Source organism: Podarcis melisellensis (assembly GCF_964234715.1).
Source record: "Podarcis melisellensis genome assembly, chromosome: 13".
Taxonomy (NCBI): Eukaryota; Metazoa; Chordata; class Lepidosauria; order Squamata; family Lacertidae; genus Podarcis; species Podarcis melisellensis.
Window position 1 is genome coordinate 16,572,427 of NC_138545.1, and position 557,920 is coordinate 17,130,346.

The 557,920-nt window shown below is 46.9% G+C and overlaps 34 protein-coding genes and 3 long non-coding RNA genes across 82 annotated transcripts; 20 read left to right on the forward strand and 17 right to left on the reverse strand.

Annotated features, from left to right (window-relative positions):
* The first annotated feature begins 17,486 nt into the window (after positions 1–17,486).
* SLC5A2 (solute carrier family 5 member 2) lies at positions 17,487–33,850 on the forward strand. The gene is made up of 15 exons (XM_081885412.1): positions 17,487–17,621; positions 20,089–20,160; positions 20,898–21,002; positions 21,615–21,674; positions 22,675–22,779; positions 23,047–23,152; positions 25,889–25,969; positions 26,811–27,040; positions 28,014–28,149; positions 29,243–29,350; positions 29,547–29,697; positions 30,211–30,379; positions 31,063–31,278; positions 31,887–32,058; positions 32,538–33,850. Exons 1-15 carry the CDS (start codon positions 17,511–17,513, stop codon positions 32,762–32,764), a joined length of 2,049 nt encoding a protein of 682 aa, XP_081741538.1. The 5' UTR covers positions 17,487–17,510; the 3' UTR covers positions 32,765–33,850.
* A 120-nt stretch (positions 33,851–33,970) lies between these two features.
* On the reverse strand, positions 33,971–45,300 carry RUSF1 (RUS family member 1). Of its 3 annotated transcripts, XM_081885414.1 has the most exons (15): positions 44,461–44,602; positions 42,807–42,975; positions 41,765–41,842; positions 41,344–41,458; positions 40,352–40,397; positions 39,764–39,796; positions 39,020–39,125; positions 38,350–38,451; positions 38,160–38,230; positions 37,778–37,962; positions 37,320–37,377; positions 36,620–36,690; positions 35,386–35,544; positions 34,803–34,880; positions 33,975–34,258 (listed from the first exon to the last, which is right to left on the reverse strand). In XM_081885414.1, the coding sequence occupies exons 2-15, from the start codon at positions 42,954–42,956 to the stop codon at positions 34,164–34,166; spliced, it is 1,347 nt and encodes a 448-aa protein (XP_081741540.1). In that variant the 5' UTR covers positions 42,957–42,975; positions 44,461–44,602; the 3' UTR covers positions 33,975–34,163. The 3 variants fall into 3 exon arrangements, with proteins under 3 accessions (XP_081741541.1, XP_081741539.1, XP_081741540.1); XM_081885415.1 differs by lacking the exon at positions 42,807–42,975 and having other exon boundaries at positions 33,971–34,258; positions 37,778–37,905; positions 44,461–45,300; XM_081885413.1 differs by lacking the exon at positions 42,807–42,975 and having other exon boundaries at positions 33,973–34,258; positions 44,461–45,295.
* A 1,656-nt stretch (positions 45,301–46,956) lies between these two features.
* On the reverse strand, positions 46,957–60,511 carry RNF40 (ring finger protein 40). Its single transcript, XM_081885411.1, has 20 exons — positions 60,371–60,511; positions 59,135–59,331; positions 57,392–57,559; positions 56,936–57,071; positions 56,605–56,841; positions 55,461–55,582; positions 55,205–55,351; positions 55,020–55,094; positions 54,773–54,892; positions 53,376–53,555; positions 52,706–52,841; positions 52,288–52,409; positions 51,354–51,862; positions 50,616–50,733; positions 49,666–49,815; positions 48,953–49,165; positions 48,707–48,832; positions 48,058–48,198; positions 47,753–47,854; positions 46,957–47,648 (listed from the first exon to the last, which is right to left on the reverse strand). Exons 2-20 carry the CDS (start codon positions 59,264–59,266, stop codon positions 47,472–47,474), a joined length of 3,111 nt encoding a protein of 1,036 aa, XP_081741537.1. The 5' UTR covers positions 59,267–59,331; positions 60,371–60,511; the 3' UTR covers positions 46,957–47,471.
* Positions 60,512–60,619: 108 nt separating this feature from the next.
* On the forward strand, positions 60,620–66,270 carry CFAP119 (cilia and flagella associated protein 119). The gene is made up of 9 exons (XM_081885420.1): positions 60,620–61,078; positions 62,132–62,163; positions 62,368–62,433; positions 62,908–63,077; positions 63,397–63,467; positions 63,604–63,720; positions 64,246–64,306; positions 65,108–65,185; positions 65,872–66,270. Exons 1-9 carry the CDS (start codon positions 61,055–61,057, stop codon positions 66,042–66,044), a joined length of 792 nt encoding a protein of 263 aa, XP_081741546.1. The 5' UTR covers positions 60,620–61,054; the 3' UTR covers positions 66,045–66,270.
* Positions 66,271–66,744: 474 nt separating this feature from the next.
* PHKG2 (phosphorylase kinase catalytic subunit gamma 2) lies at positions 66,745–78,379 on the reverse strand. 4 transcript variants are annotated; one of them, XM_081885416.1, is made up of 10 exons: positions 78,225–78,379; positions 74,980–75,108; positions 74,513–74,688; positions 73,401–73,455; positions 72,586–72,651; positions 72,307–72,470; positions 71,902–71,992; positions 71,160–71,313; positions 68,929–69,054; positions 66,745–67,681 (listed from the first exon to the last, which is right to left on the reverse strand). In XM_081885416.1, exons 2-10 carry the CDS (start codon positions 75,072–75,074, stop codon positions 67,400–67,402), a joined length of 1,209 nt encoding a protein of 402 aa, XP_081741542.1. In that variant the 5' UTR covers positions 75,075–75,108; positions 78,225–78,379; the 3' UTR covers positions 66,745–67,399. The 4 variants fall into 4 exon arrangements, with proteins under 4 accessions (XP_081741542.1, XP_081741545.1, XP_081741544.1 ...); XM_081885419.1 differs by having other exon boundaries at positions 78,265–78,286; XM_081885418.1 differs by lacking the exon at positions 78,225–78,379 and adding an exon at positions 78,118–78,138.
* Positions 78,380–81,004: 2,625 nt separating this feature from the next.
* Positions 81,005–83,986, reverse strand: TMEM265 (transmembrane protein 265). The gene is made up of 2 exons (XM_081885736.1): positions 83,257–83,986; positions 81,005–81,746 (listed from the first exon to the last, which is right to left on the reverse strand). The coding sequence occupies exons 1-2, from the start codon at positions 83,461–83,463 to the stop codon at positions 81,585–81,587; spliced, it is 369 nt and encodes a 122-aa protein (XP_081741862.1). The 5' UTR covers positions 83,464–83,986; the 3' UTR covers positions 81,005–81,584.
* A 3,765-nt stretch (positions 83,987–87,751) lies between these two features.
* On the reverse strand, positions 87,752–119,690 carry SRCAP (Snf2 related CREBBP activator protein). Of its 9 annotated transcripts, none has more exons than XM_081884725.1 (35): positions 119,494–119,690; positions 114,095–114,168; positions 112,775–113,019; positions 112,252–112,494; positions 111,903–112,088; positions 111,447–111,587; positions 110,443–110,659; positions 109,904–110,190; positions 109,503–109,590; positions 109,308–109,397; positions 108,556–108,711; positions 107,258–107,511; positions 107,006–107,183; positions 106,551–106,687; positions 105,060–105,229; positions 104,769–104,961; positions 104,549–104,685; positions 104,104–104,290; positions 103,755–103,924; positions 102,871–103,220; positions 101,866–102,396; positions 101,616–101,783; positions 100,787–101,017; positions 100,070–100,396; positions 99,612–99,853; positions 99,108–99,472; positions 97,977–98,179; positions 97,645–97,814; positions 96,728–96,924; positions 94,623–94,737; positions 94,187–94,315; positions 93,910–94,092; positions 93,385–93,468; positions 90,560–92,986; positions 87,752–90,523 (listed from the first exon to the last, which is right to left on the reverse strand). In XM_081884725.1, exons 3-35 carry the CDS (start codon positions 112,829–112,831, stop codon positions 88,994–88,996), a joined length of 10,143 nt encoding a protein of 3,380 aa, XP_081740851.1. In that variant the 5' UTR covers positions 112,832–113,019; positions 114,095–114,168; positions 119,494–119,690; the 3' UTR covers positions 87,752–88,993. The 9 variants fall into 9 exon arrangements, with proteins under 9 accessions (XP_081740851.1, XP_081740852.1, XP_081740850.1 ...); XM_081884726.1 differs by lacking the exon at positions 119,494–119,690 and adding an exon at positions 119,401–119,484; XM_081884724.1 differs by lacking the exon at positions 119,494–119,690 and adding an exon at positions 114,641–114,831 and having other exon boundaries at positions 87,752–90,478; positions 90,599–92,986.
* Positions 119,691–120,194: 504 nt separating this feature from the next.
* Positions 120,195–130,294, forward strand: LOC309354582. Of its 2 annotated transcripts, none has more exons than XR_014162353.1 (3): positions 120,195–120,451; positions 121,391–121,517; positions 130,221–130,294. It is a non-coding gene; the product is annotated as an uncharacterized lncRNA (long non-coding RNA). The 2 variants fall into 2 exon arrangements; XR_014162354.1 differs by lacking the exon at positions 130,221–130,294 and adding an exon at positions 122,167–122,321 and having other exon boundaries at positions 121,391–121,550.
* FBRS (fibrosin) lies at positions 125,231–144,465 on the reverse strand. Of its 7 annotated transcripts, none has more exons than XM_081884739.1 (18): positions 142,190–144,461; positions 138,589–138,762; positions 136,914–136,949; positions 136,311–136,340; positions 135,336–135,384; positions 134,291–134,696; positions 133,079–133,317; positions 132,274–132,473; positions 132,034–132,078; positions 131,763–131,858; positions 131,083–131,151; positions 130,971–131,000; positions 130,708–130,779; positions 130,242–130,374; positions 128,977–129,063; positions 128,800–128,883; positions 127,432–127,651; positions 125,231–126,790 (listed from the first exon to the last, which is right to left on the reverse strand). In XM_081884739.1, the coding sequence occupies exons 1-18, from the start codon at positions 142,583–142,585 to the stop codon at positions 126,046–126,048; spliced, it is 3,111 nt and encodes a 1,036-aa protein (XP_081740865.1). In that variant the 5' UTR covers positions 142,586–144,461; the 3' UTR covers positions 125,231–126,045. The 7 variants fall into 7 exon arrangements, with proteins under 7 accessions (XP_081740865.1, XP_081740864.1, XP_081740860.1 ...); XM_081884738.1 differs by having other exon boundaries at positions 134,291–134,699; XM_081884734.1 differs by having other exon boundaries at positions 128,800–129,063; positions 134,291–134,699; positions 142,190–144,462.
* An 853-nt stretch (positions 144,466–145,318) lies between these two features.
* Positions 145,319–148,240, forward strand: LOC309354581. Its single transcript, XR_014162352.1, has 2 exons — positions 145,319–145,432; positions 147,651–148,240. It is a non-coding gene; the product is annotated as an uncharacterized lncRNA (long non-coding RNA).
* Positions 147,864–193,047, reverse strand: PRR14 (proline rich 14). 7 transcript variants are annotated; one of them, XM_081884750.1, is made up of 13 exons: positions 191,950–193,047; positions 176,596–176,655; positions 156,867–157,057; positions 156,492–156,759; positions 155,841–155,965; positions 155,479–155,740; positions 155,303–155,352; positions 154,937–155,025; positions 153,577–154,306; positions 152,724–152,838; positions 152,468–152,574; positions 151,752–151,823; positions 147,864–149,893 (listed from the first exon to the last, which is right to left on the reverse strand). In XM_081884750.1, exons 3-13 carry the CDS (start codon positions 156,962–156,964, stop codon positions 149,638–149,640), a joined length of 2,172 nt encoding a protein of 723 aa, XP_081740876.1. In that variant the 5' UTR covers positions 156,965–157,057; positions 176,596–176,655; positions 191,950–193,047; the 3' UTR covers positions 147,864–149,637. The 7 variants fall into 7 exon arrangements, with proteins under 7 accessions (XP_081740876.1, XP_081740871.1, XP_081740870.1 ...); XM_081884745.1 differs by having other exon boundaries at positions 176,596–176,659; XM_081884744.1 differs by lacking the exons at positions 176,596–176,655; positions 191,950–193,047 and adding exons at positions 169,822–169,909; positions 171,648–171,685.
* Positions 162,742–166,141, forward strand: ZNF768 (zinc finger protein 768). Of its 2 annotated transcripts, none has more exons than XM_081884776.1 (2): positions 162,742–163,302; positions 164,107–166,141. In XM_081884776.1, the coding sequence occupies exons 1-2, from the start codon at positions 163,176–163,178 to the stop codon at positions 165,033–165,035; spliced, it is 1,056 nt and encodes a 351-aa protein (XP_081740902.1). In that variant the 5' UTR covers positions 162,742–163,175; the 3' UTR covers positions 165,036–166,141. The 2 variants fall into 2 exon arrangements, with proteins under 2 accessions (XP_081740902.1, XP_081740903.1); XM_081884777.1 differs by having other exon boundaries at positions 164,110–166,141.
* Positions 167,559–176,247, forward strand: ZNF771 (zinc finger protein 771). Of its 2 annotated transcripts, XM_081884764.1 has the most exons (8): positions 167,560–168,613; positions 168,769–168,956; positions 169,457–169,573; positions 169,828–169,950; positions 170,794–170,925; positions 173,086–173,208; positions 173,494–173,592; positions 174,945–176,247. In XM_081884764.1, exons 3-8 carry the CDS (start codon positions 169,481–169,483, stop codon positions 175,962–175,964), a joined length of 1,590 nt encoding a protein of 529 aa, XP_081740890.1. In that variant the 5' UTR covers positions 167,560–168,613; positions 168,769–168,956; positions 169,457–169,480; the 3' UTR covers positions 175,965–176,247. The 2 variants fall into 2 exon arrangements, with proteins under 2 accessions (XP_081740891.1, XP_081740890.1); XM_081884765.1 differs by lacking the exon at positions 168,769–168,956 and having other exon boundaries at positions 167,559–168,613.
* On the forward strand, positions 179,571–184,810 carry LOC309354553 (uncharacterized protein). Of its 5 annotated transcripts, none has more exons than XM_081884758.1 (4): positions 179,571–179,815; positions 180,355–180,464; positions 180,867–181,073; positions 182,508–184,810. In XM_081884758.1, exon 4 carries the CDS (start codon positions 182,519–182,521, stop codon positions 184,163–184,165), a length of 1,647 nt encoding a protein of 548 aa, XP_081740884.1. In that variant the 5' UTR covers positions 179,571–179,815; positions 180,355–180,464; positions 180,867–181,073; positions 182,508–182,518; the 3' UTR covers positions 184,166–184,810. The 5 variants fall into 5 exon arrangements, with proteins under 5 accessions (XP_081740884.1, XP_081740887.1, XP_081740886.1 ...); XM_081884761.1 differs by having other exon boundaries at positions 180,867–181,061; XM_081884760.1 differs by having other exon boundaries at positions 180,867–181,057.
* On the forward strand, positions 186,762–188,728 carry LOC309354572 (BLOC-1-related complex subunit 6-like). Its single transcript, XM_081884796.1, has one exon. The coding sequence runs from the start codon at positions 187,858–187,860 to the stop codon at positions 188,566–188,568; it is 711 nt and encodes a 236-aa protein (XP_081740922.1). The 5' UTR covers positions 186,762–187,857; the 3' UTR covers positions 188,569–188,728.
* A 155-nt stretch (positions 193,048–193,202) lies between the features above and the next one.
* Positions 193,203–200,336, forward strand: LOC309354549 (uncharacterized protein). Of its 4 annotated transcripts, none has more exons than XM_081884752.1 (3): positions 193,203–193,839; positions 195,721–195,822; positions 197,465–200,336. In XM_081884752.1, the coding sequence occupies exons 1-3, from the start codon at positions 193,815–193,817 to the stop codon at positions 199,492–199,494; spliced, it is 2,157 nt and encodes a 718-aa protein (XP_081740878.1). In that variant the 5' UTR covers positions 193,203–193,814; the 3' UTR covers positions 199,495–200,336. The 4 variants fall into 4 exon arrangements, with proteins under 4 accessions (XP_081740878.1, XP_081740877.1, XP_081740879.1 ...); XM_081884751.1 differs by having other exon boundaries at positions 193,204–193,839; positions 197,462–200,336; XM_081884753.1 differs by lacking the exon at positions 193,203–193,839 and adding an exon at positions 194,760–195,135 and having other exon boundaries at positions 197,462–200,336.
* A 2,474-nt stretch (positions 200,337–202,810) lies between these two features.
* Positions 202,811–258,055, reverse strand: ITGAL (integrin subunit alpha L). 2 transcript variants are annotated; one of them, XM_081884730.1, is made up of 30 exons: positions 257,715–258,055; positions 244,041–244,158; positions 242,403–242,497; positions 241,752–241,816; positions 240,939–241,053; positions 239,863–239,993; positions 239,261–239,406; positions 237,894–238,038; positions 237,303–237,453; positions 236,085–236,152; positions 235,489–235,621; positions 233,828–233,976; positions 232,466–232,603; positions 232,153–232,356; positions 231,375–231,505; positions 230,660–230,820; positions 228,883–229,034; positions 228,548–228,676; positions 226,933–227,006; positions 225,857–225,992; positions 224,849–224,953; positions 223,896–223,975; positions 223,464–223,547; positions 222,463–222,538; positions 221,805–221,915; positions 221,499–221,567; positions 220,597–220,701; positions 219,638–219,733; positions 218,478–218,585; positions 202,811–204,014 (listed from the first exon to the last, which is right to left on the reverse strand). In XM_081884730.1, the coding sequence occupies exons 1-30, from the start codon at positions 257,773–257,775 to the stop codon at positions 203,823–203,825; spliced, it is 3,528 nt and encodes a 1,175-aa protein (XP_081740856.1). In that variant the 5' UTR covers positions 257,776–258,055; the 3' UTR covers positions 202,811–203,822. The 2 variants fall into 2 exon arrangements, with proteins under 2 accessions (XP_081740856.1, XP_081740857.1); XM_081884731.1 differs by lacking the exons at positions 242,403–242,497; positions 244,041–244,158; positions 257,715–258,055 and adding an exon at positions 242,017–242,368.
* Positions 258,056–260,482: 2,427 nt separating this feature from the next.
* SEPTIN1 (septin 1) lies at positions 260,483–269,834 on the forward strand. The gene is made up of 12 exons (XM_081884773.1): positions 260,483–260,595; positions 262,750–262,929; positions 263,067–263,157; positions 265,002–265,088; positions 265,194–265,317; positions 266,321–266,455; positions 267,125–267,242; positions 267,708–267,809; positions 267,905–268,004; positions 268,097–268,262; positions 269,289–269,373; positions 269,567–269,834. Exons 2-12 carry the CDS (start codon positions 262,924–262,926, stop codon positions 269,645–269,647), a joined length of 1,095 nt encoding a protein of 364 aa, XP_081740899.1. The 5' UTR covers positions 260,483–260,595; positions 262,750–262,923; the 3' UTR covers positions 269,648–269,834.
* Positions 269,835–270,036: 202 nt separating this feature from the next.
* On the reverse strand, positions 270,037–273,256 carry DCTPP1 (dCTP pyrophosphatase 1; the record flags this gene model as incomplete). Its single annotated transcript, XM_081884797.1, has 3 exons — positions 270,037–271,463; positions 272,641–272,751; positions 273,093–273,256. 3 exons carry the CDS (start codon positions 273,254–273,256, stop codon positions 271,070–271,072), a joined length of 669 nt encoding a protein of 222 aa, XP_081740923.1. The 3' UTR covers positions 270,037–271,069.
* Positions 273,257–274,923: 1,667 nt separating this feature from the next.
* Positions 274,924–276,698, reverse strand: LOC309355183. Its single transcript, XR_014162455.1, has 2 exons — positions 276,497–276,698; positions 274,924–275,339 (listed from the first exon to the last, which is right to left on the reverse strand). It is a non-coding gene; the product is annotated as an uncharacterized lncRNA (long non-coding RNA).
* Positions 276,699–278,015: 1,317 nt separating this feature from the next.
* Positions 278,016–285,640, forward strand: QPRT (quinolinate phosphoribosyltransferase). 5 transcript variants are annotated; one of them, XM_081884786.1, is made up of 5 exons: positions 278,016–278,269; positions 280,770–280,808; positions 281,143–281,699; positions 282,623–282,754; positions 283,647–285,640. In XM_081884786.1, exons 3-5 carry the CDS (start codon positions 281,148–281,150, stop codon positions 283,866–283,868), a joined length of 906 nt encoding a protein of 301 aa, XP_081740912.1. In that variant the 5' UTR covers positions 278,016–278,269; positions 280,770–280,808; positions 281,143–281,147; the 3' UTR covers positions 283,869–285,640. The 5 variants fall into 5 exon arrangements, with proteins under 5 accessions (XP_081740912.1, XP_081740914.1, XP_081740910.1 ...); XM_081884788.1 differs by lacking the exon at positions 278,016–278,269 and adding an exon at positions 278,750–279,109 and having other exon boundaries at positions 282,623–282,664; XM_081884784.1 differs by lacking the exon at positions 278,016–278,269 and adding an exon at positions 278,755–279,109.
* Positions 285,641–285,810: 170 nt separating this feature from the next.
* MYL11 (myosin light chain 11) lies at positions 285,811–294,985 on the reverse strand. The gene is made up of 7 exons (XM_081884802.1): positions 294,830–294,985; positions 292,411–292,506; positions 288,286–288,361; positions 288,056–288,160; positions 287,897–287,975; positions 286,956–287,004; positions 285,811–286,189 (listed from the first exon to the last, which is right to left on the reverse strand). The coding sequence occupies exons 1-7, from the start codon at positions 294,830–294,832 to the stop codon at positions 286,085–286,087; spliced, it is 513 nt and encodes a 170-aa protein (XP_081740928.1). The 5' UTR covers positions 294,833–294,985; the 3' UTR covers positions 285,811–286,084.
* A 5,260-nt stretch (positions 294,986–300,245) lies between these two features.
* On the forward strand, positions 300,246–317,745 carry TBC1D10B (TBC1 domain family member 10B). Its single transcript, XM_081884742.1, has 9 exons — positions 300,246–301,290; positions 306,710–306,809; positions 306,928–307,035; positions 307,177–307,283; positions 307,885–307,999; positions 309,356–309,421; positions 312,476–312,665; positions 313,160–313,314; positions 314,339–317,745. Exons 1-9 carry the CDS (start codon positions 300,419–300,421, stop codon positions 315,041–315,043), a joined length of 2,418 nt encoding a protein of 805 aa, XP_081740868.1. The 5' UTR covers positions 300,246–300,418; the 3' UTR covers positions 315,044–317,745.
* Positions 317,746–319,444: 1,699 nt separating this feature from the next.
* LOC309354574 (sesquipedalian-1-like) lies at positions 319,445–321,350 on the reverse strand. The gene is made up of 2 exons (XM_081884798.1): positions 321,104–321,350; positions 319,445–320,266 (listed from the first exon to the last, which is right to left on the reverse strand). The coding sequence occupies exon 2, from the start codon at positions 320,251–320,253 to the stop codon at positions 319,633–319,635; it is 621 nt and encodes a 206-aa protein (XP_081740924.1). The 5' UTR covers positions 320,254–320,266; positions 321,104–321,350; the 3' UTR covers positions 319,445–319,632.
* A 3,270-nt stretch (positions 321,351–324,620) lies between these two features.
* Positions 324,621–333,520, forward strand: CD2BP2 (CD2 cytoplasmic tail binding protein 2). Its single transcript, XM_081884772.1, has 7 exons — positions 324,621–324,778; positions 325,972–326,053; positions 326,319–326,451; positions 328,791–328,948; positions 329,790–330,294; positions 331,135–331,256; positions 333,188–333,520. The coding sequence occupies exons 2-7, from the start codon at positions 325,979–325,981 to the stop codon at positions 333,296–333,298; spliced, it is 1,104 nt and encodes a 367-aa protein (XP_081740898.1). The 5' UTR covers positions 324,621–324,778; positions 325,972–325,978; the 3' UTR covers positions 333,299–333,520.
* Positions 333,521–335,716: 2,196 nt separating this feature from the next.
* LOC309354542 (integrin alpha-X-like) lies at positions 335,717–370,739 on the forward strand. 2 transcript variants are annotated; one of them, XM_081884732.1, is made up of 30 exons: positions 335,717–335,878; positions 339,821–339,944; positions 340,035–340,135; positions 340,429–340,490; positions 341,174–341,288; positions 342,247–342,374; positions 343,413–343,561; positions 343,654–343,807; positions 343,994–344,126; positions 344,613–344,689; positions 346,198–346,318; positions 346,422–346,558; positions 353,250–353,390; positions 356,409–356,612; positions 357,419–357,549; positions 358,773–358,936; positions 359,695–359,846; positions 360,400–360,531; positions 362,061–362,134; positions 363,440–363,581; positions 364,093–364,203; positions 365,285–365,367; positions 365,454–365,537; positions 366,349–366,421; positions 366,800–366,907; positions 367,991–368,065; positions 368,205–368,327; positions 369,417–369,509; positions 370,074–370,184; positions 370,288–370,739. In XM_081884732.1, the coding sequence occupies exons 1-30, from the start codon at positions 335,815–335,817 to the stop codon at positions 370,381–370,383; spliced, it is 3,462 nt and encodes a 1,153-aa protein (XP_081740858.1). In that variant the 5' UTR covers positions 335,717–335,814; the 3' UTR covers positions 370,384–370,739. The 2 variants fall into 2 exon arrangements, with proteins under 2 accessions (XP_081740858.1, XP_081740859.1); XM_081884733.1 differs by lacking the exon at positions 335,717–335,878 and adding an exon at positions 339,383–339,513.
* Positions 370,740–371,860: 1,121 nt separating this feature from the next.
* On the reverse strand, positions 371,861–393,911 carry MMP25 (matrix metallopeptidase 25). Of its 2 annotated transcripts, none has more exons than XM_081884757.1 (10): positions 393,488–393,911; positions 382,232–382,364; positions 380,546–380,690; positions 379,732–380,027; positions 378,752–378,925; positions 377,250–377,352; positions 375,827–375,909; positions 375,013–375,165; positions 374,025–374,285; positions 371,861–373,046 (listed from the first exon to the last, which is right to left on the reverse strand). In XM_081884757.1, exons 2-10 carry the CDS (start codon positions 382,269–382,271, stop codon positions 372,799–372,801), a joined length of 1,503 nt encoding a protein of 500 aa, XP_081740883.1. In that variant the 5' UTR covers positions 382,272–382,364; positions 393,488–393,911; the 3' UTR covers positions 371,861–372,798. The 2 variants fall into 2 exon arrangements, with proteins under 2 accessions (XP_081740883.1, XP_081740882.1); XM_081884756.1 differs by lacking the exon at positions 393,488–393,911 and adding an exon at positions 391,418–391,588.
* A 9,837-nt stretch (positions 393,912–403,748) lies between these two features.
* On the forward strand, positions 403,749–421,063 carry BICDL2 (BICD family like cargo adaptor 2). The gene is made up of 9 exons (XM_081885762.1): positions 403,749–404,598; positions 409,098–409,313; positions 412,633–412,749; positions 413,640–413,786; positions 414,302–414,484; positions 416,373–416,549; positions 416,651–416,781; positions 419,070–419,190; positions 420,240–421,063. The coding sequence occupies exons 1-9, from the start codon at positions 404,290–404,292 to the stop codon at positions 420,411–420,413; spliced, it is 1,575 nt and encodes a 524-aa protein (XP_081741888.1). The 5' UTR covers positions 403,749–404,289; the 3' UTR covers positions 420,414–421,063.
* A 5,398-nt stretch (positions 421,064–426,461) lies between these two features.
* On the forward strand, positions 426,462–441,319 carry LOC309354575 (ras-related protein Rab-35-like). The gene is made up of 6 exons (XM_081884799.1): positions 426,462–428,036; positions 436,146–436,196; positions 437,455–437,578; positions 437,876–438,000; positions 439,143–439,267; positions 439,924–441,319. Exons 1-6 carry the CDS (start codon positions 427,982–427,984, stop codon positions 440,050–440,052), a joined length of 609 nt encoding a protein of 202 aa, XP_081740925.1. The 5' UTR covers positions 426,462–427,981; the 3' UTR covers positions 440,053–441,319.
* On the reverse strand, positions 441,313–446,342 carry HCFC1R1 (host cell factor C1 regulator 1). 2 transcript variants are annotated; one of them, XM_081884794.1, is made up of 6 exons: positions 446,073–446,342; positions 444,116–444,309; positions 443,013–443,063; positions 442,419–442,583; positions 442,160–442,333; positions 441,313–442,067 (listed from the first exon to the last, which is right to left on the reverse strand). In XM_081884794.1, exons 2-6 carry the CDS (start codon positions 444,307–444,309, stop codon positions 441,917–441,919), a joined length of 735 nt encoding a protein of 244 aa, XP_081740920.1. In that variant the 5' UTR covers positions 446,073–446,342; the 3' UTR covers positions 441,313–441,916. The 2 variants fall into 2 exon arrangements, with proteins under 2 accessions (XP_081740920.1, XP_081740921.1); XM_081884795.1 differs by lacking the exon at positions 446,073–446,342 and adding an exon at positions 444,414–444,828.
* THOC6 (THO complex subunit 6) lies at positions 445,802–455,918 on the forward strand. 2 transcript variants are annotated; one of them, XM_081884770.1, is made up of 13 exons: positions 445,802–445,954; positions 447,572–447,687; positions 447,783–447,847; positions 449,284–449,387; positions 449,482–449,519; positions 449,616–449,664; positions 449,750–449,821; positions 450,207–450,309; positions 452,173–452,222; positions 452,946–453,008; positions 453,545–453,655; positions 454,102–454,230; positions 455,493–455,918. In XM_081884770.1, exons 1-13 carry the CDS (start codon positions 445,808–445,810, stop codon positions 455,574–455,576), a joined length of 1,131 nt encoding a protein of 376 aa, XP_081740896.1. In that variant the 5' UTR covers positions 445,802–445,807; the 3' UTR covers positions 455,577–455,918. The 2 variants fall into 2 exon arrangements, with proteins under 2 accessions (XP_081740896.1, XP_081740897.1); XM_081884771.1 differs by lacking the exon at positions 445,802–445,954 and adding an exon at positions 446,395–446,538.
* On the reverse strand, positions 455,796–460,712 carry LOC309354554 (uncharacterized protein). Its single transcript, XM_081884763.1, has 7 exons — positions 460,020–460,712; positions 459,319–459,400; positions 458,817–458,840; positions 458,612–458,674; positions 457,886–458,150; positions 457,254–457,404; positions 455,796–456,955 (listed from the first exon to the last, which is right to left on the reverse strand). Exons 1-7 carry the CDS (start codon positions 460,626–460,628, stop codon positions 456,542–456,544), a joined length of 1,608 nt encoding a protein of 535 aa, XP_081740889.1. The 5' UTR covers positions 460,629–460,712; the 3' UTR covers positions 455,796–456,541.
* A 1,107-nt stretch (positions 460,713–461,819) lies between these two features.
* Positions 461,820–466,349, reverse strand: LOC309354576 (zymogen granule membrane protein 16-like). Its single transcript, XM_081884800.1, has 4 exons — positions 465,475–466,349; positions 464,377–464,458; positions 463,720–463,852; positions 461,820–462,583 (listed from the first exon to the last, which is right to left on the reverse strand). Exons 1-4 carry the CDS (start codon positions 465,583–465,585, stop codon positions 462,223–462,225), a joined length of 687 nt encoding a protein of 228 aa, XP_081740926.1. The 5' UTR covers positions 465,586–466,349; the 3' UTR covers positions 461,820–462,222.
* An 11,586-nt stretch (positions 466,350–477,935) lies between these two features.
* TNFRSF12A (TNF receptor superfamily member 12A) lies at positions 477,936–483,817 on the reverse strand. Its single transcript, XM_081884804.1, has 5 exons — positions 483,620–483,817; positions 481,041–481,142; positions 480,050–480,184; positions 479,879–479,933; positions 477,936–478,789 (listed from the first exon to the last, which is right to left on the reverse strand). Exons 1-4 carry the CDS (start codon positions 483,696–483,698, stop codon positions 479,881–479,883), a joined length of 369 nt encoding a protein of 122 aa, XP_081740930.1. The 5' UTR covers positions 483,699–483,817; the 3' UTR covers positions 477,936–478,789; positions 479,879–479,880.
* A 12,604-nt stretch (positions 483,818–496,421) lies between these two features.
* LOC309354569 (uncharacterized protein) lies at positions 496,422–500,608 on the forward strand (the record flags this gene model as incomplete). 2 transcript variants are annotated; one of them, XM_081884790.1, is made up of 2 exons in its annotated part: positions 496,422–496,651; positions 499,832–500,608. In XM_081884790.1, exon 2 carries the CDS (start codon positions 499,835–499,837, stop codon positions 500,606–500,608), a length of 774 nt encoding a protein of 257 aa, XP_081740916.1. In that variant the 5' UTR covers positions 496,422–496,651; positions 499,832–499,834. The 2 variants fall into 2 exon arrangements, with proteins under 2 accessions (XP_081740916.1, XP_081740917.1); XM_081884791.1 differs by having other exon boundaries at positions 499,835–500,608.
* Positions 500,609–516,884: 16,276 nt separating this feature from the next.
* Positions 516,885–524,813, forward strand: LOC309354577 (extracellular fatty acid-binding protein-like). Its single transcript, XM_081884801.1, has 7 exons — positions 516,885–517,184; positions 517,550–517,692; positions 518,907–518,977; positions 520,783–520,893; positions 521,879–521,980; positions 522,476–522,501; positions 524,679–524,813. The coding sequence occupies exons 1-6, from the start codon at positions 517,095–517,097 to the stop codon at positions 522,490–522,492; spliced, it is 534 nt and encodes a 177-aa protein (XP_081740927.1). The 5' UTR covers positions 516,885–517,094; the 3' UTR covers positions 522,493–522,501; positions 524,679–524,813.
* Positions 524,814–532,187: 7,374 nt separating this feature from the next.
* LOC309354558 (uncharacterized protein) lies at positions 532,188–542,541 on the forward strand. Its single transcript, XM_081884768.1, has 2 exons — positions 532,188–532,538; positions 540,823–542,541. The coding sequence occupies exon 2, from the start codon at positions 540,823–540,825 to the stop codon at positions 542,032–542,034; it is 1,212 nt and encodes a 403-aa protein (XP_081740894.1). The 5' UTR covers positions 532,188–532,538; the 3' UTR covers positions 542,035–542,541.
* The last annotated feature ends 15,379 nt before the right edge of the window (positions 542,542–557,920 follow it).

Here is a 557,920-nt window from a genome sequence, read left to right on the forward strand (position 1 = left end):
TGCTTGGTGCAGGTGCGATCAGTTCCATTATCAGCAAGTGGGAAAGTGCTGGTATTAGGAAGGATGGTCCTGCTGTACCATGAGGTATTGTGAAACAGCAGTTTGGGGCAACAGGAGACTTCATTTCCCTGCTCTCCTTCGCCCTTTTCAGTTTGAAGCAGCAGGATCTGTTTAGCTTTTTATACTTGGGCGGTTTGACGTTCTGAGATATATTAAAGGATTATTTGTTCTTCGTTTTTTAAACCAAAGTCAACTCGGGTGCATTAAGCCCTCTTAAAAGTGCCATTGAATGGCTGAGACAGGGCCATACCTCTGAGGTCAGAGCATCAGCATACAGAAGGCCCCAGATTCAATCCCTGGTGTCTCCAGGCAGGGCTGAAATCCTGGAGATCCACTAGCCAGTCAGTGCAAACAATCCTGACCTAGATGGACCGGTAGTCTGACTTTGTATAAAGGTAGCTTATTATGTAAGAGAGACTGGAACAAGGGCAGGAGTTGGGCCTACAGTGAGATACGGCAGCTGCCTCAGGCACAAAGGCAGATATGGAGACAATTAAAGGAGAATGTGATACACTGGTTAGAGGGTTGGACCAGGCCCTGGAAAGCCAGGGCTCAAATCCCCACTCGGCCACAAAGCTCACTGGGATGACCTTGGGCCAGTCTCTCAGCCCAACCTACCTCACAGGGTTGTTGTGGGGACAGAATGGGGAGGAGAAGTTTTGTATGGCACCTTGAGCTCCTTGGAGGAAAAGCGGACTATAAAGGGATGAATGAATGAATAAATAAGCAGAGCCTGTTGGATCAGGTCAATAGCCGATCAAGCTCAGCATCCAGTGGCCAAGCAGATGCCCATGGGAAACCTGCAAGCAGCACCTCTGGCACAACAGCACCCTCTTCACTCCTGCAGTTCCCAGCAAGCGGTATTCAGAAACAGGCTGCTTCTGACAACGGAGGTAAAGACAGAAATGTCTGACCCGTAGGGCACAGGGAAGCAAGCGACTGAGGTAGAAAACCCAGATGGTTTTCTGCGGGTTGACATTTGTTCCAATCCAGTAGTAAACCGTGTGTTTTCCTGGGGGAAGCAGAAAGGACAAAAGAAATCCCTCTTGGGCTCATGCCTAGCTATCACAAGACAAAAGAAGAAGAAATCAGGGGACAAAGGGAAGTGTGGATGAGCCCTAATTAATTTATTATCTGTCAGCTTTTTGGTGCTTGCTAAAGGCGCTCCTCTTTCGAGCAAGCCTTCCAAAGGGAGATCTTTAGGCCAGATGCTGTCTGTCTTGGGTTTGAATTGATTTTATGTATGCACTATTGTTGTCTTAAATCTCCCCCCCCCCGTGTGTGTGTGTGTGTGTGTGTGTGTGTGTGAGAGAGAGAGAGAGAGAGAGAGAGAGAGAGAGAGAGAGAGAGAGAGAAGGAAAGAAGGAAAGAAGGAAAGAAAGAAAGAAAGAAAGAAAGAAAGAAAGAAAGAAAGAAAGAAAGAAAGAAAGAAAATGAGTGAATCAGTGTGTATCTCATCAGCAAGTCCCAGGGCAGGTTACAGCCATTTAAAACTCAGAACTAAACATTTAAATATGCCCCTTCCCTATGCCCTTTGCATCTTGCCCACTATTTCAGACAAGAACAAGCATTGTGGCTTTCTTTCCCTTCCCTGCTTCTCTTAAAAAACCAGCACTTGACAACCAGAGGAAACTCCAGGGCCACCTGTTTAGAACAAAAGGCAGAACCCCAAAACCTCAGGGCACCATCAAGCTAAGCCTCCTCATTATGCTTGAATAACCGGGACTTTACGGGAAACATTGGCGGAGAGAATGCAACCCGAAATACGTCCTCAAGTGCAAACCACCCACACAAACACTCAGTGTTTGCACACAGTGGCAATTCTACAGCAGAGTACCCAAGGAGGAAGGAAGAATCTGCTAAATCTTTCCTGGATGAGGTTGTGTTGTGCCATTCCTGGCAGTTGCAAAGGCTTGTTGCCAGGGATTATGAAGGATTAGACCTTGGAACCTGCTTCCTATGCTCAGGGCACCAACGTGAAATACCAGAATTTGAGCGTGTGATGTGTCTTTCCCATATACATCCCATGGCATCCACACCATTAGCCAAAGTGAGGACCCACCTCAGGTCAAGCTGAGAGCCAGTGGTGGGTCCCAACACACCAGCTGAAGCCCAGTGATCTGGAGGAAAACAAGACCCCCACATGTTAGAGGGTACGACTTTCCCATAGACATGAACCCCACTATTTTCAGTTTCCTTCCATTTCTATTTCCCAGTCTTATATTCAGTTCTTCACATTTCCACATCAGCTTGCGAATGCATTTTTAAAAGTCGTCATGAAAATTCGTCAGTATATTTTGTATGCAATGCTTCCTAATACACACAATTTTGACAAATACAATAGTGGGATATTTTCACTAATACAGTCACACTTCCCCCTAGGATAAGCATTTTGTACACATTACTTGGTTGGAGAATTGCACTGCAAAACTTGGAAAAGTGAAAATTCCAAAGGGTGAGTGTGTTCCAGTTTGCATGTCGTTTCAGAATTAGGAATTAGGAAAATTTGCAGTTAAATATGAACTGAATCAAATGGCACCACACTCCCCACTGTTGGATCAGTATCCTTTTTATTTTAGCAGAGCTCCTGTGCCTTGTGTGGAGCCAGTGTGGTGTAGTGGTTAAGAGCGGTAGTCTCGTAATCTGGGGAACAGGGTTTGATTCCCCTCTCTTCCACATGCAGCTGCAGGGTGACCTTGGGCCAGTCACACTTCTCTGAAGTCTCTCAGCCCCACTCACCTCACAGAGTGTTTGTTGTGGGGGAGGAAGGGAAAGGAGAATGTTAGCCGCTTTGAGACTCCTTAAAGGGAGTGAAAGGTGGGATATCAAATCCAAACTCTTCTTCTTCTTCTTCCTTGTACAGAAGGATACGACAAAAGTTCAACAGGATCAGTTTTTTCCACCATAGAGATGCAATTACAATGTAAGTGCAGTTGGAGACGAAGGGGAAACTTGACCTGTTGAATTTCTGCCTCTTTTCAGTTGCCTAAAGGCACAAGAGCCAAACAAGGGGGTGGAAGCTGGCAACCTTACATGCGTACCAGTTTTAATTAGCGTTGGCTCAGCACATCCTGTGGTCGAATCACAAACCTACCACATTAACCTTAATTCATTTCTTTCAGTCACAAGCCATAAGAAATTGCATATGGGTTCAAAATGCAATGTTAAAACAAAATGTACAGAACAAACTTTTCATAACTTTTCATAAGGGATACAAAAGTAAGTATCTTGTGACAAAAATTGTGAAACCATATGGCACAGTGTACGTGTTGATCCAAATGACAGTAGAAAACATGTCTACACATTTTGTCCCATTTTTAGCTGGTGGGAATACAAAGATGGCCACTTTTTGAGTAACCTCTGCATTATCTGAAAGCAAACAAACCTAGTGGGGTGTTTTTACAAGTCTGACCATTTCAAACTTGTCATTTTAACAGCCCAGGGAGCAAAGCATTCTAAACATGCTCAGTTATAATACAACTAAGCAGGAACTGCAGAGTGTCCTTCACCACAAATACAATGCCTCAAATTATTTTTATTCTGATACCCATCCTCTAACACAATAGGTATTTGTTGCAGTCTGAGAGGATGAGAGCATTTCTTAAGGAAAACTTATTGAAACCATGCTTGAACAACCAGGGGGCTGCTATAGTATTACTCCAGAGAGATCATCATTCTCATCTATTTCTTATACCCAGAAGATCTGACTGGGTTGCCCCAGCCACGCTGGGCGCCCTCCAACAAAAATACAGGAAAACAACAACAACAACAACCATTTAAAGCTTCCTGAAACAGGGCTGCCTTCAGATGTCTATGAAAAATTATCTAGCCATTTAACTTTATGTCATCTGCTGGGAGGGCATTCCACAGGACGGGTGCGATTACCAAAAAGGCCTTCTATCTGATTCCAGATCAAGGGCCTGGAAACCAAGCCTTATGAGGAACAGTTGAATGAACTGGGTTGTTTAGCCTGGAGAAGAGGAGAGTGAGAGGAGATACGATAGACGTCTTCAAATATCTTAAGAGCTGGAGCAAACTTGTTTTCTTCTGCTCTGGAGGGTAGGGGACGAACAAATGGCTTCATGTTTTAAGAAAGGAGATTCTGACTAAACATCAGGAAGAACATTTTGACAGGAAGAGTGTTGGACAATGGAACTATCTTCCTTGGGAGGTTGTGAACTCCTTCCTTGAAGCTGGATCTCTCTGACACCCCCATCATCCGCTGCCTGAAGCAACCACTGCACTTTCCCTAATGGTAGGGCTGGCCCTGTAGTCCAGATCTGGAATAACCATGGTGCTACAAAGTATCATGCATTCTTTGAAACAATCCTTCCACCTTTGTGGTCTGACTGGAGAAGATTGCTCAGGAAGGTGAGTTCTAGCCAGGAGGAATGGCTGCCATTTCAGTTGCCCAGGTGGAAGGCGAGAGATCTGCCTACCTGTCATGGCCTGACAGCTGCCCTGATTCTGCCTCACCCCTACGCCCTCGCCAACCTGCAGGTCACCCATCTTAACCAGCAGGTAGTTCTGTCCACAACTGCCTCTGGGAGCCTCTCTAAAGACACCCAAAATAGTAAGAAATGAATCTGGAAGCAACAGCACTGAAGGAAGAGCCACACTTAAGTTTTAAAAGACATATTGAGACCATATAGAATTACAGAACATTCGCTTAAAGCAGAGGTTTTATTGCTGCTATATTTATTGCAGGTTCTTTGGAATCCCTTGTGAGAAAACGAGGGTCAAAATATCATTCACTCAAATCAACGCACCAGACGGCTATTAAAAGTCATGGGATCCAGGAAGGTTCGAGGCCAAAACTGCATGAAATGCCGTGCCAGCTTCACCTTAATGTTTATACTGTACGTTATTATCGCTTCAGGCCTTCTGGCACTAAAGACTGGTACTAGAATCAGGGATGAGGCCTGCCCAGCAGGTCCTGGTTCCAATCGGTAGTGTAGCGCCAAATTTAGAAGTGCGGGGTCAGAAATGCCACACCCCATCTAAGATTATACAATCATAATTATATAATAGCAACAATAATTAGGAGTGTATTGCAATGATCAGATCTTCATGTGTTGCCTTTCAGCTAGCTCTATTACTACCTGTGCACCTACAGAAATCTGGAGGGCTCCAAAATCATCTTCTGGATAGTCCTAAACTATGTTTTCCACACAGTTCCATTGTGTGGAAAAGAACTTGCAGGCTGTTTTCTTGAAACTGAAACACCTTATGCTTCCAGTGTTCCTAAAAACTTCATTTTGGAGTTCACAGCGGCTCCCCTTTCATGTTGATTGGGCAGCTCTAGGAGACAGGGACCCTGCTGCAGAAATAGTAATAGGCTGAAATAGTAATAGGCCTCTGACACCGGACCACTATTTTTGAGCCTCAGAGGGAGACGCAGAGTTTATGTGTTTTCAAGGAGAGAAAGAAGTTCTTCTGGTAACAACAGAGAATGGTGTTCACGATCACAACTGCTGGCATAATGTCAGCAGATCAGGAAGAGAAGTGCAGCAAAGCAAGTTTACACAGAAGTATGGATGGGAAAGAAATTCAGTTCAGATTTAATGAAAATTCACACTTTCTGAAACAACAGGATCGCCCACACTTCCATTTGTCCCATGCTTTCTAGGTACAAGTTTGAGATGCTTTTCTTTTGTCCTGCCTCTTTCCCCTGGAAAACCCGCTGTCTACTGCTGAATTGGAACAAATGTCCATCGGGATTGACATTTGTTCTGATTCAAAAGCAATCAATGGGTGGCAGGATGAAAGAAAAACCTCTCAAACTGGTGCCTAGAATGTACGGTACAAACAAGTGTGCATGAGCCTAATACGCAAGCTGAAACAGGTGTCCTCTGCATTCTGCACCTTGAAATCTCGTGATGCAATTCTCCAGCCAAATAATGTGTGCAAATTTGTGTGTGATATGGGAAAGGATGCATTAAAATGCATAGATCTGCAAAAAATAACACATATAAATCCATTCTGCTATGGGAAAATGCTTGCCAAATCATGAATAACTGTCAGGCTTTGGGGAATCGGCTTCGGGGAATCAGACAAAAGGGAATTCTTACCAATTAGTTTCTTTAATAAACACAGCAAAGGACAAAAGAAAGCATCTTCCCAGAATGGCGGTTTGGTCTGACAATATCAGACCAAACAGGATATAGAATGTGTGTTTTAGGGGAAAAATGCATTCATATTTGCTCATGAGGACTTCATCACAACTGATGCAGAAATGCAGGGAAATTTTAAGACTGGAGGGGGGAAATAAGCAACAGAGAAAATGAAATTGACAGATCTCTCCATCCCTACACAAAGGAAAACAAAAGCTCAGGGAGACCACCACTTGCTGTGTGGGGCAAAGGGATCTAGTGGCTCTCAGCTTATTGGATAGGAGCATGAGCTGGCCCCTCAGACATCCTTGTCCTGTTTGCCTCCAGAGAGTAGGTCACTCACCCGCCATCTTTTTTGAGAGCTCACACCCTGAACTTTGGAGAGCAATTATAGTTGCTGCACACGTTGCAATCAAGAGTTGCTATATTAAGAACTTTTAATTCCCCTTCTGAGGGAGTGCCAGCAGGAAGGCAGATTCTTGATGAGATGCCATGAAGCCTGGCCGGGCAAATGCCAGACAAAATTACCAGTATGTTCCATCATTTTGCAATTTTCAACTGGACCACCTTGCCAACTGCAAAGGTATACCAAGGAGAGCAAAAACCACGTCAGTCTTCCAAAGCATCTTATATTTGCCCCTACAAATTCTACAAAGTTGGGGGTGACGGGGGAATGGGTTCAGGCTTGGCTCTGGCAAAAAAAAAAACCCCACCTCCAATCCTCAGATAATAATCTTGTCACCAATGTATTCCTGTTGTGTTTTATGATTTTCCTGATATTGTAAGTGAGCTGGAACTGGTCTGTGACCATGATAATAAAATTCAATTCAATCTTGTCACTACTCACATGCTCAGAGAGAGAACAGGGAGTGACAGCAAGGATGTGGGTGGCACTGTGGTCTAAACCACTGAGCCTCTTGGACTTACTGATAAGAGGGTCGGCTGTTTGAATCCCCGCAACGGAGTGAGCTCCCATTGCTCCATCCCAGCTCCTGCCAACCTAGCACTTCGAAAGCATACCAGTGTAAGTAGACAAAAAGGTATCACTGCAGTGGGAAGGTAATCAGTGATTCCATGCGCTCTGGCTTTTGCCACAGTGTCCCGTTGCACCAAAAGCGGTTTAGTAATTCTGGCCACATGACCCAGAAAGCTGTCTGCAAACAAACGCCGGCTCCCTCGGCCTGAAAGTGAGGTGAGTGCCACACCCCATAGCCGCCTTTGACTGGACTTAACCATCCAGGGGTCCTTTACCTTTTTACCTTTCTGGGGGTCAACAGTGGTATGGGCCTCAGCAACTGCCCAAAGATGCCTACCTCTGGTGCCAATCCTGCCAGTCCTCTCTTCCTGCTAGGCTTCTTCCTCCCAAATCTTGAATAAATTTCAAAATAAAGGATTGTAAAAGACAAGGGCACATGATGCAGCCTCTGTTGATTTTCTGTATTACAAATCCAGAATGACGTGTTCCCATGCTTCCCTCAGTTTTTGCAAAGCATACTTTCGCTAAGGTGGGATGGGTGCAGGAGAAGTTAGTCTCAGATACACATGATGCATTAGTAATAACTAACTGAAGTTACACCGAATTCAATGGAACTAAAGAGCGACTAACTTCCTCTGGATACAACTCAATTTACTGAAGCATATACTCTTCTGAGTCTTAAAGCCAAAATAGATATTGTTGTGAGGTGTGTATTTTTGGAGGGTTTGGATTTGGATTTGATATCCCGCTTTCACTCCCCTTCAGGAGTCTCAAAGCGGCTAACATTCTCCTTTCCCTTCCTCCCCCACAACAAACACTCTGTGAGGTGAGTGGGGCTGAGAGACTTCAGAGAAGTGTGACTGGCCCAAGGTCACCCAGCAGCTGCATGTGGAGGAGCGGAGACTCGAAACCGGTTCCCCAGATTACGAGACTACCGCTCTTAACCACTACACCACACTGGCTACACCACACTGGGATTAGGACATATGCCTGAGTCCCTTCTAATTCCTGAATCCAGCAAGAGCTAAAATCTAAACAGAGGATTCAGTTGCTGGAATAGCCAGCCCAACTTCTTGGTGAGTTTAGCTCCTAAGTGTGGGTCAGTATGGTAACAAAGGAAGCATAGGTGCCAACTCCCTAGGGCCCTGGGTGCCTGAGCACCCACAAAATTCCCCATGAAGGAGCCGGGCACCCACAGATTTCAGTGCCAGGGCTATGCACGCTGCATGGCACCCACAGTTGCAGAGCCAAGTTGGCACTCCTGAGAGGAAGTGGCTTTGAGACAGGGGGCAAGTGGGTGAGCCCTCTCCCTCACTCAGCTAGTAGAGTGAGAAGGGCAAGAACCAAAGTTGTGTGTGCAAGAGCTGGGCTAGAAGCAGGTGGATGCCTGAGAGTGAGAGGTGTGCCTGATTTCTGCTGGAATCCAAGGCTGTGGCTATGGGAGAAGCAAGACCTTCTGGGGTGTTAATGCTGTGAGCCGCTCCATCATAGGCTCAGGTTGTATATAGGTGTAAATAAACCATATATCTTAAAGACACCACCGTCTCCGCCGTGCCTCATTCCAAAGAAAGCAAATGCTGGGTAATCGCCTGGAATCCTGCACCACTCGGGAGACTGGGGTGGCAGGAAACACTATGATATTTGACACATATGTTACCCTTGTATTGTTGTTGCTTTCAAAGGAAGCTGCCTTATCCTGAGTCAGACCATCAAGGTCAGTATTGTCTGCACAAATAGCAGCTCTCCCGGTTTCAGGCATGAAACCTCACCCAAGCCTACCTGGAGATGCCAGGATCTGAACCTGGGACCTTCTGATTACTAAGCAGATGCCCTACTGCTGAGCTATAGCCCTTCTTCTAAATAAATAGCTAGAGGGGGAGGGGGAATAAGATGGGGGTGGGGAGATTTAATCATTTGCCCCCACCTTCTGCCTGCTATTTGCAGAACAAGGAAAGCTCCCATTGGTGAATAGCTGACATGGAGGTTTGGATTCCAGCTGGGACCCCGGTGAGGGCAAGGCGTTAGAGAGCAACCCTTGCTATGTTACAGCCCTGATCCAGCTTCTCCCCACCCCAACTGTTTAAAAACTCATTAATATTCCATTTTTAGCTCATGTTTCAAATTCTCATTATTCTTTAATGCGATAATCAAATTTACTCATTGATTAAAAAAAAATCCAAATAAAGCCAGCGGAGGTGATTATAATAACCTATAATTTTTAAAGTTGCACCAAGAGACATATTTATTTGAGGGGGGGAAGTTTTTGATGTGATCTCAAAAAAAGTTTATAATCTGCTATGCCTGCCCTGTAGGGTTTATTTAGTTTGGAAATGGTGAGTAATTAACCTTAGGGCACAGCCAACCGTATTTTAATTAAATCTGCCCTTTCTTGCTTGGGAGGGAAGGAGGGAAAGAAGTGTATGAACTTGCCAGCGTGGAGAACAGACTCTTAGAAGTATGGAGGTGAAAGGGGTCGTCGGCTGGAGGAAGCCAGGTTGCAACCCCAAAGCGGCTAGTAACCAGCCTGTACCTGACACAATCCAGACTGCAGCATGCCAAGGGGAAAAGGCAGAGGCGCTGGCTGCTTCCAGACAACCTGCCTATTGAGCAGTCGTCCTGCTTTCTTTGCAAGGAGGTTAGACATTGGCCATTTTGGGGGCACTCTGCTCAGTGGCATCTACACGACAGTGCCAGTGCAACCATTAGGCAAAGTGAGGTCTCTGCCTCAGGCGGTAGATGCTGTGGGGTTGGCAGGCACTGTTCTCCCTGTGCCTTCTAACATGCATAAGATCGCAAAGCAGAAACAATTAATCATCAATAAATGCACCCAGAAAAAGAAGAAACTGTGGAGACCAACATGTGAATAACCCCCTTAAGTACCTACCACTTCTTTGGGTTTCAGGGGCTGATGGGAGTTGTAGTCCAGCAACATCGGGAGAGCCAAAAGTTTCCCATGCATACTTTAAAGCCAACTCTGTGCATGTTCAGGGGTGCCTTTATGGGCACCACTTTCTACTCTGCTGTAAAATGAATCAGGCTGGCCCTGCTGACCATCTGAAAATTAGGTACAGTATACTTTCTCCCTATGTTCCAATTTGTCATATTCGTATGCAAATTGATGAAGCAGTGGATCAGCTAGCACTAACTCAATCCACTGAAATGTCTTTAATCAGGCTGGGTTGGTAAAACCTGTATGAGCTCGATAGAAGGATGGGGTGGTTTAAAACAAAACAAAACAAAAAACATTGACAGCAGAAAACCAGAATAAATTGACAGCCTGTTGTTCTCCGAAAGGCCAATTTAAAATCTTGTTCTGAGAATAAGCATTAGCAGGGAGGTGCCTTTCAAGTAGCATCTCTCAATTCTGGAGCTACCACAAGAAAAGTGAGGGAAACACATACGACAACGTTCAGAGCCACCCTCCCTGTGGGCCAACTCCTTTCCGCTCCCTCGCGCCTCCTTGCCTCGGTCTCCCTTTTCATCTCCTGTCTCAGCTAAAGCTACCTGACGCCAGGCTAGTCGGGAGTGTGATGCAGGAGCTGGTCTCCCTGACACAAGGCCAACAGGGTTCCTGCATTATTCATTCGCGCGGTGTGTCGAACTCTTCATAATTCATCAGTGTGTTAGTTACATTCAGGAGAAAGACACGTCTAAGAGGGCACAGAAAGGAGAAGCCTAGCAGAGATGACAGTGGCAGGAAAGTTGCCCCGAGGGAGCCTGGCTATCTCCTCTCTCAGACGGAAAAGGACCTTCGGAGACCAAAGTTGGGAAGGCAAGTTAGAGCCAGGGAGCGGGAACAAGACATTTTCGCTACCTCAAGCATTCACACTGGGATATACCACCCCACCTTTCAAAAGAAGAGAATGTGGCCCTCAGGTTCCTCACCTCTGTTTTAAACACTGGGATGTTGATTTTGGGTTCCTTTATTTGTTATGGTTATTACATTTACACAGTGCTATTTTTCTAGAAAAACTCACTACGAACGCCTGCCTTGTTCTCTTATAATGGCAGTGGTGCCCACCTGAGAGGTGCCAGAACTGAGTACCAGTGAGCTCTGGCTGAGAAAAAGCCCTGCATTTATACCCTTCCTTTCTTCTGAAGAGCTCAAGGTGGCACACAGAGTGCTCCATTTCATCATCACATCAGCCCTGTGAGGTAGGCTAGGCTGAGAGATACTGGCTGGTCCATGGTCACCCAGCGAGCCCCATGGCAGAGTGGAGATTTGAAGCCTGGTCTCCCAAATCAAACCACTACACACGCACCCTGTCTCTTCTGGTCCCTATTTAGTCCAGAAATGCAATGCATTTGTACTTCTGAGAGGAACATTGCTGCACCCTCAAACAGAAGCCAGCACCTGCCTTTTCGTAGCGTGCATTATGGATGTCCTCTTTACAGAAGTGGTCCAGAGCTTATTTGGGGAGCATAGGTAAAGGTAAAGGGACCCCTGACCATTAGGTTCAGTCGTGACCGACTCTGGGGTTGTGGCGCTCATCTTGCTTTACTGGCCGAGGGAGCCGGCATACAGCTTCTGGGTCATGTGGCCAGCATGACTAAGCTGCTTTGGCGAACCAGAGCAGGGCACGGAAATGCCATTTACCTTCCCGCCAGAGCGGTAGCTATTTATCTACTTGCACTTTGATGTGCTTTCGAACTGCTAGGTTGGCAGGAGCAGGGACTGAGCAACGGGAGCTCATCCCATCATAGGGATTGGAACCGCTGACCTTCTTATTGGCAAGTCCTAGGCTCTGTGGTTTAACCCACAACATAGGGAGCATAGTTCTGTTCAAACTGTCAGAGTTCTGGCATCTAGCTGTTATGTGTTCGAGACTTGTAGGCATAACAGCTTCTGTCTTTATGTGTGCACTGTGGAGAGGATGAGGATCTAGGATAAACCCCACACCCCAGAAGGTTTTTCACTAGGTGACATGGTCCATGAATTGAGTATGGTTCCCCCACCCGCCTGGAGGAGAAGCTAGTTGGGCTCATTGTGGCATCATCACATTCCAGCCACGGAGGAGAGGGGTTGCCACAAGACCTAGCATTTCCCTCTTCAGATCTTCGCCCAAACATTTCTAGGCACACAATGTCCCCATTTATTTATCATATTTAATAGGATTTTTACACTGTTAAATTAACTAAACCTCCAAACATCTAATATAAAATCTACCTTAAAATTACCAACAACAAAAAAAAGCAGATATCAGGAACAAGAGGTTATGGTCAGTTCACTTTTGCTCTGAGTAAACCCACTGAATGAATGAAGCTAAGTTAGTCATGGTCAGTCACTTCAGTGGGCCTACTCTGAGCAAAGGTTAGTGGAATGCAACCTCTGTTGGGATAAAGGTTTTCAAAAGAAAATTGGTAGGCTTAAAAATTACCTATTAAAAGCATGTCGAATTTGCATGTCTGGGAAGGCAAAACAAAAGGCAGAACAAAAATGTTTTTTTAGAAGGTGCCAAAAACCATGGAGCAAAGGCGCTTGCCTAATATCAATGGGCAGGGAGTTCCAGGGAAGAGATGTTGCCACACTGAAGAATCAATTCCTTTTATGTGCGGAATGAACATCATGTGTACCTTGCAAAACTGCCAGTTCCCTTTAATTTGATTAACTTGATGTGCAAACAGTGCTTAAGAGGAGGGTGTATCTGGGTTTTTAACTAACTAACTAAATAAATAAATAGGCCGCATATGAGAAAGGTCATCAATACCCAAACTCACCCCCCACCCCACCCAATTTGAGCTGTAATCTTGATTCTTTAAATTATCCAGATCTTAGCTGCTTTGCTATTAATCAGGAAGTTCCCTGTTCAAAAAAGACACATCCTCTCAAGATAATCATCACCCCCTCAGCTGAGGGGAATTTATTAATGGGTCCCCACTTGTGGAGATTTGTTTCAATAAGCATTAGCACCGATAAGATTATAGTTCTTTACACACAAGACATTTCTGTTTCCAAGTGTGTGTATTTAAGGACCTCCGGGTTCAGAGTCTCAAGAATGATTAAGGGAGTCATACCCTTCATGGCCAGTTTCCAGCCTAGAAGCAAATTGTATTGGAGACTTTACTCCTTTTTCTGAAAACACAGATCAAAGTTATGTTTTCCCTTACACTAATCATATATGATTTATTTAGCACGGTGTAATAAAATGTGAAAAAAAGTAGTAACAACAGTAGTTTGTCATTGAATCTCTTTGAATGTTCACATCACAATTTGAAAGTCATCATAGCCAAAAAAAGGTGGCAAATGATCTGCTAGAAAATAATTCAGAAAATAATATTTCCATGGGTACATCATAGCCAGATCACCTTTTCCAGACATCCACAAATACAGACAGATACTCCTTGACCTGGATTCACACATTAGCAGCTAGGTCATGGCTATTAATTGTCCGAATGCCAACCATGGTTTAGCTACCAACATGAGTTTGACCAAACTGTGGGAGGCAGTGGAAGACAGGAGTGCCTGGCGTGCTCTGGTCCATGGGGTCACGAAGCGTCGGACATGACTAAACGACTAAACAACAACAAGTAAACTCAGTTTTGCACATTCCCGACTCCAGCACTCCCACCTGATATGCCAGTGGAACAGATCATCTGTTTATGTTTATATTTAATTGACTTACTGAAACCTATCAGTTGATTCTACTGTAAGTCACCCTGAGGCCGTGGCACAGGTGATTAAGGACTCCTTCAGATGACCTGTTTATTGAGCAGTCACCCTAATTTACTTGCACAGAGGTTACCTTATAACTGGTCTGTACTGAACATTTGTTTGACTCCATTCGCAATAAGGTTATATAGGACAATGAGTATTCATACTGCGTTCATCCTGATTTGCTTGTGAGGTGTTTGAGAATCTTCCTATTAGTCATTCGCTCCTCCTACCCCTTTCCAGGGAATTCCCCTGTCACATTCCTAACTGCAAATGTGTTCATTCCTATTTTTAAGTGGATTAGTTGTGCTACGGTGACAGAACGCTTTAATGCGCTTTAATGGCACAAGCCTAAATTTCCCAGCTATGAGCTTGAACTCCTCCTGCAAAGCACTGACCGTCTCTGGAGGAAACTCAAGAAGTCAAATGAAGAAACAAATAACAAAATGGGGTGCAGTTGTGGGTGGAACAAGGAAGCACAGACTTGGGAGCACTCTCACACCCCTGCCGAAAGTGGAACTTTGCAGCTGTCACCATGAATCTCATCAGTGACTACTCTGTGTCAACAGCCACCTCAGTCACATTGCCACAGCACCCAATCACATGGCACACCACCTCCAGCAGGAAAGAAACCCCATAAGTCAGATGATGGGACACATGGTACAGGACAGCATCTCCCTGGCTTAAGCTTTGAAACACAATTGTGTGGCTTTGTGGGCCGACCTGCCTCCCACATCACTTTTGTTGTTGTTGTTGTTGTTGTTTAGTCGTTTAGTTGTGTCCGACTCTTCGTGACTCCCTGGACTAGAGCACGTCAGGCACTCCCGCAGCTTGGTCAAACTCATGCTGGTAGCTTTGAGAACACTGTCCATCCATCTCATCCTCTGTCGTCCCCTTCTCCTTGTGCCCTCCATCTTTCCCAGCATCAGGGTCTTTTCCAGGGAGTCTTCTCTTCTCATGAGGTGGCCAAAGTATTGGAGCCTCAGCTTCAGGATCTGTCCTTCCAGTGAGCACTCAGGGCTGATTTCTCTAAGAATGGATAGGTTTGATCTTCTTGCAGTCCATGGGACTCTCAAGAGTCTCCTCCAGCACCACCCACATCACTTACAGTACTGGAAAACTGCAACAGGGACAGTCTGTTGTTGTTTTTTGTTTCAGCAGCCTTCCCTATGGAATGATTTGCCTGGGGAAATCGCAGTTTAGGAAATTATCTTTTTCAGAAACCTTTCTCAGTTCTTCTTGACTCCCTGTTTCTAAGGTCTTCTGCTGGTTTTAAATTAGCTTTCTTTCGGAGACTTTAACCCAAGATTGAAGAATCTGTGACCTTCCATCTAGAAGAGGGGTGGGACCCAGAGATTGCTGGACTCCAAACTCTCACCAGCCGCAGTCAGCATGCCCAATGGTCAGGGGTGCCGGGAGGCCCACAGGCTGTCTGTCCCTGTTTTAACAGCGTGATGTGGTTTAAATGTTTGAGGGCTTGTCTGCTCTTTCGTCACCACTTCCATGCCACTTAGGCTTACAGCAGGAAAAACAATTTAAAAATGTTGTTCATTGGTATTTTATTATAAGTGAATGGTTGCATTGTTGTGCCAAATGAGTATAGACTGCCCCCTGGCGGTGGTGCCTGTGTAGTGTAGGATAGATATCAGATGTGTGAAAACCAAATGAAGGACAGATCAGGGTCAGGGCTGATCTGAAATGACGGATTGGGGCTCAAACTGTTGGGTGGGGGTATAACCCCAATTTTTACCAATATCTATATTTTATGCCCACTTTGCCTCAGTACGTGCATTTTAGTACACATAACTTGGTTGGAGAACAGAATTGCAAAATTCAGAGTTGTGCGAATCTAAAGGATGGCTGTTTTGGTACTGAAAGCATGAATTAGGTAGGTTCGCCTTTAAATGCAAACAATTGGAGTTCTCTCTCTGGCTCAGGCAAGGAGAGGGGAGTGCTTGGCTGGGCCTGGGGGCTGAGAACAGAGCTTGATGAATCCAGCTCAACCAGAACAACCTTTGTGGTTCTGTTCCTGTACTCTGAGATTTTAGTCTTTCCTCTTGAGAGACCTTGAAAAAGAGACTGGCAGGAGCTTTGAGTTTTGCGTGTAGCTGAGCTTTGTTCCATGTTTAGATCAGAAGGTCTGGAAAGTCTCCTAAGGCCTTTTGGAAAAGAATGGGGAGAGCCTCAACTTCAGCTAGAATTCATCACAGTACATATTGAAAGCTTGTTTTCAGGGCTAAAACATGAAGGTAGAACACTTCCGGTGCCCACAAGTAAGTATGAACCAACAGGCAGAGATGTCAGAGAACTCCATCAGAAGCACAAATGGGTGTTGAAATTGCCACAATTCTGATTTTCACCCAAGGTCAGGGAGAGATCTCCCGCAAATAAATATGAGTAGTAATCATTGTGGCTGTGGGGGTTTTTGGGTCCATGAAAATTTCAAAAATAATTAAGGTTGTTTTCTGCGTTGTTTTTGATATTTCCCTTCCGTTGAAATGCACCAAAGTGAATTACGTAATTAAATATGTTCGCTTCGGCCATTGTGGATAGCAAGACGAACAAAATAGGTTTTAGTAGGGAAATGTTATGAAAATGATGTATAGGTGGTATTTAACACCAGTTAAACTGGCCAAAATGTATAGAACAAAAAATGAATTTTGGAAATGTAAGGAAAAGGAATGTACTTTTTACCCTATGTGATGGACATGTAAAGGAAGTGAAAGCTTTCTGGGAAATGATATATAATAAGTTAAAAGAAAATGTTTAAAAACACCTTTGTTAATAAAACCAGAAGCTTTTATGTTGGGTATAGTGGGTAGAGAGATGCTGAGACAAGATAAAAAAAAATGTTCTTATATGCAACAATTGCAGCAATAATTTTGTTTGCCCAAAGATGGAAACAACAGGAGTCACGAACAAAAGAATAGTGGCAGATGAAGCTGATGGACTTTGCAGAACGGGCAAAACTGACAGGAAGAATCCGGAACCAGCAAGACCAAGCAAAGGACTGGAACAAATTTATATTTGAAAGACAACTGTAAGCAATTAACATCATTAGCAGGGCTATATGAAGATTTGTAAGATGAAATTCTACCTATAAAGGTTGAGTAATATAATATTTTAGGTAATGATATAACAAGGATAAGAAACGAAGCAAAATGTAAAGATGTAAAGTTTAATTTTGTAAACCATCAGACGGGAGGGAGGGAAGTCGTTGACCTCAGTTGAGCCAAAGAGATAAAATAAGAGGGTACAATGTTATGTAATGTGATTATATGTAAAACCAATAAAAAGCATTCGTAAAAACAAAATAGGTTTTAGCAGGAGCCAAAAAACTTATAGCGGCGCTGATTCTGATGAACACAGGGAAGAATGGAAATTGCCACCCCTTGACATCCCTACTGCCAACAGGTGAAGCTTATCCAAGAAGGGAGATCCAGGAATCTGAAATGAAATGTCAGTTGCTGTCTGTGGAGACACACAACTTTTTGTCTGTAAAAGAAAAGGTAACAACTTGAGCCAGGGTTCCTGGAAGTTGCCCTCTCCCCACATCGCCCTGCTTCCCATCCACCACGTAGAGTCCAAGTTAATCGCACATCCAACCCATGACTGAGTTTTTTATTAACCACCACTCCTAGAAGAGCTGTCCCAGAGAGTTCCTTGACTTTGCCTACTTGACTGTGGGAGACTCAGAGCTTGAGGCACCATGGAGGAGGAATCGCCAGTCCTTGAGCCAGAGAGGGCGGCCATCAACAATCCAGCAGACATTTCCGTCATCTGCTTCTACTTCCTTGCGGTCATTGGAGTCGGTCTGTGGGTATGTATGTAAGGAGGGAGGGTGCTCCTCTCACGTAAGCACGCTTCCCTCATCTAGGGTTTTTTTTCAGACTGTCTTTATTTTCAGGTGGGATTCTATCCCATCCAGGAAAATTCAGGTTGTGCAATTAGTTGATTGGGAGCTCCTGTGTAACAGACTTGTTTCTCTTCCCCTGAAACCAGACTTTTTGCAATAAGTCATGGGAAAATGCACCGGGAAATGAGTCTGTTTGATATACAACATCATCTAATCTCCCTGCAAACAGATCCCAATAAATGCTTGATAAACAGGCTATCTGGAAGTGACCTAGGAAAGAAAGGACTCAGTTCCTCACTTAGAAAACAAAGCCTTGCTGTGGGAAAGGAATTGGAACCGGGCCAAACAACACACCATCACCTATTTTTCAGTTACTCAGCTCATTTCCTTGCATAGCTCAAAAGATTCCTGCATTGTAAGGGGTTGGACTAGATGGACTCCCTTCCAAATTGACAATTCTAAGATTCTATTATTCTAGCGCAAACACAACTCGTTCACCCACCATCATCTCTCCATTTGAGTCTTCCATGTCTTCTCTCGGAGTATTTCAGGTTCATCTATTCATTTACAAGGCAACTTGGATCCAGGGTCTCTTAAGGACAGCCTGATTCCTTATATCCCTGGCCTGACCACTGAGATATTTGGGGGGGGTCTCTGTCAGCGGCCCCCAATGCCACCGATACACGGCTTGTATCTACCAGAAGCCACACATTCAATATTGCGAATCCAATCCTATGGAAAGCCCCCCCCCAGCTGAAATTAGACAGAACCTCCATCCACCCCACCCCCATTGAATGTCAAGCGCTTGACAAAGACTTTTCCGTTCCAGCAGGCATTTTAAGTTCACCTGTTTTGATAATAAATTTTCATTTATTTTAGCCACTGTGTGTTGGCGGGGTGGGGATAGATTCTAATTGGTTTTATCCATCGTATACTTTTTAGAATTTCTTTATGTAGACTGCTTAGAAATCCTGGAGATTAAGTGTACTGTATAAATAGTATAAATAAAACAAATTTACAGAAAGGAGCTGAAGTGCTAGACTCAAATGCACTCTAACGGTTCACTGAAGGGATTACTCAGTTACAAAATGTCATTAATAATAACTATAAGCATGAAAAACACAGAATAAATTTGTGGGGGTGCTGGTCCATTAGGGCTGCTCCTCCAACTTTGGTTGGCTTTCAGCCGGCCCCCGCCAGACCACCTTATTACTTGCAACCAGGCTGGGGGGGCATTGCCCATCAGCTTCCTCCTCCTTGATCTTAGTGTTTCCCTTCTAGATGCCTTCAGGGAGGAGGTTGGGGAGCAAAACTAGAATTAATTGACTCCACCTATCACTGGCTCTCGGTCCACCTCCTGTGGTCCTCCCTGCCTTCCACCCATCCAGTCCCAATGGGCAGAAGACACCAACTGATAAATTTGCCCGAAGGTTGGAGCAGATGCTTTCAGAAACACACCACACCCTGTTCAGTTTTGTTAAAGCAGCTGCACTGGCTGCCCATCTGCTTCTGAGCCGGAAACAAGATTCTTGTATTAATTTACAAAACAACTTCGGTCCAGGGTAGCTCAGAAACCACCTAAACCTTTCTTTCCCAGCTCAATCCTGAGATCATTCGCAGGAGCATCAGTGGTCATTCACCGATTTTGCAAGGCTCATTTGCTGTTGAAACCTGAATGTCACCCCTGATTGACAGGTCGATGTGTCAACACATGGAATGGGACCAAGTCTCAAACCCATGAAAGGCCACTGTGAGCCTATATTGACACCTCTCAAGGATGCAACTAGAACTTCTTCTTTTTTAAAGCCTGATTAATATATCAAACTTCTCCCAAGGCACTGCAGATAAATACAAAGATCTAAACTAATCTGTGTATACCTAAACTGCAAGTTACTTGGATTAACTCATTAACTAAGTTATTTTTTAAAAGTGTTAAATTTAACTGGGGGCAGTCTGTTCCGTTATGCCGCCTGAGGCAGCTACTTCATGGCCCTGTAAATGCAGTTGAGGAACCTAGAACCCAAACACTGCCTCAAGACTTTCCTCTGCTGTTCTCTTCTCCTACAGGGTTTCTCTGCTACACTTTCAAGCAGGGAGGCCTGTCACACAGAGCATGTTTTCTGCTTTTCTCCCCATCCTTGTCTCTTCTCTTTGATCCTAGGCCTGGTCGTTCCAGATGGGTTAATGATTGCAAAAAGTTACACTGGTCAGGAATGTACTAGCAAGCTGGTAATGAGGTGTAAAATTGAACAGATTAGCAATTGAACAATCTGTTCCCTAAAGGATGGGCTCCGTTCCCTCTGTGCTTGTCTCCTTTTGATGCAGCCAAGGCAAGAAATACGCCCCATATTATAACACACACAGCCCAAAATGGCTGAGCCCTTCCACAATGTCTACTCACACCACCTTTCCTCTCTCTTTTGGCTCACAGTCGATGTGCCGGACCAACAGGGGTACCGTCAGGGGATATTTCTTGGCTGGTAGGAACATGGTGTGGTGGCCGGTGAGTAACAGAAAATGGAGAGGAACAAAGGAAGAGATGGAAGCCCTGGGCTTGGGAACAGGGGGGAAAGAGGCCCCAAATCAAAGAATGGGAAAGCTTTTTCAGCCTGAGGGCCATATTCCCCTTTAGGCAACTTTCTGGGGGCCGCAGGCCAAGTGCACAGGCAAAAATGGGCGAAGCCGTGGATGTTTACCTTTGTACAGTAGGCCAGTTTCCAGACAGTCACACACCCCTCCCTCCCTCCCATTCAGGGAAGCAAAAGGCATTACTAGAATTCAAGGACACATCCCAATGAAGGTGTGAAGCAGGGCTGCTTAGGGGTGTGGCCCCAGGGAGAGCCCCAAGGGCCAGAGAGCTGTATTTGACCCCCAGTCCTGGGGCTCAAAACACCTGCCCCAAATACTTCAGGTTGGGGAGAGGGATGGATAGGAATGAAATAAGATGATGAGAATGGGAGGGTGGGAAGATAGATCAGAAGACAGGTAAGATCGAGAGCGAAGAGGAAAAATACAGGGAAGCAAAAAGAGAGTGAGAAATAAATTAAGATGATGAACAGGCATGGTAGGGAGAGAATTAAAATATTTAGGACATTGGATGAAATTGGAGTTAGGAGGGAAGAGAGGGAAGAAGGACCAAGGTCAAGATGGTGGGTGGGCTTTGGTGTTTAGGTTGGTGGCGTGCGTGGGGAACGTCAAGAAGCTGCCCAATCCCTTCTTTGGCGGTTGGTGTGCCCACAGATCGGCGCCTCTCTCTTTGCCAGCAACATCGGCAGCGGTCATTTTGTGGGCTTGGCAGGCACTGGGGCAGCGACCGGCCTGGCTGTGGCAGGATTCGAGTGGAACGTAAGCAATGGGCTACAGGCTCCATCTTTCTTTTTCGGGAAACACAGCGTGCGGGTGGGGAGGCAAGATGCTTTCATTCGGCGAATGGAAACTGCAAGCGGGACTGATCAGATACACACTTGGATCGGGGCCTGCTGTCACCTGGGCAGCTTTCTGAGGGCCACCTGCCATCTGTGGGTGGGCCATAGTGGAAAGTGGGAGGGGCAACACATGCAAATTCTACCTTTGTACAGTAGGCTAGTTTCTATGCATACACACACTCCATCCTTCACCCAGGCCGTCCAGAGGCAAGATCAGAGTGCAAGGGAACATTCCAGCCAGGCACAAGCACTCAAGGAGGGTGTGAAGCAGGGGCCAGTGAGTGGTTTGGCCTGGGAAGAGTTCCAAGGGCCAGGCAGAGAGGTTTTGAGGGCCACATCCATCTTTTCCTATAGACATTCAACTGGTGTTGATTTTCCCAATGTGAAAAGGCAGCGATAGAGGAAACTTCACCCATTACATTTCTCCCCCTTACGTACACGTTAATGACATAGAAGCCCTACCAAAAAACAATATTTCTTTTTTTAAGTGAGAACTTGAGCCACCCTAACCCACCTCTCTCTTTCCTCCCAGGCTCTCTTCCTTGTCCTCCTCCTAGGATGGCTCTTTGTCCCGGTCTACCTCACAGCTGGGGTAATAAGAACACACATTGCTTGCTTCTTTGTGACATTTGAAATCTCTTCAAGGAACCCAGGGTAGCCCCATGGTTCTCCCTGACTCCAATTTTACCCTCACAACTGTACTGGGTGAGGAGGTGGGTTGGGCTGAGAGATGGGGACTGATCTGCAGTCACCCAGCAAGCATCATGGCTGAGCAGAAGTTTGAACTCAGGTCGCCCATGTCTAAATCCAGCATTCTTAACTCCTTGGCTATGTCAAACAACGACTGGTGTGTGAAAACTGAGGGTATGAGAAGAGGAAGATGCTGAGTGGGTCTGGGTGGCAAGAGAAAAGAGGATGGAAAACCAGGATACCTGTGGGGTTAGTAGGTTGGGAATGGAAGAGCAGAGCCAAAATATTGGATTCATCCTGGGGAGCATGCTAAGAAGCTAACCCTTGGAACAAAAAGCTCCCCTTTTCCCATATACAGCTGTGTGCCATTAATACCTATTTATTAGACCGGGTGTGGAGAACCTTGGACCTTCCAGATGTTGCTGAACTACAAGCCATTCAGCCCCGGCAAGCATGGCCATTGGCCAGGGATCATGGGAGTTGTAGTTCAGCAACAATCTGGAGGGCCGAAGGTTCCCCGCACCTCTACTACACCAATAAGCTTCAGATTTAAGCAGAGTATTCATTTTAAATGTGCAATTTTTAAAAAATCAAATGTTAACAACAAGTTGACTTTAAATTTATCATCATAATGTGAGCTTTGAAAAAAAAAATCAACAATCACACACACAAATTACATGTCTAGAAAGGCTTGCCAAAGAAGAATAGCATTTTTAGCAGGCATCTAAAACAGTAGTGCAAAGTTGCCTGTCTAATGTCGATGGGCAGGGAGTTCCAGAGGTTAGGTGTTGCCCCTCTGAAAGATTAACTCCTTGCTAGTGCAGAGTGAACATTATGTGGCTCTTGCTTATTGCTATGAAAGACAGCAGTGACATCTCCCCTGCTGATTCCTCCCCCTGCAGGTCATCACGATGCCACAGTACCTGAAGAAGCGCTTTGGAGGCAAACGTATCCGACTCTACCTCTCCGTCCTCTCCCTTTTCATGTATATCTTCACCAAGATCTCAGTAGGTCATTTCTCTGGGCATGAAGAACTGAGAGGGTGGGCAAGTGGGTGCAGGATTTCCAACAAGGGTTTGGCTGGTCCACTTCCACCTGAGGAGTTAAGGCCACATTAATGGTGCACGAAAGCTGCCAGGCTAAGCCTGCCCCCTCACCCAGCCTCCTGGCGAGGCCACCTCTTGGAGAGGGAAGAACCCCTTTCCCATTCTGATTTCTTTGGGGACCATTAGCCATGATCTATGGACTTGGGCTTTCTCCTTCTCACCTGGCAGGTGGACATGTTCTCTGGAGCCGTCTTCATCCAGCAAGCTTTGGGCTGGAATATTTATGTGGCCGTCATAGCCCTCCTGATCATAACCACCATTTACACAGTGACAGGTAACTGGAACGTTGAAATGGTTATCGGAACAGGCTGGTGGCAGGGAATACAATAGAGAACCGGGTTGCCAACCGGCCATGAGAGAGAGGCAGCCTGACCTGTTCATGCCCCTTTAACCACAGCAGAAACCAGCTTTTCAGACCGTCAACCTGTTAACTGCTGCAAGTCAACGTGCTTGACAGGTACAGGGGCAAATGACACCTCATCCCCAGAGTCAAGCTATATTGTACTAATAGCTTTTCTTCTTCTTCTTCTTCTTCTTCTTCTTCTTCTTCTTCTTCTTCTTCTTCTTCTTCTTCTGCAATCACTTGTAGCTTAGTAAGATTGTCTTCCATGAACACAGTTTTAACAGTGAGTCTGTGACTGTGGAGGCCAATTTTGGATCCACACGTCCTTCCACAGTGGGGACATTGGTTTCCTGGTGGGAGTTGATCTCTGCGTGGATTTGCCAAGCGTGCCTTCCTCTTAGCACGTTTCTCCTTTTTGTCCTGAGTTCAAGCATCTTCAAAGCCCATGATACTAATAGCACCCAGGGCTAGTCAAGGGTTTGTTTGCTTGCTTGCTTGCTTGCTTGCATCTGAGGCAGAAAATCTCACATGTGCCTCTCCCCATCCCAGGCAGCAAAGAGACAATAAGAATGAATTAAATAATAAAATATTTGCTGCCATTTTGTGAAACTGCTGGCCTAACGGAAGGACAGGCAGTCATTTCTGGTTCATAAGATGGAAACCTCAGAGAGGTAGATAGGCAGGTCTGTGCGCATATGTGGAAGAGAGAGAGAATGGGAGAGGGAGAAAAGGGAAACAGTGTGTGTATGTATGTGAGAGGAGAAGAGTGTGTATGTATTCAGGGGCGCCGACTTATAAAAAATATTGGGAGGGCGGGGGCCCATACCGACTTATAAAAAATATTGGGGGGCCCAAGACCTCCAAACCGCTGCTGCTGGGGGAAGGAAAGGGGCGAGCCCCGGGCTGCCCCGACCTTAAGTGAACCTGTGAGGGCCCACCCTTTGCGGCAGCTGATTGGCTGCCGCCGTGGGCGGTGAATATTAATGAGCTAGGGGGAATCCCCGCTTCTCGCGGGGCTGACGCCAGCCCTGCGAGATTGTTGATGGGTCGAGAGCCCACAACCCCACCCCCTCTTTAGATTTTCTTAAATTATTGGGGGGGCAGAGGCCCCCCAAACGAATTTTTGAGGGGGCTTGGCCCCCCTCAGGCCCCATGGAGTCGGCGCCTATGTATGTATTGCAGTGAGTGACAGACAATATGAGAGTGAGAGAGATTGAGAGGCAAGCGCTCTCTCTCTCTCTCTCTCTCTCTCTCTCTCTCTCTCTCTCTCGTGTGTGTGTGTGTGTGTGTGTGTGTGTGACAGAGAAGAAATGCTGTGTCAAACATGGCCATTACTCCTTGCATTAACCAAGTTAATTGCATACGATTTCCCAACAAAACATAGGCTAAGGGGCCACCCACCAACCCACCCCCTGCTTAGAAATGGACTTTGCGCTCTTTGTGTCTTTGAATCACAAAGGAGGGAGCCTCCTCTCACTGCACTATCTCCCCTTCCCTCCATCCCGGCACATAGGCAATCTTACCCCTGGGAACATTACGCACATTTTCTGCCCTCAGATCTTCAAGCGCAGCCTTTTCTGAGTAAACTCCAGTTCCCCACCCCCAGCTTCTATTTGCCCCAAGTAGAAGAACTAAGCTCTATTTGGCTCCAAAAACTGCTTCCTGGGCTAATAGGAGCAGCTGAGGAGGAGGAAAGGGTTCAACCCCCATTCCTCAAACTGGGGGACCCCACTTCTATGAGTCACTTTTAAAAAATAAGACACAGCAGCAAGGGCTAAGGGCCTAACTCTGGCTGAAAATATGCAAAGAAATGTACCTAAGACCGTGGGCAGAATGCCTCAGTAATGCGTAACCGCTGCTTACACATGCCACTGAGTTTTAGTGTTCTGGGCATTCAGGTGTTGTTTCCTTGAAGAGTTGAGGCATTCCCTATTTTTCTAAAAATTGATAACAAACAGGCTAGGCTACCTGAAAATGGCAAACATCAATGGCACATATAATAAAGCTACTGCTGATCCACAGATTTGACACCCATTTTTCAAAGCACTGTCATTCCATGACGCTTCCACCTCATGGATGAAGTTGCCGATGTTTCAGTTTTCTGTCCTGAAATCATTGGCTGAGGTTGTTTTTAGAACGCGTTTTGTCATCTATACGTCAACCACTCCTTTGGGAGGGAGGGCAGGATATAAACTGAATGAATGTACCACTGAAGGGAAAGGCTCCTGTGCCTTTAAATACCTATGCAGCAGGCAGAGCTTCAACAGGCAAAGCTTTGCCTCATCCTGAGGGAGAGTTCACCTGTTGAATTTGTGACTGACATTAAGGATCCCTTCCAGAAAAAAAGATAAGCAGCCTGACTAGTGATGAACAGGAAGAACAGGTCTGGTTATTCCTTTAATGCCCTTGAGAAACCCCGATCTGTTGCTGGTCTGTGTTATAGTGGTAGCATTTCGACAGAGCCTGTTGTGCACATAGTGCTTTACAGAGTTTAAGAGGACAGGTCTTTGCCCTGAGGAGCTTACAGTCCAAAGTGCAGCTGGTGCCAAGTGAGATGGATCAACCAAATGAAAAGATGATCCCCAGGATCCCTGTTCCAATTCTGCAGTTCTATGATTCTATGGTTCCCTATGACATGTGCATGGCCTTCTCCTGTCTGTCCTCCAGGTGGGTTGGCAGCGCTGATGTTCACAGACACAATCCAGTCATTTGTCATGATTAGTGGATCCTGTGTCCTGATGGGGTTTGGTGAGTAGGTCACTTCCCGTGGCGGATATGACACTGAGGCATGGGCACCATATTGGTAACAGAGGCAGTGGGGTGCAATGGTTAGAGGTTTGGACGAGGACCTGGAAGGCCAGGGTCCAAGTCCTCATTGAGTGACCTCGGGGCAGTCACTGACTCTTGGCCAAACCTACCTCACAGGATTGTTGTGAAGATAAAGTGGGGAGGAGGTGGAATCCACCCCGTATGCCACCTGGAGGTCCTTGAAGGTGGGACATTAAACAAATCAACAAACAAGCTTTTAATCAGTGCTAAAATGCTTTCCCCACTGTTTTTCAAAGAAATATATTAGATATTAATGAAATATTTTCTGAACTTAAAACATTGGAAAAAGTGGTGCTTAAATTAAAGTAATAAAGAGAGCTATAAAGCTAAAATGCTTTAAAAAGCAACAACCTCTGTTCATCACCATTTTAGCCTCCGTTCCCAATCTACATTTCTGATCCAAAACACTTCTTTTTTTACCAAAAGCACACACACAAAACCCATATCTGGGGTTGCGCTGGGGGCTTGGTCTAAATGAATACTTTATTTTACTTATTTTTAAACTAGGATTATTATTTTTGATGAGATAACTCAGCTGTGCATCTTCCACATTTCATCTCGGTATCCCTTGTACAACTCTGGTTTGAAAATCTTGTTCTAAAAACAATCTTTATTTGTGATTTATTTGTGGTGGAGAACGCCTGGGTTCTTTTGAGGTTGGAAGGAAAAGTCTGGGCAACCGTCGCAAATGTTTGGGGTGACATTATGAGTGGGTGTGCCATTTCCTGTCTTTAAATTGCCTGCCTCTATTCCGCTGCAGCCTTTAACGCAGTGGGAGGATACCAGGCGGTGTTCGACAAGTACATGAAGGCCCTTCCCAGGCAGACCCTTTCCCCGAACCCCTCTCTGTACAACATCTCAGCCTCCTGCTACCTGCCCCGCGAAGACTCCTTTCAGATGATGAGAGATGCCGTCGTCAGCGACATGCCCTGGCCGGCTGTTATCCTTGGCCTCTCCATCAATTCTCTCTGGTACTGGTGCACTGACCAGGTATGGCAAGGCAAGGGCGAGAGTATCTCTCTCTCTGCCTGGCTGTATCGCAATCTCCTAATGGCTTCTTGCACAAGATCATACCCTTTTCCTCTGGATTTCAACACCCAGTTTCTGACTGGCCGCCTTTCTAATGTTGTAACTTTTCTGCAACCAGGACTTGATCGTTCTGGTTGCAGTTTCCTGCACCTTTTCCAGCTTTGTGCTATTTGAGTTGCAATGGCCAGAACTGGATATACAGCAGTGGTTCCCAACTGGGGGTCTGCTTAACCCACCCAGGGGGTCCCCATGGCACCATTCACGTAACAAAAACTACCATAGAGATATCCCTTTCAAAAGCAGGGGATCCATGGCTTGGTGTTTGAAAAAGAGGGGCTCCGCAGTACTTAGCCAATTGGAAAACACTGGTATTCAGTTTTTCCAAGTGCAGTTGCACCATAGATTTGCGCAAAGTGGGCTGGGGAACCTCCTGCTAGCCAATTAAAAAAAGAAAAGGCCACTTGTCAATTAGCCGGTGTCATCCTGATGGGCAGGGGATGTCAGATGACGTGCTGCTGGGTTTGAGTTTGCTCAGTTTGGCTGTGTGGCACTGTTCCCTGCCCATCAGTTCATAAGTGGGGATGTGGAGGTGTTACCGGTAAATCCTGCAGGGACCTACTGTGCATAGTCAATCCTTGCAAAAAGCAGAATTTATGAGCAGCGATTTACATCCTGCTCCGCCCCTGTACACCAACTTTGACAGATGAGAGGGGTATAAAAATTACGGTATTATTATTATTACTACTGTGGTTTTTGCTATTGAAAGGTGCATGGTCTCACCTGTCTGCCAAGCACCTGACATCATGATGACATTTGTTGAATGACAGGTGAGGGATCCTCAGGGTAAAAGCCACCCCACCCCTGGTGTAAAGGCATTAGCTAAATCATGGGAAAGATGACTGGCAGCAAAAGTTCCTGTTTTCATCCCGCACAGGTGATCGTGCAGAGGTGCCTGGCTGGGAAGAACCTCACCCATGTCAAAGCCGGATGCATCCTTTGTGGCTACCTCAAGCTGCTGCCCATGTTTCTTATGGTTATGCCTGGCATGATTAGCCGGATCCTGTATCCAGGTAAACAGCTGGGGAGAGCTGGGGAGGCAGGTCGGAACTGGGGGGAGGAGGTCATGTCCTGGTATTCCATGAAGGCGGAAAAAGTTTGGATTGCTTTCCTGATCTCAGGGCATGCCGCTGGTGCTAGACTGCCGACGTACAACGCAACCACAACCTTCAGTTGTGAATAGAGCTGACGGGCTTTTATTCTCAATATATGCGTTGCCCTCACGAACTACTGCTGTTGCGACTGGGCAGCTGTGCTTATTCTGCATGCATTTAAGATTTAATCAGATAATCTTAGGCCATGGTACATCTGTTAGCCTGCAACCGCCACAAAGCTCTCTCCTGCTTCTGTTGAAAAACACTAACACAGTTACCCTTCTAGAAGCTGAAAAGTGAGTTTGGTTCCTCTCAGCAGGTAGAAACTTCCAGCTCTCCAGCTTTTTTCTCCACTTTCGTTGTGCTCTTTGGAGACCTCAAGAGATTGCTGGCGGTTTAAGAATTTAGGTTGCATGCACACCATACATTTAAAACAGATTTTCCTGCCAAAGATTCCTGGGAACTCTAGTTTAAGGGTGCAGGGGATTGTGGCTCTGTGGGGGGTAAACTAAAGTTCCATGGTTCTTTGAGGGTGGGACGTCAGCACCTATTTAGACATTGGCTACCTGCAACGTAAAAGCCAACGGCTCCGGCCCAGCACCCAGTAAGCAGCGCGCACACAAAACATCAGTCCAGAACTGATGGCACCCCTGGAGTCTTCCCATGACACCTGCAGCTCCCCCCACAACTCACCGGTCCTTGGGCATGAGGTAGCTGTCTTTCCCTTCCTTGAAAAAATACACAGAGCTGAAACAAGGAAGTTCCCCTTCCCCTTTCTGCTCTGCGGGCTTTTCCAGGCTCAGAATAAGTCTGCAGAATCAGACTTTCATCCAAATCCTTTGGAAGAGAGAAGTGGGCGTGCACACGATTTCTCACTTCCTGTCTCTCTGCAAGTGGAGAGAAGGGGTGGCCCCCACGACCCTCGTTCAAAGATCCAAATGTACTGACAGGCCGGCGGCACCTGCAGTTATTTTAATCCGGGAGTTACATTGCGTCCCCTCTGCTTTCTCAGACGAAGTGGCTTGCGTCATCCCAGAGGAATGCAAGCGGATCTGTGGCACGGAAGTTGGGTGCTCCAACATTGCGTACCCCAAACTGGTGGTGTCTCTCATGCCGAGTGGTAAGGAGCGGTGCTGTTAAGGGGAGGGCGGATTTTGCCTGACTTTATTGCGCTTGAAATCCTGAGTCCTTCGGAACCCACTGCCCTCCCCTTATTATGAATTCTGACCAGCTCCATCTGTGTCACCTGAGAGATGCTGAGCTCCGAGGAAGATGGACCTGCTTTGCTTCCCACTTCATTGTGTCTCCCTCCACAGGCCTCCGGGGTCTCATGCTGGCTGTGATGCTGGCGGCATTAATGAGCTCGCTGGCTTCCATCTTCAACAGCAGCGGCACCCTCTTCACCATGGACATCTACAACCGCCTGAGGCCACAAGCCAGCGACAAGGAGCTCTTGATCGTGGGCAGGTGAGGAAGAGCGCTGGGTCGTGCCACCATAGCTGTCGACTTTTCCCTTTTTTAAAGGGAAATTCCCTTATTCCGAATAGGATTCCTTGCAAGAAAAGGGGAAAGTTGACAGCTATGTGCCCCACGCCCATTGAGTACAACTTCATTCGCTAAGATAACTTAATGGAGCCCTGCAGCAGAAATGGGGAGCTCAGGACGGGTCCAGTTTGCCTCCATTCTGCTGTAGGGACATATTCGAAAACCCCAGAAACTGTCACGGAACAAATACACGTTTTACATTTAAAAAAACTAGCAACAACCACAGACCAGATACGTTGACTGCCAAGATGGCTTTTGTAAAAATTCTTTTGGAAAACCAAACCAGTTGATGCCACAGCACAAGGCAAGGACTTGCAGAAATCCCTCCCCAACTGCAACCAAGCACTGCTGGCTAAATGCCTTTGGTGGTGCCTCCATTCTCCTGCTCTCCCCAAGGGGGGTGCTGTGTTCTCACCTTGCTGTTGCTCCCTACAGAGTGTGGATCCTGCTCCTTGTGGGAGTGAGCATTGCGTGGATCCCAGTGGTGCAGGCAGCCCAGGGGGGCCAGCTCTTCGACTATATCCAGTCCGTCAGCAGCTACTTGGCCCCGCCAATTGCGGCCATTTTTCTCCTTGGGCTCTTTGTCAAAAGGGTTAATGAGCAGGTGAGTGACATTCGGGAAGGGGCCAGCATGAGAAAGGGACACTCAGCCAGTGGAGAGGAAAGCCAGGTGCCTAAGATAAAGGGAATTTAAGCAATAGGCAGTAGCCATTTTGGGATATGGAATTCAGGTGCTCAGGGGATGGGGAAACACTGGAATAGAAGATACAGTGGTACCTCAGGTTACATACGCTTCAGGTTACATACACTTCAGGTTACAGACTCCGCTAACCCAGAAATAGTGCTTCAGGTTAAGAACTTTGCTTCAGGATAAGAACAGAAATTGTGCTCCGGCGGCGCAGCAGCAGCAGGAGGCCCCATTAGCTAAAGTGGTGCTTCAGGTTAAGAACAGTTTCAGGTTAAGTACGGACCTCCGGAACAAATTAAGTACTTAACCCGAGGTACCACTGTACAGAGAAGTCACTGCAAAGAAGCCTAACTCTCCATAAAGCATGTTGTCAGGGAACTGCCATCGGAGTCATGTCATACGTTTATTTTAGGATCCATCCTTGTTCAGGTTCTGCTGCGGACCCTCAATTTTAGGGTGCAGCACAGGAGACCAAAAAGAACAGGACAAGCAAATATTTGGGTTAGAAAGGATGCAAAACAGCCAGACCTAGCCCAGCGCCTTGGCTCTGTTGTTGTTCATCCTTCTCTTTCACCCTGTTTTTCTCTCTCCCTCTTTAGGGTGCGTTCTGGGGACTGGTGGGGGGGCTAGCCATAGGCATGGCCCGGATGATCCCGGAATTTTTTTACGGGACAGGAAGTTGCCTCTTCCCCAGCACCTGCCCCCGCCTGATCTGTGGAGTCCACTATCTCTACTTTGCTTTCATCCTCTTCTGCCTCACGGCCACCATTGCGGTGGGTGTCTCTCTCTGCACCTCACCTATCCCTGAGAAACACGTAAGTATAGAGGCCGGGTGGGCAGAGGAATCCACGTGAACCTGGCACACGAACCTAAACTGGGGGCTATAGGGTAACAGGGCCTCACTGCCAAGACAACTGCGGGTTGCCACCTCCAAATCTGCAGCCTCCAAAAGCCCAACTCTAGTTTACAGTTTTTAAATGCATGGTGGGGGTGTAGCTCATTTTGGCTAAGGCAGGTCTAGTGGTATGAAAGACAAGCCACAGAAAAGTATATTTAGACCACACACAAGAATCCTGGGAACTGTTGTTTTCCCCATCACAAAACTATAGTTCTCATCGCATTTAACAAACTACGGTCCAACTACCAGTTGACGGAGCGCCCCCCCCCATTTGTTCTCTGGCACAGAGCCACTTCCTTTGGTCCCTTAATGGCCCATTACCCAGGCTATCGCCTCACTAGGAAGCTAGCCTGGCTACTCCAAGACTTAGAAGGGAGCCCAGGCATACAACCTACCCGTCCGCCAACGCATAACAATACTATATTTGCCCATCCGTTGTCAAGGGAAGGAGAGGAGGGCTTGGGCAGGTGAGCAACGCAACCATGCACCTTGCGTCTAACCAAAGCACTCGTCTTGCCACCCTAGCTGCATCGCCTGGTGTTCAGCCTCAGACACAGTAAAGAGGAGCGAGTTGATCTGGACACGGAGGAAGAGGAGGAAGCCAAACAAAGGGAGGCTGCCCGGCAGCAGCGCCGGGAACATGCAGAGATGGAAGCCGCCAGGAACGGGAGGCTGGAGCAGGCGCTGGAGGTGGAGGGTGAGGCAGAGAGGAGGCTTTGTATCGCAAGGGTGGGAAGCCTTTCGCACCCCAAGGGCCATATTCCCTCCTGGAGAGCTTTCCGAGGGCCAAATGCAGGGTCAGGTGCAAAAGTGGGAGGAGCAGCAAATGCAAGTTTTACTTTTGTAAAGTAGGGCAGATACACACATTCACACACCTGTCTCAATCCCCCATTCAGAGACATGAGTTTGAGGACACATTCCAGCCAGGCAAAAACAACTGAGTTTTGAGGAAAAGTCCTGGGGAAAGTTCCAAGGGCCAGTGAGAGGGGCTCATAGGACCACATTCAGCCCCATCAGGAGATGAGAGGCAGGCCATTCCACTTTTCCCCTCTTAACTATCCCTGCAGGAGGCCCCAAACCACTTATTACTCAGTGGCGTCATTTTCCTTCTGAGGTGGCCTCAGCCACGCAGCCTTGTAGGCCCTGACCATCCTGTTTCTTCCCCTCTCCGCGCAGATCCCAAAGCAGCGGCCTCCTCTGGCAGGCTGCGCCGTTGCCTCGGCTGGTTCTGTGGGATGGCGGCAGACAGCCAGGAGCAGCCGGAGCCGAGCCCAGAAGAGAAGGCTGAGGAGCTGCGGCGCCTGACAGACATCACTGAGCATCCAACATGGAGGCGCGTCGTCAACATCAACGCCGTCATCATGATGGCCCTAGCGATATTTTTGTGGGGCTACTATGCCTGAGCGCCACCCAAGACGACAGCTCTCCGTAAACCTCCTGACACCCTCCCATACACCAACCCCATCTGGGCATAACTTCAGCCTCTGAGGGACAGTGGCATCAACGAGTTGTCAGGGAACGAGCAGTCATCAACCCGCCAGCCAGGATCACCCAAGCCCACCAAAGACCAACCCTTGTAATCCAAGTCAGAGAGGGCATCATAATGTGACACACAGAAGGGGAAGCTGTGACCTTTCAGGTGTTGTTGGACTCCAGTTCCCATCAGCCCCAACCAGCATGGCCAGGGATGATGTGCTTTGTAGTCTAACATCAGGGAAGGGTACTGGCTCCCCGTGCGTGTTGTAGCAAGATGCGCCATTTTGAAGGCCCTTCTTAGTTCCTCTGTGCAATACCACATATACTGCCTCTCTCCCACAGCCCTCACCTCAAAGGTATGAAGCCTATGAGGAAAGACAAACCACCCAATGTTAGTGGCGTTACAAAAAAATAAAAGAAAAGAATGGCACGTTCTTCTTAGGGGCCCCACCGATTTGGCACCTGGGGTCCTCACCCCTGTTGAGTCCCTAGAGCAAGACATTCTAGCTTCTTGTCCATGCTTCCACTTTTCTTAGGTCTGGTCATCCAAACCACACACTTTCTCCCAGTGCTTTTCACCTTCATCCCATTTGTGCGTCCCCTGGAATCCAAGTACCCCTCATGCCGTCATCACCATTTTCACCAAGGTCAGTGTAACAGAGGTTGTTCAGTTCCTCCAGAGCCACATGGAGGTCATGAGAGTCAGGCACAAGGGTACCTCCCTTATTACTTGGTTTGAGGTAGGCAATGCTGGCCTGCCCACCCCACACCCCCCCGTAGGCCGCACATCTGACAGCATCAGCAGCATCCAGGCCCAGTCTGTTTTGGAAAACAAAGAGGCCAAAGAACGTGGGAATAAATGTGACTGTGAAAATGACCAATGTGCTTTTGTATGTTTTGGGCTGGAGGCAAATGGGGAACCTGAAGGAAGGCAAGTGTTCCCACTGCAACTTATTCTGTCAGGAATGGAGATGTGTCTGCCTGAATGTTTAATTTGACAAATACAGGCCTCAAAAATGCACAAGGAAGTTATCGGTCCTGCAAAACTACTACATGCACATATATAAAATTTTCATACATACAATGCAAAAGAAGAAATACTTTTAAACTTCACATTTATAAGAAAAAAAGGTTTATTTTTGTGTTTCCCTCTCACCCTCAAAAAATCAGGGAGGGAGCAGGTAACCTGCGCTCCCCTCCATTTTGGCATTAAAAACTCTGACAACCCCACGTGAGGCAGAGACAGCACCTCTGGCATCACTATGGCAACTGAGAGCCACTCTTTCCAAGGCTTTAGCAAGTTGCCATGTTAAATGTCTCTTGGAGTTAAAGGGTTTTCTTTTCAGGGATGGTCCAATCCATGCGCCACTCATCAGGGCCCAGAAGGTTCCGGTCTGTTACCCATCCTGCTGCCGTCAATCCTTGGAAGACACGGGTGGGCCCAAAGTGGAAGGAAGGGAGTCTTGTTCAGCTATAGCTATACATTCAATTAATTCTCAACCTACACTTTCCTACTCTCTGATACAGGACAATGCAGAAGGGTGAAATACAAGCAGGAGTGAACGGTTTTTTGGGGGTAGGGGTGAGGATTCTTGCAAGGAGAAACAGCATGAGAAATCATAAAAACTTCTGCAGTCTTTTTAAAGGACAGCAAGTTTCCACTCCTTAGGATTAAGTTGAAAATCTGTGATGGGCAAAGCCTGATAAAAGTTCTGAAATCAGAGCAGGGGTTCTAACAGGGGTGAGGTGATTCCCTTTCCCCAGATCTAATTAATATGCTATTATACTAATCTTATTATTATGTACAGCTAAACAAGCAGCTAGATGCAAATCTATTAAATTTTCATAACTTACCTAATTTTCATAACTTACACAGGTCGTGGAAATGTAGATTTGCTCGGTGCTGCATTCAAAATATTTATTTTTTAAGTAAAGGTCAGCATCTATATCACGACCCCACTGTACCTGCCAGGAATCTGGGAAATATTTTGTCCAACAGCTGATGTGTTTCAGAAATCGCAGTGCTGTCCTTATTCTCAGGTTCTGAATGATCAAAAAAGGGAAAAAAAGGAAGGAAATCAGAGCATCCTCCCTGAGCAGGGCTACACCAAGAAAAGAGCACAGCATATTAAAATGGGTACATTGTTCGCACTTGAGCTCTAGATATATGGTGGGCTCTAAAGGCAAATAAAATAAACTACCAAGGAGCAGCCCAATAGGAAGGGGAAAATCTGCTCCCCCCAGGTCCAGCACTCTAACCACTACACTACACCACCACATACCCCTCTGCCTGATTTCACACAGTCCTCAACCTGATTTCATGCAGGTGGCCCAAAGAGCAGAAATGAGGGGTGAGGGGGAGGAAGTGGGCCGTGGAAAAAGAGACACAAGAAGGATGTCCCGCCCACTTTTGGCTCTGGGCCCACCTGCCACTCTCCACAGGAGATTCTTCACCCGTGGAGATGCCAGAAATTGAAGGGGAAATCTGTGTGCCCCATCCCATTGAGCTGTCCTTGCTCCCCACTCCCCTTCCCTCCTGGTTCATCACCTTCACGAAGCCTACGCTGCAGATTCAGGAGAGACTCTTCCTCCAAGGCAGACGTTGTCCCGTCTTGGTACAGCAGGACTTCCAGGAGGAAGGCGTGAGTGCAGGCCTTAATTACATCCACGCTGCCTGCCAGTTGGTGTAGGAGAATGGAGACAGTCCCTGGGGATGGAGGGTGAGAGGTGGGACAAGGTCATCCTCATCGTTTTATTTGTATGCCGCCTTTCCATAGTTAAAACCAGTGCTTTTGGGGGGGGCGCAGGGGTACACATACCCCTAAACGTTTTGTGAATCTTTGTACTTTTGTCCATTTACTGTATTTATTTTTCCTTATTTGAACTATCAAATGGTGATTTTCTTGAGTCAAAATGAGAGCACCCCTAAACATTTTTTTTTCAGGGGGGAAGCACTGGTTAAAACTGTGCTCAAGGTGGCTTACAACGTGACGAGATTTACACCATTGCAAACCTAACAAAAGTAATAAACAATAAATAAAACACATTAAAAAGTACACAACCAAGTTGAAACAATTTCCACATAAATAATAAGATCTAAAAATAAAGATGCAGAAATCAATACCATTAACTTACCAAAAAAAAACCAACTTAAGCAATATCACAGCCTAAGAGTGTGTTCAGCAGTTTTTGTAGCTGGAGTCAGTCCTGTAAGGCAGGCAGCAGGTTTTCCAGGACTCACAGCCAAGATGGTGCTCAGTATCTCACATGCTGACACACCTTTCTACTAGGACCCCAAATCTGCCGCCAGAGGTTGCATCCAGACCAGCCTTTACTCTGGCAGAGAGTGAAGCCGTCAACTGGGATTAGGAATTCAGGACCAATTTGAAAAACAGGTAACTTTAGTTCATGGTCCAAACTTCACTGCCCCTTGAAATATCTATCTCTATTGTTATTGCTTCTGCTACTCCACTTTATACTCCACCTTTCTACATTAATATATGCTCTGAGGCTGACTGTAATCAAAATACAACAATCTAATAATTAGGGGGAAAATACAAAATAAAAAATGTGATGAAAAAATGATATATGTATGAGATTAAAAAACGACGACTCAAACTCATTTGCAACCTCTCTCTTTTTCATGCCACGTTGCCTCAGGCTGCAATCCTAACCCCATTTACTTGGGAGTAAGCCCCACTGAATTCAATAGAGTAGACAAGATTAGTATTGCACTCTTAATAGCCAGACACTTCATATATGCAACTTTCTCACCAACCCACCTGCTGCTCGGCTGAAGAAGATTAAGTGATTTGTGGTGTTCCCTTCAAGGGCTTTCTGGAAATCTGCAACTCTGGTCGGAGTTGGAAGAGAAATTCATGAATGCCAAAAAGTGATGCAGGTGTACCATGGCCAGGATGGGAAATTCAGTCTGAAAGACAAACCTCTGGGACTCCTCTGCACCCGGGAAGAATAAGTTTAGGCCCTGGGACCAAAGGCTGCATCTAGAAGCCTGCCTTTCAGTAAAATAAATGCATGGGGTTTTTTTTTACTTTTGAAATACATTACTTTTAAAATTCCTATGGATACCTTTTCCAGGTTATATTTACACATTGTCACTTGGCAACAATGCGGAAGTGATCGCCTCCCACCCTCTGGAATGCCTTCTCCTCAAGGAATTTGTGACACTTTCAAAAGTCCACTTATCCAAGCCTGTCCTGGACTCTTAAATGTTTAATTCTCTGTTCTGTACACTGCTCAGTTTTATTCATGATATGTACTTTTTCTGTTTTTAAACCAGATTTCTAGGAAATCTTATTTGATTATTATTGCTATTGTTTTCATCATTTTTATGCCATGCACTTGGACATTTTTAGTTAGAGTAAGTGGGCTGAAAAGCTTCATGAAGAAACGGCAAGCTTAGGAACAAATTATCTTCCAGAGAATGGAGGGTTAAAGGGGCACCTGATAGTTCTTACTCACCTGGAGGCCACAGTGTGGAGTGGTGTCCCAAGGTTCATCCTGAGCTCCTGCTGAAACCCTAGGCATGGGGGGGTGAAAAACCTCCGGGTTTTTAAGGATGCAATCCTGAGGGCCTTTTGCTGAAGTCCCACCATGTTGGCGAAACCAAGGTAGGTCACCACTGTGACAGACACGCTGGCCAAACCTTCCCTGACCTTGTACTCTTCAGATGTTTTAGACTATCTACAATTGGAGATGTCACTGAGGAGAGCTGAGTGAGCCATACAGAGAGACCTGGAGGACTGCATTTGGCTCCCCACCAAATGACCTGGGACATAATGTGACTGTCAGATCTATGGTCTCCCTCTCCCACCAAAGGATGGGGTGGGAGGGAAGAAGAGGAGACAGAAGGCATGAGCATGGCCAAAGCTCTCAGGCGGCACCACTCCTCCTTCCCCCTGGCACCAGAGGCTCCTTACCTGGCACCAGAGGCTCCTGAGGGTTGGCGAGAGCAGGGCCCAGCACTTTACCCCGCTGCAAAAAATGCCGCAAGACCAGGCGGAGCCGGGCACGGTTGAGGGTCTCCATGCAGACGGATCGTACCGCCCTATAATTGGCGTAGAGATGCAGGGCAGTGAAGAGGCCGTAGAGGGAATAAGTGAGGCTGAAGGGAAAGGAAGCAGAGAAATCAGAGAAAAGACTCACCTAAGAAAGGACCTTCTTCTGTCCCTCAGTGGCCCTTGCCAAACACTTCCATTCCTTCTATCCTTGTAAAACCTGACTCTTCCACAGCCCACCTCCCTACCTGCCACGCAGAGAGAGAGAGAGAGAGAGAGAGAGAGGCAGCATCTTTCCACTCACCGGAGATTGTCTGCTACAAGAGGAATGAGGAGGAGACTGAAGAAGAGGCCAGCTAGGTTCACCAGGGTTTCCTGGGTAAGCAAGAGAGGACGTCACCAGAAGGCAAATGGTAGGCCTCAGGCCTTGCACAGCCCTAACAAGAGTTGGCCAACGCATGCCTCATTCCATCCACACACCCTAGCACTCTCACCTGGCTTCCATCTTTGGCCGAAACATCGGCCATGTTGTCCCGCCGGGCCTGGTGCATGGTGAGGGCTGCCCGAGTGGCCCCTCCAGCAACTCCCACAATGCACTGAAGCAGAGAGAAAAATGGAGATGGAAGGAGAACAGAAAACTTTGTGGGTCACACACTGACACAACTACATACTCCTCCAAACAAACGACAGAACATGACACCATGAGCTCCTCAGCCGCCCGGGCTATCCACAACCCATCAGGAAAATTAGGATGAAAATGGACACCAAGCTTTGTCCCAATACTGGCTCACAGAAGCCTTAGGCCACATTTGCACCATACATTTAAAGCACTATGGTACCAGGTTAAACAGTGGCTTTCCCCAAAGAATTCTGGGAGCTAAGACCCCTGATTTTCCTCCCAGAGTAGAATTCCCAGGGTGGTTTAACAGCCAATCCCCAGTGAACTCTGGGAATTGTAGTTCTGTGAGGGTAAACTACAGGTCCCAGAATTCTTTGGAGGAAGCCACAATTGTTTAAAGTGGCACCATAGTCCTTTTAACATATTGTGTGAACGTGACCTTACAATAAATGTCTCACCCAGTTATACCCGCCAAGTTCCACTCCAGTTGCACATCTCAATTATCCCAGCATCTCACCAATCCCTCCTCATTTATTTATTTTTACCTTGAAGAAGCCACTGATGCAAACAATGAGAGTGAAGCATGCTGGGAATGCTGGGGCCAGGATCTCCATTAAGATGGCCAGGTCATTCAGGACATCAGCAAAGAGCCTAAGAGGTGGTTTTTTTTGGGGGGGGGTATTAAGTGTCAATCAAAGAGAAAACACTGACCCAGCAAGTGTCTGTCTAAGCAGAACACCCACAAGAAGGCAATTAACGACAACCTGGAATCTAAATATCCGTACAACACAAACTGAAATAATGTGGGACTGGTGTTATAAAATCATTTTATATCACAAATATAAACAATTACAAACCTGGCCTGAAATCACTCAACTCAGTAAAATAAGCCCAAACACATTTCACCCTTACTGTATTCCCCAGCAGTCAATAATATTAATACATACATATGTACACACAGAGAGAGAGAGGCATATATTTCAATGTATTTCAAACAGTTGGAGCCATCAGTGAAATTAATAAGTAAACACACACCAAATAAGGCTACTACTGGTCTTGTTTCTTATCATACCACGGATGGCCACATATGTGTGCCTGTAAACCAAAACTAGCACTCAAGCAAAGCCATAAACCGTCCTTCCAACTGGAACATATGTCTAAAAGTGTCCTAGCTAATGAACCAACAGAAAGTACAGTTGGTGATAAAGTACTGGATTTGTACCTAATTTTAGACATGCAGCTAGAGAGGAGGACACCTATGAAGTTGGGGTCAAAACACCCCTCTTTACCTCCATTGCTTCGCATCGCAGTCCAGTTTGCTCCTGGAAGATAAAAAGAAAATGGGTTAATGTGGGAAGGAGGAGGACAGGGCCCCACAGAGATCAAACTCAGAAAACAGCTGGTGGTCAGAATGTCAGGTTAGGACTGGGCAGAAGACCAAGGTTCAGACCCCCACTCAGCCACGAAGGCCCCCCTTTGCAACCTAGCCTACCTCATAAGATTGTTGTAGGGATAAAACTGAGGGAGGGGGTGTGAAATCATGTGTGCCACCTTGAAGGAAAGGTGGGATAGCAATGGCTTCTAGTCATGTTGGTTCTGTTCCATCCCCGCTGCTAGAGGCAGCCTGTCTCTGTGTACCAGTTCATGGGGGGTAGAAAATCTCAAGTAGGGAAAACCCTTTGTTGCTCTCAGGTCCTCCTTCTGGGCTCCCCATAGGCATCTGGTTGGGCACTGCATGAACAGGGGGTGGGACTAGATGGGGCTTTGATCCAGCAATGCACAGGAATAAATAAAATAGGATCAGTCCCACCCTAGCACATTTCCTCCTCCCCACCCCCCACTAGCAGCAACAACACAGGGCGGAAGGCAGGACTCACCCCTTACTCCAGGCAAAGAGAATTCGGCCCAGCATCCCAGTCCCATCTGAGGAAGAAGGGATAGAGAGCACACATCACTGGCTGCCACAAAGGGACAACTGGTCCACGTGAGATTGGAGGTTACAGGAAGCTGGCTCGAAACACAGTTTGAATCTGCAAGTTACAGGAGCTTCTTTTTGGAGTGGGGTAGAGACTGTATTGCTAGCAAGATGAGGAATGAACTGGAAATGGGAGAACAGTGCTGAGGGGGGTCACATTAACCTGAGTAGTTCTGGGTTCAAATCAAGATGAACAGATTTGGGGAAAGGCTCTGAGGGAGCAGTTTTACATGGCACATTTCCCCCTCCTGCTTGCCAAAACTTAGGCCACATTCAGCCATGGGCTCTATTGCATTAGATTTACTGTTTATACTGCTAGCCCTTCTGTTTCTAAATGTTCCTAAATGTTGTGGGGCAGTAAAGAGGGTTTGATTTTGTGGGCACCAGTAATTTAAGTGTTGTTTAAACGTTTACTAAACATTTATTGTTTAGGGACACGGGTGGCGCTGTGGGTTAAACCACAGAGCATAGGGCTTGCCAATCAGAAAGTTGGCATTCAAATCCCCGCGACGGGGTGAGCTTCCGTTGCTCAGTCCCTGCTCCTGCCAACCTAGCAGTTTGAAAGCACTTCAAAGTTCAAGTAGATAAATAGGTACCACTCCAGTGGGAAGATAAACAGCATTTCTGTGTGCTGCTATGATTTGCCAGAAGCGGCTTAGTCACGCTGGCCACATGACCCAGAAGCTGTACACTGGCTCCCTCGGCCAACAAAGCGAGATGAGCGCTGCAACCCCAGAGTTGGCCACAACTGGACCTAATGGTCAGGGGTCCCTTTACCCTTTACCTTTAAGCACTTATTTAAAGTTCCAAGCAAGCACCTTGAGCTGCTTCTAACTGTGGGAAAGGATCAGAAGAGGAAAAGTCGCAGAGGATTAACAGAAGGGCAAGTCCCACCTTTCAGGATCCAAGTGACAGTGGCAGCCGTGACGGTTGAAGCCTCATCCCCGACTCCCACCCCTTTCAGCACAGCCTGGGTGGCCAGAGTCCCTGTGATGCTACTGGCAAAGGCCTGGGTTGGGGCAGGGAAAAGAGAGGGGGGCAGTTAGGGCAGAACAGAGGAGGGCTTTTGCCCCACTTAACCACCAGTTTGAGACCTTCCCTTGGGCCTTCGATGTCCTATCCTGCCTCAAACCACACAGTTTCATCCAAGCCAAAATACTTCCTTTAAAAAAATACCCTCCACAGAACTGATGCCCTCACTTTCTCCAGCCTCTGATAATGAAGAGGGTGAGCAGGATGTTGGAAACCAATCACCCCACTGAAAAACAAACCACCCCCACCCCTGCCCCACCAGGATGGAGAATAGAGCCTTCACCTGCACTGTGTCCCAAATCTGGTAGGCCAGGTAGTCTGAACTCACACTTTCTGGATAACCCTGAGGTAGGAAGACCAACTGCAGGAAAGAGAATAGAAGTTGTTGTCATTGTTTTTAAATTCACGACCACTGAGACACATCTGTTTTGACTGTTGGAGTACTTCGGACTTGTTGCCACGTGTTTCCCCTCTCATCCCCATCCGAAGAGAAAAGGGTGGCTGTAGGCTCAGCAGCCCCTCTTCGATTTTTTTAAGAGCATTGTTTTTGCGTCCCAGAGATACGTTGCCTTTTATGCCCACACTTAAGGCCACACGATATGTTTCAAGCATTATGATACCCCTTTAACTGTCATGGCTTCCCCCAAGAATCCTATCCTGGGAACTGTAGTTTATTAGTGGTGCTGAGAGCTGCTACAAGACGCCTATTCCCCTCCCAGAGCTACAATAACCAGAGGTCGCTGGGAAGAGGGTTTGCTTGCTGAGCATTTTGAAAACATCTTTTCAGAGTCAGGGATTCTTTTCCTCTTTACCCTCCTTCCTGCCAAGACACAACCTGGCATAATACGCAGCACTCACTCCCATTGACAGATAACACATCACACCCAAGTTCTGTCCTACATCTGTTCCCAACCAATTTCCCTTCTTCAGAAACACAAATCATGCAGCGTCCATGATGCATCTGGTATCACTTATCCCTTTCTGCTCCCACACCTGACACACACACACAAACACACACCAAGGCATCCTTCATCACATCACTCCAGGATCTTCTTCCTAAACCACTATCACCAAACAGTCCTTCCATCCACTCTGCTAAATCTGTACTGCAAAAACACAAAGGGACAATGGACGTTTGTGTGTGTGTGTCCATATACAAACACACACACTCTCTCATATTCATATATATATGTATGTATGTATGTATGTATGTATGTATGTATGTATATACAGAGAGAGAGAGAGAAATTTAATAAATAATAATTCGCTTATACAACATTCAGGAGCCTTTTGGAAACACAAACCAACAGAAGCTGTTTTCTCACCATGAAGATCTCCCGTAGTGAACGGAATCCTTGATTTTGAGGTCCGTCTGGAATGCAGTCTAGCCTTCCATCAGGCAAGGCCCGGTAGTGCTGAGCACTGCGAGAGCCATAACTTTCCATACAAAGCGGCTGAACCCCCAAAGTGGTCATATCTCAAGCAGCTCCTAAGCTGTTAAGGACACACAGTGTTATTAATCAATTGTTAACTTTGCATTTGAGAAACAGAATATGTGAATTGGAATGCATAGGTTAGGACATGAGAACCTCAGGTCCAAGGACTAGATGTGGCCCTCTAAGCCTTTCTACCTGGCCCTTCAGATTGTCCTCGGGGCAGCCATGCCTTCTCCTGACTGGGATGTGTCCTTAAACTCTGATAAGGGCTCCCCCTGCACTGTACATTTAAAGTAGTAGCATACCACGTTAAACAGTCATGGCTTCCCCAAAGGAATCCTAGTAACTGTAGTTACAGGTAGGTAGCCGTGTTGGTCTGCCGTAGTCGAAACAAAAAATAAATAAATAAAAATTCCTTCCAGTAGCACCTTAGGTAAAGGTACCCCTGCCGGTACGGGCCAGTCGTGTCCGACTCTAGGGTTGCGTGCTCATCTCGCTCTAGAGGCCGTGAGCCAGCGCTGTCCAAAGACACTTCCGGGTCACATGGCCAGTGTGACGAAGCTGCTCTGGTGAGCCAGCACCAGCGCATCACACGGAAACGCCGTTTACCTTCCTGCTATAAAGCGGTACCTATTTATCTACTTGCACTTAAGAGTGCTTTCGAACTGCTAGGTAGGCAGGAGCTGGGACCGAACGACGGGAGCTCACCCCGCTGCGGGGATTCGAACCGCCGACCATATGATCGGCAAGTCCTAGACACTGAGGTTTTACCCACGGTGCCACCCGCGTCCCGACAGTAGCACCTTAGAGACCAACTAAGTTTGTTATTGGTATGAGCTTTCGTGTGCATGCACACTTCTTGCTGTAGTTTGCTAAGCATCCTGAGAGTAGCTAGGAGAGTAGTTGCAATTCCCAGAATTTCCTGGAAAATCCCAGTATTCTCTTTTGGCCTCTGCTTAAAACATTTTTGTTTGGCAAGCCTACCAGACAACATGTAGACGTTGATGTGTTCTAATCTTTTACCTCTGATTTTAATTATATTATAAATGTTACAGTTACTTGCTTTCTCACTGGCCTTACTGATAATGTTAATATTTCTTGTAAACCGCTTAAAGGTTGTATCACAATCAAGCGGCATATAAATTTTGCAAAATAAAACCAATAAATTACACTGCTTGCACAAAGTACTCAAGACAGCTTGCCACTTTACCGACACAACTGATCTATCCCAAAAGACCCCGCTAAGTCGTTTTCAGATGCTGGTTGCTTAAAAAAAAAAACCTTCCACATTTCAAGGCGTGTGCATCCTAGAGCATTATAAACAGAGGGAATCCCCAAATATTCAGTACAGGCAACCCAACCCCCTTTTACACCTAGCTCCTGGGTATACATACAGATATTGTCCCTTAAGCTCTACGGGGGACGCATCCGGAAGCCAGCTTTTCCCAGCAGTGATTGTTGACTGGCAGCTCTGACAGAAGCGTGGCTCCCGGATCTCTCTCCGGGGCTTGGCAAGGCACCGCCGCCCTGAGCCCAGCCTAACCTTTGCAAGCCGCCGTCCAGGCGCCACCCGCTCAGCGCCCAGATCTATTTCGCCAAGTGGCAGATCTCGGTTGCTCCATTCTGGGGAGGCTAGGGCTGCAGAGGATGCCGGGGGATAGTTGCAAGGGACTATGGGGGCTGTAGTTTTGGGTGGCATTGAGGCCTCTTCCTCTCCCTAACCTGTGTTCTCCTTCGTTATTAAGATACAGTAGAGTGTTTGCTTCTTAGGGAAGAAAAAGAAATCCGGAGGGGTGGCCATATTAATCTGTCACAGCGGCGCAGGATCTTGCAGGTTGTGGAAACTCTTTTAACAAATGTCTTACGGCGTAAGGGTTTGTGGACTAAGCTTACGATGCCAGCTGGCACATTATATAGATTAAAAGTTATACCGTAATTAATGCGCTCGGTAGTACAAGACTACTGTTAAATAAATAACAAAAGCCCTTTTTTGCGGGGGTGGAAAATGCATATTTACACGCACCCCGAATACCCCATCTCCAGGTTCTTAAGTGAAGTCTTATTCGCGAAGGTATCGCTGCTTAAAACGCTTGCAGAGGTACACAGATTTGGCAGCAGCTTTTCCCAGCGTGGATTCGGGGAAAGCTCTGCAGGGGAAAGTGCTGCCTGGCACGCAGCCGCCGAAGGCACAGGGGCTTTATAGGGGGAGAGAGAAAGCGGGCGCCTTCCGTTCTGTTGCGGGGCTGGAGCTGGTTCGTTCCCAGCTGACGCAGCAGTTCTTTACTGCGCGGGATTTAGCTGGAGAGAAACGAGGCGCAAAAACTCAACGCGAAAAGGAAGCGTTTCCTCCTTTACGAAATAGGCAGCCACGTCCTCCGGGAAGCACGTCCAGCAATCCGGAAACGCCGAGGATCCCGCAGGAACGACGGGAGGAGTTGCAACCCCGGTTCCAAGGAGCTCTGGGAAATGTGGTCCTCCATCGTTGCAGTTGCTGTCATGACCGTCCATAGAATTCTGCCTTTCTCCGAGTTTATTGAATCCCTTTTAAAGCCATCTAAGTCCACAGCCATCACCACCCCATGCGGTGGCAATAAATCCCACAATGATTTATTTTTTAAAAAAGAAGTGGAGAACGTTTATGCATACAATCTGCTGATTTCCATCTGAATTAGCAAGGTGCAATGGGGGACAACAGAAGAGATGGTTGGACAGCGTTCTTGAAGTGTTCTTGAAGCTACTAACATGAGTTTAACCAAATTGCAGGAGGCAGTGGAAGACAGGAGTGCCTGGTGTGCTCTGGTCCATGGAAGAGTCGGACATGACTAAACGACTAAACAATAATAACGAGCTACTTGATTTGTAACTGCCTTGCACATCACATCAAGCAGTCTTTCTTACCAAAATGCAGCCAGAGAATAATATTGAGAGGGGGAGCTGTATTTTCAATAGCTGCAACTTGCTCTTGTCACTGAAGGTTGTATTATCTCTGACAAGCAGAGTTGGGATAGATTTTTATATATAAGTTGTTTTTGTGGATGGGATCTTAGAAACAAGATTCTCCGGGGACCAAAAAGTTGTGGTATCTAAAAAGCAACAACAGCTCTGAGCTGCTTTGTGTTTTTGGCTAACAGGTGACTTCAGCAGAAACTCCTGGCCCTCGTCAGGGCCCCAGCACTCGACTTTGTTTTAATCTCTTCTTGTTCTATGAGGGGGCTGTGTGAGTTATAAAAAATAAAGCAGCATAGAAATGCTGTAAAATAAATACATACAAAGAATTCCTAAAGCCCTTCCATGCTTTTACAATACTTGTAGCTACATACAGAATTTGAGATGGAGGCAAGCTTTCACTTTAAAAAGTTACTCTTCTTATTTCTGGCTGGCTTTTTCCAGTGCTAGTAAAAGCAACTGGTCCTTTTATCCTGCAGCTCAACTGGCCTAGGGAACAATCCATTCTTCCCCTGCACTGCTGATTCCTCTAGCCACTTGCACTGTGCTTTCCTTCTTTGGTGACAGTTCACCTTACCAGCTCTGAAATGTGTGCTATTTGCTCCTGAGCCATGACTGCCCAGTCCTGGTTAGACCCAGATCCTATTTATTTCCCCCCTAATCTTCACAACACTTTCCACTCAGCTCTCCTTCCTCAAGAGTGAGTCTGTTACTGCATTGGTCTTCAAACTGCTGCGTAAGGACAGCAAACTGCTTCATCTAAGGTGGGCCACAACCACAGCAGCACAACCACCAGACAAATATTATTACTCCTCAAACAAAGGTTTGTGTTAAAAGTGAGTCTGAATATGGAAAGGTTAAAGTCTGCTGTGACCACGTTAACATGCACAGCCAGTCCATGGCGTTCATGCGTGATTCCTTGTGTATCTCTGTCTCCTCACCCCACAAAGCTAAGCTTTGCTCTGGTGGGGCTCATTGCAACCTCCAGGAATTACCCATAGCAAAAGCCTCCCCACCTCCGCCCCCATAACCTCCAATCCTGCCCAGAACTCATCTCCAGAAGGCGGAACACAATGTTCTAAGAACACAGGGATCTCGCAGGAGCAGATCATCTCCAACTTTTACTTCCAAAACACGGAAAACAATTGTTAAAATAACTGAAGAATAAGAATGCACCTCTCCGACAGGAAGCGTTTGATCTGCATGACTGCTGCCTGCAGACAGTGGTTGTCGTAAAAGTTTTCAAAATGGTAGAAGAAGAAAAGATCCAAAGGCAATTTGGAGGGAGACCATTTGGGAAATGCCGAGAGGAGCAGCAGCAGCAGCAGCAGAGCGGATTCCTCAGATCTAGGGAGGGGATCCAGTGAAACAGACCCAGGAAGTATACGGGCAAGGGGAGAGAAGAGAAAGTAAACCACTGAAAAGGAAACTCTGCAAAATATTTTAAATGCTTGGGAAGGGGTCCATGGACCAGAGCCAGAAAACTGGTGGGGGGGGAGGAATGAGTCTTATGCGGACCCGAGGCAGGTTTTTGCTAGGTAAGCCACAGGATCCAGGCACCGTCTGTGAAAGGGACCCCCCCTTGGGCGGGAAATTGGACCCAGGTGTTCAGCTGATATAGATGCGGTGGAAGTCATTGGCGCCAAAGGCCGCGTTGCACTTGGGGCACTTCCGCTGGCGGGTGTCGTAGCGTGTCTTGACACAGTCAAAACAGAAGACGTGGAAGCATTTGGTGAGGACAGCATCCTTCTTGCGGGTATTGCAGCAGGGGCAGGTCAGCTTGGCCTGGAGATACGGGACAGATAATTCGTGTAAGATCCTTGACTTGGCTCTCCCCAACAAGGCTTGCCCTGGGTTGCCAACCAACCAGCCTGCTCCTTTCTCCTCACCTTGTACTCCTTGATCTCCTCCTGCAAAATCTCATCAGCATCTGCATACACCTCCACTTTGCGCTGTTTCTCCAGCTTGCGCCGCAAGCGTGATATGTCCTCCTGAGGAAGGGATGCAAGTCAATGAATCCCAAAGGTGGTTAGCAAGACGGAAGGTAACACTGGCATACCGAGAAATATTTATCAGCAGCCATGAGGGCTAGTAACTTGCTTTTTAAAAAATATAACATTTTCAACCAAGAGGAGCATTAGAGCAGCTGACAGACTTGCAGAGGAGAACAAGTTATCCTCTTTTCTCCTAGTACCTGGGCTCTTTTGAGGTTGAAAGATTCCTTCTCCTTGGCTGCCCGGTTCTCGGCCATACAGGTCTGGATCTCCTTCAGCTTACACTGAACGTGCTCCAGCTGCACCTTCAAGTCCTCTGCCAGCTGGGCAGCCTCCACTGCCTGCCAGAAGAAAAGCAGCAGAAGCCACCACCTCAGAATATCCCAAGGACAATCAGACGCAAGCAGCCCCAACAAAGGCACCCCATTCCTGGGGCTGTGAATACATAGCGCAATTGCACTGTGTGCACCCAAAAACCAGCAATGGGAAGAGAACGCAGTAGCTTGGGAATCTCTGCTTCTAGTTTCTAGCCCCCTAAGGCCATGGAGACCAACTGAGAGGGGATGGGCAATGCCTGGGGAAACTTCATAAGCAGAGGGGCTGGGGAGAGAGACGGAACAGGATTTCCAGGTCTTGGGCTTGCAATTGCCCCCAACCCCAATTACTGACAAGACCAGAATATGTTATCTAAAATACAGGCAGAAAATATAATGCTTCAAGATTGAAGAACTGAGCTTGTAAAAAGACTCTCTGACCTAGAAAATAATTTTGCTTTTTGGAGCACAAGTACCCACGGCCCTGATTGTCTCCCAGTTCAGCCCATGGCTCCTCCCAGCTCCCTCTCCTCACCTTCCGCTTGTTGAGTTCCAGGGCCTGGCTGCGCAAGGTGAGCTCCTTCTCCACTGTGCCCAGATTCCCCTGCAGAACACGCTCCTTCTCCTCCAGCTTCTGCACCACCAACAGCTGGGTGTCCACCTAGGCACGGAACCAAAGCCAAGCCTTCAGGACATGGGGCAGGAGCCTCCCCTCAAGACTCCCCCCTTGCCTCAGGCTCCACAACTGTGTGAGGAGTTAGGGGGACGGGCTCTGCCTTACCTGAGACTTGAGGGCCAGCACCTGCTCGGCCAACTCGTCCTTCTCCTCCCGCAGCAGCTTGTGGATCTGATTGGACTTGATGCGCTCCGACATCAGCTTGAAGTTGGCGTCATCCTTCTCGCGCAGCTGCTGGTTCAGCCGCATGTTCTGCTCTTGCATGTCCTCAAAAGCCTGGCCCGTCACGTCCATTTCGGACAGGAGAGCCTCCTCCTCCTGCCCCAGCAGAGCAGACATAAGGAAGGGAACGAGATTGCTCAAGTTCTCCCTCCTTGCCCTTGCAGCTTCCCTTATTACTACACACACACACACCCCTGGTAATTTTTGGGGGGTGCCTGTCAATCCCCTGGTGGCATCAGGACATCAGGCGATTGAAAGGTGGGTGGTCCTGCTCACCTGCCAAAGTTGCACTGCAGCTGTGCAGGGAAGTGGTGGCCAAGGAGCCTTGAATCCTGCACCCATCAGCAAGGAGAACTCATGCACATACTGCTGCTCCCTACAGAAAGCAGGAATGAACCCCCTGCTCATCAGCTGACATGGCTGACAGGTGAAAGTGGTTTTGGAAAAATGGCCTCGCAGACCAAACCCTGGTGAGCCGGTGAGCCAGAATCTCCCCAACCCTGGCCTATAGATGGACTGAAACAAACATCAGGCCTATGGGAAGGCTTCCACCCTGCAGGACAACTTACACCTTGGCTCCTCCCACAGCCAAATACCTGCTTGGTGGCAGCCAGCTTCTTCTGCAGGTGCTCAATTTGCTCCTCGGCCAATTTGATCTTGCGCAAGGCATCCTCGTCTGCCATTTTCTTGCTCTCTTTCTTCTCTTTCTCCTCCAACTCGCGGATCCTCACCCGCAGCTCCTCCACCTGCCAAGGGGACCGAGTAAAAGGGAACAGGGGTGACTCCTTATCCCTAGTCCCTCAACACGGTGCTGCCAAATCCATCACCCAGCACTAAGGCAGGACAAGCCAAATTGCAAGCGTCACAATGTTATTCGCCCTCATTTTAAAAGCACAACCAACCAACCCCAAGCTCCTTTTTGGGGAACTATGATAGCTACTGTCCAGATGCATCATTCACATCAACTTGCCCAGAAGTAGCATGCCAATATGCTATATTGTCACTCAGATGTCCACTATTGGGGGGCTTTTGGGTTATGTATTTTGATACAGTGATCTTCGGATGAAGGGCGGCATATAAACTTAATAAAAACCCTAGAGAGGACTCTGACTCACTCATACTTAAGTGTGAACTAGCAGGAGGGGCCAATGGGACCTGCACCAAAGCTTGACAGTGCCTAATGCTCATGTTCAGAGTGCCAGCCAGCCCTGCCCTTTTCCAGGGCACAACTTTCCACATCCCTCCAGACCACCCGGCATTCTCCTTCTACCCAGCATGCCCTGTCCTTGTCGGGCTGTTTGAGGACAGAGGGACTATTTTTGTACTTTCCGCCAAACTTTGGGGTTCCCCCCTCATCCAGCTTGCTGATATCTCCCAGCTCTGCATGGATAGCGTCTCTTTAACTACAGAAGGATCCACACTTGAGAGAATTGAGATTGAGAGTAGCGCATTTGACCGAAGCAAAGAAGAGCTGGAATAAAAGGGGGGCAGAGGAAGTGCAATGTTCAGATGGCAGCAGGCATCCATGTACAGGTGGGCCTCTCACCTCTGCCTTGGTCTTCTTCTCAGCAGCCATGAGCTGCACTTTGTCCCGCTGCTCTTTCGGTGCCGACTTATACATGTCCAAGAGTAGCTTCATCTCCTTCTGACTCTCCTGAGCCTTCCTGGGGAAGGAAACAAGGTCAGCATGAAGTGGGGGGGGGGGAGAGACCTTGCACCCCATGGTGCCAAGGTTTTCCCTAGACATCAACCATGAGGTGACAAGCTTTTAAGCCGGGGTTATTGCTTTGAGACCTATGAGATACTATGGGGGCACAAATGGGGTGCAAAGGGGGTACAAAGGGAGGGTTCAAACTGTCTTATAAGGAACCTCTCAGTTGGGGGGTAACTATTTCAGCGAGGTTCTAGCTTACAGGGATCTTTCTTACCTCCCCCTGGGCCCAAATACCAGAGTGAGGGGCCTACCACCAAGGCCTGCCTCCTGAAACCCTAAAATCTTGGCAAAGCGTTTTCTGGGCCTCCAGCTCTTCAGCTGCAATAAAGCCCTCCAGAGCCCCATCTCCCTCTCTGCTAAGTGCAGAGGTGCTGCTTCTCCCAGGAGCCAAAGCACTGGCACAGATCCTCCAGGTTCACAGCTTTTCCTGAGGCCATCATGCCCTCCCCTACCCAGTGCTATCCCCCTCAAAAAATCCTTTGCATTTGTCTAGCCTTCTCTCTGCACAAGATTGCTCTCCCCACTTCCCCACCCCCATTTTGAAATGGCGCCATCTTCCACCTCCCTCACTTGAGTTCAGTCCGCAGCTGCTTGAGCAGATCGGAATCCTTTTTCTTGGGGTCCTCAGAGCCTCCGCCACCCTTCTGCTTCTCCCGATCCCGCGAGGAAGAGGACGAGGAGGAAGACGACGAGGAGGAGGCCTCTTTGTCCCGGTCCCGGGATCTCTCGCGATCCCCGCTCCGTTCCCCGCCGCTGCGCCCCTTGGACCGCTCAGGCTCCTTGGCGCGGGGGGGTGGGGGCGGCTGTGGGGCGAGGGGCTGTGGGGCAGGTGGCTCCTCTTCCTCCTTTTTCGCCCCTTCGTGGATCCCGAGAGGCTGGGGGGCAGCAGCCTCCTCCTTGGGCTCCTTCTTCATTTGCATCTCCTTCGGCTCTTTTTTCACCTCAGGAGGTGCTGCTCCCTCTTCCTCTTTCACGGTGGCGGCCCCTGGGGGCCCCAGCAGCCCTGCGGGGTCCTCAGCCCCTGGCGTAGGGGGCGCTGACGTGGAGCTGGAGGAATAGCCGCTTTGCTGCAGCCGAACCTGAGCAAAGAACAAACGGACATGAGCTGCAGGGTAAGGTGGCCATCACAGCACCTGGAATTATGGTGCTCAAAGCAGGGGTCAAAGGCCACTTGCAGTCCCCAGCAGACTGTCATACAGGTAGAAGGAGGAGAAATATAAAGAGAAGTGCCATAGCTGGGTGGTAGAGCACCTATTTTGCACACAGGAGCTCCCAGGTTCAATCTCCAGGTAGGGCTGAAAATGTTTCTTTTCTGAAAACAGGACAATATTCAGCAAGATGGACCAATGGATTGGGCTCAGGGAAAGGCATCGTCCTCCGTTCCTGCGAGAGAAGGAGTGTCCTGGCCACTTGGGGCTCTGGCCCCATCCACCGCCAGCATGCAGCCCCCGAGAGATTCCTTTGGGGGGTTATTCTCTGAAACCTCCCCCTCCTGCAGCCCCACCTTGTTGATCTCCGCCTGCACTTCCCGGAGCTTCCGCTTGTACCGCTGCACGTCGCCCTTCAGCTGGTGGTTATGGTTCTGGAGGCTGCTGATCAGGTGGCGCATCTCTCGGTTAATGGGACCTCGGGTTCAAATGGAGGGAGGAGGGAAGAGAAGAGTGAGAATGAACAATTTGGTAGGAAGAGGAGATAGACTTCTGCACAGCGCAGACCTTAGAGCAGGGTTTCCCAAACTGTTTTTGGACTACAATTTCCATCATCCCTGACCACTGGCCCTGCTAGTTAGGGATGATGTTCTTGTAGTCCAAGAACAGCTGGATACCCAAGTTCTGGGAAACCTGCCTTAGAGTATTAAAGGGAGAAAAATATTCATTTGGGGCCAAACCACAAATGCTCAATGGGAAGGAATGCAGCCTCACCTGCTTGCTCGTTGGCGGCCAAGTTCTGCTCAAATTCAATGCGCAGCATCTCATATTCTTTGCGCACCTGGGCCAGGGTGTCCTCCAGCTGGATCACCTCCGTCCGCAACTTCTTCTGCAGGTTCAGCTCATCACTCTGTTGCCAAGGAAGATGGGGAGGGGCAAATAATATCAGCCGGGGGGGGAGGGGGAGAACAGGGTGCAAGACCACGCTTCCTCCTTGGTAGCTTTCGCAGTCTGACAAACAGTGGGGGCGTAAGCTCTTCCCACTGAAATGAACCTAAATCAAGGGTGCCGACTGATTTCAATGGCTAATTTTGGATGCCACCCAGGGCTTCGTGAGATTATGTTATCAGGGCCTAAAAGAAAGGCCACCAGCGGCCACTAGCCATGATGGCTATGTCTTCCTTCAATGTCGGATGCCTCCAAGTTTCTTAGCATTGTGGGGAGAATAGGGCTCTTGCACACAGGTTTTGCTTGTGGGTTTCCCACGGGCATCTGGCTGATCCAGCAAGGCCCTTGTGCTCTTCTATGAAACTGCAAAACAGCTTTCCTTACCATTCTATCTAATGTTTCAAAGCAAAGAGGTACAGAAAAGGCTTAAGCATGCCTGCTGACTACCCTTTCAGGGGTTAGAGAGCAGGCACACACACTTCACGGGCTCCCTCACCTCCATGTGCTCGATGTGGCGCAGGTGGCTGTTCTTGGTGGTGAGCAGAAGGGCCCGGGCCTCATCCAGCTGCGTTTTCACCTGCAGGCTCTCGTTGTACAGCAGCGAGAACTGAGACTGCAGCACTTTGTATTCCAGCGTCTCTTTCACCGCCTCCTCGGGCAGGCTCCGTAGCGCCACCTGCAGGGGAAGGGCAGAGAACAGGTGCCTGGGGGAGGAGAGCCACGGTAGCTCTCCACACCAACTGCCCCATGTCATCACCCCTGGGAGAGGTCTTGGTGCCTCTTTTAAAAGAAACATGCCCCATCCTGCATGTTCGGGTATATTAAGTGTAATAGCAAGTGTACAAAAAAACCCACCAGCAGCAAACGGGTCAAAGGCTCAAGATACTCAGCCTGAGGCTTGTGCCTTTCTGCCTGATTGCTGAAAGGCTTTAGATGCTGCATGCATGAGTGTACGTAAAGGAAGCAGCTGAAGTTGTTTGGACTGATTTAGTTCTATTGATAAATGTTGGGGGAGGGGAGTCATGGGAACATAGGAATCTGTCAAGAGCACTGGTCAATTTAGGTCAGCACCTTTGATTGACAGTGAACATATCCAGCCTTAGCTGGAGATGCCAGGGATTGAACATGTGACCTTCTGATCTATGGGCCTTTCCCAAAGTCAATCTGGAATTCTTTTGCCAGGAAGCAAAGAACACACAGGTCCTGCTTTCTGAACACAATGCATTCTCAGAAAATTGTTCATTAGGCAAGCGTGCATATAACAAGTTAATGGCTTTCATTATTTCCTATAGGAACATTTCTAATCCATGCTTTCTCACTCCATGCTTTCTGCCTGAAACTGCTGCAGCCAATCAGCAAAAGTAAAACAAAGGAAAAATAGATTTGTCCAATCTCTCTTGCTCCCCGATTTGTCCAATCGCTCTCATTTCCCCCCATGCTTGCGGCCTGAAACAGCAGCTGCTGACCAGCAAAACACAAACAAGTAAAGAACTGGACAAACTCCAGCTGTTCGGATATCTGAGTCAGCCATTTGTGAATAATTCTTTGTGTTCAGATAAGTGAGATTTTGGATAACAAGTGTTCTGATAGCAGGACCTGCGTGTAATGGACTGAGGTGCCAAGAAAAAGAATATGGAACACTGAAGCACTACAGCTACACAGATGGAGAGAACCTGGAAATGCACAGAACCAGAGCTCTTCAGAGACACCGCTTCCCCCCATCACAAGGACTAGAAACATAAATAATATCCCTCTGTACCCTGCACCTGCAAAAGTGGCTCTAAGGCAGATTCTCCAGAACCATCATTCCTGGTCATACTAGCATATTTTCAGCCTACCGCTAGAGGGCATTCTGCTTCCCTTCCCCAAATTCCACAGGAGGCTCTTCCTTACCTTGAGCTTCTCATTGGTCCTCACAGCCTGCTGCATTTCATGTTGCAGTTTCTCCAGCTCCGCCATGCGGCTGTTGGCAAGCTCTTGGTGCTCCTCCAGCTCCGCATTCAGCATCTCAAACTGCAAAAGCCCAGGCACAAAACTGAAGCAGGAAGACTCCGCAAAGGGAAGCACTTCTACCTGCAAGACTCGCATCCCAGCACCACTGACACCCCACCCACCCCCCGCTTGTTTTTCTCCCGCTTACCTTCTGCATGCTAAGTGTGATCTGCCCACCCTGGAACCCGCCGGAACTGCCCGATGCGTAGTAGCCCGAGTTTAGCTGCCAAAGGAGTTAGAGAACAAAGTTCAGTGCCTTGTATGCTACAATGACCCATACTGGCCAATTAGTTGGGCGGGGGGAACAAGGGGCCCCTGAAGGTCTTTGCTTGCCTGTTCCAGGGCCTCAGCCAGGTGCTTGTTCAGCTTCTGCTCCCGCTTGCGCAGCTTCTCGATATCCCACTGCAAGTCCTCGATGGTCGTCTCCATCTCCAGCACTTTGGTCTCGGAGGAGGTCACCTTGTCCTGCAGTTCCGTGTACTAAGCAAGCAAAAAGATGCAGACACGCCGGGCTTCAGAATGATTCTCTCCCACAAAGCAGCATTGGCTATGGGACCCGCCCTTTGCTGGCATCTGACAAGGGACCTACCTCCAAGGAGATCTTATGGTGCTTCTCTTGCAGCTGGGTGGTCAGGTCCTGCAAGTGCCGATTCTCCCTCATCAGGTCCTTGTTGAGAGACTTCACTGCTTCTTCCAGTTGGTCAAACTCCACTGGGGAAAGAAAGAGGCCCCTGAGAACCCAGGACACCAACTCCCAGCCCCCGCTCCCAGAAACGTCTTCAGCTGGCTGCTATAAGCTATTTACAAATTTGCATTAAAACATGTTACGATTCCTTCACCGCACAGGCATGACAGGAACACCATGCTGCTTCCAACACCTCTCTCCTCAAGGGACCAGAATTCTGCATCTCAACAATCTCCCTTTTCCATTAATTTAAAAAGTTATCTGGTTTCTCCACAGGTCCTATTTACCTCATGCAACGCTTACGCCTCCATTTCTAACAAACCTTTTCTACTATCTATTCCACATTAATTCCAAATCATATTAGGGCTTTTCGGAAACGCCCCCTCTGCCCCCAACATAAACTGAACAAAATCAATTGATACCAAATAGAACATATTTTGCTTTGCTTTGCCCTTAAAGCAAGAGAACTGTTTAGGTCAGCATCTCGGACACAGGTAGGAACTAAACCTTTTAATACCAGGCTTTTACCATCACAAAAGGTTAATAATAATAATAATAATATACCCTTCGAAATGAATGAAGCACAATTAATAATAATAGAAGCATTCATGTCAGCATCAATAAAAGATCCCATGAGGTGACCCAACTGAACTCCCAAAGGACCTTTCCCCAAAAAAGCTGCCAAAGTAGACAGCTTTATCCATAACTATTGTTCTTGCTTTGTTGCTTTTGCTAGCTCATTTCTACGGATTCTTTTTTTCTGTATTTTTGAAAATTTAATTTAAAATGTCATAAAAAAAACAAACCTCCCTTTTCTAACTGGTGCCTGGAAATAAAAGCTATGTAAAGGATCCTGGTAATGCTGTCAAAATCTACGTCATAGGGTTGTTGTGGGGATTAAATGATATAGGGCAGAACCATGTAGAACACCTAGAGCTCCTTAGAGAAAAATGCGGGAAATAAATGCGATAAATAAAATAATTATAATTATACTAATGCTTCAAAAGGTGCCTGCTCAGCCCAGCTCTGACAAGGGGCCTGGCCTCACCCCGGGCGTGGATCTTCTGGCAAAGTTCCTCGGTGCGCCGGTGGATCTTGTCAGAGAACTCCACGATGCGGGAGACGGCAGCTTTGGAGAACTCCATGCGCTCCTGGAGCTGCAGCTCAATCTCTTCGCTGCTGCTGCTGGCCAAGGTAGCCAAGAAGGAGAGGGCTGACTCGTTCAGCACAAGCCCCGCTCCGGCTTTCCACGGGGCGGGGGGAGTAACGGGGGACAGGACTGCCTCTGTGGGGACCAGAAGAACAGCAATGGTTACTGGCTCCGAGGACGGGAGCTGCGTCTCCTCCCAGCATCCTGTATCAGAGAGAGCTGGGCTCACCTCTCCTCTCCAGCCCCTCCTGCCCCAGGAGAGCGGCATCCAACTCGGCTCCCGTCATCTCCAACTTGGGCTCCTCGAGAGGCTGGCCGCATTCTCCGTCACATCGTCTCAGCAGCACTTGCACGGTCTCATCTAGCTGTAGAAATTGGAGGGGGGGGGGGAGAGACAGCTTAAGAAGGACACAGGGAGAGAGAGGACATAGGGGATGCCACAGGCAGGGCTGGGTGAATACCAAAACTATCCAGCTTCCATTTGGCTTGTGCTTGTCACAAGGAAGGTGACACAGGAGCAACACGGCAAAATATCGCTCCCCAACCACTTAGAAGCTCTGCTTAATGCCCTGCTGGTTTCCTAACGCTTCCACCAGCTGCTGAACTGATCATCAACCTCATCTTGTCAACCTTAAGGACTAGAAACTTAAGAAAAGGAAACGAGCGGCCAGGAAGGCGCCCTGACCTGCTTCCAGTAGCGGTTGACAATCAGGAGAGTGGCATCGTCGGTGGCCTGCCTCTTCTCCAGCTTTTCTATGCGCTCACGCAGCTCGTCCTCAAAGGCCTGCCGCTGCTCCAGGCGCTCGGCTAATTTCTTGTTCTTGAACTGGAGCACCTTGAGGTCCATCTCCTCCTGAAATAAAACAGAACGTCAGAATGTGAATCACAGAATGATCCTCGGCCGTTTCCATCAACAACCCCAAGTTCTGATGGTATTTCTATTAGATAGATAGATAGATAGATAGATAGATAGATAGATAGATAGATGAGAGAGAGAGACACACACACACACACACACACACACACACACACACACCAACAGCACCCTAAAGAAAAATATGGTCCATCATCATTTACCCTAATGAGGCACAAAACTTTAACTAGAATGAATTCCACCCCCCCTTTTTTAAATTGACCATTAATTCTAAAAGGGTGCAGATCAGTGGCAGAACACATGCTTTATTTGCAAAGGTCTCAGATTTGAACCCCAACATCTCCATGGATTAGGAAGGACTCCCTGCTGAAAGCTGGTGCCCGACACTGCCAACAATACCAATCAACAGTCTGAGTCAGTATAAGGCAATTTTCTATTCTTTTGGTTAAAGATAGATAAATGCATTGCTGTACATACACTGATAGATAGCATACAGACAATAAAAGTAAGTATGAAGAGGATGTTGGGTGGAAGGATGTTATAAAGGAGTCAATATGACCTATTAAAGAGTGAGAAGGAATTTGCTGGCACTGATAGGTGAACCTATGACCTTGCTCTTCATCAAGCCCCTGCCTATGATGTTACTTTTGCTCTCCCAATAAGGTTGTTGCTTAGTTGCCCAACTGCAATTCTCCTTGATACGGTACTTAATTTCTACTCGTGTGCAAAGCTAAGGTGAGGGAAGGCCCCTATATAAACCTGAGTCATTTATAGGCCACAACTCTACTTTTCTGAATTCCCAGCAGCTGCTGCTGTTCTGACCAAGTAAAAACTGCCTTTGAAATCACAACTGGTGTTGTTAAAAGACAAAAATCTGCCACAGGGGCCCATGCCCCTGCTGAAAAGGTTCACATCAGGAAGCAAACCTGGAAGCTGCTGCTTAACATTTTCCTCTAAAAGTGATGGGGGAAGGTATTTCTAACTCCTAAACCTTAGCATCTAATTTTATGCCACCAGTCCTGCAGAGATATTTCAGATACCCAGCTACCAACATCCAGTTTCTAGGCAAAATTATAGGCATGGATTGTTTTTTTTCTGGTCCCAACCTATATATTATTTATTACAGAGTTGCCTATTTAAAAAACCTGATCTGGAGCATACTTGCGCCCCCAAATTCCCAACATTTATTTCCAGAAGGGGTTTTTTTATTTTAAAAAATCAAAACAAATAATTGCCATGCAGAAAGAGTTCTCTTCTCACAGTGCCCAGCCAGATGCCCACGAGAAGCTCACAAGCAGGACCTGAGGGAAACAGTACTGTCAAGCTCAGGTTCCCCAGCAGTTGGTATTCAGTGCAAGCTGCCTCTGACAGTTGAGGCAGAACGCAGTCATAACTAGTGGCTGCTGACAGCCTTATCCTTCATGAATCTGTCCAACCCCCTTTCAAAGCTATCCAATTTGGCAGCCATCATGGCACCTTGCAGAAGCGAATTTCAGACTTTTACCACCACCACCGAGTACTTCTCCACCCTGCACTCAATCCCCTGGTCCTCACCGTGGAAGAGATGCCCCCCAGGCGGATGGGCTCAATCAGGGTAGTGGTAGTCTTCTCCTCCCTGTTGGATTTCTTCTCAGGGGGCCCAGAGCCTCCATCCCCGGCTGCCCGCTTGCTCGCAAGTCCCGACATGGTGACTCTGAGCAGCAGGCGAGAGCAGAGGAATCAGGCAGTCAGCCAAGGGGGCAGCGCTTCAGCTACAAAGGGAAAGGAAAAAAGAGAGGGTGAGTTGCAGTTGCCCATGAGTAGACTAGTGTGACATTAATCCTCCCGTAGTCAAGACCAGGTACTGCTTTCCATATCTGGTCAGAGATGCAGGAAGAAGGGGATCAGCTATGCTAAGCAAAACACAGAGGGCAAAAGGGGTGTGTGGTAGGTAAGGAAATGCAGTGACATTATCAAGGAATCATGGAATTTTTTATAAGAGGGCACAAAGGGGAACAAAAGTTGCAGATATGGCTGCTAACTCCCCCTCCCCCTGTGTGCTCTTTAAAAGTTATATACCAGGCCAAAAACCAACAAGTGTCCCCTGGCACAGAGGCAGTTAATGAGGAACAGGCACCTGCTGAACCACTGATGTCTATCTTGGTGCTGTACCAAGAGCTCTGCTGGGCGGAGGAGTGTTGACAAGCAGATAAAAAGAAAGCATAGGCTTGGAGAAGAGGTAAGACTTAGAAGAAGAAGAAAAAAGAGGAAGTCAAGTAAACTATGGGAAAATATTCTTAAATTGAGAGTTAACAAACCAGAATAAGGAGTGAAATAAGGGTGGGGGTAAAAATGGGAAGGAGGCAAACACTTCACGCCCTATTTTTAAGGACGCCCCAGCTTTGCTCCTTCCCTCTGGCATGTTTTTCAGGTGCGAGGGGTGGGGGTCCCGTGTCCCTCCACCAGACGCGGCGGGACTCGCGACTCCCCTCAGTCGTGGGGAGACACTGGGGGTCGCAGTCCCAAGAGCCTCTGCAGGGCCAGAGCTTCCCCGCCCGACCCCGCCAGGACCCCCTCACAGCCCTGACAATCCAAGGGAAGGAGGAGGCCACCTTTCAAAGGGCAGTATCGGAATACCCGCCAAGGCGGGCGAGGCTTGTTCTGAGGAAAGTTCAGTTAGGACCAATCCACATAGGCAAGGCGGGGGACCTCAATAAGGCGGGGGGGGGCGGGGAGAGCGGGGCGGGAGACGTGCAGGGAGCGTGCTGTGAGGGGGGGTCTGGTGTCGGGGGGGTCTCCTCTCACACTCACCTGCCTGAGCGCCCCTCCCCCCGGCTGCGGCTTCCTCGTCCTTCTCCCCCCGCCCCCCATGCGTTACTCCGGCCGAGAAACCCCAGCGCGCCTACTGCGCATGCTCTCCCGCAACCATTCTCAAGGCCCAACCTTTGCCGAGTGCGCACGCGCAAACCCAACCTCAAGCTATTGGGCAAAGCGCGAACCAGGGCTGCGCTGGTTAACCTCACCGAGACGCCTTGACGGAAGCGCGCTCTGTGATTGGCTCTTTCTTTATCGTAGACTTCCCATAGTTAGAGTGATGCGCGCCGCAGGAGACCCTTGAATAGGAGATTTCGATCCAACATGTCAACTTGTGCTTCAGGTCCTTAACTTAAAATGCAAATTTTAATCCAGTGAAACTCTACTCGGCGCCCAACACTCAGGTCCCTAGAGGAATAAAAGCGCTTTTCTAGCTCTATGGCGTCCGAACAAAATGTTATGATGTCGCTTTAATTTTTCTATCTCTACGGATACTCTCTCTCCCCCCCCCGCCCACCGCCGGAACACTTCAAAGAGAACCTCTACAATTGGCTAAGCGCTTCGCCCTCAAGTGTTCCTCGTTCTTATTGGATGAATTTCGACGGAATTCCAATTGGCTGAAGCAGAGATTGCTATGGCAACGCGTGATTCCCCCAACCTTCTACACTCCGACAACCAGAGATGGGGTTGGAGGGCTTCCAGCAGGTGAAAGGGGAGGGGGGAATTCAATAAAATTCACGTGCAGGCCGATATCTCCCATTTTTACTTCGAACATATTGCTGGGGAAAGGGGGGGGGGGCGACACGAGGCAGAAACTCAACTGGGACAGCTTTGGCAGTAGAAATGGTGGAAGGAAGCGCTTCGCCCGCCAAGTGCCTGCCTGTCGTGCAGCTGTTGAAATCACAGGGGTATCTGTCAGGATTGGGAAGCAATCCTAATACAGTACCAAAAATTGTCAACGTTTCATAGTAAATAATAGTTATCTACCAGTGGTAAGAATAATAATCCATGCGGAAGTATAAATTGTGATGATAAAATTAATAAAAATACTGGTGTTCAAAGTTTTACTTAGCCAGTAACTAAGCAGATAACCTTGTGCAAGTCTCTCCTCACAGAGTAGTTGTGAGGATAAAATGAGGGCAAAACCCCATTGCAATACCTACCCCAAGCATTGTAGAAGGTGGGTGGAATGCATGCACATGTGAAAAACTGCAACTAAAATACATTTCAACTGAAATGCAGTGGCACAGAACTGCACAGTGTGGATTTCTTAGGAGGAGTCCGTTTTCTATCAGAGAAACTTGGACTATCTGCCATCTGTCCTCACATTTTGCATAAACCACCAACATAAATGAAAATTGATTATGGTAAATAAAAATGTTCTGTTTGACAGAAAAAAATGATCTTATTTGAAATTATAGCAATATGGCTTTCAGCTTTAAATTGTGTAATCAACACTATTCAAAGCACACTCCACAATTTGTTCCCATTGTGGCAAGATAATCTGCCATCAAATCTCATAACCAGTAGTAATAATAGTAGTACTAGTAAAACATGTCTCTCCTGTATCAGCCTCTACAGGCACTGTAACTCTCCAGTGGCTTGACTTCACCCCCAAAGGCACATTCTTCTATTGTCTCTTGAAACAGACAGATGCCAGCAATAGTAGTATACAATTTGGTCATATAACTGTGTAAGAAAAAATATATGTAAATTGATCCCTAACACTCCTACTCAAAAATTATTTCTGTCTTTCAGCCTCAGCCTCATAAGGCAAAGATATGCATGTGGTGAGTAACTGCTTATGTGTATTAATTTAGAAGAAGCATTAATTGCCACACCCTACCCCAGAATCAGCTGTATTTTGGTGCATGGCCTGAAAATCCTTGAATTTTGGCATTGCTGCATGTTTGATGCCCATTATACCTAAGGCTGCTTGTGTACATTAAGAACATTTTCAGGTTACTTGCTTTCCTTTGTTCTTCCTGTTCCAGGAAATATCTAGATGTTCATTCCATGGATTTAATCAACAAGGCTGGAACCACTGATGAACTGAAGAGGTGATGAGACTTTAAGACTAAGAAACATTAGCCATGTCAATCTCTTATCAAAACAAACATCTAAGTAAGAGTTACTGCTGAATAAACACATAGAGAATCAGGCTGCATTCAGGATGTTCCAGATAAAGGAACACATCCTAAATGCAGAGTGACAGAGGGTAAAGTCCTCTAAATTTTAAAGAACCAGCATTGGCTACTATAAGTACATATTTAACCAGACACTGTTTAAAGAGGTTACTAAGAATAGGTGGCTGGATATATCCAAGTCTGAAGAATCAAACTAGCAGTGAAATTTTAAAAACCTTGATCTACTCCCTCACTGTTCTCAGGTGCAGAGTCATCTTATTGCAGTTAGCTGTGCAAAATAAAGGCAGACTCCTACCATTTAAAGGAAATAGTGATGATGGAAGAATTTTGTCATTCTCCCATCGAACAAGATTGTCTATACCTCCCTATTTCCTTCCTTCTCTGCAGCCTCCTCTCCAGACTCTTGGATTTGCAAGATTTCGAAACAAACCCACGCTCCACTATCTTATTAGATCTGTACTTCTACACCATCCAGTTCTGCCGGGAGCAGGGTTTCAACAGGGAACAGACCTCAGCCTTCTTCTCAATTGTGAAGGATGTACATGAGGCCTGTGTAGGTAAGCAAATGGATGTCAGAAGAGAGAAGGGAGTTTTGTGAATGGAAAAGAAGAATGAGGGGGATGTGGGAAAATGTGACCGCAGAAGCCTCATTGGCAGCAACGTGGCATTATAAAGAGTAGGATGCTGTCTTAAGTACACAGTTCCTTTAGGTTATTGTGAATGCCTGTTAGTGCTATAGTGATGCTGCCTTATCGTAAGGCAAAGAGGTGAGAGTAACACCCAGAGCCGGTCCTGTTGGCTGCCAGTTGGGGAACTGGGCTGTAGAAAAAGGGCTTGAGAAGAAGAACATGATGCTTCCACCTTCTTCTCCTGTAGAAACACCACTGCCCAATGTGGAGGAATGCTACAACTACTTCTCTGAACTTGTTTTTTGCCACTCCATTCGGGTGAGTGTGTCCAGACAGGGCAAAAATGATAACACAACCAAGATGTCATCCCTCCCCAGTATTCCTCTTCATAGCACTGTGTATGTGGAAGGGAATGGCACCCCCCAATCTTACCTATTTTTTCACACTTCTTTAGAGACCCCCCTTCAGCATTGATCTCTTCAATCAGAACCAGCTGGTGCGCCTAACAGACTACATGATCAACACCTACTTCCGCCACTACAAACTTTACAAATACGCTTTCACTCCACAGGTAAAAATCTGTCTCTCTCTTTATGCCAGAGTTTGGGTGGATGGGAAGGAGCTCTCATGTCACCTTCCCATGCCATGGGAGGAAAGGGTTTGCAGGATCCAGGATGATTTATGTGTAGCACGAGGGATTAAACATGGACTCTGATGCTCCCATGGATTTCAGGGTGGGATCCAACATTCCGCTCAGCTTCCATCAGCGGAACAGGAAAGGAAGCAATTTCCAGCTATTCCAAAGGAGCAGCACAAGAGCTTCTGCTCTGGAGGATCCCCCAACCCTCTGGAGAAGGAATAGGGGGAGAAAATTGCTGAAGTTTGCTTCCTTCCCATCCCACTGACAGATGTCTTACCATCAAGCTGAGCAACACTGCTGGATATGGCCCTTTATTTTTAAGAGCAAGGTACTTTGTGGATGCAGTGAAAAGCATCAAAATATGACCAGAAACTAGCCAGCCAGTGAAATTGGTGGATCACTCCTCAGCAGCCACATGCTCATACATACCGGTCCCAAATCCCCTCTCTTCCCTAGGTGCGATTGGACATATCATTCACTTACATTGGGATGCCTGAACCAGAGCCCAAATATGAAGGTAAGTGTGAGCAGGCCCAGATCCCACTCCTTCTGAGCACAACAGTGTAAGCTGGCTGTCATTCACCCATATTGACAAGGATGTTAAAGGGGTGAAAAAGAAATTGGCCAGTCCTTCTAAATGAGGACATTTCCCGGAATAGAACAAGGGGAAGACAAAAGCTACATATAAATCTGTGGCAGAAGGTGGCTTTAAAGCAAGCATAGGCAAACTCAGCCCTCCAGATGTTTTGGGACAACAATTCCCATCATCCCTGACCACTGGGGATCATGGGAGTTGTAGTCCCAAAACATCTGGAGGGCCGAGTTTGCCTATGCCTGCTTTAAAGTAACATATAGACCTAGTTATATAGGAAGCCATCTAAAAAATATGTGTTTATTATAGGAAGGCATCTTCTGCCAGATTAAATTGTCAGTCCATCCAGCCCAGTGTTTCTGACTGGGGATCTCAGGCAAAGCTACATCTTGCCCAGCTCTATGATCTTGAGAGCCTTTTAACTGGAAATAACAAAGGATTGAACCTGGGTTATGTTCTGTGTGAACAGCACACGTTTCACCCCTGAGAGATGAGTCTTCCCTCTTTGGGGCCGTGGCGCTCTTGCTTTGAATCAGTACTTGGTCCTCAAATGCTAAAATGTCACAATAGCCTCCCGTGTCTTGGGTCAGGTTCAAGTTTTTACAACTACCAAGAGGGTCCTACAGGCCCAAGAGAGTCTGTAGGAAAGGATACAATATCAAGAGTTGTTGCCCCCAATCCAACCCTTCCCCCCCAAAGGGTTTTTAACATCTCTTTCTTCTACAGAAGCAGCAACTGAGGACTCAGAGGCAGGTTTGTCACCTCTGCAGGAGGATATGGACGAGACAACTATTGCTGAAGAAAGTAAGAGAGGGTGGCTCAGTGGCTGGGGCTAGTGTGTAGTGTCCAGAGTGAGCTAAAAAGTCCCCCAGCTCAGATTTCATCTTAGTCATGAGGTCTTGGGTGAACCTCCCTCACTCCCTCTCCCTGCCCTTGGTTCCTCATCTGCAATCTGGGGATAGTAATATTGCCCTACCTTACAGGCTTGTTGTAAAAGCTACTGAGGTTATGACCTTGCCTATGCATTGCACTAAGCCAAACCGTGGTGTAAACACGTGGTTCCCAGGGAGGAGCTTGCAGCCAGTTTGCTCCTCCCCAGCCATGTTTTTGTTGCCACACCACACTGAACTAAGCCAGTTTGGAGTGGCATGGCATCCAAAACCAGGCTTGTGGTTGAGCTCTTGTCAGGCTATCCACAAGCTTTAACCAAGAACAAACTCGTGGTTTGTCTGAAAAGAGCTTAACCAGAAACCTGGGTTTAGACAACATGCTAAGCCAGACATTGGCTTAGCTCAACACAGTATTGAAAGAGGCTGAGGCAGAGCAATGCGGCCCAGGCCAGTATGCGGTAAGTGCTTCAAATGCTGCAAAAGTGCTATTTAAACAGTAAGTACTTGTTGTTGTTGTTTGGTGTGGGGGGGGCACTCCTGAACCCCAGAGTGGTAGCCTAGAGGCGAGTGCTCTCTCCCGCTCATTCTGCCTCCTCCTAGGTCCCACCGCTGTGCTGCGAGAGTACATTGCAAACCAGCTCAGCCAGGAGCTGACCATGCTGCGCCTTTCAGTAGATCAGCGCTTGAAGGCAACGGAGGACCAGTTTAATGCCAAGCTGCTCCAGCTGGAGAAGGGCCCGGGCAAGGGGGGTGCCAAGGGCAAGAAAAAATAAGCAGGTTGGGAGGCGAGAGAATTAACTTTTTACATTAGAATGTTGAGAGGTTTTCAGGGCCCACCCATAAAGTATCTCATTCCTCAAAAATTGTGGAAATGAATAATAGTTAAATGGGGGGGTGGCCAGATAGAGCACACTTTTAAATGCCTTTTAGAAACCTGTTTTTCAAAAACTTTCTACAGAGAAACTGTGATGTTAAGACATTAAAGAGCTTTCCAAACAATCGGTACCACTGTTGCACATCTTCTGTGTATCTCCAGGCTGTATCTCATCTCTCTCAGCCTGCTGCATTCCCCATGCGAAGCACTCAAACCATTGTATAGAGTAGGTCTCCTCACACCCTACTAGCAGAGCTGCTACACTTTGGGGGCGCTGTCTGAATTGGGGATGTGCGAGTATTGCAGGCATCATGCGTCCATGGCATCTCCCTCACTGGACCAGCTGCTGGAGTGAAACTGACACCCTGCCTTTCTTCAGATTTTCTCTTGAGTCCCTTTGATTCCCACTCTGTCCCACTCTTCTCAAGCTGAACTCTTTTCCCGCGGGTGCACACCCCTTCCAGCAGCAACAGGATACCCCACCTCCAAAACATTGAACACCCCTTGGATCTTTCGCAGGAGAAATTCAACTCTGTGCCCTCTCCCAACTGAAAGGATATGGCCGCTTCTTAGGAAGCAAAGAAAGCCAAAGTCTGGCATCAGTTTTGGTCACATTCCATTTTATTCTAATTGTGACATCATGGATGTGGAAAGATGGCACAACCAGGTGGAAAATAAAATACAATATAATCTACAGAGAAGGGTCGGTCCCAATTCCTGCTAGTAGGGAAAGGGAACTCTGCAATTTCCAATCCCAACCCACCCTCTTCCTCCCTGGACCACCCATTCTGGCTATATGCAAGGATTGATCCCTCAGCAATGGTGAAGTTGGCTGCTTTGAGGGGCAAGAGGTAGCAGGTCCTCTTACTGTGGGAAGAGATGCAAGGACAAAAAGTCCTTCTTCTGGCAACACAGATAAGCCTCCCTAATCCATACACATCTAACAATTCAGATGCTCTGTATTCTTGCCCTACACAAATCTCAGGGCCCTTCCCAGGTATGTTAAGGGACCCTTAGTTTCTGACAGCCACAAACTCAGGAATTCTTTCCAGAAGGCAAAGAAGTCCTTGTTCCCCAGGAAATTGGACCCCCCTTCGCATGCAAGGATGAGGATACCTCCCCACAGGAGGTACTTGCCGTTCCCCCAAGAAGAGATGGAAGGTGGTGGGACGGTTCTTGAAGTGGCTCCTGCCTCCTTTCTTCGTTCAGGGACCCAGTGATTCCACAGTTGCACAGGGAGCAGCAACCAGGTGTTTAGCTGGGAGGGTCGTCCACCGCAGATGCAGGGGCTTCCTCCTCTGTGCTGAGCAAGACAAGCTGGATGGCCTTGGGGACGTTTTCAAAGAGGGCGGCCCGGTTCTGCTGCTCACCTTTCTTGACCCAGTGCCCATAGATGCGGAAGGCGCACGCGTCAATCAACTTGCGCACCCCCTTGAGCGCGTAGGGGTCGCACATGAGCATCTCCTTGGTGACCGGCCGCACCCGCCGGTAGTTGGAGACGATGCGGATAGAGGCCCGCACAGTCCATGCAAGAACCTATCGTGGGAAAGAGATGGGAATAGTGTCAATATGGGAAGTGAGACCTAGAAGGTTAGCAGGAGAGAACATCAACACTTGCTGCGCCAGACTAAGACCCACCTGGTCCAGCATTCCTATTTATCAATTCATTTATTTAAATTATTGTAATCCACGCTTTCATAAAATATATCAAGGTGGCTTACAATGGACAGAGTATAATAAAACCAGTGTATAAGTATCAGTAAAACATCAGTAGATACTGGGTTTTTTTATAAAAAAAAAGTTCCTATTGTGAAGAGCGGTCTAAACAGTAGTTTTCAGCAGACTGAAATAAGGCATTTTCCTGCCAAACCTCTTCCAGATAAGGAGTTCAGCAGGGCAGGGCCTAGTGAAGGCCAAATGAAACTCAGGGGCCTGGGCAACCTCCAGATGTGTCCTGTTTGAACAGAGCTTTCCAAACGGTGTGTCGCGAGTCACGACACGTTGGTTTGTCAGCTGCAGTGTGTAGGTATGTCGCACGAGCGCTCCCCACACTCCTCCCGGGGCTGGAAAGGGGTTAGTTTAACCTCCAGTTTGCTAGTAAAACTGAATTACTGTCACAACATGATGCATATCTTAAAAGTGCATCACCAACATGAAATGTTTGGAAAACACTGTTAAAGAGGATCTCTGTGATCAAGGGGGAGTATAATGCACGAGACCATCCTGAAGGTACTTTGCACCCAAGTTGTTTAGGGCTTTGTGAATTAACACAAGGACCGTGAACCTGGCCTGGTAGCAAATCAACCACTTCTCCAGTGTGGCTTCCCGGGTGCTTCCGGGAAGTCAACAAATGGGACATAAATGCAACAGCCCTCTCTCCTCCTCCTGCTCCTCAGCAAGTGGTATTGAGAGGCCTGCTGCTACCTCTGATCCCATATCATAAAGCAATCATGGCCACTACTTATTGATAGACACCCTCCATGAATCAGTGACAAAGGACTACGGAAGAAACAACGTTTCAGGCGCATTACCAGAAAGCTATAAAACACCAGCGTTGAAAGGAGATGATCAGATTGGGAAGGGGGATGCACACAAACTGACTAAGAAGCCCTAATTGATCGATCATACTGGTTTTGGTCAATTCACTGATTACATGAGGGGGTGGGAATGGTATGAAGGAAAAAAGCGAACACATTGTTTTTAGAAAACGCTTGCACATGTTGCAGCAGGAACCACCTCCTGTGTGGGGAACATTTGCATGGCAGGAGGATCAAGAGACTTGCCCTGAATGCATGGTGCGGATTGAAGAGCCGGCGTTTACGGCCACCATACTGCTGGAAGAAGGGGTGCTGCAGGGCCTGCTGAGCTGTCAACCGTTCTTCTGGATCCACCTGCAGCAGTCGTGAGATCTGCCAAACACACACACAGAGTTGGGCAAGAGACATTTGGGGGAGAGGGGCATATATTTGGTGCCCAATATAGAAGGCTGAGCAATTCAAGGGCAAATCATCATCATCATCATCATCATCATCATCTGTTTTCATCCCACCCTTCCTGAAAGAAGATCAATACAGCATGAACGGTTCTCAAACTGCAAGCTAAGTTAGGCTGGGAGATAGGGTCAAAGTCTTCCAATGAGTTCCGTGGCTAAATGGATATTTGAACCAGGATCTCCTCTGGTCCTACTCTGATACTCTCTAACCAATATACACTGACTTTATCGCTTAGTTATGAGTTTTTCCACAGACTCTCACTTCTCCAGCTCCCTCTGTCAGTCTACTTTGCCAAACACTTCATGCCACTAGCTGCCAATCAGGGCCTTTGTTTCTGCAATGGAATCTTGTTTTTTAAACCTGCCAATTAGGGCAGAGGTGAAAGTACTGGAAGCCACAGGCGATCATCTATTATCATGGGCAACAATCACTGGCATCTCTTCTACCCCACATTTCAAGACATGAATCTTAAAGCTGGGAAAAGCAGAAAAAGAATAATTAATCCTGAGAATGTTGGTTCTCTCTCTAAAGGGAAAAACAAGTTTTTAGTTCTCAAGGCCTTGAAGATACATTTTGAAACTACAGAGGCTGCTGAAATATGTGATGCTTGAATTGGGAAACAAATAGGATTTTATGAGGTAAAGGGCAGGGATCCCTGTGTTAACTCTTTGGTCCTCCCCATAACAAGAAAAACAGAATACTGTAAAATATACAAAGAGGCTTGAATTGTGTAACACAGGTGTAAAGATACTGGATTTTTTTAAAGCAGAGATTAAATGTAAGAAGGTTGTTACAACAGCAGTATTTGATATAAAAATGGTTAATTGTGTGAAGAAGCAGGGAAAACCAGCATTTTGTTTCTGGCTGAAGTCAGAAAATATATAATGCATGTGGGGTCAGTCTTGCCAGGAAGGAGCTAGTTTCAAAATACCAGATTTGGCTCCATACTTGTTAGGTTTACAGTTAATGGCAGTTAGCTGTGGACTCTACCTTTTATTAGGGTCAAGGAATTGAAAAAGTCAAATGGTGATAGGTCCTTTCGTGGACATTCCGTTCGAATGATTGGTCCAATGAGGACTTGGAACTCCAGGAAGAACCCAATGCCTGGCCAGAGGGAGTAAATATAAGGGCAGACACAGCATTCTTTGGGAGCAGTTGGTCAGGAGACTAGAGAGAGTCGGAACGTGAGTTTTGAACCACTGGGGACAGGGGCTGAGGGAAGCCAGCCAGGAGAGGTGTTTTCCAGGATGGTGTCTGACCAGAATTGCCAGCAGCTGACAGTGGGCCTCAGGAAGGAGAAAGACTTCAGAGGCAGCACCATCATGGCTGAGTCTTCAAGCACCAGACCAGAAGAGAGATTTCTGAAGAAAACTGAATCAAGCCGATCAGGGGGTGAAGCAGGAGTCTCAAGAGATGGGAGTTCAGTCTGACTAACAGTTGAGACACCTTAACTACCTTGTGCTCTTTCAGTAATACCCTGACCAGAGCAGCGGAAAAATGGAGATCTGGCTATCAGGTCGGCATAGGGATGAGAACTAGGACAATTATGTAGCAGCCTCTTTTGAGCCAACGCCAGATTTAAAGTACAAGTAACATATTTTAGCAATCATCAAACTATGTTGTTTAATAAATACCTGCATTAAAGCTATGATTTTATATTAAATAAGCTTTGATGCCTATTTGTTTAACACAAGCCTCCAGCTCCATTTGTTCCGTGCCTCTAATCCGCTACTCCATGTAGTAAAAGGTGAAAGCAACCAGCTGGAATTAAATAGTGGCAGCTATGAAGTAAGAAGTAGGTACACTGAATATAAACTGTATAAGACAGGGATCCTATAGGATTTAATAAGAAATTGGTGAAAAGGCAAATCCCACTTGGGCCCAGCCAGTAAGATCCTTCACAATACCACATTGCAGAACTCTTTTTTTTTTTCCTGGGCACAGATGTTTCCTAAAAGGAGATGTTGAATGTACATGTAGCTCGAGTTGTGTTACAAGAGGTGGGATTTTCACCATCTTACCAGATCTTTGACTGTGTCGGACCGGTCATCCCACTCAGGGGAGCCAAACTGGTATCGCCCTTCCATGATCATCCGAAGCATCAGCATCTGCTTACGGTGCCAGAAAGGAGGAGAGCCAGCCAAGAGGGTGAAAAAGATGACGCCACAGGCCCAACTTCAGGGAAAGGAGGAGAGAGCTTTATTTCCTGCACTCTTTTCCCAAATACCAAAATTGGAGAACAGCAAAGCAGAAAAACCAAGGAATATTGGCCAAGGAAGCACCCTATACAATTAGTGCAGCTTTTTGGAATCTTGAAATTGTTGTTTAATTGTTTATTTTAAATTACCGTGCTTCATCCATGGGAAACTGCCAAAATATTGTTCCCCTTCAAAACAACAACACCACAAAACCCAGTCCATATTTTGCCTCCAAACTCAAGTATGTAAGCGCATGCAAAATCTTGTCAATGGGTGTAGCTGTTCTGCCAACTATAGGATATCATGGTAGACTTCCAAGCTATTTTCAATAGTCACTGTGTGGTGAGTAACAAGGGGACAGAGGGACAGAACATGGGGAGAGAACAACTGATTCCCCCCCTCCCATTTCCTCGGGCAGAAGAACAGGGAGTAGACACCTTTTTCTCAAAACTGGTATAAAGACCCAGCTGAGCTTTGGCTCTTGTCATGGAAAATCCTTCACCCTTCCTTCCCAAAAAACTATCCCTCCGCCAAGGGGGACAGGTGTTAGCTAGATGTCACTTACAGATCCACTTCCTTTCCATAACCAGGGTGGGTCTCGTCCATGGAGCATTTCAGGATCTCTGGGGCCAGGTAGCCAGGGGTCCCACACAGCTCTAAGAGGAAGGAGTTGGAAATTACAGAGGTGCATAAAGTTTGGTGCCCAAGAATCTCAAATCAGGAGTCACTGCTAGCAGGAGCTGTGTAATTCAGATCAGCCACCCTGCTCCCAGCAGAATCACAGAATCTGTAGCGTTGGAAGGGGCCACAAGAGTCATTTAGTCCAACCCCCTGCAATGCAGGAATATTTTGCCCAACGAGGGGCTTGAACCCATGACCTAGGGATTAAGAATCTCATGCTCTACTGACTGAGCTATCAATGAGCTGGTCTGCCCTACAGAGACCTGTACTCAGACTGGCCCATGCCCACCTCGCAGCTTCTCGCCTGGCTTCAAGTGGCAGGAAAAGCCAAAATCCGAGAGTTTGATGTTCAGCTGGTCATCCATGAGGATATTCTCGGGCTTGAGATCTCGGTGGATGATATTATTGGCGTGAAGGTAGCTCACGGCGTCCAAGAGGGCTCGCATGATACACCTGAAAGAAGAGAGACACAAGCTGAAGGAGCCGCCACTTATCAGATCATCGCAGCTGGAGCCGGGCCAAGAGAGCTTCTGCCTCCCCAGATCCAGCAGAGGGGACGGCACATTACCTGGTCTCCTTCTCGCTGAGGGTCACCTTCTCTGTAAGGTAGTCAAAGAGCTCCCCGCGTCTCATCCTGTCAGGGGAATGTGAGACGGGGTAAATCCACATGCAATGGGGGTGGCATGAAGAAGAAGAAGAAGAAGAGTTTGGATTTGATATCCCACTTTATCACTACCCTAAGGAGTCTCAAAGCGGCTAACATTCTCCTTTCCCTTCCTCCCCCACAACAAACACTCTGTGAGGTGAGTGAGGCTGAGAGACTTCAGAGAAGTGTGACTGGCCCAAGGTCACCCAGCAGCTGCATGTGGAAGAGCGGGGAGGCGAACCCGGTTCCCCAGATTACAAGTCTACCGCTCTTAACCACTACACCACACTGGCTCTCCCCATCTCCGCTTCCTACACACAATGTCTCACTAAAATACCTCTACTTATCTACACTGAAGAGGAATTTCAGAGGCACAGCAGCAAGCACACAGGCATTGTGGGTTTGAAAGCAACACCACTTCAGCCCGCAAGGGCCTGGAAGCCTAGCAGCAGAAATCCACTGCCTCTGTCAACTTCCCTTGTCAACAACTATTATGGCTCTTCCTCCCACCCAGCTGCCTCTCTGAGGGTGGCTTCACACATGACTTCTCAAAACCAGACCGATCGCCATCTTGGAAGAAGAGGGCCTGTAACATGCAATGGGAAAGTATGTCTCTCTATTTTTCCTTTTAATCCCTCTTGGGAGGGTCAAGACCCACAACAGCTACAAGGGCGTTTCCCATCTTGGTGAGAACAGGGTGGGACAGCAGCTCCTCTTTTCAATAGCTTGTTACTTACAAGTCAAACACCAGGAACATGAAGGCAGATGACTCATAGGAATCTATCAGAGTAACTAGAGAGGGAGAGAAGAGAAGGAGGGGAAAGAGGGGGATTGGATTATACAGTTGGAGAGCTGATTGCTTCACCAACGTAAGATGGCAGGAAACAGCTCCAGCTCAGTGCCTAGAGACAGGCAGCTACAATGAAAGAGAGCATGGCCACAGTCTTATTGTGCTAACAGTGCTGTGTAGCTTTAGGAATGGGGGAATCTACCGCCCTCCAGCATGGCCAATGGTAACTAATTATGAGAGCTAGAGTCCCACAGCTTAAGGGAGGCGGTCACAGGTTAGACACTGCTGAAGTAGGCAGTGGGAGGGGGGTGCATTCATCCCTTTCAGCAGTAGAAGAGCTGGGGGGAAGTCACATTTGGCAACCAATGCGCCCCTTTGGTTTCAGATGGTACATGGCTAGGCTAGTCTAAAAAACCCAGGACACAAATTTTCATGACCCTCTATCGGCTGTGGTGGCTCATTTACCGTGACTCTGGTAACTCTGGAATGTATTCTGACCAAACTAAGACTCCTGATGTATATTTTGCTCTCGCTCTTCTGTCAATTGACCAAGTTGCCACTCCCCAACAGACCTCCCTTTGCTCCTTTCAACTCCCCCTTCCCACTTTGCTACATGCCACACTCCCAGCAATCTGCTGCTCCCCACCCCAATGCAAACCCTAAACATGGTTTCCTCCATTGTGACAACAATTAAGGGCAGGGCAATTCTCATTACCAGTCCGCATAGCCAGCAGTCAAGGATGATGGAATTGGCAACCCAACAACATCCAGAGTGTCACAGGTTCCCCACCCCTGATTTAGGAGTGTGCAGGATGAGACCACGCAATGATTAAGGAAGTAGAGATGGGCACAGATGTCACCATGGTGGTGTTGCTGTGAATGTTGAGATCATCAACATGATGGAAGGCCTAGATGCTGGGGGGGGGCAGGGTTCATTTGGGGACAACTATACAAAATAAAATTACATTCGAGAAAATACTAGGGTTTCAGAAGGAGGCCCAAATATTGGGATGCACATTTGGGTTACAGAGATTCTGGGCTGGGTGGGTAGTCACTCACTGATGTAGGGGTGTCCGGAGACCTGGCGCAGGATTTCAATCTCTTTGCCTGTCGATAAGCGCACTTCCTCAAGCTGCTGTGGGGTCATGCGTTCCGGAGTAACCTCAATAATCTTCACCGCATACTCCTGGCCTGTCTGCTTGTGTATGCAGCGCCGGACCACGCTGCTGACACCCCTGCAGAGGAGCAGAGATGAACAAACAGCAAGAGAGACGTCAAGTTTCTAAATAATATTGGCTCCATGGTGGGAAAGAAATGTAGGACAGAGGTTGGAAAGCCATAACTCCTCCAGATGTTCTGGACTACAATTCCCATCATCCCTTATTATTGGCCATGCTGGCTGCTGGGAGCTGAAGTCCAACAATATATGGAGGGAAACAGTTTATCCACTTGTAGTGTAATGTGTCCCCATCCCAGCACATCATTCAATCCATGATTATCCGCCCCCATCCTGACCCACTCCTCACCTGCCAATTACATCCTTAGGGTCATATTTCTGGTAGAACTCTTTGGCTCCAGCCCAGTCCGGAAGCTCATCTTCTAGACCCACGTCCCGGGTCATCCTATTGTAGATGTGGAATGCTCTGGATCAAGAGCTGAAAAGCAAAGGGTGATGGCAGCAGTGATATTTAGACAGCTGAATACTTCAAGCTACCCAAGAGGAGACATTTTGAAAGGTCAACATGGAAGGTGGAATGCAAGGAATGCAACACAGCAGTTGGAGAGCTAAGAAGGGCAGTAAACATAAGAGGCAATGGATGTCTGATGTCAGGGGAGGCAGGTAGAGACATGCCAATTACCATGCTGCTTTCAGGGGAGTTATGGAAGAGATAAAGGAGAATGACCCAGTCTTGGTCATCACTGGGCAGTAACCATTGGTAGGGAATAGTTGACAATTTCATCAGACACATTTCAGCCATCAGGTTAGCAGTGGTGTAGCGTGGGTTGTCCGCAAGGCAAGTAATTTGCGCCCCCTAACCCGTGGATTTGTGCCCCCTAACCCTAACCCCCAGATGTTGCGCCCGGTGCGGCCGGCCCCCCCTGCGCCCACACGCTACGCCACTGCAAGTTAGCAAGGCCTCCGACACAAATCACAGGTTCCCTTTAGATCATCAAACTAGTCAAAATCAACAAGTTGGAGGGCTGCAATGTGGCTGCATCAGATTTCCCCAAATAGGGAAGAAAAAGACCAAAAAGCCTGAATCAGCTCTCTGGCACAATCACAATGGCAGGTTTATTGCTGCCTTGACCATATAACTACAGCAAGACTGCAGGGGGGAGTAGACTGCAGAACTGATCTAAGGGAGATTCCTCTTCAAATGTCAGGCGTGAATGGTGCAGCCTATATCCTTTGTTTCCCATCCTCATACTGCAGCAATTCTGATATTTCTTCCTCCAAGCAACTTGGACCAACATTTCAACTGCCTTATAACCCTGTGAGGTTAAGCTATGCTAAACCGCACAGAGATTGTGAACTCAGATCTCTCTGCAATACGGCTGCCATCCAAAACATCCTTACTTCCACTGTGGAACTTCATTTCAAACAAATATGCATAGGATTGCACTGTGTGTACAATAGCCATCTGCTACATCCCCATGACTCTCATATTTCTTTAGTCCTTCAAAATAGATCCTTACAACCGTGAGTTTGAAACAATACCCTGCAGTTACATCTCCTGGGTATCAATACAGTGGTGCCTCGCAAGACGAAATTAATTCGTTCCGCAAGTCTTTTCATCTTGCGAGTTTTTCGTCTTGCGAAGCACGGTTTCCCATAGGAATGCATTAAAAATCAATTAATGCGTTCCTATGGAAACCGCCTTCAGACCAGGTCCGGGGACAGTCTGTCCCCCGACCTCTTCTGAAGGCTGGCGGGGGGCAAAAGTCTTTGCTCCCCCCTGCCTGCCTTCCCAGGAGAGCGGAAAACGCAGCGCTGCCTTCCCACTCTCCCGGAAAGGCAGGCAGGGGGGACAAAGACTTTTGCCCCCCGCCCGCCTTCGGAAGAGGTCCTGGACCTCTTCTGAAGGCTGGCGGGGGCCAAAAGTCTTTGCTCCCCGCCGCCTGCCTTCAAAAGCCGTCCGGGGGCTTTTAAATCGCCCCGGACAGTCCCGGGGCGATTTAAAAGCCCCCGGTTAGGCAGGCAGGGGGGACAAAGACTTTTGCCCCCCACCCGCCTTCAGAAGAGGTCCTGGACCTCTTCTGAAGGCTGGCGGGGGGCAAAAGTCTTTGCTCCCCCCCGCCTGCCTTCAAAAGCCATCCGGGATAGCGGGAAGCGCTTCCTTGCTATCCCGGACCGCTTTTAAAATGCTGGCGGTGGAGAGCAAAGCCTTTCGCCCCCGCAGGCCTTCCTGGACCTCTTCTGAAGTCCGGAGGGGGGGGGAAGGCTTTGCTCCCCACCGCCAGCATTTAAAAGAGGTCCCCGGAGATTTCCCTATGGGCTTTCGTCTTGCGAAGCAAGCCCATAGGGAAAATCGTCTAGCGAAGCGTCGCAAAAACCGAAAAACCCTTTCGTCTTGCGGGTTTTTCGTCTTGCGAGGCATTCATCTTGCGGGGCACCACTGTACAAATTAGGAAAATAAAAAGAGCCTTCTGGGTTGGACCAATGATCTGGCCATCATCCTGTTCTCATAGTGGCCAGCTGTATGCCTATGAGAAGCCCGCAAGCAGGTCCTGAGCACATCCTGTGGTTTATAGCAGCTGGTTATCAGGATCTCACCACTTCTGATCATGGAAGCAGAGTATAGCCAAATAAGAACAGTTGAAGGGAACCTTTTTTCAGCCACATTCCCTTCTAGAGAAGCTTCTGGGGGCTACATGCCCCACGCAGGGCTGGACAGGGGCAAACACAAAAGTGGGAGGGGCAACAAGTGTCAATATAACCTTTGAACATTAGGCTACTTCCTACACACGCTCACACACCCCTCTCTACCCTCCATTCAGGGAAGCAAAGAGTTCTAGGACACATTCCAGCCAGGCAAAACCATTCAAGGAGTGTGCAAAGCAGGGCCCATAAGGGGTGTGGCTGGGGAGAGTGCTGTGAGCCATACAGAGAGGTTGGGAGGGCTAGAAGACCACATTCGGCCCCTGAGCATGAGGTTTCCCACCTCTGAATCAGAATAAACATGCACTGACAACAGGCTTGGCAGTTGATCCAGATTGTGCACAGGAGCACATCACAATCCCTATTAAACAATGATGTCACTTATTTTAAAGAAGCATCCTTACAACCCCTTCTACAAGATCTCCAAACCCATAATACCCCTCATTCTTTCCCCATCCCAGGACTTTCCCTTCTAAAAACATCTGCAATACTGGACCACCTTGAAGGACTGGTGTAAGGATTACTAAGACAGCCCTTCGTTCATTATATAAATAACCAACGTTTAAACTATTGTACTATAATCTATGCAGCGGCTGAAACAAGATACCCATGCTGTTTATCCTGGAACTCCCCTTCCCAAGTCTCAATTCAGAACCATGCAGAGGTGGAAAATGCACTCTGTTTATACTCAGAGGCACTCTGTCCGTAGATTTCAGAACCGTGGCCTAGCACTGTCAACAGGTTCCGGGGCTCATGAGAGCTCCAGGGTGAAATGAAGCCTTGCCTATCGGTCCAGCCCTTCCGATTCGCCTCCCCCTCCTCTCTCCAGAGGGATTCCACACGCCGCCCCGCCCCGCCCGAGCACGCGGAGGGACTCCCCGAGATCCTCACCCGGCAGCGCCGTTGCTGGATGCGAGTGAATGACCCCCACCTGCAGCCGGCGACTCCCAGGCTCCGCCTCCTCTTCTTTCTGATTGGTCCGTCGCGTTCCAGAGGCGCGGCCGAGCAGTAGCACCAATCAGCGAAAGGAGAAAACAGGGTGTGTCGAGACGGTCGAAGGCCGGCATCCAGTGAGTGGACGGATGGAGAGGGAGCGCTGTCAGCGGCAGCAACCAATCAGCGCTAAGGTGAAGAAATATGAGGCGGGGATTAAAAGAGGAAGCGGCTGTTTCCGAACGGCGGCAGGGGAGGGGAGAATGCTCAGCCAATGAGCAAAGCCACGCAAGGGCGGGCAAGAGAAGCGCGTTATTGACAGGCGGGTTGACCCATCGGCTGCTCGTTTTGAGCAACCTTGCTGAGGGGAGGAGCTCAGAATCCGAAGGCTGGGGAAGACAGCGGCCAATCGCGATCGGAAGTGGGCGGGAGCAGAACATTGGGGTTATTCAGGGTTTCATAATCGCGATACTAAAGGTCAGGATGAGGTCATAGCTACTACTTTCCCTCCTTCGGTTATTTGTTATGCAATTACACAATAAACACCCCCCAAAACGAAAACTACACTAGGGTCTCTCTACGGAGCAGGAGGGAATTTGTGCCTTTTATTTCTATCTCCATAAACTGCTGCCTTGTCTCTTGGGTGGTCCTTTCGTGTCTTTCAGTTTGGGGCAAATCAGGAGTTTGGCTGTGAACAAAATAAGATGATGATGATAATGATGATGATTCCATCTTTCCTCCAAGGAGCTCGAGGCAGCACATATTTCCTGCCTACCTCCTCTTCCGCTCTTCACAACAGTCTTGTGAAGTGAGTTCTGGCTGACAGATAATGACCCGCCCAGGGTCACTCATCTGCTCATCATGGATGAATAAGCATTTGAACCTGTGTCTCCCTGACCCATCATTTTAACCTCAACTTCACAGTTGGTCTTCAGGTTTCCTGCACTAAATAAATTGCTCCATCCCATGATATCCATAGGGGAAGAAAATCCCTCCAGTAGGACACCCAGTCACCCAGAGGCAGCTACACAAAGTGTGAAAGGATTCCTTGGGCCAAAAGGCTTTCCCTCTCCTTCCGCATATGCGAAATCAAGCTACATGGCCTCTCCTCCACCCCAAATTTTGCCATGACAAAGATGAGATCTCTAACATGCAGTAAGAATCGCTCACTCTCTTCTTAAGGTGGGAGGGAGGGGGTTATTGGTTGGTTGGTTTTATCATGTATTTTTAGGTTGTGAACCAACCTGAGATCTGCGGATGAAGAGCAGTATACAAATTTAATATAAACAAATAACACATGCCTACCGCTCAGGTACAGTTATATCCGTTGTCTGATCAGCATCTGCCAGTAGTGGTTATACAACTGTTATTAATGCTTTTTCATTAAGCATTAATGGAAGTGTAACTTCGGAACAGCATCAAGCATTACAAAGCAACATAGGCTTGTGTGTAACACCATACAGTCAAACAACATGACTGCCCCTCAAGAATCCTGAGAACTGTACTTTGTGAAGGGTGCTGGGCACTATGAGGGGTAAATTACAATTTCCAGGATTCTTGGGGGGGGGGCTGACTGGTTAAAATGTATGGCGTGTATGAGGCTGAAGTTGGCAATACAACTCACACAGCTGTTGTATATGTATCATGTAAAAAGCTGCCACACCCCGGCCCTCAACTCTGTGCCACACCACAGAGTAAATAATCACACAAATACCCTCAAATACTTCTAATTCCAGATGCTAACCAGCAGCCTCTCCCTTGGAGCCTACATGTAACAAGAAATCAGTGATTAAAATAGTTGTGAATGTTAACACCTTTCATCTCAGCTAAGGATGCTAAGTCTGACTGATCCCCCAACCATTCTCGCCTCCAATTACAAATGGTTGAAGGCCCTTCTCTGCATATTGTATGTTGCATTAATGTACCTTTTTAATTGTCTGCCCTGCTCCATAACAATAAAACAACAAAGAGTATTGAAGTGGCACCTTAAAGACTTGGATTTCTCATAAATCTGCTGGTTTTTACAGCGTCACAAGGTGCTGCCGTTGTTTCCTCAGTTTGAAGCAGGGTGGGTTCATAAAATGACAAAGGCAATTTCACTTCCTTTTACGTTAATGTTTAAAGGAATGTTTACTCTCACAATGGGCTTGCCTCCACTTGGAGAATAGCTGCATCTTAAACATGCTCAGCATCATCATGTTTCTGACTGGGTCATTACCGGTGAGCGGATGTCAGTAAAGGAAATAGGCATTGACATGATGGGGCAGACCCACACATTTAGAGCACATGTGGCTCTGTCCCACAACGTCAATGCATTTTTAAATCAGATGACTTCCCGCAAAGAACCATGGAAGCCATAGCGTGTTAAGGGTGCTAGGAATTTGTAACCACCTCCAACCACCAAGGCCAGGCAGAGGCAGCAGCTGGAATAAAATAAGTGGTAGTGCAGCGGCAGGATCTCCTGCCCTCTGTGGAGCTTGCTAGAAGTGGGTCGCTTTAGGTCACCTCATTGTTGCACCGGCCATGGGACTACAACTCCTATCATCCCTGACCAATGGCCATCCCAACTGGGGCTGATGATAGTTGGAGTTCAACCACATCTGGCAGGGGGCACAACTATTCCTGCCACTAGACCCCAAGTCCAATGTTTTCTCTGTTTCTGCCAGCCCTACTCCTGTAATGTCCACCCAAGAGACAAGTGGAACAAAACAAAAAAACAACAACCCACCCCCATGAAATCACTGTAGTGCAACTGTTTATTTGTATTTTTGCATATATAATTGATGGGCAGAAAAAAAATGCTTATTGAAAATAAATTAAATAAATAAAAGATTGAAGCAAGAAACACAGCACAGTGCAGAAACTATGTTCCTGTGTTTCCAATATCCTTCGGTTCCAAGGATCCTAGCATCTATGCGCAGGAGCAAAACCTGAACTGGGACAGAGCACATGCTTTGCCTCAAGAAGAACTCAGGCACATCCCAGCTACACTAGAGCTTAAAGAGGAGGTGCCTCCCAGCTCACAGCAAAGGCCCTTCTAGTCCTGCATCCTATATTCCATGTAGCCAACCAGATATATGTTTTCTCCTGGTGAGTCCGTAGAAGCAGGCCACAGAGATCCGATGTCTGCAGCAGAAGCTGTTCCATTTCTACAGCCTCTCTTTTAGGACCTCCACAAAGCAGGCTTTGACAAGAGTACACCAAACCAGGGTGCGCGTAACAAAGACCCACATAATACCCATTTCTGCTAAATCCAGCTGGGCAAGTATGTGAAGATGATCCTGGAAGTCCCAAGTCACATGTTCTTCAGGGTCATCATCATTCGGCTTGAGTTAAGAGGTAGGAAATGAGGTATACTGACACGGGCGCCAGAATGATGAGGGACACCCAGACACTGATACTTAGGACAGACAATCTCCGGGACCTCCGAGCCCAGTCAGCCGCTGATACCTGGGAACCAGCCTTTTGCTTCTCACTAGCCTGGATGGGACAAAGCCAAGAGAGAGAACCTCATTATTGATACAGATAGGTAGCCGTGTTGGTCTGCCATCGTCAAAACAAAAAAAATTCCTTCCAGTAGCACCTTAAAGACCAACTAAGTCAGTTCTTGGTATGAGCTTTCAGTGTATCTGAAGAAGTGTTCATGCACACGAAAGCTCATACCAAGAACTGACTTAGTTGGTCTTTAAGGTGCTACTGGAAGGAATTTTTTTTGTTTCTCATTATTGATGTCACTTATTTTAAAGAAACAGCCTTACATTTTAGGTCTCCTCCTCTGGACTGACCTTTCTCAGTGTATCTTGATGATATGTGTCAGGTCTAAATTTCTTTGCAACCTCTGATCTTAGTAGCCTTGACCCAGATTAAGGCTATATAATTCTAAGCTTGTTGTATAATCTTAGAAGGGGCGTACGGATGTGAAGGGGCATGGCTGTGACTCTCATTAAGGGACCCAGCACTTCTGGATTTGACTCCAAAGGGCCAACCTCCCAGGAACATCTGGCCTATGCCACAGAATGCCTGCCTTGCTGGGGAACTAGGGCTCCTTTCCCAGTCCAGGTGGGGTGGCTCGGCTGTCAGAGGGATGGCATGGCCCAGAACACCCCCCAACATCCCTTTCTGGCCGCACATTGCAGGGGAAGATCAGTAGTGGTGGCAAGCCCTCTCAGGGAATCTCACCCACCATCTCCGGCCTTGTTGAGGAACCCCAAGGGTTCTCTAGAGCAGACTTTCATTGCCAGATGGAACGCAATGATTACTGTGCCTTGGTTTCAGAGTGTACATCTCTACAGAGCACTTGCTTCAGTTTCACCATGTGACAAGAATGTGTGGGAGCTTCAAAGGCAGTAAATATTGGCCTGGGTGGGGCAGTGAGGTGGCTCCTGCCCACGGCTGCAATACTGTGCTCAGGAAATCTCTCTCTCTCACACACACCCCATTTATTATGTGGATCTATCACTTTGTTTTATTGACATGACAACCCTGGATATACTACATCACTGATTCTCAGTCATTTTTTACATTGCCTAATATAATATAACTTTGGCATGCCTTGAATTTTTTAGCTGCCCATTTGTCCTGTAACTGCCCATCTGTGGGTCCAGCTGCCCATTTTTTGTTTAAAAACCACACTTGCAAGGACACAGGAGGCACAGCTATAGTTATTTATCTGGAAAGGAAGGCAAGAGAATGGAGAATGGCAGAAGCTGTTAAGATCCCAGGGGGTTTTCATCTGATCAGTAAATACATTTGTAAAGGCTCAAGGTTTTCTCTAACCAAAGTGTACTCACAGTGGACCTAGTGAACTTAATGGATCCAAGTTTGCCGTGTTCACTATTTTAAATGGCTCTGTTCTGAGTATGATCAATATCAAACCCACTTCCCCTCCCTAAGCCTCCAGGAATTCTTTCCCTAGAAACTGGTTCAAATACTGCACTGCATCCCTTGTCCCACCCACCCGCATCCCTTGTCAAAGCAGCAGATAACTCACCTTGGTTGCATAGATCAGTGCTAGGACTCCGATGCAAGAGCAGCCACAGATGATGCTAAATATGGCCAGACTGCGCAGTCTGTGCTTATGAAAAGAAGAGGGCTTGGCAGGCATGTCCTTCTCCTGGATGTCTGCTGGGATCATCACGATGGTCTCTGCAGCATCTTGCTGAAGGGTCCCATTTTTGAGCTCCTGCTCTCCTTCCATAGCAACTGGAAAGTTGCTGAAGTGTGCTGACAAGCCTGCTCTTTTCTCTCTGCTGTTTCAATTATCGCCACGATCAATCTGAGTCCACATTTGTGCTTCTAAATTCCAAGCCAGGAGCTTGAAATAGCTAGATAGCTAGTGGAAAGTTCGATCTTAAGAGGGTCAGGTTCAAACCCCACCTCTTATGTGAATTCTCTGTACAGCACTGAGAAAGTGACTTTCGCTCTTGGCCTCAAGTTTCCTTTGTGTAAAATACCTGGGTGTATTATCGCCCTACCTCACCGCTGCGAAAGGAAACGTGGAATTTAAAGAAACGTCTTTCACAAGCTGAAAGTGTTATAGAAATGATAAGGTAGCAACGCCCAAGAATTAATTTACCTGAAGCCAAAAGGGTGTGATCCTCTTTATGCCTAAGTAAGTCTCAGTCCCTCAGTCTTCAGTACAGCTCCTCTGAATGAAGAAATATTGAGAATAATCCAACATCCGCAGGCTGGGAGCTCACCTCTCAGAAACACTTTTATACACACCTGGCAGCTCCGTTTGTTTGGTTAGACCTTTTTTGGGCTGGGTCCCAGACTCTTTATTGGGTGAGGTCACTGTTGTTGGACCTGACTCAGGTATGCAGGTTGCAATTCCTCCTGAGATCATACTCTGCTTCCCTCTTTGTCTACAGGCTAGTGCTTCAGCTTAACTGGGTTGCGGTTCAGGGAAACCTAAGAGCAGGAATTTCAATTAATGCAGGCAATCTGGGGGCGGTCTCCTTAGCTGCTGAAGGGAGATCAGGCTGAAATGGCAAGGTAGGCAAAATTACCTGCTGGGAGCCAGAGTGGTTGGGGAAACCCAGCCAGATGGGCAGGGTATAAATAAATTTATGATGATGATGATGATCCACAGTCTCTGGGAAAGGGAGGGATGTAGTGGCACGAGTTAGCACTGTGGGTTCCTTCGCCCCTAACTTTTACACCTATCACAACTAGATTTTTATGACTTTTAAGTGCTTCCAAAAAAGAAGAGGGGGGCAGCGATACAATATTGCATCCACATATTGGTTGTCTAGCCCCATTGACTTCAATTTTAGAGCTATATAGTGTGGGACACACTTACTGTAGCCTTCACAGGTGTTTTTTTGGCCCAACTTTTATCCTAACAGAGATAGCAAAGCTGAATGCAGTGCCTCAGTAGCAAAATGGACTCTTTTTCAACTCTTCTTTGCCAGTCCTTCAGATGCCTCAGGTCTGAGGCCTAGCACATCATGCTCTGAGGCTCAAGTGAGCTCAGCCTCCAGTTCTGCTCTCTTGTAAATATGGCTAAGAACCAAACTGCAGAACTCTAGAATGGTTGTACCTGCTGGTTTACACATGTAGGTTTTCCAATAACACAGGAATCTCATTTCACCGTAACTGAGAACTTTGTATTAACTTCCAAGTACAGGTTTAACTCTTGGATTCTGCAAGATTTCACATTTTGATCCCCTGAAGGCACTTTTTAGAAGATAAAAGGGGCATAAGGAAAGGCTGACCCATCCAGCCCTCTCACTACCCCCTGCCAAAAGAACAAATGTTTCCTTTAAAAGTTGTTGTCTTGTAATTACAATTAAGCAACTGTAGCACAGAGGAACTACAGTGGAACCTCGGTTTTCAAACTTAATCCATTCTGGAAGACTGTTCAGCTTCCGACAAGTTCGAAAACCGAGGATCAATGGGCTAGCTGCAGTCAAGGGGGGGAAATGAAAAATGTGGATCAGAAGCTGTTCGGCTTCCAAAAATAGTTTGAAAACCAGAGCAGTTACTTTTGGGTTTTGGCGTTCGGAAGCCGAAACGTTCCAAAATGGAGGCATTTGGGAACCGAGGTTTGACTGTATCTGTTTAAATTAAGGACTTGTTTCCTCGCATTACCTGTACCCATTTGGCCACTGCCCGGGTGGTTCTCATTTCTAGTGTCACTCATATATTAGCCCCAAAGTGGGCTGTGTGTTTCAGAGGAATGCAGCCACTTGCTTTTTCACAAAACACTATGTTGTATGGAAAAGCTACAGGTCAGAAGGCTGTTGTGAGAGGAATATGCCAAAAATGAATAAAAAGGCCTAAAAAGTGTTAACGGGAAGTCATATATCAACTGACTCATTGTTTACTCTTGGTTACTGTTGGCTTCGGAAGGTGTCATTCCTGATGCTGGCTACAAAAATGTGACCAAACTGGTCCCCCGTTGTTTGTGGCATTGCCTGGCAGTGGGAACTTTTGTGCAATTGCCCCGTGCCTCAGCTGAGGCGTGGCCTTGTTTAGACTTGCCTGGGCCCATTTCTGGCTCCTTGATGATCTATTCTTGCTCATGGTACTTTCCAGATTAGATAAAAAACCTCGATATTGCAATAGCAAGGAACTAGCTCTTCTCCACCAACATGTGGAGGTAGTACAGGCCTCCCTATTAAACCCCGCTCCCTGAAAGGTATAAAACCAAGAGGGAGCGACTTCTCTCCCCCAGCTATCAAGAGACATTAAGAGTCAGAGGACACACTCCAGCCAGTCAGAGACTTAGGGTGCAAAGCAGAGTCAATGAGGGGTAAAGTCCAAGGATTGTCCCACAGGCTTGGCAAGTGGCTTGGAGGACTGCATTTGGTCCCTATGCCTGTTTCCTCACCCCTATCAACACTGTTAGAGCCCAAAAAACATTCCTTTTGGTATGAATGCTCTTGCACCAAAGAGGATGCCTCACCCAAAGTACAAAATAAATAAGGATGGACGCCCTGTGAGGGGCGCGGGTGGTGCTGTGGTCTAAACCACCGAGCCTCTTGGGCTTGTCAAGCAGAAGGTTGGCAGTTTGAATCTGCCCAACAGGGTGAGCTCCCGTCGCTCTGTCCCAGCTTCTGCCAACCTAGCATTTTGAAAGCACAACAGTGCAAGGAAGAACCCCTGCAGCAGGAAGGTAAACAGTGTTTCCATGCACTCTGGTTTACGTCACGGTGTTCCATTGTGCCAGAGGTTTAGTCATGCAGGCCACATGACCCGGAAAGCTGCATGTGGACAAATGCCAGCTCCATAGCTGTCAACCTTCCCCTTTTTTGTGGGAAATTCCCTTATTCCAGCAGTTTCCCGCTGCTATCCTGGAGTGTTAGATATCCCGTAGACTGTCCCCGGGACAGGTGAGGCTGCTGATCCCTTATTTTCAAAGTTGCTGATCCCTTATTTTTGAGGCTGTTGATCTCTTATTTTCAAATCTGAAAATTGACAGCTATGGCCAGCTCCCTTGGCTTGAAGCAAGATGAGCACACCCCCCCCCCAAGTCGTCCTTGACTGGATCTAACCATCCAGGGGTCCTTTAACTTTACCATACCTGCCCCTGTGAGTCACTGAACTTCTGCATATATGGATTTTAGAAAATGGTGTGCCCCACCTTGCCATCACTTGACAGTGGAGGAAGACTGGAGAGCTCTCTCAGAGGAGCTGAAAGAGGCCATTTAGAAGACCGTGCTGCTTTTAGCAGCCAACCAGCTCAGTGTGATTTTTCCTGCCCTGGAAATTTTTTTAGTCCTGAGCCTCAGTGTATCAAAGCAGGGATGTAGCCATCCTAATGCTGTTACTATTAATTATATTTGTTGTATGTGTTGCTTGCCTCTAGCTCCTGTCAGCCTCTGCAAGCTTGGCCAAGAGTCACACCTGACAGAGGCCATAATCTCTGAAAGACCACAGGTCCCCCATCCCTGAGGTAAAAGATAATCCCGTCCTCTCAAAAGCCAGTCATGGCACACAAGCTGGTTTTAGACTAAATGGGAAGTTATCTTTTTGAATATAAGAGTGTGGGCAGAGGGAGGGCCTGTGAGAGCCTGAGGCTTGCTCATGCAACACAATGCAATGGTCTAATATTGTGCATGAACCAAGCGTTGGATCTTCTAAGGCAGAGCTTTCCAAACTTTTCACGTTGGTGACGCACTTTTTAGACATGCATTATTTTGCTACACAGTAATTCAGTTTTATTAGCAAACCGGAGGTTAAACTAACCCCTTTCCTGCCCCAGAAGCATTCAGACAACACATCTGCACACTGCAGCCAACACACTAATGTGTTGCAACACAGTGTTTGGAAAGCTCTGTTCTAGGGCACTGGTGGAGCACCAGAAGCTCCTGGACAGTCCTAGTCAGGATGCTCAAGAGTCAGGGATGATGGAAACTGTAGACAGGCATTGGGAGGTCCACAGGTATCTCATCCCATCCCTGCTCCAAGAAGACTGAAACAATCAGAAAAGGAAGCACAAAGTGTCTTCTTTTTTTTAAAAAAAAGACTCTACAGACCCATTTGGTGTGCTGTTGGTTTTTCTTTTTTTAACACTTTATTCATAGCATTATTCTGAAGAAAGATTACATCGGTCTTCTGTACAAGTTCTGAACATGCTTCAGTAGGAAAGACAGCTCCATGGGAACACCTCCCCCTCCACCCCAACTGCACCCCCTTCCCCCAAACCAGAGAACTACTGCCACCCCTCAATCCCACTGCGGTGGGGGAGGGGAGGGAACGTTGTGCTCCCCTATACAAAATAACCTTTGCATAGATTATGTTCAAAAGAACCTATTTTACAATGAGAGCTGTACACAGAGAGGCAGGGAAGGGAAGAGGGATTTGATCCAACTCAGAAGCCCACAGAGTCCTCGGAGCAGTGAGGCTGCAATATACATCATTAAAAATAAGACCATCTCTCCTGGTGGCAATGCAAAACGTGAGGGCACAACCTTCCCCTTTTCACGGAGTCAACTCTGCTACCTCCTTGTGCCTCAAGAGGGCCCTAAGCTGTGAACGGAATAAACAGGGCGACAATCAAAAGGGAAAGCCAGAGAAGGGGACCCAGCATTTGGTCACTGTCATTTAAAAACCAACCCAGAGGCATTAAAAAAGTAAGAGCTAATTGTGTTATAAATCAGGAGGGCATCCCCTGCGGGTTTCTTGAGGGGAAGGGGCCGAGGGAAAGGATGAAGAGCCCCAAAAGGTGATTTTCATTTTAAAAAGGATGCAAGTGCCTAGCGAAAGGCTGAACGGAGGCTTCCCAAAGTGGTACTGAACTTTGCGGGGGCCATTCAGTGGCAGCGGGAGCCCTGAAGCGTCACTCAGGGGGCCACACCTCTATGGGGCTGCTCCCCCACCCACTCCATGATCAGCAAGTAGCAGAATTAATTGGGAACAGTGCTGGCTCTGTCACTTCCCCCGCGAGGGAGCAGCTGAGCTACACATCCAGAGCTAGCCAACTTCTGCAGGAGTGTCTCTCGCCCTGCTCTGAGACAAAGCATCCGGGAGGGAGCAGCCACGCCTGCTGCCCTCCTCCCCCTCCTCCTCCTTCAAGTAGTACTCTTAACAGTCAAGTCTGGAATGCAGGGAGCTGTGTGGGGACAGGTGAGCCCCACCGGCTGCCCTCCATGATAACGGGAGAATCGAGAGCAAGGGTGGGTCGGGGCAGGGGGCTAAAACTGCTTACAGCATGTGCGAGGAAGAGCTGGCCATTGCCCACCCCCCACAGAGAAGTGACGGCAGAACTTCTCGCGCTGTGGTCACGTCTTGGGCTTGCGGCCTCTGTTACTTAGTGAAGAGGTAACCGGGGCGGCTGGAGAAGGAGCGCAGGAGGGAGAGAGCACCCCAGAGCCTCCCCCCGCTGAGGTGGGCACGGAAGCAGGGCCCGTTTTCCTGGTGGGGATGGGGGAGGAGGCCGGCCGGGTGCCGTCACTGGGCTTGGCTGCGCTACGGAGAATGCGGTCAGCCGGGCTCCCAGTGCGCCAGCCCCGCCCCCGCCCCCTGCCCCGCCCACCGCCCGACTCATAGCACTGGCGCTTGGGCTGTTGGGAGCACTTGTTGCTGCTGGACTCTGAGGAGGACCTCAGGGAGGACTCGGACTCCCCACCCTCTTGCTCCGAGATGGCCTGGGGAGCGGGGGAGCGGCTGCTGTTGCTCACCCGGCTGCCCTTCAGGAAGCAGCGGCGTTTCCGTCGCTGAGTCTCGCGCTCCAGGGGTGGGACGAGGCTGCCGGGCCGCAGGCGGGTGGAGCGGGCGGGGGCGTCCCCAGAAGGCTGCTCCCAAGCGCTGCTCTCTGCAGACGAAGCGCCCTCGAGGAGCGCCTGCTTTGGGGAGGGCTGGGCTAAGCCCTCGCCACAAGACTCTGGCTTTTCCTCGCGCTTGAGCAGAGCCAGCCTGGTGAGCGGCCGGGAGTCCTCGCCCTCCGAGGAGCTCTGACTGACGCCCGGCAATGACGGGCCCAGTTCATCCTTTCTCCTCCTCCGTCGCCGTTTGCGGACAGGGGGAGCCGGGGTCTCCTTCTCGGGGGAGATCTCGTGGTCAGAGGGTGAGGTGGGAGGTGGCACGGCCTCCACACGAGGGGAAGGTGGGTTCTTTGGGGGCCGACCCCTCTTCCGCTTGGGCGGAGACTCGGAAGTTGGGGAACTGAGGGCAGCTTGGGGCGAGGGGCGGGGTGGTCGGGGCAGAGAAGGCAGTGCTTGAATCTCTGGGGAGGCTTCTGCTGCAGAGACAGCTCTAGGGGGAGTAGGAAGGGGCTCGCACGCTCCTGCGGAGAATTTGGAAACAGGCTTGGGGGGAGCGGCTAACAGTTCTCGTGCCTTAGGAGCTGGTTTAGAAACGGGGGTGGGTTTGGGATGCACAGGCATTCGGTTCCGCGCCTTGGGGGATACTTTTGAGATAGACGTTGTATTGGGATTGGGATGCAAGTCCAGCGATTCGTGAATCTTAGGTATTGCTTCTGCAACAGGGGTGGGCCTAGGGGACTTGTCCCGCTGCTCCTGTACATTAGGGAGTAGCTCTGTGACCAGAGGATTTGCAGAGGAGGCTGGCAGAACTTCAGAATGAGAAGGCTTTGGAGACACAACGGGGGCCTCCCTTATCTTGGGGGGGCGGCCACGCCGTCGCTTTTCCACAGGAGAGTTGTTCTCACTACTCTCCGTTTTACCCTTGGGAGACTTGGTCTTGGGTGAGGTCGTCTGGGGCACCTTCTTGTTTAGCGTCTTACTTTTGAGCTGGGTCTTGGGCACCTTCTTCTCAGAGGTCTTGCTTTGGGACTGGGTCTCGGGCACCTTCTCGGAGGTCTTGCTTTGGGACTGGGTCTCGGGCACCTTCTCGGAGGTCTTGCTTTGGGACTGGGTCTCGGGCACCTTCTTCTCAGAGGTCTTGCTTTGGGGCTGGGTCTCGGGCACCTTCTTCTCAGAGGTCTTGCTTTGGGGCTGGGTCTCAGGCACCTTCTTCTCTGCAGTCTGACTCTGGGGGGTGGTCTCCTGGACAGGCTCCGGGAGGGGCTGGAGCAGCCCTGGACTCTGCTGCTCAGAGGACTTGTTCTTGGGGGGACGCCCTCGCTTGCGTTTCATAGGCTCAGCAGAAGGGCTAGTGTGCGTCTCTCCTCTTAGGCCACCATCTCTCTCCTTAGCTGCTGCCCGGCTCTCCAGCTCGATTCTCCGACGGGCAGGCAAGTCTCGCAGCAATGGCAACTCTTTGCCAGAAGGGGAGGAGGGCTCTGGCTCTGACATGCTCTGAGCTGAGCTGTTGCTGGGACTCACCACGGTGCTGTTGGCGGTATCCAACTTGCGCACACGATTACGGCGACGCCGAATCAGCTCTTTCTCCTCCACCACTGTGACCAGCCGCCCTGGCAGCTTGCGCAAAACTTTGGCGGCAGGGCCGTCTTGGTCCTGACAGCTCTGCCGGATCTGCACGTCCGCACTGGTTCGACGGCGAGGGGTTTTAATCAGCGACAGACTCTCATCTGCAGATGGCGCTCCTGAGAAGACAGCAGTATCTGATGGACTCGCCTGTGAGGAGACAGCTGGCAGGCACGTGGCCTGAATTTCAGCCTCTTTGTTTTGGTGCTCCTCCTCATGAAGTTTCTCCCCAACAACCCCTTGATCCTGCTTGTGTGACTCCTTGGGGCTCTTACTTTCACTGCTTGAGACCTCTGGTGTTGGCAATACAGTCTCTCCAGGTGCAATCTCAGACTCTGGCTCATCTAGGAGGCTTGAAGTGGGACATGGCAAGTCTTCTGCTCTGGGAACCTGCTCCAAACCATTTGGCTCCTTGACACAGGGCGGAGCTTCCAGTTGAACAAGGGAGCCAGCAGCTGGCATGGAGTGGTCCAGGGAAGGAAGCACAGGCACCTCAAGCTTAGGGGTCTCACTGTCCAACCTGGATGATGCACTAACTGTGGACTCCAGGGGGGTGGCCTCTGAGCTTCTAGAGGTGAATGTCTTAGATGCTGTTCTGTCAGGACCATCGGAAGGTGCTGGCCCTTGAACAACCTCAGGCCTGTGTGCCTCAAATACAGAGTTCAGTGACTCCTGTACCTCAGTACTGCAAGAGGTGCTCATGTCTACTTCTTCCTCTGACCTTGGCAGGCTCTCCTTTTGCTCCCTCAATGGTAGGTCTACCTCACAAGCAGCCTCGGGTTGTTTCTCATTAGGCAGTTCCACAGTGGCAAGGAGACTCACTGCGCTTGGTGCCTTCTCTTTAGTTGCTGGAGCCTCAAGGACAGCCTTCTCAGTGCCAGGAGGTGACTGTGTACTCAACAACTGCTCCTCAGCCACTAGCACATCTTGTGCCTGGAAGACTGGTACTTCCACATTTGGGACATTCTTGGAAACATGGGGCTCAGGGGCTGATGGACTGAGCTGGGCACTTTCTTTCTCTTCCTGCTCTTTTAAAACTGTTTTTAAACTGGCCACCTCTCCATCAAGTGCCCGAGGAGGAAGCTGGAGGAGTTGGGCCTCATTTACTGTTATTTCTAACCTAGGAGGGTTGGATGGGAGTTTATCCAACTCACAGGGTTTCTCAGGCTTCTGCAGGCCTGGTCTCACCTCCTTATCCAAGCCAGTATCTATTCTCTGGGGGCCACTTTGTGACAACTTATCACCAGCAGGCTGGGTTTCTGTCCTTGGAGAAGTTCCTTTTAGCATCCTGTCGCCTGCAGCCCCTGAATCTGCCTTCTGTGGAGTAACTGGTAGCAACTTCTCCGCAGCACACAAGGTCTCTGTCCTGTGGGGATTATTTCTCAAAACCCTGTCACCAGAAGCAGAAGCCTCAGTCCTGTGGGGAGCTGTTTTCGGCACCCTCTCCCCAGTCACTGGGGCCTTAGTCCAGGGCTCCTCTCGGCGGGCCAAAGTTCTGCGGGAGTGCAGGGCAGCCTGGGCAGGCTTTTCCTCCCGCACCAACTCCCTACGCACAGCAGCCCCTCGCGTGTGTTGAGCTACTTGGGGCAGGCTATCGTCTTCCTCATCCGTCACCATGTGGGAATGCCGGAGATTGGGTGGTCTTGCCTGGGGGGATTCCCCATCTCCACTCTCCCCATCCCGCAGCAGGAGGCGGGTGCTACGCAGCCTTTCACTCATGCGGGTGCCTGTCCTCTCTGAGGCTGTGCGGCTTGAACCCTTGGACTTCTTACTCCTCTTGCTGGTGCCTTCCTCAACAAGATAGCTCTCATCCTCATCCTCTGGCAGCTTGAAGACTACCTCATCCTTTGCCTGGTCAATATCTTTGCGGGCAGCTTCTACTTGTTCCTAAGGACAACAGAGCAGGGAGCTTAATAGACAGCCAAAGGGGAACTACTACTGATTTAACAAGTGATGCCAACCAGGCTTGGTCCATTCAGTGGCACCAGAGAGAGTAGGACTCTTAAGAGGCCTGAGCCATCTTCTTCCCCGATAAGACCGAGTACACAACACCATAACTTCTAATAACAACCCACAGAAGCTCCTCCTACAAGTTTCTGAGCCTTGGTGTCATGACCATGAAAGATTGCTGTGCATATGTCTTTAAAAAGTTGCCATCTGACTGAGGAGCTCACCAGCTTCAAACTGGCAGATGCAACCAATCAGTCACAGAGCATCCCTCCAGCTGTGCTTGCCTGACAAGATACTATGCAGAGGGTGCTTCCAGTCAGGGGTAGGGAATTTACCTCTGCCTGCTTCAGCTCCTCCCGACTGATGTCCTCTAGAGATGCCTCCAGGAAGTTCATGGCATAACGTTCAATAGGGGTGAGCTGCAAAGGGAAAAGGAACTTCAGAGGGGTATCTGAGGGAAACTGCAGGCCAAGTCAGTCAGAATAAGGGAAAACGTGGAGAGCCAGGTTATCAGGGTGGCTGCAGCGGAGGGGTGGGAAGGAGATGGAATAGGAACTGAAACTTCTAGAATGATTTTGGCTACCAAGTGTCTTGGAAAAGGAGGGCCTATAGTTCAATGGCAGAGTACGTGTTCTTCATGACTCAAATTCCATCATCTTCAGTTTAAAAAAATCTCTGCTTGAGATTTTGGAGAATTGCTGCCAATCAGAGTAGACAGCACTAGTAGACAGTCTGATTAAGGAAGCCTCAAACATGCACATACCATGGAGGAACAGAACCACCATTCCATCCCCATCTAATTTAGTCTAAAAGTTGATAAGCACTTCCACTTTCTAAAGGGGCACCAAGAAACTGTGTACCTGTTCCACCAGTGAGGCAATCTCCTGCTCAGCTTTAGACATCTCCTCTTCTTCTTCCCTGCTGGGCCGATCTTCTGTGTCCAAAGGGATGTTCTCATTGAACTCTGCCAGCTCAGCCACTTGCTCTGCTTTGGCCTGGGTAGCTGCCCGGATGTCTTCGGGGTCTTCTGCCTTGCACAGTGCCTGTGAGTCAGAGATAGCCACACAGATGTAAACAAGGACTCTCTTTGTTGGAGGGCCACCACTTTTATTTTCAGTATGAAAGCTGAAAGCTTACCTGCTCCAGAATCTGTGTCTGCTTGGTGGCCATGGGGTCCTCTTCATCCTCCTGTGCTACAGCTGAGGCTTCCCCTTCTTTCTTGGCTGGCTCATCTAGGGGCATGTCAAACAGCTCCCGAATTGTTTGCTGAGGAGCACAGAAATAAACACATTACAAACAGACCTTACAGAAGTGAGCTCCTCATTCTCAGCATACATGTCAGAAACCCAGTTGCAGCAAACTAATTTGTCTGTAAAATGCCATGAGATTCTTGTTTTGCCGTTCTTGCAGCAGACCAACATGGCTACTCCCAAGGATGTCTCAGGATAATACAAGTGTTAAGGAACTCTTCATGAGGCTCAGCATCAAAACAGTGGCACTGCAAAGCCAACTGTCCGAAAGGCTATACAAAGCAGATTTCTGCAGGCAGGTCTTGACTGATCTGTGTGGTCACCTGTTTGAAATAGGCTGTCGTGAAGTTGCCACCCTCAATAGCCATATCTCCAAGCATCCTCTTCTGATTGGCCTTCTTCAGGATATTTTCCTCCACTGTCCTTTCACTGATCAACCTGTACAAAGCACCAGAGAGTCAACATTCAAGTTACTGCTAGCGTGTACAGCTTTTATATGTTACTGTGCCACCCTATAACAAGTCTCTTTCAGGAAGTGTGTCCTGCAGTCTCTGCAATGGCTAAATAACAACAATTGTACCCTGCCCATCCGACCGGGTTGCCCTAGCCACTCTGGGCAGCTTCCAACAAATATCAAGAACTTCCCTATACAGGGCTGCCTTCAGGCGTCTTCTAAAAGTAGTATAGATGTCTATCACTTCCTAAAGAACACATTTCATATGCAAAAAGGTCCAAGGTTTGGTCCCTGCTATCTCAGGGTAAGGTTGGGAAATATCTCTGGGAACCCTGAAGAACCACAGCTAGTCAGTGAAGATAATATTGAGCTAGTCTAAAATGACTAAATAAATAATTTTATTATTTATACTCCACACATCTGGCTGGGTTTCCACAGCCACTCTGGGCTGCTTACAGCATATCTAAAAACATCAGTCCTTAAAAACTTCCCTAAACAGGGCTGCCTTCAGATGTCTTTAAAAGTCAGATAGTTGTTTATTTCCTTGACATCTGATGGGAGGGTGTTCTACAGGGAGGGTGCCACTACTGAGAAGGCCCTTGGCCTGGTTCCCTGTAACCTCACTTCTTGCAGTGAGGGAACCAGCAAAAGACCTTCAGAGGACCTCAGTGTCCGGGTTGAGCGATGGGGGTGGAGACGCTCCTTCAGGTATACTGGGCTGAGGCTGTTTAGGGCTTTAAAGGTCAGCACCAACACTTTGAATTGTGCTCGGAAATGTACTGGGAGCCAGTGAAGTTCCTTTAAGACCGATATTATAAGGTCCCGGTGGCCACTCCCAGTCACCAGTCTAGCTGTCGCATTCTGGATTAGTTGTAGTTTCCAAGTCACCTTCAAAGGTATCCCCATGTAGAGAGCATTGCAGTAGTCCAAGCAGGAGATAACTAGAGCATGCACAACTCTGGCGAGACAGTCGGCGGGCAGGTAGGGTCTCAGCCTGTATACCAGATGGAGCTGGTAGACAGCTGCCCTGGACACAGAATTGACCTGTGCCTCCACGGACAACTATAAGGCTGCACACTTGGTCTTTTAGGAGCAGTGTTAGACCCGCTGTACCCCAAGAACAGTACTTCTGTCTTGTCAGGATTCAACCTCAATTTGTTAGCCGCCATCCATCTGCCAACTGCCTACAGACACACACAGGACCTTCACTGCCCTCACTGGTTTTGATATGAAGGAAAGGTAGAGCTGGGTATCATCTTCATACTGGGACACCCAGCTCAAACCCCCTGATGATCTCTCCCAATGGCTTCATGTAGATGTTAAAAAGCATGAGGGAGAGGACCGATCCCTGAGGCACCCCACAAGTGAGAGCCAGGGTTCTGAACACTCATCCTCCAACACCACTTTCTGGACACAGCCCAGGAGGAAGGAGCGGAACCACTGCATAACAGTGCCTCCAGCTCCTCTAGATGGTCCCAAAGGATGTCATGCTTGATGGTATCAAAGGCCACTGAGAGATTCAGCAGAACTAGGAAAGAGTTTTCACCTCTGTCCCTAAACCCACCGGAGATCATCGACCAGTGCAACCGAGGCAGTTTCAGTCCCATGATGAGGCTTGAATCTCGATGGGAAGGGATCCAAATGGTCTACATACTCCAGGCGTGCTTGGAGTTGTTAGCAACCACCCGCTCTATCACCTTGCCCAAGAATGGAAGATTTGAGACTGGGCAATAGTTGGCCATATTAGCTGGGTCCAAAGATGAAGCGCTCTTTCAGCGGGTCTGGGAAAGCTCCCTCACAGAGGGAAGCATTCACCACCCCGCAGAGCCCATCGCCCAGCCCTTCCTGCTCGTTTTTATAAGCCAGGATGGGCAAGGATCAAGGAGACAGGTGGTCGGTTTCACAAGTCCAAGCAGCCTGTCCACATCCTTGAAGGCAGCTTCCTATGCCAGCGGCACAAGGAGCCCAGCTAACCTGTAGATGTGAACATCACGCGTCTGCCCGATACGGTGGCAGCGATCTTGGGCCTGGGCATCCATGGTGGGGTTCCAGTCACTGTCATAGAACACCACAGTGTCGGCACCCGTCAGGTTCACTCCCACACCACCACTGCGCGTTGACAAGATGAAACAGAAGATGCGCTTGTCTGCATTGAAGCGCTCCATCAGTGCCTGCCAGGATTAGAGAAAAATCTGGAGCCAAAGAGGAAAGAAACCCCAAACCCAAACTCCTGGTTTTACTTTTGAGCTTTGGAAAGTGTACATTGTTTACAAGCCAGAACTGTAAGGAAGCCAGACCAGTATACAATAATTCCCTTAATTCTGCAATCATAAAAACCAAATTCTATCTCCCGGATTACTCAAAAGGACACTACATAAAGAAGGAGATTCCTTGACTTGCATGACTTTCTTGCCTCATGCCATCCTGTCCCTGCTCTCTCTATAATCCGTATTTGCCCATGGACTTCCTCCTGCCATCACATTGCTCCTTGCCAATAATGACATAATTCTGGGGCAAAATGTAGACAGTAGTACCCAAATCTGGCAATTTCAGGTTTGAACCTTTGCAATCTTTCTACAATCCCCACCTCCAATTTCTTTTATCCACTTTTTGATATAAAAATCATTAAGGCAGTTTACAGACTAAAATAATAAAAAACAAAAAGACACACACACAAAACGAACTCAGCAGCCCCTTTGTTCTCTATCAGATGGCAAAAGGCCATGAATGAGCTTCCTTTCATTTGCCCCAAATGCAGACTAGCATTCCCCCGGAGTTTCATGTTTTGATTTTTTTGGATGCACACCTTGACAGACCCATTTGCCAAAGCAGCCTGGACCTCAGGAGTTCTCTGAGCACTTTGTAAGTGGCCACAGGCTGTTACTGCCTACCTGCCGCTGCTCCACACGGGTGCTACCATCCAGCCGCAGGTAGATATGTCCATGATAATTGAGAAACTGTTCCAGCACATCCAACATGCGAGTCATCTGAGTGAAGATAAGGACCCGGTGGGCACCAGCCTTGAGCTGCCGCAGCAGAACATCCAGAGTCTGTAGTTTCCCTGGAGAGCGAAAAAAGGGCCAGAAAGAAAAACTGAGCAAAGGACAAAGAGTGCCCAGCAGGATAACTGAACACAGTTCGCCCTAGCAGCTTCAATGCACAGCACTCCACATTGCCCTGGCTCCTAACTGGCAGCATGCAGGCCCTACCCGGCTACACGTACCGCAGTCATATTGTATGAGGCGGAGGTCCGGGAACTGAGTCCGCATGTTGCAGACGATACGGTGCAGACCGCTTGCATGGGGCGAGAGCTCCTGTCTCAGGGTCTCCTTGAAGACAGCCTGCTGGAGCAGGAGTGATGGGGGCGGGTGAGAGGTATGCATGGTGATAGCAGGAGCCTCCACAGGAGGCATAACAAAGATGAACCTGCAGAGAGAGAAGGGAAAGCTGAGAACAAGGGGGATACCATGGCACCTCTGGAGAGCAGGGAGCAGGACTCTTGGGTTCCCTCGTAGCCTTCAAGCTGCAGCTCCCAGGAACACTTTTTTTTTAAAAAGGTTTCATATGCTTTATTGAAATTGATTTAATAACAAAACATTCTTATATAAATAAACAATAAACAACAATAAGCAATAAACAACTACCTGACATTCAGAAGACATCTTAAGGCAGCTCTGTTCAGGGAAGTTTTTAACGTGTGATTTTACTGTATTTTTGGTTTTTATGGAAGCCGCCCAGAGTGGCTGGGGAGGCCCAGCCAGATGGGCGGGGTATAAATAATAAATTATTATTATTAATATTATTATATATGGCATATCCAAATAAAAATCTGTTCAATCTTATACAGTCCATTTCACAATAGCTTCTTTCTAAGATACTTAAGACTTCCCGTCACCCCACAGTGTAGTTACCAATTCTGCTATCAGTTGTACTTATAATTATTACTTTGTTCTTTTTATGTTATCTTATAGTTTATTACACCTTTTTGTACCCATTCTTGTTATTTGTTATTTTACACGGAAATCATTCAAACGTTGCCCTAGATGCCACACCACTATTTTATTTTTCTAAATGTTTCTTGAACGTGTCCCATTTTTGAATAAAGCTCTGGTTTGTATTGCCTCTCAGCCTGTTTGTCATTTGTGCCATTTCGGCAGATTCTAGTAATTTATTCTGCCAATCTAGTTTTGTTGGAACCTTCTCCCCCTTCCAGTTCATTGAAATCAACATTCTTGCAGCAGCAGTTGCGTACAGGAAAATTTCTTTTACATTTTTTACGTTTCGCACCTTCTATTTTTTTTTTCGCTGCCACCTCCCCTCCAAAAAGTTTTACCTCCCCACAAAAAGATGCTACCTCTCTATAATGTCTGTCAGTTCCTCAATTCGCTGCTGTGGCTTCAAGATAGCCTGGGCCAAGGTGTCTGCCCGCTGCCAGTGAGCCTCGAGGCGATGGGGGTCCTTCTGCACTTGTGCTGCATAACAGTGTGCATAGCTAGCCCCTCTGCAGCCCTTAGGCTCTACTTCCTGGGCTGGTGCTGCTGCTGGCTCCTCTTCCTCCTCCTCCTCCCTCCAGCGAGGGGGAGCAGGGGGGAAAAGAGTACAAAAGTGTAGCACCTCAGTGCCGTAAATTGGCACAAGGTTGCAGTGTTGCTCATTGAGGCGGAAGAGCCGGTCGAGGCGCTCTTCCTTCTGCTTCTTCCGCTTCTCTTCAAGTGATTCCTGCAGGCCAGAGAGAGGGAAGCCAGTCAGGGAGAACAGAGGCCAGGGCCCTTCCCCCAAGCGGCGAGAACAGCCTCTAGGCCACCCTGCTCCTCGACCCCCCCCCCCCGAGAGCCCAGGACCTCCAGCAAGAACTCACCAGATAGAAGGGTGAGCGAGGTGGGGGAGGCGGCTGCCGCCTTGGCCGTGGAGCCAGGACGGAAGGGGGCGGTGGCGGTGTTGGGGTGGTGGAGCGCAGCATTAACATCTCTGGCTCCTCCTTGGGCACTGCGCTTGAGGCCGTCTGGGAAGTCATAGCTGGGGAGGTGTTGGCGGCAACAGTGACGGTGGCCGCCGGAGTGACCGCAAACGGAGCCGCTATCGGGGGTGTGGCAGCTGCAACTGAAAAAAGGGGGGACAGAAGGAATCAGAAGGGCTGCTGGGGAAAAGAGAAGAAACTAAACTCTACTAGAAGATGGTGCTTTGGCATTTCACGCTATCGTTTCCACCAATATCCAGAGGTGATGCTGACTCCCAAGATGGTGAGGAACTCTTCCCAACCCCACAGCCGTCTAAGATGCACGAATCGCTACGCAAGGTGCTGGGAAACATGCTTACCCAGTTGTTGCTCCAGGCTGGGGCTTGGCGCCTGTACCATTCGCAGCATGGGTCTCACAAGGCCCTGCAGGGGAGCTGGTGTGGGCGCCCTAACTGGCACCAGTGGCTGAGCAGGCAACCTGACAGGCGGCACAGGAGTCATGGGGAGCGGGGCTCGTTGGGCCATGAGGGCCGCTGGGAGACCAGGCAGTGTGGCAGCAGTTGTTGCTGTAGCAGGGCGCAGAGATGGCTGCTGCGGGCCAGGGGACGGGGTCAGCAGGCCATCTCGAGGAGCCTGACGCACAACGATCTTCACCACACCGGAGCTGTTCACTGCTGATGAGGGCACTGTGGGGGCAACAGCAAAGAGAGAGGCTGCACTGCGGCTCTCCAACAGAGCGGTGTCATTTCTAATTATTCCTACCAAACATTTATTTTATGCCGGTGCTGAAGGAGAAGCCTCAATATAGGACCAGGCCATGGCAATTCAGAGAAGGCTTGGGTGGTGGAGGGTTGGACCAATGTAGGGAAGCAGGGCAGAAGGAAAGGGAAGTGGAAGGCGGCCAGGGTGGAGCAACAGATGCCATACAAGGGAGGATGAGAACAATATGCTGTTGGGGACACAGAAGGAAGGTTTACTGACCCAAAGGCAAAGTCACCCAGGCCCTCAACCCACAAAACCACATTGCCTTCCAAGAGCGGGAGGGCAACCCCCCAGGAATCCAGATACTGACTAACCTTGGGTGGCAGCAATGGGGAGGCTGATAGTTGCTGTGGAAGCCACAGCTGCAGCAGCTGTGCTGGTAGCTGGGACAGGCAGGATGGTGGGAGGCTGGTGGCCTGGCACAGCCTGCACCCCAACTGGGGCCTGCCCAGTCTGCTGAGACATGGCCTGGATCAAAGCAACCTGTGCTGGCTGGCTGATGATGTGGTGCTGCCCCCCGGCCGACACCAGGTGAACTACATTCCCTAGATGGGACAGGAGGGAGAGACCATTAACTACTCAGCTACCTGCCTTGCCTGCAGATGGTGGCCAAACTTCCCAGTGCATGTGTAAGCCCTCCTGCAGAGATCCCACCATAGAAACAGTGGGCCTCTATGTCAGGAAAGGCTCTGGAGATTCCTGTATCCCTCGGGTCACCGGATGCCCCACAAAGAGGCATCAGGAGCTTAGAGGGACCGCTCTGATAAAAGTACTTCTTCCACTGTTCCCATTTCCTACCAATTCTGGTATTACTACTACTCTGCATATTCACATTGCAAGGTTTTTATTTTGCATCTAGATCTACGAGGAACATTTTTCAGGGCCATTTCAAAGGAGGACTCAGGCAATGGCAGGAGCAAGCTGCGCCAGAGGGCAAGTGGAAAGCTCTCCCATGGAGACCCCGGCACATGGAAAACAAGCCAGTCAAGAGAGAGAACCCTCCCCCCAAAGACAATCATTATGGAAGGCTCAATGAAGTCGTACTGAGGCCCACCCTACCAACTATTTCCAGTAGCACAGTAGTCTAGGACACAGAGGAGAAAAGTGAGTTTGGGATAGTGGGGGGCTGGGGGGGTTACCTACTTGGCAGCTGTCGGGCTGGCTGAGGCATAGTGACCTGCCGGACCTGTGTACCCGTCAAGGTAAGCTTGTTGCCTTGGATTTGGAAGGTGAGGGGTTTGCTCCCTGGAGCACTCTGCAGGGGCCGGGTGGCCAGTGAGGCAAGCTGCCCAATGCTTACCACTTCGCCCGCTGCAGTGAAAGAAGATACTGGTTAGGCTTGGGAGATGATCAAACTGTGCTGCCTCCTTCCCAGCGGTCTCTCCATACTTACAGGGCAACCGTGCCTGCATATCCGGGGACAGCAGAAGCCTTTGCTGAAGGGCTCCAGCAGTTGCAAAGTTGTAGCCTGGCAAGGTGGGCACAGCGGAATGGATGTTCACAGGCTTCATCATGCCTCCTATGGCGCCTGTGCCCATGGTGCTGGTTGACTGCTGGGCTGTAGCAGCTGGACCCAAAGTGTTGGTGGGTGGCAGCTGCTGTCCAATGGGGGAAACACCCAAAGTGTTGATGGGCGGTGGCGGCTGCCCTACGGAGGACACACCCAATGTGCTGATGGGCAGAGGTGGCTGCCCCATGGGAGGGACACCCAAGGGGCTGATGGGCTGGGTGTTGATGGGCTGCTGCTGTCCCAAGGACGTGATGGCTAAGGTGTTGATGGGCTGCTGCTGCCCCACAGGGGCTGGCAGTGCACCAGGTTTCAGCGAGGAAGATGCTGTGGTGGTGGAAGGAATAGGAGATGCCTGGAGGAGGGGTCGGGGAGCATTTGGGACCAGCTGAGCTGCAGTCATCGCCACAGGCAGGACTGTGGAGAAAGGGGAAAAGATTACAGATTTGTAGTGTCTCTTGGTCTAGCTCTGGTCTCATTTAAAAAGAAGAAAAGAAAGGAAGAAGCCATTGTTTTGTTCCCAGTGGCATAACGGAAAACTTTTCTCACTCTATCTCTGCCTTTACTAACCCTTCCAAGCAATACCCTCTTCTCTCTCATTCAGATGCAGGATTGAAATTGTTCCAACGCACAAAATGGGCACATTTCCCCCCTGCAACTTGCAAGGGCTACTAGCTTAAAAACCCCTTTTTTTGATAGTGAGAAACTTGACACCCCAATACAGAATACTTGTATGCCAGAAAGGTAGATACGTTTCAGGCAGTAAAAATTCTTAGTACATCACTGTAGAGAAGAATTTGAGATGCCAAGGCTCAATTGAGAAAGTGAATTAGCTCCCAGCCCCCTTTCTTCCCTCCCCATTACCACTGCTTTGGGATCTCTGAATCTTACCCTGTGGAGTAGAGGCCTGGCTTTGCAGCAGAGCAGCAGCTGTGTTGTTCTGGCTCAGCGTAGGCACTAGAGTCTGGGTCTGTGGTCTGATGGAAGGAGGCACTGGTATTGACATGGTCACTGGTGAGGAGGGCATAGGGATGGGCATGGGAAGAGAGACTGCAACAGGGAGTGTGGGGGGCTGCACTGGTCCTGGCAAGACTGGGCCCGGGTGTTGGATGGGGGCCAGAGCGGGCGTCAGTGTCTCTGGAAGGACAGGGGCAATGGGCTTTTGCAGAGGGGCTGTGGGACGAGGGCTGTTCACCAGCACCACAGTTCGGTTCTCTGGCTTGGGCACTGGCTGCAGCATCCTGTGGGTAGAGAGACTGATTTAGAACTAACACACTGGACATCCTCTTCTCACAAAATCTGTGTTCTCTACAGCAGAACCCCTGTTAGGCGAATCTCAAGCACAACTACTTTACTTTCTCTGCCTTAGCCAAAGGAATATTCCAAGTCAGGATCCTGGGAAGTCACTAAGGTGAGGGCTTTGCGGTTAGTCCGTATTCTGCCATGCAGCTGGGTAGAGGAAAACCTGATGTCAGCCTCTTCTCCATGCTAGAAGGCTTCCTGCATTCTCCAGCATCGACAAATCCAAGGCCAAGATAAATGCTCAATGCTGCTTTTCTAATACAAGCAGCAACAATATGGGGTGTGCAGACTTTGGACAGCAAAAATGGTTTTAATGTTTGATGTTTTGCTGTAGTTTTATAATTTATTGGAAGCAGCCCAGAGTGGCTGGAGCAACCCAGTCAGATAGGTGGCATATAAATAAATCATCATCATCATCATTAATCCTCTGCTGGAAGCTGCCCACTATTGAGAATGAGAAGAATCACAGGTACCTGTTAACTTTCATCTTGACAGGCTTGGGTCTGGGAGGAGGGTCTGGGGACTCAGCAATCTCTTCAATCAGTTTCCTTGACACCTTCCACTTGGGCAGGAATGTGTCTGTCTCATAACGCGACACACGGCCCTCCAAGTTGATCAGATCGAAAATGCCCAAGTCCGCATGCTGTAAGGAGCAAGGCCCATATGCAGGAAATAAGCACAGTCCCAATTATAGGGTCTGGTTACCCTGGGTACTTACACATACCCCTTCTTGCCCCAAAGACAAATGATCTCTCGCCCAACCTGGAGCATCTAAATGGAGCATCTCCCTCTCCTACTAGACCAGAGAGAGAACAAACTTGCCTTGAAAGGGTCGTTATCAAGGGCATGGAGGATGAGGGAAGCTGTGTTGAAGCAGATGCCTTCTGTGATAAATGGCGAGTGGATGGGCCGTGGGTCAAAGAGGTTGGGGTGGTTGCAGACCTTGCGGAGCTGCATCAGGATGTTGATGACGCTCATGAAGTGCCCCGTTGCCAATGTCTCCTTGGTGCTGAAAGAGAAACCAACCACAAGGTGAGCCAGACTCAGAGGTGCCAAGCATCAGAATAACAGATGCTGATGTTAAGGAAGAATAGCATAAAGGATGGCTTGTCCCGTGTTGAATAACCAAAGCCAGAGAATAAAACACTGGGCTCATCCTCCAGAGCTCCTGCCCACCAGCCCTCTAAGATCCAGGCCACTGAGAGCCAAGCAATCCCTAGTGCAGCACCCCATCCCTCCCTCCCCCCAACTAGCTTTCTGTACTTACGTAGCCTGGGCCATGAAGTCATCGTAGAGATAACGCTGGCGCTTGGAAAGCCGACACTTGATGACATGTTCGTATTTCTTTGGCATTTGCTTCTCTACATCCACTTTCACCCTCCGCAGCAGGAAGGGCCGCAGCACCTGGGGAGGTGGAGAGAATCAATTCCCATTCGCCTTCCAACCATGCCAGCTGCTCTCTGTACCCTCACCCCCACCCCGCTCACCTTGTGTAGCCTTTTCACCAGGTTCTCGTTGTACTCCTGGCTGCCCTCAATCATGCCCGTCAGTGGGTTGGAAAACCACTCCTTAAACTCACGGTGGGACTGGAAGACATGGGGCATCAGGAAGTGCATGAGGGACCACAACTCCATCAGGCTGTTCTGGAGAGGAGTTCCGGTCAGAAGAAGCCGCCTCTGACTGGAACAGGAATATGACAGGTCAGTGAGAACATCTGAGAGGGAGGCGTTCCCCACCCAATGCCCCGATCTCAAGCCCACCACCACATACACCCTCACCTGTTGAAGTTTAGCAGAGACTGCCAACGCTGAGACTTGAAGTTCTTAATGTTCTGAGCCTCATCCAAGATCAGATACTTCCAATTCTTGCGCCGAAAGGCCTGGTGGTCCTGCAGTACCAGCTTGTATGAGGTGATGCAGATATGAAAGGCATTGGGCTTGGTCCAACCCTGAGTACAGACAGTGAAGGCTTACAATTGTGACCAGTAACGCAAGAGACACCAAGCTCAACAGCTGTAAACCTGTGGCAGGGAACTTCCAGCCCTCTCTGAGTTTCTTACTTTGATAGTTATTTAACAAAATTTATATACCACTTGATTGTTAAAAAACAACAACTTCTAAGCATTTCACAAAGATAAAAAACACATTAAAAATATTGATAGAAAGCACTTAGAAACAGATGTTTAAAAACATTCAAAAGAGATATAACACATGAAACATTCTACATGTCTGAATTGGCTTGGGTAAACAAAAATAATTTAAGCAGGTGCCAAAGAGTGTATAGTGGAGGGTCCTGCACTACTTATTTAAGAACAATACTGATCTAAGAACCCCTTATTTCAGCCTTAAATGCATTCCAGACTATTATCAGGTAATTTGGAGACTAACAATAACTAAAATTCTTTAATATCTCTACTTAGGGTTTCCCTACCTTATGTTTCCTGGAGTACCAAAGAACTGAGCCACCAACATGTCTTATTCAGAGAATCATAGAAAAGTAGAGCTGGAGTGGACCACATAAATCATCTAGTCTAACTCCTTGCAGTGCAGGAATCTTTTCCCCAACATGCGGCTCGAACCCATGACCCTAAGGTTAGGAGTCTCCTGTTCTACCAACTGAGCTATAGAGGTGGGCTTCATATTCCGTTGTCGTGTGCCAGTAAAGAAATGCGATAGCATGATTTGCCCATGTTTCACCAACTGGTCCCCCCCCCCCCGCCAAAATGAATAGACACACAAATATAGTTACATACAAATGCAAATCAATTCTGGAGTACAACTTGTGCCTCTTTTTACAATATGAGGTAATCTCTATCCCCTGGACTCATATGACACATACTATTTCAATGCTTTCTTTCTGTGCTTTTGGGAAATTATGCTAGCTATTATGTCTTCTATTGTGAGACTGCATTACAATTACCCACAAGCATCATCTCAGTTTCCTTAAAACAGATCTCTTATTAGCACAGCGTGACCACCAAACCTAATTTAGCACCATACAGTACATGCTACCCAAAATAATGCTAATAATCTAGTTTCTCACTTTGTAGACTAGCCATCCTTTTTGATTTACTTAGAAACAGATGGTGGGGGAGGGAAATCTTTTAAATATTTTATCAAAGGACCCATAGAAGTCAGAACGATACCCAACATTACATTTTTTCAACCACAAAGACACCTTTTTATGCTTATCTGGAGGTTTAAAATCATTTACATTGTGAGACACAAAACCCATCTCTGGTCCCAGCTGCAAGGTCTGAGTTCTCTCACCTGCCGTTTTAGCTTACGCTCCTTCTGTGCCCCATAGTAGGTGAGGATCTTGAAACTGGGGCACCAGCGCTTGATCTCCATCTCCCAGTTCAGTATCACGCTGGTGGGAACGATGATCAGGTGGGGGCCCCAGCTGCCTACAGGAGCACACAAGCACAGCAGAGAAGCTTCCATGACTCTGGAGACCAAGGCTGCCTCTGTGCCTCACTCCTCAGCCACATGCCCTCCCCTGAGCAAATCCAGCTCTCTCCCCTCCAGAGCTTGCTCTCCATAGCCCATTTGTTCCCAGAATGGAGCTGTTAAAGCCAAGCTGCCAAAGGGAACAGTGACCACTAAAAGCACTGAGAGCATGAATTTTGTTACTCCACATCTTAGGAGGTTTAAGATGCCATCTACTGCTTCTAGCAAGGAGCCCATCCTCACCCTCCGTTCTCTTCTCAAAGTTCCTGACCCACCCTTTTCGCAGGCCAGATGCGCCAGCAGCGAGATCGTCTGGATTGTTTTGCCAAGCCCCATCTCATCCGCCAGAATACCATTGAGTTTCTTCTCATACATGGTGACCAACCAGTCCAGACCAATGTGTTGGTATTCTCGCAGTGTCCCACGCAACAGATAGGGAATAGGCGTCTTAACCTACATGGGAGAAGGGCAATATAATTTGCCTGCTTTATTCCAGTGCAATCCCCTGCAGATTCCCTCTGACTCACCTGCGTAGTATCCAAGGTATAACCTTTGGGTTGCAGGCTTTCTGCTGCAGCTGCTATGTCTGTGATCTCCTTCTTGGGCCCTGGGGCTGGAGTCGAGTCATTGTCTCCCTCGCCACCACGATCCTCATCCTGCTTCAGAAGATACTCAACACCAAAGTCCTCCTCCTGGCTCACAGAGGCTTCTTCCTCCCCGCCTTCCATGGCATCCTCTTCTTCACTTTCATCCTGCTCACTCTCCACCTCTTCTGTGGAATCTGAAAGAACTAGCAATGTCAGGACAAAAAGCAGCTGACAACTTATCACTATCATCTTTAAATCAGTGCCCTACAAACTACACTGCTCTATACAATAAATCATTTGTTATGTGCCACAATCTCCATCAAGACAAATGCAGCATGTTGTTTTTGGGACAAACGTTTCTTCAAAAACAAAGTCTGATCCCAAGACTGAGGCAAATACTTGAGGACACCTGCTAAGAATACCTTCTGCTATAAAGAGGAGATAATACAGTGGTACCTTGGTTTTTGAACAGCTTAGTTCACGAACAACTTGGAACCCGAGTGCTGCAAAACTGGAAGTAGGTGTTCCAGTTTTCAAACTTTTTTTGGAAGTCGAACGTGCTCCATTTTGACCCCCGTTTCCTGTTGCGCTGCTGATTTGTGTTTCCTGTTGCGCTAATTTGAGTCCCCCCATTGTAATTCAAGCCTTCCGTTTCCGTGTTTCCTGTTGTGCTGCTACTTTGCGTCCCCCCCATTGTAATTCTGGCCTTCCGTTTCCGACTGCAGTGTTCTCAGGTGATATTTGGAGCTTATATTTGGTGTTTTTGTTTTTGCTATTTATTTTGTGTTCTTTGTTTTGAGGCTTTTTCAGTTAATTCGCTTTTATGACTGTGTGGATCCCACTTCAGCTACTGAATGATTGTGTGACTGCAGAAATGGATAAAAAAACCCATCCAAACAATGCCTATCATCAGTGCAGGTAAGAATTTTTTTTAATTTTAATTTTATTTATTTTATAGTACAGTGCATTGTTTATTGCTTTCATTTTATGGATCAATGGCCTCGTAAGATAGTAAGATTCATGCTAAATTGCTGTTTTAGGGGTTGTTTTTAAAAGCCTGGAACGGATTAATCTGTTTTACGTTACTTTCTATGGGAAAACGCGCCTTGGTTTTGAAAGCTTTGGTTTTGGAACAGACTTCCGGAACGGATTAAGTTTGAGAATCAAGGTACCACTGTAATTACATACAAGATTCGATTGCTTTCCAAAGTTACAAGACCCATTCCCTTCCTTTATACCTGACTGGCTACTGCTGTCTTCTTCCTCTGACTCTTCCTCATACTCAGAAGTGCTGGGCTCTGAGGCCTCGGATGACGTGTCCGACTCCTCCATTTCAAAGTCTGAGGTATAGGCGCCAGCGTATTTCTGTAGCAACTCATCCATGGGCAACTCACCTGCCAAAGCGAAAGAAAGCACAAGATTATGCCCAAACACTAAGATAGATAGTTCTCTTCTCTGATCCCTGATCATATCCTGTTGAAGTGGCCCTCTGGTTCTGTAACTAGCTACAAATTAGAACAGAGGGTTCCATCTTGGAAACCCCAGCCTAGGTTTTGGGTTTAATGACTTGTTATCATTTCTGAGCTAACCAAACTTGTCCATCAGTTCAAACCAGTCCCCTTTTAGACTTATATTGGCAATACTGCTTTATTTTCCCATGGTTGTGGAAAGAAATGGAAATAGACATAGTGCAACCAATATAGGCCCAACTCAGTTCGCCAACAAGTAAGGTTGGTCTACTAAGTTAGATTACAGGTTCCAGGGCAACTGGAAACACTTGGGGGTAGGGCAAGAAATACAATACTGAGTTGGGGCAGGTGCTTACCCTGGCCCTACGTCCCTTTAAGAGCAGAAATTCTGGGAACGATGGTTCACAGACCTAGCAGACATTCGGAAACACAATTTAGTAATAAAGCGAATAGTGTTCAGGGCCCAGGGAATGAAAGTCCTGACCCCCATTTGCCACCCCAGCCACCATCTGCTTCCGAACCTTCCTTGGCCAGCTCATCCAGCTCCTGGCTGTGATCCACATCTCCTTCCAGCTTTTCTTCTGCATCTATTGTTTCCTCTTCATCTTCAGCTACAAGAGGAAGGATGCCCTGTGTTACTGCATGAAAGGATTCCAGCGCTGGTCCCTGCCTCAAGTTTCCAACAGTCAACCGCAGACCCAAAATAACAGGCTCACCTTCCTCCTCATTGGCAGTGAACTCCTCATCCTCTTCATCGGGCTTCCAGGGTTTTTTATTCCTCTGAGTAACGGGCTTTGGCTTCTCCTGCCAAGTATGAGAAAGGGCTTTCAGACCAAGATGGGAGGCCTTTAGCAGTGCATGTGCATGTTACAGAAAGCAGGACAGAAATCTGGCAACAAGTATTCTCAACTAACTTAATCTTTCCTGCTATCTACAGCTAGGCCCTTGCCTGTCCAGGCCCAGCCTGATCCATTGCCTGACTGTGTCCCTTTCCTACCTGCTGGTGATGCCCATTGAAGTGTGACTGAATGATGGTCTGAATTCTGTAGCTGCATAATTCTAAGTAGAGTTCCCTACGCATCTGAACCCAAGACTTGCCCATAAACCAGCAGCACACCTTTAACTTCCTGGAAGTCTGTTTTTCGTCCTGCTCCTCTTCCTCTTCACTGTCACCCTCCTCCTCTTCATCATTTTCAGAACTAGAGGCACAAGGGGGCACGCTGAAGGAGTTCTCCAAAATTTGGGGTGGCAGTGACTGCAGCAGCTCTTCCAGGGGCAGTTCACTCTCCTGCTTAAGCAACTCAATCTCCCGTTGCTGAGTCTCTGAATCATTCCCTTCCTGCTGCTCTTCTACTTCGATAGTCTCCTCATCATCCGACTCGTCATGGGGTTGAAAATCCCCATCTGCCAGAGAAGGAAGAGGGGAGTGGTCAGACGCAATTCCTTGGGGCTTACACAGTCTCTCCTCAAAAGAAGCACACATTACAATTCTACCATGTTTGGTTGGGCAGGAGGAGGGAATGGGCCTGGAAGTTCCCCCCTGCAATTACATTCATAGGATGTAAGCCATATAGGGGTATCCGTGTTGAGCTAGCCCTGGATGGGCTGGGGCTGGGCAGTTTCAGAGAAAAGGGTTGAGACTTTTAAGTTTCTGACCTTCATCCTCAGTGAGGTGACTGGGGTGCGGTGGGCTAGAGGCAGTAGAGCCCGCATGGGAGCCACCGGTCTTGCTGGGAACTGGAAAGGTCTCATTGAGGCTCTGGGTCAGTAGGTCCGAGTATTTCTCTGTCTGGCCCACTATAAAGTCTAGCTGCAGGTCCAAGGCTTTTTTCCGTTTTTCCTCCAGACGTGATTGCTGCTTGAATTGCACAACCTGAGGAAAAAAGAGTTTAGGGGGGAAGTCTCCAAGTTCATTCCTGCAGAATGTGCTGCGCTAGAACTTGCTCTTGAGTTAAAGGCAACATGAGCAAAGAGCTACTATCTTCTCTAAGTCTTCAGTAGCCCTGTGCACACAGTGCCACTCTTTTCTCTGCAACCTTAACCTTGCAAATTTTTCAAAGCTATTAAAAAGCACTTTGTTACTCATGTAAAAGCAGGAAACCCCACTTTAGTTATTTGGAACAGTAACTCCAATTACAAGTAATAAAAGCAACTGATGTTTTGAGACAGAGCAGAACAATTCATTTCACTGCTGTGGAGAATAAACAAGAGTATAATTTGCCTCGCCTTTTTAATACGAATGCAGAAGTGAAGAATGAATGAGACTGGACATAAATATATAACAGACAAAACCTCCAACTAACTGCATGCTTTATGTGTTTGAAATTCTGGTTTGTTATACTTTATGTATTTTGTCTAAATGAAGTCATTCATATGTGAGTGTATGCATGTATGTATATGTGTGTGTGTATATATCTATATATATGTATATATACACACACACACGTTTACCTATACGCATATATTAATTAGAGAAATTCCACCAACAAACTATGAAGTCAAGAGATTCACTCAACCCTTCTATGGGTGAATCCACAGTATTTTTGATTAGGCAGAGTAGAGGCAACCAGCTCCAGACACCTGGCTCCAGGTGTGGCTCCTGTATTCAGGAGCAAGGCCTGCATGCTGCTTTTATGATGCCAGACAGATTCCTCACATACCTTCTCTACGTTGCTCCAGAATTGCTTGACCTCTTTGGCGATGGACGAGGCAATACGGCGCAGCTTGGCCTGCTCCTCCCGTTTGGCTCGTTCTTCTTTTTGCTTCTGCTCTTCGTGGTGTCTGATCACCATGCGCACCACCTGCAAGCAACAAAGGAGAGAAGGATCATGTTAATAATCAGAAGTCTTCACAGATTTCCACGGCTCTAAACAGTCCTTCCTAAATCTGGGTCGTAGGGAAGAGCTAGCTCCACTTCACTAAAGTGGATGGAAACCCTAGGGGCACACATATTATATTGCTTTTCTGCAACAGCACAAGCCACAAGCCTGAGGTGTTACAAAATTGCACGATTATGAAATGCCCTTAAACCCAGAGATTGGAATGCATGAGTGAAAACTGACTGAAAGAGATGGGTTAAATGTTTGGAGATTGGCAGCTGTTTCCATCAAACTCACCTTCCTCGCAACACCCCTCTTCCATCGGCGCTCTTGGGCAAAGTCAGCAGAGAGCCACTGCATCTCCTCGCAAAGATAATCCCAGTGCACTTTGGGCCGGACTGGCTCAGGCACCTTCGACAGTCGTTTCATGGACCAGAACCCTTCCTTCTTCATTTCTGCGATGCGGTTTTCAATCTCTGCCTCCTGGAATACATCCCCCAAGTCAGTTAGCCCAAAACACTGTATCCCTGTGAACTGCAGCTTGGAACGACAAGCTAAACAGAATGTTAACTTAGATTGCGAATGTTCGTGCCCAACTCAAGAGAGCAGAAGGGGCCAAATGATCCCTGGACCCTGCGTGGCTTACATGCTTGGCCTGCTCAGCAATCTCCGCGTGTGTCTTGTCCCACATGCTTGCAGGGTCCGGGGAGGTGTACATCCCGGGCGACACAAGGGCTCTGTTCTGTGTCTTGGGAACATCAAAACCTGGGTGACTGTCCAGCGAGGAGTCGTGGGTGAGATGTGGTGGTGAGATGCTGCCCGTTGAGGCAGGTGAGCCCGAGGAGGCTGGTGACACTGGGTTACTGCCTGTCATTCTGTCCGATGCAGTCTGAGATGAACAAGAGGAGACAAACGAGGGTAGAAAATTATTATTGTGGCCTTAAAGGAACCCAACAGCTCTGGGGAGCTTGTCTAGGTAGAGTATCAGAGAAGAGCATCCCTTGTTCTGACTCTCACAGATGCTCTTTGTAGTACAACGCTCATCCACATACTTCATTAAAGCAGTCAAAATTCATTCCGAAGACCCCTAATGAACTACAGTGCTTTGAAAAACTGTAATCCAGTAAGCGGCCTCAAAACACAGGGCCTTACACTGGGATTCCCCTCACCTCCAACTCTACCTGTGGGTGCAGCGCATGTTGCTGTTGGGGAGGACTGCTCTGCATTTTAGTTCTCTCTTGCTCTTTGCCTCTCGTCCCAACAGCTTCGTTTGCGGTTGTAGTGCTGGCTTCCTGCTCCAGTGCATGCTCGGAACCGGCCTCATTCTGGTCAGCCAGCCACTGGGACGAGCCGTCCAGCTCCTGGGTTCCTTGGCAGCCCAGCCTGCGCTCGGGACTGCCTGTCTCAGAATTATCTAGAGATTCATGAAGAGGAATCAGTCGCATTGTGATCAGAGACAGACTGAAAAGAACTGAAAGACACCCACTCAAGAACAACCTAAAGGAAGATTTTCAGAGGAAGTGAAATTAAACGTCAAAATGACATTAGCATGCCCTCTGCCTACAATTTTACTTTCCTTTAACACAAAGGACTAAAGCACTAAAAATTAAAGAAGGAAAGTAATGCACCTTAAAAGCAGCTATTAACTAAAGAGCATAAATGTAAACCAAACAGTTCCCAGCTGATCAAATCTCATTTCTCACTAGGTTTTTTTCAAAAAAGAAGCTGTGAGTATAAATATGATTTGATTAATGATTACAGTGAAGGGAGGAGGGGTTCTTTTTTCCTTTTTTGTTGCTGTTGCCAAAATCAGGGCAGCCCCAGAAAAATTTGCTTGGGAGCCGGATCAGGCCCCCCCAAACTGGGGGTTAGCCTCTCCCAATTTACGATATACAAGAGATCTGGTGGCAGAACCCAGTAGAAAATTAATATATCCAACACAGTAGCTATCAAAAACACAACAGCATTAGAAAATCTCCGTTGCTAAGTTTGTACACACAAGCAAACATTTTCTGTTACAGAATAAATGTTTGGGTAATGTGAAAAAATGTTTTCTCTCAAAGTTTGCATTTAAAACTTTAATATTTAGACATAAAAGATGTAAACCCTGCCTACAAGTAGAGGATTCCCCTATCTTTCTCCACTGGATACATATTCTACTGTTTAGTACTAAATGCCTAGACTTTCCAAAAATTTCCAGGGGAGCTATGAACAGATACTGTAAATTTTATTTCATTCCTTTGAGCTGCTTTTTATATCCCTCCATCATATCTCAACAAGCAAATTAAGTTTAGCTGTGGCCAAGCCAGATTCCAGTACATAATAAACTCTGGCCCATCAATATAGATGTTGGTGACAGAAAAAGCATTTTGAAAAGAAAATAAATCCAACACTGAGCTCAGAAAAACAGCCAAAGATTTAGATTTGCTTGATGTTCCTGCTTAAAACCCTGTTGCCAATTCCCCAATGGTATTCAGTTTCACCTGTACCTGCGTGAGCTGCGAACTCCTCTTGCTTGTCAGGCTGAACTTCCAGGGTTTCGCTTTCCTGGGGAATACTACACCTGAAAAAAAATGGAACCGTTAGTCCAGAGAACATTTTGTGTGTGCGCGCGTGTGGTAGATGCACAGCAACCTATTCCTTTAGGTAAGGATCATTCAAACTTGCTCTTGGGACCCTGAACGACTCTGCCAAAGGGTAGATCAAACCCTGTCTCTCTTTTATTGTTACGCAGACAGCATGGGAATAGCCGGCCCACGGGTTACGGTGGAGAGTTTTACTGTATGCACCAGCTACCAAATTCAAGCCTATGAAAAGAGGCAGGAACCTGTTTGGGGTGCAGTTTGGTGAACCACTAGAATTATCTCACTTTCCCATCCACTTTACAGATTCTGAGTTGTCTAGCAGTCTCCTTTTCACTCACTCCCATGCCTAGGTATCCAGAGCCCAAAATCTTCTCAGTATCTGGGGCGACCCAGCTAGATGAGTGGAGTATAAATAATAAATTATTTTTATTTTGCTTCCAATGTACCCACCTTTGCTTCAGAAGCGTCAATATTCTGCACGTCACCCTCATATCATTATCCCAGGGAAGTTTACTTCCCTTCTTGGCTTCATTCTTTTGAGAGAGATCTACAACCCATTCATCCTGCAAGCTGAGATTTTGCAACTCAACTCTATTGCTATAGCATCCTATTAACTCTCTGCTTCTATAGCTCAATTTTGTCCCTAGCTCATAAATAACCCACTATCTCCCAAACCTTTTGTTCCTTCCCTCTCACTCCACACTTAACCCAGTTACCTTGTAATTCTACCTCCCTGGCCTGACCCTGCTGGCTCCATATCCTGCTTCAGCCTCTCAGCCAGCCCCTGCCCTTCTACTTCCAATCCTGACACAGCCTCACCCTCCACATGCTGTGCCAGCCTCAGCGCCCTCTGTTCAACCTGCCCCAGAATGGAACTAGTCTTAACAGAACTCAATGGAATAGTATCAATGGGACTTTCAGCCACCTTCACTCCCTTCACATGCAAACCAGCTGGGCCTTCGCCCCACATTGCCCGCCTCATGGCATTGTACCTTTTAATTGCAATTCCCATTACCCCATCCCGCCAATCTTTCAACTCTTGCTTTCCTGTTAACAGGCCTGGACTTCGTCTCTCTGCCATAGAGTCAGGACTGTCTGCTTTTGAGCCATGAACTGTTACAGAGAGTCGAGACACTGTCTGCTTAGATCCCAACACGTCCTTCAGCCAGTGTACGTTGGCTGAGTGGCTTGTAAGCCCATACACCCTTCTTCCCATCCCAGACACTGGTGGCTCAGGACTTGGTCCTGCTGACTTTACTGCTCCCTGACCTGTCACCATCATGTTTATTCGTTCTTTTATTCCAGCCCGCAATGGCCCTAAAGAAAGTCCATGCCCGGACCCAAGGCCTGCAGTCCAACCAGAACCTGGTCGTATTGTCGAATAATCTTGTGTCAGTGGCCTACCAAGCCATGGCAAGTACATTCCTTCTGGATGTTGCCTTGCTCTGTCATCAACATCCTTGGCCAGTATCTCCAACTCCTTAACTATCTGTTCCTGCCTCTGTGGTTCTGCTGGGGTCTGATCAAATCCCTTTCCTGCCTCCTCCATCACAGGAACCTGCTGAAAGCTCTCTATCCTGTTATCTGCCTCAGAGAAACATGACATCCCTTCCCGTCCAATTCTGTACCCCATCATAACCACCGGCTCACCTACTTTAACCCTAATTGCACGAGACCTCAATTCAGCTGATCGTGTCTCCCTCTGATCTAATTCATCCTTTCCCAGTTGCGTACGAGCCTCCTTAATCATTCCCTTTTGCCGAGCCATTGCTGTTAAACTGGTCACAATCAACCCTGGAGCCCTGTGCTCCAGCACTCCACGACGGAATCCACATGAGCGTGTTGCCCCTTGATGTGGTACCAGTATTGGCCCTTGCCGTAATCCTGCCAACCCTGAAATTATTTTCCCCTTCAACTTGCGACGTTCCTCTTGACTTCCTATGGCAGTGCGCTGTGACAAATGTGATGACAGCACTGAGGAACCTGATTTATTCAATTCAGCCACCTTCAGGCTTGTTTCCACTTGACCTTGGGCCAGGTTCGTATCAGATGCCAACCAGGTGACTCTGGTATCTTCTTCACTTGGTTTTGCCCTTTGACTCAATATCCCCTCCCTGGAAGGCACGCCTGCCATCTCCTGAGTTGGTCCTCCCAACTGTTCTTCTAATTCTGGGCTCCAAACTAATGTCTTCTCCTGAGAGGATACCTTTCTTCCCATAGTACCTTGATGCTGCTCAGTCAACGCAATCTCACCTACACTTGTAACCTCCACTACTGGCCCCTGAAATGGTTCCACCAGCACCTTAGTATCACTCTGATCCCTGAATAATGCCTCTCTTATTTCTCGAGATTCCTCCCTAGTAACCCTCTCAGTTGAACCCAACTGCTTGGCTTCTCCCTGATCAAGTCCTACTTGCTCTTTTGTCTCCCTTTGTTCTGGTTCTGCTAGCTCTCCAACTTTCTCCTGACTAGTTCCTAGTTTCACCTCTTCTCCAGGCCCCATCTCCTGACTTTGCACAAGTTCTTCCTCCTGGCCTCCAGTTTCTTCTTGTGATCCAGCTACTCTCACTGGTGCTCCCACCGCCTCCTTCCTTCCTTCTTCCTGACCCACTGCACTCATCTTTTCTGTTTCCCTCTGAGCTGCTCCTATCACTTGCTCAGCCACATCAAGAGCCGCGTGTATCATATCCTCCTTGACAGTCACCTCCTCAGTCTCTACCTGACTTGTCACTACCAAACCCTCCCCCTCAATAAATGCTACATCTCTCTTTGAAGTTGCCACCTCTGCCTCCCTCTTATCTTCCCCTTCCTCCACTGTGGCTACCATACTGCCAATCTCACCCTGACTTATCCCAGCCAAATCCTCAACTTGCTTTTGATCTTCTACTGATTCCACATCTTTCTCTGCAGCCACCTCTTCTGCCTGCTTTTCATCTATTCTTGGTGATCCCTGATCCAGTGTTGATGCCATACTTTCTTTTTCGGTCTTACCCTCAACTTCTTCCTGACTTGCCACCACCAAATGCTCAGCCTTCTCCTCAGCTGCACCTGCCTCTCCCTCAGCAATCACCAACTCTGACCCCCTCAGATCTTCTTGTAGGACTTCAGCTTTAACTTGATCCATTGATGGTGCCACCTCCTCTGCTTCTCCCCTGCTTGACTTCACCAAGTCTTCAACTTCCCCCCAACCCTCTGATGATGCCAAATCTCCTTCCACAATCATGCTTTCAGCCTCTCTCTGATCTACTCCAGATACCCTGTCTTCCCTTTCAATTTCCTCACCAAGTCCCTCCTCACCTGGTCCAACAGTCATCTCCGCCTCCCTCTTACCCAAAACTGGTTCCTCCTCTCCAGTCAACACCTCAATTTCCCCCTGACCTAGTCCTACCAACTCCTCCTCACCCCTTGCTAATATTGCATCTTCCTCTGCAGTCACTTCCTCTAGCTCTCTCTCATTTACATCTGGCACCTTCTCAGTTTGCTCATAGTCAATTGCAGGTGCCACATCCTTTTCCTTTCCAGTGACCTCTAGGATCTCCCCTTGACCCAGTCCTGACAACTCCTCCATTTCTCCATGATTATCTGTTGATTCGCCTTCTTTGTCACTCTCTCCCACCTCCACCGACTCTGGCATCTTTTCAGCCTCCCCCACTGCCTCATCTTCCCTGACAGTTGCCTCAGCTTCCCTCTCTTCCAGTTCCATCAACTTTTCCTGTTCATCTCCCTTTTCAACCCTCTCTCCAGAATCTACATGGTCCTCTTCTACCAAATCCTCTTCTTTCCCGTGGTCCGGCCCTGCCAACTCCTCAGTCCAATTTCCCCCCATTTCTAGAACCATTTCACCCTCTCCAAGCAGTGTTTCTTCCTCATGAATAAATTCATGAGTCTCCTGCTGATCCATTCCTTTTCCAGTCTTCCCCTCAGCTTCCCTCTCGTCTGGGCTCCCAAAAACACTGGTTTCCTCCTGATTTGGTTCTCTTGACTCTTCAACTTCTTCTTTCTCTCTATTACTCTTAAGCTGAAGTTCCTCAAGAATCACTGTCTCCAACTCTTCTGCTTTTCTCAGATATGGTTCAATAATTTCCTCAGCCTCTTCCCCAGACATTCCTAATGCCACTTCTCTTTTCAGTGCATGCTCAGCCACCCCCCTATCCAGTTTTGCTAAGGGTCCAAATGTATCCTGGTCTGGTTCCATCAACTCTCCAGTAGTTGGTGCTTCATGTTCTTTTTCAGCCTCCTCTTCTGCCTCTGAGTCTTTAGCCTCTCCCTGTCCCACACCTGTCTCTGGAAACAATCCAGTTATCTTTCTCTCTGCCTCATTGGGAGGTCCTTCCACTGTGGTCTCTTCATTCACTACAGCCTCCTTTCCCTTCCTATCATCCTGTGCTTCAGCCTGCCCCTCCTCAGGCTCCATGACCACATTAACCTTTCACTTATTTCTGGTCTGGTTTCTTGCAAAACTTTGATGGCGCTAAGTAACTGCAACCCCTTCCCAACTTTTCAAGTATTATCACTAGCCACCCAAACCCTAGAGCAGTGCAACTGCTCAAGTCCCAGATGATACCCTAATACCCTTTGAACTTGCCACCATTTCTTAGAACCCTTGCGCCCCGCTAAAAATCAATCCTTGTACTCGCAATCCTGCATTTATTCATTCATTGCACCCTAATCACAAGCGATTCCCCCTCTGACGCCTAGTTTCTTTCTTTTTCAGCACAAGTTCGATGCCCTTTGATTTCCCCCCACCCTTTAACCCCTTTGTCACCCTTTCCCTCCCACCTTTTCCCTTTGACCCCTTGACCCCGCCCCGGTTTCCCCCAAAACCCTCCCTCCCTCCCTCGCCCTCCCGCCCTAGTCCCCCGAGAATCCCCGCTCGCCCCTCCCCCACCCGCTGAGAAGTAGGCGGCCGTTGGTTGGTCGGTTTCGCGGCGCGCGAGGAAACGAGGTGACGGGAGGGGCGGGAGGGCGATAGGTGAAGTAATAATAGGCCAGCATTGAGAGCGGCCGTTGGCTGGGTAAGCGCGTGCGGCTCCCACATTGGCTCCTTTCTCTTATTTCCCGCCCCACCACTCTCCATTAGTGCGCCCTCTATAGGTAGGGGAGGGAAATGACCGATGGAAGAGAGGAAGGTTCGGGGGAGGTAAAAGGCCGCGCGCGCGCGCGACCCCCGGCAACCAGGCACACGCGCGCGCTCTTATCTGTTTCCTCACTTTTCCCTCCCGACTCGAAGCAGAGACTTGCACCCCTCCAGGGAGGTGGGTGTGAGCGAGAGGAGTAGAGCCCCGGCCGGTCCGCCATCTTACCTGGGTGGGAGGGGGGAGGAGTGAGGAGGGAGGGGAGGCGCCTCCTGCCCCGCCTCCTCCTGCCGCCGCCTCAGCCCCAGCGCCGCCGCCTCGGCCGGAGAGAATCCGCCGCCATCCGCGGCCCCCAGGCCTCTCCCGAGCGACTTCTCCCTTTGCGCGGCCTTCGCCGGTGCTCCTCGGCGCGTCGCCCACCCCTCCCACCCGGATGCTGATCCCTAACCAGGCCCCGCCGAGCCAGACCCGACCCGCCGCGGCAAAATGGCGGCCGCCACCACCAAGCGCCAGGGCCAGCCCCTCCCTCCTCCCACCGCTCCCTCCACCCGCCGGCCTCGGCGCTTAAGTCTCGCGAGAGCTCGGGTAACGCGAAGGAGGGTGTGCGTGCGTGGAGAAAGAGAAAAGAAACTCAAACCCAAAGTGTCTCACAGGCGCGTCGCGCGGGAGGACGGCGTCCCGGCGAGAGGCCGCGAGCCAGAAGAATTGCGGAAGGCGGCGCTCTTCTCCCTCACAATCAGATAGAGCGGGATGCGGGACTGCGAGCCCGCGGGGCGAGGGAAAGGCCATCGCGAGTGAAGGGCATGCTGGGAAATGGAGTCCTGGGGGATGCTGGGGGTTGGAGTCTCCCTCTCTCTCTCGGACGGAGGGAGGGAGGACTTGATTTGTCTTTCCTCAAAAATTCTTCCAATTGTTCGCTGGGCGGGCTGGCGCGACCATTCGAAGGTGCTCAAAACAAGATGCACGTCGCGCTTATGAATGGGAAGAGGCAGCTTTGGCTGGTGAAAACATGCACTTCCCCTAGGACTCGCAGATACTTCGGATGCGACTTTGAAAGTCAGGAAAGTTTCAATGAATATTGTTTACATGGGAGGGTGCTCGCACCGTCGCGCGAAACGAGGTTGACAAGACGTTGTTGACAACATTTCGAGCTCACTTCAAAACTTCCAGTGCACTGACTTTACAGGTCATAAATCTGCATTGGGAACTCCAGAGCTTCAATGAGTTCTGAGTTTGAAACCATGATTTCTCCAAAGGGAACAAATTCCAAATTTTGACGTTAGATGCAAAAGTGGGCCTGGCTAACTTGGCAAAGGAAGGGGGAAAAACTCATTGGCGTTTAAAGCAAATATGAAAGCTATTTCAAAACCAGTATTTTCATTTTAGATGTAGTATAGACCTTTTCATGTTCACGTGGTCGAGGCAATAATCCTACACACACAGTTGGCAGTAAACTCTATTGAACTTAATGGATGTTACTTTTGAATAAGCATTTTAGGTTCATGCTAAAGCCTTCAGCTACCTGCTTATAAACTCATTTTTACCTGCTCTTAATTATGTTTTTTATTACCGTATTTATTGCTTTGATAACTGTAAGTCATAGTTAATTTCTAAATAAAATAAGGGGACGACGCTTACAAATATTTGCTCTTCTTCACTTCCATTCTAGATAGATGGCTCAGGATTGGGCCTGTCCAACAAACATAAAACAATGGGGACAGAGACAGACTATATAATGCAATGTCTACTTGACTTAATATGCAAGAGGCCTATATTCCAGTCCTACCTCTGCCATTGACTAATTGGCTGCAGTTGAATAAACAAATACTAATGGCTAGCTAGGACACCCTCCCACTTATTCTGAGGGTAAACCAAGTTAATGCTGCAGTCCTAAACACACAGGGATTTTTAGCAAAATTGTAGCTATATCAAGTACTAGCATCTTTGATCAAGCCAATTTGTAAGTGAATATATGGCAACTTTTAATTTATTTAAACAACTATTCTGTGTAGCAGGAATAGCTAACCTGCAGCCCACAGGATGTATCCAGCCCCCTCCCCAAGATTCCTCTGTATTTGTCATTATTAAATTGTAAAAAAAACATTTTTATTAACTCCTTCCGTAGGTCCCACTGTCATAAGTGATGACAAGAGAGTGAGTGTCTGTCCATTGTCGCCCCCCTCCCCACAAGATATTAAAAAGGATGCATGAACCCATGGAAGTTTTGGACTTCTGGATTGGAGTGCTGCTTGGTAAGTTTGTGTGTGTGCTGTTTAAAAAAACCAGTTAAATCTAAACTGATAGCCATATAATGTTGCCTTACATTTAAGTCAAACTATAGGTCTATCATGAGGGACGTGGGTGGCGCTGTGGGTTAAATCACAGAGCCTAGGAATTGCTGATCAGAAGGTCGGCGGTCCGAATCCCTGTGACGGGGTGAGCTCCTGTTGCTCGGTTCCTGCTCCTGCCCACCTAGCAGTTCGAAAGCACGTCAAAGTGCAAGTAGATAAAATAGGTACCACTCCAGCGGGAAGGTAAACAGTGTTTCCGTGCGCTGCTCTGGTTTGCCAGAAGCGGCTTAGTTAGGCTGGCCACATGACCCAGAAGCTGTACGCCAGCTCCCTCTGCCAATAAAGCGAGATGAGCGCTGCAACCCCAGAGTCGGCCACGACTGGACCTAATGGTCAGGGGTCCCTTTACCTTTACAGGTCTAGCATGAGCTAAAGCATTAGTTTTCTATCACTGCTGTACGTAGCTCCGCTTGTTGCAGACACAAATGCAAGCTTTGGAGATTGTGTTCTGGAACTAGATTCTTCTGTTCTTAAAACAATTCATTAAAATGCCTTCATCTGTGACATGTTTCTTTCAGATAACTTATTTTCATGATAAAAGGGGGGAAAGCCACACATTCCACGAATGACATCCAGTTCTGAAGGAACAAATAGAAACATATGTAGAACTCCTGAGGATGTATTATGAGGACAACACCTCAGAAGGTTTTTACCAAGGGTTTATAAAATCATTTTCACTATACAATAAATTGTCATAGGATGGTATCCAATTTTAGTCACACTTAGAACAGGGTCAGTTAAATCAATAGACCTAATTTGGGACTAGGTTGAAATCTGTGTTGGGGGTCTAGAAATCTCAGTGGATATTCAACCCGGAAATAATTTTTATCTTTTGTTATCAACACCACTGAGTTTAAAGAGGATGTACAGTTTAAGATGCAATACTTACTTGGGAGTAAGTCCCATTGAATTAGGACTGTAGTATTAGGAGCTTCGGGATGTTCGCATGGCAATTAAAAAAACCCGTGGAAACCTCTTGTTTTAACTTTTTTCACAAGTATTACTTTTGAGACCAGAAATTGTGTTATTGGGAATATTTTGGCAACATATTATGAAAGCATCAATATTTACTAAATAATCTACGTTTTACAGTGCATATTCTGATTACAAAATATGGGAAGAGTCAGTTTGCCTACTCTAAAGGACTGGCTCCCATTTGACAAAGGTCAGTTAACAGTAAAAATCACTTGCTATAAACTACTACAGGGATTCTGTTTTTTGGACAATTGGGAACCTTTATTGATCTACCAGTTTTTTTTAAAAAAAAATCATACAAAACAGCTCATCAAGAATATTGGACATTAGAGATCCATCTCAGTCTTCTGGATAATTCTGTACCACCCCAAAGAGATCATGTATCTTTGTGTGTTAAAGATATAAAAATAAACCCATTTTAAAAAGCTGGGAGATACAATCCCAAATTAGATTGAAAACTGCAGGATTCCTGATTTCCTAAAAGCTTTTGCCACCCAATTCAATTTGTGAATTTGTAAACAGTGGAGTATAAAAGGCAAGAGTAAGGACTACTACACTTTTCCAATACTTCATGTTTCAGACCTGAGCCTCAGTCCAAACTGAACCAGGCATGTAGGTGGGTTTTTTTGTTTGTTTTTATGTATAAAAAATAAAAGTAACCTAGCATATAGCATTTGGCTAGTTGCACTGATTTCTGCAAAACTGATCCCTGCATCACCTCCTAGAACATGATAAAATCTCTAAATCTGTGGCTTGGCAGTGGAAAGAAATGTTCATTCTTATTAAGGTGGTTTTAAAAGAGACTTTGGATTCCATTCATTGTCACTCCAGATTCTTTGCTCCCTCCTGGTTGGAAAGAGACAGTACCAAACATTTAGACTACTAGAAAGCAGAAAAGTACAAAGCAAACTTCACAGACAAGAAACTTTCAATTTTACCTACCTCTTCCATCCTATTCTTATCACAGAGATTAAAAAATTGCTGCAATGGAGAACTGTTGTGAAATACAAGTAGTATAAACCAAATAATATATATGTCACTTATGTAATCATGGCCATTCAGTGTTTAGTGAGAGTTCCCCCTTTTTTCCAAGGGATTGCAATGAACAATATGTGGCTTTTGAAGTGAGAATGGAGAAAAATAAGGGTGCAACCTGGTAGTAGTCCCAGCCAGGCTCGTTTCTGGCTGTAATGCCACATCTTTTATCACTTTCCCCCAGATTCTACCAAACAGCCTAGGGCATTAAGATAGGGTTACCAGATGTCCCCATTTCCCAGAGACACTCCCCGGATTTACAAATCAGTCCCCATACAAAATCCATTGAAGTTGAAAAGTGTCTCCAGATTCATTGAAAAAAATTGTAACCTTACGTTAAGGAGTTGGAAGGGATGTGAAGCAAAACTCCAGAATCAGAGATCTCAGGCTGGTGATAGCCAGGGGATTTCCCCAATGGCAACAATTCCACACTGCCAGCTTAGTTTTATAATATACCAGGACGGTACAGGATTTGGAGATGTCTGCCCCTTCTGTGTACTTTCTCAACATTAGGAAGTGTTTGTGGTAGAGGTGTCGAAGACTGACAACTACTGGTTTGAAAGCGGATTATGGATGGGTCCCTTGCCATAAACAACTAGGCTACGAGCAGCATCAATGGCCTACTTCCTCCTCTACTCATTTGGCATGATTTATCATACTAGGGCAACTCATAATAATGAGAATCCAGCCTTTAGGGTAAAAAGAGAAATCCTTAGGGCTTTTAGTGCTGCTTAGAGCAACAATCAAATCTAGCTCAGTGTTCAATAGTTGCTAGCAAAGTGAGATCCCACACTTGGGCGGGGAAACCTCTGGGTATGACTGGTAGGGGTTACCTGTAGACCTGCCCAAATTTACCTTAGTGTCTTGGCATGGCTTATAGCAATGCAAAGTGAGAGGCACCAAAACATACTTTGTCCCAACTTCAAAGGAGTTCCGAAGTCTGTCATGCAGGTATCTTGGACCATTTGATTTTGCCCAACTCCCTGGCAGGTGTTAGCTTTTAAATGGGCATTTCTTAAGTTGCTCTCTGGGGTGTGGGATCATGCTTTGGAGAAAGGGCTTTGTCTGCTGGGCTCTAAGTCTAGGACTTGTGCAGGAACGATTAACGGTGGAGGCAGGAAAATGGAAAACCCACTTTCAATTTCAGGCAGCCACTCGCACTGGTTTATCACTCTGTCCCTAAAGCAAAAGGGTGAGGGAAGAGGGAGATGAAAATGAGGCTTTATTTCTCTTCCAAAGCAAAAACACTGTTGACGCCAAAGTGTTTCACCTCCTGTAAAACCAGTGTCCTACTTCCATACCGTCACAATTGCTCTGGAGATGTGATGCTTGTGGGGGAATCTTGATCAAATAGTGTACAGTTTGGTTCCAAGTCTTGTTCCCTTTCATCTTTTAAAGGGCTACAAAAATTATACTCGTCCAGGGTGCCAGCCTCCCTTTCCCAGAGCTCCAGTTTTAATCGAATAGTGTCCTGCTTGCAAGAGATGGGGCTAAACACCCAGGATTCAAGTGAGAAAGATTGTAGAAGTCTTGTGCTTTCCCCTCCTCTTCCTCCTGCCCTCCTTCCCGCCAGCCACCCAAAGACACACGCACACACCGAGGAATCCAGAAGCACCAGTTTGGGGTTTAATTAACCAACCTGGGGAAGAAAAGGGGCACTGGACAAGTGCATTGCACCCTCCTCACTGCACCTTTCCGAAGAGTTACAGAAGGAGGAAAGGGACCGGGAGGTGGAGAGGGTGCGGATACAGGTATAGAAAAGAGCAGTACAGTAAAAACAAGGGGAGCCGTGGGGGGAGGACAGGAGAAGAGGGAGAAGTCACTTTTAAAATCACAATCTCAAACCTTTTATAAATGTACAAAAAAACCTTTTCCCCCACCTGCTTGGGGCAGAATATATAAATATTTACACTGCCTGGCAGGGGGAGGTGCCCCAAGATACAGCCCTCCCCCTTCCCCTGAAAGCAGCTTTCCCATCAGTCCATTGAGGGAGAAGAACACGCCCCAGAGCCATTTCAGCCCAGCAGGAATACTGGAAGCAGACACAAAACCTGTTAGGAAGAGGGATCTGGGAAGAAACCGGGACCCAAAACCGGGGCACACCAGCCCCTCGACTCCTGCCCTCCCTCCGCCACAAACACCTCTAAAACAGAGACATCACACCCCGTATCTCTTAAGCCCCAACCTGAGCTTGGAAGAGGTTCCAACTATTCATAGCTGAAGGAGGCGAAAGTCCTTCTGGGAGGGGTGGCTGGGTGCTCCTCAGGTTAAGGCAGCAGGAAGCTGCACTCTTATCCCTGCCTGACAGGAAGGGGATGGGGGGCTCGGTTTCTCTGCCCAGGGCTCACGCTGACCCCACCAGTCCACTGGAGACAAGGGAAGCTGCTTGATAGAGGTGCGCACATGTCCCAGAGCACCATTATCTGGAGTCCCGGTCCTTGTAGGCTGCCAGTTCCCGGATGTCAGGAGCACGGCGGGGGGAGCAGGGCCGAGCATTCGAAGCAGGGATGAGAGGTGGGGGGGCACTCAGCAGTCCTACAGCGGCGGCAGCCGCGGCGGCAGCCGCAGCAGGGGTGGCTTTTGCCAGCAGCCCGTTTGGGTGGCGGGGATAGGCCATGAGGCTGGGGTGGGGTGGGGGTGCCAGGCCATATAACCGGGCCCGTTCGTAGTCCTCGGCGGCAGTGGCGGCAGGCGACGGGGTCTCCAGGTAGCGGGGCAGGCGCTGTAGCGGGTGCAGCTCCAGCCCCCGGTGATAGGGCTCACGCCAGGCTTCGAGCGCAGCATAGGAGGCAGCTGAGGGCGGGGCAGCAACCAGGTATGGGGAGACGCTTCCGCCAGTTCCGGTCTGGGGTCTCTCAAACACAGCCAGCGTCCCCAGGGGGTGGGAAACATGCAGGGTGCTGTGGAAGGGAGGCCCCGTGCGTAGCGCCCCCTCGAAGCCCGTCAACTCAGGCTCCTCCTTGACCTTCACTTCCTTCTTCAGAGGCAGCTCTGGGTAAGGGGAGCGGGAGGCGTGGCCTGAACCTGCCGGGCTTCCATAGCGATGCTCACGCTCTGCTGGGATGTGTGACCGGCCTGGGGGCTCCTCGTGAGCCAATGCTAGGTTCTTTGGGGTGGGAGTAGCTGGAGAGGCACGCAGTGGATGGCGCGAGAAGAGGGCATCTCTGAAACACATACACAGGCAAAAGAAAGTTTGTGTTGGGGGCAGGAAAAAGTCACTCTCCACAACCTGGTACTGTCACCCAGCCCTATGCAGACCCCTTATTTGTCATACTGGGCTGGCCCAACTGCCTCTTACTCCACCCATACCTAAAGACCCCAAAGAGCGGCAACTGCCCTCCCTCTCCTGAATACGGTGGAACCTCGGTTTTCAAGCATCTCAGAAGCAGAACGATTCAGAACCTGAACACCAAAAACCTGGAAGTAATTTGAATGCGCATCGGAAGTCGAACGGCTTCCACTGCATGTTTTTAGGGAAGCTTTTAATGTTTGATGTATTATAGTATTTTAATGTGTGTTTTTTTGGAAGCCGCCCAGAGTGGCTGGGGAAGCCCAGCCAGATGGGCGGGGTATAAATAATAAATTTATTATTATTATTATTATTATTATTATTATTATTATTATTATTATTATTCCATGTTTTCCAATGGGTTTTGCAGACTGCCCATTGATCCTCGGTTTTCGAACGTTTCAGAAGTCAAACTGTCTTCTGGAACGGATTACGTTCAAAAACAGAGGTTCCACTGTATCAAACTCCATTCACTCTTCATCCAGGAACAGCCTTGACCCCCTTGTCATCTCTTACCTGTCCTTTTCATCCTTGATCACTGGCCCTTCTGGCTTCTCGCTCTCCTTCTCGTGCTGGGTCCCTCCACGCTCAGCCCCATCTCCAGCCCCACCTTTGGGCCAGGCTGGGGCGGTGGGAAAGGAAGGGGGTGTGCGGTGTAAGCGGTTCCATGCCTCATGGGGGCTAGGGAAGGCTGGAGCTCCGGGACTGTCCTTCTGCCCAAAGGCAGCACTCGAGTCTGGGAGGGGAAAGAAGAAAGATTGGAACTGGCACATTAGAAAAGACTGCTGTCCCCATGGCCTCTTTGCAGTGAGGTCCTCAAAAGCCACAGGCAGCTGGGCTCAACCAGTAAGAGGTGTGGGTGTAACTAGGTCCCCAAGTTGGAATAAGAACATAAAAAGAGCCTGCTGGATCAAACCAATTGCAAACCTAGTCCAGCATCCTGTTCTCACACTGGCCAACCAGATGCCTGTGGGAAACCAGCAAGCAGGAAGTGAGAACAAGACCACTGTCCCTTCTGTGGCTTCTAGCAACTGGTATTTAGAAGCATTGCTGCCTCCGACCCTGGAGGTAGAGCTTAGCCATCATGTCTAGAGCACTGATGAACACTGCACCATGGTGAAAAGAGTATAAATAAGAGCATGCAATCATTCAGAAAGAGCCCCCTCCCAAATGCTGTAGTGAACTGAGGGCGAGGAAATGCACCACACGTTGGAATGATTTCTCACAACAAAAACTTTCTGCATGAAGGAAGCCAGCATACCAAGGACACAGGTTCTAACTTGGGCTTCTCCTAATATGTGAATTTCTAAAGGCAGAATTTGTCTCTCTATTCCACTCCTGCCCCAACCCAGTTATTGCCCCATTTGCTTTTCTGAAACTTTAGATCAGTCCTAACAGCTTCAAGTTTGCAAGGAAGAGGCATAAAGCCTTAGCCTTGAAATGACAGCCAGGTGGTAGAAGCACTGCAAATGGAGGCAAAGGCAGGAACTTCAAAAGCTTTGGCTCAATGGAAAAAGTCCTGAGACTTAGCCTCTGAGAGGGCACACAGAAATTGGCAGAAGGAAGAGAGCGGGATCAATGGCTCCTGGGTTTTCCTTTCAGCTCTAAGAGGGAAACAAGGGAATGTGGGTGAAACAAGGGGAGAGCAAAAAAAGCCCCCCAAAAGCCAAAAACTTAGAACCCAGGATTTTCTGTCTTCATAATGGGGCTGCAAGGGCTGGGACGGAAAACCAAGTTTCCTGGGTTACTTCTCCAACTGTAAGAATAGAGGGTGGAGTAAAAGGAAAGGAAAGAGCCCTGTGTTCAAATTCCCGTCTGTAGAGAACACCATTCTGGCCCCATTAATTACAGATTTTATGCCCCTAACCCCCAAACAATACTCACTGAAAGATGGGTTGCCCAGGCCCCCAAAAGCCCCATTGGAGAGCGCCCCGAGGGAGGCAAAACTGGGGGGCCTGCCAAAGGGATCTGGAAAAGAGGCGAGCAGAGGAGTGAACAATCGTATGGAAGATGCTGGGTCCTGCCCCACCGGCCCTGGCATTCTGGTGCGCCAGCTCTTACCAATGTGGGGGCTGGGGCTGAGGAAGGAGCCATGAGGGGTGCCGGCAGGACCAAATGATGTGCCACTGCCTGGGTGGTGGATGGCACCTGCAGGACAGAAGCATGAAGAAAAGTTAATGGTCGAGATGCTGGGATTGACAAAAGGGGGTGCACCTCACGGTTAGTGACATGATTTAACGTATTTGTAGTTGGGATCAAGGCAGCTTCGAACATTAAAAAATATCATTACAACATACTAAGTAGTAAAAACAAACTAGTTAAAAACAATAGTGAAAATCGATTAGAACCCATTTCAAACCAGCAGTTAAAATGCAGTTTGCCCTGACAGCGGCAAAGTGATCAGCATTGTCTGCACCTTAGCCTGTTTGAATGGGAACATCCTCGCCTGCTGGCAGAAGGATACAAAGAAGGAACCAAGCTAATTTCTCTTGGGAGGGAATTCCACAATATAGGAGCAGCCAGAGAAAAGGCTCTCCCTCACGTCACCACCAACTGGGCTTCTGATGTTGATGGGACTGAGAAGGTGCTCCCCTGAGGATCTCAACATCTGGGTTGGTTAATACAAGGAGATACAATCTTTCAGGTAGAGGATGCTGGGCTCCCAAAAACATAAGCTGGAATTAGAGTCCCTTGTCACTACCAATAATCTAAGCAGCATGTAATCTTTTTTAGCTGCCTTGACGCAACCATATAAATGGCAGGGCACACCTGTTCACATTTCACAGGCAGGGCTACCTGGGGGGGGGGGGGAACCACCCTTGAAATCCTGCACACTGGGTCCCTCAAAAAGCTCACTATCATTACTGGCATAGTTCTAGGGGAGCCTCCAAGTACCATAGAAGGGAAAGAGTGTCCACAGTTTGCATGAGACCCAGAAATATGGTAGGCTGGGTTATATACTGCCCTCAGCCTTTTAAGAATCAAGCGCTGAGGGCCTTCTGGCGGTTCCCTCGCTATGAGAAGTCAAGTTGCAGGGAACCAGGCAGAGGGTCTTCTTGGTAGTGGCACCCACCCTGTGGAACGCCCTCCCATCAGATGTCAAAGAGATAAACAACTACCTGACATTCAGAAGACATCTGAAGGCAGCCCTGTTCAGGGAAGCTTTTAATGTTTAACAGACCACTGTATTTTAATATTTTGTTGGAAGCCGCCCAGAGTGGCTGGGGGAAACCAGCCAGATGGGCGGGGTATAAATAATAACTTATTATTATATTATTATTATTATTATTATTATTAAACTGCAGGATGGGGAGTAAGGCACTGACCTGAGGCTGTGAAGAGAGTGGCTGGGCGTGCCAGCTCCTGGCTGTGAGGCAGGCTGCCAAAGGCTCCCGTCCCAGGCAAACCGGTGAGAAGGTCGTTCCGGAAGTCCAATTTCTGGGGGTCACCCTGCACCAGCTGAGAGGAAATAAAGGATACAGAGGCCCCCCTTGAGCAACCAGGCCTGGCACGCTATTCACAGCAGCCTCCAAAGCCCACTCTTTGGCAGGGACACCTCCTGCTCCTGCCCAGCCCCAGGCTCTGGTCTTGCGGTTCCCGTTTACCCGCCTCCTATCCCAGACTCACAGACCCCGCCTTGCATCCAGGGTCCAGCACAGACATCAGAAGAGCAGAATGGGAGATGCTTCTCCCGTTGCTTGCAGCGACCCTCTGGCGGCTACCAGCAGGAGCTGCGCCACACCCCATCACTGTACGCAGGCGGAGGGGGGAGGTGGCGCAGGCCCACCCTACCTTCATCTTCTCCTGGTGCCGCAGGATCATATATGCTACACGGACGTGCATGGCGCACCACTTCCCGGGCTTCTACGAGAGAGGGGGGAACCATCAGCTCTGTACGTTATGTCCCTGCTGGGCCAGGCACAAGCTGCCCTACACCCTGACTTGAGTCCCTCTCCCCACCGCCGCCCTCTGTGGGGTCAGCCATCGCTAGTCCTTGCTACCCCGAGCAGCCACCCCACTGCACCGTGTCCAGGAGGGGTCCCAGGGTTACTCACTCTTAGCGTCGGCCTGAAGGGATCGGTGAGCTGAAAGGAGACAGAAAAGCCAAGTGGGGGGTTAGTCATCCTTTCCACACTGCCCCGCCCCCTATACAGATGGCACACTCACCTGAGTGCCTTTCTGGGACAAGGTAGGTGGGACAGCCCCCAGCCGGGATGGCAGGTCAGGGTTAGTGCTCTGGGGAAGAAACAGTGGGTCAGGAGGAGACAGGCTGCTGAGGATAACTCTCCTCTCTCCACATTCAGATCCCACTCCCAAGCACACAGAGAATTGTGCAATCCTCTTGGCAGAGGTCAGAAATCCATTCTTGCACTCCGCCTTCTCTGTTTTCCACATAGAATCCTGGCTCTCCAACCCAGCTATTGAGGAGCTCTGGCTCCCAGCCTCCCTGTCCACCTCAGGGCGAGGGGAGAATGCCACTCCATGCAGGCCATGCAGGACACACACACACAGGCATGCTCTCCAAATCACGAGGGATGCTCCCCTCGGCCCCACTTCTTTCCCAGAGCCAGCAGATGAACCCAAGAGTCCAAGCACCTGCTCTTCATGCTCAAAAGCTTTTGGGCTCCACTTCTCCCCAGTAACCCTGGCTCCCCGCATCCCCATACTCTGCTCTCCCAACTCTTCACATAGATTCCCCAGGAGTCCTGGCCCTCCGCCCTCCCTGCTAAAAATCCACCAGGAGGTTGGGGAGGGGGAACCCAGGAGCCCTGAATTCTAGAACTTCCCCCCTTCCAAGATAAAAAGAACAGAAAAGCCCATTTGTCTACTATGTCTGGAGGCTTCACCTTAGGTTGGAACGCCCCCTGCAGGGAGCCAAAAGTCACAGCGGGAGGCAGGACCGGGGAGATCCCCGACACGGTTGGGGGGAAGGCGGCATAAAACTGGAAGAAGAAGAGAAAGCAATGGAAGCGCCACCCAGAGAAAACCAAGGCGGGAAGGGAAAGAAGGGGGGTGTTTGCTCCTTCCTCAGGACACGCAACTCTCAGAGCTTCCTTGGGTCCCCCTGCCAACAGGTCAACCCCCGGGCGCTCCCTACTCCAAGAAGGCCGCACTTACATTGTGCCGCAGGAGCCCATCCATCTTGCCTGGGTATTTCTCATACTGCAAGAGAGAGGAAGAGAGAGGCACAAGCAAGAAGTGAGAAAACTCTGAGGGGAGAATCCCATCCTGCACATCATCTCAGCTCTCACCAACAAGCTCAGTCCTACACTAGGGAGGGGATGCAGCAACCCGGGGCCATGGTTCCCAATGCCCACCCTCCCTTTCTCCCAGCAATCTCACCAGGACTACACTCACCATGGCTGGACTGGCTGTGGGCACCATGCCTGGTGGGAAAGGGGTGAAGTGCTGGTGGGTGTGCTGGTGGGTGTGCTGGTGCTGGTGGTTGTGTTGGTGGAACTGGAAGGCCAGTGGGCGGATGGCAGCAGCCCCCATGTCGGCGCCGCCTTGGGCCGTGAGGAAGCGCGAACTCAGGTCTTGGCGGATTAGTTCTTGTTCTGGGGAGGTAGAAGATCAAGTCACCCGACAGCAAGTTGCTTGGGGTGTGGAGCCAGCAAGGAAAGGAAGCGAGCGTGGAAAAGATTCGACACTCACCCACCCCAAATCACCTCACCCGTACAACTCACTAGAGCCACAGAGCCCTGCCCTACAGAAACTCCCAGTTTTTCTGGAAGTGCTTCTCTAGGCTAGACCCCAGATTTTTCCTCTTCTTGCCAAGGCTTTCTGCCAATAAGCATTACACCTTCGAAGCTGGCACTGCTACACTCAAGTGAAACCCTTCGTATATCTGCCCTGGCAGTTATTTTCCTCCTCCCCTGCCCCAACTTCCAGCCTTTCCTTTCTGCTTCATGTTGCCCTTGTATATCCACACATTTCTTTCTCCCCAGCCCCAACCACCGCTACGAGGGCTACAAATTTTTTTTTTACACAGTTCTCTGGATTCTAAAGTTATCATAAAACATGAAAAATATGACAGTAACCTTCTATTTTCTTAGCCTATGCCCCACTTTCTCATCCCTTCTCATTTCTAATAGTCCCTGACCATCTTCCCCAAGACCACAGATCACACTCAGCCACACCCCTCCCGCCAAGTCCCTCTTACCAGATATGGCAGCGGCTGCAGCTGGGTGCCCGGCAACTTGAAGCAGCGGGGGTGGCGGTGGGAGGCCAGGCGAGGGGGTGAACATGCCTGGGTGGTGGTGGGAAGGGGGCCGAAGGGTGGGCGGAAAGGCGTGGGGAGGCAGGGCCAGCGAGGGGGTGGAGGGCCGGTGAGGGAGCTGAGAGGAAGAGGGGGAGCATGGAGGGAGAATGGGCTTGGGGTGAGCTGCGCCGCGGCTGCACCTGAAAAAGGGAGAGAAAAATAAATTTGGAGTGGGGAATTCAGGAAGAGACAGAGTAACGATGGAAGCCAGAAGAGCACAGAAGCACTAAAGAGAGCACTGAACTTGGACCCAGGAGCTTGGGTTCAAATCTCAACTCAGCAATGGATTCAATTGGGGGGGAGTAGGGGGGCCTGAATACAAGGTTTGCCCAACCAGAAGTCCCTAGTCAGCAAAAGGAAACAACAACAACAGGCCTCACTGGACTGTTGCGAAGACGCCAGAGATAGAGGGTCTTCTATTCGCAGTAATCCTACATAAAGGATTACTCATTATAGGTGTTTAGGCTGCCAAGTTAAGCTGGGACACATCTGCACTTTAATATTGCCAAATCGATTATCTTCCAAGTGAGTGCAGTAATAATGTCAGTTGCAAAGAAAGAATAAAACATTTTCTGTAATAAAAAATGAGGATAAATGGCAACACTCAAGGAGAGAAAAAAATGGGTTAAGAGAAGGAGAGAAAATGTGGGGGGAGAGGTGAGTGCAGCCAACATGCACCGAGTAGTCACAAAATGGGGCCCAGGAAGTCCCAGTTCAAATCTTGCCTCTGCCAGAGGTGGCCTTCGGCAAGCATCTCTCTCTCCCCCATCAGCTTCAGTCAACCCAGTTGCAATATGCAATATAGGGAAGAATATAAGGATGCCAATACTGACCTACTTTATAGAGATGTAAATAGTGATTTGAAAATAAAAAACCCTTATGAGTGCTCTACAAAGTGTTGTTATTAATAAGACACAAAGGATAGAAGGGAAACTGCTTGAAGGGGACAAGGAGGAGGATGACGAGTGACGGGTCAAAGGCAGGGGGAAGCAAAGGGAGAGGGGACAAAAAATGGAGAGGAAGACAAGTAAGAGGGACATGAGAAAGCTTGAAATAGAGGGAAGAGGGAAAGCGAGAATGAGAAACAGAGAGAGAAAGTGCACTGGGACTCACCCTCCGGTGCTGAGATCCAGCCCTACAGCGTATGGCGCTTGCGTCTGACTGGCAAAGGGCGGTACCTTCATGTGCAGCTGGCTCTGGGTGAGGTTGTGGGGGACGGCTCCCCCCTGAGGCATCGGAGGCAGCTGGCCTTTGGGTTGGGGTGTCCCGCGAACAGCATTAGGCGTCTGAGCCCTTGTCCTGGTGGGAGGTGGGGCGGGAGGACTGGGGGGCAAGGCCTGAGCTGGAGCGGGGGCTGCGGCTGCCTGAGAAGGGGGCTCCTTGGGCAGGAAAGGCACTAGCAGGGGGTCCCGGTCGGCCTCATAATTACGCTCCTGGCTCCGCTCCAGGCCAGAGACTTTAGGGATCACAGAGAGTTTGGCTTCACAGCTCCCATTTAATGCACCAATGGGTCCCGAGGCTGCTGGGGGCAGAAACAGAAAGAAAAAGCAGAGGTTGAGAGTACCAGGTGAGTAGACTTTGAACTGTTGGTTCAATCCTTGCTGAGCCATAGACTCCCTGGCTCGGCAAATCAGCCACATGTCCTGTTGAGCAGGAGAGGGGCTGTGTCACAATCTATTTCAAAAAATCCTTTTGGGGGTGGAGGAAGGAACTATTCTAAAGCAATTGGACCCTAAAAACTCTAGGAAACAGCAAACACAAAGGGAGCAGAAAACACACCTGGAGAGGAGGCCCACCTGGTCACAGTACTTCAAGCACTTAGCATGAATAGATATTAGGTGTTGCTATTACTCAAAAAGCTTACATTAGCTTTCAAAAACAGAAACAATCCAGTGCAGCTTATCTGCTCCCAGCACACCACAGGAAATGTGATGAGGCAGAGGAAAGGAAACTCAGTGCAAGTGACTCCTACCAGAATACCATGCTGTCTATTAAGAGTCTTTCTGGCACCTTGGTGTTTGGACAAGAGCGCAGTCTCAGTGATGCTAATAGGAATATGGTTGTGAATATACATTAAAGGAAGCTAGACTATCTGTCCATCTAGGCCAGTATTTTCTACTCTGACCAGCAGCCCCCACCCCTGTGCACTCAAACCCACCTTTGCTGGTTGAGACAGTGAATGACTGTTCGAGGTCATCAACGGAGGCCTACAGAGACAAGAAAAACAGGCCACTCATTATTTAGTCAAGAGAAGACAATTCAGCACAAAATATGCACCATCTCAAATTGTTTTGAGGCCAACTTGAAAAGCAGTCTGAAGGACACAAATGATGTTTCTTTCTGAAGCAAGCATTGGAAGTAGCTTGTCATGCAAATAAGGACAGATTTGCTACTTCTAGTCACTACTTCTACGGTTGGTGCAGAACACAGTTGCTTTCCTTCCAAAAGGAACAGACCTCTGGAAAATTATTATGCTAGTGTTGACAAATGCTGGCCTCCTACACCCTTCCAGCTAAATTCAAGGTGCTCATTTTGACCTGCTGCCCTTATATACCAAGATAGGTCACTGTATTCTGCAAAAGTGTCCCCTTGAAGTCCCTAACATATCAGAAGCTTGCTCCATGGTAACTCTCAAGAGAGATATGGCAGCTGCTCACTATTTGCACTTTCTGGGAAACAATTTATGACATTTGTTTTGACAAGCTTTTCCAGCCAGGTGAAAAGGTATTTATTCCATATTGGTTTTAAACATACCTTTTGTTGTTTTGTTTACAGGTTTCAAAGCTATTTTTAGTTGTTTTTATGTAAATCGTCTTGAGACTCATGTGGAAGACAAATCATTAATAAAATAAGATAAATAAAGGCCCAATGTCTGCACATTTTCCACAGCACCTTAACACCACATGTGGTTCAAGTATTCATAACACCAACATTTGCGTGGGATGAGAAATATGGAGAATTGGATCCCATGTGACTCAGCATGCAGAGAAACTGGACCTTGGTGTTTTCCAAATTCCTGGGTCCATTTTGCAATATCTGCCCTGCCCCAAAACTTCCATACAAGTGTCAAGTGATGTGGCAGTCACAAGTGAAGCCTGGCAAATTACAGGACCAGGGTGGGGTCAATGCCTACCTGCTCCTCTGGGTCACTTTCTGTATCACACTGCAAAAGGAGAATGAAAGAAAGAAGGAAGTCCGTCAGTACAGCAAACTGGAAATGCTCCTCAGTGGCACACCCCCCCCCACCACAATGCTGGTCAGCAGCAGGCTCTGCAGAAGACTTATGGTAGGATTTTATGGCACATGGAAAGACTGATATTCTGATACCCCAAACCCATGAACCACCCAAGGCCTCAGAGGGGAACAGAATCAAATGCAAAGAACTCATGCAGGCAGGCAGGCATCATTGCAAAGAAGCACGACTGAATCCATCAGAGATTAAGGAAGAAGCCTTGGTGCCTTCTCACTCTCCAAGGGGCCAGCATCTCCCATGGTTTAGCACCGAGTGGAGAGGATTAGTTACAGATCTCCTGGAGGCCATTTACAACACACACACACACACACACACACACACACACACCCTTGCTCCAGTTCACAGGTGGGAAAGGATGCCAAGGAAGCTAAAACAGTGCCCTGTGAAGCTGTGTGCAGCCAGGGCTCACCACTAATGAAAACTAAAGCCCAAACCAAGAAAACAGGGGTGTGGGAGAGGAATGCTTATACATTGCCCACTTACTATATATCCAGTTTCCAGGTAGGATTGGAGAGAAGGCTGGAAAAAGAAAATAAAGGTTGGCCGGGGGTGGGGGCAGAGAGAGGAAAATAAAGAAAGGTAGATTAGACTCAGAAGGATAGGAGGCTGTTAATCCCAAAGATTTTTAAAAAAAATCCCAAAGATAAAAAATTAAGAGAAAGCACCCTTGTTTTGTCAGGAGAGTAATAAGATTTTAAGAGCAATACTGAAAATAAAAGAAAAATGTGTCCTCCTTAGAATCACATGCTGAGTATTCCACAAAGATGAGGAGATTCTGGCTGGCATGCTACACACAGACACAATTTGGCTGCATTCAGATGATCATCTCAGCTTAAAAAGCTGAGATATGAACGAGTCTCTTTCCTCCTCATGCAGTCACTTCACTCCTCCCTTTGTGCAAATGACCAAGACAGGAAGATCAGTTAACTATACTATCCCATGATGGCCAAACCAGGAAATTATAGTTAATAACTTCCAAAACAACTCAAGTATTAAACCAACTTTAAATCCTGGTTTCATAGCCTAGATTTTTCAGAAGCCATTGACCAGCATTTCCTAGTTCAGATGCAACGTGAAACTATGGTTAGCCAATACTTCCTGGCTTGTTTTCCAGCTTGAGCAAAGGAAGAAGCCAGGCACCTGAATGCAGATGCACAGGACTCATTCATATCTCAGTTTATATGATTGTCCAAACATGCCCACTGCTCCACTATCTGCTCTAAATTTATTAGGCATTTTGAGGATGCCAAGAGCAATTTTGCTGGGCTGGGATTTGTCTCCCTCCTCAAATCAAATTATTAGTAATATTTCCAACCGTGTCGATGCAGCGTCATTGCTGATGTCACCAAAACTCATCTGCCATTTGGAGATTCAACAACACAACAGAAAGCCCTCTAATAAATAAACCACAAGCCCTCCTGTGGAGGGAGTCCCACTTTCTGAGGGCAACTTTGCTCCTGCTCTGTTGCTGTCAGCTAGCAGACGTGCTGAGTTTCAACCTGTCTCAGGGCTATACCCTAGTACTTGGAATCCTTTATTTTTAATCCTTTTCTACAGGAAAAATATGGTAATTTAACAGCAAAGGAAAGCTATGCTGCACAAGCTCAAATAAACTCTGCTTTACAGATTTAGTGGCTTGGCCCAGGCAGGATGCTATGTTCTGGTTCACATTAAGCTCTCTGTTTCCCTTATGTCCTGAATTCGCAATTAGCCTTAGTATTCAAGATCTGAAGAACGTTTTCATGTAATTCATTGAATTCATTTTGCCTCTTGCTCAACCCATATTTTTAACATAATGCCATACTCAGAAAGAGAAAAAAATTCACCAGACATACAGCACTATAGGCCAAGTTATTCAGCACTATAGAGTTTAGTTGCTGCTATAGGCCTGCCTTTTTGCACAACAAAACCTAGCAAATTTCAAGCATGTGTATAAAAAAAAGTTATTTGATAACAGAATCCTGTTGGTAACATGTCCTAGACCAGCCACAACCGATACTAATTGACGTCCATTCTCCCCCAACCCAACAAGTCACCCAATTAGCTGCCTAAGAGATTTAAACTTAAGCCTGCAAAATGGGGGGAGCATATAAAAGCAGGCTTGACAGCAGGCAACACAATAAAAAGCAGTTTCCAACCCCTTAGCCACGGGTCTCACCTCTTTGTGCCGCTTCTTGGTACGCTTCCTCACTGCTCTCTCCCGGCTGCGACCCTTCTCTGAGCTCCCATCCTCATCCTCAGGCTCAGAGTTGTTCCCCTCTCCCCGTTTTCTCTTTCCAGAATGCTTCATCCGAAGCTCCAGCCGCTCCGGGGTCTTCAAGGTAGCATCCTTCTGTGGGAAGGTGACAAGGCAGGTGTGCATTAAAACTATATTGAGCACAGAAAAGCTCAGGAATCCCTAAGCTAACCCCAGATGGATGTTGGGATGTATTTCAGCTCCCTAGAGGCAACTATAAAATAATGATGATGATGATGATGATGATGAATGATATAGTAATAGCAATGATAGTAATAATAATAAATGGGAAGGTAGGAATAATTATGTGTGTTAATTACTTGATCATCTGTACCAGGCTGACTGGACTCAGATAAAACATACACCCCTTCTTACATTAGTGTGCGGATATGGTAGAAATTTATACTTCTACACAAACACAAACCATGGAAAATTAAGAGATGAAAGTGGGCTTTGATCAAGAAGAGCTGAACTCCCATTTCTGCTCAACCTTGGGTCAAGTCACTGCCTCTCACCCTTGTAACTGTATGAGAAGGGTTAATGGGGAGCTACGTACATCACCCTGAGTTCTTTGAAAGAAGGATGGGATAAAAATGTGATAAATTATAACCATATGCTAAGCATTATGAGAATAGAGCCAGACTGAGAGCCAACATGGTGTAGTGGCAGAGTGTTGAACCAGCACAGAGGGTCTCAGTTTAAATTTCTGCTCAGCTATAAAGCCTCACTGGTTGACCTTGGGCCCATCTCTCTTATTTAAATTTTTATTTAAAATGTTTCCAGTCCACATTTAATCAAAAGTCAACCAAAACAGCAGCCAATGCAGAGATACAATATCTCAATACCTACTCCAAGCACTGCTACTCTAAAAATGACTGCATGAATAAATGTGTCTGCAGCTGATGATGAAACCCAAAAAGTGACACTGCCACCCATCAATGAGAAGGAAGGGTATTCCACCAATGGAGTGTCACTGCAGAGAAGGTCTTCTTCTATCTTGCTTCATAAGAAGACTGCCCTTAAAGGCAACCCAGAAACTTCAAACACAGTGGGCAGATTACTGGCTGGAGTTCCATTTAGATCTCGCACAATCCCTGTCTGAAAGCAGCTGCACTGGTTGCCAGTTCATTTTCGGAACCAATTCATGGTGCTCACGTTAATATTTAAAACCCTTAACTTAAGCCCCAAATATTGGAAAGACTGCCTCCTTCTCTACAGAATCTCTCAGATGTTAAGGTCAAGAGAGGTAGTTCTACTACCCTCAGAAACTGGTGGTGGTAGTCCAGGAGAGAGCAACTTTTGAACTCTGGAATTTCTTCCCCACAAAGGTGCATCTGGCAACTTCATTATATAGTTTTTGTCATAAGCTGAAGATGCACCTCTTTACCCTGACATTTAATACAGTTTCAAATGTTGTATTTTAAACTTCTGCGACCCATCCTGGGACTTCAGGATGAAGGTCGGGGATATATCAAAATAATAACTGACTATGCCTGGCAACACACAACAACAAGGGTGTCCCTGAGGATCTTAGCCTGACCAAATGTGCAGGGTAAGATTATCTAATCTAATCAAATCTTATCTATTTATTTAAACAATTTATACACTGCTTAACTACAATAGTCTCTCTAAGGAGGTTACAAAGATACACTACAAAACATAAAAATCAGATAAAACTATAAAATGAAACATCATTTAAAATAGTGTAGGGGGTAGAACCAAGTATACCATGAGTTCCTTGGAAAAATGGTGAGATAAAAATGTAATTTAGTCAATCTTCTAAATCCAAACAAAATGAAGCTAGCCTTACCACACGCCACTGTAACCAGCAGCAATTGATAAAATTTTCTGAAAAGCTCAGCAAACACACAACACTTGCCTCGCCTGGTCAGTTGCATCTGGAATGCTGCATTTGCACAGCACAGTCCAAGAAGTCTGTCTTGTCAACAGACATTCACCTGGCCACTATGGGAAATGAAAGTCACCTTCAGTGCATTGGGGAGAGCTGATAACTTAGGGAAGATCGGCTTAGCTCAAGAGAGATGCCAACAAACAGGAAAGGCCTCAGAGGAAGATAAGAAGTTTGGGACTATATCCAGAGAAAACAGCCAGTCTCAGGGTGGCAGAGTGTCAGACCAAGGCATGCTCTTCCACCCCTGTGATTTTCTGTGGCTGTGGAGTGAATAGTTCTTAGCAATGCACTGGATTCCTTTGGAGTTTGGCAAAGGCACCTGTGTTCACGCCCAGCTCCTCACCCAGTCCTGTCAAGCTGGAAAGGCAGGTGAAGCCAGTCCAGCCTTGAGCATTCCTGTGTTTAGCAGAGCCTCCTTTGCTGCTTCAGCAAGTGAAGCAGCTATGTTTTGCATGTCACCTGAGAGATACACATCAGCACCTACGGAAGTCACATAATCCCACACCCACCAAGGTATGCAGAGTTTATTAGACCACATCCCAATCCTAGAAATATTCATGAAAAAGGGACCATAACTTCAACACACTAAGAAACTCACAGCAAAACCACACTGATTGGAGCTTACTAAAGCCTCCTTTGCTTTATGTCTCATACTATACCTTTGCATATGTAAGGGGCACTTATACTAAGGCAGACAATGGCTTCATTTAGCCAGTACTACTAGGGATTTAACTCAAGTTTTTATATACAAATTACCAGCTCAGAGCTATGGTTGCTCCCTTTAGTCAATAACCATTTTATCTTATTTCAAGTGCTGAAGACTCCTCTGACAGCAGCTCATCTCCCCCTCTTTCTTCCTCCTCCAGTCTCTCACAAAAGGGTATTTCTTCTCACAACAATTTACCAGAAAACAGACCTGCTCCCCCTCCTTTCTCCCACATGCCAATCAGTTTAATTTGAGGGATCCATATGGTTCCCTATTTGAGATGATTGACAAGACAGGAGACCGTCTTGCTCCCTTTTATATCACCACTGGCTTCTGCTTGTAGAACAAACTAAAGTTCAAACTGGTTGTTTGAACCAGTCTGCCTTTGTCCTGTGCTAGATGGCTTGAGCACTACCAATCATAGCTTTAAGTTCTTCTGCTCTTATAAGGGACTTCTAGGGATCTCCCATCCAAGAGACCAATCAGGGACCCACATCTGTTTAATTTCAGCTATTATCTGAGAGCAACTCAGATTGTCCACTAGATCCATCACTGTCACTTGACTTGGGAATCCCATGCTGACAAAAGGGAGAGGGGAGAGGGCGGAGGGGAACAACAACCTGTTGCACTTAAAATATACTAGTATTTACATATGTTTTTACTCCTATTCTCCAGGCATACCCCATCCTAGCTGACTTCTTCCCGTGGAGTCTCAGAAGCAGAAGCCAGTGTCTTTTCTGAATTATGGGGACAAGAGAATCCAAGGTTCTCCCTCTTTCTTCTTCCTTTCTGTATCACAGCTCTAAGGGGCCTGCAGAACTAAAATCACTCCCAGCCAACCTCAGCACCCAGACTGTACAAAGGCCCGTGAGACCCCACAGATAGAGATTGGGACACTTCCTCACCTCAAGTGCCTCAAGGCTGACAAAGCTGGCAATGGCAAAGCCATCAATGAGATCCTCCTCCTCCTCTTCCTCCTCCTCATCGCGGCTGCAGGATGATCCAGAGGGTCTCTTCCGCCGCCGCAGGGGCCGCCGCCTTCGACGCTGCTGCTGCTGCTGCAGGGAGCGACCTTTTCCAGGTGCCACAGGAGCAGGTGGGGAGGGGCCTTCACTGTCCGATCCTGAAGATGAAGATGACGAGAGGCCACGACGAGACCCATCCCCAGGACGGCCTCCCCGGCGGCGAGTGCAGCGGCTCTCACGGTCCCGCCGTGAGCAACGCCGCTGCCTCCGTGTTCGGCTACTGCTGCCTCCTCCCCCACTCCAGCATGGGGCAGGAGCTGCCGCTGTTCCTTCCATGGTTCCCCCCTTGAGGTACAGAGAATGTGTCGTGTTGTGTCCTGTGGATACTGCAGACACGCAAGGAGGTGGGGGGGGGGACACTCTTCACCCTTCCCCAGCCAGTTGCATTGCAGCTGCTCTCAACTGAGCCCTTGTTCTTCCACAGATGCCACTTGGAAAAGCAAGAACGAGGCTCCCCTCTTCTTTTCCGTAAAAAAAGGGGGTTTGTATTTCGTGGCCAAAACAAAAAATCCTTGGCCTTTACACCTTACAGTTGTCAGCAACCTTTCCTTGATTTACATTTAGAGAGCCCACTCAACACAAGAGGATCCTCTTTGCTCTGGGAAAGTCAAAGCCACTCTCCTTTCATTCAAGTTTAATTCCCTCTCAAGTGACAGGGATGGCAACTTCTGTTTTTTTTCTGCTTGTTTTTGGTCTTTGCCTTAAAGGCAAGACCATTAAATTAAAAAGAATTAAATACTTTCAACATAGAACTCTAAGACGCGGAAGGTGATCCAATAACTTTTTCTTCCTTTACATAAAATCAGCCCCTGCCAGTGCACAGAGATCTCTCTAACATGGAGCCTCCTGTTTGGGTGAGGAAGGAAATCTGTCAAAACACCCTCGCCTTGGACAAGGGTTTTACATCCCTCCAACTGTGACACAGTGTGCCTTTAAATATATATATATATATATATATATATATATATATATATGTTTGTTTGTAAAATCCAATTTTAAAACAAACCCCAGCGCATGGCAACTTTCTTGCAGGTTGAAGGAAGCCTTTGCTTTAAGTGCCTATCTGTGTGGGTTGTTTTTTTCCGAAGATGAACCGCGGAACTGTCACTTTCGACTTTCCCTCAGGGGAATTGGGGGTTCGCCCCCGACGGAGCTGCCAGCCTGGGCAGCCTCCCCTTTAAGACTGCGGAGGTGGCTCCTGCCAACAATGGCAAGCGGCTTCCGCCCAGAGGGCAACTCACTTCCTCCGCTCGGCCGAGGGCTCCCCGCGAGGGAAGCGGCTCCGCGGGGCCATCTCTTCTTCTTCCTCTTCTGCTTTCCCGGGAAGCGACACCTTCTTCCTCCTCCTCCTCGCGAACCTCCGGCCTCCCGGATTCCTCCCACAGGGTGTGACCTTGCTTTTAAGGGTCCGGATCTCTGTGTCTCAATTTCCCCTTTAAGGGTGTTCGATTTTGAGTCCGCCACACATTTCCTGCCAAAGCATGGCCTCCCCTTTAAGAATGTGGATTTAAAGTTCTCCCTTGTCAGGCACCGACTCTCCCAACGACCGGAATGAAAAGCCCTCCGAGCATTTCTCTTTCCTCCTTGTCAGCTTGCGCTGCCCTTTAAGGATCCAGCGTTCAAGGTCCTCCGGAGAAACCCGAATTTCACCTTTAAGGGCCACCCCTCCCTCTCAGCCACAATGAGGGCCCGAGAAGAACTCCCCTTTAAGAGGGCCGAGCTCCCTTTAAATCCATTGACAGGCGCTGGCGGTTGGAGGGGGGGGTTGTTGTCCTCCGGCTGAAAGTGCCCCCTCTTCTCGCGGCCCCCCCAAGCTGTCCCTTTAAGAGCGCCGGCCGTTGAGGGGGCTTTTCAACTCACCCCACCTTTTCGCCTACGTCCAGGCTCGCGGCAAGCGGCCCCGCGAGCCCCTGGCGCTGATTGGCTGCGAGGCTGGTACCCTCCGCTATCGTCGCGGCCCCCCCACAGCTGATTGGCCGAAGCGGTGAGGTGAGTAAGGATGGGGGAGGGGTGGCTGGCTGGCTGGCAGGGTCCGGCTGCAGGGAGGGAGGCCGGCAGGCGGGCTGGCGTGGCGCTGCCGTCCCCCTCGCGCCTGGGTGGGGGGCCCTCTCGGCTGGCCGTCCTTTGCCCCCTCCCCGCTCCGTCTCCGCGGCTGCCCCCCGACTCTCCCTCTCCCTCTAGCAGCCTCTGCCGGATCCCCTTCGTCTCTGCGCACGGCACGCAACTCCTCCCACAGCGTCATATCCCTCCGCCCTCTGCGTTGATGGCACCATTTAAAAAATCCCTCCGCTGGAAAAAGAAAAGGAAATAGTCCCTTCGGTTAGCCTCTGTTTCCGCCCACCCGCCCCTTGGAGACTGTTCGAGGTGGAGGGTGTTCCCTTAAACCAACACCCCCGCCTTCAGAGTCACTTCCGTCCTCCGCAGGGTGACGTCATGGTTTCACGGAGACAAACGTGATGCAATGATGTCATACTTTCTTCGCAGCAACCTCGCACGGTGATGTTATAACGCCAGCGCGTGATGTCATAGGGCTCGGCGCCACACGCCTCTGCTGTAGCAGACCCTTGAGGACGAAGGAGAACTTGATGACGTCACAACACTACCATGTGATGCCATCCTCCCGTAAGGGAACTGTTACTTTCCAAGCTCCCGCATAAAGTAGTACTTTTGAACCCTTCATTCAGTAGAGGATTGTCTGCGTTGTCTGGCAGAACTGCTCTGGGATTTTTTACAGGGGTATCTCTCAGCCTTGATACTATTCCACTAGCAATAGCCCTGCACTGAATTTCAAAAAGCATTTGTTAGAAAAAAAATTGTTATCCACTTTGGTCTGATGAAAGTAGCTAAAACTATGATGAAGCAGATATGATCAATCCTTCTGCATTGTTTTTTTTTTCAGAATTCAACGTATTTATTTATAATAGTTAAGACTTTGATCAAGGAATACATTCTACATTAGTACTTTGACAGAAGTTTATATTGCACTGTGACTGTAAAGAATTAGAAATGGGGGGGGCATTATCAACAACCTGATTTAGAGTTTAATTAAAAACTGGAGCTTGCTCAAAGGAAGACCTCCAGTACAGTGAGGGGGAAGGAAATCAAGTCCAATTAGAAAAATAGGTAGGTATGCAGAGGAGGGTTAGTTTAAGAAGAAATAGAGCAGCAACTTTTGAATTTTTGAATTGCTATTACATAGCGCAAATTCATTTCCTGTCATTCAGGGTAGATCCAAACTAACAGCTTCAAATTACAAGAAAGGACATTTCAATTAAACATTATAAAGAACTTACTGATGATATGAGCTGTTTTAACCACAGTGGATGGAGCAGTCACAGATTTTGTCTATCAGCTGACTAAATGTGTTTTGAGGTCCCTTCTATTATTCTAGATGCATACTTGTGTTTAGATAACCTAAGTCTTTGTGGTCCTTTTGCTTTATACCTTGAAGACAAAGTCACTGAACTCTGGAAGGACTTCGTTGTTGCAGTCTGTTGAGATGCCCAATTCCATGCATGTCTAAACTGGTGTTGTAGGATCAATTTCAGCTGATGTGGCCTGACGATGTGGGCAGGGTGCTTGCAGCAATGAGTCTAACTACCGTATGTGCTCTCTTGCTCCTTGCCCTCATTTGCTAATAAAAACTAGCAGAAAATATGTGAGTGGGCGGGTTCAGAATGTAGTTAATGCATGTCTGTTTAAAAGGGTGGTCTCCAGTGTTCTCAACAAACCAAGGGCACCCTGGACCCTCTGATGCAGAGTAACTACCAACCAGTTGTGTATTATTAGTAAGGTGCCTAGAGAAGGTTGTAGCATAACAACTGCAGGCATTCCTCTCCCCAACACTAGAACTTGTGGATATCCAAAGAAGCTGAATATTAAAACTTTATTCTCAGACCCTGCAGTCACTGAAGTCCTTATTTGTATGTCTTCTGCACAAGAGGTCCAGAGGGTGGCAACACAAGAATGGGCCTTTTTTACAGTGGTTTCCCATTGTGGAATGCTCTCCACGGGGAGGCTTGCTTGGCACCTTCATTACATATCTTCAGGCAACAGGAAAAAACTTTCCTCTATAACCAGGCCTTTGGCCTTTTAACTATTTGTGGCCTTTTAGAAGTGGATGGGGTGTTTTTAATGTATTCTCTCTTCCTCTTGGTTTTAATGTATGTATGTAGGGTCTTCTGTCTGTTTGGTTGTAAGTTGCTTTGAGTTGCCCTGGGCAAGATAAAGCAATTAACAAAGTCACCAAACAATGATGATGATAGACAAATGGAAATACTTCACACAGCACATAAACTATGGAATTCGCTCCCATAAGAGGAATTCAGTTTCATTATGAGACTGAATCAGCCTTGGTGGCCCCGATGGAGGACTTCTACTGAGAGCAAGGCACAGGGAGTATAACCATTCTCCTCCTTCTGAAGCTCTTGGTGGCTTTTTATATCATTGACCATGGCATTCTCCTGGACCAACTCTTGTGAGCTGGGTATTGGAGGCACTGCACTGCAGTGGTTCTGATCCTATCTGCAGGTTTAGGTCCAGAGAGTAGCAGTTGAAAAGATACTTATTGGTGCCACAGTGGTTTTACATTATGGTGCACCACAAGGCACCACTTTATCACCAATGTCTTTTTACCATACGTGTAAAGTTGCTAGGAATTTTGGGACAGGATGTCATCAGTATGCCAACATTCTGCTCTACTTCTTTTATACATACATCTGATTCAGGTTAGGCTGTACACACCCTGGACCAGTGGGCTGAATGAATCGCAGTAAGACCAAGGACTGTGGTTGAGTGGTTCCCATGTCCAGGAGGCAAATTGTCTGTTCCAGACTCTCCCTTGGGTGGTTTGCATCTTGAAGGTGCTCCTGGATCCGTGTAGTCTCAATGGCCAGGAACTCCATCTATAAGCCTTTGTCTGAGAGGACAATTCCTGGATTGGGATAGCTTGGCCACTGTGTGTCAGATGTTTGTAAGCGCAACATTATACAATACAGTGATGCATCCTAGATGAGGCTTTGATTGGGTTTGGTCCAGCAGCTGGGACTACTAAGGGTACCACATTCTGCTTGCCTTGTTTCTTCTACAAGAGGGCATTTAATGTGTCTGCACCTAGGTTCTGTAACTCCCTATTACCATGAAGCAAACACCACAAGTACTTTGTTTCAGATGCCCACTTAAGCCTCTTCTGCTTGCTTTTCCAATGCGTTGTTCAGCCAATAATTTATTGCGTATCACCATCCAGATGTTGGCATAAGTTTTGTGTGCTCTTTTATGGGTATGTTCACAGCCCAGGTCCTTTGTATACTGTGCAATATTAAAACCTGTAAATTAATAAAAGCAGGCCAGACTGAGAGGAAGCGAAGTCTGAGATACACAGCGGAGCAAGGTTAGCAAAAAATGCAACCATCCCCACCCAGCAAAGCACCTGAGGGCAAGGCCTACCAAATGACCCTGTAGCAAAGGTAATAAAAAAATACTGAACAGAAGCAAAAGTACAGAATGAACGTAGCCAAACCTAAGCCTTGAAGAGTTTGTTTCACCCACAGCAGTATGGAGGGAAGGTGTACCATGTTTATTTAACAAGTTTTATATAGCATCAAAACCTCTAAGCAGTTTACATAACTATAGACAGGGGGACCTTTCTCCTGATGCACATGTGGAGCAGCAGAACTTTTGTCAGGGCTTCAGAGTCTTGCAAACTTTGACCAGAGCCTACTGTACTGGGATAAAAGCTGATCAATAAATCCTAAGTAGTCAACTAACAAGAAAAGGCATTTTCCAGTTGACAAACGGACCAAAGAAAGGCCTGCGAGAGTGAATAGGATGGAAATGTCTCCACTCCCACTCAAAACCTGTCAATTTGATAAAATGAGATGTTACTGTTGCAGTACTAACCATGAGAAATCAATCAGACACACTGTCTTTTCCTGTAACGAATGACGGAGTGAATTTCACCAATGTCAACTCTAGACTATGGTAGTTTTGAAGGTGAACGTACCACCTCAAAACAGATTTTAAACTGGGCACAGCTACTGAATTTGCACAAAATGCACCCCAGACTTCACAAATCCACATATTTTGTTACTTGTTGTAGCCTCTTATACATGTACAATTGTAGTACAACCGGGTGCAGTTCACTCAACTTCTTTCTTGCCATTTGATCCCGCATCACAGCAATTTTGCTTTTTGCCATAGCCAATGCACCTACCACCATTCCTGGTAGGAGGCAACATTGGCTGGGGAAATTAATTTATTGTGGCAATGATATATGATCCGCCGCTTGCTATGGATTTTCATTTTCTGGTCGCTATGCCCTTGTTCCAAGGCAAAATTATCTATTGCGGTCTCCCTTAAAGCTGCATTCAGGGTCCCACCAAGGCCAGTTAAGGAGCAACTGGCAATATGTGGTTTTTTCCTCCCCCCAAGATACAAAGTTTATTAGAAATATAGATTAATAAAAAATGAAAACCAAAAACACATAATTCCTAACAAAACAGTTGATCCAAGCTAGGAACACCCAGAGGCCTTGATCCAGAGATGCAAAGGCATTCTCTCAGCATTCCCAGCCGCCCATCCACTGTCTGTGCTTAAACAGGTGGACACGTCCCCATTGCCCAGCCTATTGCTACATCGTCTCTTCCTCCACATCATCCCGTGCCATAACAAAAACCTGCTCCTGCTGATTCTTTCACATAGTCCCTTTTTTCTTTATCCTTCCCATCCAACAGGCACATCGGTTCTGCATTCCTATTTGGTTTGATGGCGGTGGCCGCTCCAAAAAAGGCAACTAGGCCCTCACTTGGCTAGGCCCATCCCTTGCTGGCCTAAGTCTCTCACAGAAGGCACAACAGCGCTGGGCACTAGGTGCTCCTCCCATGCGCGGAACTGGTGGTATGACTGGGCGCAGGAGGAAGAGTGCAGAGGGCAGGCAACTCTGGGGCACCACAAACATTCTTCCCCTTCCACTTGCGAGCCAAAGAGCCAAGCAATTGGGGACTCAAGCGGTGCCAGAGCAGGCAGCATGTTGGCTGGGCCAGGTGGCACAGATAGGCACCCAGGCACTATTTTCAAAGCAGCAGAGCTTGTGGCTTGGAGACTGATCAAGGGAGGAGGAGGAGGAGGCAACAGGCACAGAAGGCTGGTTTGATGGGGAACTGGAGAATAAACAGCACCACAGGAGAAACTTGGAGTGGTATTGGTGACTTTGGTAGAGTTTTTTTTAAAAAAACAACAACAACACCAGCAACCTCTTTTGCTAGTTAAACAGAGGAAGTGGTCTTGGGCTCCTCGGGGTGCTGCCCTTCCTTCTAGCCTCTGCTCAGATCTCAGCATTCTTCTCCCTCAAACAGGGCATCCAGTTCAGCCAGCCGCTGCTGCAGCTTCTCCTCCAGCTCTGGACTCTGGGGCTTCTTTACCCTCCGCCCTCCTGCTGCCCTGCGACTCCTTCGGGAGTGGGCTTTGCGCTGCTTGCGAGGGAGGCCTCCCTCCTGGAATTCCATGGCCCGCTTCAGCTTGCGCTGGCTGGTGAAAATGAGCGCTCCGTTGCGTTCCAGAGGCACCTCAAAGATGGTCTCAAATGACCTGCAGGGGTAGAAAGGAAGAGGTGGGACACCAGGAAAAAAGAAGGAGACAACCTCTCAGACTCCACTAACCAAGCCTAACAGTATAAAAAGCATAAACAAATGCAGACTAACTACAAAACTGCTGATATTTTGTAGCTGGAACGAACAATGCAACGGTTAAGGTCACCACGCTCTGCCATTATGCAGTCTGGTTTTAAGGCATGGGTCGAAATTGGGATGTTTAGGCAACATGTGGCACACAAAAAAAGCACCAAAGAGGTTTGGAGGGTGGAAGGAATGAGAAGTCACAGAACATGTCCTGGCACCTTCGTAGAGAACGCAAGACAACTACCAGCCCAAGGTCCCCTTTGCATTCAGAGCTTTCGGCATTCACTGCTCATGTCAAGTATTTGCTCCATCCATCTTAAGAACTTGAAACTTCTAAATTAAAAGCAGCACTTCTCAGGAAAGTAGATAAAATTCTGAGGGCTGCAACAAGTATTAACAGGAGCAGAAAGATGGTGCAGTAGTGAACATGAAGTACAGCACGGGGACTGAGAGATTTATCAATTCCAAGGGCCATTGACAAAACATATCATAAGCTAGAGGACCACAGTTCATCCACTTATTTGCATATTGCTTTCAGGATACGGGGCAGATGTTAAAACTGTAAGTGGTTGGCATTTCACTTGTGTTCTATTTACCGCTGGTCCAGTCAGGCTACAAAAGAACAAGAGTTTGCAGTGAAATCCAGAGTGCTCTTTTGCTTGTTCCAATAGCACCAGTTTCTCTTGAAACTGCATTTCCCCGTTTCAACTGAGGTTTCAAGGCAAACCACTTGGTGCTACAGGACCAGCAGGGCCATTTCATTTCTTAAATTTGTACACCACCCTTCATCTCAGGGCGATCCACGACAAAAGTGGACCTTGACAGCTAGATGGGACAGCCTGCCTACCAATCACTTGACATGGTGACGGACAGGCAGGTTGTCCCACCTGCCTGGTAAATATGGCCCATCAGTTGCCGTCAAGTTAGGATCTGGCCCACTAGGTGAAAAAGGTTCTCTGACCCTGGTTTAGGTGCAGCGATGGTCACCAAATGGGAGAACTTTAAAAGGGGATTATGAAGTTCATGGGTGATAAGGCTTATCAATGACTAGTAGGATCTCTAGGGACAGAGATAATATGCCTCTGACTACCAGCTGCCCAAGAATAGTGTTTACTTTTGGGATTGCCTTTCTCCATATCTGCCCACTCAACCACTTCAAGAAGAGGAACTTGCAGCAGCACCTACACATTGGAACCCCCTGCCTATTGACATCACACAGGTGCCTTGGCTGCACTTTTTCTGGCCCCTGCTTAAAGCATTTTTGTTTAGGCAAGCCTATCTAGACCTGTAGAAGCTACACGTGTTTACATTTGCCTTTGTTGATTTCAGTCAGTTTTGAATGTTTTTAAAACACCTGTGTTTAAGTGTCTTTTATTGATAATGGGTAATTTAATTCATTTCCTTGCAGGCTTTCCCGAAGGCAGCAGGTTAGACTAGATGAACCTTCAGTCTGGCCCAGCAGGGCTCTTATATTCCTATATGTCAAAGGCTCAGAAAATAGGGAGAGCTTGTACACTACTGCTCTATGCCCCTGTCACCACCACTGCCCCATAACTATCCTCATCCCATTTTGGGGGGAGAAAACTATGCATGTTCACAAATATATTCAGACTGCAGGAGGTAGTGCTTATCGCTTGCAGATGCTGAAGTCAGAATCTGGGGTTGCTGGCTTGAAATGACTGAGGGGAAAGAGAGAGAAGGGTGTGTGCACACAAAAGTAACAAATGCTGGTGTTTTAGAAAAGGACAGATGCCAGCAGACTTCCTCACCTCTTCTCTGTGGGTGTGCGGTAATTCTTGTTGGTGTAGATCTCCTCCAGGCTGAACTCTTTCTTGTTCAACCTGACACAGGAAAGAAGAGAATAGAATTCATCACCCAGAAATGGCCTTGGCCTACGATAAAATATGTGTGCGTGCGTGTAGATATAGATATAAATATAAATATATAGGAATACTCACTTAGCCCTGCTGGGCACCAGATTGCTTTCCCTGCTACCCCGCTTTGCTTCCATGCTCTGCCAGAAACTACCAGCTGACCTCTTAAGCTTGCAATTCAATCTGAATCAGGCCCAATGGTTTAGCCCACTGGGTTTTTATTGCTTTTATTGCCCAAGAGTACTAGAGTCTGCACACACTCCACCACTCAAGTGGTCCCTGTCAGAGAGGCTCTGCATTTGTTTCAGTTGACAGACAGATGATCAACTAACAAATCCTTAACATTGGTGAACAGCGCTAATTCTTGACTGGCAGGTTCAACTCAGCTAGCACTTTTAATTAAAAAAAACCCAAAATCATTTACACCTTTCCTTAGGTGAGTCCCCTCTCATACAGCACTCATCTGCCCCCAGGCTATAGAAGACCACATCCGCCTCCTTTCCAAGCACTGGAATCTGAATCCAGAGTTCCTAAACCACTGTCAGGCAGATTCACAAGCTACTCATCTCCATTTGCAGAAAGGCGCCCCCCCATTCCACTCTAGCCCTCACCTGACAGGCCGGGGAAGCCCCATGGGAGTGAGATTTGCTTGCTGCTTGGACGGTGTCTTGCGGATCCTTATGGAGGACACCTTCCCTACGGTGTTGTCTTGGGATCCCTGCAGGTTTTAGGGGGGGTAAGAAGGATTTTGAAAGGCCACAATGGCAAAGCAAAATGGCCCTCAAACCGAGAGCAGGTACCACAGACCCCCATTCTTCACGGTGCAGCACCTCCTAATTGAGAAGCTTGAGTCAAACAGCAACTGACCTTCATTTCAACTTCCGAAAGCATCATCTGCTCTGACGTGAGCAACTCTGAGTCGACCACGTCCAAGCCAATCCCAGACACCCTCTGTCCATGATCGGGCGAGGAAGAGAGCTCCCTGCAGGGGACAGAGAAGACACCAAGATTCGTGTATTAGCGTTAGATGTCATGTTTCCCAGCTGACAGTTCTCCCTCTTCAGTGGAGGGGACTTTAAAAGAGGAAGCCAAACCAGTAAAGCAATGCCACACAGCACCGAGGGTGCAAAGCATCATGGGAGTTCTGAAGCCCTGTGGGGAAAATGGAGCCTTTCTGCCTGTGAGCAGAACCAAAGGGGGAAGAGGCTCAGCCCATTTGCCTCCATCACTAGTCAACAAATGGAAATGCCTTATGGAGAATCAGACCTCTGGTGCTTCTGGTCTGACATCATCTCCACTGCCTGGTTTTCAGGAAAGGGGCTTTTCCAAAACTGCCACTCTAGCTGTTGCCTGGAGGTGCAGGGGATAGAACAATAGATCTCTGACGTGCAAAGGATGTGCTTCAGCACTAGGATACAACTCCTCCACATACACACTAGATATTTCCTCTTCCTTGAAGTAAATGAAATTAACTTGGATCCATTAACTTCAATAAGTCCACTCCAAAGGAGGATACAGACTCTGAAGTTTTTTAAACAACCACCCTAGAATAGCACAAACAACCCCACAGTGCTTGCTTCTTTCTCCCTCTTGGTTTTGAATGGGAGAGGAGCAAACACTTACCTAACATGTCATTTGTGCCCTTTTATGGGGTTCAAAGGAACAGCTGTTAGACTCTTGAGGGATAACAAACAGCTTGCGGGGAGGAGAATATTTTTACCTGGAATGGACGGTGTCTGGTTCACGGCGGCAGGAAGGCACATGGGAGGCATAGGGGGAGCCATCGCAGTGGGGGACGTGCATGGAGGGACCCAGCAAGAAGTGTGCGGGGGGTGTGCTGAAAGGATACACCTCCTTGCGCAGGCAGGGTGGGGTGGGGCGGCCCAGCTCTCGGGACACTTCCAGGCTGCAGACGGTGTGGCGCCGCTGTCGCAGCTGAGCAGAGAGCGGAAGGGCCACGGGGGAGGCTTGCCACAAGCGGGCACCAGGGACGTCAGGGCAGGAGTAGCTGCGTCCGAGGCGGGGCTGAGGGGCTGGGTCCCCTTCGTTCAGGCGCCACTGGCGGATAGGGGGCCGCCCGCTCACCACCGCATCACCCATCTCCACTTCCTCCTCTTCTTCCTCCTCCTCGTGGTGGCAGCTCCTCTTCCGGGGGCGTGGTTCCGAAATGGCGATTTTCACCTCGATGTTGACTCTTTGGCGGGGTGTTCTCGGCTGGGCTGCCTCCTGCTCCTCATTCCCTGGCGGGCAAGGGGGCAGGGACGGGGGCCCCTCGGTGGACTGCACGGCTGGCTTGGACGGGGTCAGGAAGATGTCAGCAAAGGCCTCCAGCTTCGAGCGCACGCTCTGGAAGACGGGGACCAGACCCCAGTGCCGGAAACGGGAGGCAGATGATGGACGCAAGAGAGCAGATGCTGAAGGCAGCCAGGATGGAGCTTCAGTGGACACGTCTGGCAGGAAGGGAAAGGAACATTGTCACCAGAGGGACAAAGGGAGCCTTCCCCAAACTGGGGTCATCCAGGCCTATGGGACTACAATTCCCATCATCCTTGCCCATTGGCCACGCTTGCTGGGGCTGGTGGGAGATCTGAAGGGTCAAAGGTTTCCAGTCTCTGACTTAGAGTCAAGAGTTGTCATCCTCCAACACACCGACACACACTTTGTGAAGGATACAGACATCTTCCTCTTCTGTTTACATCTGAGAATCTCCCTCTAGCTGCTTAGCTGTTGCCTTTCTTAGATTATTAACTGGTCTCAAGATTTCTGGAGAGTACTCTGGCCAGCTGATATTCAGCCCAGCTTGACCCTTGGCACTCCCATATGGATGCCTGAGTCTGTACCCGCTTCATCCAGCCCCACGAACACCTTGCCATGGGTGGATGACTGATCATCCGGCCGGGATTCAGTCCAACATGGCAATTTTTCCTGCATTACCAAAGGGGTTTTCAGACTCCATGGGACCAGGGATGTTCCAGTGAAGTTACACACACACACACAATACTTACACACCCCTGAGATGCTACTTTGCAATGAAGGACAGACTTAACAGCACACAACACCTGAATCAAGAGTTTCCCTACCTGTTTGATGACACTGGTCTTGTGGGTCTCGAGGGGTTTGGGTGTCCCCATTTGGAGATGATTGGCGAGGCAGCATCAGCTGATCACTCCTGATTAACCAGAGAAACACAGTGGGGCAGTGATAAAGCAGTCTCCTTAGCCCCTCTCCTCCCCGTGCTTTGAGACACACCCAGGGGGTCAAAGTTAGCATTTCTCCCAAAAGGAAAGAGACCATCACTTTACCCTCCAAGGGAGTTTGGGATGGCACAATAGGCACCAACTGTAACCCTTGAAGTGGATCAGTTCTCTTGCTGGGTGACTGGCACCGTCTTTAAAGGATGGGGGAGGCACAAGCAGTTCTGTGCCTTTGTTTAGGGGGGCACTCACCCACAGCAGGCTGAGGAGGTCTCCGGCTGCTCCTTGCCAGTGCCAGCAACCTGCCAGCAAGAAAAGACAGCTGAATAAAAATGTGGACCGAGCCACCACCCTCCAACTCCTTCAACAGGATTCTCCCTGTCCCTCCCAGCACTATCTGGTGAGGCTGCTTCCCAACCTTAACTAACCAGAGCTTGGCTCAAGGAACCAGCCTCCAAACTGGTGGCGAGGATTTGCTGATGAGCCGCTTCCAGCAGGGAGGTCTTTGTCCCCTCGCTCCCCTTTGCAAGGGAAACCCCCTTCTGAAGGCGCTGCCTCTTGGCGTGCAGGCGCTCTGAAGCGCGACACCGTGGGGGGGACACCCTCTTGTCCCACAGTTGCCGGCGGGCGTGGTCCAACCTCTCTTGAGGCTCTCGATGGGATGGAGGGTAGCCCTTAGGGGGAGACGATCTGAGGGTAGGAAGGGTAAAAAAAAGTCAGAATGTTTTAAATCAAGTGCTCGATCCCAAAGCTGTTCCACTCCTTCCGCCTCCCTGGGGCCTCTCCTCACCTGCACACTGGACTACTTTGTGTCTTTGTTGACCAGGACACTCTGTCTTCATTCACAGCTGCTGATTGGGGGGGATTTGCACAGGGAGATGTGGCAGATCTTTGGGGATCCCCTTGTGGATCATTCTGGGCAAAGAGAGGCGCACACCAAGTTTCAAAGAGCTTAAGGATAATGAGGGACAGGGGCCTCCTTTCCCCTTTTTCCCCACCTTCCATGTGTATGTTTACTCAGGAATCAACTCATGGGGACAAGGCATCCTTCAGGGTCCTTAATACAGGTGACTTGACTCCTCCATCACAATGCAAGAGGTACACTATAGGTCACAATTCTCCTGGTCTGGTAGTGCAAAGCACCCTGGGAACTGCAGTGCACAGTGGGAAAACCAGTGCTTTTTTAGGAGGTTCTCAAGGGTATGCAGTACCAGAAACTCTTTTCTGTTGTTTTTTAAAAGTGTGGAACTTACTGTAACAACTTCATGGTGAGTACCGGCACCTATTTCTCTAGAGAGAGAAAAGCACTGGGGGAAACTATGGACCTGGGGCCTTGAGACCTGTTCAACGGGTTCTCCCACCTCAGAACCAGGTTCATACAGCCCATTAGGAATCCTCTCATGCCCCCTGCAACCCAGCCCCCACACTGTGGCATCCTCACAAGCATTTGGGATGTTGAAAAGTCCTCCAGGTTCACAGCCAGCATCTTCCGCTGCTGTTTCTCCATGGGAGAGGCCACCCGCCACAAGGTCTCTCCCGCCGCGCTGCAAACTTCCCCGTTCTGCTCTGCCGTTTGGAGTGGCCCTTGCTGAAGTCGCTGCCTCTTGCTGGGTGACAGCTCGGCATCGCCACATGGAAGGGGGCATGCCCCCCCTGTCTCGAGGGGCTTCTGGAGCAGGGCTGAGGATTCCTGCTCCTCAGAGGAAGGCCTGGAAACATAGAAGGATACAAAGAGAATGTCACAGCGGTAACACAATTTCTGTCTCGCCTCTCCCACTCAGGACTTTGACAGGGAGGAGAGTCACTCTTCTCTCACCTGTAGATGAGGATTTTTCGCCGTCTGATCTGCCTCTCCAAGTGTGACATTGGCTGAGGGTTCCCCTCAGATGTTCGTTCAAGGAGGGGCCACTCCATGGCCTGTCTCAGAAGGGAGACACCCCACCCCTTCCTGGCATCAGGAAGGTGGCCGCCCCAGAACAGCCCACAGGGTCTTCATTCCTCACTTCTCTGCTTCAGAAAAGGAAAAAACCAGAATTAAAATGACTGCATTCCCATGGTCCCCAGATATAGTTCTGCCTTTTAAAGCCAAATGCTACTTTAATCCGGATTAACCTGGAATGTGTAACACCACACCCAGATTGTCAAAACCTTCTGCACGGATGACAAATCACAATTCTCTTTACTAGCTGGAGAAAACTTCACATTTACTACTGAACTAAGCAAAGGATGGTTAAGAGGGCACTCCTGTTCTTGTCTACTCAGAAGTAGACCTCTCTCCCCTGGGTTCAATAGGACTTCCTCCCAGCTAAGTGTGTGTAAGCATTGAACCCTATGTGGGTCAGGGGAGTACACAGCCTGACTAAAAACCTCTTAGCAATGCCACCCCCTCCTTTCTGAAGGACCAGCAGGCTCAAACATGCATCCCTCCAATGGTACTGAACAAGACACAGAGGCCAGCATGAGAGCTTATTAGGTTTCCCCTCAGAGAAGGTAATTATAAATCATTAGGAGCCATGCAAATAGCACCTTAGCAACAACTAAAAAACGCCCTTCCTTCACAGAGATTCTCCAGGGCTACAAGACTAGAAGCTCAGGTAGGAAGGGAAAATTTCTCAGTGGGAGACAATGTGTTGCTTCTACAGATCCCTCCACCCAGGGAAATGGGCAAAACCAAGCAGGCACTTGCCAAATGGGGGGCAGCAAATTAAAGGTGGGGGCTAGAAACAGAAGCACCACAAAGGTATGTACTACAGCAAGCAAGGCAGAAGGAAATCCAAGCTAGAAAACACACTCCACGGCTTTTAAAAGGGCTCAACAGGAAGGGGGAACCTGTTGCCCTGCACTGTTGCTGGTCTACAGTACATAGACTTGTAACTGGAAGGGACCACAGGCATCATCTAGTCTAACCTCCTGTGATGGAGGAATCTTTTTGCCCAACGTGGGGCTCAAACCCACAACCCTGAGATTAAGAGTCTCCTACTCTACCAACTGCCCTTGCTGGCAAGAGCTAATGGCAGTTGGGAGTCCAACATCATGTTCAGGGACATGGGTTGACCAACTCTGCAACACAGATACACACTAAAGGCAGGCCAACGTTTTAGTGGATTTACATTTCCGCACATGACAGGAGCCTTGCTCAGACATTTGTCTTGTCTGTGACCTTCCTCACATTTGACATCTCATTAGGGATTATTCTCAAAAGTTACCCCTGGCAGGAAGAGGTCCAGCAAGACTGTGGGAGGAAGGGTAGGAAATGCCGAGTAATGCCGGGTGATAAAACTCAAGCCAACAAAAGCGTCTCAAGTCATGGCAAGATGAAACAAATAAGAGGCAAGCAGCCAAGTGAGCAGAGGGTAGGTGATTTTGCTGGGGCTACTGCCAGTGGCAATATTAGGCTGTTTCAGACCATATTTTCTCAGTAGAGTCCTGGACTAACCAGCCTGGAACAGCTGCTTCCTTCAGCAAAGACACTGTGATCTCAGCCATCCAAATATTTTCCTCCCAGTTTTAATATTTATTAGGTATTAGCAGCATTTATGGGGGTTTTAAAAATCCACTTATCCAATTTTCTGTTTTGCAGCATAATTATTCCCTGGGTCTCCTTAACTATGGAAGAAGATGGCAGGCAAAGATGGGAGTTCTGTCCCTTGGACATAGAGGTACAGTGTAATCAACGATCCTCCTCAAAGCTTGATCAGCAAAGATAACAAGGAATGCAAAAGTGCCATGGCTCTGAACAAGAAAGAAAGCGACTTCACTATCAGAGAATGAGGGTAAAGGATACCTTAACTGAAAAAGAAACTATAGGTCCCAGCTTGGTTCCAAAAGCCTTAAAACTATCCAGAGAAGGACAAGACCTCCTGACTGAAATTAATCAAAGCATAGCTAAAATGCATGAGGATTTGCTTCAAAATGGGATGCAAAAATAAAACCATTAGCGGCTAGCATTGTTGATCTGACAGCCTAAATGGCAGATACCTGCAAGTGAGGCCATGAATATGGGCATTGAACATCAAAGCAGCCTGGACTGACTTCAAAGAGAACTGAACATTTCCCCTCAAAAGGGGTTTTATTGGGGTTTCAGACAAGTAGAAAGGTTAAAAGTCAATAGTCTTCAGAAGGGTTTTGGGTTTGATGGGGAAAATTTACAAAGCATACATGGAACTGTAAAAACTGAGGGAGGAATGCTGAAATACTACTGCAACTTATAATTTTTCAAACAATTTTTATCATAGCAGATGGTAATTAAAATTATATTACTAACATCACAGGGGTCTAGGCTCTTCAATGAAGGGTATTTGCAGAATTAAATCATAATAACCTGACTCTCTTTTTTGTATTACAGCAAATTCATTTAAAATAAATTAATTGCAATGTTTTTGCACCAAAAAAATGTTTTCATGGAAATTAAGCACTACTCTGTTACAAAACACATTAACTTGAAACAACTGACAAGAGGTATTAAAAATTTTGAACTAAATCATTCTGTTCCATCTAAAACATGGAAAAGCAACACAAATGTGAAGAATTGCCAGAGATTTTGTAAAATTTTACCAGGGAAGAGTAGAAGTAGAAATGTCAGAAACTGGAAAAATAACTACAATGCAATTTGTATGCCCAAAACAACTAGCAAAAATGGATATACCAAAAGAATAGTTTTATTTGAGCTTCTGTATATCCTGTTTGGTTTATTATTATCGATTATTTGTTTGCATTATAAAACATATATTTGTATTGTGTATTATTTGAATTATGAAATAATATGAGCATGGGGCATCCAAAAAGTATAAAACAATGCATCTACATAAGAATATGAATCATTGTCAAAATATAATATTGACTGTCCTTGACTCTTCCTGCCACACTTGTCATCCCCTCATGCCACACCCTTTGATAACCACACACACAAATGCATATTAAAAACCTATGGAAGTGGAGACATCATCCCATCTGCTCCTGCCTCTCACCATCCCTGGCGATGGACCCTTGGTGTATACAAAAGGTGAGCATGTGCGGCATGTGGAAAAAGGGAAACCATAACCCAGGGCTGCACCTGACCCAATGATCCCTCCCAGAACTGGATTTCAGTGGCAATTCTAGGATGCTGGAGGAAAGGGGTCTGCCGTTTATTCAGGATCCCTTTCTCTCCCCCCCCCCCAAGTCCTGCTTCGCAGCCTAGGCTCACCCCACACACAGGTAAGCACGGGCACCGTCAGGCCCCTTTCTCTTGGGGGTCGCCTCCTAACTATCCCCACCGCTTCAAGATCCGTCCCCTTTAGCTCTCCCGCCGATTCCTCCCTCACTGACCTAAAAGGGCCGGCTCCAGAGGAGGAGGCGGTGTGGGGAGGAAGAGCCTGCCTCCGATTACCTGTCGGCTCCTCATCCACCCCCACCCCCCGCGCCCGGTGCTCTGCCCTAGGCAGGATCAGCACCGCTCCCTGGCGGGAGGAAAGGCAAGGCGAGTAGAGGCGGAGGCTGCTCCTCTTTCCTCCGAGGGAGAGCGGCAGCACCAGGCAGAGGAGGCGCCGGGTGGACAGTCCCTCCGCGCACCCCTGACAGCCGGGTGAGGTGTGGGGCTGGACGGTGCCCACCTCCGACTCCTCAGCCGCTTCCTCCAGATCCTTCCGCCCTTCTCCTCCCCACCCCACAAAAAACATCCAACTTCATGGAGGTCCCCCCGCCCCAAATAGCTGCCCCCCACATGGTGGCCTTTTGCTCCTTCCACCCCCTCTCGATCCTCCCCACAAGTTGCCCCCTCCCCGCCCCGCAATCCGCCAGGCGCGCCCGACCCGACACCGGCCGGCCACCCCACCCGGGAGCGGCGCCCCCCTCGCCCGCCCCATCCAGGTCTCACCTCCGCCGCCTCCCTCCCTTCCTCGGGCTTCTCGCCTGCCTCAGGCAAACAAACTGATAAGCACCCGCATCTCAATGTGAAAAAAATAAAATAAATAAAACTACTCCGCACGCTCGACCCCGCCTTTACCGCCTCCTCTCTCCAACTCACCAGCTCGCCCTCTTCCTCCTCCCCTCGCCCTTCTCCAAGCAGCCGCTGGACAGTGCCCGAGCCGTCTCCACATGCAGCCCACCCAATGGCCATGCGTCTTGTTAATGGTCCCAACCAATAGGCGCGCGGTTTCTTTACCGGCGTCTGGTAGCTACAGCGCCGCCATCGCTGTTCAGGGCAACAACAAAAAAAGTTGGTCGTAGACTTTTTTGAGTTTGTGTTGCAAAAGGAAGCGGTGCGACCGCCTTCTTCGCTAAAAGGCGTCTGCGCCGTTGAAGTCAGCAGGCCCGCCATCTCAAGAAAGGGCAGGGAATGAGAAGAAAATAGGAAGGAAAACGTACAGGGCGGTAGCCATTTTGGGTGAGGGCAGAGTTTGGTTGGCGCCGTTTAAGACGCCGCCATTTGAGGGGAAGACCAGAAATCCAGGCTTTAAAGAAACCGTGTTTCCATTTTCCAGTTGGATGCGATGAAATAAAGAATAGTAGTTTCCTTGGTTCCTTCCTTTAGGGAGGTCGTTTCGTCATACACGCGGTTTTTGAGGGAGATTAATCTGTATTAAATTAGAATTATAGAATTATAGAGCTGGAAGGGACCCCCAAGGGTCATCCAATCCCCTGCAATGCAGGAATAAGTTCGTTGTAATGCAGTGCAAAACAGCACACACACATAAAGACTAGTTTAATATATTCTTATTATTTATTAAATTTCTATGCCACCCTTCATCCGAGGATCACATGGTGGTTTACAACATAAAAACACAAAAATACATAACATAGTAACAAACAAAATAATACTGCCTCCAACACACGCAGTTTAAAGGGCTATATATTGTTTAATTAGCCAAAGGCCTAGGAGAAGATGAATATCCGCCTGGAGGAAAAACATTTGTGTTCATATTTTTTAAAAAATGTTGAGGTATGAAGTGCTCACCATCTTGCCAGTTCATTCCCTCCACACTCCTAGGCATGTTTGCTCAGAAGCAGGCTTCTGCGTCAAAGGAGGCCTCCAAGACATAATGATCTTAGCCAAGGAATCAGACCGACCAGGATCTATGCATATTCCCCCTCATCTCTCTCTGAAAGTAGTAGTGATGAGTAAAGGTGCACTCCTTACCCCCATTTACCAGATGGAATTCACCTAGACCTATTTTTGAGTAGACATGGTAGGGATTGCCAGCTTAGCTTGGGTTAGAAAACGCAGGGGGAGGAAACTGATTTTCTAGATCCATTTCAACCTGGGTTTCAGCCAGGTTTCGGCACAGACAGAAACTGCTTCCAACAGAAGCAGTTTCCAGGCCCCATTCAAAGTACTGGTTTTGACCTATAAAGCCTTAAATGGCTCCTGACCACAATACCTCAAGGACTGGCTCTCCCCATATGAACCACCCAGCAGCACCCTGCAATCATCCCCCAAGGCCCTTCTGTGTGTGCCTCCTCCAGAAGAAGGTAGTAATATGAGAATGGGCCCTTTCTACAGTGGCTCTGTTTGTGGAGTGCCCTCCCCAAGGTGGCTCGAATGGCACCTTCATTATATACACCTTTAGGTGCCAGGCACTGATTAATATCCTATATCATTTTAAATGTGTTTGGGGGGGAGGGGAGTTATTAGTTTGTGGTCTTCTTGTCGTTTTTGTAAAACATTTTGTGCTTCATCTTCCATTTTTATGTTTTGAACCACCCTGAGATTGCCCGAATGAAGGTACCATTCATTTTCCCCCATGTGACCCCTTCCCAGACGTTGTTGGACTGCAATTCCCATCATCCCTTGCCATTGGCTATGATGGCTGAAGCTGATGGGAGTTGGAGTCTATCAGCATCTAGCGCGCACCGCGTTGGCTATACCGCTTTACCGGTTCTAAATGATAGCTGCCTCCGCCCTCCTTCATCTCTAGGATTCACCCGTCCTCTGCTCTCAGGATCAATGGGTTTTATTTCTACCCAGACCTTTTCTTTCAAATGTCACCCGCTTGGGGAAACTACGCCTCCCAGGATGCCGCGCAGAGCCAGCCCTCTTCCTCACCGCGCCTTGCCCTGCGTCGGCTGAGTAGGAAAGTGCGCGGCAAGCGCGGCGGTCGTCCGGGCTGCCCCTCGCGCCGCTCTCGGCCCGCTTGCTGCCCCTGCTATGGCGGCAGGGGCTCCCTCGGCTGTTCCTGCCCGCAGCCCCCCTCGGTGGCTCGGAGGCCCTGCAGACGGCTCCGTGTACCTCCTCCTGCCCGTCCCTGCTGGAAGTGCCCTGGTGCTAACACCAGGTGAGCATGGGGGGGGGGGTACAGACGGAGGGTTTGCTCGGAAACCGGGGCTAAACCTGACCCAGGGATCTGCCCTAGAATAGCATTTTTAGCCAGGTCTAAAGTCTGGATCTTGAAATGTCTGCCTATGTGTTAGAAAGTGGGAGATGGACTCGTGTTTGTTTGTGTGCGTGCAAGGGATAGATGAAACTGCAGCAGCAGGTTTCCTGAGTAACACTGCAAGCCTAACCCCATTTACCCGAAAGTAAGCACCACTGAATTCCATAGGCCTTAATTCTGGGTAGGCATGGTTAGGAGACTACGTACTGCAAACCCCACGAAAACCCTTAACACTGTTTTTCTCTTCATATGGATGCAGCCTACATATTTCTTAAACCAGGAGCTTCTTGGTTCTTGTAGATATCACACTGTCTTCCTGTGCATTTTTTCTTCCCAAGATGTTTTTCAGAGGGATTCCTCATCTTGCAGCGCTTAACCCAGGGTGGGGAAACCTGTGTCCTGCCAGATGTTATTGGACTCTGATCAGCCCAGCCAAGATGGCCAATGGTCAAGGATAGTGGATGTTGTGGTGCAGTAGCATGTGGCGGGCCAAAAGCTTCTCCATTCCTGCCTTATTCTGCCTCACACTACCTAAGAGTCAGAGAAGAGTCTGGGCACAAGCAGAACCATGGTGGAGAGTGGGTGCAAAATTGTGCCCGGGTTGACACCTGCCTCCCCCCACCCAGCCACTGAATGTGTGTGGATTAGGTTCTGTTTCAAAACCAAGTGCTTAATTTGGTGATCAAGCCTCTTTTCTGTCTGCAGCAGATGGAGCAAATTCTGCCTGGATTCTGTCTCTCCCTGCAGAGAGCAAGAACAAAGTGGAAAACCCACAGGAAGATGGTGCACAGCCATGTCCCATTTCCTCAAGTAGCTCCAGCGGGAGTGGAAATAAGAAAGGAGGCTCTGCGAAAGACCAGCCGACTTTTTGTAAAGGGGACTTGAATGACCCTATGTGGGCCTTGTGTGGCAAAACAAAATCCTACAAATGCCCCGACTGCGGGAAAAATTACCGCAGGAGCACAGACCTCTTGAGGCACCAGAGGACCCACACGGGAGAAAGGCCTTATCTGTGCCTGGACTGTGGGAAGAGCTTCAGTCGGAGTTCAATCCTCCTGGAGCACCAGAGAATCCATACAGGTGAGAAGCCATACAAATGCAGCCACTGTGGGCAAGGATTTAGCCAGAGCTCCAACTGTAAGCAGCATGAGAGGACTCATGGGAAGGAGAAAAGGAGCGACCCAATACACTGGGGATCAACTTGGCAAAGGACAGAGGTTCAGAGGGGTGGGCCTAAAAGCCTGAAAAGAATTGATGAAGGTGCAAGAGCTGAGCTTGGACTTGGATCTCAGTCTCCAGGGGGAAGTTCCTCGTGGAGCTCAAAGATGGTGATGAAGTATCAGAAAAGCCATAGGATGGAGAAGCCCTACAGGTGCCCTGAGTGCGGGAAATGCTTTGCACGCAGCACAGATTTCATCCGGCACCACATTACCCACACAGGAGAAAAGCCCTACACGTGTGTGAAATGTGGCAAGAGTTTTACGCGCAGCTCAGTCCTCATTGAGCACCAGCGAATCCACACGGGAGAGAGGCCCTACAAGTGCCGGCTGTGCGGAAAGGGCTTCAGTCAGAACTCTAACCGTAACCAGCACGAGACAATCCATCAGGCTAAGAAATCTCCTGACACTTCCTGAGTGGCAATGGAACTTGTTACTGGGGTGTGGGACTCACTAGAATCCACTGGGCTGGGGAGAGGGCCTGAAGCGCAAGTCCAAGCGGGTGCAGATGTCCCAAGGCAAATTTGAAGCTACTGTTGGAATCCAAATGGAAAGTCCAAGGCTGCAAGTTTATGCCCACTTACTTGGGGGTAAGCCCCACTGAATTAAACGGGACTTACTTATGAGTAGACATGGGTATGATTGCAGCACTCAAGTGGTATAGGGGCTTATTTTTATATGAGGTGATTTGCTGCAGAAACCATGAGGAAAACACATGTATCTATGAAAAACCTTATTATTGACACTGAGAGGAAATAAATTAATTTTGTTACAAATTATAATATTCTTGTTAATTGTTCTGTGCACCCCAAATGTAAATTCCACTATGTTCAGTGGAATGAGTGCCAGATTTAGGGTGGTACAGGTGGGTCCCACACAGGGTGCCAAGCCAAGGGGGAGAAAAATTGAGAATATCCATAATTGAGAAGAATCATTTGGGGGTACCAAAATTTGGGGGTGGCCATATTACAAAGATTACCAAAATCCACCTCGGTGGAACTTACTTCTTCCATTCAGAAGTTACACCAGGTAAGTGGGCACAGGAGAGCTGCTTGTTAGAAAACCATTATAATTTAAATAAAAGAAACAATACGGAAAAGGAAATAGTACCAGCAGGTGATCTTTTTCTTTCCCATATAGTGATCATTACTAATGACTGCTGGTACTTAACTCTGCTCTAAAAGATACCGAGAGTGTACAGCCTGATCATATTTCATACAGTCTACAGGAAACTGCAAGAAAGTAGCTTGGGTTTCATCACTTCATGGTGGTTGTTTTTAGATTAGAGTAGTAGAAACATTTGCTTGATTAGTTTGGACAAAACTTATCTTGCATTATACCATTTCCTGGCCAAACACACAATCACTGCAGCATTTTCTTTTCTTTTCCCATCAGTGAATTTGTTCTGTTATATTTGTACCCTCTTTCACTATATATGTCTTGCTAAAAAAATTTCTATTTTTTTTTAACGAAAGCTAAATCTGCTTATCCCATGGTCCTGAAAATAAAAGTGCCTTTGAGGATGTGCATGCCACCGCAATCTTTGGGCAGTGTGAAATTACAGGGGTTCCAGGCGTTTCCTTCAGGAATGAGGCACAGTGGGGACTGTGGTGTCTTTATGACATATGGTTTATTTACACATATATACGACCTGAGCCTATGATGGAGGGGTGCACAGCATTAAAGCCCCAAGGAGGTCCTGCTTCTCCCACAGCCTTGGATTCCAGCATAAATCAGGCCTGGCTCTCGCTCTCTCTGCCCTTGCAGCCTGTAGTTTTTGCCTGCAGCTTCTAGCTCATATCCCTCAACTCTGGCCTTTTGTATTTCTAAGGAACAGACAGTTGAGGGAGGCAAGCCCACAATTTTTAGCGGGCCATCACCAGGCTGGCCTGGCTATTCCATGCTGGGTCCAGGCATTAGGAGGAGGTCCAAGCATTCAGACCACCCCCTCTCCTACCAAACTCCTAACACTACAAATATGAGGGTCACATCTGTTGCTCTCCCGACTTTTACCTCTTGCTGTGCCTACTTTTTGCCTCTGGCCCTGCCCATCATTGATATGTCGCCCCTACAAGGTTGCCCATGAAGTAATGCCATCAGTCCTCAGACTCATGGAAGTTCCCCACCCTGGTCTAGGTGGGGATAGGTTCAGATCCCCACCCTCATATGAAGCTGACTGGGTTACCCTGAGTCAGTCACTCAGCCTATTCCAATAACTGATAGGGCTGGTGAAGGATAAAATGGGCAGGGGGGTGGGGAGAATCTTCTATGGGTCCAGCCATTCCTGTGTGATAGGAATTTTATGGTCTTAGATATATGGCAATGTTCATAACCGCACATACATAGATCAACACAGGAAGGCCAACCTGGAACCATTTTGATTCCTAAACTGACCAAATGTTTTCTCTGCAAGGTCAAACTGGAAAAGTCTCCCCATTGTCTCTTTCCTCACAAATCCTGTCTTAAGGACACATTTAAGATATGAATAAGGTGTGAGCCTGTGACCTGGCCTAGGAAATAAGTATTTTACCACTACAAAAGAATGGCCAGGTTCCCCAGGAAATCCAATCAAGTAACTTGCCAGACAGGAGATAAACAAGGACAAGAGAAAAACAACATTTAAATTTCTGTGATGTAGGTGGGATGTTTCTGGGGGTGGTCTTGATCTAGAGGATGGGAATTTCAAAAGTCTTTATAAGCCCTTGCACAGCAATTTTGGGGGTCCTCCTCCTCTCCTGCGTGTGAGGGGAGTACCCTGTTGCAACAGATCAATAAAGATCAGGCTTACTAGCTGCTTTGCTTCTCAATATTCTCTGGTTGGCCTCTGTTCTTTTCTCCTACCTATAGGGAACCTATGTAAGGACTCTATATGGGCTCTTGGATACCCCATAAGGGAAAAGGGCATATTTTTATTTACAACACCTGCATCCTCTCCTGCTAAGAGTTCCAGCTTCTATCACACACGGTAATTGCCGCCAACCCCTTTTCTGACGACAGGCTTTTGTGCCATTTTAACAGCAGCACAACAGGCAGAAATCCAGCAGGTGCTATTTTACCTCTTACTTCAGCCTATTATTATTATTTGGGGGAATACACACAATTTCTGTTGTTGAAGAGGGCTGTGTGTCATACACCTTGCCCCCCAAGCCCCTTAGTGACTAGCCTGCTGATCTCCCTCCGGGCAGTGGAGTGTCCCGCTGTCCTTGCCCTCAGGCAGCGAAATGTCTTGGGCCGACCTTTGCTCCCAGGCATGTTCCCATGCACTACTCCCGTGTTAACGGTGCACCTTCCGGATTCGAACGGACGAGAGGCGATCGTTACGCTGCACATTCTCGGAAGCAGCATTCTCTCCCCGCCTGCCCCGTCCCTATTCCACGGCGCGGTTTCTGCAAGAGCTCGGTTGCCACGAGGAAACACGTTCCTCCGGGGTGGCCTCTAGTAGAAGCTCCGGATCAGAGGCTCCGAGCTTCCCTCTCTTCCTCGACGCCCCCGCCCCTATTTCAAAACCCGAATACTCGTCGCTTGCGGGGCTGGAGAAGGGTGGGAGGGAGGGAGGAGGACTCCTGGGTCCGCCCCCTACTCGCGTCTGGCAGGAACAGGCGCCGCTGCTGCAGTTGCCACTCTCCCTGTCTTGCAGACCTCTCCACCAATGAGCGAGAACGAGGGAAGGCAACGTTGGCGAATCTGCGAGGCGCACCGCCCCTCCGCCACCCTCCTCTCGACGTCTAACATTCTCCCCGTCGTCGTCCCCCCCCGGCCCTCGGAGCTCCCCCTCCCCACTCAGCAGGGTCTCTTCTCGGGGAGGGAAGAGGCGCAAAAGCGCAGCCGGAGCCGATTCCGCCGCCCATCTCGAGGCGCTTGCCAAAGGGCGAGGAGCCTCCGGATCCCGTTGATCGGCTCTGCTAGCCACCTCTGCGCCCTCCTCCGCATCATCATCATCTTCATCATCACCCTCGGCAGCCCCACCATTCCTCCCCTGCTCCAGAGAGGCCCGGGTGAGTGGGGAGCGGAGCCAGCCTGGGTCGCAGGAAGCAGTCACTCCTTGGCTCAACTTCCTTCCCGGACTTGGTACTGGCCCCGGGTGGGGAATCCGGCTCCCCTTCCTTACCCAGCCCCTTATCCTGCTGCCAGCTACCCTAACTCTCCATAGGGACGTGGCGGAGAAAAAAGGGTGTCTACCACGTGGGTTGCCAGAAGCAGCTGTTGCTTGGAATAGAGAGGTGTGTGCATCACAACACAACCCCCCCCCCCTTGGATTTCTAAGACGTAATTAGGCTAAACTTACGGAGCTAGTGATATTAGCGAGCAGACACACGCCAAGACTGAGAGACAAAAGAGGTAAGTTTTAAGAGCTCCAGACTCCTGGGGGTTGCGGGGAAGGGTGGGTCTTATTTGAGGCCATGGCCTGCACAGGGATCCCTCTGCAGTTGTGATACCTACACATTAGTGCTGTGTGCTTCTGAGCTTGTGAAGGGTGCATAAATAAGCCAGTCGTTCTCTATGAAGACAGCACTTTGCATCAGGGATTAGTGACAGGATTTCCAGACAGACTTGAGTCATATCATGGCCTCATCCATCTTCCCATACTATATTCAAACCAAGTGGACTCATCCATGTTCATTGGGGGCTGGGGGCAATAGGAAAATAGATCTAAATATCTCCTGAATCTAAGCTAGGTGGCTGGCCTCACAGGATAGTTGTGAGTCAAAAAAGCTGCACTGACTTGTAGGGGGTTTGATGGTCTACAAATAAGAGTTGTTTAAAGAGGACTTAATTTTCTAATAACTATGCTTAGGGTGGAGAGCCTTGGTCACTTACCTTTGTTTCTCCCTCAAAAGCCACTCACTTCCGCACTTAAATTAATGATGGATGAGGACAAGGAGGACATGAAAGAAGAGAAGTCAGAGGGGATTCCTATATCTGGCACACCAACAGAGGTCAAAGATGGGGGTGTGGTAAGTAACAGAGGCGCTTTGAGACTGAATGTTTCCCCAGATGCCTCTGGGTTTAAAAGAAAGACTCCTTTGTGGAAAACAGACCAAACCATCATGTCCGTTTCTGCTCAGACTGATATGACTAAAGCAATCTCATGCTGGGTGAACAGCACCATGGGAAGACCTGGTGCCTTAAATATGTAAGGACCTAATTTGGTCACCTAATGGATTTGTTTGTTTGTGTATGTATTTGTTTTCCCATTCTGTACCTTCAGAAATTGGAGGCAGACAGGCCATTGATGAAGAATGCGGGAACATCTCGGGGATCCTCAGAGATACGACGGAAAGGGCTGCTGACTAGAGTAAAGAAGGAAAGGGAAAGAGCACAGGAGAGCAAGGTGTGGCTATACAAGATCTCCAGGGACAGACCTATGAGATTTTTTTGCTCGGAAGGAGGGTGGTGAGGTGGAAGGAAGGAAAAATCAGGACTAGAGGTATGTGTGTCTGTCCTGGGTGTAATTTGCTTCCTACTAAATAATTCTGGGACAGAAAAGGCCCCATAAAAGACTGAGCCACACACAGATTTGAGGGAATAGGTTGGAAAAACCAGGATTCTGAGATCCAATGGGATGGACCAGGACTTCTTGGTTTGCAGGGAGTGTTTATTGATTGCCTTTCTATCCCATCCTTCTTCAAGGAGCTCAGGGTGATGAACAAGTTCCCTTTGCCCCCTCCCCATTTTATCCTCACAACAACCCTGTAAGGTCTGTTAGGCCAAGGGGTAGTGACAGCCTAAGAGCACCCAGCAAGTTTCATCGCCATGTGAGAATTGGAGCCCAGGCTTTCCTGATCCTAGTGTAGCATTCTGACCACTATGCTATGCTGGCTCCTTGTGTTCTGCCCTGTCCAGATTACACAGGGTTCGTTGGTGTATTATTGTGCCTGACTTAATAGAAAAACAATATAGTGTAGGGCTATAGTGTTGGATTAAGGGGTGGGAAGAGCAGGATCAAATATTCAAACTTGATGCTGATCCGTGACCTTGGACCAGTCATATTTCATTCTCTCACACACATTCTCTCTCAAGCTAGCCTGTCTCACAGGGTTCTTGTGAGGATAATGTGGGTGAGGGCTAGAACAGCTTATACTGCCTTGAGTTCCTTGGAAAAAATATGGAATAGAAATCTAATGAATAAAAATAATGTAAAATCTGCTCCCAGCTACTTTACCTCTTCTTTCAGCCTCTGCCACCTTCTCCAAGGAAATGGATACGGCTTGCCACTTCATGCAAAACAGAAAAGATGGCAACAGAGAAGGAGGAAGAGCCTCCAATTGTGGTGAAGATGCTTGAGATCCCAGTGGGTGACAACATGGTGAGTAATGAAAGCAAACCAATGACTAGATCTCAGGGCTACATCTATGCAGTGGTACCTCTGGTTACGAACTTAATTCATTCCGGAGGTCCGTTCTTAACCTGAAACTGTTCTTATCCTGAAGCACCACTTTAGCTAATGTGGCCTTTCGCAGCCGGTGTACCACCACCGCACGATTTCTGTTCTCATCCTGAGGTAAAGTTCTTAACCCGAGGTGCTACTTCCAGGTTAGCGGAGTCTGTAACCCGAAGTGCTTGTAACTCAAGGTGTTTGTAACCCAAGGTACCACTGTATAGCAGAAAAGGATACACTGTATAAAGTGCTCCTGTTTACATCCGCACCCCTTTCTAACGTATAATATTCTTCATTAGCATTGCCAGCCTTCCAACCAGCCTTTTTAAAAAGCAGCTTGATTTGGATTTTTATGGAGAAAATATGTCATTCGTCTCCCTACTTAAAGATTGCAGCTGCCACCGTCCTTCAGTTGATATTAGAACTGAATACAGATTTACAGATTGATAAAGCAGTCCAGGCATTGTAGGTCTGTAGGGAATAGTGTTTTTCTAACAACTGTCAGCACCATTAACAAACTACAGCTCCCAGGATTCTTTGGGGGAAGGCATGGCTATTTAAAGTGGCATGGTACCACTTTAAATGTATGGTGTGAATGTGGCATAAATAACTTGCAGAAAAGAGTCTTAAAAGGAGGTTGCATAACTTACTTACAAACTGCATAGTTGTCCCAAGGAGGATGATAAACATGACGGATAGGTGACAAATTTCAGTTTAGCACCATCTTTGCTACTATACAAGATAATGGGGTTGGCAGAGAGAAGAGAATCCATCAATCAGGAGTTGCCATAGCACGCTGGATAAGATTTTCTTATGTACTCTGGAACATAACACACCAGCATGTACACTGAAGTGATTGGCCTGGTTATATTTTGTCCACAACTTGGAAAAGGGAATTTTAGAGGCGTGAATGTGAGTCATCTCTACTCCTGGTAGGTGGAAACCATTTGGGTATCCAAGACTTGGAACATGACAGAAATGGATGTTAAACAGTTTTGCCAGATACAAGCACTCTTTGCTCCAACTTTTCATCACAGTGATTTTTATCTATATCCATATCCCATGGAAACTGTTGTCTGCTGATTTCTGAAGAATGAGCCACCGCTAAATGAATAAGAGAATCCATTAGAGATAAAAACAAGATCTTGCCTGCAAGAGTATTGTTCTTCAACTTTTAAAGGCAAAATCTGAATTATTTTGCTCTTTTCTCTTATTAAGAAACTAAGAATTGGAGAGCTGGAAAGGAACAAAGAGCAGTTGTGGCATACTATGGAATGGGCTACGTACTCACATTGTTGCTTTTTGCTAGTACAGTGGATAGTGTGAGAAAACTGCCACACAGGAAGCTCAGTGGCCTACCTATAAGCAAAAAACCCCACACATTCTGCATGCTGAGTGCTACATATATGGTTATCATTTTCAGTATTCTTCTATAAGTTGCTTTCCTTTGGCAAAAGTCAGCACCGGTGGTGATTTCGATACTTTAAAAATGGCTGTTTGAGTTGGCTGCAGAGAACCCATCCTGTGAGGAGAAATTGACAAAGTGGTGTCTCCCCTGGCAACCATTTCTTACCTCCTTAGCCTTAGGCATGCACAACATTTGACTTGTTAGCCATCTGTGATGACCTTTGGTGACCTCCTGGGACAGTAAAACACAGTAGGGCTGTCCAGGATCATATAGGTCACACTATACTGTTGATGAGATGTACTTGGTTTAGTGCAGGGGTCACCAGTGCAGCAGCTGCCAGTGTACCCACAGTACCTCCTATGGTGCCCACAAAAGGTCTCAGTAAATATCCCCTCAAAATCCACATTGTATGAGACTGTTTGATCTTCCTGCTCAGTACCTCTTTGCATTTGTTCATCCTCTTCTGCACAGTAACAGCCATAACAGCCATTTTGTGATGGGCACCAATGGTACTTCTGCAGGATTCCAAATGTGCTCACTGCCTCCAAAAGGCTGGTAATCTCTGGTTCACGTGGGCTTAAGGCCATCTAGGCCTGTCTCAGCATTTGAGAACTATGTGACTCTAGAGGGATAAGATACGTGTAAAAATGCTCACTTTTTGCTGTTTTTGCCTTTTCTAGCCAGAGTGTTCATTCTCCCAGAATAGGTTAATAATGGAAGATGGCAGTGAGAAAGAACTGATAATTAGAAGAAGAGTGAAGAAGGAAGAAGATGAGGAAGAGAATCTGGAATTTGAAGTGGAGGTGAGGAGGGTTTCCGCAGGTGGGAAACCAGTGAGTGGAGATGAAGATGGGAAGGTGAGATGTTTTACTTGGGTGAGGGGAAAGAAGGACCAACTTTCAGGGGGGAAAAGGATTGCTTAACTCAGCCTTTGAAAAACTGGCCCGTCAAATGTTTTAGACTACAGCTCCCATCAGCCCTAGCCAGCACAGCTAGTCAAAAACATGTGGAGGGCACTACGTTTGCAACGGCTAGTGAAATCATTGTCTTGGCCAAACTTGCTCCGTCTTGGTTCTACTGCCTTGCAGGACTTGCCATCTGAGGAAGAGATGAAGGCTGAGGTGGAGGAGCAGAAGGCTCAAGAATTTGAGATGCAAAAAGTCGCCATCCCGATAGGTGGGATTTTGGTGAGTACTGGGGGTAGCATAGCCGAGGGAATGTCAGGAGAGCTTGGAGGAGAGACTTGTGGTAGATGGAGGTGGGGGGTGAGGTGGTTCTATTGTACTGTTTCCATGATCTTTGGGAATGTTGGGTTTCTCCTGTCAGAGGCCTGATCTGCACTATACATTTAAAGCAGTATTGTACCACTTTAAACAGTCATGGTTTCCCTCAAAGAATCCTGGGAACTGGAATTTGCTATGAGTGCTGAGAGTTCCTAGGAGACCCCTGTTCCCTCACAAAGCTATAAATCTCAGAGCCATTCCCTCTTCCCAAGGAAATATAGGAATTGTAGCTGTATGATGGGAATATGGGTCTCCTAACAACTCTGGACACCCTTAACAATTTTCAGGATTCTTTGGCAGAAGCCATGCCTGTTTAAAGTGGTACGATACTGCTTTAAATATATGGCACTGATGGGGCCAGACTGCCAAGGCTGCATCCTGATGTTAGCCTTTTTTTGGTGAGTCTTGGCAGCTGTATGGCAGGGGGGATGATGATGAAAGAAGTGGTATTTGGCAATTCTTCTGGCATTGTACAGGACAACATCTTACTAATGTTAGGACCTTGTAAGTCACTGAAACTCAAGAGTGCAATGAAGGAATAGTAAAGGAAAAAAATGTCTACATGCTGAATCCAAGATTCACAAAAAAGGCTTGGCGTCAAGATGAAGCCTTAACAATATGGCCAGAGAACCAGTAAGGGAAAATTTGGCCACATGCCTCTTTTCTTATCACACTGCTGTAGCATTGGGGCCACCACTAGTAGGGACCCTCTTTGTTGTTGTTGTTTAGTCGTGTCCAACTCTTCATGACCCCATGGACCAGAGCACGCCAGGCACTCCTGTCTTCCACTGCCTCCCGCAGTTTGGTCACACTCATGGTGGTAGCTTCAAGAACACTGTCCAACCATCTCATCCTCTGTCATCTCCTTCTCCTTGTGCCCTCCATCTTTCCCAAGGGACCCTCTTTAGCCTTGTCTAATCTCCTGCCACCCCCACTTCACTTGCACACAATATACACTCCCTTTACAAGTAGGTCAGGTTATATCATCGGCAGCCTGTTAAGCCAAAAGAGAGGCTTGCCAAGCATATATTAACTTTGACCTCTGGTTTTGACCAACTCTTAATACACTTTAGTTCCTGCTCTTATCAAAAGATGATTTCTAAAACTATGATACAGTACAAAGATGGACTCCTTCTTTAAAAAAAGAATGACTTGTTTATGTGGCAGTTTCCAGGCTAGCATGCCTCATATCTGTTCCCAGAGTGCCTTTTTTACAGCAGGCTAAGCTGTCCTAATCATTTCCTCCATTCCTGTAGGTGCCCTCCTCCTCCTCACACCCCAATACCTGTAGCGTTTGTGGCAAGAGTTTCAGCCGTCGCTCAAACTTGGCCAAGCATCAGATCATCCACACGGGGGAGAAGCCTTACCGCTGCAATGACTGTGGCCGCAGCTTCAACCAGAGCTCAGCCCTCACCAAGCACCAGCGGACACACACTGGGGAGCGCCCTTACGTCTGCGGAGACTGTGGCAAGGCCTTCACGGCCAGCTCAAACCTCCTCCAGCACCGCCGTTTTCACACAGGAGAGCGGCCCTATCGGTGTGAGCTGTGTGGCAAGGCCTTCTCCCAGAGCTCCAACTACAACCTGCACCGCCGCAGCCACACAGGAGTCACGCCTTATCAGTGCAATGTGTGTGGCAAGCGCTTTACCGGGAGTTCCTGCCTTACTCGCCACCAGAGGACCCACACAGGGGAGAAGCCATACCAGTGCCAGGAATGTGGCAAACGCTTTTCTGGGAGCTCCACTCTGGCCAACCACCGGCGCACCCACACAGGTGAGAAGCCTTACGGCTGTGCTGAGTGTGGCAAGAGGTTCACCCACCACTCCAACCTAGTGGACCACTGGCGGGTGCACACAGGAGAGAAACCATATGTTTGCACCGAGTGCGGGAAGAGCTTTCGGCTTAGCTCCCACATCATTCGCCACCGCCGCACTCATGCCAATGCCCGCGGTGCTAGCCTGCCATATGACATCCTTGGCAGCGTCGATACAGCTGGCAATGACGCCAGCATTAGTGCCCATCACGTCAGCCTCCTCTATGAAAACGCCAGCAGCCCTGACGTTGGCAGCCCTCATGGGTCCGGTCACAATGCCCTGTGTGCCAATAGCAGCATCTCCAATGGCAACAATGATACCGATGGGGAAGAGGGCAGCCGGCTTCTCATCTGCAGCCAGTGTGGTAAAGGTTTCCGCCTGGAGTCCGGCCTTCAAGAAGACTCCGTGCTGGGTGAGGGACCCTATACTTGTACTGAGTGTGGCACCAGCTGTTGGACGTAGCCGGACAGTGGTATAGCTGAACAGCAAATCTTCCGTAGCCCTCCAGGATCTCTGGCTGGATCAGAAAGCAAAGCCCGAGTACAGGAGAGAGATTTATCTGTGACTAAATCAATAATGGATCAGAATGGAGAGGTGTATTTTGATCTCCATTTTTTTAATGGGTTTGGGGAAATGCTTGTATTGAACTAAGATTGGATCTGCTTCCATAGAATACTATGTTCACCTCCAAAGATCTGTTCCTGCTCTTGCTGTGAAGGAAAGGAGTAAATAATATTGCAGAGTATGTGCATGTGCACGCGTGTTTGTTTGTGGTGGCAATCTTGATTTCTAGGACAGAATGGGTTTCTAGTGTAGGGATGGGTAACCTTTGGCCCTCCAGATGTCACTGGACAACAGCTCCCATCATCCCTGACCACCGGCTGTGTTGATTGGAGCTGGTGGGAACTGGAGTCTTAACAACTGGATGGTCAAAAGTTACCCATTCCTGCTATAGTGCCACAGGATGGCATTAGGAAGATACTAAGAACATACAAGGCTTGCTGGAACAGGCCTGTGACTTATCAAGTCCAGCATCCTGTTCGCACTTGCCTATGGGAAGCCCACAAGCAGGATGTGAGCTCATTAGACTTACCCTCCATATTCTGTATTCCCACTAGCTTTCTCACCCAGTACTTTTGTTCTCTCCTCACCTCTGCCTTGGAAAAAAGGAAATAGAAAATCACTCGTTGTCTTCTCTTTTAAAATGCTACTATTCAAAAGAATCAATTCCAGGATGCACCAAGAGCTTGAATAGATTTTCTTATCCCTATGTAATAAAGTTAAGGAAAATAATATCAGGTCAGCAGTCAAGGCTCTGATTGAAGAAAGGAAATCATTAACACTGGTGCAAGTAGCAGTACAGTAGACACACAAGCTTTGGATTTGTGTCACTAGCTCCCCCTTCTGGCAGGAAAAGAGACACTTGAAGGAATGAGGATGTATCCATTGTTTTCCTAAGGCAGAGGGTATGTATGTGGAAAAACGTATATGTCATATATATATGTTTAAGATCATTAGACTTCATAGACTCTTACTAGTATTTGTAGAACATCTAAACCAAAATTTGGTCCCTAAATAGACCTGGTCACTCCTGATTACTAGGAAAGGTTATGAGGACACTTTTTACACACCTGTGTCTTGAAACATAGAAGCCTACAGAGCAAGGCAAGCCACATACTTCAAGCAGCTTCAGACTGACAAAGCAAGTGTTCACAGTGAACTTCATTTGTGCATATGAAATTTCTGCTTGGCCATTAATAGTGCATGGACAATCTTCAGGCTAATATTCAGCTTTGTAGGAGAGAGCAGTATCCCAGGAAAACACACACACTACTACCTTAATCAATCTCTTAACAGTGAGAAATATATTACCATCTTCCATGGTCTAGGGACTTAGGGTCTGGGCTGTATATGTTCTGTGCTAAAAGAAAAACCTTTCACCCCAAAAAACACACACTAACCTGAAATAAATCATGTTAAATGGAAGTGTAATCTTTTATCAATCTTAGAAGTAAGCCCCATTCAGTTCAATGGTGTTTTCTCCCAAGTGAGTGTAGGGCTAGAGCCTAAGCAACGTAGGAAATTGTCTCATAGCTTGCTCAGTATTGATGATATTGGTAGCGGTTTTCCATAGTTTCAGATTGAGGTCTGCCAGCCCTACCTGAAGATGTTGGATTGAATTTGGGATCTTCTGCATGCCAAGCATGTGCTCAACCACTGAACTATAGCCTTTTCCAAATAGCATGGAGCTTTGTAAAATTATTTATTCTGCTTCCCCCAAACCCACAAGCTACATGTAAGCATCTATTAGTACTGAAGTGCTAGCCTATGACCAGTGAAAGTTCTGATCAAGCCCAAATCTAGTTTCTGATCCCACCAGGCACTGATCCCATGTCTTCCAAATTTCTCTTTGCTGCCACGAGGGCTAGAAATGGATTGGTTTTCATGCTTTAAAGGAAATGTCAGCACCTAAGAGTCTTTCAGTTCTGTAATATGAAGAGTGGAAAAACATACTTCTTTTATTTCCCCCCTAAGATTATTGCTGACACACATGGCAGACAAAGGCATTGTGATGGAGTGACTTAGGAACACAACTTATTTATTTATTTGTTGTGGGGGGGGGGGGGTTGGTTACATTTCTAACGTGTAGTCTTCAGTAAATAATGTTCTTGGGATGGCTTGGGAAAAAATATTTCAGCCAGATCTGAAAAACCAGTAATTGATGATGCATAAAAAATAATCAAGAGGGGAAGAATGGGTAAGAAATTTCACCATGGCTTGGATTGTTGTTTGTTTGGGTTGTTTTTTTTTTAAAAAAATAAACCTGGGACAAGAAAAAGATATTTATTTGCCTGGTGCTGAACTGATGAAGGGTTTTCAATGCCTGTGCCACCACCAAACAGGCACTCTCCCTGGCCATGATATATTTTATGTTGGACCGGGGGTAAACCCAGTAGAGAAGCTCAGAGGACAGCCTCAGTCTATTTGTGGACTGATCCAGGTGAAGATTGTCTAACAGGTATCTGTCTACTGAGCCATGTAGGGCTTTAAAGGTAAGTACCAATGCTTTTGACTAGACTCAGAAATAGACCATGAATCAGTGATATTTTTTTCAACACAAATTAAATATAAACCCTGCAACACAAGGGGTACCCTGGCAACTGTGTTTTGAACAGCCTTTTCCAACTCTTCAAGTGCAATGCTACGTACAAATAAGCTCTCTCATCCTAATTGTGCCTTTACTCGCTTCTAGCTTTATTACAATGCCAGCAAAGGTGCCCAGCCTATTTTTGTGAATTTAACCCTTTAGAATGGAAAACCTAGGCAATTCTTGGGAGGAGACCTTTCTGCTTTCAGTGGCTGCTGGGAAACATTGTGTGTTAAAGCATGCAGTGCAATGAATTAAAAATACCACCACAAAACTGCAGTTTAGTTTGAACAAAAACACAAAAGCATCACAGAATCTATGTTCAGGGTCCAACCTCTACCAAGTTCAAATTGTTATTGATCATAAAAGGTCACTGGGTGATTTTTGGTGTGTCACTGTCTCACGGCATAACCTACCTCACAAGGTTTTTCTGATGTTAAATGGAGGGAAAGAGCTGCTTAGAGGAAGGAAATGATAAAAATCTAAATTAAAAAATTAAAATGTAAAGGCTTGGGGCTAAAATCCCATATTCAATTATCAGAGGCTTATTTCTGTGTCCACAAATATTGGATTGCACTGATAATTATTGCAGGGTTATAAACTGTATGTTAAGGATACTAACGTTTAAAAACTGACCCTTCATCCTTTGGCTTCAATAACAGCCTGATGGACCAAATTTAAGAAGTCAACATTTTTTTCCACCACCTTAGAAGGAGGCTGAAAAAGAGAAATGCCAGGAGAAACTTCCCCATTTTGGTATATTTTCCTACGCTTGGAATGGAGAGTGAGATACAGAAAATTTAGAAGCAAATTTAGCAGAATCAGGATTAGGTATTTCATTGCTTAAATCAAAAATATGAAAGAAAAGTCGCTGAATTCTCACATAAAAACAAAATACTGTACATAATGTATTTAGTATAATATATTTTATTAGCTGATCAATGTATTGTACATACATTGTAAAGAAAGAAATTTGGGCAATCTTAGGGGTTAATACCAGTGAGATTTTTATATGCTAGACGAGACATGGAAGTAGCAGTAAGGGGGAAGGTGGTGCTAAGTGTACCTTCCTGTGCAGCATCCCCCCTCCCCGTTTGCCCCAAGCCGACAACAAAGCTTAGCTATGGGATCACAAAGTGCAAGAGCTGTCAACATGCATAGCCTGGTGAGTGATGGGAAGTCCAGAGCTGGGGTTATTCTATTTATTATTTGTAACATTTTTACTTTTCAAGTCTGTGAGTTTTGGGGCATCAGCAGAGCTGGGATATTGGGAGGTTGGGATTATTGGATATGAGATTTTGTCTGCTAGAAATAAAACGTTACAAGTTTGCAAGCTGGAATAGCTGCAGGTTGGGTAGTTTCCTAGATGATGGTGGTGATTGCCGCTTCTCCTGGGAGAAATGTGGCCTCACAAAGGGATATTGCTTTGCTGTATGTAGTGAAGGAAGAAGGCTGCTGGTATAACTTGCCTTTGCCATAGCCTGACCCAGGTAAGCTGTCCATCTTAGTTGCTGGAAGTGTAGGATATGAAAAAGGATGAAAGCCCTTTCTGAGGCTGTAGGCTAGTAGCATGAGCTAAATGGGAAATACTGGACTAGTAGTAGAGTTGTTTTCTCGTGTTGTGGCAGAAGACCGGGGTGGGTCATGAGAATCTTTCACGTTAGACATGTCTCCCAGCCACAAGGTCTTTATTTGTTGTTTTAGAGTCTGCTCGGACCTGTCCCTTTCAGCCAAGGAAAAGCACACCATGTTACAGTTTAGGAATGTAGTTACAGAGACGCCGAGAAGAGAGTTAATAGACTCCTTTTCTCCAGGTAAGGGTTCTTTTCTTCTGTTAAGTACATCCTCCAGGTATCTGATGCCTGTATTCTTTAGTCTAAGCAAGACTGCCTTCTGATTGGGCAGTATGGCCTATAGTAATTGAGGGGGGGGGGGAATAGTAGCCTGCTTTTGCAGGGTTTTGTTGGGAAGATGAGGTTTTCAGCTGGTCTTCATTTATTAATTTTTTTGCAAACGAAAGAGGATAAAGTAATTTCTAGCTTACACAATTCTGGAAGCGAGCTTGAAAATGTTACAGTAATTACGAGCTAATGACGTGGAACATAAAAATACCCTGAGAACTGCTTTTGGTTTATCCATGAGGAAATAGTTGTTAAGAATAAGTCATCTTGAGTCCCAATAAACTCTTACTCTTAATTTTTCTTTCCTTTGAACAGGGCATTTCTATCCGCAAACCTCTTGTAACTCCTGAGATGGATTGAGGGAAGGAACATAACAAAACAGGCTCTGAGGCAAGGAATAGCCTTCTAGTTTCAAGGAACTACAGAACAGCTCCAACATCACTTGGTAAAATGGAGAAAGTGAGGTCTGGTGGGAGGGGTAGCACACAGTGATTAAAACATCAGAAGTAGGTAACTGATATGGTAAGATCACTGTCAATACAGTAGGCTCAGGTCTTGACTGTCTCCCTTTAAAAAATATATTATTAATTTGTTGGAGCATGGCTATTCTTCTGAACTTCTCCATGGCATACAACAGGGATTTTCAACTCTGGCAAATATGAAAGTTCAGAAAAGGGAAAGGCTCCTTTGTGTTGATGAGATGAGAGTTCATTTATCTCAGACTAGACCTAAGAGAAATGAAATTACCTGGCAAAAGTGAGCTCACGCTTCTCACTGAGTTTGTATACAAATTTAAGGTACATATGTAAGCAAGAAGCTCATTTATAATTGTATTTTGAGAATGATTCATGTTCTTATGTAGCTGCATTTTAAAAAACGTTTTGGATGCCCCATGATCATATTATAAAGTCGTCGTGTTCTATGCTATAAATCAAGCACTGACAGGAGTTGTTTCCTTTTGTTTTCCAATGTATTTCTAAGCAATAAAAAAAAATTGGCATGAGCAAATTTTTGTTTTAAAAGTGTGGCCCTGATAAAAAAAGTTAAAGAAGCACTGTATTAATTATTATTAATAATCACCATCTCAACAGTTAAGACACTGCACAGTAACTATTATTAAAAAGAGCATCCCCAAGTTCAAGATGCTAGTTTTAACGCTAGCATCTTGAGTCAGGAACAGGAAACTAGAAACCTGTGCTGCTTCCAGCACTTTTGAGGGTCTTCTGTACTTTTATCTCCCAAACCACATCCTAAGCACAGCTGCCAGCAGTGAAGGAGTATCAAGGATGAGTGGCTAGGAAGATGGAATAATCTGGGCAAGAGGTGGTAGCAGGATAAAAAGACGTGGGAATGATGAGTTAGTCCAGGCATAGGCAAACTCTGGCCCTCCAGATGTTTGGGACTACAGTTCCCATCATCCCTGACCACTGGTCCTGTTAGCTAGGGATGATGGGAATTGTAGTCCCAAACATCTGGAGGGCCGGAGTTTGCCTGTGGCTGAGTTAGTCCATAAATACAACTCAAGCATATTGTGCTGAGAATGAGACCCTGTGGAAGGGCCATATTTATTCAGAAGTGGGCCAGTTCAGGAGTCTTGTCTTACTGGCCTGCAGCAACTTTCATAATAGCTGTCATGGAGAGGCTTATCTAGCTCATCATACACTTTCTAGGTTGGAAACCACAATGAGGTGAGAAAATAAATTCACTGTGGTTGAGAAAGGCTCTTTACATATGCACTGGCCTAAGCTGCAGTAGTGCCCACATTCAGGACCCAAGGCCAATGCAGAAAGAACAGGGAGGAAGGAAGAAGATGAGGACTTGGTAAAAAATATATCTAAAGACTAACTGGCAGCAAATGATGGAACTATGGTGGTTAAAAGACTTGTGGAAGCAGAATGTGAGGATTGATGGTCGTTGGGGATTGATGAATCAATGTGAATTTCTTCTTTCTACTAGGAAACAGAAAGATGGATACAGCTGAAAAACCTGCAAGCAAAAGGGAAGATGTAGTATCAGGAATAAAATCTCAGAGAAGTTTAGCAACCCCAGTAGCAAAACATCGGCGAGTAGGCAGGGTAATCTGCGGTGTTTGTGGAAAGAGCTTTGTCAAGACCTGTGAACTGTTTGCCCACCAGCGGACCCACACAGGGGAGAAGCCATACGAGTGCTCAGATTGTGGCCGTTGCTTCTCTGTCCAGTCTGCATTGGCCAGTCACCAGAGTATCCACACAGGAGAGAAGCCTTACAGATGTCAGGAGTGTGGCAAGAACTTCCGGCTCAAGAGCAACTTGACCCGCCACCAACGAGTTCATGATGGCATAAGACCATTCCGATGTGAATACTGCGGGACCACCTACAGCACCAAAGCTCACCTGGTCTGGCACCTGAACACCCATACAGGTGAGAAGCCATACAAATGTACTGAGTGCTGGAAGCGTTTTGGAGAGATCTCCTTGCTTGTAGAGCATCTTCTTTCACACCAGGTTGATGGTAGTGGTGGAAAAAATGGAACTGCCTCTGCAGGACGTTTAGGTAGTGGGAACCTTCACCGCTGCGACGATTGCGGCAAGAACTTCTGCCGGAGCACCACGTTAGCTTTACACCGTCGCATTCACACTGGTGAGCGTCCTTTTGCCTGTGAGGAGTGTGGCGAGCGGTTCATGCGACGGGCTCTCTACAACGAACATGTCCGCACTCACTCTGAAGAGGGCCCACCCAACCTGTGTGTAGCCTGTGGTAAATCTTTCACCAAGCGCTATTCCCTTCTCCAGCATCAGAGGTCACACACAGGAGAAAAGCCCTACCAGTGCCCCGATTGTCCAAAAAGCTTCATTGCCAGCTCTGCCTTGACACAGCACCGGCGGATACACACTGGAGAGACACCCTACCCATGTCCAGATTGTGGGCGCAGTTTTAGCCAGAAATCGGTGCTCACAACTCATCGGAGACTTCACACAGGCGAGAGGCCATACAAATGCCAGGAGTGTGGGAAAGGCTTTAGTCAGAGTTCAGCACTGACTCAGCATCTCCGGACTCACACTGGTGAGTCCCCGTACAGCTGCCAAGAGTGTGGGAAAAGTTTTAGTGGTATGTCAGCTCTCAAGCGACACCACCTCACCCATACAGGGGAACGCCCCTTTCGCTGCGATGAATGTGGCAAAGGGTTCAAGCAGAGCTCCACGCTGGTCCAGCACCAGAGGATTCACACTCACGAGAAGCCTTATGCCTGTCTCCAGTGCAACAAAAACTACAGCCAACGGGCTGCTCTTGCCAAGCACCTGAGGACTCACACCAAGGAAGCCTTGCTTTCGGGCACATGCAGTGAGCCAATGGACATCAGGGTTTACAAAGAGCCTTTTGTCCAACCCCAAGAAGAGGAGAACAATACAGAGAATGACATGGAGGAAGAAGCTGATGAGGTGGTGGTGCTCCCTCCAGGGACATGGGATGCTGAGGTAAAAGAAGAGTCACAGCTTCAGTGGGAGAACGACATACCATTTGCAGAAACGGGGTCACTCTCATGGGTGAAAAAGGAAGAGTCAGATGAGGCCCAGGTAGAAAGGAGAGAACTATCAACAGTTTCTCTGCACATCAAAGAGGAACCAGATGACTGAAAGAATTGTGGGCACGATGTCAGGCTTTGTGGTTTTTTTCAAACAAATGTGCCAGGGCTGTCCCAGAAACTCCCACATGTGACAAGGGGTTCTGTCTTGGAGGGAGAAAGATAAATCTAAACTTGGAGCACTGTAAGGATAGACCTCTGAAAAGAGTGCTATTGGAACTGAAACCTGCCTTGAACCATGTTTATCAACCCTCAAATCCTGCAGTCTAATACCAGAATTGTATAGCTTGGTTATGAATACTCAGTGGTGAGGAAAATGAATTCAGTATATCCTGAACAGCATTCTTCATTACCCGGGTTCATGCAGTGTCCCCTTGGCAGGGAGCAGATTCAGAAGAGGTTCCAGAGCAGAGCCTTAACTCAAAGAAATTATTGGCTGATCATATTCTGTGGGTCAGCTTGGGGAGTTTGTGGTCTTGAAAACCCACTTTAAAAATAAAAAAAGTGTTTGGGTGCTCCAAAGTTGCACATGCAATTTGGAAGGTATAAAACTAGAATTGCAGGCAGCACTTGTAGTGGCCATGTAACCAATTAATATGAGGGGTCGATGACATGGAGGGGAATGAGTATTCCCAGGAGGTGATTGTGCTAAAATGTCTCTCTGCATTCACAATGTATTAAAGGCATGATGACAACAGTGGTGCTGCAGTCAATATTTTCCAGTAGCAATGTTAATACACTATGCCTTAATCTTTGCCCTAGGGCAGGATTAGGAACCTGCGGTGTTTCTAATGTTGTTGGACTACTCTCCCAGATCATTGGCTGTGCTGCCTGGGGCTGATGAGAGTTGATCCAACAACATCTGGAAGGCCACAGGTTCTCTATCCCTACCGTTGGGCCAGGTTATGCATTGTGCTAGTTCATAGAGGACTAGTGCCATGTCACCTTGGAAATGGCTTGGGCAGTGTTCACATTGTCTGTTTTCTGACAGGACCCTTATCGATTATAGGATTAAATAAATTTGTTAACCGAAAGTTAACAAATAAATGCTGAAGAACTCTGGGAAATCCTACGGCAGAAAAGCTCAACAACTCTGGGCAATCTACCCACCTCACGCATGAGCCTCCTTCCTCCAATGACAATGGGTAGATCACTGCCAGGTTTTTTTATACTGTGAGTAGATCGCAGTTGGACATGCCTGACATAAGCTATCAGTTGTAGTCCCACAGCAGAAAGTTGGCTTTTGCTTTGTTTTTTGTTGCCACAGGGAAAAGATACAGGAAACATTTCTTCATAGTGGTGTTAAAACCCTTGAAACATTGTTTGCACTCTTTTTACAAAACAGGAATTCTTTACCACTCATTTTGCTCTTTCTTGGGCTCAAGTTATGGCTCCTCCTCCACACATTTCTAATGGATGATGAAAGTGAGGTGGGTATCTTACAGAGTTTTCTGGAGGCTAGAAGGAGTTGCGGCTCTGAATTTAAGCAACATATATTATATTCGGCTGAACTGGTCTGTCCTTGTCATACAGGAGGCAGCTCTTTAAAAGAAAATATATGTAGCATTATATTATTAAAACCACCCTCAGGCCATGATTTCATTTACAACTTCACTGGCTTCTCTGACAGAAAGGTATCACTTATGCTTGAATTAATTTTTAAAAACCAAATAAAAAAATCAAGAGAACTTAACTTAGTCCTTTTAAAAATGCATTTATGGAAGAGTGTTTCCAATAGCAAGAGCCAATTTCATGGGGGGGGGGGGGAATAGGGATAACAAACAATGAACCTAGATAACCTTGGTTCAACTCTTCACTCAATTGTAGACTCACTAGAGACACAGTTTTTACAATCTTTCCATTTCAATTCCTCAGTCTGCAAGATGGGATCACTGATTGCCTACCCTACAGGGTTGTTGTGAGGACAACACTAACATTTGCAAAGAAAATTATGAACAGCGAGTTACTTTTCCTTTTTTTTTAACATCTGAAAGCTAGAACTGTATTTGCATAACAGTGCAATAGCTCAAGACCACAATTTAGTGATGTTTACATAAGCAGTTACTTCACTTTAACAACAAATGAACAACTTTCCAAAGTATCTAATAGATACACTGCAAAGGAAAGTGGATGGGGAAAAAGGAACTGTGAATCAGAATTAACAGATTCAATTCTCAAGGCTAGGAACTATTCTTTAAGCATTGTCTTCTTACACACACACACCTCCTTATCTACAGTCCTCATCAGAACCTGCCTAGGAAATGTAGCAATACTATAAGCTATTAAATGGTCCTGTTTTGAAGGAAAATAACATCTTCCAGTTTTCCAAGTTACTTTCACCTTCCTTGGGGGAAATATCATGAAAAGGCATCCCCCTGCCTACTTACATCTGACCGATTACCAGTATGTATTTAGTGTTTCTATCCAATTTTTCAGATAATTAATGAGAATTAATGCAGTCAAAGCTAGTCCATTAATAGACCTATTACACTAAGGGACATGATGATTAGGTTCATTCATTTCGATGGGTCTACTCTGAATAGAACTTAGTTGGATAAACCCATTGTCTCACATAGTGACTTGCATCAGTTAAGAGTAAGAGAGGTGTCCTGCCATCAGGCTTGCAATCTAAAATGACAAAGGACACACAAAGAAGGGAGAAGGAGGGAAAGGAGTTTTTCAAAGACAAAACAAAGTGGTGAGCTAAAAGCTAGTCCTTTTGTCAAGCTTAGGTCAGGCTGGTCTTCTCTGCCGTTCTACCTGGAATAGGAGTGGATGGCTCTTTTTCCTTTGGTCCTATTAAGAACACCATGGGACAAATGTGGGGACAATTTGCAGATCAGAAAGGAGGTGGTGTACTTATTTGGATAATGGTCCTGAGGTTCCAAGTTACTGTTTTAGAGTATTTATTCGTCCTGAAAATGGCAGCTCCACATATAGTTCGGGGGAAGTTTGTTTTCATACCTTCTGTCCTTCAACACAAAGAACTGGTGTACAGACACTTCAAAATTTGTCGGTGTGGTCCAATTTTGTAAAAAAAAAAAAAAACCAAACCCATAAAATTCCCGCCAGGAGTAAGAACACAAGCCTAACCACGTCAACTCTGAAGTAAATTGTATTGAATTCAATGGGGTTTACTCCCAGCTAATTTGAGATTAGGATTGCAGCCTACGGCAGTAAATTAAAAATACATATTGCCTTTGGAAATGCAGGTTTTGTTATCTCTAAGCTTCAGTTTTGAAAATACTGGCATTTCGGTCTGACAAGCCGCTACAACAGAGTAGGGTGACATTTACCGCCCTGCGGGAGCCTTTAACACTTCCCAATTTTTTGACTGGTGAATCTTAATACCAACCTTCCTTTCCCCTGGCAAATCGAGAACGCTATCTTGCGTCAGACTTCTTCCGGCAGAAGAGCTTGACCGAGCATAGAGCGCCCGACATACGCCTCTTGCTTCACGTTGACTGGCTATTCCTCTTAAAGAACGTGGGACGCACCAATGAGAATCTCCAATTTGTTCTCCCTAGCGAACCTACTCTCATCTTCCGCCTCTTCCTCGAGGATTCTCCGCCCATTAGAGGCGCCGACCGGTCACCTGGTGGTCAGATGCAGGAAATGGGCAACTTGAATCCCTCTTGCGCGTTGTCGCTGGTGTCTTTTTTTGTCTCCTCCGAAGCTTCTCCTTCAGCGTCTTCATCTTGATTTATACTTGTCGCATCCTAGATCTTCTTGCTATATTGCATAATGGAGGGACAGCATATAATGGCTCAGGTGCATATACAGACCCCAACGTCCTCCTCCTCGTCGTCGTCGTCTGTGGCTGGGGAAGAATCCAGGAGGCTGAGGGTGGCAGCCCGCGAAAGGATGGCTGGAGGCCGTTTGTTGGACAGTCATAGCCTGGATGGGATAAGCCAAGTGTATGGAGCATCCAAGGCTCAGGAAGGTAGGAGGGCTACCATATCCAGCGCTTTGGAGCTAGAAGGGACAGTGAGCCATGACGGGGACCTGACACACTTTGTGGCCAACAACCTGCAGATGAAGATCAAGATGAGCTCCCGGGGCAGTCTGGATGACACAGAACCCACCTCCTCATCATCAGTGTCGTCGCAGTTGTCTGTTAGGGGCAAAACTGCAGATATACCTCCCATTGACCCACAGGTGATTAGGGATCTGGAAAGGCTCACTAGGGATGTGGCACAGAAGGTGGACCAGATGCTAAGAGCCTTGAACAGCGCTATCCAGAACATGACAGCCCTCAGCGTTGGGTACATCCAGACTTACCGGGATGCTGTAGACAGCTTGGGTGAATCTGTGGACATGAGCATCAAAGGGATGTACACTCTGATGGCAAGGTGCGAGGAGTTGGACCGCTCCATGCAACCTGTCCATACCCTCGCTAAACAAATCCGGGAGATTAAGAGGACTCTGGAAATCTTTGAGGCACTTTGCAAGTAGTGCCTCTTTCAAAAAAACTAATTAACTTGTTCACTGGTGGGGCATGGAGCGGGCTGATACCTGATCTACTGTGATTCATACTCAAAAAGGGAAAACTATGTGGATGTGTTCTTGCACTATAATAAATGAAGTATGGCAGTGTTTCTCAAACTTTATAAAATATTGTCCCTAGATAATGTTACTAGATCAAACTCTAGAAACCTCATTAGGGCCTGCCTATGCTTCTTTAAACAATCATTGAGCCCCTCTTTCCTCACCCACCGAGATTCCAACATCCACCTGTGCTGATTCAAGCCCATATAAGACCCTAACACCTCCTCTCCTGGTGCTGCTTTCTTTTCAGCCTAAGGTATTTAATGGGACCTGCAACCCTGATTCTCTCATCAGTCCCAGAGGAGTGACAACCCACACACTGGAAAAACAGACTAAACTATGTGTGGGCCAGCTACTAGTGGGTACACAGCTTTTTTGCAGCTAAAAAACAGGAAATTATGTTCATGTGTCATTCAAGCTGATTTCATTGATGTTGGGTTTCAAAAACTTCTGTTTCAAAAAGCTCAAGTTGTTGGACCTGAATTTCCACAAAATGTGTTTTATAGAATTTGTGTCTCATCTATACAGGGCAATAGTAGAGGGTCTTGACTTGCTAATGCATCTTGGATTGAGGGCATGGTTGTGATTTTAAGGAAGCTGTGAACCCCATACTTGTTACCATTGTTTCTTATTATATTCTTAAATGTTCATCTATGTAAGCTTCCCAGGTAATGATCAACAAACCTGAAAGAATGTTCAATGTTGTCTCAAATGCAGGTTCTAGCATTTAATAAGCCAGGGGTGGGAAATATTTTTTCTATCCAGGGCCAATGACCCACAAGGGAAAAAATTCAGGGGACATACACAATCATTAATTGTGCAATGAATATAATAAATGAATAAGTATGTTGAAAGACTCAAAAAGTTAGTGTTTGGGTGTTGCCATCTCCTGAAACTCCTGGCTACGTAGGTTGGGATCTACTTACTAACATGAATAATACTATAACTGAAAATACTATAAATGCTTTCTTCTTGCAGGGATTCTTCCAGTGGAACAAGAAAGGTAGGTGGGACAAGGCTTTTAAACTACCTTTGCAAGATACTAGCAGCATAACTAGCCGTTTTTCACGCCACCTTTCTCTTTGTAAAGGAGAGAGGGTATTGTGCACTGCTGTTAGATTATGCTTGGAGCACCGGCTGTTAACAGTGCCCAAGTGACTACTTTTCTTGCTGACCCATCGGGGAGATGGTGGTGGGTAGCAGTAAAGAGCCTACTGGTAAAGCCCAGGGACTGGATGAAATTAAAAGGTGGCATCTGCACTTGACAAACCATAGATAAGCAGTTATACTAGCAGAAGATGGAAACACAGTGCCACATAAGACTTCTGACTTGTTTCAAAATTTTTGAACAAGAGACTCCAAAGACAAATAAATAAATAAATAAATGATCATTAGCATCAACGCCATCAGTCAAAACAGGACATCCTGCCCACCAACAGTGATAGAGTGGTTTAGTTAATTCTGCCTTGTGGGCTATTTCAGTCTGGGCAGTGTCAAGGAAGGCGTTGTATCTCACCTCAAAATCTTTGGGAGGCCCCCTGTCACACATCCATAACTTAGCAACGACATAGTTTTCCTTGCTGACAAGCTATATTTGCACATGGACAAAACTGTCCCCACTGAGACTGATTTTAAACCTACATACAGTGGTACCTCAGGTTACAGATGCTTCAGGTTACAGACGCTTCAGGTTACAGACGCTTCAGGTTACAGACTCCACTAACCCAGAAATAGTACCTTGTGTTAAGAACTTTGCTTCAGGATGAGAACAGAAATCGGGCGGCAGTGGCACAGCAGCAGCGGGGGGGGCCCATTAACTAAAGTGGTACCTCAGGTTAAGAACAGTTTCAGGTTAAGAATGGACCTCCAGAACAAATTAAGTTCTTAACCCGAAGTACAGTACCACTGTACTTGGTAAAGATCTGGTTTAGACAGTGATTAGGCGAGGTAAGTTTGCTCAGGAACAAATATTGTTGCCTAGCTACCAGTGAGCTGAATAATTTATTTGGTGATCTAGTTTTGTCTTTGTAAACACTTTTAATTAAACCCAATTTCTGAACCCTCATAAAGTATACTATCAAAAAATCAGTATTCTAATGATACAGAGAAAGAAGAGCTGTTTCACCAAGTGAGAGTCTAGCAGAATACAAAAAAACTGGTGCTGTCCATTGCTGGATATGACAAGGGAGCACCAACTGCTCTCATCTCTATCATCTGGCTGCTTGAAGGCTTATATCTGCTTACCTTCTACAACCCTGCACTATAATCAGGAAGGGCTTCTTCTCTGGGCAATGCAGTGTTTTATTTGTTTATTTGACTAATTTGTAAATTATCCTTCATCAAGATATCAGCAATTGCCTTCATCAAGATATCAGCAATTCCCAAACTACATTCAATAAAACTATTTTAAAACATTAATTCCTACTTTAAAATAATATTCAAACCATCACATCACTATAGCAGAAAGCAGCATCCTTGCCTCTGACCTAAAACCCACAATTTCCCAAAGGCCTGAGTGAAAACAGATCTATGTGTCTCAAGATGGCATTGGAAACTTAGGAATGAAAGTGACGACACAATCTCTAAGGCAGGGATAAGAATCTGTGACTCTCCAGATGTTGCTGGACTCCACTCATGCCATCCCCAACTATCTACCAAGCTAGCTGGGGCTGATGGGAGTTAGAGTCTAATGACATCTGGAGGACCACAAGCTCAGGGAGGGCATTTTGCAGGGTGCCACCACTGGGAAGGCCCTGTTACCAGATGACGGTTGGCTTACCTGTCAATGGGAGAGACCGCAAGCAGCATCTCCCCAGCAGATCTCAAAGCCCAGACCAGTGGATATAGGAAGAGGTGCTAAGTCACTCAGGGCTTTATATGTTTGCATTCAAACCTTGAATCTGACCTAGTAAGCATGTTGGTAGTGCATTCTGTGTAAAATCAGTTTTATATGATTCCAGCTGGATACACTGATCACAAATCTGTTGGCTGTGTTCTGCACCAGCTGCAACTTCTAAACTGACTCAAAAGCACAGTCCCATGTGGATTACAGTACATAATCTGTTTGCAAGTGTACTAGAATTTGGAGTGCTGTGGCAAGGCTATCACAGTACAGTAGCTGGAAACAAGCCTTGCTGACCACTGAAGTCACTTGGGCCTCCAGTGACACTATTGGATTCAGGAGGACTCCCAAACAAGCTATGAATCTGCTCCTTCAGCTGGAGACTGAAGTGCAACACCATCTAGAACATACAGTCTCCCCAATACCTGAACATGAGAACCACTCACCAACACCTCTGTCCGCCTCATCAGGATTCAGCTTCAGTTGATTGGGCCTCATCCACCAGCCCATTACTGTCTCCAGACATTGGTCCAGCACTTGCACAGCCTCATTTGGTTCAGATGGTGTGGAAGATGGTGAAGATGATCTTCCTTGGGAGGGATCTGGTTGGGTTTTTGAATCACTGACTTGTTATTGGTCTGGCTTACATGGTATACATGGATGAGTAGCAAATTAAATTATTTCTACTCCATTGTGGATATTTTGGTATGAAGAGTGCTGCAAGCATGTTCTCATCTTCAGTATTGAATCTTAATAGAGGAGATAGTTAAACATGCAAAGCGCATCAGATCTTGGTCGCACATCCTAAGATACTTTGGGAGATGGTATGCAGACTACACCCACAAAATCCTTTTAAGATGTGTAGGCTACATGGAATAAGCCACATGATTGTAAAAAGTGAGATTCACTTCCAGCTAAACAGAGGTTAAGATATAACTACATTCAGGGTGTTAACACAGTGAGTGGATTTCCACTAGCACCTTTTTTTTTTTTTTGCATTGAACCAGACAGGACTTTATTTGAGAAGGGGTTGAGCCCCAAAATCTGTTTTGAGAAGGGCTCAGGCAGCAGCGAAACATACAGTACCTTTAACGAGAGCGAATCTGAGCCCAGCGCATTTCTTCCACATTCCAGAGGAAAATATCTATGTTCCAGCAAATACGAGTTTTGTGGCCACCTTAAAAGACTTGACAGGTTTATTGCTGTGACTTTTTTTCCATGGACGATGACGATGATTCACCAGAACAACCTATTCACGCAGAACTGGGATTCCTGAGCCATTTCTGTGTTTAAAAATGAAGCACGGCAGGCGGGAGGGTGACAGTTGCTCCGGATTAGCTACTTCGGAGTACAACTGGGGACGTGAGCCCGTTAAACGTGGAACATATACGTTCAACCGTCAACCCAGATCAAGTGTCAAGAAGCGAGACGCTCACAAGAAGCGAGAGAAACTACCCTCCGTTAAGAATGAGGTAAGAATAGCTGGTCGTTTAAAACAGTTCGGTCAACCGCCTCGAGCAGGCAGCGCGCGACACCCGCACCGACAGTTTGCTTTAAGGCGGGAAAATCAACCAAACTGCCTGAATAGGGGGCGGAGTTAATCCGGGCGGGCGGAGCGCCCGCTGCAGCCGTTGAGGGGGCGGGGTGGGTGTGAGGCGAGATGCTGCTACTCCCCGCCCCGCCCCCCCCCCCGTTTCTCGTTCTTCCCCGCTCCACTTTTTCTTCTCAAACATTAAAGTGAGCGAGGTGGAAAGGCGCATTGTGTGCGCGCGCGGGGGTGGGGTGAGGATTGTTGTCTCTAGCAACCAAAGTATTCTCCGGCTTTACCAAAACCGATAGAAGTTCATACATATATGTGGGATTAAAATGCATTAGATATCAATATATAGCGAGATATATAATGCATTTTAATCCCACATTTAATACCCCAAAGGCTGGAGCTTCCAAATACCAGTTATGATTTTTGCAGAGCCGTCCTGGGGTCTCTCTCAACAGTCCCTGGCCCTCAGCTGACGGTCTCAAAGACACGACACCAAAGGAAATGAGTTTTTGGAGGGAGGAGGGCGGAAAAAATAGTTCAATGGCCTACAAAGTAAAAAATTCCTGGAGATGGAAGGGAACTTTCAGTCGCCTTTAGTGGTGGCGACAATAATTTTATTATTGTTGTCATTATCTTATCATTCAAGTCACACGTTCAGTCCTTGGCACCTCCAGGTAGAATTGGAAGAGATGTCTGAAAACCTGGAGTGATGCTGCCAGCCAGTGTTGACGATGCTGAGCTGGATGGAGCAAGGGTGGAAGGCAACTTCCTATGTACATCTCAACGCTCCTAACAGGTTAGCTTCATTATGCAAGGAAGAATATGGCTCAGTTTCCCGTGGGGTGCAGAGACAGTTTTCATGGGACACATGACATTGACAGAGGACACAGCGCGTTCAGCATGTAGAACAAATTCCACGCTGACTCAGAATTGGATGTGGCATATGCTAGGATATGCAGAGCAGATTTTACAGCAGCAGTTTAGGGCACTTGTCATATCTCACAGAACACAGAGCAAGGATTGTCATAAACCTTTTGTTGGTCCCAGAACACCACTCCACCCCCACCCCCATCCGTTTTTGCGCTTGGAATTGCATTGCTATTGGCAGCTTTTAAAACCTTAGCTTCTGTAAATGAGATATTGTACCAGATTTGGGGGAGAATAGATGGACAGAGAGTTGACATTTGTTGGATGTGTATAACAGTAGTAGCGGGACTCGGGAACGTAAGTATGGGGATTGGCATGCACCCTGCAATGTCCAACCCCCTGCAATGCAGGAATCTCAGCTAAAGCATCTATGGCAGATCCATGACCATCCAACCTCTCCTTAACAACCTCCAAGGAAGGAAAGTCCACCACTTCTCGTGGAAGTCTGTTCCACTGCTGAACAGCTCTTACTGTCAGAAAGTTTTCCGAATGTTTAGTCGGAATCTCCTTTCTTGCAACTTGAAACCATTGGTTCGAGTCCTACCCTCCAGTGCAGGAGAAAACAAGCATGCTCCTCCTTCACGTGACAGTCCTTAAGATATCTGAAGATGACTATCTCCTTCCAGTCGCCTCTTTTCCAGGCTAAACACACCTAACCCCTTCAAGCGCTCCTCATAAGGCTTAGTTTCCAGACCCTTGATCCTCTTGCTTTCCACGTTGCAGCTGTCATGCCAGGAAAGTGGAGTTCAGAAGGGGAATCTGGGTTGACTATGCAAAAGCAAGCAGTTGCTTAGCGTATGTGGGAAGCAACGGGATTTACTCAAAATCTCCAAAGCAGAAATCAGTTCCTAAACTTTGGTCTCGTATGAAGGGCATGTATTATAATCCGATTGGGCTGCCATGTACTCTAGCCGTTTGCTTAAACGAGGGTCGTATGACAGCTCTAACTTCGGGAAGTGACTGAGTTAAAACCGTAGAGCTTCTACTGTCTCCGACGCCTAGAAAGGACTCAGAAGGAAGTACCGTTGTTGAGGGGGCTTAATCATGAAGGGACCTTCCTGTTGCAAGCGGATTCCATAGCTAGACACCTAGCGGCATCCCCATGCCCACTAATGAAAACAAAGCCTGCAGGGGACCCATAAGGGAGACAACGCCAAAGAACAAGGTTCGATGTGGCTGCAGTTGCAGCATCTCGCTGGATCGTACGAGCAGCTGATGAAGGGAAAGGGGCTGGGGAAGGGGTGGGAGTGAAAACAGCAATGGAGTCAGGAAACTGTCATGGTGACAGGAATGCAAGAACTGGGCTGGGGAAAGTTAAGGAGAAACGACCCTCCCCCCCCCCCCGCTTCCAACTCAGCTTTGGCAGCTTTCCTTTAATTGTGCAAAATATCCTTAAATTTTAGAGGAATATTTCTGATGTGAGAGGTGTTGGGCGGGTTTGGTTTTCTTTTTTCTTTTTCTTTTTAAATAACTGTCATATGGGGAACTTACGACTGTTCTAGTAGGCTCCATAGAAAGAAGGGTATAGATGTCTCTACTGATACGGACTTGTGGGGAATGTCTGTTCTGTAAGATGCTTGGGAATTTGTGTTATAGGGCGATCTAAAATATGTGTACAGAGGTTGCTCTTTTATGAGTCTCAATAGGGAACTGGGGCATGGTTACACATGTGAGCATTGCATGTCTTAATGGTGTAGACATCTTTGCATGCTCTCACCCTATACAAATCTATTTCTCTCCCCGCAATCAGAATTCTCCAGTACTAACGCTGCTGTGACTTCCCTTATGGAACGTGAAAAAGAATCATGTATCCTGGATCTCCAGGACTCCAGTGAAGAAGAGACACTAAGAGGTGAGGAATGAATGGAAGCTCTGCAGCTTAATGACTTAATGAATCAGGAAATCTCCCCTCCCCCTTCCACAAAGTTATAGGGATGTTTTTAGACAAGCCATCACCTCTTAACAGCTTTCTTTAAACATATAAAGGGAAAGGGGAAAAAATAGAGATTTCCAGGTTTACCAGAAGGAACCTTGAAATTAGACTTGATTTGGATTATTATAATGAGATGTCTTACCTCCTTATTTCGAACCCTGCTTTCCTGTTCCTGTTTTCTTGATCCACCACCAAAATTACGCAAGAGTCATTTTCACCCCTTATCATTTTGCTGAGGTTTCAAAGATATGCCATCAACCTTCTCTCTCAATTTGTGGGAGAGTTTTCAGTTGCTACTTGTCAGTTCTATAGATCTATTTTAACATTTTTGTTAAACTATGCAGGCAATGAAATTAGTTTTGCAATCCGCTTTAGTCTAATCACCCACAAGTGTGGGACTGGTGCTTATGGAGCACAAGACTAACAGGAGGCAGGTGTTCAGACAAGACATGGTAAACTGTGATTAGCTTCAAAAAGGGTTGAATAGCTGCAGAAAGTAAGACCCTATGCAGCAAACTCCCCATAGCTTTTATGTGATCACCCTTGAAAGTTGAGCTAATTCATCGCACATACTACAGAAATACATCAAGGTTTTAACCAAAATTCATATATTTCTATATAATGAGAAAATCTATTACGTTCTCTTTCAATGCTCTAATTTTACCCACAATTCTGTCAATCCCTTGTGATGAGAGAATTGTGAGTAAATAAGTTTCTTTGATTTCCAAAATAGCCTCCATGATTGACTTTTTTTTTTGCAAGCTTTGTGGCAGTTTAAAAGCAGGAGGGGATTTGTATCAATTTCTTTTGTGTTAGGGCTGGGCGTTATCAGCTTTTCAACACTGCAGTGTATCGGCAGCCAAACATTGTGGTTTGGTGACATACTGCGAAGTTGAAAAAACAAGATGCATTGGCCTCTGCCTGTGAGACACTGGGTGAAACTGCCCCAGCTCTGACCTCCGAGAGCTGAGGCAGTTTCACCCAGGCTTGCAGGCTGGGACAATGCAGCTTGTTTGTACCACTCAGCCCCGGTGCAAGCAGGCAGAGCACCAGGGCTCCTTTAACTGCTCGCTGTGGGGAACGATGCTCCCCTCAGCTGAGCAGTTTCACAGAGTCTCCACCCCACCACAGCTTGCAGGAGCCAGTGCCGGGCTGGGGGCTCCTTTAACTGCTTGACTGAGGCAAGGGCAACTGCACATTCCTCAGTCAAGCAGTTTAAAGATGCAGAGGGAGGAGCCAATACAGCTTGTTTCTCCCTTTGCGTCATATGAGGGCAGAGTGAGATGGCGGTTTCACTCAGCAATATATTCTTGGTGAAACCACCACCACTCCTGAGTCCCTCTGCTAGCAGTGCCCACTGGAGGAAGGAACTCTTGACTCCCTTCAGTGGATGCTGCTAGCAGGGGGACCCAGGAGCGGTGGCGGTTTCGTTTGTCATTGTTATTTATTTTAAAATGTATAGCGTGCTTTCCCAAGCTTCAAAGCAGTGTACAAAATGATGTTAAGAGATCAGCTGCCAACAGTGAGGTAAAAATCTTTGGTATGATTATTCCGACAGAAGACATTGAGATAATAAATGAAAATAAGGAAGAGGAAGCAGAACAACAGAGCATACAGAAAGAAGACAAGTGGATTCATGACAAGGCAAAGAGCCAGCAAGAAATCTTCCAGGAAAAAGGAATCACAGCACAAGGCCATCTAATGGAAACTACCCAGCATGTGGCCAGTAATGGTGAATCTGTCATATCTGTGGAACAAGAATCTACGGACATTTTTTCCGACAATGACAAGGTGCCCAAAGCCACCATCTGCCCTGACTGTGGGAAGAGCTTCAGTAACAGCTCCCACCTAGTCCGGCATCGTCGTGTACATACGGGAGAGAAACCCTACAAATGCCCCCACTGTGACAAGAGCTACCGCCAAGACTCCCACCTGGTCCAGCACATGCGTTCTCACACAGGGGAGAAGCCATACCGCTGTACTCACTGTGGCAAGGGCTTCTCCCAGAGCTCCAACCTTATCATCCACCAGCGGACTCATACGGGCGAGCGGCCCTTCACCTGTCCCGAGTGTGGGCGGAGCTTCAGCCACAGCTCCGATCTCATCCAGCACAAGCGGATCCACACGGGCGAGAAGCCCTACGTCTGCTCCATCTGCGGGAAGTGCTTCTCGCAGAGCTCCAAGGTCACCCAGCACAAGCGCTTCCACTCGGGGGAACGGCCGTTCTCCTGCGGGGAATGCACCAAGACGTTTCGTCTCCGTGCTGACTTGGTCCGCCACCTCCGTGCCCACACCGGCGAGCGGCCCTTTGGGTGCCCAGAATGCGGGAAGCACTTCGCCGAGAGCTCCCACCTTATCCGACACCAAAGGATCCACATGAGCGAACGGCCCTTTCGCTGCCCAGACTGTGGGAAAGGGTTCAACCAGAGCTCCAACCTGCAGCAGCACCAGCGCGTGCACCGAGGCCAGAAACCCTTCAAGTGCGATGAGTGCGGGAAAGGTTTCGGCGTAAGCTCAGCACTGCTGCAGCACCAGCGCACACACACGGGTGAACGGCCCTACTGCTGCAGCCAGTGTGGGAAGAGCTTCAGCGTCAGCTCCACTTATCACATACACCAGCGTATCCATGCTGGTCAAAAGCCCTACTCGTGCGCCAATTGCGGGAAAGGCTTTGTGCGCAGCTCCGCTCTCCTTCAGCACCAAGCCACCCACACTGGCGAAAAGCCCTTCCGCTGCCCATACTGCGGGAGAGGCTTTGGACAGAAGTCGGCACTCTCCCAGCACCGGCGAGCCCACGTGAGGAGAGGAGAGACGTTGGCTTTGGTGGAGGGCTGGGATGCTGCTGGGATGGAAGGTGTTGGGGACCAGGGGGTGGAAGGAGGAGTGGACAGCCTGTGGCAAGGCAACGGGATAGGGATTATGGAGCAGGAGTGGCAGAGCGAAGGGGACGAGAGCATGAGGCGGGAATGGGAGGACGACGGGGATGAGACGATGCGGGTGGAGTGGCAGGACGACGCAGACGAGAGCGTGGTGCAGCGGTTGCAGGAAGACGGCAGAGAGAGCATGAGGCAGGAGTGGAAGGATGGTGTGGATGACGAAACAGAGAGGACAGAGTGGCAGGATGACGAGGACGAGTGTGTGGAGCCGGGCTCACAGGACGACTGCACTGAAAGCATGAGGCTAGAATGCCAGGACGACCCCGACGACGAGGCCGACGAGAGGGTGGCGGTGGGGTTGCAGGATGATAGGGACGAGAGCATGAGGCTGGAATGTCAGGATGACGAAAGCGAGGAGGAGGATTTCCAAGACCATGAGGATCAAAGACTGAGGGGGAAGTGTCTGGATGAGATTGTGGAGCCAGATTGGCAGGATGACAGAGAGGAGAGCCTAAGGGAGGAGTGGGAGAATGCCGTAGGTGAGAACTTCAGGCAGAAGCACACCAGCGAGGGACAGGAGTGGCACGGCAGTGAGGACGGTAGTGAGAGGCAAAGCTGGCTGGGAGAAGGGGAGGATAGCTTGGAGGGGGAAGGCGAGGAGATTGGAAGGCAGAGTTGCCAGGATGAAAATGAGGAGATTGTAGTATTAAAGTGATTGGTTGGGATGCAGCGGACAAAAGAATGGGAGTGGGATGTTTGGGGAACTCATTCTATAGCCCAACCAGCAAGCCATCAATATGTAGTGGACAGAAATGGCAGGACTATCCATTGGTGCAAAGTGGTCTTGTTCACCTGCAGCAAATATGGCCGTGTTTGTGTTGTGTGGGAGATTCTGCTTGGGCTGCTCTCCACTTGAAAAATGTTCCTCACCCTCAGTACCTGCATGCCTGTACTAGATATCTCCACATGGCTGCCTCATGGTCAAGCTGTATGATGATCCAGCTCCCTGTGTTGTCCCAAGTCTTGTGCCATTTGCTGGTCGAATTAATTCCAAATCGGGTGATTTTATTCAATCAGCTTTAAAATCTTACCCTACATCTGTACATGCTGTGCCACACTTCTCAAAGTGAACTATGTAATGTTAAAAACCCATAAAACTACCCGAGGCAGGTGCCTTTTCATAAAGAGGTGGGTGACTGTGCCTTTCCTTACTGCTGTAAGCAATTCTTGCTACACTCCTTGAATCAGTTTGGTAGGAAGGACACCTCACCTCAGTCTGGAAGCTTTGAAATCATTGGCTTAAAAAGGTACTATGTGAGCAACAAAAAAACCCCATTAACTTTGTTGTTTTATTTTCACTGGTATTATTTAGGAGCCCAGGCAAATCTGGGAACATATGTAAGACTCCAGTATTTAACTAGAACAGCTTTTTAAACTCTTATTGCATGCTCCAGACCCTTTACCCTTCCTAACTGAAGTTATTTTTGTAATGTTTTGATTTCTGCTATTATCCATGTCTCCCTCTTATGAACTAATAAATGCTCTTTTTAATTCCCACTCAAGTACCCTGAATTCTTTTAACTTTGACGCCAGGGCTAATAATCAAGCTAAACATTTTTTTCAAATCCATTTCAAGACAATTGATTTTACATAACCTATGCATTTTGGATACTCTGATCTTTGTCTATTGTTTGGAAGCAGAATGCATTTACACTTACAATTGCCAAATCTAGACAGCTGAGCTGATCAAAACTTGCTGGCCTTGATCTAGAGAACAGAAGGAGTTATTCTGCATACCTAAGTGTGGTTTGAATTTGTGTTCCTCAAACAGCCACATAGCAAACCATTTGAAGCTGATGGGAGTTTCATTAGCAGTTTGGGATATGGTATGGGGCTTAGCCCTTTCAAGAGAAAATGTGTACAGGGGGTACTCCAAGAATTAATTCCCTTTTACTGTCATTAAAATGATCTCTGACTTCCGGCAAGACAAGATGGCAAGAGCCACGGCTGCATGGTGGTCCTGAGAACTGCCAGCACCAACTGTGCTGCCTGACTGGTCCCCATGCCGCCGCCACCGTCATGATCAGAGGGGGGAACTAGGGGTGCCCAACCTAACAAGCAGAAAGTTCACACAGAGCACCCCATTGACAGCCCAGCGAAGCTCCTAGGCCTGGAGGTCTCCGGAGCCGAACAGAAAGCAAAAAGGACCCCCACCCAGCCAAGCACCAGCTTGCCACTGCCACCGCCACCAAGGGAGAGAGACAGGAGGGTACTGGGAGGGCCAGGGAGGCCATGAGAAATCATGCGGCCTAGCCCAGGTCTGACCCTGAGCCTACCTCCCCGGCAACTAGCAGTTTGGGACCCGGGGGCTGGGGTGGGACCATGTGCCGGAGACCACCCCAGGGAAAAACAAACGCAGCACAGGACATCCCCTTCTGGAAAGTTGTTGTTTGTTGTTTATTTTTTTAGTATGCTATTATTATTATTATCATTATCATTATCATCATCATCATCATCTTTGGATAACTGTAATGGCATCCATGCAGGAGGCCTGAACCATTGAAGGCTGCTCCCTGGGACTGCTGAAGTGGCAGAAAAGACTACACTTGTTTATTTTCTCACACAAAAAGTCAAGAATAAGCTCCAAATACCTGCACCTCCTCTCCTCAGAAGGAGGATGGGGAATCCCCAACATAGAATCATATTACATCGCCAACCAAGTATGCTGCATAATCCACATATATTCTAGAAGACGAGATGAAACAATGGGTCCAACTTGGAGAGAGACACCATCGAAAACATCCCCACAACAGCATACCCATTTCTCCAAAACAAACTAAAGAAAATCCCCACAACACTGAACAGGTTGACACAATCCATGCTTAAGGCATGGAAGGGAAAAGTAGACATACTATCCCCATCCCCAACCCCACTAACCCCTCTGGCCTATATCCCACTATTCCAACACGCAGCACAAAACCTCCAGATAAAAACCTGGCAAGCCAAAGGCCTACACTGTCTAAAAGACTTATTCAAAAACAACAAACCCATACCAACACAAGAAATACTAGGGAACACACAAATACTACACAATCCAGCAGTAAAATCAACCCTTGACTACCTTCGAAAATCTCCTGACAGCAGAGGGACACGGCAAAGGGATGGTATCCACAGTATACAAAATACTGCTCCAGAATATCACAAACTCCCTTGACACTGAAACCCACCTACAGGTGGTACTTAACACCACGGAAACTGGTGCTGAGGAACCTCACCAAGAGGTTGGAAAGGTTGCACCTCCACATGTGGTGGGAATGCCCTAAAATCCAACCCTTCTGGACAGCAGTCCTACAAGGGATATGCAAAATAACTAAACAGGTATAAGAACTCACCCCAGAACTGGCCCTACTGAACATCTTTCTAGATCATAACGGCCACTCACATTATACAGAGCTTATAACCCACCTACTCTCAGCAGCCAGAAGCCTCAAAGCCAGACACTGAAGAGACCTGTCAGGAGTAAACATGGTCCAAGGGTATCAAATTGTATGGGAAACGGCCTTAATATAAAAGCTAATCAAGAAACTGAAACTGACACGAGGACAAATAGAGGACGCCTTCACCCCAGTATGGCTCCAATTTTTCACATACACAGCCCAACAAGAAAAGAGAAGAAGAATTCACCAACATCATATGAATCAATCTGGCTTACCTGACCCAACAAACCCTCATTCCCTCACAAATTCAAACAAACCCCACTTCAGCCAACCACAGACAACCAACCACACCCTGCCCCCAATACCTCTCACTACCAAGGAAATGTACTAAACAAACAGAAAGAGAACCTACCTAGTTGACGCTGACACAAAAGCTCACATGTACAATATACAAAATATAAGCCTCACCACACCCCTCCTCTCCCCCCTCTATTTCCCCAACATTATACTGTCCTCAACACTAATATCTCACAGCAAATGTAACTGATTTGTAAGAAAGACTGTACAACCTGAAAAAAGAAACAAGGCATGTACTTTTGTAAACCAAGAAAATATTTAATAAAAATATTTTTAAAAAAGAATATCTCTGACAGCTTTGTATTCTGGCCCATTTACTTTAAAGCTGCCTAACTAACTTAGTTGAATTTCATCTTTCCACACTGCCTTTTGCTATATAGATCTTCTAAAAATAGTTACACTGTGGCAGACATGATTACATTGTTAAAAGTTGTTAAGGTTTTTTAAAAGGCCCTTTGGGTTGTATCTTGCAATATAGGAAGATGTGGTGAATAACTTAAGGAGGAAAAGGGAGGAAGATAAATGACTAATAGTTTTAATTTAAACACAATTTGTCAAAATTGGTTAATGCGAGTACAAAAGTAACCTGTTGACAAACCTAGAGTATCACAGAGGTTGAAGGAATTAGGTACCACATAAACAATCCATCATTTCTTGTAAACTGAATTCTGACTTCTGGACTTCTTAAAACCTTTGGCTGCAATCCTGTGTATACTTACTTGGGAATAAGAGCCACGAAACACAGTGGGATTTACTTCTGAGTAAACAAGCATAGGTATACATTATTTCTAAAAATGGAGGAAAACCTAAGTTGATTTGAACAGTTGCCACTTCATAGAGTCTCTGTTAAAAGTCTGGAAGAGGCCAGTGTCTGTCCCTTTTCATTAAGGGGCATTAGGGAAGTACAATAATGCAATTCCTGCTTTCAACTCCTTTTCTCTGTCCACTTCATCATATACACTTGTGATCAGCGGCACCAATGCATACAGATGACGACGAGTATCATTCCAAGGAGACACAGTTCTATTTCCCAAAACAGGACTTTTGCAAACAGTTTGACTTCACCCCCCAGAGGTGAATGCCATTGTCTCTTGAGACAGATGGATGCCAACACACACAAAAAACACATATGGAAATTTTAAGAAGGTGAGTATAAGTCCTTGTTGGCAACAGACAAGTCACTCTTTCCTTCCCTGTACATTTAGACCAGTTATCTTGACTGCAGTTTGTGGGGATGAAAATGATCTATTCATTTGGTATCAGCTTCTCCATTCAACAGGTCTGTTTTTTCTTTGGCTTCTTTTTCACTGTCGCTCCCTTCACTGCTGTCTGATTTGGCTTCTTTCTCTGCATCACCTCCCGGATTGTCTTCTAAATCTACTGCATTATTATTTTCTTGAAGGTCCATCATCTCTTTATAATTACGTTTGAAGAATCCACACTATAAACAAAAGGGAGGGGAAAACTGTTAGCAGTAGCTTGAGTCAGATGCTTGATCTGGATATGGGAGACCTAACTTCAAAACCCAATGTAAAGTTTTTGTGATGGCCATCCCAGTGGTCTTCAACTTTGGGAGGGCGAACCCCCCCAAATCTACCACCTTTCTAAATATCAACCTTTATCCCTCTATTTCCCCCAGTTTCTTCTCATCAGGTATCTTGAATGAGCAAACATTTTTTTTAAAATGGGGGTGGGGTTTTTTTGCCATTGATGTGATTCAGTTTAGTCCAGGCCCTAACCCAGTTAAATATATTTATTATTATTATTATTATTAAATATTTAAAACATCTCTAACCAGCACACAGAAAATTTAAGCAAAAACAGACAACTTAAACAAAATATTACTAAAACACCCAGTTACATATAAAAATGTTACATTAATACTGTACAAAGTCACTAATATATAAAAATCAATATCATTTTCCTTCTGACACCCTCTCAGCCTCCATGTTCTTGCTCAGGATCCAAACAAACTCACAGCTCACCCACAAAAGTCTTACATTCAGAAGAGTTCCTGGAAACAGCGGACATCAGCCTAGTCTCTCACTCTAGAATTGCTTTTTATGGTTTCTCTCTCCTGCATGGATTTTCTTATGTGAGGTTAGCCTGGTCATGTGATTGAAGCTTGTTCTACATTCCAAGCACTTAAAATGACCTAGTATGTCCCACAGGGTTGTTGTAAAGTACTTAGCACACTTACAAATGAGATGTGGCAATAATAGCACAATCTAGCTCATGTTACGTTTACGGTAATTTATTGGAAGGATCAGTTAAGCACTCTCTGCCATTCATATCTATGGAGCATAAAAATGGCTTAACTTTGGCTGGACCACATGGATGATCATTTTAAAAAGGAGGTGGTTGTTCAACAGCCATGATCCAATACAGTCTCTTGAGGCTGAATAGGTATGGAATCTATATTCTGGAAGCAGAAAAGCCCAAACCATGATATCAAAATGTATTATGCCAATTTATTTACTCAAGCCCCAGGAGGCATAAAGTTAAGTTTATTCTGCCACGGGATTTATTTATTTATTTATTTAGAATTGAGCTGCCAAAGCTCACTGTGAAAATATCCATGGATTTTTTTTATCCTTCCTTTCCCGTAAGAACTCTTGTGATAAGAAGTCTAAAGACAACCAAAGCAGGCACATATAACACATACATCAGTTAGAAAATGTGTGCTAATAAAACTGTTTCCAAAACATTACAATATTTTCTTTATAAAACACCTGAATAGATTGATAACACTTTTATATATATAAATTTTTATTAAAGTTTTCCATAAAAAGCAATAAACAAATCCATTTATATATCACATATTTAGCCTTACTTGGACCTCCCCCAACCTTTCTGACAATCTTTCGTATTTCCAATCCTCTCTTCACATTCCTTAATTTTATATTGCCATTAAGTATTATGTTTCTATCTTTGCTTGCCTTTTGACAATACTCCTTCTACTTTCACAAAGCCTCTTTAAAACACGCTAGCGTTGTACTATCCTCACATATACTTTCCAAATACTCTGTAAATTTCCCCCAGTCCTCAATAAAATTCTGGTCCTTTTTGTATCTAATTTTCCCCGTTAATTTGTCTAACTCTGCGTAATCTATTAGTTTTGACCTCCATTCCTCTAAAGTCGGAACCGTTTCTTGTTTCCACCTTTGTGCTAGCAGTGTCCTTGCTGCGACAGTAGCATATTGAAACAGTTTAAGATCTCTCCTACTTATATCCGTTCTTGTTATACCTAGAAGGAAGGTTTCTGGTTTTTTAGCAAAACTGTATTTTAGTATTTTCTTTAGTTCGTTGTATATAGCTTCCCAGAACCCCCTTACTTTTTTACAGTCCCACCACATATGTATGAACGTACCCTCCTTCTCCTTACACCTCCAGCATTTGTTACAGGTTTTATACATTTTTGCCAATTTTGCTGGTGTCATGTACCACCTGTAAACCATCTTCATTACATTTTCTTTTAGTGTGGTACATGCCGTAAATTTCAAATTCTCATTCCATATTTTCTGCCAGTCGTCGAAGTCTATATTGTATCCTAAATCTTTGGCCCACTGAATCATTACTACTTTCACTTCCTCATCTATTGTGTGCCATTCCAGCAAGATTTTGTACATTTTGGAAATTGTTTTGGAGTCGCTGTTCACTATCTCTGTTTGGTATCTCGAATCTTTTTCTTTATACCCCTTTTCTTTCACATCCCTTTTGAACATTTCATTTATTTGATGGTAGTGCAGCCAATCAAAAACATGCTCTTTGACTTGTTCATATGGTTTTAATCTCCACTTTCCTCCTTCTTTCTCTACTAAGTCTCCATAGGTAATCCAATCGCTTCTCATATTAACTTTTTTGACCCCCATAACCTCTAGTGGTGATAGCCAATGTGGCACCCCCCCTTCCAATATGTTTTTATATCTGTCCCAAACTTCCCATAGCGATTTCCGGAAGATGTGATTTTCAAAAGTTTTGTATCCCTTCTTCTTTTCTTTCCAAAGGTATGCGTGCCATCCAAATCTGTTGTCAAATCCTTCCAAATCCAAGAGTTTTGTATTTTTAAGTTTAATCCATTCTTTTAACCAGCAAAGGCACGATGCTTCGTAGTATAGCTTCAGATCCGGCAGGGCAAAGCCTCCCCTTTCCTTTGCATCTGTCAGTAATTTATACTTGATTCTCGGCTTTTTGCCCTGCCATATGTATCTGGAAATCGTCCTTTGCCATTCCTTAAAAATCGCCACTCCTTTTAGTATTGGTAACATCTGGAATAAAAACAGCATCTTTGGCAGCACTGACATCTTGATCATAGAGATTCTCCCCCAGAGAGATAACTTTAGCCTATTCCACACTTCCAGGTCCTTCTTAATTCCGTTCCACACCGGGGTATAATTGTTTTGGAACAGATCGATGTTTTTTGGGGATAGCCATATTCCCAAGTATTTAACTTTTTTAACAATTTCAATACCTGTTTGTTGCTGCAATGCCTCCATTGTTATTTTTCCCATATTTTTAGCTATAATTTTGGTTTTTTTCCTGTTTATTATAAAACCTGCCACCTCCCCAAATTTTTCAATTTCTTCCAATATCTCCGCTGCAGTCTCCAACGGGTCTTCCGCCATCAAAACTATGTCGTCAGCAAAGGCTTTAATTTTGTATTGGTTTCGGCCTATTGTCACCCCCTTTATACTTTCCTTTTTCCTTATTGAATCCAATAGCACCTCCAGGACCAGCACAAACAATAATGGTGACAACGGGCATCCCTGTCTGGTACCTTTAGAGATCTTTATCTCCTCTGTTATCATGTTGTTCACTAGCAGCTTCGCTTTTTGCTCCGTGTATATTGCTTTTATTCCGTTAAAAAAGTCATTTCCCATTTCTCTCTGCTCGATGTTTTTCAACATGAAATCCCATGCCACATTATCAAATGCTTTTTCAGCATCCACGAACATCAACATTGCTTGTTTCTCATTCCTTGCAGATAGATATTCTAGGATATTTATTACATTTCTCACATTATCTCTCATCTGTCTATTTGGAAGGAAACCCGCTTGATCATCATGGATAATTTCTTGTAGGACCTTTTTTAATCTTTCTGCTATAATTCCCGTAAAAATTTTGTAATCCGTGTTGAGTAATGAAATTGGTCTATAATTCTTTACTTGGGATAAGTCCACATCTTCTTTTGGGATAAAAGTTATAAGTGCCTCCTTCCATGTCTCTGGGATTTCTCTTTCCTTCAATATGTTGTTCATTACTTCTTTCAGTGGTATCAACAGGGATATTCCCAATTCTTTGTAATATCTTGCACTAAAGCCGTCTGGTCCTGGGGCCTTTCCATTTTTCAGTTTTTTTATCATCGTTCTTATTTCCTCTGTGTCAATCGGGGTGTTCAGCCTTTCTTGTGCTTCTGTCGGGATCTTTTGCACCTCTTTCTCTTTTAAATATCTGTCAGGGAACTGACATCTAAAGCGCCGCAGGTGCAAAGGCTCCCTGAGGTTGAGAGAGCAGTAGCAGCGGAAGAGGGAACCAGTAGAGGGCGAGCAAGAACTCCAAGGGAAAGTGAGTCGGAGGGATGGCTCAGAGACGCTTCAAGCGAAACCAGTGGGGAGGTCTCAGGACCTCCTATAGGGACACCCACACCTCGACGGAAACTGTCACGCCGAGAGGCCAGACGACGTGTTTCCGTTAAGGAGCTTTTATGTTGGAAACGTTTCCGAAAGCAGCCACTTTCGGATTCTACTAGTGATTGACGCAGCCATGCTGGAGGGGCTCCGTCACAGGCAGAGGTTTGAAAACCTGATCAAACTCTGAGGGACTTGCATTTTACGCACAAGCAGCTCATCGTCCCATCACAGCAATCCGAAAGTCACCGAAAGCCAGCTTGTGCAGAGAGAAGCATCATGAGCAACCCAGCCGGAACCGGGGGTGCAGGAGCAGCTGGAGGGGGTCCAAGCCTGGAAGAAAGGTACAGAGCGTTGGAGATCCAGTTGGCGCTGCAAACGGCGAGGCTTGAGGAGAGGAGGGCTCAGGATGCAGAAAAGGGAAAGGAGAAAACCACCCCGCTCGCCAGAAAGGTACCAGGATTGGTGCAGAAATTCGGGGGGGATCCCAGGAACTATCATGCCTTTAGAACAGAGATGCAATACGCTTTAAACTTGCAGTTTGATGACTTCCCCGACGAGGAATCGCGAGTGGCGTATGTGATTGGCCATCTCGAATCCGGGGCGAAAGATTGGGTTAGACCCCTGATGGCAGCGAATAATGAGATCTTAAAGGACACGAGGAAGTTTTTTCGTGCCATGGACCTGATGTTTTCCAGCGATATTGAGCAGGGGGTGGTGCGAAGGCAGTTAATGGCTTGCCAGCAAGGAAGCAGATCTGTCCGTGAGTACTGGACTGAATTTACTATGCTGATTCATAAATTGGGGTGGGACCTATCGGCGGAGCCCATCCAAATGCTTTTCGAAGAGGGGCTTTCTTCAACCGTCAAAGATGAGCTTTCCCGGGGGCCCAGGGCGGAGTCTATGGACCAATTAACCAAATCTGCGCTGGCCATAGGAGCGCGCCAGGAGGCGAGGGCTTTGGAAAGGCGGGAAGGGAAAGGAGACCGTTGGAGGGAGTTCCGCATTCCAGACATTCCAGAGCCATCTTTCCCGCCGGCAGAGCCGATGGAAGTTGGAACAGCGCGGGCGCGCGCAGTTTCAAATCCCAGTGAAGGGCGGAAGAAGGAGGGAAAGAGCGCCAAGAGATGTTATCTCTGCCAACAGCCAGGGCACTTTGCCAGAGTCTGCCCACAAAGAAAGGAATGGCAAGGGATGGCAGGAGCTGTTGGGGGAAAGGAAGAGGAAAGCAAGGAGCAAGTAAAAGCCAACGCCTGGCTGCCACCGTCGGGGCACAGCAGCCAGGCCAAAGAGCAATGAAAGTGCCCATGCCAGAACCTCCCAGACCTGCTTTAGTGATAGAGGTGTTACTAGAACTGCCAAACGGACACCCACTAAAGGTCAAGGCGCTTTTGGATTCAGGCAGCTCCTGTAATTTCATGAGCAAGGAGTTTGCAGCTGAGCACCAGATACAGACCATCCCTTTAAGTAACCCCTTGCAGGTGACTACGATTGACGGCAGAGAGCTGTTGGGGGGAGAAGTTAGCCAACAGACTGTCCCGATGATAATGAGAGTGGCAAGGCACACCGAACAGATAGCGTTTAATGTGGCCATCCTGGGAGGAGCGCCCATCATTTTGGGGATGAGCTGGCTGGCGCTACACGATCCGCTAGTGGGCTGGCATCAGAGGGTGGTCTCCTTTGGGTCAGCGCATTGCCTAGAACACTGCAAGGAGGGGAAGGTCTCGGGAGGAGACAGAGTCACCCTAGCGGGGATGGAAGTGATGGGCAAAGGGAAGGTGCCCCCGCAATACGCAGATCTGAGCAACGTATTCAGCGAAAGGGAAGCAGACAAACTGCCACCGCATAGACCCTTTGACTGTCAAATCAACCTACTCCCAGGGGCCCAACTCCCAGTAGGCAAGCTGTACGCCATGTCAGACAGGGAGATGCAGGAGCTGAGGGAGTTCATTGACAAAAACTTGAAGCGAGGTTTCATCAGAGAGTCCCGAGCGGTGGGGGGCAGCCCAGTGTTCTTTGTGGACAAAAAGAACACAGACAAACCGAGACTGGTGTGTGACTTCAGGGCCCTCAATGCAGTGTCGGAGCCCCTGGCTTTCCCTATGCCCCGAATTGACGACATTTTGACCAGAGTAAGGAAGGGAAAGATTTTTACAAAACTGGACCTGCGGGGGGCGTACAATCTGATACGCATAAGGAAGGGAGATGAATGGAAGACCACCATGTTTACCCCTTTGGGAGCCTTTGAATACCTCGTTATGCCCTTCGGTCTACAAGGGGGCTCCGCCTGTTTTCAAGCTTTTATAAACCACGTTCTGGGACCTTTGCTCTACAAGAACTGTGTGGCCTTTTTAGACGACGTGTTGGTGTATTCGGAAGATGAGGAACAGCATGTGAGGGACGTTCGAGAAGTGTTGGGCAGGCTGCAAGCCAACCAGCTGTGGGTGAAACTGGAGAAGTGCCAGTTTCATACCAAGGAGGTGGAATTCCTGGGGTACCGCTTGTCAGACAAGGGATTGGCCATGGATCCAGGCAAGGTTCAAGCGGTACTGGAATGGAAGACACCGAAGACCAAGAAGGACGTGCAAAGATTCTTGGGGTTTGGGAACTTTTATCGGAAGTTCATCAAGAACTTTGCCCACTTGACGGCGCCCATCACCGACTGCCTCAGCAGCAAGAAGAAATTTGTTTGGACGGTGGAGGCGGATCGAGCCTTTGAAGAACTGAAAAGGGCTTTCGCCTCGGAAGAACAACTTCTGCATGTGGATTTACAAAAACCCATGAGAGTGGAAACAGATGCATCCGACCGGGCTATAGGGGCGGTCCTTCTTCAACCGGGGAGGAGTGCGTCGGAGTGGAGACCGTGTGCATTCTTCTCGCGGAAACTGAATAAGTCCGAGAGGAATTACACGGTGTATGACAGGGAACTACTTGCCATTCACGAAGCATTCCGGAGGTGGAGACATTTATTAATTGGGGCACAACACAAGGTGCAAGTGTGCACCGACCACAAAAATTTAGAGTATTGGAGAACAGCTCGAGTGCTCAACCAACGACAAGTGAGATGGGCACAGGAATTCTCCAAATTTAACTTTGAGATTTGTTATGTGCCAGGCCCAGAAAACGTCAGGGCGGATGCGCTCTCACGCAAACCAGAATATTGGGAAGGGGAGGAGGTGATCGAAGAGAGACATGTCATCCCGGAGGACCGCTGGGTGTGTGGGGCGGCGCTGGTGGGGCAACGGGAACTGGTGGAGGAAACGGAAAATGATGAATATGCCCAGGATAAGCTCAGAGGTCTCAGGGGGGAGGGCGAGAGCCCCGGAGGTTTTGAGGAAAGAAATGGGGCATTGTATTACAAAGGGGCACTGTATATACCCGAAGGTGAATTGAGGGGGAGAGTACTCAAGCAGTTGCATGATAGCCCCACGGCGGGACATTTTGGGCAACACAAAACCATGTGGTTGGTTACCAGGGAATTTTGGTGGCCTAAGGTGAGGGAAGATGTAAGGGAGTATGTAAGAGGGTGTGACCAATGTCAGCGAGCCAAAGGGGAAAGAAGGGCGCCGGCAGGGTTATTAGAACCTTTACCCACACCAGAACGGCCTTGGGAAGCGATATCAATAGATTTTATGACGGATCTGCCAAGGTCCAAGGGGAAAACAGCCATCATGGTAGTAGTAGACCTGTTAACTAAGATGTGCCATTTTGTAGCATGTTCACATGCAGTCACAGCGGAAGAAACGGCGAAGTTGTTTGTGGAACATATCTTTAGGTTGCACGGGGCTCCCTCGAGGGTGATCTCAGATCGAGGCAAACAATTTACTTCCAGGTTCTGGAGGAAGCTCATGAGCTTGCTACACGTGGAAGTTAATTTTTCAACTGCCCGGCACCCTGAAACCAACGGGCAGGCGGAAAGGGCAAATGGCATTCTTCAACAATATCTTAGGTGTTATGTCAATGACAGAGAGAACGATTGGGTCGAAAAGTTGGCGTTGGCAGAATTTGCCTACAATAATGCGGAGAATGTGTCCACAGGGATGAGTCCCTTTTTGGCTAATTACGGGTGTCACCCCAGGGCATTTCCAGGGGAAGGAGGGGAGAGATGGAGCGTTCCAGCGGCTGAACATTTTGTAGAAGAGATGGAAGCCATCCATCAGCAGCTCCAGCTCAACTTAGAAAGGGCCAAGGCACAATATAAGAAGCAGGCAGACAAGAACAGAAGGGAAGGTGAAACCATAAGGGTGGGGGATCAAGTGTGGTTGTCAACCCAAGGGTTGCCGTTCAAAGGGGGTTGTAAGAAACTGAGGCCCAGAAGATTGGGACCCTTTGAGGTGATTCAGCAGGTCAACCCGGTAGCTTTCAAACTCCGATTACCCAACCACATGAAATTGCACCCAGTGTTCCACAGGTCGTTACTGTCACCATACAGGGGGGGACGTGAAGGGGAGCACGTCAAGGGACCAGCCTTGGAAGAGAGGGAACGCCGCAACCATGTAGCGGAAATCCTCGATTCCAGGTGGAAGGGTAATCAGGTGGAGTATTTGGTGGCGTGGGAAGGGGAACCGGAGTCAGAAAACACCTGGGTAAGTGCAGAGGAAGTCAATGACGAGGTTTTAACAGAAACGTTCCACCAAAGGTTCCCGAGGAAACCTCAGCCTATAGCAAGGTTTAGGAGGGAGTATTTCGGCACCACCGATGAGGAAGAGGAAATGGAAGGGTTCGCGGAGTCGGAGTTGGAAGATGGAGTGGACTCTGATGACGAAGAGTACCTAGAGAGTAGGAACAGCAACAAGTGGAAGGAAGTGTTCGCGACGTCGGAAGATGAGGGAGGTTCTTTCAGGGGTTTTACCTCCTCACCGCCAGTAGGAGAGGAGACGGGAGGGGGTGAAGGGGGCCCTGGAGGGGAGGTGGATGTCAGGGAACTGACATCTAAAGCGCCGCAGGTGCAAAGGCTCCCTGAGGTTGAGAGAGCAGTAGCAGCGGAAGAGGGAACCAGTAGAGGGCGAGCAAGAACTCCAAGGGAAAGTGAGTCGGAGGGATGGCTCAGAGACGCTTCAAGCGAAACCAGTGGGGAGGTCTCAGGACCTCCTATAGGGACACCCACACCTCGACGGAAACTGTCACGCCGAGAGGCCAGACGACGTGTTTCCGTTAAGGAGCTTTTATGTTGGAAACGTTTCCGAAAGCAGCCACTTTCGGATTCTACTAGTGATTGACGCAGCCATGCTGGAGGGGCTCCGTCACAGGCAGAGGTTTGAAAACCTGATCAAACTCTGAGGGACTTGCATTTTACGCACAAGCAGCTCATCGTCCCATCACAATATCTTTCTATTTTCCTCATATTGTTCTTATCTTTCTTTTTATATAGTTGTCTATAATATTCCAAGAATCCTTTCCTGATATCTTTGGGGTTAGTTATCTCTGTTCCTCCCACTTCAATTTTGTTTATTGTGTTTTGTTCCTTCCTTTTCTTGATCTGCCAGGCAAGCCATTTTCCTGATTTATTTGCGAATTCGAAGTTTTTTTGTCTCAGTTTTTTAATATTCCATTCCACCTCCTTATTAATCATCATTGCGAACTGGGTTTGTAAAGCCTTGATGCTTTGCTTGATTTTTTCACTGTTTGGGTTCTTGATTAATTTTTGTTCATTTTCCATAATTTGTTTTAAAATTTCTTTCTTTTCCTTCTCCCGATTTTTCTTCTTAATCGAATTCTGCTGTATAAAGAAGCCTCTCATCACTGCCTTGCTTGCGTCCCACACTATGTTCATCCTCGTTCCTTTATTACAGTTGTCTTCAAAGTATTCTTTCAATTTCTTCTGTGCATCTTGCACTACCTTTCGATCGTCCAATAAGTAATCATTTAGTCTCCATCTATAGGTTCTTTCTTCCAATCCTTTAATTTCTAATTTAATGGGGCTATGATCTGAGATAACTCTCGGTTGTATTTCTACTTCTAGGATTCTTGGCGTTAATTCATTTGATATCCAAATTTGGTCGATTCTGGACATTGACTGATTTGGTTCCGAATAAAAAGTGAACTGTTTCTCCAGTGGGTGCCGCAACCTCCAGATATCTATTAGATTACAATTTTTGACCATTTCAAAGAAAGTTTTGGGTAGTTTTCCTTCCTTTGAACCATTGTTTCTCAATCTGTCCATCTCTCCTGACACCACTCCGTTCATATCTCCCATTACAATTATCTTCTGGTCTGCGTATTCCAACAGTTTTTCTTCCAAATTCTTATAAAAATCAGTTTTATTTCCGCTAGGTGCGTAAATCCCGACAATCATTATTTTCTCACCTTGCCAATTAATTTGGACTGCAATAAGTCTTCCTTCTTCGTCTTTAAAAATTTGTTGTGCTTCGATTTTACTCCTTACATACAGTATCACTCCCCTCTTCTTCTCCCTATCTGATGATATAAATTCGTTTCCGAGTCTCTTATTGATCAAAATCTTTCTGTGTTTCTTTGCTATATGTGTCTCCTGTAAACATATTATGTCTAAATTCTTCTTCTTTAAAAGATGTTCCACCTTATTCCGTTTCTTTTTTTCATTCAGTCCATTCACATTCCAATTCCATATGTTTAATGCCATATTTTTTCCAAATTAATTAATTTAAATAATAAGTTTTCCTAAGTTTTATAATCTTTCCTCCTCTTCTTCCTCTTCTTCTTCCTCCACTTCCTCCTCCCCCTCCTCGTCCCGTTGCTCTCCATTCTTCATCTTTGCGGCGGTACCTCCGGTTGCTCCTTTCATTTCGTCTTCTTCTTCTACCGTTAATTCTTTATACTTTCTTTGGAACTTGCCTATCTCCGCTGGGCTGCATAGTCGGTGCCTTTTGTTCTTGTAGGTAAAGGAGATCCCCTCCGGGAACTCCCATCTGAATTCTATGTTGTTCTTTTTAAGAATTTGTACCAGTGGTTTGTAGGGGTCTCTTCGTTTCAACAATTTAATTGGGATGTCTTTAAAAATAATTATGTAAAAACCATCTATGGACAATCTTTTTTCCCTATTTTTTTGTAGAACCAAGTTTCTCATATCTCTATCCTTAAATGTTATCAAGCAGTCCCCGGGATATTTCTTCGCTTTGGTCGTTCTTACCTTCATCCTGAAGGCGTTCTGGATCGAATTTGCCACTTCCACCTCTTGGAGTTCCAACCATTGTGCCAGTTCTCTTGTTAATCTTTGTTTAATATTCTCATTGTGGATTTCAGGTATCCCTCTCATCCTTAAATTAACTTCCCGTTGTCGAAGTTCATTCATGGAGATGGCATCCCACATTTCTTCTTGTGATTTATTGGATTCCATGAGACCCACCCTGATTTTATCCTCTTCCCGTTTCAATTCTCTCATTTCCAATTTTGTCTTTTTCATTCCCTCCTCTAACACATGGGTTCTCTTGGATATTTCTTTGATTTGTCCTTTCAATTCATTTACCGTCTCGTCTATTTTCTTATCCATTTTGCCAATCTTTGTATCTAATTGTTCTATTTTTGTTTCTAGGTTCTTTTCAGTCTGCCTAATTTCACTAAACATTTTCAATATTTCCGCTTTAAAATCTGATTCTTGTTTGGATCCCTTTCTTTCCCCCGGAGTCCCCCCTTCACCACTTTTTTTCTGTGTATGCGACATTTCGCCCAATTTATTTATCCCCTTTTCTACCAAAGAGTCAAATTAGTCCCCCCTAATACAATCCCCAATGCCCCTTAAATTCTATAGTCTGTTGTACTTTTAAGTCTGTTTTTGGCCCTATTGTGCTTATAACCAGTAGTCAGTCTCCCCAATCGGTGACCCTTCTTCTTGCCCCCACTTGGGCTAATCCACAGATTAGAGTTATTAGTTATCAGCTTCTAAGTCCAAAGTCCAGGGTATCAGTCCAGTCAGTACTTGATCTTGAGTCTTCCTGCCACCAATCAGGCTAATCCATTTCATATATTAAGGGGCCACCCTCTTAAGAATTTCTTCCTTCTTTGTCTTCCTGCCCTCAATCGGGCTAATTCCCATAAAAGTTTGGGTAAATGGAGTATTCCGGGGGTTGGGCGCCAATAGAATAAGTCCCAATTAAACTTCTTCCCGACAAGTAGAGATCCCACCTCAGAAATTAGTTCTCCCAGAGAAGTCAGAAAAAGAGCAAAAAAAAAAAAAAAAGAAAAACCAGGTTGTAATTTTCCTTCCAACCACCAGGAGGTTGCAATCGGAGGGTAGAGTCCAGACGAAGGGAAAAAAAGAAAAAAAAACCGATGGTAAAAATATATGCAAGAAAGAAGAGACAGAGAAGTAGGTACCAAGAGGCTTCCCCACTTCCCGTTAAGTTCACAATAAAGTCTCTTTTGCGCTGATGGCCAGGTTATTTTGAAAAGTTAAAGTTATTATTTAAGTTTAGTTTAAGTAGTAATGCCGAACCAAACGGACAGTCCCTTTCTCCTCCTTCTTCCTCCTGGCACGCAGCCACCGAAAAGGAACAATGGAGTCTCTAGCCCGATAAGTTCTTTCGTTGCGCAGAGCTTTTAAAAATGAAACTAACAGCTTTCCCTTGCCTCCCGATATAAGGGGGCTGGGGAAATCCGAAACATATACAGGCTGATCGCAATATAGTAACTTGTTGCTCTCCTCTACTTTCCTCTTTTATCAGTTACTTTGTTTCAAATGCTCCGGAAAGTTTCCAAGGAGAGAAAAGTTCGACCGCTAGCGACACTCACGTTTTTCGCTGCTTTGCCTAGATCTCTGCGTCCGCCATGATTTCAGATAAAGGTTGAGCTCTCTTTTTGACCTCCTTTTTGTTCGAATTCTTTAATAACCACTCTGAGTTATAACCTCCTTTTTGAGCTCGAATTTGTTTTTTCTGAGAATCCGGCGCTTCCCCTTCAGGCTCGGGGCTTCGCTTTCTCAAAGGGAGCTATGGCTTCCCTCAGCCCGTTTCTCCCCCCGTCGTACTCTTCGCTCCGAAAAAACGGAGTTACCTGACGTCCGGGAGGTCCGCGTTACGGCTCCACGGGAACCAGTGTATCTGCACACCCTCCAGATACTTTTCAGGGGACCGCTGCGCCCTGCGGAGCCCCTTTTTCCTCCGAGAAGCTCGGGATTCTCCGCAGTGGAGAAATCCCCGCCTGAGTCGGTGTCGCGCTGGACCGGAAGTCGATTGATAACACTTTTAAAAACTGAACCACAGAGTTGTTGGTGTGCTCTGAGCCGCTCCCTGGACCACTATCCCCATGACTGGAGATGGCCAGGACTTCATGCTTGACATTCTAGGACCACCAGCAAAATGGCTGTGCTGCCAAATACAGCAGTTCTTTCCAAGGATATCAAGACAAAAGAATGAGGAGGTGGAACCAAAGCAGTTTTATTAACAAATAAACAGCAGGCATGCAAAGCATAAAATAAAACATACCTGACAGGGCCTACCCAATCTCCCCTTCAGCTGCCTGGAGCCCCAGGTAGAGCAGCAGGAGAAAGACCCTGACCTTAGGTCTCCCAGCATCAGGTCCTTTGATCTGGGTAGAAGCTCCCCAGACCCCTCCCACCTATGGCTTTTATAGCCTGCCTTGATGTAATCAAGTGCACCTGGCATTACTCATGATTAGCCCAGGACCCTGAGATGGGATTAATACAGAGCGGCTGAGAATCTCCCACTACCTGCAGCCGGGCATCCAGCCGCCAGCACTTGCAACACAGAAGAACCCAAGAAACTCCCGACAGGTGTGTGAAACACAAGAATCCAGCAGACCTCAAACTGGGGATGTTAAAGGGAAAGGGACACGCCACCTAACTCCTCAAAATACAATTGTCTTCCACATTTCCACTACAATGGCACTAGAATTCTGCGTAACTTATCAAATCCTACAGGAATCTAACTTGGTATAAGAATGGTATAAATGCAGAATCTGATTCCCACCCCTATGCTGAGGACAACTATCCAAGTTTTAATAGAGCCAAATTTAGAAAAGAACCATTGCTCAGAGAGAGCACATGCTTTACATACAGAATGCCCCAGATTCAAACCCTTCCATCTCCAGGCAGCACAGATAAAATGTCCTGGGGTGGTGGGGGGTCACTGCCGGCCAACATAGGCACCACTTAGCTAAAAACGGACCAGCAGTCTGACATAATAGAAGACAGCTTTGCTGTGACTTCAAGATGAACATGTGGATCTCAACAGAAGCAGATTTAAACTACTGATAAAACTGATGCTGCTAAATTGCCTAAAAAATGAGCTGAGCTCTCAGCTACTCCTACTAACCCAGGATTCCCGATGTACATTGAGTCTTACCTTGTAAAGTGATACAATGATGAGAATTAGCAAGAACAAGCCTCCGACAGCACTGCCTATTATAACAGGGAGATAGTTCATCACATGAATCATCTCCACCTCAGCAACCTGGGGAGCAGGGAGAGAGAGAGAAAAAAACACACACAGAGATCATGACTGGTTGCAATGGGTCTGAGACAGACAGTCTAGTTCTGAAGGAGCCAAATCAGCAGGAGAAAGGTCTTCACTCAAGACTGGCATGCCAGGCCAGTCCTGTATTTTCTCTAGCAAAGGCCTCTCTCTTGCCTAGAATATACCAGATAACGTTTGCTGCTTCTAAAATAGAATTCCAGCTATTACACAGTCAAGGTTAAGAACAAAGGCAACTAAAGCAAGATGCCCTGATACAGCAAAGGCGAAATGAAGCTGTATCTGTGAAGCTAGCTAGTGATCATTGCACACCTGCAATCTTTTCGAAAGGGTATCATACACAGTAGCTAAAGAAGATTTAGGCAGGGAAAGAGGTAGCTTTAAAAACACAATGACTCTAAGAGAAAGGAAGCTATACGGCTCAAGATGCACAGATGCTTCAACACTCTAGAAAGCATTTTGTTCTCAAAATTGGATTGACTTAAGGATTGGTTAAAAGAAAAAGGATAGAATATACACTTAATGTGTCTGAACAAATTTGCCTGTTCTAATTTATGGGGATTCTCTCCAGTTTGATTAATTAAAAAAATTAAAAGTGGGTTAAATATTGTTCTCAGAAACATATGCAATAAGAAAAATCTACCTTTTATAGTCATATTTTGGGAGCTTCTAGACATCCCTCCTGGTATGCTTGCAGAGAGGTGATACAGTATAGCCAGCATTGGGTTGGTAGCTCACACTTTCCAGTGCAATTTAGAAAAGTGACAAGATAATTACACTAGAAAGTGTGGGTTACTGATCAAATTTTTGTGAATAAGCAGCCTATCTGAAAGTGCCTATAATGTACTTCCAGAGGACAAAAAGGCTTTTAATTATGAAATAATATAGGGTAAGGGAGCAGTCTTGTAAACAGTTCTGTAAGGAAATCACTTGGACAGAGAAGGTAGAAGTAATGCTATGAAACCCTGCAAACAATACAGGTAAATCTGCAGAAAGGGAGGAAAAGACGCAATTCCTGCAGCATGCACTACCTGAAATTGGGCAAATTCAGTCGGGTAGAAATTTGTGTATCTTGTAGTATCAAAGGTAAACCACAAGGCTGTGCAAAACTTGAACTGAGATGTCTTCTGCAAGGTAAGAGAAACGGACAATTCGTTTTAGACCACACTGGGCAGGATCATTCACGTGCAGAAAATCCCAAAGAACGAATAATATTTTCAAGCACTTATTGCTGCACCAACTAAATTGAAGTCATATTATCTTAGGAAGTGACTTGGGAGGTATAAGGAGGCCACTCAAAAGATTTCCACGTGTGCCATGGTAACAATAAATCCATAATAAGAACACCACAGCAGGAATGCAACATGTCTGTCTGGAAGGAATGGATGTCATGGCGTTTGCATGATGTTAAATTTAACTGAAAACAAAAGTACAGAGGGGCTGGTGGAGCTCAGTGACTGAGCACATAGTCTTCAGGCAGGCAGTCCCATGTTCAAGACCCTTCATCTCTAGACAGGGCTGAGAAAATACCTCTATCCAAACCCCTGGAGGGTGGCTGCTAATCACTGACGCCAATACTGAGCTTAGAGTGGCTAGATGTAAAAAGAGGACAGAGCTCCTGCACCTTTAATTGCTGAGTCGCTGGTACACACTGCAGAAGACAAAAAGGAGAACCAGCTCCAGTGCTCACTGGTGCAAAACTTACTGTAGCTTAATACATTTAAGAGCAGAAGCACCCCTACAAGAGCTTGAAAAACTTGAGAATTCTTAAAATTCAAAAGCACCCTGTAGCAGTGCAAATAATAATAATTATTATTCTCATAATGGGCTCATTATGTCTTTCCTTCATCATCACTGTGTTGACTGTATTGCCCCCAACCCAGCGTCAATATTACCTTCCATCTCTAAAAACCCATGCCCCAGGTCCCAATGTGGATAGGAGTTGACATTTGCTGCAATTAACCCTTTACGAACCATTCCAAGCCTTTACCTCAATTTTGCTTTGGGTATACATCAAACCAGTGATATGGATTATGGAGGAATTGATCTGTCCAAGATCACACTTGTAGGTGAGATAAGTCCCAGTCGCACATTGCTAGGAAGAAAGCAGAGGAGAGACTTAAAAAGTGCCCATCCACACTTAAGAAACCTTAGTTTTCAGGAGTAGCTACATCTCTAGAAGTGAACAGTAGCACATTATTCTCCTAATAGCCAATTCCATGCAGAATTTCTTGCAAAACAATGATTCCTAATATAAAGCATTTTTATAAGTCGTCACTAAAATACAGTGGTGCCCCGCAAGACGAACGCCTCGCAAGACGAAAAACCCGCTAGACGAAAGGGTTTTCCGTTTTGGAGGCGCTTCGTAAAACAAATTCCCCTATGGGGTTGCTTCGCAAGACGAAAAAAATCTTGCATCCCCCCGCGGTTTTTTTCCGCTTTTTTTGCCCTTTTCTTAAGCCGCTAAGCCGCTTATCAGCTGTTCCGCTGATAAGCCGCTTAACAGCTGATCGCTGGAAGCCGCTTGACAGCTGTAGCGCTAATCCGCTAAGCTGTCAATGGGCTTGCTTCGCAAGATGAAAAAACCGCTATACGAAGAGCCTCACGGAACGGATTAATTTCGTCTTGCGAGGCACCACTGTATATGCATTCCTATACACACTTTACCCCAGTGTGTGCATTTTTGTAGACATCACTGGGTCAGAAAACTGCACGGCAAAATTCGGAGAAGTGCAAATGGCCGTGTTTCAGTTTGCTTATTGTTTCGGAAGTGCAAATTAGGCAAGTTTTCCTTTAAATGTCAACTGAACTAAATCCCTCCCCCCAACACACTCTTGCAGCAGGCTTTGAGACATAATCCTTAGTAAGTGATCTTGTGCAGAGACAACCAACCTCAGACAACTTGACTTGGACCTTTGTGCTTTTCTCCATTTCCATGGGTTGGCACACTGCAGAGGGTACCTAGGAATTGGAGAAAAATCTGTGTTTGTTACCATTGGAAAAAATATGGAAGTTTAAAGTTACTGGACCCGTATTTCAATGCATTGCTTGATCATCCTTCACTTGCCCAATGGTGAATTATGTGGGCGCCCCCCACCCATTGCTTAGCCACCCTTAAAGCTAGCACTAGGGGGTGCTGAGCTTCCACATTTTACACCCGCTAGCTGCCCTTGCCCTGTTGTTTTATATTGTACTTACTGTTCGGATGTTATCCACCTCCCAGGTCAGCCCGGCAGGTAAGGCAGTCGGCACCTTCACGATCACTGACAGTGCAGGAGGTGCGAAAGCACCCAAAGGCCGGTTTGTTAGCTGCGGGAAGGGGAGAGGGAAAAAGGAGAGAGTGACTAAGGCAAGGAGACTCAACAAATTAAACTTCAGGGAATCATGGATCATTGCATTGCAGAGTTGGAAGGGACCCTGAGGATCCTCTAGCCCAGTGGTTCCCAATTGGTGGGGTCCCTCGCACCATTCACATTAACAAAAACCACCATAGAGATATCAAAACTTTCAAAAGTAGGGGGTCCCACAGTACTTAGCTAATTGGGAGCCACTGTTCTAATCCAAACCCCTGCAATTTAGGAATATGCAGCTGTCCCATACAGGGATCAAACCTGCAACCTTGGCATTATCAGCTCCTGTTCTGATCAATTGAGCTATCCGGGCCCAGTAGTTTGTTAAGAACTGTAGTTTGTTAAGAGTGCTGAGAACTGTAGCTCAGTGAGGGGTAAACCACAGTTCCCAGGATTCTTTGGGGAAGCCGCATGCTTTAAGTGTATTGTGTGTACCCACTCACAAATGTATTATGGCATGAGCTTTTGTGAACTCTTTTTTGTGTAGTTAGTAGTCTCTCACTCACTTCATACGAGTGTGTCACCGTCTTATTTTCTTGACGCTGGGAAGTGAAGTTCACATAGTGGCTGGATGTTTCTGACCTGCATGGGAGAAAAAGTAGAGATGAGGGAGGTGAAGAACGGAGGCAGGGAGCCCAACCCCAAGGAGCACAATTGCTGCAGCCAGTGACCCTACAATGGTGGCAGCGAACTCAGCAAGGCGCCACCGGGTGTTTCTCATTGTTACCACAACCCCTCTGTGCCCACATTGCTGCCCCCACAAAAGTCTCAGTCCAGCTACTAGCTAGGGGGCAGAAAAGGAGCCTGATCTTCTTGTTACCAAGAAGAGATGTTTTATCTTCAGCTGTCGTAGTGGCCAGATACGGTGCGAATGCAGTTTAATGTGCATATTTTTGTGACGTAAATCACAGCTGTGTGAGCAGCCCTGGAAGCGGTGGGGGAACTTAAATATGGAGAAATAAACAAACTGAGGGAGTAGATGAAATTATTTTGATTGGGAAGATGGTGTGGGAGAAAAGAGCTAAAATAACTCTTTCCTCTAAACACACGCACATACTCATCTGAAAAATCTTGGGAGTCTCCTGTGGCTTCATTTAAAATTGCCAGTTCTATTCATAGATTCCTTGTGTATTGTGTACTTTACCTCTTAGACCTTGCATTCACAGAGGCAGCAAAGGATGTAATACTTAAGTGTCTGGGCCAGCACCACCAAATCCCCCCACATAAAAAAGCTTATGATGTCAGGGAGGAAGAAGGCCAAGCCTTCTACAAAGCACAGTTTTCTATGTGGAGGGATTTCCCCCCCTCCCATATAGAAATACAGACACACCTCACACACAAAGCTGGAATGTTCAGGATGCTGAATTCTGCCCCCAGTACCAAATTCTAGGCTTGCCCATCACTGGCATGGAATCACAGCATACCCCCAGCCCTGGTTACAATTCTCAAGCTCTACCCTCAGCCTGAGCAGTCAGATGAGAAGGGAAAACAACTACTTGTCTCTTACTCCTTGACAATGATGTTGATGGGGTACCGGACTGGGATGGTGTGACTGGCCCCGGTGTCAAGAGTCTCATTCACGTTGTTTTCGCTACAAGACAGAGACAGACATCAAGAAAATGCAAAATATCCCTTCACCTGCCACCCCAGAAATGGCCCTGACTTCTGCACCCATACTCAGGCAGGAAATTCTGTAACAAAAACTTGCAAATAACTATTCATCTAGACACCTATGGGTTGTGTTCAAGTATGACTAACTTAGGTGCATTAATTTCAGTGGGTCTACTCTGAGAAAAAAGTGAGTGGACAGGGCACCTACGCCTATAACAGTTAGGTAGCAGAGGAGAAAGCAGCAGAGGTGTTTTGCATGACATGCTCCCCCTGCTGAAATCCCTTCTTCTACACATCTATTAAAAGGTAGAAGGGAGGATACACCTACCTTGTGACATTTGCCTTCATCTCCAAGTAATCTCCCCAGGAGCTGTTGCTGAGGATGCTAAACCTGAGCTGAATTAAAGCCTGCAATGGAGGAGGGAGGAGATCAAAAGTGAGACAATTCATGGCACTTGCTGCCTGCCTGGCTCCCTCCCTCCTTCCCTGACCCCATCCCCTTTCGTCCCTCTCATGCAGAACAAAGGATCCTCATTGCATCTTGAAATGAAAACTCTAGTAAGAAACAACAGCTTTCTTTTCTTTTCAATCCTATGCTGGTGGACGTCTTAAAGAGGCAGTTTGCTGACAAAATGCAGCCATGAAAGAGAAAACTACAAAAATTGCGAAGAAAGGAAGATAAAAAATGTGCTTCCTTTGTGATCGGAAGCCACTGCCCTTTCTCAGCTTTCCCCTTCCCTACGTTTGTTGCAAATGATCTCACTGAAGCACTCACACACTGGGCATCTGCTGCAGCCAGCATCTCCTACTCTCAAAGTCTCCCCCTTTCCTCCTGCTGTCCTGGCAGGATCCCCCTGAACTCACCGCGCTTCTGCTTGTTATCCTCAGCCCCCATCCCCACACATGCCAAAAAGGTTCAAGTTTCTAACAAGTCACATATATATCCACCAAGGCACAACAGAAAACTAATTACACTTCTTAAAACTGACAATAAACTACCAATGATATCTTCTTTTCTCGCTTTTTATTAAGCGAACAAAAAACTTCTCATTGTATTTTCTCTAGTTACTGCTTAATTATTTGTTAAGCCAATTCATTGTTCCGAAACTTCATTCTTTACTGAAAAAGCTATCCAGAGAGCATATGTTAACCCTCTTTCCTCTTTCCACCACCCTTTGAGGTCAGTCAGGCTGAGAGACTGTGACTGGCCCAAGGTTGCCCAGGGAGTTTCATGGCTGAGCAGGGAAGGAGTGCCAGGTGCCAGTGTCACCACATGCTCACCTTAGTATTGCTCTTGAAGACAGGATGGCTGATGTTGCAAGAGAGACCCTTGAGGTGCTGGCTATCCAGTAGCCCATCGCAGCTCATGACAAGCAGAGTGTTGGACTGTGAGAAGAGAAAGGGTGGAGCAAGTTCAGGGTTGATGTCAACCTTGGGTTGCTAACACTTGGCCTAGTTAGCATACCTTTTGTTGTTGTTGTTGTTGAAAAAATGGCCCAGCATGCTGAGCCCAGTGTCATGTTAATTTCTCAACATAGTGTCATTCCAGGGTCTTGTGATAAGTCAAAGCTAGCCTTAGCCACCAGGTGCTGCTAGTAGCAGAGCTTAGAGTACTGCTGCCTGTGAAGTCCAAGCTTCACACGATAGGACTCTTTGCCTCCAGTGGGGCAGGCTAAGCTCTTTTAGTCTGTGGCCCTCAAGGCCTTTTTGGGTGGCTCTCTGCAACATTTGAAGCCAAGTCCTTGCACTGCCTTCCCAAAGCGGGTAAGCAAGGGTAAGGGTCCGGCCTCCTTCCCAAAGCCTAGTTAGTGCTTTGTCAGCTTTGGAAGGAGTTAGGAGGGCTCTAAGAACCTGCCAGAGCCTCACACCTCCTTCCCAAAGCCTAGCACCTTGGTTAGGTGGCTTTGGGAAGGCAGCACAAAGGCGGTGGGGTGTGTGTGTGTCAATTTTTGGCTTCGCTCCTCTCCCCGCATGTGCAACAAGGCAGTGTGTGGTCTGTGGGTTCCATTTTGAAGTTCTCTTGCAGCTCGCTTGGTGTGAAAGTTGAGGATTCCCCTTGGGAGGGAGCTACGTGCATTTCCATTAAGGTCCTGGGCTGGGAAGAGAACGATTTAAGCACCTGTGCCCACCATAGCACTGCATCTTCTTGTTTCATTCTTTTCGTCACTGCTGCCAAAAATGCGGGGGAAAGGGTTTGGGTGTGTGATCAGACCAGGCTCTAGGAAGCCTTCAAACCTGAAGCCAGCCCCAATCCAGTTCCAGTGCCCCTTTTGCAGAGGGAATACCTACCACCCAAGCTTTGCGAAAGGAAAGGCCTGGTATGTGAGGCACGTGGAGGGTCACAGAGTAGGCATCCTCTTTGCGGTTCTCCAGCTCCAAGCTCATGTCCAAGTCTCTTCCAGGAAACACAACCAGCTCCTGAGACCTGATCAAGAGGATGTTGGGTAGACAAGCTGATTAGCAGGCCTTGGTTCCTGAGTCTGGGAGGTGGGACTGTTGAATGTGCTAGGAAACTGGTGTAGCCTTTGAGTCTCAGTTCCGCCCAAAACTCACAACAGAGTCGCAAGGCTGCCTTCACCATCCAGCTGCCCACTAAACAGGTACAGTCAAAAGCATTGAGAGGACGCTGGGTTGGTGAAGGCTGCCATAGGGCATACCTACATAAAGCTGACTCAAAACAGGGAATCTTGGGAGGTGTAATACTATGATGGGGAAAAGAACTAAAGATCTCTGAGACCATTCTTAGCAGCCTCACCAAATTAAGTCCCAGCATTCTTTGGCAGAAGCCACAGTGTTAATGTAGCATAAAATCAAGGTAAGCCTTATATTTACTGCTATAAGCTTTGTAAAATAATATTGTTGAAAACTAAAGCAGAGGACAAAGTTCACAGAACACCATGCAAGTCTTGCTACAGTTCTCAAAATGGCCACTGCTCTAGATTTAAATGGTGTTCTCCAGAATGGCTTCCCTCCCTGCAACACAGTCAATACTTTGGTTCCCAGAGACATTACAATTTTGTAGTCTAGCTATACCAAGCATAGTACGCTCTCAACCTCAGCCCCTATCTACAATCCTTCAAAGCAGAAGTGACCAATCTGTTGCCCTCCAAGTGTTGTTGGACTCCTATTCCCACCAGTCCCCAGCTAGGACAGCCAATGCTCAATGCTGACAGGAGAACCACTATTGGAAGGATTGCTGTTATAATGTATATGAATTTAAAACTCTCAGCATTTAAAATATGCTGGCATATATGCTAAGACTTATTATTGCAAAAATTCAGACCTGTCCTCCCTCTACCACTTTTAATTTGTTATCCTACACTAAAAGCACCAGTGACTGTTAGCATCAAGGATGTTCAACCTACCCTGAATTGTGAAAGGAGAGTTTCAGGTCAGCATGACACACCTGATCTTCCCCGCAGTGCTTGTCAAAAGGAATCTAACATGTGAGCCAAGAATATTAGAACAGTTAATATGCAACATCTTCTGAACAAGCTACCTCTTCCTGCTGAAAACAGCTAGGCTCTGCCCCGTCCCCAGATCTCCTGCCTGCTGGCTCCAAACCATGGGATCCCATACATTTCCCTCCCCCTTTAGCTCTAGCTATTGGGAACAGATAAAGCTGTTTTCATGCGTGTACTTATGCAGAAGAGTTTGTACTTCGTTCTGCACATCCGAAAGAACAACCTCCACTGCATGCTGCAGGCATCAGTCTCAATTTTGCTTTATGTGCCCAGTTCCTTTGCCCAAACCCATTAAATCCCATTTCCTTCCCTGAGAATCTGGGGTCAAGACAAGACTTGCCCACCCCACCCCCCTGGTCTATTGGTCCTTTCACACTGGTTTTTTGTTTCGCTTCATCGCCAACATGTCATTGGTTGTGTGTAGCCAGCTTAAAATGAAGCTACGGCTGTGTACACACACCACCACTGGCTTTGGCTCCTGTGCACTCTCACTACAGATGTCTGAAGCTGAGTGCCCATGACATTAGCCACAGTCCCTCAGTATCCTGTAGCTTCTTGGGAAATACTGCTGTTTGGTGCATGTTCCCCTCAAGCCAGCTCCCATCCAATTTGAAAACCGTAAGCGGCAGTTAGGCTGGGGCATGAGCATTTCAGACAGCCGTTGCACATGTGCAAATGACAACACATGCGCAGATGGCAGCTTCGTTGGATTGGAGTCAGGAGGCTGCAGGCATAGCGAAAGTCATCATCTAATGTGCATCAGGTGAAGACATCACTTTCCCTTGTTTGCTGTACACAGCAGCATAAAAATAGGGACTTGAAGCACTGTGGGTGGGGGGGAAATGGCTCCACCGTGTTTCAAGCAGCTAATGCGTACACAGCCTAAGTTGTTCTTTTTCCCAAATTGGATCTAAGTATCCATGATGGATGGCCACAAAACCCCCCTCCCACTGTCAAACAGCTCTTACACACCATTCCACTTTATTAAGTTTTCTGCAACGCTTCCCGAATGGAATTGCATTACAGGGGTACCTTGGGTTAAGTACTTAATTTGTTCCGGAGGTCCGTTCTTAACCTGAAACTGTTCTTAACCTAAAGCACCACTTTAGCTAATGGGGCCTCCTGCTGCCGCTGCGCCGCCGGAGCACGATTTCTGTTCTCATCCTGAAGCAAAGTTCTTAACCTGAGGTAATATTTCTGGGTTAGCGGAGTCTGTAACCTGAAGCATATGTAACCTGAAGTGTATGTAACCCGAGGTACCACTGTATTGCCATTTGGAGGGACACTCTTGCACTATAGTGTAACAGAAGCAGGACAAAGACGACAACAACAACACCCTGAAAACATTTGCGTCATAAAAAGTTACCGATCCCAATTTTTTTAGTAGGTGCAAACCAGGATGGTGTCTAACCGCCCCATTACGATCATGACCATGAATCATTGTGAATGCAGACTAAAAAAGGCCACCTGGATGGTCCTTGTAATCCTACTTTCAAAGTATCAGGAGTCCTCTCACCTCCACCGTCACTGTGTTACTTAGGGGGTTCAGAACAGGTCTAGGGTGTCCATTGCTAGGGTTGTTGTCAGGCCCAAGAGAGAAATTCATAAAGAGCTTGATAGGCGATATGTAATCCTCAATGCAGCTCTGAAAAGGAATGGAGGCAGCTGGCAGATAACTTCACGCACCACCCTTACAGATATTGAAGCCAGAACTCTCATAAGAGGGGTTCTTGGGCACCCACCCCAGAAGCAGCCGCATCTTCAGCAAGACGCAATAGATGCCTGTGTGGACAGCTGCCATATCTCACCCCTGGTGAAGCTTCATGGAAATGAGGACAACCCTCCATTTACCTTGAAGAGAATGCTCTCCTGTATGCACACTTCTCCCAGAGAGAGTTCCTTCACCCCATCTGTGACTTTCGTGCCATTCTTAAACACTCCTCGGTGCCTCATCCTGTTCCGGTCGATCTCAAAGCGGAAGGAGAGCTTGGGAGAGAGGGGTCCTGGAGGGAAAGCGGGAGAGAGATTATGCATATAAAGGGATGGTGCACTGATGACAAAAGACAGCCAACACTCTTAAGTGGAAGGGTAGCAGGATGAAGACCACCTGGAGGAAATATTGGGGGAGATGGGGTAGGGTGCTATTTTATGCCAAGATCCTTGTTTTGTCAGAAGTAATTCCTGTCCAGCAAGAACCCACCGCAATGTTAATTAGTAGCTGCCTCCTTGCCGCTGCTGCCTCTGTTTCTTGTTTGGTACAGTAGCATCATTGCTCATTAATTGACCTTTGATTGTTTTGTAATAATTCAGTTCCTAGAATCATAGAATCATAGAGTTGGAAGAGACCACAAGGGCCATCGAGTCCAACCCCCTGCCAAGCAGGAAACACCATCAGAGCACTCCTGACATATGGTTGTCAAGCCTCTGCTTAAAGACCTCCAAAGAAGGAGACTCCACCACACTCCTTGGCAGCAAATTCCACTGTCGAACAGCTCTTACTGTCCTGATCCAAATAGTGTGGTTCCCCCACCCCCAATTCCCTTCATATTTTTCTTATTTTCATTTTTCTTTCAGAGGGAAATAGTGCTATTTAAAAAATAAAAACAATCAGTGTACCAGTAATTGAAGACCCCTGCTGAAAGGAACTGCAAGTCCAGTTATGGGGCTATTCATCAAGAATGCTCCTGTTGCACTAAACAGAAAGCACTGAAAAGAGCACAAGCAGTGAAGAGGATGCTTTGAAATCAAGGCACAGCAGTTCTTAAAGGCCTTGCAGTGCTCTGCCAGTCAAACAGCAGAGCAAACTGGTCCTTTTTTTATGACACCTGTCTGTCTCAAGAGACAATGGAGTGGGCCTCAGGGGATAAAGTCCATTGCATTAGCAGCATCAAAGTGACCTCCCTGGAGCGTAAGTCTGGGCAGTATGTATGGAGGTCCTGGGCTGCCCAGACAACAAGCCCCCCTCTTGGCCTCGCTGATGTGGTCCAAAGGAAAGCACAGCAAAATGTTTGGCACCAGCGTGGCAGCAGGAGTTGCCAGAAGGAGGCATACAAGGTGCTGTCTGTTTTAGGGACTCCACTCTGGATTTGTGTAGGGTTTACTCCTTAGCCTTAGGCTCAGTGTTTTCCTTCTCCTAATTGGGCTACCTTCCCAGGTTGATGAGTCCCATCTGCCCCTCACTTCCCTCCACAGCACATGCAGAAACCGCCTTCCTGACAACAGGACCCACTGTTAGTCTCATCCTCTCCATCCACTGGAGCCTGTCTCTGCATGCAAGGGAAGTAAACTGGTACTGCAGCTGCAAATTTAAATGGAACAATAATCCCTACCAATTGGTCTGGGGAAAACGAGAGGACAACACAGAAAACACTGGGATGCAATGGATTGGTGAGGCCGTTGTCTGAATTCTGTATAAAAGGTGAGCGAGGTGAACAAAAGGTACCAATTTCAGACAGAACAGCTAGTGTGGAATATGTGGGATACTTTTGGGGGAAAGGGAGCTACTGTGGGAACATGTTATGCCTCAGCCCCCAGGTCAGTCCTCTACTGCAGATGTGGGTGATGAATCCTCCCCTGGACAGCAGGATTAGGCTCAAGGCAAGGTCCACAATTCCCTGGTAACCCTCACCTTGGTAGTGCTTGGTGGCCAAGCTAGTGCTGAAGCAGATGCTGAGGTCGACCACCAGATTCTTCCAGGTGCTGGCATCACCCAGACACTCCACATCTTCCCGTGGGATTTCCTTGGGCGAGGAGTCCACCTTTGTCACCACGGTAATGATGGGTCTGGAGCTGCAGGAACCAGAGATGGCAACTTGGGTTGTTGTTTCATTTAAGAGAAATGTTTGTGTCCTGGCTTTGGGGCCCCCAAGGTGAGGACAGTCATTAGATTTGGAGCAAGGGGTCACCAGCATGCTGATGAGGAACCCCCGCCAGCTCTGCAACATCTGAATCAGGGTAGATGGTGCATGTCCTAAACTGGTACCTGGATGGGGGTAAATAAACTGCAAATGAATTCAGTGGGGACTGAGCCCTATTTTCCTCATAGAGCAACTATTCCCAGAGTGGTTTTAACAATCAGTTTCTCTTCCGAGGGAACTCTGATAATTGTAGCTTTGTGAGGGGAATAGGAGTCTCCTAACAAATCTCAGAACCCTTAACAAACTACATTTCCCAGGCGTCTCTGGCTCTGACATGGTATTAGATTGAAGGCAACAGCTTGCCTCTGACAGAAAATGAAAAAGCTAAACTGATTACTGATTGGATGCCTTAGCCACAAACTCATTAGACTCCCCAACTGCCCTCTGGGAGAGCGCAAGAGTCTTGGTTCTTGCAGAGCCACTCACCGAAGCACCACAACGTTCCCCAGAGCTCCCACAGCAATGTCGGTGAGGCCATCTCCATTGAGGTCCCTCTTTCCATGGATAGACTGTCCAAAGAAGACCAAGCCAGGAGAAATTCTGGCTCCTGAAATTCTCTGTGGGAGAGAAATGCTACTGGCTAGAATGATGCAAAGAGGCAATGTGACCATTCAGGAGGACAAACAGATCAAATACAAGCCAAAAGAAATCACGCTTCTTCCTACAACTAATTTGTAGGAAGTGCTAATTTGTATGAGTTTTTGGCATCAGCTAAAGCAGGGCTGGGAGAACTTGGACCTCCCACACCCTGCACAGCTGAAGTATGACAGTTCAGTAACCTGGCATTGCAGTATGCCAAATGACATACTGTGATCGACAGGTGGGCAAATTCAAAGAGGCTCCCCAACCCTGATCCTGAGTGCCGCAGGCTTCCCCACCCCAACTCTTAAGGCTCCCAAGATTCCGCACTCTTTCTCCTCCCAATTAAAACCAAGGGCACACATTGCTGTTGTGTGTGTGCGCACATACCCTCCCCCCAAAGTTTATTTTTAGAATGTGAACCTTTAAGAATTACTCCAGTTCCATGGTTCTGTGCGAGTCCCTGTTCTGAGAAAGACTCAGAGCATGCAGTGAAAGTAGGAGGAAGGCTCCTTGGTGGGCAGAGGAGCATTTCATTACTAACATTCCTTCATTTCCTGTAGCGGTTCTCTCACCCTCACGGCACATGGGCATGCCAGTTAGTGCTGTAGCCCTGTTTGGTTACCTGGCTGTACTGCATCTGCAGGGTCTTCTCGTGTCCGTTGTAGATGTAGACAGCACCTTTCTCATTGTCTTCTGAGGGGGCTCCAACGGCCACATCCATCAGTCCATCCCCACTGATATCTGACAGGTCTGTGATGGCCGCTCCAAACCTGCCCAAGGGGTATCCTGGATCCCCAGTCAGCTCCCCCTGGTGAACAAGAGTACCCTGGAAAGAGAGGTGCCCTTGAAAGGCTGCTGTCTTTCAAAACCACTGATTCTGTGACACAACGCGGGATTCGTGCACAGGTGCACAGGACACACACAGCTCTGCTCACCTGCTTCCAGGTGTACACGTAAACCCGGCCCCCTCTCATCTCTGTGAAATACTGAGGGGCTCCAACAAGGAGGAGGTCTGTTTCCTTATCGCCATCTACGTCCACAGAGCAGAGTGCTGCCCCAAAATATGATCCGATCTGCAAAAGAAATATTTAAACAGCCAGGGTGAAAGGGGTGGCCCTTGCACAAAGGTTGCCTCAAGATGTGCTTTATAATACTTAAGATTTATACAGCCCGTTCAAAGCACTTTATTTGCATTATCTAGCTGCAATCCTTTCCACAACCCTGTAAGGGAAGTCAGTATTATCATCCTCAAGCATACACACATATTGCTGATCAGGGGCCTTAGAGCCTGAGCCTGAGCGCTGCTTGCCTAAGGCCAACTAGTGACCTAGGTGGTTCTTACCATATGTCCTGACCCAGACCATGTGATCATCACCTGAGGCCCTTCTGTGTGTGTGTCCTCCATGAGAGGTCCGGAGGGTGGAAACATGAGGCTGGGCCTTTTCTACAGCGGCTCCCTATTTGTAGATTGCTCTCCCCAGGGATGTTCGTCAGGCACCTTCATTATGCACCTTAAGATGTTCCTCTTCAACCAGGCGTTTGGCTGATTAATATTCTACAGGCTTTTAAATGTGTTTGTGGGAGGGGGAGGGGTTATTATTTTGTTTTGTTTAAACTATTTATTTTGTGCATTTATCCTATATTTTATCCTGTGAACTGCCCTAAGATCTTTGGATGAAGGGCAGCATAAATTTAATTTTTATAACAACAACAACAACAGAAATGCACTTGATGCACTTAGCTGACATACAAGGTACAAGGTGCTGCTATTTGGTGTACAAAGCCCTATGCAGCTTGGAACCAAAATATTATTGGTACTAAAATATTATCTACCCCCACCCCACCCCACCCCTCTCTCTCTTTCTTTCTTTCTTTCTCTCTCTCTCTCTCTCTCTCTCTCTCTCTCTCTCTCTCACACACACACACACACACACACAATTTCCAATCATTGTGTATTGCAGGATGGCATATACTGCAAATACCACCCAGCCTTTAGTGTGGCAGCTGCTACCCTTTACCTCAATTCATGCTGAGGTTGCTTTGGGAATTACACGTCGAAATGTATTATTTCATAAGAAACAACAGGATAGATAAAGATTGTGGCTAATGCATGTATACCAGTGGTAGAAGCACAAGGGGCGCAGGGTGTGTGTACGCAGCCTCATCAGCTCTGCAAAATGAGGGGACTCTTTTGGTCCTACTAGGGGGGCCATAATCATCCTTTTGCCTCATTCCTGGCATCAAAGTTGACCAGAATGTCCAGACCCTCCTAGCTCTAGGAGCCTTGTTTTCTTCACCTGCTGCCCTGGAATGTCCTGCTTTAATGTCCAATTGGTTGTGCTGGAGTTGACCTCAAATATGAGGACTCTTCCCACATGTTGATATCGAGGGGCACCAGCAGCATAGAGCTCTCTCTGTTGATGCTGTAGAAATTTCAGTGCATATCCTGAAAAAAAAAAGAAAAGAAAAGAACCATCAGGTGGCGATACCAAAGGAAAAGAAGGTGTAGACTAGGTGCATTTCTACACAACACACACACTTTGCCCTGTGTTTTGCAACACAGAGATTTAGAAACTTGCTAAGAGCTCTCAGAAACTTATGTTCAGAGCAAGTCCAGCATCTCTAACCACCCCAGCTCTGGATGGTCAAGTCTTGCTTTCAACGTGCAAAAACACAATGAAGCTTTCTCCCCTATCAGATCCATGAATCTTGTGGAAGATGGGAGAAAGCGAGCTTCTTTAGGCCCCCTGTGATCAGAGAGGGGGCCAAGAGCCTCAGAGGAAAAGGAACCCGTTGTCAAAAGGCACTCCCCCCCTCCAAGCTGAGGCCAGACTATATTTGGGGGAGGGGATATGAACAAATTCCTATGCCCCACAAATAACCCAGAGACGCATTTTAAATGAAAGCACACATTCTACTCATGTAAAAACACCAGGCAGGCCCCACAAATAACCTAGAGATACATTTTAAATAAAAGGACACATTCTACATTTCTACTCATGTAAAAACACTCTGATTCCCGGACCATCAGTGGGCTGGATTTAGAAGGCGATTGGGCCAGATCCGACCCCCAAGCCTTAGTGTGCCTACCCATGGATTAACCCTTAGGTATCGGTAAAAGCCCAAGGCATCCTACTATTATGAGTTGGGGTGGGGTGGGGTGGAGTCAGTCTGCAGCAAGTTCAATGGGAGAGTTACTGCTGTGAGCCCCTCCACCCTTCCTTCAAGTTGTATATACATGTAAATAAAGTTATATATCTTAAAGACACCACAGTCTCTGCTGAGCTTCATTCCAAGAAGACCAAACCCAGGGTAAATTCTGGGAACCTCTAGAGTCTCTTACTGCTTAGAGATCAGGGTGGTGCATAACACTGCAACATAACACTGCATAACACTGCAGCATAACACTGATGTGCAAGTTACGCTGTCACCGTTGTAACTGCATTTCACGTTTCTGGTCTTAATTGATAATTTTACAATTACCAAAACCCACAATTGTCTACAACAGGGAGGGGAAATCTCTGCCCCCCACAGACTTAATTAGGCCTGGCAGAGCCCTAATTTGGCCCGTGCGGCAGTTCCCCCACCCCAAACCCCGCTCTCCTGCTCTGCTCCATCACATGTGACATCAGCCAGGAGGCAGGTGAAGGTGTGGCCTTCACTTTCATGTGTGTTTCAATAAGAAATGCACTTAGAAGGCACCAGCTGGAAGGTTGGCGGCCTTCTCTTTCCCCCACCGCTGGACTACCTTGGAGGAAGGTCAGCTTGGCTGCCAACTCTATGTAGGAAAAATAACTGTCCATAGGCAAGATAGCTATATACAGCCCTGTTCAGATAAACAAACAAAAAACCCCACACAACACATATGTGCTCAGTACACAGAGCTGGAAAATAAAGGCCCAATTAATGGGGGGAGATGGTGCAGAGACCCAGAGAAAGGAAGGCCTTCTCTACTCACCCAGGTAGGCGCCTTCCATCTCCTTCCTGACTGATGGAGTCGTGATGAACTTTTCACTGGCCAAACCCTTCTGCTGTTCTAGCAGGCCCCCTGCCCAGTTGTCAGCACCCACAGCACCCAAGACCACCCGGCCCTGCCATATGGGAGAGAGACATGGAGAGAAAAAGGAAGAAAGAAACAATTTCAATATCAATGCTTAGGAGACAAGTTTTCAGCAAGGCTTCTAAGCAGAGATTTTTTATCCCATTCATCATCTGTACTGGATTTAGAATATGCCGCTCTTTTTAATTGTTAATATATAAGCAACTGTTTTATTTTATGCTTTTTAACATATTGCAAAATGGCTTTGAGATGCTTTGCAGGAAGCCATTCAGAAATGGAAATGGAAATAAATAATGGCACTGGACATTACCCTGCAGGCTGCAATCCCTACATGCGTTTGCCAGGGAGTGATCTCCCAATGAGCTCAGTAGGACCTACTGCTGAGCAGGTACCTACAAAAAGATTTCTTTTAATTTATTTGTTCCAGAAGTTTACGCTCCACTTTTCAAAGCAGATTACACCAAGAGGCACTGCATTCCACAGTTCTGGCTCACCTGGGATATGTCAGCACTGAGTCCACTCGATGACAACTCCAGGTGGAACGAGCCAGTATCACTGGTACCTGTAATGTACACAGATTGGGTGGGGTAGGTGGGGGAGAGAGAGAGATGTATTTGTATAAACCTCCCACCGCAGATGGCGCTGAAATTCAGCTGCTTCAACTGAGGATCTGCAAACCATTCTGCTTGTCCCATTCTTTCAAAGAACAGGTTTTCCCTTTCCCTCCCTGCTTCCCCCCATAAAACCCACTCTTTAGTGCTAAATCAGTACAAACAGCAATCTGCCAAAAAACCCACCAATGGCCACTTGTTCCAATTCAGCACTGGACTGTGGGTTTTCCTTGGGGAAAGTGGCAAGGCAAATGGAAGTGTGGATGAGCCCTGAGAAAGTACAACTATGGAGTACAGGAAACTGAGTGGTGGAATTGTGAACAGGTGACTGAATTTAGTAGATAATGACTGAACTTCACCACCACTGCATGCAGATGGTGAGTGGGGCCCTCTGAGCATGGTCAGAGTACACTCACCTCACTGCCAGGTTACCCCAGCAAGTGCGCAAGCAAAATGAGTGAACAGGGTGGCTTCCAGTTCAGAAGGTCCATCGGTCTTTTGGACAGGTTGGTGGCCTGCAACCTCACTTCCCAAAATTAATCTCTGCCACCAGGTGATGCCCACAGGATCTTTTCCACAGATATGCCCATATGGTTCATGGGACCACCTGAACCAAACCCGTAGGGTTTTTGCTGGACAGCTGTACCACAGGGGACGGCCCCAAGAGACAGTGCTTGGTATTTGGAGGCCACATATCTGAGACCGTGAACTGTAATTTACTTTGCTTGTAAATACAAGCAAAGTAAATTACAGTTCAGGGTCTCAGATATGTGGCCTCCAAATACCAAAAGAAAAAACAAAATAATCTGCATTTCAAGTTGTACATAATTGGTTAAAAAGAAAAGAACAAAACCCATTTCATTTTGGTAATGCTATAGAGCCTTTTAAATTTGATACAGGGCTGCAGCGTGTCTTAATCTGGTCTTGCCGACAAAAGCTCCAGATTGACCAGTACTTTGCTGGTGAGCTTTGGGTGCTTGTTAAGATATTGTTTGGAAAGACAGGGTTCCCTACCATTCCCTCTTCTCCATCCCATCCAACCCAACCCAACCCAACCCAACCAAACCAAACCAGTGACTAATCCATGAACCAAATAAACACCTTCAATCGCATAGATCTTAGACTGGAGGTCGTTGAAACTGCCTCTGAGCTCCTCAAAAGTGGCCAGCACCTTCACAAACTGGTCTGTGGGTTCTGAGGCAATTTCCCGGAGCTTATCCTGAGCTTCTTCGGTGTTAAAATAATGCCCAATCTGGAGAGACAAGGAAGGACCAGATGAGGCAGGCTAAGGTAGGACTTGGCAGTGGGGTGTCTATACAGGTGTCCGCCCCACCCCCCACTTGCGTGTGATCGACTCGTGCACGTGCAGCGCTGGGAATTAAATAATTCAATTCAAATGCAGAAATGGCGGGAATGTGATGGAGAGTCCTTGTGACTGGTGAGGAGACCCTCCCTGGAGCCCGAACAGGACGTCAGTGAGGGCGGAGGAAGCCCCAGATAGACTGGAGGCACAGCAAGGCTCTGTTTGCACTGCACAGCCTCCCCACCTAACAGCTGGTGTGTGGGGTAGCGCAGCCGCCACAGCCGCTTTCCTGCACCTCCTCCAGCCTCCTGCCGGCTGTTTTCTGTTTGGGCCTTGGAGAACTTAAGCACTATCCCGCAAGACTGAGACACAACTCCTAGGTACTTTACCCCAATGGCAAGGCGCAAGATGCCTTTTTTCTTGGCAGAGGCTATGACCCCATTGTCCCTATCTGAGGCAACTCCATCGGTGATGATGATTATCACTTTGTTAGATCCTTTCCGCATGCCGCGCTCGGGAATGAAAACTTGATCCCTGCCATCAGTAAACAAGGGAATAGTTATTTTCTGGACCAAGACAAATCCTTTGAAAACATGGATTCCCAAACTGTGGTCTGTAAGGTTCACCCAGGTGGTCCATGGCATGTCCACATTAAGTATTCATATTGATTTTTAACTGAGTTGTTGTTGCTGCTTTTATTTATCATACAGTATAATGAATTTTTACTGATTTTCAACAAAGTATAAGCAAAACACAGAGTTTCCCCTGCTTCCCTCCAATTCCCTCCAGAACAGAAGATTAATTTCTCAAATTTTGCCACAAGCTTTCTTGTGGGTGCCAGTCATCAGAATATTAATTTGAGTGTCTTATAAGGCTTCTTTTATTTCTCACACTGCACTGTATTGTACTACGATTTGAATCTTATGGAATCAGAATGCAGGAGAAGATGGGCATATCGGGTGACCTCTTTTTATAAAAGTCAAAAGCGGTCCCCACCCTCCAAACCCAAGACAGCGTTCTGAAAACACACTGTAAACACCAAGAACATAAAACAGGGATAAGCCGTGAGAATGCAAATAGACAGAATTTAAAATATTCGTTTAGTTTAAAATTTCCCTTAATGATTAGCACTACTATAAGTCAGGACTCTCCTGAGTTTTGTTTTGTTTTTTTGCCGCTAGTGCAAATAAAGCTACCCTAGAGCTGAAGGACTTAATCCAGCAGCCATCTTGTCTTATAATCCTCTGGCTGTCCTTGTAAGGAGGCCTGAAGGGGAAGAATACACTTAATCCTTGGTGAAAGGACAGTATAAAATATAGTGCACGGCATCTTCTGCTGGGCCTGTTCTGCATTTGCAAAAATGTTCCTTTACTTGCCTACTATAAAGTCTACCAGTCAAATATTCAATAGACGTGGTCTGAAATCTAAGATGGGTAAAAGCATGCCCTGCAGCAGGAATAAGGTCGATTCCTGTATGCATTTTATGTTTATGGCTACAAAGAACAATAAAATCTGAACCTGAAACTTCCTATAGTTAGTGGCGGCACTTCACTGCTAATGCTATGCCTTATGATGGTACTCTACAAACGATGGTATCTGCTCACTGTCATGATAGATTTGGGGGGCTATGCTCCAAGGCAGGTTCTTAGTTTATGTATCTCTGACACATAATCCCATGATCTGTTAGGGCCCACTCCCTCCTTCCCAAAGGGCCCCATTCCCGACTTTGCCACCCACTGAAAGCAATGCTACTCACACCACACATCTGATGGCCTTGAAAGTGTTCGTAATGCTTTTCATATGTGTCACTCCTTTCAAGAGTGCTCGAGGGTTGGGATTTCTTGTATAATCATTGAAATCAAACTCAATTTTGGGTGAGCTCGAAAACTGCACAGCAGCAAACTAGAAGGGGAGAGCAGAAAGAGCGCATCATTGTGGCAAAACAGTAACGCAAAACAAGCTAACCCTTTTTGCCCAGGCTGAAGGATGAAAGTGTACTACTAAGGACCACAGACATCAACCTGGTTCACAAGTAACACTAAATCATGGTTAGCTTAAGACAGCCTTTCTCAACCTGTGGGTCCCTAGATATTGTTGAATTACAACTCCCATCACCCCTAGCTAGCAAGCCCAGAGCTCAGGGATGATGGGAGTTGTAGTCCAATAACATCTGGGGACCCACAGGTTGAGAACCACTGGCTTAAGACATTGCTTGTTTAACAAACCACAAATTAATTGTGAGTTGTCCCACAGTCGATCAAACAAAACTATGGCTCACTTCTCCAAAGTTTGCTTTGTTTTTTCAGCTGCTCAAAGCCCTGGGCTGTGACCCTCTAGTGTCCGACAAGTATATCTTACATGTACAGTGCTGTTGTGTAGTCCGTCCATCACACCAATCATAAATTCCGTAATGTTGCTGAAATCCCTATTTTTCATGCTTTCTGATCCGTCGAAGAGAAACACCAGGTCCACATTCCCTTTCAAGCACTCTGTGGGACGAATGAGGAGATTGGTTATAGTCTAGATGTAAATATGAGCAGGGAAGGAATGGTTTATTAAACTATGGGAACTGCCAACTTCAAGTAAAATTACCTGGATTCTTTGGGTTCAACCAGGGAAAAAGAAATAAATTTATTTCAAGCAAGAATGGGTAATGTTTAAAGAACTACTGTTCCAAAGTTGGTTGGTTATATCTTGTTGCAATTTTATAATATATGAATATGATTCTTCATAAACAGAATATTATAAATATATAAATAAAATGCCCTGGTTAATACCTTCTCCTTATTAGCTATATTACCGGTAAATACATGAAATAAGTTGGTTTTCCTTTTTCTTTCTCTTTATTGTTTATGCATTGATACTCTGGAATTATAGTATTTAAAATTTACTCATAACCTCATTGTATTTGTAAAGAGTGTAATTCTTTGTTTGCTTGTGGCCATTTCAATACTTGCATTTTCAATGTATTGGGATATGCATATCTATATACAAGCAAACAACCAAGCAAATAAACAAGAGGGAAGTTGCAAATAAGTGTTGGGACTCTGGCTTGCCTGGCAAGAGAGCTGGCAATTGGGTGAGGAGATTTCCTGTGTCCAAACAGGAATATTAAGAAACAAGAAACTGTTTCTTAACAGTCCATCAAGGAAAGGCTAAGAAGAGGTTGAGGTATTGTTTCACCTTTTAACCTAGCTCTTCTCTGGAAGGAACTTTGCAAGTTGCATTCCTAAGAAACAGTGCTCACATTAAAGATGGAACCAATGACTGAAGAACTAAATATGGAACTATTTTATTTAAAAATAAAATAATAGAAGCTTCTTCTCAGTTTCCAACCTTTGCTTAACCTGAGAGTTTTCTGGGTGAAGGTTTCATAGGCTGCACCCTCCCCCACTGTGAGATCTGCCCAGAGTGAAGGGACATTTCCTCCTTACTTTGGTATCCGGTCTTTATGCTCTCTGGGTTGCGCAGTTTGGCATCAAACAAATAGCAGATCCCGCTCAGGTAAAGATTTTTGTCACAATGCTCTGCGAGTCCCGGCCCACATGCCTGCAGGGGAGGAAGTTTCAAGTAACAGGTGAAAAATAAATATAAAAAAGAGTAAGCGATTAGATGGCATTAGATAGGGACAAGGAAAGTTCTGGAACAAGGGAAGTCCACAGCCGGATGAATGGAGAAGAGGGGTTCGGGAACTCTCCGGAAGTAACCGAATAGAGCAGAACTCTGTGGCCACCAAAGATAGATAGCGCCACCAAGAGTGAAGGGGTTTCCCAGGTGGAAGATTATGGACAGCAGAGCTGAAGTCTGAGCTGATTCCCAGAGAAATTCTCCTACACAAGGCCTTAAGTGACACAAACAGGAGTTGCATAAAAGCACTTCCAATTGCAATTTGGAGTTTGCACCTAAGGCACCAAAATGTCTCTGGGGGCAACCCTGGTCTCCTTTGGGAGGGAAGTAAATTTAATAAACAGTAAGGATTCTTGAGACTCTCATCATAAGAGTCAAATGAATCTTGGAAACACAGGCTGTACTCAACTAACATTTTTCCTCAGAGCAGGCTCACTACAATGAATTGTCATGACTAGCTTGGGTCGATTAATTTTAACGGGCCATGACTAGCTTGGGTCAATTAATTTTAAAGGGCCGACTCTGAATAAAAGTGAGTTGAATACGACCCAAAGACTCTGTGCCCAGTTTATGTTGCTCAAATTCACACCCCCCTCCAAGCAATTACAGCCCAGACTCACAATCATCTTCGACCCTCGAACGTCACTTGCCAGGGTCATGCCAAGGTGGGACACCCCAGAGCCCCCTGCAAAGAGACATCGAGGTCAGACGGATCTGTGCCAAATGAGACACACTCAATGTAGACCCTGCAGGCCTGTAGCCATTTCCCCTAATCCTAAATAGCTGCACAGGCTTAAAAGCCAGTCAGGCCCCACCACACCAAGGCAAAATGGCCGCCATTTGAACAGGCCACCAGGGACAGTTAGGGAATCTCCCTAGAACCACCTCTGACATGGAGATTCTGGAGCGCTTCCTCAATTATTGTGGCATAATTCTTGTCAAGTTGTGGAAGCTCACTGAGGACTATCAATTCAGGGTCTGCAACAATGGTGGGGAACCTCATGGTTGGGTGCCAAATGTAGCCCCCCAGGCTACTCTTTCTGACCCTCAGGAACACTCTCCTCAGGCCACAACCGCTCCTCAGGCACACCTCCTACTGGCCCTGCTCCACATCCAACTTGAGCTTTTTTGCCTGGCTGGAATAATGCCCTTCAACTCTGACCTGGCCTCATGCTTGCCTGTATGGTGGATCGAGAGAGGAAGTAAAACGCACATTAATCACTCTGGAAAGTTGCCTAAATGAGCCTGCATCCTAGTGTCCCACAACTCACCGTCAAGCGGGACGTTTTCACATGTGTCGCTCTGCATGTTACACTGGTATACTTTGCCTGTGGAGTTCTGCTCACCGGGGGCTCCCACAATGATCCTGACAACAATTAATAGCACGTGTTATGTAAAGATTTAAGCTTTAAGGCACAGTTCCCAAAGTATGCCTTTAACAGCATAATGACAGGCAGAAATCAGGCAGACAAACTTTTTTTTCTGGAGTGGCAATGAAACAATGCAGGGAAGCTGCACCATCTGAATTTCTGCCTGCCACACAGCTCTTAGGGAGGCTCCTATCCATTAAAAAAGGGACCAGCCCTCCCTTCCCGCCCCCCGCTACAACTTTTTATTCTCACTTCTTGAAAAACACTGCAAAAAATAACACAGAGTTCAAAAAAAGGGGAACAGGTTGGCAGTGCCCCCCTCAAAAAAACCCCAACGAAACCAAACAGGATGTGAACTTTCCACTCAGTCACAGAATATAAATCCAGAAAAGTGAAAGTCGAAGTCACATGTATGGGATTCCTCTTTTCCCAAGCAAAACTGTTGTAGTGTGCTTTGTGCCGTGCTGTCAGTGGGGGTTTCTCACTTTGGGCAACTAAGGCACCACCCTAGATGGATCCTGTGCCCCCTTGGTCCTCCACAATGCTTCCATGTTCAGTTGCAGAGAGTGGAGGCTTCACTCTCCAGCTTTTCCCCATCAATATTCTCAAACCAGCCAATCCGCTCTTTTAAATTCCTAGCCAAAAGGAAACTATCACTATAGCCGGGGTCCCAGCTACTGTCTCCGTGGAAGAAACAGAACAAATGCATCAGTAAAATATGTGATATTCTACCATTTTGCTAGGACATCTGGTCCCCAAGAACTTGAAAATTTTGCCTCCCCACCCTATTTTCCCAGTTTAGGTAGTTGTGACACTTGAATATACATAGGGAAGCAGTTCAAATTGACAGCGGAGACAGGGCAACGCAACCCATAGCCAATCACAATGCTTTAAAATTCCTTCCCTTCAATAAAAAAGGATTCACACGAGGGTGTCCTAATGTATGGAATGCCTTTCGCTAAGAGACCAGCTTAGGCCATACCTGAAATTGCCAATTGTGTGGACATAGACCTCGTCACTATATAATTTAGTTAGCAGGGGACCCTAGACTTGGTTGCATCTGGGTGGTATGAGGAGTTTCTTGCTACTGTTTTGTACTTATCGCAGATAGACAATTAAGTTTTTGTTCCGTCTTCCTGACTGATTCCTCCCTTTAAGCAAGTGTTCTACAACCTTAGGTCCCCAGATGTTTGTTACGACTACAACTCCCATAATCCCCAGCCAGCTTAGTCAATGGTCAGGGATGATGGAAGTTGTAGTCCAACAACATACGGGGGCCACAGGGTTGAATAATGCTTCTGCAAGGCATCCACACCACCAGCTTTCTTTTGCCTTTCACAACAGCTTGATATTTGGACATTTAGCAGATGGAGCTTCCTGATGTTGGGATTTTTGTCTGGCAGGTGTTTAAAGCATAAAAAAAAACTATAGGGAGGGGGGATGGGACGCCAACTGTAACCACTCATTTCCCACAGTTAGGAGAAACCCAATACAAAAATCTTTCACACACATCCCCTGGCATGTGGACTGGGGGATTACCTAGCGTCAGGGCCTTCTCCAAACTGCAGGACCTGATATCCAAACTGCTTGCTGACATTGGAGGAGAACAGGGCTACTGGAGAGGTGTCAATATTGTCTCCCAGCGATGGTGATGGACCTGTGGAAAGAGGAGGTGCCATGTTTATTCAGAGTGGATGGAGTAAGAAGAAGCAGACCAGAAGTCATCTTCTTGTCATTTCCTACTGCGCCTAAGTTTGCCAGGTAGCCAGGGGGGAAAGAGGCCTAGATTGTTCCTGTGCCATAGATAGCAGTTTGATTAAATAAATCAGAAGGCAAAGTATTTCATGGCATGGAGATACCTAGTAATATCAGCAGGTCATGCTCCTGTTGAATGTACAAGAGCAGAGCAGAGTTGGTCAACTGGCAACCCTAAACCACAGTTCAATTTCTTCCACAGGTCTGTGGGAAGAAGAGGTTGCACAATTGAAGTGGGTTTGGTGCTCTTGTGCAACAAACCCCTGTTTATTATTATTTTTGAGGTAAGGGAAGCAACAATAAAGTGCACTGGGAGGTGTGGAATGACAGTGATGTCATACAACCTGTGGAAACAAATCAGAATGCTCAATAAACAGCAATTCTCCATGCAAATTTTGTGCAAATAAATCAAGACAAATGCTTAAAAAAACAACAACAGGTTATCTGGAAGATGGAGTCAATTCTAAGCTTGACAACCTGACTGAGTCCATCAGACAGCAGCTGAATACACTGCAAGAAAAAGCTAGACCCCTTCTGCACTATACATTTAAAGCAGTATCGTGCCACTTTAAAGAGTTAGGGCTACCCCCAAAGAACCCTGGGAAATGTGCTCTGTTAAGGGTACTGAGGAGATCCCTGTTCCCCTCACAGAATTCCCTTGGGAGAGAGATTGATGGTTAAACCACTCTGAGTCTTACAGTTCTGCGATGGGAGAATAGAACCTCTCAGAACCCTTAACAAACTACAGTTCCCAGGATTCTTAGGGGAGGCACCATGACTATTTAAGGCGGTATGATACTGCTTTAACTGCATAGTGCAGATGGGGCCCTAGATACAACAGGGCAGCCACAAGGACTTGGGTACATTTCATTTCATTCCTTTCCATTCCCATTTGTTTCCCATTTCTGCTCCATTCACAAACTGAGCGGGAAACGGTGGCCCATTTTTATCTGAAATGGAATGTGTCTGAGAAAGGTAGAAGCTCTACGGTGGAGCATTTGCTTTGCATGTACAGGGACCCAGGCATCATCAGATAAGGCTGAGAGAGACTCCCTACCTGAAACCTTGGGAAACTGCTGCCAGTCAGTATAATACAGTGGTACCTCTGGTTAAGAACTTAATTAGTTCTGGAGGTCCGTTCTTAACCTGAAACTGTTCTTAACCTGAGGTACCACTTTAGCTAATGGGGCCTCCCGCCCCCGCTCAATTTCTGTTCTCATCCTGAAGTAAAGTTCTTAACCCGAGGTACTATTTCTGGGTTAGCGGAGTCTGTAACCTGAAGCGTCTGTAACCCAAGGTACCACTATACTGAGAAGGTGGACCAATGGTCTCTGGCTGTGTATACAGCAGCACTGGGGGGGGGGAGGGGCAGCAAATCCTGCCCTCCCCTCCACACTGCTTTTTGTGTTTAAAAAAGAAAGAAAGATGCACCCCACTTAGGTTGTGCCTTCATTTTAAAAACACAGCTCCCTTGTTACATTCATTTTGATTATAAAACCAAACGGGACTTCAAATGAATGAATTCATTTACTTCTCAACCAGGCCACTCATTTCTCACTCCTTTCTTTTGAAATGAAAAGCTGAAACAGCCTGTAGCAGGTCGCAGAAAGGTTACGGGTGTTGGAGTTGGTATATGCAAATATATCTGGTTAGCCTTTATCTTTTCTGTCGAAAGTTAGGCAAAACCGAACCTTTTGGAAATGCAATAGAATGTGTGAAAATGTCACACTATTTGGATGGAAAACACGGAAGTTACAAGCAGGAGAAGAGCTGTCCTCTCACTGAAACAATGAGGAGGAGGGTGTTTTAAAATTGCCTTTGTGGCAAGGGATCTTTCTAATCCACCTGGAAGCTGGCATGTGATGTCTGGTGTCTTGAAGTAGCTGTAGACTACCCAAAATGTTGCACCGTTTACATGGAAATGGCCCAAAGTCACAGGGCACAGAAATAATCTTTGTTGCTGGGGCTTCCCGGCAAACGTGAAGGGCTCCTATGTGGAAATTTCCCCAACATACTGGCTAAGTCACCTTGTGAATCTGAAGGAGGGGAGGGCCCCAGCAAAGGAATGAGAACATACCGCGTTTATGCTCTCATGAAGAAACTAAGATTCCCAACCACAACTTTGGGTGCATCATAAAACCACAATATGAATTGAAACTAGAGATTGGTGCTTGCCCTTTTGTGGGTGCTGGTTCAATTCAAATATGCCAAAATGTTACAGTGCAGGCAGCAGCTAATTGTAGTACATACTGGAGATCATGCAAAGGTTGGCTGCATGCGACAAAGGAACTTAAGCCGGCCTTACCATGAGACACAGTAAGGCAACTGCCTCAGGCAGCAGCAGTGGGAGCAGCAGCCCTCCAGCCGTTCGCCCTGAGGCTCCCTTCCACTGGAGGACAGAGCTGTGTGTGCCCCCTACACTAGAATTCTGCCCTTAGGTGCAGTGGGGGAAGCTAACGTCACCAGTGTTGAAGCAAGATTAAACTCTCAGTCCAGTGGGTTTCTGTACATGGATTGGGGATGGAGAACATGCAGATGGAACGCACCATCTTATCCTCTGCCTCAGGCAGCAAAATGTCTTGGACCAGCCCTAACAAGGGGGGGGGGAATTATCTGGGCTTTGAAACAGCAGCTGATCCTTGATGCAAACTAATGTGGAAATGTAGAGAAGTGAACTTAAATGAGAGACAAGGAGACAACACAACTGACACTTTCGCCCATGACCTTCTTCCAACAAGGGAACCAGACTGCACCCTTGGGAATTCTCCCCACTTGGAGCATTGGGGCCGCGTTAAAAAAAAAAAAAACTGTTTGGCTACAATGTATTTCCAGTATAATCCAACAGAGAAGTGGGCAGGGGTAACATCATTGTGGAGGATAGACTTCTGTGAAGTAAATGAATCGTGCAGACAAGAGACCCTTTTAGATGTGCATCTGTGTGCACATGGTTTCTCCTGGGTGAACAGCCCAGCACATGTTTTGCATCATAGGCACTGGATCCTAGAGGCCAAAGCACTTTTGGGGTGTGTGTGGGGGGGTCATGTTTGAGGAGCCTGGGCCCACGCAATGTTTGAGGACGTTCAGCTCTGCCCACTGGCTCCTCCCAACATTGGTCACGCAACACCAGAACCCCCTTAATCATGCTAAGAAGCTGATGCCTCTGTTTTGCATACAGAGAATTCAAGGTCCAGACTATCTTCTCCAACTAAAAGGATCTTGGGTAGCAGAACTAGGAAAGACTTCTGGCCAAAGCAATGGGGAGCTGCTTGTACTGGGCTAGATGGATCAACAGGTCAGCTTCCTATATCCCAAAGTCACCACACTTATTTGAAGAGCTCAGTCCAAAGCCTTGGTCCCACTGCAAAGAAGGCCCCGCTCTGTAGCTTCCGAGCCTTCTGTTTGAAGGTCTTAAGAGGCGGAGTGCAGGAAGAAGCGGTCTCTGATCTTATCTCTCCATCTTTCGCACGGAAATTAATAGGAACTCACACTTCTTTAAAAAGACATAGCTATTTCACACTCTTTCTAATTATAAGTAAACAGCATTATGTGAGTCCTACAAAGGTTTCACACTCAAATATCCTTACCCTGTAGGGGGATTTATATTTTTGAAACCCTTCTCAGATAGGCCTCTCTTTTTCTGTTTACTTATCAATACATTTCCCTTCGTCCCAAAGTAATTGTGCAGAGGATTACAGCCTCAGAACTCTTTAAATCACACAACAGTCCAAATTTGTGGGTGGTTTTTTCACATGCTAACAAAAAAACCTGCCGCTTTCTTTGTTTACCAGCTGACTGGAATCAGGAGATATATAATGAAAGAGGAAGGATTGCCTTCTGTGTTGAAATATTTGCAGATAAACAAAAGTGCAAAGGCTGCAGCCTGCCAGGAATGAGGGCTTTAATATCAGGATGGATCAGATTTCAGTATTTCCCCTTCCCACAGGGTTGTCAACTTTTAAATACTGGCCCTGCTCCTGTGTGGCCTAATTTAGCAATCTGTGGTTTACCTGAGATGGAGATGATCTGACAGGAAAATCTTCCTGTGCTACTGTTTTGGCATATCTGGCTGCAGTAGTAGCCCCCAGGTTTTGGAATGAGAAGCCAGTGAGAAAGTTGGCGTCAAATGTTCTTCAGACAAGAAGAACCAATAGAGTCAATTCCAAAAACATTAGAAGAGATTTTTAAAAATTGTGAAATAGCAGATCTTAAAATTAACAAAGATAAAACCAAACTCCTGGTAAAAAATATGACTGATGAGAGTAAAAATAAATTACAAAATATATCAGGTCTAAAGATCGAAAAGAAGGTTAAGTATTTAGGTATATAGTTAACAGCAAAGAATATGAATCTACATAAATATAACTATTTGAAAACCTGGGGGGATATTAAAAGAAATTTGCAAATATGGGGTAGAGTGAAACTTTCATTGCTGGGCAGAGTGTCAACCACAAAGATGAATGTATTACCAATAATGTCCCCCCCCCAATCAATACCAGTGATCAGCAAGTCAGATTGCTTCAACAAATAGCAAAAAATATATTTATAAATATATCTGGCAAGCGGGGGGGAAACCAAGAATAAAATATAAAATACCGATAGACACGAAAGATAGAGGATGTTTCTCCCTGTTGGATATGAGATTATATTATGAAGCATCTGTGCTGTGTGAAGGAATGGTTGCTATTGAAGAATCCACATATTTTACATTTGGAAGGTCACAATAATATTTTTGGTTGGCACACTTATCATCTGTGGTATGAAAAGGTGAAACCATATAATTAGGAAAAAAATGTATAGAATATGGGACAAATATAAAAAAAAATGGAAACTAAAACACCACTTTGGCTTTCACCTTTGGAAGCAATAGCGGTGAAAAAGAAAACTATGATGGGAAGTTGGGCGACTTATAGAAATTTATTAAGAGAGGAGGATGGAGAATATAAGTTAAAAGTTTAAGGATTTACCAGGAATGTTAACAATATGGTTACAATATCATCAACAACAGCTCTCCAGGATTTCAGTCTGGGGACAATCCCTAGAGGTGCTGGGAACTGAACCTGCAAAAGATACTTTGCCACTCAGCTCTGACCCTTTCCCAAATATAGCTGCTCGGAGTGCTCCTGGTCAGGATTCCAGCTGCTCCATTTCCCCCCGCCACCCTATTTTATGTCCCACCATCATAGTCAGGCAGCATTCCAGTAAAGGGTTGGGTTTTTGGAAGACGCCTGTGCGTGAATTTGTTTTATGTATGTAAATCAGTGAACACTGACCACCACACAGTCTTCGCAGTAGGGCTCTGTTCTGATGGCATGAAGTAGTCACCACAAACCGGTAGATTCCTATCTGCTGCAGCCTTCATCCGCCTTCACAGCCGTTGTAACATCCCACTTGTTATCATCCGCCTGTTCTGCTGTTGAGGGCTTCTTGGATCATTCTTTGTCTGGCCCCTTCCCTTTGACCTTACCGCCTTGGGTGACCCTGCTGGGAGTACGAGATTCCCGACGGCTTCGCTCACAAGGGTCATAGGAACATGCAAGCCCACTCACCACAACAAGGTGATGATCCAGCGAGTAAAACAGCAATGTAAAATCACACAAAAGCCAATGAAAGTGAACAAAGCAAAAAAAAAAAAAAAAAATCCAGGGGATTCAAACATAAAACAAGGTCCAATATTATGGGCTAGAGAAAGTCTGGCAAAACGATCAAGCTTATCACAAGAGAACTGATGTAATGGACGGTTGCTGCTTCAGGTATGGCAGATGGAAGGGCATTGCACAGAACAGGGGAAACAACAGAAAATGCCCATTTTCAGGTCACTACTCAGGGATCATATTCTTCAGGGTGCTGTGCCATGGGTAGAATTTGCCCAGACAATCTAAGTTAGTGAGGGCCAAATTTGGCCCTCCAGCTGTTTTGGGACTACAACTCCCATCATCCCTAGCTAACAGGACCAGTGGTCAGGGATGATGGGAACTGTAGTCCCAAAACAGCTGGAGGGCCAAGTTTGGCCATCACTGATCTAGGTCACCTCCTCCTGAGTTGTTCAGGGCTGATCAGCAGTCAGTGCAGTTTCCACAGCACAGGGATGATATGCTCCACTCTGCAATCTGGCCTTCTGCGTTGATTCTGCCCCAGCTTCAGGTGTGCAAGCCTTGTGCTGTTGCACTTCTGGAAACCTTGGAGTTTCCCTGAGTCAGCCAATCGCTCCTTCTTATGTGTGGGCGCTGCCAAGCTGGCTTCCAAGGCAATCGGTGCCTGAGTGCACATCTTATTTCAAAACAGAAACTTCCCTTCCAAGAAGCCCCAGCTAAGGGCTGCCATTCGTTGTAATGCAGATCCTGAGATTACTTAATACTAAGATTCAAGTGCCCAGAAAACTGTGTGGACTAGGTGGCTGTTATGCTTTTAATGGTTGCAGACTGCAAAATCAACAGCAACAGGAAGTGATGCTTTTCACAGTGCTTGTCTGCTAATCTCTGCAGATCATTATTTTGGGCCAGGAAACAAACACAAAACATGCAACTTTTAAACCACCCTAATGATCTTTTACTTATCTATCATCACAGTGTTTTCTTTCTAACAGGAGTCTTGCTAGATGTCTTGCTAGATTTCCATTCCAATAAAATATGTAATTTCCATTCCAATAAAAATGACTGTACTCTGCCTGGCAAGAAGCACTCACAAACGCAGGAATGCCCCCCTCCCAGCAGTGGTGCTGTGGGGTGACGCAAAACATCTTGTCATTTCAGGTTATTTTAGACTGCGAACTCTATGGTCTTATGGAGGAGCCCCTCTTTAGATGGTAAAGTTGCATTTTTTTCCACTTACATAGAAACGTGGTCAGCCAGTGTAGGAGTGCACATATCCAGAGTGTGGGGGTCAGGTGGGATTACTATGAGGAATTTAAAAAATATGCATCAAGCCATTGTGTCCGCTATGAAAGCATGGCGTTGACTGGGTTCGATTCATTGACAATAATTTCTGATCAAATCCCACAAGCCTCTGCATTTCTGGCCATTTTCTCTACTGTTCATTTTCTACGCCTGACAGGCACATATCAGCATTCTAAATACACAGGCCAGTTGCTTCATCAGGTATCCTGAGCCATAAAAGATAGTAGGTAGCTTCTTTGATGTAGTTTGTTAATCTTTAGATAGATCTTAAGGGCCAGGAAGAGGGTTCACAAAGAGATGGTAAATACTACCCAGCCTTCCTTTCTTTATTGCTGTTTATGACCTCTGGGTTTGCTGAATGCATTCTTCCTTTTTAGTTGTTTTATTTACCCCAGAAGTATGCATGCCTAAATTAGTTTTGTAGTGTAACTTTGTCCCCACGTGGGGTTTTTTGAAATGCTCAGAGGAAATCTGATTGGTTCTTACGAACACTGGGTAAAAAGTTCTTTTGTGAATAAAACGACCTGGGCCGGAGGGTGGACAGGAATTATTATTATACGCACTCCTCCCAGAGTCTTGCTGGTCTTGTGGTTGTCTATTTTATCAGAGTCCAATCCTTCCTTTGCTTTGGGAACGCCACAGCCAGCAAATGTCAGGAGGTGTCCTGTGCATTCAGCTGAGTGGAAGCCCCCTGGACATCTGCCCCAAAGTCTTGCCCTGATGATGCCACTGCCACCCAGGAAGAGAGCCAGGAGCCTTTCTGCCTTGGCAACAGATGTCACTCACCTATCAGGCTGCATACAAACCGTGCATTTTTAAACCACTCCTCCCTACTGCCGCCACCAGAGAATCCTGGAAACTGCAGTTTGTTAAGGGTCCTTGGAAGTGTAGGGCTGCAAGAGGTAAATGATGGTCCCCAGGATTATTATGGGGGGGGGGTCATGTGCTGTAAATATACAGTGTTTATGCAGCCTCAGAGAGAAATCTACAAACACACATCATTCTGGTAAGGGGGCTAGTTGCAACATTTCCTCATTCTGACCTCCTCTTTCTCCCCAGCCACAGATGAAGGGTGTACCCCTGCTTTCTCACACCCTGAGGGTTGCCAGCTTCTCAAGTGGTTGCTGTAGCTGCCTCTGCCTTTAATGATGACACCCTGCTGTACAAACAGTCGCAAAATGGTTCTCAAAGGGTGGGGTGGGCCACACTTGGTGTGGAAGGAAAGGATGACAAGTGTGGCAAGAAGATTCAATACATATTTAAAGATTTCAGTAGAGTAGAGTAGAGCATAGCATAGCTTGTGTGTATACACACAACAACAACAACAGCATCCATGCCTCCCTTCAAGAGCATTGGCTATTCTTCTAAACCTCTCCACAACATATTGTTATGAACAGGGTTTTTCAACTTTGCCCAATATGAAAGGTCAGAAAAGTGAAGCTTCTTTCAGCTGATGAGATGAAAGTTTGCTTGTCTCAAATTAGACCGAATATAAATGAAATTTCCCCGCAAAAGCAAACTCACACCTCTCATTCAGTTTGTATACATACTTAGGGTACATATGTAAGAGGCTTCTGTAAAATTAAATTTGTGGGAAGATTCACGTTCTTACATAGCTGCCTTGTTTTATATGGTACTTTATGGATGTCCTGTGATCATATTATAAAGTAGTTGTGTCGTGTGTTATAAATCAAGCACTGTCGGGAGTTGTTTTCCAGTGTATTTCTTATCAATGAAAAATTTGGTGTGGCACGAGCACATTTTTATTCTGAAGTGTGGCCCAGAGAAACTTTTCTGAGAACGACTACACTAACTGAAAATGTTTTATCTCCATAATGCAAACTTTTGACTGCCAGTTCCTCCATATATTAAGGCTGGTGGGACCTTCTGTGTGGCAAGCAAGCACTCTGCTTGCGGCTCTTTTGCACAATAAGCTGTTAGAAGCACAGGGGCGGGGGGGGGGGGAGCCATTCTTCTTAACCAGGGAGATTCTGGGTGAGAGGTTGGAACGGAAGGATCTCTCAGTTTTGTTCCTCTGAGGTTTCTCATTTTTCTAGTCAGAAATTCAGTTCTCCACATTTTGCAGCAATCTACTTTTTAAAAAATTCCTATGAAAATTCACCTGCATTTTAATACGGCTTTCTTCTCAGAATCAGTTTTTTTTTTTTTGCAGTTTTGACTAATGCACTCATTTATGGACGTGATTCCCCACAATATTATGCATTTTTGCATGTTATTTTCACAAACGTCTTAATTTGTACGCACGCTTTCTCCTAATATATGCGTTTTTGCTTGGAGAAGCGCATCGCAAGATCCAGAGAGGTGTGCACTGTGAAGGATAGATGCATTTCAGTTCTCCTACTGTTTTGGAATGTGAGAATCTGATAGGTTCGGTTTTAAATGTGAACCAAATCGAATTTCTCCACCCTTGCTGGGAGATGGTGAAGCAGTGACTAGTTAGTTTAAATTTATAGTATGATGAACTCACAAACAGAATTTGAGCTATGAGCAACAAAAGCAATTAGATTATAATATCGTTATGATTTAATAGAAGATAGGGTGCAGAAGAAGCAGAAGGGGAGAAACAACATGGAAAACGGGGTGCAAAAATAAAATAAAAGACAAAATTGTGTTTTGGTTGTACATGTTAAAAATGTTGAAACTTAATAAAACATAATTGGAAAAAAAGAAGAAAGGCAGAAGCAGATTAATCTCTCTCTCTCTCTCTGCCTCTTCAAAACACTGATGACAAGTTTTGCAGGCAACATTCCTGTGCTCTGGGCTGTTGCTAACACAACAGCAGCACCTGTAAAGTATCTGGGAGCTCTTAAGCTGCTGACAGTGGCAGATCACACCAAGATACCAACAGAATGACTTGATGTGCGTTCAGCCGACTTCCTCCCTGTGGCAGCAGCCCAGGCTTTTAAGACCCACACTGGTTTGCCTGAAAGTAGGCTTGCGGCTTTGTTACCGCCACCACCAACACTGCTGTGAGAGTGGTTCTCACACTCTTGCTGAAGAAGCAGAAGTGGAGTAGGGACAGCTGAAAAATGACTGTAGGCAGGGCATCTGCTTGGCATGCAGATGTTGCCAGGTTCGATTCCTGGCATCTCCCGGTAGGGCCGGGAGAAGCCTCTGCCTGGAAGCCTGGAGAGTTTCCTATACCTTGGTTATCAAACGCATTGGTACTCAAACAACTTGCAACCCAAACACTGCAAACCTGGAAGTAAGTTTTCCGGTTTGCGAACATTTTTCAGAAGCTGAATGTGCCCCGTTTTGAGTGCCACACTTCCTATTTGAGTGCCACAATTACATTTTGAGTGTTACACTGATGTCTGTCTGCTTTTCCTACTTATTTTCTGTTTTTGTGGCTCTTTTTTGTGTGTCACTGTGTGGAACTCAGTTCAGCTACTGATTGATTGATTGATTGATTGATTGATTGTGTGACTGCAGTACAGTGGTACCTCGGGTTAAGTACTTAATTTGTTCCAGAGGTCCGTTCTTAACCTGAAACTGTTCTTAACCTGAAGCACCACTTTAGCTAATGGGGCCTCCTGCTGCCGCTGCGCCGCCGGAGCACAATTTCTGTTCTTATCCTGAAGCAAAGTTCTTAATCCGAGGTATTATTTCTGGGTTAGTGGAGTCTGTAACCTGAAGCGTATGTAACCCGAGGTACCACTGTACATTATTTATTGCTTTCATTTTCAATGATCTCGTTAGATAGTAAAATTCATTTAAATTGCTATTTTAGGGGTTGTTTTTAAAAGTCTGGAACAGATTAATCCATTCTGCATTACTTTCTATGGGAAAGCGTGCCTTGGTTTTGGAGCTCTTTGGTTTTGGAACGGACTTCCAGAACGGATTAAGTTTGAGAACCAAGGTACTGTATTTCTATGAAAGATGATGTGATGATGGCAATGAAGCCAGCTAGGGGATAGTGTAGGGTATTGTGTGTGTTGGTGTGTTGTTGTGGTGTGATATAAATGAGGATGATCTTAGTCGTGAGGCAAAACCTTGGTTTTACCAAAACAGTAACCCTATTTCTACAGGTTGCTTTGGCTATTTTTCTGGTTATCATTCAATCGCTCACTGCTGTTGCTGTTGTTGTTTTGCATTTTGGACATGTATCATTCTCTCATTTTGTGGTTTTGTAAGATGTGGCTAAGGGGCGCGGGTGGTGCTGTGGGTTAAGCCACAGAGCCTAGGACTTGCTGATCAGAAGGTCGGCGGTTCAAATCCCCACGATGGGGTGAGCTCAGTCCCTGCTCCTGCCAACCTAGCAGTTTGAAAGCACCTCAAGTTCAAGTAGATAAATAGGTACCGCTCTGGCGGGAAGGTAAACGGCGTTTCCGTGAGCTGCTCTGGTTCACCAGAAGCAGCTTAGTCATGCTGGCCACATGACCCGGAAGCTGTACGCCGGCTCCCTTGGCCAATAAAGCGAGATGAGCACCGCAACCCCAGAGTCGGCCACAACTGGACCTAATGGTCAGGGGTACCTTTACCTTTAAGATGATGCTATGTTTTACATTTTGTCTTTTAACTTTTCTCCTTAAGCGCACAGAGTTTATAAAGAAAAGCAGCACACAATTTTTTCAACGTCCATGAGATGAGAGCATCTAGATGTCGGGGTGAGTGAATTGGCTGGAGCTTCGTTGCACAGCTGGGATATGAACTTGCATTTCTCACTGAAACGCTCTTCGGGCCAAACTTCATGTGATGTTAAACATGTGTTTTGACATTGTGTAGATCTTTTTAAAAATGAAACAAAAAGTTGCAAATGTAACAGAACGTTGGCTCACAATAATAAGAATAAACAAAAAAAATCCTTCCAGTAGCACCTTAAAGACCAACTAAGTTAGTTCTTGGTATGAGTTTTTGTGTGCATGCACACTTCTTCAGATACTTCTTCAGATACTTCTTCAGAAGTGTGCATGCACACGAAAGCTCATACCAAGAACTAACTTAGTTGGTTTTTAAGGTGCTACTGGAAGGAATTTTTGTTTTGTTTTGACTATGGCAGACCAACACGGCTACCTATCTGTAATAATAAGAATATTCCATCAAATCTAATTTAAGCATACATCTTAATATAAGCCATCCATTTGTCCAAAAATATATATCCAAATAAGACCAATGATAACAAAATTCTATACAGTGGTGCCTCGGGTTACATACACTTCAGGTTACAGACGCTTCAGGTTACAGACTCTGCTAACCCAGAAATAGTGCTTCAGGTTAAGAGCTTTGCTTCAGGATGAGAACAGAAATTGTGCTCTGGCGGCGCAGTAGCTAAAGTGGTGCTTCAGGTTAAAAACAGTTTCAGGTTAAGAACAGACCTCTGGAACGAATTTAGTACCGTACTTAACCCGAGGTACCACTGTATATGTTCAAATGTAGAAAGGACAGTAAAGGTATTCAGACCACTGAATAATGGACACAGAGTATCCTTCTGATATTCACTCCATACATTTAAAGCCTGCTTGTAGCACTGTAACAGTCATGGCTTCCTCCAAAGAATCCTGGGAACTGTAGTTTATTAAGAGTGCTCAAAGTTGTTAAGAGACCCTTCACTGAGATACAATTCCCAGCCGTCCCCCCGGCCCTTGCCAGAAATTGACAGCTCTGCTACAGATCAGGGTAAGATGGGAACACGCGGTAACCCCATCTGGGGGTTCTCCACACCTCTGAAGGTAAGTGGAAGCAAACCTCAGGGAACAAGTAACTCCAGAAAAAAACCAGCTTCTCCAAATGCATACTGTCAAGAAATAGATACCGCTGAAAGCAGGAAGTCTCAATGGACATTCTGGCAAATCTGTAACTTGCACAATTATTAAAGTTGGCTGCTAATTCGGTTAGCAGAAGGAGGAACTAGGAAGTCAAGACTATTAGGCCATCTAGCTAAGTATTGTCAGTACCTCAGGAGCAGGGAGCCTGCAGCTCTCTGGAGGCCCTTGGTCTAAATTTCCATCATCCACCCTCATTTTTGACCAAGGCGCCTGGGCCAAGGGGCACTGCAGTCCTAGCAGGACTACAAATTAACTGCCTGTAGCTTAACATGGATTAGCAGCAGAGCTCCAGAATTTCAGACAGGTGTCTCCCCAAGTCCTTCCCAAAGATGCCAGAAATTGGACCTGGAAGCAAAGCGTGAGCTCTGCCCCTGAGCAAGCCTGATGAAGCACTAGATCGCCTGTCTCCTTTAAAACCTTTGTGCCTCCTTTTTTATTTCTTCTCATACATTCACATGCTGCCTTTCTTCTGTCAAGGAACCCAGAGCATTGCCCATGGGGTTCCTAGGCGGTCTCCCATCCAGGCACTGACCAGAGCTAAACCTGCTTAGCTTTACCAAGGTATCAGCCTCATGTAACTACACACCATGCCCTGGAACTCTCCAAAAAAACTCTCTCTCACACACACGCAACATGCAGCAAGCAATTCACCCCAGCAATTCCCAAACCTGCAAAGGTCCAATCTGCCCATCCTACCTAAACATGGTATCTCTGCCAGCAGACTTTCTCTCCAGTCTCAGTCAAGACAGAGAATTCCGCTTGAATCAATTCCGACCTACCTTGAAGAGCCAAGCTGATCAGCAGTGTCAGAAAGTAGACTGGAAGGTGTAGGCCAGGCATCCTGGGTGGTGGCAGTGGCAGCAGCAGAAGCGGCTTAAACGATTCAAGAGCTTATTTTCTGGAGGACATGACTGGCAGGAAGGCACCAGATGAATAGTTTGATCAAGCCAAGAGACAGATTCAAGAGGAGCAAGCGGCTATGGCAGAAGATGAAGGAGACTGGGGAAGAGGGGAGACTCTTAAGCTTCCAAATCTCAAAACCGTACTGCTACTTTCGCTCCCCCACGTGGTACAAAAAGCAAAGGGTATGATGTGGGCAGGAGAGGAAACGTGGGTGATGAAAGACTCTGAATATGCATATGCGCGAGGGGTGGCACCTGCGCAATGAGGGAAGGAGTTACACCAATGCAACCACACACACACACACACTGCTGTGACTTTGGCATTTGATCACACTGTGAATGGACCTGTAAGACTGGCCAGATAGGCATCATGGACTTGAGAAAAGAACTGCCAAACGTTTAATGTTCATTTCAAGGCTATAGATGCTTCCTGAATGACAAATTATCTACAGAGACAAGTCTTACAACAGTGCTACACACTGCTCTGTGTGTGTGTGTGTGTGAGAGAGAGAGAGAGAGAGAGAGAGAGAGAGAGAGAGCGCATGGGGGAAACGGAAGTTGGCAATTTGTTTCAAAAATACATGTAAGAGTGAGTGGAGGAAAAGGCAATGTGGTTGTGGGTGGAAGACTTTTCAGCAGAAAAACTGCCAGAGGGGGACAGGGTTGAAAGTTCCTCCTCCTACAAAAGTCTTCTGAGGTTGAGTGCAGCCTCTGTGGCCGTAATGTGTTAAAAAACAAAAATAAAACACATTGGGGGAAATAAGAACTTATGGGAATTGCGATCAGGTGGCAAACGGGTCAGGGTCTTTGCAGTCCTGGTTTACTCGAGTAAAGGAAATAATGTTATCCGAACGTTTGACTCAGCACAGCAGAGTGCTAAAAGGGCAAAGTAAGAAATACAAATTTCTGCGTATATGGTCTTTGATTCTTGAGTATATAAACAAAATCAGTATCTTTATCACAGCCGCAAGTTTCACTATGGAGAGATCAACTTTGTGAACAAACTGTGTGTGTACTTTTATGATGCTATCTGTGTTTGATGAACTGTACTCCAAGTTTTCTTTGTGTTCACTATTCTTCTGCGAAAATCAATGAAATACCTATTTCAAAACAAGGAAACAGGCTTGCAATTGTCTCAAGCAATAGGCATGGAGGATAGTGGACTGGTGCCCCTCCCTCAAGAAAACCCCACCAACTCACTTGCTCCTTTGCCTGTCAAGGCAGCCCCACTCACCTGCCAAAGCCACTGGTAAGTTTACATCCCTGGCAGGGGCTTATGGGTGTAGCTGGGCAGAGGGCAATAATATCCACAAATATTATTGAAAAGCACTGAAATTACTCAATTATCTGAGGTTCTAATCCCCCAGCCAAAGCCTGCCTCTCCCAGTAGAAGCCTGCCCCCCCGTAATTTCATCTTCATGGGATGAGCTCAACAACTTTGGCTGCCCCCCCCCCAAATTCCTGGCTACGCATCCATGCATAGGCTGATGAGAGTGATTTGTGTATAGCACGTATGCCCTGCCCCTTTAGCCAAAATAGTTTTCAGAGCAGTTTGCAATACAGTGGTACCTCGGGTTAAGTACTTAATTCTTTCCGGAGGTCCGTACTTAACCTGAAACTGTTCTTAACCTGAAGCACCACTTTAGCTAACAGGGCCTCTTACTGCTGCCACGCCGCCGGAGCACGATTTCTGTTCTCATCCTGAAGCAAAGTTCTTAACCTGAAGCACTATTTCTGGGTTAGCGGAGTCTGTAACCTGAAGCGTATGTAACCCAAGGTACCACTGTAATTGGATCTAAGAGAGTTTTGGCTCTGAGGCTCCCCCCCCCCCCCAGTTTAAGAAGAAGACCGTGTTAAATTAGTGAAATTAGCACCTGTTACCAATAATGGCCCAAGGATGAAGGCACATGTTATTAAAGATCTGGTGAATACATTGTCCTAACAAAATAAAAAAGATTTCCTTCCAGTAGCACCTTAGAGACCAACTAAGTTAGTTATTGGTGCTACTGGAAGGATTTGTTTTGTTTTGTTTTGACTACGGCAGACCAACATGGCTACCTACCTGTAACTAGAGCATTGTCCTAACTTTCATGACAGAAGAAAGGACAAGAGCGATGGAAGAAAATAAATAAATAAATGAAATTACAGGTACAGTATTTTGGGTGCCGGAGTCCCGTTTACTAAGCGTTCAACCCGATCTGTTTGTAGGGAGCTCAGGCGACGCTGCATCCAAGAAAGGGCTTTCCAACCCTTCCCAGTGCACTTTCCCATCACTTTCCTTATCGCAGAAAATCTGATCTTTTGGGTTTGCTGTGCAAAACTCTCCAGGCAAACTATAATGGCAAAACCAGAACTTACTGGCACATTAACTTGAGTCCTGCCTGGAAATCGCAACAGTCTGGAAGGCCCCATTTACACGTGCATCCAGAGCTGAATAGTGGCAGACACTCTGTGTGGTGGGTCTGCCTTAAAAAAAAAAAAAGGTAGGGTGGGGGAGCAGCAGGAATTCAGCTGGAGCAAAATCTGTGGATTCCACCAATCACACACAGCACGGAAACAACTAAGCAGATATATGGCTTGCTTGCCTGTTTCCTGTGTACTGCATTAGTACTGGGAGAGCAGGAGCCCCCTAGAGGCTGGGTGGAGAACAGACACAATACAGAAGGAAGCTGCGAGAGAGCCAATGCAGAGGCTCAAAGGCTTTTTCTTTTATTTTCTGGGCCACACTTTCAGAATCAAAATTGCTCACAACACACAGGTTTATTTTTATTGATAAGAAATATATTGGAAAACAAAAAGCAGGGCTTGATTTATAGCACAGAAAGAGCTGCTTTATAATATGATCATGGCAGGGCCGGATTTAGGTTTCATGAGATCCTAAACTACTGAAGGGGTAACGGGGCCCTTTATACGTCCAGCTGTCCTTGGTCAACAACAAATTGTCGCTGTTTTTTATGTTGAATATACGCTATATGGTGATTTATCGATGTACTAGGTATCTATTTTTTTTATATAAATATTTTTATTACATTTTCAAATACACAAACAGGAATATAAAGTTCATTTAAAAAAGATAGAGTAGACAAATAATTAAACGATAAAGAAAAGATTCCACTTTCAAAAATATTTTTACATAACCAATCGGACTTCCTCACATCTCCCATACCATGCATTCTTTGCCATTAGAGTGTCAGCAAATTATCACCTTTTTTTCACATCTTAATTTGTACCTTTCAAATATTTTGAATTTAAAGTACTCTTTGTCAATTACTTATACCTTTTATCACCTTTAATAATACCTTAAATTTCTTCCTTTTCTTACTTTTAACTTAATTTCTATTTCAAGAATCTGATCGCTGAAGCCAAAACTTCCAAATCGTGCAATTTTTAACATTCGTACAACTTATAGTATTTTTGTAAATAGTCCTTAAATTTAGTCCAGTCCTCTTCCGTCGCTTCTTCCCCCAAGTCGTGGATTCTGCCAGTCATTTCAGCCAGTTCCATGTAATCCATCAGTTGCATCTGCCACTCTTCCAGTGTAGGTAAATCTTGTGTCTTCCAGTATTTGGCAATAAGTATTCTTGCTGCTGTAGTTGCATACATAAAAAGTGTTGTGTCCTTCTTTAACACCTTCTGGTCGACAATGCCCAATGTACTAGGTATCTAAAGCCATTTGCACATAATGGGCCCCGCCTGCGAGCCTACTCCTTAAAACATCACTGGTAAAATACATATTTTAAGGAGTAGGCTTGCAGGCGGGGCCCATTACTTACATCATAGGAGCCTACACAACACAAAACACTGTTGTTGTATGTAGGTGTTGTTGTTTTATATTTTGGAAATGTACATCCAGTTGTTTTTTCCTTTTAAATTTTTGGGGCCCCCAAGAGTGTGGGGCCCTAAGCTATAGCTTGTTTACCTTATACGTAAATCCAGCACTAGATCACGGGACATCCAGAAAGTATAAAACAACACATAAGATCATGAATCATTCCCAAAATATAATTACAAACGAGCCTCTTACATATGTACCTTAAGTACGTATACAAACTCAATGAGAGGTGTGAGCTTGCTTTCAGTGGGTAATCTCCTTTATACAGTGGTACCTTGGGTTAAGTACTTAATTCGTTCCAGAAGTCCGTTCTTAACCTGAAACTGTTCTTAACCTGAAGCACCACTTTAGCTAATGGGGCCTCCTGCTGCTGCCGCGCTGCCACAGCACAATTTCTGTTCTCATCCTGAAGCAAAGTTCTTAACCCGAGGTAATATTTCTGGGCTAGCGGAGTCTGTAACCTGAAGCATATGTAAGCTGAAGAGTATGTAACCTGAGGTACCACTGTATTAGGTCTAACTCTCCTCATCCACACAAAAAAATTGTTCTCTTGATTTGATTATGATTTCAATAATGATTTTATTTCTTCTTCGTGAAGTTGTCACCTATGCATGCATGTTCGTCTGCGCATGCGTGATGCCTGTCTCAAATGTCCACACCATTTTTAAGTACAAAGTGAATGTGACTTAAGTTTTCTAGTTGGACTGAACCTGGTTAGAGGGGGAAACGCACCAAACAGCAGTATTTGCCAAGAAACTACAGGTCTGATACGGCTTGTGGCTAAACGTCATGCAAATGCAGCTTCAAAAACCGGCACAGGGAGCCCACTGAATGCAGAGTAAGTGGCAATGTGAATGCACACAAAGCCTCTCTTCTGTGTCTGCTTATTTCATAAGCCCCCTTGAGCACTGTTTTTTTGTGAGGAAATGGGTTGCAACAAGGGGGCGAGAAGTGACCTCAGTCACCATTTACAAGCTTGTCCCATGAGCATAAGAGCTGAGGAAAAGGCAGTGCGTCAGTCAGCTCCCACACAACCTTCCAAGCAGTGATATTTTAACTTGAAATGTGTGCTACCCACAGGTGGAAGGAAAGGAGGGAAACGAAAATAGGCCAGCCAATGGGAGATGACAATGCTCTGATACGGGTGCAGATCTGGCTTCCTGTTTCACCGCCACAGGAAGTTGGTGTTTGAGCCAACAAGGTGCACACTGACATCCCATCCCTGCAGCGTCTCCTCCGTACAACTAGAGACCAATGATGGTAAGAAACCCGTAAGACAGACTCTCTTTTGCCTTTCTTCCTTTGAGTTGTTTTCTTTTGAGTCTCTCTCTGAACACCTTGGAAGGACCAGACAGTGGGACGCCTTCTCCTGACGCTATCTTTCTTGTCTGCCTCAGGACAAAGATTACGTTGGATTTGCAACTCTGCCCACCCAAGTCCACAGAAAGTCCGTAAAGAAGGGGTTTGACTTCACTCTGATGGTTGCAGGTAACGTGTTGAAAAGACCCACTTTCTCCATCTTTACCAGCTCCAACACCTCTGAATGCATCTAGACACACTCCCTGCGGCTCTCTTTCCTTTCCATGCTATTGTCGTGCAAAATGAAGAGGTGCCCTTAAGTGTTGGATTTTGCATGGTTCAGACCAGGTTCTGGAAGAGACTCTGGCTTGCACACCAAGTGCAGCCATTCAGACCTCTCTGCATGGTCCTCAGGGCACTCTGTAAGGCACAACCCCCTCCTCCCCGTCCCTGACTGGGCTTTGAACACCACACATTCTTTTTATTTGACCAAAGGTGGATTTAGGGGAGCACGACTGGTTCCCCCACACTGGGTGCTGAGCTGAGGGGGTGCTGCAAGGCGCTCTGCAACAATGACAAACAACGGAAGGCGAGTTGGGGGGGGAGGGCACTGAAATTTGGCGTCGCACAAGGCGCTGCTGAAGTTGGTTTTTTCTTAATTTCAAAAATTCAAAACAAACAAACATACAGACAAACATACATACATACATCCTGTTTAAATATTGGTAACATTATTAAGGGACTTCCTCAAATCCCCTTGGTAGAATTTCATTATATATCATTTTAACAGTTTCCCAAAATCGATTTTCTCAAAAAAATAACTTGATCACTTAACCTCTTTCATTCTTTCTAATTTAGCTTTAAACATCTTAAGTCTTATCCTTACATATTTAAATCCTAAGCCTATCTATTATTTGCAAGCTTTTCCAATTAAGTTATCTTAACATATTTATTTAAATAGTCTTTAAATTTCATCCATTCTTCCTGATACTCTTCCTCCTTATGGTGGCGCTGCTGAAATTTTAAAGCCCAAGGTCTGCCATTGCTTTGACCTGTGATCGAGCCTTTTGGCTGTCTGGATAGAGAAGAGTGGGTGAGTGTGCTTGTGTAGAAGCTAACCTACTATACAGTGGTAACATTCACATGAACGGCTCGGCCCACTTTTGTCTCTGGCCTGCCCACCATTGGCTGGTGGACCCTGAAAGCGTGACCAGAAGGGATTGCCCTGAAAAAACGTGCCCAACCCCCTGGTCAAAACACTGATGGCGACTGATCAGTGGGCAATTTGGCTGCCTTTTGTGCCAAGCCACACTAGAATGTATCTTGAGACACATCCACTTCTTAGGTGTCATAGGAGAGGCGAGTCTCTCAGGCCTGCTCCTCGAACCCACTAGGACAGGCTTCCTCAACCTCAGCCCTCCAGATGTTTTTGGCCTACCACTCCAATGATCCCTAGCTAGCAGGACCAGTGGTCAAGTATGCTGGGAATTGTAGTCTCAAAACATCTGGAGGGCCGAGGTTGAGGAAGCCTGCACTAGGATATATTCTGCTTCCAGAGGTAGGGACAGAAATCAGAATCCTGACTAGGGCTGGACAGACCAGTCTGTTTCCAGGCCGTGTTAAATTACTATGTTTATTCATAAATTCGTTTTTGTACCCCTGCTGCATTAATCTACATTTAGAAAAAACAACAACACCCGTATGATTTGTTTAAATGATAAGTAAATTTGTACTTTATCTCACTGTAAGCATTTCTAAACTGTCTTATTTTTTTAAAATATGCATTTTCAAGTTGGTGCATTTGGGGGCCAAGGACTGTATTGCAAAATTTGGAGACATAACTGAAAGATGATCAGTACAGGAGGCATCCATTGAGGTCAGGTTTGCATCGGAATTCATAGAAATAAAATCCCTCATGCATCTCCAGACCTGAAAACCAGAAAACTAGTCTCTCAGGCTTATTCCTGTCTTAATCAAGTTCCTCCAAGTTCAAGGATCATCAGCTGATACCTTCACGTTCATTCATCCAATAGGAGAATCTGGGCTGGGAAAATCCACTCTTGTCAATAGCCTCTTCTTGACAGATCTATACAAGGACCGGATACTCCCGGATGCACAAGGTAAGGACTGATGGCAGCTCCAGTCTGCAGTGTTTTTGGATGGGATGGGGAGAGCTGAGAGTGTGACCCCAGTGCTATTACTGCCCTGCCTCCCCCACTTCACAGGCAGGATCCCCCAGACTTTGGAAATTGTCAAGCATGCGGTAGACATTGAAGAAAGGGGAGTAAAAGTGAAATTGACGGTGATCGATACCCCAGGATTTGGAGATGCAGTGGACAACACTGAGTGGTAAGAGGCCAGCTGGATGTATTCCTGCGCCCCAATTCTGAAGAAGCACAGGGATGAATAAGGTGCTATAGCAGGGAAGGTGGGATCTGGGACCCAGATCTGGGGAAATCAAGGATTCATGGGTGGGAACTGGGTCCAAATTTAGGGGTGCTGAAAGCCAATATTTATTGGGTCTTTGAGAGTAAAGCGAAGAAAGCATATCTTGTCTACTTTTGAAAGCCCAAAGGATGGAGGATGAGGAAAGAGTTCATACATGCATGTTCAGCACCCAATTATAACATCTAGTGCAGAAGTGGGCAGGTGGCAGGAGGGGGAAAAGCAGTATATGAAAGAGAAATAAGAGGAGGGCAGTGAGGAAAAGACACCCACTTCTTGTATATAATTCTTGGCAAGATTATCCAGGAGGACATGTGGCCGTTGGCTGAAAAAAGGATTGCCCACCCTATTCCAATGACTGGTTTTCACTGTAGAGCAAGCACCACAGACGGTTGGTTTGCACTGAGACCTCAACCCATGGCTTATGTTAACTGTTTCAGATGTTACAAGCAAATAACAGTGTGCGCCCCTACTTTCTTCCCCTCCTTATCTTGAGGACCCCCAGATTCTGTTGCAAGCAGTGGCCTTTGAGAGCGAAGCAATGGGCCAAACCATAGCTTACTGATTCAGACATGATGCCAACCAAACTGGGCTTAAGATCCTGGTTTGGTGGACAAACTATAGCTCACACGCCACAGGAAACCATGGTTTGTTGTTATGCCTCAGATAGAACGTTGATGTCCTATGACATTCCCACAGACAACAGGCAAGTGATATGTATCTATGTGGAAGTAGCTGATCTTCTTCCTGGCCTTTAAAGATCAATCCAGGCTCTAGTCCCCCTCATTACGTAAATGTAGCTAAGGAAAACTAGGATTCGGTGGGGGGGGGTGTATGATACTGACTAGCAATGGGGCCTTCTCACCACCTCATCCCCCTTTCTTCTCCTACCTGGTTTCTACTGCAGCTGGAAGCCAATTGCCCACTACATTGATTCCCAGTTTGAGCAGTACTTTCGAGATGAGAGCGGCTTGGACCGCAAGAACATTCAGGATGGGCGTGTCCACTGCTGTCTCTATGTCCTGTCACCCTTTGGACACGGGTAAGATGTGTGGAGCTTTAGGGTGTGGCCATAGGGAATCAGGATCATGTCTTTCAGTGCTTGAAAGGATAGCAGCTCTCCATGGTTTTTATTTCCAGCACCTAGTTCATTGCTGAGAGCCAGTGTGTCGTAATGGTTAAGAGCGGTAGACTCGTAATCTGGGGAACCAGGTTCGCGTCTCCGCTCTTCCACATGCAGCTGCGGGGTGACCTTGGGCTAGTCACACTTCTTTGAAGTCTCTCAGCCCCACTCACCTCACAGAGTGTTTGTTGTGGGGGAGGACAGGAAAGGAGAATGTTAGCCACTTTGAGACTCCTTTGGGTAGTGATAAAGCAGGATATCAAATCCAAACTCTTCTTCTTCTTCTGGGATGAGTGGCAGCATAATAAAGTGCCACTGAGCATGTGCCAACTTCCTTTAGTGCTGACGGCCTAACTTATCAGCACAAACCTGGCAGCCAGATCTTAAGTGGGCTGGAATCCTGATTGTTTTTTTCATTTTTTTTATTAAAAAATGAAATGAATGGCGAGGGGGGCAATCACAATTCAACACAAATTGTGCAAACAAGCCCAGCTTTGAGACTCCAGGGGTTAGTGGGGGTAGGAGGCAGAACTGCCAGGGGCTCTGAAAAGAGGGGTCAATGATTTTGATCCCGCCCTTCTGCCACAGGCTCCGCCCCCTGGACATTGTATTCCTCCGAGCCATCCACGACAAAGTCAATATTGTGCCGGTGATTGGAAAGGCGGACAGCTTGACTCCAACAGAGGTGAAACGCAAGAAAGAGAAGGTGAGAAAGGGGAAGGGCCACCATAGCTCAGCTGGAAGAACATCTGCTTTGCATGCAGAAGGTCCCAGGTTCAATCCCTGGCCTCTCCAGGTAGACTCCCTACCTGAAACCCTGGAGAGCCTCTGTCAATCAATGTAGACGATACTGAGCTGGATGGACCAATGGCCTGGCACCATGTGGGGCAGCCCCCTATGTTCCTGTGGGAGGCTTCTGAAAGGGATGTTGAAGGGAAAACTCATATATGCTGGGTTGGAACTGATGCATGCAGCAAGTACCACACTTGTCTGAAGTAAACACCTTACTGTAAGGATATGGAGCCTCCAGCACTCTCTACAGGAAATCTCATTGCAATACCTGCACCTCTGGAGCCAATTTCTTCACACACCCCACTGCTAGTCCTGTCCTCTGCACAGCTACATTTCATGGGTATTTTAGCTCCTCATTTTGATTCCTTTGGACATACAGATCCGGCAGGAGTTAGAGGAAAACGGGATCAATATCTACGAGTTTCCTGACTGTGACTCCGATGAAGACGAAGAATTCAAAGCTCAGGATGCGGAGATGAAGGTAAGGAGCTCTGGTCTTCCCTCTGAGAGGGAGAAGTGTCGGGTGGGATGGAAAAGGTGGAGCAATAATGGGCCTCATTGGCCTTCTTCCTGCAGCAAAGCATCCCCTTTGCTGTAATTGGATCCAGTCAGGTGGTCAAGGAGTCGAAGGACAAAGTGTTCCGGGGACGGCAATATCCTTGGGGGACAGTGGAAGGTAAGTTGCATTATGAGGGCACTCAGCAGAGGGCGCTGTGTCAAAGGAAGTTACTGATCTCGACTTCCTATTTCCCCCACCCCACCCCCTAGTGGAAAATGCGGCTCACTGCGACTTCCTCAAACTTCGGAACATGCTGATTCAAACCCATATGCAGGACTTAAAGGATGTGACCCACGAAGTCCATTACGAAAACTACCGCGCGCAGTGCATTCAGAGTCTGACCAGACCTGGGGCACGAGACCGCAGCAGCCGCGCGTAAGCAGATTCTGTTTTCTGTAAGGGAAGAGGATTTGGACAGGCCAGGGCAGAGGGCTCAGTTGTGTGGTGAAACAAGAGGCTGGAGGGAGTCTGGTTAATTTAAGACAAGAACATGATTATAAAACGGAACTGCGCACACTCCACACTGATATAGCCTTTAAAAAGGCAAGTTCTATCCAGCAAATACTGAAGAGTAAAGTTGGCAGGTCCCAGTTCCTTTGCTTAACTCCCTACTGGCAATTTAACAAAGTGCTTTTAAGGCAGAGGTGGGAAACCTTTGCCCATCCAGATGTTGCTGAACTACAGCTCCCGTCATCCCAGGTCCTACCTTGCTAGGCTTGATGGGAGTCTTAGTTCAGCAACATCTGGAGGGCCAAAGGTTCCCCACATCCTGGCTTAAGGACTGGGGGAAAGAGCTGCGAGGGAACGTGTTAGTTACCGGTATGCTTCAGGTAGGGGTACATACCTTGCAGGCAGGGCGGAATGTGCTGCATGCACTAGCATGCTGTTTGTTCATGGTTAACCAGGAATCCTGCCTTACACCCATCACCTTCCTGCCATGCTACACTCACTCTTTGCCGCTATGCTGCACTGCTTTATTGGTATGATCCAGTGAACATAGCAAGCTGCCTTGCGCAGAGTCCAGCCACTTGTCTGTCTAGCTCAGCAATGCCCTGCACCCATTGTTCAGCGTGGGGTACCCAGATATTGTTGGACTGCAACTCCCATTGCTCCCGGTCAGCTTAGCCAGTGGTCAGGGCTGATGGGAATTGTTGTCCAGCTATGACTGGGCACCCCAGGTTGAAGAACGCTGGTCTACACTGCCTGGGAGTAGCTTTCCAGAGTTTCAGGCAGGGTTCTCCGCCTGCTTTACCTGGAGATGCCGGGGATTGAACCCGGGACCTTCCACATGCAAGGCAGGTGTGCTCTATCCCTGGGCTACAGCTTTCCCCCAGAGCTAATGTGCAAGCAGGAGCCAGGATCTTCCCGTGTTCTATCACCAGCTCTCTTTCGCCTCCCCAGGAAACTGTCACGTCAAAGTGCCACTGAGCTGCCACTCCTGCCTCTGGCCGAGACGGAGAAATTAATTCGTGAGAAAGACGAGGAGGTGAGTCTTTGCACGTTTTAAGGCTTTGTGTTTGTGTTTTCCCTTGGAGCCAGCAGCTGCTGACCCTGTCCGATGTTAGATCTGAGTCCTTCAGCAGCTGCATTTTAGCACTCGGCAAGCGATACAAAAAAGGTGGGTCCACACCGAAGGCAAGTGCAACCTCAGCATCTCTCTCTCGCCTCTCTTTCTCCAGCTCCGTCGGATGCAGGAAATGCTGCAGAAGATGCAGGCACAGATGCTGCAGAGCAAAGGGGAGCAGTGTGACAACCTCTGAAAGGCAGCAGAGCTCCTTTCCCACAGTGCTATGAGAATCCCGATGGAAAGAGACTTTATTCTGCTTCTATGTGGCCAAATCAGGGGGCCACACTGGTAGTGGAAATGGAAGAGTTAAGTGTTGGTGGGTATACTATGTATTTGAGAGGAAAAAACCCTCTGGACTTCCAGATGTTACTGGACTACAACTCCCATGCTAGTTGAGGCTGATGGGAGTTGGAGTCCCCACAATATGCAGAGGGCCACAGGTCCCCCAACCCTGGCTAAAGAAATTATCACACTGGATAACCTGTCTATCATATATCCCTTCTTTCTCCAACCCGCCCCCTCGCCCCACCATTGTCCACTGACTGTTTTAGTATCTTTCAATAAGACACAATGACTGACTGCTCAATGGAAATAAAATGTATTTTACAAGGCTGAAGACTGGCTTCCTAACAGGTCTCCAAATCATTTGTATGCATCTACTTTCCCACAAACTGTCAAGCACAAAATATTTATCTCCAAAGAAGCCTGCCATCAAACAGATGCTCCTCTACGGATTCCTATTTTCACTTCCACTTGATCTATTTATTCAGGATTATTTCTCCAGACAAATTTAACTGTGACAGACAAAAGTACTCAGCAACAAAAGTGCTGCACTATTATTTGAAACGTGGGCCATGAGGTCACGTGGATAGCTGAAAAACTGGGCAGAGGATGAGGCCTCAAGGAGACAATACTAAAACAAGTCATTTTTTCAGAATAGAAAAATTGTAACCCTTAAGCTCTCAATGTAACCAAGAAAGCCAGTATGGTTGTTTATTGGACGTACAACGACGCAGCCTGAAAAGGATATAGTCTCTCAGGAGCTGAAGGCTGTGTACGTATTAAAATGAAAACAGCCACAGTAGACTGCAAGTTTGAGCAGAGGAAGGACCCTGGCGAGGGTCCGTGCTCCAACCATTTCCCTGCTTAAAGGGGCTTCTCAAGCTGCTCTTACACCCATGGGGGGAATGCATCTCTTCCACACACACCAATGGACAGTGGGGAAAAAGCTTGAGGAAAAATCCAGATGCAAAGCAGCCCTAACCTCCCATTAGTCAGTTCAAACAGGCAGCTTCCCACAGCTTCTTTTCTTAAAAAACAAAAACTAAGATGGAGGCATCTAACTGGGCCCTAGTCAGGAGGCCAAGCGTGTAGAAGGCCCTTGTCAGTTTCACATCTGAGGGAAAGTCATAATGCCTGCGTAGAGTGAAGGGCCTTCCCCCACAGACTAGTGACTTTCAATTCCCCTGCCAGATAGGGCTTCTTTCCTCCCTGGAGTGAGCATCATCTAAACCTTCAAAAACATAAAAGGAGAGGGAGGAAATAATGGCAGCACCCTTCCCTCCCCACATCACTCCCTTTGCATTAGCACGCTCTAGACTCCTCTCACAAAAGACTACGACGAAGTAGAGGCCTGTTTTGAGGCGCTGCCCTGCCTGAGCCCTGAAGCCCCAGCGCCATTTGAGTCCCCGCAGCTTGTGTCTGGAGGACGGGAGGCTCCCAAGGCCACACAAAAGTTTTCTCCCCTTGCTGCTCCGGAAGAAGCAGCAGCACCGTCCTGTTGCTTCTCGTATTCGGTGTATTTCTTGGACGACCCGTAAACTCGCTCAGCCGGGTATTTGAGGCGGTTCTTCCCTATCTTGCGGAGGGCGGCCGAGGGAAGGTCCACGTGGCACTTGTCCGCCAGAGCCACCAGGTAGATGAGGACATCGCTGAGCTCGTCGGAGAGGGCTTCGCGCTCAGGCGCCGTCCAGCCCGGGAGGCCTTCAGGGGCTTCTTCCCGCCACTGGCTAAAGGGCAACAGGGGAGAAACGATGGCGTGAGGAGGGGAAGGAGCTAAGAAGGGATTTGAAGCTTCCAAAGGGAAGTCATGGTGGTTTGTTGCAGCAAAGCCAGCAAAGGCTCTTGGGACACCTTAAAACAGGAGAGAGGCACCTGAGGGCTGACTGCACCCACTAGGCCTCTCTGCCTCACTCTTGGAACTCTGCTTAGGCCTCACTCTCTCCCCCCAGCCTCCTTGAGAGGTTTTGCCTTGCTCAAATGTGTCCTTGTACACCAACCATGCCTCTTGAAGGGCAGAGAGAGATGCGTGTAGACATTAACCTACGTTAAGAAGATAAAATTTAGACTGACTGCTCTGCCCACTTTTGTCTCTGGGAAAGGGGAATGCGGCTCTAGGGCTGAAAAGGGGTCCACTTTGCCACCGTCTTAAAGGTTAACAACTTTATTGTGGAGTAAGGTTTCGTCAACTGCAGACCACTCCCTCAGATGCATGAAGTGTTACCCTGAGTGCCCAGATACTGATAAGCTGGAACGTGTGCAGAGGACAACCAAAATGATCAAGGGCCTGGAAACCAAGCCTTATGAGGAACAGTTGAAGGAGCTGGGTATGCTTAGCCTGAAAAAGAATCAGAACTGTAGGGTTGGAAGAGACCCTGGGGGTCATCTAGTTCAATGCAGGAATCTCAACTAAAGCATCCATAACAGGCCACCCAACCTCTGTTTAAAAGCCTCCAAGGAAGAAGAGTCCACAACCTCCAGAGGGAAACTGTTCCACTGAGACTGAGGAGATATGATCGCCATCTTCAAATATCTCAAGGGGCTGTTCCATGGAAGATGGAGCAAATTGGTTCTCTCCTGCTCTGGAGGACAGGCCTCGAACCAACAGATTCAAGTTACAAGAAATATTCTGACTAAACATCAGGAAGAACTTTCTGACAGTAAGAGCTGTTTGACAGTGGAACAAACTACCTCAGGAGGTGGTGCCAGTTGATGGGAGTTGTAGTCCAACAACTTCTGGAGGGCACCAGCTTGGCAAAAGCTGGATCAGATGATCGCCAAGGACCCTTCTGATTCTATGAAAGCACCTTTAGGCCTACATCCTCTCCTTCCCTTCCCTTCCCCTCCCTTCCGAAAATACTGCCTGTGGAGGGAGGCCTACTCTGCAATCTCGTCACCTGTACTCACAAGAGCTCCGCCAGCTCCCCAACCTCCCCAACGAGGGCAAGCAGCAGATTCCGAGGCTGGTGGTACTTCCCCCAGCCACGCTCGGCTGTGAAACCAGACTGGAGTCTTCGGCTGTGGGAGAGACAGAGAGGTGAAGAGAGGTTGATGCTGTGTTCAGCAGAGGCTGGTCCATTAGGGCAAAGGAGGCACTGCCACAGCAGCTTCAGACTTGCTCTTGGCTAGTCTCCATTTGCCTTCCTCTTTACTTACAACCAGTTGGGATGGCTCCGCCTACAGTGGCTCTGGCACCACCTACTGTTAGTCTCCAAGCCTTCTGCCCTACCAGTCCCAAACAGCACCAATGACCCCTGTACACTGGTTCAGATTTGGGGGAGGGAAGGAGAGGGTGAAGTTATAATCAACCATAAATGTGGGGCCTGTGAGGTGGGAAGAGAGAAAGGAGGGTGTCTCACATGTCTTCCAAGGTAGGCTCAGCGCTGAACTGAAACGCCTCTGCTGAATTTCCGTTCCTGTTCCTCACCAAATCCTCATCCATTTCTTCCTCTTTTGCCTTTGGTGAACTGGCCGATGGGAACAATGCCTGGCAAAGGAAGTCACGGTAACTGTGCGCCTTCATTCCAACCAACTAGTAAGGATTTTTTCCATCAGTTTGCTATTGGCAGTTTAAAATTGTTGAGATTGGGAGTTGCGAGCTAAACCTGGAAGCTATTTTAAGTCAAGCACTAATCTATTCCCTGCTGGCCAAAAGCCCCACTTGTCCCCCAAAAGCATAGGCTAAATAAAATATATAATAATAATAATAATAATAATAATAATAATAATAATAATGGTAATAATAGAATATGCTATACTGTACATATATACTTCTATGCATACCCATAGGATATTTCTATCCACAGGATATTCTGGAGGTACATATATACACAATAAGGTAAAGGTACCCCTGCCCGTATGGGCCAGTCTTGCCAGACTCTAGGGTTGTGCGCTCATCTCACTCTATAGGCCGGGAGCCAGCGCTGTCCGCAGACACTTCCGGGTCACGTGGCCAGCGTGACAAGCTGCATCTGGCGAGCCAGCGCAGCACACAGAACGCCGTTTACCTTCCCGCTGGTAAGCGGTCCCTATTTATCTACTTGCACTTAGGGGTGCTTTCAACTGCTAGGTTGGCAGGTGCTGGGACCGACGGGAGCGCACCCCGCCACGGGGATTCGAACCGCCGACCATGCGATCGGCAAGTCCTAGGCACTGAGGTTTTACCCACAGCGCCACCCGCGTCCCTATATACCAGTGTTTTTCAGATGTTGCCTGGTGTGCCGTGGGAAAAATTGAAAAATTCAAAAGATTTAAAAATTAAGTATTTTATAATTTTTCATATTTCTGTTTACTTATTATTTCATAATAAAGTAATTATAAACTACTTTCTTTGTGTTTATTTGATTCCTATTCAAGAGAATTACTTTATATATAGTCAATATAGGCACAGAGTTATTTTTTTTCTAATGGTGGTGTGCCGCGTGATTTTTTTCATGAAACAAGTGTGCCTTTGCCCAAAAAAGGTTGAAAAACACTGCTATATACCAGTGTTTCCCAACCTTTTTTGGGCAAAGGCACACTTGTTTCATGAAAAAAATCTCGAGGCACACCACCATTAGAAAATGTTTAAAAAATTAACTCTGTGCCTATATTGACTATATATAAAGTAACTCTCTTTAATAGGAATCAAATAAACACAAAGAAAGTATTCTGATGTGACCCGAAAAATTTCTTCTCCTGTTGCTTTTTCTGGCAATGCCTTGCAGAAAAAGAAGTTTTCTCTAATTGCATCACCATCAACAAAACGCACATTGGCCAAGAGTTGAGCATGTTCACTGATATCAGTAGACTCGTCAAGTTGTAATGCAAATTTCTCACTGCTATGGATCTTTTCCAAAACCACACTTTCAATGTCTGCAGACATGTCATTAATACGTCTGGAAATTGTGTTGTTTGAGAGAGGGACTTCGGCTATTTCCTTAGCTGCTTCAGGTCCGAGCATCTCCTCTACAATAGCTTTGCAGGCGGGAAGTATTAATGTCTCTGCCACAGTGTGCGACTTTTTTGACTTGGCTATAAGTTCAGCAACGTGATAGCTAGCTTTAAGACCTCTTTCATTTACCTTTGAGGTTTGTCTCATGAAAGTTGCCTGTTTCTCCGTGTTTTCACGCAGGTGAACAAAATAGTCCGCATTCTTGTTTTGAAGCGAAGGGTGTTTCGTTTGGAGATGGCGTTTAAGTTTGCTTGGGACCATAGCACTGTTAGCTAGCTTTTCACCACACACCACGCACAGTGGAGTTGGTTGGTTTGCATCTCCGGTGAAAGTAAATCCAAATGAAATATAGCTTTCGCTATATTTCCTTGTGCCAGAGAATTTGCTTGAGCTAACCATCTTTGCTTTCTTTTCATGCCCACTCATACTTGGGCTCTCATCTGGCTCCAAATTTTGTTCAGAGTCCAGTTCTTTTCTTTTCAAAAACTTTTCCATCACTGCAGTATCTGGCCTCTCTGCAGTGCCGACTCCCGCTGAGTCCTGGTCTCTGTGCTCGGGCGGGAAGGAAGTCGGAAGATGATGTCCTACTCTGATAGGTCCAGGCTGGAGTCCGGACCAATCACAGCCAGGCAAAAACATGCATACTGTGTGAGCTCAATGCAGCGGCTCATTTCTGCAAAGGAAAAAAAATGGGTTTAGATGGGGGGGGAGAGGCGGGGTAGTCGTTATACAGAACAGTTTTTACTGCCTGTATTACGGGCACGAATTATACATGGGAATGGCGGGAAGAGTGACGGCAGCACACGCAAAAGCGGAAGCCACGAGGTCCCCGAGGGCCTAGTGTGCCGCGGAACAGCGGTTGAAAAACACTGGATTAGAGAGGGCAAGAGCAAGGCAATTTCCATTGAGCTTCATGGCTAAGCAAGGAATTGAACTTCCAACATGGATGTCTTCCCCAGTTTACAGAAAACCTAAAAAGGTTGAAAAACACTAACAGCGGTTGAAAAACACTGTAATAAGCCAGGCAGCCAACAACTTCAATGTGAAGGAGACAGTCGTCCCACCCCGCCACCATCTACTAATGAGAATGACTGCTGCTGAATCTGGTGTAACTCTCCAACGATCTGACTTCACCCACGAAGGCGCACTCTTCCATTGTCCATTGAGCCAGACAGATGCCATCCAATTGCCACTGACAAACGGATACAGACCCCCTTTTTTTTACAGCACAGCTCGCACAAATGTACACGGAACACCCTTTTCGAATTAAAACACACAGTCTCACGAGAGCAAGGAGCAGCGATTTTATATTTTACGAAAAGAAGTCGCTAGTCCTCATGGTGACAGGGTGGAAAATATTTAAAAGCAGAACCACCTTGAGGAAGGTGGAGCCATATCACATCCCGGCAGGAGGCCTAAATTGGTGGAAGGCTCAGGCCCCGCCTATTCAAAGAGGACTATTAATTTGGAGAGCTGCTATCTTTTTGTCTGTTCCGTTCATCAAGCTTTTGTTTAAGATCTGCCGCCTCTTCCAGCGCAGAAGATCCATTGTCTTGATTTGTGCTGGAGAACCCCCCCCCCTGCGCGCGCGCCCCACTTCTCCTCCCCTTTCGGTTCATACACATAGTCTCCCCCTATTGCAATTGTAGGATTATTTATTTTTAAAACTCAACACAGGGGCGGGGAGTAAAGCTTAAACATTTCCCTTAAGTAAAGAGGAGGTTGTGTTAGCTCAACAAGGCTCCAATCCTAAACACAGTTCTTGAAAGCACACACCCTACAGAATACTGCGAGGTTTACGGTACATCCGATGGCAAGCGCAATACCTACCAGGCTCAACGCCGGTCTCGCACTGCCGCTTCCTGCACTCTCAAGGACCCGGGAGGAGGAAGGCGTGAAGGGAATCCCGAAGGCGCGAAAACCTCGCGCATGCGCAGGCCTTCCGCCTGCGACAGCCCAGTAGGCCGGCCGAAGCGAGCGGCGATGGGATGTGGGAGGGAGCTCGCTCGCCGCCCCGCGTGTGCTCGCCGCCGCCGCCCCGCCTCTCGCCCGCCTCCCTCCCACGGCACACCAGGCAACGTCTCGCGGCACACTACTGTGCCGCGGAACACCGGTTGGGAAACACTGCCCTATTCCCCTCCAAGTGTTACAATTTCCAGGGTAGTTTAAAGACCAACCCCTCTTCACAGGGAACTCTGAGAATGGCAACTCCTGTGCCTTTTCCAACATGTGAACACTGTCTGCAGTTTGTATCCACCCAAGTTATATTCAGAGCAGACCCAATGAAATTCATGGACCGAAGTCAGCTAGGTCTATTCATTTCAATGGGTCTTCACAGTTGGCTAAATCTCTGGCTGCATTATGCACTGTACATGTAAAACGCTTCCCTCCAAAGAGTCCTGGGAACTTGTAACTTAATCCTCGCTGAGCAACAATTCCACGCACCCTTAACAAACTACACTTCCCAGGATGATTTGGGAGAAGTCACGTGCTTCAAACTTATTCCACCTACACAAGACTCTGTGGCTTCTCTGCTGCAGGCACATAGGGAGTTGTAGATGCATCACGTCTGTGTGTGTCCCCCACCCAGAATGAAAAAATTTTCTAAGCCAATACTCTCCGGTGCTGAGCTGCATAAAGTCTGCTTTTAGTAGCACGGCTCACGCCCTGAAAAAATAGAAGTGAGCGCACATCACTTGAGCATGTGCAGAAGGCTCTTTCCCTCACCCTTAAGAACCCCCCCCCGGTGTGTACACACACACACACACACACCTCAGTGTATTCTCTGCAACTCTAATGCCCGGCTCTCAACGAAAGCAAAGCAACATACAGAGCCTACCTGGGCTCCAAAGGACAACAGAGCAGGCAGGATCCGTCCCTTTCTAACAAGCCACGCGCGTTTTCCCGGGTTCAGCGCAGGGAAGCCAACCCACCATCGCCACTGAGCTGGGCTCTGGTAGGGTACAAAGGGTATGACGAACGCAGCTGCGGCCCAATCAAAGGTGGCTGGTGGAAGGCGAGAGGAATACCGCAACCAATCAAAAAGAGCAGAGCGTCGCGTCCAATCGGAGGAGAGGCAGCAAATAGCGAGTATAGAAGGAAGAGGCGCCGGGATAAAGAGCCATAAATATGCAAAGAAGCGGCCGGCTCAAGGAGTTACAGGAAAAGAAACATGCGGACTGGCTTTATATATATCTGCTATATATCGGCCACAACAATATCATAAAATATCATGAACTAATACTAAATAAGCAAATAAAAATAATAAAAATATAAGAAATATAATAGGTTCAATATTGTGCACGAATACAGGCATATATATGGGAGGAAACTGCGTGAAAGGCGCAGTCAGGAAAGATGCAAGAATCCATAAAACGTGCAGCTGGTCCTTTCTTGCGCATTCTCCTCTCAAATCTGCGTTTTCGTTTTAAGGGTTGTTGCGCTGGCCTTAGCCCTAGAAAAATAGAAGTTCCAGCAATTTAGGGTGCTTCCAGTGGAGAGGGTTTTTCTGCACAGTTCATGTGAGGTGTCTGGATTTTTCCAGGGAGCACGGATGATGACCAGGGCCGGATTTAGGTTTGATGAGGCCCTAAGCTACTGAAGGTAATGGGGCCCTTTATATGCCCAGCTGTCCTTTGTCAACAACAAATTGTTGCTGTTTTTTGTGTTGAATATATGGTAATTTATGGACCTAATAGGTCCATAAATTTGCACATAGCAAATATGTATTTTGTCATAGTAATTGTTGAACTGAAATACAATTAAGAAGAAAGAGAGAGAAATGAGCAAACCAGTGATATTTTAGGGAGAAGGCTAGCAGGTGGGGCCCATTACTTACATCACAGGAGGCTACACAACACAAAATACTGTTGCTATATGTGGGTTTTAATTTATTTGTTTTTTATCTTATATTTTGGATATCTGTACATCCAGATTTTTTTTCTTTAATTTTTTTGGGGGCCCCAATAGAGTGGGGCCCTAAACTATTGCTTGTTTAGCTTATACGTAAATCCGGCACTGATGATGATGATGATGCACCTATCATCCTGTACGGCTCCCATAACTACCCCCTCCCTATTCTGTTTTCTTTTTAACAAATGCTGGAAATAGTATTTTAATGAAAAGACCGTCACCATGTTGCCAGTGGTGCAGATGTTCCGTTGCGTTATTTTCCAATACTTCTAAAAGGCTGCTCATGCGATTGCTGATCCTTTGGATGGAGCTTTGCCTACTTTGGCGCTGATATGATACAGCTGTGCAGGAGAGGTTATTTATACAAGGGGAAAACAAGGGTCCAAAGTGCCAAAAGCAATCATCGTGGTCCTAATCCCACCCCTCATTGTACAGCCTCCCACCCCTCAGGAATTCAGGAAATTTCTCTTGTGCAACCAGTTAGACAAGAGAAAAAGTTGCAGAGAGACATTTTGGAGCCTGGCTAGTCAGGTAAGCAACCAACATTGCCTCTTTTAAACTAGCTACATCTGGGATGCCCACAGAACTTTAGAGGTGGAAGGGAGAATCCTAGAACTGCCTTGTCTGGTCTAGTTACTGTGGTTTAGCAGTTGGTTTTTTCATTATTGGTTCACACTTTGTTGGGATTGGGTAGAAATGTATTGCTTTAATATGTTGCTTTTTTAAAGGCTCCCTTTTAAATATGCTCTTGGCTTTAAATGCTGGACTCTCACCCTCCCCTTTGCATTTTCTCTCTCTCTCTCTCTCTCTCTCTCACTCACACACACACACACCTCTAGTACTAGCAGCAGGTTAAAGTTAGAATAACCACATCCAGTGCTTTTTTTTTCTTTAAAAAATGTTTAGGGGTACTCTCATTTTCCTACTCATATTGAAATACTGCCCCTCAATGAGGCCAAACTTAGATTCACAAAATGTTTAGGGGTATGCGTACCCCTGCATCCTCCCAAAAAATGCACTGACCACATCCTTCCATTAAAAAATGGAAGCCTAATGAGGAAAAGTTGGATTTTAACCTCTGTTCTGCAGGGCTCTTTGCTTAGGCAGTCCAGTCCCCCCCCCCCCATCTCTCACCCATACCCACACACCTCTGCTCTAGTACACAGTACTTTTTAGAGGTAACCTCAGCTGGGACTTTGGGCAAAGTGATGCAACCACTTTGAGTGCCTCAAGGCTGTTGTCAGTATTTTGCAGGAATTATTCACACAACAATTGACTTTAATAGTAATAAAGAAAAACCTGGGCTGCTTGAGATTTGGAAAGTAATGGGGAAATGTGTTCCAAAATGTGAGCTGAATGAATGATTACAGGAAAGAAATGGAAATACCCTGCAAATAACTTTGGGGTGAATGTAGGATGAATGGTCCTTGTCAGCGAATGTCTGCATAGTAAACAAATCAGAACAGATGCTCACAAAAGATTGGCCATAGTTTAACCACTGTGTAAACTTTGTGTACAGATCAGCAGGAGAGCTGGACTGGTTGTTAAGTAAGAAAGAAAGCAGGCAGGTGGGGGCTGGCAGTGTCCTGCTCCCCCTGAAAAACCAGAGCAGGGGTGTCAACTTGAATAAAATATTGGCAAGCAGGTAAGCCCTGACCCATATAATCAGTCACAAGAAGCAGCTTACACACATCATTTGAATGGCAATTCACAACAACTTTTGGGCAGTTGGCCCCCTCAATTATTTTATTGGGGGGGGCCCTGGGAGTTGTCTGCTATGAACCAGGGTGAGCCTTGCTTCCTTTCCTTTTACTAACAGCATACCACGAGTAAAAAAACAAGGGGGCGAGTATAACAATCCCCAAAACAGTTCAATGAGAACTGAATATGCTTGGCAACCTCAGAATGTTGGGAAACCTTTGTAAGGGTGGGACAGATTGCTGGTTGGGGGGGGGGCAGCGCAGAGAATACACTGGCATATCCTGCAAAAGGGTGTTGCTGGCTAGCACCCTGTACAAGAGGACACTACCCAGAAGGTCCCATTAGCATTTCTTCCTTCCCCCCCCCAACAGAGTTTTTTAATTGAACCCATTATATTTCTACACTAAAATAAAAAAATGAAGGGGGGGGGGAAGAAAATAAAAATTGTCCAGTTTACTGATGTTATATTATTGTTTCTTCTGGTGTAGAGGGGAGAAATTGGGGCGCAGAAGTTGGAGCTAGTTTATAGGTGAGTCCCACTTCAAACAATCTGGAAAGCACCTATATCTAGAAAATGGTCAGCTGTCAGACTGTGGCCCCTTTGTCCAAGTAGAGAGATGGTCATATGCAGTCACCAGCAACACAGGGACCCAAACATTATCATATTCCAGATTTTCTGAGTTTTTAGGTAGTCATAGGAAGATAACCAAATTTAGCATCCTTCTCCTCCCACTAGGGACAGCTGCCATCAGGCAAAGGGTAGCAATTCCCACCCCTCATTCCTACCCCTAGGTGACACCATTAGTTTATTGGGCTTTGTCTGGTATGCCTTTGCCAATATCTCTATGGTTTCTTCTTCCTAGTCTTCATGGCCTCCCAGCCAAATCTTTCACACCTTCTGCCCGCTGCCCGCTTGCGTCAACTGGCCTGTGACTGGCTGCGGGAAGATGCTCCTGCCTTCGACTATGGTGGCTATGCTGTCGGTGACCGTCAGGAATGTGCCGTGCTCCTCTGCAAGTCCCCAGGAGTCTTAGCGGGCTTCCCTTTCTTTGAGGCCATCTTTGCTGAAGTTGGCTGCTCTGTGGAGTGGCTCCAGTCGGAGGGAGCCTGGGCAGAACCAATCAGCCGGGTGGCGGAAGTGCGTGGGCCAGCCAAAGATATCTTGCTGGGCGAACGGGTGGCTCTCAACTGTATCGGGCGGTGCAGTGGTATTGCTACGTTAGCAGCCAAGGCGTGTCAAGCAGCGCGTGAATCTGGCTGGCATGGAGAGGTGGCTGGGACGAGGAAGACCACGCCAGGCTTCCGCCTGCCTGAGAAGCATGCTCTCCTGGTGGGAGGGGCTTCTTGCCACCGCTATGACCTGGGGAGCCTCATCATGTTGAAAGACAACCATGTGTGGGCGTCAGGCGGCATCACACAGGTGGGTGTTGCTTTGCCAGTCTGTCTCCTTCCCTCCATCACCCTGTGACACATATGGCAGTAGAACAAGGCCACATCTGAACCTTGCATCATAAGAAACACGGATTGCCCCAAAGACTCATGGGAACTGTGGTTTGCTAAAGGCACCAAGAGCTATTAGCAAACGATTCCCCTCACTAGGACTGGGCGATATCTGGTTTTCAAGATCGCAATAGAGCACCAGCTAAACATCACGAAATATACCAATATATCACGATGTCTGAAATAAGCAATTCCAGCCCCTCTGTGGTCAGTTCTGGCACCTCTTTGGAGGCAGCAGGCAATCTGGGCAGGGCGGCGGCATTGATGGTGCCGTAAGCAGCTGTGGCGTTGGCACTCCCTAAAAAAAGCTGCACAATTTTGGCGCTCCCTTAAAAAAAGCTCAACCACTTGTCCGTCTCAAAAAGGTGGCAGTTCCTGCACCTATTTTTCTATTTTCTATTTATTGCCCAGTCAAAAATTATGAAACAGAGAGCATGATATGGACTTCAAACCGGTTTTGGACGATATATCGCCAAGCTCTACCCCTCACAGGGTAACAATTCCCAGAGTGGTTTAACAATCAATCCCTCTTCCTGGGGAACTCTGGGAATTGTAGTCGTGTGAGGGCAGTAGAGGTCTTCTAACAATTCTTTCTATGATGCTTAAAGTGGCAAATGCTGCTTTAAATATACAGTACAGAAGAGGCTAAAGTCTTGCTGTTACATTAAAGGTGAATAAGTGGGATTCTTCGAATTGTTTTTATTACATTTTGAACTCTACAATAACCAGGAATAGGTGTGTTTTTTTTTAAAAAAAACCAAACCAAAACCCCTAAACCTTACCTTTTCTGCACTGTGCATTAGGTTACTTCATACCTGTTTTTTAAATGTTACCATCCCACAGGCCATCCGGAGTGCCCGGCGTGTCGGAGGCTTCGCCCTGAAGGTAGAAGTTGAGTGCCGTTCGTTGGAAGAGGCTCTTGAGGCAGGAGAATGTGGTGCAGATATTATCATGTTGGATAACTTTGCTCCGCAGGTAAACTTGGCTGGGCCAAGATGGGGACAGGTGCTGAAGCTGAAATTGCTGTCTGTGTCCTTTTATTGCTTTGTAAACGACTTGACTTGTGAATTTTTGGAACTTTGAAGTGAAAGCACCACAATCTTTAAAGGTGTTGTCAAACAGCATTGCGTTACTGGCATCCAGTCCCTTCAGGAATCGATCCATTTTGATTTTTACTGCTGTGGTCCCCCATTCCTCATCTGACTCCAGCATGGATTTGTGCCTCCAACTCACTCAGCCTTGGGCAGGCTTTAGTGTTTGTTAAAAAAAGCACAACTCTACCACCCCAAGCACTGTGTCATTTTTATACTGTGTAGCTAGCCTACAGTACAAAAGTAAAATTGACATTAGTTGCCCTGCTGACTTTTCCCTCTGGCTCCACCCACCAGCTTGTGGCCCTCGAAAGTTGCCTAAGAAGGCAATGTGGCCCTCTGGGTGAGAACTATGCACCAGTTTCAACAGCAACTATCCCTCAAAGGCAATCTGAGAATTAGGCCTCAGTTGTGACACTGAGGGCACACCCACATCTACCTTTCCTCCGCTCTTTCCAGACATGCTTTAAACCTCCAAGCTCTCTTTCTTTCTGCATTCCCCACGAAAACCCACTCTTTAAAGCTGAATCGGACCAACCCCAAATTGATGTTTGCTCCAATTGAGCACTAAAGAGCAGGTTTCTGTGGGGAAAGCTGAAGGGCAAAAAAACAAAAAAAAAACCAATCCAATCCACCATTCTCGGACATGGAGCTTGAAACATGCACCTGTGCCTGGAAAGAGCGAGGCAACAAAGTGTGAATAAGCCCTGATATTTTTGAGTGGACTCTGCCTCTGTTCCCATTAACCTCCACTCCCCAATTCTCCTCCTACACAGGACCTGCACCCCACAGCCAGTACAGTGAAGGCCTCTTTCCCTCGGGCAACAGTGGAAGCCAGCGGAGGGATCACTGAGGATAACGTGGCCCAGTTTGTGGGGCCCGACGTTGACGTGGTCTCCCTCGGTTGCCTCACCCAGTCAGCAAGAGCTGTGGATTTCTCTCTCAAGATCTGCCGGGATCCGGCTTCCAAGCCGCCACTGCGGAATTTTGTCTTCTGAGTCCTTAGGATGGGAAACCCAGATAAGCGGCCTCGCCAGGTAGCGGGAGGTTTGGTGTTGGTGGGGATGTGGTAGAGGGTGGGTAGCACCAATTGTGTACAGCGGTATCTCAGGTTAAGAACTTAATTCGTTCTGGAGGTCTGTTTAACCTGAAACTGTTCTTAACCTGAAGCACCACTTTAGCTAATGGGGCCTCCTGCTGCCACCGCGCTGCCACAGCACAATTTCTGTTCTCATCCTGAAGCAAAGTTCTTAACCCGAGGTAATATTTCTGGGTTAGCAGAGTCTGTAACCTGAAGCGTATGTAACCCGAGGTACCACTGTACAAGGTTTGCCAGCTACAAACCTGTGCCGTATCTGCACTTTTGGAAGGTCCAAAATTACAGGCACGGGGTGTTTTGTTCCAATGTGTCAAGCACAGTGGCTGCATCTGCTCTTGCAGAAGGATCCCAGGAGGTGATCTTTAGGGGTTCTGCTGTGACACTCCCTAAAAAAATAATGGGTGGGATCTTTTCCTGTTGTGTTTGCTCAGCTCTTGCTGCAGGCCGTTTTGGTAAGCTAGCCAAGTAAACACTCATCTTTTTTTAAAGCCAGACTGTGGAAGCCTGAGGCCTTCCGGGTAACGTTAGGACTCGAACTCCCATCACCCCTGATCATTTGCCATACTGGCTGGGGTTGATGGGATTTGGAGTCCAAGAACAGCTGCAGGGCCACAGGTTCCCCAACACCTTCAATGTTTCTGTTCCTTGAATGTCTTCAGGATGCTCCCGCCCCCCAAGCAGCACCACATCTATTGCAAGAGACCATTCCCCCCTCCAAACTCTCTGCCGCTGGAGTCGAAGTAAAGGCATCTGAATGACTTTTAGTTGATTTAATCAATGGATTTAAATTTGTCTATGGGTGAAAGCCATTGCCCTGAAGCAAGAAGCAGACCTTTATTGGCTTAAAATCATTTGTGTGTGGATTCGTGTAGTGTAGCTACGGGTGGACTTCTCCTTCCCCCACCCTCTTAGCTAAGGAGGAAAGTTCAATTTTAAGGCAATGCTGGCCACCTGCGGTTTTTATACATTAAGAGATGAGGAAATGGCAGTTGTTGTATCTGTTGGATGCCTTCTCTTCCCTTGAGGCCTTGATTCAACTTGACACCTGCACAGCCCCTCCCCAACCAAAAAGCCTCCTTTGAATAGCTGCTGCCTCTTCCCACATTCCATCTTTTAAGATTCTTCCCAGAGGCAGGCAGCATGGCTGCACCCAGCCTCCCTTGCTTAGCTTACTCCATAGCCCCAAAGAGCTCTAAGAAACTCAAAAGCTTCCTCTTTGCTTTGTGACATGTTGCTTGACCTAATAATGGTAACCCCCTGCCCCCTGGTATGGATTCTAGAAAGTATTAAAAAAAATATTGGGCAGTATTCAGCTGAGTGTTGCTCATAATAGACACCCTCTGAAATGTACAAACCCTAGGCAGCAATCTATATCACATTTACCCAGGAATTGGCCCCACTAAATTCAATAGGACTTACTTCTGAGTAGACCGGGTTAGGATTACACTGTTAGCAATGTTCATTAAGTCCAGTGGATCTGCTATGAGTAAAATGTCATTGAATACCACCCATTATATTTATATCTGCTGCTCAATTAATTAAGTGGTTTTTATTAATTTAGGCCTAATCTGTTATTTTTCATCAAACTTGTTATATAATGTCCACCACTCCTGTTTTTATATTGTGATGGCTTATGGTTAATGCAATAAATATGGAACACATACTTAATAATTTACTTTTTTTTAGTGTGTTAATCTAATGGACTGACTAAACCCAGCATCCCTAACATGAGCAGAAATATAAATTGGTTTTAAAAAAAGAAGATGTACCCACTGCATGAATCCATTCCAGGAGTATTTGAATTTCAAACTGAGATAAGTCAAAGAGACTGTAACCACAGGGGCGTTAGAAACAGAGGTGTCCTCATCTTTATTAAGACATTTTACGGAGGAAGGTCCCGGTTAGGTTAAGACAAGTTGAAGTGGGCACGGCTTTGGCTTTGGGGGGTATAGTTTTCCTCCCCAGATAATAATACTAATAAATAACAGGTTTGAGGTGTGTATTGCTGGGTTACAAAAGTGTGTGGATCATCTGGGACCAGTGTAAGGTAAACTCCCCGGCCTGGGGGTGTTTGGGTGGATTCCCCCCACAAAGCAAGGGTGGGAAAACCAGGGCTTATTCCCCTTCCTTGTCCTCTCCGTGTGTGATGACGTAGCAAATGTTCTTGTAGTCAACGTTGCCAGCTACATCTGGAGGGAAGGCGTGCCACATGTTCTTGATCTGAAAGAGGCAGAGAGGCCAAAATGAGAAGTTGCCCGATTCCTGATTCGGTTTCCCTTCCCAGGAAGCTAAAAAAAGGTATACTCCCAAGTCAGTAAATGCACTGGTGTTATTTTCAATACAGATGTTTGAAAAGTTGGAGGGGGCATTCAGAAGCAGAGAATCTGCTTGATATCAATAACAGATTAGTGATTTTACAAAGTTTACCGCAGAACTGCAATGGCTGCTTCCATTTCCGTTCTGCCAACCTTACCACCTCACTCTCAACTTAGTTCTGTCCTGCAATGGAATTGTAGCATTTAAACCATTGAATCACAGCACAGGCACACTGTTCTGTCCTAGGAGAGCCAGCATTTAACATTCCATTGGCTGAGTACGGTATTTCCTTTCCTATCCAGATGAACATGAAGGCTACGACCCTAAATCCAGAAAGGACAGATAAACAGGAGTGTAGGGCAAGTCTATATAAAAGCTTCTATATAAAAACTGCACTTTCTGGATAGGCGGTGTGTGGATGTGGGCTGTGAGATTATTTTGCAGTGACAGGAAAACTCAATGCAAATTCTCAGAAGCCTTTTATGATGCCTTGATGTATTAAGCATTAGCTTGGCAGATGAGTGGAGTGCGCAGAAGTGTACCCTTTCATGTTTTTTTGGGAAAGAGTAGCTCACAGCTGAAGAAAAATGGGTATGAAGAGGAAAAGGGGGGAGCATAAAAGTGAGAAAAAGGACTGGATGTTCTGCATAATGCAGGGAAGTTCTCTTACCTCTTCTGGGGTGAACCGGTCGCACTGAGTGGTCAGGAGTTCTTCCAAGCTGCAATGAAGCAAAGAGAGTAAGATGTTTGAGAGGGATCCCCAGGTAAGTGTGAGTCCTTTTTTAGATGGTCTTCAAGAGCTCCAGCCTCTTATTATGGAGAACATCTGCTTCCCTCTCCCCTCCCAGGTTCACATAAGCTGAAAGCCCTCCCCGGTGGAAATATTTTTGCTTGGAAGAATGCTTTGTTCCACACACACACATACATAGGCAAAAGGCAACTGTTTCATAGGCAACAGAACCCTACATTTGAATTCCATCATTGGAAGAACTTTAACCCTACAACAGCATGCATTTAAAATTGCTACAACTCTTCCCAGGGCACTGTCATTTTATGAAAAAGGCCATGAAGCACTAAGAAAAATCTCAAAGTCATCAGCAACGGTAGTTTGGTGAGGGTTCTGAATCCTCATAGCCCTTACAGCTGCCATAATGATTTCTGAAAGGAAGTCGTGACAAGTAAACTAGTGTAAAATTAATTATATAAATTTGTAGGATAGACAACATATCATCATCATCTGAGATGCATGCAACAGGATGGTTCAGACATAATAGCCTATACATTATTTAGCTGTCAGGTCCAAGTCCCAAGAGTGTATACTTCTTCCTCTCCAACCACAACTTGCTTTCAAATCTGAACAGACAAACTATGGTTTGCATTTGCCTTCTAAACCACAGTTAGAAATCTACTTCAGAATGTGGTTCCTAATTTGTTTGGAGGGCAAACACAAAACTTAAGCAAACTGTGGTTTGTTTGATCAGGTGAGTTGGGAGGGAAATGTGAGTGTGTTGGGGAGCACATGAACCCAGTGACAGCCAAGCAATGGTTTGGTGTCGCATGTTAACCAGCGCAGCACATCTAAGGAAAGTGATTTGCAGAGCAGATACTCACAACTGCTTCTTGACAGTGCCCTTGCCCTCAGGGTCCAGGATTTTGAAGGCGCCAATGATTACGTCCTCGGGATCAGCACCTGGTGGGAGAAGAGGAGCGACAGTGAGATCTTGACATCAAGCAGAGAAGAAGGAGAGACAGAACAGGGAAATAACTTACCCTTCAGCTTCTCACCAAACATGGTGAGGAAGACAGTGAAGTTGATGGGGCCGCTGGCCTCCTTGATCATGGCATCCAGCTCCTCATTCTTCACGTTCAGGCGCCCTGCAGAGATGGGAAGGGCAGGATTATCAGCTGGGGGTGGCTTTTGAGAATACCATCAACGGCCAAGCTTTGCTTTCCTTCCTGCCCACCCTGCCACGCTCTTTCGAGACTCCCTTTTTTCTTACCCATAGCAGCGAATGTATCTCTCAGGTCTTCCTTGTCAATGATGCCATCTCTGTTCTGGTCAATGACAGTGAAGGCCTAGAAAGTGGGAGAGAAGCAAACATTGTGGGACTGCGGGCAATTCACCTCCAACATTCTACCCTACCTCCCGACAAAAATGAATGTAGGATTTGTAGGGTAAAAACTCCTTTGTAACAACTGTTGGATCTCAAATCTGTCCGCTCTCAAAAGGATTTCTAGAATGCGCGAACACACGGATCTGCACTGAAAGTTCCAGTTCTGAAACTATATATAATACCTGCATGTAACTCAGCTTTAATTTAAATGGTGAGATTTTGCTGGTCCTCTAAAGACCTGTTTGCACATGCATGTTCAGCGCTTGATTCCTGCTACCTCAACTGACAGTTCTGAATAAAACACTACAGTTCAGCCACCAGAGAAGAAAATGTCATACCACCTCAGAACCTGAAACACAAAACTTTTCAGGGAGTCGATTCGTAACACTCAGCTGCCAGTGACCATGTCACAAGACATGAACTTGTTTGTGTGACTGGGTTATAAGTTCATCAGTGGATGTGAGTGCAGTAGTTTTTACTGGAAACACAGATTGCTTTGTTGCTACACGATACCTATCCATTAGCGAGAGGGAGATGGCACACACTCATGCCTGTGTTGACAGTACACATTTCAAGACCTTGGTTTCATCATGTAAATGTCCATGACAAGGTGAACATACACTAGCCTTGAATGAACTTCCTTTGAAGGCTAATTTTGACTTCTGGAAAGAATATTAAAAGGAGCGTTCTGACTTATGATTTCTGCTTGAATCCAATAGTTGTGACTATGGGATAAACAAGACCCTCTTGGACTGTCAATGCTGTGAACCTCTCCATCGTAGGCTCAGGTTGTATATATGTGTAAATAAACCGTAAATCCTAAAGACACCACCATCTCCGCTGTGCCGCATTTCCAAAAGGAAACCTGAACCTGGGTGAGCTGCCTGGAACCCCTGGAATCTCACACCGCTCTGAAATTGGGGTCGCGTCTAACAAAACGTTGGCTGTGGCCGATGGGAGTTGTACACCATAGCCTAGGCTGCTGGCCAACAGAACAGAATATGTTTGTGGCTTCTAACTATCGAAAAAGCTGCTGCAACACAAGGGAGAATCAAACCCAGTCTTTATTGTTACAATCAATGGCCAGCATTGTTCAAAGAAGAATGAAACATTAACCTGGAGTCATCAAGCATTGGGCAAAAAAACAGTAGTTATAGCCGCCCTCTATATAATTTACTCAAGGAGGTTGCCAGACATCTTATCTCTGGAATTTTAATGAGCTGACAGGACGGTTAAAGTTAAAGGAGTTCCAGAAAACGTGACCCAGGTTGGACTCCAAATCCCTTCACCCTCTTCCAGTCTTCTTCTATTGATGCTTATATCTAGCAATGCATTGTGGGATTGGAGAAAGACCAGCTTCCAGCACAGCAGGATCCCTGTTGGGCCTCTCCTCCCCCTCCTCACTTCTCTGCAGCTGTGCCCTAGAGACACCTGTCACTTGATACCCCTCCGAGTCTCTACCAGGAATGGGAACAATCTTCTTCTGTCTCATATTAAACCCGGGGCCCCTCCCTAAGGGGACAGATGGAACATTCCAGAGGAGCTGTTGATGAGATCTCCGGAGGATAGCGGGGAGGGGAGGGGAGGGGAGCTCACTCCTTCCTTGGCTCAGTCACTATTATCCTTTGGGGCTGTGTGGCGTGTCTCTTTCCCGTAAAAAAACATGGAACAACTTCCACCCCACCCGAGCTACAGCAAATGCAGAATGGAGAGGCAGAGGAGCTCCCAACACTCTCTTCATTTTAAAGGCAATAATTGCAATTGTGTGGTGGTAGTAATTGCCTCATCTCAGCACCTCAGCTTTGTCACTTGAGTGCTGGGGGTGAACAATCTTTTTGTATAAAAGCTGAACATGCAGTCCTCCAAAATGGTACTCACTGAGGGCAGAAACCCTTAGCTACTCTTGGGCAGGTGTGGAGAAAGACAATGTAGCTGCCACTGCCAAGGGACAATGGAACCGAAAAAATACACCATAGCATCCGGCTGGATATATAATTTCCCCTTATAGCAAGTCAGGCCATTGAGCCACCTTAGCCAAGAGTTGCTGTTCCAACTGGAGGTGTTTCCAGACAACCTGTTTATTGAGCATTCACCCCTAATTCGTTTACAGGGAGATTAGACAAAGCCGGCTATTCAAGAAGCATTTGTTCTGAATTGTTTGCGGGGAAGTTAGAGGACGGTGAGCCGAAGCAAATGTCACCTCATACTTTCCAGTCCAGTCTCCCATCCCAGTCGCAGGGTTGTTTTGAGGATAAACTGGGAGATGGAGGCGGGTTGGGGAACAGCCATTATTGCTACCCCAAGCTGCTTAGAGGGAGGTGGTCTAGAAAGGTCATCGACAATAAATTGCCCGGCGCCAAGGATCAGTTCTTTTCACCAAATGTATTGATTGAAAGTGGGTTGTCATCAAAAAAGTAAAAAAGCTGAAAATGCTCATTGACCAGGATGGAGGAAAGAGAAAGGAACAAGACTGATGGAACTGCCCAGACAGCTGGAACGATAATTATTTTCCTGTTGTTCTTTTGATTTCTTTTCTCCAAATGTGAGATATAGATGAAGGGTTTTCAGCCTTTGCAACACCGGCCCAATTTTTGCTTTCGTTGAGTCTGGAGCCCCACAGCTCCTCTTTCAGGCCAGTCACCCAGAATCCATCTCCAAAGATTTCCTTGTAAGGAGCTGCCGCCTGCTTCTCTGTCCAAGCGCAGATGTCACCTACCTTCTTGGTCCTCCCTCACCCAAAATAGACACTGCTGCGTCTCAAGGGTCTCAGAAAGGAAACACCGCCATTCTTGGGGTGGGGGTGGGGTGTCGAGGGGCAGCAGTAATGGCTGCGAAAGGGCAAGGGAGATCCTCTTCAAAATGGAGGGGAAGAATCTCATGCATGGGGGAGGGCGAGCTTCACATGGAAAGCTCTCGCCACCACCACCACCACACCAGCTTCCCAAGGGGAATGAACCTGGCTGGCTACTAGGAGACAGGGGGCTACTTAAATGGTGTGTAGAGGGAGAGGAAGGGGATAGATCCACCTCAAAAAGGGAGGTGTTGAACACCTTCCAAGGCTACAACCCTGCACATGCTTACTTGCTCGCTGTGCAAAGTGGGTCTTCCTTCTGAATAAACATGCCTAGGGTTGTACAGCACAACTAACTAGGTGGTGTTTGATAGTTTCAGCTCCTCTGAGGTTCTGTATCCTATAGACACAAAGGAACTTGCTTAGAATAACTTGGCCAAATTATAGCACCCATGGATTCCTTCTCCCGTTCTCCCTCCTTTAGGAAACCCTCTAGAACTTGTAGATACACGCCGTTCTCAGCATCTGATGAATCCTGAACAGTGAAAGGGCTAAAGTAAAGCTTGAGAAGGGAAATTAGTGAGGTCTGGGCCTCCATGTGTGAAACTGGGTGGACAGAAGCTGCTCCATTTTAAAAGGTTTGATTCTATCCAATCAATCTGCCACAGATGTGTTACTTTTAAATAATCCACAGATGAAAATTCCGGACTCTGTAGATTTCTTACGGTCATAACATCCTTCCGCATAGCTTACTTAGGTTCTTTTCCCAATCGGGTAGTCCTCAAAATTAAATTTCTATCCTGTTCCAAGGAGGTGATCTATAGATTTGAGTCTGTTATTAATAACTTCTGTATTCTTCTGATTTCTGGACGAGACTTACATGCCTACAATAAAGCAGCGTCTCTCCAAACACTGAGTCTGTAATCCCGCTTTACCTTGGAGTTCAGCCCCATTAAACTCTATAGGACTTACTTCTGAGTAGATATATATAGGATTACACCGTAGCTGCGTACACACCATACATTTAAAGCACATTTAAAGCATGCCCCACCCAATGAATCCTGGGAACTGTAGTCACCTTAATTTCTAGTACCTTGAAAAAAACATCCTTTCTGTCAATGACTTTCTCAAACATCTTCAATGAATAGTTCCAGGTAAGCTTTAAGAGCACCATACATTACATTTCACATTTTCTCCTCCATCTCTTCTTAGTTTCTTACCTCTTTGAACTCCTGGATTTGTGTTTGGTCAAACATGGAGAATACATTGGAGCTTCCTCCTTCGGCTGCTGCCCTTCTCTTTGCCTTCTTGGGTGCCTGTAATGGGTTAAAATGGGAAATCAGACCACTATGTACATTACCACCCAAAATGCTTATTAAGGATAGGGGACAGGGGCAGCACTTTCTGCAGGTTTCTAGAGTGTGAAATGTTGTGAGCTTGCTGAACATAGTTAAGGGGGTGGGGAGGGAAATGAAATAATTTTATACATTTCTGTCCCGGGTAGGAGGGAAATGTCTGGAAGCAGTTTCTGCTCATTTTTAAATAATTTTTTTATTGGGGTGGGGGTGAAGTTATTAGATTCAAAACAGGATGCTACCAAACACAGGGAGCAGGATGAAGGTTCGGGAGATTCCAAAATGCTTGGTTATGGTAGCAAAGGTTTTAAAAGCTGGGAGGAAAAGAAGATCCTTTGAAGAACAAACTCAGAATTTTAGTTAGTGTTGAGAAATGGCAGGAACAACAAATGCTGCTTCAGGTCGAGGAGCTATAATATATCATATTCAAGGTATTTCCTCAAAATCTTCAACGTATTAGTCTGAGATGCGTTTGTGAGAGTGTCTCTGTGACAGAGAGATGTGTTCAGCAAACATAAACTAGCCTTGTGTGTCCTGCAGAAATTGCCTACATATTCTAGCTTCCAAAAATGCTTTTTATAGGCCTTGACGACTAAATAAATGAACACTGATGAGGTTCTGGAAGTTTCCACAGATGCTGGAGAAACCGCAAAGGCCCCAATGAAAGAGGGTTCCAGTTATTGGAATGTATCAAAGTTCACAAACTAGGCCTCCTCCTTGGAGGTTGGCTTGGAGCATGAGGTTAAATGGAGCTCTAAGGAGTGTTGGCAAGGCGTATACAATTCCTTCTGAACCCTCCTTCAGTATATTGGTCTGGTTGATCGGATATGAACAGGGTGCACTTTGGCCTCACAAGAGATAGAAGGCAGCAAAGGAGTTTGAGAAATAGCTGAGCTGGGTGGCAGGGTTGAGGTTTACCTAGGTAAGTGTATATGTCAAAGGATTCGGGAAATCTCTCTAACATACCACAGAAGATGGAGCTGATACACACTCACACAGAGACACAGACACTGACAATTAAGTTGTATCTCTTCAACTGCCACCCTATATACAATTACTTGGGAGTAAGCCCCACTGAAATCACTGGGGCTTACTTCTGAGCAGTTATACATAGGATTTCCCAGCGAGTACCAACAGATGAGCCATTGATGGATTGAACAGCCAAGGGCAGCAATGGGTTATTTTTGCCTGCAATGTGTGTGAGAGGTTGCTTGGCTCGCTTGCGTGAGCAATCTGGAGTGATTGCTTCCGAAGCAGGTTTTGCAGTACACTGGCTCTCTTGCGCTAGTGGCAGCCTGCGACCTGGATCATAAAATATGAGTGTGTGTGTGTGTGTGTGTGCATTGGTGAAGTGACAAACCACACAAGAGACTCTGAGGGCAAAAAGAAGAAAAAACATACTCCTTGTGCTTCTTTGTTCCAAAAACAAAATTGTTCCACGGTATCCCTTGATTCCAGCTCCTTTGCTTTGGATTTTGTGGCGCCGCCAGGAATATGACTCCTGAAGCTTTTGTCTGCTCAGCAACCGCTCAGCTGCCCTTTACACTCACACACACACTCTCTCTCTCTCTATTCAATATGGGGTCCAACTAATTCCCAGCTGAGTAAACTGTTCTACTGCATTATTCAAGAAAAAAGAGCATGATATGGCTATTCAGGGCCTGAGAGGATTCCCTGGTGAATTTTAAGGTGCATAGCTCAGCGAAGGAAATAGGATCTTAAGGAAGGCTAGCTAGAAAGCAAGGAAGGATGTGAAATAATCCTATTTAACATGACATTCTGCATGCGGTTTAGGCTTCATCTTTCCCTTCCCCTCGTCAAAAGCTGTTCTTCCCAGCTGCTATCTGGCATCCCACCTCATTCAACTACCCCCAATCTCTCCTCAGTTGCTCCGAGGTATTCCCTGAACACACACATCTCTTCTGCATATACAATAAAATGTTTAAGTGGAAAGAAACTGAAACGGAGAGATGAGACAGAGATAGAGAGTAGTGGAGAAACTGATGAAAGGAGAAATAGGTAAGAGAAAGACCTGAATAGCACTGTTTTGGCAATGAAATGAAATTTTAGAAAATTGGTAAGGGGATTCCTCTGTCCCCCACTCTCCAACACCCAACCTCTTGGGTGTTCAAATATGTATTTCATCTACATAACCTGAATGATCTCCTAGTCTTCCCCTCCTATTTGAAAGAAAAGAGCTGCAGATTGATCAACCAACGTTCCATTTTCTTTCCACTTTGTACATTTCCACTAGATTGAACCAGGGCACCTGCACCCCACTTACCATTTTGGTTTCTCAGCGGACAGGCAGGTGGGCAAACAGCAGCTGTGGGTGCGGTGGGGATGTCCCAAGGGCCAGAAGGATGAGCAGCCTAGACACAGGCTGCGAATTCCCCTGGGGTTATATAGACTCCCCTGGCGGGAGGCGGGGCAGCTAACTATAGCCACATCTTCAAGTTTGGCTCCAGGACTGGGGGTGGGGTGGGGGGTAACCAAAGTCCAGAAATAGACTCCAGAGGAACGCAAACGGGCCAACTCCTTTCTTGGAGAAGGGAAAAAGCATACTGGGTTTTTGGCAGTTCCTGCCCCAGAAATCTTGCTATCACAGGGGTTCCTGGTAGTACCCCACCTTCTCCCAGAGTAGGTCCTGAGTCTACCCAGTTTGGTGTCAGGGTGAACCTCTGGCTCTGGCTTAGGGCTCCACTGATCTTTTGCCAGGACTCAAAAGCTTCAACTCGGGTTATTTGTGACTTGCATCATCAATTTGCATTATAAAGTATGAGAGGGCAGGTCGCCGCCACGAGGTGTTTACAATCTAAAGTGTGACTCGGGGGAGACAACCGAGGAAATGGAGGGAAGGGGATTGTGGGGGAAGACAAATCAGAGAACCGTGCATTTATTTCACCTGCACACAGTACGTCGGTATAGTTAAGGTGAAGTTATGCGTGCCAAAGTCTTTGAAGGAAATGTGTTTGTTTTTTAAATTCCTTGTATGAAATTCAGGGATCAGGGGCTAACTATTTTGTCAGACTTGATACACAAGGAATGTGGCCAATGTGGTACCCTCCAGATATTGTTGGACTTCAACTCCCACAATCCCTAGCCACTGGAAATTGTAGTTAAAACATCTGGAAGGTACCACACTGGAGGGCACCCACAGTAAGATTTGCACTATCCCATGGGCCTTGAGCTTGGCAGCTACTCTTAAGAGCTCAGCCCCACTCCCTAGCCCCGGAGGTTCTCTGTGGGACCTCTGCTGCCTGGCCTCCATCATGGGCTGAGAAAATTTCAGCTCCTCACTCCCATTTCCTTGCCTCAGAGGTCCTCAATATCCGCCTTCTTCCCTTCGGCCCTCTCCCTACCCTTCCTCCCAGCCAAGGGTATCCAATGTCCCTGAGAAAATTTCCTTTTTGGGATTGTGGGACCCAGCTGTCGCTTGCAAGGCACCCAGGCTGGAGTAGAGGCTCCTAAAGATAGCAATCTTGAGCTTCCTCCCCACTCCACTGCAGACAAAGCTACGGGAAGCCCTGTCCATTCATCCCCCTACTTCACCCACTTATTCCTAGTTATTTTCCCTCAAAAAAGCCCCAGTTATAGACCCAGCATGTGCTGTAAGGGCAGAGAGAGGGAGAATGTGAAAGAAGGAAAATGGAAGGGTGAAGGCTGTGAGTACCTGCAACTCTTCAAAGATCAGCTTGATTGCTAGAACAGGGGCTGGGAACTAGAGATCCCAAGGGCGAAATGCAGACCTTGGGTACCACAGCTGCACACACATTTAGAGGCAAGGGGTGTGTGAAGAGGGTGCTGTAACCACAGAAACAACTTGGATACAGGTTTTTTTTTAGGAGGGGGGATCCCTTCCTTAGCAGCCCTCCTGTCAACAAATTGGTGACCATGGAGACCTTCTGATTTAAAAGTGGACAGAATAATTGCCCAGATTTCCAACACCAGTAGGGACATAGGCCCATGTAATGTTACCTTCCCACCTCTCACTGCAAACTTGCAGAACACAGCATGAAGTAAGGAAAAGGAACAACTCAGCAGCAAAGTGATGGAATACAGAGATAGAGCACTAGTATCTTCCCAATTCCTGAGAAAGGTGCACATGGATGAGAAAGACAGAGAGCCTCTCCAGATGTCTTTTTAAAAGTTGTACTGTAAATTCATGATTATTTGAGCTCACAATGGTAGTGGGGAGGTTCTGCATGATCCCACTTTCAATACTATTTATGCCTGCAAAAGATTTGGGAGCGGACATGCTGTTTTCTTTCCAATCAGTGAGTGTCCTGTAGACTCCTGCCAAAAAGGGTAACTTTTCATACCACAAATATTCCAGGGTGGATGGAAGGTTGCTTGCCCCACTTTTTTGCACTACAGCACAAGAAAGCCCTCCCAGATGGCAATGATGAGGTCTCTTTCAGGAAGCATTGCAAAACTAATACAGTGGAATAGTGTGCAGACTGTCTAGCAGATTGGGGTATGAATTTGCCTCTCTCTTTCGGGACCTTTCCAGACTGGTGGTTTGTTTTTCGCATTCCGAAACATGTCATGTAAACTCATCGCTAACGCAATTATTGCATCAATGACGTGTTTCAGAATGCAACAGACATGACAGTCTGGAAGGGTCCTGAAAGAGAGAGCGGTAAATGGGGGTGGCGCGAGGGGAGAGACATAAATACGCGGAAAAACACGGAGAGAAGGAACAAAGACATAAGAAAGAAAAGGAGGTGGCAGAGGGGAAGATTTAAGTGAGACATACCTGTGGGTCAGGTGGGAGGAGGGTGAGAATTGACATTTTTGCTAAGGTGTAGAAAAGTGCAAGAAGGGAAGAGCCCATCAGCTCAGCTCAGGGTAACCTGACCTACTAAGGCCTTTTGCAGCTATCCGTGCTGAGCTGACACATCCTCCTCCTGGACACATACCCAAAATGGAAGGTGATATTCTGTTAGCTTGGAGTCATACCTTCTGTACTTCCAGCCTGGAAATAAAGCGCAAGGGTCCTGGCACCCTGGGGTGTAAGAAGCAGTCTTATTCCAAGCCAGACTCTTGGGCCATCTAGCTCAGGGTCATCCACATGAATTGGCAGCAGCTCTCCAGGGTTTGAGGCAGGAAGTCTTTTCTCAGACTGACTCAAGAGATGCTGGGGACTGAACCTGGGACCTTCTGAATGCAAAGCACATGCTCTACCACTGAGCTACAGCCCTTCCCTTGAGCACACCTGCCACCTGAAGACTCCTGTAATTTACAGCAGCAAGGCCTGCCTGTAATTGGTGCAGCTTTTCCTAACAATGTGGAAATTGATACCGTGGCCTGTGGAATTCTTTCCTAGCACACAGCTGTTGAAAGGTAATGAAACTTGCCAGGGAAAAAGGATAAACTTTATAACTGGGTTAATGTAAATCTGTACATATCTAAAATCAGTCTGATTGTATTAAAAATGGTGGGGAGGAGACCAACACTGATCTGTTTTTTTAAAAAATTATCTTGTTTGTCAGATAAGGTACCCATGTGTCTTTCTTTGCAGAGAATAGTCCTCTGTAGGGCTGCCTGCTCAAAATCCAGTTTAAATATAAAAGCCCAAGAAGGGAGAAGAGGGCTCTTGAAGTTGTTCATGAACAGTTAGCACCTGAAGAACAAAGCACAGGTCACCTGGTCAGTCTTCCCCACTATGGTGAGATGCATCAGACATGTATTTAAATTATGAAACTTCCTAAATTTGCATCTCTCGCTATAAAGTAGTATATGCAGATTTTAATGTAAATCTTTGCCTTCTTTTTGTGGTGCATTTCCTCTTTTTAAAGTACAGTGGTACCTCAGGTTACATAGGCTTCAGGTTAAATAGGCTTCAGGTTAAGTGGTGCTTCAGGTTAAGAACAGTTTCAGGTTAAGTACGGACCTCCGGAACGAATTAAGTATTTAACCTGAGGTACCACTGTAATTTGTAGGTGGCTGCTTTATATTCAGCTTAAAAAGGCTCCCAGCACAGATTAAGACCTGGGAATCCTTGCCTCTAGTAAACGGTAAAAGACCCCTGGACAGTTAAGTCCAGTCAAAGGCGACTATGGGGTTGCGGCACTCATCTTGCTCTCTGCCCGAGTGAGCTGGCGTTTGTCCACAGACGGCTTTCCAGGTCATGTGGCCAGCATGACTAAACCACTTCAGGCACAACGGAACACCGTGACGGGAGCCAGAGCACATGGAAATGCTGTTTACCTTCCCGTCACAGAGGTACCTATTTATCTGCTTGCACTGGCGTGCTTTTGAACTGCTAGGTTGGCAGAAGCTGGGACAGAGCGCCCTGCCGTGAGGATTCGAACCGCCAACCTTCTGATCGGCAAGCCCAAGAGGCGCAGTGATTTAGACCACAGCGCCACCCGCATCGTCTAGTACATCAGGGGTTGCCAACATTTTCAGACCTCAGGGCACATCTGGACTTTTGATCACTCACTTTGGATTTGGGTACAAGTCAGATCCAGTGTAAAGGCTGAAAGCGAAAGTGGGAAAGGGTGTCTGTTGCTTCCAGCTGCCTCCTTCAGCCCAGTGTGCTTTTCCAAGGAATGCAGGCTCACCACAGGGGCAGCAATTCTTTTCTTGAAGTCAGTCCAAATCCATGCCTATCCTGTCATGTCTTATGCAGTGAGGTATTTCGATGCACTTCCCCTCAAAACCAGCTTCAATTCGAATTAAGAATAATAATGAGTGACCTCACTGCGTTTCAAGCCGGCACAGCGTGCACAACTATCACGTGAGTGCAAAGGATGCTGGGACTTTGGTCAAGTTCTTGACAAGGCCGGTCGAGGCAGCATCTCTTGAAATTCTATTCCCGTTAGGACCCCTCCTTGCCTTTCATTTGACAATCTGGGCTCCAATCATAACCCTCGTAGCCCCATCAATCACTGTCTTCCCCGCCCCCACAATTCATTTAGTTCTTGGTCGTTGGCTCTGACTCTCGCCTGTCTAACTCAATTTTTAAATCTGACTGGCCTAGGGAAATGTCAATTAAAAATCGAAACACCATTCTTATTGGCTACTCTGGTAACACCTCACAAGCCGACAAGAAAGGTCTCTTGCCTTTCGCTGGGCTGGGCAACGTCAGAAACGTTCGCGCCCACCTTTTCACATCCTGGAGTTCCATTGGTTCAGGATCACGCTACTCAAAAAAACTGACACCTTCGGCTGCCGCTTTATTTGACGACAGCCGCCGCTTTTACTTCCCCGTTAGCCGCCTATAAACATCACGTGCGTTCGTCTTTGCAGGGTTAATTTCCGCTCTCGCTGGTGATTGGACAATCCTTGCCGGTTCTTCTTCCTGTTGGCTGGTGGGCTCTTTAAGCACGCCTCTCCCCCCGCCCTTTCCTACAAATACCTTAGCCAGCTCTGTCCCGATTGGTTGAGCTTCGCCGGCCTCCCGGCTAAGAAAACGGATTTCTGGTTTTGGTCTGTGTCTCTGATTGGCAAGTACTCCCCCGCCCTTCCTCATTTTGATCGACATCTCCTACTTCCCTTTAAGGATTGGCTGCGCACCATAGCCCGCTCTATTCGATTGGTTTGCCCTTCGAGGAACCCCGCCCTCATCTCCAGGCCCTCCCCACCCCTTTCTGTTCCACTTGTGCTCCATTTCAGTGATTGGCTAAAGTCTTTTTCCTCCTTGACTCTCATTGGCTGAACTCCGGCCTAGGCTGTCTGGAGATGCGCGCGCAGCCTGGGGTGGTTGCCTCTCCTACTGCTGCTGCTACTACCAGGGCAGGGGGGAGCGCGAGGCTCTGTGCTTCCTCCTTCTCCTTCCCCACCCTCCCCTTACCACATCTCAGGCTTTGGCTGGGTGACTAGGCCGCATTCCCCCCCTGTTGGGGGGGAGGGGGCCATTGTTGTTATGGAGACTGGTTCTGGGGACCCCCCATCACCCCCACCGAGGTATAATGCTCCTCACTCAGTGCTCCATGCCCTCAAGAAGGTGAGCCCGGCTCCTGGGGCTGTAGGGGTGCCTGCAGACAACATAACAGCTTCGCCCCTGGCAACAGACAATGCAGTAACAATGGAAGCCGTGGAAGCAGACCTGCCAACCAGCGCTACAACAGCAGCACCTTGCATTCCTACAGAAGCAACTTTAACCAAGATCACCGTAGAGATGTCTCTCATGGCTGTGGCCAACGATAACGGGACCATGGCCTTTCCTGCACAGGTGGCATCGGATGCCGTAGCTACGGACGTAATTCCAGTGGGCGACAAATCTTCCGCAGAGACGGTACCTGTGACCAATTCGGTGGATCCCGTGCCAGCTGTGGCAACAGTAAATGGAATGTCTGTAACGTCGTCTGATGATGTTGGGATGGTGTCGCCAGCTGTGGCTTTGCCTAAAGAGACCATGGTGAAATCTCTCCCGGTTCCACCAGAATCGCCCACAGTGGTAGTGGTAGCGCCTAGCCCCGCGACTCCTCCCGAGAAGACTCCACCGACCACGCCAGAGGGCTTGGCGCCTCACGATCTCTCCACTCCACAACTGCCCCAGGACATGGGTTCCCAGTCCAGTCTCGGAACCCCGGCACCCAGGGCTCCTCCAGCTCCTGACACATTGAGCTACTTGGATTCTGTCAGCCTCATGTCAGGCACCATGGAATCACTGCCCGGCTCTGGATTCCTTGATGATGCTAGCTCCCTGGGTTCAGATTCTGAGATCAATGGATTGGCATACCGCAGGACCGACAAATATGGCTTCCTAGGGGGCAGCCAATATGTTGGTTCAGTGTAAGTATTGGCACCAAGGTGATGAGTTTCCCATGCTGCGGGGAAGGGAGGGAGGGGAGATGTTAGTCTTTTATACAGGACAAACAAGTTCAGCAAGATATCCAGTGATGACCACAATTCCAACTCTGGCTAGGGTGCTGGGAAAAGAATATATGATGTTCTTCCCCAAGGGGGCGCAAGCTGTCATCTTGGAAAAGTTGGGTTATGGGGAGAATCCTAGGGATGAGAGGGATCCTTGCCCAGATTGGTACCCTGACAGCATAGGTATAACCTAAGGCATCGCTTGTCCATCAGACTTTGTGAATGGTATCTCACTAGTTTAGGGAGTGCTTGCTCTAATCTTTGACTTTTGGCGAATATGAGATTTTGGTTTTATTGGTTGACGTTTGGAACAGAATGTGCAGTCATTCCTCTTTAAGAAAAATCCTTATTTCCCCCCTCTAAACCTACTTCATCATCCTGTGCTTGGCATACAGCAAAGGAACAAAAAGCACTTTTTCCAAAGAGGTGAAATACGTGGATTCTTCTCTAGGCCAGGAGGACAGTGTGGAGTTCAGAGGCTTCCTGATGCTCTGTAAAACAGTTGTATGAATTGGGGTGGGCGGGCTGCTGATCATGACTGTTTTGGAACCGCCTTAATTGTCTTCCTAAACCCTAGAGCTATCTCTTCAGCATGATCCTTCAATTAGATCAAGTGACTCATTTCTCCATCCAAATATGACTGGGATTTAATCTCTGCCCATAACTCTGTTTTTTCTCTTCAGCTTGAATGTTACCCTCATTGGCCTGAAATTCAAACCATCTCTCTGGATGTGTTGTTTTACTGGAAGGATGCTACATGCTCTTTTGTTTTGTGACTGACCACCTTTCTTTCATGCATGCCAGTCAGTCTTTGTCCCAAACACGGGAAGTGTTGTTGTAACATTAGTCTCAGTAGTGTGAATTCAGACTATCACGTCTATTATATTTCAGTTGTGTATTACTCTATATACCTCAAAACCTTGGTTTGCCTCTTACTCCAGTTGCCAACTCCTCTAAATGGCCATTCCATGCATTTGTGGTGTGGTGGGAGACAAAGTTGCTAAGGGAATTTACTGTCCCAGGATGTGAGCAGGTCAAAGGTTAGACATTTTCATATAGGATCTCTACATCTGTATTTGCTAACTATAGCCAAAGGAAACAATCACCTGCTCACTTGTCAGTCTTCTAACAGTTAGGAGGGAATGAGATGATGAATTGACTGATTACTGCCCTGTTGTTTTCTGGCAGTGTTAGAAATTAGCCAGGTAGGCACTAGACATGTTTTGCAACTGACATGGGCCCAGTTGCGACCACATGGAGATCTCTGGATGCCAGGTTGGCGACTGACATCTCCATCTGGCTGGCCCCTCCACCTTTCTTAAGCAGCTAAGCAGAACAGCTTCTTTAATGCATTTATATCTTGCCTTTTTCTCCAAGGAGTACATAGTTCACCCACCTCCTCATTCAATCCCTATAACAACCCTGTGAGGTAGGTTAAGAGGCTGTGACTGGCCCTAGGTCACCTAGTAAGCTTCATTGATTGAGTGGGGTTTTGAACCCTGATCTTCCAGGTCCTAGCCCAAAACTCTTAACCATTACACTGCACTGACTTCCTAGAGTACTTCTGCTATTGGGCAGCTATATAAATTAAATAGGTAAATAAATATGGGGAAAGCAAAATGTCACTTAGAGAAGGGTATGAAATATTTTCCCTGAAGTTTGAATTTGTTTTATTTGATGTTTTAATGTGCCGTAAACCACTTTGAGATTTTCTCTTTAAAATATAAAGCTGGATAGAAATGAAATTAATAATAATACTAATAAACGTCTTTGGGGGGTGGGTGGGAATGGTGCCTAGACATACCATTGTGGCAACTGCAACCCAGGTTTAAGATGCCATTTGGCACTTAGCTTATATATCTGAGTTTCTTACACCGCTTCCTTGCTCCTCCTGGAGATGAGATGCAGGGATGGGTGGGCCACATTCAACTTACCCTGTGCGCTCTTAATTGTCTTCAGACTGTCAATAAAGTGTATACAGCTGTGGCTGTTGAAGGGATATTCTGGGAAGAGTGCTTGGCTTTTGTTTCCTTAACAGTACCATTCCCCCAGTCCTCAGTTACAAGCAGCTTCTTCTAAAAGCAGTTTGTCATCTACATGGGGCGAGGAAAGAGAGAGAGGGAATTAGTGCCCAGGTGATTTGTGCAGCGTGGACTGACCGACATGCTGTTGCTTTTGAAGAGCTTTTGAGTTGTTATCTATTGGAAGGTGTTCCTTTCCATGCCAGTGTATCACTCTACCCAGACTTGCTGCCTGTTCTGGCCCTGAAAAGCTGGGAGATTCTGGGTGGGTTCAAAAGCTGACCTTTCAGGACCTGTAACTGTACAGCGGCAGTTGTCTGTGGCCTTCAGTCATGCAGTTAAGCCCAGTGGAAGTTTGTCTCACATCCCTGGATTCCTGAGCATAGTAATGCCAAGTGCCACTGACTGATGGATGTCTAGGGAGGTCTTTTAGCTCAAAGACTTACCTAGGCCCCATATCAGGTGCCACTAAAGGGTGTGGAGGAGGGAGCATTGCCTCTCGCCGGTTGCCCTGGTTTCTACATGGGAGTGTGGAATAGTGTGTATGGTATGTGGAACATTGTGTATGTGTGTATTTAGAAAGTGACGTACCTGTAGTTACAGCCACTAACACAGGATTTGGCAGCCACCCCTAATCCTAAGAATTTTAATTTTCTTTTAAAGAGAAAGGAAGTCTGCTGAGCTCATGTTTGATGAGGAAAACCTCATTGGGTGCCAGCCCTCTTCTCGCCTGCTACTTTTCAGCATGATATTAGACTTCCCACAAGCATCTGTTTGGCCACTATGAGAATAGGACGCTGAACTAGAGGAGCCTTTGGCCAGATCCTTTTTTACATAGCACCTAAGGCCCTTTGTTTCCAATAGCTGGCTGGTCAAATACCCCCAGAGGGCAAGGTAGTGCTGACAGCTTTCTCCCTATTGTTTGTCTCTAGCAATTGGAAGTATTCACTTTCTGAAAACGGGGGTTCTGTTGTAAGCTGTCTAATCGCTGGAATTTCCAGCAATGTGTTGGATCCATTTTTAAAGTCCTCTTACAAGATGCAAGGAAGAAACAGGTCCCAGTTTTGCCCACAAGAAAAGTTAGATGCAAATTAAATATGAAAACTAGTTTATGCTGGCAGTCCTAATTTGCAGGATTGATTTCAGTTGTGGAATGCCCTTTTTAGTTGATAGTTCTGACAAGTGCAAATTCCTGCTGGTTTTGCAGTCTGCTGACAGTCAGCTTGTTCGTTTGCAGAATATGAGTTCCTAACCAGGCATGTCTGTGTGAAGGATTAGTGGGGTGTTGTTTTGTTTCAGCTGGCGAATGCATGTGGGTGGCAGCAGCCTGGGGGGTTGCTTTCTTTGCTTGGCGGGTGTGGGACCAATTGCCTGAAGTTTCTCTTATTGGATGCGGATAAGCTGCTGTTCCTGCTCAGCCATCTGTACCACCTTCTGTCATCTTTTGGCCGATGCTGGAACCTGTAAGGAAAGCCAGTTATTGAGGAAGAACGACTGACAAAGTAAACAGCAGTCAATAGAAACAGAACTGTAGGTATCGGCAGCCAACAGAGTTAGAGCAGGAAAAAATGGAACCTGAGATATTGGGAGCTGAGCCGAGCCTGTATTCAGGATTTGTTGTTTTGTGTTTGGTTTTCTTCCCTGCCTTATCCACATTGGTTAAAATATATCTCTTTTGATTTGTCTTAGGCTATGAAATGCAGGTTCCTCTAGCGGATTTTGGGGCGAAGTAGAGCTTTTGACTCATGGCTTGAGTCCTGGGTGTGTAGGCAGCTCTGGTTCAAACTGCTGCTCAGCCACAACGCTCCCCTGGGTGACCTTGAACAAGTCACTCACACAATTGTTGTGAAGCTCAAATAAACCCCACATGTGCTGCTCTAAGTTGCATGGAAGGAAGACCAGGATAGAAATGGGGCATGGGGCTAAGCCTACGTCTGCACCCACCCCAATGCGCTGTAGGAAGTGAGTGGAGGTCCCTGGTTTCTCTGTGCATGGGCTAAAGCCTTATAGTGCTGGAGTCTTGTAGGTTGCCTTGCAGAGAAGTGGAGCCCCACAAAAGCACCAGCCACTGGTTTCCTCCGATGGGTGTGGCCGTGGGAGAAAACTGCTGTTCCTTCCCCACCAAACTCCTTCCCTGGCTTTTTTCAATTAAGCAGCCCCACCACTTCCTGTTTGGCAAACCACACTTCCTGTTTCTCGCTGGGTTCTGTTAAAGGGAGCCCTGCCCAGATCCTTCTGTATGTTCGCCTTCCCTAAGGCCTCTTGGCTGAAACTGATGCGGGGTAAGGGGTGGAAGCCTCTTGGCTGAAACTGATGCGGGGTAAGGGGTGGAAATTAGGCACCTCACTCTTCTCGCCCCCCCCCCCTAAAAGGACAAGCTTGAGTTGTCTTTTTTTCTTTCTTTATTTATTTTGTGTGTTTATATTTTGAAAATGTATTTTAAAAAAAGAGAACAAGCTTGAATTGCCTGTTAACTGTGAATCACATCACGACTAGCTGAAGGGCTTCTTACTTTCATTCATGCTTATTGGAGTTCTCCCCGGATACTCTTTGAAGTTTTCTTTTGTGGGGGAGGAGCGAGTAAAGCTGAATACATTGTGAATCTTGCATGTGCTTGTAGTCATGTAGTGCACGGTTGGTGAGCCCGGAGGCAGGAATGGATAGTGGGAAACCACAGACACTCTGACTGGAACCTTACCCTGTAACATTTTCTCAGGTTACGCAGGAGGAAACTGCTCCATTTCTCAATGCCCTCCCACCATCTCCTTGGTGGCCACAAACCAAGAGCAATGAGTTTGACGGAAGGAAAGCTCAGTCTAGGATTTTCCCATGTGTTGAGTAGAAATTAACAAAGATGGTATGTTTAGGGTAACAAGTAGAGGGTGGCTGGCTCAGAAAGTGTTTGTTACCTGCCTGGGGGGGGGGGCTTGTCCTGCCAATCCCTTTTCCTAGAAGGGTCTGGAAGAGGGGGACTCGCAGGGACCATGAAGCTGGGGAGCAAGAGAAGGACACTGGGCTGGGGGAGTTTGGTGCCGTCCCAGTGGTCCCACCTCCCCAGTGCAGCTGCATAATCTGCATTTTCCAAAAAAGGAATTTGTAGTTGTGTCCTTTTGAAAGTTCAGAAGCTGGCCAAGAGGCTGAGGGTACCAGTATATTGCATAGCCCTTTAGCTCTTTCCATGAATGTTGTGTACTTCTTGCAAAATGAGCATAATAGGCATGTATGAAACTCACTTGGCACTGAGTAGAACTGACAACCTTTTTCTCCCTTGCTCAGTATCTGCTTCCTTATCCTTTCTTCTTCTTCTTTCCCTGCAGTGAAAGTGCCATCCCAGTAGACGTGGCCAGACAGAGGGAACTCAAATGGCTGGACATGTTTTCCCACTGGGACAAATGGCTGTCACGCAGATTCCAAAAGGTAAGCAGGGATCAGCTTCTGAGTACCACCTTCCCGACTGTGTAGAAGGAAAGACTCCAGCTGGGATCTGAGCTTCCCTTTCTTACTGAATTTATTAATTCCTCCATCTCATTTGCAGGTGAAATTGCGCTGCCGGAAGGGGATCCCCTCTTCTCTCCGTGCCAAAGCATGGCAACTTCTCTCAAACAGCAAGGAGCTTCTGGATCAAAATCCAGGGAAATTTGAGGTATTTCCAAATACCTTGCCTTGGCTGCTATGCTGATGGGAGGGTGACGTCAGGCTCTCTGTTGGGAAAAGAAGAGAGAACAAGTTTTCAGCCTTTCTCCCTCTCCATTTTGTTTTGTTTCTTGTCTGCTTTTTTTCTTAGGAATTGGAACGCCAGCCTGGAGATCCCAAATGGCTAGATGTGATTGAAAAAGACCTGCACAGGCAATTCCCTTTCCACGAGATGTTTGCAGCTCGGGGAGGCCACGGGTGAGAGAACGGAAGACGGGTGGCAGGGAATGGTTTTGCTACATTGGCCAGAATGAGTGTCATCTAGGTTTGGGAGGTCTCCATGCTTCTCTTGTGCACCTCTGACTCTTAGGATTGCACTTCCACCCTGTGTACTTGAACAATTTGCCCTCTAAGGAGCCTTAGAGGTGTTTCTTTATCCCTTCCTCTCCAGCTCCCTGTGCTGGGTGCAGATGATGAGAGTTGTAGCCCACCAGGTTGGGAAAGACTGTCAGCACTCACTCAGGTTCCAGCATTCTTCCTTCTCCTGCATCCCTTCCATCTCCTACCCGAAGTAGCACAGCCCATTGGTAGTCAGACACTCATGACTTCCACCTCTCCTTTGCCTGTCCCAGGAGCATTACAGCCTGTGCTTTGGAAACCTTGAGCCTCCATTGGAGGCCCAGCCTTTATTTGTGGCCTAGTCTTGGGTTAGCAATGGCACTGCCTAGAGGCCAAAGACCTACGTCACACCTTCCAACCCTTCCCTGAGCCTACTGGGTCCCATTTTGAATCTGATGCCCCTTCAAGGCTAGGAGAGGGGTTCTGGATCCCTGGTCATCACCCTTCTCTTCCGTCACAGGCAGCAGGACCTCTACCGCATTCTGAAGGCCTACACCATCTACCGGCCAGAAGAAGGCTACTGCCAGGCACAGGCCCCAGTGGCCGCGGTTTTGCTGATGCATATGCCTGCAGAGGTGAGGAGCTCCTTCATGACATTGTGTGGCAGAGGGAGGGACAGCGGACACCTTGAGAATGTGGGTTCTCTGAAAAAAGAAAAGAATGGGATGTGGTGGATGAGGTTTGGGAGGAGCTGAAGTTTGTATATGCTGGGAAGAATCATCAGCAGGAAAAGTGGGAGGGTGGAGAGCATCCTGACTCCAAAACTCTTGGGTTCTTGGTGTTGGTAATGAGAGGGTCTTTTACACCAGGCCTACCCAGTGGTTCCTTCTCTGCTAGAAACTGTTCTTTGTGCTGCTGAAGCAGTGGGCAGGGGGAGCCGGCACCTTGCTCCATGCTCTCAGGGACACCTAAGAAGAGCCCTGCTTGGTCAGACCAGAGGCTCGTCTAGCCCAGCGTGCTGTTCTTAGCTGCAGCCTTTTTTCTATATGACACTGAGCATGTGCAGTGGGTTTGTTTTTTTAAATTGATTATTACATTCACATCCCTTCTTTTCCCCAAGGAGCTCAGGCTGATGGGCAGGCTTCCCCCCACTCCTCGTTTTATCCTCACAACAAGTAGGCTAGGCCGAGAGCTGATGACTGCCAGGCCGAGGTCACCCGGCTGTGTAGGGATTTGAACCCTGGTCTCCCAGGTCCTTGCGCAGCATTTTAATCACCAAACCAAACAGATGTCTCAGAGCCTCCAAACTCAAATTCTAGTATTACAACAATCTTTATGACTGCGCATGGGCCCTCAAGACATGTCTACCAGGAGATAAGAGTCTGTTGGGCACTCTCTCCTCAACCCTCTCTCTCTCTCTCTGGCAACCTGCCACTTTTCAGCCCTGTTCCTTAGTCTCAGGCCAGTTCTCAACACCCTTAGCTGCAAACATTGCCCAATGTAGAACTATAGCCATGGTATTTCAGCAGAATTTATAAGGCCCACAGCAATCCATCGGTGGTGCCATGACTCCACTGGAAGTCAAGGGCTGTAGCTCAGCAGCTGAGCATCTGCTTTGCATGCAGAAGGTCGCAGGTTCAATCCTTGACTCCTCAAGGTAGGCCTGGGAAATATTCCCTTCCTGCAGCCATGAAGAGCCACTGCCGGTCAGCATAGATAATGCTATGCTAGATAGACCAATGTAATAATGCAACTTCCTTTGTTCTTCTTTTTGGACGTTGGTTGCTTGTGTGCCAACTGCACAGCACTGCAAAGGAAATATGGCAGCCAGAACAGAGGAGGTAACTCTCTGGTCTGTCCTTCCTGAATGCACTAGTAGGGGTTTATTGCAAGCAATTGGGCTGTGAACTAGTGGAAGGACTGCTTTAGCCTGGAGGGTATGACTGCCCAGATTATCAGTGTTGAGAGTTTCTGTTTCTCTGTCTCTTCAGCAAGCTTTCTGGTGCCTGGTGCAAATCTGTGAGAAATACCTCCCTGGCTATTACAGCGCTGGACTGGTGAGTATGGCTGTGGTCCTGTGAGGAAGGGCAGTAGGCCCCGGGCATTTCCACAGGGCTTCTTTATGGGGAAATGTCTTCTGCACTCTTCAAAAAAACACTCTAATGAATAGACGTTTCCTCCCACTACTACTTCATTGCTTAGCAGTGTCCTGCAAGAACTGCCCAGTATCTTCCTATGCTCTGCTTTTCTGGAGAGGAATGAGACTTGCCCTCCTGGGAAAGGACGGGAGGCTTGTAGTCTGGTAACATGCAGCAGCAGCAGCAGCAGCAGCAGCAGCGACACACATAATTATACACCTGGCTGCTCTTTCCTCACTTTCATTTCTCTGTTAGGGCCAGTTATTGGACTAGCTTTTTAAAAGGTTTGTTTTCCAACCTGTTTCACTTCTCCCTTCATCCTCCCTCCAGTCAGACCTGGAAACTTGCCCTCCCACCCCCTGCCACCACGGATGACTGGTCCGGAGAGTGAGCTGGCCTTGGGCTCAAGTTGCCGACTTCTTCTTTTCCCAGCCCATAATGGGCTGAATTATAATTATAACTGGGCAGTGAGTGCCGTTTTAGAAGAGGCGTTCCCTTCAATGGTGGAAATACGACTTCTGTGATCTTGCCTGTCGTGATGTGTGTGCATCCTCTCGAAACAAAGGAAAGATGCCCTTTCCCCTTTGGAACTGTTTTTTAAAAAATTTTATTCAGCTGCATATATATGCAGGGATAGTTGCTTTTTAAAAATGTGTGCAATTAAGCGACACATTTCTTTAAACCAGGTGGCTGCTTAAAAGTGGGCCCACAGTGGAAAAAATATCAGGGTAAAAGAGAGTTAAAAGTGAATTAAATCAAGTCAACCTTTCATATGAACAACAGAGCTAAAGAGAGGAATCAGTGGCTAACTGTATGTATGTTACCCCATCCCACTAGAGCAGGGGTGACTAACCCCAGGTGCTCTGGCTTGCTGTTGGACTACATCTCCCATCTCTTCTGACCATTGGCCATGTTGACTGGTGCTGATGGGAACTGGATCTCCAACAGCATCTGGGGGGCCAAAGATTCCCCATCCCTGTTTTATATGGACAGAGACTGTGCCTTGAAGCAACTGCCAAGCAGGCAAAAATCAACAGACTTGGTGGCAGAACACCTTCTCTCCCAGGTACAATCCCCTGGTATCTCCAGGTGGGGCTGGGAGGAACCCCTGCTTGAATCCTGGCAACTTACTGTAGGCAGTACTAAGCCAGATGGGCTCATGTAAAGGCAGCTTCCTATGTTCGTTTCATGCTGGGGGAAGCTTTATTTCTGCCTTTATTTCTGCCATTAGTCACAGAACCTTTATCCATTAAAAAGATGGCAATTCAGCCTTAAGCTGTGGTCCGTGGGACCACTTCAGGCCTGCCTAGGTACTGTCTCTGACTTTCCTGTCCCTCTGTATTTCTCTTTTGCTCTCAGAACTGACAACTACTTTCAGGGTCTGAAATCAGGCTTCTCAAGCTGCTTTTTAGCTTCTTTGTTCTCCCATGTGTGTTGAATCAAAGGTGAACTGTTCCAGAAGCTCTGCAGACATCATCTTGGTAGTCAAGATAATCCCGCAAATAATTGGTAGTTGTTGTAGCAGCAGTGAGCTCATATACAGAGGTGCCTCGCAAGACGAAATTAATTCGTTCTGCGAGTTTTTCCGTCTTGCGAATTTTTCGTCTTGCGAAGCACGGATTCCAATAGGAATGCATAGAAAATAAAAAGGAGACAAACTTGCAAGATGTTTTCGTCTTGCGAAGCAAGCCCATAGGGAAATTTGTCTTGCGAAGCAACTCAAAAAACGAAAAACTCTTTCGTCTTGCGGGTTTTTCGTCTTACGAGGCATTCGTCTTGCGAGGTACCACTGTACGTATATATTCATTTGCTTTGATACAGGCTAATTGGCTTCATTATCTGTGGGCTTGGGGTTCTGGGTTCTGAGCCCAGAAAGGGGAACTGTCTGTGAGATTTTGGTATTTGCCATGATGGAGCCACGATGGGAAGTCATGGCCAGAGTGACAAATGCTGCTTTGTGTATAAAGGTTGTATAAACCATTGCTTGGGTGTGGACAAGCCATCTCCTTCCTGCCGTGTCTGCATCTGTAAAGGCTGGGAGACCTGACTAGCTGATTTGCTGAAGTCTACACCTTTTATTAAAGCACTCTGGGATCTTTTACATCCTTCTTTGGTATTCCTCAGGGTGGATTTGATTTAAGTCAAATCGATTTATAGCACGATTTAAATCACTAGTCAGTAAGCTTTGATTTAAATCTCTAGTTAGTAAGACTTGATTTAAATCACATTTTTTTTACAAAAAGACTCATTCTTGCTGGTATGATCTTAATATTTACAACCAGATGAAGGTTTCATTTTTGGAATAATAAATTTTCAGAGTAGTTTTTTACAGTTATATCAAAAATTACTGATTTGGTTATACTATTAGAAATACGTTGACAGATAATTATGAAATTATTGTGAGGTTTAATAAATTAACTGGTTATATTTGGACAACTTTTCTGCTGCACTTTATTAGAAGAAGAAAATCATTTCCTTAATAACAATTTAAACATTTTTTTTACTAAACAATAACATTATAGCATAAGTATCCATGTTTGTTAACTGATGTGGTTAAACGGTTTTTTAAAAAAACCACCCACCTTAGACTGAGTTTTAGCACGCATGAAAAACTTAAAACAAATCCTTATTGCCTGATGAATAGCCTCTGGACTCTAATGTAACTTAAATAGAAAACTATCTTTAGAAAGATTTTTCCTCCAAAAGCAATTAATTTTAAAAATCCAATTTAAATAAATTTAAATTTAAAAAATCCAATTTAAATAACCCCCCCCCCATGATTTTCAATTATTTTTATCCACCTTGATATTCCTGCACCCAACCACTCCCACAGGCCCTCCTTTGGGCTGGCACAGCAAGATACAGTTAAAAGGAGAAAGGTGAAAGTAGTGGGGAGGGGAAATACAGGGTTGGTGATTCCCCTTCCTCCCAGTGCTCCTCTCATCCCAGAGGTTTCTTGTGCTTCCTGCGCAGGAGGCGATTCAGCTGGACGGGGAGATCTTCTTTGCCCTGCTGCGGCGAGCGTCTCCCATTGCCTACCGCCACCTGAAAAGGTACAAGGTCGACCCCATCTTGTACATGACGGAGTGGTTCATGTGCATCTTCTCCCGGACCTTGCCCTGGTGCTCTGTGCTGCGCGTCTGGGACATGTTCTTCTGTGAAGGTGAGGCTCCTTCCTTGGTCCCCAACCGCTTTCTCTCTGCCAGGCCTTGGGTGTCTTGATTACATAGTGTCTGCATCCCACCCCCGTTACACCAGTCAGGAGGGAAAGATACAAGAACAACGGCACTTTCTGCTATAAATTGGATTCTCTCCTTTGGCTTTTCTTTTGCACTTCCTTTCCATCACTGAACTCCTGAGCCCTTGCTTACTTGGTTGTTACAAACTCCACTTGTGTAGTCTCCTTTTTTAAAACGCTTATCACCATCTCGCAGAGGATGATGGGATTCCTCCAGATTCCTCTGCGGCCCTCCAGATGTTTTGGGACTACAACTCCCATCATCCCTAGCTAACAGGACCAGTGGTCAAGGATGATGGGAATTGTAGTCCCAAAGCATCTGGAAGGCCGAGTTTGGGAGTGCATGTCATACGATGTGTCATGCTCCTTCCTCCCCCCACACCCCCAACCCCTGAGTGATTCTTCTCTCGCACTTGCAGGGGTGAAGATAATCTTCCGTGTGGGCCTAGTGCTGCTCCGGAACACGCTGGGCTCAGTAGACAAGCTGCGCTCCTGCCAAGGCATGTACGAGACGATGGAGAAACTAAGGAACCTGCCTGTTGATACCATGCAAGAGAACTTCCTTGTCCAGGAGGTGAGAAACAGGTCGTAAGGGCAGAGTTCTAAGCGGAGAACAAGGAGCCTTGGATTCTGCACCAAGGATGAGTTACTGCATGATATCCGTCAGGCAGAAAGCCAGTTGGGAAAGTAGTCAGGATGCACAGGGCAGGGGAAGGCAGAAGGCAGATTGGGGTCAATTGTTTGATTTCTAGATGATCTGCAAATCTGCCCTCCTCTGGTGTAGAGAATGCAAATTATCAAAGGGATATCAGATTTAAAGAAGGGACGATCCACAGTGTCCATATTTATTCAAATAAACATGAACTGAAGATACAAATGCACTCAAAATCCTAAAGTAAGATAATTGAGGAAGGGAGCTTAAATGAGCTAATAAAAGTAGACTGTCTCCAGATTTGGTGGAAAGTGCTGTAAGAAATCTGCTAATCACATGCTTCCAGTGACAAATTACATGGAGTTCAGGTATTTGGGAGGGTGGGAAGGCTGCTTCTCCCTCAACTTTTAAAATGGTTTTGTTTCCCCCCCCCCCCCACACACACACTACCAAAATCTGCCTGGGCAGGCTGTGAGCTGGAAGTGGAGGAAGGGCAAACGGGGAGGTTCTGCCTAACCCTTCCCCTTCATGTTTGTCAGTACCTAATCGCCCTCCACCAGGCCCTTTTTCGCCTGCACGTGGGTGAAGTCCCGGATCCTGGAATCCCCCCAAATGCAGATTATAAAGTGGCATGGTGGAAGTTGATTGGACCACAGCGGAAAAGGTTAAGCAGCCTTCCTCTGCTTGCCCAGGCTGATTTGAAAGTGAGAGAGAGAGAAACCACAGAGGGAAGAAACCAGGAACTCCACATGGCAAGTGGTTTCCATTGCAGCTGTGACGTAGCCTTGCCCAGGCCCTGCCTTTGTTTTGTGTGGGCCGGGAGATGTTACACCTACGAGGGGGCTGCTGAGACCGGGGTGGAAGTGTGGCGGACATTGGTGAAAGATGCCACGTGGCTATTCCTCTTGTGCTTCTTTTGTCCGTCCCCCGTCCGCCCCTTGCCCAGGTGATTAACCTCCCGGTGACGGAAGCCCTTGTGGAGCGGGAGAACGCCACACAGCTGAAGAAATGGCGGGAGACGCGGGGAGAGCTCCAGTACAAGCCCTCCCGCCGGTTGCATGGCTCGCGGGCCATCCACGAGGAAAGCCACCGCATGAACCCGCCCTTGAGCGCCAGCGCCAGCCTTTTGAGCCTCACCGGATTGCGGCAGAGGGTTGCCATTGGCAGTACCAGCGGCCCCTCCTTCTCCCCAGCGCACACGGTGGGCTCCTTGGCCGTGTCGGCTGTCCCCACTCCGGCTCCTCCCGCCGCCCAGAGCCAGGTGGTGGTGTCCGAAGGCCTCCACCCGGCCTTGCCGTCCCCGACCGGGAACAACATGCCGCTCGGAGGGCCCCCCAGAAAAGCGGGCGGCAGCAGCAAGGAGGAGAGGCGGAAAGAGAAGGAGCGCGAGAGGCAGGAGAAGCTGGAGAAGGAGCGGCAGAAGCAGGAGAAGGAGCGTGAGCGGAAGCTGCAGAAGGAACGGGAGAAGCAGGAGAAGGAGCGGGAGAAGAAGCAGCAGAGGGAGCGAGCCAAAGAGGAGGCCAAGCTAAAGAAGGAGAGGAAGTTGTCGTTGAGGAAAAAGGAACCCAAGTCAGCCCCTCCGCCGCCCGCTGAGGAGGGGAAGGAGGGGGGAACCTCAGGGGCGTCCGTGGTACAAAGCACACACTTTTGAGTAGGGCTGGGGGGCCACATGGGCCCCGACGACTCCCTCCCGTCAGCCAAGGACCAAGGTGGTGGCTGCCACCCAGAGACTTGTTGTGGTAGGGGGACCCAGAGGGCAGGAGGAGCTGTGCCAAGGCGAGGGATAGCTGCCATGCACTGAACCACACAACTTAGGGCCGCGGTTGGGTAGTGGAATATTTAACGGAGGTCCATGTTTTTACCTCCCTTTGCGTGCCTGAGGTGGATGTGGCTCCCTTCCCCCTCCCTTTCCCCTCTCTTTCATGAATAGGGCCAAAACAAGATGGCGGCTGTGCTCTGCGTGGCTACGGAAAATGGCCGCCCGCTGCTGTTTTTGTCGCAACCGACAGGAGCAGCTGCATCACTCCGCTCCCCTACCGAAAGGTTGGGAATCTTAACCGAGGAGGTAACCATATTATTAATAATAATAACTCCTGACACCCCAATTTCAAGTACTGTATATAGAATCCTCTCTCCTTAAAGCTATTTAACCACTCCAGGCTTACAAAACCACCTCCAGAGAGGCTGGTTTCGAGAACAAGGTATTGTCTTCCCACCAATATATTAACAAATGTTTCTTCCATTGTGGGTTGGCCCTCATAACATTGCTATATATATATATTTCCCTCGGCTCCACCCCAGACTTGACTGTCTCCCATATAAGAAATCCCTCCTTCCTTTGGCTACCTGGCCCCCATGCATGGTTACCCACAGGCTACAATAGTTGCCTTATTTGCTGGCGGTGTCTCTATTCTTTGAAAGCCGCATGGCAGCCTGAAATTTAATCATGGTGGCTTTAGCCCACATGGGTCTGCAGCAAAGAGGAAAGCTGAACCTGTTGGATTGCTCCCTCGCATACCGTGAATTGAGACAGGAAGCCTTTCTGTGAATGCGAGTCTGAGTGTGTGTATGTGTACGTGTATTGGGGGTGGGGATCTGGCTACCCTGCTACCCAGAAACTCAGCCATTTGGCTGCTCCTATGCAAAGATTTCTTAGCAGTGGTCAGGAAAAAAAAAGTTGGTGCCTATATGTGTCTGTTGAGATTTCTTGAGCAGAAAGGAGAAAAGAGATTGGAGCAGAGAGGGGGCCGTATGTTGAGATTCCCCCTTCCCCCTTTGGTGATATGCACTTGAGAAAGGTTTTTGCTCTTCAGCAATTTCTTGTCCTTCAGTATTTACCTTCTGGCACAAACATTCCCATTTGCTGCCTCCAGACAGTGAGGGAAGCAGCCAGGTTTCTAGGGAGCTTCTGCCAACAAGGTGGGGGACGGGACTGTGTTGTACACTGTTCCTCTCCAAGCACCGGTACCCATATCAGTCCTTTAACAACATATTTGGAAATCTTTGCCCTTGTTTTATTAGCATACACCCAGCACCAGTCATTTGCTGGATACAAAGGACGCGTCTCCACAACACGTTTAATCCAGTGGACCATTAGTTTTGACTTCTCTGGGCTCTCTTGAAGAGCCCTTTCCCAAGTTCCCAGGTGTTTGGTATGAAAACTCCCATGATCCCCAGCCCAGCATGGCAGTCAGAGGCGGTACAGTACCCTAACATTTATCGAGAGACCAGCAGCAGGAAGAAGGCTGGTCTAGGGTCAGGTAAAGGAATTGTCATTTGGGGAACAGGCTGAGAATGCTTTCATATTTTCAACCCCCACAGTCCCTTCATAAAATTTGAGGCACGGCGGTTTAAAACAGGTTTTAAAATGCTTTTAGTTGGTTAATATAGTACATGCCCCCAAGTTGCATGCTTTATTCCTCTGTCCCTCAGCGGAAAGCAAATTGGTTCCTTTAAAATACTGTAACTCGAATGATTTTTCTCGATGTGTTTTCGTTATGCAACCACAAACCCTTTTAACGTCCCTACACACTGGCATTAGCTAGCTAGGCCTTCCTTTGATAGCGGTGCACAACGCAGCCGGTCAGATCCTTGGCTTTTATTCCATGCAGCTTAGCAAGACCTGGGATGCGGATATCTACAGTACCTTAGCAGAGCCTGTGCGGGTCAGAATTTTAGAAATGTTGTGGGAAGAAGGGTCTCTGCAACAGGGAGAGAGAACTCTTGCTGCCTTGGAGGTCGGGCTGGGTTGGAAGTGGACTGAATGGATTTGGGCAACTTTGGACTTGTGCATCTTCATAACTCCCTGTTGCCCCTTCTGCTTTCGCCTTCCGCAGCATCGCTCTCCGCCTTAGGTCACATTTTTCTGCAGTTGTGAATAGCTTGAAAATCATGAGCCTGTTTCAGAATCTCACTTCCCAGAACACGCCTGCCCTAAATGGCAGCTTCTAGACTCCACGATCCCATCTACAAGCCAGCGAAAAAGCTCCATTAGTCCATCCTCATTTCTGTATATAACTTTTCTCTATAACACATATATTATATATATGTTTCAGTATTGTAATTATGTATACAGAACCTTGAGGTTATTTTTTTTTTGACCTTGTGCTCTTATTTAATGGGACAGACACTGGAAAAATTAGGAATTCATTTTCTCCCCTTGCCTTTTAATTTTTTATTAGTTTTTTTTTTACCACCACTGCTAATCAGGAAGAGAAGAAAATTGGAAGTTTACAGCTGACATCTCTTTAATGTCCTCCTTGTTAATAATGTCTTTCTTTTTGTTCGTGCCTCGTTCTTACTGGATTTTCCCCTCATTGCTTTGTTTAAAAATGTTAACGAAACAAAATGACAGTCCAGTTTGTCAAGCGTCTTCATTGATTTTTGATGGTTTGGGCTGTCTTCGGGGGATTAGAGTATCTGCATCCTTGGAGTAGGGGGAAAGTTTTCTTTGCTGAAGGGTACATGCAGTGTGTGGGTGCTACCTGTGAATCTGATTTAATTCCTGCCTAAACACAGAGCTTCACATTTATCTCTGTTGAAATTTCATTCTGTGAGTTTTGGCCCAGGTCTCAAGATAATCTCTGTCTTCTAGGGCATTGGTTATCTCTCACAGTTTAGTGTCATCTGCAGATTTAATGAGTACCTCCCCCTCCCCCAGCGTTCATCAAATCATTTATTGTTGAACAACACTGGGCCCAAACACAACTGTATAGCACCCAGCTTGTCACTTTGGCTCCATCTGAACTATACGTTTAAAGCAGTGCCATACAGCTTTAAAAAGTCATGTCTTCCTCACAAAGAATTCTGGAACTTGTAGTCTGGTAAGGATACTGAGAATTTTTAAGAGGTCCCTATTCCCCTCACAGAGCTACCATTCTCACAGTGGTTTAATGACCAACCCCTTTTCCCAGGGGACTCTGGGAATTGTAGCTCTGTGAGGGGAATAGGGGTCTTCTAACAACTCTCATTATGCTAAAACAAACTACAGGATCCTTTGAGGAGAAGAGAGGACTCTTTGAAGTGATATCACCATAGTACTTAAAAGATAAGTGCAGATAGGACATTTTCTCTTTAAGGTTGACCAGGAGCCACTGATGAGCACTCCTTGGATGCAATCCCTCACTAGCTACAACTCATGTCATGGTAGCGCCATCTAGCCCACATTTTACTAGCTTGCCAACATGAATTCTGTAGGGGGACCTTGATCAGGGAAGAGGAATCTCCAGATGTTGTTGGATTCCAGCTCTCATCAGCTCCACTTTGCACTGTCCACAGTAAGGGATGATGGGAAGATGTATTCCAGCATCAGCTGCCGGGTCAAATATCCTCTGTCCCAAAACTCTGACTTTTGACGTCCCTCTCAATTCTGCCATGATTGGGGGAGGCTGTTGGTAGTTTTAAGACCAATATGTTTGCCACATATTGCAACCTTTCTCCAAGAAACTTATGGATGACATACTTGGGGTAGTCCTGCATAATATGTGGGGCTGAGACAGAGCTTGGACAATGGTTACTTTAGTGGACTTCATGGTGGAATGGAGATTTGAATACCGTCCCCCACCCAACCAGCCACTGCCCTGGCTCTCTTGAATCTTCGTTGTTGATCTGTGTGTGGAAATTCCCTTATTGCAGGAAATTCCCTTATTCCAGCGCCGTTTCCTGCTGCTATCCCGGATTGTTAGATATCCCGTAGACTTTCCCCGGGACAGGTGAGGCTGCTGATCCCTTCTTTTCGAGGCTGCTGATCCCTTATTTTCAAATCTGAAAGTTGACAGCTATGGTCCTGACCCACCAGTCAAAGACCAGAGAGTAGGCCAGTACTGTTTTCATCACACCACTGAATGGATGGGCTGGACCAAATAATGGCAAAGAAGCCAAGCTTTCACTTTGGCGAACGGTTTTGATTCCACACTCAGGAGGTTGGCACAGCTGAAGACTCCATCCACAATAAGCGCTCACCAAAATATACCATTACCCAACCTCCTTTCTCACTATATCAGGTATGGCAGCTGCTACTATGGTAAACAAAGCAATTCTCAAGGCTGGTAGGTTTCTTTGTTTAAAAATACACATTTATTAAAATCTCTTGTAGCGTGTAAAAATCAATGTCAATGTGCTGACATATGTTTCAAAGGCATTAATCAGATACTGGCTCTGCATGACTTTCTTGCCTGAAACTTCATAGATTCTAGACTACCCAAAGGCACGGTCCAAACGTTTGGTATGGCCTGAATTGCCCTAATCAAAATCAATCAAGGACTCATTCTCTGGCTGCTGCTTGACTTGCTTCTCCTGCCACTTCCGCCTCAGCCTCACAATATCTTCTCCAAATTGCTGGTGGAGCTGGACAAAACCCATGTTGAAGGGACCAGCTTCCACCGCTGGTTTTGTAGTGGGGTGTTTCAAGTCTCTTGCCAAGTGTCTCGGTTGTCCTTCACATTTGGGAGGTTGCTGGTGCTTCAACATCTGAAACTGTCCCTCCAGCTCCGTCACCAAAGCTCGGAGGTAACAGAAGCCTGCCGTACTGAGAGCTCGCACCCAACCCTCCATGGTTTCTTGGCTCTCGGCCGCCATTTTGTAGGATCGGGCGCCAGGTACACCATTGGGGTAGGAAATCTCAAAGGTGTGCGGTTCAGATGCAGACTCCTGCAGCTCCACGGTGCAGCCTTCCAGGATGATGAGCCGGAGAGGACCCCGATCTCCCGATTGGTCTCGGCAGAAGAGGATATTGCCCCAGAGCTCGCACCAGCATGGCCGGTAGGAGGCTGTGCGGATGCTCTTCTTGTACAGCAATCCCTGCCGGTCTGGGAGATGCCTCAGGTGGGAAGATGCGAGAGCACTGGAGAGGTGGAGTTTCATGGCGGACAGAACCCTGAAAAATGAGGGGTGAAATAATGATGGACAACTGGTGGCGGTGAATGAAACAGGTGGGCATGTCAGGAAAGTACAGGTGATAATGGGCCCAGATATAGAATGGGGGGGGGGAGGTGAAAAAAAGGAGAGAAATGAGGGAGAGTGTGGAATAACTTAGGGATGGGGTGAAAGGGAATAAGAAAAAATGAAGCAAAGCACATGAGAAATGGGATCATGTTTTTGAAGGGGAGATGAAAGATCTCTGTTTGTGTACACATCTTACATTTAAAGCACACACACACACACCGAAATAGAAAGAATCCTAGGAAATGTAGCTGGTTAAAGGTGCTGGGAAGTATAGTTCCCTGCGGGTAAACCAGTTGCCAGGATTATTGGTTTGCTTTAAATGTGTGGTGCTTATCCAGCTGGGAGAGATTCTAATTTGGGATGGATTTTTTATTTTATTTTTAAGAAAACTGAACAGGATCTAGAGTAGGGTGTTGCAACAAAAGTGGAAATAACTCAATGAAGGAGCAAACCAATTGTGCAAGCATAACAGGACAGATAAACAAATTGAAATAATGGTTTTAGAAGGAGTGAGGACAAAAGGTGGTGAAGGAAGAAAAGTAACGAAACGATAGGATGAAGGGCGCCAGAAGAAAAAAGGAGAGGACGAATCTATGCATAATTAAAGAAAATTCTGGGAAAGGGGGGAAGCTGGAGAAGAACTGGAGTGAGAGGGAAGGAGCAAGAACCTCCCCAGTTTGTCTTGAAATAAATGTAACTATAGCAAGTGCCCCAAGCAAACATGAGGATATTGTAAAAAAGGGAAACGAACTCCCCTGAATGCCCTTACCTTTGGTGTCAGATGCGTCTGAGTTCCCCCTTTTGTTTTTCCTTCATGGCAGTTTCTCCTTCTTCCACTCTTCTAGAGGAAACATTTCCCAGGTGAAGGGGCGGGACTACAGCTCACCTGGCGATTCACAAGTCACTTGATCCAGGAAGAGAAGGTAGCTATGGGAGAAGCTTGCCTCCCCTTTGATCGTGGTCCCTTGCTTTCCCCACCCACAATTTCTCTCCCAAGATCAAGAAGAACAAGCAACTAGAAAGAGGAAGTAAGGAACCCACAACCAATTACTGAAACTTAACCTCAAAGGAAAGTTCTCTCTGGTCCTAAAGAGAGTTGACTTAGAATGGATTCGTTTCAGGAAGAAATAGCTGTGAGGAATGGAGGGTAGGATAATAGAACTGTTGGAAGGGGCCGGAGGCTCATCTTGTCCAACCCCCCTGCAATGCAGGAATCTCAATCGTTGGGATCTAAGTTCTAGTTGCTACAGTTCCCCATAAAGTGCCCCCTTTTCTGAGCTTGCCTGTCCCGCCCCCCATGCACCCACCCTGGAATATCATATACTTACTTGTCCATCATTAGTTAAGAAAATATGGTGGTTTCTAGGGATCAGGTATTGTCAGTAAAGGCACTGCTGGGGGAAACCAGCAATTTTCATCTCTTGCAGTCTTTAGATGTATTACAAAGATTTTTTCTTTCCTCATTAGGCTTTTGATGAGCAAGTTGTATTCTCTCTCTGCTTACTCTTGGACTCTGTTTTAAAACTTTTCCTTGGAGATGGATCCGTTGCATTTCAGCCCGTCATTCATCTGTGAGAGGCCCAGCATCAACTCTGTATTTAATAAGCCAAGTGGAAGGGCTACGAGAGTATAATTATTGGGTCAATAATTCTCAAAGGGTGGAACCCCAAAGACTCGAGTAGCTGGATGCTCCCTGGCAAGGGATCTTTACAGTCTCATTTGACTTGTTGGGGTTGAATGTCCCTCCACTTTTAATTATCACCACCTAATAGTGAGGAAAGGCAGCTGAGGAAAAGTTGTGGCTTTCCTTGATGATGGTTCCCTCCGTTTTGTTTTAGGAGGGAGGGCAACACTGCCATGTTATATTTATTTTCTAATGCCTGTGTCTGGGGACTATGAGGGTCATAGACCAACCTCTGCAGTGCAGGAATCCTTTGTCCCAATATCAACCCTGAGATTAAGAGTCTCATGCTTTGGCAACTGAGCTATCCCAGCAGCTTGGAATAGCTGGGAGTAAGTCTGTATACCACCCTGGCCTGCAGGGCTGTCTTAAGCATAACCTGCGCTGTGGTGGAAAGATCCCTCTGCCTCCCCCCCCCCCCATTTCCCAGAGTTGCCGACATTTCCCCAAGCCTCTGCGATGATCTCTCTCCTCTCGAGGAGGCTTGGGAGGGAAGCTGCATGCCTGCCAGCCTTATGGTTGGCGGGGCACAGCTGGCGGGTGTGCAAGGAAAGGGGAGGCCACCGGCAAAGCCGCACAGCTCCCCCACTCGCTGGGGTGCCCCTGAGAGGCCGGCGCCCTGGCGCAACGCACCACTAAGCCCAATGGGAAAGACAGCTCTGTTGGCCTGTCCATGCCCTAAAATCTTTGAGTGAGGTCCTTTTTCAAGTGCTCTTTCTAGTGAAAGTACATTACGTATCGAACAGAGAAGATTTTTACTGTCATGGTACCCTAACTTTTCAATGCAGAAAATATAATTATTGGTGCCAGGCCAAGGCATTTTTCTTTGCCCAGATATTTTAAATGGTTTGTTGCCTCAGTCTCCCTTATCATTTTATAGTTCTTCTTCTCCTCAGTTTATTGTTCATATGAAGTTGTTGCTGTTGTTATTTGGAATAAATATTGTTTATGTTTATTGCACACAACCCTGACATCAGTTTGAATGAAAGTTGGCCTAGAAGTAAAGTAAATTGTAGCCCAACCCAACAATTGTATTGTGGCATAAGCCCACTTTGTCTACAGTATTAAGAAACAAGCTACTGCTTGTGGCATGGTAAATTTGTTGGTGCCGCAAGACTCTCTCACTGCAACAAACTAATAGGGCTAAAGACATCTTAAAGGCTGGATTAGTACCCTAATCCACAGATTCTTGCAGGCAACGGCAGCCTCTGCCTTAACTAAACATGGGAATCTCTGCATGCTGTGTCTGGTGGGACATAAAGCCAATAAATAATAATAATATGTGGGGTTGCTTTTTTTGGGGGGGTTATTGTAATTTTTATTTTGATCCTTTATTTCATGGTTTTGTATTTTGATTTTGTTCTGATACTTCTGGGTGTGGATGTGAATATACATCCAGGCACACAGAACGCTATCACCAATCAACCACACCAGACCCAAACCCAGACCCTCTCCACAGATAAATTACAGACACCATCCAGTAGCCAAACCATGGTGGCACCTCCGGATGCTGCACCCCCCTGCAATCCCTACACAGATCTGGCTGACACAGGCCACAAAACCACAGCTCGCCCCTATACACGAAGCCAAGCCAGAGCACAACTAAGTGCAGTACAGCCATCTTCTCAGAAAAACTCTTCACAAAGTTCAAGAGGTCAAGACACAAAGACTTTAGCAACTAATCCACACCTAATGACCCACCTAAGTGGTACTCAGGATATCACTCAAGAAATCACTCAAGATATCCCTCAAGTAATTAAGGAACAAAAGAAGAAAAGGCACACTAGCCTGGGAACTTCCTCTCTGCCCAGAACATTGGAGGCTATACACCACACCCCCTCAACAGTATTTATAGGAACTCAAACACTGAGATCCTGCTCTGTTCCAGTAACAAGAAGCCGAAAGCACCAGCCTGAAGATGACGAGTGAGACCTCGTCGAAACGTCGCCTAGACACCCCAACTTTTACACGGGAAGACACCCGAGGACACCAAAACCTGCATTCCTGTACCCGTGAAAATCTACGAAAGCATATATATATATATATATATATATATATATATATATATATATATATATATATATACTGTATATATAAAAAACAATTGTTTGGTGGCAAGGTAAAGAAAAGGCTTTCTGCATCAGGCTTAAATAAAGGGTTCATCTGCCCTATGATTTGAAAGGGCCAAGGGGATGCTTGTATCTCCTGCAGCTGTTATTCAGGGATACAGTGCCTTGAACCATGGAGGTTCAGTTTAACCATTATGGCTGAGGGTTGTTGCTTGACCTGTTTCAGGAACGTGTGTGGTTCCCTTTTAACTCCACCTGCAGTATTTGCGCCATTAAAACCACATCAGTTTAAAGAACTACTCATTCCTAAGGTCGAAGTCCTATACAGGAGGAAGTCCAGTGTGCGTAGCTTTGCACCCAGGCAACCCAAGATACACTGGAGCTGAGCAATAAACTGCACAAGTCCTGTGGGCTGCACAGGCTTGGAATGATATACAACTTCCGCCCGAGGAGGAGGTCCAAAATTAGGAAACTACCCGCACCGCGCGCGCGCGCAGGCTTTGCCCACACTCTTCGTGCTAGTCGGCGCGAACGAAGCCGGCGCTTGCCAATACTTTGCGGTCACTTCCGGAGCGCGTGCGCCGCCGCCTGCTTAGCGTCACGTCCTCGTCGAATGGCGCGGCGGGACCCGGATGTTGATTGCCTCGCCGCGGTGGTTTGAGAGTTGGGCAGCGGGGGCTGCGTGAGGACTCAGGTGGGAGTCGCATTCCGTCGCGCGGGGGGGAGGATGCGAGTGACGTAATGCGCACATTCTAATAGCTCCCGCCCCGCCTGAACGTCTGGCTGCGGGTGGTGGGGGTGGCGGCGGCATACCTGCCCAGGTGCGCTCCCAGGTCAATGACCCCCCCCCTTGCTCACACCTGCAAAGCGCGGGGCGGCCTCCGAGCCGTGCGAAAGGCTTCTTTGGAGTTTGGGAGGCCTCTCTCTCAATTAGTTAGCGTGGTTAATTTAGGAACGTAATTGGTGTCGGGGTTTCTTTTTAATAATAATAATATAAAAAACCACCCACCTTTTGCCTGGAGTTCATTTGCGTTTTTAGTCCTCTGGAGATGATGAAGAGCAGCGAAGCTTGACTACGTTTGGATTATTTCCAGCAGCCAAAGTACAGAGGAGGAATTGTAGAAGAGTTGGAAAAGGACCACGAGGGTCATTTGGACCGGCCCCTTGCAATGCCGAAATCTTTCATCCAATGTGGGGCTCGAACCCATGGTCCTGGGATTAAGTCTGCCAACTAATTGGAGCATTTTACCTTTCTCCCAAGGCTGCTGTTAACTTTAGTGGTCAGAGCTCAGGTGTTGCACTCCTTGCTCTTTAGAGGCTTATTAGCCTGCACACACACATCCCTTTTTGTGGCCCCCAAATAAAACCTGAGCTATGTGAAAAAAATCCTTTTGGAAGCTGAGTAAATTATGTATACAAAACTTAAATGTGCCATTCTTACTAAGAAATTTGGGGTTTCTTAGTGCAGCTATTTCTAAATCAAAGCATTGTGATAGAATACACAAGGAGTTCTTATTTGCTATCTTTTGTTCATTGAGTTTACGTAACAGGTTGAGATGTATTGTGATAGGATTTGCTTTTGCAGAGGGTAAAACGATGTGTATAAAACATATCTCTCTACCAGTATATGCAGGAAAGATGGAGCCTACAGTTACTTTGTTTACAAACCCTCCCCAGAGACCTGCATGGTGGAGATAAAGCCCCTTCCCCTGAGACCTGCATGGTAGAGATAAGGGCCTTATCATCAGTGGAAGCAGCATTATGCAAATTCTGGTTAACCAAACCCATCAGAACAGCCAAGCCCCTCTCCTGTGTTGCCCACAGATAGCTCTCTTGGGTGTCTTGCATCCCCTCTGCCATCTTTTGAATCTGGTTTGCTTTTCATAGAGCCATAATGTCAAAACGCAAGGTGACCTTTGAGGACCAAGGCGATGAGGATGAGGAGGAAATAAACTTGCCAAAAAAGAAGGTGAGCTATTCTCCAATATCTTCATATTCAGGGGATAAAGTGAAGGAGGAACTGTGTGTTTAAAACATATATAATCTGGGAGCTTGACTTGAGAATGCACAGTGGCTTATCCTGAAGATTTAGGGGAGCTTAAAAGAGGGATAAGCTGCTGATTTTGAAAAAAAAATCCCTCTAAACTAGTGATGCTGGGGAATACAGGCAGATTCTTCAGCTTCTGAATGGATAATTTCTACATTCTTTACCAACTCCCAACCCCCTTTAACAGCTGGTGGAACCTGCAGTTGGAGGCCCAGGCAGCCGCTTTAAGGGCAAGCACTCATTGGACAGTGATGAGGAGGATGACGAGGAGGAAGGGCGAGGCAGCAAATATGACATCCTTGCATCAGATGATGTAGAAGGTAAGTATGGAACTGGAACCATGGTACGTGTACATATTTGGATAATGAGATTCTGTATTCTGTGATATTTCAACTTTCTGAAACCCCTTAAAACAGCAAGCTAGCCACTAGTCCCTATAAAGACAAGAGAGGCTACTTTTGCTTGGAACTGCAGTGGTATGGATGTGGCAGACCTAAAGGAAATGGAGCCATGGAATATCTATTTCAGTACATAAGGGGGGAAATCTGCATGAAAACTAAGGTTGCAATCCAGGGACACCTGGGAGTAAATCCCACTGAACTTAATAGGATTTAATTCTGAGTAGATATGCATGGGATTGGGCTGTATGTGTTCAAGGCCCTTTGTATACATTATTTCATTAAGCCTTACAGCATCCTTTTAAAGTAGGTTGTGTTTAGGTATTCACAAATTTTGGAAGGTCTTGGTAGCGAAGACAATATTTTGGGTTGTCAGGACCCTTTAAGAGGCCTCATGCATGTTTTGTTCAGAAGTAAGCCCACTTGCTCCCAGGTAAGTGTGCATAGGATTGTAGCCCCTGATCTCATAACTACAGCTCTATGGAAGATCAGTGCACCCCAATTCCTCTGTGGAAGATGAATACTCCCCAATTCCACTCCATATGTTTGGAGCTTGTATGGGGGGGGAATAGGAGCTCATTGGGAGGCTGGTCATTGGAGTGGCTGGAGTATCTTGGCCATCCACTACTGGTCATCCCCAGCCCTCCCTTCTAGAGCCCAAGGTAAAAACTGGGACTTGTTTTAGTGGTGGGTGATTGAGAACACTCGTAATGCTTCAGCCTCACACCTCTGAGCCTCCTGAAGCCATGTCAGAGTGCTGAGCTAAAATGGGGAATCCTGCGTCTATATATGTACGTGTATAAACACTATTGGGACTCGGGTGGTGCTGTGGTCTAAACAACAGAGCCTAGGGCTTGCCAATCAGAAGGTCAGTAGTTCGAATCCCCGCAACGGGGTGAGCTCCTGTTGCTCAGTCCCAGCTCCTGCCAACCTAGCAGTTCGAAAGCACGTCAAAGTGCAAGTAAATAAATAGGTACCGCTCCGGCGGGAAGGTAAACGGCGTTTCCGTGCGCTGCTCTGTTTCGCCAGAAGCGGCTTAGTCATGCTGGCCACATGACCCGGAAGCTGTACGCCAGCTCCCTCAGCCAGTAAAGTGAGATGAGCGCCGCAACCCCAGAGTCGGCCACGACTGGACCTGATGGTCAGGGGTCCCTTTACCTTTAAACACTATTGGATGTCCTAGGGCTGGCAGAATTACGATTGCAGAGCAGAAGGATTCATAGGGGATAGGGCTATAGATGCCCACGGACCATGATGGCTGTGCTCTGCTTCCACAGCTGGAGGCAGCAATGGTTCAGAATACCAGTTGCTGGAAACCACAGGCGGGGAGAGGGCTCTAGTGCTCAAATCTAGCTGGATTTCTACAGGCAACTGATTGGCCACTGTGAGAATGCGGGACTACATGGGCCACTGGCCTGATCCAGCAGACTCTTCTCAAGGTGTTGGTGTTGAAATATACCGTATTTTTCGCCCTATAGGACGCACTTTTCCCCCTCCAAAAATGAAGGGGAAATGTGTATGTGTCCTATGGGGCGAATGCAGGCTTTTGCTGAAGCCTGGAGAGCGAGAGGGGTCGGAGTGCACCGACTCCTCTCGCTCTCCAGGCTTCAGGAAGCTCTCCGCAAGCCTTGGGAGCTCCGCAGGAGTTCCTGCCGGGCTCCCAAGGCTTGCGGATAGCAGCCTGCATCCTGAAGCCTGGGGCGCACTGCACAGCGCGCCCCGGGCTTCGGGCAGATATCGGGCAGCCCCACAAGCTCAGGGGACAGCAGGGAGGCGGAGCGCCGCCATCCCACTGTTCCCCAACCTGGTTTTGGGGGGGAAATAAAGGAATTTCCCCCCCTTTATTTCCCCCCCAAAAAACTAGGTGCTCCCTATGGGGCGAAAAATACGGTATATAATTTTTTTTTTAATGCCCAGTAGCACCTTAGAGACCAACTAAGTTTGTTCTTGGTATAAGTTTTCATGTGCATGCACACTTCTTCAATGTTGGTGTTAATTAAGTTTATATACCACCCTATACCCAGAGGTCTCTGGGCGGTTCACAGAAAAGATTGCGACATATATAATCAGAATAAAAACGGCAACCCAGTAACACCGCCCCCCCGAAAGAGCCACATTTTAAAAGGGTATAGGATGTTCTTACGGTTTCGTATCAGCCCTGCTCTAGTGATTTATTAAAGTTAACAGTCATTTTATTCTAGTATTATGAGAGGCTGTTCCATCATAATTTGATTCCCCCCCCTTCTTATTTACCCTCGTAGGGCAGGAATCTGCAACTATTGACTATGAAGATGGGGTCCGGATCACTCCATTCAATTTGCAGGAGGAGATGGAAGAAGGCCATTTTGATTCAGAAGGCAACTACTTCTTGAAAAAAGAGGCGATGATTCGGGATAACTGGTTGGACAACATAGATTGGGTAAGGTTGCCTATCTGGGCTGAGCAGAAGACAGTCTCTGCAGACAGGGAGCTGATAACCTTGGCTGTTCCTACAGTGTGTGGAGAGAGGAGCTGGATTGATTCCCCAGTTACACTGTAGCAGGAAGCAAAGCATCAGTTTTTGTGCTTACATTGTACAATCATAAATACAGAGATTCCGGGAAGTAATTCTGAAATGTCTGCAAGAGGGAACAGCAGTAGGGGGAATGGGTTATAGTTCTGCGGCCAGGACAGGAGCGAACTGGGTTCATGGCTCAAATCTGGGTACCATAAGTAGTCAGAAATAAGTCAGGTTGATTGTAATAACTAAGCTGCTTTCCTGCATGGTCCTAAGGAGTTACTGCTCTTGGAGTAATTCTGAGACAAGATAGCCTTGGAGACAGCAGCTCTCCCAAACCCCAGTGAGCTAGTAAGTGGGAATAATGTTGCTCTCTTACCTCCATGGCTTTTTACTACAAAAATTGGGGAACCAGTGAATTAATGTTGCATCAAACAAGGCTGATATGATTCTTGGGAATATCTAATAGGAACAGGGAGTGCAAATAACAAAAAGGATATTATTTCTGGCTTGCGGCACCTGCTAGAGTTCTTTGACTGGATCTGAAGCCCATACATTGGGATCGTAGAGTAGGGACCCTGAGGACCATCTCGTCCAACCCCCTGCCATCCAGGAATTTGCAGCTGCCCTGTTACAGGGATCGAACCTGTAACCTTGGCGTCATCAGCACCATGCTCTAACAAGCTGAGCTCATCCGCATTTTGTAATGGTCTGCCACTTGCCTCTTACGGCTCTCCTGTCCCTTTCACTTTATCCCAACCAGGTCAGGATAAAGGAGCAGCGTCCTGGTCAGAAGAAGCCGCCGCTAGATTCTGCCGATGAAGACGAGGAAGAGGATCTTGAAGGGGGACGGGCACCTTTGGACAAGAAGGCGCTGCTGGAAGGAATGGTGGCCTTGGTGCTGCCTGGCGAGACGGTGGCCAGGGCCATCCAGAGGCTGGGAGACAAGGGGGGGCCCAAGAACAGCGGGCGTCAGAGGAGGCCTTGGAGCCGCCTGAAGGCAGAGGAGGCAGAGCCGGCCGAGGAAGGAGAGCGCCAGAAGCCCGGGTCGCCAGAACGGAAAGAGCAGCTGGAGCGCCTCTCGGGGCTGGCTGACCAAATGGTGGCGCGAGGCGTGTATGAGATCTACCAGGAGACTCGGGAGAAGCTGGCACTGAGGCTCCGGGTGCTGGAGCAACCTCCTGCAGCAGCATCCGCAGCCGAACCGGAGCTCGATATGTTTGCTGAGGATATTGATGAAGCGAAACTGGGGGAGAAGACACCAGCGGGTGAGTCCTTTTGTTGGGAACTGCGTTGCTCTTTTGGGAAGACCCAAAATGCATGATTTGCTAATAATAATAATAATAATAAATAATTTAGCAGCTCTGTGATCCCCTGATCAGCCAGGGGCACCCAGGCTGATCACTCAACAAGGATCCTACCCAGACTTCCCCTCAGGCCGCTCCAAGTTGCATAAGGGCATATGGAAATATTACGCGAACGCCTTTTGTTCCCTTTAACCTTCCGCATTCAAAATTTGACGTTGTGAAATTTGAAGTTAATTGCTGTTGAGCTAATTAGCACATAGGAGATCCCGGTGATAAGTAAATGGATGAGAGACTTCATGCATCAATGTGGGCTGGTGCCGATCCAAGACAATTGTTCTGCCTTAGATAAGCTGGCACAGCCTAAAAGTGCAAAATCTGGACTATTCTTGCACACCACCATTCATTGGGAACTGTGTTGCTGTTTTGGGAAGACCAAAAATGCATGATTTGCAAATAATAATAATAATAATAATAATAATAATAATAATAATCCCCTGGCGCAGCTTCTTGCTTAGATTTACGGCTGCAAATAGAGGAAGGTGTGTTGTGCTCATTTTCTGCCTGCAGAGAAAAGTATTCCCTTTTGGGAAAAGGCTTCTGCTCTTAAGATTCTCTCCGATATTTGAGCTTTCAACATGCAGGGTGTTTCTGTGGGGAAGCATTTTACCGGTCCCCCAGAATCCTGATGTTTGAAGTAGTGCAGCTGTACTACACGACTGTCCTGATTGTATTTCGGATCTTAGCCCTTGGGTTATTGTTGGAATTGGCAACCTGACACAAGTTCTAACATTCTTCCGGCAGTGGGAAGTGAGGAGCAAAAGCAGGGCGACGACGATGCTCTCTCCGAGGTCATGTGGGAATACAAATGGGAGAACACAAACACGTCCGAACTCTATGGCCCCTTTAGCAGCTCCCAGATGCAGGTAAGAGACAAAGTGGGGCAGTCAAACCACTGTTATTTCTCTCAGATATTTCTTCATGTCTCTCTCTTGTCTTAGGTCTTGTTTTCATCATTCAGTCTTCATTCTTTCCACCTATACCAGTGGCCTTTCGTTGATAATTTTTTGTTTTTCCATTCTTTCAGTAGCCTTTGGTTTTTTCATCCCTCTTATCTTTTTTATGTTCATTTCTTCCCCTAAATCTTCGATCTTCATGTCCATCTCTATCCATTTATTGTTCCTGGGTGTATAAGTCTTGTCTGTGGTTGCAAGTGCACTTCTCTGTGGCTTGCCTGCTGAGGTGAGTGAGCAGCTGTGGGCATATTGGAGAAGCAATGTGTTAGATTTCTTACCTGCTCTTTACCATGTGGTCCCAGGTGTGTTGCAGCAATAAAAAAAAAATCATAAAAAGAAATAAAACATTGGTAACTGTAAAACAAGAAAAGTGTAAAAACAATTAAAAGCAGTTCCATATGTAAAAATAATGCAGACATTTAATGAAAGTATATGCAAAGACGGGACGCAGGTGGCGCTGTGGGTTAAAGCCTCAGCGCCTAGGACTTGCCGATCGAAAGGTCGGCGGTTCGAATCCCTGCGGTGGGGTGCGCTCCCGCTGCTCGGTCCTAGCGCCTGCCAACCTAGCAGTTCGAAAGCACCTCCGGGTGCAAGTAGATAAATAGGGACCGCTTACCAGCGGGAAGGTAAACGGCGTTTCCGTGTGCGGCTCTGGCTCGCCAGAGCAGCGATGTCACGCTGGCCACGTGACCCGGAAGTGTCTCCGGACAGCGCTGGCCCCTGGCCTCTTAAGTGAGATGGGCGCACAACCCCAGAGTCTGTCAAGACTGGCCCGTACGGGCAGGGGTACCTTTACCTTTACCTTTATATGCAAAGACAGTGAAGAATAATTCCTGTACACTGGGATTATGAACTCCACTTAAGCAAGGAAATCATATTGCTAGAGAAGTTGTTTTGATTTGTAATGACAGCTGTCAAGCTGCATCAAGGATTTTTTAACACTAATGTAATCAGTTGCCACAGAGATCATTTTGGTTACATTTACTACTGCAATTCTTTGTTCTGAAAGATGATGTCCTTCAGTTTGTTAAACCTCCTCTTTCTGTGCTCCTCCCGATGGAAATATGCAGATGGGGACAGATATATCCCTACTTTAAGTCGTTTATGTACTGTCTTATATATTATTTACTACAAAGCTCGATGACTAATCAACAAAATGTCTGATTACTGGAACGGCGTCTGAGCACTGAACCACTGGTATATCACAAGTGGACTGCTTATTACTGCATTTGCAATTGTTCAAGATAAAATCTATTTTGGAAAGAGAAGAAATGAGCATTTCACCACTGATATATTACAAGTGAACTGTTTATTTACTGTGTTGGCTTTTGTTTAAGATAATACCTCTGAGTAGGCTGCCTAGAAGTGCAAAATCTGGACTATTCTTGCACACCGCCATTCATTTTCTCTGAAAATATTGCCAGCAATGTGTGTTGTGTAATATCTCAGTTACAAAACTGGGCCTTGGTTGCAGAATTCGGGTTCTGCAGAATCTCCGGTTTCATCTTTAAAACCAAGTTTCTAGCCTTTCACAACCTTCATTTCCATGCCTGTTTTTGAGTGAAAACCACCTAACGCATTTTAGTTTGTAGGACCCCCCCCCCACGTCCATTAGGTGCACCAACTTTTTTTTTTGGCTCTCCATGTGTCCAGATTTTGTTGGTCCCCTTGATATGCTAGCGTCAGTCGTGTTTGAATTTGCTAGTTATGTTGATAATTTCCTCCCAGTGCTTGTTTGTTCACTTCATCCCCTGGCCCCAACCAGTTTGCCAGCTCCATCTCTTCTTTCTCTCAGCAATTCCCTTTCTCCTTCAACACTTTCCTCTTGTGTATCCCTCCAGGACTGGGTATCCCAAGGCTATTTCCCCGATGGGGTTTACTGCCGGAAGGTGGAGAATTCCGAGGGCCAGTTCTACAATTCCAAGCGCATTGATTTTGACCTCTACACGTGATTGGAACCCGCCTCCTGCCCCACAGAGCACAAGAGATGCAACTCAACACAGCGGCGGACTGAAAGAACTTGCCGGACTTTAGGGGGTGGGGGCCAGGGGAGGAGAGGCGTGTGTGTGTTTGTGTGCGTGTGTTTGCTGAGGGAAAGAGGGAGAGGTTTGATTTGCCGTCTCATTCTGAGGTTGCTTCGCATTTTGCGAGAAATAAAAATTATCAACCTTAAATTGGCTGGGTTGGTTACTGTTTCCCTGCTGATGATTCCCGTGTGTTGGGCATAGGTTAGGGATTGGCATGCAGCCTTCTAGCTGCCAGTTCTTGTCTGCTCCTCAATGCTTCCAGTAGCATCTTAAGTGATGGGGAGGAGAGACTGTCATACACAAGCAAATAGAAGATTTGGGGGGAGGTAGAGAGGGTAAAACAAGTTGCCATTCATTGACATAGTTCACTGTTCTACCATCTTGCACAATATTTGGTGGAGAAATTGTGGTTTACTTTGTGTCTATTACTATTTTCATCTGTAGGGATCAACTTAAAGGGGGCCTTTTTTTACCTAAACCTACTCATGACTCAAATTTTATTCATTGCTCTTCAGCTCCTTTATACTACCCCACTCCTTGTTACAAACCTCATGAGAAGGCCATGCTTTTAAGTGTGCCCCTCCCCCTTTCATCTACACCCATTCCTCTTAGGTCTTACAGGGTAGAGTGTTTAGGCAAATCAGATGGTGGCTTCCCTTTGTAATACACACTAGTCCAGAGCCCTTAAAACAAGACAGGTATTTTTGGTACATGCACAGATTTTTTTAAATGGACAATTGCAGAAATTAAAGCCAACAGCAAAATAAAAACAACTTCTAGATGTTGGCCACATAGATATTTTGGTGTTCTGAAAGGGCAGCAAGTTAATTATTACAGTATTTTTTATTGTCGGGGAGAGGTGATCACGATATTTCCTGCCACAAGCGCAGAAAATAATTTCACGAGCTTTGGAAACTATGCAACTTGACTTGGGGTGGCATGGAGAGATTTCTGCTTCGCCTGAGGCAACAAAATGCTTTGGGCTGTTCCTGTTCATAAGGAAGAAACCTCATTTTCAAAGAGGATGCTAGGAAAGGGGGCGCCTTTAGTTTCTGTGAGGATGCTAGGAAAGGGAGTGCCTTTAGTTTCTATCCAGTAGATCAGAGCTCATTTAAGATCTTGTAAGTCGGCCATCCAGCACAACTGTCCCACACTCAAGTAAATAGTCGCATTACTTCCTCGGAAGCTAGAATTCCCACAATATATTTATTGTGGGTTCTTCTCTTTAAAAAATGAAAACATCCCGCTAGCAGGCTCAGACATACGGATAATGGGATAATGTTCTGGTGGTGAGAAACAAGCCACTGATGAACAGACCAAAATAGAGGTTTGATAGTCTGAAGCCTACATTTCCTCAATACAGCAGGCATGAGGCCAGATATGGGGAATCTAGCACTCTGGATAGTAGACTTGCCCCATCATTCCTGGCGATTTTGTCATTCTGGCTGGGGCTGATGGGATTTGGGAGTCCAGCACCACAGGTTCTAACCCCTTCCTTTAAGATGTCTTACTGGAACACACTGGAAAACATCCCTAGCACAGTTTTCTGTGTCTATTGATGGGTCGCCCTCTAGGAAGCACATCCTGAAAGTGACGACGACCCTGTGTTTGCCCCCCAGCACCTAATATGCAGGGATATGCTTTTGCTGAACATTGGATATTCAATGGCAAGAAAAACTTTGTTAGGTTTTGTCTGTCCCAGGCAACCAAAATGGAATGGAAGAAAGCCTCTGGGAAAAGATAGGAGAACACTGAGAAAAGATAGGAGAACACTGAGAAAAGATAGGAGAACACTTCAATCTCCCAGGACATTCTATACAAGATCTCAAAGTAGCTGTTTTACTACAAAGGAATTTCAGAAATAGACTGGAAAGAGAAGCTGCTGAATTGCAACTTATTACCAAACTTAAAACCATGGAGAGACCTGGTCTGAACAAAGACATTGGATTCTTAACTCATTATACATGACAAAGCCATTTTTCACCTTCTCACCCCTTGCTTTTTCCTGTAAGACCTATTGCAGTCGTCAACAGGCTCATCACAGCTATCTGCCAATCACCCATTCCCACCACCCTTCTGAGTAATACCCCTCCCCACCTTCTCACTATATAGAAGGGTCTGGTAACTTCTGTTTCAGTGTATCTGAAGAAGTGTGCATGCACACGAAAGCTCATACCAAGAACTAACTTAGTTGGTCTTTAAGGTGCTACTGGAAAGAATTTTTTTTGTTCTGGGAAAAGAGGCAGCCGTACTCTGTTAATTTAACATTGTCTAGCATTTAATGTTGGGTGTGGTTTGTAGGTGGCGCAAATCAGAGATTCGTGCTGAAACGGAGGGGGGAACGGATACTGGTGTGGCAATAATAGGAAATGAGAGGCCAGACTTTGCAGCAACGCAGTCTCCATGCAAGTCGGCCGCAGGGGACTGGATGAAGCAACAGCATGGAGCCTGCCGTCGAAACGAAGTGGATCCTCAAAGCTGCTTTCTTTCTCTGCCTTGGCTGGTGTACGTACTGCAGCTCGACCTTGGCTTGTGGGGCAGGTGTAGGGTTGCCAACTGATCCCAAAGGAATTGGCTTTGGCTTGTTCCTGTGTCTTCAACAGCAAGTTGATCTGCAGCAATCGGCAGGTGAACCTGTTCTCAGCTTGGAGAAAAGTAGTGCCACCTGCTTACAGCTGTTTTAAAAGGCACAGGAGCAGGGGTTGGGGGGGGGTTGGTTAAAGTTGGAGCCATCAGGAGTGAGGCAGCTGGTTGGGTTGCAGGTAAACTGAATCAGGGCTAATGGGGGGCAGGGAGGGGGCTGCAGTGTTTTAGACAGTGACTTTAAAAAAGGAACAAAAACTTGCCGTGCGTGGGAAGGCTTGCTCAGTCAAGCACTGAAATGGGGATGTTTTAAAAACCAAAAAATATTTCTACAGGTCTAGTGGTATTAAGTGCTTACTAAATAATAACCCCACTTTGCATTTATTTTGCCTGTGTTTAAAGCCTGTCGCACTAATCCATTGTAGTTGTTACAACAGCCCTCTAAGGTAGGTTAATATTCATCTCTCCATATTGTTCGGGGCGGTGCATCGAGTTGTTGAAAGCTACCTTGAGAGCTTGGGGCTAAAATCTGAGACCTTCCTACCTCGCGCAACCAATATGAGGCTAATTAATACTGCCCCACTGTGCAGGGCTGTTACCAGGATTACAGAGGCTGGCTCAAGATGTTCAGCAGACAGCCACTTTATAGACTACTGCAGTGTGTAACGTGGGGCTACCCTTGAAGGCTACCCAGCATCTTCAGTTTGTTCCAAGCTGGTTTGAGAACAAGAGCTGCATGGTCTCACAAAACATGTTGCTGCTCTTCAATGTTGTTCACTGGCTTTCCAAATTCTGCTGAAATCGTTGAGCTTAACCTAAACAGCCCTATACAAATTGGAGCATGGAATAAGGATGCCTGTTTTCACATGGGCCTGTCTGTTCTCTAAGCTAAGGCAAACGTATCCTGACTCAGGTGCCTTCGAGCCTCAGAAATTGACAGTGGCAAATGCAGGCACTTTTCTGTTCTGTAGCCAGAGCCTTAAAACAGCCTTCCCAGGTGTATCTAATCTAATCCACCCCCTGCAACATCTATCCAGGGCCATCTCCTAAATTTTAGGCAATTGTCAAGGTTATTTTATTCACCCAGGCTTTTAGTAAACAGAAATGTCGAGTCTTTAGTGATGCCTATTGTTTTTAACTTTTGTGTCCTCTTTTTTATCGTTGCTTTATCTGGCTGCTTTTACTGTATACCTTTTTTAATAACCTGTTCCCCTGCCCCTCTATTATTTGAGATTTGATTGTAAGCCACCTTTGACATTCCTTCAGAATTGAAAAGTGGGATAGAAATGCTTACATAAACAAATGAGATGGTAGATTCCTGAGGTGGTCTAGTGGACTGTACCACTTGAGACCGCAAGTATAATGCTGTATTATTATTATTTTTAAAAAGCAGCCCCCCCCCACCTGGGTACATACAAAACTAGAACTCCAGGGATAAGCATGAGTTTCAGCTCTTTCTCCCTAATGCAAGGGTGGGAAACCTCAGCCCATGGAGGCCAGGCCAAATTTTCCCTAAATCACACCAGATGTCATATGTAACACCAGGTGTGGGGCAGGAAGAGGCATGGCACATCCTATCCCTGCAGCAAACAGGAATGAACTCTCTTGTGCATCAGATGAAGGGTGGAAAACTCAATCCTGCTTGGTGGAAGTCCCTGAGAAGGCTCCTTGCACATGAGGGTGCACCTGAACCCTGCAGAAAGCGGGACTGAACTCCCCTTTGTCAAAGGCGGCTGGCAGAACAGGGGGCTAGGGGAGAGAGAAAGAGCTGGGACCACTGTCCCCAAAAGCTCTACTAGATGGGCAGCTTTCATTTTAGTCCAACACTGATGGCGGAAGAGTTTCCTTTGCCCCACCTGAGGGCAGCAGACTACCGTATGTTCCGGCATATAAGATGACTTTTTAACCCAGGAAAATCTTCTCAAAAGTTGGGGGTCATCTTATAAACCAAGTTGTCTTATACACCGGAAAATATGGTAGATTGGAGCTGCAGGGCAGCGGGTGACATGGTACACACACCTCTGCTTCCCACCATCCTGTAGCTGCTTGGTACACACACACACACACACACACACACCCCAAGCATCTTATGTCTGAAGCTGTTTCCTCAGCCTACCAAATGGTAGGACCACCTCTGCATTGGCATCAAGCCAATGTTTAAGGGCATCTGGGCTGCCTGCTGCTTCTCCAGTGAGGTCACTGAGGGCATCTTGCGCAAGGGAGCTGACACGGCTTCCTGGCCTCTGGCGGCTAGAGTTACTTCATCAATAGGAGTATAGCATCTAGATCAAGGGAAGTAATAGTGCCACTGTATTCTGCTCTGGTCAGACCTCACCTGGAGTACTGTGTCCAGTTCTGGGCACCACAGTTCAAGAAGGACACTGACAAACTGGAACGTGTCCAGAGGAGGGCAACCAAAATGGTCAAAGGCCTGGAAACGATGCCTTATGAGGAATGGCTAAGGGAGCTGGGCATGTTTAGCCTGGAGAAGAGGAGGTCAAGGGGTGATATGATAGCCATGTTCAAATATATAAAAGGATGTCACATAGAGGAGGGAGAAAGGTTGTTTTCTGCTGCTCCAGAGAAGCGGACACGGAGTAATGGATCCAAACTACAAGAAAGAAGATTCCACCTAAACATTATGAAGAACCTCCTGACAGTAAGAGCTGTTTGACAGTGGAATTTGCTGCCAAGGAGTGTGGTGGAGTCTCCTTCTTTGGAGGTCTTTAAGCAGAGGCTTGACAACCATATGTCAGGAGTGCTCTGATGGTGTTTCCTGCTTGGCAGGGGGTTGGACTCAATGGCCCTTGTGGTCTCTTCCAACTCTATGATTCTATGATTCTAACCCCCCTGCAATGCAGGAATCTCAAGTAAAGCGTCCGTAACAGATGGCCACTCAACCTCTGCTTAAAAACCTCCAAGGAAGGAGAGTCCACAACTGTCAGGGAAAAAATCTTCCTGGTCCATAGTTCAGCCATTAGATTACGCCAGCTCCATGTAGCTCTCTTGGAAAGTGCCAACCACAGACTTTCCACCTCAGCATTTGGAAAGCACAGACTTCATCCAGTCAGTCAGAGGTTGCCTTGTTTCCAAAAGAGCAGCATGTGAACTTCAGCTGCCGGCTGTTTGCGCTTCTCTTCTCTGGCATTTCCCCCTCCTTCCTTGAACTTTCCCTTACTGTCTGCCCCTTCCACCCACTTGCAATCTTCTTAGGCCCCCGTCTCCTTTTTCTAGACACCTGTTGCTTCTACCTGTGGCCACTTGTCCACATTTCCTAGAGACAAGATGTGTCCATTCCCCAGCCAAAGTTTTAGCTGCCAGAGACCCCTGGGAAGAAAAGAGAACCCTGTGCTGGCTCCAGGGTTTTGTTTTTTGGGGGGTGGGGTGGAGGGTTTACAGGCAAAATATCCTGAACAGGCCTCCTCCCTGCCCATTCACTTGCCTTTGGGCCCAGCCTGTATAACTATCCAGCATATAACTCTAGCAACCTATAGTAACAAGATGTAAACAAGGTTGCTCCCCCTCCGCAAAGGAACAATGATTTACCAGGGACTGGGGTGAGTCAATAGGGACAGCTGGAGCATAGGCATAATATACAATATTCACAGTGGCAAAAAGTGTAATAATATATGGACACTTGGGCCTCTTTATTCAATTGGTAGCCTCTCCAATTGCTCCCCACCCCCCAACCCAAGGCTGCTTTCAGGTGGGGCTTTTTAACAAAAAATGTTTTAAGCTCAAACTTGAACATCTTCCACATCTGGAAGAGCCCCTGGCAGCTTGTGAAAAGGAAATGTTTTCTTAGCAGTGTTGATGCACCGAACTCTCTGTGCCACAGCATTCTGCTACCATTTTCCACTCTAGGTTCTGCAGTCTCTTCAGATTTCAACATCATTGATACAGAGACTCCGGTGTTTTTCCGAGGTGACAAGGCCTCTCAGTTTGGCTACCGTGTTGTCCAGACGAGAGCAGACGATGGCACGTCCTGGTGAGAACCAAACCGTTGCCCGTTTATTTTGTTCAGAGCAGCCACATGCCTGTAAACAGTTGTTTTCTAAAGCTTGCTTCCCTCCTGCAGGTTGGTAGTGAGTTCCCCCATGTCAGGCAACCGGACGGGATCGCTTTTCCGCTGCTCGTATGATACAGAGAAGTGCCAGCCAGTGGTTCTCCACCACAACAGTAAGCTAAAATTTTGTGTGCCTCCATTCTTCTGAAGGTGAGAGTGTCGCATCTGATGATTTTATCTCCTGAGAAGAGAGAGGTAACTCTTGAGGGCATATCTGCACTACAGACTGATACAGATGTTACAAGTCCCTATTTTCATCAGTTAAATTTTGGAGGGTATGCAGAATAGCTAGGAACTCTGTGTATGTATCCATGAGACATAGGGACAAAGTCTCTTTATATATTATGTCTCACTTATAAGTCTGTCTCTTTTTTCTACATGCCATCTCTCCTTGTCTGAAACAAAGATACCTCTGGAATATCTCTGGGACTTTCGCTGGCTGCCGATAAATCAGACTCCAAAATAATAGTAAGTAAAACCAGAGTGGAATCAAATAGCAAAATAGTGCAAATCCATGGGTGTGTCTGCGTTGGCAGTGTCTGTCACTCAGAAAGGAGGTGAAACAGAGGCAGCCCTGACATTAGTGAGAATGAGGCAGCCGCCTCAAGCAGCTGATTCAGGGCGTAATTAAAGGAGGAAAAAATCATTTTGAAATTTATTAATATTGTGTTTTTACTGTCAGGGATGGGAAGAGGAACTTGTGGGATTTTCTGCTTCAGGTGACAGAATAACTTGACCAGCTGTGGGTGCCTTGCAACTTGGCTTTGGAGAGAAAATATTGAGCTCAAGCAGAAAATGCCCTGACCTGGCCTTGAGGAGGAATTTCTCTCAGTTTGGCTGAGACAATCTAGAGTCACATCCATATCATACATTTAAAGCACAGTTATGTCACTTTAACAGCCTTTGCTCCCCTGAAAGGATCATGGGAAATGTAGTTCAAGGATGCTTGGAATTGTAGCTCTGTAGGGAGTCTCCTAACAACTCTCAGCACCCTTACCAAACTACAGTTCCCAGGATCCTTTGGTGGAAGCCGTGGTATAAGAGTGCTTTAAACATTTCAATAAATAAGTCTATGGTGTGGATATGACCTAGGTGAATCAGCTTAAGAGACAGGGATCCCATGGCTGTTTTCATCCTTCCTGTCCACACAGGCCTGTGGCCCAACATGGGAGCGTCGATGTGGGGACTTTGATTATCTGAATGGTGTCTGCTATATCATGAGCAATTTTAACCAACCTGCCAAAGAGATCCATCCAGCTTTCCAAGGTAAGATTTGGAGAAAATTAGCTTCAGATGCCTCATAGCATATTGCATTAATAAGCTAGGTTCGGGAGCATCGGTTTGGTAAAGGGGAAGAGGAGACAGTCATGCGCATGAAGTTGGACCAAGGTTGTCACACATATTGTGTCCTTTTAAGTGCTGCAGCACAGTTAGAAATTCAATATGTGCAGCTTTTCACCATTGCTGCATCTGCATGCCAGGTGAGAGTTATTCTGCAGTTCTAGCACCCCAAGATAAGCTTTGGCCTACCCCATATTGTATTTATCAGGCTATCCCCTTTGAGTTCCATGGCAATTCTCTCCAGTCAAACCATTCTTTTTGTACATTGCTCTGTAATACACAGTGACCCAATATGTCAATTACAAATAAGGAATTTTGACTGCTGCAAATCATACTTGCACACCTCCAGAATGGTATCTTCTACCTGCATCGTGTCTCTCAGAGGTCACTCTCCTGAAGGTGTGGATGTTTGATTTGGGGTGACTCACAGCTTAGTTTGGGGTACATGTCCTTGGTTCCTTGTTCATTTTGTTTTTGACTATTATTGATGTGGGCTTGTACACCTGGCAATGTCATGTACTAAAACCAAATACTCGGTTGGACATAATTCTGGAACATCTCATGTTCTCTTGGAGGTGTGGCTCTGTGATTTGTGGCAGCCCAAAGTTTAATTTGGGATGTTCAGACCCAATTCCTCATTTGCAGTTGTTACCTGAGATTATCATGTGTTAAAGACCATTGTGCAAAGGGTTCTGACTGGAGAGAAATGTTGTGACTCTTGAATGGGACAATCCCCACATTATGGAGACCTGCAAAGTTTATATTAGGATGCTGGGGCATATCGGCTTCCGTTCCTCGTTGAGGCTATTCATTTGTCTTTGTTTTGGGATGTCGTGGGAATGCAATCCATTTTCCACACCCATCATGCCTCTTGTCCACTCAGAGTGCACTGTTGGCGTGGATGCTGTGATCTTATTTGACGACTCTGGGAGCATTTCTAAAGGTTCCTTTCTCACAGTGAAGAACTTCACCCTTCAGCTAATGGCTTCTGTTTCTGAGGCAGATGTGCAGGTGAGAGCAATAAGGAGCTTTTTGGCGCTGCATGTGGGAAGTGACTGGGTGGGTGGGTGTCACTGGGCTTTGCTTCTTAGGTCACACCCCCTCCATAGTTTCAAAGCACTCTTATAGCATTTAAGCAGTCATGGCTTCCCTCAAAGAACACCAGCTTGTTAAGGGTGTTGAGACTCATAATTCCCCTTTCTCAGATTTCTGAGAGGGTTCTTTCCCAGCCCCACCTGGAGATGCTGAGGATTAAACCTGGACTTTTTGCATGCAAAGCAGATGCTCTACCACTGATTTTGAGTTTGAGTTTCACCTGGTCACAGGCCCTGCCAAGTTTGAAAGGCACCCCCATGTGGCACTGGTCATTCTTCATCTGCTGCCCTTAATTCTGTACTCCTTCCCCGTCACTGCCATTGCTGAGCTTTTGGGCTGGGCTGCCCTTCTCATGCCCTCTTGTTACTACTGCTTGCTTTAGAAAAATATATTGAATGGTTGGGCATCAGGCGCTGTGAAGTGAATGCTTCTGGGCAGCACATGGCAGGCAGCTCAAGGCTGGCAGATGTGGTGGTATGCAGCACACGCCACAGTTTCCCACCACTCTAACAATTGCCACTCACCATCTGGTGTCATTTGCCAGAGAGGAGCTCCTAGGCTTCTAAGTCCTGAATGTTGACTAACGGTGCCAAAGTGTGGGGTGTGCTCACTGTATTTTCATTGATGACATAAGCCATTCTCCAAATGATATTGATTCTTCACATGTGCTTCCAAACTCCCCACTGCATGGGGAAAGAGGAGCAGTGCGGTGTAGTGGTTAAGAGCGGTAAACTGTAATCTGGTGAACCGGGTTCGATTCCCCGCTCCTCCACATGCAGCTGCTGGGTGACCCTGGGCTAGTCACACTTCTCTGAAGTCTCTCAGCCTCACTCACCTCACAGAGTGTTGTGGGGGAGGAAAGGAAAGGAGAATGTTAGCCGCTTTGAGACTCCTTAGGGTAGTGATAAAGCAGGATATCAAATCCAAACTCCTCCTCCTCCTCATGTCTTCCAGTTTGCTATGGTCCAGTTTTCCACTGAAGTCAACCTGGTTTTTGATTTTAACTACTACAATGCATTTAAAAGCAAGGTGAAGGAAATAGTCGACGCAATTCAACAGACCAAAGGAAATACTCACACCCCGACTGCCATCCGCTATGTGGCGTGAGTACCAGGGAAATGATTTTTTGGGTTGGAGGAAGAGCCGGCTGCCTTTTGCCCCTTCAGACCCAAGCCATTTGCTGCCTTCTTTGCAGGGATAAAGTCTTCTTACCCAAGCTTGGCATGCGACCTCACAGCAAGAAACTCCTCATTGTCTTGACCGATGGCGTATCCAATGACGTGAAAACCACTTTTGAAGTCGCTATACAGGCTGCAGATAAGAAAGGCATCATCTGTTATGCCATTGGGGTATGGAGTTCAAAACCATCACTGAGGTTGCAATGTGTGGATTCTGTGACTGCACCATGCAAGCAGACAAGTGCAGGATCAGTACCTTGGGGAACCAAGTGCTGAGGTTATATGTGGCAGGGACCCATTAGTAATGGGGGGGGGGGACAAGACATCTTTATAGAAATTCCCTGTTGCTTGTTCCAGGTTGGCAAAGAAACTAGAACAGATGAGCTGAACATAATTGCTTCATCACCTAATAATGTTTTCGAAGTCGACAGCTTTGATGCACTCAGTAGCATTCAGAACCAGCTGAAGGACAAGATCTTTGCCATTGAAGGTCAGTGTCGCAAGGTGATGGAGCATCTTTGCTGATGCTCAGTTTTGTCCAAGAACTATAGGCATGGTACAGTAAAGGGAGGGCCCAGGATGTAAAGAACTGAAGTACCTAACAAGGGAATGAAGTTTAAGTTTAAGAATTCACAAAATGACATGGGCACTGTGGAACAGGGCGAGCCGTTGTGTCAGTCATTATTGCTAATGCTGAGGCGTCCAACAGATTCACCGACACTGTGCAACCTGACCCTGCCCAGCCGTTTACAAAGGAAGTGCAAATGTGGGGGTGCCATCCATGCTGAAGCCCCACAACAAAAGTACTTCTTGTACCAAAGCTTACTCTTCTCCCAACCCTGGAAAACTGCATTTGTTCTGCTCTAACATGAACATTTAGAAAGGGCAGATTTTGAGGCCAACCTTCCTCTTCTCCTTGCCCCCCTTCCATTCTTTACCTCTTGCCTGTCTTAATGATCTTTCGTTTCCCCAAAAGGGACCTCTGGAATCTCTGCTGGCAATTCATTTCAAAAAGAACTTTCTCAGGGCGGATTCAGTGCCCTCCTCACCCCAGTGAGTAGAAACTCTTGTCATAAGAACATATGCTTTGTTTGGGGTATTTATATCCCACTTTTTATACCACTTTTTAGAAGTGGTTTACAAAAGACCATCCGAACAATAAGAGTGTGTGTGTGTGTGTGTGTGTGTGTGTGTGTGTATACAGTGCTTTTTTTCTAAAAAAATGTTTGCGGTATACTCATTTTGACTCAAGAAATTCACCATTTTATAGTTCAAATCGGGGAAAATAAATACAGTAAATGGACAAAAGAACAAAGATTCACAAAATGTTTAGGACCCTGGCTTCCAATGTTATGAGAGACAGTGAAAAAGTAATCCAATTCTATTTTCCCATTCAGTTATGCATCTCAGTCAGTTCCTCTTAATCTTTCATTCATGAGTTCTGAAAACAATTCCTACCACCGTCCCTATTTAAAGGGAAGTCTCTCCTCATGGGCTGCCACAACTAGCAATACAACACTGTGTGGGATGGATTTGTCCTTTTGCCGTGCAGCCTTCCCCCACCCACCCCCCAAATTTTCCTTTGGGGAGACTTACTCATGAATGTTATCTGCTGATGCTCAGAGTCTGATCACCATATACAGAGAAGGACTCAGTTTCTCCCCCTCCCAATTGGTTCGCACCCTGGGAATGTTGTTCCCTTTCTGTGTATGTAGTTTGACTGTTTGGTTCACGTCATTTGCAGCTCTGTGCTCTGCAGGTATCTTTCCGTAGTTCAGCTTTTCCTATTTGTAAACTGATCTGGATTTAAATCTGCATACTGGCCTATAAGGGATAGGACTGATAGGAGAATAGCTTTGGACTAGATGATCATTGAATAAATTTAATAAATTTGTGTGTTTTTTTTAAACACCACAATAATTCTATGATGACATGTAGAACACCCTGTTATTTTGTTATGCAATGTGGAGAAATGCTTGACTTGGCTGTGGTTTGGTCATTAATTGGAGGAGAACTGAGAGGTGCAATTTGACTACTCATGTCTAAAACAGAATGGGCTGGGGAGTAGAGCTCAGTTATTGAAGTTTTTGTTGTTAATTCAATTGTTATATCACTCTTATCAAAACGTCCCAGGGTGGTGCACCACATTAACACATTTTACGGAGCACTACAAAACACACACAATAAAAAACATAATAATAGACAGCATAATAATAATAATATAATCCCACAGCTTTAACAAGCCATAGATTATTTAATGACCAAAGGGTAAAGCGGAATGGTTTTGCCTGGTGCCTAAAGACATGTAACCATGGCGCCAGCCGAGCTTCTCTGCGGAGAGTATTCCAGTCAGGGAGCCACTACAGTAAAGGCCCGTTCTTGTGTTTCCACCCTCCGAACCTCTCGGGGAGCAAAGACATAAAAAACGGCCTCAGATGACAAGTGCAGGGGCCAAGTCAGTTCCTATGGCAGTCCTTCAACACCGAGAAACCACCACCACACCTGGGACTGCAGTCTGTACTCCCCTCCCTATCTTTCTTCACGCCTCCATCTTCTTCCAGGGACATGTGGTAACTGGAGCTGTTGGGGCTCACACTTGGTCTGGGGGTCTGGAGGAACAGTCTTTGGGAGACCCTCCCCAAATCAAATTCCTGAACATTTCCTTCAATGTCTCGTATCTGGGTGAGTGAGGCAGCTTCTCCTTTGCTTCCATATCTAATGGCCTGCCAGGAGCTAACTCATCCAACCCGACGTCCACAACCTCCTCTTTCTTTGTCTCTGACAGGCTATTCGGTGGCTGTAGCTCAGCGTGGAAAGAAGCAGTTCTACATAGCTGGGGCTCCGCGATACCAGCATGTTGGAGCTGTCGCAGTCTTTGAAAGCCGGAGTAAGCGCTTGGTGGTATTCCCTGAAGGGGATCAGGTAAGAGGCAGAAACTGGGGTGCAGATCAGTCTCCCATTCACTTCATCTTGGGTGTGAAAGTTGTAAGCTGCCCTGGAAGTTGAGTTTTAAAGCAAGGCAGGCTACCTTTACTAATCTAGAACCAGCAGAGAGATGGGAGCGCAGGAGTCAGTCTCTTGGCCCATGTAGTTTGGTACTGTCTACACTGACTTGAGGGACGCAGGTGGCGCTGTGGGTTAAAGCCTCAGTGCCTAGGACTTGCCGATCGAAAGGTCGGCGGTTTGAATCCCTGCGGCGGGGTGCGCTCCCGCTGCTCAGTCCCAGCGCCTGCCAACCTAGCAGTTCGAAAGCACCTCCAGGTGCAAGTAGATAAATAGGGACCGCTTACCAGTGGGAAGGTAAACGGTGTTTCCGTGTGCGGCTCTGGCTCGCCAGATGCAGCTTTGTCACGCTGGCCACGTGACCCGGAAGTGTCTCCGGACAGCGCTGGCCCCTGGCCTCTTGAGTGAGATGGGCGCACAACCCCAGAGTCTGGCAAGACTGGCCCGTACGGGCAGGGGTACCTTTACCTTTACCTACACTGACTTGGCAGCAGTCAGCTTCAGGCAGCGGATGTTCCCATCCCTGCCTAGAGATGCTGAGGATGGAAACCTGGGACCTTCTGCATGCCAAGCAGGTGTCCTACAGCCTTTCCCCTCTTTCTCTTAGAAAGTTTACTTCAAACACATGGAAGAGACAGAGGGAGATGATAATCGAACAGCTTGTCAAAAATCACTGAGCAGCTGCTAAACAATAAGCAGACATCATATTGATAGCGACTAGGAGTAAATCCTGCAACTACAGTGGTACCTTGGGTTACATACGCTTCACGTTACAGACACTTCAGGTTACAGACTCTGCTAACCCAGAAATAGTACCTCGGGTTAAGAAGTTTGCTTCAAGATGAGAACAGAAATTGTCTTCCGGCGGCACGGCGGCAGCAGGAGGCCCCATTTGCTAAAGTGGTGCTTCAGGTTAAGAACAGTTTCAGGTTACGAACGGACCTCCGGAACGAATTAAGTACTTAACCCGAGGTACCACTGTATTAAAATATGAAAAGGCTCTATTCCTGTGTTTCTCCTTTTTCTTGTGCCCCCTGCTCTGACTGATCACAGATTGATCACAGATTCCAGTTGACTAACTGATTAATTCTGCCATGGGATACTCCTGTCAGTCTCAAACTGCTTCACATCAATATTCCAAGAGGGTTTTGGGCCTACATCTTCTCTCTCTCTATTAAGTTGGGGGTTGACATAGCAGCCGGCACAGCGATTTCTTCAAGTAGCTCTTTATTTTGTAAGCTGGAATAGAACTGACTGCAAACAGCTCAGCCGGCCTGCTTTTATAGGCAGCCGGCTGTCAACATTGTAACAACCACAGCCCAGAGTTCCCGCCTAAAATAACTGCTGCGGACCTGAGTGAAAACTATCTACAGACCTGAGTGAAAACTATATACAGTATCCCCCTGTTGGCCCAGGGTGAAACTACACTACATATAACACCCCTCCCCACCGAGATAAGGCGTTAGTTACAATCGTAATGGTTTCCTTATATACAGCACTACGCGTAATGGTTCAATTAGGCACAAAAGCATATCGGTTACATTTACCATACTTAGACCAACAGTGATACATGTCCAACAACATAGTCCTTTAAATAAGTTGGGCACTTGGAAACTCTGCCAGACCGCCGGGGACTGGTAGCCAAGTCCGGAGGGCCACACAGTTCTCGCTGAGGCTGTGGTGCGACCCTAGGTGGCGTTGGGACCAACTCCCCTGGATCCGCTGCTGTGGGTGGAGCCTCCGCAAGTGGAGTGGTCTGAGTCTGTTCTGAAGCGGCTTGGTTCGGCTCCACGCTGGTAGTTTGCGAGGGAGGTGTAGGTGGGGCCTCGCCATCTGTACGTGTCTCTTCTGGAGCTGCAAGCGCAGTTGGGGGCACCTCGGTAGTGTCCAAGTTCCCAACCCTGCGCCTAAGCTGGTCTATGTGCCGTCGCCACAAGCGTCCATCTTCGAGTGCCACCTGGTACGAGCGAGGTCCAGTGACTCCCACTACTGTGGCTGGCACCCAAGGAATGTCCCCCACATAGTTCCGGGCAAAGACCTGGTTTCCTGGGACAAATGACCGTGGCGCGTTGGCACAGCCTGGGGGTTCAGCCACGGCAAAGTCCGGGTGTAGCCGGTCGAGCGGTGACCTGAGGCGGCGGCCCATAAGCAGTTCAGCAGGACTCCTCCCTGTGGCCGCATGAGGGGTGATGTGTTGCACGAACAAGTATTCGGCGACCCGCTCATGCCAGTCTCCCCGGTCCAGGCGCGCCAGTGCCTCTTTTGCCGAGCGCACCATTCTTTCCGCTTGCCCGTTGCTGGATGGATGAAAGGGTGCCGTTAGGGCATGGCGGATGCCCAGTCCCAAAAGATACCGCTCAAAGGTGCCTGACGTGAACTGCGGTCCGTTGTCAGAGACAAGGACATCAGGACACCCATGCGTTGCAAACAGGCCTCGCAGCACCCGGATGACAGCTTCGGTAGTGGTGGAGGGCATCAGGGCGACCTCCAGCCATTTGGAATAGGCGTCCACCACTACCATAAAGGTCCGGCCGTGAAAGGGGCCAGCCAGATCGATGTGCACCCTCGACCAGGGTGTCTTTGGCATCTCCCAGGTGTGTCCCTTAGCTGCCGGTGGTGCAGGCCTCGACTCTTGGCACGCTTGACAGGCGGACACCCAGGCAGTGATGGCATCGTCCATATTAGGCCACCAGACGTAACACCGAGCCAATGCCTTCATTTTGACAATTCCCGGGTGGCCAACGTGCAGAGCCTCCAGGACGCGCTGACGGAGTCCCTGGGGAATCACGACGCGGTCTCCCCACAGCAGACAGCCGCGATGAGCTGAGAGTTCATGTTGTCTGGTTGCGAAGGGCTGGAACTCCGATGCAAAAGGCCCTTGTGGCCACCCCCTCCACACCCAGTTGAGCACCCGGCTGATGGTGTGATCCTGGGCAGACGCGGAGGCCACAGTGGTAGCTGATACAGGCGCTGCCGGAAGATCCTCAATCAGAAGGAGCGATGAAGCTGGAGCCGGGTCTTCCACAAATGCTGGAAGAGGGCAACGGCTGAGGGCGTCGGCATGGCCCATCGATTTCCCCGGGCGATGGATGAGCCGGTAGTGGTAGGCAGCCAGGAAAACAGTCCATCGCAGCATGCGTGGCGAGAGGACCGGTGGAGTTGGACGATCACCGGCGAGGAGGCCCAGGAGTGGCTTGTGGTCAGTGATGAGGTCAAAAGTCCTGCCATAGAGGTATTCATGGAACCTCTTCACTCCAGCCACAAGTGCCAATGCCTCCTTGTCGAGCTGGCTGTAATTCCGTTCCGTTGGAGATAGTGTCCTGGAAAAGTAGGCGAGCGGTGCTTCTCTTCCATCTGGAAAACGGTGACTAAGGACAGCACCGATGCCAAAAGGTGAGGCGTCGCAGGCAAGGACCAGCGGCCTGGATTCACTGTACTGTACCAGCACACTGTCTGAAGAAAGGAGAGCCTTGACCGCGTTGAAGGCCGCCGTCTCCCGATGACCCCAGGCCCAAGGCGTCTTAGTGCTAAGGAGTCGGTGAAGAGGCTCAGCCACTGTGGCTTTGTGGGGCAGGAACATGTTATAAAAGTTCAGCAGCCCCAGGAATGCCTGCAACTCCGTTTTGTTCTTTGGGGTGGGGGCCTGCTGGATAGCGCGGATCTTGGATGTGGTTGGGTGAAGGCCGGAGGCATCGATAAGATAGCCCAGGAACTCTACCTGTGGAACGGCGATCTGGCACTTCTCCCTCTTTACCTTGAGCCCGGCCTCTTGGAACCTGGTCAGCACGGCACGGAGGCGCTCGAACAGCTGCTGGTGTGAGTCTGCAGACACCAAGACGTCATCAAAATATGGTACCACGCCCGGAAGCCCTTGCAGGAGACGCTCCATAAGGCTTTGGAAGATTCCAGGAGCCACACTCACCCCAAACTGCAACCGGCGGCAACGGAATGCCCCCCGGTGGGTGACGATCGTCTGGGCTTCAGCAGTGGCATCATCAACTGGCAGTTGTTGATATGCTTGGGCAAGGTCCAGCTTAGCGAAGACCTTACCCTCACCCAGGGAATGCAGCAGGTGTTGGACAACAGGAACCGGATAAGCGTGCTGCTGAAGTGCCTTGTTGATCGTGCACTTGTAGTCGGCGCAGATTCTCACCGACCCATCTGGCTTGACAGGCGTGACGATGGGGGTTTCCCACTTGGCGTGGTCAACCGGCTCCAAAACTCCTTGGGCAATCAGTTTGTCCAGTTGTTCGTCCACCTTAGCCTTGAGAGCAAAGGGAACCCGGCGTGGCTTTAGCTTGATGGGGGCGACTTGTGGATCAAGGCTAAAGGAGATGGGCGTACCTGTATATTGCCCCAAGGTGCCGTCAAAAACCTCGGCAAAGTCTTTGACCAGACCCTCAGTCTCTGCGTTAGAGATGCAGTTGATGCCGGTGACTTCCAGGCCGAGGGCATCAAACCAGTCTAGCCCTAGGAGGCTTGGCCGCTGACCTTCGACCACCACCAACCGGAGCAGGCCCGAAAAATCCTTGAAGGCGATCCGGAACCGGCCAACGCCTACCACGGGAATGTCGTTTCCCTGGTAGTCTCTCAGGTGTACGCGGTGAGAGTTGAGTTGCCTCTTGGACACTCTGGGTACCAGTCTTTTGATGGTGCTCCATGACACGATGGACAGGGCAGACCCGGTGTCGATCTCCATGTCACATGGAGCTCCTTCAATGAGCACCGTGACGTTCAGCTTGCGTCGCGTAGGCGAGTCGGTTTGGCCAATCGTGGTTCCAGACGGGCAGCGGCAGTTGGTGAGAGCGAAACAACTTTCCTTGGCAGACTGGAGTGAAGACTTGGACTTGCGAGTCGATGAAGGGGGGGTGTCAGACGGAGCCGATCGGCAGACCTTAGCGATGTGGCCCCTTCTGGAACACTTCCTACAGATGGCGTCTCTGAATCGACACTTGGCACGGGAATGGTTGCCTCCGCAGCCGGCACATTCCGGTTGGCCCTTGGACTTCTGTTGGAACTTCCTGCGCTCCCGCTTTGTCTGGTGCACATCATCGTCTTCACTGGAGGATGCCTCATCACTGCTGGCCTCTTCATGATGCACCGGAACTGGCTCCCTAGCAAGACGCGGGCTGCTGGACTTGCGGATCTCCTGGGCGGAGCGTTCAGCAGCTTCTGAGGCCACAGCCTCCTCAATGGCTTTCTGTAGCGTGAGGTCTGGCTTGGCTAGGAGACGCCGTTGCAGATGGATGTCCCGGACCCCGCAGACGATTCGATCCATCAGGGCATCGTCTAAGTCTCGGAACTCACAGTGCATTGCAGCCTGGCGCAGGGCGGTGGTGTAGCTGTTGATTGACTCCCCCTCTGCCTGGTTCCGGTGGTAGAACGCATGGCGGGCAGCAATCTTGGACGGCTTTGGTGCATAGTGGTTGCGGAGCTTCTCTTGGATCGTGTCCCATGGTGTTGCCTGGACTGCTTCAGGCGCAACCAATGCTCGGGCCGTCTCAAACACCTCAGGCCCACAGAGGCTGAGGAATAGGCCCCGCTTCCGATCCTTTGATACTGCTGTCAGCTCGTTGGCTTGGAGGTAGCAGTCGAACCGAGCGAGGTAGGAGTCCCATGATTCAGAGGCTGACACAAACGGCGGTAGAGGCACAAGTGAAGCCATGATTCCGATGCCGGCGTGAAGGGCGATGGATGGAACACAGTGCTCTAGCCAGAACAGTCAGCTCTGAATTGGTTCTGCCCAGTGATTTCGCTCAGTGATTTCGCTCTGTGATTCAGCTCAGTGATTCAGCTCAGTTCAGAGGCTGGCCGCATCTGGCTGTGCTCTGATGTCCATCCATCCCATCCTCGTCGCCAGTATTAAGTTGGGGGTTGACATAGCAGCCGGCACAGCGATTTCTTCAAGTAGCTCTTTATTTTGTAAGCTGGAATAGAACTGACTGCAAACAGCTCAGCCGGCCTGCTTTTATAGGCAGCCGGCTGTCAACATTGTAACAACCACAGCCCAGAGTTCCCGCCTAAAATAACTGCTGCGGACCTGAGTGAAAACTATCTACAGACCTGAGTGAAAACTATATACAGTATCCCCCTGTTGGCCCAGGGTGAAACTACACTACATATAACACTCTCTCTCTCTCTCTCTCTCTCTCTCTCTCTCTCTCTCTCTCTCTCTCTCTCTCCCTCTCTCCCTCTCCCTCTCCCTCTCCCTCTCCCTCTCCCTCTCCCTCTCCCTCTCCCTCTCCCTCTCCCTCTCTCCCTCTCAGGGCCAAGCTAGACATGAAACTAAAGACATGAGTGCCATTAACTGCCCTGTTCTTAAAATCTAAATAATTGGTGGTAAAGCTGTGATCCATGGACCTCATTAAACCTGCTAGACCTTTTGACATGAGCATAGCCAGGTTTTTTTGTTGGGGAGGGCCTTTTGCTAGGGAAGGCATAACCTCAGTTAGCTATGTTTTTTTTATGGGGGGGAGCTGCCCCACCCTGTCCCCCCTTGTCCCTCAGTTTGGCCCATGAGTCTGTTTTGGCAAAGATTAAGCCCACTAGTCTAATTGGTCATCTTCACTTCTGCCAGTCACCTCCATATTGTATTTCTATTTCTTTCCAGTTGGGTTCTTACTATGGGGCTGAAGTCTGTTCCGTTGACCTAGATGAAGACAACAATACCGACCTTGTTCTGATTGGGGCTCCCCATTATTACAGTAAGAACCAAGGTGGGCTTGTTGATGTCCGCTCTATGAATGACCAGGTGAGGAAACGCACCAGTGGTAGGGTTGGGAAGGGTGGGCGGGTGGGTGGGTGGGAAGAAGGGGCAAGGAGGAGGATGGACCAGACTTGCTCACATCTATAATAATAATAATAATAATAATAATAATAATAATAATAATAATAATAATTTTATTTATTTATACCCCGCCCATCGGGCTGGGTTTCCCCAGCCACTCTGGGCGGCTTCCAACAGAACACTAAAATACAATAACCTATTAAACATTAAAAGCTTCCCTAAACAAGGGCTGCCTCCAGATGTCTTCTAAATGTTTGGTAGTTATTTTTCTCTTTGACATCTGGTGGGAGGGTGTTCCACAGGGCGGGTGCCACTACCAAGAAGGCCCTCTGCCTGGTTCCCTGTAACTTGGCTTCTCGTAGCGAGGGAACTGCCAGAAGGCCCTCGGTGCTGGACCTCAGCGTCCAGGCAGAACAATGGAGGTGGAGACGCTCCTTCAGGTATACTGGACCAAGGCCGTTTAGGGCTTTAAAGGTCAGCACCAATACTTTGAATTGTGCTTGGAAACGTACTGGGAGCCAGTGTAGGTCTTTCAAGACCGGTGTTAAATGGTCTCGGCAGCCGCTCCCAGTCACCAGTCTAGCTGCTGCATTCTGGATTACTTGTAGTTTCTGGGTCAGCTTCAAAGGTAGCCCCACGTAGAGCGCATTGCAGTAGTCCAAGCGAGAGATAACTAGAGCATGCACCACTCTGGCGAGACAGTCTGCAGGCAGGTAGGGTCTCAGCCTGCATACCAGGTAGAGCTGATAAACAGCTGCCCTGAACTTCTGGAAAAACTGAACTTCTGCTCCATCCAGCTTTCATGGGATATTTTGGGATGCAGCTCAGCTTGCTGAGTGGTTTGCACAGGGTTAATAGAGAGGGGAATTTATTTGTTTTTCAAATATTTTTATTGGTTTTCACAATATTATAAACAAACAAACACACAAGACAAACAAACATAAATCATAACCTTATTGAAAATTACACATATTAACTTTGTTAAGTGACTTCCTCGCTTCCCCTTGGTTGAATTTCATTGCATATCCTTTTAACGGTTTTCCAAATCCCAATTCTTATGAAATTTAACTGAAACATTAACATCCTTAAATCTTCACCTTATGGAATTAAACATATTAATTCATCACTTAACATAAATAAAATCCTAAGCCAATTAAGTATCTGCAAGCTGTTTTCAGTTAATTTAACTTAACAAATCTAACTAGATAATCATTAAATTTAATCCACTCTTCCTGATACTCCTCCCCCTTCTGGTCGCGGAAGGAATTTTTAAAGATTCCCAAACTTTCTCACTGTCCTAGGATCTCTGTGCTGAACTTCCCTTTGATGTTAGACTGATAAAGCTGATCAAATTTCCGTCTTTGCACTGTTGCTTCTGAAGCTGATGGGGAAAGGACATCTGTGGATGTATCTCTGCTGAATGCGAGGGGGATGTAATAGAATAGGGTTGAATAGTAGAGTTGGAAGGGACCATGAGGGTCATCTAGTCCAACCCCTGCGGTCTTTTGCGCAATGTGGGGCTCGAACCCATGACCTTGAGATTAAGAGTCTCATGCTCTACCATCTGAACTATCCCAGGAGCCAAGCATGGCTCTGCTGCACCTCCAGATTTAGTTAGAACTAAGAACTCTTTTCTACCCAAGTATGTCTTGCCTATAAAAAACCCCACCCAGGACCTTTTTATTTTCAATACCAAGTGTCTCTGTGTGCGACTGCAACCAAGGTAAGCTTGCTCTCCTAGCAAGGACTCAGTATGCAGTCAGTTTCCAAGCTGTGTGCTAACTCTGCAGAGTATAATCAACACACATTTTATTTTCAAGAAGCATTTGAAGGCCGATCTCTTTCCTTCCTCCTGTGATTGGTGCTATGTACTGAAGTTCTCACCCTGGGCCAGCAGGGGGGATAGTGTAGATAGTTTTCACTCACGTCCACATATGCAAATAAGGAATTGAAAGTGACGTTCAGTGATTGGACAGTTACAGAAAGTTGTTACTGTTGCTTGTAGTTGAGCTCTATATAAGCAGGCTGGCTGAACCCTTCAGTTCAGTTCTGTTCTGGCCTGTGAATAAACAAGAGCTGTTTGAAGAATCGCTGTGTCGTCTGATATGTTCACCCACAACTTAACAATTGGCTTCCGTTATGCCCTTTCCCTGTGCACAGTCTCTTATTGGGGCTAAGCTAGATGTGATATTGTGTGAAAGCAATTAACGCATACATTAAAAAATGAATAAATAGCCACCTGGGAGGGAGGGAGCGAGAGGAGGAATAGAACCACAGCCACACTCTGCCACAGTGATCCCTGCCTGAAGCTGCTCTTAGCCCTGATGCTGCCAGTGGACACTTCTCTCTCAGGATTAGTAGCATCTCTGAGAGGTGATTTTTCATTGGGGTCACAGCAGGGGATTGAAAGGATTAACCCTTCCCACTGCAGAGCTGTTTCAAAGTGTTGAAGTCGTCATGGGTTGTATCCAGCTAAGTTCTACTCAGTGTAGAAATGGATGGATCCAAGTAAGGATTAGATTGCACAACCTCCGCCCACCCCTCCAAATTCTAATTGTTTCCTTACAAGTCAAGCATGGTACAAAATTGGACCTTAAATTGTAACACCAAAGCAGAGACTGCCATCTTGAGCTCATAGATGAAATAAGATTTAACTGGGGGACTCATGTTCACTAGGACAGTAAACATCATTGTCAGGCCCCAGGAGGTTGATTGAGGTCCGTTTAATTCAGGATATGTGTTTTGGTTGTATTGCCTCATTGCTTTTAGAGAATGGTCTTAGCTCATCTTCCCACTGTGTCTATTTTTTTAAAAAATAATAATGTCACACTAATGCTGCTTTAAATGCTGTTCCTTCTTCCGGTTATTGATTGTTAAATGTTGGAGTCGTTTTAATGCCAAATATATTTGCCGCCTTGAAATTTGGTTATGGGAAGTTGGAGAGGGTATAACTATGTTAATAAGTCACACGCCTCCCGGCAGGGTCACCTTGTTTCCCTCCAAACGCTCCGTGGGGATCCTGGCAGCAGCTTTGGCCGTTTTGGGGCAGCACTCTGCGCTTTAGGGGACATAAGCGGGGATCGCTTTGCAGATGTAGCGATTGGAGCCCCCATGGAGGATGAAGATCGTGGGGCCATTTACATCTTCCTGGGAGAAGCAGGCAGGCTGAAAAAACACCACAGCCAGGTGAGCCTGAGGGTCAAAAGTGCATATATTGGAACAGCAAGTGCATATGTTGTCTGCTTGTGTGTGGCAAGGTGGTCCAATGGCTAAAGACCCTCCTGATACTGGACTACAACTCCCATCGTCTCTGACCAATGGCCATGCTGGCTTGGTGGGGGAGAGCACAGGTTTTCTATTCCTGATGCAGGCAGCACAGATTCAGTCCCTCCACATCTCTCCATTGGATTCTTATGAGCTGATTCCTGAATCAGTCTCCACTGATCATTGATGAAATGGGAACAGCAAAGCAACAGAGTTGTTGGAAAGCAATTGCAGCCAGGTCTGGATAGAAGCCCAGTGCAATACATAATCTCAATAACCACTCCCTTTTTGATGACAGATGTGACCCCCTCCCCCCCATATTGGGCCCAGATCATCTTTGCACAGATTAATGCAGAATCTGTACTTCTATAGTTAAAAAACAATAATAATAATAGATGTGACAACTTGCATCCAGTAACTAAACAGCACATTTTATAAATTTTGGCTGTTGTGAAACACACACACACACACACACGTACAAAGAAAGTGTGCGTCCTTTTTCAAAACTATTATAGTTTGCCCTATGCAGATTTAATCAATGAATCGTTTAAAGGACTTAAAACGGAATTGATTAATTGGCTAATATTTTCTTAATTGGGTCTAAAACAAAGGCTTTGGAGAAATGGGCAGGCGGAATAGCTGAAACTGAGGGTGTTTCTACCTCATCTGCTGAGGATCCCTAACTTTCCTTGTTCCCCTATTTTCTCTTTCCCCCTCAACATATTTAGCGGATTGCTGCCAAGTCTCTCTCCCTGGTGCTTCATTATTTCGGACAGTCCATCCAAGGAAGAATGGATCTGAGCAAGGATGGACTGACTGACCTGGCTGTCGGGGTGCTAGGAAGCGCAGTGCTGCTTCGGTAGGCATGGGCAAGGGCAGTAATGGGTGTGGATTGTGGGTAGGCCACAAAGGCTGAGACATAATTGTGTGTTCCCCGACTGCTTCCAAATTCTGCATCCTGAACTTGATTTTAAAAACCTGCACAAAGCCATCAGTTTGGTGCACCCTAATTGCCTGCATTTTTCTGAGCGTGGCTTGGCCTACTGTGACAATTGCTACACCTTCCTGCTGCCATGTGGTGGGGAAGAAGAAGGCTCTTAATATATCAGACTGCTGGGAGTGTGGATACGTTAGCTCAAGGGTCAGCAAACTAAGGCCTGGGGGTCAGATGTGGCCCACCAGGCTCATAAATCCGGCCCGCAGACCCTGCCACCCACTTGGTCAGTCCTCTCGTGCTGTGGACGCCTTGCCGCGCGGGGACTGACTTCTGCGATGCTGGCACGGCTTCTCGGGAAGCTCCTGCTGCCAATCCGAAGCCACGGACGACTCTGGGCAGGTGGCGACGCTGGTGTGGCTTCGAATTGGCTGCAGGAAGTTCCTGCAGCCAATCCAAAACCTCTTCGCCTGTGGCTGAGGTAAACCCGGCGCGGCCATGGACAGAGAAGCATTGTGAAGGGAGCGTCGTGGGGCTTCAGCCAGAGCTTGGCGGACCTGCTGGCCCTGCGCCTGGTGCCCGGCTTGGTGCTGCTGCTGGTGGTACGTTCAGTGGCCATGCTGGAGCAGCTGGAGGGCGAGCTGCACGTCACCTGCCCGGTGCACTGAGTGCGCGGCCTGCCCGCCAACCTGGCCTCAGACAGTGGACCGCAGCGCGTGGTGCAGACCTTCTGGGAGCTCTGCGGGGATGGGCTGATGGAGCAGCTGCAGCTCATTAACAACGCCGGTGAACGGGCAGAGCACAGACGTGCTCCTGAGCACGTGCAGAGTGAGTTTCTCCTCCAGGTCCGGAGGCAGCTGCAGGACCGGCTTGCAGGGTATTTATATTTTTCAAAATATAGCCCGGCCACCCACAAGGTCTGAGGGACAGTGGACCGGCCCCCTGATGAAAAAGCTTGCTGCGTTAGCTGAAAGACCAAGCGTGCTGAATATGAAGCCCAGAGACCTATGCGGAGTCTGAGTGGGGCACTTCCTGCTCCAGGAAGTTAATGTGGGGCTGGGTTCCAGACTGGGCCTGATCCAGGACTGCTGGCAATTTAGACAGCTGCTAGTTTGACTAGGCCTCCCCTTTTCTCCCCTGCCTCCCAGATCTCGGCCTGTTTTCACAATCAACTCCTCGCTGACTTTCTCTCATCGCTGGATCCCCTTGGATGACCCTAAGTGTGGAAGCGGGAACGTTTCAGGAATTGCCCCCCGTGGGAAAGCCAGTCTTTGCTTCACCCTAAAACTCATCAGCACAAAATGGACCCACGGTAAAGGCGCCATCTCAGCTCTCCTCTTGCTTAGTTATTTTTCTCATTCTTTTATGAGTCCTCTCAGTGTTATTTATTTTTTGTGGACTTGTTTGTTCCTTCCCCTCACTTATTCTCTCTGCAGCTGCTCATTATCTTACCATTTTTCTTTCCTATTCTCCCAGCCTGACTCTTGTTGCTCATTTTCTCACTTATTTTTCTTATCCATTCCCTCTTGCGTTAAAAATGAAGAAGTGTGCATGCACACGAAAGCTCATACCAAGAACTAACTTAGTTGGTCTTTAAGGTGCTACTGGAAGGAATTTTTTTGTTTTGACTATGGCAGACCAACATGGCTACCTATCTGTAGTTAAAAATGATGTTTAAGATCAACAATTCTTTCTGTCTTTCATTTTCTCAGTGATTCTCTCATTAAATTCATAGTGACTCTAGAGACCCGTTTAGCGCAGGAATGGGGAGCTCCTGGGCCTCCAGATGTTGCTGAACCACAACTCCCATCAGCCCTAGCAGGCATGGCTATGGGTCAGGAATAATAATAATAATAATAATAATAATAATAATAATAATAATAATAAATTTATTATTTATACCCCGCCCATCTGGCTGAGTTTCCCCAGCCACTCTGGGCAGCTTCCAATCAAGTGTTATAAAATGTTAAATGATGAGAGCTGGAGTTCAGTACAACTTGGACAGCCAAAATGTTTAGTTCGTTCTGCTCCTGTGATCTAATTTGTTTGTATGTTTTGGAAAGAAAATAGGTGCCCTGCAAGCTGCCATCTCATTTACTCTCCGGTCTGATGCTAAGCAGTCTCCATCACGCCTGACGCTAGAGAATGAGGCTTCCACATTCTCAGACACCATCCTGGTTGGAACTGAGCCAATCTGCGTCGACAAGATTCTCCATGCTCCAGTAGGTTGAAATATGGCGCCCTGGGTAATTGTAGTTTGTGTGTGTGTGTGGCAGTGCTAGGAATATCTAATGCAGAATTATCTCAGCACCTCACCAGACTTTGGCTCCCAGAATCCTTTGGTAGAAGCCATGACAGCTACAATGGTCTAAAAGTGATACAGTGGTACCTCAGGTTAAGTACTTAATTCGTTCCGGAGGCCCGTTCTTAACCTGAATGTTCTTAACCTGAAGCCCCACTTTAGCTAATGGGGCCTCCTGCTGCCGCTGTGCCGCTGGAGCACGATTTCTGTTCTCATCCTGAAGCAGAGTTCTTAACCCGAGGTACTATTTATGGGTTAGCGGAGTCTGTAACCTGAAGCATATGTAACCTGAAGCGCATGTAACCCGAGGTACCACTGTACAGTAAATGACCTACCTGTTGGAGAAACACTGATTTTTGGAAGCTCACAGTGTTTAGAAACATTGCTGTGGGAATGATCACAGCATTTGCAGGGAGAAATGTATTGGCTGGGTGGAAACTTGTGATTCCCCCTTTTTTTTTACTGTCTTCCAGCTCTGCCTGGATGATTCCTTCTCTCCACTTGTGCTGCGGGCAGATGTAACGGCCGAGGGGGAACCAGATGCCTCTGCAAGGAACCTACGCCCTGTCCTGGACCCTGGAACTAATTTGTCCACGGAGATCAAGGTCTTATTTCCTGGCCACTTCCCTTTCAAGGCCATCTCCTAGGACCTCTTCCATCAAAGCCTCTTCCATCAAAGAAACGGCTCAGCCCAGAGTACTTAGTACAGAGGGCTTTGTTGACTGGGCAGCCCTCAAATGTTCTAAATAAAGGAACCTTGCTTAATCTAAGCAGATCTAGGCCTGGTCAGTGCCTGGGTGATGGAGCCTTGTGCATGCCACAGGGAAAGTATTATAAATGTAATAATAAATATTGAACGCACAGTGGAAATAGAAATCAGCAACTTTGTTGCCTTAGTTTGTTTAACAATGATGACCAAAAGAAATACAGTGATACCTTGGTTCTCAAACTCCTTGGTACTCAAACAACTTGGAACCCAAACACTGCAAACCCGGAAGTAAGTGTTCTGGTTTGTGAACTTTTTTGAGGAGCCAAACTTGCTCCGGTTTGAGTGCCATACTTCCATTTTGAGTGTTACGCTGAGTTCTGTCTGTTTTTGTGGCTCTTTTTTTGTTTTTGTGACTGCGTGGAACCCAGTTCAGCTACTGATTGTGTGACTGCAGTACATTGTTTACTGCTTGCATTTTATGGATCAGTGGTCTTGTTAGATAGTAAAATTCTTGTTAAATTGCTGTTTTAGGGGTTGTTTTTAAAAGTTTGGAACAGATTAATCCATTCTGCATTACTTTCTATGGGAAAGCGCGCCTTGGTTTTGGAGCGCTTTGGTTTCGGAACGGACTTCCGGAACGGATAAAGTTTGAGAATCCAAGGTACCACTGTAGATGAAAAGATAAGGGGGGAAACATTCTCACAGAGAACTTGTATGCTTGTGTAGACTTTACCAAAATATTTATTTATTAATTAAAACGTCTCAGCCACGCTTCATTCAAATATATCTCAGCACGAAAACCCAAAATTCAATAAAAGCAAAACATGACCCTGGTCTGGCCCAAGCAGTGACCCCAGCCAGGAGGCATCTGTTGGCCACTGAGACCTGGGGTCCCAGGGTCATGTACAGTGGTACCTTGGGTTAAGTACTTAATTCGTTCTGGAGGTCTGTTCTTAACCTGAAGCACCACTTTAGCTAATGGGGCCTCCCGCTGCTGCCGCACCGCCGGAGCACAATTTCTGTTCTCATCCTGAAGCAAAGTTCTTAACCAGAGATACTATTTCTGGGTTAGCGGAGTCTGTAACCTGAAGTGTCTGTACGAGGTACCACTGTACTGCTAATCCCATTTCAATAATTAGTCATGAAAGTCAGACCAAGGAGAAGCCACATTCCAGCAGAGGCAAAGCTAAACAACCAGAGCTTAGAGTCCAGGGGGCAGGGGCAGGCCAAGCAGAGTTATGGTTGCAATGAGGTTAGCCAAACAAAGCGAGAGGGCAGATCCAGGTAAGCAAACTCATGCAAGCTAGAAGAGGTCCCAGCAATCCAAGCAGGTAGCACCATGGATAGCTCCAAGTAGCCTCCTGGTAGGAAACCAGCCAAGACCTTGGAACACCCTCGGATGCTCATTTCCTTTTATATTGCCAGGTTCCCTTCAAGCAAGACTGCGGCCCCGATAAAATTTGTGTATCTGATCTTCGAATCTCCTTTAACTTTTCAGGGTGAGTAGCCTATTTTGTGCCTACGAGGGCCATCCCAATATTTTTTTGCTGCCCTTAGATGCTGTGCCTCCGGACCCCTTCCTGGTTGGTTGGAGCACAGTGCCGATAGCGTCGAGGTTGCAGGTTCAATCCCCCTATGGGGCAGCTGCATCTTCCTGCATCGCAGGGCCAACTCTGCAATGCTATGATTCCAGTGGTGCCCAGTCACTGACCTTTGCTGAGGCAGCAACGCTTCTGAACATCGCAGAAGGGGAGAGTAGTGTTGTTGTGCTCAGGCAATGCTTGTGGGCTTCCCCCAGGCATCTGGTTGGCCACTGTGAGAACAGGATACTGGATGTGGAGGGTGACTGGCCTGATCCAACAGGATCCTTCCTATGCTCTTACTCGGAAACAGGAGCCAGTGTGGTGTAGTGGTTAAGAGCGGTAGTCTCGTAATCTGGTGAACTGGGTTCGCGTCTCCGCTCCTCCACATGCAGCTGCTGGGTGACCTTGGGCCAGTCACACTTCTCTGAAGTCTCTCAGCCCCACTCACCTCACAGAGTTTTTGTTGTGGGGGAGGAAGGGAAAGGAGAATGTTAGCCGCTTTGAGACTCCTGAAGGGGAGTGAAAGGCGGGATATCAAATCCAAACTCCTCTTCTTCTTCAACCCTGCCATTCTCTTGGAGGTTGCATGGGATGTTGGGTTGTGACTCTCCGCGAGTATGAAGCAGTGTACGAGCCAAGAAATAGACCAGAACATGTGGGGGTGAACCTCTTTAATCATGTGCTTGCCGGTTACTTTAATGTGCAACCTGAGTGTTTCTCCCATAATTCCCCATACACCAGGGATCTCGAGAGCCCCTCTTGACTCACAGATTATTGGCTTTCTTCAGGCACCTTGAGCTGAGGAGTGGGAGTCAGGTGATCTGCTTCACCAGCTAGAACAAAGTGACATTGGTCATTAGGTCAAATTCTTTACCATCATTTTCTTACAACTCTAGTGGTGTGATTGTGCCCATTTTACAGAGTGAGAAACAGAGGTGAAGAGACAGAGAGACTTAGGAACATAGGAAGCTGCCTTATATTGACTCAGGCCATTGGTCCATCCAGCTAAGAATTGTCTACACTGACAAGGCAGTATTTCTCCAGGGTTTTGGACAGGGTTTTGTCTCAGCCCTACCTGGGGATTGAACGTGGGACCTTCTGCATGCAAGGCAGGTGCTTTAACCACTGAGCCATGTTGCCCAAAGGGAACTTCCAGCTTGCCCAGTGTCTAACTAGTGAGTTCCTGGAGACTGAGCAAATGTTTCTCTCAAAAAATTTCAGGTCAAAAGGTCTTAAACTGAGTCCAAATTTCATACTGAACTTAACACTGAAACTAGAAAATGTGGGAGAGGCAGCGTACAACCCACACCTTTCATTTTACTACTCTTCTGTTTTGTCCTTCCGAGGGCATTCCGTTCTTCAGGTGAGTTGGATGAATAATTCGGGGGTGGGGGAGAGTAGAAGATTGGCGAAGGTTGGAGGCAGAAAATGCCTTCCTGCATTGCAGGGGGTGGGATGAGATAACCTTTGCAGTCCCTTCCAACTCTACAATTCTATGAAAGTTACAGAGACTTGTATCTTTTCCAAGGGAGGGGAAAGGAGCTTGTGAGGGGCAATTCTGAAGGGTGGGAGGGGAGTTGACCCAAGGGGGAAAGGCTAAGCAGTCCCCTTGGTCCCTGGTTCAAGACTGCAGCCTCCCTTGGCTGCTGTTCGTTTAAACAACCAAGACCCCTTGGAAAAATGTGCATGTGGCCCCATGCAGTTTCACCCAAGGTGGAGGTGGTGGAGAGCCTCACCTGTCTTAAGCCTTCTTGCCTGTTCATTCTGTTTTCTGCTACTTTGTGGTAAACAACAGAAATCTCTATTCCTCCTTTGTAATCCGCTTGTGATTCTACTTATGATGATTCATACACCCCCTCCATCCCTCATTCAAGTCCAATTGGCGTCTCTCCCCGGCCTGCCAAATGCATGGACCCCAAGGAAATGCGTCAGTCCGTCACAGCTCCTGCCGCTTCAACCCACCAGTCCTCAAGGGAGGCACCCAGGTAATGAGTGGAAGTGGAAGGCTGAGAAAATCAGTGTGCGAGTGAAATGGAATAATTGGACTATGAGTGAGATATTGAAAGAGAGAGAGAAAGTTTTAAGAATGTGAAGAAGGTACAGGAAAGAAAACAGGGTGTTAGATTGTGGTATGTGATGCAGTTATAGGCAGGGCTGCTGGTGTTCCCCAGAAGCACAGAATTCAGCATTGCTCTTTCTGTTTTGGTTCTTAACCCACCCTCCACCTCCCGTTTCTCGTCCATATGCCGGGATGGGGGTCATGACACTGGATGGCGTGTGCGGTGACATCTAAGAAGTCAGAGAGGGCTGTCAGATTTGAATAGTATGAGTAGTCTTTTGCCTTTCCCTGTGACTGGTAGAAGCCAAATCAGTTATGTAAAATAGGCCAAAGGGAGCTGATCTGTTGCGTCTGTGCATTTCATACAGGTTGCAGATTTGGGGTTTCCGCCAGGGCCAACTCAATAGGGTGGTGAGGTCAGATGTTTGCTGGCACTCCAAGACCAGCAGAGGGCTCAGTTCCCTGACAGCCCCTCCAGTCTCTTCACTTTGCACAGGGAATTCAAGAAGCTCAGGAGCAGCACTGAGAGAATATTTGCACACCAAGTTAAAGGGAGGCATGGAAATAGTGGAACTGGTTACCTGGCTTAACACAACATTTAATTTGGGGCTGCTGGGACAGTGGGACTCAGAGAGCACACTTTCCTGTTGATATCAGGTGCTTTTGACTCTGAACCAATGGCTTCACTGGGATTTTGAACTGTCTCTCCCTCATTCTAGCCGACTCTCAAGACTTAAATGATCCAACACTGGTTTGATTCTACTGAGAATGTCTGACAGTCAAGAAATTATCAGTTTTAAGATGAGAATAAATATATCTAGAGGTCCAGCATCTTCTAACCTTCTGGACCTCTGTGATCTATCAGCTGTGCCACCATATTGAAAATGGGCCTTCGGTCTTGCTTTTATTAAAAAGTTTAAGAAAGATTGATGAGGGTGGGTAACAGAGCCGAAATGGAAAACCATGTGTCTACAGACTCAGCCATTTCTGCCTTTTGTTTTCTCAAGGCCGTACTCCAGATTTCCCTCCAGTCCTCGAAAGGCGACTCCTGGAATGACACTTTTGCTTACTTCGACATCCGAGCCCACAGGTAGGGGAAAGCACAGAGTGTCTCTGTCTGCCTCAGTGACTTCTCCTTGCCCATCACTAACTCTCCTTTTGCTTGTGGCCTTCCAGTGAGAACGAGAACGACACACTGAGCGACAACGAGGCCACAGGCCGGCTACCTGTGCTGCACCGAGTCAACGTCATCGTGAAGGGGTAATTGAACACACCCTTATCCCCCATGGAGAGCCATGAGGGAGGGTCAAAAGGAGGCTGTACATTTTGGACCTTACACAACAAACGGCCTCACATATCAGGAAGGAACCATAGCGCAATGGAAATGTGTGTGTATTGCACTCCAAAGGACCTGAGTTCAGTCTCTAGCATCTCCAGCTGAACAGCAGTGGGGAACTTTAGGCCTGGGGGCCAAATGCTTCTCTGTCTGGCCCTTGGAGGCACACTGTCCTCCTTTGCACCCTGTGTGGTTTTGCATGGCTGAACCCTGATAACGCCTCTTGTTTGTCTGGACGAAGGATAGAGACGGGGGTGTGAGTGTCTGTAGAAACTAGCCAATATGCTATAGATAAAATTTACCCCTGTTGCCCTGCCTACTTTTGTCTAAGGCCCCTCCCACTATTGACAAGGGGCCTTTGGGAGGTTCCTCAGAAGGGAATGTGGCTCCCAGGATGAGTAAACCCCCCACCCCCAAGTTAAAGGGGTGCCATACACAGGCATCACAAAACCTCTTGATTCCTCTTGGGAACAACAAAATTGATCATGTGTTCTAGCTCTCGGGGGGGGGGGGAAATTGCCAGGGGTGGGAAATGCTCACCCCTTGGAGCCACAGAGAGAGTGAAAAATTCAGAGTTTCCTACAGCCTGAAAAGTCCCATGATTCGTCATGATTTTTAGCAAATCAAGAGTGCCTTTGCTCTCTCCCTGGCATCTCCCTGTTAAGTTTGGCAAAATGTTCTGTTTAATACTGGACGTGATCTCAGTGACCTACATAAACATTTTTCTTTCCCCAGGCTGGCATCCACGGCGTACCTCAATTTCTCCACCAAGATGCCAGAGAAGAAGACTCTCACACATGCCTTTGAGGTAATGTGTCTTCTCCCTTCTGTAGACAACCACACAGTCCAAACACCTGTCCGCCCTCCTGTCGTTTCTCCCTGTGTCCGTACTTTAGAGCAAGAATGGGGAACCCGTGGCCTCGAGATGTTGGTAGATTACACTTCCCACCTTCCATGACAGATGGTCATTCTGACTAGGACTGATAGGAATCTCTTTGAGGCTCATCTCCCAGCCACCCGGCCCACTAAGATCTGAGGGAGAGGCCTCAATTTCAGTTCCTTCCATTTGCGACCTGACAAGAAATGTTCCCCCCCCCAACAGTTTTTGACCACCTGCTCAATAACTTCTATCATCTTTCCGCTGATCTTCCACCCCTCCCCCCAATTTCCTCTTCTGTTCTGGTAGGTTAGAAATTTGGATTCGACCGCTACTCCAGTCAACGTGACCTTTGAACTCCCCTTCAACACTGAAGTCGGATTCTCCTGGAATGTAACCCCATCCCACAGGGATGTGGTGAGTAAAAGATTTGAGGAAGGGGGCGCTCCAGAGGGGTTGCCTTATAAATTCAAAGTTGTGTGAGGTGGGATTTCTGGACAATTGGGGGTGGGTGGGAGAGGGGATAATGGAATGAGAGTTGAATAGATTTGGAGGGGAGGGTGCTTTGGAGATACATCTTGTTTGTAGTATATATAATTATTACTATTATTATTTAAATGTTTATAATCTGCACTTACATAAGCTATGTGAGAATGGCCTTCAGCATACAGTATAAAATAGAAGAAAAGTCAGTCCATATATATCCGTAAAACCTAATTAACATCAGTAATACTGGCTGGTTAAAAAGAGAAGCCCACTTTATGAAGGCCTGTCTAAATAGTACAGTTTTTGGAAGACATCTAAAAGAGGGCAGCCACAGTTCCTGACAAAGTGGTGGGGAGTTCCACAGGGCACTAGAGTTCCACACTAAAGGCTCAGCTCCTAAGAAAGGCTGTCTGGACCTCAGGGGGATGAGGAACCACCAGAGAATGAAGTGCCCCCTCAGGTGGTCTCCGTGATCAAGGTGGAGTATGAGGGATCAGGCAGTTCTTAAAGTACTTTGGGCCCAAGTTAAATCAGGGCTTTGTGAATTAACACAAGAAATGTGGAGCTGGCAAATCAGCAACAAGCGCAAACTCTCTCAGCAGTGGAAAAGCATGTCAATATCTTCCCCTGTGAGGTATTTGGCCTCTGCATTCTGCACACCTTCTGGAGCAGATACAAGAGCAGCCCCACAGAAAGCAAGTTACAGTAATCAAACAAAAACCAGCAGTGAACTCAGACAAAATGCTACAGTCCGCATACAAGTGGTATCAGCAGCTTGGGTGACCTGCAAGCCCTTCTGCAAACAATGGCAGCAACAAAACCTTAAGTGGGGCCTGGAAACCCCCAGAGGCAGCCCAGGGAGAGCTGGACCAGCTCAGCGGATGTGAAATGATGACCTACCGTTGAGTGAGAGTTGGGGGTTAGAATATCCTGGGAGAGGGAATGGCTGGCTGGCTGGCTGGAATACAGGAGTGCCACCTTTACCCCTACAAAATATTGCCTGTTTCCTTCCAGATAAACCCGTCCTCATGTCCGATGCCCTTGCCCAGAACAAGACACAAGACTGAAGACCTCAAGGGACCCATCACAGTAAGAACCTGGTGGAAAATGCAGGGTTGGCCGGTGGTTCATAGAAGGGTGTCTCTCTTGCCCGGGACAGACACACAGCTGCCTGTGTGGAAAGGACATTTAGTAACCCCAAGGTTCTCTGTATTTCGTGTTTTGACAGAGAGGGTGCTTGGGTGCCACTGTCTGCTCCAGGTTCCAGTGCCTGACCGCCAATCTCTCTCGGGGAGAGTGGGTCAAGTTCAAGTTTTCGTGGAATTTTAGTATAGACGACATCGCTAGCAAGGTGAGTGGTGCTCCCTTCAAATGGTAAGGAATATGGTTGGAGGGGAAGTTTCCATTGGAAGCTTGGAAAAATAGGACTCTTTTTTTTAAGATTACTTTTCCTAGATCAACCTCCACACCTGACCATTTATTTATCATTTGTATTTCTTTTAAAACATTTATATACTGTTGTATATCAGACAGATTGAAAGCGCTGCACAAAATAGTAAAACAATAAATTAAACTGGACACTCTGAAACAGCACCTCGCTTTTGGAACCTTCCTGCTGTTGATATTTGGCAAATGTCCTCCTTTTATTGCTGTTCTTTTAATTGATTGCAACAAGTTTACCCAGACATATAATTCAGTTACCTATATCGGTTTAAAAAGTTTAATTGGTTTTGTGTTTTAATTCTAATTATTGTACGTATATTAGATGTGTTTTTTTTAAAAAAACTTGCTTTATGGGTTATAGCTGTGTTTCTATGCATTGTTTTATATGTACCACGCTTAGAGAGTTATTTGAGTAAGCAGTGTGTACATTTTTAGAAATAAAACAAAACAATAATATACAACCCATCATAATATTAAAGTCCTAATAATACAGTCATCACAATCATGGACAATGCACAGACCAATATTAGCGCCCTGTGTAAAGTGCTAAGTTTTCAGCATCTTAAAGAATGTATAAACATTCTGGTGGGGTGGAAAATAATGAAATAGCCCTCATTTGCATTTAGCTAGCTATGGGTGTCTCCCTGTAGCTGACAGCCTTTCTCAACCTGTGGGTCCCCAGAAGTTGTTGAACTACAACTCCTGTCACCCCTAGCTAGCAAGGCCAGAGCTCAGGGATGATGGGAGTTGTAGTCCAACAACAGCTGGGGACCCACAGGTTGAGAACCACTGCATGTAGCAGGTACAGAGAAGCTTTGGCCCTCCAGATGTTGCTGAAGTCTTGGCCAGGTTTGCTAAGACTGATGGGAGTTGTAGTTCAGCAACATCTGGAAGGCCTGAAGAGTCCTCACTCTTGCCCTAGAGGTGTGCCAGGGAGAGGGGAGACGTGGACGACCAAATGTTATTGATCTGTTTAATTTGCCTATCGATCCTACAGCTGACGGCCCAGAAACTCCATCTTCGGAGCGAAGCCTTTGCGGTGGTTGATGAGACCAGGTTTTTTCAGCCAGAAGAATTTCAGTTCAGTCAGGTAAACTTGCAGGACATGGTTATGTCAAGGATGTTGGACGCGCTGTGTGTGCCTCACCGTGCAAACAGGGGAGCTGGTTACTGAGCACAGTTGCATTGAATCATAGAAATGTAGACTCAAAAGAATTGTAGCGTTTGAAGGGATCTCCAAGGTCATATCTAGTCCAGTCCCTTGCAGTGCAGGAATCAAAGCCAAATAACCCCCCAACAGATGGCCACCCAACTTTTGTTTAAAAACCTCTAAAGAAGAAGAATGCACCACCTTCCAATGTTTTGTGGGCCTCAAAAACCTGTTTTCAGTGCCCTGGAAAGTATGAAGTAATATTAGGGGTGCCTCTGAGCATGTGCAGAGTTCTTACTTGGCACAATCAGCCTTCCCAAATCTGGAATGCCACACAGTAAGATATTGCTTTCCCTGATATGCTTTGCTGTCATTTAAACACCTGAACATACTAGCAAATTTCTTTTTTGGGGGGTGGGATCAAGTCTGGCCCAGAGGATTTGAGGGGCACTGCTTATCGTTATGGGCAGCAAGAACCCTGAGTGCCTTTCCTCTCCTTTGCAGATTAGCACTGAAGTTGAACTGATTTCGCCATTCAATCCCATTCCCATCATAATTGGCAGCACCATCGGAGGAATTCTGCTCTTAGCCATCATCGCGGCAGTCCTGTTTAAGGTAGGCACCTCTCACTTTTGCCATCAGACAGACCTCAGAAGAGATATGGGATGCCCCGACAAGACTTAAACCAGTTTTCCCCCTCTCTCTTCCCCCTTTCCAGTTTGGATTCTTCAAACGCAATCGAGTGTCCCTAGCAGATGAAATTGCATCAGAACCAGCTGGGCCCGGGGAACAAACTCCTCAAGCAACCAACTAGAACACAAGGGAAGGAGGAATCATGTGGATCTGGGAGGCAGGACCTAAGGATTCCCTGGGGGAGAGGAATGGGATTTGAGAGGAGTCGTCTGGGATCCAGGTAGAATGCTAAACTTAAGAAATGTTTTGAAGGAAAAGCAAAAAGTCTGCCTGGCTACACCCTAGCAATTTTGGCTGCTTCCAGACAGATGGCTCCTAGCACTAATAAACCGTTGCTGTTCTGCTGTAATCTACAAGAGGAGTTGCAAACTGATTTCTATGTTAATTGGGTTATTTCAAGTCGCCATTTAAAAACAAAAATTCTGAGTGTTCCTTAAAAACAACACAAATAAAAATGACTTATTTATTTATATAGCACTGAAGTTTAATTTGTTTATAGGCGTGATTGCTCATTGCTACTCACTTGAATTGTCAGAAATTAAAAGGTCGTGTTCCTCGTTAGCCATGCTTTGGAGTAGACCCGTTGAAGTTAATTAATACGACTAACTTGGGTCCATTGATCTCAGCGGGTTTACTCTGTGTAAACCTTAGCTGGACGTGTTTAATGTTTGTGTTGGATCTGAAGCGTTTGATAAGAGAAAACAATGTTGCTAAAATGCAAGTGAGTGGAAAGTTTAGGGGTTTTTTTGGGGGGGGGATATCAGCATAGTGCTAGACCACTTGTTAATTTAAGCAGTACTTAAATTAGGAAAAAAAGATGGGAGGCGGCTTTGGGAAAACTCTTATTACAATATGCAGACACACAGTGGAATGTGTTTGACAGAATGGGTTCGGTGCAAGTGTCTGGAAATACTTTGTTCTCTCTGTACCAAGACATGTTGCTTCTGCCGTTTTGAAACAGAGGAAGTTGAGGCACAGTGAGCTCAGCAGAATGTCCCCATAAATTAAAAGGATTATGATTCAGTCTTGTGTTGACATCTTCCTGTAATTTTGGTGCACCCTGTGCACCAAACAGCTGCAGTTTTCATAGAATTTCAGAGGAACCTGATTTTCCTTCCTGCCTACCAAATTTCTAAATAGTTTAATTAATATATAATTTTCTAAGGACTCCTGAACTTAAAAGAGAGCCAGCAGTGGCTTAAGTGTTGGACTAATACCAAGGAGACTCGGCTTCTGTTTGGCCACAAACCTTACTCTGCTTCTAGCTAGCCAACTTTGCAGGGTTGCTGTGAGGATAAAGGGTAGGCAGGCCATGTATGCAGCTTTTGACTTCCTTGGATAGGGCAAAAATAATTTTGAAAATTAATGTATTGTTAGGTGGTAGCTGTTCCCTACTATCGAGCTCCTTCCCGGGGAAATAAAGGAAAGGAAACCAGCAGCTTTCTCTTCTATAGTACTTGGGAGTTGTTCTGGAAGTTAACTTGGCTCCCTTCAACCCCTGATTTAGATCAGGGGTACCCTCCAGATATTGTTGACCAGAACCCCTCTTCTTTCAATCCCAGGCGAATGAAGCTGTATAAAAATAAGAGAGTCAGGTGTGTTTTTAAAAGATTTTATTATAAAAATGGAGGCCAAGGCACACCTGTTTACATGACCCCTCGCTGCCAATTCCAAATTTTAAATCACCCAATAACTTAATCACCTTTGTTATATTCTCTTGGCATCGGCTCTGAGAAGGGAGAGGGAAGTTTTTCGAATGCGTAATTTGCTGCTCTGATTTGTGTTTTGCGCCACAAGTTTGCACGTGGCTATTGTCACAGTGTGGGCAAGCGCCACCTGGAAAGAAAGCCTTCTCTGGTGATGTATTTGCAGAAAAAAGCCACATCTTTCTCCCCCCCCCCCCCGGCCTTGTCATAAAGCGCATCTTCTCATTAATCCCACTCATCTATCTCTACGCACGTGAAAACACCTTAAGTGCCAGGTCTGCGCTTAATCCCTGATGATGATTAAGCCCTCCTTATGTCTCCCACTGTGGGAAGGCAAGGAAGGGGCATCGCCAGATCGATGGGGATAACTGAGGCTAGATGGAGGATTTAAACTGGGCATTGATCCCCAATCTAGGCTTGTGCTGTGTGAAGTAATGGTTTTTTAAAAGGAGAGTGCCTCTGAACAGGTACAGAGTGCATTTCCTTCACCCCTGAGAAATCAGACCGTCGCCACATACCTGGGACTAGGGGGAAGAGTTTTCAGGTCAGTGGGTGTGGCCTGCAAGCAGTCTTAGCACCTATTTTTTTAATATAACAAACCAACAACTAAGCATGGAATTGAGGGATGTGGGGAGGAGTAGAGAAGGGCCAAGCAGGTTGGAAGGGGTGAGAGCACCATCGAAGGCGGGTGGGTGGGGAAGGAAGGGAAAGCTTTGGCTCTGAGACTGTTCCTGGGGAGGGACACCACATTCCCTTCCCAGCAGGTCCCTTCCTTTGGGTATTATAAAGTGCATTAGTCTTTCAATACTTTGATAGCTGCCCCAGGTAGGTCAGCAGCCCACAGCCCAAAGGAAGGCCAGGATCCCAAAGGCCAAGACAGGGGCTGCCTTTGGGGCTGCTGCCCCGCAGATGCACATCCCCTTCTCTGGCCCCTGCCGTGGGGAGGGAGGGGGGGACGTGGCAGGGCCCTCGCAGTGCAGCCAGTGATGGGAAATGAAACGCGGGTAGCCGACGTCGGACTCCACGCTGCCACCAGTGAACTTCCAGAACTGGGTGTCCTTGAAGAAGTAAGTGTCGCCTGCAGGTGAAGAGAGAGAGACAAAGGCAAAGCTGAGAACGGAGGGAACAGGTTGAGACGCAAGCAGAGAGTTATGCCTATGGCCAGCTGGGGGAGCCAGAGAGGCGCCGTCTGCACTTATATACAGGCATGATGCTGGAATGAGTGGCTGGGGAAACTCAGCCAGATGGGCGGGGTATAAATAATAAATTATTATTATTATTATTAATGGTATGGCTCCCCCCCACAAAGAATTCTGGGAACTGTAGTTTGTAAAGGGTGCTGAGAGTTGTTAGAAGACTGCCTATTCACCTCACAGACATAGATGTCAACGTTTCCCTTTTTTAAAGGGAAATTCCCTTATTCCGAATAGGATTCCTCGCAAGAAAAGGGAAAAGTTGACAGCTATGCTCACAGAGTACAGTTCCCAAAGTGATTTGTTTGATTTTTATTAATAAATTGTATTTACGATTCGACAATAACAATAAATCAACAATAACTAACACATGAACTAGTCCCTCTTCTTAGGGAAATGCAGCTCTGTGAGTTCAATAGGGGACTCCGAATGATTTTTTTTTAATAAAAAAATTAAACAACTTTAAACATATCAGACTTCCCATGTGTAGGTGCTGGCTGTTCTGGTTTTTGTGTTTCCTCTCTGCACACACAAAGCAATATACTCCCAAGGCCTCCATTTCCATAACATTTCTGGCTACAGGCCTAATGGGCACATGGGCCTCTTCTAGAACTGGTTACATTAGAATGGTAGGCTTTCCTTAATTACCCTGGAAAGTTAAGAGTTCCCCATTACACAACCATTTCCTTCTGTTAGCGACAGTCAGGGCAGTTAAGAAACTGTGGTCTAATTTTTATTTGCAAAGCTGTCCAACGAAAAAAGTATACCTTCCCCACCCCTGCAATTATTGTCAGGGAAACCACAGCCAGGAACGGACACATTTGATACTTTCCGAAAGGGAATCGGTTTCAACGGAAACATACCCTCGTTCCAGCTTGTGATATCATCCAGGTCATTAGGTACTCCTTTCCAAAGGCTGACAGGCTTGGGGTATCCCTGTTCCACCCGACCCACCCGATCATCATAGCGCCAGTACTGGTCCTTTTCGAAGAGGTACGTCTTGCCATTGTGAGGCCACACGAAAACGGCACCCACAACAGTGCGGGGAGGGAGGCCAAGATCGGACACAGGACGGGGGTAGCCCGGGTTCACCTGAGTATTAGTGAAAACCCAGAAGTGGGACCCTGCAGAGAAGGAGGAATGAATGAGGAAGAAAAAGGATCCATTACCAGAAGAGATTCTAGCAGCCTTATGTGAAGGATTTCCACAGACTATTTGTATCCTACACTCCCACCTTCCTCTCTAGTCCAGACTCCCCAAAGTATTGCTTACATCACAGTCAGACACAGTGAATTAACTGGATCTAATAGTCAAGGCTAAATAGACATTCATATTCTTTACAAACTGAATTCTGCTCGGAAGCATCTGAGGTTGGGGGTGTGTATTAAAAACACAGTCGCTTTTGATTTATAGTTTTCAACAGTGTAAAAGCAAGGACCGCTAAAAGCGTAAGTATGTCAGACCTTACGGCCTAGCGCACATTTTAATACATACGCAATGTTCAAATAAAATTAGAAATGGTTTGAAAAGGGAAGTTTCTTCACAAGATTTCAGCTCCCAGGATGTTGTACATTTGCACCCTAGAGAGGTTGTTATTAGTCTGCATGTATATGCCACCACTCAGAATTGCAAGTTCAGCCTCCTTGCTGCTGCAGGTGAATACTTAAGATTTCACATTGCTTGGATTCCTGCAGCTGGATCCAGGAAACCTCCCAATTCCCAGGGTTCCAGAAAAAAATCCTAAAGGGAAGTTCATTCTCCCAGTTATCACCCTTCTTTAAATATTCGACTGCACTCTACTTCCAAAGAGACCAGAAGCCCCGTCTTCCATTGTCAGTGCGTCACACTCACCAATGAAGAACACAATTTGGCTGTCATTGGCCCGTTCATAGGCAGCATCAATGGCCTTGAAATCCTGGGGAAGCCCGTTCCAAAACCGCAGCGTCTGTGCCGGCTCTAGGGAAACCAGGTGCTGGCTTGGTTGCAGCCTCCAGAAATGTTTTTCTGCGAAAGGGGTTATATAGGGTGCTATTAGCCAGCTCAGAAACCAAATAACAGTTGCCTCTCCTAAACCCACTGTTTGAAAACTCCAGAAGGCAAACAACATGCCACAGAAAACTTTACAAATGCCAATCAGAGAATTGTTCTTTTGCAAGGAGGTGGCACAGGGGAAAGTGTGTTCAAAGAGCACAATTATATGATCATTGGAGCACCAGAAGCTCCCTTCTGCGGCTGAGTCAGACCAAGGGGGTCTCTCTAGCTGTCTACACTGGCTGGCAGCAGCTGTCCAGAATTTCCGGTGGGGTTCTCTACCTGGAGACTGCACCGGGGACCACTTGCCAAGCAGATCATAGAGATATGGCTCTTCTCAAAGTAACCTGTGCAACCATTTGCTGCGTTTAAAAAGTCATTATTATTGGTGGCTGCTGGAAAAGGATCCCACCTCCCATCAAACTAGCAGGAAATGGTCGCACTGCAATTCTTATGCACATGGAGTCCTTTGGATAAGAGAAGGATATGTTGCCCTGCAGGTCCAGTGGGCCAAATTACGTGTGAGTCTGGAAATCAAAGATTTGTTCTCCCAGCAAAAAGTTCGGGTGCCCCCTGCCCGCTCCCAAGCCAGCTAATCTGGAGTGTGTGTGTGGGGGGGTGTTGCTTTACTTACTCTTGAAGAAGAAAACTTCCCCACGGATGTTGGCGATAGCATCAAACCGGGCCTCACAGCGATCAGGTGATGGTGGACGTGGCCTGAAAGAGAGGAGGGGCGCGCGCTCAGGATTGCTGCTAACAGGATTTGTGAGATCAAGATCTGGCTGGTTCTTACCCTATATTATTCTATGCATTCATCGCTTTTGAACAAAGAGTCTCAAAGCAACTTTAAACTACCCAACTGGTTATTTAACTCTGCAGCCCACACCCAAAACAGTACAGACAACTCTTCCTGTTCCCCTCGCAGCCTCTCCTTGATTTTTTGTCCATGTGTCTGCTCAAGTCTGAGTCCCAAGTCTGGCTCCCAGCTTCATGCAGCTCCTCTTGTTCCTGGGACCAGTTTGAGGCTCCCCCATTGAACAGACTGACCCCAGTCTAGCAGATCACAGTGTGTGAAACACCTGCCTGCAACAGACCTTTGTGTTTCACAACTCGGCTATCAGGATATGCTCTGGCATTTCAGTTTCTTTCAGCTCTCCCCATTTCCCAGTTTACCTTTATATCCCCAGAACCCCCTCCTTGCATGATGCCCACTTACCACTTTAGCAAAAGTGGACTGTACAAATAGGCTAGCTGGCCTTGAAGGTACTAATAGATTCTTTGTTTCTCCCCCGCCCCACCCGCCCCTGGAACTAACATGACTAGACTGGAATTTCAAGCGGACCTGTTGTGACATCACAGAGGTCCGGCCAATGAATATAGAGGGTCACCAATAAGCAACACTGCAGTGTTTAGGTTCCCTTTTCCTCTTATGAACCTTGTCAGCTAGGTTGTTCATATGCTCCCAAATACACAAAAAGGGGAACTGAAAGCAAGAGAAAAACAAAACAGCTTCCTCAAGGCAAGTGTGCTCATTACGGAGCTGGAATTTAAGCCTAGAAAGACCCAGATTAAGGTGCACCAGTGTAGCTGTTGGCCTATGTTGGATCTCATCAGGAAGTACTGATAGGATATTGGGCTCTGGGGGCCTGAAAGAATCCAGCCAAGTTTTCCCCATCTCCTGCTTTCAGTCATCAGATCCCATCTTCACTCTCTGACCTGACTGGCCAGGGTTGTTCATTTCCTGTCAGTTGCCCTGGTGTATCCAAAGCTACCAGCCAGTATGCTAAGACAACCCAAAGAAAACTTTGCTGTTGACTAGGTTTTTTTTTTTGTTTTTTCTGGGTTTCTGTGCCATAGCTAGTCCGTATTCCCTCACAGTCAATTTAGCTCCAACGCCTACAGCCCAGGTAGTACCTTCCAGATGTTTTGGACTATGACTCCCATCAACCCCACTCTGTATAGCTCATGGGGTCCAGGATGCTGTGGGCTATAGGTCAGCAACATCTGGAAGTACCCACTTCTTGTGGGGTTTCCGTATGATAAGGAAGGATACTCACCCTTGCGTGGGTCTGTCGGGTGGCAGGTCAGGGATTGGAAGGTCTGTGGGGACTGGAAATTTTGGGATATCGGAATCTGGGTATGAACCTGACGGACGCTTACCTGCAGGCAATTGAAAAGAAATTGGGGGGGGGGGGGAAACGAGTCAGGAAAAAACATGAATCGTGCATCCAAGCACAAGGTGTTCTCTGACATGGGAGAAAACGGAAGCGAGAATAAGTATGTATTCAGAAGGATGAGGGAACAGAGAAATTGAGATACTCTTTCTAGAGGCAAAGTATAGATTGCCTTGCCTCACTTTATGCAACTCTGTGACAGGATGTCAAAAATAGACGCTTACAAGAAAATGAAGCAAGCAGTGACATTATGAAAGAAAAAGCAGAAACTGAGAAGGAAGAAAGAGGACGACCCAAAAGGGGTGGCGTGTGCAGAGATGCAGAGAAATCTGTGCCCAAGAAACACCTGCTGTGCTATCTGAGGTCACCTTTGTGCCTGAACTCAGTGGGTGATGTAGGCCTCCCCGTCTCCGCTTTGGAAGGGGCCCAGATTCTTGTGGCGGCTGGAAAAGTTTGCTAGGTCAGCCTTATAGAAACATCAAGTTTCTTATAGATATAGAAACATCAAGTCAAGGACAAATAGACTGAAAAATAGTTTCTATCCAAGAGCTGTGGCCTTTTTGAATGCTGTAACTCGATAGTGTGACCTGGGAGTTTGATGGGTGTGGGTGTGGGTGTGGCTGGAATGTGGTTTGTTTGGTTGTTGTTGTTGTTTTGCTTTTGTTGTTTTTAAGGGATGGCATCCAATTTCGTTGCACTTGTGCAATGTTGCACTTGTGTAATGACAATAAAGAATCTATCTATCTATCTATCTATCTATCTATCTATCTATCTATCTATCTATCTATCTTGTATTTCAGCCAGTGGCGTAGCGTGGGGGGTGCAGGGGGGACCGGCTGCATCGGGCGCAACATCTGGGGGTTAGGGTTAGGGGACGCAAATCCACGGGTTAGGGGGCGCAAATTACTTGCCTTGCCCCGGGTGCTGACAACCCACGCTATGCCACTGATTTCAGCAGTCGCCTGGTCAGTATAGGCAAGTAGGAATTCTATGCAGGCGATTGAGCTGGTTTGACAGAGGAGGGGCGAAGTGCTCCTTCCCTCCTCTACTAAGCTCGCTCACTTACAAGGCTGATCTAGGCCTTTAACCAGCCAGTGTGGAATTTACAGCTCCTGCTCTCTCAGTAGGTTATTTAGGGCAGGGTGTCGGCAAATCAAGCTGGTAACTTTTGCCAAGGCTGCACTGGGTGTATTTTACTGCACCCTGATTGCCAGGTGTGTGTGTGTGTGTGTGTGTGTGTGTGTGTGTGTGTGTTGGGGGGGGTTATAAAAGGATACAGAAAGGAAGGAAGGAACAGGATGTGATCGGAGGAAGGAGAAGAAATGCTGGCCATCGAGATGGGAAGAGAGCAGATGAAAACAGAAGGGGACTGGTTAGTCTCTCACCATAGAGTTGTTCAATCCCCATGGCATCATCCTGTGGCAGCTGGTAGAGCTCAGGCGACCCAACAGGTCCCTGGTAATAGGGCATCATGATCGATTCCTTGATGGAAGAATGAGACAGCCCCAAGGCATGGCCAAATTCGTGAACTGCTACGGCAAAGAGATCTGTGCCTCGACCTGATATCAGGAGAAAAGGGAAAGGTTACCCATGGGCTTGGCTTCTTCTCCCTGCCAGCCTCTCCAATCAGGTGTTTTATTGTGGTGTATTCCTCAGCACATCAGCGAAGGGTTTGTTCTGCTTTTGTTTGTGCTGCGATGTATCCCCAATGCTTCCCCATTCTTGCTATCCAGAGGGAGCTACAGCGCAACAAAAGCGGGGGCAAAAAAATACGCCAAAGCATTTGCAGTGTGATTTCAGCAGGAAGTTACTGGAATGAAAGGAAGCGGGTGCAACAGTCCCAGAACTTTTGCGTGTGCAAATGGTATCGAAAGCCGGAATAGTGTCTGACTTCCTAGCAGGGCCGTCTTAAGCATATCCAGCGCCGTGGTGCAAAACTCCCTCCGGCGCCCCCACCCCCAGTTTCCCAGAGTTGTCCACCTTTTTGGGGGGAGGACGGCGCTGCCGGCGAGGCTGGAGGAGGGCAGCTCCTCCGATGGGAAGAGACAGAGGCTGGACACGGCGCCTCCTGCCTCAGCCGGCAGCTTCATGCTGTGGTGGCCACGGCAAACAAAGGCTCTGGGCGTGGCGCTGCTTTGGCGCAGCATGGCGGAGGCGGGTGAGGGCGGCAAGCTGATGCCAGGAGGTGTTGTATCCAGCCTCCACCTCTTCCATGGTGCCCTCCAGAACCTGGTGCCCTGGCGCCCCGCGCCACTAGCTTGTATGGGTAAGACGCCCCTGCCTCCTAGATCGCAACACAAGTGCAAATCATCATGAAAACACACAACTAAAAGGATGTCTGGAGGGACCCTGATTCTGAAGGTACCTGGATACTTGTTGTCCGGGTCATGTATCCATGTCTCTTCATCATCGAAATGAGTGTCGCCAGAAATGGGGTGTTCCCCGGGGAAAAAGGCGTGGGCCAGGGTGCCTCCAGGCCCATCGAAAGGGTAGCTGTCTTCGTGATAGGAGCGGCTGAAGTCCACCACGATGTCAGCTTGCCCAGAAGTCTCCTCTCGGAAGGTCAAAGCTGAGGAGCGGCTCCAGGCCCGGAAGGCGAGGGAAATGAGCTCCCGGACTTTATAGGGGGGCAACTGGGAGGCGCGGGGGAAGGAACTGATGCTGCCGTGGGAAAATGAAAAACGAGGGAATAAGGGAGAGGAAGGCAACAGACTGACAGGGTTGTGAGCAAAAAGATGGAAGCCTGGGTTCTATCCAATGTTGTACCTACCCAGAAGAGATCCATTGGAAATGAGATGACTAACTTAGGCCCATTAATTTCAGAGGGCCTTCTCTTAGTTGGATGCAACCCATAAAGTGAGGGTGAAGAGTCTTTGGCCTTCCAGCTGTTGCTGAACCACAACTCCCATCAGCCCTAGCAAGCATGGCCAAGGGGTAAAGAGGATGGGAATTGTAGTTCGGCATCTTCTAGCGGGCTAAAGATTCCTGACACCTGCCCAAAAAAGGTAAGAAAACGACAGGATGTCTAGAATAAATTAAAAATAGTGGGAAATGGAAACAAATCGTTTATAGCAACGCAAACCAACACCATTAAAATATTTTAGTGCAAAACCACAGGAAGAAAAGAGTAACAGGAAGTGAGATGTGGTTTTACCCACTCAACCCCACCCTCTGCTTACTGCCATGTCAAGCTGGTCTTTGTCCACACACTGTCGCTGAGAGCATAGCGTCTCCTCCTGCGCCGGCGACGCATCAACTCCGAGGTGCCAATAATGTCAGGAAGGGAACAGCGAGGGTGGGTCATCATGTCCAAGGTCTTCTGGTCTACAAAGGAGAGGAACATAGGACACATCCATCCCATGCTCTTAAAGCAAGCACGGGACAAGCAGAAAACGTCTCGGACCTGTGCTTTCTTAGCACACAACAAGCAGAAGTGTGGACGAGCCCCAAGACTCAGCTAAGATTTTATTGTTGTTGGATCGGTTTCGCCCAAACCTTTCCTGTCCAACCACTTGGAGCTCTCCAGGGTGCTGCCCACCTCTCTTGCTCGCTTTGGAGGTTTTGACCCCTGCTTTGCCTGATGTTGCCTACCTGGGCCTGGGCTATGCCTTGCCTTCCAGAACCTGCCATGACTTTGCTTCCTGGATCTGCAACTAGTGGCCTGTCGTCCCTGGATTCTGGGCCTAGCACATGCCCCCACTGAAGCTAGAACCCTGCCCTCCAGCTGAGACCAGCTGTGCTCCAGGATTCAACTTGGAGCACCAGGCGTACTCCTGAGGAGCCCTGCTAAGGTCCCAAATACATCTTTTCTGCAGGTGACTACATTGACTACACTGCTCTGGGCCCAACATCCCATAGATGATGATGATGATAATAATAATAATTCATTTATATCCCACAGCATTTTAAATCAATTCATTCTAAAATCAGTTCAAAATCAAATTAATGGCAACCATTGGGCTAGAGCTCTGTGAGGATTGCCAAAGGAGGGGGTCAGGCTGTGCCTTGGCCAAAGGCCTGGTGGAACAGCTCTGTCTTGCAGGGCCTTCGGAAACATGTCAAGCCCCGCAGGGCCCTAGTCTCTTGTGACAGAGAGTTCCACCAGATCGGAGCCACAGCCGAAAAAGCCCTGGCTCTGGTTGAGGCCAGCCTAACCTCCCTGTGGCCCGGGACCTCCAAGATGTTTTTGTTTGAAGACCGTAAGGTCCTCCGTGGGACATGCCAGTTGACTCCTTACCTCTCTCGCCTTGACCTAGCCACTGTGATCCACGCGACGGTCACCTCCAGACCTGATTATTGTAACTCGCTCTACATGGGGCTGCCCTTGAGACTGACCCAGAAACTCCAGCGGGTGCAGAATGCCGCGGCGAGACTCCTTACGGGGTCCTCGCTGTGGGATCACATTCACCCAGTGCTATACCAGCTGCGCTGGCTCCCAGTAGAGTACAGGATCAGGTTTAAGGTGCTGTTTTTAACCTTTAAAGCCCTATACGGCCTAGGACCCTCGTACCTGCGGGACCGCCTCTCCTGCGTGAGGAACCTTTTCAGCCTGACAGGCCTGATCTTTAGACACACGCTCCTGTCAAACTTTAAGAGGTGCATATGGGCTCCGACCATATAGATCATAATGGAAAACATGACAGACAGCTGTGAACTGGCTACGTGTCGTATGAGACAGGCCCTCATTGTGCAGGCAAGAGCAATCTACACACGCTTAGAGACGTTTTTACTTACACTTTCCCTGATGTGAAAGGCTGAGATCTGACACCCAAGAGACCTGCCGGAAAGAGAGACGGCAACACATCCCAACCGACACTGGGGGTGGGGAGAAGGTGTAACCAGATTCACGTTCTCCCAGTACATACCCATCGTCCCGGTCACAGGCAGTCCTGCAAATCTTTGCATTGTTCTGATGGCGCTTTTCAGTTCCTCTGGGCTTTGAAGGCGAGCTGCCCTTGGGTCTGGTTGAGGGAGGTAGCCATAGCGGGTTAACCACTCCTGCAAGGATATAATTAGTGGGGGTTTGTTAGTCAGTAGGTGGACTTCCTGGGAACTCTTGGAACTGTGACTCTGTGAGAGGAATTGAGGAACTCTTGACCAACTGCACTTCCCATGATCCTTTGGGGGAAACCACGATTATACAAAGTGCTATGATACCTATTTTGATGTACAGTGCAGATGGGGCAATACTTGGAACACTCCATTTTTAAAAACTCTTGCTTCCTTTTTGCAGCTGTTTGGTAGATTTGGGGGTTTGAGTGAAAAAAGCAAAGTTGGTCAAACAAACCTGAAGTCTTGTATGACCCTGCTCAGGGTTTTTCCTAAAAACACAAGTGCACACATGAGACCTGGGCAAGCAGCCTGCTCTTTAGACGGTTGTGCAAAGATCTGCAGGAGGTTCCTAAGTGCCCTCTTGAGTGTGTATCCCTGACCCCATCTGCGATTTTCAGCCATCTGTATTCAAGTGAATGCAGGATCAGAGCTAAAAAAAACCCCATCACATTCTATTCTGATTTTAGCATGGATGAGGAGGACTCCACCCCCCCCCCAATTACTTCAGTCCATGTTTGGTCTTCTAATTATCTTCTGTGACTGAGGAGGACAGATATTCTTGAGGGGATTCCCAACTTCCCCTTCCTTTCCCCTGAAGTGAGTGCTGCCTTTCTTGCTACTTGAGGGGAATTGAGAGCAAGGAAAAAGAACTTTTTATGCCTGCAGAGGCTTGGACTCTCTGAAGGGCAAGAAACAAACAAACACGCACACACAAACCCCGCAACACCCCTGTATCTTTCTTAGCTAAACAAAGAGGAAATGGCTTTTCCTTTTTAAAAGATAAAATCATCTCGGGAAATTAGCATGCAGATAGTAGCCTGTGAGACTACTGCATGGTGAAAGAGATTGGGGGAGTCCGATATATAGCCCCCTACCCCCAAGCCATCCGACTCCTCCAACTATCACCAAATTGGAAAGCACCTTCTGCATGCTTTAAAACCACAATTTCCCCAGGGTTCCAAATCACGTGGGGGGAGGGCAGCCTTCTTGCTGCCTTGCAAGGTGCTCGGCCCAGACGTTGTCCCCACCATTTCTGCATTGCAGGGGGTTGGACTACATGACACTTGGGGTCCCTTCCGAATCTATGATTCTGTGGCAACCGTGGGATAGGGCTAAAGAACAGCCCTGCAGCTCCTCTCACCGCACCTGATTCCTTCTCCTATTCTGAATAAAGGCGCCAAGCTTTCCTTCCTCTTCTGGCATATCTGAACTAGAAAGATATGTATTAGTCTGGGACCAGCTTCATGCCCAAGGCTTTGCCCAAAGTATCTTGGAAATGGCAGCATGTGATTAATGAGCTGCAGGAAGAAGGCAGTTTCAGCAAACGCCGGCATGCACCTTAAATCAGCCAGCCAGGTAGGCACTCCAAAATGCCATTTATTTTACAGGCAGTCGGTGAGGATGGTGAGAGAGAGAGAGAGAGAGAGAGAGAGAGAGAGAGAGAGAGAGAGAGAGAGAGAGAGAGAGAAAGAAAGAAAGAAAGAAAGAAAGAAAGAAAGAAAGAAAGAAAGAAAGGGACGAACACAAGAGCAGAAGAAAGTGGAAGAAATGAGCTAGCCAATGAAACCAACTGCCAGGAGATCCCAAACAGACAAAAGGACAGTTCTTCTTTCCCCAGGACATTATTATATTTACTATTTTTGGAACTTGCTGTCACAAGATTGTGGTGATGACCCCTTTCAAAGAGGACTAAACAAACTCACAGAAGATAGGTTTATAAATGGCTACTAGTCATGATGGCTAGGTGCATGGGGCCAGCGTGGTGCCCAGAGGCACCCACGAGGCTCAGAGATAGTGTGACTCTGAGTATGAATTGCTGGGGCCTAACATGGCAAGAGGCCTGCTCGCTTGCTTGTGGGGATAGAGGATGCTGGGCTAGACGCTTTGCCCCCTTCTTGCACCTCCTTAGAGCACACACCGAAATTAATGGACTGAGGATAGTCATGCCCTTTGATTTAAATGGCCCTTCTCTGAGGAGAACTATAACACTGGGTACAACCCACAGTCTGCTCCAGCAAGGTTGTTCTTCAATTCTCAAAGAAAATTGTGGAAATGGCAGGCGTGAGACAGGGAGCTGGACACTTGACCAGCTTCCAAACTCTTACAGCTTCCTAAAGGTAAAGGACCCCTGGACAGTTAAGTCCAGTCAAAGGTGACTCTGGGGTTGCGGCGATAATCTCGCTTTCAGGCTAAGGGGGCCAGCGTTTGTCAACAGACAGCTTTCTGGGTCAAGTGGCCAGCATGACTAAACAGCTTCGGGAACAACAGAACACCGTGACGGAAACCAGAGCACACGGAAACGCCATTTACCTTCCTGCCACAGTGGTACCTATTTATCTACTTGTGCTGGCGTGCTTTCGAACTGCTGGGTTGGCAGGAGCTGGGACAGAGCAACGGGAGCTCACTCTGTTGCGGGGATTCGAACTGCTAACCTTCCGATCAGCAAGCTCAAGAGGCTCAGTGGTTTAGACCACAGTGCCACCCACGTCCCATGCAGCTTCCTGGGCTGTGTACACACTGTACCTTTAAAGTAGATTTGAGGTATGTTCTTTGTCCTCAAAGAACTCTGGGCACCTGTGGTTAACCCCTCGCAGCCTTGCAGTTCCCAGAAACCCTCAACAAACTACAGTGCCCAGGATGCTTTGGGGTAAAGAATGTGCCTTAAAGGCATACACTTGTGTATGTAGCCTTTGTTCTGTGGTTTCCCTGAGGAAACGGAGGACTCAAGGGGCTCTCAAGCCTCTATATGAATGCATGTGTATAAACTTAGTGAATGTGCCAAGAGTGTCCCTCGAGGAAGCTTTCCACTGCGGCTCTCAGAGTTCAAAACAAACTTTTAATCGCATAATTTGTCTCGTGGGCCTCTAAGAATGGATTTAGTTGAAGGTGTTGAGAGTTTCTATTATGTTTTGCATGTTTATAGGGACTCTAATGCTTTGTATCCAAACTGGCTTTTGATGAAGTTTTCCTACAATGGGCTTCATGATCTGTCAAGCTTGTCTAAGTCTGTGCATACACACACACACACACACACACACACACACACACACACACTCTCTCTGCTAGATACAGTATATATATAACAAGGGAAGGCTGGAGCCACACTGTAGTTTGTGTGGCTGCCAAACTCCATCACGATGGGAGAACGGCAGGCATGTGAGCGAGCGAACAGCATGGGTGGCAGATGGTCCAGGCAAGCTGTTTAATGGAGGGGAGAGGCATTTTGCAGAGCCCTTTGCCAAACCTCACTGTCGAGTGTGTCCCCTTCTCAGTTAAATGCTGCTGCCGTGAGGTTTAATGAAGGAGGGAGGTGCTTCAGAAAACCTGCTCTCTGAAAGTGGCTCTGCTCTTCCTTTAAAAAGGCTCGAGGCCAGCAATATCAACAGTCCATTGTCTTGCTCTTTCCTGGCATGGTCCTGAGCAGCTTCTCCCAGAAAACCTGCTCTTTAGTGCTAAATCGGAACAAACAGCAATCCATGGGAAACCCGTTTTGTTTCCATTCAGCGCTAAACCGCAGGTTTCCCAGGGAGAAAGTAGCACGGCAAACAGGGGTGTGGATAAGCCCATGGTATAAATTCAATACCTGACCCAGGTTTTCTGGGGCAAGTCTGCACAGAAAGCCTAAACTAACGGTGATGGCTTGCTGAACCCGTGCCCCTTGTTCACACAAGGAGCAAGTGATGTGATAACTGCTCTGGAATTGTACACCACTTCAGCCTGCTGTGGGTCAGGGAGAGGATTCATGGATACACACAACAGAATGAAGCTTTCTTTTGTTTTCAGTTTGAAAGTTTGGGGGGTTTTTGTTTTTACTATATTGTGCATGCAAGGTTTATACAAGCTTTTGCTGCCTTTCAATATTAGCTGCCTACCCCATGGAAAGGTAATCAGAAATATCGATATGCATAAACAAATCACAAGCAAGCAAACTCTGTCCTGTCCACAATGACATGCCCGCCAACAAGTCATCGTGGAAAACCTAATGCATGTCTCCCAGGATGTGCTCCTTGTGCAAGTCACGTGACCTGCGCAAGATTGCGGCCCCAAAACGGGATGTCCCAATTTAATCAGAGCAGTTGAGGGGTATGCAATGACTGGCAGCGGCTTTCTAGGGCAGGGGTCAGCAAACTAAGGCCCTGGGGCCGGATCCGGCCCAATCACCTTCTCAATCCGGCCCGCGGATGGTCTGGGAATCAGCGTGTTTTTACATGAGTAGAATGTGTCCTTTTATTTAAAATGCATCTCTGGGTTATTTGTGGGGCATAGGAATTGGTTCATTTCCCCCCTCAAAATATAGTCCGGCCCCCCACAAGGGCTGAGGGACAGTGGACCGGCCCCCTGCTCTAGGGTATCAAACTTGGGTCTCTCCTGGAGATATCGAGGGTTGAACCTTGGATATTTTGCAAGGCTCTGTCACTGAGCTCCAGCCCTTGGAGGAAGAGTGATGGGAAAGCCGCCTTCTCAACACTCTGCTGTCAGTCTGAGCTGACAGCACAAGGCTAAATGAATGGACAGCCTGCCTGGCTTGGTGTAAGGCTGTTTCCTACGTAGTCCTAGAAGGGGATGCTGCAAAGACTGAGTGCTGATCTCATGGGGGAGAGCTCCCAGCAACATCCTCTGGACTGGAGGGTTGGCCTGAGTGAGCTTCACAGATTCCCGATTCACCACAGCCCCCTGCCCTGCTCAAAGGCCCCTTTGTTTCGTTCCCTGAAGGCTGCTGTGGAATCCAAGAGCCGCCCCCTAGTTTCTCTGGACCCCCATGACCTCCCCACAACCAGCCCTTTTGCACCAGTTTCCAGGATGGACCTTTCTCCTTCTGTGTATCTATCTATCTGCACAGAGGCGCGAACACACGCCCTGCTGTTTCCAGCTGGTGGGATATGGGTGAGTTGCCATTTTCTCTTAGAAAGGTCAAGCGGCTGGCGGAAATCATCTTCCCAGAGGAAGCGCAAAATAGGTAGCCATGGGAACCAGTGGAAGGAGTCCAAACCGAGAGCGGCTAGATCCCCAGATCTACTAGTTGGAAGGGATCCCCCCTCTCCAAAGAAGTGGGGTGAGCATAAAAAAATGGTGCAAAGAGGAGGGAGGGTCTTATTGCCACATCCCGCAACACCGCAAAACCTGCCTGAAAGTGTATTATGAATCATTTATAATAAAAGCACTTTTGAAAATGTGCCGAACCCTCTGCAATATTAATTGCGTTCATCGTCACTAATGGAGCCCACAAGCAGGGAAAGGAGGAAATTGTTCCCCAGCAACTGGTACTGCTCAGTGGTAGACTGTCTCTGAACATGGATGCTCCATTGAGCAACAGCTGTTAGACCTGCCCTTTGCGAATTTTTCTGCTCCCCTTTTAAACCAGCAACCATCATCACATTTTGCAGCAGTTAATTTCACACGCCAATTATGCGTTGTGTAAAGAATCTTGGAGGAGGAAGAGAACAGAGCCCACCTAGTCTGGTTTGGTGTGTAAAGCTCTACCGCTAATCTAGAATATGATCCCACACAGCCAGAGATTGTTGGAAGTGCAAACAGCAGAGATCATTCCGTTTGTGACTTAAGTGTTAATCCTATTGATGTTAAAGTCAAATGGTGTTGCTTAGCAACTATACAGGCATGATCCTTCCTGTATTGGCTGTTTAGTTCTGAGGGAATTTTCCTCCATATGTGTTGTACAAGATCTGAACCAGGAAAGACAAAATCTCTTGTTCTTTTTATTATACACTATTTCTCTTTATTCTGCTCAGCAAACTGTTGTCAGGACTTTTCTCTCTAGATAATGTTTGCATTATTTAAGTGGCTTTGCTAAGAGGGATTAGGCACACTGCAAAATGTAGTTGTCTGCAGGAAGGATAGCAGGAGATTACTCAAGAAAGTGAGCCATGCTGCATGTTGCAGGCATTAGCAGTAAAAACCCAGAGTCTCTAGCAAGTTTGATTTGGGGAAGATGGGGGAAGGGAAGTCTATTTCAATGGTCAGTTATGGCAATCACGCTCAGAACATGAGAGCATCCAATGGGTGCATTTTTATGTGGCCCTCAATTTTAGTTTCAGTTTTGAGTGTCTCGTGTGCTGCTTGAATGCCACAAAAAGTATTTTGAGAAAAGCACTCCTCCACAATCTATTTAATGTGGTTTGTTCATCTGATTCATAGATGCAGGAAACCTAAATGTTGTTTGGGGGAGTCTAAACGCCCCAAGTATGCCAAAAGGAAATGAATGGATATGATGCACACAGCCCCAAGCCTCCCACTATTATTCTATTATTTATTTATAAATTTACAAACCGCCCTATACCCCACAGGTCTCGGGGAGGTTCACAGATAAGATCCAACATTAAAACCACAATATATATATATTAAATAAAAACAACAACCCAGTAACACCCCTCCCCCCAGAAAAAAGATGCCACTAGCATCTTAATGGTTCACAATCCTACAGATACAAGCTTGTCTGTGCACTTGGCTCCCACTGGGACTACTCTTGGAAAAGAGGCTGATGCAGGAGAAAGATATTAAGACAGCACTGGACTTCTGAACTGATCCTGGCAGCTAGAGCCACGGCTGAGATGTTTCCACTTCGTTAAAAGCCACAGAGACTTTCAAGTTTATGTCCCCACTTTTCCTGGCGAGGATCTTGTATCTTTAACAATTTACTCTGTTGAAGAGTTCTGCCTGGCACCGATCTATTCAAAATGCAGGAGTCTGCCCCCCAAATTTTGGTGGCAAACCCTTTCAATGAGCTAAACTCTGGCAACACTGGGGGAATCTGGGCCCTGGTTTTCCGTTCCAGGAAGGACAGGTGCACAGAGTGATAGTGGTGCGTTCAGGGTAGGACTTTAGGGCACAGAGGCAATGAGCAGGAAGACACCTCCCAAATTGCAAATCTGGCTTGTATTTTGGAGTAGCTCCTGGGAAAGAGCCATAGCTTATTGGCAGAGCATCTGCCTCGCTGGGGGTTGAACTTCTGCTTGCATCTGCAGGTAGAGCTGCCTGAAACCCTGGGGAGCTTCTGCCAGTCAGAGTAGACAGTACTGAGCTAGATGGACCAATGAGATGACTCAGGATAAGGCACCTTCCTGCATCCCTAAGTGACACTCAAAAAAGGATATGTCCTTGAAGTTCAGAAAGTGAACGGCAATCCCACTCGTGCCTTAATAGCAGAAGAACAATTATTTGGTAGCACGAGGAGTCCTATGTCTGGAAGCAACACCCTAAGGCAGATTACCAGCTAAAGGGAGACCCCCTGCTCCAAATAATAAGTGCATTGCTGAACTGCAGCCCTGGGCCACAATGGTATACTGATTCATTCTAAGCAAAGCCTTCTATCCTGGGAGCAGTTTATCTAAGACAGAGGTAGGCAACCTAAGGCCCAGGGGCCAGATGCAGCCCAATAGCCTTCTCAATCCGGCTTGCGGACACTCCAAGAATCAGCATGTTTTTACATGAGTAGAATGTGTCCTTTTATTTAAAATGCATCTCTGGGTTATTTGTGGGGCATAGGAATCTGTTCATCCCCCCCCAAAAAAATATAGTCCGGCCCACCACATGGTCTGAGGGACCACGGCTGAAAATAGTTGCTGACCCCTGATCTAAGAGGATGCTAGCATTTTTTAGTCAGGTTTCTTCCAGGTGTGGGCTTATTACTGTAAACAGGTCATTGTAATATTGAAAACAGGTCATTTGCAAAAGAGCTGGCTTTTAAAATAGAAGCTTACCAGCTTTTTCCTGGAAAGGGTCAATCCAGATTGAATGAGGCTGGGCAGGAAGAGAGGCTGGCATTTCGATGCCAATGACCGTTGTGCATGGAGAAGCATCCATCCCATAATTATCACCCATCTGAAAGCACCCTTGTGCAGAAGCCTCTTTCGATGTCTTAGCCTAGAAGAGTGCATGTGTCTCTGACAGTTCCTCTATCTGATTATATTATCAATTTTGCAATCCCCCCCCCCCCAGGATTTAGGAGTGTGAAGGGTGGGTGGCGATATCCTATCCTGCAACAGGAGCAGCGACAAGGAAATGTGATGGGCAGCTTCAGCCACCAGGACTCCCTGACTTTGTTAAGTGAGCTGATCAAGACACAGGGACTTGGGGGTGAATCTGTGGGATGCAAAATTAGAAAAATCTGCAGGATCCCAATGTGCAGACTTATTGAGACACAGTCTGAGCTCAGCAAGTGTACAGGCTCAAAGCTACAGAGGATTTCTACTCTTTGAACTTGCCTTGCATATTTAGAAAATGATTCAAAAATAAGCAGATTCCAGGGGTTTGTCCTCCCCATCGCTGGCAAAGGATGGTATTGGGGGGTAGGGACCACTCAAAAAGGACAATTAAAGGCATCAAATGAGAAAGGACAGACAGATGGTGGCAGATCTCTCAGTTTTTCTCCAACAGAGGACAGAGGACAGAATATACGGTACCCTTTTCCATGGCTATAGATAAGGGGTGGGGGGACAGGATACAGAGGTCAGATTGTACATTACCAAGAGGCGAAAAATTATCCCTAGAGAACTGAGGCAGGGGACAGGAGGGAGAAAACAGGGACTAACTAAAGGGATTAATTATTTCCCAACAGCAGGCAATTTGAAACATGAAACCTCAAGGAAATGGATCGATTTTATCCCTCTTTCAGGGGCAAGAGATGAAGAGATAGGAGCTCATCCTTCACCCCACTCCCAGAGACTTTGGGACAGAGTCCAGCTCCCACTTATTACAAACTCCTGGGCATATTTATTTTTTTCACAAGCATCGACAAATCCTTCCACAGCCCCCTCTAATTCCAGGCACCAGCTTCTTCCCAAGGGGGTCCTGGCCAGCAGAACTCCTCCCCACCCCTGAACCCTAATGATCTCCTAGAGAATCCGCTGTCCCAACTCCTCTCTCCCCATAAACACTAGATTCTCCCCCCCAAAAAAACCCTCAGGTGTCCTGACTCCTAGACCATTACCCTAAACCCCCAGACCCCGCTCTTTCCTGAGAAAACCCAGGCATCTTGGACTCACCAGCCCTCTGGTCATCTCCTGGGTGCTAGATGGTGCTGCCCTGGTCTGGGGGAAACTCCAGAGGCAGAGAGATGCCAAGAGGAGCAGCATCTTTGCTTTCCTGTTGAGGCACTGATGCCTCCAGCTGCAGCTCTGGCCCTATACAGCAGCTCCTGTTTCCCCCGCCCCCTTCCTCTCTCAGTTCTCTTTCTCCACTCCTGCTGAGAAAATCCATCCCAGTCTCAGAGCATCCCAGTTTCCCCCCAGGGGAAGCAGATTCAGAGGGGGATATGGAGGGAGGGGGAAATGGAGGAAAGGGGGACAGGAACTCCTGGGTTTCCTAGAAGGGGGAGCAGGATGGGAAGTGGGGCTCTGTGGTTCTTGCAAGGTGAGTGTAAGCTACTCGGAAGAGTTACAGCAGCACAGGGTTGGAGTTAAGCAACTCTGCAGTCCTAAATACTCTGGGTCAAGGGCATAGTTGTCACCCCACTGGGAACAAGCCCCACTGAAATCAATAGGAGTAGGCATGGTTACGATTGCAATGTCCGTCTTCTGCGGGTCTTCCTTCTCAGTCAACATGAGACTTAAGGCTTTTCCAGCCTGGTTTTGGGGGTTGTTGTTCACAGAGAGGTTTCTGCAACATGTCATTGACACAGTAACAGTGCATAAGTGCTGGGTTTATACAGTGGTACCTCGGGTTACATATGCTTCAGGTCACAGACTCCACTAACCCAGAAAAAGTGCTTCAGGTTAAGAACTTTGCTTCAGGATGAGAACAGAAATCGTGGTCCGGTGCCGCAGCAGCAGCAGCACCAGAAGGCCCCATTAGCTAAAGTGCTGCTTCAGGTTAAGAACAGTTTCAGGTTAAGTACGGACCACTGTCCTGGACTGTCTACACATCATTCTGCTTTATTACTTGTTCTGACAGCTGCATATTCCCTCATTGCAGCTCTATGATTCCATGATCTAGGACAGGCATGTCCAACAGGTAGATCATGAACTACCAGCAGACCACTGGACCTCCCCTAAAAAACAGGCCTTCCTTGTTCCTAAAAAAGCTCAACAACATTGACCTTCACCCCTAAAAACAGGGCTTTCCTTCCTAAAAAAAGGTTGACAAATTTGACCTGAACCCCCAGAAAGGGGGTAGATCACTGCCAGTTTTTAACTCTGTGAGTAGATCGCAGTCTCTTGGGAGTTGGCCACCCCTGATCTAGGGCTTTTGATGCTTCCCAAAAGATACAGCATTATTGCTGTCCAGAGGGGCAATTTTGTGTTTTAGCACAAAAAATGCAAAACACTCATGTGCACATCTGTGGTATGAAAGTTACAGGATTTCAGCAGAAAGCTATGGGGCATGCCCTAGTTTTGAAAACGATGCTATACCTCCGGTTTGAAACTTTTGCTGGCGCAAAACAATATTGAAAGCAGGGGCATGATTTACTACGTACATTTATACCCCAGCCCTTCCTCCTGAAGGAAAACAGACACGACAAAACATTTTAAAACATTCAGCTGACCTGACACCACCATGAGCACAAATAATCATAAATGCAGAATAATAACAATAATAATAAGCCTGGAGGGGGCCTTATACTAAATGCTGGTTTGTTTAAACAAAAAGTCAGGACACCTGGGTTCTGTTGTAGAGGAGGGGAGGAAACCGTCTAGACCAGCCTTTCACCAACTGAGTCAGATAACCAATTCACAAATTCCTGATTTCTTCCCCCACCCTCGTTATCACGCCCCCCTTTCGCTTTGCATCGTTTTGCAGAGGAAACTAACACATCACACTCTCACCTCCCTTTGCTCAATTTCTTCCTAAACTCGCTGTTTAATTTCCTGCTTCACACCTGGCTACCTCCTGATGGGACTCTAGGGCATCCTAATGGAGATAAGCTCAGAGGTGGGGGAGGAAGGCCGGGTCTGCAAGAATGGAAGCTGCAAGGGGTGAATGGGTCCGTGTACAAACACCGGATTTGAAAGGCAGGTGAGTCAAAAGTTGCAGGAGTTTGATCCAGCATCAGCAACTGCCCTCCAGCGACAAATATATTTTAGCACAAAGCAAAAAGGTCTTTACAAAATACTCACGTGGAAGGTTGCAGGAGGAACATTTAGAAGAACCGATTTCACCCCAGAAACAGCCGCGTTGCACTATTTGGGGAGAGGGCTCCGTATGCACAGATGCCCCGCAGATTCACACGTGCATGCAAATCGTTTTATCTCAGGGGCCGAAAACCCATGAACGGCCCGCAGTGAGAAGTACTGCGGTCTTGGAAGTGATAGAAACGCCCAGTCTGTCACCTCCTTTGGCTCTTCCCTACATTTCACGTTGCCTCCCTCGTGTAATTGAACGTGTGCACGTGGCCACTTTCCCTTCTAGTGGGTCCTGGTAAGGCAACCTTTTCCTGAAACTCTCTCGCCTCCGGAAGGGCTGCATACGTTGTCTGTTCTGCCCTTATAGGACTTGTCCCGTCCCACCCCCCACTCCCAGTTTCACATATTGGGGCTTAGCTTTAGAAGCTGGGAAAGAGATGATGAGAAGCATGTGCAAAGTGCATTAGGGCACCCCCCCCCCCGCGTGGAATTATGGGGCAGGGCTTTCAAGAAAGCTCCATCTCCGGCTGCTTTGTTTTGACTTTGGCTAGGCTGCAGCCTGACAGGTCAAGTGCAAGGAGGAGTAAGCTGACGTTGCTCGGGTTACGAGGCAAAGGGGAGCCAAGCCATGGCGTCTTAGTCAAACATTAACAATGGCATTAAAAAAAAGAAAATAAATCTAATCTTGACAAAGCAAGGCAAATGAGTAAGCTAACTGCTTCCTCTTGCTCCGATGAGCCTCTTGTGTTTCCCAGAAGACATTCAGCAGATGGCCTTGGTTGTTTGTTGTTTAGGCTCCTTAGCCCTATTCAGGCATTATTCTCTCCTCATGAAAATGCTGCTCTGGTGAGAGAGCATATGCTGGTCTTTCCCCTGTTTGGGACTCTCCTATAGAGATGTCTTCTGGGACAGCACGCCCTGTTCAAACTCTTTCCAGGGTTGGAAGGTGTGGTGGTGGCCCAGCTATTTTTGGCTTGCAACAAAGGGACTCGTGGCAAAGATGAGCCAATGACCGGCCTCTCTACTCCCTAATTGGCACAAGGGCAGCTGGGCAAATTCCCCACAATGCCCTGGAGCAACATTATGTCAGGGGCATTGTGGGAAATCAACATGGCAGCTCCCAGGCTCTGCCACCTCCGTATGCGCCAGTGGTCAGCTGAGCTTAATGGCTGAGTCCCTGCAGGACAAACTCAATGGGTGTTGCTTATTCTAGAAAGAGAAAGTTTCACTTGTTGAGCTTTTGCCTCACGAACCTGCAAAAGGCAAAAGGAGTTTTGACAGAACAGAAAAGGTCATTGTAACGCAGGAGCCTTTTCTTACAGTCCATCTCTCCAGAGGCAGGTTTAGGGGAGTGTAACCAATTCTGCCGTGCTGTGGGGGAGCCACAAAAAGGCAGTAGAATGGAGCGTGCCAGATTTTTGCGTCGCACGGGTCACCGCTGAAATTTGAGAGCCCAACATCCACCACTGCTCTCACTTTGCCTGCTGCCAACCCAGGTGCCCTGCTGCCACCTAATTTAGAAACAACTGCGTTTTGCTTCTGGGTTAGAACTAGTTCTGAGGTATTTTGCATAATTTCCTTCCAGTTAAAGCATTTCATTTCTGAAACCGGATGTGGGGGGGGGGCAGGAAAACAGCGCCTGCTTTCCCCATCACCTGAAAAGCTATCGTGGTAGATGTTGCGGCAGCGTTCTGTGGAGTCGGATGTGATTGCAAAATGAATCAAATCCATGGTGATAATGCCATTGTCTACTTTGCCATAGTGCACTGCTCAAAACTGACACAGGCTTCGAATCCTACTTGGAAATGCTGACGATTGAACCTGTGTGCAAGGCAGGAGAAGTACCATTGAGCTACAGCTGGCACAGTATAAAATCCAAAAGGCAACAAGTGGGTGCAGCCAGCAGTGGTGATGCTATTGACTACTTCCCTGTAGCTGCGGGTTCTAACTATTGCTGTACAAACAACTGCATATTTGTTGCACTGTAAAATAGAGAAGCTCAGATACTTGCGTATAAAGTAAATATCTTCTTGTTGTATATAGAGGAGAAGCAGAAACAGGAAGGAGCTTATAGCGAATACCTAAATATGTGTATGATTAACCCACAAAAATATTGACTACCTGACTTACCCGCATGCACCTGTTTTGTGTCCTACAAGGGAGAGAAAAACAACAACACCCAGTTTTTGTCACCACCCAACACATGTTCAGTTGCTGATGTGAAAGAGAGGGCAAGGCTCTTACAGCTTTTACTAGTTGTAGAAGAGGGAATTTCAGTGTGTCATGGAAGGTCCAGCTCCCTCTTCTATATAACTGGTAAGCTGCAGGAGACCTCGCCATATTGGCCAATGAGGCATCCTTCAGAGGTTGTCGGACTACAACTCACACCATCCCATGCTGGCTGGGGCAGATGAGAGCTGTAATCCAACATAATCTAGAGGGCACTGTGTTGGCTACCCCGACCTAGTCCTTTGGGGGACATGCCTCATTCACTATCTGCGACACCCAGGGCAGCAGTTCATAAATTTACTATAATTTTTGCTTGCTTCTGTATATAGCTGTTCAGACAGTAAAACCTTTTTGGGGGTGGGGGGTTGTATGCAGCCAAATTTTTCTTAGGGCTGACCTGAAATTAAAGGCCCTAACTTTGGCTGCATACGCACTATGCCTTTAAAGCATATTTTTCTGCCTCAAAGAATTCTGGGCTCTGTGGCCTGTTAAGGGTTGCTGGGACCTGCAGCTTTGTGAGAGACTACAATGCCCAGAATTCTTTGAGGGAAAGAATGTGTATGCAGCCTTGGTCATGTTCATTAATTTCAGTGGAGCTACTCTGAGTAAAACTTATTTAAACACCACCCTTTTGTGGGGGGAACCAAAAACTATTAAAAGCAACAGTCTTCCCTGTTCCTGCCAATAGACAGACCATATGCCTCCAGTTCTTTTACAGATCTGAAAAGTGTATAGAATTATTTTCTGTTAAGTTTCCTTGATACCCCACCTTTTCCCAAAAGAACTCGAGGTGGCGTGTGAGGTTCTCTCCCCTGCACAATTGCTGGACTGAGAAATGACTCTGGCTGAGCCAAGATCACCCAGTCAGCTTCATGGCTGAGAGGTGACTTGAGTGCTTGTGCTCCTAGGTGCTAGTCTAACGCTCTGCCCACTGCACCCTGCTGCCTTTCATTGCGAAGGAAAGCAGAGTGGCACTGTTAAGTTGTGGGTGAACATATCAGATGACACAGCAAACAGCTCTTGTTTATTCACAGGCCAGAACAGAACTGAAGGGTTCAGCCAGCCTGCTTCTATAGAGCTCCACTACAATGCAACTGTAACCATTTTCTGTAACTATCCAATCACTGAACGTCACTTTCAATCCCCTTTTTGCATATGTGGACCTGAGTGAAAACTATCTACAGTATCCCCCTGCTGGCCCAGGGTGAGAACTTCAGTACATAACAGGCACTGTGGCAAGTTGTTTATGGCAAGTGCACGTAGACTGCGGCCAGACCCTCCTCTGACTAAGATGATGCTCTCTGGCATTTGCTTGTCTGTCTTTCACCCTAAGGCCCCGGGTCCCAGAGCAGGTCACAACAATTTAAAATGCAGCATTAAAAAAGAGTTTAAAACAAGTGGCAATCCCCAGAAGAGGGTGGCGACCAATGAAGTACACAAGAGTAGGGCTGGACCATTGAAAACTGGAGGCGCGTTGTCGAGAGGCCCTGGTTTAAACATCTGTAAAGTACGTTGTGCTCTTGTCTGTATTGCAGCAGATGAGTATAACAAAGGCGGCATTTTTTCATCTCCACCAAGCTAAGCAGTTGGCTCCTTATCTTTCTTGCCCTGACCTAGCCACTGTGATCCACGCGACGGTCACCTCCAGACTGGATTATTGTAACTCGCTCTACGTGGGGCTGCCCTTGAGACTGACCCAGAAACTCCAGCGGGTGCAGAATGCCGTGGCGAGACTCCTTATGGGGTCTTCATCCGGTGCTATACCAGCTGCACTGGCTCCCGGTGGAGTACAGGATCAGGTTTAAGGTGCTGGTTTTAACCTTTAAAGCCCTATACGGCCTAGGACCCTCGTACCTACGGGACCGCCTCTCCTGGTATGCCCCACAGAGAAATTTACGGTCTGCAAATAAAAACATCCTAAAGATCCCAGGCCACAGAGAGGTTAGGCCGGCCTCAACTAGAGCCAGGGCTTTCTTGGCCGCGGCTCCAATCTGGTGGAACACTCTGTCACAAGAGACTAGGGCCCTGCGGGACCTGACATCTTTCCGCAGGGCCTGCAAGACAGAGCTGTTCCACCAGGCCTTTGGTCAGGGCGCAGCCTGACCCCCTCCTCTGGCAATCTGCACAGAATTTTGCTTGATGGTTGCCATTAATTTGATCTTAATTTGATTTTCATTAATTTTATAATGAATGTTTTTAGAATGTTGGACTATTTTGATTGTTGTTAGCCGCCCTGAGCCCAGCTTCGGCTGGGGAGGGCGGGATATAAATAAAATAATTATTTATTTATTTATTTATTATTATTATTATTATTAAGATGGTCTCCTACACACACATTTCAAAATATGTGTGTGCCAGAGACTTCCCAGTAGGCAATGTGAGTGGTGGGAATAGGGCCTAGGGAGAGAAACCAGACCTCCTCCTGCATTGCAAAAACCTAATTGCTGAAGCAGGCCTTGTCTGGTCAATCAATGCAGCAGATTCCAGAGCTAGAGTTCCCCCTACAGGCTTATTTAACTGCTTACATTTTTCTTCAGATCATTTATTTATACACACACACACACACACACACACACACTGCATCATTTTTTTGGCCTCTTATGTTAATTGTATTGTTGTACACCGCTTTGATATTTCATGTGAGTGGGCGGTTTATGAATATTTTTTATTAATAAATAATGAGCAAACAGGCGGTTCTAACCAGGCCTCTTCTCAAAGACTTCCAGTATGGGATAATATGAATCTGGGAGAATTTTTTTGTTTTGTTTTTTTTTAAAAAAAAAAACATTTATAACAATTTGTATGCAGGGAAACACGCCCATCCCCAGATTTGAGGGGAGAAAGTGTTGGTGTTTCACTGAGTGTGTGTTCTAGGATTGCCAGTTGATCAGAAAAGAATACGCATACCCTCCAACATTTCTCCGATGAAAATAGGGATGTCCCGTTCCATAATGATAATTTTACTATTTATACCCCACACATCTTAATGGGTTGCCCCAGCATTCTGGTCAGCTTCCAACATATATAAAAACATAATAATACATTAAACATTTTTTTAAAACTTCCCTATACAAGATAGGGACTTCCTAAGGAAAAATGGGACATTCCAGGATCAAATTAAAAAAACAGAATGGCTTCTCTAAATCAGGGATGTCCCTGGAAAATAGGAACACTTGGAGGGTCTGGAATATGTTATGCCATTTTTAAAAAAATTTTTTGCAGTTGGACGTGCAAAAATCAGGCAGTGTGGTGATTATCAGCATTTTACTTATGTACTTACTTACTTACTTACTTACTTACTTATTTACATATGTTGGTTGGCTTTGAATGTTGTCCTCTGCCACAGCTGCAGTCCCTGGTCAAAAAGTTGGCAACTCTAAGGTATTCCAGTATTAAGGAATATGAAATCACAATAATTTATTTTTTCAAACATTGAAGGAGAGTACTGCCCCTTCCTCAAAAATCCCACACATAAGAGCAACACTTCAACCCAAAGTAGAAAATAATGTTGCCAACTTTTTTTTTTACCAGCCCTGCTCCTGTGCCTTTAATAACACCTTGATCTACAGACCTTACCAGGTGTAAATGCCATGATTAAAATGTATTCTGTATTATTTAAACATAGTTCTAATTTGTTGGCAACCCTAATAAAGCAGAAGCACAAGGGACAACTTGTGTATTTGGCATCTTAGTGAGTCACTGCTTGTTAGAGACATTTAGGCTTAGGATATATCCATCCTCAGGTGATAATGCTTATCTCCATGCCATAAAAAGGACTCACTTGCAGAAGAGGGGGCCCTTTCCCCCCACCTTAGCCGGTTGGAAAACCCACAGGGGGGAGTAAGTTTACCAGCATTTATTGCCCTAGAAGAGAGCAGATCCCACTAAAATCCCTGCTTGCTGTCAAATTGATCTGAATAAAAAATTGGAAGGGCTTGTAAACATCTCGCACTGTGGCACGTATCTATCTTGGCAATGCATTCACGGAAATTATTTCTCTCATTCCCATCTTCTCCCTGGAGGAGGTGAAGTGGAAAGCCTGGAGCCATGACTATCGATCTATCTAGTGTGTGTTTTTACTGAGGTTTTTTTTCTTCTTTTTTTAATACATCTTACATCTTGTTAAAGCTATGGTGCCTTGAGCAAAATGGAAGGCCTGATGGAAGTGTGCATTTTGCCTCTAGGGGGCGCTGTGCCATGCGGGGGTGGGGGCAGAGCAGGTGCTTTTATTCCAGAGGTCAGCAAACTTTTTCAGCAGGGGGCCAGTCCACTGTCTCTCAGACCTTGTGGGGGGCTGGACTATATTGTGGGAGGGAATGAATGAATTCCTGTGCTCCGCAAAAAACCCAGAGATGAATTTAAATAAAAGGACACATTCTACTCATGTAAAAACACGCTGATTCCCGGGCCGTGCGCGTGTCGGATTGAGAAGGCAACTGGGCCAGATCCGGTCCCCAGGCCTTAGTTTGCCTACCCATGTTTTATTCCATATGCACTATAAGCCGGACCTCCTGTCATAAGGGGAGCAAGGGTGTGATTGCCGGCGCAAGGCTAAGCCTGTTTGCACTTGCTAGAAAATGTGCTTTTGTCTGTAGCCTTAGGCTGCAATCCGATGCACACTTCCTAGGAATTTAACACAGTAGGGCTTACTCTAAAGTAAACATGCACAGGATTGCGCTGTTCGTGAGTTAGGAAAAGAACAGTGGTTGCTGGTTTCTCTGGGAAGGAAGTGAGAACTAGTGGGCTATGCATTTACTTTAGTAAAGGTAAAGGTACCCCTGCCCATACGGGCCAGTCGTGCCCGACTCTAGGGTTGCGTGCTCATCTCGCTCTATAGGCCGTGAGCCAGTGCTGTCTGAAGACACTTCCAGGTCACGTGGCCAGCGCGACGAAGCTGCACTGGCGAGCCAGCACCAGTGCCGCACACGGAAACGCCGTTTACCTTCCCACTATAAAGCGGTACCTATTGATCTACTTGCACTTAGGGGTGCTTTCAAACTGCTAGGTGGGCAGGAGCTGGGACCAAAAGACGGGAGCTCACCCCACCGCGGGGATTCGAACCGCTGACCATACGATCAGCAAGTCCTAGGCACTGAGGTTTTACCCACAGCGCCACCCACGTCCCTATAGCATTTATTTTATTCACTCATTAATTCACGATCCGAACAATTATAATGCCCAAAACATTCTATGGCCTTTTCAGCATGTTTGTGGGAACAGAGGGATATTATTGGTTTGTTTTCATTTTGTATTTTGTGTTATTACTATGTATTTCAAGGTTGTGAACTGTCCTGTGATCTTCGGTGTACAAATAAAATAAATAAGTAAAAAGCTCAGAGCCATTTCCTGAGCGCTGGCAGAGGGTGGGAATCAGCAAGGTTTGCTGTTGGATGTGGTCAAGATTAGATAGCCTCTTAAAAAGGATTTGCTGTGGCTGACTTTGAATAGCTCCAGTGGTGTGTTCAACACAGGTCAGCCCTTCACGCATGCACATGCACACATTTTTTTTAATCCAAAGGATTTGTGCCTTGCCGAGAAGTAATAGCACCTCTCTGTTCTGTGGTTGTCCACTTCTGGTTTCCATATCACTAGTGGCGTAGCGTGGGTTGTCAGCACCCGGGGCAAGGCAAGTAATTTGCTCCCCCTAACCCGTGGATTTGCGCCCCCTAACCCTAACCCCCAGATGTTGCGCCCGCCCCCCCTGCACCCCCCACGCTATGCCACTGCATATCACACTGATACTGAGAGAGGAGAGCGATTTGGATAGTGACAGATCTGGAAGCCAGCTCGTATGAGGAATGGCTTCAAGGAGCTGGGTATGTTTAGACTGGAGATTAAGGGGAAACATTATCGCCATATTGAAATACCTGAAGAGCTGTCGTGCGGAAGAAGCGGGAAGGCTGGTGCTTTGCTGCTGCAGAAGGCAGAACCAATTTTGGTGGAAATCGCAGGGAAGCAGGTTTTTGCTAAACACCAGGAGAAACTTCCTAGCAGTTAATCCCTGTTGGGCAGTGGAACAGATTGGCTAGGGAGCTGGTGGGCTGTCCTTCGTTGGTGGTATTTAAGCTGCAGGGTGCATGGGGTGATAGGGGAGGGGTAGTATCTCTGGTGGGGGATGCATTGTGCTCCTTCTGGGGTGGTTTGTCCACCTTTGGTCCCCACCCTGCACTCAGCTCTCTCACCTGTGGCTCCTCCAAGCTGTCGGCATGCGACAGTGGCCACACCCTGGAAACAGTTTCGACCGGCCGGCTAAACCAGGTGAGGGTGGCCGATGGGTCTCAAGTTAGGGATTTCCCCTGCACTCAAAGACCGGCTCCAGTGGATCGGGCGGATAGTGGGTCTAACAGCGAAGAAGGTGGTTTCTACACATGCTGTAGAGGGAAATAAGGGGCAGATTGAGCTCACCAGCCTGGGAAAGTAGCCCATCTTGTAGAAGGAAAACTCTAATCCTACACCTCTGCTGCCTTGCAGGATATCTTTGGGAGAAGAAACGGCTATGGAGTAAGCTCTACTATACAAATCAGGAGTGGAGTCCCTAGGATGGTTGAATGGCACCTTATATGCCTCCTTCTGGCAACTCCTGCAGTCAAACGTGTTGCTCTCCTTTCCTTTGGACCACATCAGTGACTACGACTCCCATGCTTCATGGCTATTGGCCACGCTTGCTGGGGTTGATGGGAGTTGTGGTTCAGTCACAATCTGGGGGGCCATAGGTTCTTCCCCAAACCTGCTCCAGAGGAAGAATGGCATGTGGTCTGAAACCTGAGGGAGATGCTCCTAGGCTCCGGGGTTCTGCAGAGATTTCTGTGCAGTTCTTGGCTGAATTAAATATATAGCATTTGTCTGCTTTTTGCTGCTGAAGGTCTGTTCCTCGTCCCTGATGACTGAGCTTCTGTTCTAGCGGCATCACATTGTCGCAGCACTCAAGCAACCATGTTTTTGTATCTTATCTGGGAAAATGCAACCGTATTTTCCCACCCTGTATATTTTTATTTATTTATTATATTTATCCCTTCATCAAAAGACCTCAGAGCAGTTCACAAGATAAAGTATTCCCTGAGATTGCTGGAATGAGGAGACAGGTGTAGCTGCCCAAGTGTCACAGGTGTTTTTTATTTCCCTCTTCTTTTAAAACATATTTAGTTATGAACAATGGAACTCTTCCCCTTCAGCCTGGCTGATCACCCGTGTGTGTGTGAGAGAGAGATTTTGCCCACTTTATTTTTTCACTCAGGAAAAAACTATTCCAAGGCTATGCATTTATTTATTTTTTTCAACCTGCTTTATTATTATTATTGTATATTAAATAGGGATGGATTTTTTGGGAAAGGGAAAATTTGAAGCTGGGATTGCTGGGTTTATACAGAAGACAATAAAGCTGGCTTGTTTTGAGAGCCAAAGCAGTCAACCTCAGTGGCGTAGCGTGGGTTGTCAGCACCCGGGGCAAGGCAAGTAATTTGTGCCCCCTAACTCATGGATTTGCGCCCCCTAACCCGTGGATTTGCGCCCCCTAACCTGTGGATTTGCGCCCCCTAACCCTAACCCCCAGATGTTGCGCCCGGTGCGGCCGGGCCCCCCTGCACACGCTACACCACTGGTCAACCTCACAAGCCCTTTAGCCTCAGAGTTCAAATCCTAGTTTTGCTGTAAATATACAGGTGCCCTGAAGCATTCGCTTAAATTCTCTCATCCTCAGCCTCCAGCCTGGAGCATAAAACTAGTAATGCTGCTCTCCCTTGCAGGGCTGCTGTAAGGATCACAGTCCCCCGGGATTTCAGAGAGGGTTTTCTCTCAGCCCCACCTGGAGATGCCAAGGATTGAACCGGGAACCTTCTGCATGCCAAGCAGGTGCTCTAACAGCCACAAAGCAGAATAGTGAGACAATCCAATAATCTGATTCAGAGCAAGCTAACTTCGTAACGTTCATTTGTGATGGTGGGTGATCACTTAGGAAACAGGCTATATAAAGACACTGAGGCTTTCTCTTCTTTGTATCTGACTGGGAAGGGTTTGTAAGGGAGGCAGGAGGATTCCTGGACCAGGTCCCTGCTGGCCCTGTAAGCTCAAGTCACTGAGTAGTTGGAAATTTCCCAGAGCGGAGGAGGAGGAGGGAACAGGAGCGACAGGTGAGGGCGTGAATGAGAGGAGGAGGAGCCAGCCGAGTGGAAAACCTCACCTGTCACAACCTCTGGGAGGGTGGAGGCAGGAATCGGGAAATAAACAGCGAAACCCAACCGGGAGTCGAAGGAAGGAGGAGAAGAAGAAGAAGCGGAGAACCCAGGGCAAGCTTGTTGCTTCTTCCCTTCCCTCAGGAGCAGTTCAGGTTGCCTCTTCACACCTGGATACCTGGAGGAAACGACCTACCTGCTTCTCCCCCTTCCTCAGAAGGCATCTTCTCTCATGGGAGAAACTGGGCCCTGGTGCCCTGGTTGCTGACTGCCTTTCTCCCCTTCCTCGAAGCCACAGCCCTGCCAGCGAAGGTTGGCATCCTGGCTCCCCACTTCTCCCCACTCTAACCCTCTGGATCGTGCCCCCCTTTCCCTCCTCTTTCTCCCCAGCCCCACTCCATGGCAACCACCACAGCTCCCTCCATGTTCCCTGAGGAGGAGGCTGCCCTCCGGACCCCTTTCCCTCTGACCCCACCTGCCCTGGGGGGCGAGTTCTATCCCTTTGGGGGCGAGCGGCAACAGACTTTTGGGAGCGATGTGGCTGCTGGGGACGGGGACCCCGAAGAGGCAGACTTGGGGGTGCTGCTGCAGAGGAAGGAGCAGGACCTGCTGCTGGCAGCTGAGCTGGGGAAGATGCTCCTGGAGCGCAATGAGGAGCTGGAAAGGCGCTTTGAGGAACTGGCCAAGGAGCACATGGAGACCAAAGAGGTAAGGGGGCACAGCGGAGGTTGAGGTTTGGCGGGGAGAATGTCAGGCCTGGGCCGGGGAGTCCCTTCTCGGTCAGAAACCTTCCTGTGTGGCCTTGGGCCTCTCTCTTTCACTCAACTTAGCCTACCTTGCAGGGTTCTTGTAAGGATAAAATGGGATTGCCGCTCTTTATGTCACTGCGAGTTCTCTAGAAGGAATAGTGGCACCTGAGGTGGCGACACCTGGCAGCTGTTGAACTCCAGCAGCTCTCTGCCCAAAGTACAGTGGTACCTCGGGTTACATATGCTTCAGGCTACATACGCTTCAGGTTACAGACTCCACTAACCCAGAAATAGTGCTTCAGGTTAAGAACTTTGCTTCAGGATAAAAACAGAAATCGGGCTCCGGCAGCGCAACAGCAGCAGGAGGCCCCATTAGCTAAAGTGGTGCTTCAGGTTAAGAACAGTTTCAGGTTAAGAACAGACCTGCGGAACGAATTAAGTACTTAACCTGAGGTACCACTGTAGTTCTGGCTTTCATTTTTTCTGTGGGTGTCCTGTCCTCTTTCCAAAGCAACACTGCTGCTGTTATAACATCCCTCGAAACCCAAACTCTGGGTTTCCTGACTCCCTTGCTTTACACATCACACACTGCTGGCCCGTGTAGGAAATCTCACATATCTCCTCTAGAGCATGGGGACAATCCTACATGCATGTGGGGACTGCTGTTGTGTGAACCTGCAACAGCATGCTGTTTATTACATAGAAGCTCTTTTGTAACATGTGAACCCTAGGGACAGAGGAAGCGGACTTGTACCAGGTTGGGCCATGGCAGCATGTAGTTCTGTGTTGCACACACTGACTGGCAGCAGCTCTCCAAAGTTTCAGTCTTCCCATTCCTACCTGCCAGGGACTGAACCTGAGACCTTCTCTGCCAGAGATCCTTCCGTTCTCCGGATTGCTGAGAAATTCCAGAGTTCAGTTTCATCCACCTCGCTCTAAACCCGTTTCGCCTCTCAAGTAATCCCCAAGGTCCTGGCCTAGGGTGAAGTTGGCACAGGCAACCTCTGGGCATGATACTTGTGGCAGCTAGTCGAACCAGTCTGGCACAGAGCAGGAGGGCACTGAGGAGGCGAGGTGGAGTTTGTGGTGACAGAGTGGGTATAATTAGCCAGCTAGAGGGAAGGAAGAACAGAGAGTGACCAAATGGAACTGAAGAGGAGGAGGAGGAATAGAAAGCGCCCAACATGAATCACCCACAAAGAACCTCACCCACCAGCTGTACCCTCCCGAGGCTCATATATTTCTGTGTAGCTTACAGAAACTGGGTGGAAGGATGCCAGCCACTTGCATATATTATTTTTTATTTTTGCCTCAAGGGTGGAGGCCCAGGGTTGAAATTGGGCAATTGGGCTGAAAAGCGAAGCCAGAAATTGTCCCAACTTGTTAACACGACCCTGTCATTAATACGAGTTGCCATCCATATCCGCAGCGGAATCCAAGGTGTGTCCAAATGGAAAAGCTTTCCCTTTTTTGGGTGTAGGCACCTGTCACTGGGGGCACTTTCTCAAGCAGGACTGGCTTGCTCCAGGAGGGGAGTTTACGCACAGGGCTTGTAGATTGGCTTTCTGGATCAGACCAGACTGTTCTGTTTACAGTATCAATCTGCAAGAGGTCTCTGGGTTCCCTCAAGCAAGCTATGCAGGTGCCTTCCCCTAGTGCCTGGTGCCCAGAGGTAGACTGCACCTGAACACTGAAGCTCCATTTAGTTACCTTGACTAACTGCCTTTTGCATCAAGGATTAGGGTCTGAGGTTTGAGGTCAGAGGGGTGTGGATTCCAGGAAGCCGTGAGCCTAGGCAACACTCTTTTCTTAAGACTTTACTGTGTCATCTGTTCATGCATATGACTGTAGGCGTCCTTATGTCTTATATGAATAGCCTTTGGATACTGAGGGAAATGCAGTTAAGGATTTGAATCGTCAGGTAGACAATATGCAAGAGATGAAATAATAGTTATACTTTCCTTCATAATAAGCAGCTCCGGGGTGGCAGTGGTGGCATACAATCTTATTTGCATGTGGATGTTACAGAAGCAAATAAGTTGGAGAAGAATAGTTACCACCAGAACCAGGAGTTTTAAAAAGGTACTTGAAATCATTGGAGGGGGCCTGCACACTGTCTCAATCAATATCCACCTAGGTAAATGCAGAGCTAGATGGTCTACCAGTAGTGGCTGCAAGCAGTTGTTGGTCCCTTCTAAGGGACACTATTTGTGACTCACATCTTGGCTGGTGGTGGAGAGGCGGTTTTGCATGGAAGGGGGGCTTCCAGTTCATTTTTATTGTTCAGCCATCACGGCATACAATGCATCACAAATTTCTTCTTCTTCTTCTACTACTTCTGGAATTTCTAATCCAGATTTATATTTTAGCCATTAGCTACAATACAGCGCTCCTGCCAACCTAGCAGTTTGAAAGCAAGTGCAAGTAGATAAATAGGTACCGCTTTGGCGGGAAGGTAAACGGCATTTCTGTGTGCTGCTTCGGTTTGCCATAAACGGCTTAGTCATGCTGGCCACATGACCCGGAAGCTGTACGCTGGCTCCCTCGGCCAATAAAGTGAGATGAGCACCGCAACCCCAGAGTCAGTCATGACTGGACCTAATGGTCAGGGGTCCCTTTACCTTTACCTTACAATACAGCATATAGTTGCTGTTATGTAATTTAAAATATTGTTGCAGGCCGCCCCCATCTCCAAGCCACATTCCAGGGGTTCCGTGCACTTATCCAGGGTTTGTGTTTCATTTGGGAATGAGGCACAGCGGAGACTGTGGTGTTTTTATGATATGTGGTTTATTTCCGCATATATAGAACCTGAGCCTACAATGGAGGGGCCCACAGCATCAACACCCCAAAAGGGTCTTGTTACTGCCATGGCCTTGGATTCAAGCAGAAATCAAACAGCATGTTCTCGCTCTGCTTTTTCCAACCTACAACCTTTTCCCCCTAGGTCACAACACAGCCAACCCTCAAAACTCTGGCTTTTGTCCTTCCAACTATCTCAAGAGCTGAAGGAGGGGCCCCACCCTCTCTTTGCTTTCTTAACGGCTCATCGCCTTTCATTTGTTTTCTTAATGGCTCCTCTCCCAGGCGATTACCTGAGGGTGAAACTAGCCCGGTTCAGCTTTTAACACTTGTTGGGTCCAGGAATTTTGGGGAGTTCTGGACCCACAAACCCATATAGATATCTTTAGACTACCTTTAAGGGCCCAAGTCCTCTTGAGGAGGCTGACAAGATAAAAACAGAGTACGGTATAGCACAATGTATTTTATAAATAAAACCAGCGATAAAGTATGAAGCAACAATCGGCCCCAAAATGTTAAACCCAGTAACAAGATATGCCTATCAATCCAACAAGTACACTCTGTGAGAAGGCCAAAGAAAAAGAAGTATCTTCAGAGCTTTCCAAAAAGTCCTGCACTGAAGGGGTCTGTGGGACCCCAAAACCACCTCCAGACACCAGTTCAAGAGCTTCCCTGGGATTAGCAGAAGGAAAAGCAAAGTAAAGCTGAGTGTCCTCTGGATAGTGACTTCAGCTAAAGTCCTGGGTAACTTTCCTTAGCCTTTTCATGCAAAAAAAAGCATATGGAACAAGAAAGAACCTCGTGACTCTCCAAAGTATTGGCTTTATATTGGCCAATCACCCCACTAAAAGTAGAACACACTAAATTTCTATATCACCACATATAATGTGATGGCAAGCAAATAAAGCCTCAGTTAAATATATTGCTAAAGCCAGGAGAAATATAGCCAACTTTATGAGTTACGTCAATGTTACTGCTAGCAATTAAAAATGTTGTAAAGGTAAATCAGTATTTTTAGTTCTTCAGTTTGCTTGGGAGAGATTCCCCCCTCTCCTTCCATGACCGGTGGAGCAAGGGAGGTTTTCAGTTGATGGTTACCACAAGAGCAGAAGTGAGGCTTCTCTGGTATCTTTCAAAACTTGGCTTTCTCACCAAAGATAGCATCAGTTGGCATCGAGTCAAGAAGGGTGGAGGAACCTGTCTGTTTCAAGTTCTTTCCATTTCTCATCCCTGCCACAATCTTAAATTCAGTTCTTCTCATGTCTACATAAAAAAAAAAAAAAAATCAAATGAAAATTCACCTGAATTTTACATGTGACCTGAAGAAGGATTGGTTGTGAAACCACTCTGGGAATTGTAGCTCTGTGAGGAGAATAGGGGTTCCCCCAAAAAACTCTCAGCATCCTTAACAAACTACAATTCCCAGGATCCTTTGGAGGAAGCCGTGACTGTTTAAAGTGGTGTGATACTGCTTTAAACGTACAATTTAGCTGTGGCCACTGTGTTTTTATTGCATATGAATAATTTTATCCCTGCTTTTTGGACGCTGCCCTGGGGCCCTTGCATGAAAGGCATTTTAGAAATGTTTGCACTCAATAATGAATTCACAGCTCCCTGTTATATTTGGCCCTGACTCTTTTCTCTGGCCTCTCCCAGCGACTGGAGCAAGAGAAGCACGAACTCCGCCTGCACCTTGAATCCAGAAGTGCTGAATTTGAGACTCGCGTGGCGGAGCTGGAGACTGACCTGGCCACAGTCCGCGCCCAGCTGGGGCAGAAGCGCATGGAACAGCAGGATACTAGCCGGGAGAGTTCGCAGGCCGTCCTGGACCTCTCGGAGCAGAACCAGCGCCTGGTGGAGCAGCTCAGTCAGGTAAGGGGAAAGGAGACGCAGCTCACAGAGATTCCTCAAGTCTGTGAGGGGAAGAGAGGCAAGAGGGATCGGCTGGGAAGTCGGCTGGTACTTCCCCTTTTCCTTACCTAAGGGAAACCTGTGCTTTTTAACATTTGTGTGACAGGCGGAAATTCCGCAGGTGTAGCTCTCGTCAACTGCTTCCTCATGCTGGGAAGTGCTGTGTCTGTTGAATTCACATAGCATACCCTGCAACATTTCTCCGATGAAAATAGGGATATCCTATTCCATACTACTACTAATAATAATTTTATTATTTAAACCCCACCCATCTGACCTCCACATGCAACTCCTGGGTGACCTTGGGCTAGTCACACTTCTCTGAAGTCTCTCAGCCTCACTCACCTCACAGAGTGTTTGTTTTGGGGGAGGAAGGGAAAGGAGATTGTTAGCCGCTTTGAGACTCCTTCGGGTAGTGATAAAGCGGAATAACAAATCCAAACTCCTCTTCCTCCTCCTCCTCCTCCTCCTCCTCCTCCTCCTCCTCCTCCTCCTCCTCCTCCTCCTCCTCCTGTGTTGCCCCAGTCACTCTGGGTGGCTTCCAACATATATAAAAACATAGTTAAACATTAGGGAAAAAACGTCCTTATACAAGGCTGCTTTCAGGTGTCTTCTAAAGGTTTTCTAGTTACTTATCTCCTTGGCCTGGGGGTCGCATAACTCCATACCCTCCAACATTAATACATTAATCCAAAGAAAATAGGGATGTCCTCCTCGAGATGGGGTGAGCTCCCATTGCTTGGTCCCTGCTCCTGCCAACCTAGCAGTTCGAAAGCACATCAAAGTGCAAGTAGATAAATAGGTACCGCTCTAGCGGGAAGGTAAACGGTGTTTCTGTGTGCTGTTCCGGTTCGCCAGAAGCGGCTTAGTCATGCTGGCCACATGACCCGGAAGTTGTATGCTGGCTCCCTCGGCCAATAAAGCGAGATGAGCGCCGCAATCCCAGAGTCGGCCATGACTGGACCTAATGGTCAGGGGTCCCTTTACCTTTACCTAAGGAAAAGCAGGACATTCTGGGATCAAATCAGAAACTGGGGCGGCTTCTGTAAATCCGGGGCTGCCCCTGGAAAATTGGGACACTTGGAGGGTCTGACATTGCACAGCATACCTTAGCCAACCTGGTGCCTTCTGGATGTTTTGGAGCAGGACTTCCATGGGAGCCATTGTTCAAGACACCTGCAGGGCACTGGGTTAGAAGACGCTAATTTGGCAGTTACGTTGAATGCTTCACCCAACATGCCACTGATAAAAGCTTGGGAACATGGTCACCAGTCAAGATTTATGGCTGCAGTTTGTGTGGGCGTGGTCTTGTATGCAAATTACTAGTGGGGATTGAAGCCAAATAATTGTGGGGGCCTGGAATATGTTTGGGTGTGTGGGGTGGTGGTCCTGTGAAAAGCTGGGGCAGACAGGAGGCTGGTTTGCCATCTTGTGTACATTCAGAAAAAAGCATGTGTCACAGCCTTACCGGGAGCTGCACAATCTCAGCATGCAGGCAGGTGTTTGTGTGTGGTGCAGTTTGGACACTTCTGCAAAACAGTGACCCCCTTCCTGCAGAGATCTAGTCTGCGAGGAAGAAGTGGTCTGTCTTAGCGTTGTACGCTTCCTGCTATTGCTGATGTTCTGTGAGCAGAGAGGGGTTCTTTTGTTATTGTTTCGGAGGGGGTGAGAATACAAGGCAGCTTCCTGCTTCCATGCAAATACTGGCTCACCAGCGCCACGGAAGGAGGGACAGAGGCGCACGCCATGCTTGAACTCCGAAAATAGAACAAGGAATTCATTGAGTCAAACAAGCCATGTGGGCTGAGATCACAGTGCCATAGCATCATCACCCAGACTGGCAGGTTTCCAGGAATGTAGGAAACTAACTGCGGGGAGGAGCTGCTAATGAGGTCAAATAAATTAGACAAACCTTACAAAGTGTTCCATTTGCTGCAAAAGTCGGATACGTGCATAATAATGAATCCAGATTAGACTTTTTAAAAGTCACTGGGACAGTCCCCTAAAAGGATGTTCCCTTATGGGCTCTGGATTGGTCACTCTCTTGACTTTGATGGTTCCTGGAACTTGCAGAACCAGTTAGGGCACCTACAGACAGGTGTTTGTGGTGGGGTGTCTGTACCTCAGGTATGCAGGGCTATTTTTCCCCCATGGTCCACATGACTTAATTGGCATCAAAACACCACACCCCCAACCCCCAGTTAATTTACTATTGAGCCAAGTTGTATTAATTTACAAAACCCTGAACAACTTGGGTCCAGGGTACTTCAGGGACCAACTGAACTCTTTCACACCAGCCTAATGTCTGATGCAGACAGGACTAATCTGGATTGACCACTGGTCTGACTCAGCGTGAGGCAGCTTCTGGCGTTCTATTTCCTGTTGTGTGAAACAAACAATTAATAGCACAATACTAACTATGTCTGATCAGAAGTTAGTCCAATTGAATGCAACCGAGGCTTATTCCCAGGTGTGTAGAGTTAGGAAAGCAGCCTACATTGTTCTGGAAACTGGCTCCCAGGAAACATCATCACCAAATCTGGTAGCTCTTCTTTGTTTTTAGAGGTATAGGCTACGTTTCTCATACCCTCCAACACTTTGAAGCCAAAATCCCTGACTCCATCTTCCTGGACACCATCTTCCGTTTTTTATCATGAGAGCACAGCTGCCATTTTGGTTGCTGTGATCTCACATGATTTCGGGCCACAGTTTCCCCCTTTAAAAGGTGCTTTTGGGGGGCACTGCAACCAGAATCATGCATTTTGGAGCAGCGCACAATAAAAAAAGGGATGTCTCAGTTTTCCCCAGGACACTTGTGGGGTATGGTTTTTGCCATTATTGGTATCTAAGGCAGCTTGCAAAATACAAGAAAACTTCATTCTAATAAAATACATTTCTACAACTTCAAGGATGTGTTTTCCTTTAAACTTCAGGTCTCTCATCCTCAGCACGCTTAGGGGAACCTGGGCAGAGGAGAATATAGTGCACAGGTCACAGAGGTGTGGGGCTTTGCTGCAAACTTCATACCAGAGGAAAAAGAGCTCTTAGCCCGAAGGGAAGGCACTCTGCATATGTTCAGTGGCATTCTCTTCTCTCATGTCACTGTATACATACCACTCAGACTGAATATTTGGTGGTGAAGGTGAATGTGCGCCATACATAGGCTCAGATGCAGATTCTACTTCATCACAGCCGAGGACTGAGGTCTAGTGCCGAAAAACAGGTTGAAGTGTCAGTTTTTTGCCAAACCAAAACCTAACACCTGTCAACCACTCCACAGATCACACACCTGGAGCAGCGGCTGCAGGAAGAACTGGGCTTGTTACGCGGGGAGCATCGGACCTTGTCCCTTAGCAGCGCTGAACATGCGGCCCGGGCACAAAGCCTGCAGGCAGAGGTAAGACAGGAGATCTTCAAACTGGCAGATGGGGCAAGGAAGGCACTGGGGAACAGGGAAATACTATGTTTTCCCCTCTAGCCCTCTTCAAGAAGCTGTCTCTGAAGCTGACTTGTGGCTTTACCATGGAATAAGACAATGGTGACCAAATTCCCAGTCCTTAGTTTTTGAAGTGATGCTGGGCCTTGTTGTTCACAGAAGCCCTCCTCAATTTCCCACACCTGAGTCCTAGTTGTGCAGGGGGCTAGCTGTGGCTGCTTGTGGCTACCTGGGTCACCTGAGCAAAAGGACGTTCTGCATACACTCAATGAAAGCGGGTGGCATCCAACTATTGACCCATTGAAACTAATGGGCAGTTACCTCCACTTGTTTCAATGGATCTGCTCAGCGTACCATTAATGTTGGAGGCAACCCCTTGCTGTGGAGTTACATGCTGCCACCCAACCTCACCCTGCCATTAGGATAGCAAAATGGCTGCCTTGAGATGTGGGCCATTTTGTGTGCCATTAAGGGGGGGCATTTATATGATTTGCTGTTATTATGTGTTTTTTTCTAAGGATAGGGAATGGGATGGATAGATAGCTCAGTCGGTAAAACATGAAACCCTTAATCCCAGAGCTGCGGGTTCGAGCCCCTCGTTGGGTGAAAGATTCCCTCATTGCAGGGGGCTAGACTAGATGACTCTTGTGGTCCTTCCCAGCTCCACAAATCTTTTATTTTTATATCCCTTCTTTGGCAGGAAAATGCCCTGCTTACCTAGCCCAACAGAATAGGACATGGGAGGTGCTAGCTCTGAACCACAACCACTTGGTGGATCTGGGAATGAAGATCTGGGGCGTAGCTCTGACCATTTATTTGCTTTCATGCACGTTCCATGTCCTTTTCCCTAGAACCTTATGTTACAAGAGCGGAAGCGAGATCTGGAGAAGCAGACCCATCAGCTGCGGGAGGAGAATGAATCGATCCAGGCGCTGGTAGACACACTGCACAACAACCTCCTCCTCCTCCGTAATGAGAGCCGAGAGAAGGAGCTGCGGGTAACTACTAAGCAAGGGGCTCATTGAGGCTCAAGGGTGAAAATGGGAGATGTGGGGCAGGGGTGGCCCATGGAACTCTCCTCCAACCACACCCTGATGGTTTCCACCCTCTGCTTGCCCTGGTAATGCCTCTCACTTGTCTGGATGGAGGCTAGAGAGAGACGTGTGAGCGTGAGCCGAAAAAATCCTAGTGCACAAAGGTTAACGTAGACATTCATTGCCCCACCGACTTTTGCTCCAGGCCCCTCGTCCTCCACTGGCCTGTGGCCCTCAGGAGATTGCCTAAAAAGGAAAGGCGGCTCTCAGGCTGGGGAAATTCCCTCACCCTTGAGGCGGGGGACAGTCAACTGAAAGCAAAGATGAGGGACACGTGGCTTGTGTGTAAGAGAATGAGGAAGGCGTTTTCGTGGTTAGTGCAGAGAATGAGGAAGGGAAGGACTCACTGGTAGGTGCCCCTCACAGAGACACGTTGTTTTCGTGTTCCTCCGTACCCACATCCTGTTTCTCCTCCCAAGATGCAGCAGGTTGAAGTGGAAGCTGAGGAGCTCCGGGCCTCCAACCGTCGCCTCCAGCATCAGGTCAAGGAGATGAAGGAGGAGATCCGCCTGCACGATTTGGACACTTCCGTCACTTCCATCCAGTCTGAGATCGAAAGTAGCTTGGAGGATGCTCCTGGAGCACCCGGGAAGGCCCCTAAGGTACCGGAGGAAGGAAGCGGTGGTGGAGGGGAATCTAAGTTCACCTGTTTGTGTCACGGGCAAAGTTTCCAATGCCTAAAGAAGATTGCTCTCCATGTGCCAATTTGGGAAATGTACACTGCTGGGCACACCTGATTCTCCACCAGTCTTTCCCACACAGCGCAAATTCAAAAATATGTATTTTTGGAAAGACTGAAGCATACTATCTTTTCTTTTTTTTGTACTAAGTTGGGGGGAATAATGCTTGCAATCCAGATCAAGTTGTTGTTTTTTAAGTGGGTGCGAGGAGGAATTCACATTTAAGTGCAAATTATATCCTCCCCCTCCACTCCAAAATGCTTAATTAAGGATGCTGTTAGATTTATAAGTGGGGAGGAAGGCTGTGTTTTCGTAGCATGATAATAAACGGTTTATGGGCTCAGTGGAACGTGTACAGAATTACATTGCGTAATATCTTTTTAAAAAACAACGAGAGTTGTAGCTAATGCTGGTTCTCCTCAAAGTAGACCCATTAAAACCGATGACTCTAAGTTAGCCATGTTCATTAACTTGTGTTCTAGTAGGACTAGAACTGGGTATAGCCCTATCCCTCTGAATACTAGTTTCTGGAAACTGCAGGAGGGGAGAGAGAGGGCTCTTGTGCTCAAGTCCTGCTTATGGCTACTGTGAGCTTGGGATTTTGGACTAAATGAGCCTTTGGTCTGATCTAGCGGAGCTGTTCTTTGTGTTCTTAAACAAATTTCCCACTTCACAGCTCCCTTCTAGCCAGTGATCCTTGGCTTAGCTTTATGTCCAACCTGTAGGGGTTGTGGTTTGTTGAGCCAAGAACAAACTTTGGCTTCAGACTGTGGTTTGTTTCAAGCAAAACAAACCATGAAACCAGCTCCCCCCCCCCCCTGCGCCCTGGTTTGGACATAGAGGTAAGCCAATAATTATGGCTTGCTGCTCCCACTCACTGCTGGAGAAGAGTATTTATAGTACACCTTTATGTCTTACCACAAGTAGGGATGTAAGCGCTGTTTCTTTTTCATTGCAGTTCGACTTCCAACAAAACCCAGGTTATTCATCTTGCTGTTGGCTATGGCAGAATTTTACATAATTGATTACATTATTGTTACGTTATTCCACACCATTCCTTTCAGGGCAAAGGAAATGCATCACATGGGGGGGGTGTTTTCAATTGCATATAGTTTGTGGGTTGAAAACAACAGCCAATGGTCTTCACTGAATTCATTTCTGTTGTGGACATGGGATGAATGAGCAAACATTGGCAATTTTTGCTCCCATTTCTGCCAGAATTCTCTGACATTCCTCACTATGACACAAGAATACAAGCAATATGTAAAGTTTATCTCATGGCTGGAAAAATTCAAAAAACCTAAAAAAGAAGAAGGATTTTTAAATGTGTAAAAGCGTTGTGTTCATGAATCAGTTCACCAGTGATTTAAGGGTACAAACCTATGCACACTTACCTGGGAGTAAGTCCTGTTGAATTCAGTGAGATTGAATTCAATGAATAGACGTGTATAGAATTGTGCTGCACAATGCACTTCAAAAACATTTCTCAATTCTAAATATGTACATGGCTTCTGTTTTGCAGTGCTGCAATTAAGCTCAGTTACACTGTAATCCAGTGGGACAATCCAGTGGGACTTACTCTCAGTGAAACCTGCATAGGTTTGCAACCTTAAGTCACACGTCCAGAGTCACACAGATGGGAGGTTTGTGCTATAGGAAGAATTCCCATGAAAATATGTTCTGGGCATTTGAAGACTTACTGTCCTGAATAAGCAACTGCTGTGACTCATCTTAGAGTCAGCTGCGTCTTAGTGTCATTGAGATCTCGTTGGTTTATGGGTATGTGTTTGGATTTCTTTGTCTGCTTTAGCTGATGGCCAACGGCACCTGCAATGGCTCCTGTCATACCCCCACAGCAGCAAAACACCCCTCAAAGAGGCTGGAAGAGGAAGGAATTGACTATGCCAAACGGGTGTCAGCCTTGAGTCACCAGGAACAGGATCTGCTGAGGCAGAAAGAAGCCGAGATCATGAAACTTCAGGATCAGGTAGTGTGTGCTGTGCTTTCCCCACCAGAGGATGCTACCTTGTGGAGTGGCGTGATTTTCCTTCTAAAAAGCATTTTTAAAATTTATTTTCCCATTTTCAGATTACACTACAGTATGTAGAACTCTGCAATTTAAAGACTGAGATCGAGAGCCAGAGGCGCCTGTACCAAGAGAGCAACCGGGACGAAGTACTGAAATTAGCCATAGTAGATCGAGATGAGGCTATAATAAAGTGAGTTGATTGCATATTTATTCTCTCTGTGTGTATAAATGTATATATGGGCACACACATATACATGCCTACTAGGCGCTGTGCCCCTGCTCACTTTGCCCCTCATCCTGCCCCACTAGCCAATCTCCCCCATCTCTTAAATCTTGCCAAAACCACCTCCCTCCATTTATGCCTGCTTGCTTCCATCTCCCTCCATCACGGGCCTGGCAACTCTCAGAAGTCTGTCATCAGATCGCAGTGCTACCTGTTGGCAGACACGTGAACTGCCACGTGATGACAGCCTTACCTTTTTATTATATGTAAGATATATATTTATCTCTGCTGCTTTTTTGAACCACAGTACCAGCCACAGAACATCTTATTCATAATGGCTTCTTCCTTCATCAGTGATCAAATTACTCTCCAGTTTCTGTCAAATTGTCTCTCCCAAACACTCAGTTCTCTTCTAAAAACCTTTAAAGGGATGGTCACAAAAAATAAGAAAACCGGACAAGTTACCCTATAAATCAAAGTAGCATAGGAAGCTGTTTTCTATTGAGTCAGACCACAGGCTCATCTAGTTCAGTATCATCTACTTCAGGGCCTCCAGCTGTTTTTGGACTACAACTCCCATCATCCCTAGTTAGCAGGACCAGTGGTCAGGGATGATAGGAATTGTAGTCCTAAAACAGCTGGAGACCCAAATTTGGGAAACCTTGGTCTACTATGACTGTCAGAAGCCCTCTGTCTAGAGGAATTAGATATTGCCTTCTGCACACAAGGAAGATGCTCAGTCTTTCAAGCACTTCCACCTATTTTTTGGTCAGTGTAATTCAGGGCGTTTCCGGACTGGTGCTGTTGATTTGGTGCTCTTGCACAGCAAACCTGCTTCGCTATAAATTTGGATTTTTTGGTGATAAAGGAAGTGATGGGAAATTGCACTCGAAAGTGTGCAAAGTGTGAAAGATAACAACACAACATCACATAACCTCCTTGCAAACAAATCAGAGCGAATGCTCAAAAAGCAGCAGTTTCGGTCCCGGAGTAAACCTGCCGCCTTCGTTAAATATCCTCAAAATACCTACTGTTGTTTGAGAGGCTGCAATGTTTACTCCCGCAGGTTAATGAGTAACCTTAAAGGCAGGGAATTAACTCAAATGATCTTAATCGGTTCACAGCTATACGCATTTTTCTTCTGCAGTGTTTTAAAGCGAATGTTCTAGCTCCAGGAAACCCTTTCTTCAGAGGAAAACCCTCTATGTCTGCTCTTGTAACCCCTGTGAGCTTCTGGGAACCTCCTAGAACACTCATTCCGTTTATGCAGGGTCCCTCCATTCCTCGTGTAATTTGAGAATCTGCCTTGGAGCACTAAGCACACTCCTTTACAGCTGCCCAGTTTAAGGGCTGATCGTAAATGGCGGCAGAGTCAGGAAAGTCCAGTCCGGCAGCCATTGATGAAGGGCTCCATGGATTACCCCCACCTCCTCTGCAGGCAACAGGGAAGGGGGAAGTTTTTAAACCGTGGAATTGTGACATCTTTAGGCTGAATTGGGAACTGCATGTAAAACTGTTCCTTAATTACTGAGCCCTCATCCTGATTTGCTTGCACAAAGCTTGCGCAGAGGTTCGATAGTATATCCAGTCCTTATTGAGCATTTATCCTGATTTGTTTATGAGGTGATTATTCGACAATGAACGTGCTTTCTGGTTTGCTTGTGGGATGTTTACACATCTTCCTGTTAGCTGATCATTCATTCATCCCACACTTCTCAGTGCATTTCTCTGTCACTTTCCAAACAGCAAAAAGTTTAATTCTTATTTTAAACTGGATTGCTTGTGCTGTGGGTGGCGAGGTCCTTTAACCCACTTTAGCTAGGCAGATGTATGGTATGTGCTTGAATCCCTCCCATGAAACAGTGACAACCTGGAGGATCTTGTAATGTACGAGGCTGTGATCCTAACCCCACTTACCTGGGAGTAAGGGCATTTCCAGACAGTCACTATTTTGGGGTGGGATTCAATCACTTAACTGGGAAATTCCAAGGTGATTGGAAGGGCTTGCACAACAAACTCACTTCCCGAAAATGTCAGGGCTTTTGCAATAGGGTAAGCGAAGGGAAAATGAGCTGGAAATTGTGGGATAACACTTGCTGTGATGCAACATCGTCTAACCTCCCCCAAACCAAATCAGAATGAATGATCAGTAAACAGACCATCTGAAAGCACCCAGTGAATTCAATGAGTAGAGGTGGTCAGGCTTGCAGCCTTATTTATCTTTTTGTGTATGTCTCTATCTGCTGTCTTATCAGGAAAGGCGAGATGGAGTTGGAACTGGCAAAAGTCTCCCTGGAACGGGATTCCATGAGCCAGCAGCTATTGCGTGTCATTCGCCAGAAGATGGCCCTTTCCCAGGAGCTGGAAGCTTGGCAAGTGAGTAAGAAAAACACCAGAATATATATATATATATATATATATATATATATATATATATATACACACACACACACACACACACACACACACACACACACATATACATATACATACACACACACACACATATATATATATACACATACATACATACATACACACACATATATATATGAAATTTAACCCAGAACATTTTAAACTGCACCAATTGTCCTTCCAGTTTATATGCTGGAAGCCGAAGGAAGCAGCCAAAAGGGCCCAGGGAACTTCATAGTAGCAAACGCAACATTTTTTAAATCCCAAACTGCAAGTCAGACAACAGCTTTTTGGCTCCTGCCGTGCTTAATAAATTCCAGATCTGCGCAGTGACACAAATGGGATGAGCGTGAGAATTTCTGGTTCTCTCCCTGCATTCACAATTTGTTCCAAGTTTGCTTTATGGATTCATTCCAGTTCTGAACAGGGACCGAAAAGAAAGGAAGGGGAAAAGACCATGACAGGGTAAGATGAGGAGGAGAAGTAGCAGCAGCAGCTGGGAAATGACGAATAAGAAGAAGAGGGTAGCAAGCACAAAAATGTATTTATTTATTTGTTTATGGGGTCTTTGTCCCATTTTTTCAGGCGATTGTCTCCCAAAGCAGCTCACATCAATTAAAAGAGAGGAAGAGCCTCTACTGTCATCAGGCTCACAAACCTGATCACCTCGCCTCGAAAAGGATATTGTAGAGCCGGAAAAGGGCAACCGAGGGGCTGAAGCTGCTGCCCCTATGAGGAAAAGTTAAAACGTATGGGGCTCTTTAAGCTTAGAAGAAAGGAGAGGTGTCTTTCTTCCTTGTTAGAACTTGAGGCCATCTGATGAGGCTGCACAGTGGGAGATTCAGGGCAGGAAAAAGGGAAGCATTTCTTCACACAGCGCCTAGTGAAGCTGTGGAATGATGGAAGGAAGGCCACCAATTTGGATGGCTTTAAAAGAGGAATAGACAAATTCACAATTTAGGAGCGCTGTTGTGGTTACATCCTCTTTTCTTTTCTTTCCTGCCACACAGGATGATATTCAGTATATCATTCACCAGCAACTGCTGCAGAAGCACCAGGAAGAGACCCACCCCATCGCTTCGTCGCCTAGAAGCCCGGCGGAAGGCAAGAACCCTCCTTTCTATCGCCGAGGCACCAGCATCCCCAACGGCACTGGCTTCTTCTCACTCTTCCGGAAAAGCTGAGGAGCTGGACAGGTGGTGGAGGGAAATATCAACGCCAGAACTCCTTGGTGGCGGAAGTGGCAGCTGCCGATGAGACCAAGGCTTGAGGTGGCCGGGCCTGAAATGGCTTCTGGGCCTCTTAGCAGCTTGTCAACTAACTCCAGGCCAAAGGAATTTGTTCTCTGGTTCCATTACGTTGCTCATACCTGATCCGCTGTTCACACTCTATACACACAGAGGATACTCGCACGTGTTGTAATAGGAGCAGAGCCACACTGCCGGTCCCAGTAGCGTTGAGTACGGAGATCTGTGAGTGTACAGGAACCAGCATGCAAGACACACACAGGGGTCCATACTCCTTGCATGGATCTTGTGGGCAGGGTTAGCCCAGAACATGATGTCAGGGGCAGGCCCAGGAGTTTTGTTTACAGGCATCCGCACTCGATGTGTGGATATCACATGCATATGGCTAGCCTGGGGCCACGATGTCAGGGGTAGGGTTGGGGGTCCCTTTGTACTGGAGATGCGCTTTACAGGTGAGAGAAAAGGGGAGAGAAAGACAGGGAGATTGGAATGTCCATTGCAGTAGGGCAGAAAGCCCTATGTACAGCTGCTTCAGGTTGCGTATTTTCGTGTTGCAGACCGCCGAAACCCAGAAGTACTGGAACAGGTTACTTCCAGGTTTCAGCGGTTGTGTGCAGAAGCTCTGCATGTGCAGAAGCTCTAAATTGCGCTTTGCGCATGTGCAGAAGCACCGAATCGCAACCTGCACATGTGCAGACGTGAGCGTGGGTTGCGAGCGTGCATCCCGCACGGATCACGTTCGCAACCCGAGCGTCCACTGTATTAGGAAGGAAGGGGAGAGAAAGAGAATAAGGAATATGGGGTGCTGGCGGTGGAAGGGAGTAAGAAAGAAAGTTGGTAAGAGTTAAGTTGATAAGAAGGAAGGGGTGGAATGGAATAAAAGGTAATTAATAATGGCAAGAAGTTTGGGGTTCTGCTACACCCCACTTTTGCCCTTTGGGCATGCCCACTTTGACATGTGGCCCCTGGAATGCTGGCCTTTGGGCAATGTGGCCCTCAGCCAGAAAAAGGTCAGCTGCCTCTGTTTTACAGACTTATGTGCTCGGTGCGCAGGCAGGAGGTGCAGGATGTGATGCTGGGAGCTGGCCCAGCGGTGCAACTCTGTTCCTATTGCAACACGTGAGTTGGGTTCCTAAGAACTTTGGGAGAGCTCTGCTGGATCAGGCCAAGGGCCCCTGTTGCCCAATGTTTTGTTTTCCCGACAGCCAGCCAGATTCCTGTGGGAAGCGTGCAAGTACTACTACTCTCCCTGCTTGAGGACGTGGTATTCAGAGGCCTCCTGTCTCCAGCAATGGAGGGAGGTTTCATGGCATTTCTCCGTCAGCGAGACTGACACGCTGAGCTGTCCATCTGAGTTCTAATGATAGACCAATTTGAGCACTAATATGACTAATGCGGTGACAAGATATTTCCTTGCATTTTAATAGTCTGCTTGGAACAACTGTGGGTTCCAAGTTACACCCTCAGATCAGCCGGTCCCGTCAGTCAGGGCCCCAAGTACCTAACAAAATGATTCATCTGAAATCAGGGCACTTGTATCCAACTGGTGATAAAAGTTACCACAGGCTACCACCACCGATTGGGTGGCTACAGTGGCCGACTAAAAACAATCACATGGTTGGATGCAGTTTCCAGTGCCAGTGGAATTACTCGCCATATAAATAAACTAGCTTATTTTGCACCTCTCTTCTTTTTTAAAAAAATACCTTTAGCCTTCCAATGCCAGCTGGCCTGTCTGTGTTCCAGCAAATGTTCCAAGTTTGCCCAGCAAGAGCCATGATTCAGCTAAGTGGATTTTTCTAGAGGATGTTGCAGATGCAAACCTGCAATGTCAACATCATCCAAATTTCCCTATAAAAAAATAAAATAAATCACTGGTCTTTTACTCCCTTTCATACTTAAAAGCTGTGGGGCTGGCTAGAATAATCATCTTTCCCTCCGTAGTGAGTGGGGAAGAATTTATGCTGACTTCTTAGAAGTCTGGGGAGAAATGGCTGACAAACTGTGAGCCATGGGAGATTAGCGGTACTTGATGACCCCTCTGAAGGTTCTAACTGTACTAGCACTTTACTTCCCTGCGAAACCCTGGTTTGCTGTTTTGGGGGCAGCTTCCCATGCTTTCCTGTGCACTGACAGCAAGTCCACACCCATCCCATACATTTAAAGCACACGGCATCCCCCAAGGAATCCTGGGATCTCAGTTTGTTAAGGGAGCTGGGTAGTATAGTTCTGCCTGTGGGCTGGCAAACTACAATACCCAGGATTCTTTGGGGGAAAGCTCAGTCAGTCAAGCTTAATCTCAGGGTCGTCTGTTCGAGTCCCACATTAGGCAAAAAATTCCTGCATTGCAGAGGGTTGGACTAAATGACCCTCTGGGGTGTCTTCTAACTCTACAATTCTCTGTTTCTATAATTGTAATGTTCTTTAAATGTATATTCTGAACATGACTGAAAATGAGAGGTTCTGAAGGCGTGCCTTCCTCTGAGCTTGGGCTTTGCTAAATGGGGGGCACCCTCTGTATTGGGTAGTGGAGCCAGTTGCTATGAGGAGGAGGCATAAGGTGGAGCCTTGCAAATATTCCTTACAAACTTTGCACACCAGCAGGGGCAGAACGGCCCCCTTCAGTAGGCGGCAGTATTACTACCCACCGAGCATTAGGGGCCTCGCTTTATCTAGATTTTCCTTGCTGTTCATTGTGGGGGGGGGGATGAATAATCTGTGCCCGTAGTGGGTGACTTGTGTATACATTTATGCAAATGAACAATGATTACTTTGTCACACGGGCAGAGGGTACTGCCCTACTTTCATCTCCTTCCGCCCTTTCCCCTTCCTGTTGCAAAAAAGGGGGAGAACCCCCAAAACCAATACTATTTTGCCAGTGTGTCACTTTTCAGCTGCTTAGGACAGGCAACAATTTGCAAAGCCAAGCCGCTGGGAAGAGCCAAGAAAGAGAAAATATTTATCTACAAAGCAGAAGATGTATATTGTTATAGAATATTTTTGGTTGTATATTTTGTTAATACAGATTTAATACTATTCCGTTTATTAAATAAAGAAGTATGGTTCTTAAACCTCACGCCTCCCTCACTGTCTGCTCTTGGGAAGCAGGTTCTTTGGGAGGAAGGTTGCGGCCTACTCAGAGCAGGGAATGCTGGGAAGGTTGGGCACATCTTAGTGGAACCAATAATTCTAGGAAATTCTAAGGAAACGGTGCTTAGGTTTGCAAAGCTTTGTCTCAGCCAACTTGTAATCAGGGCCTTGGATGTTGCCTGGAAGCTGCACATGCTCAAAGTTGTGAGCTGGTGACACGCTGCAATAATTTGTTATGGGGGGAGGGAGCCCTCACTTGTACCTTCTGAAAGCCAACCTGGAGAAAATTACAAAAATGCTGTTTATGTTTTAATAGACAGGCTGCTTTTTCCATCACCCCTCAGCTGTGGAGGTGGGGAATAACTATATTTCCTGTTACCATCAGATCAAATTTTAAACCAATCTGATCAGAGTATTCTTTGGTGGTCACTCAAAGCCGAGAAAGATTGCCTTCCATGAACACGGTCTTAACAGTGAATCTGTAAGTGGATCTACATGTCCTTCCACAGTGGGGACATAGGTTTCTGGATGGGAGTTGATCATGGTGAGGGTTTGCTAAATGTGCCTCCCTCTTAGCACATTTCTCCCTTTCATCATGAGTTTGAGTGTCCAAAGGCTACTCTCCAACTGGAGCGCTCGCACACCAGTGTTTCCCAATTGTCAATGTTTTACTACATTTGCCTTGAGAGTGTCTTTAAATCTCTTTTGTTGACCACCAGCATTACGCTTTCCATTTTAAAGTTTGGAATAGAGTAGTTGCTTTGGAAGATGGTAATCAGGCATCCGAACAACATGACCACTCCAACAAAGTTGATGTTGAAGAATCATTGCTTCTTCCAGTACACTGGCATTAGTTCGTCTATCTTCCCAGGGGATGTGTAAAATTTTTCGGAGACACTGTTGGTGGAATATTTCGAAGAGTTGGAGATGGCATTTATAAGTGGTCTGTGTTCCACAAGCATACAGTAAGGTTGGTAGTAGAATAACTTTGTAAACAAGCATTTTTTAAATTAAAATGTCCCGGTCTTCAAACACTCTGCACTTCAGTCGGGAAAAGGCTGCACTCGCAGAGCTCAGGCAATGCTGGATTTTGGCATCAATGTCGCTTTTGTGGAAAGATAACTGCCCAGGTAGAAGTCATTGACACTTTCCAATGTTACAGCATTGAGTTGGATTTGTGGCACTGCAGAGGGGTTGTTTTGATCAGAGTATACTTTCATTTTAATAGGTCTTGAACCCTGGGTCATGGACTATTTTAATTTGCATTCACTTAAACTAACATGAGCAAAGTTTTTTTTATTCTGCCAGGGAGAGATGGTGCCCCTTGTTCTAGCAAAGAGGATCCCTTGGCCTTTTCCGTTCATGCTCTCCCAACTGCACACCAGCCGTGCCCATCTGGGTGGCATTTCTCTACCCGCAAGTGGGCCTAACAAGAGAACAATATGAGCATTTCTTGCAGCGCTGAGGGGGTGGCTGCAGTTGGCATCTCAACCCTGCAGAGAGGAATGCAGAACAGACAGATGAGGCAGATGGACAAAGTAAACAGAGGACGCAGCTGCCAATCTTCCAGCCTCCCCCCCCCCCAGTGGTGGAACAGCAGCTTACAAAGGAGTCCTGGGCCCTCTGAGAGGAGATGTGGTTAACTAGTGGGCAAGAAGAAGTGGCTGGAAGCTTAAGAGTCCTTCCAAGACCATTACTCCAAAAGAGCGGAGCACCTATCTCCCAGTCACTTCTCCCAAGATAGTGAGGAGAGTTGCATCACTACATCACCATGCAAGGAAAAGCTGGATCTGTTGAATTTCTGCCTGCTGTGCAGCTGCTTTTAAACACAGGGGCCTCGTAAGGAAAAGAGAAACCACAACAAGCAAACAGAAGCACCACCCCAATTCCAATCCTACTTTTCCATTCCTACCTGATGCCCCTCCTACTGGACTTCAAACCCTCCACATACACACACCCTTTATCCTCCTCACTGTGCTTTCCCATCAGCGCCGCATTATTTAAGCCATATATTATCTGTATCGGACTGCCTTTATTTATATGCACAGGGGTGTTGCTGGTGTGAACATTAAATTTATTAGACTCGTTCGTTGCTTGTTGCACGGAGGTCTCCCAGCTGCATATTACCAAATATTCGTCGTAATTATGAATTGAATCATGAATTGTAATTAATTTAAATCACTGAGTTAATTATCATTAACTTAGTAATCGCCTTCCCCCGTCTCCTTTGATCCTTAGTGCTAAATGCAGCACAGCTCTTGGCACTTTTCTGCTCGGAATTTAGCCCCCCTGCTTCGTTAGGTCTTTATTTCCCGGGCGCGGGGCGGAGTTGAACGTGCTCATTCCCTGGCAAGCCGATCCTATGCCCGATCGGCGATTGCTAGAAATAAATATGCATTCCGCGGGATTTGCTTCCCCGAGCGCACCGGGATGCAGCCTTCACGGACTATTTTCAGGCGGTAATCCTGTTGGGGCACTCGCCTCCGCAGAAACGGGCCCTAATTAAATTACGGCCGGCTTACTCCCGAGTAAACCTGCTGAAGGCTCTCGGGCTGCTGCACTGACCCGCCCACGTATATTTACATTTCTGCTTCACGTCTAACTGCATATCAGCATAAATGTCCTTAACCACGAGGACTGAGCTATATTCTAATATAATAATGATAATAATAATAATAAAGGTTGCTTAAATTGGCTTCGATGGAACTCAGATTCCCCAGCCCCGCCCTGTCGCGTTTAAGCCCCGCCCATTCTTTATTGCCGCCTCGCCCCACTTGGAAGCCCCGCCCACCCACCGGACCGCCCATTATAAGCCGGGCCCCGCCCCCAGACCCGCCCCCTCCCGGCTGATTCCAATCGCGCCCTGGCGTTCCATCGGCCCGAGCGGGCGCGAGAGGCGGCGGCTGCTGCGCCTGGGAAGGAGGCGGAGGAAGCGGCGGCGGCAGCAGCAGCAGCAGGAGGGGAGAGGCAGGAAGGAAGCGGCCGCCTGCGAGCTCCGCGGTCATCTGATTCCAGCCCAGCGTCCGGCCGGGAGAGGGACGGAGGGCGACAGCCGCGAGACCCGCCTGGCCTCCCTCCCCTTGCAGATGCGCCCCGCGCCCCTTGCCCAGCCTGAGCCTCCCCTTCCCCCGATCCTTCATTGATTCCCGAGATCCGGGGTTTCCTCGTGCTTCCAGACCCGGCACATCTCTCCCTCCTTTCCTCCTTCCCTTTCTCTCCTGTTTTCGTGGCTCTCCTCCTCCTCTCTCTACCCCGCCCCAGCGAATGTTAGGAAAAGAAAAGGCTGCCAGGTCATTTGGAGAGAAACTTTAAGGTCCTTCCGATTGGCTTAGATCCCTTAGGTGGGGGCGAAACTCCCTGCTTTATTTGACCCTCGTTCTCCCCCCCACCCCTTTCTCTTATTTCACTAACCACCTCTCTCTTCTCCCCACCCCAATTGAAAGTATCGGTCAATGTCTGGTTGTCACCCCTCTGTTCTACCATTTGTTTTTGGATACAGGAAGGCTTTTGGAAGGACCTAAATTCCCCTTCTTTTCTGGATATATATATTTTTAAATAATTTCTCTGGTCCTTAATCAGTTCGTTCCTTTTTCCTTTTTTTTTTGGCAAAACCACAAATTTTGGTCTGAGGATTCGTGTTTCCCCCTCTGGGTTTCCTTTTTTTTTTATTTTAAAAGCCACCTTTTGGAATAAATCTTCTGTCCTGTATTTTTTTCTGAAAGTTCTGAATTACTTATTTCCTTTGGAGACCTCAGCGTCAAGCTCTTTGTAAACTGCAACACCCTTTGGCACCCCGCTTCTGAATGTGGGAAAAACAGCTCCTTTGGAAAAATATATATATCTTCTGTCATTTCCTGATGCTTTTTTCACCTTCCTAATCTTTTTGCTCTGTCCCATCCCATCAGAGGAAGCCTGAGGTCTTAATAAACTGTGGATCTGTGCTACATCTGTGGACTGCCCTCTCTTTTAAAAATCCAAAAACGGCGGATACGCTTTCGACACTGCATTCTACAGATTGTTGACATAGGAAGAAACTCTCTTGGCAGGCTCCAGCGGGTTCCTTTTTGTCATTTGACTTTAAGGAAGCAAAGATCTGGAAAGAGAAGTTTGTAACATCTGCGCTCCAGAAAAAAAACAACCCTGGAGGGACTTTTGGCAGAAAGACAGCCTTAAACTTTCTCATTTCCGAGGAAACAACTGCGTTTGTCAAATCGACCTGATCTTGCATTTGGAAGTTTTTCAGGATCTTCTGGACACGGGAGGAAAAGAGACTGGCATGCTCAACACCGTGTCCTGATTAACTGCAATGGGGCATTGAGGCAGAACAAATTTCCCACTGGAAAGTGTGGGAGTGAGTGGAGAATCCCTGCAGGGAGCGTGAAAGACACAGGAGGAGGAGCTGACCCAGCACATGAATGGCTGCCAAGGATTATGACCACTTGTTCAAACTACTCATCATTGGGGACTCTGGTAAGCATTGGCTCTTTCCCCCTTGTTCCCCAAGTCTTCCATTTTCTCTCTCTTCCCTCCAAACCCACTTTTTCATCTTATTATATTTGGCTGTTCTGTCTCCTGCTGTCTTTTTCATTCCTCTTTAACTATGCTCCTCTCTCTAAACTCATCTCATTCTTTTCAGTTTTCATTCCAGACTCTTAACACATTTCTTCTTATCTGATTTTTTAAATAGCCTTGGTTCCTTGCATCTTTTCCCTCCTTTGGTCTTCCACCTTGTTTCATATATTCCAATTGGTTATCGGTTCAGCATCCCCTCCGCCCCCACTTAAGCCTATTCCTTGTCATTCTCCCTCTTTGTCCTCTTGTTTTTTGTTGTTATTCCCACAGCTCTTTCCTTGTTTCTCTTTCATACCTGCAAACATCCTCATGCAATATAAATGTGCACAAGGTAATAAAAAGGTTACTTTTTAATGAATTTGGAAGTAACTGCGATAGGACTGATAGCGCTCTCTTGCCTTGTAACTTTACCCCGTTAGTATCTGGCTTTATATTGCCTTCTCTCACTGTTTTAGCATCCCATAATCCCGTGGAGACTTATCTTGTGGGAAGCTTACTCACAGTGTACCAAGAGCTTATTCTGGCTGCATGGCAAGCGTGCAGAAGCAGTTTTTTCCAGAGTCTCCCTTGTGCTAATTTCTAGGATTCCCAGCATCCTTTGGGGCCTAGTTGCGCCAACCTGTGAGGGTTGCCACCTAGAAACATTCACACATAGGTTTTTTTTGGGGGGGGGAGAAAAACAAGGTGTATGAGTTTGCCTGAGCTGCTACTTGGTAGGAGGAAATTATAGTACTTATACTAAAGCTAACCAAGAATGATGCTTCTCAAAATGGCTTGCCAGATTGCTCCTGACTAAGTCATTCTATATACCTGGGTATGTTTCCAATACTCTTCACATTCATTCAAATTTAGCCTGCTATACCTCAGGCCCTGGTCAGCAACTTGCTCTCTTAGCATCTTTCTTAAGACATTCATACATTTAAAGCACTGTGATACCACTTTAAACAGTTATGGCTTCCCCCAGAGAATTCTGGGAGCAGTAGTTTGTTAAGCATGCTGAGAGTTACAAGTCCCAGAGTTCCATGGGAAGAGGTATTAAAACACTCCTGAGAATTATAGCCCTGGGAGGGGAATAGGGGGCCTCCTAACAACATGCTTAACAGAGACCCTCTATTCCAGGCATCCCCAACTCTAGCCCTCCAGATGTTTTGGACTACAATTCCCATCATCCTTGACCACTGGTCCTGTTAGCTAGGGATCATGGGAGTTGTAGGCCAAAACATCTGGAGGGCCGCAGGTTGGGGATTCCTGCTCTATTCCCTGGGGGGTACGGTTCTCAGAGTGGTTTAACAGGCAATGCCTCTTCCCAAGGAACTCTGGGAATTTTAATTTGGGGGAGAGGAATAAAAGGTCTAACGACTCTCAGCAGCCTTAAACTACAGATCCCAGAATTCTCTGGGGGAAGCCATGGCTGTTTAAAGTGGCATCACAGCCTTTTAAATGATAGACTCATAGAATTGGAAGGGACCACAAGGGTCATCTAGTCCAACCCCCTACAATGCAGGAATCTTTCACCCAATGTGGGGCTTGAACCCACAACCCCGAGATTAAGAGTCTCACGCTCTGTCAACTGAGCTATTGCAGCCCAAGTTGGAATACACCCCCATTAAAAGAATGAACCTCAGTTAGTCGTTCCATACTCTTAGTATATGACTGGATACAACCCTTAGTAGCTTGGTGCAGGGAGGGAGGGGAGGGCTCCTAGTTGCTAAGCCATTGTTTAAAATGGGGGTGGGAAGCCTGTGTCCTCCCCAGATATGGTTGGACTCCATCTACCATAAGCCAGAGCTTTCATGGCCAATGGTCAAGAATGATGGGAGTTGTAGTCCAGCAACATATGAAGGCCCTCAGGTTAGCCAGCCGTGGTTTTAAAGCAGTACCTATTCACCAAATGCATACACAACATGGTTAAGAAAGGTCTTTTAGACTTCAGTGCTACACCTACATATCTAGGAGTAAGCCCAACGTGATTCATGGGACTGACTTCTGAGAAATGTTACCTTACTTTTTAAATCCCCTCCAAAAAAATGTGGCAAACCATTCTGTTCAACCCATTGCAGTTCCCCTGCAGTGTTTTTGAGCCCTAATCTCCTGCCATCAGTTCCAAAAAAAAATTGGAACCAAAACTCATAAACTTTGCTACCGAGTCCTGTGTGTCTCATATCACATTTTTTGAGGCGGTCTTGTGAATGCCGACTTCTTCCACAGAAATGGAAACAGCTACTAGCAAATAATATCTATATTTCTAGTTCTCCAAGTGGCTTGCTGTCACTCAAATTCAACACACGAGGTTGCTTGTGGGTGTTTTGTACACAGATGAAAATGAGAGACAAGCCCTGTCCTCGGGGTTACAAGACTTTGGTGAGGGAAGTGGAAGAAAAAGGTGGAAGAGGAAGGGGATCAGTTTGACAGTGAGCGAAGAGATGAATTACAATCAGGCTGGGGCTTGGCTGATTCCTCCCCCCCCCCCCATTGACGGTATTCTTTGCTTGGAAAGGAGTTGTGCAACTGACCCGGCAGTCCTTGTTCCTTGAATGGGGTGAGGTGGAGAGGGCCCTTCCCCCTTTGCCTCTGCAGTCACAGGTCCACTGATAGCTGGAACAGAGCTCTTTCTGAGGCACTGGGTTGGGGGAAGAGAAGCCAGCTCCATGCAGCTGTTCTCTGATGGCTGGAGCCAGGCCTGTCTCCTTGCTGTGGTGGTTTTCCTGCAAAGGGGTGAATGCAATTCTCTTCTCACTGGTAGCAAAGCAGCTTCCCCCTTCTGATCTCGCCTCCCCAGCCTTCTCTCCTTCAGGTTGCACACAAAGAGCTCCGCCAATCATTCCTGTGCAGCTTCTTGGCATTTAAAGTCCTCTATTGCTTCCTGCCGCGAGGCCTTGTCTCGTTTGATATTTATCTTTGCTTCATTTTTCATGCAGTTCCAGACTGGATGTGAATACGCATGTGGGAAGCTGCCTTTCCCTGCCTCTGAGCAGTGCTGGCTCTCAGTCAGTATTGGTTGCACTGGCTGGCAGCGGCTTTTTGGGGTTTCAGGCGGGAGCCCTTCCCAGCCCTGTGTGTTTCAGGGTTGAGCCTAGGGCTTCCCAAATTCCAAGCGCGTGCTGAGATTTAAAATGCATCAAAAGCCCAAAGCGGTTGAAGGAAAGAAGCAAGGAGGTGGCGGCTCTGGAAGGAATCCTGTTGTTGTAGCAGTTTGCTGTGCAGAGGGGGAAAAGGATTTGCACGATTCCCTGCCCCAGCCTGCTTACAGTCACACGTGGCAATGAAACAGGAGGTAGAAATGACTTGGAATTAAACCAGCACCTCTGTCTACTGGTTCGTTAAGGCAGGCATAATTTACTAGCCATAGCATCTGGCTGTACAACTGGCAGGTCTGGTTGCTTGGGAGGGGACTTCCCCCCACGGAATAAATTCGGAAATCAGGTGAAATTCTGGGGCTCAGAAATGGGGTTAGTGTGGCACCTGCATTCTTGAGGCCTTTATGTCTCTTGCGTGCACCTGCAGATGTAATGAAATACCTGAAGGTAGTTAGAGCTTTCCCAGCTGACCAGGGCTGGCAGGCAGAAGGCCTGATTGGATCAGAAAGGGGGAAAGGGATTCACCAGCCAGGAGTGTTCCCATGTATGCGTGGTACTTCTGAGGTATCCTGATGGAACCAGAGAACTAAAATTCCAATCTCTGGAAGATGTTCTGGATTTTTCCCCGGAAGTCCCAAATTGCAATCTGGTTTAGTAAACAAAAGCCATGGGGCTCACCTGCAGAGAGCTATTCACAACACGGAAGCTGCCTTGGACTGACGTTCTACCCCATTCCTTAGGCTCCTACTTTTTTTTCTTTTTCAATGAAACAATGATTTTAATTAACGACACTTTTCCGGGGACAGAAATACCTAATAGGTAATTTTCTACCCCACATGGTGATGTCAATATTGATGGACAACCGCCAAGGGGGTGTCAGGTGGAATACGCAACTTTTTGCCTCTAGCAAGAGCCTGGCTACTCTTATTACACAAATTGCATGAAAAGTAAGCCTGCTTTGGTTTGATCATGAGCATCTTTGAGAATCGCTTGGAGACATGCGGGGAAGGATGAAAGAGGGGGGTAGATACAGCTTCGTTGTTTCCCATCTTCTCCTGCTCCAAATCCCTAGGAAAATCCTTCTCTGAAGGTGATGAGAATACAAGTGCATAGATGCTGAGCAGTGGCTCTGATCCCCTCCAGCTTTCTCTGGGGAACCTTTGGAGCCTGCCTTTGGAGACACACAACTGGTAGCTACTTCTCTCTCCCCCTCCTCCTGCCCCAGTTTCCATTCCCTTCTACACATAGTCAGTGGGAGCACTGAGCATGCTCTGTCAGTGGCGTAGCGTGGGTTGTCAGCACCCGGGGCAAGGCAAGTAATTTGCGCCCCCTAACCCCCAGATGTTGCGCCCAGTGCGGCCGGCCCCCCCTGCACCCCCCATGCTACGCCACTGTGCTCTGTCCCTATTGGGTTGCCTTTGTAGGTGTTTTCCCCTAAATGGCTGGTGTTCTAATTTTGGTACTTCTGCAAACTTTTGAATTCTCCTGTACCTGCTGATATATCATTTTTTAAATGGCCTTGTTTTGGCTACAGCCCTGTCGGCACCCACCAGCCAAGTTTGCCACTCAGTGATGTTTCCCAAGTGATCTGCATCACCTACTGATGCTAACCCTGGGTTAACTACGCATTCTTCCCTTGCTCACCTCCATCTCCTCCTCCTCTCTCTGTGGCCACTTCTTTGCCAAGTTGCAAATTTTAAGCTTCTCTGGGCAGAGACTTCCTGTTTTGTGTTTCTTTGTAAAACCCTAGGTGCAGGGAAGCCTTAAAAGGCCGTCTCCTCCCATACAAGCCTGTTTATGGATTAAGATAGGGATACCTTTAAAGCCCTAAATGGCCTCAGTCCAGTATACCTGAAGAAGCGTCTCCACCCCCATTGTTCTGCCCGGACACTGAGGTCCACTGCCAAGGGCCTTCTGGCGGTTCCCTCACTGTGAGAAGCCAAGTTACAGGGAACCAGGCAGAGGGTCTTCTCAGTAGTGGCACCCGCCCTGTGGAACGCCCTCCCACCAGATGTCAAAGAGAACAGCAACTACCAGACTTTTAGAAGACATCTGAAGGCAGCCCTGTTCAGGGAAGTTTTTAATGTGTGACATTTTAATGTATTTTTTTAATCTTTGTTGGAAGCCGCCCAGAGTAGCTGGGGAAACTCAGCCAGATGGGCGGGGTACAAATAATAATTATCTCCAGATCTTCTCTGTTTCATCTTTAGAGGTGCATTCAGTGGGGCAATTCTTTTAAAGCTCTCTTATACCACTTTGACAGTCATGGAGGATCCTGGGAACTGTAGTTTAAGGGTGCTCTGAATTGTAGGTCTCTGGGGGAAGCCATGACTGTTATGGTGTAAGAGTTTAAATGAATGGTGTGGATGTGACCTGATATTTTCATCTCATGAAGATCTTTTTGTAAGAAAAGAATTGGGAACCTTTTGGTTTTGGGCATTCCCTAATGGTTGGTGCAGAGTTTAGGGTTCTTGGGCTGTTTTTAGGCAGGTGTTCCTTATGGGATCAGTGCTCCTCATTGCAGTATCCATACATCAAAATGCCAGTCCGTATTTCCCCCCTTTTAATCTGGATTAGAAAGTTTCAGAAAAGGGCAGTCAAAATGATGGGGGGGGGCGGAATAGAACAACTCTCCAACAAATAAAGGTTTCGGACTTTTTGATTTAGAGAAACAGTGCATAAGAGTTGACAGAAGTTGACGAAATTATGCATAGCATGAAGAAAAAGGATAGACAAATGTTTTTCTCAGTCTCTCCACGTTAGAATTTGTGGACATTCAGTGAAACTAATGTTGGAAGATTCAGGAAAGAGAAGAGAAAGCACTGAGTTGCTTTGTAAGACACAATGTGTATTTGTATGAGAGAAACAAAGGTAGGGATATATATTTTCTATATAAAAATGTGTAACATGTAACCAGGCACAAAATAGTTTAAAAGTTATTTGTATGCAGTAATGGCAGGCCAAAAAAAGAAAAGAAAAAAGACAGAACACCAGGTGCTAGAAATAAGATTTACTCCAGGTCTGATGTATTTTGTAAAAAACAAAACCAAAAACCTTCCTCAGGAGCGCTGTAAATATATGAGTAACATAACACAGGAAATCGTCTATTAAGTACTGTACAAAATACTGTATAATAATGAGTTCCAGCTGATACAAATGGTTTGATATTGGGTTTGTTGGTTACTTTTGAGCTTCACTAATGGGAATTTTTGGTAGTTCTCAATATTTAGGAGTTGGCTCATTTGTATGTTTTCTGCTTTCAAAAAGGTTTTGTTTACATACAGTACCTTCAATTCCTCCACTAACTTTTTCTTTTTACAAGGGTTAGATTGAAAACTTTTGCCTGTCATATATTCTGTATGTGATTGTGTGAATGGAGGTCTCTTCAGGCATTCAGCTGAACATGTGAATGCCAAACTGTGTAGGGGGTGTAGGTGCGTGCGTGCGCGCGCGCATGCATGCATGCCAGGTCTGACTTTGGTTTGGTTGTTCTGGCTCTCCCCTTGCTCAGCCACCGTGTTCTGCTTTGTAAGTTGCTTTGAGCTGCTTTTGTGGGGGGGAAAGTTAAGTAAATTTAATTGATAATAATGTTTCATGGGGAAACTCTGCATGGGGATTTGATTTGCATTTGCTCAAACGCGAGGAAAACTGCGCGGTCGAGAACTCTGATAACGGCACCTGAACGCACATAAGTGTTACGTATTATATTTTGGACTTGCTATTCCATTTCTTATATGTATTGTTTGTATATTTATGGTGCCCTGAGGAAGGATTCCTTCCCCCAAAACACTTTGGGCCTGGAATAAATTTCTGGCACTTGGGATTCTTTCTTCCCTTACTGCCTGCTGTTGGCGCCACCCGGCCTTTGCGCGTAGCAAAATGGCAACCGCGAGGGCATCCTTCCATTTTGGAGTGGCGCAGGGAGGCCTCTGTATCTCCTCGAGGGCTCAAAGGCGTCACTCTGTGTACGAAGGGGGCCTGTTGAATTTGCAACCGCTTTGCAGGGAGGCCAGCGTGCATCAGGAGCTTTAAAGTATTGCTGTGACTCTGCTGAAGAAAGGGTGGCGGCGGAGTGGGCTTGCAAAGCTGAGTGGACAAGCCAGTGTGGTGTAATGGTTCAGAGCAGTAGACTCGTAATCTGGGGAACCGGGTTCGTCTCCGCTCCTCCACATGCAGCTGCTGGGTGACCTTGGGCCAGTCATACTTCTCTGAAGTCTCTCAGCCCCACTCACCTCACAGAGTGTTTGTTGTGGAGGAGGAAGGGAAAGGAGAATGTTAGCCACTTTGAGACGCCTTATGGTAGTGATAAAGCAGGATATCAAATCCAAACTTTTCTTCTTCTTCTACTCTTTCGGGGTCATGTCAGCAGGTGACATCATGCATTAGAAGGGTTGGGTTTGTCACGTGGACACCTGTGGAGGTGGCTCTGCCCAGTTATGCCGCATGAGGTAATATTGACACGGCTACAACTGCAGCCTTGAGAGACGCCTCCCTGTCATCCAATTTCCTCCTCGGAGCACTCCCTCCCACTCCATATCCCATTTATGAATGGTGCAGTGTCCTCAGTGACTCCCCACAAATAAATTCACTTGTATATATCCCATTTTCTCTCTCTGCCCCACCTCCCCCCAATGCAGATTGTGTTCCCCGAAGTCATGTGAGCTAATCCAGAGTCCTCATGCCTCCCCACCCCCCATAATCCCTTGCTGCTCTCTGCCCTTGAATGGGATACAATAGCTTTGGGTGGGAGTGGCCGTCTTGAGCAAATATGCTGGTTAGGTGTGTTTGCTTTGGGTGGGGAGCTGGCAACCTTTGCTGAGGTGATTATGTTTGCATCAGAGGCCGTGGAAATCAAAGCTGGGAGGATGTTAAAGATCCATCCTATATAAAGTTTGTGCAGCCTGTTTCTTTTTTTTCTTTTCCTGTCCAGGGGTGGGGAAAAGCAGTCTTCTACTTCGCTTTGCGGACAACACCTTCTCTGGTAAGTGCTGCCCTTTGTTCTCACTCATTAGATAGCTGGTGTGGGACTCGGACCCAAGAGCGACCAGGGTTCGAATCCCTGCTCAGCTATGAAACTCACTGGGTCACTGTGGGCCAGTCACAGTCTCAGCCTAACCTACCTTTCAGGGTTCTTGGGTGAATAAAATGGGGAGGAAGAGAACCGCAGAGTGTTTGAAATTTGCCAGGCACATTTTGTCAAGATGCCCAGGTGCCAGGATGGCACCTGACGTCTCCACCATCAGGAGGTGCATGACTAGGGATCCTTGGATATTGACTGTTTTCACACACCAGCAACATGTCCTGTAGAATTCTATCTGTTCTATTTTTATCTGCACCATCATAATGAATTTCAGGAGCCAAAAAGTCATATTGAAAAATAGAACTTTTGAACTGTCTGCCCCCAAAATGGCAAGTTAGGCACTTCATTTTTGCCACTGTAACCCTGGTTTAAGCAGCCATTTGGCACCTAGCGTATAGATCTGAGTTTCTAACGCTGGAGCCACATATGCCGCCTTGAGCGCTTTGGAAGAGAATGGGATAAATAAAGAGCTGTTCTCAACACAGAGATCAGGTAGGAGCCAAGACTGCCAACCTATCAAGCATATTGCAACAGCGGCCATATTCTCTCATTATTTCAACCCCTTCCTCAGGTCTTATGAAAGGGAGAGCAGGGACCAGCCCATTGCTCCCACTGCCTCTTGCACGTTCCCATTCATGCAGCCCCTCTCCCATGTGTTGGGGGGCTGAATGTCGGCAGAAGGGGCTACTGGAAAAGGCTCCCCATGTAATGTAGAACCCAGATCTTCCTGCAGTCTTAAACCACGCAGAGAGTCTGCTTGAGTAGAGCAGAGTCCTCACTGCAGGTATTCAGATGAAGATGGGATACTTGCCCAAAGCCACCCTGTGAATCCGTGGCTAAAGGTGGGATTATCCCCTAGACCCAACCTGCATCTCATCCCAGTTTTATCCACTGTGATGACTGCAATGTCCTTAGGTGTTTCAGCCACCACAGCGTAAGTGCCCTTTGAGTTGCCTGTTTTATGGTCACCTGTTTCTATCTCTGTGTTGTACATATTTTTATCTTCCTGTTATCTGTAGTTCCCCATATAATTTTTTTTTTGGGGGGGTGATTTCCCACCGGAAAATTTCTGGTTTTGTTAAATCTCCGTGCCAGTATTTTTCTCCTCCTGTCCTCTGACCTCCTGCTCTAACTTTTCCCTTCCGCATGTCTCTCCCAGGCAGCTATATCACAACCATTGGGGTAGATTTCAAGATTCGGACACTAGTGATAAATGGAGAGCGAGTGAAACTGCAGATCTGGGACACTGCTGGACAGGAACGGTTCCGAACCATCACTTCCACGTAAGCATGGCACAGATGTGGGGTATGCCTGGGTATTCTGGGGGCAGGATGGAGGGTGGAGGTTATTTTGAACTCTTTTTGAGGGATGTGGATTGGCTCTGATGCACGTATATGGGGAGCAAGCTGCCTTGAAACTTAGTTAACAGGTGGGATAAAATCCACAATGAAAAGATGTGGAAAGTTTGGGATTTCTGGTTTCAGAGCAAACAACCCCTTTTTCATGTTTTCTGGGAGACGGGCAGAGGTTTATTCTAGGATAAGGAACCCATTTTATGGTCTCTCTTTCTGCTGTGACAGGTATTACCGTAACACGCATGGTGTCATCATCGTCTATGATGTGACGAACGCGGAGTCTTTTGTTAATGTCAAGCGTTGGCTGCACGAGATTGGGCAGAACTGTGACAGCGTTTGCAAGATCTTGGGTGAGTGAATCAGAGTTGAAATCCTAGCTTCTCACATTCAGTCGTCTAGTGTTTAACAGACATGTGTTCACAGTATACTGAAACCTAGTTATCTAAGCTGAAGGCCAAAAGATTTTCCCAAGATCCAAGTCAGGTGGATGCATTAATACCCCAGATAAGTATGACTTGTATTTTAACTTTGGGATGTACCAGTGGGTTTGGGGAACAGGAAACCTAAGCCCTGAGGTTTAGGCTAGAATCACACATAGTGCATTCTGGTTAATATAGGAGCAAATATGCACTTCTGAGCCATCGGTGGAAGTTCTTTCTGGACTACTGTGGCTTCATTTGTGGATGGAACAGGCTGTGGAGGTGATGACTTAACCCCCTTTAGAAATGTTAGAAATTACCTAACATTTTCTAAGTGTTGCACATATATTAAGAGGCAAGATGCTCTGCCCACAGGCTCACAAGCAAATAGACATGATACAAAAGAGAAAGGAATGGAGATCAAAGCAAATGCTGGCGCAGCCAAAGGATGGTCTCCCCCACCCCCGATGTTCTTTCTGGGAGGCAGCAGGGGGTATAGCCTTCAAGCAGCCCTAAGTCACCTGGCTGGTGGTGCACTGTGTTCCTTCATGCCGGGAGAAGGGAAGTACTGCATCCTGTGTGCAGTTGCTTGGAGTGGGGTTCAGACCATGTGCACTTAATGGGTAGCAGCGTCTTGGGCAGATAGTTTTTCCCCCATAACCTCCTTCCTGATCCTAAAAAAAAAAAGAAAACCTTAAGGTACCAGGGCTTGACCTTGGACTTTCCATGTGGGAAGCATGTGCTGTACAACTGAGCTAAGGTCACAGGTGGCTTTAAAGCTTTTTCTAGGGAAAGTTGTTCCTAACAACTTAAATTGGTGCAATAAATGGCTCTCTGATCTAACCTGACAATCTGGTTTCTGTTGAGCGGTTGTACTGCCTCAGCTTGGTAGCTTATGGGGCAATTTTCCTTTGAATACTCTGGTTTGGGAATTTGCCGTACTCTCTTTGTCTACACCGCTGCTACTCTTACAGTATTTCCTCTGGTAATAATTAAGGCTGTTGGATCCCTCTTTGTTGCATTTGATTCCGCTTCTGATTCCTCCTCCTTCCTCTCCCCCGAATTGTCATCAGTGGGTAACAAATGCGAGGACCCATCGCGGAAGCAAGTGGAGACAGCCGATGCCCGGCGGTTCAGTGAGCAAATGGGAGTCCGCCTCTTTGAAACCAGCGCCAAGGAAAACCTCAATGTGGAAGAGGTATTGGACCGGGGTGTGGGTGAGGGTGGAGATGGGAAGAATGAAAACACACAGTACTTATACAGCAGGGATGGGGAACCAATTTGGCCCCCCAAATTACACCCCTTGCCCATCAGTGAGGTCAACTGATGGGTAGGAGGATAGGGTTTAATCCTGCATTGGTTGTGAACAGGACTGCGTAGCCTAGTCGGCAGGATTTAATTTTCAGTCATCAGTGAATTAAATATTGGAACCTTAAATGGGAAGTGGGGTGGGCCTCTTCCTTTTTAAGTTCCTGATCTTGGGGACTTGAAAGAGAAGAGGGAGGTTTGCAAAAAGCCTTTGCAAGCCTCTTTGCTCCCCTTTCAGCTCCAGAGCTTGTTCCGATCTTGAGCGTGTGGGAGAAGAGGCTTGCAAAAGGGGTTTTGACTGGTGGATGCCCCTGCTGCATGTCAGTCACGAGGCACAATAATGTGATTGACAGGTAGGTGCTCTCTCAGCCACCCATCCACTTTATCCTGCAAGGCAGATCCTGATAAGGATTTGGCCTGTGGAGCCAAGAATACCCCCCACTCCCTATCAGAGAAATGCCTCTGTGCCTAATGGGTGTGTGTGTGCGCGCGCGTTGTTGGTAGGGAAAGGCAGGCTCATCACTCTGTATTTTTTCTCCGCTACAGATGTTCAATGCCATCACAGCCATGGTGCTCCGGACTAAACAGGAAAATCTGGCACGACTCCAGCAGCAGAATGAGGTTGTCAAAATCAACAAGCCCAAAAAGAAACCCTCCGTTAAGAAATGCTGCTGAAGGGACAGCCCCTGTGTTCTCCTCTTCCTCCCTGCCCCAAAATCCTGAGAATGACTGACTGGACTGTGGAAGGGCTGGGTGGGTAGGTAAAAATAGCTGCCGTTATGTGCGCATGTGTGGTGGGGGAAGGGGGGGCCCTGGAATCCTGGCGGGAGGGCACGGGAGTCTGTGTGAATGAATGCCCACAGCACTGGAATGGCATTCCCCTCCCCACAACCCTTGGAGAGGTTGAGTTGCTGGAATGGAAAAATCTATATACTGGCGCTGAAATCCCTTCTTGCGTTGGGGATAGAGGCGGGGGAACATTGAAGAGCATTAAAAACAATGCTGAAACAAATTGCATAAAGGTGATGAATAGGAGGATGAGGGGCATTCTCTACTTCCAGAAAACAAAAATGACCTCTGCAGTGTTGCCTATAAACTCTCTTCTCATGTATTTTACTTATCGTCTTCCTCTGCCCTCCATCCCCACCCTGTGTTGCCATGGCGCAGTGCAGCTCAAGTATCCATTGTTGGGTCACTGTGATACGTGTGTGTGTGTGTGTTGTGGGAGAAAGATGTGTATTTCTTTTTAAGGGGGAGGACAATACAGTTGTACCTGTGACTAATGAGGGGTAGGATGAAACTGGGGGAATCCAGTGCCTCAATTCACAATACTTTACCTAGCAATAGTGGGGATTGCCCCAATTTTCTTCTTGGCTTGCGTTTGCTAAGAAATGTGGTCAGAATACTGTCCTGAGGCCTGGGTTAAAATCCAGGATGCAAACCTCTCCTACTTGGGTTTGGAATAGGATTGTTCATCTCTTCCCAATAACCCCTCTCCAGTCTCAGAGCAAATTGTCATGTATATTCATATTCAAAACAAGGTTGGGGTTGGAAAGGTCTCTTTGAAACCTCCCTGCCTTGTATTAGCAATTGGGATACCATCCTGTCAGCCCAGCCTCCCTCCTGAAACTGAGGAACTAATCAGAAGGTGTGTATATGCCAAACTTGGAATATGAAACACTGTTTGGATCTGGGAGGTGGGTCTCCACCCCACAACTCCAAAATGGTGGGTACAACAGGGTTGAAATTGTATCTGCCCTCCCACCTCTGTCTTTAACTATGGGGACCTTCTGACTGTGCAATACGTCTGCTTCATGAATTATTTTATATACACAAAAATGAATTATGTACATAATTAAAACATCTTGTGTTAACCCACTGCTAATGGCATTAAACCTGTCAAGGAGACACCACTGTTCAATAAAGAAATTTAGATATGAAACCACCTCTTATTCTTTTATTTCTCCAAAATGTGGCTACCCATCCTTTGGTGCCAAGAGGGATTTTTTTTTGTCATATTTCCATCTGTTGATACCCTCTGGAATAACATCTTGTTTTCAGCTCTCTGGAAGTAAAAGGTCAAGATGCTGCTCCCGCAAGGAAAGAGAAAATGTTAGTTGATCTTCACACAAACACTTTTTTTTTTGTAGGGTGGGGTATCAGCTCTCTGATAAAATAAAAAGGAGTTCAGAAAGCTCATTTTGAAACTGCTTCTAAAAAGCAATATTAACATTCTAAGTCATAGCACCTTGAGACACCACAGTTGCACTTTTTCCTAAGTACTGGCATCTTTCCTATTGGAAAAGAAAGTAGCAATATGCACACACGCCAGAAAAGACCACACACACATTTTTACATCTAGTAGAGGGGAGAGGATCAGATTATTGCAGTGGGTTGAAAAATGATGGGTGTTCCTATGTTGCTGTAAAAAAAATTGCAATTAAATGTGTTGATGCTGGATAATGATGTCATTTGTTGAAAGTCTGACAGGCCAACCGGAAAAAGAGAGTTTTGGCTTTAGACCAAGATGGGTGAAAGCTCATATTTCCATTTCCTCTTGTATTGCCGCTGCTGCTTGCTGAGGCTGTGCAGGAGAGCTGAGGGCAGATGGGATAGCCATCAATGTCCGGATACTGTGAAAGCCTGAGTTACTAGGAGGGCTCCAAAGGACCACTTCTGTACAAGGATTCCTGTAAGAATGAGGGAGGATGCTAGTTATTGATGCAAATGATTTTGCTTTCTAGTGTTCCTCTTTCCTTCCCAAGTCTTGTGCTATACTTACAGAGAAAGAAATACCTCTTCAGGCACAAGGCTGACTCCTCCAACGGGCTCTTGTAGGAAGGATGGATGTGCCAGAATGGGGCAATCTGCCATAATGAATTCCCCATCCACAAGTACACTGTTGTGCTCATCCTCGTCTGAACTAGCTTCTTCACTTGCTCCATCTTGGGACAGCCTAAGAGAGAGAAAATCTCACACAATGAAGCCTTGTTATTCTGCTTCTCTGACTGCCCCCCTCACAAAGCAGTGGTCCCCAGTACCTCTGCTGCAGTTCTTTCAGGCGTGCATATGCTTCCTGCCACTTGGGATCTTCATCGTAGAGAGGGAAACCATTGGAGCTGTAGACATGGTCATTGTCCAGGCTAAGAGAGTTGAAGCGGGCAGCCATCTTGTCCTCTGAGAGGAAGTGTTTGGAACTGGGTTCCCTGTTGGGGCACAGAGAGCAATGGCAAGGAGCCCAGGGTCCAGTGACACCAATCCTGTCTTGTACCAATTCATGCCAAGCTCGCTTTCCCCACACTGCCCTTCAACATGGCCCATCATGCACTGCAGCACATTAAGGCAAACAGGAGAGCTTTCAAAATTCATTTGGCATTTTTAGTGTCGGATACATTTGGCATTTTTAGTGTCGGATACAAAAAGCACACACTTACTTAAATGAAAATTGTATGTTCAATAGTTTATTCATTCTTCTCAGAAAAATGGAATATATTTAATCAGAAAAAAAAGCTTTTAAGAAAACAATGCAATTGTAACCTGTATATGGAAGAAGAAAGTGGAATATGAAGATAGAAGTTTCTAGCCCCATTCACTTCATGCACCAGCCATAACTCCTCATCTTACGTCACACTTACTGATCTCTATGCTCCAGATGGCGTTTGAAAGCAAAGGATGTTGACCGGCACCTAAAACAAAAAGCTACAGTTGTACTCGCGACCCAAAGATCGTTGCTCTTCTCCCACTGGCCCCTCTTTTACCGTAATTATAAAAGCTGTGCTTCTTCCTTTTCGCAGACCCCAAAGTCCATGGGTTTGCAGGGCCCCTCCTTCCTTCCCCACAGCACTGAATTAGGTTTTTTCTCTTCTCCCCACCCACACCCACTCAGGGCCATAGCTGGGGGGGGGTGAGGTGGGGCCCTGCCAGGGGCGAAGGCAAGAGGTGGGCGCAAAATGGGTTAAAAATATGTACATAAATAGGTCTATAAATAAAAGGTTTTAAATATGAGTGTGAATTCAATTGGTTGGGCGGTAGGGTTGGAGGAGAGGCAGAAAGAAGAGCTAATTTGTTTGTGGCTAGGGGGCGCAATCTGGACGGTTCTGCCAGGGGTGCAAGATCACCTAGCTACGGCTCTGTACCCACCCCATATTCTTTAAAGCCCTTTACAGAACCAGAATGCTTGAAGGACTGCATACTTCTATTTATACCTTAAGATCTTTAGCCAAGAATCTTCTACAAGTGTACCTGCCATCTGAGACAAGGTATGAGACAGCAGGAGTGAAATACCTCCCCCAGAGAGGCTTGCCTAGTGCCTACTTTGTTATTTTGCTGGCAAGTAAATACATTTTAAATGTTTTACACTGCTGAGTTTCACTGTCTTGTTACAGTTATTTTACCCAAATTGTGTGTGAACTGTATTGCAAAGTGCCTTCAGAATATATAAAGTCCTGTAATCAATTAAGTAAGTTCCCTGCAAGTTTATGACTGTTTCCCACTGTCTGCCCTTTTGTCTCTTTCCTCTAGAACTAAGCTGCAAAATTAAAAGCCCAATAAAATGGCTGCATTTTCCTTCCCTGGCATGTTTTTTAAAGCTTCCAGGAGGTCGGCCACCTTTTTGCCTGTGAATAAATGCCAGAGAGGTGGGCGCTATCAAAATCCACTTTTCTCTCCCTCAACACATCCTCAAAATGTATCCTTTCCTCTTCACCCAAGCAAAAAGCCTCATTGTAAACATGCTTACCGGGACTGCTGTATTTTATTGAAGTTCACCAAGCCCTGGCTTTGCCTTATCCATGGCATTCTGCGTGCTGTGTGCCGCTGCCTGCCGGAGGGCATGGTGTGGCTCCAACCCCTGCTCCCAGCCAAGAAGGAGCAGCACGTGGATGGGCTGGATGGAATAATTGTTGGCAATTGCTGGCCAGTTGTCTGATCCATCTGTGAGGTAAAACATGAAGGGGGTTAAACTGAGACTCTCCTCTGTAGCACCAATCCTGCCCTGAAACACTGTTAGTGCAAGGGAGCTTTTGAATCACACTCACCTATGAAAAAGTTGTCTATTTTTAAAGGATTGTTCTGGAGCCTTCAGCCCGATGCAAAGTGGAGCTTGTATATTGATGGAAGTGGGTCATTGTGTGTTAGAAAGGATTTGAGAGAGCATCCTAGGGTTTATACTTGGTTCAGGCAGAACACTGACCAGGCCTGAAGAGCCTTCCCATTACCCTGTATATGACTGAGCATGGCCGATGATCCTCTGAAGCTGTGCACTTTAGGGGGCAATTGATATGAGCAAGGAAGCTGGTCACACGCAATCTTTTTATTAAGTGGGCCCTTTGCATACTGTTAAATCCTCTTTGTTCCTATTTTGTCTGTAAGCCACCTCAAGTATCCGCAGGGGAAAAGGGGTGGTGAATGCATGCATAAAATCCTTTGAAAAGCCACTGCATTGCACCTGTCTTCAGGCACTTTTCAAGCTACTCATTTTGAGACATAAGGCTGAGTCCCACATACAAAGCTCCTTCCTGTCTCTTATCAGGTAAGGTCTTATCAGATGCTGTTTAGGTTTCCAACACCTTAATCAAGCAAAGCGTTTCCATCAGATAAAGGTAAAGGTAAAGGTACCCCTGCCCGTACGGGCCAGTCTTGCCAGACTCTGGGGTTGTGCGCCCATCTCACTCAAGAGGCCAGGGGCCAGCGCTGTCCGAAGACACTTCCGGGTCATGTGGCCAGCGTGACATCGCTGCTCTGGCGAGCCAGAGCTGCACACGGAAACGCTGTTTACCTTCCCGCTAGAAAGCGGTCCCTATTTATCTACTTGCACCCGAGGGTGCTTTCGAACTGCTAGGTTGGCAGGCGCTGGGACCGAACAACGGGAGTGCACCCCGCCGCAGGGATTCAAACCGCCGACCTTTCGATCGGCAAGCCCTAGGCGCTGAGGCTTTAACCCACAGCAACACCCGCGTCCCTAATTCCATCAGATAGCGGTGGTCTTTATATTGGATAACTCTTGGAAGTTGTGCATAAATCTAGAACGCAGTGTGTCTGTTCAAAGTACGTAATACCTGATGTAAGGTTACCCCGGATTCATTGAAAAAAATCTGGTAACCTTAACCTGATGGTTGTGTAGGATTCAGTTCTACCATCCTTAAAAGTGTTATGTGTGTTTTTGATGTTGAGGTTGATAATGTGTTAGTGATAACTCTGCAACTGCCCCTTTTTGTCCTAAAGGCTCATGATCTAAAAAGGGCAGCAGGTGGCTCTCCCGTGATCCTTAAGGCCACTTCAGGATAAAGGAAGTTTGCCTTGACCCGACTAGCGCTTAGCTCTCCCTGCCAAGGTTTGGGAATCCCAGCAGTCTTTGCGCTCACAGGCAGCCATTTAAAGACGCTCCCATGGTGCCTTGCTATAGGGCTAACCGAAATAACGGAATCCCAAGATGCTTTGCGCTCGCCTCAACCTGGTGGGCGTGTCCACTGCACAGGAAAGGGCGTGGTTATATTCAAGGTGGGGCTGGGCGCCCCTTGATTCTCTGAGGCACGTGCGGCTGCCGCTGTGCGGTGGAAGGAACGTGACGCCAGTAACGGTCGGTGCAGACAGGCACGCGCGAGGGGGGGGCAGGTTAGAATGTGGGTCTGGAGATAAGCGTCTGCGCATGCGCCGTTAATATAGCGGCAGGGGACTTAAAAATATATATCTCTTACCGTTCGGAAGTCTGTTCCTCACGCTGCTCTTCACAACGGCGGCGCTTCTACAGCAGCCTGGGGAACCAGCAGGGTGTAAACCAGCGACCAAATTTGGTTTTCACGTGACGAGCGAGGAGGGGGGAAACCCTCGGATACCCGCGCGAGGTGTGCCGGGAAACGTAGTTCCTTTTTACACTCTCGATCCATGTTGCTTTGACCGCGGAGCTACCGAATCCCCGTCGTGCCTTGCGCTTTTTCGTCGCTCTGGCTCTTCGTAATCATAGAGACGAGACAAAGTCTCAAGGGCTCGTGCGCGCGCCCCCTAGTGTCCGACTTTGGCATTGGCCTCGTTAAGTGAAGGAAAAAGGAAAGCGCGTCGCTTCTGCACGGAATGAATGGAGCGCGGGCGCCTCTGGCTTCCATTGACCGGGGCGGGTTTGGATGAGCAATTTAACATCGCGGTCGTTTGCGTGCTTACTCAGAAGTAAATCCCACTGTGTTCAATGGGCTTACTCCTCGGACAGTGTGCATAGGGGGTGCGCTTTGCCTGGACTAACGTTTGCTGCAATGCGGCTCCTCTTTTTGCTCCGCGCTCAGCATTATCAAGTGATTTCTTATTTTATTTTAAAGGGAACTCTGCATTTCTGTTAAGCTGTTTTTCTTATAAAATGAAACTCAAGGTAGCTTGATAGAGAAAAACATATAAGTATCGCAGCAAAATTAAAACTCAAAACCAAGGCAGCTTACCATCAAAATAGAAATCGTGACCAAATTCAACAAGCAGTAGCAAAACAAAGGCGTTATGTTGACCCACGGGGCATTTTAAAAACTCACATTAGATGCAGTGTTTACATCTCCTTTTGACGAGAGAGCCAGATGATTTGCAGCCTGTATTGTGGGGTTAGGGAACTGGCGGCCCTGCTGATATTTCTGGAATACAACTCCCACCAGCCCGATCATTGGCCATACTCACTGGAGCTGATGGGAGCTGAAATACCCCCCCCCCAACATCTGGTGAGCCACAGGTTCCCTACTCCTGATGTACCCTATTTTGCCTTGCTGGAAACCCCACATGCTTTGGGATCATTTGTCACACCCCTGTGTGAGGCTCATTGGACATGGGTAGCATGTAACATGGCAGCCTGTTCTGTGGTTCCATGTATTGCACTGGGATGCTGGTGAGACCAGTGTGTCATACTGGAGAGATCTTGCTCCCATCTTACCTATTGACATCCAAGGCCAGGCTGCCTAGATCTACGCTTTGGTATATTGCAGGAATTAGGAGAATTGGGCTGTACAAAAAATTGAGTTTGGTCAAGCTCCGCAGCAGGTAAATCAACTACATAGGTGGGATTTTGCTTTGCCAAGGACGGAATCTGCTTATACTGTAGTGCGATCAAGGCTTGGGGTGGGACATGCCTGGGCAAATAAAACAGTATTGCTTAGCAAAGCAAGAACCAGTGTCCATCCAGGCAGCACTTGCTGCCTTGACCTCTCCCGCTTGTTCCTCTTGCTAGATGGATATTCAGCGATCCCTGGAACTCTTGCACATGACTGTCTACTCCCAGAGCGTCTCACCATGTGGCAAGTACTTGGCAGCTGGGAACAACTATGGAGAGATTGCCATCTTCAGGTAATCTGGCGCCTCTTAACAAAGACTGTCCTCTATTGGGAGAGGGAGCAATTATCTCTGCATTTTCTCACACCTCTGTGTTTCTTCCTCTCCAGCCTTTCTGCAGCACTGAGTTCAGAGGCGAAGGAGGAGAGCAAGAAGCCAGTGGTGTCCTTTGTAGGTAGGTGAAAAACACAGCCTCTACTGGAATTGTTTTTAAGGTGCTTTTATCGTTATGTTGCCTGTTGTTGCTGTCCTGGGCTTCTTCGGGAAGGCTAACGGGATATAAACAAATAACAACAAGGAGTCCAGAGACTCCCGAGATGCATTGAGCATTCATTCCCATGCCAACCTGCATGTTTTTTACGGTTGGCCGTTTGTGGCAATGCCAGGAGTTCCCATAAAGCAGATCCCCAGGCCCAGCGTCAGCCTGCTGTGGCTCATGCTGGCATCATTTAATAAAGAAATAAATAAAGGGCCTGGCCCTGAGATGAGAAGCACTGGGCTGGGTGGCTCCACCTTCCACCCCAAAAAAGCCCCCAGCCTTTGGGCCCTTACATAGGGCCTCAACATGTGTCATATTTATTGTGCATTCATGATTATTAGTCTTATGATGGTATCGGGACGGTTATTCACAGTCCTGCTTTCAATAATAATAATAATAATTTATTATTTATACCCCACCCATCTAGCTAGGTTTCCCCAGCCACTCTGGGTGGCTTCCAACAGAATATTAAAAAACACAATAAACCATCAAACATTAAAAACTTTCCTAAATAAGACTGCCTTCAGATTTTTTTCTAAAAGTCAGATAGTTGTTTATTTCCTTGACATCTGAAGGGCGTTCCACAGGGCGGGCGCCACTACCGAGAAGGCCCTCTGCCTAGTTCCCTGTAACCTCACTTCTTGCAGGGAGGGAACTGCTAGAAGGCCCTCAGAGCTGAACCTCAGTGTCTGGGCTGAACTATGGAGGTGGAGACGCTCCTTCGGGTATACTGGGCTGAGGCCTTTTATACAGTATCATTGGGGGGGCACAGAAGAACTAATAAAGCAGAATGATGTGTGGATGATCTTATAAATCCACCACCAACACACTATTACTGTGCCAATGATGCATTGCAGGCTACACCTGAAAAAAGCCCAACACCTCAGTCTGGAGGGGCCTGGGCATCAGTGCCATTATTCAGTGCCACCGCCTGCCCCTGCCATCCCTCTAAAGTGCCGATCTGGAGGCCCTCTCCCCACCTTAGTTGGGTGCCTGTGTGATGATTTGCCGTGTTGACATACCTAACATGACTCCTTTAATTTTAAGGGCCCTTCAGTGAGTGAAGCAGTGGGCCAAGTGGTCACAGTGGCCTCGCCTTGTCACAGTCCTGCCCCTGCTGATTGATAAGCTAACCAAGGGAGGGGGCTCTTCCTGGACTGTCCTTGCCCCCAAGGCCCCCTTGAATCTGGCCATGGGCTTGCAAGCCCTCTGCAAATGAGATGGGGGGAAAATGTGTTCCTGGCAAAGTTAAACTCTGGAACTTCAGGGTGGCAAGCCGGGGATTTCCCAGAATGCACTTCACCACTGCCATGCCAAAATCCATCCATTTCAGGTGCCTCTTCTTCCCACAGCTCACGAAGGTCCCGTCTATGCCCTGGTTTCCACAGACCGGCAGCTGCTCAGTGCTGGCAATGGGGAAGTCAAGGCCTGGAACTGGAGTGAGATTGTGAAGAAGGTAAGGGTGGTTGGCTCATCGGTTCCCCTCCCACGTTTCTCCCGGCTTCCTTTTGACTGTGTTTCTCTTAACCTTCTTCTGCCTTCTGCCATAGGGTTGCAAAGAAGCCTGGAGCAGGAGGCCACCTTACGGGTATAACTTTGATTTCCCCCTTTCACCATTGCCATCTTTTCTTCCTCTTTATGCATGTACAGATGGCAAAAATTCTCTCTTTTCTTTTCTGCTCAGGAGCAGCTTAGAGGTGCCAGAAATCAACAGCCTTCAGCTGAACCTCAAGGTACAGGCGCAGCGCAATATGGGGAGGGTTTAGCATGGTTTACTCATCTGCCTCGGCCTCATTCTTGCCGCTTTTCCTCCTTCAGGATAATAGTCTTCTAATGGCTGGGGGAGACTGTTCCATTCACATGATGGATCTGGAATCTGGCACCTTCACGGTGAGTCCTGCCTCTAGCATCATGGGGCTGATGAAATGCGGGGAGAGAAGAGGTTTATTTAAGGCAGTTCCTTCTCATCTCCTACAGGGGCTTCTCCTCATTAGAGTATCCCCAAATTGTTATTATAAACGGGAAATAAATCCTCTTAATCTGTCAAGTCCTCAATTTCGTCAGTCAATTTCCAGACTCCAAGGCTTTTTCCCTTGCCTATGGTTACCGAAAACTTAATAAAAATAGCTTATCAGGATTCTGTGTTGTTCTGCAACAGCAATAGAGTATCATAATATAATTTCTCAGTTATTCTGTAGCATATCTTCAACCTCCAGAATGTGTCCTACCTCCATCCATTGCAAGTCACACTCTGTTTCATCTCTCTCTGTCACAGCATGAATATCAAGGCCACACCGATTATATCCACTGCCTGGCCCTTCGAGACCAGCTCAGAGAGTGCCTGTCAGGGAGTGAGGATGGCACCGTGCGCCTTTGGGGTGAGGATCTGCAGCCCCCTTGCTGCCTGCTGTTTCTCTTCCTTCTGTACCTCCCTCAGACTCTGGCTACCTGCATTTGTTTCTCTGAGAGATCGTCTCCCCATATAATCCCCGCCCCGAGCTTTAAAACCAATTGGGCAGATCCTGCTGCATGTCCCGTCTCCGAAGGAAGCCAAATCTGAACCCTGTCAGGGTAGGGCCTTCTCAGTGGTGGTGACCCCGCAATCCTGAAACAGGCTCCTTGATTCAAATATGACTCGGGCAACATCCACACCATACATTTAAAGCGCTATGATACCTCTAACAGATATAAGAAACCCTGTGAACTGTAGTTGGTCAACAGTGCAGGAAACTGTAGCCATGTGAAGTCAGCACTCTGAGCAAACCACAGTTCGCAGGATTCTCCGTCACTGTTAAAAGTGGTATCATCCTGCTTTAAATGTATGCTGTGGATGTAACCCATCTTTGGGTATCAATCTGTGCCTTTTAAACTTCTGTTCTCTGTTACAGTGGTGCCTCGCAAGACGAAATTAATTCGTTCCGCAAGTCTTTTCGTCTTGCGAGTTTTTCGTCTTGCGAAGCACGGTTTCCCATAGGAATGCATTAAAAATCAATTAATGCGTTCCTATGGAAACCGCCTTCAGACCAGGTCCGGGGACAGTCTGTCCCCCGACCTCTTCTGATGGCCGGTGGGGGGCGAAAGTCTTTGCTCCCCCCGCCTGCCTTCCTGGGAGAGCGGAAAACGCAGCGCTGCCTTCCCGCTCTCCCGAGAAGGCAGGCAGGGGCGACAAAGACTTTTGTCCCCCGCCTGCCTTCGGAAGAGGTCCAGGACCTCTTCTGAAGGCTGGCGGGGGGCAAAAGTCTTTGCTCCCCCCCGCCTTCCTTCAAAAGCCGTCCGGGCGCTTTTAAATCGCCCCGGACAATCTCGGGGCGATTTAAAAGCCCCCGGTTAGGCAGGCAGGGGGGACAAAGACTTTTGCCCCCCGCCCGCCTTCGGAAGAGGTCCTGGACCTCTTCTGAAGGCTGGTGGGGGGCAAAAGTCTTTGCTCCCCCCGCCTGCCTTCAAAAGCCGTCCGGGATAGCGGGAAGCGCTTCCCTGCTATCCCGGACCGCTTTTAAAATGCTGGCGGTGGGGAGCAAAGCCTTTCGCCCCCGCCGGCCTTCCTGGACCTCTTCTGAAGTCTGGAGGGGGGGGAAAAAGGCTTTGCTCCCCACCGCCAGCATTTAAAAGAGGTCCCCGGAGATTTCCCTATGGGCTTTCGTCTTGCGAAGCAAGCCCATAGGGAAAATCGTCTAGCGAAGCGTCGCAAAAACCGAAAAACCCTTTCGTCTTGCGGGTTTTTCGTCTTGCGAGGCATTCATCTTGCGGGGCACCACTGTATATGGCTAATGGTCATAAGGCTTGTTTTAACTCTTCTTGGATTATATCTTAGATTCCATATTTGTTTGCTCTTAGAAGTTTCTTGAAAAACAGAGTGGATGTCACTTATTTAAAGCTGATTCAGAGAATATCTTCAGAATGTTTTGGGATGAGCCAATGCCACAGGGATCCCACTGCTCCATTTTCTTCCAATCTCTTTAGATGATCAGTTGCTGACACCCCCTTTGGCTTGTATTCTAGGACTGGGATGGTGTATATGCAACATAGGAAGCGACCTATACTGAGGCCTGTGGTCCATCTAGCAACATGTTCTCTATAGTTAATGGCAGTGGCTCTGTGGTGTTTCATGTGGGGTCCCTCCCACATCTTACTGGAGATGATGAGGATTGAACCCGGGTCTTTCTGAATGCAAACACATGTTCTGCCACTGAGCTACAGTGAACTAGACAAACTACGGACTTTATTTCTCTCTCTCTTTTCAGATTTACGTACTGGAGGTCAGGTTCAATCAATTGAAGTACATAAATATGAGGTAATGTAATCATCATCATCAACATCTTTATTGTTTGATGCCTTCTTACATTAAAAATAGTTATCAAGGAAAACAAACAATAAAAGATTAACCAGTTATAATAAAGCAAAATTAAGTATATGACTGGATATTTTCCTGAGGTTTGTCATTCCAAAACATCATAAACAAACTGTTGTTCCATAGATTAGGTTGACTGTTGTTATTTATGCATTCTCCTGTAATATGTCAGTTTAGATAATGGAGCTATTATATTCCATGTTTTATGAAACCACTCAAATAAATACTGTAGTGGTCTAATTGACCACTATACTGATCTTAGCAGCAATGAGAAAGATTAATAGCCCATTTCCAAATCACCATCCAGGATTAAACCCTTTTAGATAACCTTATGAGGTATTGCAGTTTTATCCTATTTCCCTCTGCCCCAGGGAACACAGTGCCTTCCTATCCCTCCCCATTCTTCCATTCTCCATCTATCCAGAACATATTTTAAAATTTAAAAGTAGACATGCAAACTAAGCTGCTGTTATTGTCAAACTGTTTGCAACTTCTCAAAACTATAAACCCTAATAAAAACTAGGAACTACACTTGCGATCTCATATTTTATTGAAGAGAAACCTTTGAGGAAATGGAGCCCTTACTCATTTCCGATAACTAGCTTCACCACTTAACCATTGCTTCCTTCGGCCACCTTCCCCTAATGCTCCCCTCAACTCCCTTAGGAATGCAACAGGCCGCAGAACGGGAAGTGGATCCGTTGCCTGGCAACCGAGTCCGACTGGATGGTGAGTTCATTGACTCTTGGCTGCAGAAAGAGAACAGCTTAAATATCCCAAGTTGTATTAAGCTGGGGTGCAGCAGTCTGGGAGGGAAGGAGGTTGTTGTTCACTGAGCCTTGCCGTTCTCGGATGTCGCATGGGACGTCCAGAGACGTTGGCTTCCCCTTTCTTTGGAGCTCCCTGTTCTGCCCATATTTTCTGAAACTGGCCTTGGAAGCAAGGGGGGCTGCTGACATTTGCAATGGACAAGTGTTTGGTGCACCGGGTGAGCAAAAGAGCTCTTGCAGAGAGCTTTTGTCATCGGCAGGTTGTGGGTTCCCTATGGCAGCTGTCTTCCACTTTTTCAGATCTGGGACGCCCCTTTAACGTGAATTTGAGGGACCCATTTCTTAATGTTTCCCTTAGGTTTGCATGGTGGCTGCATCCTGCTGTTGTGACTCACCTCAGACCAGGCCCTGGCCATAGTATGGAGGGCCCTGACTTGCCGGTGTAAGATCCCTCCCCTCAGATGTCTACCCCTTTTCCTGCTTCTCCTTCCACAGGTGTGTGGTGGAGGCCCAGCGCTCACTCTGTGGCACCTGCGGTCCGTCACACCTACCACGATATTCCCTGTGCCCCAGTGTCAGCAACAAGTCATGTTCTACCAGGACTTGGTGAGTCATTCCCCCTGGGGGTTGGGGGCCACATAGCCTCCCATCTCGCTGGCTTCCTCATTCCCTTGATTCCTGCATTTCTTCCCCCTGCTCCTTTGTTGTTATTCCTTCACCCAACCAGTCTTATTTCCCCTTCCTTTGCTCTTCCCGTTTGCGCCAAATTTTTTATTCTTCATAAAAATGGTTTCATTGCCACCCGCCATAGCTGTCAACTTTCAGATTTGAAAATAAGGGATCAGCATCCTCGAAAATAAGGGACCAGCAGCCTCACCTGTCCCGGGGACAGTCTACGGGGTATCTAACAATCCGGGATAGCAGCAGGAAGCAGCGGGAAATGGCGCTGGAATAAGGGAATTTCCCATCAAAAAAGGGAAGGTTGACAGCTCTGCAACCCGCCCTTTCGCTCAGCACCCTCTCTCCCCGCTCTGATGATCTGTCTTCCACAGATTCTCTCGGCTGGCCACAGCCCCACCATTAACCATTTACAGATCAGTGGGGAAGTGAAGGCTCAAATCCCTTGCATCCCACGTTGCATCCACTCTCTTTCCATCAACGAACACTCGCCAGAGCACAAGGTAAGCTGGGAGGCAGGAGGGTGTCTGGCCTGCAAAGGGAGGCGGCTGGAATTCTGCTTGGAAGGGGCAGGCCTTAGCTTTGGCAAGTAGGACTGTGGATGTGGGGGAGGGGGCTGAAATAAGAATGTGCCAAGCTTCCAAGGAGCAAGGGGGCTTGGTGAATGAGAGGCGGGTTGCCACTTGGGGTTGGATGTAGTGAAGTAGTGAATTTGGGCTTCGGTTTGTAGAAACCCAGAGGTCTGGACAGGCAAATGGCCAATTTGTGGGACCCTCGCCCCTGGTAAATTAAAACAACTATATCCCTATAAAGTGGAAATCTCTTAAGGCAGCCGACAAACCATATTTAAAACACAGCTATGAGTAAACGGCAAATTACCTTGGGAAAAGTATGTAAAAAAACCAAACCCAAAACCTGAAGTGATATCTGTGGCACAGAAACGAAAACCACACTGGAGAACCAGACAATAATAAGGGGGTGGGCCATAGGCCCATTGAACCTAGGAGGTTGAACCGAGGTGTTGAAATAGCAACAGAAATGTAGCCATATGTGCTCCATAAGAGGCGGAATTCTTCAGTCTGGGTGCCACAACCCAGAAGGCCCTGCCCTGCATACTTGCCAGTTCTGCGTTCCTCAGCCTCCGTCAGAGATCTTACTGGGGGTAGGCAGAGGCATGTGGGAGAAGGTGGTCTTTTACTAGGACTGGGGTGGGGGGTGGGAACCTTTTGCAATCCAGGGGTCCCTTCTAAGCAACATTTGGAGGGTCATATGCAGGGAGGGGCAGGACTAGAGACAAAAAGTTGGGGTGGGGGGCAAGGAATGTAAACGTTAGCTTAGTACCCTAGGCTAGTTCCTACATGCACTCACACTCCCCTCCAGGCAAACAAGAGGTATTGTCAGAGTTCAAGGACGCATCCCAGCCAGGCAGTAAAATAAATCACTCAAGGGAGCAGAGCATGACCCCTGAGGTCACGGCCTGGGAAGAAGGTGTGTGGCCCGGGGAGAATCCCAAGGTTCAGAGACCTGGAGGACTGCATGTGGTCCCTGGCCCTGAGGTTCCCCAGCCCTGGGCTTGAGTACTTGCTGTTTTCTGCTGGGCAGAACAATGGTTTTGTTTCCGTGGCTGGTGATGGTGGGGAGCAAAGCAAGAGAGAAAGGGTGGGCAAGGTTAGAAGCAGAGCGGGTGGAGCAGTGGGTGGGCCTTCCGCTGCCCCATACCTGATAAACCTCTTCCCTCTCATCTTCCCTTCCTCTTTGCCATCAGGTGCTGACAGCTGCCGGAAGCAGCCACCGCATTGACGTCTTCACCAACTTTGGTTACCGGGCCTTTTCCCTCACCTTCTCTTAAGGCTCGGCTGATTCCATTTCCATAAACTGGTGCTGTTCAAGGAGTGCCTGGGCAGACAGGCAGCCCCACTCGGCAGGCTGCTACGTTCAGGGATGAGTGAGCCACGGCTAGCTGGACTGTCAGTTGGGAAAAGGAGGCTCTTCACTAAGAAAAAAGAAACCCCTGGACCTGCTTGGGCATGAACTTCATGGGTTTTAAAGTTGTGGTAAAAAAATGAAAGGAATTGGGAACTGTGTTTATTGTTAACTAGCAACCCCCAATTCCACAGTCAGGATAAACCTTACATCACAGGCAAGAAGCTGTTAAATCTATTTCGAGTTAAATGCATTAAAACAATTTTTTTAGACTGAAATATGAGTGCCCTCGGAATGTTTGTTGCTGTGTCTTTGTCCTATCCTTCATTTGAGGAAGCATACGGAGTTCCCTTCTTGTTCTCTCAAACATCTTGTGTAAGGTAGGTGAATCCGAGAGGCGATGGCTGACACAATGTTCAGGCTGACACAATGTTCAGCTTTGTGGCAGAACTTGAACTTGGGTCTCTCCAGTCCAGCACCCAAACCTGGGTGACAGGGATAATTTAAGGGCCCTCCAGTCAGGTGGACTACAACTCCCATCATCCCTGACCATTGGCAGTGCTGGCCTGGAGTGCTGGAAGTTTTAGTCCCAAAGCATATTGAAGACTATAGGTTCCTCATCCTGGCAAGCCATCACACTGCAGTGACTCATATGGAGCTGATGGGAGCAGGTGGGCAAAAATGTCAAGGAGCGGTTCAGATGTCCTCCTTGTTTGACACCCTTCTGTGATCTTTCGTCTGACTTTGCCCAAATGCTATTCAGTTTTTTACCTCTGTGGTCATGAGGTCTGGAATCTGGAATTGTGGGGAAGCTATGGCAGAATGTCCAGCTCCATGCCGCGTGGAACAACGCTTTTCTGGATTTCTAGTCCTTCACACAGGACTCGGCCTTTACGCTTCGGATATTTCCACCTCCTCATACATATGCTCATCCTGCATCCTCTTCAGTTCCTTCAGATCTTCCTGGTGACTTTCTTTAAACTCCCGGAGAGCTGCCATCTTCTCCTCAAACTCTCCACTGGCACAGTGGTCCTGCCGTTCAGGATCCGGCAGAAGGTATCCCACGGGGTCGGCCAGCATCGCTTCGACCTCACGGCACAGGACCTCCAAGGCCAAGGGGCCATAGGTGGAGCTGCTGGATTTGTAGCGCCTGCTGAAGAGGTTGACGGACTGCAGGAAGTAGTGCGGGAGGTTTCTCTTGGTGAGGGTGTGGCATAGGAGCCTCAGGAGGGCTTCCAGGGAGGAGAGGAGAGTCTCCCACTGTTCCTTCTGCAGGTAGATTTCACAGCACCACAGCAAAATGGTCTGCAAAAGGAAGAGAGAAGGGAAATGTTAGGTATTTGTGGCTCTTAGAAGTTCAACAGCACGGGCAGTTCTGGTGTGCTTCAGGAGGTTGGGAAAAAGGAGGGCATCATATTGCTGACTCCTTGGCTACGTTTTCCTCCATTTTGACTAGCAGCAAATATAAGGGCCTTGATATCAGGTTCCAAGTGTGTGAAAGAGGCCCCTGAGGGGATGGTAAACACTGGCCTGGCGATAGATAACACTGCATTTTGGTTATTTTACCTCACCAGTCAGTGCAGCATTTAATTAGGAGGTTCACCTTGAGATGGTAGGAAGTCAAGATTTTGCCGTACTCTGGCGTCCATTTTGTCACGTTGACAAACTTAAGCAGTCTCAAAGCTGCCGCCCTCTGCCCGCCATCAGCGTCAACGTCCTCAAGAATCACAGTCTCGGCATGGCTGAAAGAGAGCCTGGGCCCAGAGAGAGATCGGCTCCATTAGAACGCAGTGTTTATGGAAAAGCAAACAGTTCCTTCATTGGATGAACTCTTAATAGCCCTCTTAGCTCCTGTTGTTACTGCAGGAGGCAAAAATGAGATGGTATTAAAAAGAAAGGTTTATATTAAAAAGAAAGGTTTGATATTTCAGTGGAAGCTTAACATGCCTTAATATAAAAGGTCTTTTTTGGGGGGAGGGAACCCCTTTTATTAAACTTCAGAAATAAAAATTGAGCCAAATGGTCAACTTTTGACTACTGAATGGAGTCAAATAATTGGAGCAGCCAAATAATTTCATTGTCCCCGAGAGGGGGCAGTGACAATAAAGATATTATTATTATTATTATTATTATAAAAAAGTTGCCTGTTTCTGAATGCATGCCAAGCCCTGCTTTCCCACCAGAGGGTAACCCGTTGCTCCTTCTCGGCTGCTAAGTTTGTTTACTTTTTTTTACCTCCAAAATCCTCCCTTGGCTATCAGCTCTGGTCCAACTTCCTGAACGACGGCTGCTTTCCGGAGAAAGCTTTTCTTTTCGTTGGCCAGGTCCCCATCCCACCAGTCAGAAAGGTGGGCCAGGTCTTCTCTCAGCCACTGGTTGGAGAGCTTGAAGGCTCCCTGGATGGCAGGGACCAGATTCACTGGGACAGTTTCCGTCCCTTCAAGGAAAACCAATTGGATGGCAGGACTCTCCAAATTCAGGGCCTCCAGTGTGATGTTCTCTGCATAGGGCACAGACAAAGCATGATTTCCCCCAGGAATCAAGGGGAAGGAACAATAAAGTTATTACATTTTTCATTTCTTCAGTGCCTTTCTTGAGGGGTTGTGGGAATACCTGCAGCAGTGTGCAGCCTATAAAACACAAGCAAAGATAAATAATAGCAAGGCAGTCCTGTTACTCTCCCAAGAATCTAAAAGGCTAGGTGATCAGAAATATTTTTATTTAAGTATAAAGTCTGTCCCTTATACAGAAGGATAGGTGGCAGATCTGTGATGTGGTTACCTGCCTCCACTCCAGAAGAGGTCATATTCTGTCCACAGAGCTCTTCCAATGCAATTTTAAAATATATTCATATCTGACCGATTAATTATTGAAGGAATGTGTCGGCAAGGACAGAACTCACTCTGATGTTTTTACATTTGAGGGAATGCAATAAACATGCGTCTCAAAAAATAGACTCACGTCTCATCCAGTTGTCTATCTTGGGTACGCGGGAGCGGAAGAGTTTTTGCCGGAAAACAGGATCTAATTGTCAAGGGGGAAATTCAAGGAATGCTGCTAAGTTCAATTATATATTTGGAAATAAGCAACTGTAGGCCAAATCCAGCCCCCCTTGCAAACGGCTTCTCCCAATGGGAAAATAATTTCTACATCTTTTTGGACTTACCATTTTGCCGGGGATGCATGCACTCTGGGAAGGCAGGAAAGAAAAGTTTGAGAAAATGAGTTAATGGAGAATTGCGAATGGCCTGACATTCAGGCTCCCAAAGCCCTACTCCACTGTTTCCTAAAAAGGATTGTTCTGCTTTTAATTACACGACAAGTGGAAATTCATTATAACAGGTGCAGCTTTTCTCAGCATGGTGATATGATATTAAGCCTGTTGAATTTCCTTCTGTTGCATAAATATAGGGTACCTGTTCAGAACAAAGGCGGCAACCTGAATTTCTTTAGGGTGGCTGCCAGGTCTCCTTAGAGGAAAAGCACCTGTAAGTCCAGGTATCTGAGGAATCGGATTGTGAGGTTTACAGAATAGCATGCTATAACGGGGGGGAGGGGGTGTGTGTGTGTGACTAACTCCAAGTTTGGGAGTTCAATTTGCCCCTCTCTCAAGCAACCCTCAGACCAAAGAAAATGTTAGCACACCACCTGCGCTGGCATGGCTGTACCTGGGTCCAAAGTGATTTCTATATGTCGGTGAAAGTCCTCCAAGATTTGGACAGGGTCCAGGTGGTGGTGGCTGAGGCTCTCCTAGACAAAGAGAAAACAAAGCGGGTCACTGGATTTTGCATCCTCTTGAGTTGGAGAAAGGGAACCCCAGATCCACCAGGAGGATGAGGTGTGGATTCAGCGGGTCTTAGCTGAGCTGGGGCTACACCAGTGTAAAACCCACACGCCCTGGCTGTGCTCACACCAGCATAAAGAGCAACCTCAGACTATACCAGGCTAACTGAAGCTGGCATCATTTAAGACGGTGGAAATTTTACCAGCTTCCCATAGCTCGGATTGTTCTGCCCTAGGTGGCTTCACAGTATAAAAGGCACAATACAAATAAATGAAGTTAAACAAATCAGAAATCTGACTTAAAATGTGCGCTGAACATTCATGTCTCAGACGTTCCACCAAGTTAATGATACCTGCATGATAGTAGTTCTAGTTTATTTTGATATTTAGGAGGATTTTACTTAATTGTTTTGTACCACTTGAAAATGCTTATTTTTAGTTCTCTCTTTTTTTCTATTTGTGTGTGATACTTTTATAATGTCCTAAACTGCTTTAAAGTCTTTTTTGAAGTAGAAGTAGTATATAAACTACTTAATCATCATCATCAAAACAACCATGGTGATGATGCCGCTCTGTCGAAATCTACCTTGCACTCATCTAAGAAATCCAGGTCTTCCTCGTCGTCCTCGTCCGCCAGGCGCTCCGCTTGCCGGTGGCAGTGAACTTCCACGTACATCTCCCCAAAAGCCTCGAGGTCCACAAGGACTTTGGTGCCCCAGCGAAACACGGGCAGCCCTTGCTCGCGGAAAATGTAGGTGGGCAGCTTCTTTTCATAGCTGCCAGGCTCCTTGGCGATGCCCCCACTTGCGAGCGCCAGCTTGGGGTTATACCTCGCGGGGATGAGGAAGTCGAAACCGTTGGAACTCCCTTCCACTTGAAGGTGCAGCCCTTCCCTGTGGCTGCCGACCGGGATGGGGTCGTTGGGGTAGAGCCCGGTGCTGGATTCATAGGCCCATTTTACCATCTTCTCCACCATGCTTTTTACCACGAAGAAATTCTTCCCGACCCTCCAGCCTTTGTCCCCGGACAGGAAGACCCTGTCGGCGTAGAACTGCTGCAGGATCGCCTCTCGATGGCCGGAAGGATCCCCCTCCCCGCTCATTGCCATGGTGGATCCCTCTGAAATCCTCCTGCTGCTGCCCGCCTCCCCTCCCCTCTCAGCTTTCACTTTCCCTTCCTGCCGAGGTCTGTTCATTCACAGAGACTTTTGCTCCTGGCTGTGTGATGGGAAGGGGGTGGGACGCAAAAACCAGCTTTTAAACTTTCCTGCAAAGTGAAAGTGAACAGAGATCTCCCCTCCTCCTCCTCTTCCCCTGATAAACATTTTATGCAGATATTATTAGCCGAGCCAAGCCATAAACTGTGCTGGGCGCTCCCGCTCATTTTCCTTCCTGGGAGGGGAAACGTCAAGCGGGAAGAATTAGAAGCCACACCAAAATTTCTTGGCTGGAAGCGATTCTCTAACATAGGAACCAGGCATCATGCTAGTGGAGTTTCTACCCATTTTGCTGCCTGAGGTGACAGATGAGTTGATTCTTTCCCTCTCCCCTCTCCCTCGCCCATTCCAGACTGGCAAGGGGACAGCATGCCTGAGGGCAGCAGGCTCAGCTTAGGGGGCAGAGGGCAGGTTGTGTGGCACACAACAGCTCCATCATCATTCTGCCCCCCACCCATCGCCCACTGAGGGCCTTCTGGTGGTTCCCTCATGGCAAGATGTGAAGTTGCAGGGCCTTCTCGGTAGTTGCTCCTGCCCTGTGGGACGCCCTCCCAGCAGAAATCAAAAATCTGGAAGTGGGGGGCACGGGGTGTTCCTGCTGCAGGCATGGAATATTGTACCCCCTCACAAAATGGGAGGAGAAACCCACCCGTGGCTGCCTGGCAAGTGAGACACTTTTTTTGCCCCTTGCCCTCATCCCACCTGGGCTCTGGTCTTCCCTGTCAATCATGTTCAGTTACCCCCCCCCCCATGAGCTTGGAAATGCTCCTTCAGGTATACAGGGCCGAAGCTGTTTAAGGCTTCAGAGTTCAACACAAACACTTGAAATTGTGCTTGGAAACATACCGGGAGCCAATGTAGATCTTTCAGGACTGGTGTAATATGAACCATCCTAGCAAATCCAGACTTTAAGTAAAACCGTTAAAACAAAGGACACATTCTATAAGAGTTGGCAATGTTTTATTGTGTACGTAGCTGATAAGGAACATGACTGGCAACCGCTATCAATGCATGGACACAATGGGATGAGACGAAAAACAGGGACCGTTATTTACCACAATATGCTCCATAATGGATAGGATACTAATGTTGAATATTATGGTCCTATTATAAGAAGGGAGAAATACCGTACGTACAGTGGTACCTCAGGTTACAGACGTTTCAGGTTACATACGCTGCAAGTTACAGACTCCACCAACCCAGAAATAGTACCTCGGGTTAAGAACTTTGCTTCAGGATGAGAACAGAAATCGTGCTCCGGCAGCCCAGCGGCAGCAAGAGGCCCCATTAACTAAAGTGGTGCTTCAGGTTAAGAACAGTTTCAGGTTAAGAACGGACCTCCAGAACAAATTAAGTACTTAACCCGAGGTACCACTATATGGTAGTACCTCTCTTTCCTTCTTCCTTTTTGGTTGATGTGTTCCACACATTTATATAGATAGATATAGCATGAACTTCCCTGCCACTTCACTACTAATCTCTTGTCTTCCAGCTTTACCTTCTCCCATAATCCCTCGGCTGCTTTTATTGATACCCAAGGAGACATTGAAGGCAGATGGATCGGAGTTCTGTCCTATTGGCTGTTATTCTTGGTGTGTGGGGAGCCAGTGGATCGATCCCACCCTCCAATTCCTTCTTCTTTGTCCCAGTGGAAGCCGACAGCGCTGACCAAAGGCCCTGAGCGGCCGCTGATGTAGCGCAAGATGGTGTTTGGAAACAAAGGCTCAGCGTCGAAGGAGACCCCCAAACCGGAGCCAGCCCCGTAGTCAAAGACACGGCCGAGGTTGGTGCGGAAGGCAATATACTCCACAAAGCTTCCGAAGCGGCCCAGGACTTGCACGATGCCTTCTCCAGGAAACAGCGGCGTCACAGATTGGCTCCCCGAGGGGTTCCCTTCAATCCTGGACCACAGGCCGCCATAGCGAACCTGGATGCTGCAGTGACAAGGGATAGATTATGGTTAGTGAAGGCCGCCACCTTCTGAGGGACAGTGTTTAACAGCTGCATCTCAGATAGAAACCAACGGACAACCACTTTTAATTACCACCCAGGTTTCGCCACCACATCAGGCAATTTGTACATCATCAGTTCTCAGTCAGCAGGGAAATCGCACAGGAATTTCTGGGCCCAGTTACACTAGTTGAGAGCCAGGGGCTTGCATAAGTCTGTGTGTGGCACTTTGCAAATCCTGACAACCAGGTGAATGGGTCACCTGATGTCACTGTGATCTCATGCCAGGTGACTGACAGCTCGGTGCCCCCCCCCCGCAAGGAGGTGGGGGAGATAAGTGCCCACTGGCCGGATGCAGTACCCCCAGGGCTTCAGGAAGTTATGAGAATCCTGATAATCATCTGATCTTCCAGGTGAGTTGAAACAGGTCTCCTGAAATCATTGTGATATCAAGCAATTGACAAGTCGGCAGCCCCCACCTCCCTGTAAAACTTGACTGGATCAAATTCCCCATTCCTCCTGTTTGTGGCTTGGGTCCTCTGCCCAACCCAAATCTAGTGACAAGAACTACTCCTCTTCTCATACAGCCTTTGCCCTATCACCACCCAACAACCCAAAGAACTGAGCCTGGGTCAGATATAAATATTTGCCAAAAGCTGTTGTATATCCTGTGGGTTTATCCATATGTGGGTTTATCCACCCTTATCTAGCCAGCCAGCCAGCCAGCCATTAATTAATTAATTAATTGCTTGCTGTATACAGTGGTACCTCGGGTTAAGAACTTAATTCGTTCCGGAGGTCCGTTCTTAACCTGAAACTGTTCTAAACCTGAGGTACCACTTTAGCTAATGGGGCCTCCGGCTGCTGCCGCAAAATTTCTGTTCTCATCCTGAAGCAAAGTTCTTAACCTGAGGGTTAGTGGTTAAGTGGAGTCTGTAACCTGAAGCGTCTGTAACCTGAGGTACGACTGTATACAGATGAGCCCTGATCCTACCCGTGCTATTTACTCAGAAACGTGCGCCACTGTTTTCAGTGACATTGTGGCTCCCCAGTCACTGAAGATCCCCTCTGCTAACCTGAATCTGCCACACACAGGTAGCACCCCAAAAGACATACAAACCTCAGTATATACTTGTTGTTTGCCTGTATCCTCAGAGCTGTTATGGGGCCATCCAGCTGATTCCTGGACTGGTCAAAATGTTCCCCACTGCTGCCGCCATATTCTCCGGAGTAAGACGAGGAACTTGCCTGGGCTGGATCCACAAAGGGGGATGAGCAACAGGTTCACGAATTAAAAGGCAGGTTGATTTAATCCATTATCGACCCTTTTCTCTAAACTCAAAAGTCCCAGAAGCTACAACCTTTCACTTCATCCCCTGGATAAATTTGCCTGCCGTTTTCTGAATCTTTTCCAACCTAGCGGCACAGGCTGTTGCTTCTTTTAAGCTGTGTGCATGCTACACCTTGGAAGCCCATTCTTTGCCTCAAAGAATTCTGGGCCCTGTAGTTTGTTAAGGGTTGCTTGGAATTGCATTGCTGTGAGGGATAAACTACAGGGCCCAGAATTCTTTGAGGGAAAGAATGGGCTTCAAATGAGATTTAAAGGCATACGCACAGCCTTAGTCCAGCCTTGCAGCCAACTCTCTCTCTCTCTCTCTCTCTCTCTCTCTCTCTCTCTCTCTCTCTCTCTCTCTCTCTCTCCCCTCCTCCTCCTCCTCCTCCTCCTCCTCCTCCTCCTCCTCCCCCTTGCAAATTATCACAACATTTGTGACCTTACCTGGACTACCAGACACAACATCACGGAGGAGGAGGCTCAGAAGAATGAATACTGGCATCTTGGAAGCTGAAAAGGGGAAGGCATGAAGGTTTAAAAGAGACAAGGTTACAGCTCACATGGGCTTATCAATTTCTTAATCAGATAGCAAAATGACTCGGCTGTCACCTCTTCTCATGGCAATGGTAGCCTGTGAGAATCTGTGGCAGGGAATATAGAATTTATGCAAGTCAAATCCAGATTTTTTATTTTAGGGGAGGGGACAAGGCGGAAGCCATTGAAAGAGGGAATCATTCGCTCCAAGAATAGTATTGAAAATAGCAAATACAATCCTCCAAGGTGTTGTTGTTTTTTAATGCTCTCAAGCCACACTATTCTTTTAGAATCAAATTCTCTGCTTTCGGATGACTAAGCTCTGAATACAGCCTTGGGTGTATCTAACTTCTATTTTAGATGCAAATGTCAGAAGAGTTTTCAAAGAAAAAAAAATCACCTGAAGCTAAAGAATAAAACACCATGTTAACAACAATGTATTAAAACACACTTTTTTAAAAAAGCACCTAGGTTCTTTAGGCTGCAATCCTTACCTGGGAGCAAGTCCTACTGATGTTAATAGGGCTTACTTTTGAGTGGAGCTGTATTGGCTTTCGCTGTTACTGTTGTTTTTTAAACACCCTTGCTTCCCCCCCCCCTTGCTTCCATAGGCATTAAAAAAGAGAAATTTATTTATCCCATATTTTTTCCCCTCGAAAAATATTGAGAGATGCTGCATTATGTATAGCTTCAGCCTTGCAATTTGTCGCTTTGATGAGCCTACTTACAGCAATACAGTTTCTCCAGCAAAACTCCAGCAAATTACCTTGTTCAGGCAAGAGAAGTGGGGTGGACCCCTCCTTGTGCCTCTGCTACATTAATGCCAAGAAGGCATTACAAGTTCTTGAAACCTGCCACTCCTGCAGAAAATACAACCTTCTCTTTGAGAAAAGTGGTTCCTATTGGTTTGGCACCAGGTTATCTTACTTGGGGAGTTTCGTTTTACCTGCTTGTAGGCACCTGGGCTACCAAACAGTCCCTCTATTGTGATCTAATATTTCCTCCTACCTGTTCGATGCTCAGAGAGCGAAGCTGGATTCCAGAAATCAGAACAGAAATGTAACCAAAGGCTTCAACAATCTTTTTAAAAACTGCTGCAACAAATAAAGATATGGGCATCTCCTTGCTGCCTAGGGTTAAAAATAAAATCTATTGCCGTGACATATTAGAAAATAAAGAGTCTTAAGATCTCCATGCATACAACTTAAATAGCAATAAAGGCAACATAAATAACGGCACTCGTCTCTGAACTTTGGAAACAGAAGGAATAATTTGCAATGAAATTTGCTAATTCTAAGGTTACCAATTTATCAAGAAAAACAAAGTGGTCTGGCCTGTTCGTGTGCTTTTAACAGCAGTTTGGGGCAGCACAAAACCAGCTGCTGGAAGTTTTTCAGGGCATGCATGCACTTAAGCCCTTCTTAACTACTGAACAGGTCCTTTTCCAGAGAGCCAGAGGGTGAGGATTTGAAAACTGGCACCAACATCTGGCATCTCTCCTCCAAATCTAGAAAGACAAAACAAGCACAGTCTTCATCCGTGAAATGTCTCTGGGTCTGGTTCAGAGGCGTAGGAAGGTCAGGTGGTACCTGGTGCGGAAAATTTCTTGTCACCCCCGCCCCACATTGATTTTTTTTATTATTATTATTTTGCCTGCAAAAATGGTGTTTTTTTACATATTTTCTTACAAAGGAATGTGGATTCTGGGCCTCTGGTAACAAGTAGGCGACTATGGAGAGATACTTAAATCTACAGGATAGATTGTGTTCCTGCCTTTCTACTACTTTAGCAACTCCTCCGCAAATATGGCAATATTTGGTCCTTTAAAAAAAAATATTATTATTCAGTTTTTAACAATATATAACAGTACATAACAGCATAGCTCTGAGTAAGCAGCGTCAAGAGTCGGAGTCCCTGCCTGAGAGTTGGCTTGAATTTGCATCTCTACATATAAACTGACACACGTACATTTACATCAACATTCACAACCAGAGCCTTTCTACTACTTTAGCAACTCCTCTGCAAATATGGCAATATTTGGTCCTTCAAAAAAAAATTATTCAGTTTTTAATAATATATAACAACGCATAACACTTATACATTCTTATCTAGATAATACAGAAACAATTAAGAAACATTTCTGATTGCGATACAGTGGTACCTCAGGTTACATACGCTTCAGCTTACAGACTCCGCTAACCCAGAAATAATGCTTCAGGTTAAGAACTTTGCTTCAGGTAGAGAACAGAAATTGTGCTCCGGTGGCATGGCGGCAGCAGGAGGCCCCATTAGCTAAAGTGGTGCTTCAGGTTAAGAACAGTTTCAGGTTAAGTATAGACCTCCGGAATGAATTAAGTACTTAACCCGAGGTACCGCTGTATTATAACACTAAAGAAATTTAAGTATCAACAAGAAAAGAAAACCTAAAGGGGGGGGGAATAGTGGGGGAATGGGGAAGGGAATGTGTTTTTTGAAAGCCTTACAACATTTCTTAGATACATCAATTAACAATATTTGAGTGGCAGTTTTCCAGTTATAAAAACTTAGCGACTCCAATGAGTATGGATCAGGGATGATTATTAATAGATTAAAGGTCTCCCTGATCTGCCCATCAGGGAGGGGTCATGCCGCACCCAGGTTTGCAGTGTGAGAAGCTGAAGCAGGACCTTAGCATCTCTTCAGGCAGGTGGAATTTGCAGTCTAGTAACCATCCCTCCCTAGAAGACAGTATATACAGCATTAAACCCAACACAGATCTCTGTGACACTTTTCTGCAGAGGCACAGAAATGCCACAAGGTGGCAGCAGACACATATAACCTGGTTGGCAGAGCCTGTGTCTATATTACCGGTAGTTATATTAGCTACTTCATAGACATAATATCTGAATAGCGGCAGCCTTTTAAGAATTTGAAACGACCTTATGGTGACTTTACTACCACCACAACCCCCAAGCTGATTTACATCACCTGGGTTGATTTACAGATAAGTCATCTTCTGCTGTAGAAATGATCACAGTTCCCTCCAGACTGGAACTTTAACAGGTAATATTTTGCAATATCAATGACAAACCTAGACAGCATCTTAAAAAGTAGAGACATCACCTTGCCAACAAAGGTCCATATAGTAAAAGCTATGGTTTTCCCAGTAGTGATGTATGGAAGTGAAAGCTGGACCATAAAGAAGGTTGATCGCTGAAGAATTGATGCTTTTGAATTATGGTGCTGGAGGAGACTCTTGAGAGTCCCATGGACTGCAAGAAGATCAAACCTATCCATTCTGAAGGAAATCAGCCCTGAGTGCTCACTGGAAGGACAGATCCTGAAGCTGAGACTCCAATACTTTGGCCACCTCATGAGAAGAGAAGACTCCCTGGATAAGACCCTGATGTTGGAAAGATGGAGGGCACAAGGAGAAGGGGACGACAGAGGAGGAGATGGTTGGACAGTGTTCTCAAAGCGACCAGCATGAGTTTGACCAAACTGCGGGAGGCAGTGGAAGACAGGAGTGCCTGGCGTGCTTTGGTCCATGGGGTCACGAAGAGTCGGACACGACTAAACAACAACATTTGACATTATCCTGTCATTCCTTTAAGAAACTCAAGGCTCTTTTATCCTCACAAGGAGCCTGCGAGGTGGGGCAGCCTGAGGCTGTGGAAACACACCATAAAGTTAAAGCACAAAGAATCCTGGGAACTGTAGTTTGCGAGGGGCGCTGGGAACTGTTGCTCACTACATTTCCCATAATTCTTTGGGAAGAGGTGGAGGAAATGTGCCTTAAATTAGCTTTAAATGCATGAGTCCGCTAGGCCCCACCGACAAAGGAGGTGAACCACCAGCGGATGCTTTGCCCAGGGACTCCTCAAATCTAGAGCTGGTCTGGGAACAAGAATGTGAACCTGGGTCCAACATGTGGTGTAATCTGGGCTGCACCATGTGGGTTGTCAACATGAGCTGCTTTCCCCCTGTAGAATCATTCCCAGGGGTTGTGAAGGAAATAATTTCACCGGTTGAATTTCTGCCTCTTATGCACCAATACCGGCATCTTGCCAGAAGGAACTGTGACTTGGCCTGTAGCTGTTGTCTGTAAGAAAAAAAATGCCAACCTCATGAACACTATTTATGTGCATTTCCTCATTTTAAACCACACAGAGAAGCATGTTTTGTGACGTCGCTGGAGGACAGGGAGAGGGGAATCACAGAGTGTTTTGGCTTTGAACGGAGGTCCCCTGGGAAATCGTAGAGTCTGCGCCATAGAGAGGGAGTTATGAAACAAAATCTGGTCAGTAGGCTGGATCCTGACCTCTCCCATCCCCTGCAGGTGGTTTTGACCAGTGTGTGGTATAGGGATTCCCAAACCTAGCTTCATCCAGGCGGTCTGTGGCATGTTTGCAAAAATGCAATTAAAAATAATCCAGCACATTACAATTGCTACAGTAAGCAGAAAACAATAAACGCTCTGCCGTGACTCTCAGCAATTTTTAAATGTTCTGTGTGGGGCAAAAGTTTGGGAATCAGTGAAAGAAAAGGAGCACGACTGTAGCAGTTAAGGCTGCCAACTGACCTCTGGCTTTGACTTTAGGTTTGCTTTTCAACACAGGAAAAAGCAGATCAAGCTTTTTTTGTAGCAGTCACCTGCTAACCTGCAGGTGAATATGATACAGCACAGGAGCAGGGTGCAGTAAAAAAGTTGGCAACCTGGTGCTAATGCTCTTATGGGGAAAAGCCATTGGGGAGTAGCAGTCTGTGTTCTTTTAAAATAGGAGACCATCCCTCCTGTGTCTTCTCCCTTTGCCTCTTTACCTGTGAAGCAGAACTGCGCTTTTAAAAGTGTGTTTTTTGTGTGTGTGAAAGTGGAGTTGCTGAAAAGTATCCTGGCCACCACTTTTTCTGCCGGGACTCCCATGCCTCCAGCCTTTGTGCAGCAGGCGAAGCACAAAACAAAATGTGCATATTTTCTTCCTGGCATGGAGGCAGAGAGCTAAGAAACTCTTAACTAGCTGAGTATTTCCCTTTTTCAGGCAGCTCCCTGAGGGTGCAAGTGCCCTGCCAGGAAATAAAAGGGGCAATCTTTGTAGCTTTCTGAACTTCCAAGAAATGAAATCAGAGCAACGAAACAGTTGTTGTTACTTTTTTTCCCTTTAGGCGCTGCTTGTCATATTATCAAGCAGATTCTCACAACAGCCTTGCAAAATAGGTCTTTGTTGCTAGTTAAAGGAAAAAAGGGATGCAGGTGGTGCTGTGGTCTATAACCACCGAGCCTCTTGGGCTTGCGGATCGGAAGGTCAGCGGTTCAAATCCCTGCAACGGAGTAAGCTCCCGTTGCTCTGTCCCAGCTTCTGCCAACCTAGCAGTTCAAAAGCATGCCAGTGCAAGTAGATAAATAGGTACCACTGCGGTGGGAAGGTAAACGGTATTTCCATGCGCTCTGGCTTCTGTCACGGTGTCCCGTTGCACCAGAAGCGGTTTAGTCCTGCTGGCCACATGACCCGGAAAGCTGTCTGCGGACAAATGCCGGCTCCCTCGGCCTGAAAAGCGAGATGAGCGCCGCAACCCCAGAGTCGCCTTTGACTGGGGTCCTTTACCTTTTTACCTTTACCTTGTTGCTACTGACGGGTGCGGTGAAGCTGAGAGACACACACAGGCTTACTTGTTGGCGAACCAAGCTTAGCACTATTTGTAAAGGTGCTTCACCTGTTGAATTTCTGCCTGCAGCGCAACAGTTAAGGCCACAGGAGCATTGCAGGATTAAAAGCCCACCTCCCCACCCTGCTTCCGCTCCGGAACTGGACCGCCTGACTCATCCGCCTCTTCAAAGGAGCCTCGCTCCCTTTCTTTCTTTTTGGCTGGAGTTCCTCTGGAATGTCTGAAATTAATTATTTTGACTAGCAAGTGGCAGCACGGGGATTGGCTTGAGTGAGAGGGGACCACCAGCACTCCTGAGACAGCCTGGGAGGGGGAAGTGGACCAGCCCCCCTACCCAAAAAGGGGCGATAGGCTAGGCAGGGAGGGTCCCACACCAGAACATGTGGACTCCCAGCCCGATCTCCTGGGTTCCCTCTGTGTGTGTGAGAGAGAGAGAGAGGGAGGGAGAGTCATTTGTTCTCTCCAACTCCCTGCCGACTCTCCTCCTTTCAATCTGTGATTCATTCTGTTGTTCCGGCTGGCTAGCTCCGATCTCCCAGCGCACACACACACAGCCCCACACATTCCTTCCCCATGAGTTTATCCCGTCTGAGCTTTCTCCTCCTCTTCTGCAATTTCCATCTCTTTAATCTTCTCGTGGTTGCCTCTCCCGATTTTTAAATGCAATTTAAAATTATGGTCCTTAAAAAAAAAAGGAAGAAGAAGAAGAGGATTTCCCATATTTGATGCATGTGTTTCTTGTCCTTCCTTGGTGGTTTTTAAGCACCATCTGCCACGGATGCTTTAGTTGAGATTCCTGCATTGCAGCGGGTTGGACTAGATGACCCGGGCGGGTTGGACTAGGTGTCCCTTCCAACTCGACAGTTCTACGGTTCTTTGAGGATAGCAACCCTCACACAACAGTCCGTGAGTGTGTGTTTATTCGGAAGTGAGGCCCATTGTAATGATCAGTGTGGTCTTACTTTCTGTTGCCACCTTATTAAGTCTATATTAAGCCTTGGTCTAAATAATAATAATAATAATAATAATAATAATAATAATAATAATATTTATTATTTATACCCCACCCATCTGGCTGGGCTTCCCCAGCAGAATGAGGGGATCAGAGTTCTGAGGCAGCAGAAGGGATAGTCTCTCATATGTATATATATATGTAATTATTTGATTTTTCAGATTAAAAATTTGTAGTCACATATCCAATATACAACATAGAAACAAGATTCCAAAGAACCTCCTGGACTTCCCTCCTCCCCTTCGTGGGTCCTATTGTTAATCAATCATTTCCTCCTGTGTCTTTTATAATAATCCAAATCTTTCACCTCTTCACTGTGTCCAAAATTCACCATTAAACTGGCAGAATGGATAGTCTCATTTCACGGCAGGGGGCTTTTATTTTGTTGATGCTTCCTTATAAGTTTTTTGGGTTTTTTTAACCCACTTTCTACAGATTATATATCATATTAGAAAGACGGACAGGTGCATGCACACACATCTAGCAGTGCAGGAAGTGGCCAGAGACAAAACCATTCTCCTCAAATGCAGTGGCCATTTAGATGTAGATGGACTACAACTCCCATCATCCATCACCACTGATCACATGAGCTGAGGATGATGGGAGCTGGAGTTCAACAAAATCTGGAAGGTCAGCACATGAATAATCAAGGCTACTTTTCCTCCATTCTGGTACCATCCTGATGTTTGGACTCATCAGCCTGGGAAAGCATGGCCAATGGTTAGGGACCATGGGCAGGTTGACCAAAGACTCATCCAGGCTTGAGAATGGCCACTCGTTGCTGGCAAGTAGGAGCTGACTCCAGGCAAACAAGGTTGGGAAAAGTTTGCAAACTTTATGCTTTGACTCATCCTCTGGTACGAATACAGTGGTACCTCAGGTTAAGTACTTAATTCGTTCTTAGCCTGCAACTGTTCTTAACCTGAAGCACCACTTTAGCTAATGGGGCCTCCTGCTGATGCTGCGCCGCCGGAGCATGATTTCTGTTCTCATCCTGGAGCAAAGTTCTTAACCTGAGGTAATATTTCTGGGTTAGCGGAGTATGTAACCTGAAGCGTATGTAACCTGGAGCGTATGTACCACTGTAACAGGATGGTTTCTTGATCTTTAAGTGATGGGTTGCACCAACTGCACCACTTGGGGGTGGGCAGAGAAGGAATGGGAGAGAAGAAAAAACAACAGTTAAAATGGAAATAAATACTTTTTTAAAAAGTGGAGTACCATTTTGCTGGTTGAGGTAAGAGGTGCAAAGGCGGAAGACAGCTGGCTTAAGGTGATGAGTAAGTTCACAGTTATGATGATTCAACCTGTTCCACAGTCTGTTTATTGAGTGTTTATCTTGAGCTGTTTGCACAGAGACTAGATCACAGCGGCTGTTTGTTGAGAATTCCTTCTGATTTATTGGGAGAGAGGCTGGGAGCAAATTCCCCCCACAATTTCCAGTCCATTTCCCCAACGATTTCTTTACCACTAAAAGTCAAATTTGGCGGGGAGGGAAGCAGGTTTGTTATGCAAGGCCTCCAAATCAACCTGATTTTTATTTATTTATTTAGCTTTTATCGATGTGACAAAACACAGCTACAAAACTTTCCCACCATAGGCACATGTAAAAATAAGCATAAACCACTTCTAAAAAAACCCAACTTCTTTGCCCTGCCACACGCAAACTCTTAATGACAGTATTTGATTTAACCCTGTGTCTATTATGCCCAGTTATTTTTCAATGCAATTTACTGCAGGCACCTGTTTCAACATTTCTTCTCTGATAATTTTATAGAGGTGCATCGCAATGGTTAATTTTATTTTCTCCAATTGCTCCCAGGTTTTCCTGATTAATCCTATTCGTAGTAGTGCTCTCTTTCTGTGTTTTAGCATAGTATATGCTTCCTTGCAATGGTTGCTGCATGTTAGACTTGTGTTTGGTATTTCACAACCCTCTCCTGTCCTGAATTTTTGGTATGCGGTTGAATCTCATACAGAAATAGCGACAGTCTGGAAGCGCCTTTAGTAATCAGCCAGTCATGGGAATTATCCCCGTATCTGTAAACACAGTGGGGTTAGATGTTGGACAGTATCTTCTTGAATACTGGGAGCAATCTGTCCCTATTTGGATAGGGATGTCACTTGTGGGGTGATTGGCCCCACATTTTTGCCTTGACCAAAATAATGCATGAAAAGGGTTTACTTCCCAGGCAGAGGGCAAAATCCCCCAGCTCACTTGACACTTCAACCCAGAAATTTTGGGAGCTGGATGTACAGTGGACACTTGGGTTGCAAATGTGATATGTGTGGGAGGTGCGTTCACAACCCGCAGACCACGTCTGCGTACGCGATGGTTGTGATTCGGCGCTTCTGCACATTCGCGACCACTGAAACCTGGAAGCAACCCGTTCTGGTACTTCCGGGTTTTGGCGCATCCGTAACCCGAAAAAATGTAACCTGAAGCGTCTGTAATCCGAGGTATGACTGTACAGTGGTACCTCAGGTTACATACGCTTCAGGTTACATACGCTTCAGGTTACAGACTCCGCTAACCCAGAAATAGTACCTCGGGTTAAGAACCTTGCTTCAGGATGAGAACAGAAATCACGCAGCAGCAGCTGGAGGCCCTATTAGCTAAAGTGGTGCTTCAGGTTAAGAACAGTTTCAGGTTAAGAACGGACCTCCAGAACGAATTAAGTACTTAACCCGAGGTACCACTGTATGTTGGAGAATGCTGAACCTAGGCCGTATTTACAGCATACATTTATAACACTGAGATACGACTTTCAACACTCATTAAACCATTCTGGCAACTGTAGTTTGTTAGGGGTGCTGAGAGATTTGAGGAGGCCAGTATTCCCCTCACAGAGCTACAATTCCTAAAGTTCCTCATGAACACAAAAGTGATTGTTGAACTCTGTATCCTTCAGTGGGGACACAGGTGGAGCTGTGGTCTAAACCACTGAGCCACTTGGGCTTGCCGATTGGAAGGTCAGCAGTTCAAATCCCCATGACAAGGTGAGCTCCCGTCACTCTGTCCCAGCTCCTGCCAACCTAGCAGTTCAAAAGCACACCAGTGCAAGTAGATAAATAGGTACCGCTGCGGCAGGAAGGTAAATGGTGTTTCTGTGCACTCACGGTGTCCCAGCCACATGACCCGGAAAGCTGCCTGTAAACGAACGCCGGCTCCCTTAGCCTGAAAGCAACCCCAAGGTCACCTTTGACTGGACTTAACCGTCCAGGGGTCCTTTACTTTTACCTATCTTCTTAAATTTGATCCCTCCCACAATTCAATCCGATCAAAGTGGTCTTTTACCCACATTACTAAGGGCACTTTCAGACTGCTGCTATTTTGGGGTGAGATTCAACCACATACTGGCAAATTCAGGTTGCACCATTACAATGGAGAATATTTACCCAGCAGTGACCTGACGGTTTGCAATAAAGAAAGGGATGGGGAAAGAGACTGGAAAATGTGGGATAATGACATTTAACCTCCCCACAAACAAATCAGGATGAAAAGAGCCAATGTAGCCTCTCCAACATGTAAACAACTCAGGATCATGTATCCTCAATAAGCAGGCCATCTGGAAGCAGCCAAGAACTGAGAATTAAGCAATATTTTTTATCCGGTCCACAAAAACGAGTTTCATCTATTTCAGGTGCTTGAACCCCATGATGCTTTAAAGTAACCGGTGACCAACACCCCCCCCCCCACTTCTTATTCCCAGAGAGACCAGGGCTAGCTAGGGCCAGTTGTGGCTTCATTTTCTTTTTTAAGACACTCTTTAAGATTTTGCTTTTTTAAATTGTTCTTGCCTCTTCAAGTTCTTTGCTGCTGAAGTTCTGAGCTCCGCTGCTATGAAGTTACACTTGTCGATCCCTGAGATATATTAAGCTCTCTTACAATACAGAACAGATGTTCTCTCAGTGGATCGACATCACCTCGTTTTTATTTTGTTTTTAAAAATCTCACACACCTTAAGAGTTTAAATAGAGTTGGTTTGATCTGCTTCACAGACAACATCTCTGTGGGGGGGAAACTAGACTGATTGAAGGGGTTTTTGTAGCAGACTTTGAACTGATCTCTGGAGTTGGAGGGAGGCTCAGGTGTTGAGAGTTTTCTCTGCCCCCCTCCCAAGTCATGCTCTCCCTCCCTCTCTGGCTCAAGCTGCCCCGCCACCTTCAGATGACTCACTGGGTGGTGTCAGCGGACAGGCTGGTATGAACTAAGGGGACAGGAATGTGGAGCCAGCCAGGCCATAAGGGCAAGTGCAAGGAAAAGAGAGGGAGAGGGTGAGTCACAGGGAGAGGTGGGGGGGGGGGGAGAGAGAGGAGAAAGGAAATGATGGGGGAGGAGGGGAGGACGCAGCCAAAGGCTTTTAAAGGACAGAAATCGGGAAGTGAAGAATAAAATTAAAGAAGAGAGGAGCCGGGGGAGAGACCGGGAGATTGCAGAAGCATTTAATGGTTATGTGGCTTGGTTAATAAGCATTTCCTTACCTACAGGGCCTCCCCCTGCCGCAACTTGGCCGTCTTCCAAGTGATCCCAACATCAGAATAAAGGAAGAACAAGTGAAAGCAGAGCATTAGGAGACACAGCGTGGTAAATAATAATAATAATCGAATTTCAATAATCGAACCTGCAAGCTTGGCGTTATCAGTACTACACTCTAACCAACCGAGCTGAGAGATGAGCATCGGGAGAAAATTAAACCGAGGCTGCAGTCCTATATATGCAGGGTTTGTATGTATGATAGCCACCATGTGTACAGACCCTCATAATAATAGTAATAATTGGAGAAGCTGTAATAAGAAGCAACCGGAGCAAAGACACCACTGCTCAGGGAATCGGAACAAGTTGCTGCCTAGTGTGCAAATGCTACTCTTGCGGGTGCAACTGAGCCAATGTTACCGGGCGAGAAAGTGCCACCAAAGATGAGGTCCCACCACTACTAAGGCCCCGCCAGCCGCCAATACCTGCCTGACATTTGAAGGTGCAGCTACGCAGAGCAGGGCCTCTGTTGACCTTTGAAAAGAACAGGCAGGTACATTTGGGAGACTGTAGCCTTCCAGGTACACAAGGGGGGATGGGAAACCTGGAAGAGGTCCTATGATGAGAGCTGGGGAGCTGGGAGGAGGCCTCTTACATCTGAGAAGCCACTGGGTGAGATACGCCCCAGAAAGGTAATGGGGTGCAAGCACAATTTCCAGGAGTGCAGGTAGTCATCCATTAGATGCTGTGCTTTGTCTGCGGAGGAAACTAATTAAAGGCAATTACAACACCCAGCCCCAGCCTTTCAAAGTGCCGACAGCAGCTCACGGTCTCCCATCTGAGCAGCAGCCAAGTTGAGGCCTGCTCCGTTCCTAAGGAGAGAGCTACATCAAGGTGCCTTCAGGCTACACTCTGGAAGTAAAGGAAGACAGGAAACCACCCAAACAGCTGCATTCCCAACCATGCCCTCCCTTCCCATCCAAAGGGAAGGAAGCTTCAGTCATTTCAAGTGATTTGATTCTGCACTGCATATCTGAGACCACTCAAGGCTTGAAAAGGGCCAGAGCTCAGGTTGAGGCAGCCAGGGAATGGCAGGGAAGAAGGGACACTTTGGGGGAAATGAGTTATTGAGAATAGGCAAGTATTTTCCCTTTTTTTTACAGGAGTGTCCATGATCAGGGGTGGGTCTACTGTGAAGCTAAAGCTTCAAGGCCTCTAATCCCAGAGGGACCCCAAAAGCGACTTATAAAATGATGGGTCTAGTAGACCCAATTTGAGTCGCACGACTCAAACGAATTGTTTTTGTTGTTCTCTCTACAGTGGTACCTCTATTTAAGAACTTAATTCGTTCTGGAGGTCCATTCTTAACCTGAAACTGTTCTTAACCTGAGGTACCACTTTAGCTAATGGGGTGCGCCGCTGCCGCGCGATTTCTGTTCTCATCCTGAAGCAAAGTTCTTAACCTGAGGTACTGTTTCTGGGTTAGTGGGGTCTGTAACCTGAAGCGTCTGTAACCCAAGGTACCACTGTATTTCAACAACCCCAAAGTTTGGGAGTCAGTTGTGGTGATCTGTCATGGAACAACCCCCTTGAAGAAGGTAACATGGGTTACTCAGACCTCGTTGCTGGTTGCGAAGGGGCCCCCATAGCAGTTCAAGCTTCAGGACCCAAAAACTGGCTTTGCCAGTTGAGCTGTGCTGCCTTCTGGTTCCCCTCCTAGTCCAAGGAATGGGGACAATTCATGCAAGTCAGACCTGCAGCCCCCCTGCCTGCAAAGTCCTCCTCATTCTCACCCACCTGATGGCAAGGGACAGGGAACTCAATGGCCTTCTAGGTGTTCTTAGATGACATCTCCTGTCATTCCCAACCCATTGGCCTCACTGGCTGGGACTGATGGGAGCTGGAGGGCCACAGACCGCCCACTTCTGCTGTAAGGATTCCTCATTCATTATATACATAATGCTCTGAGCACTCAAAATAATAATAATTCAGGCAGCTTCCCATCTACCCAGGGGTTACATTCCAAGGCATCACACATTTAAGTGCAATCGTGTGTATGGCGGACACCATTGAAAAAGCCCGCAAACACCCTCTAAACCTGTGGAAACCCTTCTTAAAGGAAACCCTTTAAGAAACCAGCAACACTCTTGGGATTGGACTTGCAAAGGCTTGTGGGATTGCTCAACGCTGTTTCTGCACCATTTTGGTTTGCTCCCTTAAGTGCCACTTCTGGGTTTGGGATGACACACAGTGTAAATGGGGAGTTGCCCGCATAAAACGCTGTCGAGTATTCAGTCCTGCTGCCACGCTTTTGTAACCGAAATAAAGCACCCCTCGTTTCATCGATAATTAATTCTATTTTTTATTTAAATCCACAAACTCTGGTTCATGAAACGACATGCTGTTCCCCACCCCCCTCCCCCGTGCCTGAAAATCACACCCATAAAATTAAACGTTAGAGATATAAATAGCAGTGTCTCTCTGCTTGAGCACCAAGGGCAGAGGAGAGACAGGAAGAACTGAAGGTAGTGGGGGGTCTTGTGGCTCCTTGCGTCGTGGCCCAGCCACCGCGCAAGAGGCTCAGCTGAAAAGACAGTCCCTGCTGCTCTCCGGGAGAGCCTTAGCACCCAAATAAGACTTCTCTATATACAGATAATCTAAGAATCACATTCATTGTTAGCCCTAAGATGCTCCGCAGCGGGAAACGGCACAGGCGATGCCGTGACCTTCCTAGCAAAAAGTGACCTAGCTGGGAAGACTTGGCAGCTGAAAAGCTCTCTCTGCAGCTGACTCCCCAGCATGAAATTTCATCTCCCCAATATGGGGCATTAAGATCGTGGGGCACCGGAGGGAAAGAGAGAGACATTTCCCCCCACCCACCCATTTTGTTCCTCCCCTAACACTGAAAAATTTAGAGGGAGACGGATGTGCCGTTCCAAAGGGGGAAAACAAATACTTTTCTTTTTCTTTCCCGAAATGTACAGAAGGTTAAGAAGGCGGAAGACCTCCCCACACACCACGTTGCCCCCCCCAAGTGTGAGTGAGTGAGTGAGTTGGCATGTGTGCAAAAGTGTAAGGCCCCCGCAGGGCCAAAGGAAAACATCCTGTCTGGATTCTTCAGGAAAAATCAGAGGTAATGAAGAGGCTGGATTGATCTCTTCTCTTGCGCTTGAAATGTCGACCAAGATGATCTGTGGGGCGGGAGAGAAAAGAATGAATGTAAAAAATTGATTGTCAAAGGCATGGAGACAAAGTGGGGTGTAGGCAGAGCACTGCTTCCATGTAAAAATACGTATTGTTAGAAGCTGAGGTTCCAATACTTTGGCCACCTCATGAGAAGAGAAGACTCCCTGGAAAAGACCCTGATGTTGGGAAAGATGGAGGGCACAAGGAGAAGGGGACGACAGAGGACGAGATGGTTGGACAGTGTTCTCGAAGCTACTAGCATGAGTTTGACCAAACTGCGGGAGGCAGTGGAAGACAGGAGTGCCTGGCGTGCTCTGGTCCATGGGGTCACGAAGAGTTGGACACGACTAAACAACAACAACAAGAAGAAGCAGGATTCAAACCCGTGCCTCCAGGTGAGAGCTGCAGCTTGAGCCTAGCGCCTTAGGCCGCTCAGCCATCCTGGCTGTAAGACTCCCATCATATCCAGGTTGGGGAAGGTGGGCTTAAGAGTGACCCAGGTCCAAAGCATACTGGGTAATTTTGGGCCAGACACCATCTTTCAGGGTATCCTATTTCCCAGAGCTGTTGTGAGGGTTGGAGAGCAGAGAGCTCCATTTATGCTGCTCTGAGAAAGGGCAGGATTTATTTACTTCTCGAATAAAAAGACCCCCCCCCAACGGTTAAGATTTGAGAAACAAGCACCCAGCTTGGCCAGAAGAGCTGGACGCTGAGAGGCTGGGAGCCATCTGTCATAGATGCTTCAGTTCATATTCCTGCATGGCAGAGCGCTGAACTAGATCACCGTCAGAATCTCTTCCAACTCTATGATCCCCACAACTGAATCTATGCCTTGTTAAAGAAAACCCTATTTGCAACCATCAGTCCTGCTAATTTAATAAATACTCCTGCAAACGAACGTTGTCATTTTCTCAAACCCAGTTTTGGGATTATGGGAATGGAGGAAGAGGAAAAGCCTGGAGACATTACCCAGCCTTCCCTCTACAGCTCTTGAGGACTATAAACTTGGCGAAAGATGCTAAGTTAATGCAACTGGGAGAAGCGAGCGGGGTAGGATGGAGCTGTGGTTACAGAATTGAAGCATCCGTTCTTACCTTCAGTGTATCAGCGATTCCTGAGCTGAATGGCCTCCAGTCTCTTCAATTGGTGCTGGAAATAGAGAAGGCAAAGTTTAGCAATAAGTGGGGGGGGGAGGGCTCTGTTGTCGAGATGCTCCCAGGAAAAACTCCAGTTTAGGGTTAGATAATGGGAAAGGAGCGACTTACTAGTGAATTTCTCCCGCCGTCGACAGCGGGCGTAGATTATGATGCCACCTATCAAAACCGCCAGAGTTAAGGCGCCCAGAGATGCTCCCACCATAAGCCACATGTTGAAGTTGTCTGGGAGTTGGGGGTCTCCGCCTGCCAGAGAGAAGAGAGAGGGAAGGGTTAAACTCAGCCGAGCTTCCCAAAAGCCTGATCCGCTTCTGATCCCAGCACTTCCTCCTGGGGCTTCCCTCAGACGAGAGTCTCTTAACAATCTGAACCAGACTTGTCTTCAACAACATCCCCTTTTCCTTCCTGCTGAACCATTTCCCACAAGACCGGTTGGTTGACCCGTGGCTGGAAGAGGAACGAAATGGTGCCAAAAATAAAAAGTTGCAAATCTCAGCTTCGAATTCAGGCTGGGGGATGTCGCTGATCTTTTTCTTTTCAAGCCGCAGGCTTTTTGGGGACCAGATTTCAGCACACACTTATGCCAGCAGGGAGAAGAGAAGCAAAACAAAACCCCAAACGGAAAAAATAATGTTTTTCAAATTCTGTTTAATTCGAAGAAGATCTCTTTCTATGTACATTTGATATTTGGTCCTCCTCTCCCTGGATTCATGCCAGCTTTTCTGTACCCACCATGCACAGAGTCCTGAGCCTTCAGTGTCAGTGCGGTGTAGTGAGTAGAGAATATTAGATTAGGACCTGGGTTCGAATCTCCATTCAGCCATAAAGCTTGCCAGGTGGAGGGCTGACACCCAGGCCCATCACTATCTTATAGCCTGGCTTAAAAGGCTGTTGTGAAGGCAATGGAAGGAGGGGCATGAAAGAGAGAGGGGTTCAGTGCACCCTTGCAGGTGGAAAGCTACCATTCCTGGTTTCCTGCCCTCAATCCCACCCCCCAAAAAATCCCAGTTCTACTCTCACAAGTGGCTTGTCGATATAAGAAGTCAACGCAGCTGGAGCAACCCCAGTGCATGGTGGGTAAGGGTTGGTGCCAGCCACTCACATGTGGTGCAAAAGTCATTCTTGTTTTGACGCTGGCAGACAGAGCAGTCCATGCATTTCTCCAGGTCGGGGCTCCAAGACTGGCCTCCTGGGCACACGGAAGCTGGGGTGGGGGGAGAGAAAAGGAAGATTTAGGCAGGAGTCTCTTGGCTGTGGAAGCACCGACATCTGTATCAGCCTAAACTTTCTCAGAGGGTTGTTGTGAGGATAAAATGGAGTTACATATACCACCTTGAGCTACTTAGAGGAAAAGGTTGTTGTTGGAAGGTTGCTGCTGTTGTTGAAAGGTAGTTGTTGTTGTTATGGCTATTATTATTATTATATTATTATGGCTGGGTTTCCCAGCCACTCTGGGTGGCTTACATCATATATAAAAACATAATGAAACATCAAACTTGAAAAACATGAATGTTGCTAGTACATACAGGTGTTTTGGTAAGTCACATCCAGTGGCGTAGCGTGGGTTGTCAGCACCCGAGGCAAGGCAAGTAATTTGTGCCCCCTAATCCGTGGATTTGCGCCCCCTAACCCCCAGATGTTGTGCCCGGTGCGCCCCCCCCACGCTACGCCACTGGTCACATCCAGGTTTATACCACTGTAAGTCTTGACTCCCCCAGCACAAGAATCCTGGGAACTGTAGTTTACCCACATACAGAGAGCTACAATTCCAAACAGCCTTAGCTATGGTTCCCAGCAAAGGTGCCAACTTGAATAAAATATGGGGGGAGGGGGCAGGTAAGCCCTGCCCCACATAACTGATCACATGATGCGACACACACATTATTTGAATGGAAATGCCCATCAACTTTCTTTGGGGGGGGGGGGAAATGGCCCCCTCAAATATTTTAGGGGGCGAAAGGACCTCAGCCCCTAGGAGTTGGCTCTATGTTCCGTGGGGGGAAGCCATGAGAGTTAAAGTGGTATGAATGTGCTTTAAATGGATTGTGTGGATGTGACATCCGTGTTGGCTGGCTCTCAAAAACCAGGGAGAAATGAAGGGCTTTTTTGGGGGGGGGGCTGGGATTCTCAAGCAGGCTTCTTTGGAAGCCAGGCCCGCTGGGCTCATTGCAGCCTCTGGACTCCAGAGCAAATCGCGGCTTAGGAGGAGCGCGCTGTAAAACGAGCCGGGGTGGGAGGGAGAGAAAGACGATTAGGAAGAAGCTGAATGAATGAAAGCAACCAAGCGACAAGTCAGAACATGAAGACGCTTAACAGCTGAATGAAAAAGAAGAAAAAGATCCATACACGAGGCTCTCCTGTCCCTCCCTCCCTCCCATGACATGAGGGTCTATTTCCAGAGGGGTAACGTCAGTAGGGAAAGGGGTGTCGTGTTTCGCCCCGAAACCTGAACCAGCCCCGAGCAGTAGCAGGAGAGCATCGGGGGGTCAAGACTGAGAGCATCACGTGGCGAAGTTGTGGCGCGGGGGAGGACAAGGACCCCCTCCCCCCTTTCAAGTGACTTCATTGATAAAATATGCCCCGTGCAAGCGAGCAAACAGATGGCGCCGGGCCCAGAAGTGGAACGAAAGAGACGGTGGGGCGGAGCCGGTGGGTGAGTCACCATGTGGGTCGCCTGATGTAGCGGACGTCAGATTTCTCTCTCCCCCCCCCCCGGCCCCCAATTGTCCGCTGCCCGGATCCTGCTCTCCTGTCCCAGTTTTCTCACTTGTGACTCGCGGGGAAAAAGAAACTTTCACCCGCAAGGCAGCCAATGGGGAGGCGGCGCTGGCCGAGGGGGCGTGGCACCGAACTCATGGAAATTCCAACGCGGACCAGACTCGCTTCTGCCATTGATCTTCTTTGCGCGGGGGGCGGGGCTCCGCGCCATTAACTCGCGGAAATCGTTGAGTGTCGAAAGCGCCTCTGGGCATGGGCAGACGGCCTTCTCTTTCCTAGGCGGAACCCCGCCCCCTCTCCCCATCGCCTCTGCTGTGGATTAAGCCGGGCTGGGGGGATCCGTTCCAAACATTGGACTCGTCACTTTCCCTGTCCCCGCAGCTATGTGTCGTCAGCAGCTCCGCTACAGGCAAACATTCAACAGGTCGAGCCCTCTCTCAGACGCGAATGGTTTATAAGGTTGCACCTGTTGAAATTCTGCCTGGAGAGCAACTGTTAGAGCAGCGCAAGAGAGGGCGACAGCTTTACACCCACGCAGAGGAAGGGATGGCAACGCCGCTACGTCTAGACACAGAGCTGTTGAACGGAGTCCTGTGTGATTCGAAAGCTGACATACTCGCTTGGCCCGCTTCGTATCTGCTAACCTGGGCTGCTTTGCCATTTCGCGTTCTCGGGGGGGGGGGGGAGAGCCCAACAGCCCCCATCCCTAGCCCACCCCGTCGTCAAAGATCCAGTATTCTCAGGTAGGGCTGGGACGCCGGAGAGCCCCTACATTGTCAGTGTAGACAGTAGTAAGCTCGATGGACTAGCAGGCGGCAGAGGAAGTTCAACCGGTGCAGCCTCCCCATCTCCATGCCCGGGAGAAGAAGTTTCACCTCCTTGGCTTTATAGCTGTGAAGGCGGCTGGGTGAGACGACCCCACTCCAAACCATCCCACCCCGCCGCTTCCGGAGACCCCTTTACCTGGAACCGGCTCTCCCGAGGCTATCCGGCACAGGAAGGGGAAAAGCCCCACCAGGACGGCTCCCAAAGGCAGCAGCATCTCTCGACCGCTCTCCCTGCCTCCGAGGATGAGGAAAAGGAGCGACTGAACCGCTGGTCTGTCTGTGACTCAGCTCCAAAGACTTTCCTCGGCTCACTATAGAGACGCCCACGCAGATCCGGAAGGCCAGGATTGGCGGGCAAGGAGCCAGGACTCCTGGGTTCCATCCTTTGATCTGGGAAGGGGGCGAGGGAGGCGGGGGGGGCTGTCTAGCAAGTTAAAGCAGGAAAAGCTCAGAGCGAGAAATTGTGGATTTTCTGGGCAGGGCAACGAGTCGCCTGGATTTAACCGGGGACTGGGAGGCGGGAGAGCTGGGTGCCAGGACGCCTGGGTTCCCCAGAAGGAGGGTCCCGCTGAGGTTTTTGGTTTTTCCTTTAACCCACAAAAACAAACCCTACAGCCTGTTTCATGCTGCTCCTTGATTTTGTGGCTTTTAAGTTTATTATGCTTAGGGGTTTTCTTTCAATAGGTACACTTTGCTTTATTCCTTTTGGAAGCCGCCCGGGGAATATGATCGAAGGGCGGTATAAAAATATTTCTAATAAATAGACGTTAGATCAAAGGGGATATGTCAGAAGCCGAAAGCTGCTCTAAAATGACTGCGGTTGTTTGTTTTAATAAGGTTACTTTAAAAGCGGGGGGGGGGGGAGCGGTGCATAGAGAATGAATGAATACAAAGAGCTCCTATAGGAAACGGCAGGGGGAAGGAGATTGGGAGGGGATGGTATTGGTTTAAAGGAAATAACTGGGGCTTCTGAGTTCTTTGGAAAACTCCGTCTCCGGGACTGTCTGGTCTGAGAGGTTTAGTCAGTCGCTAAACGAATGGAACCACTCTCGTTAGAAGCACGACTGCTGCTTCTTGTTTTTACCCCAACGCAAGTGGAAACAAATTGAAGGCGATATTTCAGAGAAGCCACCCTAGAGGAGCCTTGTGGTTACTGGGTGGCGATGAAAAGACATTCTGTACATGCTTAAGAGGCACCCTCGTCTTCATTCATTCAGACTTTCCTCTGCTGGATTCTGGGAACTCTGAGCAGGTTCGGTGTGTGTGTGTGTGTGTGGTTTCCAGCCTTCCTAAATTCTCTGGAAATCGGGAAAAAGAATCCACTTGGTTAGAACATCCTGGCTTTCAACACTCAAAAGTTCTCCTTTCTTCATTACACGTTTGTATCACTTTTTCAAAATTAAAAATACTAAAATAGGAGAGTATGTATGTAACTTGGAAACTCTCACATTTCTGGGTTCAGAAATGCATATTTGCCTCTCCACATTCCAAAGGAAATAATTGGTACATGTGTTTTACATTAAGCAAATTTCTTTTTTTTAAATAAAGTGGAAGCCTTTTCCCTGGCTGTTCCACTAGTGCCAAAGGTGCCCCCACCAACTCATGTTTGAAATCCTGACTTTGCCATGCACAGTTTCTCCAAACACCCCACAGGAAAGACACATCTATGCTTTAGGTGTCCTAAAAGTGTACATTTTAGGTTGCCATATAACATCTCACTTCCACAGTGCAGAAATGCCCTGGATTTCAATAGGCAGGAGACTCTGGCGAGATGGTTGTGCAATCCAGGAATTCCCCAGTGAAAGAGGACAAGGTGGGGGTGGGGATGTCTGCCTGCCAAAGAGCTGCTGCAACCAGCAGGCAAGTCCAGTACTTGGTATACCCTTCACTTAGTGCATATGAACAGCCAGAGCTTAATTGGATGAAAGCCCAAGAGCCATTTAAAATGCAGAGGTGGGGTATGCAAATTAAAACTTTTGCTATGCTGCTGCTAAATAACCACAGCTCCTCCCAGGCTATGCCTTCATAGGATGCTAGCCTGAGGGCATGTTTACCAGCCAGGTACTGACTACGGGGGAAATTACCTTCCAGGTGTTCCTGGACTCAGTGCCGGATTTATGTATAAGCTAAACAAGCTATAGCTTAGGGCCCCACTCTCTTGGGGGCCCCAAAAAAATTTAAAGGGAAAAAACACCTGGATGTACATTTCCAAAATATAAGACAAAGAACAAATAAAATAAAACCTACATACAGCAATAGTGTTTTGTGTTGTGTAGGCTCCTATGGTGTAAGCCACGGGTAGGCAAACTAAGGCCCGGGGGCCGGATCAGGCCCAATTGCCGTCTCAAATGGCCCACGGGCAGTCCGGGAATCAGCGTGTTTTTACATGAGTAGAATATGTGCTGTTATGTAAAATGAATCTCTGGGTTATTTGTGGGGCATTTCCCCCCTCCAAAATACAGTCAAGCTCCCCACAAGGTCTGAGGGACAGTGGACCGGCCCCCTGCTGAAAAAGTTTGCTGACCCCTGGTGTAAGTAATGGGCCCTGCCTGCTTGCCTGTTCCCTAAAATATCACTGGTTAGATACCCATTAGATCCATAAATTACCATATAGCATATATTCAACACAAAAAAGTGACAATTTGTTGTTGACCAAGGACAGCTGGACATATTAAGGGCCCCATTACCTTCAGTAGCTTAGGGTCTCATCAAACCTAAATCCGGCCCTGCCTGGACTCCATCTCCTATCAGCCCCCACTATCCTTGGAGTTGAAAGCCAGTAACATTCGGAGGACCACAGGGTCCCTGTGGCTGGACTCTTCCCTGACGGACAGGGACTCTCCAGCTGAGGTGGGAAGGCTGAGAGCTCAGTGGCAGACCCCCCTCCCCTTGCAAGCAGAAAGTCCCAGGTTCAGTCTCTCACATCTTCAGATGAGAGAGCTGCTGCCAGGCTGGGCAGATGTGGTCTGTCCACCCCTTAGGTTGTCTCCGCCAGCACAAAGGTGAATTCTTCCATCAATGGTATTTTTTTTAAAAAAAATTATTTGATTTTACAAATATAAAATTTTAACAATACAACCATACACATCCACATTTAAACATTCCTCCGAATCTCTGGACTTTCCATTTCCCCCTCTGTGGGTCCTATTGTTAATCTTTTCAACTGCATATTTTCCAGCAGTCCATATTTTATATAACTCCATTGTCTCCACAGTACTTGCTACATTACAAGTATTACTGCAATCCTGCTGAAGTTTTCATTTGCTTACAGTGGTCTCCAAGATAAATTATATTTTTCCCCCAAGTTCAAGTTTTGGTCTTCTTGGTTCCTGAGCTTTCTGGTCAGTTTTGCCATTTCGGCATAATCCAACAGTTTAATTTGTCATTCTTCTCTGGTAAGGAACTTTATCTTCTTTCCATTTCTGGGCTAGTAGCATCCATGTGGCTGTTGTCGCGTACATAAAAAGTATTTTCTGCTCCCTTGGAATATCAGCACCCACAATTTCTAACAGAAAAGCCTCTGATTTTGTTTTTGTTTTTTAAATAAAAGTTAGTTTGGACATTTTCCCCCAGGTCATTATATATCATTTCCCAGAATGCTTTTATTACCTTACAAGGTGCTTTCTTTTTCTTTACATTTCCAGCAGATATTTGTACCTGTCTTACACATTTTTGCTAACTTACTAGGAGTCAAATACCATTGGTACATCATTTCCATAAAGCCATCTGTGGTATTTTACCCTGACATGTTTCACTCACATTGCAAAGGCAGGATCTCCCTTCTGCTACCCAGGCTGTGGGGAGGCAGGGATATTCTGGGCACATGTGGTGGAGTCGTGCCAAAGTTCAGAAATTCTGTGATCGAGTGATCACAGAAATCAGTTCACTTATGGGGTCTTGGACCCTAAACTGTGTATTTTTTCCTAATTTTGATCAAGGTAATGTGGATCTTTTATGTGAACAGTTAATGGTATATCCCTTGGTAGCCTCTCGATTAGTAATCTTCAGGGCTGAAAAGATACATCCTGTTGTTAGAAGAATTAAGGTCTCAGATATATAAATTAAATGTACAAGGCAAACACGTACATAAATATATACACCACATGTCTGAAACAGTACAGGAAGACAGTCCTGAAACCATTTTGACTCTCCCAAACTGACCAAATGTTTCTCTGCAAGGAGGGAGGAAAACCTCCCCATTGTCTCTGTGCTCACCAATCCTGCCTTAAGGGCACATTTAAGATATGAATAGGGTGAGCCTGTGACCTGGATTCAGGAATTAAGTAGTTGTAATAACAAAAGAATGGCCAGTCTGGCCCGGTGATCCAATCAGTGACCATTGACAGGTTTTCTGCCAGACAGGATTTTGCTGGAAACCACCTTTCTATGATGTATGTTTGATGTTTCTGGGGTGGTCTGGAGTTTGAGGGTGGGCAATTTCAAAAGTCTACATAAGGGCGAGCACACCTTTGTTCTGGGTCCTTCCCCCCCCCCCCCCCCGTGTGTGGGGGAGCACCCTGTTGCATCAGCTTTAATAAAGATCAGGCTTACTAGCTGCTTTGCTTCTCAATATTCTCTGGTTGTTCTCTGTTCTTTTCTCCTACCGATAGAAAACCTACAAAAGGACTCTATGGGCTCTGGGGTACCCCATAAGGGAAAAGGAGCAGGTTTTCTCTCTCATAACACTGCTATACCCTAGGTCTTCACCTGGTGAGTTGCAGCCTGACCCAAGGAGCACTAGGTAAAGGGACCCCTGACCATTAGGTCCAGTTGTGGCCGACTCTGGAGTTGCGGCGCTCATCTCGCTTTACTGGCCGAGGGAGCCGGAGTACAGCTTCCGGGTCATGTGGCCAGCATGACTAAGCCGCTTCTGGCGAACCAGAGCAGCGCACAGAAACCCCGTTTACCTTCCCGCTGGAGCAGTACCTATCTATCTACTTGCACTTTGAGGTGCTTTTGAACTGCTAGGTTGGCAGGAGCAGGGACCGAGCAACGGGAGCTCACCCCATCGCAGGGATTCGAACCACCGACCTTCTGATTGGCAAGCCCTAGGCTCTGTGGTTTAACCCACAGCGCCACCCGCGTCCCTTTTACTTCTGGGTTAGTGGAGTCTCTAACCTGAAGCGTATGCAACCCGAGAAGTGTCCCCCCAAACCAGCAGTCTGGGAGTCTGCCACACCACCTTTGAGACCAGCTCTGTCAGCTCAGGGAGAGAGACTGCTGGCCAGCAAGGTGGGCGATAGAGCTGCAAAATCCCAAATGTGTCCTAATTGCCTCATGCCAGGAGCATCAAACCTTAAAGACTCCCACAACCAGGTGGGGGTGGAGAGATACATCATACACTAAGCGGATCACAAGCAAAAAACATCATATAATCCAAAATATCTGGAGAGCACCAATTTGGCAAAGTCTAGATTTTGGGGGTACCCATGTTCGGTTTAGTATGTGTGGCCAGGCCTGCCTAATACTCTTTGAACTGGACCGGATTGAACTGAGAAAGTCGCGTGCTCCTGGCTTGTCCTTTATTGGAGATCTCGGCTCCCCAAACTCAGCCTCCTGCTAATCCATTCATACCAAACTGGGCAATGGAGGCTATGATGGGAGGGACTCAGAGTGGCAACGCCGTTCCCTATTGGCTCCTTTCACTGCCATCCAGCCTTAATTCCGAGTCCACTACTTGCAATCCCCATTCACACGCTTCCCCCACCCACCCTGCCGGTGAGAGGTGTTTTGGCGCCACCTGCTGGTTAATGTTTCAATTGCTCTTTGTTGCTTCCACACCTGCAGACTCCGGTGTGGAGAGTTAACCCAAGATGTGCAGGTAATAATAATAATAATAATAATAATAATAATAATAATAATAATAATAATAATAATAATAATAATAGGCAAGTGTGGGAGGACTAGTGATGATCAACGTGTGAAAATCAGTTCAAATGAAGATGGCCTAGTTAGTAGGTCGGAAAACTAATCTGCAAAAGATTGTCACCAACAGTCACCAACATTAAAAAGCAAACAACCATTGGGTTGTAAACAATAGCTTTAAAAAATCACATTTTTACATCTGTGCCTTCAAAATGGGAACCCATGTTGATGGTGTTCCTCCAAACATCTAGCTTTCAGAGCAGGGCCAGCTGTATCATGCAGTTAGATTAAATTTAGCAGAATGGATGCAGGTAGCAGAAATCAATGTCAGGACAGTGCAGTGAGGCTCTTTGAAACATTGGCTCCAGTGGCCAGAGGATTTGGTGCTCCACTTCAGGAAGGAAAATGTATTCTTTGATATATGTGTGTGTGTGTGCGTGTGTGTGTGTGTGTGTGTATAAATTTTTATTAAATTTTCTGTTTTACAATTTAGAATGCACATTTAAACATCCTTAAAATATCAATGACTTCCCTCCTTCTCTTTCCATGTGACCTTCATTCCAAGGAGACCAAAACTCTGCTATGAACCAAGACCTTGGTGATCTCTTCCTGCTTTGAGATTGGGGTGTGCTTAGCAGTATATAAACGCATTCCAATAAGTAAAATAAATAAATAACAGTTGAAAACAGCCTTACCCTCTGTGGATCTGTCTGTGCCCCTTTAAAGTAATCACTGTTTGTCATCAGAGGGAGATTGACCCACTAGATTTCAGTCTCTTGCTGTACTGACTGAGCTACCAAGAGAAGATTAAGGGTAGACATGATAGAGAAAGCAGGGGTGATTTCAAGGCTGTAATGGAGGTACCTGTATTTTTCGCTCTATAGGATGCACCAGACCACAGGACGCACCGGACCATTGGAGGGGGAGAACAGGAAGAAAAAATTTCTCCCCCTCTCTGCTCAGCGCCCCTTCAGCGAAGCGGCAGGAGAAACGGAGCCCCTTCCTTTTCTCCTCCCGCTTTCCTGAAGGGGTGCTGCGCAGAGAGGGAATACTGTGCATCGCCTCTCCAGCTAAGCGAAGCCTGGAGAGCAAGAGGGATCGGTGTGCACCGACCCCTCTCACTCTCCAGGCTTCAGGCGGCTATCCACAAGCCTTCGGAGCGCAGCGGGAACTCCTGCTGCACTCCGAAGGCTTGCGGATAGCTGCCTGAAGCCTCCGGAGCGCAGGGGGAGCTCTCCCTCTGTGCTTCGGAGGCTTCGCGTTGCTATCGCTGAAGCCAAGGAACCTGCATTCGCTCCATAAGACACACACACATTTCCCCTTAATTTTTGAAGGGGAAAAAGTGCGTCTTATAGAGCGAAAAATATGGTATATGTATCTACTCACAGGGAAATGTATCCACATTGCAGCCAAAGCAACCTGTGTGTCTGATCACCCCTGGAAGTCCACACTGCGGTTGTAGCTGCTTCTAAGTTGCGGCAGGAAATTCTGTTATGTTCAGAATTTCTGAGTTGCGGAAGTTGGCGCTAATGCAAGAAACCCTATGCTATAGCACTTAGGGCTGAGTCCTGACTCAGAATAAACAGATTAAGCAGGCAGAAAACCAGCTTAATGTGTAATCCAATTTTGTGGAGCAAGACTGGAGCCCTGGAGGTTCCCAATCTGCTGGCTGGGACTTAGCACTTCAATTCACCGTTAGGGCAAATGCCACTGGAAAGAACGGATAAGCTTGGGATTCCAATCCCACCTGTGTTAGAGACGCAAGGCTCCTCTGTCTAACATTTTCTCTTGTCCCTCTTCGGCTACTAGCATTATTTTAACATGTCCTTGAAATCTAGCTGTGATTAGCCTGGAAACCAAGTCCCGTGAGAAGCAGCTGGAGAAGCAGGACAGTTTAGCCAGGTGAAGACAAAATGAAGAGAAGGAGCCACAGCATCCTTCAAATATTTGAAAGGGTCGTCACATAGAAGATGGGGCAGACTTGTTCTCCGTTGCTCCAGCGATGGCTCTCCCTTTGTGGAATGCTCTCCCCAGAGAAGCTCGCCTGGTGCCATTGATACCTATCTTCAGCCACCAGACAAAAACATTCCTTTTTAACCAGGCCTTTGGCTTTTAACTATCTATGGCCTATGGGTGGAATGTTTCAACGTATCCTCCCCATTTTTAATCTATGCATTATTATTTTGGGGCAAGCCATTTTCTAAGTAGCTTTGAGCTGCCATACCAGGAAAAAGCGGCTGAGAAATTACCATATGTTTTGCTCTGTAAGACTCACTTTTTTCCTCCTAAAAAGTAAGGGGAAATGTGTGTGCGTCTTATGGAGCGAATGCAGGCTGCACAGCTATCCCAGAAGCCAGAACAGCAAGAGGGATTGCTGCTTTCACTGCGCAGGGATCCCTCTTGCTGTTCTGGCTTCTGAGGTTCAGAATATATTTTTTCTTGTTTTCCTCCTCCAAAAACTAGGTGCGTCTTGTGGTCTGGTGCGCCTTATAGAGCGAAAAATACAGTAATAAGTGGTCCAAAGGCAACAACTGTTGGACAGCGGATCAGACTCTCTTTCTCCACCAGCAAGGATGCTGTGGCTGTTAAGTTTACTGCATTGAGCAGGGGTCACTAGATGATCTCCAAAGACTGTTCCAGCTCTAAAATCCTGTTCTTTGACTGACAAAGTAGCTGTTCAGGAGAGCAAGCAACTGGATTCACGTTTGCTTCTTTTTAGAAGCGGTTCTGCTGCATCACAGTGGCAGAAACCTTTAATTCCCTTGAGTTGCGCAGCCCCATGTTTCCTGCAATGTGCTTCTTTCCTATCAAATACCATCTATCTAGAGACACCTGTATGCCTTGTTCCTTGATGAAAAGATTTTTAAAATTTCACCTGCTCCTCCCTGTTATCTCTATAGGCTATCTTGTGTTCAATTTCTTGGTAACGCCAGAGTGTGACATGACCTGGGGAAACTGGCTTTTGTCAAGTGGCATATCACAGGGTAGCGACAAGCAAGCAACAAGCAAGCAAACAGGCATATATCCCTGTGGTAAGGGGTGGGGAAAGACCTTCACTAAGGGGAGGACACAGGACAAGAGACCAAGGAAGGTCATACTGTTACATGCAGCCTAGTCTCAAATAGGTGAGAGAGTTCACGGGTGACAGCAGTTTTTTATTTTCTTGGAATAAAACTCATTGGAGGCTGTGGTGTCTTTTGTGTATATATGGCTTTATTTATACACATCTATACAGTCTGAACAGAGGGACGCGGGTGGCGCTGTGGGATAAACCACAGAGCCTAGGACTTGCCAATCAGAAGGTCAGCGGTTCGAATCCCCGCGACGGGGTGAGCTCCCGTTGCTCGGTCCCTGCTCCTGCTAACCTAGCCGTTCGAAAGCACCTCAAAGTGCAAGTAGACAAATAGGTACCGCTCCGACGGGAAGGTAAATGGTGTTTCCGTGCGCTGCTATGGTTCGCCAGAAGCGGCTTAGTCATGCTGGCCACATGACCCAGAAGCTGTACTCCTGCTCCCTTGGCCAGTAGAGTGAGATGAGCGCCGCAACCCCAGAGTCGGCCACGACTGGACCTAATGGCCAGGGATCCCTTTACCTTTACCTTTATACAGTCTGAACATAAGAGAGAAGGGCTCATTGCATTGGCACTCCAATAAATCTTGCTTTCCTGTTAAGTTTTCAGGGAGATCCTCCCCAAGCTATACTTTTGGTTGTAGCAAAGAGAGCAAATCAAACTTCTCTGTCTTCCCTACTCTGGATGTGACTAGCCTGAACTAGGCCCTGGCCTATTGCTCTCCTTCCTCTGGAATTATATGGCAGACAACTGGGTGTGGAGGGAGGCCTGCCTACTCCTCCCGAAGGCACTGCTAGCTGGTTGTTTCTATGGCAACACATCTTTACTTGCCGAACTCTTTAGACATGTAAAAAAAGAGGCTTTGACAGGCTTAGCTGGGGCCATTAACTTCACCATGAGACTGGTCTCCCCACTACAGCAGCTCCTTCCATCCCAGAATCCCACCCCACAGATACGAAGCCACAGGCTTGGATGGGACCCACAGATATCATCCCAAATCATCTCTGCCTCCTGCTCTATAGCAATGCAATCAAATGAGCGCAGTTAAGATGTGGGGTTTGTGAAAGGATCACAGCACCGCTTAGCAGAGCACCTCATTTTTATGCAGGAAGTTCCTGGTGATGGGAAAGACTGACTACTGCCCTGGAGGTACCACATCAGAGTCGGCCATCTTGGTCTGACAGGGTAAGGCAGCACCACACATTCCTAGTTTCTTGAATCCTCGCCTTTGTTGGAACAACACAAGAGCCTTTGTTCTGGGCAGATTTATTTTGGTCATTCGCAGCCTACATGTGAAAAGAACGTGCCGGCTGATGGGTGGATCTTTCCTCACATTTCTACTTCCCTTTTGGGAAAGGGCTGCAGCTCCCTCAGAAGAGCATCTGGCTTGTATGCAGAACGTCCCAGCTTCAATCTCCAGTGGAAGCTGGGAAATGCCCCTGCATGCAACCCTGGAGAGCCATCATTGTATAGCTGGACCAGTGGCCTGACAGAGTTTAAGGCAGCTTCCTATGGACCATTTCCCCAAAGGCCCAGAAGTCCGTATTAACTTGCTCCTCTAATTCTCCAGGCCAGAGGTTTTCAACCTTTTGGGGTCCACAGCTCACTACATTCTTTCTGTAGCACCCCTTTGGGGCTCAGGAGCCCAGTTGTGTCACCCCTTGCCTGCAGCCTCTCGCCCTTTTCCGAACACCCTCCCTTGGGGTCCTCCTCTCCTCTCCTCTCTCCTTGGGAGTCCTCTGGGCAGCTGCTGCTGCTGCAACAAACAGCTGTGCAAGCCTTTGGGAGGCAGAGACTTGAGAGGGCATCAGAGGAGGGAGGGAAGGAAAGAGGGACAGAGGCCAGTGTTGCCTGCAGCACCCCTGACCATCATTCAAGGCACCCCAGGGTGCCACGGCACACGGGTTGAAAACCACTGCTCTAGGCCCAAGTCCCTTCTTGAAGAAATTTCTCTCTCTCTCTCTCTCTCTCTCTCTCTCTCTCTCTCTCTCACACACACACACACACACACACACACACACACACACACACACTCCATGCTTGTTTCCTCAGAAGTAAGTCCTACTGTGTTCAGTAGGGCTTCTTTGTAGGCAAGTGTGCTTAGAATCGCTGCCACAGCTTCTATGTTGAGGTGGGGAACCATTTTCCCAGCCCAAGGGCCACGTTTCCTTCTGGTAAACCTTCTGAGGGCCACACACCAGAGAAAAACACAGACGGAGCAGCAAATGTAAATTTTGCCTTTAGGGGTCATAGGGACAGAAGTCCCCTCAAAAGATGATAAAGTTGTTTATATATGTTACAAAGGAAGCTAGGATTCTCTGTGCACAAAAATGGAAATGAGCAGAGATACCCACTCAAGAAGAATGGATAAGCGAGGCGATGGATTGCGCAGAATTGGCAAAGCTAACAGCTAAAATAAGAGAACGTAATGACGAAGAAGAAGAAGAAGAAGAGGAGTAGGAGGAGTTTGGACTTGATATCCCGCCTTTCACTCCCTTCCCTTCCTCCCCCACAACAAACACTCTGTGAGGTGAGTGGGGCTGAGAGACTTCAGAGAAGTGTGACTAGCTCAAGGTCACCCAGCAGCTGCATGTGGAGGAGCGGGGGAATCGAACCCGGTTCACCAGATTACGAGTCTACCGCTCTTAACCACTATACCACGCTGGCTGGTTTTGTGGAAGAACGGAAACCCTTTTCAGATTATTAAAGAAGTATTATTATATGATGAACGTGCAAGCAGGATTTGAACTATGAGCAACAGAAGGGATCTAAGATTTCAGCAGTTTTGTTAAGGTTTATGTTATGTACTGAAGTTCTCACCCTGGGCAAGCAGGGGGATACTATAGATAGTTTTCACTCAGGTCCACATATGCAAATAAGGAATTGAAAGTGACGTTCAGTGATTGGATAGTTACAGAAATTTTTTACTGTTATGCTGTAGTGGAGCTCTATATAAGCAGGCTGGCTGAACCCTTCAGTTCAGTTCTGTTCTGGCCTGTGAATAAACAAGAGCTGTTTGAAGAATCACTGTGTTGTCTGATATGTTCACCTACAACTTAACAGTTTAGGAGATACAGTAGTAGATAGGATGTAGCAGAGGGAGAGGAACAGAAACGCCATGGAAAAGGGGATGGGAAGTTGGGGGAGAGTTTTTATTGAAATGTAGGACTTGCTGATCAAAAGGTCGGCGGTTCGAATCCCTGCTGCGGGGTGCGCTCCCGCTGCTCGGTCCCAGCGCCTGCCAACCTAGCAGTTCGAAAGCACCTCCGGGTGCAAGTAGATAAATAGGGACCGCTTACCAGCGGGAAGGTAAACGGCGTTTCCGTGTGCAGCTCTGGCTCGCCAGAGCAGCGATGTCACACTGGCCATGTGACCCGGAAGTGTCTCCGGACAGCGCTGGCCCCTGGCCTCTTAAGTGAGATGGGCGCACAACCCCAGAGTCTGTCAAGACTGGCCCATACGGGCAGGGGTACCTTTACCTTTACCTTTACGTGTGAAATTGGGGGGGGGCTTCATTTTTAGTTTATTTTTGCCTTTGGTCAGTAACCAAACTTTTACCCTCTTGCACCCCTGCTCTATTCTTGATCCAGGCAAGTGAGAGGCCTTATGAGAGTTCAGGGACACATTCCCAGCTGGGCAAACAACAATCAAGGAAGGGTACCAGGCAGGGCCAATAAGGCTGTAGCCTGGGAGAGTTCTGAGGGCCACATAGAGAGGGTTGGAGGCTCCCGTTTGGCCCCAAGTTTCCCACCTCTGCTCCATGAGGAGGAGCTTTTGTTGACTTCGGCTCCTCCACATGGAGGACTACGACTCCCATCGCCAAGGGCTAATGGGAACTGGAGTCGAAAACATCTGGAGGGCACCAGGTTGGCTGACGCAGAGAAGACGGCAGTCTAATTTGAGAAAGCACAGGAAGTCAAAACCAGAGGGTGGGGAGAAGGGTGGTCCATCAGGGGGATGCCAAGGGCCCACATCCATGCAGCTGTGTGGGGGCGTTAGCTCTGGCAGCTATTCCCATCTCTCTTGGGAGTTTCATTTCAGCTTTCCATTTGTTTGTCTGCGGCCGGCCTGTTCTGTGCAGGGGACTTTCTGATAATGTGGAACCAAAAAACAACTCCTCCCCCCCCCCCGCCTAAAGCAGAACACAAGAGGCAGAACAGATTCCAGAGGACGAAGGAGAAGACGGTGGACAAACAGAAGAACTGAAGTGTCAAGTCGACTCTAGAGGAAAAGGTAAAATTAAAACAGGCAGCAACAGAGTTATATTTTATGCTTCTCAAGGGACCTTTTTATCGTTGGACACAAAAGTGGATGTTTCCTCTCTGAACACTTGGGGAAGTGAGTGCAGGCGGGGGAACTAAAAGGCTGTCTAAGGCATTGTCTTGAGCATGGGGGGGGACTGAAAATGATGAGTGGTTGCTTAAACAGGGACTGTTAGGGGACTGTTAGGGGCCGTCCTCAAAGGGCAACACAGGGAAGTGAGTGTGGCCCTCCCAAATGGCCACTGTCAGGGAGGCTCTTGCAGGACTAGTCTTGCTAACTTGCCTGCAACCCCCAAATCCCCAGTTCTTTGCAGTCCTGCTTCCTTCTTCGTAGAGAACCCAGGAGTCTGGCTTTCTAACTTAACCCTGTCCTCATACAGACTTCAGGAATCTGAAGACAGAACCCAATTTTGAAAAGACACAGGCTTGGCTTAATTTTAGCCTAGGCTCAGCCCCAGAAGAACACGAACACACACACACACACACACAGTGTTCAGTGCCAGGGCTTAAGTTCTGGAACAAAATGAATGTTTCTGAGCATGTGTTGAGTGCTTTTTACTCCCTGCTGAATAACTGCAGCTAGACTCCTGGCAGCCTGCATTAGGATGAGAAGGGAAGAGCTGGAGTGTTTGTTGCAGATGATGATTTTGCATAAGACCCTGGAGTTTTCTGGGTCTTGTTTTATAGGGTAAAACCTGAGAGATATTTGGAACCAGGTTTACCGGATAAGGGTCTTTGTGTCTTATATAACATAATAGAATTGTTAGAGGTACTGTATGTGTCTGAACCCACATGCGTGTACATCACTCACATATATTCATACACACACTATCAAAGAGGTTTGCGATATTTTGTTGGAATTACAATGTGCATCTGTTTTTTGAATATGTGTGTCACCCTTAACCGTACGCCCACAAGAAATTCTTATACAAAGGAATAAAGAAAGCTTGTTTTATTCTATGAAACGAAAGCAACAGAATAACAAGTAAATTACAATTTAAGGAGGCAGCAAATCCCTCATCACAAACCTTGAACTAAAGAGGGGGAGAATCTCTACATATTCTCAAAAGCCTACAGAAGTGAGCATGAAAAATTTGTCCCAGAACTCACACTTCTTAATAAAAGTTAAGAAATGCCACTGACTACAAATCTTAGGGTTCCTTATAGCCTTTTCTTCATGGAGAAAGGAAAGGGCTCTTCGGATGAGCAATTCTATCGCCTTTTCCTTGCAATTCCTGCCCAGCTTCATCTCTCCCATCTTGCAAATTAATTGTGTTAAAGAAAACCACCTGGTGGGTGTTAGCTAAACAATCCGGGCATCCTTTGTTTGCTTGCTGCCTTCAAACCATCTCACCTTTATCTTGATGGCCCCATTCAGGTGGTGAATAGACTACCCTGGCAACTAAATTTACAGGTGCTCACCTTTATGCAAGGTGTGAGGAACACAATATGTTTCCTGAATGCCTTCAGGACATGGTTTGAGACCAGGCTAGTATCAGGGTTGCAAAAGTTCATGATGGAGGGTCTCCTGTCATTTTAGAGTTACGTCAGTTTTCTTGCATGTGCCATGATCTAAACCACAGAATAAGTTCAGATTGACACACGATCCTATGTTTGAAGTGCTTTGAATAATATTTGGAGGATATCTGGCTGGTGTAGATACAGGCAGGAGAAACGGGGCAGTGTCCAAAGAAAGGTAAAACAGAAATTTAAAACATAAAGGTAAAGGGAAAAGGACCCCTGACTATTAGGTCCAGTCGTGGCTGACTCTGGGGTTGCGGCGCTCATCTCGCTTTACTGGCCGAGGGAGCCGGTGTACAGCTTCCGGGTCATGTGGCCAGCATGACTAATCTGGCGAATCAGAGCAGCGCACGGAAACACCGTTTACTTTCCTGCTGGAGCGGTACCTATTTATCTACTTGCACCTTGACGTCCTTTCGAACTGCTAGGTAGGCAGGAGCAGGGATTGAGAAACGGGAGCTCACCCCGTCGTGGGGATTCGACCGACCGACCTTCTGATCGGCAAGTCCTAGGCTCTATGGTTTATCCCACAGCGCCACCTGCGTATTTAACACATAGATTATCATTAATAACAGTAAGATAATAATAGCCCAACCTACAGGTGAGATGCAGGGTCAATCTTGTTGGAAATCCTTCATTTTAAAGTGATGCCTCGATAACAATTTATCATCTAAAAGCCATAGAGCAGGTGTGGGAAACGTTTGGCCTTCCAGATGTTGCTGAACTACAACTCCCATCAGCCCTTCCCATTGGCCAGGCTTGCTGAGGTTGCAGGAGCTGTAGTTCACCAATATGTGGCGGACCAATGGCTCCACACACCTGTCACAGAACAGTAGTACAGGTACTTAAAAGGACCAGGGCACTAAATAGTCTAAAGAAATTTCAGTAGTAAAGGGTGGGAGTGGATGATCCTGGAAAGAAGCTGGACCAAATTCTGTAGACCCACCACCCCAGTGTGCCTGGAAAAATACCTGCCACCTCCCCACCCCTGTGCTTCTCATAGGAGTGGTACAGGCGCAAACCCTTTCCTAGCATAAAGATGCTGTAATGGGGGAAACGTCATTTGATGAATTTCTGTACAGTGGTACCTCAGGTTACATACGCTTCAGGTTACAGACTCCGCTAACCCAGAAATAGTACCTCAGGTTAAGAACTTTGCTTCAGGATGAGAACAGAAATCGTCAAAGGAATCCGTGATAATAAGATGTAAACTGTTTTATTTTTTGTTTGTTATGGTTTAAAAACAATAAAAATCATATTGGAAAAAAAAAAGAGAACAGAAATCGTGCTCCGGCGGCGCGGCGGCAGCAGGAGGCCCCATTAGCTAAAGTGGTGCTTCAGGTTAAGAACAGTTTCAGGTTAAGAACAGACCTCTGGAACGAATTAAGTACTTAAACTGAGGTACCACTATATTATGTATTTGTTAAATGCACAAAGGCCCTGAAAACCAGTTTTTAAAAATGTACATGTAAAAAAAGAAGAAGCAGTGCCCTCCATTCAAAACAAAACCAAAAGCCTATTTGCCATTCTTAACTCTCTCAGGCCTCTGAAGACCACAGAGCAACCAACTTTTGCACAATAATGTTTAGAAAGGAAACTCATCTTCCTCTCATCTCTTCCCTTCTCTCAGCAGATGGCTGCTGTGGTCGCTGGCCTGGCTCGGCTCCTGCAGCCAGCCATGATGTTCCCTGGAGGTGAGCCTGGCTGCCGAGGCCTGGCCCCCTGGTATCTCCTTCTGGGGCTACGGCTGGTGGCCCTTTTCATCGCCGACGGGCCCTGGTCCTCTCCCAACCCCGACCTGGTCTGCAACTGGACCTCAGTGGAGGCGGACAGTCGGCCTTTCTGCAGTGCGCTCTGCTTCAACCGCCACTTTCCTTCCCCCGTCTCCTCTGCGTGGGGTTTTGCCTTTTTGGCTGCCCTGCTCCCAGTGGGGCTAATGGGGCTCATAAGGACAGGATCCAAGCGCCAGAGAAAGGCGGCAAAGGAAGGAGACGAGGAGCTCACTGACATCACTAGTGTCAGCCACGACATGGCCGCCGGATCCAGCATGGCTCCCGGAATGATTCCTTTGCCCAAAATGGTTCTGTCGGAATCCAAGATGCCCCTCCGTTGCACCTGGCCCTCGGCGGCCTTCGTTTTCTGCGTGTTTCTCCTCCTGGCCATGGAGCTGGGCTTCTTCTGGGTGGTGATATTTCTGCAGATCCCATCAGTGCTTCGCACAACCTTCTTATGCCTTCCAGGAGCACACTCCTGCCCCGAAGCACTTGAATGTGCCCTTGCAGGCCAAGCCGACAAGCACATGGCACTGTGGACGTTGGCTTTCACAGCCATTGTCAACATGGCGGCTTGCCTGGCCTACCTTCTCCTGACTCTAAGGAGGGCTTTCCGATGCCACAGAGGAAAATAACAGAGCCAAAGAAGAGAGCAGGGCCAGCCCACCCATGAGGCAAGGTGAGGTGACCGCCTCAGACAGCAGGATCCACATGGCCAGCGGGTTCCGATGCAGTTCTTTATTCCCCCATGTTCCTGAGGTAGATCTTCACTCATTTTCCCCTGGTGGGGATGGGAGCACCATTTTGTGGTTTGCCTTGGGTGGCAAAATTTATTGAGCTGGCCCTGGAGAAGAGAATGCAAGAAAGTGGTCTGTGAAGGAGACCAATGACATATTCCGGAACTGCCTATCCACATGGATTATTAACATGTCGGGAAACTTTATCAGCATTTTAGTCTGAATTTCTACCAGTAAACATACATTTGTATGCAGTTTTGACTTATGCACATGTTTTTGCAAGGTCATCATGCATATTTGTATGCCGTTTTCACTAACATGTTCATTTTTGTAATGCATTTTGGTAACCATTTGTTTACTACATCCTAAAATATGGACGGTGCGAATTTCAAAGGTTGGCTGTCTTTCACTTCTCATGTTGTTATGGAAAGCGTGCATTTCATAGGCTTGCCTTTAAATCTGAATATAACCCCCCCCCCCCAATCCTTAGTGGTGGACACCAACCAGGAGAGCTTTAAAAGAGAGGCTTAAGACAAATGCATGCGCGGTAAAGCTATCAGCCTCTTACAGCTACAATGACTATGCTCTCCTTCCAGTCTCCATGGCAGGGATGCCTCTGAATGCCAGTTGCTGCGAATCGCAAGTGAGGAGAGTTGCTCTTGTCTTGCACTCAGGCCCTGCTTTCAGACTTCTGACGTAGTCGGCCGCTGTAAGGCAATGAGGCTTGTGTAGATGGGTCACTGGCCTGATGCAGCAGGCTCTTCCTATTTTATTATCTCTCTGTTACCCTCCTAGTTGCAATAAGTTTGCTTCTTTTCTGACGTGGATTTGTTGCATCGAGGTGACAAAACCCTTTTATCCGTGGGGTTTGCAGCCAAATCACTAGCACAGGGCTAGTACACAGAGAGTTCTCAAATTTCCTAGAGAGGACCCTCTGTGTGGCCTCTTGCCCTGCCTCCTCTGGGTGGGAATTCTGTAACAAAGGAGATAATCCTTTATACAGTGGTACCTCGGGTTAAGAACTTAATTCGTTCTGGAGGTCCGTTCTTAACCTGAAACTTTTCTTAACTTGAAGCACCACTTCAGCTAATGGGGCCTCCTGCTGCCGCCGCACCGCTGTGGCGCGATTTCTGTTCTCATCCTGAAGCAAAGTTCTTAACCCGAGGTACTATTTCTGGGTTAGCGAAGGCTGTAACCTGAAGCGTCTATAACCCAAGGTACTACTGTATTTCCTTCTGCCTCTGAGGAGGCTCTCACCGTCATGCTTCCAAACTGATCAGATGTATGTCTGGGGTCTCCCGCAGACACATGCGGCCCATTTTGAAGCTGTTACGGCAAAAATCTGGGTGCGAGGCTGCTCTGCCACCCAGCTCATCGGACTCAGTCCGTGGGTCCCTGCGGAGGAAAATGAGCTCAGCCGGAGACAGGAGCAAACTGCAGAAGATCCAAGTTTATTGGCCAACAGGTTCAAGACGAGATTGAACAGTGAGAAAGGGGTGACATGAGTTTTTGAAACTTCCCTCCATGTCCCAGAATACAGTGCAAAACACGTCATGAATACATTAAAGAGAGGTTTGGTTACACAGATTACATCATGAATATATTAAAGGGAGGTTGGGTTACACAGATTAACATATGGAGGAGGGAGGGGGGAATATGCAGAGCTACACCGGATTAACATAAGGAGGAGGGAGGGGGGAATATGCAGAGCTGGAGATATGCACAGATAAACACTTCCTGGGGATGAGAAAACAATGGTCTCAAATATGCATAGTCTGGCACCTGACATTGCCTGGAGGAAAGGCTGATCAGAGCAAACTGGCACGTTGATTTTCTATGAATTTTATAGATTTTAGTCCCTTTTGACATTGACAATTGGAAATAAATTGATATATTGTAGCGAAGAAGAAGGTGAAGAAGACATGCCCCCCCCTTCCGTAACAGTCCCCCATTCGGAGATAGATTTGCATTAAAGTTCTGTAAGAACTTGCAAATCTTTTCTCCGCACCCTAAATCTCGGTGAAGGTGGGGTGCCGTGTGAGTGGGAATAGGCCCTAATGGAAAAGGAGGTTGGTTGAGCAGGGCAACAAAGGAGGGAGCAACACGGACCAATACAATGTATGTTTATGTTATGTAGATATGCACTAAATAATAACTTTGTATCTACCGTACTAGATGTGTGGGTTTGTGCAAACCTGAAGGGGACTTGCAAATCATGCCTCTTAAGGCCATTTGCAAGTATAGTAGTGCAGATAGCTGGGTATAGGATATCGCATAAAGGAACACCTGTTGTATTTTGTTCAGTAGTGGTCTATGCTTTACATTTAGCAGGAAGGTCCACTATTGACTGGAAAAAAATGCAGTTCGCTTTGCCCCCCGCCATTTTGTGTTCTCAGGTGTCAAGGTAGCTCTTCTGTGGTCTCACGTGTCATAGTAGTGGCAATCCCTGGTGAATCCACTTAGGGCTTTCATATTAGCCATGTTGCCTGGCACCCATCACAGCTGGCACAGGTTTGGACACGTCCTGAGGGAAATGTCTTTACCTTGGCCTTTCTATGGGGTTTTATTTTAGAGGCTCTGGTCAACAGTCATGGGAAGTTGCTCACTTGCACTTAAAAGGACCAAAAGCTAATTGCAGCCTGGATACACATGCCCAATTCACACTGGGTCCAATTTGAATTTATCTTGCCCCATGGTTCTTAACTCTTCAAACCAATCTGTTAAAAGAAAACCATTCTTAAAAGGGGCACTTGTCCAAATAAGTCAATTTAACTCTATAAGGGATCATTCCTGCTAAATCAAGGCATATACACCTTCCTGAAGCTTCTCCTTGGTAAAGTGAGTTTTAACACATTTTAAAATGGGTAGGGAAGGTTGGCAGTGTGCCAGGTGGGACAGCGAAATGTGGTTATCTAAACATTGAACTACACAATAGCCTGATCCATTTGAAAGCATAAAATGTATGAAAATCCTCCATTGGGGTATAAGGAATAAGACAGTATACATTAAACATAAGACAATTACACACACACACACAAAAAATTCTTCCCTTTGTGGAAATAACACTGTCAAACACATTTCAACATTCCTACATAATAACACATAATACACAACAAACTAATTAAATATCAGTTGAATATAAGAGTCAAAAAATGTCCTTGCAATTCAACTCCTCCCCTCTTTGTCAGCCCCACTTCCCCTTTGAAAGAAATTTGTTGTTGCAGGTAATGAGTCTCGTGGTAGCGAAGCTTTTCATTGGATCTGTAGTAACACACTTGTAGAAGTGATATCCTGTAAGGACAGGGTGGACTTAAAAGACACAGTTAAATAATAATAAAACACACACACACACAAACACACACACACACACACACAATGACCTATGAGGAACCAAAATAAATAAATGCTAAGACACAGAATTTTAAGAGATCTGAAGTAACAATGGAAATAAAAGAGTGTTTCTTGATGTGACAACATCGGCTAGAGTGTTAATAGCAAAATACTGGAAAATGACTTAATGGCAATGTAACTTTGTGCAAGTACCTTGAACTAGCCAAAATGACAGAATTAATAAGAAATGCTCAGGCAAAAGGTAAACAAATACCATTCCACAAACAATGTTTGGTTATGCTTCAATTAATTTCATAGACATCATGAAAAAACGGATTAAATAAATGGAAACAGATTATTTATAACTTTAAAGTGTCAAAGACACAAAGGGATGGAAGTCACTAATACAGCAGGGATTTCACAGAACAGAAAGTTAGTTAATACAGCAGGGATTTCACAGAACAGAAAGAAAGTTGTTGTGGGAGAAAAAAGGGACAAACACTTTGTTATCGGGGTTCACATATCCTGTTAAAAGGGAAAATTATTTCATGTGAGAAGCCTGTCAGGAAATGCTGTTCCTAAAATGCACACAAACAAAGTCTGTGATTTAAATCCCATTGAGGGGTGGAATTCTTTGATATTTACCTGTGAAAAGAATTTGGCATGTTAAGATTTCAAACTTGGGACACATTAAGGGTGATTTCTCTCAATGGTTCGTGGAATTCTTTGATATTTACCTGTGAAAAGAATTTGGCATGTTAAGATTTCAAACTTGGGACACATTAAGGGTGATTTCTCTCAATGGTTCGTGGAATTCTTTGATATTTACCTGTGAAAAGAATTTGGCATGTTAAGATTTCAAACTTGGGACACATTAAGGGTGATTTCTCTCAATGGTTCGTGGAATTCTTTGATATTTACCTGTGAAAAGAATTTGGCATGTTAAGATTTCAAACTTGGGACACATTAAGGGTGATTTCTCTCAATGGTTCCAAGTTTTACATAAACCTCCCCCCCCCCACAGTTCCCCCTCCTTCCTCTCTCTCTCTCTCATTTCTTTTCCTATCCTTTTTTTTTTTTGCTGATCTAGTCTCTGTGCATGTGTGGAGTTCATGTCTCAGCAAACCTTTTATACTATTGAAATGTTGCATCTTTTGGCAAAATTAGAATTTGAATAAGGGAAGGGTAAGGAGTAGATTTTAAAAGAGGGTTAGATTTAAAACAAAAGAGAGAAACTCAGCAATTGAAGTATTCACCAACAAAAGCTAGCAATTTCAGCCCAAGCAAAGCGACTGCTTCCTTTATGTACAGGAAAGGGCTAATATTCCTCTGGCCATTCGTGGAACAATGCCACGCCCTTATATATGGGGAAAAAAATGGCCAGAGAGTCAGAATTCATAAGATTTTTTAACATTCTCAGTCATTTCAGCCTTACCATTTGCAGACAAAATTTTCCTGCCCTTTATTTACAGGATGGTTAAGGCTACTCAATTATATGTCAAGGCCCATTCTACTTGATTATATGAATTTGTATGTGCTTAAACTTTGTGTAGACTTTTAAGTCTGATTTTTTGTAAATAATAGACAAAATGATAAGCACTGTAATCACTCAAATGCCTGATATCACCCGTTCTGCTTCAAAACATCACGGATTTTACCTCTCACCTTTTTAAAATAAAAAAAAAACCAAAAAACAACAACAAAGAGTAAAGTTGGGCTGAATTTCAACTGATCACATGCTTGCAGGCACATGGCCCTCCACACAGCCACAAATTGGGAGAGCTAAAAGGGACCTTGGGTCATCTAGTCCAACCCTAAATACAGTGTTCATAGCAAGATTTCAAAGCAAGATTTCCACTACCAAAAGGGCATATACATTTAAGTACAGATTTTCAACTGGGAAAGGAAACATCTATGCTCCTATCATGTACTAAGGAAGAGGAAAAGAAAAGTAGCCAACTTTACACAGAACCGTTTTAGCAGATCTTGAGATAGTTTGAGTGAGTTTGCTTTGCTCCCCCCTCTTTGCAGTTTCCTTTAAAGGATGCTTACTCGGGAGTAAATTTACCTGGCACAGAAGTAAGAAGGGAGGAAAAAAACTGAAAGAGACAGAATGAAACAAGGGGGGCATTTTCTAAGAAAAGAGGCCAGGAAGTCTTATAGAGACTGATATCAGGAGCCTTACAATAACTCTTCTGTCCAACCAAATCAAAGTTAAAACTGGACTCAGATATTTTCCTTAGAAGGAAGACCATACTTTCATAGGCATATTCTTAATGAAGTACATACAAGGAGGAAGACTCTTTTGAGCCTCTCTCAAATAACAAACATTTTTATATATAAAAACATAACAAATAACAAACACTACATTCTCATTTTTGACTTGTTTAAGATTGATAGGGTCCAGCATGGCTTCCCTAGATTTAAATTTGAAGCAAGCTTGCAGTTTAAACTATGCGCACTTAAGAAAGGCAGTCTGTCAGAGACAGAAGGAACAAACACACATAACAGACAACATGTAAACATACATATTTTCATATATGTATTAACAGACAACACACATAACAGACAACATGTAAACATATATATTCTCATTTTTTTAGTTTGTTATTGCAAGGAGTTGGGCCTCTCCCTTTGGCTTCATTAAGTGAAATTAGTAGGAAGGTCCCACATGGTTTTAAGAGCCTCCTTGCCTCTTCAAACACAACCAGTTAACCAAACTGGCAGGGCTCACAATGCTTAGTTGACTGGGTACCCCTTTATATATGCATGCGTTGTTATTGTTGCTTTTTGTTGTTGGTTTTTCTTTTTTTTTTCTGGGATAGAGAAGGGAGAAAGAGAGGGGTTGGTTTAGATTTGGGTAACTTGTACAGGGGCTATTTAGGGTTTTTTCTTTTCCTTGTTGCTTGGCAACTTCCTAACAATTTAACGAGCTTCACCCACTTGGTTCCTTTTCTTCCTATTCCTGTCTTATTTCTTCTTATTTCTTAGTTATATGTTTTTAACGAGCTCTACCCACTCGGTTCCTTTCCCTATTCTTTCCTATTTCCTATTTAATAACCTGGGGTCCTTTTCCACTCTGCCGATCCTGCCCAATTCCTCATGGGCTATCCCTCCTGGCAACCTCCTACCTATCGTCAATCTCAGGAAAAGGGGCCCTACTGAACGCCCGCGCCGTGCGGTGCCAGATCGGGTGATCCCTGGATAGAGTTTCGAACCGAAAATCCCCCTTGCTTTTGGAAGCGGGCTCACGCACGATACACGTGTTACGTGGCACCGACCAGTGCGGCTGGGATTGGATAGAAAGCCAGACCCTTCCTGCCCCCTCGGTGAGGACGCTCGGGAAGTTCGGAAGAAGAATTCCAACCCCTTGCTTTCAACTGGGACGTCCGTTGCGGAGAGTCGGCTGTTTTTCAAGTCGGGTCTCTCCGTCTTACTTTCGGACTCCCAATTGGTGCGGCTGGCTGGAGAGGTTTTAGAGAAAGAGATAGAGCTCAGAACCCCCCTTTCGGATCGAGCAGCAGTCCACAGTCTCTCTCACCAACTGGACCAAGAGACAGGCGAGAAGGAGCGATAGAGAGGAGGGCAGAGAATTCAGTTGCCAGGAGATTTCCACCCCTTTCCCACCAGTGCACTGGGTTTTTCCTTTTCCTTATACTCACGTGTTTTCCATGATGATCCCGGGATTGATGAGTAAGCCGGCTGGATCCCTCTTTGCTCCCCGGCTGAACTCCTGGGGCTTTCGATTACCGCCCGGAAGATGGCCGGGGGTCCAAAGGATCTTCCCAGGCAAAATGGCCTGGTGCCGGCTGAAGATTTCGGGGCCCCCGGTCAGCAACGCGGGAGAACCGCATGCCCCACATTGGGCAGCCAACTGTTACGGCAAAAATCTGGGTGCGAGGCTGCTCTGCCACCCAGCTCATCGGACTCAGTCCGTGGGTCCCTGCGGAGGAAAATGAGCTCAGCCGGAGACAGGAGCAAACTGCAGAAGATCCAAGTTTATTGGCCAACAGGTTCAAGACGAGATTGAACAGTGAGAAAGGGGTGACATGAGTTTTTGAAACTTCCCTCCATGTCCCAGAATACAGTGCAAAACACGTCATGAATACATTAAAGAGAGGTTTGGTTACACAGATTACATCATGAATATATTAAAGGGAGGTTGGGTTACACAGATTAACATATGGAGGAGGGAGGGGGGAATATGCAGAGCTACACCGGATTAACATAAGGAGGAGGGAGGGGGGAATATGCAGAGCTGGAGATATGCACAGATAAACACTTCCTGGGGATGAGAAAACAATGGTCTCAAATATGCATAGTCTGGCACCTGACATTGCCTGGAGGAAAGGCTGATCAGAGCAAACTGGCACGTTGATTTTCTATGAATTTTATAGATTTTAGTCCCTTTTGACATTGACAATTGGAAATAAATTGATATATTGTAGCGAAGAAGAAGGTGAAGAAGACATGCCCCCCCCTTCCGTAACAAAGCCAACTGTTGTATTTTCTACCTGATGATTTTTCTTAGCTGTATCATATTTGCTGCTTGCATTGCCATGTCAGTAAACCATTTTTGTTTATCTTTCTAAAACGTGTGGTTCGTTCTCTGCAATGGGGATGAAGAGGGGGAGGTCAGCCGACCACAAATAAAAGGGATAAAAAGGTATAATTGCTTTGTTCCTAAGATTTAGTAAGCTGCAAAACGTTTTAAGTGTTTTACGCTCTAAAAAGGCTTCGCAGCCTGCTTACTTTTCGTCTTTCTCCCGCACACACGGGATAGGAGGCTTAAATTTTAATCTGCAGATTTAATCCTCCATCTCCGACATAATCCACTTTAACTGCACAAACCAACATTTCATAGACAGCACTTTAATCCTTCCTGTCAAACACCAGCAGTCTGTAGCTGTCTTGAGTGCTTTCTTCTTCAGAGGAAAGCTCTTTAAGAGTCTCACCTGCTCCAGGCCTGATGGCATCCCTCCTGCCAGCTTCATGGCCTTGTTTTCCATTCCTTGGTAGCGCCAGAATGTGACATAACCTGGGAAACTGGCTTTTGTCTGAGGACCAGAATCCGTGCTCTCTGCGCACATGGCATAATTCAGGCGGCCACTGTGAGAACAGGATGCTGGTCTAGACGGCCTGTTTCTATATTTTAAAAGAGAGGAATTTCAATGCCCCCCTCAGTCTTAATTAATTGTGAACCTTGGATGCCTCTGCAGGCATCCAGGGGGGAGATAAAGTGATGAGGGGTTATGCACACAACAGCTGCTGTAGGAACAGCGAAGCCTGGTGTGTTAAGGGGTTGTTATAACAATTTAAGGTCTCAAATATATAAATTAAATTTAAAAAATTGTCCAGTAGCACCTTAGAGACCAACTAAGTTTGTTCTGGATATAAGCTTTCGTGTGCATGCACACTTCTTCAGATACACTGAAACAGAAGTCACCAGACCCTTATATGTAGTGGGAGGGTGGGGTGGGGTTTTTCTCAGAAGGTAGTAGGAGATGGGTGATTGACTCAATGGGTATGGTAAACCTGTTGACAACTGTTGAAGAAGTGTGCATGCACACGAAAGCTTATACCCAGAACAAACTTAGTATCTAAGGTGCTACAGGACAAATTTTTAATTTTTTTATTTATTTCGACTGCGTCAGACCAGCGCGGCTACCTACCTGAATAGAAATTAAATGTTCATAAATTTACAAGGCAAAACACATGCATATGTATATAAACCACGTGTCTGAAATAGTACAGAAGTGCAATCCTGAAACCGTTTTGACTCTCTCAAATTGACCTCAAATGTTTCTCTGCAAGGAGGAAGGAAATGGGAAAACCTCTCCATTGTCTTTTGCTCACCTGTCTTTAGGACATCTTTGTGTAGGAATAGGGTGAACCTGTGATCTGGATTCAGGAATTAAAGCATTTAATTTAATCACAAAAGATTGGCCGGGCTGCCCAAGTAAAGCAACCACTGGCCATTGTCAGGTATCCTAGCAGACAGGATTTCTGTTGTAGACCGCACCCCTGTGATGTATTTCTGCCCCGCCTCCTTCTGTGATGTATGTATGATGTTTTTTGGGGTGGTCTTGAGCTACAGGGTGGGCAATATAAGGGTTTGCACAGCATTGTTCTGGGTTCCTCCTCCCTCCTGCGTGGGGTGAGTGAGCACCCTGTTGCAACAGCAGTAATAAAAATCAGGTTTAATAGCCACTTTGCTCTGACATGATCGTGGTTGATAGAGTTTCCTTCCTCTGACTGATAGGTAACCTTTTAGATTCTTATATGGGTTTCCCGGTAAGCCTCCTGCAGGCAGAGAAACAGGTTTACTGAATACCGTTTTCAGGGTGATTCAGGTGTTGCCCCAGCAACCTAAAGTCCGTCCCCCAGCCAGCCCCCCCCTGCCAGTCCATTAGGCTGGTATTGCTGCAATCTGAGACTGTGCCTGCATGTCTACCTTTGCTCCTCCCACTTCATGCCTCTCCTGGTCCTAGGAGTCCAGAGGGGAGGGGAGCTTGCTGCAGCAGGAGAGGGTGACCCTTCTGGATCTTCACCAGCCTGACTCATCTCTGCCTCTGGGCCTCCCTCCTCTTCTGCTTCAGCTTCTGGGCTTTTCTCTGCCCCAGACTCTCCCAGCTTACTAAGTCCTGCTACCTCTTCAGCTTCTGACACCTCGTCCCCCCTGTCTGCTCTCCTCTGACCACTCATGGTTGTCCCACCACCACTCCCTGGGCTCTGAGCCTTCTTCCCTTGGAGACTCCTCAGCCGGTTCCTCCCATCATTCCTCTGCATCCAACCAGTCCCCGACCCTGCATATATCTGTATCTGCAAAAGCCTACAAGCTGTATGTATCTATATCCACACTGGTTTGTTGAGCCTTATCTTCTGCAACAGTGAACTCACTGAACCTTTCTCTGTTTCCGTGTGATGACTGGCACTGGGAGAAACTATCACTGTGTGGGTATCTCCCCTGAGATTTGCAGTAGGTACTGCCTATCAGCTTCCTCTTCCTTCATCACAGACCTTGGCAGGGAAGAGGAAACATTTAGGGAATCTTAGGAAAAGCAAAACTCTGGCCTCAATCCATGCATACTGTTAGGCACCTTATACCTCTTCTTCAGGGCTGAACGGAGAGAGCTATCAAAACAGCACTGCAACTCAGTCTCCCAGGAGCGCTGCCTATCTTTTTTCTTTTTTGCTATCCTTGGTCACAGTTGCTTCATATCATGCATATTATATCTTTAATCAAACCTAACGAAAGCTTGCTGAAACACATCCTGATGTATACAAGGTTTCCCCCCCACTCCCAGCTCCTTTTGAAAACAGGTTATATCTCATAAGATGATCAGATAGATACTTTCCACCTGCAAGGCTTGGTAAGAACTCTAAAAGCGGCACGTAGAGTGGCAATAAATGCAAAATCCTTTCAAGGTGCTGTCACCTTCACCATCATCTTCATCATCATCGGTCTTTGACAGCCGGGGCCGGCCCATTCTGTTTTGCTTCCTGCTGCAGACACAGCATTAAAAAACCAGTTTTCCAGCTACGGCAACAGGATGATGGCGGTGGCTTTTCCTACTGTGGTAATGCCCAGGTGGGGCTGCCTCAGATGCCACCTCACAGTGCCTCATTCTCGGAGCAACGTTGTATGTGGCCTTTCTCGCATCGTGGGGCGAGATTTAAGATGGCAATTGCTCTTTGGGACTGGTCAGCCTATGAGCCAACCTCGTAGATTTCTCAAAGAATTGTAGACTTGGAAGGGAGCCTAGTTCAGCTCCCTGCAATGCCCACAGCCGTCCCTGGGTGGACTCGAACCACCAACCTTCTGGTTCACAGCCAAACACACTGACCCATTGTGCCACCGGAGCAGCTGTGCCAGGTATATGGGGCACAAGGGGCTTCAGCCCCCTCAATATTTTGAGGCAGGGGACGCAGCTCACATCCCCAATATTGAAGGGGCTGCCATCCCCTGCTGCCCGGGGGCAAACACCAGCATGCCAGGCGGGAGGCCTGGGGAGAGGGGCGTTTCTCGCCCTCCGCACCACCTGCTGCAATCGCCAGAGCATCCCAGCAGGTGTGGCCCACCACAGGGCATCGCGTGTGTGATGTCATGCATGCTTGACAGCCCCTCTAATGTGGGGCCCAAGTTGAGGCGCCTGTGCCGCAGGCCTATTCCAGCTTTGTCCCCATGCGCTCCCTGGATGAGTTCTACAAGAGGCATCACTGAGACTTAGGAGGATGAAGCTGGCAGCCACTACCCCCACCCCCTGGACTGGTTGTGAGCAAGAAAGCAGGCCGGGAGGGGCAACAAAGCCTTGTGGGGCATTTCCCCATTTGCGCCAGATTCCACTGCTTCGGCATGTGCCATCAAACCCCAAGTGGTTTTTGCCACTACGGCAAAGGAGCAGAAGTCCTCCGAGGGACTGGCGGCTGGCAACTCTTGCCTTGGGTTGCCTCCCTGCCGCCTGCAACGATTGTTTATTCGATTTTTGGCACTGCCGTAAATGCACAGACGTCTTAGGATGCAAAAAAGTGTCTCTCGTGTGCCTTTTATTTGGAGCGGTGCCTGGTACCCATTGGGATTGGTAGGGCAGAGGGCAGGGAGGTCAACAGTAGGTGGCGCTAAAGCCAAGTGCAGGCAGAGGTCAACTAATTCTCATGTCATCCCTAGCTAACAGGACCAGTGGTCAGGGATGATGGGAATTGTAGTCCCAGAGTTTGCCTATGCCTGCTTTGGAGTGAATGGGTGGTATTCCTCTAGGGTCCCAGATTTGGCTGCAGAATCTCTGTTGCCTGATCCCTGTAATAAACTGTGATGGCAATTAAAAGGAACAGCATTCTCATTTTAGGCATTGTAGATAAGACCTCATTAAAGGCGCTCATTTATGCAACAGGGTGTAATGTACATGGCTTTCCAGTAAATATTTCCTCAGTGCTTTCATTACATGCAAATTCCCAGAAGTAGTTGTGTCTGGCAAGGAGACATTTCTATGCTTTCCTCCACACCCCCTGCTTTAACAATCCCATTTCCTTTAATCCTCCTTGCATCCTCATGTACGCTTGAATTATTATGCATTATTGAACTGAGTCATTAGGCTATTATGAACATTCATGTGGCTATAATGTCCATGAGTTATGATGTCTAAACAACCCCAGGTCAAAAACAGGGCTGCAGTCCAACAGACATGGCACACAAAGAAAAAGCGATGGGAAGGGAAGAGGAAAACGAGCAGAGTCGGGCTTCGTGTGTTTAAAAGCTGCATAGTTCTTATAATGGCCAGAGTTAACAGAAGCAGTTGAGGGAGGGAAGGAGCAAAACAGCAGCTGGTCTCTCAGCTGAGCTGATTCAGGGGAGTCTTGCCGCCACGCTTCTCTCTTCTTTTCTGCAGCCTGATGGAATAACAGCAGCTAGCTCGATAGGCTCAATTTTCTAATGTTCTTCATTTATTTATTTTTATTTTTCGTCTTAAAAGAGCACACACAAACAATCCCGAAACTTTTACATTACCAGCCTGATTCTAATTAGCCGGCAAAGTCAATCTGTCAGTCAGATTCTATCACTTAGGTGACTAATTAAAAATAACAAAAAATGCCAAGACTGCTTGTTATTCTGAAACCAGGTAAATTGCTTACCGAGAACACAATTAAAATTGCATCCCTAATGACTGGATGGCAAAGAAAACATTAAGTAACAACAGTTCATTTCCATCAGCATTGGTTGATCTTTTCACAGTCCAGAGGAGCTTGGTGATGGTTCCTTTTTAAAATTATAGTCTGGGGATCTGGGATCTGTACGCTGGAAACAATGTTTTTAAAAGCAGGTTTCACCTCCCATCCATCTTATTTGCACCCCGTCAGGTGCTCCCTCTGGCCGCAGCTCTGGGGCTGGGGCAGGTGTCCTGGGATGTGCTGAAAGGGCAGGTTTCGAACCCAGCGCATGAGCTGACAAAGCCTGGAGTAGCTTCTTTTTCTGGTTTCACTGCTGTTGTTATTCCTGCCCAAATGGCTAGCATGTGTTACTTACCCACGGAACTGGGTACCTCCACGACCTCAAACAGGGACACCCTCTTGAAGATGGAACCTTTTCCAACCACACCTTTAAGTGAAGCTCTTTCCCAGTCTCCATCCTCATCGGAATTGTTTTTAAGACGCTTTATTGCTCGTGTGGTTCATCTCCCTGGGCTCCTTCAGGAGGAAGGGTGTGATGTAATGAATTCAAAATTGTAATCACAGCCAGGGTAATTAATAAGAGGAAGATACAGAGGTCATATTGAGAAGCATGACGGGGAGAATTCAAGGAAGGACTTACACGAGTACTTGACGTGAGTACATTAAAAAATTCCTCCATTCAAATGTGCAACATCAAGAAGAGGAAGGACTGGCTGGGATCAGCTAAACCAGTTTGTTGCTCTTTCTTGCGGTAAGAGCTGCCAAGGGAGTTCTTTTGCCCAGCACCCTTGGGAGATCACTGGATCTGCTTGCACCTTGTGGCCTAGGCGACAGCTCCTAGGGACCAGGTCGCTTCCACCACCACCACACTCCCCCCTCCCAATTGATGGGCATCGCCCTTCAAATGGTGTCTTGTGGTTGATGATGCAGGGTGAGGCTTACCCAATACTTTATTCCAGTTGGCACCCCTGCCTTAGGGTGAGTTGAGTTCATGGCTGTCCTAGCAGAACCTCGCTTCGTCTGCCTCTGCGTTGTGGACCACTGCTGGAAGATGCTGTCCAAGCTCTCTGCCAGAGACAAGGTTTCCCCAGCATTCCTAATCTCTGGAAAAGCCCAAGGGACAGCAAGTATTTGCTCCAGCGCTGAGCCATGGGTCCCTCCCCATGGACTGAGAATGGCTAGAGGGATTCAAAGCAGCAATGTCCTCTGATGTTCTGAATTCCCAGACCAGGCTTGACTCTTCATCCTCCTGGGCAGGTAGGAAGAAAGATCCTTCCTGTGGTCCACTCCAGCTCTCCAGCTCTCCAACAGTCCTCTGACGAAAATAGCGACATCCTCTTCCCCATCAGGAAACCTCTCCTGTGTGGGGGAGGCGAGCTATCACTTTGTTATCATGTCTGTATTTTAAGTTCGACTTGGCAGACCTTCTCTGGAAAGGCTAATGTATGGTGCAACTTGTCTGGGAAAATTAATGAGCAAATGCCTAGATTCTATTTCACTGGAACTGAGAAAAAATGGCGTCTGCCGCCCGTGGAGGACTTTTGGATGGATTCGGCATAAATACCAGTGCATGAGGATTTATTGCAAACAAAAGACTTACCAGCTATAAAAAAGGGAGACTCATACAAAGTTCACACAGAAGCGTAATATTGTTTACCTTAACTCACCTGTGGAAACAACTCAGAGACTATTAAAGAAAGAAGGATAATAACAAGAAGTTTGAAAGATGGGACTGGTGAATACTAAAAGCAGCAGAAATATGAGATGATTGGACCCTACTGAACTCGAAGCATGGGAACCCCCAACAAAAAAATTATAATTTGGCAAAATATTAGGACTTTATGATATGTATTTGCATAATTTGGAATAATTAATGTGATTTGATTGGATTTTTAAAATGGAAAACTTAATAAAATTATTATTATAAAAAGGAAACCTCTCCTGTACACATAGACACCATATACGCATTGACACTGGTCACCTCGAGCCTATTGCAACCTCTCGGCCAAGCCTACTTCGCAGGATTGTTGTAAATAAAAATTGTGCGAGGAAGGGTATAACACCTTCTGCAGATAAATGGTATGAAATACAATTGTAGTTGTAAGCTGCCTTGAGTCCCCATGAGGGAAAAGGATGGAATAATAATATTAATAATAGAGGAAACTGTGGGAATGATCAGAACAGGGAGGAAATCCTATTGAACTTGGTGGGACTTAGTTCTGAGTCAAAATGCTTCAGATTGCAGTGTAAGGCTGCCCGGTCTTGACCCAGTTCCCTGGGAGTCAGTTCCATTGAATAAAGGGGGCCTACATCTGAGTAGACAGTGTCAGGCTCCATTTACAATACTTCGGTTTTTGAATGTAATCCATTTTGGAAGACAGTTCGACTTCTGAAATGTTTGACAACCGAGGCACAGCTTCTGATTGGTTGCAAGAGCTTCTTGCACTCAAGCAGAAGCCATGTTGGACATTTGGGTTCCAAAATATGATAGGAAACTGGAGCATTTACTTCCAGGAGCAGAAGTGTTCGAGAACCGAGGTTTGACTGTAAAGGAATAAACACTCCCCGTGTTTCCTAAGAAATGGCTGGCTGTGGAAACATTGCAATGAAAGGACTGAAAGTGAACTGGTCACTTTTTCCTTCAACATTATGGGAATGGCTTTGTATGCCAGCTTCACCATTTCCTTCATTTGTTGCAGGGATTTTATTTGGAGCATAAACCATACTCCATTTTTTGCACCTACACACACCACTTTTAATTGCTTTCTGAGATGCAGAAGGAAAAGGACGAGAGGGACATTCAGGGATCAAATCCGAATCTCGGATGGCTTCTGGGACTGTCCCTGGAAAATTGGGACCATGAGGGCCCCAGCACCCCTGGGAGCAGCAGCAGCAGCAGCCCGGTCTCATGACTCCATCTTTGCTCTCCTGCATCTTTCCAAAAGGGTGACCAGGAAAGCAGCTGATGTCATTCCTTCATTTATTGCACTCCAAGAAACATATTGACCTTGGGTCACCCACTCCAAGCTCTTCTTCCCCTGCTTTAGATAAGAGGAGTGTGACCTTTCCGGGTGGTTGTTGTCCAAAAGCCCGTTGGATCGTGGGCCAAGGCAAATGCCTCCTCTGTTTGGACAACCGCAACACCTCCTTGTGTTGCACAAGGAGCCATTGGGGCAGCTGTTCCCAAGCCAACAACAACCTTGTTGTATCTGCAGCTGCAAACGTGGCTGGTGGGTGAGAAAGGACGGCGGGTGGACTTGATGCAAGCTTCTCAGAGGGTGTGGCAGGGAGAGAGTAAAGCTCTACAAAAGCCAGGAAGCGTGCATACCTTGAGCTAACTTGTCTCAGAATATCCTCTCACCGAGAAGCGAGAAAGCAGAGAAGCAAGATGAAGTTCTGGGTGACTGGTTTGGGTCTTGCCTTTCTCTACGCTGCCCACGCTATGCGTTATGACTTTAAAAAGTGTGACCCAAATAAGGTAACCACCAGCTCTGGTCTTCTGTCGAGCTCCAACCGAGTGCCGTGGCGGGACAACCCCGGGGAGGGGAGACACCATTTGGGGAAGAATTTGGCAATGTCAGATGGCCCATTCCTCAATGGACACTTGTTCCTGTACAAATAGAAAATGTTCCAGATCCGTTGGGGTCTTTGGAGGGTGTGCACCGTGATGTGTGCACTTGGCCATTTTTGCTTACCATCTGCATGGACAGGAACTCCTCATCTTCAGATAAGTCCCATTATTGGAAGGGAACTCTTGTACCAGGTAGGCAGTCAGGGATTTCTGCTCGGAGCCCCAGTGTTTTGCTGCACCTTCTGAAAGGGCCACTTTTTTTTTGTCTTCAGAAATTCCCAAAGACCTGGTACACACAGATCTTCGCCACCAACAGCACCCTGCTTTCCGACTATTTAGATGGAATGAGCATGGTGGCTGCCAACTTAACAATCACGAAGGGTGGAAACTTCAATGTCTCTTCCACTTTGCCAACGTAAGTTTGCCTGTTTTTGCTGAGCTGTTGTAGCATCGCCCACAGACGGAAGAAAACCCTGGGGTGTGGTTGCTCTGGTGAGTTCTTTTGCTCACCCTCAGGTTGAATTTCTGAATTTGAATATGTGAATTTGAAGATTTCCCCGTTTAGATTTTGAGAGATGAGATGAAATTAGAGCAGCACTATGTATCCACTGAACAAGTTTTAATTTGAATCTATGGTTATGCATCTACTGACTATGCAGAAGAGGGCTACTGATGGCTGCTAACTATGCTTCCAAACACCAATTGCTAGAAATCACAGGAGAGAAACATTGCTCTCGGGCTTGAATCCTGCTCGCTGGTTTAACATGGGCATCTGGTTGGCCACTGTGAGAACAGGATGCTGGACTAGATGGGCCATTGACCTGATCCAGAAGGCTCTTTTTATGTCCTTATTAAACCACAGAGCCTAGGACTTGCCAATCAGAGGGTTGGCGGTTCGAATCCCCGTGACGGGATGAGCTCCTGTTGCTCGGTCCCTGCTCCTGCCAACCTAGCAGTTCGAAAGCACCTCAAAGTGCAAGTAGATAAATAGGTACCGCTCTGGCGGGAAGGTAAACGGCGTTTCCGTGCGGTGCTCTGGTTCGCCAGAAGTGGCTTAGTCATGCTGGCCACATGACCCGGAAGCTGTACGCCAGCTCCCTCGGCCAATAAAGCAAGATGAGCGCCACAACCCCAGAGTCGGTCACGACTGGACCTAATGGTCAGGGGTCCCTTTACCTTACTATGTTGGAATCATAGAATTGTAGTGTTGGAAGGGGGCCAAGGGTCATCTGGTCTAACCCCCAGCAATGCAAATTCGGATTTGTGATGACCCTGAGTTGGAGGGCCACTTTCCGAGCCAAAGGTGACAAAACCTCTGTGACATTCCTTCCAAGATTTCCCCCTGGAAAAATAGGGACGTCCTCTTCCATCCCCTTCAACATTTCTCTGATGACCTAGGGACATGCTATTGAAAGGAAAAGTGGGGCATTCTGGGATCAAATCAGAAACCTGGATGGCTTCTGTAATTCCAGGACTGCCTCTGGAAAATGGGGACGTTTGGAGGGTCTGAGGCTGGCCTGATTCAGCCAGACGATTCTGATGTCCTTACCAAGTCCAGCGCCTCAGATTTCACAACTGCACCACTGCTCCCCGTGACCTGACCCCTTTCCTCCTTGTCTCCTTTCACAGGCCCTACGGCTGTCTCAAAATGGATATGGCCTTTACCCTAGGGAAAGATGGAAAGTATACCTGCAATAGCGGTCTGTATGAGTGAAATCTTGCTCAGTTTTTTAACCTGTTACAGCTATTCACCCTGCTTCCCTAAGCAGTGTGAGAAGCTCCAGTTGGCATACCCAAGTTGGGCTCCCTTTGGAAGGAAAGATGGGAAACGTAAGGTGTTTCTGTAATATTTAAGTCAATTTGCATGTCTACAAGTTGAATGTAGTTGTGGTCTTCAGCAGCAGCTTGATGTTTCCAGTGGCAGGAAAGTCTGCTGCCCTCCTATAGGGCAGATGGGCCAGTTTTGTTGTTGTTGCTTAGTCGTTTAGTCATGTCCGACTCTTTGTGACCCCATGGACCACAGCATGCCAGGCACTCCTGTCTTCCACTGCCTCCTGCACTTTGGTCAAACTCATGTTAGTAGCTTTGAGAGCCAGTGTGGTGTAGTGGTTAAGAGTGGTAGACTCGTAATCTGGGGAACCGGGTTCGTGTCTCCACTCCTCCACATGCAGCTGCTGGGTGACCTTGGGCTAGTCACACTTCTCTGAAGTCTCTCAGCCTCACTCATCTCACAGAGTGTTTGTTGTGGGGGAGGAAGGGAAAGGAGAATGTTAGCCGCTTTGAGACTCCTCAGGGTAGTGATAAAGCAGGATATCAAATCCAAACTCCTCCTCCTCCTCTTCCTCCTATTCTTCTTCGTCTTCTTCTTCTAAATCTGGCCCGTGGACAGTCTGGGAATCAGCGTATTTTTACATAGCCAAAGGAAAATGTGTAGATGCAAACCAAGCAATCGTTTTAGGGTTATCTTTAAGCCAGACTTGAACTAGACAGCCCATTAAACAGAGGACACCTTCCATAGAATCCTGGAACCACAGAACCATAGGAGTTAGAAGGAACCCCGAGGGTGATCTTGTCCAACCGTCTGCAACGCAGGAATCCTGCACCAAAAGAGGCCCCCAAATCCTCTTTAGTCTTAGGAACACAAGGAGGACCTTTGTTGCTGGATTAGACCAAACATCCATTGAGCACAGCATCCCAGTTTCCACAGCAGCCAAACAGATTGATCCCCACAAGCAGTGGTGGCAGGCAGCCATCTTTATGGTTAGGTAGCCACTGAGAGCCTTATTCCCCTAGGGTTACCATATTCCAAGAAGTAAAAAAACTGGACACATAAAGTTTTTGAGCTTTTTAAGGACCATCGCCCAATAGCCCCCCTGCCACCGCCGACCCTGAGCCACCCACGCCAGAGCCCATAGGAGCCAACTCCTTAATTGTGGGGGCTGGGTACCGACAAAGTCAGTGAACAAATGGCCTCTGTGGTGCTGTTTACGACAGAGAAGCAGTTCAGCTCCGCCTCCGCAGACAGCCAGATAATCAAACTTTTGTGGGAGGGGGGAACCCTTTTCCTCCCTATGGAACAGGGGGCCTTGCTGGTGGTGGTGACCAGAGCTGAACCTTCTCTCTCTCTCTCTCTCTCTCTCTCTCTCTCTCTCTCTCTCTCTCTCTCTCTCTCTCCCTCTCCCACAGCTGCAACGCAGACATTCAATGTCACACGCACAGGCCTGCATGTAATGGGTCTGACGTCACACGCACAACATTGTGCATGTGATGTCTCATGAACTATTCAATAACACCCACACCCACACCCAAGTATTATCCATTCTTGTTTTCTGTTTTAATGGTTTGGTGATTTAATGCGCTTTTAACAGCTTACAGCCGTGAAGGACGGATGAGTCAAGTTTATTCATTTATTTTTAAGGGAAACATTCCCGTTGGTGCTAAATTTCGCACCGATTGAAGAGTCCCCAATTCATTACGCAGGCCTTCCTCTCTCTTTTTTCTCCAGAATGGGGTAAAGGCGTCGTCCTAGATGGGCAGACAGATTGTAAGAGCTACTGCGTTGTCACGGCTGCACACACACGGGATGGCGTCATGTCCGTTTATTTGACACTTTATGGTATGTAGCCAAGGAGACTCCCACCCTCACCTTGAAGAGGGAAGAGAGAGAACATTTATTAAGTCGTTACATTTATACATATCACCATTCCGCCCATACAATCAAGGGGATTTGCAATTCAAAATAATGGTGTAGGACAGCCTGTGTCAGCCCGGTCCCCTCCAGAGGCTTCGAATGACAACTCCCATCAGCCCTAGCCAGCGTAGTATAACTTCCAAGTGTCCTGATTTTCCAAGGACAGTCCCGGAAGTACAGAAGCTGCCCCAGTTTCTGATTTGATCCCGGACTGTTGCACTTCTCCTTTTCCCAGACCCCCAAGTACCTTGAATTTCCAGGGACAGTCCCAGAGCTACAGAAGCCATACTGGTTTCTGTTTGGATCCCAGTATGTCTCGTTCTTCGTTTTTCCTCCTCGCCTTGGGGAACAGTTAAAAGTGGCGTGTATAGGTGCAAAAACAGAGTCCCGTTTATCCTGAAAATAAATTCCCCGCACCAAATGAAGGAAATGGTAAAGCTGGAATGCAAAGCTGTTCCAATAATTTTGAAGGAAAAGGTCACCAATCTGCTTTAAATCCTTACCTAAAATTTTATTTCATTCCCATTATGTGTGGAAAGTGTTATACACCATCCCTTCCCTCTCACATTTTTTTTTTACCACACTCTTGTGATGTAGGTGAGGTGGAAAAGTTGCAATTGGCTCAAGGTGACCGATGTTGACATGCCCATGGCAGCTATTTGTGCGGCAGAAGCTTCCTGGTGTAGAATAGGATGTCCCTATTTTCACTGGAGTGATGTTGGAAGGGGTGGTATTGTGCCCTGAACATCATCACCTCACATTCCTTATTCAGAAGACTTAGCCAGAAATTCACTCTTTCCCCTCTCCCCCTTCCAATATTTTTCATACATTTTTCAGCTGCACAAATGCTGCCTTCTAGCGACGGGAGGTATGAAACGCATGTCGGGTTCAGGTCTTGTCTCTTTTCCAGGTGTTGCAAAAATTCCCACGCGAGAGTCCAAGCAGATCTTTGCAAAACAGTTCGCAAAACTGGGCTTGGAAGAGAAGTATTTGGTACAATTTCCTCCAGAAGGTAAGACCTGAGAGAAGTTGTTCTTGTATGTCCCAGTGAGGCAGAGAACACCTGGTTGTCAGGTACTAAGGAAGAGATAACTCCACTGGGCTTAGAAATTTAAAAACTTTCAGGGGGGACTCAGTTTTGGGGAAGGGAGATATCAGATTCAAGAACTGTAGAAGCGAAGACTGGTGTAATGTGGGGAGAATTCCTGCATCTCGCCAGTTCATTCACCGTCATGTCGCCCTGTTTCTGCCTTCCCCAGACAGGTGTCCTCCAGGTGTTGCCTCCATCAGTCATTGGAGTCAGCCTGGCCAACGCTCAGGGGTGATGGGAGTTCAGCTAGAGGCCATTGGGCTGGGGCTGGGCTGGGCCAGTCACACACAAGCTGCCTTCTAAGCTATGAAGGCACCAGACACATCTGGAGCAATAAGCAAAGGACGTTCCCCCACTTTGGACCACCAGTAATTTTTGACGGATGCAATAATCTTGTTTATTGGTTTGTTTCCACAGTGGCCTGTGCAGACTAAAGACAATAGGTGAGATTTCTTTAAGGCATCGATTCCATTTAGGGCCAAGGCATAAAGAGGAGCAGGCCCTTTTGCAACTCAATGCAGTTTGTGTGGTGGCAGAATATGGGCACAGAAATAAAAAGGACATATGTCGCTTTAACTAAATGCCCCTAAAAGGTGACATTGGGGGGCAGGCAGAGCTCAATCCTTTGATCCACTTCTGAATGCCTCAAATCACTACTGCATCTTAGAGAACGAGGGTTGTTGTTGTTTGTTTGTTTACTCCATGGGTAGGCAAACTAAGGCCCGGGGGCCGGTTCCAGCCCAATCGCCTTCTCAATCCGGCCCATGGACGGTCCAGGAATCAGCGTGTTTTTACATGAGTAGAATGTGTGTTTTTATTTAAAATGCATCTCTGGGTTATTTGTGGGGCATGGGAATTTGTTGTTTTCTTTTTAAAAAAAAATATAGTCCGGCCCCCCACAAGGTCTGAGGGACAGTGGACTGGCCCCCTGCTGAAAAAGTTTGCTGACCCCTGGTTTACTCCCCCTATTCTGCTTCTCCACCTGATACAAGGATATGTTCCGGGTTCTCTAGAAAGACAATGAGCAAGTTGCATGAGTGACACTTTCTGTGATGGCACACACCATAGATTGGAATTACATTTAAAGCACTCCCAAGGAATCCTGGGAACTTGTTAAGGGTGCTTGGAATTGCAGCTCTGTGAGGGGTTTTTTGTGTGTGGGGTGTGTGTGTATGTGTTGCTTTAGATATGTGGTGTCTGCAGCTCTGTCTGTTTTCTGCTTTCTGAGTAGGAAGCTCTGCGTAAGAGGGGCAGTGGGCAGAGGAAAAGATGAGAAGCCCTAAGAATTCTGCTGGTGAAAGTGAGGGTAGAATCCACTTGCAGGGATGAATGTCTGCTGCAGACGGCATTCCTCTTTCAACAAAGTCTTCGGGATGTGCTTTTCTGGGTGCGGCCATAGCTTAGTGGCCGAGCACATACTCTGAGCGCAGAAGGTCCTGGGTTCAAGTCTCTTCATCCCCCATTAAGAGAACTCAGAAAGACTCCTCTCTGCTTGACCCCATGGAGAACTGCTTTCCGCCACCAGCTGGTCGGATCAGTGTCTTGACTTGGGATCGGGTTAAGTGTAGGAATGCAATAAGGAAAACACTTCCCTGAAACATAGGTTTATACAGTGTTTGGTATTGGGGGCGGGTGGGGGAACGACGACAATGACGAAATTAGGATGTATAAAGAGCTAAAAACTTCAGAAGATAACCTCTTAAACTAGATGCCTAATTTATGGGGTTTGACCATTAGTCAAGGCAAATGGATTCTCCATGCCCTCCCATCTGTAAAAAATTGCTATTGGTACATTGTAAGGGCAAAAATATGACCCTCATCAACCAGTGGACAGATGATATGACAACTCTTGCAAGCAATAGACTCTTGCAAGCCTATGGACAAAGATGATGCATGGACAAATTTATTGGAATGTATTTGTTGAAACCACAGTGACACATGGATTAACATATACAATAGGTTTATCCATCTACATATATACTATCTAGTTTTGTGGCCTTAATTGTATTTTATGCTTTTTCCCCCTATTGCTGTTTTCCCCTGCTTTTTAAAAGGTTTCTAATATATTCTTTCCCCCTCTTTTTTCTATTCTTCCTTCCCCCCTTTTTTATTTGCTTTAATCTACTAGAACAATCTCAATAAAATTATAAATATTTTTAAAAATGATGGAAGGTGGAATCTGTCACCCTCCAGATGTCCTTTTTTTCCAGCTGCCCTCATCCTCATGCTAGCAGGGGCTGCTGGGAGCTGGAGTCCACCAACAGCCAGAGGGTAGCGCTTTTCCAGCCCCTGACTTAGAGGTCAAACACTAGGGAAGTCTCGTATTCAGGGCTTGTCCACACTTGGCTTACCCCATGTTTATAAAGCACAGAGCCGAGCAGTTTTCCATTTGCCCCACTGCTTTCCCTGGGGGAAATGCTCTATTGACCTGAATTGGAGCAAACAGCCATTGGGGGGAAACCCGATGGAAGTTTGCTCAGTTTGGCAGTCAAAAGTGAGTGTTTGTGGCTCGTTCAAAAGGTGGTCGTGCTGGAAAGGGAGAGAGAGGCGGCAGCCTTTTAGAGTGGACTGCATTAGGCCAACTTAATGCTCCTGTTTCACAACCGTTCTTGTCTTGTAGGTAACAAAAGCCAATGGGACAGCAGATCAGATGATACCACCCGCTGCTTTTCCTGCGCAATCCCCTTGCGGGCTTTGCTAAACTCCTGGGGCGGAAGACCCCTCTTGCTCTCAATAAATAGATTGAGAAACAGCAGCTTATATTTTTGTCTCTATGTGCCAGAAGGGCAGAGGTGGTTTAAGAGGGTGGGGAGCTGCAACCGGGCATCGCACCACAGAAATAACTCTGTAGAACAGACTGCGAGAAGCACCCAATTTTAGCGTCACTGAAACTGGAAAGCCCCAAGTTGGCCACAGAGAAGGGACCCCAAGTTTAAAAGCCAGGATTGTATTCATTGCTAGTGATACGCAGGGTAGACCCATTGAAATCAATGAGCAGAGCCAAGGGTTCACCCACAACTTCTACTAGACCCATCATTTCCCCCCAAGGAAAACCTGCTCTTCAACGTGGAATCAGAGTAAACGCCCAACGGGTTCAAGTTACAAGAAAGGTGATTCCGACTCAACATCAGGAAGAGCTTCCTGACAGTCTTCTTCTTTGGCGATCACTCATAAGATTGTCTTCCATGAACACGGTTTTAACAGTGAGTCCATAAGTGACTGTGGAGGCCAGTTCTGGATCCACACGTCCTTCCACAGTGGGGACATAGGTTTCTGGTCAGGAGTTGATCACAGTGAGGGTTTGCCAAGTGTGCCTTCCTCTTAGCGCGTTTCTCCCTTGAGTCCTGAGTTGGAACGTCTTCAAAGCCCATGACACCTTTGGTAAAGGCTGTTCTCCAATTGGAGCGCTCACAGGCCAGTGTTTCCCAGTTGTCGGTGTTTATACTACATTTTTTAAGATTTGCCTTGAAAGAGAGTCTTTAAACCTCTTTTGTTGACCGCCACCTTTCCATTTTTAAGTTGGGAATAGAGTAGTCGATTTGGAAGACGATCATCAGTCATCCACACAACACGACCAGTCCAACGAAGTTGATGTTGAAGAATCATCTGTTATCTTTGCTTCTTCCAGTACACTGGCATTAGTTCGCCTGTCTTCCCAAGTGATGTGTAAAAATGGTCAGAGACACCGGTGATGGAATCTTCCGAGGAGTTCTTTGACCACGGAATTGAAGTTTGTGAACACTCCCTCAGTGGAGGTTTTGAAGTAGAGGTTGGATGGACATCTGTCATGGATGCTTGAGTTGAGATTTCTGCATTGCAGAACCAAAGGACCCTTGGGATTCTTTCCAATTATACAATTCTATGATTCTGTAATCCTATCTAAACCATCTAAGCTGGTGGTCATCATGGCTTAACTGTGTGCCGTGTGGAGAAGTTCTTCCTTACGGCTCCTGAAACCTTCCAACATTTAGCTTCCTAGAATGACCACAGATTCTGGTGTTATGTATGCATCATTTTATACATGCATCATTTTATACAGTAAATGTGTATCATGTCATCTCTTCTTGCCTTGTCTCAAAACGAAAAAGGAGCCTTCTCCATGGCTGCCCTGAAGGATAGCTCAGTCAGTAGAGCATGAGACTTAATCTGAGGGTCATGGGTTTAAGCCCCATGTTGGGCGAAATTGCAGGGGGTTGAGCTAGATGACCCTCAAGGTCCCTTCCAACTTGCAGATAGGTAGCCGTGTTGGTCTGCCATAGTCAAACCAAAAAAAATTCCTTCCAGTAGCACCTTAAAGACCAACTAAGTTAGTTCTTGGTATCCGAAGAAGTGTGCATGCACACTTCTTCAGATACCAAACTTCCAACTTGGTGATTCTGTGGGAGCATAGGGTGAACTAACAAACTAATTAACTAATTATTTGGAATTCTTGAAATACCTGGGTATGATAATACCCCATGATTTAAATAAAGTGGAAGTACTAAATCTTAAACCATTCTTCCACTTTGTTTCTATATTTATTTATCCTTTATTCCTTATAATACATTTAAAAAAAAAAATCCAGTTGAAGGAAGATGCAGTTATCCTGGCTGGGCAAGATACTTTCTTAAAAAAAGAAGATGACTGCAAAATTGACTCTTATATATAGAAACGATGGAAGTGGGGGTTGGGTTTTCCTAATTCGAAGCTTTGTTGTTATGTCGTTCGTCTGAAAAACATGAGTCTTGTTGTGAAAGGTGATAACTAAAGGTTTCTTCCATATGATCCCCTTTTAAAACCATCCTTGTCAAAATATAACAACAATGACGTCTAACAGTTTAAAGGTTGGAAGGAACAAGGTCACCATTATTTTAAAGATTCCTATCGATCTGGCATCCATCCCATGCCAATTACTGAGCTGAAGGACAAACTGGGTACTGTTAGTCGTACATGACTGCTGCGATATCAGGTGCAGTATCTTATTTCTGTGCCAATAATTATGCAACGAGTCCACGGGCCTGCGTTGGGAATTTTATTTCCCTCAAAACCATTTCCTGCTGAAGGCCTATTACCTGAGGTTTGTCCTCACCTCCGCTTTCTCCGCCACTTTCCCCAGGGAAAACCCACAGTCTCCCACTGAATTGGACCAAACAGCAGAACCGGCCCAGTCTTTAGGCAGAGTGGAGCCACTGCCTCAGGTGGCAGAAGCCCTCAGGCAGCACTCCCGCAAGTGCCCCGCCTGCCCCACCACCTCTGTCAGCGGCAGAGAATTGGTGCCACCATTGGCATGGATTTTCGGCTACACTGCATCCGTTTCGAGTGAGATCTCTGTAATTCCAGGACTGTCCCTGGAAAATTGGGACACTTGGAAGGTCTGTACAAGGAGTGTGCTTTGAACTCAGGGCTGATCTTGCAACTGGGTGGGAGCAGGTGTCTTTCTTCACTTCACTTCACTTCACTTCACTTCACTTCAAATTTGTTTACTGCTTTTCTATATTACTATACACAAGGTGATTTTCAGCAACAAAATATACAACAAAGAACACACATCATATAACAATCTGATCCAATGCAAAACGTCCTAATAAAACATAGCTTTAAAATGGAATGACTTATATCAAATAAAGTAGTATTAAATATAATAGTACACGATAAAATTAAATCTCAGAACACCAGCAAATAATAATTAAACAGAAATTCACTCCTAACAATTACAATAAATAATTACTTAAACTATGATCAATAAAAATAACTGAAAGTCACAATGCATCAAGTACAGTAATACCTTAGTTTTCGAACAGCTTAGTTCTTGAATGTTTTGGCTCCCAGACGCCGCAAACCTGGAAGTGACTGTTCTGGTTTTGAAATGATCTTTTGGCAGCCGAACATCCGGCGGGGCTTCCGCGGCATCCGATTGGCTACAGGAACCTCCTGCAGCCAATCAGAAGCCGCGCTTTGGTTTCTGAACGATTTGGAAGTCGAATGGACTTCTGGAACGGATTCCATTTGACTCCCAAGGTACGACTGTACCTGCTCTGGGTTATGGGTTGGTAACTGGTTATTATACTGGCCAAACTGGGAACCACGAGACGGAGGCTGCGTACTCCACACAATATGTTGAAAGCACATGGATTTCCCCAAAGAATAATGGGAAGCATAGGGTTGGGAATTATAGATTTTTTGAGGTATCTCCCACCATTTGCAGAATTCGGATACAGAATTGTAGGCTGTGAAATCTGGGGGATTTATTTCTTGCAACCAAGCATCCTCTTAATTCAGGGAATAGGGAGCTTCCTGACCCTGGGGCTGGATGTGGCCTTTGGAGCCAAGGGTCTTCCCTCGTTGGTCCCTCTCACTGCTATTCAAATTCCATGTTGGCTGCAGGGGGGGAGGGAGAAGACATTGCAAGTGATGGGCCCCCCAAACTGGGTTGGAATCCCGACATGGGGCACGAGGTAGATGGCCTTTAACAGCTGGAAGAGGAGAGGTGTGTAGATGACAGAGGGAGTCTTATTTGTCATCACTGTGTGTGACTGTGTACGTGCACATACACGCACGCCCCTGCCATAGGCCGGAAATGGGCGTGTGGGTGCATATGATTGAGTGCTAAATGGGGTTGGACTCGATGGCCCTTGTGGTTTCTTCCAACTCTATGATTCTATGATTCCAGCACCCCAAGCCTTAATGAATTTCAAACACTTGCTAATTCCAGGGATTAGAAGTGTCTAGGACACAGCTTAGCATCCCAAGCCTTAATTAATTTCTAACACCCGCTGGACCCAGGAATTTAGGGGAGTCTGGAACTCATAACAATATATTAGATGGCTGTTATAAAATAAAAATACTTTAAAAAACCCTCTCTGTCCCATTGGAATAATGATCCAGATGGTTTAAATGGATCCTTTTTGACAGTGCAAATGGCAGGCTCCAGATCAGGGTTAAAGCCCGTCTGCTCCCATGGCAGGGTCTCAATATTAAGTGTTCTAATGTCAGGTATACTTACTTCGTTAAAATGAACTTTATATAGTTCAATTAGTGTCTTTTTTTAAAGGATTAGTAATATTCTGGCTGTTGAAAGATCACCTGTTTTCCAAGATTCCATACACTCTTTGGTCATTTGTGCCCAAATCTTAATTGTAATATTACTTCATGTCGTTGAATCAGCAGATTCCCTTTTATCTCATCATGCATTTCCTGCCTCACGTCTCCTCCTCTTCTTTTACAAACTTCCCGGAGGATCGCATTCTTCCATGGGAGTGGCTTTGAGTTTTGTCTAATTAAATTTTATAATACCATCAAAGCAAACAACAATGGTACATTATTATTTTTACCACGATACAAATCACACCACTGACGACATAAAAAAGGAAAGCAAAGAAGCAAGGAATGTGGTCCCATTTAGTAAAGAAGCAGGCAAAGCAACAGGACTTATGTGTATACCCTGCTATGGACTAAAACAAAGACAACCCGCATTTGAAAAGTACTGTATTTTTCGCTCCATAAGGTGCACCTAGTTTTTAGAGGGGGAAATCAAGGAAAAAAATTATCCCCCCCCCAGCCCCAAAGAGCAAAGAAGCCAAGACAGTGAGCAGGATCCATCCCACTGGCTGTCTTAGCTTCTGCCATAGCCAGGAGAGGCTGCGCAATTCCCCCACCTCCCGCAAAAGCCCACAGGAGCCACGCACCCTTTAAGGAGCACGCGGCTCCTGTGGGCTTTTCTATGAGGAGGGAGAAGGGATTGACTGGCCGCGTCAGTCCCTTCTCCCTCCTGGGGAAAAGCCCACAAGAGCCGTGTGGAGCTTGTGTGCGGCTCTTGGGGGCTTTTCCTGCCTGCCTCCCCCCTGCATTCGCTCCATAAGACACAAACACATGTCCCCTTACTTTTTAGGAGGGAAAAAGTGTGTCTTATGGAGCGAAAAATACGGTAATTATGTTGACCAAAGTATAATAGAGAGAGCACACCTAGACTTAAAACACCAGGAGGTCCCTCTCAAAATTAAAAAGAACAGTAGATGGTTGGGGTTCATCTGGGCAACGGCATAGCTAGCTGCTGGGGTGCCTGGTGTGGGGGCATATCCTGCAACCAGGGGTGGGGCAATCTGGCCATGGGGGTGGGGCAAGCCTCCCCAAGGCTTGGAGCCTCTCCGCCACCTCCCCCTCAGTTGTAGGGTGGCTGAGGGAGAGGCAGTAGACAGACGCAAGTCCCACGCTGCCATTTCAGGCAGTGAGGAACCTGCAGGCACCTAAGCCACCACGTCACTCCTAAAAAGTTTTGTGAGCCCATTTTTTAAATAAAAAAAACCAAACTCATTTTGTCACACACACCCCAGTGATGACACCTGGGGCGAACCACGCACCCCGAACCCCCTCCCTCCACCACTGCATCTGGGGTAAGAATTGATAAAAGAAATAAAAGGGAACCAGTTGCCATGGAATTTGTCTCATTCAATTTCACCCCTAATGACTCTACAGAGTTGAGTTATCGTCTGTGAAATCCTTTGTCCACACTCTGCCATACTAATTCTACAAACTGCACACCAATTCTGCTCTTCCACAGAAATGAAATCTCCATTGAAAGAGCCACCAAAATGTGTAGCTTTAAAAGTTTAAATAATGTATCTTGACTCCCAAAGGAACATTCTTCCATTCTCTTCTGAGACAGATGAATGGCAAAAATTTGCTCCTCAAAACAATTAAAGAAGTGCCAATCCAGGATTTATAACCACCTGTTCTGTAGATATGGTACAAGTACACTGGAATGAATCAAGTATCACCCATGAATCAACTCGAGTGATTATCCCTTCACGAGAGCTGAAACCGATTTGAAGGATGACACCTGCCAGAGTAATTTCCAGTCTCCCTCAGAAATTTCTCTCCCAATGTCTGCCTCCCAAATTACTCATTGCCCCTCCCTCTCCACATCAGGTTGCTACTGATCAAGAAGGATTTGGCGAACAGAGGCCACCTCGCCCTTCACCTGCCTCAGGTGGTCCTGACACAATTTCTCAAATAGTGAGGGGTCTTGGCACACGCCATCATCTTCTAGACTATGAGGCTTGTAAACCAAATCCATTCTTAAACTGAGGCGCGCTTTCCCTAATGAGGCCTCACCCGTCCACCGTTCGGCTTCTGTTCGTAGACCAAGGTAAAGTTTGCAAACTGGAACACTACTTTCGGTTTTGCAGAGTTCGTAAACCGAATAGTTCGTTAACAGGGCTGTTCGTAAACCGAGGTACCACTGTCTTGTATTTAAGTATTTTTCTCCCCACTCCTTATATTGCTTGTATTGACAGGGGTCACAAAATTGTAGATGAACTAGAAATGGGATAAACATGGAGATAATACAGGGATTAGTCTGTGTGCCCAAGTGCCCCACACTTTGAGGGCTGAATGAAGGAACCGATTCTGAATGGAGATCTTTTCTCACTGAGGGCAAAAAAAGGGATTGCCCTAATGATAGGATAATGTGGGTTAAGTTCTGAACTAACTCAATGAATTTCCAGTCAATTTTTGATAACTTTAAACAATTGCTGGATATGAAAGGCATTATTGTACAATCTCAAGATAGGTACCCTGAACCCGCATTTCCTGCTACTTCTATATATAGAGCAGCTTTACTTATGCAAACTATTTCCCTCTCCTCCAGTAAAAGAGTCTATTTTCTCCCATCTTTGAAATTCATGGTTAGAATATCTATCAGGAACCTTTAAATAGCGAGAAATTGGGAAGCAGTGTCATTTTAAATACGGCATTCCTATCGACCCAAGAAGTTTTTTGTTTCTTCCTTTGGGACAGGTCCTTTTGCACTTCAGTTTACAAACCCATATAATCCCTCTTACGAAGTTGTTTAATCTCTTTCGGATTTGCTTTTGTGCAGGCAGGGACATATGAACTCTGATTTATCATTGTTAACTACCAGACCTGCTACCCTCCCAAAGTCATTAATTCTAGTCTGAAGGGCAAGAACAGCAGTTAAGGGACTATTCTAGCATCCATAAAATGCCATCGGCAAATAAAGTAATACACTGGTGTCTCCCATTAATGCGCAGGTCTGCTCCAATGGAAGAAGGCCTCCACTACTATTGCCCTAGTTACCATAGTAATTTGGAACTCTTGCAATTCCCTAAGGCCAACTGGCACCGTGACTCTGGACCTGCAATAGAGTTGCCATGCAGCTGTTTTAAGCTTAGAAGGGCTCTGCAAGCCACAGGACACCTGGGTCCTCTTCAAGGGACAAGCCTGCGCAGCAGGTTTAGGGGTTTCCCCACTGGGAACCTATGAACGCTGTGATCATCTGGGCTGGGACTGTGTGGGAGTTCTTATCCTGGCAGCAGGTTCTTCCAGTTCAAAGTTTAATTTAGTTAGATTGGCTACCTCCTTGGGCAGAGTTAAGGGTGACAGGGTGGAGCCAAATTTCATAGGGAGATTAAGTGCTTCAGAGGGAGGAGAGGAGCGGAGGAGCGCAACCATCGGGAAGGAGAAGGATCTTTGAGCAAAAAAGGTACCAAGGCAATCCTCTACCTGGGAGGGAGGAAACTCGCTGAACATCCAGAGCAATGTGAGGGAGGGAGGTGATGTCCTTTTTGATCTTAGAACTTTCCCCAACATAGTGCCAACCTGGTTGTTTACACTTTGGCTCTGACTGATCCCCAGCAGCCATGGTAGCTGATGCTGATGTGTTTGTTGTAGTTCAATAGACCTGGAGGCCTCACACTGAGGAATCTGAATGACTAAGAGGAGAGACAGGAGACAGACAAATAACTTTATGGGGGAGGAAGAGAGGAGATGGCAAGAGGCTTGTCTCCTTCTTCTCATATAAAACTAGAGCACAAAACATAAGAAGAGCTAAATCAGGCCAGTGGCTCATCTAAGCCAATATCCTCCTCTCTCAGGGGGCCAGTCAGATGCTCGTGGGAAGCCCATGAGAAAGACCCGGGTGCAACGGTGACTCTCCCCTCCTGCTGTTTCTAGAAACTTGCCTTCATTTTTTTTTTATATAAATATTTATTAGAATTTTTAAAAAAAAGAATACAATAATAATAAACATTATTGCTTTGTTTTAACAAAATTTCATGATATCCTTGAACTTCCTCACGTCTCCCATTCCCATTTACATCTTTAATAAATTTTTTGTCAAGCAAATTATCATCTTATTTCCAAATCTATAACCACTTGCTTAAATACCATAAAATGATCCTCCTACAAATTGTTTCTCTTAGTCTCTGTTATCATCAATTCTTAATCTATTTTAGTGATGGCCAATTGTTTATAACCAAGCATCCTTCTCTAGAAACTTGCCTTCAAAAGCATACACTGCCCCCAACCCAAAGAGGCTAGTAGCCATTGTCCTCTAAGGCTTTGTGGCTAGTAGCCATTGTCCTCTACGGCTTTGCTTAGTCCTCTTTCAAAGCCGTCCAAGTTGGTGACTACCGCTGCCTCTTGTGAGAGCAAATCCCAAAGATGAATTCTGAAGAAGTCCTTTCTTTTTTCCTGTCCCAGATCTCCCTACATTCAGCTTCATTGGAGGTCCCAGGTGGGCAACAGGGAGTCAGTCTTTTTTCTTCGCAAAACTCAAGGCTGATTTGCAGAGCTCTCTGCCGGGAGATGGGGCAGTGATGGTCACTGCGCTGGCTTAGTCAGTTTTAAATGCCGGTTAGATGGATTCAGGGCTATCAGTGGTTATGAATCACGGTGTTTTGGACCCATCTAGGACACTTCCACTTGTCCTAGAAAGCATGGGTCCAAGCGGCTCTCTGCTTTCTAGGTAGGGGTCCAAGTGGTTTTGCCTTTTCCCTGCCACTTTCCCCTGGAAAACCTGCTCTTTAATGCAAATCAGAACAAACAGCAATCTGCGGAAAATCCAATTGCTCCAATTCAGGGCTAAAGATCAGGTTTCCCCAGGGGGAAAGCGGCAGGGAAACAGGTGTGGAGAAGTCCTGACTTGAAACTTCCAAGTTCAGAAGCAGGCAGCCTTCCTTCAAATTCCGCAAGTTTGTTGGGAGTGGGTTATCGCCTTCATGTCTGTTTGTGGGCTTCTGAGAGGCATCTGTGAGAAATGGGATTTTCAGACTAGATGGACCTTTTGGTCTCATCAGCAAGGGCGAATGTTCTTACATTTCACCTGCTTTTCTGTGCCCTCTGATTTTCTTTTTTAAAAAAATGTATTTATTAGGTTTTTACAAAAGAAAAAAACACATAACAACCACAAAGATGAGGAGAAAAAAAACAAAACATAATCAAGAATACAAATAAAACAGATCAGAACAGAATCCAAAAAAAAAAAAAAAACAGATTCCACCCAACAGAGTAAAAAAAGGTTAAAAACTCCAACTTTTAAAATCATACTTAATTAACTTTCTTTCTTGACTTCCTCGCGCCTCCCTTCTTTGTGTTCCTCTTTACCTAATCAGATACAGCAAATCCTTACCATCTTTCAAATCTCATTTCTAATTATTAGATTCATTCTATTATGTCTCCAATCTTTCCTCCTTATACTTAAACACCCTTAGAATATTATTTACCTTCGACATAATATAACTTTAGTCTTCACCCTTTTCTATTACGTTTTTGCATACTTTTCAAACTGTATCACTAATGCCATATTATTTTCATATCCAACATCGTTTTAACATTCATAAACTTTGCAGTGTTTCTGCAAGTAATCTTTAAACTTCTTCCAGTCTTCTTCCACTGTTTCTTCTCCCTGGTCCCGGATTCTGCCAGTCATTTCTGCCAACTCCATATAGTCTATTACTTGCGTCTGCCATTCTTCCAAGGTGGGCAAATCTTGTGTCTTCCAATACTTTGCGATAAGTATTCTTGCTGCTGTTGTCGCATACATAAAAAACGTTCTATCTTTCTTTAACACCAATTGGCCGACTATGCCCAAGAGAAAGGCCTCTGGTTTCTTAAGGAAGGTATATTTAAATACCTTTTTCAGTTCATTATATATCATCTCCCAGAAAGCCTTAATCTTTGGGCACGTCCACCAAAGGTGAAAGAATGTACTCTTTACATTTCCAACACTTGTTATCAGGCAGGTGATAAATTTTTGCAAGCTTGACTGGGGTCATGTACCACCTATAAATCATTTTCATAATATTCTCTCTTAAGGCATTACATGCCATAAATTTCATACCGGTGGTCCACAACTTTTCCCAGTCAGCAAACATAATGTTATGACCTATGTCCTGCGCCCATTTGATCATAGCTGATTTGACTGTTTCATCCTGTGTATTCCATCTTAACAGCAAGTTATACATTCTTGAAAGAGTCTTAGTTTTAGGTTCTAACAGTTCTGTTTCCAATTTCGATTTTTCCACCTGGAAACCCAATTTTTTATCCAAGTTATAGGCCTCTCTTATTTGATAATGATGAAGCCAATCTCGCACTTTGTCTTTTAATTTCTCAAAACTCTGCAGTTTCAGTTTATCTCCTTCTTGTTCTAATATCTCCCAATATTTCGGCCATTTGGCCTCCATATTGAGTCTTTTCAGAGCCTTTGCTTTCTGTGCCCTCTGATTTTCATGATGGTATCAGTTCATAGTATTTTCAGGCAAACTCAATGGAGAAAGTTCTGAAGCTACGGATAACTCAGTACTCTTCCAAAAGGAGGAGGAAATATTCCCATTGCACTTTGGAACACCCTGCCTATCGATGTCAACGTAGTCTTTTCGGCACTGCTAATATAATTGTTTTGCTTAGGCAGGCGGTATATGCATTTTATGAAAGAACGTTAATAAATAATCTCCAGCCCATTCACATTCTGCGGTGTAGTGCGTAGAATACTGGACTAGGGCTGAGAGGAGTCCAGGGAGTTCAGCCACAAAGCTCAGATGCGCAGCCTCGGGTAATAGACACTGTCACCCAGCCTAAACTGGTTCGCAGGGATGCTGTGAGGACAAAATGGAGGATGGAGGTTGGGGTGGGGACCATGTTTGCCACCTTGAGCTCCTGGGGGGGAAAGTGGGTTAAAAATGTAGCAATGAAAATAAATAAATAAATAAATAAATAAATAATAAGCAAGCAAGCATGGCAAAACGAACAGGGCAGAGGGAGAGTTAGAGGGTGCCCCCACCCCTTACAGAACTTTGTGCTCCAGCTTACATTAACGTGCCGCCAATCCTACCTGTACCCTCCAGGTGTTGTTGGACTCCAACTCCCATGATCCTTGGCTGTCGGCCATGCTGGGAAAGATGGATGCATGCTGGAGTCAAACAACAACTGGAGAGCCACAGATAATTCTTTTGCTGCATTAGCGGCTGGTACTTTTGGGGACTGGAAGGGTGGAAGGCTGCCAGCAATAGGTACAGCCAGAGCCGATGACAGACAAGAGTTAGGCCCCAGATTGGTTGTTAAGTAAGAAGGCAGGCAGGTTGGGGGCTGGCTGAGGGCAGATTGAAGTTGGTGCCCCTTTGCCCTATCAGATCAGCCTTCATCACAGCCTCCCTGCTGCACACGGCCAATGCTTTGAAGGCAGAAATAACAGCTGGAAAACTGTCAACGGGAGAAATGACAGAGGTCACCTGTGTTTCCTGTGGGCATCATAACACTGACGCTCCCATGGTACCCTGGTCTGCAGTGTTGATGCAGTTGAAACTCCAAGCAAAAATGGTCTTCTGCCAGGAAATAAATAGTTCCTAAACTATAAAGGGGTGTGTGACTATAGATTCAGAGGGGGGAAATCAGTTTCCAGATGGACATCCAATTGTATCTATGGAGCTATTAATTTATTGCAATGCAGTGGCACCTCGGGTTACAAACACCTCAGGTTACAAACACTTCAGGTTACAGACTCCGCTAACCCAGAAGGAGTACCTCAGGTTAAGAACTTTACCTCAGGATGAGAACAGAAATTGCGTGGCAGCAGCGGGAGGCCCCATTAGCTAAAGTGGTACCTCAGGTTAAGAACGGTTTCAGGTTAAGAACAGACCTCCAGAACAAATTAAGTTCGCATTTAAATTTTTAACATTTGTAGTTTGTCAACTACAGGTTTTTGTAACTCAGATGATCAATTAAGCCTGTGCATTTAAAGGGTATATTTTGGTTCTGATTAGATATGCACAGCCTGATCCTACGCATGTTCACCTGAAAGTAACTGAAATGCAGTGGTGTTGAAAATGTCAACTGACAGATCCATTTTTCATTTTCACACATAGTTAACATGTTTTATGTGATTTTAAACGTAATTTCCCAAAGTTCCATTATTTTCCCAAAATTTATTCACATTTTACATGTGAATAAAGCAACCAGAAGCTTGACATGCAGGATAACTCAGAATCTCTCTATTTCTTTCTCTAATATTAAAGACCTCTCCAAGAAAATAGACAATAGGTTAATGGCCCTTTATTGCACCAATGGCGAACTAACAAGAATTATTTATGTTAGGAACAAAAGCAAATGAGCTTAGAACAATGGAACTTAAATAGGTTTAGCATGTTACATAAGTCACAGAAACTCATACACACACACCCCCGGACAAACAAATGAAAAGAAATATCTGTATTTGTAAACTTTATTCTCTTCTTTTAGGTTTTTGGCATTGAGAGCATATGATCTTGCCTGCATTTTATATGCAACATTTCTTCTGATCAACATACCACCACAATGTGCAATTTACGTAGCATAAATGTGTTGCCATGTGTGTCTTTTAAAGTTTGTCCCAGTTCCTTCCCATAGAATTTAATACTGTATTTTTCACTCTATAAGACGCAGCAGACCACAAGACACACCTAGTTTTTGGAGGAGGAAAACAAGAAAAAAATATTGTGAATCTCAGAAGCCAGAACAGCAAGAGGGATCGCTGCGCATTGAAAGCAGCAATCCCTCTTGCTGTTCTGGTTTCTGGGATAGCTGTGCAGCCTGCATTCGCTCCATAAGACGCACACACATTTCCCCTTACTTTTCAGGAGAGAAAAAGTGAGTTTTATATAGCAAAAAATACGGTAATTTTTAGGCTTATTACTTGCACCATACCATCTATGTAGGACATCTTTCAGAGTTTTACGGGAAGAAATAGGCATCTGCCCTCAAGAAGCTTAGCATCTGAAAGAGAAGTCAGATAAGGGTGGAGTTGGACACATGTTAATGCTTTTAGAAGAGAGATAACATATCTCATGTGTTAATATATTTAGTAATTAGATGCCTGTTTAAGTTAATTAACAGTAACTTCAACTTTGGCATGGTTTAGAAAACTGCCAGATTAATTTTTCTCTACTAGACCCCATCCGTTTTCTTGAAGCTTCTGTCAGTTTCTCTTCACAAGCTGGAATTCTGTACCCCTCACAGAATTAAAATTCCCATAAACCTTTATCAGACTACAGCACCCAGAATTTTCTGAGAGGTAAAATGTGCTTTGAAGGTCTAGTGCAGGGATGCAGCCAAACCACTACAGTGCAGTAGCTGCCTGTATAAATTTTATCTGATTTGTAAAGTATTATCAGTGTCAACATCTAATACATCTAACACACAACTTGGCCTTGGAACAAAGCACACACGCAGGCAAAGGTGCTTTGTTTAAACATGTGTTAGATGCTTAACTATATACTTGTTAACTATATACCTCTTAACTATATACCTGAAGAGCATCTCCACCCCCATCATTCAGCCTGAGGTCCTCCTCCAAGGGTCTTCTGCTGGTTCCCTCCCTGCAAGAAATGAGGTTACAGGGAACCAGGCAGAGGGCCTTCTCAGTAGTGGCACCCTCCCTGTGGAACGCCCTCCCTTCAGATGTCAACGAAATAAACAACTATCTGACTTTGAGAAGACATCTGAAGGCAGCCCTGTTTAGGGAAGTTTTTAGTGTTTGATGTTTTATCGTGTTTTTAATATTCTGTTGGGAGCTGCCCAGAGTGGCTGGGGAGGCCCTGCCAGATGGGCAGGGTATAATAAATAAATAAATAAATAAATAAATAAATAAATAAATAAATAAAATAGTAATTATTATTATTATTGGCTCAATTTTAAATCTCGCACCACCATACTTAATTGTAATGGCTTTATTTGTTTTTATAATTCTGTATTTTATTATTGTGTAACCGGCCCTGGGACCTTATGGTGAAGGGTGGGTAAGAAACCTTATCAATATACACATATATATATTTATGGAAAATAGACTGGGAAAGAGGATGTGAGTAAGGGGAAACAAAGTAAGGCAGAAAGAATGTGGGAATGGGAGGGAGATATCCAGCATTCCAGGAAAGAATCCCAAAGGTTTAGAATAAGTTCAAAATAAGTTTGTTTGGGGGACAAATATCTGGGGAACAACAACTGGAGAGAGACCTGTTGGAATGTAATGTAAAAGTGCTGTGTAAAATGTATAAAATATTATTGGAATGGGAGACAAAGGATGAGCAAGTAAAATCCTCAATGATACATTGGGCAATAGATATTGGTCATCATATAGACATGGAAGCATGGGAACGATTGTGGAATATGGATATAAAATTTACAGCATGTTATTGCCTAAGAGAAAATTATACGAAAATGATACATCGATAGTATCTAACACAGAGTAAACTCACAGAAATGTATGAATCTAAATCAAGTAAATGTTGGAATTGTAAAGAGAAAGAAGGTTCTTTTTATCATATGTGGTGGTCCTGTAGTAAGGTTAAAGCTTACAGTGGTACCTCGGGTTACATACGCTTCAGGTTACAGACTCCACTAACCCAGAAATAGTACCTCGGGTTAAGAACTTTGCTTCAGGATGAGAACAGAAATTGTGCTCCAGCGGCGTGGCAGTAGCAGGAGGCCCCATTAGCTAAAGTGGTGCTTCAGGTAAAGAACAGTTTCAGGTTAAGTATGGACCTCCGGAACGAATTAAGTACTTAACCCGAGGTACCACTGTACTGGGAAATGATATATAATGAATTGAAAAGGATGTTTAAAACGTTTGTAAAAAAACCCCAGAAGCTTTTCTTTTGGGAATTATAGGGACAGAACTACCTAAACTGTATAGAAACTTACAGATAGGTAGCCGTGTTGGTCTGCCATAGTCAAAACAAAAAAAATTCCTTCCAGTAGCACCTTAAAGACCAACTAAGTTAGTTCTTGGTATGAGCTTTCATGTGCATGCACACTTCTTCAGATACCAATCTGAAGAAGTGTGCGTGCACACGAAACCTCATACCAAGAACTAACTTAGTTGGTCTTTAAGGTGCTACTGGAAGGAATTTTTTTTTTGTTTTGTATAGAAACTTACTGTATTAACATATGCTACTAGAATGGCAAGAATGTTACTCACCAAAAATGCTAAGAGGCAGAAGTCCCAGCAAAGGAAGAATGGATGCAAAAACTTATGGAATATGCAGAAATGGCAAAACTTACCAGAAGAATAGGAAATCAAGATAGCAAACTTTTTATAAAAGAATGGAAATGGTTTATTGAATATTTGCAGATAAACTGTAAACGGATAAGAACATTGGAAGGATTATTGTAATAACCTGCAGTTTTATAAGAGTATATATATATTTAACATAGATGAATAAATGAGCAAACTGAGTTCATCTGGATATGCAGAAGATATTAAAAATAAATTTAAGGAAACGCAGAAAGAGGGGGAAGGAAGTGAAGTTTTGAAATGTTAAAATGATTGTAAAATTAGTGAAATGTATAAACTTGAATAGCATTAATAAAAAATTTAAAATGAATTCATTAAAAAATAATTAAGAGATAGGAGGAATAAGAGAATACAAGAGAAAGGGAAGTGGAGTCTTGCAGCCTCCTCTTTAGGTTCAAATAACTTCCTCTTTATCCTGACTTACTGGTACTTCCTGCCTTCGCAGATGGCGGCCGTTATCGGGGGAATTTCCCGGCTCTTCCAGCCAACGATTGGGGTATTGTCTGCAGAGAAGTTATGCCAGGGTATCAATCCGTGGTACTTCCTCATTGGCCTCCGCATGGTGACTCTCTTTTTTGCCTTTGGACCCTGGGATTCCCTCAAGACCGATATGATTTGCCAGTGGCCCAAAGATACGGGCGATGCAAAGACGTTCTGTTCGGTCCTCTGCTATAACCAGCTGTTCCCCATCCCCGTCTCGGCCCTCTGGACCTTCCACTTCATCGCCATCATCTTCACTGTGGCGCTCATGAAGTTTGTGTACGTTTCGACGACGGACAAATCCGGGAAGCCTGGGGAAGCTGAACCAAAGCCTGGGGAAAGTGGGTGCTGCGAAACGGTTGGCAAACCTCAATTTGGCGGCTGGAGATACGGGATCTACATCTTCACCATAGTCTTGATTTTGGCCATAGAGCTGAGCTTCATGTGGACCCTCATTGGCCTCCAGTTACCAATTATGACCCGAGGAATCGTCACATGCCGCCCGAACAACCCAGTATGCCCCGAAACGGCCCAGTGCGCTCTCAACGGACGAGCCGACAAGCAGGCCATTTTGTGGGTTCTGGCCTTCTGCGCAGCAGCTAACGTCTGCGTCTGCATTGGCTATCTGGCGTCACATGGCGGGCAGGCCTGTGGTTTTTGTGGGGGCAGCAGCGGTGGCGGCACAAGGAAGCCCGCGGCCGGTCACTGCGGCAACTTTGACGGAGAGGCCGGGGAACGCGGAGCAGGATGTCGCAATGCCCAGGGCGATGGCCTGGGATGGGAAGGGGCATATGGCTACCGCAGTGACTGCAGTGCGGCAGGACCAGCGGGATGCAGATGCCAGACTGAGGGAGCGAACTGCTGCTGCCGCCAAGGCAACAGCGGCGGCAAAAACGCGGCCTGCGGCTGTCAGGAGAATAGGCACTGCCCCTGCTACTTCCAGGGTAGTGAGGCGGGGCATAGCCGGAGCTCAATGCCCACCAAGGAGGATTCGGAGGGGAAATTGCTAAGGGGAGACATAGAACTGGGGCCGGAAAAGAAGAACTGGACTGCTGGGATGATGCGAATGAAAGAGCCTGTGAGGCCTGGGCCCAAAAGGGGCCGAGGTAGCCCAGGAGGAGGGAAGGGGGTAAAATATATGGCGAAGTATGAGATGTGGGGCAAGAGGAGGGTGTAGGGTGGGAGCGAGTGATGGGGAGGAAGTGGAGAGCTACCTTAAAGGATTGCCACAGGGCTGGCCTTGCCATGCAGCCAGGGGAAATGCGGCCTGCCTCAAGGGGCATCATAAAGGCGTAAGAGGAGGAACTGAGGAAGGCAAGAGTGGGGCAGCAATGCACTTGAAGTGGTTGGCCCTCGTGTGGTTGAGTGGGGTGCTATTTGGGCTTCACTCCAGGCCACAGCAGGACGTGGGCCACCATCATTCTGGATTTTGCCTGCACTGTGTCTTGACAGCACGCCAACGTTTCTTTTAATTTTTTAAAGAATCGCTTACTTCAAATGCTACCGTGCGCATAGCGACAAAATGTGTTGAGATCAAAATGACACGTGGAAATGTGGTGCAAGCCCCGCACTCCAAGTCTAGGGCGCTCTGAATTTTCTCCACACACTTTAGACAATCGGACGATTGAAAATGGTGAAACTAACCCGCCCCCTCTCTTGGACTAGAATAATCTTATACCTTTTTTTTTAAAAAAAAAAATCTACTGGTAATTATTTAGTCACTAACAGGTAACTCACTCAACGAGCCCATAAGTTATTTTCTTAGAATATTTATTTATTTATTTATAGGCAAATAAATGCTACTTTTCTGAAGATGGCATGAGTGACTTACTAGAAAAGAGAGAGAGAGAAGTGGCATAAGCTACAATAATAAATTCTATCTATCTGCCTGCCTGCCTGCCTATCTATCTATCTATCTATCTATCTATCTATCTATCTATCTATCTATCATCTATCATCTATCTATCTTTTAAAAAACAGACAAAAAGAAACAAAATAAGGATAAATTAAAATCAGCCAATAAGAACATGGTCAACACCTAGGAGCCAGGAGAAAAATGGGACAGAATGCCTAGACCTTTAACAATTGTGAAAAAGAGGGAGAAATTGCCATTTCACTACCGCTATTAATGGTGCAGGAGCCGGGATCTCTTTTTCACCTGGCTACCTTACCAAGAACATCGGACTACAGAGAAGGCTTGTATTCCCAACATCCAGCTAATATTTATACAGAGGTTTGCCACCCACTTCACATGAGTTCGCAAGTCCAGCTACTGCATGCACTTTAGCAGGGGTCAGCAAACTTTTTCAGGAAGGGGATGGTCCACTGTCCCTCAGACCTTGTGGGGGGGCCGGACCCACCCTCTCCCAAAAGCACCAACCGAAAAGACCCCCTCTCCCAAAAGGACTCCCCACACTGACGCCGCAGCTGCCAACACCACCTTGTCTTCGGCAGCGTTGGCATCGTCCTCTGTCTCGGCAAGCCTCTGGCCTGGGCAGCAAAGGCAGCCTCCATGCCGCCGCCGCTGCTTCCGCCCGCTCAGCTCTTCCCGCTCAGCCACCTCTGGGTGCCGCCCTTTCCCTCCCGCTGAGATGGGCGAGCGAGAGGAAGCGGCTGAGCTGGAAGAGCCGAGAGGTGTGGAGGCTGCGCCAGCATCGCCGCCCACCCAGAGGTGTCCGCGACTTCTGATTGGCTGCAGGAGCTTCCTGCAGCCAATCAGAAGCTGTGTCATGTCACGGACATCAGTCCCCATGCGGCAAGGCCTTTACGCCGCGCCAGTTTAGCACAAGGACTGACCAAGCAGGCGGCAGGGTCCGCAAGGTTAGCGAGTCGGATTAACGAGCCTGGTGGGCCGTATCCAGCCCACGGGCCTTAGTTTGCCAACCCCTGCACTTGATCTATATGAAGGTAAAGATAAAGGGACCCCTGACCATTAGGTCCAGTCGTGGCCGACTCTGGGGTTGCGGCGCTCATCTCACTTTATTGGCCGAGGTCATGTGGCCAGCATGACTAAGCCACTTCTGGCGAACCAGACCAGTGCATGGAAACGCCGTTTACTTTCCCTCCGAAGCGGTACCTATTTATCTACTTGCACTTTGACGTGCTTTCGAACTGCTAGGTTGGCAGGAGCAGGGACCGAGCAATGGGGGCTCACCCCGTCGCGGGGATTCGAACTGCCAATCGGCAAGTCCTAGGCTCTGTGGTTTAACCCACAGCACCACCTGCATCCCTTTGATCTATATTATCTACTGCCAAACCCAAGAAACAGGCTCATTTGTTTCAGTTCCTTAGGCAGGGATTCACACTTGAAGGATTTACATCAGGAAACGCTACCCCATCCTAATAAACAAATTGCCAAAGCCTATTATTTCATGACTGGTCCAGAAAAGGAAGCGACAGGATTACGACTTGTTGACTCTTCCTGCAGTGTCCTACAGCCTTTGGGAAAAGCCATAGCTGAGTGGCAGACCATCTGCCTGGTATGCAGAGTGTCTAAGTTTAAATCCCTGGCAACTCCAGGAAGGACTGAAACCCTGTAAAGAGTGGCTGCCAGTCAGTGCGGACAATACTGAGTGAGATGGACCAATGGTCTGGCTCACTGTAAGCCGCCTGTTCCGAAGAACCATGCCAAGATCTGCAGCCCATTCTGGACAAGGCTTGTTTTCTCTCCCAGGCCTTGTAGACCTTGCAAACCTTTAAAAAATTCAGCAGCGATGCTTAGCACAACTAGGAATGACTGAGTTCAGTTGGTTCATATTGCACAATGAACTGGCCTGATTAAATTAGTTCCTCTCTGATTAGTTCCTCTCCTAAATTAGTTCCTCTCTGATTTTATCTCTCAAATTTTTCATTACCTATATGAGGTAGTCTGAGGCTTGTCTTTTAAAAGCTTTATTTGCAGGTAAAGGCCACTTCAGTTGACTAGGAAGCCTGGCTGCGGCCATCACAATGGCAGTCATCTGTTTTCGCTGCCTAATATTGTGTCCCTGTGAGGAACAAGACACCGCCATGTCTGGTCAGTCTGAGGGGAGCATCTGAGGCCCCTTAGTGGTGGCAGCAGCTGACTTCTTGAACCATTTCAAATGGCTTTTAATTATAAAAAATAAAATTAAAAATGGGGAAGTTGTAAAGGGCAGCTCTCAGACCACCTCATGTTACTGTAAATAAATTTCATTCTTTTTAAAATCGCAAATTAAAGTGGGATTAGGACAGGGTGGATTTAGGCATGAACCCATGCAAACATGACTGCACTGCCCATTCCTGAACACACACACACACACACACACACACACACACACACCTCAGATGCCAACAGTGTGCTCATATTCAGGCTTCATTCAGAAATAACTATTATGGGACCAAGTAAGATCAGGGTACGCAAAGCATTCATCTGCTTGTTCTCCAACATTATAAATGTTATTGCTTGATCAGTGATGCCCTCCTGCCTTCTGCATAGGCCAGTCTGCAGGGCCGTCTTTCCCAGGGGGTGCAAGGGGGCACCCCAGCGCCAAATTCTGGGGCGTGCCAAATATATTCTGGGTGGCGGCAAATGTATACCTACTGTCCCTCTTGATCGGTGTCAATGAAAAGCAATGGGGTGAAAGTCCCCCCCCCCCCGTCGCTCTGTTACTCCGTAGCGTCAAATATTCCCAACAAGTCAGGAAACAAAAGCAGTTATTTCCGCTGTGTCGTTGTTACATGTGATTTTCCTCCCCTCAAAAAGTCAACAACTTTGGCTTCCCCCCTCCCAAATAAAGCTCAACAACTTTGAGTTTACCCCCCCCTAAAAAAATTGGGGACGGCTAAACTAAATTTGGGGGCGCTGGGCGGATCTTTGCACCAACTTTGCAAAAGATAAATGGGACACAAATCTGATATCAAAAATTACAATATTCAGAAACCAGTTGTCTATTTAGGTGCCAGGCAAAAAGCATTTCTCTTCTCACAGGCTTTCGGGCAGTTAAACAACTGATGGCCTTTTAAACTGTGCATGTGCAGGGGGAGCATGTGTTATTTCGTTTGTTATTGTGTTATGTATTTTTTGTATTTTTATATTGTAAACCTCCCTGTGATTCTTGGATGAAGGGCAGTATGTATAAATAGATAGACAGACAGACAGTTGTTTAAGCTGCTCAGTACACTTCAGTACACTTTGCTATTAACCATAAAGCCACCTGTTTTCCATACAATAACTTTAAAGGCAGACTCCAGAATGAAATTGTTGAACTAGTTAGAGTGTCCGAGTTATGTGTGATTCAACTCCGTTAGTTTTCAAGCCATATCAAGGTTCCCCCTTCCCTCTGGAATTGTGTTACCAGATGTTTTATTATGTTTTATTGTGTTTTTTTATATATGCTGGAAGCTGCCCAGAGTGGCTGGGGCACCCCAGTCAGATGGGTGGGGTACAAATAAATTATTATTATTATTATTATTATTATTATTATTATTATTATTATTATTACCACCACCACTGACATCTCTTGCCTGCACTTATCTTGTATGCATTTGAGTTTTATGTTAAAATAGCACTGACTGTACTTTTACTTTCATTTCATGGCCTTACGGGCCTACTATTGACATTTTGTCCCTCGTTACTGGTGCGTTCTGCAAATATGTCAACTAAAATTACAATTAATTCATCTGATGATGTGTGCCCTAGATCTCAAGTGTTTGTGCCCTAATAAATCCATCAGCTGTGAAGGTACTAAGATTCCTTTTGGGTTTTGCTCTAAGTGACTTTCGATACCATCAACACCATATTCTCCTGGAGAGGCTATCTGACTTGTGGGTGGGTGGCCCTGCTTAACAGTGGTTCCAATCCTACCTGGATGGTTTTTCGCAGCAGGTGATGCTTGGGAATTGTTTTTCCGCAGCCTGGGGCCTTCAAGATGGTGTCTCTCAGGGCTCAATTCTATCTCCCATGTTATTTAGTATCCACGTGGTACCTTGGTTCTCAAATGTAATCCATTCTGGAAGTCCGTTCAACTTCTGAAATGTTTGAAAACCAAGGCGAATAAACTGAAGCTCAATCCAGACAAGACAGAGGCACTGTTAGTGGGTGGTTTTCTAGACCAGATAGGTGGGAGATTGCTTGCTCTTGAGGTGGGTACACTCCCTCTTAAGGAGCAGGTACATAGCTTGGGGTTGGCTCCTGGATCCACTGCTGTCGCTTGAGGCCCAGGTGACCTTGGTGGCACAGAGTGTCTGAAGACCATTCGGAAACTTCAGCTGGTGCATAATTCAATGGCCAGATTGCTCACCAGAGCAAGACGGTTTGAGCATATAACACCAATCCCATACCTGCCAACATTTCTCCAATGAAAATAGGGATGTCCCATTCCATCATGATAATTTTACTATTTATACCCCACACATCTTACTGGGTTGCCCCAGCCAGTAAGGTCATTGTGGGTCATTCTGGGTTGCGAGTTTTTGACTCCAATGCTTCACTGGCCCTAATGAAAACAAGGCAGAATTTAAGCAAAATTGTAAAAGTTGGGCTACTCATACTAAGCTTTTTGTTAATGAAGGTTGGTCATGTCACCTGGAGCAACAAACCTTGGCTAATACTGGCTAATTTGTTATTATGTTATGCATTTTGTGTTTTTATACTGTAAAACGCTCTGCAATCTACAGACAAAGGGTGGTATATAAATTTATTCAATTAATTAATTAATAATGCATTGAGGAGACATCTGAGCTCCTAATCTCTTGCATAAAGTTCAGCCCGTGTAATCTAGTCAACACTCCTGCTACACGGACAAAATGGTAAGATAACTAAGTTAGGAAGCAAACAAGGATAACCAGTTTAGTCATTGCTTGCTAGGATTATATTCTTTTAACTTTTAATTAAGCAGAATAAAGAAAGTGGGAAATAGAAGAAACAACATAACAATAGAAATATTGGAATATTGGAATTATGGGAATTTCTCACCTCAATTTCTCTCCCGTCCTTCCTCCTGGGTCACCCTAATGCCTGATTTCTCTCTCCTGTGGGTAGAGAACACACCTATGAAATAGTTCGCATCTGTTCAATCAAATCAAGTATTCCTTAAGCCTTTTATCATACAGACTCAACATTCCACCCTAGCCTTAGGCTTCAGGGCAATTTCCCAACTGCTTTTCCAATAGATTTCCAAAGACATAACACATATGTTGAATTCTTCACAGGCTCCAGTGTGTGCAAACACACATGCCCATCCCTGCATTGCAGAATGGGGCTGAACAGTCTGGTGCTGTTAAAAATCACAGGGAGGCTCGCCTGTCATCTGCATTACATAGCTTTGGCATCAGGCAAAAATGTTTCTATAGTAACGAGGCCTTTGGCTGATTGACATTCCATGGCCTTTTAAATGGGTTTGGTCCTCTTGTTTTTGTATTTTTTATGTTGTGAACCTCCCAGCAATCTTCAGATGAAGGGTGGTATACAAATTTAATATAAAATAAAATAAAATAAACCTTAGGCCTGGGTGAATTAGCATCCTGGGAACAATGATGAAATTCTGCTACCATAAAAAAAAAATTATTGAATGACAATGGGCTATAAATTACAGGGCAGTTAGCGGCTGCTTGTTCTTAACCTGGGGGGGAAATGTTCTTTGGATAAATATGGTGCGTTTGCTGTTCCCTTTGTCTTTCCAGGGTTTGCAGTGAGAGTCAGGAGTGCTAGTGGGATAACCAGGTCAGTTATCTGTTGTTACCCTTTAGTATGTAGGCTGAGCAGCATCAGACTTGCAGAGGCATAGTTACGGGGGTGGGCACTGGGCGTCACTTACCATGCGGCCTGCAGTATGCTCCAGCCACGCATCTCTCTTGTGAGTGCAGTGGCTCGGGCATTTGCAGGCTCTGTGCTGTCCAAAACGGCAGCATGGGGCTTTCACCTGCCCAGCAGCTCTCCTCAGGCTGCCGCCCTACAGCTGAGGGGGAGGTGGTGGCGAGGCTCCATGTAGCGTGCCCTGCCCCAAATCACCCTACCCAATGGGCGGATCACCTTGTTCCAGGGCACAGGGCAAGCGACTAGCTACGCTGCTGCAGATATGAATCCATGCTCATCCTTGCACCTGTCATCTACGTGAGCAACTGTTTCATCCATCATAACCACTCTGTTCTGCCTCGGTCAGACCACATCTGGAATACTGCGTCCAATTCTGGGTGCCACAATTTAAGAAGGATGTGGACAAGCCAGAACGTGACCAGAATGATCAAGGGCCTGGAAACTAAGCCTTACGAAGAGTGCTCAAAGGAGCTGGGTATGTTTAGCCTGGAAAAGAGGAGACGGAGAGGAGATACGATAGCCATCTTCAAATATCTTAAGGGCTGTCATGTGGAAATGCAGCAAGTTTGCTTTCTCCAGCTCCGGAAGGTAGGACCTGAACCATTGGCTTCAAGTTACAAGAAAGGAGATTCCTGAGTAAACATAAGTAAGAACTTTATGACAGTGGAGTCATCTGATGTTTCGTCGAGGAAAATTAGGTGTTCCTTTCTCAGTTCTAGGAATGTTATCACAATGGGATTATCCTCAATTGCTCAGGGTTACAGTTAAGGTGAGTGGAGATGTCACACCACTCTGGCACCCCCTATTGTTTGGTTGCTGAACTGCAGCCTCTATGATGTCATTGGAGACAGCACCAAATTCATGGGTGAAAAGTGCTGTAGATTCTCCGACCAGCAGCTTCTACTGCTTTTTGAAACCCGCATTCTTTATATCCATTGCGAGGGCGCAGCCAAAGCTGTTGAGTTTTTTTAGGGAATTAAAGTTGTTGAGCTTTTCTTGGGAAATCACAGATAAATAGGATATTGCTATATATACACACCGTATTTTTCGCTGTATAGGACGCACCCGACCATAGGACACACCTTGTTTTAGAGGGGGAGAACAAGAAAAAAAAATCTCCCCCTCTCTGCTCAGCGCCCCTTCAGCGAAGCTGCAGGAGAAACAGAGCCCCTTCCATTTCTTCTCCTGCTTGGCTGAAGGGGCGCTGCGCAGAGAGGGAAAACTGTGCAGCGCCTCTCCAGTGAAGCAAAGCCAGGAAAGCCAGAGGGATCAGTGCACCTCTCCAGGCTTCAGCGAAAGCAACACGAAGCCTCTGCACTCCAGAGGCTTCGCGTTTCTATCGCTGAAGCCAAGGAGCCTGCATTCGCTCCATAAGATGCACACACATTTCCCCTTAATTTTTGGAGGGGGAAAAGTGCGTCTTATAGAGCGAAAAATACAGCAATTGTTTTTTATGAGGATCATGAAGATTTTATACTTTCTTTTTCTATATAATTCTTTTCTTTTGATATAATGGCTTTTATTATATTTTTATAAAATATTGCTTAATATGATAAATATCTGTAATAAAATTATATACAAAACAAAACTGAGAGAAACCAAAGCAGATAGATTCACTCATCCCTAAGAAGGATAATACTTCTACAGTGGTACCTCAGGTTACATACGCTTCAGGTTACATACGCTTCAGGTTACATACGCTTCAGGTTACAGACTCTGCTAACCCAGAAATAGTGCTTCAGGTTAAGAACTTTGCTTCAGGTTGAGAACAGAAATCGTGCTCCAGCGGCACGGCAGCAGCAGGAGGCCCCATTAGCTAAAGTGGTGCTTCAGGTTAAGAACAGTTTCAGGTTAAGTACGGACCTCCGGACCAAATTAAGTACTTAACCCGAGGTACCACTGTATTTGAAACTAAATTGTCACAAAGAACTGAGCAAGCATTTGTGATCTCTAGAATTCTTCTTGACGCTGATTTGTAAGCAAAACAACATGCCTGCAGCTTTTTACAGGGCTTCAGATTTGTGGTTTGGATTTGCATCTGGATTTGTATTTCTTCTGATAATAGCACTGCATTTCCTGTATGAAACTTTTTATTCTTTCCAGCAGGGGGAAGCAAGGCACAGCCAAACTGCACACCCTTAAAATATGTACAGATTGGTTGGCATTTCAAGGAACCGTGACTTATGGAATTTAATAACTTCATAGTTTTCTTGTACAGAATAAGAAATCTTGCTTTGCTCCCAAAGGATGCGCTCCCCACTGAATACCACAAATTCTCCACATTAAACCTCTTCTGACCAGGGTATTTGAAGGGGTGAGTGCCTGGAACCCCCAGGGATCTTGCTATGGCTTGGCAGAGAGTGAGGGTGGCACCCAACTTTTGTAACGATATCAATACATCTTCTTGTCTTCCTACCAGGAGGGAACAGGGCAACTGAGTTCAAGGAAGGAGTTGCAAGAACAGAGCAACAGAGTTCAAAGGAGCTCATATCCCAGGTGACTGTGCATAGAATTACTGTCAAATTTGATTTTTATGAATTGCAACATGGACGGATATAGCTGGCACTTCCTGGGCTAATGTGTGGAACAGAGCATTGTTTCCCATGCACATTCACCATTCCTGAATCTTCTGGTACAATTCTTGGCTCAAAATGCATCTAGATGCACGTTTGGAAATGCATATTTGAAGAGAAAATCAAATCAATGTGCAATCCTACATTTACCTGGAAGTAAGTCCCACTCTGGACTGACAGTTAAGCCTAAAACATCATACAGTTAAGGCGCTCTTATAACAAACACTTCAACACTCGTGGCTCCACCAAAGAATCCTGGAAACTGTGGTTTGTTAATTTTCTTTACAGATTTTTTGGGGGGCGGGTGGAGCGGATACAAGGATTGAGATTTTGACTTAGGCCCTGACTACCTGAAAGATTGCGTCTCCAGCTCAGGTGAGCACTTTTTCTCGGTCCGATCAACATCAGAAGCACAGCTGGTGGTAGCAAGACAGAGCTTTTTCTGTGGCTGCTCCTCTGTAGTGGAATTCCTTCCCAAGACGGGCTGGATGGGCTCCCTCTTTGTTATCCTTCTGAATGTTCCTGCTCAGACAGGCCTTTGAAAATGAAGGTGCAGATGAGCATCTTGACAAGTCAAGGGGGTTCTTTTTCAGGGATTCGCAAGCAAACGCGAAACACAAGGGATGAAGAAGTCTACCGTTAGGTTGTGGGTGAACATATCAGACGACACAGCTGTTGTTTATTCACAGGCCAGAACAGCACTGAACTGAAGGGTTCAGCCAGCCTGCTTATGTAGAGCTCCACTAGAACGCAACAGTAACCATTTTCTGTAACTATCCAATCACTGAACGTCACTTTCGACCCCTTATTTGCATAACTATCTACAGTATCCCCCTGCTGGCCCAGGGTGAGAACTTCAGTACATAACATCTACGATTTGTTAAAACAGCAGGCAAATAATTCACAAGAGTAGTGATAACATACCGCCCCTCCATGCAGCTGCAGGGGAGTCCCAGAGATAAAGACCAGCTTCCTCAGGTCTGCATCAAAGCTCAACCTCTGGGTCAAGTGCTAGGTGTGATGGCTTAAATACTTACACCTGACCCCAGGGGTCTCATGGTGGCTGAGCCTGTCTGATGCCCAGGGCAGCAGTCCCAGGTTGGTTGGAAGGCACAGGGAATGACAGAGTAAATTTGGCAAGCCCCCAGTTGGCTTAGCCCTCCAAGGCCCAAGGCAAGATCTGGGCGGGCTGGTAAACAAAGTAATTAACTTGGGATCCTCCCCCTGCACTACTGCTGTGTTATCTCTGAACAGGGAACACTTCCATAAATTAGGAAATTTGGCCTTGAAGGCAAATGAAGTCAGCATGGTGCAGCATTAAACCACGGTCTGGCTTGGGAGAGCGGTGAAGCCTTGCTCCTCTGCCAAGCTGCCTCTGATGGTGATATGAAGGGCCAGTTGTGCCAGGTAACCAGGACTTCCTTGAGATAACAATACTGTCTTTCATTGTTTCTGCTGCACTCCACCCCTTGGCATCACACAATCTCCTCTTCACATCTTTCTAATCCCTCCCCTTCTCTACTCTCCCAGCGACGACTTGCAGCCTTGAATACAATTGCTTAATTCTGATACACAAGAGACACGCGAATATGAGCAAAATTAGAATAAGATTCGAAAACAGAGTGACTGGATACGGTGAGAAATTCAAAACGTTAGTCATTGTTGGGCTCCATCCTGGAAAAAACACGTCCCACCAAATGATGGGTGGTCAAATCTTCTATGTCTTGAGTGATCCTGACTAATTCAGCTCACTCAGGTCAATTTTTTAACATCGTGCCGTTGTCATTTTTGGATAAGGCTTTCAACTGTGCCTGCGCTCTTTCCGATAGTATCTACATATTAAGTCCCATTGGAAAGGTAAAATTTCAGTCTTTAGCTTCCCGTCTTAAGGTTTTACAGTGGTACCTCGGGTTACATGTGCTTCAGGTTACATACGCTTCAGGTTACAGACTCCGCTAACCCAGAAATAGTGTTTCAGGTTAAGAACTTTGCTTCAGGATGAGAACAGAAATTGTGCTCCAGCAGCGCAGCAGCAGGAGGAGGCCCCATTAGCTAAAGTGGTGCTTCAGGTTAAGAACGGACCTCCGGAACGAATTAAGTACTTAACCTGAGGTACCACTGTATTATCTGCTTGTTCTACAACTGAGCTGGGCTAGAGGTCAGGACCAAGGAGTGAAGCAAGACTGAAGGGCAAATCGAAAGCTAGAATTCAGAAACTATCAATGGATAAAGGGCCACAGCAGAGCTCAGGAATCCATGTTGCTCAAGCAAGGTTTCAATAGAACAGGAAGCCTTTTATACTCCTTCCTGCCCAAGACCATCCAATGGCCAGCCTGGGTAGATTGAGTCAGTCCAGACTTTGAAGATGTCCAGTTATGTCCAGTTCAGCAGATCATCACACGGGGCAGCTCTCTGCAGTTCCTGGTAGCTCTTGACATTCAGGTCCCCTTCAAGACCAATAACGTTATTGCCAGTAGTTTGAACGCTGCTTTCCAGAAAGTAAAAAAGAGAAAAGTCAAAGCTACCACGTGGGCTAAAGATTGGCCAGATCAGGGGTAGCCAATCCAGTGCTGGCCAGATGTTTTGGACTACAATTCCCATCATCCCCAGGCAGCATGGCTGGGCAGGGCACTGCATTGGCTTCTCTTGGGCTTGATTATGACATGTTCCCCGGTACTGTGCTGAGATGGGCTTGGAGATAATATGACTCAGTTTGTGGTGCAAGGCGCCCGTGTCAGAGAGACTTGAGGGTTTCCTCTGTACACTTACTGAGGAAAAATATCTTGGTAGGTATGGTGAAATGTAGCTCAGTAGTAAACAGGGTTATAGCAGTGGCAGATAACCTACTTTCTGTGTACAGTGGTACCTCTGGTTACAAACTTAATTCGTTCCGGAGGTCCGTTCTTAACCTGAAACCACTCTTAACCTGAGGTACCACTTTAGCTAATGGGGACTCCCGCTGCCGCTGTGCTGCAGCCGTGCAATTTCTGTTCTCATCCTGAGGTAAAGTTCTTAACCTAAGGTACTACTTCTGGGTTAGTGGAGTCTGTAACCCGAAGTGTTTGTAACCCGAGGTGTTTGTAACCCGAGGTACCACAGTACAAGGTTCTCTAGACAAAGAGAACTAGCTGAAGGACCTCTGTGTGACCCTATTGGGAAATACTCCCAGGACACAAGATGGAACAATGGTCTCACTTGCTATGAAGGTCATTGGTGCTTTATTCCAAAAAGCGGACAGTTCCCCAGATGAGATTAATTACCCCACCTCTGTTTTCCATACTGTTTCAGAAACCTCAATTTTGCTGCAAGATGATGTAATCAATATGCATTAAATGTCCAAGAGCATATCTGATGCAAGGAAGACACAATGAGATGCGTGGGATTTGTGAGAGTGTGATTGCCTGGCAACTGCTATCACCTGAGCCGTCTTGGATGTTATGATCTTTGACCTGAAAGTACCAAGGAATACTGAATAGTGAGAGGAAAATGTCCCGCCAAACTGTATTCTTCTACCACTTGAGTCATTCTGAAACACCGTTCAGTTGGATGTGAGGCAGTATTACTGCTTATGACTGATAGTCACTTACGGATGTCACCAGGTAAGGAAAGATAAAATGTCACTACAATTAACTTACATTATTTACTAGAAGGCACACTTTCCCTTTTGATGAGCTGCAGCAGCACAATTTCACAACTCCTTCTTTAAGTATATAAACCTTATAGGAGTCTTGTATGCTGTCATCCACACAGCACCAAAACAAGCTGGGAAAATCTTTTGCATAACAAATTCAGCTCAGATCCACAGCATATAGACTTCAATCTAAAGCATTAAGAGAAATGGGAAATGCTCCGGAAGGCCTGCAAACGCCATCTTGGTAGTCAAGGTAGCCAAGGTAACCCCATAACTAATTTGTAGTTGTTGCAAGAATGACCTCACATATGCATATGCAGTTGCTAATTGGCTGGCTTTGATGCTGTGCTTATCTCTGGGGCCAGGGATACTGGGCTCTGGGCCCAGACATTGGTGCTATCTGTAAGCCTTGGACAGTTGCCACCTGTGCCCTCGTGGGCCAGGTAGATTGATGGGAAGTTCTGGCCAAGCTGACGAAGGCTAATTTTTGAATAGGTAATGTGTATACATTTGCCTGGGTGTCGACAAGTCATGACAATTGCTTGCTGCTGCGGTGTTTATCCTCAGTAGGCTCTGCACACTGAGTTGTAAGTTTACGCCTTTCTTTAATAAAGCACTAGAACGGGTCACTCTGACGTTTTTGACATCCTTCTTTGGCACCCAGCCTCTCCCACGAGCCGTCTTTTGGGTCTGCGGTTCAGAACACCAAGGAAGCGTTAACACAATAGCACATCTGGGGGGAGGGGAGCAGGGGTTGCCGAGAAACAGCTTCTTGCCCTGAGGAACTGGCGCAAGCTTCTTGTTTCTTTTGCGGGCCAGAAACTGAAATAGTACTGAAATAGCCCTTTCCAAAATAGCACTCTTGCCTCATTTTCCTATGATGTGACCTCTAGCAGCATAAGCTGCCTGAAAAAGGGTGGCTTCCCATTTCTGCTTTAAATTCTCACAACCACACCCCAATCTGGAGTTTCTTTCAATGCAATGATATATTCACTACATTTCTATATCTCTTGATTGCAATAAAACTCCAAAGTGCCTTACAAAGAGAATATATATCAGTAAAGGGTGGCTAAAAACAAGTTACTTCAAACGTTCAGAAAATTTACTCGCATCGACAATAAGCTAAAACCAGATTAGAACACACTGTAGCTTCTACATGCCTGGTTAGGCTTGCCTATACAAAATTGTTTTTAGCAGTCACTGAAAACAGTGAAGGCACCCGCCTGGTGTCTATAGGCTGGGAGTTCCAAAGGCTGGGTGTTGCTACACTAAAAAACTGATTTGCTACATGTGTGGAACACAGAGATGGGGGGGGGGCGCTTTGCTGCAGTTTCCTCTTTTCCCAGTTGTATTTCTGCCTATCAGACATTGGGTGGGGGGGACCCTTGCCCAGAGTTCCTCATTCAAACAGCCACTTCAAAGTTGTGTGACTGTAATGCTTTGAAATCCAGGATGATTATTTTCTATCATTCTATATTGTACAAGAGAGGAGATGACACAGGAAAATATCTTCTGGGAAGTGGCAACCTTACCTTACTTTACCTTGGATCCTTACCTTTTCCCCAGTCACTGTGGGTTAAACCACAGAGCCTAGGACTTGCCGATCAGAGGTTCGGCAGTTTGAATCCCCGTAACAGGGTGAGCTCCTGTTGCTCGGTCCCTGCTCCTGCCAACCTAGCAGTTCGAAAGCACATCAAAGTGCAAGTAGATAAATAGGTACCGCTCCGGCGGGAAGGTGAATGGCGTTTCTGTGCGCTGTTCTGGTTCGCCTGAAGCTGTATGCTGGCTCCCTTGGCCTGTAAAGCAAGATGAGCGCTGCAACCCCAGAGTCGGCCACGACTGGACCTAATGGTCAGGGGTCCCTTTACCTTTAAGTCCATCTCACCATACCTTCTGCATCAGTTTGCAGGTGTTTTTTTTAAGTCCCCATGAAAATACATCAGTGTTTGAATGTACATTTCCAATATATGCAATCTTGCCTAATGCACACATTTCTGCAAAATTTCCCCTGACATGCCCTGTTGTATGTTATCTTCCCCAACTATGCTTTTAACTGACACTTTCCTGTAATATGGCCATTTTTATTTGCATCTTTGGTTGGATGCTGTTTTTCTTATTTAACATAAGGCAACGTTGCTCAGTTTGTTAAGCCCAGAAAAAGAGCCACAGAGACTGGATTACACAAACTTTACTTAGAAGTGGGCTGCCACCAGATTATATTTAAAATAAAAACTAGTTAGGTCTTCTAAGCTTTCTTTCCCTTTTGGTGTTACCTAAAACTGATCCCACCATTCATCAGTTTCTAAATCACTTTTGTTCTGGTTCTCATTACAGTTACACTGCAAACTTCACGGGGTTAGGGCGTTTGAACTCGAATGGGCTTAGTAGACCACAAACTTAACATAAGTCAACAGCGTGATGCAGTAGCAAAAAAGCTAATGATATTCTAGGCTGCATCGATAGAAGTATAGTGCCCAGATCAAGGCAAGTCACATATCCCACAAGTGTCCCAGAAAAACCAGGCCATCTCATTTCCCCCTACAAGAGCACAGCAGCCACTTTGGACACCGTGGTCTCACGCAATTTTGTGCTGAGATCTTACCCAGAAAAAGTGCTTTCGGGGGGCTGTGATCTCGCACAGTGCACCACAACGAACGTTTTTGGGAGCTGTGAGAGCACAGCTCCGAAAAAGTATGTCTTTTGGGCTCTATGAACTCATGTGGGTCATGTGACTTGTTTGGGAGCACAGCCAGGAAGACACATATCCCAGTTTTGGGATTCAACATGTTGGAGGGTATCAAGTCATAATACCACTCTATTCTGCCTTGGTCAGATCACAGCTGGAATACTGTGTCTAGTTCTAGGATATTGACAAGCTGAAAAGGTTTGAGAGAGTTTGATATGTGTAGCCTGGGAAAAAAGGAGATTGAGAGGAGATAGATTTACATATCTAAAGAGCTGTCAAATAAAAGATGGAGCATGCTTGTTTCTTTCCTGCTCTAGAAGGTAGGACCCGAACAATGGATTCAAGTTACAAGAAAGGAACGCCAGTGTGGTGTAGTGGTTAAGAGCGGTAGTCTCGTAA

What these genes read in the sequence shown, in the direction of transcription:
- SLC5A2 (XM_081885412.1), top strand. Translation starts at nt 17,511, where the DNA reads ATGGAGGAGGAATCGCCAGTCCTTGAGCCAGAGAGGGCGGCCATCAAC. An exon ending in CACCATTTACACAGTGACAG is followed by an intron (nt 23,153 to 25,888) that starts GTAACTGGAACG and finishes TCTGTCCTCCAG; the next exon opens with GTGGGTTGGCAGCGCTGATG. An exon ending in CTGTGTCCTGATGGGGTTTG is followed by an intron (nt 25,970 to 26,810) that starts GTGAGTAGGTCA and finishes ATTCCGCTGCAG; the next exon opens with CCTTTAACGCAGTGGGAGGA.
- RUSF1 (XM_081885413.1), bottom strand. Translation starts at nt 44,616, where the DNA reads ATGCCACCCAAAACTACAGCCCCCATAGTCCCTTGCAACTATCCCCCG. An exon ending in GCATCAGTGGCTTCTTCAAG is followed by an intron (nt 38,452 to 39,019) that starts GTAAAAATAAAT and finishes TCTCTGCTTCAG; the next exon opens with TGCATTGTGGGAGTTGCTGG. An exon ending in CTTCTTCAGCCGAGCAGCAG is followed by an intron (nt 35,545 to 36,619) that starts GTGGGTTGGTGA and finishes CTCCATCCCCAG; the next exon opens with GGACTGTCTCCATTCTCCTA.
- RNF40 (XM_081885411.1), bottom strand. Translation starts at nt 59,266, where the DNA reads ATGTCGGGACTTGCGAGCAAGCGGGCAGCCGGGGATGGAGGCTCTGGG. An exon ending in TGGCTGAGGCCCTGGAACAG is followed by an intron (nt 55,095 to 55,204) that starts GCAAGCAAAGAC and finishes CTCCTTTGGCAG; the next exon opens with CTAAACTCGGGCTACTACGC. An exon ending in TCACACTTAGCATGCAGAAG is followed by an intron (nt 54,893 to 55,019) that starts GTAAGCGGGAGA and finishes GGGCTTTTGCAG; the next exon opens with TTTGAGATGCTGAATGCGGA.
- CFAP119 (XM_081885420.1), top strand. Translation starts at nt 61,055, where the DNA reads ATGGGGTTGGAGGGCTTCCAGCAG. An exon ending in GGTTGGAGGGCTTCCAGCAG is followed by an intron (nt 61,079 to 62,131) that starts GTGAAAGGGGAG and finishes TCTGTCTTTCAG; the next exon opens with CCTCAGCCTCATAAGGCAAA. An exon ending in AAGGCAAAGATATGCATGTG is followed by an intron (nt 62,164 to 62,367) that starts GTGAGTAACTGC and finishes TTCCTGTTCCAG; the next exon opens with GAAATATCTAGATGTTCATT.
- PHKG2 (XM_081885416.1), bottom strand. Translation starts at nt 75,074, where the DNA reads ATGACCCGGGACGTGGGTCTAGAAGATGAGCTTCCGGACTGGGCTGGA. An exon ending in CCTAAGGATGTAATTGGCAG is followed by an intron (nt 74,689 to 74,979) that starts GTGAGGAGTGGG and finishes GCTCCTCTGCAG; the next exon opens with GGGTGTCAGCAGCGTGGTCC. An exon ending in ATCCGCACCATGCATTCAGG is followed by an intron (nt 67,682 to 68,928) that starts GCAAGTCTCTTG and finishes TTCCCACGATAG; the next exon opens with GTTCTTGCATGGACTGTGCG.
- TMEM265 (XM_081885736.1), bottom strand. Translation starts at nt 83,463, where the DNA reads ATGGAAGGAGAGCAGGAGCTCAAAAATGGGACCCTTCAGCAAGATGCT. An exon ending in CACTGATCTATGCAACCAAG is followed by an intron (nt 81,747 to 83,256) that starts GTGAGTTATCTG and finishes TGTCCCATCCAG; the next exon opens with GCTAGTGAGAAGCAAAAGGC.
- SRCAP (XM_081884719.1), bottom strand. Translation starts at nt 114,681, where the DNA reads ATGAGGGTGACGTGCAGAATATTGACGCTTCTGAAGCAAAG. An exon ending in GGAGTTCGCAGCTCACGCAG is followed by an intron (nt 113,020 to 114,094) that starts GTACAGGTGAAA and finishes ATGAATCTCTAG; the next exon opens with ATAATTCTGAGACAGGCAGT. An exon ending in GACTTCATGGCCCAGGCTAC is followed by an intron (nt 104,291 to 104,548) that starts GTAAGTACAGAA and finishes TTTCTCTTTCAG; the next exon opens with CACCAAGGAGACATTGGCAA.
- FBRS (XM_081884734.1), bottom strand. Translation starts at nt 142,585, where the DNA reads ATGGAAGGAACAGCGGCAGCTCCTGCCCCATGCTGGAGTGGGGGAGGA. An exon ending in AAAGTGACCCAGAGGAGCAG is followed by an intron (nt 135,385 to 136,310) that starts GTAGGCATTGAC and finishes TTGTCTCTGTAG; the next exon opens with GCCTCCGTTGATGACCTCGA. An exon ending in CCTTCAGGCCGACGCTAAGA is followed by an intron (nt 130,780 to 130,970) that starts GTGAGTAACCCT and finishes CCTCTCTCGTAG; the next exon opens with AAGCCCGGGAAGTGGTGCGC.
- PRR14 (XM_081884750.1), bottom strand. Translation starts at nt 156,964, where the DNA reads ATGGAGTGGCCCCTCCTTGAACGAACATCTGAGGGGAACCCTCAGCCA. An exon ending in TTTCAACATCCCAAATGCTT is followed by an intron (nt 155,966 to 156,491) that starts GTGAGGATGCCA and finishes CTCTTTGCCCAG; the next exon opens with AATGATCCACAAGGGGATCC. An exon ending in GTTCCTTGAGCCAAGCTCTG is followed by an intron (nt 155,353 to 155,478) that starts GTTAGTTAAGGT and finishes TCTTGCTGGCAG; the next exon opens with GTTGCTGGCACTGGCAAGGA.
- ZNF768 (XM_081884776.1), top strand. Translation starts at nt 163,176, where the DNA reads ATGGCGGCAGGGGCTCCCTCGGCTGTTCCTGCCCGCAGCCCCCCTCGG. An exon ending in TGCCCTGGTGCTAACACCAG is followed by an intron (nt 163,303 to 164,106) that starts GTGAGCATGGGG and finishes TTCTGTCTGCAG; the next exon opens with CAGATGGAGCAAATTCTGCC.
- ZNF771 (XM_081884765.1), top strand. Translation starts at nt 169,481, where the DNA reads ATGATGGATGAGGACAAGGAGGACATGAAAGAAGAGAAGTCAGAGGGG. An exon ending in AAAGAGCACAGGAGAGCAAG is followed by an intron (nt 169,951 to 170,793) that starts GTGTGGCTATAC and finishes CTCTTCTTTCAG; the next exon opens with CCTCTGCCACCTTCTCCAAG. An exon ending in TCCCAGTGGGTGACAACATG is followed by an intron (nt 170,926 to 173,085) that starts GTGAGTAATGAA and finishes TGCCTTTTCTAG; the next exon opens with CCAGAGTGTTCATTCTCCCA.
- LOC309354553 (XM_081884758.1), top strand. Translation starts at nt 182,519, where the DNA reads ATGGATACAGCTGAAAAACCTGCAAGCAAAAGGGAAGATGTAGTATCA.
- LOC309354572 (XM_081884796.1), top strand. Translation starts at nt 187,858, where the DNA reads ATGGAGGGACAGCATATAATGGCTCAGGTGCATATACAGACCCCAACG.
- LOC309354549 (XM_081884751.1), top strand. Translation starts at nt 193,815, where the DNA reads ATGTACATCTCAACGCTCCTAACAG. An exon ending in CATCTCAACGCTCCTAACAG is followed by an intron (nt 193,840 to 195,720) that starts GTTAGCTTCATT and finishes CCCCGCAATCAG; the next exon opens with AATTCTCCAGTACTAACGCT. An exon ending in TGAAGAAGAGACACTAAGAG is followed by an intron (nt 195,823 to 197,461) that starts GTGAGGAATGAA and finishes TTATTCCGACAG; the next exon opens with AAGACATTGAGATAATAAAT.
- ITGAL (XM_081884730.1), bottom strand. Translation starts at nt 257,775, where the DNA reads ATGCCTGGCCTACACCTTCCAGTCTACTTTCTGACACTGCTGATCAGC. An exon ending in TCTTGCGCCTTGCCATTGGG is followed by an intron (nt 237,454 to 237,893) that starts GTAAAGTACCTA and finishes TTGTCTCTCCAG; the next exon opens with ATTGGGCATTATTTTAACAC. An exon ending in TCATTGTATCACTTTACAAG is followed by an intron (nt 204,015 to 218,477) that starts GTAAGACTCAAT and finishes TTTTGTTTATAG; the next exon opens with TGTGGATTCTTCAAACGTAA.
- SEPTIN1 (XM_081884773.1), top strand. An exon ending in CTTCACTCTGATGGTTGCAG is followed by an intron (nt 263,158 to 265,001) that starts GTAACGTGTTGA and finishes TTCATCCAATAG; the next exon opens with GAGAATCTGGGCTGGGAAAA. An exon ending in CTCAGGATGCGGAGATGAAG is followed by an intron (nt 267,810 to 267,904) that starts GTAAGGAGCTCT and finishes TTCTTCCTGCAG; the next exon opens with CAAAGCATCCCCTTTGCTGT.
- QPRT (XM_081884786.1), top strand. Translation starts at nt 281,148, where the DNA reads ATGGCCTCCCAGCCAAATCTTTCACACCTTCTGCCCGCTGCCCGCTTG. An exon ending in CGTCAGGCGGCATCACACAG is followed by an intron (nt 281,700 to 282,622) that starts GTGGGTGTTGCT and finishes ACCATCCCACAG; the next exon opens with GCCATCCGGAGTGCCCGGCG. An exon ending in TGGATAACTTTGCTCCGCAG is followed by an intron (nt 282,755 to 283,646) that starts GTAAACTTGGCT and finishes CCTCCTACACAG; the next exon opens with GACCTGCACCCCACAGCCAG.
- MYL11 (XM_081884802.1), bottom strand. An exon ending in AAATCCAGGAGTTCAAAGAG is followed by an intron (nt 288,362 to 292,410) that starts GTAAGAAACTAA and finishes CCCACTTTCTAG; the next exon opens with GCCTTCACTGTCATTGACCA. An exon ending in AGATACATTCGCTGCTATGG is followed by an intron (nt 288,161 to 288,285) that starts GTAAGAAAAAAG and finishes CCATCTCTGCAG; the next exon opens with GGCGCCTGAACGTGAAGAAT.
- TBC1D10B (XM_081884742.1), top strand. Translation starts at nt 300,419, where the DNA reads ATGGAGACTGGTTCTGGGGACCCCCCATCACCCCCACCGAGGTATAAT. An exon ending in TGTCACGCAGATTCCAAAAG is followed by an intron (nt 306,810 to 306,927) that starts GTAAGCAGGGAT and finishes TCTCATTTGCAG; the next exon opens with GTGAAATTGCGCTGCCGGAA. An exon ending in AGAACTTCCTTGTCCAGGAG is followed by an intron (nt 313,315 to 314,338) that starts GTGAGAAACAGG and finishes CCCCTTGCCCAG; the next exon opens with GTGATTAACCTCCCGGTGAC.
- LOC309354574 (XM_081884798.1), bottom strand. Translation starts at nt 320,253, where the DNA reads ATGAAACTCCACCTCTCCAGTGCTCTCGCATCTTCCCACCTGAGGCAT.
- CD2BP2 (XM_081884772.1), top strand. Translation starts at nt 325,979, where the DNA reads ATGTCAAAACGCAAGGTGACCTTTGAGGACCAAGGCGATGAGGATGAG. An exon ending in TAAACTTGCCAAAAAAGAAG is followed by an intron (nt 326,054 to 326,318) that starts GTGAGCTATTCT and finishes CCCCTTTAACAG; the next exon opens with CTGGTGGAACCTGCAGTTGG. An exon ending in GGGGGAGAAGACACCAGCGG is followed by an intron (nt 330,295 to 331,134) that starts GTGAGTCCTTTT and finishes TTCTTCCGGCAG; the next exon opens with TGGGAAGTGAGGAGCAAAAG.
- LOC309354542 (XM_081884732.1), top strand. Translation starts at nt 335,815, where the DNA reads ATGGAGCCTGCCGTCGAAACGAAGTGGATCCTCAAAGCTGCTTTCTTT. An exon ending in AGTGGTTCTCCACCACAACA is followed by an intron (nt 340,136 to 340,428) that starts GTAAGCTAAAAT and finishes TCTGAAACAAAG; the next exon opens with ATACCTCTGGAATATCTCTG. An exon ending in GGAAGCGCAGTGCTGCTTCG is followed by an intron (nt 357,550 to 358,772) that starts GTAGGCATGGGC and finishes CCTGCCTCCCAG; the next exon opens with ATCTCGGCCTGTTTTCACAA.
- MMP25 (XM_081884756.1), bottom strand. Translation starts at nt 391,507, where the DNA reads ATGCTGCTCCTCTTGGCATCTCTCTGCCTCTGGAGTTTCCCCCAGACC. An exon ending in AGGAGATGACCAGAGGGCTG is followed by an intron (nt 382,365 to 391,417) that starts GTGAGTCCAAGA and finishes ATATCCTTGCAG; the next exon opens with GAGTGGTTAACCCGCTATGG. An exon ending in GGAAGTTTTCTTCTTCAAGA is followed by an intron (nt 375,166 to 375,826) that starts GTAAGTAAAGCA and finishes CCCCTTTCGCAG; the next exon opens with AAAAACATTTCTGGAGGCTG.
- BICDL2 (XM_081885762.1), top strand. Translation starts at nt 404,290, where the DNA reads ATGGCAACCACCACAGCTCCCTCCATGTTCCCTGAGGAGGAGGCTGCC. An exon ending in AGCACATGGAGACCAAAGAG is followed by an intron (nt 404,599 to 409,097) that starts GTAAGGGGGCAC and finishes GGCCTCTCCCAG; the next exon opens with CGACTGGAGCAAGAGAAGCA. An exon ending in TGGTGGAGCAGCTCAGTCAG is followed by an intron (nt 409,314 to 412,632) that starts GTAAGGGGAAAG and finishes ACCACTCCACAG; the next exon opens with ATCACACACCTGGAGCAGCG.
- LOC309354575 (XM_081884799.1), top strand. Translation starts at nt 427,982, where the DNA reads ATGGCTGCCAAGGATTATGACCACTTGTTCAAACTACTCATCATTGGG. An exon ending in TTCCGAACCATCACTTCCAC is followed by an intron (nt 437,579 to 437,875) that starts GTAAGCATGGCA and finishes CTGCTGTGACAG; the next exon opens with GTATTACCGTAACACGCATG. An exon ending in AAAACCTCAATGTGGAAGAG is followed by an intron (nt 439,268 to 439,923) that starts GTATTGGACCGG and finishes TCTCCGCTACAG; the next exon opens with ATGTTCAATGCCATCACAGC.
- HCFC1R1 (XM_081884794.1), bottom strand. Translation starts at nt 444,309, where the DNA reads ATGGATCAGACAACTGGCCAGCAATTGCCAACAATTATTCCATCCAGC. An exon ending in CTGAAAGAACTGCAGCAGAG is followed by an intron (nt 442,334 to 442,418) that starts GTACTGGGGACC and finishes TCTCTCTCTTAG; the next exon opens with GCTGTCCCAAGATGGAGCAA. An exon ending in GAAGAGGTATTTCTTTCTCT is followed by an intron (nt 442,068 to 442,159) that starts GTAAGTATAGCA and finishes TCATTCTTACAG; the next exon opens with GAATCCTTGTACAGAAGTGG.
- THOC6 (XM_081884770.1), top strand. Translation starts at nt 445,808, where the DNA reads ATGCTTTGCGCTCGCCTCAACCTGGTGGGCGTGTCCACTGCACAGGAA. An exon ending in GCCAGTGGTGTCCTTTGTAG is followed by an intron (nt 447,848 to 449,283) that starts GTAGGTGAAAAA and finishes TTCTTCCCACAG; the next exon opens with CTCACGAAGGTCCCGTCTAT. An exon ending in GCCTTCAGCTGAACCTCAAG is followed by an intron (nt 449,665 to 449,749) that starts GTACAGGCGCAG and finishes TTCCTCCTTCAG; the next exon opens with GATAATAGTCTTCTAATGGC.
- LOC309354554 (XM_081884763.1), bottom strand. Translation starts at nt 460,628, where the DNA reads ATGAACAGACCTCGGCAGGAAGGGAAAGTGAAAGCTGAGAGGGGAGGG. An exon ending in ATTTCTTAGATGAGTGCAAG is followed by an intron (nt 459,401 to 460,019) that starts GTAGATTTCGAC and finishes CTCTTTGTCTAG; the next exon opens with GAGAGCCTCAGCCACCACCA. An exon ending in GCCAAGGGAGGATTTTGGAG is followed by an intron (nt 457,405 to 457,885) that starts GTAAAAAAAAGT and finishes CTCTGGGCCCAG; the next exon opens with GCTCTCTTTCAGCCATGCCG.
- LOC309354576 (XM_081884800.1), bottom strand. Translation starts at nt 465,585, where the DNA reads ATGCCCATATCTTTATTTGTTGCAGCAGTTTTTAAAAAGATTGTTGAA. An exon ending in GCTCTCTGAGCATCGAACAG is followed by an intron (nt 464,459 to 465,474) that starts GTAGGAGGAAAT and finishes TTAAACCTTCAT; the next exon opens with GCCTTCCCCTTTTCAGCTTC. An exon ending in AACAACAAGTATATACTGAG is followed by an intron (nt 462,584 to 463,719) that starts GTTTGTATGTCT and finishes TTGTCACTGCAG; the next exon opens with CATCCAGGTTCGCTATGGCG.
- TNFRSF12A (XM_081884804.1), bottom strand. Translation starts at nt 483,698, where the DNA reads ATGCTGCTGCCTTTGGGAGCCGTCCTGGTGGGGCTTTTCCCCTTCCTG. An exon ending in CTCGGGAGAGCCGGTTCCAG is followed by an intron (nt 481,143 to 483,619) that starts GTAAAGGGGTCT and finishes CCCCCACCCCAG; the next exon opens with CTTCCGTGTGCCCAGGAGGC. An exon ending in GAATGACTTTTGCACCACAT is followed by an intron (nt 480,185 to 481,040) that starts GTGAGTGGCTGG and finishes TCTCTCTGGCAG; the next exon opens with GCGGAGACCCCCAACTCCCA.
- LOC309354577 (XM_081884801.1), top strand. Translation starts at nt 517,095, where the DNA reads ATGAAGTTCTGGGTGACTGGTTTGGGTCTTGCCTTTCTCTACGCTGCC. An exon ending in GTCTCTTCCACTTTGCCAAC is followed by an intron (nt 517,693 to 518,906) that starts GTAAGTTTGCCT and finishes CTCCTTTCACAG; the next exon opens with GCCCTACGGCTGTCTCAAAA. An exon ending in AAAGTATACCTGCAATAGCG is followed by an intron (nt 518,978 to 520,782) that starts GTCTGTATGAGT and finishes TTTTTTCTCCAG; the next exon opens with AATGGGGTAAAGGCGTCGTC.
- LOC309354558 (XM_081884768.1), top strand. Translation starts at nt 540,823, where the DNA reads ATGGCGGCCGTTATCGGGGGAATTTCCCGGCTCTTCCAGCCAACGATT.